Genomic DNA, 576,716 nt, shown 5'->3' on the forward strand with positions numbered 1-576,716 from the left:
GCCCGCTGCATTGGGAGCATGGAGTCTTAACCACTGAACCACCAGGGAAGTCCCACTAATGTAGTTTTAGTGCTTTAGTGGAAGAGCTGGTTAGCCAATGAATAACAAAATGCCCTACAACACGTTTATAGATCCATCCTGCTGCATTTATATGGACTGTATGAATTACAATACATAGAACAATATGTGTTAGAGAACACATGGGTTTAGCACTTCAGAGTTAAAGGCATCAACAGATATTGTAACAGAGGCAGTATAGCATAGCGGTCAAGAATACAGCTTCTGGAATCAGGCTGCTTAGCTTCTGAAGGTCAGAACATGCCACCCCAAAACATGCCACTTGGCATAAGGATTATTTTGAGCTGAAGGCAACTGAGATTCAGGAAGAGTTCCCTGTCCTCCCTTATCTGGCTAAAAGCAGGGCATAAATTTCCCTTTGTGAAGATGTTGCCCACATACCAGAAAAGAAGAGCAACTCCTATCACCGGAGAGAGGAAGTTGATACCAAGACATGTTTGCATAAGCAGACCTTACTAAAAATAACCCTTATTTTCCATTAGTTCTCCCATATATTTTCTAGTCCCCTTGATTTATCGTCCCTCAAAGCCAAAACCCCCTTTCCTTTATTAAAATAATATATTAGCCCCTGAGTCTAACTACTTCTTTGAACTTTGCTTCTTTATTGTGAACTCACGTGCATGTAAATATTATTGAAATTGCCTTTTCTCTTGTTAATCTGTCTTTTGTTAGTTTAATTCACAGGCCCCTAGTACATGAACATAAGAGGGTAGAGGAAAAGTTTTTCCTCCCAACACTTCAAATCTTAGTTCTACAACTCCCTATCTATGTGACCTTGGACTCATTTTCCTTTTTTAATTCTCTCTGTGCCTCATTTTCTTCATCTAAATAGTTAATAATAGTACTATCATAGGGTTGTAAAGCTCAGATGAGTTAATGCTTTTAAGCCCTAAGATCAGAGTCTCGTACTTAATAGTTACTTGGCAGATATTAACTGTTATTTTATGTGTTCTTTACAAGGTATTATTACAGCAATTTTACAATTATGAAAGTTGAAGTTTGGAGAGTTTAAATTACTTGTCCCAGGTCAGATGAAAAATAGAGGAAACTCAAGGCCAGCTCTTCTGACTCCAGATTTCATACTCTCTAGTTTTTAAGTATTTATTTAACATTATAGCATTGTCTATAACTTGATTCTTGCCAAGAGAATTTGGGACAAAGATTTAATATTGACTGACCAGAGGACTCTAGAAATATAAGAAAAAATGAAAAGATATAAAACAGCAGAGAGAACTCACTTCAAAAACAGCTATTGATACCAAATAGGAGAAGCTTTAAACAACAATAAGTAAATGATATGGAAGGATGACTACCGGTATGAAACTGAATTAGGTAAGTGAGATTACAACAAAAATAAAAAATCAGGTATGCTTTTGCCAAATCTGCTACGAATGAGGGTAATACAAAGAGCAGACAAGAGGGGAAGCGCCATTTCATGGTTACTGCTCCCCAGGCATCATTCACGTCACTCGGAGACTGTGCAGAGACTATTACCATGTTATTGTGAAGATACAGCCTGCTTAGGTCAATACAACAGATTTCAGCAGGGATGAAATTGAATATGTAACCCAATTAGTACTATTGGTCATATGGAAACAAAAAATTGTAAACCCCATATTCTTTCATTCAGATGTGGCAAGAGATTGTAACTGAAGCCAGAAACAGGTCCTAGTTGGCAGTTTAATTTTTTTTTTTTTTTTTGGCTGTGTTGGGTCTTCATTTCTGTGCGAGGGCTTTCTCTAGTTGCGGCGAGCGGGGGCCACTCTTCATTGCGGTGCGTGGGCCTCTCACTATCGTGGCCTCTCTTGTTGCGGAGCACAGGCTCCAGACGCGCAGGCTCAGTAGTTGTGGCTCACGGGCCCAGTTGCTCCGCGGCATGTGGGATCTTCCCAGCCCAGGGCTCGAACCCGTGTCCTCTGCATTAGCAGGCAGACTCTCAACCACTGCGCCACCAGGGAAGCCCCCTAATTTTTTTTTAATTAAAAGTGTGGGAGCAGCTGATAACAGCTGCTGTTAGTCTCTTTATAGACAAGAAAAGTTACCAGATATTTACAAACCTGTTCCCATAAAGCTTAAGTTAAATCTATATTTATTCGGAATCTTGTTATCTTAACATTGTTTTCTAAATTTCTTGTTAAGAGTGATGAAGGACTTTCATATAAATTAAGAGGTTAATTTTAGTAGGTCTAAGGGATATTCGCTTGTAATTTAGAATCTAAATATTTGTTATATGAAACCTGTCTTGTTAGAATTTTCGATGGAGAAAACTATTCTCCTCAAGTTTATAACTATGATTGGAGCAGGGTTTGATTTTTACCTACCACATTTGTGATAATTTACTAAGTCCTCACTAACCTATCTCTTGTTTAACTAAAGGTCTGGGTAAACTCTCTTAGGTTTAGGAACAAAGCTAAAGAATCTACTACGTGTAAAATTCTGTGGTTCTTTTCTTTAGAAATAAAAAATAAAGGGCCTCTAATTGTGTAAAAATCTTGACATGTGCATCAGTGGCTGTTCAGAGATGACTTGGGAGTCTCCGCCAAAACACAAAATGCCTATGTTTGGGTACTGAAATCAACCACCCAAAAAAGGGAGGAGCCAAACTTTGATCAGTGGAGTAGGGTTGATTGTGAGCTAGTTACAAGCCAATAGGGCGATGAGGCTCTGCTAGAAAACCCAGTGCAGCCTCCAGCTGGCTCACTCAACGAGCAGAGACAGATGAAGGAGATAATGACTGGCTCTACTTTTCATCACAGCTGAATCGTAAGTTAAGCCCCAAGAACCCTAGTTTGAGAGGAGCCGGGAGAGTCAGAGTGTGGCCGTCAGTGGCAGCCATGGGCGTATAGAGCCGGGATCGCCCCTCAAGAGGAACTTGCCCTTCAGCAGCAGGGAATGTAGGTAACTGGGGGCGTCCAGCTGCATCACCTTTAGGCTCTGCTTAGCTTTCGGATGAAGCCACACTGTGCTCAGGCAGCCCCCCGCCGCCCACGCCTGGGCTCTGAGGGAGTTACAAAGGCCTGGCCATTTCTGCCCAGTGCAGGACTCCTCTCCTGGGTGGTCGTGGAGCTCCTAGCTGGGTTGAGCAAGACTCTGAGGGCTGCAGCACAGTCCTGGCTCTCTCCGCCCAATCCCGCGTCCTTCCTCCCCTCCTTCCCCAGGTGTCAGATTAGCTTCAAGCTCTGAAGGCTTTCCCTGCCTAATCTCATTCCTGCCCCTTTATCTCCTACAGGGTTTCCTCCCACCCCATCCCCTAAGAAATTGCTTGCACTCCTAACTCCATCTCAGCTTCTGCTTCCTGAAAAAGCCAAAATGAAGGACTAGATCCATAGTTCTTAATACTGTATCCCCCTAATCACTCTATCAAAGAACTAGGTTACAGCAGGGCAGAAACTGAAATTCTATTTCTTTCCAAGAAGGATGTTTAAATGTTGGCGGCCTCCTTTTTACACTTTGATAGTTGATATAAAAACCCTGGGTCTCACCCTACTGCCTTTGTGTACCAGCAATGGGGTGTACATCTCTGGCAAGGGTCCCAATGTGATCTCTTCAGATACTTTGTAGCTTTAAAGTTCTTTGGTTCTGGGGATCATTGAGCATTGTCACATAAAAGTGGGAGCCGATTTCTTCTGGGTTGCTCTAACAAGCAGAAATAAAAGTAGTTATGGGGAGGAGGATTTCACTCCACATAGAAAAGAAGCTTTTAACAGCCAGAGGAGTCCAAAATGGAAGGGATTGCCCCTAGAAGTTGTAGGTTCCTGTATTAGTTTGCTTGGCTCAAACAACAGAATTTTTTTTTTTTTTCTATTTTCTTTCTTTTTCTTCATTTTCTATATTTAATGTTTTTCTTTCAATTTTTATTTTATTAGAGTATAGTTGATTTACAATGTTGTGTTAGTTTCAGGTGTACAGCAAAGTGATTCAGTTATACATATACAATACATATATCTATTCTTTTTCAAATTCTTTTCCCACTTCAGTTATTACAGAATATTGAGGAGAGTTCCCTGTGTTATATAAATAGTAGGTCCTTGTTGGTTATCTATTTTATACGTAGTAGTGTGTATATCTTAACCCCAAACTCCTAATTTATCCCTCCTCACCCCTCTTTTCCCTTTGGAAACCATAAATTTGTTTTCAAAGTCTGTGAGTCTGTTTCTGTTTTGTAAATAAGTTCATTTGTATCATTTTTTTAGATTCCACATATAAGTGATGTCATATGATATTTGTCCTTGTCAGACTTACTTCACTTAGTATAATAATCCCTAGGTCCATCCATTTTGCTGCAAATGACATTATTTCATTCTTTTTTTATGGCCAAGTAATATTCCATTGTATATATGTACCACATCTTCTTTATCCATTCATCTGTCGATGGACATTTACATTGCTTCCATGTATTGGCTATAGTAAATAGTGCTGCAGTGAACATTGGGGTGCATGTATCTTTTCGAATTATGGTCAAACAACAGAAATTTATCTTTTCACAGTTCTGTAAGCTAGAAGTTCAAGATCAAAGTGCCAGTAGGTTTGGTCTATCCTGAAGCCTCTCTCCTTGGCTTGCAGATGGCCACCTTCTCGCTGTGTCCTCACATGGTCTTTCCTCTGTTGCCTGTGCATGTCTGTGTCCAAATTTCTTCTTCTTATAAAGATACCAGTCATGTCATATCAGATTAGAGTCCACCCATCCTAAGGACCTCATTTTAACTTAATTACCCCTTTAAAGATCTTATTTCCAAGTACAGTTACATTCTGAGGTACCAGGGGTGAGGGCTTCAACGTATAAATTTGCAGGGGGACACAGTTTAGCCCATTACAGCTGCCTCAGTGGGAATCACCAATCAGAGTCCTAGTGTCACCGTCAGAAAGTTGCAGGCTGGCTTCCTCCTTGAGTGTGTCCCAGCATGCAGGAGGTGCCACTAGCCCTCCAGGTATGGGGCCCGATTTTTTTTTTATATAATTTTAATTTGTCCTTTTTAAAATTAATTAATTTATTTATTTATTTATTTATGGCTGTGTTGGGTCTTCGTTTCTGTGCGAGGGCTTCCTCTAGTTGCGGCAAGAGGGGGCCACTCTTCACGGCGGTGCGCGGGCCTCTCACTATCGCGGCCTCTCTTGTTGCGGAGCACAGGCTCCAGACGCGCAGGCTCAGTAGTTGTGGCTCACGGGCCTAGTTGCTCCACGGCATGTGGGATCTTCCCAGACCAGGGCTCGAACCCGTGTCCCCTGCATTGGCAGGCAGATTCTCAACCACTGCGCCACCAGGGAAGCCCATGGGGCCCGATTTTGATTAACATGCACATCTTACACGGGGTTTCCCCTGGAAACAGGCCCTCAGACAAGGATTCGAGTGCAAGTTGTTTATTGGAGGTGGTTCCAGGAAACATGGGTCAGGCAAGGAGTATGAAAATGAGGCGGGAAAGAGAAGGAAGCCAATAAAGGGTGATTTTTTTTAAACAAATTATCACCATAGGCAACCGGGACCCATGTCTGCTGGGGCTGCTATAGATGCACCTCGGTTATCCCACCCAGGGCGGGAGAGAGCTGGAGCCTTGAGCACTGGCTCCACCCCTGAGGGCTGCTTCCTCGACCATGCACCCGCTGGCCCTTCCACCCTGCCCCGTGCAGGCAGAGCAAGTTGCCCAAGCCAGAAAGAGCCATTCAATAAAGAACTGCAGGTGCTGACAATTGGAAGTCAGGCCAGCATTCTCAAACATGGTTCCAGCCAAGGAGATATGGGTGTGGTACTGACCCTTCTCCCACAGGGTAAAATTGATTTTAGCCACAACCGAAGTGATTTATAGCAGACAGAATGTGCAGTAGAGCAGATCACCATTTGGTCTAGAATGGACATTACCTGTCAGGTGTAAGAGGTGAGAAGGAGAGCCCACAGCATAAAAAGATCATTTGTTTCTTGGAACACGCAAGATCTTTCCTTCATGAGTGTGAAGGCGAGTTCTGTCAAGGCTGTTCTACTCAAACTATCCTATTAAAAATCCATTACTGTATAAAAGAGCAGTCAAGTAAATAGTGAAATCACGGGGAGTGTCACCTAACCCCTTAAAGTCGGTGGCGAAAAATGGTGGTGTTCAAAAGTGTACTTTCATGTTAAATAGAATGATGTAGAACTGTATTCTTTGCTTTTTAAATTTTTTTTAAATAATTTTTTAATAGATTTATTTAGTTTTGTCTGTGTTGGGTCTCCATTGCTGCTCGCAGGCTTTCTCTAGTTGTGGTGAGCAGGGGCTATTCTTCGTTGCGGTGCGCGGGCTTCTCATTGCGGTGGCTTCTCTTGTTGTGAAGCATGGGCTCTATGCGTGCGGACTTCAGTAGTTTTGGCACGCGGGCTCAGTAGTTGTGGCGCACAGGCTTAGTTGCTCCGCGGCATGTGGGATCCTCCCGGACCAGGGCTCAAACCCGTGTCCCCTGCATTGGCAGGCGGATGCTTAACCACTGCGCCACCAGGGAAGCCCCAGAACTGTGTTCTTGATATATGATGTACTGTCCAGTGCAAAAGAGAAAGCGAGGTGCATAACAATGGCAATAGCATAGTATCATGTGTGAAGAAAGTGTATATCTATGGTCACGTTTATTTATACATGGGTTATCTCTAGAAAGATCCCAAGTCATTGGCAGCAGTGGTTGGGGAGGTGTGCTGAATTGAATTGGGGCTCACTCCATCTCCATCCCACCCACATTTTAACGAGCTGTCCTGAATGGTAGAGGTTGGAAAGGCAGATGCTACATTCCCAGGCTCCTTTGCAACTAGGATTCTGAAAGTATAGTGCCCGTGGTTGGATATGCTCATACATGATCTGGGAAACAGAAGTGAGGCACAGGGCATCTCCCTGCTCCTGTTTTCAGCAGGGAAGCAAGGTCATGCGATGTGACCTGCTGAATCCACGTTCCAGCGTCAGGGCCTTTTTATGGATGCTGAGAGGCAGCTGTGCTGATGGTGGCCACAGTGGACTCTGGGTCACGGCCATGCTGGCTGCTCTGAACTTCGTAGCTCCAGGGTAGTCCTTTGTCCCTCTTCCAGCCTTCCTGGTGATTTCATAAGCACTGAATTCCTTATATTAAGTCCCTTTCTGTTTGAAGTACCTGCAATGAACCCTCATTCATGCATCTTTGGAACTGGGTGAAAATGAAATAAGAGGAAAACTTTTTTTTCACTTCATACTTTTTTTTTTCTTTTTTTAAACACAAATCCATTCTTTGACTTTTTTTTTAAAATTATTTATTTATTTATTATTTATGGCTGTGTTGGGTCTTCGTTTCTGTCCGAGGGCTTTCTCTAGTTGCGGCAAGCGGGGGCCACTCTTCATGGCGGTAAGCAGGCCTCTCACTATCGCGGTCTCTCTTGTTGCGGAGCACAGGCTCCAGACGCGCAGGCTCAGTAGTTGTGGCTCACGGGCCTAGTTGCTCCGCGGCATGTGGGATCTTCCCAGACCAGGGCTCGAACCCGTGTCCCCTGCATTGGCACGCAGATTCTCAACCACTGCGCCGCCAGGGAAGCCCCCATACTTTTTTTTTAATAAACAAATATTTATTGTGGTAAAATATACGTAACAAAATTTACCATTTTAACCATTTTTCAGTGCACAGTTCAGTGGCATTAAGTATATTCACATTGTTGTGAAACCTTTATCACCACCCATCTCCAGAGCTTTTTTCACCTTTCCAAACTGAAACTCCCTGCACATTAAACACTAACTCCCCATTCCTTCCTCCCCCAGCCCCTGGCAACCACCATTCTTTCTGTCTCTATGAATTTGACTACTCTAGGTACTTCAGATGAGTAGAATCATGCAGTCTTTTTGTGTCTGACTTATTAGCCTAATGTCCTCAAGGTTCATCCATGTTGTAGCATGTGTCAGAATGTCCTTCCTTTTTAAGGCTGAAAATATTCCATTGTATGTCTATATCAAATTTTATTTATCCATTTATCCATCAGTGAATACTTGGGTTGCTTCCACATTTTGGCTGTTGTGAATAATGCTGCCATGAACATGGGTGTATAAGTTCAAGACCCTGCTTTCAGTTCTTTGGATATGTCCTCAGAAGTGGAATTGCTGGATTATATGGTAATTCTATGTTCAACTTTTTAGGAACCGCCATACTGTTTTTCATCACTCCCTACCTTTTTGAACTGTCTGAATTACTGCATGTAAACCCTATTTTTAAAGTCTATTAAAAGTTATTAAGCATACTTAAACACAAAAAAGAAAAGAACATCTAAAGAGAAGACAAATAAAACAGCATAAGTTTTCTTCTGTGATGTGTCCTAGAGGTGCGTGTGGTCTAAGATTGGGGAGGTACGTGGTGAGTACCTCTTCCCCAGACATCAAGACCCTTCTCTCTTAGTCGCTCTATTGCTGCTCTCTCCCATCTGTGACGTATTGTAATTATCGCTGCTTTTGTGCCCACCATTGAAGTATCCAGTATGGGTATCTGCACCTCTCTCCCCTTCTTTTCTCTAAACTTTTCTTTGATCTTTTCTTCTCAGAATTCTGATTCCTTCCCCTCCCCCAACAGTTTTCATCTTTTTGCAAAAGGGCTGCCCTTTTACATTTATAATTGGTCAATCAGAGAAGTCCTTTGCTCTCCTGGGATAAACTGATCAGTTACTGTCTACCAGGGAAAGTCCTGGGTCTTCAGCATTTCAGGGTTGTGTTTGTTTACTGTCCTGTTGGTGTTGTCTGCAATCACCCAGGATGAATTCAGAAGAGTCAAATATAACCAACTATATATCTATATCTTTATCTATGGTATTGCTTTATGTGATACAGCTCTAAAGACTTGACTTCATGTAAGTGTATTGGATCCCAAATAAATATGAATCCATTGAGATCATGGTGGTGGACCATGATACAAGATGAAAAGGAATTTCAAGCTACAAAATATCTACTCTGGAGGATAGTAACAATCTAATCAGGAGACATCTGCTCTGAGTCTCACCATAATGTGAATGGAGTTGCCCTCAAAAATATCCACTGCTCTTTGCTCTAACTCTGTGCTTCCCAAGCAGCCTCCTTGTTACTCATCTGGCTTCCCAAGAACCATGATGCCTGGGAATGAGAACCCAAGCTGGATGACTATGCCTTCCCAGAGGCACGAGCAAAGCCATTTAAATAAGTCTATGTATCATCAGAAATTAGTGAATTGACATTCTGGTTTATATATTATTACTCTCTTCTGAATTTGGTTAGCACATGACAACATTGTGCTTTAAAATATATAAGACAGGGCTTCCCTGGTGGCGCAGTGGTTGAGAATCCGCCTGCCAATGCAGGGGACACGGGTTCGAGCCCTGGTCCGGGAAGATCCCACATGCCACGGAACAACTAAGCCTGTGCGCCACAGCTACTGAGCCTGAGCTCTAGAGCCCGCGAGCCACAACTACTGAGCCCGCGTGCTGCAACTACTGAAGCCCGCACACCTAGAGCCCGCGCTCTGCAACAAGAGAAGCCACTGCAATGAGAAGCCCGCGCACCACAACGAAGAGTAGCCCCCCGATTGCCACAACTAGAGAAAGCCCACGTGCAGCAACGAAGACCCAACACAGCCAAAAATAAAATAAAATAATAAATAAATTAAAAAATATATATATATATATATAAGACAGAGTATCATATTTGAGATTCTGGATTCTGATAAATTACTGACATGCTATGCAATGTACAGTCAGTTTCCTCCTGGTGACGGCTCCCTGTCTCTCCCTGAGCTTATTTCAAAACACAGCAATTATGTCCCCTTGTCTCTCCTTTAGAAACATTTCGATGTTGTCTCACAAAAGGACTGTTCCTGTAAATTACATAAAAATGGGTTGGAAAACAGTCACTTGGGACGGTCTTTCATCCTTCAGTATTGTAACATGACATCATGTGTCCCTGTCCAACCTTTACAAGAAATTACTTCTTCTCTAAAAATACAGGCAGTTGATAATCATTGGATTGCATTTCTCTTTCTTCTTTCTAGTATATAAAGCTGTCACTTGCCAGGATACATTCTAAAAGGCAAAACAAAAGGAAAAATTCGCACGGTGGTAATTAAGTTATCCACTCTGAATGCCATTAAGTTTTTTGAAAGGACAGCTGTCCACCATGAAGTTATTATGTTTCATGGGCAGAACTGAAGCAGTGGCAGTGTCCAGCTGGGTTATGACTTGTGCAAACCTACAAGCCAAATAGTATGTTCATTTAGGTAACATAATACTTATCAAGCTCATCGTACTAAAAGTAGTATTAAGCATCTGTGGCATCTTCCAAATTTCTAATATTTTTCCTTTATGGGGGAAGTTTACTCTTTCATTATTTTGCATTTCAAAATCATTAGATTTTATATCACATCTAGAGGATGAAACTGATGTGTTCATTCAAAGTAAAGGAAATACCGACTTGCTTCCCTGCCCTCTACTTACTTATATATACCAGGCTGAAGAGAAAATGATTCTAATATGAATATTTTCTAACTTCTTCCCCAAACACCAAATGTCTAAAAAAGGTCCCCGAATTCCTGACTAACCTACTTACATTTTCATTTAAATTGGGTAAATAAGCCCAGATTATAGAAATAGGTAGTAATGAACATTTGAATTTTATTAAAACTGTTAAAAAATGAAAATGTTATTGAAGAAAGCTAGTTTCAATGTATCACCATAATCTAATTATTTTGAAAGAGGGAATCTGACCCAGAGGTATAGTTAAACCATTAAAAAGTGCTTCATATCCCTTGTTAATTGAAAATGAAAGAGATTTTTTTCTGTGCCTCACTTCAGGGAAAATTGTGCAGAGTTATTTGTATGGAGGGAAAAGCAGCAAAGTAGTGCCAAGCTTGGTCTCTCTGGGTCGTGTCGCTGCCTGTTATCCACGGTCATTTTTAGGTTCTCCAGAGAGAAATACAGTTGACCCTTGAACAACACAGGTTTGAACTGCACAGGTCCACTTATGCATGGATTTTTTCAATAGTAAGTACTTTAGTGCTACAGGATCCGCGATTAGTTGAATAGTGCCCCCAACCCCCAAGTTGTTCAGGGGTCAGGTGTGATTAACAAGCTGAAGTATTTTCAGTGAGGAGGTAATTCCTCCAAGCTTCTGGAATATTCTGGAGAGTCCAAGAGTTTTTTGTTGTTGTTTGTTTTTAATATATTTGTTTATTTATTTACTTATTTATTTTTGGCTGCTTTGGGTCTTCACTGCTGCACACAGGCTTTCTCTAGTCCTGGTGAGCAGGGGCTACTCTTCGTTGCGGTGCGCAGACTTCTCATTGCGGTGGCTTCTCTTGTTGTGGAGCACGGGCTCTAGGCGTGCGGGCTTCAGTAGTTGTGGCTCGCAGGCTCAGTAGTTGTGGCACACAGGCTTAGTTGCTCCACGGCATGTGGGATCTTCCCGGACCAGGGCTTGAACCCATGTCCCCTGCATTGGCAGGCGTATTCTTACCCACTGCACCAACAGGAAAGTCCCCCAAGAGTTCTTGATTAGAATCTGGCCTTCAGATGTTTATGAAGGAATGTTTGTCAAGGTAGGCGGGTAGAACGTTTAACTTGGCACTTTGTTAGCCTGGCTTTGACTCTGGTGGACTTAGTCCTATGGACTGTGGGCCTCCCTTTACAGTCTGGCCCTGCACCCCACAATCATTAAGGGCTGGTTTATGCCACAGGCATCAGCATCGGTGAGTGCTGGAGCTAGGATTTGTCCCCAAGTCTTTCTCACCCCTAAGGCCACCTTCTTTCTGCACCATTTCTCTTCTAAAATACAGTCCACACTCTATTAGTTTCCTAGGGCTGCCATAGCAAAGTACCACTAACCAGGTGGCTTAAAACAACAGAAGAAGATTCCCTCACAGTTCTGGAGGCCAGAAGTCCGAAGTGGGCTCCTTCTGGAGGTTCTAAGGGAGACTTCGTTCCAGGGTTCTCCGCTGGCTTCTGGTGGTTTACTGGCAATCTTTGGTGTTCCTTGTCTTGCAGATACATCACCCCAACCTCCGCCTGTGTGTGTGTCTATATTAGTCTGCTTGAATAGAATAAAAAAATACCACAGAGTGGGTGGCTTAACCAACAGAAGTTTATTTCTCACAGTTCTGGAGGCTAGAAGTCCCAGATCTAGGTGCCATCAAGGTTGGTTTCTTCTGAGGGCTCTCTTGCTGACTTACAGGTGGCCACCTTCTTGCTATGTCCTCACGTGGCCTTTTCTCTGTATGCACCTGGAGAGAAAGGGAGCTCTCTGGTGTCTCTTTCTCCCCTTTTAAGGACACCAGCCCTATTGGATTAGGGCCCCACCCTTATGACCTCATTTAACCTTATTACCTCCTAAAAGGCCCTATCTCCAAAAGCAATTACTTTGGGGGTTAGGACTTCAACATATGAATTTGTGGGGGACACAGTTCAGTCCATAACAATTTTATGCCCCTCTCCTCTTCTTATAAGGACACCAGTCACATTAAGTTAGGACCTCATCTTAATTTAATGGCATCTGTAAGACGCTATTTCCAAAGGAGGTCATTCACAGGTACCTGGAGTTAGAACTTTAACACAGCTTTTCAGGGAGACACAATCCAACCCAACCAATTTTATCAAGAGTTAATGTGTGGGTGGGATAGGGAGGGTGGGAGGGAGACGCAAGAGGGAGGAGATATGGGGATATATGTATATGTATAGCTGATTCACTTTGTTATAAAGCAGAAACTAACACACCATTGTAAAGCAGTTATACTCCAATAAAGATGTTTAAAAAAAAAAGAGTTAATATGTATTGAATGGCTCAGTCATCTTTTTTACCATCATTGTGTGCATTGTGTACCTCATGTAAGTGGAATCATACAGTATTTGTCCTTTTGTGGCTGGCTTCTTCACTGAGCATGTCTTCAAGGTTCATCCATGTTGTAGCCTGTGACAGAATGGCCTTCCTTTTCAAGGTTGATTCATACTCCATTGTATGTGTATGTCACATTTTGTTCATCCATTTATCTGTCAATGGACACTTGGGTTGCTTCCACCTGTCGGCTATTGTGAATAATGCTGTTATGAACATGGGTGTGTGCACATTATTTTAAATCAGTTTATTCCATAATTACCAATAACCTCAGCTACAGTTATTTAATTATTTGCCTAGCTCGGGCCTATACAACCAGGAACTAGAAGGGAATGTCTAAACCCCAGGGCATGCCCATCTGATAGCTGGGGCGTCTGAAATCTGGCCCCTGTGTACAATAAATATTTTGTCGAACAAATAGGGCTTAAAAAGGGACTACTTCATACCCTAAGGAGATGTTTTTAGGCTCAAATGAGATAATGCACTTTGAAAATGGTAAAGGTCGATATAAAAATATAGATGTTGCTATTATTTACTGGTGTGGCTTTTTCTGGCCCTTATTTCCTTCAGTTCATCCGCTTCCACTGTCCCTACCTACTTTAGGGAAGGGACTAACACGCCTGGAGTCCACAGCTGCTTTCTTTATCTCTCGGATTTTGTTCATTTTGGTGTTTTGTGTCTCTTTGGTTTCTTGCCTACTTTCCACATACTTCTCCCTTTGGCACTAATTCCTCATGGGATCAGCCAGTCCCAATGGGCCACATAGGATTTCTGCAGTTTTCCCACGGCCAGGCTCAGGGCTCCTGCCCTGTTCTCCCTAGTAACTGGGCTTCCCCAAGAAGTTGAAGACACAGGAAGCCTGTCTCCCAGGAGGAGGTGGGGGAGGCATGGCTGTCTATGAATTATTAATGTATTCCACTTACCGCAAGGTTTCAGGACTAACTAATTATCCCTTTAATAAGGGTCTGCTCATTTTTCTGCAGCAGCCTTGGGGATGGTTTCTTAAGGTCTCTGAGTCGCTGGGTTTTGGTGGCAGCGTCAGTGCTTTCCCTGCTGGAGTCAGTCTCCCCTTCCTCTATTGTCTGGGGAGGGGGGCGGTGGAGCTGAGTGTGTCTGCTCCCCAGCTAATGAGAGGATGCTAATGAATTACTTCAGGGGAGTTTTATCAGCTGCGTTACCAGGTGATAGAAGAATTAACAAAGAACATTCACCATTGTCTCATCATTCCTGATTATTAGATGTCGGAATAAACGAGCAAACTCATCAAATACTCTCCTGCCCCTTCCTCAAGAAGGGACAGCGTCTAATGATGATTATGCCACTTTCCTGCTCAGATTCATCCCAGCTCTGATCGTTCATTGCTTTGCTAAGTAACCTCTCCCGCATCCCGAAAGAGCCTGAAGCAGCCAAAGCCTTGACATTCATTTTTCAATTCTCTGAAGTCACTTAGAACAAAAACCTATATTGATTCAAATCACACCAACCTTTAAAAGCAATTAAATGTATACATTTCATGAAGCGGAATCAGTCCACACAGAAATGTCATCTGGTTCTTAAATATTTAATATTTTTCTCTCTGGCCCTTAAAAACATCCCCTGTTTTCATCATGGCACTTGAAAATAGATACTGTTTTCCCTGGGTATTATAACAGCGTTTTTACTATCAACCTGCCTTGAAATGAGGTCGGCATTTATATTTTAGGGGTTGGTTTTTTTTCTTTCTTGTATTCCTCATGCTTTTCGCCTACTTAGTCTTTGTCGGTTCTCTCTCCTTTAGCCTAGTGCAGGGCTTGTACTGAATTATTGTCACTGAAACCACACCTCTGAGTCCTCTGGCTTCTTCTGCAGGCCCCAAAGTCTGCTGCCCCCTTATTTTAGAATAACAAGGAGAAAAACATTTGTTTTGGATCAAGAGAAAAGGTGATTAATTTTTTTCCTGAGTAAAGGACTAAATCTTGGAAGGCTGTTAATTTTTAAGAGCAACCAAGATTTTTTAAAACGAAAAAATTGCAAAAGTTCTTACTTAGATATGCTTTTGGACATTTCTTTGTTGTGCTAAGAAAAAAAAAAAAAGCCCCCAAATGCAATAAAAACACATAAAAGCACAGAATAGGCAGAGTATAATCGTTTCAAGTAGCTAGTTTCTAGCCTTTAAATTAAAAAGAAAAAAATGAACTTCCAAATCCTTTTTGAGACTAATTTTATTTTAGAAGCAGCATTCATTGCTTTAATAAAAACATGCATGAGTTTAACACGTTCCATATTCTAATTTAAGAAGCATTCATGGGAAATGCTAAAATATTCTACTCTGTTTGAAGTGGGAGTAGAGGCTGAAAAAAAAATAGAGATACTTTGAAAAAATAGTTTTGCTTCTAATTTTATAGTTCTCAGGGGTTTTTTTGTTTTTTTTTTTTTAACTTTGGGTTTATTTATTTATTTATTTATTTATTTATTTATGGCTGTGTTGGGTCTTCATTTCTGTGCGAGGGCTTTCTCTAGTTGTGGCAAGTGGGGGCCACTCTTCATCGCGGTGCGCGGGCCTCTCACTGTCGCAGCCTCTCGTTGCGGAGCACAGGCTCCAGACGCGCAGGCTCAGTAATTGTGGCTCACGGGCCTAGTAGCTCTGCTGCATGTGGGATCCTCCCAGACCAGGGCTCGAGCCCGTGTCCCCTGCATTGGCAGGCAGATTCTCAACCACTGCGCCACCAGGGAAGCCCTAGTTCTCAGTTTTAATTTGTCTTTCTTTCAGATTCTCTAAACTATCGGCAATATTCATGGTTTTGGTGCTAATAAGTCCCCAGAATCCACTAATTTTAACATCCTGGGAATACTATTTCATGACTCACCAGTAATTACATCTTTGCTCGGAATGAGTGTCATTGCCATACTACATTCTAAAATTCCCATACATTTTATCAGTAAAATGACATTTTTATGAAGCAAACAAGAGATGAATCTTAGTTACAGCAAAGGGTATCGCAATTTTTTAAAAAGGAGGTAAGGTGAAATCCCAGGACCTTTAGACTAATATGTTTGGCAACAATTTCTCACAAACATTTAAAAAATAACATGGTGATTACTGGAAGCCCTGGGTCAACTAAGTATAAGTCATAGTAAATCCATCCCATTTTTTTTTTCTTTGAAGTTGACCCTAGGTTGATAGAGTCAGGTGATGCTATAGTCCAGTGTTCTTAATTTTCCGAGGCAATTAACATCAGCTTGTATGTTATAGATGGATAAATATGGAGATTTTAGAGAAGTTGAAATAAGTTGACCCTACACCTAGATTATATAATGGCAGTGCATTAACTTAGGGGGTCTCTAGGGGAATGTCACAAGTTGTGACCCCTGACTCCTCCTGGTGATGTAATGTGAGATGACCGTGAACATGGATGTGCAGGAGACATTCAGCAACTCTGCAGATGACACAAAGATGGGAGGGATGCGTACCATGAGAGAAGACAAGCCAAGAGTTCCCAATGACGGTGACAGCTTGGACCACTGGGCCAAAGCTGATGGGAAGAAATTTAATGAAGATAAATGTAAACTGTTTTTTCTTTCTTCCTTAATTTTTTTTTGAATTTTATTTTATTTGTTATTTTATACAGCAGGTTCTTATTAGTTATCCATTTTATCCATATTAGTGTATTCATGTCAATCCCAATCTCCCAATTCATCCCACCACCACCACCCCCGCCGCTTTCCCCACTTGGTGTCCATATGTTTGTTCTCTACATTTGTGTCTCTACTTCTGCCCTGCAAACCAGTTCATCTGTACCATTTTTCTAGGTTCCACATATACGCGTTAATATACGATATTTGTTTTTCTCTTTCGAACTTACTTCACTCTGTAGACAGTCTCTGGATCCGTCCACGTCTCTACAAATGACCCAATTTTGTTCCTTTTTATGGCTGAGTAATATTCCATTGTATATATGTACCACATCTTCTTTATCCATTCATCTGTTGATGGGCATTTAGGTTGCTTCCATGACCTGGCTATTGTAAATAGTGCTGCAATGAACACTGGGGGTGCATGTGTCTTTTTGAATTATGGTTTTCTCTGGGTATATGCCAAGTAGTGGGATTGCTGGGTCATATGGTAATTCTATTTTTAGTTTTTTAAGGAATCTCCATACTGTTCTCCACAGTGGCTGTATCAATTGACATTCCCACCAACAGTGCAAGAGGGCTCCCTTTGCTCCACACCCTCTCCAGAATTTGTTGTTTGTAGATTTTCTGATGATGCCCATTCTAACCGGTGTGAGGTGATACCTCGTTGTAGTTTTGATTTGCACTTCTCTAATAATTAGTGATGTTGAGCAGCTTTTCGTGTGCTTCTTGACCATCTGTATGTCTTCTTTGGAGAAATGTCTATTTAGGTCTTCTGCCCATTTTTGGATTGGGTTGCTTGTTTTTTTAATATTGAGCTGCATGAGCTGTTTGCATAGTTTGGAGATTAATCCTTTGTCCATTGATTTGTTTGCAAATATTTTCTTCCATTCTGAGGGTTGTCTTTCATCTTGTTTGTAGTTTCCTTTGCTGTGAAAAACTTTTAAGTTTCATTAGGTCCCATATGTTTATTTTTGTTTTTATTTCCATTACTCTAGGAGGTGGATCAAAAAAGATCTTGCTGTGATTTATGTCAAAGAGTGTTCCTCCTATGTTTTCCTCTAAGAGTTTTATAGTGTCCACTCTTACATTAAGGTTTCTAATCCATTTTGAGTTTATTTTCGTGTATGGTGTTAAGGAGTGTTCTAATTTCATTCTTTTACATGTAGCTGTCCAGTTCTCCCAGCACCACTTATTGAAGAGACTGTCTTTTCTCCATTGGATATCCTTGCCTCCTTTGTCATAGATTAGTTGACCATAGATGCGTGGGTTTATCTCTGGGCTTTCTATCCTGTTCCACTGATCTATATTTCTGTTTTGTGCCAGTACCATATTGTCTTGATTACTGTAGCTTTGTAGTATAGTCTGAAGTCTGGGAGCCTGATTCCTCCAGCTCCGTTTTTTTCCCTCAAGACTGCTTTTGCTATTCGGGGTCTTTTGTGTCTCCATACAAATTTTAAGATTTTTTGTTCTAGTTCTGTAAAACATGCCATTGGTAATTTGATAGGGATTGCATTGACTCTGTAGATTGCTTTGGGTAGTATAGTCATTTTCACAATATTGATTCCCCAGTCCAAGAACATGGTATATCTCTGCATCTGTTTGTGTCATCTTTGATTTCTTTCATCAGTGTGTTATAGTTTTCTGAGTACAGGTCTTTTACCTCCTTAGGTAAGTTTATTCCTAGGTATTTTATTCTTTTTGTTGCAATGGTGAATGGGATTGTTTCCTTAATTTCTCTTTCTGATCTTTCATTGATAGTGTCTAGGAATGCAAGAGATTTCTGTGCATTAATTTTGTATCCTGCAACTTTACCAAATTCATTGATTAGCTCTAGTAGTTTTCTGGCGGCATCTTTAGGATTCTCTATGTATAGTATCATGTCATCTGCAAACAGTGACAGCTGTACTTCTTCTTTTCCAATTTGTATTCCTGTTATTTCTTTTTCTTCTCTGATTGCCATAGCTAGGACTTCCAAAACTATGTTGAATAATAGCGGTGAGAGTGGACATCCTTGTCTTGATCCTGATTTAGAGGAAATGCTTTCAGTTTTTCACCATGGAGAATGATGTTTGCTGTGGATTTGTCGTATATGGCCTTTATTATGTTGAGGTAAGTTCCCTCTATGCCCACTTTCTGGAGAGTTTTTGTCATAAATGGGTGTTGAATTTTGTCAGAAGCTTTTTCTGCATCTATTGAGATGATCATATGGTTTTTTTTCTTCAGTTTGTTAATATGGTGTATCACACTGATTGATTTGTGTGTATTGAAGAATCCTTGCATTCCTGGGATAAATCCTACTTGCTCATGGTGTATGATCCTTTTAATGTGTTGTTGGATTCTGTCTGCTAGTATTTTGTTGAGGATTTTTGCATCTATATTCATCAGTGATATTGGTCTGTAATTTTCTTTTTTTGTAGTATCTTTGTCTGGTTTTGGTATCAGGGTGATGGTGGCCTTGTAGAATGAGTTTGGGAGTGTTCCTTCCTCTGCAATTTTTTGGAAGAGTGTGAGAAGGATGGGTGTTAGCTCTTCTCTAAATGTTTGATAGAATTCACCTGTGAAGCCATCGGGTCCTGGACTTCTGTTTGTTGGAAGATTTTTAATCACAGTTTCAATTTCAGTGCTTGTGATTGGTCTGTTCATATTTTCTATTTCTTGCTGGTTCAGTCTTGGAAGGTTATACCTTTCTAAGAATTTGTCCATTTCTTCCAGGTTGTCCATTTGATTGGCATAGAGTTGCTTGTAGTAGTCTCTTAGGATGCTTTGTATTTCTGCGGTGTCTGTTGTAACGTCTTCTTTTTCATTTCTAATTTTATTGATTTGAGTCCTCTCCCTCTTTTTCTTGATGAGTCTGGCTAATGGTTTATCAATTTTGTTTATCTTCTCAAACAACCAGCTTTTAGTTTTATTGATTTTTGCTATTGTTTTCTTTGTTTCTATTTCATTTATTTCTTTTTTGTTTGTTTGTTTTTGTTTTGTTTTTTAATTTATTATTTATTTATTATTTATTTTTGGCTGTGTTGGGTCTTCATTTCTGTGCGAGGGCCTTCTCTAGTTGTGGCAAGCAGGGGCCACTCTTCATGGCGGTGCGCGGGCCTCTCACTGTCGCGGCCTCTCCAGTTGCGGAGCACAGGCTCCAGACGCGCAGGCTCAGTAGTTGTGGCTCACGGGCCTAGTTGCTCCGCGGCATGTGGGCTCTTCCCAGACCAGGGCTCGAACCCGTGTCCCCTGCATTCACAGGCAGATTCTCAACCACTGTGCCACCAGGGAAGCCCTATTTCATTTATTTCTGCTCTGATCTTTATGATTTCTTTCCTTCTACTAACTTTGGGTTTTGTTTGTTCTTCTTTCTCTAGTTCTTTTAGGTGTAAGGTTAGATTGTTTATTTGAGATGCTTGTTGTTTCTTGAGGTAGGCTTGTATTGCTATAAAGTTCTCTCTTAGAACTGCTTTTAGTGCATCCCATAGGTTTTGGATCATCGTGTTTTCGTTGTAATTTGTCTCTAGGTATTTTTTGTTTTCCTCTTTGATTTCTTCAGTGATCTCTTGGTTATTTAATAACGTATTGTTTAGCTTCCATGTGTTTGTGTTTTTTATGGTTTTTTTTCCCTGTAATTGATTTCTAATCTCATAGCATTGTGGTCAGAAAAGATGCTTGATATGATTTCAGTTTTCTTAAATTTACTGAGGGTTGATTTGTGACCCAAGATGTGATGAATCCTGGAGAATGTTCCATGTACACTTGAGAAGAAAGTGTAATCTGCTGTTTTTGGATGGAATGTCCTATAAATATCAATTAAATCTATCTGGTCTATTGTGTCATTTAAAGCTGTATTTCCTTATTAATTTTCTGTTCGGATGATCTGTCCATTGGTGTAAGTGAGGTGTTAAAGTCCCCCAGTATTATTGTGTTACTGTCAATTTCCTCTTTTAGAGCTGTTAGCAGTTGCCTTATGTATTGAAGTGCTCCTATGTTGGGTGCATATATATTTATAATTGTTATATCTTCTTGTTGGATTGATCCCTTGATCATTATGTAGTGTCCTTCCTTGTGTCTTGTAACATTCTTTATTTTAAAGTCTATTTTATCTGATATGAGTGTTGCTACTCCAGCTTTCTTTTGATTTCCATTTGCATGGAATATCTTTTTCCATCCCCTCACTTTCTGTCTGTATGTGTCCCTAGGTCTGAAGTGGGTCTTTTGTAGACAGCATATTTATTGGTCTTGTTTTTGTATCCATTCAGTGAGCCTGTGTCTTTTGGTTGGAGCATTTAATCCATTCACGTTTAAGGTAATTATCGATATGTATGTTCCTATTACCATTTTCTTAATTGTTTTGGGTTTGTTTTTATAGGTCCTTTTCTTCTCTTGTTTTTCCCACTTAGAGAAGTTCCTTTAGCATTTGTTGTAGAGCTGGTTTGGTGGTGCTGAATTCTCTTAGCTTTTGCCTGTCTGTAAAGGTTTTGATTTCTCCATCAAATCTGAATGAGATCCTTGCCAGATAGAGTAATCTTGGTTGTAGGTTCTTCCCTTTCATCACTTTAAATATGTCATGCCACTCCCTTCTGGCTTGTAGAGTTTCTGCTGAGAAATCAGCTGTTAACCTTATGGGAGTTCCCTTGTATGTTATTTGTCGTTTTTCCCTTGCTGCTTTCAATAATTTTTCTTTGTCTTTAATTTTTGCCAGTTTGATTACTATGTGTCTCAGCGTGTTTCTCCTTTGGTTTATCCTGTATGGGACTCTCTGTGCTTCCTGGACTTGGGTGGCTATTTCCTTTCCCATGTTAGGGAAGTTTTCGACTATAATCTCTTCCAATATTTTCTCGGGTCCTTTCTCTCTTCTCCTTCTGGGACCCCTATAATTTGATTGTTGTTGCGTTCAATGTTGTCCCTGAGGTCTCTTAGGCTGTCTTCATTTCTTTTCATTCTTTTTTCTTTATTCTGTTCCATGGCAGTGAATTCCACCATTCTGTCTTCCAGGTCACTTATCCGTTCTTCTGCCTCAGTTATTCTGCCATTGATTCCTTCTAGTGTATTTTTCATTTCAGTTATTGCATTGTTCATCTCTGTTTGTTCTTTAATTCTAGGTCTTTGTTAAACATTTCTTGCATCTTCTCGATCTTTGCCTCCATTCTTTTTCTGAGGTCCTGGATCATCTTCACTGTCATTATTCTGAATTCTTTTTCTGGAAGGTTGCCTATCTCCACTTCATTTAGTTGTTTTTCTGGGGTTTTATCTTGTTCTTTCATCTGGTACATGGCCCTGTGCCTTTTCATCTTGTCTGTCTTTCTGTGAATGTGGTTTTTGTGCTACAGGCTGCAGGATTGTAGTTCAAATGTAAACTGTTTTAAAATGTACCCAAGATTTGTTTTAATTAGGTAAGACATGCAGACGTGGGAATGACTGTTATGAAGGCAGAAATTTTTATTATATTTGAAGTCCCCTAGAGACAGGAGGCATGCCACACCAGGCCATGCAGGGCCATGCTGGGAAGCACCAGGGTCTATCAGGAGGCAGAGGGTTGAGGGGAAAAATGTGGACGAGAGCCTTTATTGTGGTTTCCTTGGGAAAGGCAAGGCAAGGAAGGGTGAGCTGGTTTAGGAATGGGTAGTTTAAATAATTCCAGTGGGCTCTGGGGTATAGGAGCCATCCCTACACATCCGGTACCTGGCCCTGGGGTGATTAAGGCAGGGGAATAGTGGCCTGCAGTGTGAGAGCCCAGTAGAGGAGGTGGTTGGTGGATTGGTTGGTTTGCATTTGAAAGGTGTGCTTGCAGGAGAGTGTAGTATCTCCAGGAATTGGCTGGCCCTGGGAGGGGCTGTCCCTCCAGGGTTCACAAGGCCTCAAGTTGTCAAAGCATCAGATACAGAAACTAGAAAATGTGGTTATTATGTAAGTACAATGCATAAATCTCTTGCTGAAGAAAGCCTAGGAAGATCAGGTTTAATAATTCATGTAAACAAATCTAGGTTTGGCTTTGTTTTGTTTTGTTTGATGATGGGTTAATGAATCAGTAGTGTGATACTTTGCTCTCCATGTAACAACTTGTCATCACTTCGGTCCAGGCTCAAAAGTCACCTCCTCAGGGAGGTCCTCCCTGACTACCCTGTCCAATACTGCTCCCCATTCGCAGTCACTCCCTATGACATTAGAATGTTTTGTCCTCCTAGCACTTATTATCTGAAATGACCTGAGATACTTACCTGTGTGCTTGTTTAACGTCTGTCTCCGCTGTTAGAATGTAAGCTCTTGTTCACCTCTGTGTCTCTAGTATCTAGAACAGCCACTGGCACATAGTAGGTGCACAGAAAAATTTGCTGAGTGAACAAATGCAGAGCTAAAAAAACCCCAACTGCATTTTTTAAAAAATAAATTTATTTATTTATTTATTTACTTATTTATTTATGGCTGCATTGGATCTTCATTGCTGCGCGTGTGGGCTTTCTCTAGTTGTGGTGAGCAGGGGCTACTCTTTGAAGCGGTGCACCAGCTTCTCACTGTGGTGGCTTCTCTTGTTGCGGAGCACGGGTTCTAGGCACGCGGGCTTCAGTAGGTGTGACATGCAGGCCCAGTAGTTGTGGCTCGTGAGCTCTAGAGCACAGGCTCAGTAGTTGTGGCACACGGGCTTAGTTGCTCCGAGGCATATGGGATCTTCCCAGACCAGGGCTCGAACCCATGTCCCCTGCATTGGCAGGCGGAATCTTAGCCACTGCACCACCAGGGAAGTCCCCAACTGCATCTTTAATTGAATTAATAGGCATCTAGTAGTTGATCTCAGAAAATAATAGTTCTTCTGATTTTGTTAATAACACAGGGTACATTATGTCAGATTTTGAATGCCGCATATTTTAAGAAAACTACTGACAAACTAGAGAGACCAGAGCATTGAGAAGTGCACCCAGGGCAGTCTAAATGTCATCTCATCTGGAATTAGGGGGGAGAAGGGGCATTTGATTAGCAGCCACTATGTACCAAGAACTGTGTTAAGTTGTGAAGGGACAAACTTCTAGTTGCCACACTTGGGTCACGTGCCCTGAATTAACCTGGCTGGGGTTGAGATGTAAGTGTGCATGTAAGGGGAAAGCCCTGCTCTTCCATGTGGGGCTGGGGTTCAGCTCAAACCGAGGTTGTTCTCTGGGAGGGTATAGCCTGCAGCAGAAGCCAGATGGGGACGGGCAACCTCAGGTGTAATGTGGAGCGCGTGGGTCCCTGACTCTCTCAACCCTAGTCATCTAAAGAAGACCTCGGTCAAAGGAACTCATGGGCTTAGCCCACGACCAGCCTGACTTCACTTAGTTGTACCACAGTCCACTTACGGCCTGCTGGGCACACATGGAGATCAGCCCCTCTGGCTTGCTTGCTCTGGCTGCTGGCCTCGTCTGCGATGGTTAGTTTCATGAGTCAACTTGACGTGCTATCCAGCTATTCAACTAGCCACTGACCTAGGCGTTGCTGTGAAAGCATTTTGTAGATGTGTTAAGATCTATAATCAGCTGATCTGAAGTGAAGGAGATCACCCCCCAGCCCACTATAACCTGGGGGCGGGGGCCTCGTCCCATCAGTTGAAGGCCTTACAATCAAATTCAAGATTTCCGTGAGGAAGAAGAAATTCCACCTCCAGACTGCAGCATCAGCTCCAACTGGAGAATTTCTAGCCTGCTGGCCTGTCTTCCAAATCCCAGACTTGTCAGCCCCACAATCACAAGAGCCAATGACTTGAAATGAATCTCTTTATACACACACACATACACACACACACACACGCACACACACGCCCAACTGGTTTCGTTTCTCTGCAGAACCCTGGCTGATATGCTGCCCCTGACTTTTAAGGGTCAGATGCTCCAATGTGTTCCTTTTTCTGGCCCCGTGCCTTAGAAAAAGTTTTCCTTTCTGTTCTGATTAGATTCTACACATCAATGGAAGGTCTTGACTCAGTGGCCGCTTCCTGGGCCGGGCTGTGCCCAGGGAAGCATGACACTGGCATTGACATTCTCCGGGGTCTCTGTCATCCCTAATGTTTCTATGACCCCTGGATGTGGAATAAAGGAGGACCCTGGCATCCCCCATCCTCCACTTCCATCCTCGCCTTCCCACGCTCTGAACTCCTTCCCCCTGCCTACAAGGCCCTTATGCAGAGAAGAGTCAGCACTGCCGGCCTGACCGCTGCCCTGAGACAGGCCCGAGCTTGCAAGGTCAGCCCTCGGCTGGCACCTGGGAACTTGGATTTCGGCAGAGTTCCCACCGTGAACTGGTATGAGTGGCTCACTGCCCCTAAACTGTTGGCGCAAACAGTATGGTTTATGCTGAACGCCTGCTTTCCCACTGGGAGTCTGGGATGTGGGTACCTGCCAGGCAGAGGGTACCATGGGGCTTGTCCTCCCCGCACTGAGTCTATAGTGAGTTTCCTTAGTGGACAAGAGTTCACACTCATTGTCACAACACGTAGCTAGGGGAGATCAGCCTGTCCCATGTGGCTCCGCCGGGAGAGGACTCTGAAAGCTGCACCTGCTTTCCCAGACTTCACCCCACGCACCTTTTGTCTCTCCTGATCTTGCTATAAATCCTTTTGCTGTAATAAATCACAGCCATGAGTGTGAGTATCTGCCGAGCCTATGTGTCCTCCTGTGAATCACTGAACCTGGGGGTGGCCTTGGGGACCCCTGGCGCAACCCTACGTCATCTGGTCCAGGCACCGTTCTGACCTCATCACCTGTCACCCTGCCCCCACTGCTGTCTCCAAACTCACCAACACACGCTGTACCCTCTTTCTGGAGCACCCTCCCCCCCGCCCGTCCTTTTTCCTCACCTCCTTCAAGGCTCCGCCCCAATATCACCCATCAGGAAAGCAATCCTTGACCACCCAATGTAAAACTGCACCTGTCCCATCATTCTCTGTCCCCTCATCCTGCTTTATTGTTCTTGTTAACACTTACCACCTGATATGTTTATATTTATTAGTTTCCTGACTTGCTGTCCATCCCCAGCTGCCCACACCGGAGTGAAACCTCCATAAAGCAGTGATTTTTCATTTCGTTTCTGATTTGAGCGAACCACCCCAAAGGATGCTTGGGTGAAATGACAAGATGTCTGGGATTTGCTTTAAAGGCTTTTAAAGGCTTTTAAGCTCACCTGATAAATTGTCTAATGCAAAATGGGTGTCTGAGTTTCTGTTATTATATGGTAAAGACAGGTTATCATGTGATAACTGCTATAGGTAATTTACTTAGATGTATTTTCTAAATTTACCATGAAAAATTCAAAAGAAATAGTTGTAGAATAAATTCCCATAAAACAAAACCTAGATTAAGTTATCATCAAGTTTTGTCATAGTGGCTACCTGCTTTTCCCCTTTACTGTAATATTTTAAAGCACATTTCAGATTTCATGTCATTTTCTTCCTACATACTTTATAATGTATCTCTAAAAATTATGGACATTTTCTTATATAACCACAAGGCCGTTTATCACACCTAGCAAAATTAACAGTAATTCTTGGAATCATAATACTCAGACCATAATAAAAATTCGCTGGTTGTCTCAAAATGTTTTACTACATTTGCCTTGCTGGATTCAGAATCTAAACAAATTCCACACATGTTCTTTTGTTCTGTCCCTTAAGTCTTTTTTAATCTAAAACAGTCCCCCTTTATTTCTTTTTCATGCCATTTGTTGCATAATATTTTTTTTAAACTAAAATGTTTATTTCAGGAACACAAATTAGAACAAATGGGGGAACAAAAATGAAATTTGCATGTGCAGTGGAAATAGGATCTGGTTGAAAACACTTAGAAACCTGGAATTAGTAAGGATCTCGCTGGTTTCTTGTTGTAGAGCTTGCTGTGTGGGACCTTGATTGAATTACAGTCTGCTTTCTGCTTTTCTAAAGATAGTAATGATTTTAATTTATGTACTTTGTCAGGTGCTGGTGGTGGGTTCTGTCTCTGGAACATTTAGTTTAGTGCCTGGTACATAGGATGCTCTCTGTAAACAGCTGAAAAATCAGTTTCATCAACAGATATTCTAAAATAATACATCAGTGTTTCCTCTTAACATTGAATGTGATTGTCAGAATTAAATCATGAAAAGAGAAGGTGTTTCTAGTCTCAGGTTGGCTGGGTTTGGTTGTGGGCCTCTCAGGCAAGTCGATAATCTCTCCAGGTCTTCAGTTTCCTCATCTATAACCTTTTATAAAAGTAAACTTTAAAGTCTAACTATCTTCGATATGAATTTTTTCATGAAAATCATTTTTGTATAATATGGTTTGGGAAGTGCTACCTTTAGCTATCAGGTGCAGAACAGGCATGTAAACCGGGTACAAGCAGATAGTAATTGGGTCAGAAATCTGCATTTTGTTAGTTGCATCACTTCCACATTCATTCCCTCTCTACCCCTTTGGCATTTAGCAAAAAATTTTTAAAGCTGCAGTGTGTCTCTAAAGTGAAAAGAGGAAACAATAGCAGGGGTTGGACCATGCCTAGTGTGTTAATTAGAACTCTCTTGACAATAAGTAAACAAATTAGTTCTGACCAGCTCATGTAACAATGGACTTTCTTACTGGGGTACCACTAGGAATGAAAGGACAGGATATAGCCGGGTCTTAGAGATGGAACCAGGGCTTGGCAGGCAGTAGAGAATCCAAAAACTCTTTCTGTTTTGGGTTGAATTGTGTCCCCTGAAAAAGACATATTGAAGTCCTAACCCCTGGTACCTGTGAAGGTGACCTTCTTTGGAAATAGGGTCTTTCCAGATGTCATCAACTTAAGGTGAGGTTGTACCAGAATAGGGTGGGCCCTAATCTAATATGACTGGTGTCCTCATCAGAAGAGGAGAAGAGACAGACAGACACAGAGCGAAGAACGCCATGAAAAGATGGAGGTGGCGATTGGAGTGATACGAGTCAAGGGACACCAAGAATTGCCAGCAAACATCAGGAGCAAAGAGAAAGACATGGAACCGATCCTCCCTAGAGCTTTCAGAGGGAGCATGGCTCTGCCAACACCTTGACTTTGAGCTTCTAGCCTCCAGAACTGTGACAGAACAAATATCCATTGTTTTAAGCTGTCCCAGTCTAAGACGCTGAGCTATGGCAGCCTCGAGAAACCAATACACATTTCTCTCTCTTGCCTCTGCCCCCTCTGAATATCTGTGTCTCTCTTTTTTCACACTGCAACCTAAATGTGTCTGTTTCCCGGTTCATATGGTAGAAAACAGTTGTCAACAACAATTTCCAAGTTTATGTGATACAGCAATAGAGATACAGACAGAGGCTAAATAGTTTTTCTTTGTCCCTGTTCCACATTCTCAGGGAAGGGACTCATGGGCCATCTTGGATTGGGTGGCCATCTCCGGCCCCATCAAGTGCTGCGTGGGTGTGTGTTTAGGATTACATCTATGCAGCAGGTGGGACTGATGGTAAAATCATCTAACAGATGTCCACTGCACGGGTCCAATGGAGGAGGGGTGAGGAGTTACATGCCCTACGGCGGCCCTAGGGACCAGAGCAAAACTGGTTACAGTCAGTGAAATGAGGAAATTCCAAGGGAAAGGGAAAGTTAGGGAGACAGAGATGACTGACTAGGTCAACCGCCACTTCCTAGCACTTCCCTTGGATGTTTGGGTTTTGTCTTTCCTGTATTTTTAAAGAAGGATGTTTCATTTACATAAGTGCTTTAGTTGTATGATTCTATTTATCCCTCCCAAAAGCCATATGAAGAAGCAACTTTCATCTCCACAAATGCAGAAACAAGGGCTATGAAAAATGAAGTTAGGTGTCCAAGTTTACATTGCCAGTAGGTAACAGAGCCAAGATAGCACATAAATATAAGAGAAATTCTGGCTAGTGATGGGAAAGTTGGACAGCATAAATTCTAAGGTCTACTGAAACTAGAACTTCTAAGAATGTTGATTCATAGCAATAGTAACAAGCCTTTCATGTAACATTTTTTTATAAATACCTTGAAGTACTTCTCATATATTCCCATTTTATTTTATATGTTATTCTAAGATTTTTTGATATAATATAAAAAATATTTTTAAAAAGACAAAATAATATTCATGTTCTGATCTGCTCTTCTAGAACTACTGGTTTTCATGGATGTGTGTTTCTTTCAAATACTTCTATTCTTCCTTTTATTTATCAAAAGTTCAAATTGCAGTATATCAGAGAGTACCTATCTTAGAGAGTCCCCAAATTTTACCATGTCTATCTCTGTACAGAGTTTTTTTCCCCCTTTCTTCCAGTAAGGATTATTAGGTTGAAGTCAGATTCCGGGTTTTGTTTTATTTTGTTTTTCTACCACTTACTCTGTAATTTGCATTTTGTTCGCCTGTCATTCTCCTTGACTGTTTTGTGTGCCCTACGTGTAGTATTCAGCACACAGCAGAGTCTCCGTTTCCTGGGCCCCTATTCTATGTTTCAGTGCCTTGATCCCTCTGTGCTCTGCACACTGGGCCCCAACTATTCTGCTTTGGAAAAGAAAATCATTTGAGGTACATAAAGGACAATGGTTATTGTCTTTCTTTACCAACAAAGAGGTGATGAGATCGAGGGGGCAAGAAACGTGCCCAAAACACTTCTAAAACTCCCCCTTCCCCACCCTATCTCAAGGGTCCTTGTGGCTAGACTAGTGCTTCTACACTGACTTTGCCTTATCACCTTGCGTGGCTCTCCCTTGCAGAGGCAGAGACATGAAAACAATGACAACCACAGAAGTCCTGCGGCGGGGTTTTACTTCTGTGGCATTAAGGAAAGGCCAGGAGGTGACACCTGCAGATCATACCCTCTTCTGATACTTGTCAAGCTATCTCAGCCCCCTGGGTGCCCCCTGATCTTTGAACGCTATGCTCAAGAACTTACAAGCCAAGTCAGAGGTCATCCAATTAGAGTGTGACCCTGTAGTGTCCCCAGAAGACAGGGTCTCTTCACTAGGCAAAGGACACTGAGGGGTCTGAGATGCCTCAGTCTCAGTCATGGATGAGGTGGGAAGTTATATGAACACAAAGACTAAAGGAAAACTCATAGACTTCTTGAAACAGTGTTAAGGGCTGGGTTGTGTCCCCCTAAAATTCGTATGTTGAAGTTCTAAACCCAGCATCTCAGAATGCAACTGTATTTGGAGACAGAGGTTTTAAAGAGGTGATTAAGTTAAAATGAAGTCATTAGGATGGGCCCTGATCAAATAACACTGGTATCCTTCTAAGAAGAGATCTGAACACAGACACACACCAAGGGAAGATGATGTGAAGAACAGGGAGAAAATGGCCATCTGCAAGCCAAGGAAAGAGGTCTCAGAAGAAACCAACCCTGCCGGCGCCGTGAGTCTGAGGACTTCTAGCCTCCAGAACAGTGAGAAACTTTCTGTTGCTCAAGACATGCAGTCTGTGGTGCTTTGTTATAGCAGCCCCAGGAAACCAGGACACAAAGGTTACCCTCATATTTGAGGACACTTAAGTTAGAATCAAATCAGAAACAAATAAACAGTGCAATATGGGGTTTACAAAAGTGACTGTCACAATATTCTTTCTGTATGGCAAAGATACTACCGACCGTAGAAGATTTAGTAGCATGACAGTTAGCGAGACCCACTCCCTGTTTTCCTGACCTCTAGCCATGGGAGCCCTGAGTCTTAGTCCTTGGATGTCTAACTTTACTCACCCTCTTGGTGACCTTATCTGTTCTTTGGCTTTAAGTGTGATCTAGATGCTTTTAACTTACATCTGAGTCTGCTCAGGCTGCCATAACAAAGTAACATAGACTGGGGGCTTAAACAATAGAAATTTATTTTCTCACTCTTCTGGAAACTGGAAGTCCAAGACCAAAGTGCCGCCCATTCAGTTCCTGCTCAGAGCTCTCTTCCTGGCTTATAGATGGCCACCTTCTTGCTGTGTCCTCACATGGCCTTTCCTTCCTGCCTGTGCATGGAGAGAAGGAGATCAGTCACTCTCATTTTCTCTCTCTCTCTCTCTCTTCTCCTCCTCCTCCTCCTTCTTCTTCTCCCTCTTCTCCTTCTTTATCTTCTGGCACTAATCCCATCATGGGGGCCCCACCCCCATGACATAATGTACCTCTAATCACCTCCCAAAGGCCCCATGTCCAAATACCATAACATTGGATTGGGGATTGGGGTTTCAAAATATGAGTCTTGGACAAACATTTAGCCCATAAGAACTTCTAATTTTTTTAAATTAATTAATTTATTTTTGGCTGCATTGGGTCTTTGTTGCTGCACGGTGAGCGGGGGCTACTCTTCATTGCGGTGTGTAGGCTTCTCATTGCAGCGGCTTCTCTTGTTGCAGAACATGGGCTCTAGGCACGTGGGCTCAGTAATTGTGGCTTGCGGGCTCCAGAGCGCAGGTTCAGTAGTTGTGGTGCATGGGCTTAGTAGCTCCGTGGCATGTGGGATCTTCCCAGACCAGGGCTCGAACCCGTGTCCCCTGCATTGACAGGCGGATTCTTAACCACTGTACCACCAGGGAAGTCCACAACTTCTAAATTTTTAACTCTTGTCTGGGCCTCTCCCCTGAGACTCTCTGTCCAGCTGCCTCCTGACATCTCCTCTTGGATACTGAATGGACAACATAAACTCGGCATGCTCAACACTGAACAGATCTGTCCCCCAAACCTGCTCCTTCCCCCAGTCATCTCCAACTCAATAAATGGCAGCTCCATTCTTCCAGCTGCCAGAAACCTGGAGTCATCCTTGACCCCTCCTTGTCCCCCTCACACGCCACTTCTGGTCTGTCAGTGGCTCGTCTTGGCTCCGCCTTCACAAGATGTCCAGACTCTGACCATTTCCCATCACCTCCATCATTACCCGTTGGGCCACACCACCCATCATCACTCACCTGGACACCTGCTTTCACCCCTGTTGTCAACTCAGGACACAATAATCAGAGAGATCATGTACAAGTCTGATGGTGTACCTCCTCTACTTAAAATTCCCCAATTGCTTCCCACCTCACTCTGAGTGAAAGCCAAGTTTGCATCATTCTCTCTTGTTCTGCTTCCTTCACCTGTGTCTCCAACTCCTGTGAGTCCAGCCGTGTTCCCTCTGCCCCAGACATGCTAGCCTCTTGCTCTTCTGCAGACACACCAGGCACTTTCAGTGGCTCCTCTCTCTGCCTAGACTGCTTCCCCCCAACCCCCAAATCCATATGGATACATCTTGTGTTTCACATAAATGGATATTTCTTGTTTTTCTCCTTCACTCTCTTCTGGTCTTTTCTGGAATTGCCCCTTCTCATAGGCCTTCCCGACCACCCTTATGCAAAATCTCAGCCTCCAAACACACTCACTTCCTACTCTCTGTATTATTGTTAATTCTCCGAGGATTTTTTTTATCATTTCAGATTTTGCTTATATATTATGTGTATTCTGCCTTCCCCAACACTGGAATATAAGCTCCTTGAGGTAAAGAATTTTTGTCTGTACTATTCTCTATTCCCAGTGCTTGAAACAATACCTGGCACATAGTAGTTGCTCAATAAATATCCCACAATTGACTGAGTCATATTTTTCTGTCTCTAGCCCTCCTCTGGAGGGAAAGCTGAGGAGATGATGGGTGTGGTAGGCACAGTAATGGCCCCACAATGATGTCCACGTCCTCATCTCTAGAACCTGTGATTATGCTATATGGCGTGGTTAAAGGGACTTTGCAGATGTGATTAATTTAAGGGTCTTGCAATGGGGAGATTATCCTGGATTGTCCAGCTGGGCCCAGTGTAATCACAAGTGTCCTTGTAAGAGGAAGGCAGGAAAGTCAGAGTGAGAGGAGGAGATGTGTTGGGGGAAGCGGAGGTAAGAAGGATGCTGGGCCATGCTCCAAGGGATGCAGGCATCCTCCAGAGGCTGAAAAAGCAGGAAACGATTCTCCTCTAGAGCCTTCAGAGGAGGGCAGCCTTGCTGACAACTTTTTTTTCAGCCTTATTGAGGTATAATTGACAAATAAAAATTGTATGTATTTAGGGTGTACAACGTGATGATTCAGTATACGTATACATTTTGAAATGATTACCACAATTAACACACCCATCACCTCACATAGTTACTTTGTGTATGTGTGTGTGTGTGATAAGCACACAAGATCTACTCTCTTAGCAAATTTCAAGCATACAAGCCAGTATTATTAACTACAGTCACCATGCTGTACATTAGATCACCAGAACTTATTCATCTTATAACTGAAAGTCTGTACCCTTTGACTAACATCTCACCCCCACAGCCCCTGGCAACCACCATTCTACTTTCTGCTTCTATGAGTTTGACTTTTTTAGATCCTACATATAAGTGAGATCATGTTTTTCTGTGTCTGGCCTATTTCACTTATAATGTTGTCAAAAATGGCAGAATTGGGCTTCCCTGGTGGCGCAGTGGTTGAGAATCTGCCTGCTAATGCAGGGGACACGGGTTCGAGCCCTGGTCTGGGAAGATCCCACATGCCACGGAGTGGCTGGGCCCGTGAGCCACAACTACTGAGCCTGCGCGTCTGGAGCCTGTGCCCCGCAACGGGAGGGGCCGCGATAGTGAAAGGCCCGGGCACCGCGATGAAGAGCGGTCCCCGCACCGCGATGAAGAGTGGCCCCCGCTTGCCGCAACTGGAGAAAGCCCTCGCACGAACCGAAGACCCAACACAGCCAAAAATAAATAAATAAATAAAGTAGCTATAGAACGCAGCTTTCTTTAAAAAAAAAAAAAAAAAAAAAAAAAATGGCAGAATTTCCTTCTTTATTAAAGCTGAATGTTATTTGTGTGTGTGTGTGTGTGTGTGTGTGTGTGTGTGTGTGTATTTCACATTTTCATTATTACTTCATCCCTTGACAGACACTTAGGTTATTTCCATATTTGGTCATTATGAGTAATGTTGCAGCAAACATGGGGTTTCTCTTCAAGATACTGATTTCATTTCCTTCCGATAAATACCAGAAGTGGAATTTCTGGATCATATGGTAGTTCTATTTTTAATTTCTTGAGGAACCTCCATACTGTTTTCCATAGTGGCTGTACCAATTTATATTCCCACCAACAGTGTACAAGGGTTTCTTTTCTCCACATCCACACTAACACTTGTTAACTCTTGTCTTTTTGAGAATAGCTAACAGGTGTGAAATATCTCATTGTGGCTTTGTTTTGGCATTTTCCTGATGATTAGTGTTGTTGAGCATCTTTCATACACCTGTTGACCATTAGTATATCTTCTTTGGAAAAATGTCTATTCAGGCCTTTTGCCCATTTTTAATCAGTTATTTGTTTTTTGTTTGTTTTTTGTTATTGAGTTATATGAATTCCTATGTATTTTGAATATTAACCCCTTATCAAATACATGGTTTGCAAATATATTCTCCCATTCTGTATGCTGCCTTTTCACTTTGTTGATTGTTTCTTTTGCTGTGCAGAAGACTTGTAGTTTGATGTAGTCTGATTATTAATTTTTGCTTTTGTTGCCATATACAAAAGAATTGTTGCCAAGACTGATGTCAAGGACATTTTCCTCTGTATCTTCTTTTAGGAGTTTTATGGTTTCAGGCATTACATTTAAGTCTTTAATTCATTTCAAGTTAATTTTTGTGAGTGGTGTAAGATCAGGGTCCAATTTCATTCTTTTGATGTGGTTATCAGTTTCCCCAGCATCATTTGTTGAAGAGACTATCCTTTCCCCATTGAGTATTCTTGGCTCTGTTGTCAAAGATCAGTTGACTTTATATGCGTGGGTTTATTTCTGGGCACTCAATTCTGTTCCATTGGTCTATGTGTCTGTTTTTATGCCAGTACCATACTGTTTTGATTACGATAGTTTAGTAGTATAGTTTGAAATAAGTGTAATGCCTCCAGCTTTGACTTTAGGACTTCAACCTCCAGAGCTGTAAGATAACAAACTGTGTTGTTTTAAGCTAGTAGGTTTACACTGATTTGTTGTGGCAGCAACAGCAGGAAACTAATAAAATAGCTAATAAAATAAAAGCTTTCTCTTCATCCAAGCCCTCGTCAGCTGGTGGACACTCTCCTCACTGTCCAGACATCACCTCACCTGCCTTATCTGAAGGGGATTCACTGGATTCTGAGGAAAGTTTAAGTCCCTTTTTGTTCTAAAGTTCAAACAGTTGATCCAAAACTATACTGTGGATTGGGATTTAGACAGGGACATGCAGGTGGAATTGGGCACCGGGCATCTGGTCTGGCTACCTCCATCCTATGAGAGGCTGGGGCTCCCTGTCCAGGCTGCCTGGCATGTGGTCCCACATGTATGTCCCCTGCACCTCCTCTTGAAACACTTTTGTTTCCTAAAACTTCCCCTTTTTCTCATTTCCTTCAGCCCTCTCCTTTGAGCCGCTCCTTCTCTCATACACCTGCCTCTCTACCCAGGTCCTGCCAACGTTCTCAATGAAAACAGTGAAATTCCAGGCCCCCTTAAGTCTTCCTCATGTCCTACATATTTTGAAGTCTCAGAAGACGTTAATCAATAGCTTTTACCTTTGGCCCAATTACAAAGACCACAAAGTTGAAGAAGTGGGTTTGGGTCTAGTATCTTTTGGCCCTCCCAGTCAGAGGGAAAGGTGGGATTGCTCCTGAGGATGGGGGGTGGTTGGGGAAGAAGCTGGGAAATGGAGGTACTTCTATGCCAGGCTTTACCTAGTTTCTCCTAGTCATCTAAAACCAACCCCCCTTCCCCCTGCAGGATCATTTTCCTCACAGACTCTCCTCTCCTCCCCTCCATCTGGTCCACTAGAATAATACACATTCTTTGTATTAACATAACTTTGATTCCAGTTTTGCTGTAAATACTCTGGCTTTATTTTGCTATGAAAGCATCTGTCTCTCCTCCCTCCAACATACTCTCCTGGGTTACATTGTAGAGCTTTGTGGGTTGATTGATAATAAATTGTGTTATTCCCAAATCAACCTTTTGTAATTCATTGTGGTTTAGGACAATACAGAACACTCAGTTTACCCATAATGAAAATGCTATAAGATTGAATTCACACAAAATGACCAAACTAAGTAACCAGATGAACTCTTATCATTCTAAGGTCCATCAATCAATGTAGCTTGGACCCAATTTTCCCAGGGTTTAGGTAAAAGAAAAGGCAAATAATAAAAGGATTTTAATTGTATCTCATAATAGCTCCCCCCCGCCAAAATCTCATTCAAGGTAGGTTATCTTTCAGTCTTAGAACAGATGGCTCTAAGGACAAACTTTACCTGAATATACCATCAAATGCAGTTAGGAGGCAATTAAAAAAAACATTAAGTAGGAAATAACTATTGTTTTGTATTAAAAATACCTGAAAAGCTCCACTGACACAGAAAAGAGGGTTGTCCTTAAACTCAAACATTCTCAGAGACACTTGACAACAAGGTTTGAGATCCTACAAGGTGTAATTAATTCTACAAATATTTGAGTAGAGGATTGAAGAGAGTAGTTTTGGAGTACACCCTGCTTTTCCACTACCCACCAAGCCTGCTACCTGTTTCCTACCCCTTTTGTTACCGAATGCAAATTTGTGTGCCCAACACACAGTGAGGGCAAACAAACCGAAATGTTGGAGTTTGGAGCAGAGAAAGGTTTATTGCAGGGCCATGCAAGGTGGGTGGCTTGTGCCCAGAAATCCCCAAACTCTCTGAAGGGTTTTAGCAAAGCATTTTTAAAGGCAAGGTGAGGGAAGGGCATGGTTAGTTGTTGCAAACTTCTTGGTGTCAGAATCCTTTGTTCTCACAGCTGTCCATGTAGGTCAGGTCACAATGTTCCTGTAAACCTACAACAAAAGAAATGTTATTCACTGTTCTGCAACTTTTCATCTCTGTATGAATGGAAAAGTATTATACTCTTAAAGATCAGAGCCTTGAGAATAGGCTATCCTGTATATTTCAGGCTATAGGCAACATTCTTTTACAAAAGTGCAGAGCCAGCATGACTAAGCACAGACAACAAGGCACAAGGGTTAAAGGAAAAGAAACAGATCTAATATGGAGTCAGATTTTTTTCTTCCCTGTTACACTTTGGGTCCTAGCTTAGTGTACCTTCTTCTGGAAGGCTTCTTATGCCCTGTCTATCTGGGTGGACTTACCTGCAGGTCCCAAGTCCCACCTTCACGGCATTTACCTTGCAATATCGTGCTTATTGCCAGCTAGTGCATCTCCCTGCCTGTCATGTATCCTGTCACAGGATGTACTCTCAGGTATTTGAGGAATATATAAATGGATGATGGAAATTTTTTGGAGATATTCAGATTTTCAAAAGCTGAAACTCCAAAGAGAGGTAGTGCTTCCAAAGGAAACAAGAGAAGGGATTTCCTCCAAGCTAAGAAGGAAAAGTGGTCTGTGGTCCTGCAGGCAGCAGGGACCCCACCTCACCTGTGGTTCCCAGCTTTGCCACCACTGCCCCTGCCCTAAGCAGCACATGGAAATAACAGAGCAGCTGCATTGACCCCATATGCAGCCCAGGACAGTGATGTGGTCCCCAGAGGGTCTCCTAACACCTGGATGCTATCTGAGCTGCTGGGATTCTACATTCCTGCAAGAAGTGCAGGGGAGGGGGTGAGGTAAACCCCCCATGACTGGGGTTGAGTTTCTTCGTGCCTGGTGGGATGAAGTTCGGAATAGAAATTGATTTAACTATTTTTTGCCTGAATTTGGAAACAAATAAAGAGTTGTTTCCACTATGGGGAAAAAAAATCTGTTAATCCACTATGGAAAAGAAAAATCAAAGTCAGAAGTTAATTACAGTGTGAATCTGTTTTGATGAGTAATTTCTGAGAACTGAAGAAAAATTTAGGAGTAATCAGCATCACATTACGTTAAGATGGTCAATGAAATAATTTTGAGGTGATAGGTAATGGAAAGTTGTTTAGATGGCTAGATCATAAACAATGGAATGGGAGAATTATTGAGAACATGGAAGTACTTTCCTTGAGAAAGATTGATAGCCTTTGTCTAGCAAGGAGCCTGGGGGGTTGACTAGATGCCATTAGAAAGTCCTTATTAGGTCTTTTAATTTATACCAAAAGAAACCAAACTAAATAAGAGAATAGACACACATAAAGTTCTCAAGTCAGAAAAGGCCTGGGGGAAATAGTAAAGTGTAAATCAGAAACTTTGTACTTTTAAGTTGTGGGGAAAATGGTAAAAGTGTAAAAGTTGCATATATAGAAGCATCATTTTGAATTTTGGATAATTAACTCAGTTTGAAGTAGCTTAATGCAAGGAAAATGTTAAAGTATGAAATGGTAGTTTAACTATGGCTAATGATGGTACAATTGCACATTGATACCATAAAAAAGAACAATGTAGGAATATTGGTATAAAAACTTCTATGACTATAATGGGATTTTGAGCTGTACATCCTAATTCCTCTGTTCTCTCATCTTATATCCATTGGCTATGCTTTGCATATGGGAGACATTCAATTAATATTATAGGAATGAATGGAATACTGTGGATAATGATGCCTCGGGCGTGTAAACAGTATGAGTCCCTTTTGTCAAGGTGGAGGACATCCACTTCTCTGTCCATCTGTCTACCCACCTCCTCGTTCCTCCCAGAACTGCTAACTTATTGGATGGTGTGGACGGAGGTGAAACCATACGCGGTGAGGAGATCTTATCTTTCTTTTTTGCCACTGCTCAGCCACAAAGGCTCTGACTGAACAACAACAGGAGAGGAACTACGAGAGGACCTTAAACATAGGGAAAGACATCCAAGTTCAAAGTAAGAAGAAAGATGAGCAAACCAAAGTATACTGAGTTACCATTTTTTAACCTATCAGATTGGCAAAAAACTTAGAAGTGTGACCATTCACTCTGGTGAGGCAGTGGGGGAAGCGAGATCTCTCATACGTTGCTGATCTAAGCATCAATTTCAATAACCCTACGGAGGGCAATTTCACAATGTTCATCAAAATTAAAAAGGCACAACCTATTGTCCCAGCAATTTTGCTCCTAGGAATTTCTCCTGTGGTTATATTCATGTGTGTGCAAAATGGCACAGACAGGGTTACTCACGGGAGCATTGGTATTCATGGTAACAGATAGGAAACAATTTAAATGCCCATCGATAAGTGATTTTTCAAATAAATTTTGGTGCACCCATGTAATGGAATACCATGCAGGCATTATAAAGCTGTTTAAGTACTGATATGAAATTATTTCTAAGATTTTCCCAGAAAAAAAAATAGCATAAAATTCTACCTTTTCTGTTTAAAAAAAAAAAAAGGAAATAAAAACATATACTGTGTCTGCAAAAATAAACTCAAAATGGATTCGAGACCTAAATGTAAGACTGGACACTATAAAACTCTTAGAGGAAAACATAGGAAGAACACTCTTTGACATAAATCACAGCAAGATCTTTTTTGATCCACCTCCTAGAGTAGTGGAAATAAAAACAAAAATAAACAAATGGGACCTAATGAAACTTCAAAGCTTTTGCACAGCAAAGGAAACCATAAACAAGACGAAAATACAACCCTCAGAATGGGAGAGAATATTTGCAAACGAATCAATGGACAAAGGATTAATCTCCAAAATATATAATCAGCTCATGCAGCTCAATATTAAAGAAACAAACAACCCAATCCAAAAATGGGCAGAGGACCTAAATAGACATTTCTCCAAAGAAGACATACAGATGGCCAAGAAGCACATGAAAAGATGCTCAACATCACTAATTATTAGAGAAATGCAAATCAAAACTACAATGAGGTATCACCCCACACCAGTTAGAATGGGCATCATCAGAAAATCTACAAATAACAAATGCTGGAGAGGGTGTGGAGAAAAGGGAACCCTCTTGCACTGTTGGTGGGAATGTAAATTGATACAGCCACTATGGAGAACAATATGGAGGTTCCTTAAAAAGCTAAAAATAGAATTACCATATGACCCAGCAATCCCACTACTGGGCATATACCCAGAGAAAACTGTAATTCAAAAAGACACATGCACCCGAATGTTCATTGCAGCACTATTTACAATAGCCAGGTCATGGAAGCAACCTAAATGCCCATCGACAGACGAATGGGTAAAGAAGATGTGGTACATATATACAATGGAATATTACTCAGCCATAAAAAGGAACGAAATTTGAGTCATTTGTTGAGACGTGGATGGATCTAGAGTCTGTCATACAGAGTGAAGTAAGTCAGAAAGAGAAAAACAAATATCGTATATTAACGCATGTATGTGGAACCTAGAAAAATGGTACAGATGAACCAGTTTGCAGGGCAGAAGTTGAGACACAGATGTAGAGAACAAACGTATGGACACCAAGGGGAAAACCGCGGTGGGGTGGGGATGGTGGTGTGCTGAATTGGGTGATTGGGATTGACATGTATACACTGATGTGTATAAAATTGATGACTGATTAAAAAACAAACAAACAAACAAACAAAAAACATATACTGTGTCTGGATTGACTTGAGCTCCCTAGTAAGATAAAGAAGAAACCATTAGTAGTGGTGACCTCTTTGGGGGTGTGAGGGGGGATGAGAATTGAGCCACAGGGGGACAGGATAGGAGGAAAGCTTTTCATGAAATACTTTTTAATAGAGTTGGATTTGAAATCATGTTGTGTATTCTCTTTTTGAAAAATTAAAAGAGGATGATGAAGTCATGCTCTGCCATGTTGTTCTCTCTAACACACACTCACTCTTGCTGGGGGTTCTTGTGTCTTGGGACCATTTAGAGAAGGGTGAGATCCCACTATTTGGATTTAGGTTCTGATCCAATCCGGCTCTTCCAGAGCTCGGGATATTGTCCTAGGTCAGTGGTTCTCAGCCTGGCTATACGCTAGAATCTCCTGGGGGGGCTTCTAAAAAATCCTGATGCCCAGATTGCACCCCAGACATCAGGATCTCAGCGAAGGGGAGGAGGCGCCAGGCACTAGTGTTTTTTAAAAGCCCCCCAGGTGATTCCAATATGCACCCAAGTTTGAGAACCTGTGGCCTCAATATATAAATATATAATAACTTCCTCGTTTTACACGCACTCATTTCCCATGTTCCTTTCCCTCTGGGACGTCACAGGGACCAAGGTGACCAGCAGGGAGTGTACAAGCATATCTAACGCCCTTGCCTAAGACATTCGTAACTAAGAATTGTTAAACAAACAAACGAAAACCCATCTGCTAGAATCTGAGTCCTTCAGTTAGAATCAGCTTGACAAATGAAAGATCAATACCAGGTTCATATGTTTCATGAATTTAGGTATTCATTATTAAGAAATTTGTATTAAAATACACATTTAGAACATATGATAAGGATGTTTCTGCTTTATCTAGAGTGAGAGATCTGAAAAAAAAGATGAGATAAAATCTGTGGCATGAATGATTAGTGATTCCAAATGAGTCAAATTCAAATTAATAAAGACTTTATATTCATCACTACAAAAAAAAAATCTGTAGTTGAAGGGAGACTGATTGTGATAATAGGGCTAATCCTAACAATTTTTTCCAGTATTTTTTAATAACAGCTTTATTGAGTTATAATTCACATACCATACAATTCACTCATTTAAAGTGTACAATTCAGTGGCTTTTAATATATTCACCAAGTTTCACAGTCAACTCCACAATTTTAAGTTTTATTACCCTAAAAAGAAATCCCACACCCATGAACAATCATCCCCCATTTCCCTCCAATCCCCACAGCCCAAGGCTACCTCTACTTTCTGTCTCTATATAATTGTTTCCTCTGGACCTTTCATATAAATGGAATCGTATAATATTTAGTCTTTTGCGACTGGCTTCTTTCATTTAGCATAATGTTTTGAAGGTGCATCCATGTTGTAGCCTGTATCGGTATTTCATTTCTTTTTATTGTTAAATAATACTGTGCATACTGACCACATTTTGTTTATCCAGTCATCATCTGATGAACATTCGGGCTGTTTCCACTTTTTGGCCATCATGAATAATGCTCATGTGAACATTTGTGTACAAGTTTTTGTGTGGACATATGTTTTCATTTCTTTTGGCATATACCTAGGAGTGGAATTCATCATTTTATTATAAAAATTTCAAACATACGACAAGGTTGAAAGAATTTTATAGTGAACATGCTTCCCACCACCAAATTTCTACTATTAAGATTTTATTCTCCTTCATCAGATATCTGTCCTTCTATCTAACCCTCCAGCCATTCATCAATCAGCCTTATTTTTTAAAATTTATTTTACTGAAGTATATTTGGTTTAGTGTTGTGTTAATTTCTGCTGTACAGCAAAGTCATTCAGTTATACGTATATATGTACATATATACTTTTTATATTCTTTTCCATTATGGTTTATTACAGGATATTGAATATAGTTCCCTGTGCTATACAGTGGGACCTTATTGTTTATCCATTCTATATATAATAGTTTGCATCTGCTAATCCCAAACTCCTAATCCATCCCTCCCCTACTCCCCCTCCCCCTTGGCAACCACAAGTCTGTTCCCTATGTCTGTGAGTCTGTTTCTGTTTTATACATAAGTTCATTTGTGTCATATTTTAGATTCCACATATAAGTGATATCACGTGGTATTTGTCTTTCTCTTTCTGACTTACTTCACTTAGTATGATGATCTCTAGGTCCATCCATGTTGCTGCAAATGGCATTATTTCATTCTTTTTATGGCTGAGTAGTATTCCATTATATATATGTACCACATCTTCTTTATCCATTCCTCTGTTTATGGACATTTAGGTTGTTTCCGTGTCTTGGCTATTGTGAATAGTGCTGCTATGGACATAGAGGTGCATGTATCTTTTTGAATTATACTTTTGTCTGGATATATGCCCAGGAGTGGGATTGCAGAATCATATGGCAACTCTATTTTTAGTTTTTTGAGAACCTCCATACTGTTCTCCATAGTGGCGCCACCAATTTACATTCCCACCAACAATGTAGTAGGGTTCCCTTTTCTCCACACCCTCTCCCGCATTTGTTATTTGTACATTTTTTAATGATGGCCATTCTGACCCACATGAGGTGGGACCTCATTGTAGTTTTGATTTGTATTTCTCTAATAAGTAGTGATGTTGAGCATATTTTCATGTGCCTGTTGGCCATCTGTATGTCTTCTTTGGAGAAATATCTATTTAGGTCTTCTGCCCATTTTTAATTGATGTTATTTTTAAATGTATTTCAAGGTAAATGACATCAGCACTTTTCCCCTAAATACCTCAGCGTGTATATCATTAACTAGAGTTCAATATTTGTTTTGTTTCATTTCTTTTCAGATAATGTTTACATATGATGAAATGCACAAATCTGAAGTGTATATTCCCTAAGTTTTGACAAACTCATCTGTCTGACCCAAACCTCTATCGAGGTACATTCCCATAACTCCAGAAAATTCTCTTATGTACCCTTCCAGTCCTCACCCTCTGCATTTCAAAGACAACCTCCATTCTGAGTTGTTCTCCATGTATTTGGTTTTGTTGTAAAACTTCATACAAATAGAAAAGTACAATATGTACTTTTTTGTGTGTAAAGTTCCTTTCACTCAGCAAAATGTTTTTGAGATTCATCCGTGTTTTGCATTTATCAGAAGTCCATTTCTTTTTCTTGTTGAGTTGTAAGTCCATTGTGTATGATTATACCACTGCTTACTTTTTCACTCTCCTGTTGATGGGCGTCTGTTTGTCTCTCGACCCCGTTTTTTTAGTTTTATGAATAAAGCTGCTATGACCATTTTCGTACAATTCTTTTTGCGCACATAGGTTTTTGTTTTTCTTGGGTAAATACATAGGAGTGGAATTTCTCAGTCTCACAGTGAGTATACCACTGATAATACACAAATCTACTCTAATTTTAAGCATTTCTAGGAAAGGAAAATCCTCTCTCTCTCTCTCTGTCTCCTTTTGGTGTTGCGAAACTTCTAACTGTAAGAAAATTAACTTCAGATTACTGTCATTTAGGTCCATTTTTCTTGGTTACTCCTCATTCAGACATAAAACAGAAATATTTAGAGATGCTCTGTGACAAGGCATTGCACATTTATTTACGTTATGTTTGAATGTATGATAGGGATTTTAATTTGTTAAAGGATAGAAATTATTTCATAAATGATATGCCTTTATTTCCTCCTTTTCACTAGTAGTCTCAATCTGTAGGAAAAGGATAAAAAGGAATAATTCAATCAAGTACCAGTTTCTTGCTATGTTTGTTCATCTTCAACCCCTTAACTGATGAGCTAAAGAACAGGGCTCTTCTTGCTCGGAAAAGCACCATTCCACTGCTTAGGGAAAAGGTGTGGCTTTAGATTGAATTCACTTTCTTTTCAAGAATTAGGAGTTGCATTTAAGCAGGCTTGATCCCATGCAGGAGGATAAAGAAGCTGCTAACGTCCAGTTTATCAAAAAGATTTTCCCCCCAGAGGTGGTGGTAATTTGGGAGTTGAGAGAACTCATTGCCTTTAGCTTAGATACATTGAGGGAAGTAAAGCTGGGAGATGCAGGCGTCCTTGTGACCAGCTGTCCCTCATCCCATCCAGGTAGGAGCAACTAGGTGATTCCTTTAAAAATTTATCTTTTGATGATCCTTCAGTGTGCATTAGGCTTATGGATTTTAGCAGCAATTGTTGGGGCGGAGTGTGGGGTGGGGAAGAACATTTTTCTTTATTTTTGCCTTAAAATGTGTGGAGGTCCAATTTAAAGAAGGGGGTAATTATGCAAGTACATATGGAATTCCTACTGCCTATTTCTAAGCATGAGAGTGATTTTGTATGGGCTATCGCACATACCTACAGCCCGAAGAGATTTGCTATCTTGACCATGGACACACACACACACACACACACACACACACACACACACACACACACACATTTTCCTGCTCATTCCTACTTCAACTCTCAGTGCATTTCTGAACGATGAAAAATGCTTCACGTAACCATCAACAATGATATACCTTCCCCTTAGGTATCATTTCCTTCTCTGAAAATCAAAAGGTGAGAACACAGGCCAGATTCAAAATGATTCCAATCCATGACCTTCCTCTGGTTTCCTCCTAAATGTCTCCTTTTGAAAGTGAAGTGGAAAAAATATCACCAAAAGTCCTTACTTTTTATCTATTCTATTTTCTATCCTAAAAGAAGTACGTGTTTAATACTTTTCTCCAGCTGTCTTAGATTTATGAATGTAGAGGCAAAACACAGCATAACCACTCAGAGCATCGCCTCTGGAGTCTGCCTGCCTGAGTTTGAATCACCTTCTCTGCCATTTACTAGCTATGTGAACTTGGCTAAGTTACTTAGCCTCAGCTGTAAGATGGACATAATAATATACTTCCTACTTCACAGGGTTGATGTGTCAGTTACATGAGTTAACATTCACTAAGTTCTAACAGCTATATGTTTTAGCTATTATTATTACTGTACATAGAAAAGAAGAAACTTTAGAAGGAGTTATAGTTGAGGGTTAAAATTTCAAAGCAATTCTAATCAAAGTGCAGTATGATTATTTTTAGAACTTGACAAAATGATGCTAAAGTTCATCTGGAAAAACAAATACTAAGGCTAGCCAGGAAAACTTTGAAATTATAGAACATAAGTTCTATCAGAGGGTAAAATATATTATGAACATTTTGTTACTGGGACAAGAATAGGCAGATCAGTGGAAAAGAATATGGACTCTACTATATGACAAAATCGGCATTTCAAACAAGTGTAGAAGAGATGGATTATTTAAATGGTGTCTGTTTAGCCACTTGGAAAAAAGAAAAGTTGGATCTGTGTCTCATTTCTTATGCCCAAATAAATACTGTATACATTGATTTTATAATATAAAAATAAAACTGTTAAAGTGTGAAAATATAGTGATTTTTAAAAAGCCTTGAGTGGGGAAAACTTTTCAAGCATGATGCAGAAATGTGAAAACAGAAAAGCAAACAGATAAATCTGACAGTACAAAAGTTAAGAACCTCTTGTTGCAAAAAAAGCACCATAAACAAAGTCAAAACAGAAAAAATATTCACTATATGATAGCAAAGGGCTAATTTCCTTAACTATCAATATAAAGATATTAAGAATCAACAAAAAAGACAAACTCCCCAAGGGCAAAATGAGCAAAGGATATAAAAATTGATGGATAAAGAAACATCAATGGATAATTTTAAAGTAAGTTTCCATTTTACCTATAAAACTGACAAATTTTAAAAGTTTGCCAATACCCAGTGTGGGCTTAAAGTGTAAGTAGGACTTCCCTGGTGGCGCAGTGATTAAGAATCCGCCTGCCAGTGCAGGGGACATGGGTTCGAGCCCTGGTCCGGGAAGATCCCTCATGCCACGGAGCTACTAAGCCTGTGCGGCACAACTACTGAGCCTGTGCTCTAGAGCCCGTGAGCCACAACTACTGAGCCCGCAAGCCACAACTACTGAACCTACATGCCACAACTACTGAAGCCTGCACGCCTAGAGCCTGCGCTCTGCAACAATGAGAAGCCCGCGCACTGCAACAAAGAGTAGCCCCCCCTCGCCGCAACTTGAGAAAGCCCGCGCACAGCAACGAAGACCCAACGCAGCCCAAATAAATAAATAAATAAATAAATAAATTTAAAAACAAAAGTGTAAGAAGTAAGCGTTCTCAAGCACAGTTGATTAGTGGGTATCCTGGTTATCTATTGCTTCATAGAAAGCCATGCAAACTTTAACAGCATAAAATAATTTTATCATGGATTTTGAGGATCAGGAATTTGGAAAGGGCACAACAGAGATGGCTCTTCTTTGCTTCATGGTGTCCTTAGCTGGTAGGACCGAAAAGGCAGGGTGTGGCCAGCATGGCTGAGGAACGGGATAGGGCTAGAGAACCCTCTCCAAAACACTTCTTTACTCACTCCCTGGTTCCTGGTCTGAGATGGTGAGGGATCTGGGACCGGCAGCTGGAGAACCACCATGCGGCCTCTTGCTTACAGTGGTCCTCATGTAACGGACAGCTCATAGTCTCATGTCCAGAGATCAGCACTGCCCCCAACAGAGAGACTTCTCCGACCCAGAAACGTGTTGGTGGTGGTGGTGTGTTTGGGGGGAGGGGGTGGTAACTGTGGAATAAGAAGTTTCATTTCACTGTGACACGTCATCACTTGAGTATAAAAGATTTACACACATGCCCTTGTTTAAGCTTAGAAAGTTTCTGAAAGTCTAAAAACTGATGGGAAAATGATTTCTGAGAAGTGAAATTGCAGATGTGGGGAAGGGTTCCTTATGTGCTTTATGCTTTACTTAATACCCTTCTATACTGTTTAATTATTTCTTAATTTATCATGTACACACATTTATTGTAATAAAAAATAGCTAAAATCAATAAAAGGAAAAGTTAAGAACAGGACAACTACTTAATTCAGGAAGATTTCTAAGTAACCTGATGGCATGGGTTATAAAGGGGACCTAGGTAATTATACATTTTTATAATCAGAAATTTGAAAACGAGGCATAAATGACACAAAATGACAAGGAAACACCTCAGTTTTTCAGGGGTTGATTTTCTAGATGGCAGATTTTCCAGGCCAGGTAGCCCTGGCTTTTTAGGTAAAGGAATTTAAAAAGTACTTTCAATGAGATTAAGTACAAAACCCAGAATGTTTGTTTGTGAGAGCTGGAAGGAACTGAGGGAATTGGCTCTCCCAGCGGGAGCCCCCAAACCTGCCCTCGTCTTTCTTTTCCTTCTTCCCCACTGGCTACTACCCTCTGCCTGTAAAGCCTCAGACTGCGTCCTTTAAAAGTCACCTTCCCTCAAAATCAAAAAAAACAACCAGCATCAGATGTTATGTATTCAATATTATGATCATACACATGCTAAGAGTGAAACGACACAAACTTTATTCCAGACATGGAAAGAAGATGATGAAAAAAAAAAAAAAGAAGATGAAATAAACACTGTAGCATGTGGAAAATGTCTTCCAAAGAGAGTGACTGGGTAAATGTCACTTTTCTAATTTTTTGTGATTTCTACAAGTTTTTCGGTTTTAGCTGTAAGGTATGGCTTGCTACTGGGTGAAGTGCCCGGACTAGCAAAAAAAAAAAAAAAAAAAAAACAGCACTGGAGGGCTTGTTAGAAATATCGTGCCTCAAGCTTACTAAACCAGATCTGCATTTACCAGAATCCCAGGTCTGCCACAGACCTGGCCATGCACCGGAATCACCTCCAGAACTTTAACAATACCGATGCCTGGGTTCCCACCCCAGAAATCCTGATATATTTGGCTGGGGTGAAGCCTGGGCGTTGAGGGTTGTTTTCAAGTCTGAGGTGATTCTGTGATCCTGAGACCCAGTACTCTAATTTGGTGGTTCTCAAAGTGTGGGCCCAGAGCCCCCTGGGAACCTGTTACAAAGGCACATTCTCAAGCCCACTCCAGACGCCCTTTCCTGGAGTTTCTGATTCAGCAGGTCTTTGAATCAGCTCGCCAGGCAATTCTGATGCCCACTGAGGTGGGAGAACCCGATAAGGTAGGTCTGGGGAGGGGCCCAAGAATTTATATTTCTTAAAGTTTCCGGGTGCTGCTACCGCTACAGGTCCGAGAAGCACACTCAGAGAATCACGGAAACCTCTGATCTATGGTTTGTCCAGAGCCACGCCTCCAGCCCACTATTGCTTCTCTTCGATGACAAACTTCCCATCTGCTGTTCTTTTCAGGTTTGAGGCCCAGATGACCCTTTTTACTTCCACCTTCTCCAAATATACAGGCGTTACAAAAAAAAAAAAATACAGTTCACCACCTCAAACTCAAAATATGTCTCTTTGCTCCAGAAACTACTCACACTAGCTACGCACGGGTGCCCCCGTCCTTCTCAGGCACCGTGTTCTCGTGTGGACCCACTGTCCCACAGGGGCCCCTGTCCTGCTCCTGAGTTCAGTCGTGGCCTCTCCCAAGAAACCTGCCTCCAGGCTGGAGGTCGAAAACTTCTCTAAGGCGCGAAACGACCAGGGTTCTGGGGTCAGCGGCCGTCAGGGGCGGGTGCCCACTAGCCTCGGCATCTAGCAGAGGGTCGCTTTCGTTTCTCACCTTCTGCCGCGCGTCCTTTTCCCTCCACGTGCAGCGGGCCCATCCACAGCGAGGAGGAGAAAGGGCAAGGGCAGGGGCTGAGGAAAGGGCGATGGAGGTGGTAAAGCGGCAGCTCCCAGCTGGAGGGGGGGGGGGACAGGGACTTTCCCCCCTTAGGTGCCTGCCTGCTGGGTCCTGAATCTTGCTCCCTCCTCCAAAGAGTTCCGGGAGCTCTGAACAGGAATCTGCAAACCTGCTAACCTATTTCACTCCTTTCCCCCGCGGGGCACTGCTCCTGTCCTCGGAGGGGGCGAGTAGGGGTGGGGATTGTCGGGGGATTCGCGGGGGGTGGAGGCCGCGGGGCCGCGGCAGGGGGGGGGGAGGGGAGGTGACAACTGCCCCTCCGGGATTAAGTCCCTCGTAGCCCAGGGTGGTGCCGGAAGCCCGCTCCTGTGGCGCCGGGGAAGGGGTGGTGCTCGCTGGTCCCTGCGAAGCGCCGCTGTCCGCGCGACAACGTAAAGTCCTAGGTGGGCACCCGGGCGGGGCTCCCCCTTGCACAACCTCAACAGCGACCTGCAGAGTCCGCGCCACCGATCCTCCTCCAGCTGCTCCTGGAGTTGCCCGTGCGCCCGTCTCCCGCTGCCTTAGCTCGCTTTCAACCACAGAGGCTGGACTGGCGCGTCCCTGGTGGCGTAGCGCACTCCGCGGAGCTTCCTGCGCTCGGCCCCGCGGCGCCGAGCGGAGAGACCGGCTCCGGCCGTAGGACCAAGTAAGGCGCGGGTCGGAGGTGGGCTCCCCGGCCTGGGAGGGGCGCTCGGGCGGGCGGCCCCTCGGCGCACCTGCCCCCGGGGCGGGGCGGAGCGGGGCGGGGCGCGCCGGCGCGCAGGTCGCGGGCGCGGACGCTGGAGGGGGCTGTGGCTCTCCCGCTGTCCTCGCGGCTCGGGCTGCGCGGCGCCCGGGCTCCCCCCCGCTGAGGGGCTGGCCCAGGCCCGGGGAGGGGCTCGCCTTCCTTCACTTCCCGCTCGCCGGTCTGGAGGCGGCGGGGCCGGCGCGGGCGCAGGGCTGCGGGCGCTCGGCTGGCGCGCGGGGCGGGGACGCGGCCGCCGCCCGCTTTGCGCCGCTCCTCCCCGCGCGAGTGGCGCTCGGCCCGGCGTCGAGGCGGCCATGGCGACCCTGAGCCCGCTCCCCACCCACCCCTCCTGCTCCGCCCTCCCCTCCTCCCCGCGCCACCTTTGATGGCTCGGACCTCGGCCGGCCACCGCCAGCCCCGCTCGCGCGTCCGCGCCGCCGCCGCCGCCCCCGCCGCCCGCGGGTATTAATAGCCGAGCGTCCGCGCCGCACGCGCAGCCGGAGCCGCCGCGCCCTCGGCCGCCGGGAACTCGGAGCTGCGGAGCCCGGAGGCCGGGAGTGGGAGCCGGAGCCGCCTGCGCCGTGGAGGTAGGAGGCGCGCGGCGAACAATGATCCCGGCGGACTGGCGGCAACTTGTGCGAATCGGGCGCCCGGAGCCGACCGACCGGGGCGCGGGTGGAGGTAGCTGCGTAGCCCACGGGTCCTGACCGGAGGAGGGGGCGGCGGGTGGGACCGGGCTTCCCCTACTGAGGCGGGAGAGTCGCTCTCCGGGCCGGGGGCAGCCTGGCAACAATAGCCGGAGCTCGGGGGCCTCCGGGCTCCGCGCCGCCCCTTGCACCCTCCTCTCACCTCCGGGGACTCGGGCTGCGGGCTCCGCGCGCGTCCCCCCTCGTCTCCCCCGCCCCGCGGCGCCCTTCCCCCTCTTCCTCCCATCCCACCCGGCGCGCTGACAGCGCCGGACGCGGCTTCCGGACCTCCGGCTGCAATCTCGGCCCCTGAGACCGACCGCGGGCCGGGGAGGTGGCCGTTGGCGCGGGTGCCACCGCGCTGCCGGGTGCCCTCCGCTCGCCCACCCCGGTGCGAGGACCCCGGTGGGTGACAAAGAGGAACACGCCCTCTGCCTAAGTTAGATTTTGTCCCTCTTTGCCGCCAACCTTTATGAAGAGCAAAGTTTTTTTTTTCTTTCTTTTTTTTTTTAAGCAAAGGACAGAGATTTTTGTGGTGAGCATTTCCAAACAACAACTTCTGATTGTGGTTTTACGATTTAAGTTGCGGAAACTTTAGCTGTGTGATCCTGCTAGACCTTTGAGAGTGTGTGCGTATGTGTGTGTGTGTGTGTGTGTGTGTGTGCGCGTGTGTGTGTGTTTTGTTTGAGGGGAAAAAAATGAGTTCCCCGTAATCAGTCTAGATGTCGTTTATGGCAGTTGGAGCCCAGCTGGAGTCTGTGCAGGATCCCCCAGAAACGAGGGAGGTGAGGCGCACAAAGAAACGGGGACCCTGGTATCAGATCAGCCCCTTGAGATGTGGAGAGATTGCCTTTCATCTGGAACAGTTTAGCCGGCTCAGCCTGTCTCTGATTCTTCTGGAGTACCATGGTGGCCTCTGGCTGTTTCATTTTATTATTGTTGTTGATGTCTTTCTTGTTAGTTTCCCAGGTTTGACTTGCTCAGCCCCGCCCTCCCCTGTTTCACGGTTCCCCCTTAGCCATGGCTTTTGGGGACCCCCATCTCCCCCACCCAGCAGGCAGGGTCTTCAGCAGAGCCAAACCCCAGCCTAGCAGTGGGTTAGGTTCACTGTGCTTTGCATGTGGTGACTTGGCCAAGCCCATTCCAGAACATCTTCCAGCATTGTCTTGCTTTTCTTATTCAGTCTAAACAGGACAGAAAGGAGGAAGAAAGGCCTTTTTGGTCCTGAGAGCTTTGGGACATTTGCCTTAAAAATTGTCCTCATTGTTGCCATCAAGCAGGCCCTTCTGAAGTCTCCTACCTTTGGCTGTCTTCCCACATTCCACAGCCTTCTGGCCGGGGGTTTACCTTCAGCCTTTCCGGGGGGTTGGTCTTCTGGGTTTGACACTTCCTGATGATGGGTTCAGCATCCACATGGCTCACTTTATATTCCTGCAGCATCGTTCTGCAGCAAGGCACCAATATTGGAGTTACTCCAAGCACAATGGAACGTTTGTGTTCTTAGAATGTCTGGCTGATAGAGCTGCTTCTGGGTAAAACGAAGAGACAGACACATTATTGGCCAGTGGCTGGCTTACTGGGCGAGGTGTTGGTGGAAATAGTGAGTTGCTAGCCCAGTGCTTCCCAGAATCTCTTCTTTCTTTTATGTGGACGAGAAACTTGAAATACTTGGTGATTATGTAGCTGTGCTCCACAGGGCCACAGATTCGGTAGCATGCCCCCTGTGAGTTGGGGTGTGGTTTTTCATTTAAGGTGTTCTTCCCCTGTGGGAATCCTGAAGGTAGGTTTATAATGTCCTTTTTCACATAGTTAGTCTTTTTCTGGAATTTTATACAGGGATTGAATTCCTTAGGTCTTAATAGAATACTAATGGTACTCTGCGGGCCAAATTTACCAAAAGGAGGTTTAAAAATCTGTCCTAGATAATTTTCTTCTGGTATGTTGCAGTTATGCCATAATTATCTTAAGACCATGAGGAACCTGGGTGAATATTTTTGTTTTGCTTTTTATTTAAGAAACTGTCCAAGGAAATGGTTTTAAGAAGATAAGAATTGAATATAGTATTGAAAGGGTTAGTTTTTTTTAAAAAAAAGTGGAATTCATCCTCTAATATTCATTGAGCTCTAATATTCATAGAAGAGTTTAATTCATTTGGAAAATGATATATATTTATAAGGAGGGTGCCCGTGATAGACATCAGAAAAGAAAACCTTTTTCCATCCTTGAGGAGGTTAGAGAATGCTGAAGAAGAGACAGGAGCCCGATTTTTGCATACTGAACACTTTAGGAAAGACCGCATTATGGCTTTCGCAGAGGATGAGGAAAGTTGTATGGATTTGTAGGTACTTGGCTAGTGCTTTGACAGCAAAGGCTTTCGTAAGTGGCCTTGCTTATTTCAGAGACCTGCCTAGTGAAATGCACTTTCCCGTTGAATTGAAGATGCTACAGACAAGAGAAGGGCTCTTATAATCCCCAAATACAGTCACTCAAGTCCTTTCTACTTTGGGTGCACAGGTATTCCAAGTGTTGCTTACCATTGCCTGGGAGGGAAGAGGGTGGGCTTTTAAAGGTTCCTGGGGCTGCACCTCTCATATTATTTGGTACTTTTGATTGAAAGGAGGGCTCTCCAAGCCTGACTATTGAATGGGAAGCGGTGGATCAACTTTTTAAAAAAATTTTTCCTTGGTTTTTAATGGTTAGAGTTTCTGCTGTGGCCTCACTTCATCATAGGCCCCTCACCCTCTGCTTCCGCCAGGTTACTGCCTTAAGCACTTCCACATGTCTGGGAAGAGCAGAGCCCAACGGTTTCCATTCAAAATTACTTGAAATACTGATTTCACCAGTCCTTTTATGCCAAATGCTGCCTTTGTTTTTAATCAAGGAGCCCCCAGAAACTGTTTATTTTAAAGTGGAGAAACTGGCTTTTTATAGGCTGCCCTCCTCCTGGTTTAAGTCAGTTAAAAATGTTTTGCCAAGTGGATACTTTGAGCAGAAGTGGACACTTGGTACACATGAAATGTGGGTGCTCTAGGCCTTTGACACTTGTGAAACAAACCAGGGACCGTCAGGTACAATGTGCCTCACCATGGTCAGCGCTGCCTATGAACTCAGGCAGTTTTCTTATTCAACGTGGGATGGAAATCAGACGGCAAGATGGGCAATTTAATATGGGAATTCATCATTTACACTGAATTAATGTCATGTGTAAAATGGTCATATTTGTGCATACATTTTCAAACAAAAGGGCCTCAGGCCAAACTGGATTACCTTTAACTCTCTATTATGTAATATTCCTCACCAAAGAATAACTCCACTTTGTGTGTAGACTCTGGCCTTTTCATAAAGGTATCTTAGAAGACTTATAAATCCAGTATTATATGACTTTCATTTTTTGTTCTCATCGTATTAATTCAGGATCTAGTATAGTGCCTGGCACATAGCAAACCCTTTCTAAATACTTGTTGAGTGAATAAGTAAACCTAATTTTCATGTCCTTTCAAGTTATTCTTTAAGGTTTTTAAGGGAAATTTGATATTAGCCCTGACAAGTTGTTGTTCTGGGAATTTGAAAATGTGGTATTTGATTTCATTTCTGTTTTGTTCTAATTTAACAATTTAAACTAACCTTTAAAGTTGGGTATTGTAAAAAATATACGGGCTCATTTAAAAAAAAATCAGACAATAAAAGCATGAAGAAGTAAGTAAAACCTACCTGAAAAAATTAGCTTCTGGGATAACTTTCCCTTTCCTTCTTAGAGGTATATTTTTTAGAAGTTCCATTAGTGAGCATCTCTTGGGGGTAACCTCAGTTTTTGTGTGCCTTTAAATTTGTTCCGGGATGATAAACTACCTGGGCGCGCAATTCTGGATTGTTGATCCTGTATTAATCAACTCTCTTTTGGTTCCATTGTTGTTGTCGCAGTGTCCACTGTTGGGCTGTTATTTGTAAATAATCTGTCTTTTCTCTCTGGCTGCCTTTAAGATCCTTTGGAGTGCTGCAGTTTCAGTACGTCTAGATGTAATTTCTCCTTTACTTTTATTCCCCTCTCTCCTCCCCCATCTGCTTCTTTTCCCTCCTCCCTCCCCCTTCCTCCATCATCTTATCAGTGTGTTCCTTTCTGTTGCCCTGTAGTATTTCGGTGTCTGGATGTGCTACAGTTTGTTGATCTGGTCACCCTTGGCCACTCTGGCTGTTTCCAGTTTGGGCTGTTATGAATAAGGCTGCTATGAACATTTGTGAACAAGTCTTTGTGCGGAGATCTGTTTTCCTTTTTATTGCTCGGTCTTATGATAAGTGTATGTTTATAAGAAACTGCCATCTGTTTTTCCAAAGTGTTTGTACCATTTTACATTCTCGCCAGTGATATATGAGTGTTCCACCTACTGTAATCCTCATGAACACTTGAAATTATCCATCTTTTTCATTGTAGCCATTCTGGTAGATGTGTAGTGGTATCACCTTGTGGTTTAATTTTATATTTCCCTGAAAGGGAAATGATAAGTTTTCCTGTGCTTTTTGGCCATTTGTCTATCTTCCTTTGTGCTGTGTCCATTAACACTTTGTTCTTTTTCATTGATATTTGTCTGATTGTTTTATATAGCTTTAGAGTATAATTGACATACAATAAACTGCGTATACTTAATGTCATCTTATTTTACAATTATAGGAGTTCGATGTATATTCTATATACAAGTTCATTGTTAGATCTATGTATTAATATTTTTACCAGGCTATTTTTTTAATCTTTTCCTCTCTTAGTGGTATCTTTTGAAGAGCAAAAGTTATTAGGGAAACATTGTACATGGTCTACTTATTGAACTTATTAAAGGTCAGGGAATTTTTTCAGCTTTGGAAAAATAACACATTTTTGTGTGTAAGACATAGACTAATATTGCTTTGTTCAAGAGGTCAGTCTCCATTTACTTCATGGGGATGGAGCAGTTCTATTCTTTTCTAACTAAAACTGAGTTGAAAAGACATGAAAATGAAAAAACAAAAAAACAAACCCTGCTTATTTTGAAAATCTGGGGAAACGAGGTGTTTAAGGTTATGATCAAATAAATTTCTGAAATTCAAAATTGAATTGTTTGTTCTTTTAGCACACAGAAAGATTGTGGAAAATAAATATTTTTGAAATCAATACAAAAAATGGAGCCCTGGGTAAAAGCAAGATGTAACATTCTAAAAAGAGGTTGGAATGGCATACGTAGGTGCTTGTAAAAGGAGTTTAGTGTCTCTATTTTGGCATGAATTATATAGTGTTATTTATGTACTCTCCTCATTTTCTGAACCAGATAACAAGCATTGTTGTCAGGTCAGAAAGTACGTTTTCCTGATTTTTGTTTCTCCTGCCCATAGAAGGTAAATAAATATTGCTTGACTTGAATTAAAATTTTTGTAATGACTGAAACAGAAACAGACTCAAAGAAATAGAGAACAGACTTCTGGTTGCCAAGGAGGAGGAGGGTGGGGAAAGGATGGATTGGGAGTTTGAGGAGGTGATTAGCAGATGCAAACTATTTTATATTGTACAGATAAACAACAAGGTCCTACTGTAGCGCACAGGGAGCTATATTCAATATCCCGTGATAATCCACAATGGAAAAGAAAAATAAATAAATAACTAAAATTTAAAAATTTGTATAATGAAAACCCCATGACATTTTAGAATACGGAAGTTAGAGATTGGGATCAAAGGTGACAAGAGTTGGGAGTATAGGTGTTAAAATGTGATGTTGGGCAAGTTATTGGTGCTCTTTTCCTAAAACATCAAGGAAACTTCCAAGAGTGCATTTATCTTCCAGTGATAGAATCTTTGACTGATAGCAGTGAAAGTCATCAAACAATTAGTTGCCTCAAGTAATAATAAGAAGGAAGGGGCTCCCGGTTCAATGCCTCAGCTCACAGAATCACCCGGGACCCAGGTTCTTTCTGTCCTTCCACCCTGCCATCCCGGCTTGTTGCTTTTTGTACTCTGGCTTGCTGCCTAGTGGTTAATTAGACTGCTGCAGCCTGATTGGCTGTTATGGCGAAGGGCTGCTGCAGCTCCACGCTTTTTACTCTTACACATTTGGTGTCGTCGGGCCAATAATGGCGCAGCCTTCTTCACGCTCCTTTTGTCCTTAAGCAAAGTGCTTCTCAGAAGCCTCCAACATTTGTTGGTCTTTGAAGAAGGATCTGGGGAATATTTCTGCGCTCTGAAAGAGAGACCCAAGGGCTGGACCGAATGTGATGCCTGGAACCACAGCAGCCAAAACTGTGACTAGCCTTGGGATGAAGGCGAGAGGATGATGGGCTGAAAGATGGAAGCAGAGTTCTTGTGGGCCTCACTTAGTCACTGACCTTCCTGCACCTGGAGCTTACTACACTAAATAATAGCTAATTTTGTATACCAAATAACGCAGACCTGGACTTAGTGTAATAGACAATAAGTTTCCCCACCCCACTTTCTAATTCTGTTATTGCCATCCAAAGCATCTTGACTGATACATTAATTGGAAGACTTTATCTTTCTTTTTAAAAAAATTTTGTCTTTTTTTGTTTTTTGTTTTTTCAGTTAAGTATAGTTGACTTACAATGTTAGTTTCAGGCGTACAACATAGTGATTTGATATTTTTATAGATTATGCCCCATACAAAGGTTATTTCAGTATTAATGACTGTATTCCCAGTGCTATACATTACATCCCTGGGACTTACTTATTATATAACAGGTCATTTGTACCTCTTAATCCCCTTCGCCCATTTTGCCCATCGCCCCACCCTCCTCCCCTTTGGCAGCCACTAGTTTGCTCTCTGTATCTGTGAATCTGTTTCTGTTTTGTTACATTTATTCATTTGTTTTTTAGATTCCACATATAAGTGAAAATACAGTATTTATCTTTCTCTGTCTGACCTATTTCACTTAGCATAATCCCCTCCAGGTCCATCCATGTTGTCACAAATGGCAAGATTTCATTCTTTTTTATGGCTGAGTAATATCCCATTGTGTATATATACTACGTTTTCTTTATATATTCATCTGTCAGTGGACATTTAGGTTGTTTCCATGTCTTGGCTATTGTGAATAATGCTGCAGTGAACATAGGGGTGTGTGTATCTTTTTGAATTAGTGTTTTCGTTTTCTTTAAATACTCAGGAGTAGAAATGCTGGATTGTATGATAGTTCTAGTTTTAATTTTTTTGAGGAGCTTCCATGCTGTTTTCCATAGTGTCTGCACCAATTTACGTTCCCATCAACAGTGCTGGAGGGTTCCTTTTCTCCACATCCTCACCAGCGCTTGTTATTTCTTGTCTTTTTGATGATAGCCGTTCTGACAGGTTGGAAGATTTGATCTTTCATCTGCCATTTAACATTATGTATGAGAAAAAGAGTTTATTACTGTTAATTATATGGAAAGTGGCTTAGTGATCACGTCAAGTCACTGTGAGAGATGAACTATTTTTAAGGACTTTACGTATTTGATAATGTGTGCAAATCTTGTCACTAAGTCTGCATGATTTTCACCTTTTCCTCTTAAGATGGCCTTGCAGGACATCTGCTTAGCATTGACCATTTGGGGTTTGGATAACAAGACATACTTGATGGGAATATTTCGTTTCTTTAAGAAAAAAGTGATGGCAGTGCCTACCATTTCTGTCAACCTAGAATCGCATTTATCTGCATGTTTAATATTGCTTAGGAGATTTGTGAGGCCATTATTTATTTATTTTTGGCTGCGTTGGGTCTTTGTTGCTGCGCGCGGGCTTTCTCTAGTTGCAGCGAGCGGGGGCTACTCTTCGTTGTGGTGCGCGGGCTTCTTATTGTGTTGGCTTCTCTTGTTGTGGAGCATGGGCTCTAGGTGCGTGGGCTTCAGTAGTTGTGGCGCACAGGCTTAGTTGCTCCGCGGCATGTGGGATCTTCCCAGACCAGGGCTTGAACCTGTGTCCCCTGCATTGGCAAGTGGATTCTTAACCACTGCACCACCAGCGAAGTCCCTGTGAGGCCATTATTAATCAGAGATTCATATCTTCCTTTATAATCTTGCCGGATCTTTTGGTTGTCTGGCATGAAATCTTCCTGAGGACCAATGTTATTAGTAGAGTGAACTGCTTGGAAATGTCAGGCTTTGGGTAAACTAAAGATTTACCACGTTGAAAAATTAGACACAGATATTTGTGAGCCTGTAAAGAAAAGTTGAATGATTTTATAATAACCGTAATCCAAGCAAATGAATTGAACGGAAAATATCCTGGTGAACAACTTGCAGAATATAGAGCCACAATATTCCTATCTATTTTTATTTAATTGCTATGACTTTAAAAAAGAAATCTGGTCCTTCCCCCACCCCTTACTATCAAGATGGTCAACTGACCAGGGTAACTTGCATATTCGCTGCTGTTTTATTTTTACTTCACTTTATGTAAGGACTTATCAATTCAACAGATATTTATTGAACAGCTGTGTTGAATTACTAGTTACCATTGGTGCCACAGAAACAGGGTGCAGTTCCCTGCTCTCAGAGTGTAGCATCCAGACCGGATTGGAGAATTATCTAGATAATTACAATATAAGGTGGTATATGACCAGAGCTTTGCAAAACGTACTGTAATCGTGGAAGCGTTCAGGATAGTAAGACATTGGATTCTGGTTGGAAGTTGCATTTAAGTTGAGCTTTCAATAAAGAAGTGTGTTTTGTTTGTTAGCTTGTTTATTTTAGTGTTCCCTTTGTAGTCTGTTTATTGTAACAGGATTAGAAAAGTATTCACTTATAAAACAGAAAGTAAAAATCCCTTGCAATCCTGCTGGTCAAAATTTATGAAGATTAAGATTTGATTTATTTCAATTTGACTTTTGGCATATTCGATATATTCCCAGTATGTTTCTCTATACATACAAACATACATTTTTTAAAAATCGGGAGAATGATGCATGTATAATTAGAAGTCACTTTCCCCCCATAACATTGTCTGAGTGTTTTCCATACTGAGTTTTCTTTGAAATGAAAATGTTCAATGGCTATATAATATCCCCCTGTATAGTTCTACATAATGAACCTAACGTTGCCCTTTATCGGTGATTTCTTCTGCTTGCAGTATTTGGCTGCAGTGACAATCTGTACATAAATCTATGGAAAAGAGGGTCTCTTGTTGCAAGGGACAGACACCCACCTTGAGTCATAGGAAGCAGAATAGGGGAATTTCGTAGCTCTCAATTCCAACCCCAGAAAGGGCAGAGGTGGGTCATCTCAGGAAGGGAGACCTGGGTCCAAAGACTCCAGCCACCTGTGGGGTTGCCCTCACAATGCCCTGCTTTTTCGCTAGGGATTGGCTTCATTTTCCTGGTTCTCTCCACGGGCACTTCGGGACAGTTTGCTGGTGATGGTGGCGCTGTCCTGCATGTTGCAAGAAGGATGGCATCCATGGCCCCGCCTGGAAAGTCAAGTGGTCCTTCAGTCATGCTGGCAATTAGTCACAGCGTCACGCATGTTCCATTCCCCGGGATAAAGCATTCATGCCGCTCCTGCTGTGATCGAGAATCACCTAGTTGGAGTTTGAACCCCCATCTCCACCCCTCCGGGGAAGGACTCCTGTTTAGCCCAGATGAAGGGCCCCTCTTATGATGGGTGTGTGTGTGGGGGGTGTACAAGGATGGGGTGAGGGTGGGGAACAGCAGCCTTTATGGGTAGGATTGACAGGCAAAAATAAGGGGAAAAAACCTCCTGGGAGAGGGATCAAAAGGGAAGGAGGGGCAGAGATAGGAGGGAAAGGCCTCGGTCCACCACCATCCAGGGCTGTGCTGAAGCTCGCGGGTCCCCATCACGTAAAGGTTGATGTCTGAGCCCCGAGAGCAGCAGTTCTAACCTAATGTTCCCTTGTGAGGGGCGTCATAGTGATTTGTCCCTGAGTAGACATTATCCCCAAACAACCTTCCTCTCGCTTGTACTCAAGACACACCTTCCGGAATGGGAGGAAAGGGGTAGAAATCGATCAAGCCTACTCGGTGTGAGTTTATAGCAAAACTGTTCCCTGCAGAAGCCCACCAGGTAGGCTGGGATGGGAGGTGTGCCTGTGTGTTACTTTCTCCTTACTTGCGACGACTCTTTACGTGCCCCCTTTCTCTGTTGTTGGTCAGAAGCACTTAGTGAGCAAAGGTGTTAGTTCATGGCAGCCCTAATCAGTCCCCAGCAAACAGGGCTGTTTCAGGGCAACCATACGTTGAGAGGGAAGATACCCATTTGTGACACAGCCAAGCCATGCCCATTTTTCAAATTCCCAGTCAAAGCAATGTCTGTGTCTCAGTTCCGTTGGCTCACCTTTTGAGATTATCCACAGAAGCGTTGGGGAAGCTGACTCATGCATAACTGGTTTTATCCATAGAGTATCTCACATCATTAGTTATTTACTCCCCAATGTATGAATTTTGCCTTTTCCCCCAGAGTTAGTTTCTGGAGGTCAGGGGCCATGTCTCAAACTTCTATTGTATCTTCTAGGTACTTAGAAAAGAGCCTTTCTTTGATGGATTAATGAAAATCTTATCATAGGATCTTAGGCAGCTAGAAAATCACAACTCATGAGATTCTCAATAACTCTTCACAGGCTAGAAAGAATAAAACTGATCTATCTCACTTTTAACAAAGATCTGTCAAGCACCTTTTATCCGGAGGGCACTATTCTTGAGATTCACATCAGTCAACAAAACAGGCCGAAAAATCCTCGTCTTCAAAGGGACCATATATTTTTCGGGGTCCAAATTGAGACATTTTTGACCCTGAAAGGTGCTAACTCCATGGGCTGCCAGAACAAGAGGCGTCTAAGTGGGTGGTCACCCTCGTGCTCAGAGAGTGGCCCAAAGTGGGGGGCTGATTTTTCCCAGAGACCGTCAGACTGCCTTTGGGACAGTCTGGGGACAGATACAGTTAATCTCCTGTGACTTCAGGGATGAGCCCCAACATTTACTCACCTGGCACATGTTTATTGAGGACCTGTGAGGTTGTATCAATGTTCTCCTAAAAGATTGCTTGCTCCCAGGCAAGACTGTTCATAGGGACATGCAAGTGGGAGATTTGTCCTCAGCTGTCGAGGAAAATAATGAATGGAATTATTTGAGAGACGGTGGACTCCTGAGATACACATCACAGATTCCAAGTAACTTGCTTGCAGAAGTCCTTTTTTTTTTTTTTTTAAATTATTAACACCTTTAATTATTATTTATTTATTTATTTGGCTGTGTTGGGTCTTTGTTTCTGTGCGAGGGCTTCCTCTAGCTGTGGCAAGCGGGGGCCACTCTTCATTGCGGTGCGCGGGCCTCTCACTATCGTGGCCTCTCTTGTTGCGGAGCACAGGCTCCAGACGCGCAGGCTCAGTAGTTGTGGCTCACGGGCCTAGTTGCTCCGCGGCACGTGGGATCTTCCCAGACCAGGGCTTGAACCCGTGTCCCCTGCATTAGCAGGCAGATTCTCAACCACTGCGCCACCAGGGAAGCCCTAGAAGTCCTTTTGATCAGCGTTTTTCTTTTTTTAGATTTGGAAATCTACAGGGCTCTAGGCCCTGAAGGTGATTTAACGGATATATTTCTTTTTAAGAGAAAAAGGAATTGAAGATGTTTTGGAAGGAAAGCATATATGCATTAATAATAATAAAAAAAAGGATGTACAGTAAAAGTGACTCTTTCCCCCTGTGTATTATTCTGTGAGTTTTACCACGTGTACTGATTTGTATGACCAACACCACAATCAAGATATGGAACATTTTCAGCAGCTTAAAAAATTCCCGTATGTTGTTCCTTTGTGTCACCCTCCTCTGTCCCCTGCCCCAACCCCTGTTAACCACTGATCTTTGCTCTGTCACTATTTGTTCTTTTCCAGAATGTCTTATAAGTGGAATCACAGAGTATGTAACCTTTTGAGACTGGCTTCTTTCACTCACACAAATGTTTCTGAGATTCTTCTAAGTTGCTGTGACCATCATTCTTTCCCTTCTGTTGCTGAGTTGTATTCCATTGTGTGATGTACCACAGTTTGTGTGGCCATTCAGTTGTTGAAGGACATTGGGGTTGTTTCCAGTTTGGGGCAGTTGTGAATAGAATGGCTATAAACGTACAGCTGCTAGAAACTGTCCCGTGCAGGTTTTGATGTGGGCGTGATTTCTCAGGGGCAGATATCCAGAAGTGGGGTCTTCACCAGCACTTGTTGTTATCAACACTTTTTATTGTAGCCATTTTAATAGGTGTGTAGTGCTGTGCCAGCAATGCTGTTTATTTATTTATTTATTTTAAAATATGCTAAGAAAATACCTGTACAAGGGGCTTATCCAAAGATAGGACTAAATCGTTTCCTGGACTACCTAGCAGAGGCTTAATGAACTCTGTTAGCTGCCCGTTTTTTGAAGGGGTAGATCAAAAAGAGCAATTGTGTGTGTAAAGTCTGTAACAATGCCAGCAAGAAATAGATGTAAATAACATGTCCTGTAGATACTTATCTCAGGGACCTGATGGGGTGTATAGGTTTTATGTCACTAAGTATCTTGTTAATTCTCTATATGAATATACAGTGAAAATGATTAAGAGATAAAATTACAGAAGCAGCTGAAAGGCAGTATAGACATGGAGGAAAGAACACAGGCTTCGGGGCATGTATTAGTTGTCTATTGCTGTGTGACAAATTCCTCCCAAATTGAGTGACTTATGTCAATGGTAGATATTGTCTTTCACAGCTTCTCTGGGACGGGACTCTGGGAGTGGCTTAGAAAGGCACCTCTGGCTTGGATATTTGTAGTAAAGATGTCAGCTGGGGTGGTAGGATCTGTTTCCAAGGAAGCCCATAGGCTCCTCGGGCAGGCTGCTTGAGTGTCCTCACAGCATGGCGGCTAGATTCTCCCAGAGTGAGTAATTTATGAGGAGACCAAGATAGACACTGCCATGACCTAGGCTGTGAAGTCCTACTTCGTCACTTCCAGATTCTGGGTCACACAGGCCAGTCATGATTCAGTGGGAGGTGACTCCCCAAAAGTGTGGATGCCAGGTGGCAAGGACCACTGGGAGCCATCTTGGACGCTGCCTGCCACGGGACGTGAGGGACCTGTGTTCAAATCCCCGCCGGCCACTCAAAAGCTGTGTGGTCTAGAGCAAGTCATGTCATTTCTGAGTCCTACTTTCCTCTCATTTTAAAAATGGAGGTCATAATACCTACTGAATAATAATTATTGAGATACAGTCATGGATTCTAAATAAATTGCTTGTCAGTGGCTTGATGGTCAGCATTTGTTAAGATTTGGAATTTTGGGGATTTGGGATTTCTTTTGGGAATTGAAGATAATATCTAAAAAGGGATTGTCTGGCAGTTTATAAAAGGCTCGTGACATGGCAGGTGTTATTTGTATTATTAAACCATGAAGCTTTGAATCTTAACTGTGCAGAACCTGTCAACAAAGATAAACACATTAAGTAATGACATTCTTTTTAGCAAAGGTATTGGTCACAGCTCCATTCACTTTTAGATTCTATGTATTTTTTTCTATATATTTTTCTATATATGTGTATTTTTTCTTCCTTTCTTGAAAGGGAAATTATTGTGAATTAGCAAAGACCAAATTCCTCATCTAACCTGCTTCTCAAGTCTTTATTTTTAATAATACCCCTCAAATAAGAAATATGTTATTTGTGGTCTACTGTATCGTGCTAGAGGAACTCAGAGAGACATTATGGATGAGTTTGGAGATGTCTGGAGAGCAGGTAAGAAGCATCAGCTCACTGCATCCTCTTTATAGAGTGTTTAGAAAATGCTTACTTGTAAAAGTAATTTTAAAATACATAAAGCAGCTCCATTTGACTTTACCGGAACAGTCCAGAAAGCATTCCTTTTTGAAGTGATTGTGATGTGGGATAATGTAACTCTGCCTGTTTTGCTGTAACTGAGAAGAAGCATGGCTGAAGGAAATCAGGCGTCTTGGCCCCATTTTCTTTCCCCGCCTCCTCTATTTCACTCCTCCCCCTGACCTGCCGCTACCCTACCCCCTATGTGCCGTTCCTTATTTATTTATTTATTTATTTATTTTTGTCTGCGTTGGGTCTTCGTTGCTGTGCACAGGCTTTCTCTAGTTGTGGCGAGCAGGGGCTACTCTTCCCTGCGGTGCTTCTCATTGTGGCGGCTTCTCTTGTTGCGGGGCACGGGCTCTAGGCGCGCAGACTTCAGTAGTTGTGGCTCGTGGGCTCAGTAGTTGTGGCTCATGGGCTCTAGAGCACAGGCTCAGTAGTTGTGGCGCACGGGCTTAGTTGCTCCACGGCTCTTCTGGACCAGGGCTCGATCCCTTGTCCCCTGCATTGGCAGGTGGATTCTTAACCGCTGCGCCACCAGGGAAGTCCCTGTGCCATTCTTAATACAAACCACAGGAGCCCTCGTCCCTGACATCCTCCCATGTGTACACCTGCCGCTTCCTCTGCTTGGTATGCGAGAGCTTTCCACCCAGTCCCTGCCCACCCCCTTCCAGAAGCTTTTCCGAAGGCTAAGATCTACCCTGAGGGGTGCTAACGTCGACGCTCTGTGTTTATACCTGTGTTTTTTCTCTTCCCCACTCCTTTTATTTATTGAGCACCAACTTTTATTGAGCATTTCTAAGTCCCAGGCTGAATTCTAAGGCTTTATGTGTGCAAAGTCATTTGATCATCCCAACCATCCTAATTTTTAGTCCACATTTTATATAAGAGGAAACTGTGGCACAAAGAGGTTAAATGACTTGCTGAAGGTCACATAGTTTATAATTGGAGAAAAGCTTTGGAAGTCTTTTCCCGTTTATTGAGAGCAACTTCTACTGAAGTATTTTACACCCTCCACTTTCCTAGTGCCTGGTAAAGTGCCCAGAACATAGTAGCTACCCAGTAAATATTTGCTGAAGCTTAAACTCTCTTAAGAGGCAAACTTTGTCTCAAATAATTTCTCTCCATTTCTTTGTAAAATGTAGTCACCCTTGACCTTCTACAGGATGGTGAGGTTCTAAGGTTCTGAGCTTACTTCCAATGTTCTTCATTCACCCTCTTTTTTCTGGGGGTAACTTACCTCTTTTGGGATTATACTCTTAGTTTGTTACTTAAGAGATGACCACATATGTTTAAAAGTCTGTATAAGATGCATGTGTTTATATGCATTCAGAAAAGGGTGTTTTACGTGTGGTGTTCTTTGGATAGGAATAACGTGAGTGGTTTTTATTTTTTCCTTTGAACTTTTCTGTGTTTTGTAAATTTCCTATAATGAATTTTTATTGTTTTTATGATTAGCCAGCCATGTTATTTAACATGAGAAAAGTAAACTGTTTCTCAGAGGTGGAAGAAAAGAAAAACCTGTTCAGATTTTTTCCTGCAAATTAAGCCAAGCCTTGGCCCCATTTTCTTTCCCCGCCTCCTCTATTTCACTCCTCCCCCGACCTGCCGCTACCCCACCCCATATGTGCCGTTCCTTTATTTATTTATTTATTTATTTATTTATTTTTGTCTGCGTTGGGTCTTCGTTACTATGTAAACAGTCATCTAAGACATACTTGGGCATTGCAGATCTTTCCCTGCTGTGTTATTGAAACCACCTACCTGAAGATCACTTTCTTCTTCCTAGTGTTTCCAAGGCACCTAACAGTAATATAGATGCTCATGACACTTGGGTGAGAGATGGTGGTCTAGGGGAGATGGTTATCAAAAGGTATTTTTAAATTTCTGGGTTGGAAGTTCAAGGTTGCCTGGGGTCTGTGGTTCAGATCAGTGGAATGCTTTTGTTTTGGAGGTAGAATAATTCATAAACATGAACTCAGACTCTAGGTAGCGTTTGAGAATAGTAATTCTATTCAGTTCCCAGAGTTGGCGTTATCAGGTCCAAAGTTGGTGGTAAGGCTCAAGGCCTGTGGCAGGGGAACAGTGGCTTCTCCCAGACTGCAAGGTAAATTAGCAAGGACTGCAGGGGATAAGAAACTGTCCTGGTGGTTTGATTCCTTTTATTTAAAAAAAAAAATGGCTGTGCTTTGCTGTAGGAAGACGAATCTGAGAAATGCAGAAGTTGTTTGCTTGCCATGCCATGATGTTTGGGTACCACTTGCCTGTTTATCCTGAGGCTAACCAAGGTGGGCATCGTCCTAGTTCTTCATTCCCACTTGCTCTCGTCCCCTGGCATAATTCAGTGCTAGGAATGGCCCTCAGTTCTACCAGCTGAAGACACAGTAAGAAAAGTCTGTCTTCAGGGTGACGGTAGGGAAAACCCAATATCCTGTCAAAACTCATCCCCTGAAAACTGCTTGAAAGTCTCCTGAATGGGCTAGAAGGACAAACAGCACATAGGAATCATGTCCGGCTTCTCCTTGGAATCAGGATTCTGGCCGCCAGTTTTGTAGCAGGTACTATGCTAGACAGTGTGCTTGTACTTTGCACGTATGTTTATTTGGTCATTTACTCAATGAGGAAGGTATTATCTCCATTTTACAGAAGAGGAAGCTGAGACTCAGATTATTGGGTAGCGTGCCCACGGTCACACAGCTAATCAGTGAACTCAGGCTTTCCTCAAATCCATGCTCTTCTTTGTGGCTCGGTTAGGGACCTTCTCCCAGCACAGCTGTACCCAAGCACGCCAGACTAGGGCGGCGTGAGCTGGATCCTGCAAGTTCAGGATCAGACCCTGCCTTTATTTAAAAGTGTGTTATTTTGTTCATTGTGAACTTTAAAAAATTACTTTTGATTTTCAAAAAATTCGTTAAAAAAGATTTTCTTAGTAACTGTGTGTTTTGGCACCCCCTTAAATTTTGCATCCAAGGCCAGGGCCTCACTTACCTCACACAGGCCCCAGGCAGCAAGCAGTTCTGGAGACAGAATGCAGACAGTCTGATGAGCCCACAGAGGAGTTCATCTTCCCTTGCGGCACTGTGATACTATTTTATTTTCCCTTTCAAGGCATTTTAGTCACCAGTCTCAAAGACCAGTCTTGGCCCCAACTTTGCAGACGCTCTTCTGTCTCTGCTGGACACAGTGGCTGGTACCAAAGGTCACTTACAGAAGCTCAGCTTTGAGAAACGGAAGCCCAGGCCTGATGAAAGCCTGTTAGGTTCGCGGAGGCTGGTGTTCTGTCGCTTGGTGCTGATGTTTGGGGAGCTGGCGCGGGAAGGAGATCTGTTTTCAGATTGAAGCTACATAATAAAGGAGCTGTGCCATGAGGCTTTCCCCAGCGCCGATGCCAGCCTGGCAGGTGGATGCCGTAGCCCTGATGGCAGGGCCTGTGCGGTTCAGGGCCGTGAGCGGGCCAGCCCGATGCAGGGGGACGGCTGCCTGCCTCTCCCTGCGTAGCTTGCAGAATGGCTCAGGTGGCCTAAATAGATCACAAGCCTGGCCTAATGTATTTCACATGCAATCGGCTGTGTTTCATGGAGTCTTTTTTTTTTCCTCTTAATAAAACATTTAAAAATAACCTTGTTCCTTGTGTGTGTGTGCGCGTGTCTTTTTTTAATTGCAAAAATAACAGGATCATGGTAGAAACTTCGAAAAGTGAAGAAAAGTAGTCTGGCAACGCACAACATATACACGCCCTCACGCACAGATTGTTCTCTTCTTCATATTGACCTTACATAGTTTTCTTTCCTTTCTTTAATTAAAAAAAACCCAACAACTTATTTTTTAGAGCAGTTTTAGGTCCACAGCAAAATGGAGTGGAAAGCACAGAGTTCCCGTATACCTGCTGGTCAGCCCTCCCCACTTCCCCCATTACCAGCATCCGGCATTTTTCCTTAACTTTTAGATTTTTTTTTCCTATGTTTAATGTTTTTCAACTTTATAATACATTGTACATATGTTTTGTGAATTTCTCCCCCCTAATGTTGCTTCAGTAGTCCTTAAATTAACGTGATTAAGGGCAAAGTTCTCATGAGGTCACTTCCTGTTGACCTTTCCTCAAAGGAATGCAGCTGAGCTCACAGTGGAGGGGGTGGGGGGGACCCAGTTGACCTGCCCTTTGAATATGTATCATGTGGAGATTTCCCAGAATGTCCTTAGAAGGATGTAGGGGCGATGAAGACTCACTGCTCCTGCCTCTCTTATCGCTGGATTTTTTTTTCCTCATGGCATTTGTGGGAAGGGGTTTGGGATCTACTTTCTGTTAGAAGTGTGTAGCCTTCCTCATGAGTTAGGAAATAGAACCGTAGCAGGAGTGTTTCCAGAACAGTCTTGACTGTTAAAGGAGACACCTAACTCTGAGGGATGCTTCTGGCAGTGAACGCTACTGTGCGGCTTGCCTGCCTGCCAGCTTGGGGGTCGCAAAGTGGTGCAGGGTTTCCAGGGGAGGGGGTGGGTGAGAACTGGGAACACGGCTGCCTTCTTAGCGGTGTGTGCCGGAAAAAAAAAAGCACCTTTCCCTTGTGTACCTGTAGACGCTGGTTTATTTTGTTCACTTCTCTGCAACTACTGCCTAGCACAGGCTGTGGCCATCGTCAGGGGCCATTAAATCTTTGTTGAATGAAGGAAAATGAGACCCCCTTTGGGGCCTTCTTGGTAAAATGAGCTGAACCTCTCAAACCTGAGCCGACCTTCTCACCAAGCTGTTTGGCCCCCATGGTCTGTAAAAGCCTTGCATTGATAGTCACACATTGATGGCAAATCTAAGTTTATTCATCACCCTGCCCTCCAACACTGTCTGCTTTCGAGAACCTGTCCTTTAGCTTCTGGACTTGATTTCAGGCTCTCTCAGGCACAGGCCTGATTAGCCTCTTGAGAAGTTAGAGATTCTTAATGTTCTGTGAATGGCTGAGATGCCTTGCAAATCAGGAGCTTGACAACAAATGCCCATTTAGAGGAAAAAAGAACTTGTTTGGGGGCCATGGTACCCTACATTAGTGGCCTATAAATTAAACCTAGCATGGGCTTTTTTAATACTTCTGATTACCCCCCTTTAGCTGAATTCTGAGTAAACTACTGGATGGCTAGAGTCTATGAGTAATGCCGTTAGTACCAACTCCAGTAGATAGTCTTACTTTTAGTGAGCAATACTTATACCTAATCATATTTAAGAATTTGCGGGAGAGGAGGGAAAGAAAGGATGAGGAAACTGGCATATGGGTATTTTGCCTCTATTAATATTTGTTGATTGGCTGGCTACCTTGGCCAATTTCTTTTTTGTAAATAAGTTCATTTATGTCCTTTTTTTGAGGAGTGTCATTTGTCCTAACCATACAGAGGTTGGTTGAATATCTGGACTCTGTTTACCAGACACCCACTGGACAGCATTACTGGGACTCTTGTTTTTGTGGAAAAGGACATTTTAATTTGAGGCTGAAAGAGCCAGAACGTCTGGGTTGCTCTTGGTGGGTTTATGCTGAAGTTTCTTGATTTTTCCTAACTGAATCTCTTGACTCTTTTGATTTGTGTCTGATTACACAACAGAGTGACACAACTGTGTCACCTTTTATATGCACTTTTACCCACTGCTGTGAGTCCAGTGGAGGTGTCATTCATCTTTAGAGAGCTTAGGTTTTTGTTTAATATGAAACAAGCTCATATTCTTAATTGTTTTAAGAATTACAGAGCATCCTTCATTGCTGTTGTTTTAACTTCCTCCTCTGTCATCTACTGTGCATTTTTGTATGAAAGGAAAGTCTCTTTGTCTTTCTGAAATAGAGCCAGTCTGGCAGGCCAAGAGGTTCAGCACTTAGAATTGTCCAAAGTGAATGATAGGATTCTTCCTTGAATCCTATCATTCATCCTCAAAATACTATGAAGTTTAGTTTGAGTTAAAAGTCTTCGTTTTGAATTTGAAAAAGAATAGATGTATGTATGTGTATAACTGAATCACTTTACATCTGAAGCTAACACAACATTGTAAATTAACTATATTTAATTTTAATAAAAGATGGTTAAAAAAACAGACTCCAAAAAAGAAGAATATAGTTGATTTACAATGTTGTGTTAGTTTCAGGTGTACAGCAAAGTGATTCAGATATATACATAGGTGTACTTTTTCAGATTCTTTTCCATTACAGGTTATCACAAGACATTGAATATAGTTCCCTGTGCTATACAGTAGGTTGTTGTTGGTTATCTATCTTATATACATTAGTGTGTATATGCTAATCCCAAACTCCTAATTTACTCCCTTCTCCCTCAACACTATCCCCTCTGTTAACCATAAGTTTGTTTTCTACGTCCGTAAGTCTATTTCTTTTTTGTAAATAAGTTCATTTATATCATTTTTTAAAGATTCCACGTATAAGCAGTACCATATATTTGTCTTTCTCTGTCTGACTTACTTCACTTAGTATGATGATCTCTAGGTCCAACCATGTTGCTGCAAATGGTATTATTTCATTCTTTTTTATGGCTGAGCAATATTCCATTGTATATATGTACCACATCTTCTTTATCCATTCATCTGTTGATGGACACTTAGGTGCTTCCATGTCTTGGCTATTGTGAATAGTGCTGCTGTGAACATTGGGGCGCATGTTTGAGTCTATTTTTGAACTAGTTATTTGCCTTTTTAAAAATTAAAAATTGTTCTGTAATTTGGCATATTATGCAGATATTAAAGGAAATGAAACATTCTTTGGGAAGCAGTATCAGTGCTTTAAGACAAATTGTAACACTTGCAGTGGGTATTGTGAGCGTGCCGATCTGCACGTGGACCAAGAGGCGTTGGTTTTCAACCCCACTAATTCAGGGTTCACGGCAGCTTGAACTCTGTCAGACTGAAGTTTGTTTTAACACAATGCTGTGGGAACAAGGTTTGTTTAGCAAATTGTGAAAGTTACATGGGGAACATTTACTCTCTTTAAGAGAAGAGACTTTTCCAACACTTTGGAAAGAATCATTCATGATTCTTGCCCGTTAAACAAACCCGGTAGGACCTTTATATGATAGCCTTACATCATTTAAAGAAAACATATCATTCCAGAAATATTTTATGCATAGACATTTAACACAAATGGTAGCATGTACTAGATATTATATTATATCTTGTTCACTTAAGACACCCTGAAGGTTATTCTATATTAGTATATACTGATCTGCCTCATTCTTTTATTGGCATGTAACGTTCCATTTTATGGGGATACCTTTAATTACCTGTAAAGTTGTCTCTGTTGATAGACATTTAGGTTGTTTCAAAAATTTTGCTGTTATAAACAATGCTGCAGCGAAGATCCTTGAAGTCTCTATGTGAGTATATCTGAAATATAAATTCTAGAAGTGGGGTCTGTAGTCAAAGGGTATATTTGTTTTTAAGATAGATAGATACTGCCATATTGCCTCTCAAGAGTTTGTTCTGTTGGTGGGAATGTAAATTGATACAGCCACTATGGAGAACAGTATGGAGGTTCCTTAAAAAACTAAAAATAGAACTACCATACAACCCAGCAATCCCACTACTGGGCATATACCCTGAGAAAACCATAATTCAAAAAGAGTCATGTACCACAGTGTTCATTGCAGCTCTATTTACAATAGCCAGGACATGGAAGCAACCTAAGTGTCCATCATCAGATGAATGGATAAAGAAGATGTGGCACGTATATACAATGGAATATTACTCAGCCATAAAAAGAAACGAAATGGAGGTATTTGTAGTGAGGTGGATGGAGTTAGAGTCTGTCATACAGAGTGAAGTAAGTCAGAAAGAGAAAAACAAATACAGTATGCTAACACATATATATGGAATCTAAGGAAAAAAAAAAAAGGTCATGAAGAACCTAGTGGCAAGACGGGAATAAAGACACAGACCTACTAGAGAATGGACTTGAGGATATGGGGAGGGGGAGGGGTAAGATGTGACAGGGTGAGAGAGTGGCAGGGACATATACACTACCAAATGTAAAATAGATAGCTAGTGGGAAGCAGCCGCATAGCACAGGGAGATCAGCTCGGTGCTTTGTGACCACCTAGAGGGGTGGGATAGGGAGGGTGGGAGGGAGGGAGATGCAAGATGGAAGAGATATGGGAACATATGTATATGTATAACTGATTCAGTTTGTTATAAAGCAGAAACTAACACACCATTGTAAAGCAATTACACTCCAATAAAGATGTTTAAAAAAAAAAAAGAAACCCTCAGGATTAAAGCAGTTTAAAATTTGAAAAAAAAAAAAAAGTTTGTTCATTTGTTCTGCTAACACGTATATCGTGCTTACTTTGGGCTAAGAACTGTTTCAAGTGCTTTACGGATATTAACTTGTTTAATCCTCAGAGTAACTCTTGAAAGTACTATGGTTATCACATCTTTACAGATGAGGAAGCTGAGGTCATAGAGATGGTGTAACCTGGCCAAGGGCCACATCCAGTAAGTGGTGAGCTAGGATTTGAACCCAGCAGTCTGGATCCAGAGGCCCCTCTTGATCAATCACTGTGTTTAACTGCCTGTTCCAGAGAGGAACCACAGTCACGTCCAGTGTTTTCACTTTTCCTAATCTGATCAGTGAGATGTCAGGTTTTCTTAATCGTCATTTGCGTTTTTCTTACTGCTGGTTGAGTTTGGACACATTTTCAGATGTTGAGGAGCCATTTGAATTTTTGTTTTGGTATCTATCCACCACCTGTTCCTGTCCTTTGTCCATTTTTCTATTATTGACTTGAAAATATTTTTCTTATTGATATGTAGGAGTTCCTTTGCCCATGGAGAAGATTAGCCCTGTGTCAAATGTGTTTTAAATGCTTTGTCTTACTTTGTACTTTGCTTTTTGGCTCTGTACTTTGTCACTCTTTGCCTTTATGGCGTCTGGGGTCTATAGGTCATGTTTAGAGAGAGCTTCTGCTGTCTGAGAGCATTTTTAAAAATCTCATAATTTCTTCTAGAACTTTATGGTTTATTTTTAAAAAATTTATGTCGGTTCAAATAATAATATGAGAGCCAACTTTTTTTCTAATAATATTTAGTGGTAATGAAGTGTAGCTATACAAGAATAAAAAACAATCTCCCAGTAAATTAGTATTTGGCTCATGCTGTTGTAGCAGGCTCTGCTGACTCTTGTGGCTTAGTCATGTTGTTAGCCATGTGACTCATGTTTATAGCATGGCTATTTCCCCTTTTTGCCCAATATTCCCTCCCCTGGAGTTAATAATTATCTAGCTTTCCCTCCACTTCATTTTCCATATACTTACCTAATTCGCTCCAAAATTCTCACCTCTTGTCTAAATCCCTTTCAGTATATTCAAATTCATCAGATGCTTGGATATTCCCTGCTTTATCCCCAGTCCTCAAGGGGATTTGTCTGGAGGTCTGAGCTACTCCAGTCTGGCCTGGGTTTCTCTCTGGTCCACTCAGCATCCTGCCATCTCTGCCACGGTGACCCTGCGTGTCCCCTTTGCCTCTGTTACCTGGTGTAGGATCTCTGAACTAGTCAGCATCAGGGATCTCTCTGATGTTACCCTAGGAATACCCCCTGGCTTCTCTTCCTGAAATCTGTTTTCTGGAGCCTCTGCCTTCCATTTCCACATTTTCTCCCTCATTTTGGTGGAGCCCCTCGCTCAGTGTCTGGGGAGAACTTGTAGGCTGGGTGGAAGATCTGGAAACAGAATGATGGGTTGAAAGGCCGTTTAGAAAGTAGTTAAAATTTGCAGGTCACTGTGGACAGTGACCGAGCTCTCTGGACCCGTGTGTCACCCGTGTTTCTCCTTCCTTCTTGCTCGCAGCGTGGCTACGGTACAGTGCTTGGTGACTCATGCGTCGGTGTGCCTGTTCTTTTCACTGTGTGGAGTGTTCATCGCTGAGCCACATACTGTCCTATGATTGTTTCCTTCAAAAACTTTGTTTTCTCTGGAGATAATTCATTTCTTAAAAATTTGCTTGATTTGCTGAATACCCATTGCTAATTTCTTCCAAATAACTTCAACAGACCTGCCAATTTTCTTTCAACTAATTTTTTGACCGAACTTTATTTCATTTATTTATGTTTTGAAAGATTTTTTTTTTTTAATGTGGACCATTTTTTTAAAGTCTTTATTGAATTTGTTACAACATTGCTTCTGTTTTGTGTTTTGGTTTGTTGGCCGCAAGGCATGTGGGATCTTAGCTTCGCGACCAGGGATCGAACCCGCACCCCCTGCATTGGAAGGCAAAGTCCTAACCCTCTGGACCACCAGGGAAGTCCCCTTACCAAACTTTAAAACACATCATGTAGCCATTCAGTTCCCCCATCTTTTTCCCCTGGTGTACACCGTCTGTAGCCCCCACCCTCCAGCTCCTGTGCGAACGAGTTGTACACAAGGCCTAGCACACAGCCGTTGTTCAGGGGCTTTCCTTCACTGCTCTTCTTTCTTGGACCCACTCTTTTCTGGATTCCACATCCTCTAATTTCATGATTTACCCCATTGTTTTGATAGAACACATACTCCAGTAGCTTTCTCAGAAAGGTGCAAGGGAGCTAAATTTCTTTTGATTCTTTACAAGTAAAAATGTTTTTAACGTATGCTTATCTTTGCTTGATAATTTTACTACATGTGGAATTAAAATTTGAAAATATTATCCTTGACATTTTAAAGACATTGCTCCATCGTCTGCTAGCCTCCTTTGTGATTTATTTTTTCTTTATCTCTCTGAAACATTTTAGAATCTTCACTTAACTGCTCATATTTTGAAGTTTCACAGTTTTTGGCATATATCTCAGTGGGTCCTATTGCAATTATTTATGCTGGGAATTTGTTTTTCTTTTTAGTCTGGAGACCCTTGTCTATCAGTCTGGGACATTTATTTCATTTTATTTTATTTTTTGGCCGTGCTGCATGGCATGTGGGATCTTAGATCCCCATCCAGGGGTCTGGACTGCCAGAGAAGTCCCAATCTGGGACATTTCTTGAATTAAAAATTTTTTCTTTTAATTCTCTCTTTCTGTAATTCCTGTTATTTGAGGATTAGGCCTTCTTGAAGATTCCCTATGTATTTTTTAAAATTTCTATGTATTTATTTTTTTACTCTACTCTCTATAAAATTTCATCAAATTAACAAGAAATTCAGTTATCTATGTGGTTAATTTCCAAGAGCTGTTGGCCTTTTTTCATAGCATCTCTCCCCTTACTTTAAGACGTGATATTCTTTCTGGGGATATTAATTATAGGTTTAAAAAGATTTTTCCTCTACTCCCTGTAATGTCTGCATATTTTCAACAAGGCTTTTTCCCTTCTCTGTGTTTTGGTCCTGACCTTCATTTCGTAGGCTTTCCTTACATGTTTGCTCACCCGCAGCTGCCACTAAGAGCAAGTATTAAGAGGAAGGTACAAAAAAAATCAGATCTGAATCTCTGTGCATATGGACAGGCTTGTTGACTGTTGATGTTTCTTTAAAGTGATGAAGCAGCAACTGGTCCTCTCGTCAGAGGAAACCCTCAAATGTTAGTATGAATGTTCATTCAGATTCTCCAGAGAAAAATCCCGCTAGCCTTGCCTGTGATAAGCCTGGGATAAGCTCTGAGAATTCTGGAAGCAGGATAGAGGAAGGGGAATATGGGTCCCATGGGGTAGTCAGTAGACTTTCCCATAATACCTACCATCTCTTGCTGGGTTTTCAGCCCTGAATCACATCACTTTCTTATGCCTGCTGTCATTTCTGATCTCCTTTGTTCAATTTGTTTGGATAATAACCCTCTTAATTGGCGCTTGGGGCAGATAGGAGAAGGGGACTTGGGGCCCCAAGGTCCATCCTCTTTGTATCGAACCTGCACCCTCTCTTCCACCCTGCCTCTCACCCTTCCCTTTAGCGGGAGCCTCCCAGGGACTCAGAGTGGGGAAGAACAGGTCTATTGGTTGGAACCTTTCTGAGCATCGCTTAGGATCTGAATCACCAGTTATGTCTCTGCCTTCCATCCTCCGAGTGTCAGTTGAATGTTTTGTCTGCTCTTGTCTCTGCTGTTGTATTTCTTTGTCCGTTTAAAAAGATACATTTACTGTTCTTTTGGTAGGGTTTTGGTGGGAGAGGTGATGCCGGCATGTAGTTTATCTGCCATGTTCAACTCAAAGTTTAGTTTTTTTCGTCAAGGTGCAATATAAGATGATAAAAAAATTTCCTATAGGAGCAGTAATATGTGAGACCTAAATTGTTCAAAAAATTGCAAATTTTTCATTTTCTTAGGGTGCAGATTCAGCCTGATATTTACGGATCAGTCTAAGAGAATTTCTTTTTTCTTTTTTTAAAAAATAAATTTATTTTATTTATTTATTCTTGGCTGCATTGGGTCTTCGTTGCTGCCCGCAGGCTTTCTCTAGTTGCGGCGAGCTGGGGCTACTCTTCGTTGCGGAGCGCGGGCTTCTCATTGCTGTGGCTTCTCTGGTTGCGGAGCACGGGCTCTAGGCGCACGGGCTTCAGTAGTTGCGGCTCACGGGCTCTAGAGCGCAGGCTCAGTAGTTGTGGCGCACGGGCTTAGTTGCTCCGCGGCATGTGGGATCTTCCCGGACCAGCACTCGAACCCGTGTCCCCTGCGTTGGCAGGCGGATTCTTAACCACTGCGCCACCAGGGAAGCCCTAAGAGAATTTCTGTGATTTGTTAGAAGCTAGGTTTGCTGTTCAAACATACATGTGCCCCTGTATGTACCGGCATACCCTTTCCCATTTTTCTATCTCATTTTTCTCACTATCACACAGAAACTCAAATAAGTCTGTGTGAGAGGTTTTTTGGTTTGTTCGTTTGTCTAAATCTCTTGACTACAGATGTTTTCACTCTCCCGGTGGGTGTTTGCCAGCCTCACATCAGGTTAGCAGTTCTGTCCTGGATGAAGGAGAGAGTTGTCACTGATGACAGCTCCCAGACATGCAAGAGTATGAGAATCCTAGTTCTGATTAGCCAGGAATGGGACATTTCTGAGTTGGAATCTAGCTACTGATTTAATTTTGGCCGCCGAGGGAGTTCTTGGTGGCCCCGGGGAGGAAGTGATGGGAAGGAGGGAGAAACTGGCAGAATAAACACAGCTCTGAAAATAGGGTGTCATGGGGGTGGGCATGGGGGATGGGACTGGTCTCAGGCTTGTTTGCCGGTGCCACTGAGCAGTTATGTGACCCCCTCGGAATTTCCCCATGACCTCACCTCCCCAGGGGGGAGCAGGCAAAAGAACCAGAATCACAGGACTGCCTCTAGCAAAGCGCCCTTAACTACTCACCCAGCTCCTTAGAGTTCAGTGTAAAGGAACAGAGAAAAATTACCTGTGAGCCCGGCACCTGCGCACTTCCTAAGTTCTTTTTTTAGACCTTGGGCAAGTGTGATCGTTCCCATGTTTATCTTTTTGGACGTGGAAAAGCTGGAGAGAGGAGGAAGTGAGCTCATAACCAGTTTTTGGACAGTGCTGATTTGTGCATTTCTTTGTACAGTATTTTGCCAGGCCTTTGACATTCGCTTAAAGCAAAAAAATTCTTTCTCTTTGAACATCTGTGCAAAATCAGATTAGGGTGGAGGGTTTAGAGCCCAGTGAGAGTATGGGGTAATTTAGCGCATTTCTGAAAGCTGGGGTGAGAGACAGCAGACCCTGTCTATTGTGTCGCATTGGCAAAAACCCAATAGCAAAGGCAGGCCGACAAATTGTTCCAAGAAGATGCATTCAGAGTGCTGCATAATCCCATTCTGAAAAATGTGCAGTAGATAAGTGGGGAAATACGCATTCTGGTTGCTTCATAAATAAAAGTAGTTAAGGATGGCTGTCATGCTCAGGGTTTTAGCTGGGGGGGCGTTGGGTACACACATCAAAAGAAAGCAAACCCAGTTCACTCAATTGGTTTGGCTTACAGCCCCTTTCAAATTCAGCATCATTTCATTACATTTTAGTCTTCCGCGTAGCTGTAAGCCAGGAAATCTCCTGCTTAATTAGGTCATTTGTTCCTGAGAGTTCTGTCCTTGCAAATCAGGAGAGGAATTTTTATGGGCAGTTGGCATAAATAAAAAGTCAATGGCAAATTGTTCCAGGGCTCGCCTTACATTTCAGGTGGTACTTAGGCAAATTCCTGAGAAGGAATTTTGCATATTTTAGGATATCTATCAACCTGGGTGAAATTTCCTCAGGTTTTGATTTTCATTTACTCTAGGATTTTGCCTCTCAACCTGGAGTCTTTGGACCCCTAAGGGGTTTGCAACCCTGGATGGAATGCAGGCCTGTGAGCTATTTTCAGGATTTCAGCAAGCCTGGAACCAGAATCCCACAGTCATGGGGGCTGGGATTGGGGTGCAGGGGTGGCCAACCACAGTGAGTCTCTGCGTATTAAGGAAAGCATCCAGGTGCTGTTCGGCTTGGCCAGATCTTTCTCACCTGGGTGTGATCAGAAGACTCCACTGACCATTCATTACATGTGCCTTTAGTGAATGAAAAAGAAGTAGAGTTAGTTGTTGTTTAGCTGCATCCTGGCAGATCTGCTTTTTTGACCAAGGAATTGGGGTGTGATGTGGTGGGAGACTCGTGAAAGGGACCCCCCCTCATCTACAGAGAATAATGGGTCTGTGACCCCAGTCCCTACGCTGCTCTGGTCACTCTCCCATTTGCTCTGACAAAGATGGCGCCAACCCTACTTGCAGTTACTGATCCGGAAGCCAGGGATCCGCCACAGCCATGAACTTGGAGTGTGGTGATGGGAAGGGCTCAACCTCAACCACCTGTGGATGCGTGCACTCCCCTGGAGACCTGGCTATCTTCTTTCCAACTCCAGGATGTTTATATCACATATTGAAAATACATAGAGTAGAGATGGGAAGAAAATTGACCAAAATGTTATCAACTTTTGCTTACCAGCAGTACACTGGTCAACCAAAGTACCAAATTTATCAGTGCTTTGCAGTGATTGCCTTTCTGCAGTAATTTTGCAGATTATCAATAATGAGACTTACTCCGTTGAAGTGGGATGAATATACATTTTTAAATATATGTATTTGTATATATAAATATATATATATATATTTTAGTGTTTATCTGGAATGTTCTCAAAGGTTGATGACATGAAGCACCTGAGAAAGTTCGAGGTATGTAGCTGAGTCTAGCACACATGAATGAATTCTAAAACGCACATGAAGCGTTGTGATAGGAACTCTAGTGAGAGTTGCAAGGAAAACACTGGAGTAGCAGCTTAGAATTTCGTATTTCTTTTATGCAGATTCCAAATGTTTTTGGAAGGCTTGAAAGTGAATAAAATAACCCTTTGACAGAACTGACAGAAACTGAGGGATGTGGGGAGGGCTAGTGAGTCATTGTGCAGAAGCATTGTGTTGTTAACTTTGGCAAAGACAATTCTCAGAGAAAGCGCTGCAAAATGACCCACTTTTATGGCACACTTGAACTCTGTCTTGTCTCCTGTGCAATTGCCATTTTCCCTCCTTGAATAATAATAACCAACACTTTCAGAGTGGGGGCTATATGTCAGGCTTGCTTCTAAGCACATTACAGTGTTAATTTGTTTTCCCAAAACAGTATTGAGGAGTAGATACTATGACATATGAGGGAAAGGAGGCACAGAGAGGTCAAGCAACATGCCCAGAGTCACACAGCTGGTAATTGGTTGAGCCATGATTTGAATCCCGGGTGGCTACTGGTCTGTGTCCTCAGCCACTACCCTACCTCTGACTGGAACCTTGGCCAGTGGAGATGGGTGGGTGTGGTTCAAGGTTAAAGTCAGGTTGAGGGTGTTCCTGAAGATCTCTCTGGAGCAGGTGTTTGAGTAGCAGACGGCTGGGCAGCTTGATGTGATTAATTTTTGCTAATCAACCAGTCTTTACTGAGGGACCTGTTCTGTGGGCCATTTGAAAACTGGAAGTGTGAGACATGGTTTCCTCAAGGAATTCACAGCCAAAGTTAAGATACGAGATACCTTCCTATGAAAATCTGCGTAATACACCACAGAGTTCCTCATAAAGGACTCAGTGTAGGCACGTTTATGTTTGTCTTGGGAATGGAATAAGCTGCCTTCTAAGTGAGAGATGGACATCTACCCAGATTAGGCAGATTCTTCACGTGGCTTCTCCTCCTAGTTTGTAAACAGACTCAGTTCCTTACCATTTTAAAAAACAAAGGTGAACTGCAGAGTTTCTTTCCCAAACCTTACTCTGTGTTGACCGGTTCCTCACTCTCAGATGAATTTCTGGAAAGAATCTTCTTCATTTGCGTTTCTTTGTTTTTTAAAATAAATTTATTTTATTTATTTATTTTTGGCTGCATTGGGTCTTTGTTGCTGCTCGAGGGCTTTCTCTAGTTGCGGCGAGCGGGGGCTGCTTTTCATTATGGTGCGCAGGCTTCTCATTGCTGTGGCTTCTCTTGTCGCGGAGCACGGGCTCTAGGCACACGGGCTCAGTAGTTGTGGCTCGCGGGCTCTAGAGTGCAGGCTCAGTAGTTGTGGCACACGGGCTTAGTTACTCTGCGGCATGTGGGATCTTCCCAGACCAGGGCTTGAACCCGTGTCCCCTGCATTGGCAGGCGGATTCTTAACCACTGCACCACCAGGGAAGCCCTTAGTATTCCTTTGTAATGTGCATTTTAATGTCTGCATAGTGATCATGTGTGTAGTTCTACTATGATTTATTGTACCAATCCTCTGTTGTTAGACATTGTGTTGCTAATTTTTGATAGTAGAAATAATCCTCCATTTTTTAGTGGGTTTTTTTTTTTTGGCCATGCTGTGTGGCATGTGGGATCTTAATTCCCTGACCAGGGATAGAACCCGTGGCCCCCGCAGTGGAAGCACGGAGTCTTAACCACTGGACCGCCAGGGAAGCCCCTAGTGTTTTTATTTATATACTTTTTTCTTTCCTTGTGATTGTTTTCTTATGCTAGGTTCCTGAAAATAGAATCACTGTGTTAAAATACATAAGCATTTTAAAGACTCTTGAATACATCTTTGTATTCAAAAATGTATCTTTGCTTTCTGAAAGGGTTGTGTTAGTTCCCACAACTGCAGACCTAAATGAGTATATCCATTTCATTGTAGATGAAACTTCTCCCTGCTGCTATAGGCACAGACATGCCTACTGAATGAAAAAGTTGGAGTCAACCAAATTAACTCCAGGAAGTCTGTCAGCCCACCTGCTGTGAAGCCTGAGGACCTAAGGTCACATTCAGGCTGGGTGATCTTGAGCAGATTACTTAACTACTCTGGGTTTCAGTTTTATCACCTGTGAAACAGATAATAGGAACAATAAGAAATGAATAGACTTAAATTTAGATTTTTGCCCAGCTGTCAGGAATGGAGAAGATCAAAACCGATAAACTGAATGTTTTAGGTAGTAATGATAAGATTTTCTTTGCTGTTAAAAAGTAACTTGTTGTGGGGGGGGGGAGTTATACATTCTTATTATAAAAAAAAGTCAAACAATACAAAAAAGTACAAAGAAATAGAAAAAAAAAACACCTGTTTCACTATTTAGAAATAACATTTTTGACATTTTGTGAATTCCATCTAGAAGTGTCACAGGCAAAATTAGAAGAATGGATGGAATCTTACACATGTTGTTTTACATAAAGGTATAAAGTAAAATTGACTTTAATTAAAACAAAGAAAAAGAAATTTCAGCAAGACTGAGAGAGTTGCTGACTTCCTCACCAAGAAAGAGAGAGATTAGAGGTATCTTTAAGAAACTAAATTTATAAGAAAAGATGATTAAAAAAAATGTTGAGATTAGAACAATTTCTTATAAACTACCTGTTGCAAGGGGAGACATATTGACTCCTTCTTTGAAAGGTAAAATATTAGCACTGACCTTATGCTACCTCTCCTCTGCCTAGTTCCAAATTTTTATCAGTTATGAATTTTACAATGGACAGGATTCTAACATTTGTATTGTGCCCTACCATCACAATTTCCATAGCTCTTTTACTTAGTTCCCACTTTGGATGGATTCAGTACTTATCACCAGTCTTTTAACCGTAGTTTTGCCATTCCTGAGGTTTTTAAAAAATTTTGTAAATCGTTCTAGCTTGACTGCATTTCATCGTCAAATTGAAGTCCTCAAGGGTACTCTGTTCCCTGAATTCTTAATTGCTTCAGAATGGCTGATTCTTGCCTTAATATGTGAAAGACAGTTGGGCTGAGTATCAAGTTCTTGGGTCACACTTTCTTGACCTTGGAATTTCAGATATTGCTGTCCACTTTTTTTTAGCATTGGATATTTGTGGAGCAGAAAGCTGAGGCCAGGTTAATGTTTTTCTCTCTTACACACGACTGGCTCTTTCCATCGGACATGCGCATCGGGTTCTTTCATTCTTTTTGGAGTTAAAGTTTTACCTGCCTCTCTGAGCACTGGTTGTTTCATGTCACTTTTCCTGGGACTTCCTGTACCATAATATCTGTAGTGTCAAGTCTATCTTTATATCAGAAAGTTTTCCATTATTAGATCTTTTACTAGTTTGCACATATTTCAGATAGTCTTCACTTTTCAAGAACTGTAGTTGTTAGGTTCTGTATCCTTTGTCTTCCAAATCTAGCATCTTGTTCTTGTAATCGTTTATGTATCTTTGTTTCTTTCTATTCAGTTTTGAGTGATTTCTTTAAGTTTGCTTCCTGTGTGTCTTTGTGTTTTCAGCTGCTTACTCTCTGTTTAATTGTTGCAGTTACATGGCTTTCATTCTATTATTTTTTTTTAAAAAACTCCACTTCTTCAGCTCTATCAGTACATTTAAAATCTCTTAGAGTAATGATAACCAATTCTTACCTAGTCTCTGAGCCTCTTTTTTTAGAGAGACAATTTTATCTTGAGTATTTTGGAAACAATGGAGAACTATTTTTTCTGAACACTTAGTCTGTTCCCTTTGTTGAATTTCACGGCCAGCTTTATGGGCACATGATCTGTACATTCACATAGGGCCCTGCACTTAGATTAACACTTTGCTATCACTGTCTTGAAATTCTTAATAATTTCTGAACAAGGGGCCCTGAATTTTCGTAATATAGCCACTTCTGGTAATTATTTTTACGATGCATATTATTATATGTCTTTTGCCTGTGTTCCTACAACGTGATTACTCGTATTTGAATGAGGCTGAGCTATTCCCTGAAAGAACTGATGTGTGGGAGATGTTGAGGGTCGGAAGGGCGGGGTAGGGAGTACGGTGAAACATCAACTCACGTTCATTTCATCCACTGTCCTTTTACCGATTCTGTTATTTCTTATACCTTGAGAATAATCTTCCTTCAGTTTTAAAAGTATTTTAATGTGTCATTTTAAAGTTTCAGGCTATAACTAGCATATGGGAGATTATTTGATAAATGGAAAGTTGTTCACACTATATTTGTAAATGTATTTAAAAGCAATTTATAAAACAGGATGTGTGGTGTGATCCTTTTTTCGCTTTTAAAAAAAGTATGGACTGTGCGTTAAAAAATATTTGAAGGAACAAATACCAAAATGTTATTTCCCAGATTTGTCAAGTCCATTCTGCTCTTACCTGTGATGCCTGTGGGTAGGAAGGCTCTGGGTCCTTCCGAGTATCTCAGTAATAATAAGATCTAAGAATTTGTGAGAAACTTATCTTTCTAAAAGGTTGTTTCAGTTATTGAACCTACTGTGCTTTTGTGGATTGAAGCAAAATTCATTTTATGTTTTTGGCTAATAATTGATGATCTTTCAGCTTATGACTAATTTTTAAGGTACGTAATTTTATTGATGAGGTGCTTTGAATAGGGAAGAACCATTTAATGATCTGCTCTCTTGAAAAGTAAAAACAAGAACACCGCTCTGGTTCGGAGCGTTCACTGATTTCTGTGGTGTAAATATCCCCGCCATGGCCTATTTCAGGCTCCCAGTGAGACGTGATTGAACACAGAATTAGAAAGGGCTGTGCAGTGGTAGGGGTGTTCTGTAAAATTTCATTGTTCTGATACCATAGGCAAAATTAACCTGAAGAGCATAGATCCTAGTAAAAATCTAGGAAAATAATTAGGAAGTTGAGTGGAAAATATTTTAATCTGGGCAGTTGGATGGATACCATACGGAGCCGGAGATTATATTGCAAAAGCCATTTGGCTGTTGAAATAATCTAGTGGAGAGGTCTGATGGAGAAATGGAAAGTTAGTTCTCTTATTCCCATTTTCCTCTTGCTGATATAATTTCCATGACCAGAGTTTTGTTCAGTTTTTGTCCATCATTTTTTTACCTTTATTTAAATCCTGTTATTAAGTATGACATATAATACATATGTTGAATATTCTTTAGGGAGTTTATCAAATCATTAAGACAATTAGTTGTGACTTGAGAAAAATAAAATAAAAAACCTGAGGGGGGAAAAGTGTTCAAATGTGGTCTTCTGAACTGTGAGAGCACATATTCTCCAAGCTCTAAAGTTGCTTCCAGTGTGTGCAGTGTGTGTTCTAGTGAACTTGGGTTGGCAGTATTACCAGCTTGAACACGGCTGTTGGTCATCCTTCATTGTGTGTGGACTCTTCTGGTGAGGCTGACCGGTATTTCACATTTTGGCAGGACCCATGAGGGCAGGGACTCTATTTCGTTCCTGAACGTCTAGAACAGTTTCTGTAAGAAAGAAGCCCCCCAAAATAACTGCTGAATGAATGAAGTTTCAAGATACAAAGGTGAGGGTAAGATATCTGAAGGGTTTATAGTAATACTGTAGTACCTTCACAATTTCCCAAACTGCCCAAGTTTACTTGAGGGCCTGACGCAGCCCTGACTGTGGTCATGAGGGCAGTGGAGGCTGAGCTGGCCACAGTTAATGCCCTTTGAAGGGCCCCCCCTTCCTAGAGATGAGTCCCTGAGTAGCCCTCCTTCAGAACCGTTTGTGATGTCAGACAGGAGTGCTTGTCTTGGCTATCAAGATACATCAGGTGGGCCCGGACTAATTCTTTAATTGACATCGACCTCACGTGTGGTGGAGAAAAGCCTCGGCCTCTTGCAACAGGGCGTTTCCAAGTTTGGAACTCTAGGTTGGCTGCAAACTGATACGGCCCATGGAGCTTTGCCAACACTGTGGGTATCAGACTTCCATCGGCGTCCCAGCATCCCTGTCTGCGGGGTGGTAGAGAGAGCACTTCCTCTTCTACCTGTCGTGTGATGCAGGACCACTTCCCACTGTGTTCCCCAGGAGGGAGCAGGACTGGGTAGCCTGATGGGTGCTGGCTGACGGAAATGTCCTCATTAACTGGGAATAAGATTTAGGTGACAGGATGATCAGGTGCATGAACTCACGCCCTCTGAAGGTGTTTAAGTAGATTGGGCAGCCGAAGCAGGCTTCATAAGGCTGTGATGGTCAAAAATGAGTACTTTTTTTGTAATCATGAAATAGTACCAGAAAAGCATTTACATTATAGTCAAGACCTTTAATTTTTAATACATTCTTAAGTCATTGTTCAGTGTCTGCCTAGAATATCATGGGTTGCTTTAGACCAGGTTCACAGCGGACGCCCGTTCATTTTTTGGGGGCACACTTTGGTCATTGTCACAGGTAGACAGTAACTGCTTTTGATTACGTGAGAATAATGAAAGATTCTGTTAAGAAATCTGGTATTATAATGAGCAGTATAGACAAGGATTTGAATTAATGATACATTAGTTAGCCAGATTATGTAAATCATAGGAATAGAAATTCCCTAACTAACCCAATGTATGTTAAAAGTAAATACATATTCAATGGAGAGAATATTTACTTATTGCCCCGCATAGTGCAAAGACATCTCAAGTTGGGCATCTCAAGTTTGTAACTTAAAAACTAGTTAAGGGGCTTCCCTGGTGGTGCAGTGGTTAAGAATCCGCCTGCCAACGCAGGGGACACGGGTTCGAGCCCTGGCCCGGGAAGATCCCACATGCCGCGGAGCAACTAAGCCCGTGCGCCACAACTACTGAGCCTGTGCTCTAGAGCCTGTGCGCCACAACTACTGAGTTCACGTGCTACAACTACTGAAGCCCATGCTCCGCAACAAAAGAAGCCACTGCAGTGAGAAGCCCGCGCACCGCAACGAAGAGTAGCCCCCGCTCGCCGCAACTAGAGAAAAGCCTGCGCGCAGCAACGAAGACCCAATGCAGCCAAAAATAAATAAATAAAAATAAATAAATTTAAGAACTAGTTAAGGCCTAATGTAATAAGTATATTTTGAATTTTTATATTCAGCTTCTTCAGAAAAGATTTCAAATGTACCTAGTGTATTATCACAGTTTCAGGAACAACAGCTGAGGTTTGTGATTCCCGTTAACAGAAACCTTCTGGGTGATTCTTGTTGAAAAGCTTAATTATTTTTTTCTTTATCATTTAAGTTCTCCATCTTCGTATTATACAATAGTTTCTTTACTAGAATGTCTTTATTTAGTGACCGAGATATGCTGTCTTCTGTCTCTCTTTTGCCTGTTGCCACTGTGTCACTCCCTTCTGCCCCTGTCCGTTTGGTTTTCTCGACCCTGTCTATAATAGCCTTTTTTAGCTTTTCTCTTTTTGAGCTGAGCTACTGAGGAATTGTTGCCTAGCAATGCCTAGGTGTCTGCAGTGGTCGTGGGATTAAAGCAATCTCCAGTCCTTTGTTATTTTCTTTTAAAAATATTTTACAGTGGTCTCCTTTCTTCAAGGATATTTTGCATTGATACATGAATAATTACTGTGCAAAACTTTTTTTTTTTTTCCAAAATGACTTTCCTTTTTTTTTTTTTTTTTAATGGTTTCATGAGCAGTGATGGGGGGCCTCTGTGTTTTGTTTTTGTTTTTTAAATTTATTTATTTTTATTTATTTATGGCTATGTTGGGTCTTCGTTTCTGTTCGAGGGCTTTCTCTAGTTGCGGCAAGCGGGGGCCACTCTTCATCGCAGTGCGCGGGCCTCTCACTGTCGCGGCCTCTCTTGTTGCGGAGCACGGGCTTCAGACGCGCAGGCTCAGTAGTTGTGGCTCACGGGCCTAGTTGCTCAGCGGCATGTGGGATCTTCCCAGACCAGGGCTCGAACCCGTGTGCTCTGCATTGGCAGGCAGATTCTCAACCACTGCGCCACCAGGGAAGCCCCTGTGCAAAACTTTTAAAACAGATCCTGTTCCTCTGTTGTACCTCTATATCATCTTGATAAATGGTAACACTGAAAAATTTCCTTTCTTTTAGGCTATTGTTTCTAGAGATACTTTAATTATAAATCAATGTTTGAAGAAGATCCTACCTCAAAGTTTCTAACTCTATGTTTTGTACCTTTTTCTCTCTCCCAACCTTATTAGAAGCAAAATCAAGGTTGACTGATAGGTAATCTGTAGAGATCATTTCCTTCAAGCCAGATAATTGATAAATAACAATAGTCATATGACATTTCAAGTAAATCTATAAACCGTAGTATCTTAGTCAGCTCAGGCTGCCATAACAACAGACCACAGACTGGATGACATAAAAAGTAGAAATGTATTTCTCACAGTTCTGGAAGCTGAGAAGTCCAAGTTCAAGGTGCTGGCTAATTTGATTCCTGGTAAGTGCCGTCCTCCTGGCTTGCAGCCACCTTCTCACTGTGTCCTTACATGGTCTTCCTTGGTAGGTGTGCATGGGGAGGGGAGATCTCTTCTTCTTCTTCTTATAAGGCCACCAATCCTATTGGATTAGGACCCCGCCTTTATGGCTTCATTCAACTTTAATTACCTCCTAAAAGCCATATATCCAAATATAGTTACACTGGGGGTTAGGGCTTCAGCATATGAATTTTGGGGAGACACAATTCAGTACATAGCATATGGTTTCTTTTCTATTTTTTTTTTTTAAACTAACTGTTACATAGGTATCTTTGACTCCAGAATACCAATTACAAATGCTCTAAATGTGCAAACACTGGCCTCCTACCACTTCCCCTAGACCGGCTCCTGTCTCTGTCACCCATCAGTGCCCCAACCCTCCCTAAGAGTGGACACATGACACAACCAACATGGCCAGGACATTTACATCTGCCACCATGCGCCACTGGAGGCATTATGGGAACCCCAGTCCTGCCCCAGCTGTCATGGTTCCCTCTGACGCTGCTGCCCTGCTGGGCTCCCCACAATGTCCCAGTTCTTCCTGCGTCCAAGGACGGGTTCTGCTCCGACCTGCAGAACCCTGACCCCACTGACCCCTGGGAATCTGCCAGTGTCCTCAACATCTAAGACAGCTCTCGGCTGTTCCCCCTATGACTCTACCCCTAGTGGAGCCATCTCAGGGGTCTCTGAAACAGGTGAAATGAGCAGTGGCCTTGGGCTACCGGACAGACTTTTCAATAGAAATGAAACTATAAATTGTAGTTAGATCTTGTCCATACTGTTGGTGAACTTCGTTGCGGTGAAATGGGCTTTCCAGGGCTGTTTTGAGAACCTTTCCACCGTGTAACAGTGGAAGATACTTTTTGGGTTCCAGATATTCATCAGTATGGGAGTAAATATTTGGAATATAACCTGTTCATAATATCTGGACTACCAAGATGAGTTTCATCCCAGTTATGAAGGCATTGTAGAATACTCTTCAACTTTATTTTGTTTTTAATATTTCTTTTTTCCCCATCCTACAATATAGCAATAAAACCAACTTACCAGTTAAAGGAGAAAAATGACCACAATCCTGAAACCTCAACGAGTCAGATTCTTTGCATCTGACACCCAGACCCTGTCTATGGCATCCATAATCACTGTGCAGAAGTAATGTTGCCTTCTTTAACATTATAACAAGTTGATTTTTCTTTGTTGCACAGTTTTCATGTTTATAATTTTTGATTGTACACTATTCCATGCAGCAAATGTACCATAGTTTGGTTAACCATTCTTTGGGTATTTTGAGTTGACATTTATGTAAACAAGGCTACAAAGAACACCTTTGTACTTGTAGCCTCTTCATTCCTTGGGATGATTTCCCAAAGATAAATTCCCATAAATGTCAAATTATAGGGACTCTGTAGGACTTACGGTATTGATGCATATTGGTTTCTAGAAGTGTCATAGCACAGTTCCAGAAACACCAGCAGTGTAACTTTTGAGTTTTACTTGTTAGTCTACTTTCAAAAAAAAATCTCCCCCAAATTTTTCTTTTGCCGTTTTAAGAAAAAACATTGTTTATAGGCAGATGTTTTAAACTGACAAGAAAAGTGAGGCAGCCAGAGAGAGGATTTTGCCCCTGTAAGTAATAAAAAAGGACCCCGTCCCTCCGTGGATTGTCAGTGGGTATTTTAATCAAGCAAAGTAGATTTTATGAGATGTGTGTGTTTCTCCAGGCCCTTGGCTAAGCAACAAGTTGTATGTAGATGAATGGATCCACCGATCAATCAGTAAGATCAACTGGGGCTCAGCAGTCCTTCCCAGTAAGATGCCACACTGCTAACCCTGATCTTCTGATAATTAACGGTGGTCGAGCCACCAGAAAACCAGGCTCTTCTTATATTTGTCCATTTCCCTTCATAGAATCTGTGGGCTCTAGTAGAAGCAGTCGGCTGACATCTTTTTTCAGAGCAATCTGGCAGAGTGGTGGTATCATACACTACAAAGAGATGTAATGTGGGGCGTTTAGTACGTTCTTATTAAATTTCCTCCTGGCATTTCTCTTTGTTAGTGCTTTGTCATCCATAAATACGATTTGCATGCCATTAAAACCTTCACTGAAGCAATTAATAAAGGATAGCTGGTAAGTTACAAGGGTGGGGCCTTTTTCTGGGACTCAGTGCCTAGGGAGATGTTCTTTAATTATTTCAGAACTTTCTGGGCATAATGTTCAGTAGCAACTGAACATAAGTATAACTTTTTTCTGTCACCCACGTCTTAATCCCATTTATTGCACAATCACGTCATAAACGTTTTTTTGAAATGCCTAGCCAAAATCCAGCTATATTACAGCTCTAACAATTTCTTGATCTCCCAGAGTATAAATCTGTCAAAGACAGAAAGGAGGTGACTGTGGCCTGATTTGTTCTTAATGAAGCCATTTAAGCTTCTAGTGATCATTGCTTCCTTTTCCAATTCCTCTCAATTTATAACGATCCATTTTGACAATTATCCTTAGCAGTGCATTTCAAATTCTGGAACTACATAAAATGAATATGTCCTTTGCTTTCACTGCCTGCTTATTTTCTAGATGAATTTTCTGTTGCTTTGCCATGCTCTATAAATATTCTGCATGGATTTTTGTATTGAAGAAAAATCTATATATTCATTTAAAGAAAATTGTCCTAGCTACCATATTGGTCCCTTCTAAACACTAACACGGGTTCTCTCTCCATTTACCTATGTCTTTTTTAAACTGCTAATTCACTGCAATTGATTATCAGCATTGATCAAGATAACTATTAATCACAGTTTAAAACTTTAATAGAAGTGAAATAGTTAATGTGGAATGGTAATAATTTTTTTATGAATGGTCATAATAAATACAGAACTATAAGGGCTTTCAACTTTGAAACTGTTCTTTTTTGTAAAGCACAGTCAGTGTGCTGCTATCCGGGGCACATGGAAATAAATCCCTGCTGATGAGCAGAATAGAGCTGTACACAGTTGCCCTTTGTACGATGCCCACTCAGAGGCAGCTTGATTACACATGAAATGCGTGATAAACATAACATCTATGGCCTTCCCTGTGATTTATTCAGGCAAAGCAGAAATGGGCTTTGGAAGCTGAGAATGTCCCAGAGTCCAGGGTTTGAGAGGAGGGATCATGTGCTCTCTTCTCCTTATTGAAATGCACCGACGCTAAGTTTTAAATGTCTGAATTCCAGATATGGGGCCATTGGAATGATATATATATTTAGGCTCACGTTACTGTTTCAAAATAGTGACGACTTGCAGACATTAAGTCAGTGTTAGATTCCTTAGCACATGGAGCTTACATTTATGGTTTCTTTTTACCCAACCATAGGGTCCAGCGTCCATGAGCCTCTGCAAATGGGCAGCCGTGCGTCCCTTGACTTGACCCAGGTTTCACCTCCCCCTGAAGGCCCAGCTCTCTCACCTGGTAATGACTGGGGGCCTTTCTAGAACTGTTACCTGCTCTGGAGGATATGACTGGGCAGCTCCTCTGGGTATTCCTCACAGGCACACGTGTCTGCCTTTCCCTGTTGGCCACGAAAGGTTCCCTGCCATTTGTCCTTGAGAGAGCCTGACTCTCCTTTCGGCTTCACATGGGGATCCATTTCACGTTGGCTTTTGGACCTTCTCAAAAGAAGAAAAATAAAAATTATTTCTTATCTCACCTCCCCCCCGCCCCCGAATCTGTTTTGGTATATCTACTACCAGTTGCTATTCAGTGCTTATATAAGTTTAAGAGTATTAATAAAAATAAAGTTTCAATTTTCAAATGCCTTTTTTGATATCTAGTAGTTGCTATGAGTGATACTATTATTTCCGATTATAATGAATTATAATGAATTAAGTGGCTAGTTTTTCATGGGTTATTCCATCTTAGAATTCCCATTTTAAGTACTACTTATTTATAGTAGCTATCCTTTTTTGTGTCTTTCGTTACTTAGACAGGATTTTATTATGAATTTTTGAGTGCAACTTTCTTTTAAAATGTTTTGCTTGGGCTCAAGTAAAATGAGTTTGGGAGTATAACATTTTTTTAAAAGAAAAGATTGTTTATCTGTTGAAAGTTTTGAAAAATTTCCCAGGCTTATTTATTTATGTAGATCTGGGGGAGAGGAAAATTCCATGATTATTTTCTGATTTCTCCTTTTTTTTGGTCTCTTCATGTTTTCTGTAACAGATGATATACTTTATTGTTGTTTAATTTTTACTTCTTCTTTGTTTGCTTTTGTAGTCTCTCATCAGCTTCAAAATTCTTTAAAGACTGTTCATTCTTCTTGCTTATATTGGTGTAGAGAATAGTCCATTTTCCTTTCAGTGGGACTTTGGTAGAACATCGTTTACTTATATTTTTAATGTTAAAAATATTCTTTGTAACTTAAAATTATTTTTCTTTCATTCATTGTCTTTCCATAAAACAGTATTTGAGCTTGCAAATAATTGGTTGAATTTTGCTTTGTTCTCAAGAATTTTATGCTTTATGATCTGAGAATGGATACCATATACATAGAACTTCTGTTATAGGTGGATTTTTTGTGTTCCAGCAAAATCGTTTTTATTTGAAAAACTGGAGTATAATATTTTTAAAAAGTATTTTTTTATTTGCCATTTCTTGCTGTCCAGATATTGTTACTTCTGTCCTTATTTATTGTACTGGGTAGGCTTATATTTCTTTAATTATTGGCTTGTTCGAGTGAGTTATAGAACGTTGATGCCTTCTAGATTTTGGCTGCTACCTAAGTGAGCGTCAGGCACCCCATTTGGGAAACAGAGCTGGTGGCCCCTACTTTTAGGCTATGAGGTGGATGAGGGAGAGCCCAGAAGTGAGGGGTCGGACCGGGGCCTGGCATTCAGCCAGGAGCTCGCTTGACCTCTTGTTTCCCCTTCTCAGTTCTCCAGCTTTTCACAGCTTCTCCCCATAAAACTTGCTTCTGCAGGTACCTGCCCCGTGTAGTAGTGAGTCGTGTAGAATTGTGAGTAGTAAGCAAAGTAATGCAAATAAGTACTTAATGAATGGCATGTGTTATTGGGTGAAAGTGCTTTGTGAGAAGATGAAACAATTTGAATGGAAACTTATGTTTCTCAGCAGTTAACAGAAATAGTGGTAGTGCTGTGCTTTAATGTCTCATTTCACAAAGCGACTTGTCCTTTGAGCCGGAGAGTGATCTGGAGCTCATTCCTCAGCCCCACTTCCCTGTCACTGTGTCCCTTTCGTGGCACGTGGATCAAGTCTGGTTTTGTATCTGTTTCTGTTAAGCAGTGTGTTCCATGGGAACGGAAGGTTTGCCTTGGGAGAGGAAGCGTAATCTTAATTTCCCTTTGGGCTTTCTTTGACTTTGCCCAGGAGCATCTGCTGTGTGGATCTCGGTTATGCTCGGCAGTTTTCACTTTTAAGGGTGGTGCCTTTGCCTGCCCTTTCCAAGTTTCTTTAGTTCTGAGAACTTAATTAATTCACGGGTGTTCCATAAATGCTCTAATCCATTGCATGAATAGACGCTTGGAAAAATTCTTGCTCATAGAAGTGAGAAATTATTTAAGACAGTTAAAAAATGCATAATTTAGAACCATAAAAAGAGAGTACACCATGGGAAAACTGGGCAGCTACATGTAAAAGAATGAAATTAGAACATTTTCTCACACTGTACAAAAGTAGACTCAAAGGATTAAGGACCTAAATGTAAGACTGGAAACCATAAAACTCCTAGAAGAGAACATAGGCAGAGCGCTCTTTGACACAAGTCATAACAATATGTTTTGGATCTGTCTCTAAGGCAAAAGAAACAAAAGCAAAAACAAACAAATAGGACCTAATTAACTTAAAAGCTTTTGCATAGCAAAGAAAACCATTGACAAAATGAAAAGACAACCTACTAAATGGGAGAAAATATTTGCAAATGACATGACTGATAAGGGGTTAATATTCCAAACATACAAACAGCTCATACAATTTAATATCAAAAAACCCAAACTACCCTGTTAAAAAATGGGCAGAAGACCTGAATAGAAATTTTTCCAAGGAAGACATACAGATGACCAACTGGCACATGATACAGAAGACATACAGATGACCAACTGGCACATGATACAGAAGACATACAGATGACCAACTGGCACATCAAATATCATTAATTAGAGAAATGCAAATCAAAACCACAAGGAGATATCACCCCACACCTGTCAGAATGGCTGTCATTAAGAAGACCACAAATAACAAATGTTGATGAGGCTGAGGCTAAAAGGGAACCCTCATACACTGTTGGTGGGAACGTAAATTGGTGTAGCCACTGTGGAAAATAGTATGGAAGTTCCTCAAAAAACTAAAAATGGAACTACCATATGACCCAGCAATTCCGCTCCTGAGTACATATTCAAAGAAAATGAGAACACTAATTGAGAAAGATACATGCACTCCAATGTTCATAGCAGCATTACTTATAATAACCAAGATATGGAAGCAACCTAAGTGCCCATCAACAGATGAATGGATAAAGAAGATATATATATATATATATGCGCGTGCACACACGCACACACACACACACAATGGCATACTATTCAGCCATAAAAAAGAATGAAAATTTGCCATTTGAAACAACATAGATGGTCCTGGAGGATATGATGCTTAGTGAAATAAGTCAGAGAAAGACAAATACTGTATGTTATCACTTATATGTGGAATCTAAAATATACAACAAACTGCTGATTATAACAAAACAGAAAAAGACTCACTGATATAGAGGACAAACTAGTGGTTACCAGTGGGGAGAAGGAAGAGGGGAGGGGCAAGATGGGGTATGGTATTATGAGGTACAAACTACTATGCATAAAATAAATAAGGTAGGGCTTCCCTGGTGGCGCAGTGGTTGAGAATCTGCCTGCCAATGCAGGGGACACGGGTTCGAGCCCTGGTCTGGGAAGATCCCACATGCCACGGAGCAGCTGGGCCCGTGAGCCACAACTACTGAGCCTGCGCGTCTGGAGCCTGTGCTCCGCAACAAGAGAGGCCACGATAGTGAGAGGCCCGCGCACCGCAATGAAGAGTGGCCCCCGCTTGCCGCAACTAGAGAAAGCCCTCGCACAGAAACGAAGACCCAACACAGCCAAAAATAAATAAATAAATAAATTAATTAATTAAAAAAAAATTAGGATTAGAACCTGATGGACAATCTGATGGATGGTGTCTAAGTCTTTTCCTTCCAGCAGCCCATGGCAAAATGTGCTATTCATCATCATTAATTTTATTAATGGACAACATTGCTTAATTAAATACCTTATTTTTTAACCAGGCTGACATTTTAATTCTTTTTTCACAAGGGGTTTCACTCTTTTATTATGTTCTTTTTTTTTCCTTGACATTTCATTATTTTAATTAATAATTAATTCTAGGGGAAGTGTTCCAGAAGGCGATACCCTTTATACCTCTGTTGTATTTTATTGTATCCTTTGGCCTGTAATAATATTGCCTAGTGTATTTCTCGAATAATATTCAAACGGTGAGAGAATTTCACAGTCTATTCTTTAATGGTTTAATAGAAATTGCTTTCCTTTTCCCACCCTGAAGGGAAGCCTTGTCATTTATGATTCATTGGTTTTGGGAAGCTTTAGGAAATGCTTTTTTTTTCTAAACGTTGTATGAAATAATATCGTTACTCACTCCAGAATAGATGTCAGTAGAATGTTACACAGGATGTAGGACACATTTCAATGTTGCCATTTATTTTTAAAAATATTTATTTATTTATTTGGCCACGTTGGGTCTCAGTTGCGGGGCGCGGGCTCAGTTGTTGCGGCGCTCGGGCTCTAGAGCGCACGGGCTTAGTTGCCCCACGGCATGTGGCATCTTCGTTCCCGAACCAGGGATTGAACCCGGGACCTTGGCAGTGAAAGCGCCGAGTCCTAACCACTGGACCACCAGGGAATTCCCTGCCAAATTTTTTTTTTTTTTAAACTTTGTTCTCATAGAATTTTTTTTAAAAAATTAATTTATTTATTTTTGGCTGTGTTGGGTCTTCGTTTCTGTGCGAGGGCTTTCTCTAGTTGCGGCAAGCGGGGGCTACTCCTCATCGCGGTGCGCGGGCCTCTCACTGTCGCGGCCTCTCCCGTTGCGGAGCACAGGCTCCAGACGCGCAGGCTCAGTAGTTGTGGCTCACGGGCTCAGTTGCTCCGCGGCATGTGGGATCTTCCCAGACCAGGGCTTGAACCCGTGTCCCCCGCACTGGCAGGCAGACTCTCAACCACTGCGCCACCAGGGAAGCCCCCAGATTTTTTCTTAAAGCTGCATCATTTCATCTTGTCTTAAAAACCACAGTGGCTCATCCTGGTCCATCAGATGCCCCTCCTATGGTTTGGCCACTGAAACCTGCATCTCACCCACCTTTCTCCTTTTCACTCTTTTCTCACCTCTGTTGGTCTGTATCCATCATGTGCACAGCTCCTGGCACTGAGTGGACGCTTCCTTACCGAATGCAGAGGGAACTCCAGCAAGCATGTGTATATTCTCCATACGTTTCCTTTCCATCTGCCCTCAGGGCTACTTAAAACCGTTAGCCTTTTCCCAAGGACCAGACGACTTCCTCGGCATTCTCTGTAGCTTTTAAAATTCACATACTACCTATTGTCAGAAATAAACACGTTGCCTTCAACAGTGATCACTGAGTACCTGCTCTCTACTGCTGGAGAGATGATACGTCCCATGAAGACGAACCGTATGGTGCCATGTTCCTGCTTTGTGTGCCACGTGGTGCTAAGTGTAGTAGCTGAATTATAACAGGTCCTGAAAAATGCTTGTGAATGGCGATGATCCCAATTACTGTGACATTTCAATGGCAGTATACTTTAAACAGTCTGTTATTTTCAAGGATGTTGAGTAAGCAGATCCAGTAATAGACTGCACCCTCCTTATGGGTGAGGCAGGGGTTAGGGGTTTGGAAAGGCTGACCAGTGTCAATTGGTGACAAAGAGAGAGGACTTTTCCTTCGTGAGTGGATGAGTGTTGTGTGTTAAGTAGAGCGAGCTTGACCACAGCCTAAGAAATGCAGCCTCTGGTTCCACTGCAGCGCTGTTGTTATGTGGGAACCGAGAGACGCTGCCAGCTGGTTTCTTATTTTCCAGAAGACCACCTTTCCCCTTCCATTTTATTTACCCAGGCCTTTTAATTAGAGGAAAGAATGGAGGGGGAGTTACAATTTAATTTTGTACTCAGAATCACCGAGAAATGGACATGATGAAAATGTGAATCATTGGAGATTTTTTTTTCTGGTCTCCTGTCTTTTTATTTCTATTGGAGTAAAAGAGTCTTCTCTTCCCAATACCTTTCACTCCTGACTCCATCCTACATGTTTTTGTCCTTTCCTATTTCATGGAGGAAGTAGGTCCTACCAAATCAGCGAAAAGGCAAACAAAAGCGTTTGTCTTAAGTCGTTTTTAGAACAAGGTTGGAATACAAATGAAAATGTCATGGGAAAAGGAATGCCACTTTTTCTTGCCAAGAGCTATTGAAAGAATCAGTCTGGTGCGTGTGTGAAACGTGGTTTTTTTCTCGGTGAAGGTATCGAGTAAGTGCTTGATTTGTGTCAGGTGGATTTACTTACCTCAGCTGATCCTCATGGGGACCCTTGGGACGTTAAGTGGCAGCGGTCTCGGGCTGGAGCTTGAGCTAGGAGCTCCTGGGAGACTTGTTAAAACCCAGGTGCGGGCCCACCCTCCCTGTGCCTTTCCGATTCTGCGGGCCTGCGCGGAGGCGGAGAATTTGCATTTCTAATGAGCTCCCAGGTGGTACTGATGAGGCTGGTTTGCAGCCATATTTTAAGAAGCCTTGCAGGCGGTGGTCAGCTTTCTCTGCGTCTTCTGGGAGAATGAGTCTGTAGTGGAGACGTGACTGCCTGAAGTTCTCATAGCCCCCGAGTCGGGCGGGCCGTCGCACTATGACAGGAGGAACGTGTCATGCTCCCAGGTAATGCAGCCAGGCCCCCCCCCCTGCCCCTCTGGACTTGGAATTGAGTTCACAGTGCAGGAAAAGAGGAGAAAGGCCTGGAAAGCAAGTGGAATATAAGCCCAATACGAGCAAAATGCCAGGGAGAAGAAAGTAAGGCTTCCCTCCCCCCACTCCCAAAGAGTAGATCAGGGAAGGCTTTCTAGAGTCGGTGACATTAGAGCCGGTAAAGAGGAATATTTTATTTTAGGAGGAAGAAGCAACAGCAGCAGCCATAACACTAGGAAAATGCAGCCACGCTGAACAGTTTGTTTCCAGGGAGAGAAATCGGGGCAGGTCATTGAAATGCCCGGCTGGGAGTTTTCACGTTTATGTTGTTATTGATTAGACTCAGGTTTTTGAGTAGAAAAGGGGTGTGGTTAAAACTAGACTTTGGAAATAACTTCTGCGACGTGAGAGACTTGCTCTTCTGCTCTGAGTTTTCCTTGAGGTACTTCGCAGAGATCTGTTAGGGGGGATTTAAGGATAGCCTAGTTAATTTTTTTCCCACTAGGCTTGGAGAGGAAAGACAGTGAAGAAATATTCTTTATCAGGTTTCCACAGTTCAGTTCTCTTTTCCGTGGCGGGTGAAATGGGGCACCCAGCTTCCCAAGAGTTGATAGCCTGGTCCCCCTTCTCCCAAATGATCCAGCAGGCCTGACAATCCCTCGCCTGTTTGAAGTGTCTGGTTGATGGAAAACAGCTGATCTGCAGTCGCTACTTCGGCTCACAGACTTGTTTGAAAGAAGTAAATCTATCCGCCCAGATAGCTGTTTTTGAACTTTCTCAAAACCCCTTATCTAAGTCCTTGTGAAAGGCCAGCCGCGGCCGCCTGTGTCCTGGAGCAGCTGCTGGGCCGCGCGCCTTTCTGGGGCGTCTCCCCCTCCCCGGCCTGTGGCTCCCCGGGGACAGGAGCACAGGTGGCTTTGTCACCTGGCAGCTAAGCTGGAGTGAACAGGCCCTGGTGGGGGAGGGGGAGTGGGTTACATATGCTTTGCCCTTTGCCCTCCTGGGAGTCTCACGTGGTCGATCATTGTCCCCGCCCGCCCCCCCACCCCAAACTGGCAAACGCCAGCCCCTCCACCGTCAGCGTGAGGCCCTGGGCGCTCCGGCGGCTCTAGGACCCAGCCCTGTAGCTTCCTACAGATCTACCTCTTGGGCTGCCGCTTCTGTAAATTATTCACTTCCTATGAATTTTTCTTAACCTAGAATTTTTCGGTGGCTAACATTTAAAACTGGAAGGAAGACCTCCTGCCAACCTTCGCTCATCAGCCTGTTTTGAATGATAATTGTCACCCTTGTTTACTGTGATTTCATCTTCGTGGATTTCAGGCTTTAAAGGGGACCGGGGTGGACAGCAGGAATCTGTCCTTTTAGAAAATGAAAATTTTAAAATTGTCTTAATTTTTTTCCGAATGGTACAGAATTTTAAAGGTCCCCAAAAGTGTGCGGTGACAAGCACATCTCAGAGCCTTCTCACTCCTGTCTGTAACCGTATCTCAGTGGAGCCAGCTCTCGTCCCTCTGCCCTTCCAAGAATATTCACGTGTGTGTCCACTTACATATCACATATTTAAGGTATAATTTACATATCATACCTCTGGCCTGTTTTCGGTTCAAAGGATTTTAGTAAATTTACAGACTTGTGTGACCGTCACCACAGTCTAGTTTTGGAACGTTTCCATCACCTCCAAAAAGATCTCTTATCCCTCAGGCCCTTTGCTGTCAGTCCCAGCTGCTACGCCGACCCAAAGCAACAACTTTCTGTCTCTCTAGATTTGCCTTGTCTGGATATTTTCATATAAGTAGGATCATATGCCATAGAGTCCTTTGCATCTGGCTTCTTTCACTTAGCAGAATGTTTTGGGGGCTCATCCACATTGTAACGTGTATCTGCATTTCATTTCCTTTGAATGATGAATGATAATAGTCCCTTGTATGGATATACCACATTTTGTTTATCCATTCACTGGGTGATGAACATTCGGATTATTTCCACTTGTTGACTATTTTTAGCTCTAAACATCTCCATACGCACAGTCTTTGTGAAGACATACATTCTCATCTGTCTTGGGGAGATACCTAGGAGTGTAATAGCTCAGTCACCAGGGGACCCCAATTGCTGGGTTGTATGTGAAACGTATGATTAAATTTTAAGAAACTTCCCCCAAATTATCCAAAGTCTGCACCTTTTTGTACTCCCACCAGCCATCAGCAGTGTATGAGAAATTCCATTTTTTTCCCATTCTCGATAACTCTTGTTACTGCCCATTATAGTGGGTGTGGAATATTATCTCATTGTGGATGTAATTTGCATTTCCTAGTGAGGGACAGTGGTGAACATTTTTTCATGTGCTTATTAACCACTTGTATATCTCTGGAGATGTAAATTCTCATTTTATTATCAGTTTTAAAACATATGGTAACAGTTAACTTAAGGCCTCTCACCATCTCAACTCCTTCCCCTGCCAATTTTTAAATTATTTCTACAGTGTCAGGAATTATAATATTCTGCAGCTATTGCAGTGATTTTAGCCTTCCTCTTACAGTATAAATGGATTTAAAGTTTACCAATAATTGTTTTTCCTTGTTTCACCACTTTGCCTCTTGTTTTGATGTTTATCCTTTAGTAGCTGCTCCCAGAAGGGCTTGAGTTCTTGACTATTTTATATGTTTCAATGAAAATTCAGCTAGATTCCATGTTCTGATTCATCTTTTATTTCTTGGAGGATAGTTTGGTCGGTTAAACATTGAATGTGTGTTATCGAATGCAAGTTTGTGTGCCCAGCGCACAGTAAGGCCAAATAAACTGAAACGTCGGAGTTTGTAGCAGAGAAAGGTTTATTGCAGGGCCGAGCAAGGAGAATGGGTGGCTCACGCCCCCAAACCCCCAAACTTCCCGAAGGGTTTCAGCAAAGCATTTTTAAAGGCCAGATGAGGGAGGTGGGTAGCAGGGTTATGTGATCATCTTGTGCACAATTCTCTGATTGGTTAATGGTGAGGTAACAGGTTGATTAACTTTAATCAATCCTTAGGCACCAGTAGGTCTGGGGGCCACTCACCAAGTAGTTAATTCCTTCCATTTGTTGGTGGTTTTCAGCAACTGAAAAACTCAGCAAAGATGCATGAGATACTATTATCTGGGTACTTCACAGAAGAGCTACAGCAGAGGATATGGGGGAGTGGTCTGTCCCAGGCAGGCCCCATAGGGTCCTGCTCGGTTACAAATGTTGCTGTGGAGTCTGAACTTTTGTCCCCTCATTTTTTTTTTTTTTTTGAACTATTTGCCTAGATGCCCAAATAATTCCTTCTTAATTTTTGAAGATGAGTGATGATAACACAGGAAACTTCCACGTGTTCATCATTTTAGTTATTTCTGGCATATGATATGTTCATTTATTATGGAGAATCTTTTATTTCTGAAATGTCTTCCTGAATTATACCTTAAAATTTTTTTCTTGTTCCATTGAGGTTTTTTTTGTTTTGTTTTGTTTAGGGACATCTATTATGGGTGTGTTGGATTTCTTTTCTTTGTTTTCCATATTTATCATTTTTCTGTTCTAAATCTTTTGCTTGCTTTTCTCCATCTTTCCCCTCCAGACTCTCATATTTTCACCAGTGTGTATTTCCTTTTAGCTACTTCCATTTGGTGATTGTTAAAGCAGCCCAGACGGACTAAGACAAAGTACCATAAACAGGAAAACAACAAATTTGTTTCTCACAGTGCTGGAGGCTGGAGAATCCAAGATCAAGCAAGGGCCAGTGGATTCGGTGTCTAGACCCACTTCCTGGTTCATAGATGGCAGTCTTGTGTGTTACTTTTCCTCACATGGTGGAAGGGACAAGAGAGTTATCTGGATGGTTTTCATGAGGACACTAATCCCATTCAGGAGGGCTCCACCCTCACCATCCAGTCACCTCCTGAAGGCCCTGCCTCCAAATTACTATCACATTGGGGATTAAGTTTCAGTGTGTGAATTTGGGGGTGACACAAACATTCATTTCTATAGTAGTGACTTTTTTTTCGGCTGTGCCACATGACATGTGGGATCTTAGTTCCCCAACCAGAGATTGAACCCGTGCCCCCTGCAGTGGAAGTGTGGAGTCTTAACCACTGGACCTCCAGGGAAGTCCCAGTAGTGACGTTTTTATTCATTCTTTTTTTTTCACCCTGAGGTCTGCCCTCATGCTTTATTTCCTTCTCATGCTTCCCTGAATTCTTGTAAATCCTCTTCTGTTTTTGTAGATAGAATCAGTTATTTCTTTGTTTTGTTAATTTATGACAGTGTGTTTGGGCAAAATTTTCATCAGTTGCATATAGCATTGCTTCGGTGGGTGTTTTTCATCTGTCATTCATTTTCATTTTCCTCTTTTTGCAGCATCTTTGTAAAGGTCCTTTTTTGTTATTAGATGAATTCTTTACGAACTAGCTACTTACAGGAGCTTCACGTGACCAGGAGACAGGGCCATGTCCCATGCCAGTGGGGATTCTTGTGACCTGAGTTTGGGGGTGTGTGTGTGTGTGTGTGTGTGTAATCCTTTCAACCCTTATTTTTCTCTAGCTTGCTGAGCCTGGTTGTGTTCCTAGTGGGGTCTCTCTTTTTCACCTTGCCTTGGCAACAGACTGCTTCCTACTAATATGGCTTAGCTGTGCGGTTTCTCATTCAGTTCGACCTTTCCTGCTTCCTGAAATCTCCCACCACACTGCGTCCAGGGAAGCTCTTAGTGCTACCTGCGTGTCTGTTGCCCTTCTTCTCAGAAAGTTATTGCTGGATATCCTACTTATTTGGGGAGCATGGCTCTGGCAAGCATGGGCTCTCCAAGAATTTTCCTTCTCTGTCTGACCTTCACTGCAGTTTGGCAACTCTTTCTCACGTTTCGTGGTTCAAAGCTACAGATGTCTTCCAGGCTCCTCTGGGATGGAGTCAGCATTTTTGTGTGTGTTTTCCTTATTGCTTTTGGGTGAATTCCAAGAGGAAGTCTTTAAGCCAAGAGACTATAACAAGACAATTCTAGTTTTTTATCTTTTCTTTGCCAGTTAAATTTTTTACTGCTTTTTTGTTTTAGTCATTATTTCCTTTTTAACTAACTTTTCAAATAGATCTAAAGAAGAAAGTAGTTTCACAAACAGCTCTTTACTTTTAGGTCTGGAATGATCACGTTAGTAATAACGTGCTACAAGGAAAGAAATATTAATCTTTTTTACCTTGACTCTTTCTTAAGGAATTCAGAAGTTGGAGGAAGTTATGGAGGTAAAGTTGGAATAGAGCATGGATTGCTATTTATAAACAGGAGGCTTTTAGGTTTGTTAGATATGTGATGTAGAAGGCTGTGTTTTATTACTGGATTCACCAATTTTGCTATCCAGCATAGATTATGGTTACCCATTCATGACTTGACTGCATTCCTCAGATATTCCCTTGACATTCTTAGGCTGCTCTGCTCAAAACTCTTGGCTGGATTTATGTTTGAGTTAAACAGCACTTTCCATGAACAGTAACAATCTGCCTGCAAGTGTAAAAACAAAAAGTGTGACATGCTTTGTTGAAATGTTAATATCCAGAAGTAGAAAAAATATAGGCATGAGATCATTTGAAGACTAAAAAGAGATAAAGGAAGTTAAGGTACCAAATAATCTATTAATCACTAGCTCAATTTAATTTTTAAATGCCAAGCTGTTAAAAATCACAATATTCTTCTGGGGATCTTGGGCCAGAGTGGAGAGAAAGGGTTCCATTTAGAGGATGAGAGCCTCGCTCTTTGCTTAGGTGGGACAAAGAGAAAATGTGTTTAGAGCACCTTTGAGGTGGCGTGACATGAGAGAATAAACCCTGTCCTCCCTGCTGTCGGCTCCCGGGGTGGGCATCAGAGCCACAGCCGGACCTACCCCTCTCAGCTCAGAGCAAGAAGAGGCCAAGTGGTCAGGCCCAGCATCAGTGATTGAGGAACAGGGCCTGTCCATTCTGATGGAGTGCAGGGAACAGAAGGGGGGGTTGGAGGCGAGCAGTGGAGGATGCTTCCAGAGGCAGGGAGGGATCAACACCAAAGTAGGAATGAGTGCAAAGAGGAGGCTGGCAATGGGGAAGGCAAACTGGACTGATGTCAAAGCTTTCTTTGGCACTTGTGTTTATTTTTAACCATGAGACTATGAATAGAAAACATATAGGGGAATAATTCTGCCTGGTTTGTGAAGATTATTTTAAACACAATGATGCCATAGTTAATTAGATCTATACCAGCCACATTTGATTCATTGAACAGATGTAGGTGATCTGTTTTTCACTTTGGTGTAAAGCATTGTAGATGAGCAAAGTCTAGTTGTGTCTTAAGACCAAGAGATGATGAAGCAAAAGATAATCACGTAATCGAACAGATTGGAATTAGGTTCTTAAAAAAAAAAAAAAAACTTGTTTGGGGGAGAAATCAGAAAGGTGCTTGTACAGCAGACCTGTGAAATCATAGATGGACATTCAAGAAAGAAGGAGTAGTTCTCAAAAGGCTGGTCCTTAACTAGCATGGTGACACAGAAGTCCAATCTCAAAGGATTGCATAGGAACGAATAATAATCTCTTACAGGCTTTGGTGGAAAGTTGGTGGGGAAAGTGAGTGTGGGAGAAATAAGTAGGAAATGGTGTTTCCTGGGTGGTGGTCAGGCCCTCTCCCTTTTCAGTCAGGGGGTGTGTCTTTTTAGGCCAGGGTGGTTTGAGTCAGTGACCCATCTTATTGAGGTAACTCCATGGTTTCTGCTCTGCTGACCTCAGGGCCAGCCCTCTGTGTCACAGGGACAGTGTTCGAGGTTTCACTGAGAGGAAGGGGAGGTTCCCATATGGAATCTGGTGGGAAACTTCTGGGAAGGAACCTGACTGACCCTTCAGGAGAAGGAAGAGCCTTGGTCAAGAAGAACCTACAAAACGAGGCTCACAAACTGGGTGTTTTTTCCAGAAGAAAAGAGCTGAAGGGTGACTCGTAAGATGCAACCCTGAGGTCTATACTTCGCACCACAGGTGACCCTTGCGTGCCCCTTCTGTGACCTTCTTTGTCACTGAGCCAAAGGGTCATTCTTTCTCTGCCTCTTCTCCATCGGCCCTTGTGTGAATTTACTGCCATAACAAAGTCCCACAGGCTGGGTGTCTTAACAGAGATTTATTTTCTCAACAGAGATTTATTTTCTCACAGTTCTGGAGGCCGGAAGTTTAGATCAAGGTGTTGGCAGGGTTGGTCTTTCCTGAGGCCTCTCTCCTCGGCTTGCAGATGGCCACCGTCTCCCCGTGTCCTCACATGGCCTTTCCTCTGTGCATCCCTGGTGTCTGTGTGTTCAAATTTCCTCCTCTTATGAGGACACCAGTCAGATTGGATTAGGGCCCATCTTAATCACTGTTTTAAATCGGTCACCTCTTTTAAGACCCTATCTCCAAATGCTGTCACATTCTGAGTTACATGGGGTTAGTGCTCCAAGGTAAGAATTCTGGGGGACACGATTCAGTCCATAACAAGCCCCATGGCTGGGCATGTTTGTTCTTTTTGCTTTTTCATTGCCATGTTCTCCCCCCACCCCTTTCACATTCCCTCTCGCCCTGGCTTTCACTTCTACAGCGAGATGGACTCTGAACCCAAAGCCCAAATCCAGCTCCACCTCCGCCACAGCCTGCTGGATATCCTTTTATAACCTTCAACATGTCCCCAGTCAGACACACACCTTCCCCTCCCACTTCTTCCCTTCTGCCCTGATTTAAAACTTTCTGGTCACTGTTGTACTTTAATCTCCTTCTTCTCAGTAGCTAACCGTTTACAACACTGGGTTAATTTTTCCATAAAAGTGGGTTTTATAGCATTATCTTTTTATTTACATCGCCGCTGTTCAGGCTATCCCCTCGAGCTCAAATTGCTGCCTTAGCTTTGTAACTGGACTCCCGCAGCCCCTGCCAGCCCGTCTCTTTTTCCAGCGCATTAGTATATATCATCTTCACATTCATTTTTCTCAAGTTCTACTTTTGTTGTGTCATTATTCTTATTCACTGAGTCCCTACAGGGTGAAGACCGTATTTCTTAGCTAGGCATTTGATGTCCTTTGTGGTCTGATGCCAACCTAGTTTCCAAATGCATCTTTAACTCTGCAGCATTGATTCTCACTTGTCTTCCTAAATGCCACCTGATTTCTGTCCCATAGCTTTCTTGATGCTGTTCTACTTCCCTGGAATTCCTTCTCCTTGTGTGTTCCTGTCTCCTTCCAAGCATTACCCAACATTTGAGACTCAGTTGAGTTCAGTTCCTACCTTCTGCATGATGGAGGAGACAACTTTGTCAATACTGTAATATGTAGAATGGTTTCCTGGGAAAGGGGGAACAGTTGGGGGAGGGTGGCAGGAAAGAAATTAATTAGGAGGAAAAGAAGAAATCGAGAGAAAAGACCCTACCTAACGTCACCTGGGTTTGTGTGAGTGTGTGTTTCGTTTCCTCAACCAGATTATAAACTTGGGGAACTACAAGATACGTTTTATCTATTTATCTTGATAATGCCTACATTACTTGGTATGTTCCTGGGTCCATAAAAGGTAACTGATAGATGCTAATGATAATGGATTAGGCACTGCTCATTTTCTTCCCAGCAGACCAGAAGTGTGTGAAAAGTGGTGCCTAGCTCATTGTAGACCCTGAATAATAATATGCAGAACACAACTGAATCTCTCATATTAAGAGCTGACTGTAAAACTAGAAAAGGCTAAACTATGTAAAAATATGCAGAAGGATAAAATATGCACAAATATTTGCATGCCTTGAGTGGCTAAAGGTGACGCTGTGTGTGAATGAGCTGAAAGCTCATCAGCTCGTGTGATTCCTGCACGGGGGGTGGGAGCTGGCCCTCTTGTGCTTCGGGGACGTGGCCACAGTGACAGACAGAAGGTGACAAATGTTACTGAGGGGGTTTTGGTGATGAGTCGCCTGATGTATTTTCCTTCTCTCTGCTTCCTGCAGGTATCATATAATCTGCTCTCATCATGGGAGAAATAGAGCAGAGGCCAACTCCAGGATCGAGACTGGGGGCCCCGGAGAATTCGGGGATCAGTACCTTGGAACATGGACAGAAGCCTCCCCCCACGCCTTCAGGAAAACTCATGTCCGTCAGAATCCAGATGCTGGATGACACCCAGGAGGCCTTTGAAGTTCCGGTAAGTTGGGGGCAGCCTTCGGCACGGGGGAGGCTCATGTCGTTCCTGTGTTTCGGTGACGCGAGCTGGCAGGTCTGTGTGTTCAGCAGCTCCCTGCCCACCCTCGCCATGCTCCTCTGGCGCGTTCTGGTTCCCAGCTCTCAGTTTTTGGATTTACGCGTGGACCGCGTCCAGTGATATCAGTGGGTGTGTCATTTGAATTTTACTCTGATTTTCCATGTTCAGATAGATATCTGTGTGTATATGCCTACGTATGTATTACTTATATATTTGAATTGGCGGGAACTGTGATCTGCGTCTCAGTCTGATTTGCTTATTACAAGCCGTTCCTCTCAACGCCGATGCATGTGTGTGAGCGCCCCGTTTCTCTAGGTTACTGGCAAGAAAGTTCCGAGAAAACCAACAAAGACCTGAATGGGTGTTCTGACATCAGAAGTTGCCGAGCATGTTTGTGGGTGGGGAGTCGGGGTGCAGAAGAACCCTGATCCCAGCCCCCAGTGTGGCAGCCCTAGAACTGAAGAGACCCCATCCCAGGGGCGGACCAGAGGGGTGTCCAGGAGCCGGGCAGAGAAGAAGGACCGGCAGCCGTGGCCTTACCCCTCAGCTAGGGCTGCATACCCCCACGGTTCTGGTGTGTCCCTCAGAGCCCCTTCCCCATGTCCCCTTGCCCTCCCTCATCCTTCTCCCCAAGCTCCTCCTGAAATCCGACTGCTGCTAGCGGCTCGGGAACCACCACCAGTTAGTTATGCGCAGATGGAGAATTTGTTCCTGTGGCAGGGAGAGTCCAGACGTGCGTGTCCACCTCTGTAGAACTCTGACTGCACTCGCCGCAAGAATTAATTAGCATCCAGAGAATTCACAGCACACTCTGGCTGTTTTCCGTGTTCTCCCTTGGGTACTAAGCCCACATCTCACATGGCTTGTGTGTGGGGGGGAAGGAAATAACTCTTGCATTCCAAACAGCCAAACTGTAAGCAGACTTTGGGAACGTAACCTGTTTTTAAAGTGGAGATGGTCCATCTATTATTCCCGATGGCTAGAGCAACTGAAATTTAACAGTCGGCATTCATGTCTGCAGCTCATCATTTCATGGTTTATGTAATATGATTCACTAAGTCATATTCATTTCAAAGACTGTTGTTCAGAGGGTGTGAATTACCATTAAGTGTCTCAGGGAAGATAAACCTCAGAAAAGCTATGTTTAAACCTGCCAATTTATTGCACGTTGCCAACAACCTTTGTATCTTTCTAATTTACTTGTTGTGGAATTCCTGTCTCTTCAAGGACTTGAACTTCTTCATATTCTGAGGCACAAAGCCGTTGCTAATCTGCTGAAATTGTAAAAATAGATTGAGGGGCACACCTGCCAGCCTGGTAGAGTCAGGCCTTCTGTAACATGTCCCAGCCTCCTCTCCTCCCCCCGCCCTCCGCCGCACCCCACATCCCTCCCGCACCCCGCCTCCTTTCTCTTCATTGCCAGACTGGTTTGGTGAGGTATTTCATTTCAGTGTTTCCTCTTTGGTACTGCTAAGGACTTCTGAGCCCAAGTCTGTAGCAACGCATTCTTTTAAATGGTGTTCCCGTATGTGGTTTGGACCGAGGGCCAGCAAATGCTGCTGTTGTGTGCACGAGCTATAGGAAGCATTGTACTGTATTCACTTGCAGTTCTTGTTTCCCTGAATCAAAGGATGTCAAAACTCTGGTCCTAGCTACTATTTAGCTAGGAACTATTATAGGAACTCCCTGCCTAAGAAATAGGAATAGAAGTGTGTTTGCATCTTTAAAAAATGATTTTACTTGATAATTTCTGTTGTCTGTGCTTTGCATTTGTAACTCCTCTGCCTGGAAGGTTTCTCATACCACCCCCTTCCCGCATAAACTCCTGTGCATCCTTAGAGGTCCTATCTGTTTTACCCAGATGCCAACTTCTTTTTTTTTTTTTTTAATTAATTTATTTTATTTATTTTTGGCTGTGTTGGGTCTTTGTTGCTGTGCGCGGGCTTTCTCAAGTTGCGGCGAGCAGAGGCTACTCTTTGTTGCGGTGCACAGGCTTCTCATTGCGGTGGCTTCTCTTGTTGCGGAGCACAGGCTCTAGGCACACGGGCTTCAGTCGTTGTGGCTCGAGGGCTCAGTTGTTGTGGCGCATGGGCTTAGTTGCTCCACGGCATGTGGGATCTTCCCGGACCAGGGCTCGAACCCGTGTGCCCTGCATTGGCAGGTGGATTCTTAACCACTGCGCCACCAGGGAAGCCCCGCCCAGATGCCAACTTCTTGAGGCAGTGGCTGGGAGTGTTTTCTTCCCCCATTTCAGACCTCTTTGCTCATACATCTGTCAGGGTGGAGCTGGACCACTGAGATTCAAATCCCAGCTTCATCTACTGTGACGCATTAATCACCTTGGGCAAGGTACTTAATCTCTCTGTATCTCGGTTTTCTCCTCTGTAAAATGAGGCTAATCATAAACCCTACCTCATTTTATGAGAATAAAAGAGTTGATACAAATAAAGGAACAACTCTTGGCACATACTAAGAGCTTGGACCATAATATGATTAGTGTTACCAATGGGCATTTGCCACTTCACTGCTGGCTTCTCGGGGCTGGGACCTTGCCTTACTGTCTCATCCCCAGCACCTTGCACAGTGCCTGGCATGTAGTAGGTGCTCATTAAGTGTTTGCTGACTGAATATTAGGAGTACACTGAATCTTACAAGTAGAATTAATGCCATTGTTAGTTTTTCACATGCCTCATCCATTCATGTTTAATTTTTATTTTTGGAGTTGAGTCAAAATGTTCCTTCTCAACCCATGGGCAACAGATGTTTTCCATAACTGCCTGTAGAAAGGCAGCAATCAGCATTTTTATTGACTAAGCTGATTCTAAATTGCTACCTTGTGGTCTTTAAGAATAGAATCAGCCAGGTCTCTGCACAGCTGGGAAGCATCAGGCTGGCTGTGGTGACTCGGCCGCTGTGCTTGGGATTGGAGCGGAGGGACGCAGGATCACAAGAGACCCAGCTCCCCATAAGTGCTTTAAACCTTGCTCCAAAACTTTCTGCTGGGAATTCATCAAGGCCACGTGTCTGAGGCTGGAAGTGTCCCCTTAGCCCACACGTGCTCCCTCCTCAGATTGGGCACCCCACAAGGATGAATTCTCCTCGCTAATTCACATTCATCACACACATGAGCAGGCACTTGGCCAGAAGTCGTTACAGTTTCCCTCGGGGGACATTCTTCCATGAACCACAGCTTTCCTTGGGGGGTTGAGTTTCCTGGGCCTTTCCTAAGACTTTTGTTTTAGAGGATGGATGAAGGCAAAGTCATCATTTAAAAATGCATGTTCCCTAAACACTTCCTGGCACAGATAACCACACCAGTGTTCATCATTTCTTATAGCCTTGAATGAAGTCTTATTAAAGAGTTTAATCCTTTGAAAAGCATGAGCAGTGAGCATCAGACTTTTCTACGCCATGGCTAGTTCTACCGCCGCCACCTTTGCTCTTGAACTTGGACGGTCTTTTTAGGTATTTCCTCTACAGAGTTGAAAGTTCAAAAGTAATATTTATAGTAAATTCTTACGGGGCGTTTTATCATCTTTATGTGGAAAAGGCTGTGCAGATAAGCCCCAACCTGTGGTTTGTGATTTATGCAGCTTTCCCTTCCAACCAGAGATTATGAATCGAGGTGACTTGTGTGGGTCTGAAAGGGTTAAATGACTCCCTCCGCTCCCACCCCCGCCAGGACCATCCCCCTTGAAGGTTCCTGAGAAGGTCTGATGTGTCCTGTCCTCACGACCCCGCTGGTAAACAAATGCTGTTCCTACTGACGTTTGTGGGGTGAAGCAGATGGCGTCTTCCCCAAGTGTTTATTCAGTTTATGTGTTTTCATTAAGCAAGGCCGCTCTAGCAAGAGTGGAGAAGAGCAGAGGAAATAAAACGGAGCCGTGTTTTGCTGCTTTTGAGCAGCCCTGGTGAAAACGCTTGGGAGAGACGCTCACAGGTGATGCGGAGACGCCTGGCCTTTGTTGCGGAGTGGGCGTGGCCTGGTGCAGGTGCGGAGTGGGCGTGGCCTGGTGCAGGTGCGGAGCGCTCCGTGTCGGCCACAGCCCTCCCGGGGAGTAATCGTCGTGCCCTGTGTTTGTGTCTTGTCGTTGCTTTACTCAGAAGCCTTTACAGCTCCCAGCTGCCTGAGGATCAAGTGTGGATTTCTTAGTCTGGGGAGGCTGGGAGAGAGCTCGGGCCTTCCTGGAGGGCCCGCTGCAGCTGTCTGAGCTGCTCCAGCTACTTCGCTGTTAACTCCCCACTGCTGTCCCCGGTTGGTTCATCCTGTGCGTTAGCATCTCGGGCCAGAAAATTCTCTTAAGCTCTTTACATGCTTATTTTTGGCCTCCCACAGGTAGAATGGGACCTCTGTGGAGGCACGGCCTCTTTTGTTCTTGCTTATCATCAGATTGTGCACCTCAGCAGTGCCTGGACCCAGCCGATGCCATAACCTGTGACCGACTGCCCACACCTCTGTTCAATCATTTGCCTCTCGCAAGTGACGAAAGGTGGCTGGCGCTGTCATCTCTGTAAGATGAGGGAACCCTTGGGGAGTGCTTCGAGTCCCTTCATCACATTTGCACAGGGTTGGGATAGGACTGGGATTCGAACCCGGCCCTCAGGACCCCAACGTTGTCTGCCTTCCCCGACCCCGAGCTGCCGCTTCTTATAAGATCCGTGGGCTTCCGCTGTCTTGCCCTATTGGATCTTTTCAAACTTGCCTCCAAGGCTCCCAGACAGAAGGCACCACAGCCTCATCTCGGGGCTGCTCTGGTTCTTTTTCCGTTTGTAAACACCAGCCAACATCCACTAACAAATTTGTCAAGATCACCTCAGGGTCCAAGCCTCCCCGTGGCTCTTGCTGGGGGCCATCTCTCTCTTCTTGTAGTACGTGTTATGCTGTACCTCTAATTAGACTTTGAGTCACAGGCTCCAGTCTTGCTTCTCTCCCTAATTAGTTCCCTTATAACCCTGCTGTGACTTGGTTTCCTTATTAGCAAAATGAGGTGTTTGGTCCAGATGATACTACAGGCCTTTTTTTCTCCCTTTCTTTTTTTGGAAGTCAGCACCTTGCGTTGACATCTTTGTTGATGAATTACCTTTTCATGACTGTATTTGTTAATTCCCCAGGCAGATGGTAGACTCTTTCAGAAAAGGGATTTTTCATCTTAAAAAAAACACAAAATTCTAAAAGCCTCCTCAGATAGTAGTTACTGTGTAACTAGTAAGTGCTCAAACCAATGTGGTCAGGGTGAATAAGCAAGCAGTATACAATATGTTGCTTGTGGAGCATCGGGAAATGTTAGGATTTTGTGTGTGTGTGTGTGTGTGTGTGTGTGTGTTGGTGGGAGGTGGGGTAACTTACATAAATCTCACTAAACTAAATTGGGCCAAACTTTATGCCACTTGAAAATTGTAGGTAGAAGATGGAAAGAAATCAGATATTTTCTAGACAACACATTATTAGCAGGAAGCAAACAAGTTTGTTGAAAACAAACATCTAAAATTTTTAAGAAAAATAATTAGGTTGCATGTCATAATAAAAGACTGCAAAGGGTTTTTTTTTTTTAGGGAGGGCAAAACTGCCTATGTTATCTCAGACCTAATTAGGAGTCTCACACGGTCAGCCCATAAATGATTAAACATTTATTTCATTTTCTTACATTTTGAAATGGAGCAGTCGTTTAATTTCTTTAATTTTCACTGAAGCCTGGGCTTGACGTCAGTCGAGGGCTTGTTCCTCCAAGTGCTTTGTGGTTCTGCAAAAGGTCGTAAATGGTTAGAGAATTTGAAAACTGTCTTCATAGGCTTGCGCTCAGAAAAATGGACGTAGCAGAAGTTTGTCTTTTTAAAAAGCTCTGTGTGTCCTTTTGGGGACCCCCCAGTTTACATCGGGAAAAGCTGAGGCTGATGGTTTGGAGCTGGCCTTGTGTCACTCAGAGCCACTGTGTCTATAGAAAAGCATGGTCCTTTTCTCTGTCTTATTTTGAATGATTTTGTTTCCCTTTTTAATTTCTATTTCAGCCATCTTAGAGACGATGCCTTTTTGGATAAGCCACTAAATGTCTTTTTTTTTTTTTTCTCCCCGAAGAGGTGGAATGTACGTTTAACCAAGATCCTGGGGGAAAATATATCTTCCTTTTTAATACGTGCTCTGCTTCTCAATTCCCCTGGAATCGCAAGTCCCTGGCAGTGGGGTTATTCCTTGCAGTTGATTGGATTATATGATCTTAGAAGGCAGGTGTGTGTTCAGGGGTCCTTTATTTTTTTCTTTTGCATAAAGTGCACGTAAGAGGTGATGGTGGTGATACCGAGACCTAAATAAAATTTAATTGACCGTTTAAACCAGAAGGGAGATGTGTGTGCCCAGAGCTCCATTAACTGCCCCTTAAGCAGCTGCAGTTTTGAACCAGAATGAGGGGAAGGAATTTCGCAAGTTCACTCAGCTTTTTAAAAATGAGTCCATATTTCTTTTCCCTTATCAGTGTTGCTTTTGGCTCCTATTATTAGCAGAGTTTCTGAAAGAGTATTTATGTCCACTCCGCTTTGCATGGTCCTTTATGTGTTTTATTTAACTTGAATGATAAATGGTCCGTCTGGGTCTGGTCTCATGATGTTAAATTTAAGGGCTATTTTAATAGATAAAAAAATTTTTTTTTCATAATTCATTTCAGTGGAATACTGTTAGCCTTCCTTTCTAGTTCCTTAGAAGCAAAGAGTAGAACTTAAATGTTGGCCCGAAATGTTTGTGTGCCCCTTTCAACTTCACTGCGGACCCTTGATCAAAGTCATTTCTGAGGCTCTGACGTGATGGCAGGAATTCTGTAACAGCTGTTTGCTATTTTCTCCCTGAAAAGTCTCAGCAGAAACTAATAAATAAAAGGAATAAACTGTAATTGAGAATGTCTGTATCAGACATTAAAGTGGGCCAGTATTCTGGGGAAACGTAGCGAGTTTGAGAGGCTGCTTTTTTTTCCTCCCCTCTTTTAAGTGGAGATAATAAATTGTCTGAATTATAAAAACAGAGTGGTTAAAGGGGAAAGTCCAGGACCGTGCATCCGGGCTTCAAGGCTTACTAGCTGGGTGGCTCTGGGTGAGAAGATAACCACCCTCAACCCATGTCCTTGTCTCCGAATCCAGGGAACACGTACTTCATGGGGCTGAGGTGTGAAGCTCACGTGAAATACCTTCTGAGAAAACACCTGGCAGAGTCCTGGATGCAGATTAGTTTCTCCTTAAAAGCTAGTCTTTTTTTCTTCCTTTCACACTAAGCTTTACTCTCCTTGTTCATTAGCAGAATTGAGACTGTGCTTGCATTGTAGAGCTCTTGGGTAGGTGAAATGGAAAAGAAGCTTATGAAAACACTTTAAAATTAAAAACTAGCATACTTGTCAAGTGGACTAATTCCCTTTCTTTTTACCCCCCCCCCCCCCCCCCCCCCCCGCTTTCTATATAGTCTCGCGTGAGTCTTTCCTGAAATAGAGACGAGGATCCCAGGTGGCTTTCGAAAGTCTGTAAGAAGGAAGTGCCACCTGGACAGGTGTGATGCAGTCTCAGCTTCTCACAAGCACAGTTACTCCCTTTTTCCGACGTATCTGTAGCTTCTCGGAGCTTCAGTTCCCTTAGCTTTCACATCGAGGGGTGTTCGTGTAGCTTAAACATTTTATGTGCGTGTCAGCTTCGCTGAGTTCTTGATCTCCTTCATTTACTTAGTCCAAAGCCTTTCAGTTTTCCTAGAGTCAGGATTTTCTTAGGTTCTCCTCTCCTCTCATCCCTCTGGCACAGGTTGGCTGTAGGATTTCAAGGTGGTGGACGGAGGGTTTCAGGACCCTCTAGGATGGGTCTTCTTCTCTGCTGGCTCCTTTGAAGGAAGCATTTAGCTGGCTAGATACCCCTGTGCTTGAATGTGAATGTGAAACATATTAACATACAAATCAGACTGATGTTTAAACTATCTGCTATTTTATTTTTTATGATTCACTTATTTGCTGTCTTTCATCAATTCGAACATTGGAGTTGGACATCATAGCTTTAACTCCTAAGAAAGATATTGGAATGATTTAATCAGTTTGGGATCTGTAGAGAAAATGATCGTGTGAAAGCAATTCTAAAAGTCATACTTGATAACTGTGAGCAAGAGCCTTATAGGTTTCTCCTTCCTCATTTATATAAACAGGAAGCTAGACTTGATACCCACAATAGAATTCCAGAGCACTGGTGTTATTTTATGGAATGTGATCTTGGAAACACGATATGAGTCCCACGAATATTTATGGACACGCACGGCAAGGTGTTGCTGATAAGAAAATGAACAAAAATAATGGCTACCCTTTAAAAAAAAAAAAAACCCTTGCTGTGTGCCAGACTTTGTGCTACATCTGTACTTACGTTCTTTCATTTATGGCTGATCAGTGAATCTATGAGGTAGGCATGAGTGACCCCAGTGAGGCGTAGAGGGCAGAAAGGGCTTGATCTAGGTCGTAGAGCCAGGGTCCCGGCCCAGCCCCTCTCTATACTTTAGCCCCGCTCTCCCCATGCCATTAGATGGGCTTCAGGGCCTTAGGGAGCCCAGAGAGAGTCCAACCTACCACATCAAGCGTGCTGGTCCGTGAGACAGATGCCAGTGATAGATACTCTTTAAGTGGGTAGGATGGGTTAAGAGGGCTGAGCCTGCAGGAGGAAAGCCCAGTGACACACGGTGGTGACTGATAAGGGCCCCAGATGGAATGCTGGGGAGCTGACAGACACAGGAGAAGTGAAGGAGGTAGAATTGGTAGGACTTGCAGCGTGTGGGAGGGGAGCACCTGAAGAGTGGGGCGCACGGACAGTCCTTACGTTTACACCGTGGCTTACGTTACGTGGCCTTACGTTTACACCTGGGTGGATCCGTGCTGCCACGGAGGACTAGGACATCGACTGGCCTTTCTGTGACAACTGTTGTACCGGAAATGATGCCTGCCTTTAGTTGACGTGAAGGGCTCGTTGCTAATTTGCTGGTGAGAGGCACTGCCTCATTTATAATCACAGAGAAGAATCTGTGACTCTATAAATGAACCTCTGAGATTCACAGTGATTATGTAGATTGTACAAACTGGAAGTATCAAATGGTGGTTGATTGCTTGCTTTCCATTTATATTAGGAAAATTATATTTACTCTGCATTTCAATTTCCTTGTCATCCAGAAGCAACTCTGTTCAACTTGCCACACGTAAGTGAAGGCCGGGCTGGGAAAGCATTGACACCCAGTGCCTTCAAACGATGTTCAAAATCCTTAGAAAGGAATGGGGGTGTTACCTGTCCTTTAATTTTGATGCCATTTACTGATGAGGCAAACTATCAAGTGCGTTTGGCTGTCATGTCATCTTCCATGGTCATTTGTCAGAATGTGTTTCCGCAAACAGAACTCAAACGCTCAATTACCTTTGATCTAGATATAAGGCTGAGTGTCTAAAGCATTGAAAAGCAAGACCCAAGAGCACTTGTTGAGTTATTAGGGTGTCAAGACAGTGCCTTTTTCACGGTTACAATCTGTGTTAGTTTCTTAGGGCCGCCGTGACGCGGTACCACAAACTGGGCAGGCTCAACGACAGAAATCCATTCTCTCTCAGTTCTGAAGGCCAGAAGTCCAAGATCAAGGTGTTGGCAGGATTGGATCCTTCTGAGGGAGGATCTGTTCCATGGCACTCTCCTAGCTTCTGGGGATTTGCTGGCAGTCTCTGGGGTGCCTTGCATCTCTGCATCCATCTTTACGTGGCCTTTTCCCTATCTGGGTGTCTGTCTCCAAATTTACCCTTTTTATTGGGTTGGCCAAAAAGTTCGTTCGGGTTTTTTCCCTGAGATGTTATGGAAAAAGCTGAACGAAATCTTTGGCCAACCCAGTGTGAGGAGAGCGGCCATACAGGATTAGGGCCCACCCTACTGACCTCATTTAAACTTGATGACCTCTGTAAAGATCCTATTTCCAAATAAGGTCACGTTCTGAAGTACAGGGGTTTAGCACTTCAGCCTGTGAGTTTGAGGGGGCCCCAGTTCAGCTCATAGCAAAAGCTTATTTAAACAGTGGGGAAACGAAGGGGAAAGATCATCGGTATTACCCTGAGCCTCGAGATGGCTTTCGCTTAACAAACGCCTTTTAAAAATAAAACACTGCAGTCTTTGTTCTCCTGAACATTTTGTAGAAAGATTTCCTTCTTGGTAGATTTTTTACAAACACAGTTAAAGCTCATTGTATGTAAGGCTGTCTGATGTGTAACTCGAAATATTCCTCAGTTCCTGATTCCAAGTACGTATCCCTGAACGAGGAACAGCAGAAACAGGAAATAAAAGGCATGCGTGACTGATCTTCCTAGGCTCCGGGGGACACTTGACTGGGATAGATGTCCAGTAATAAATACTTGGTAACATTTTTATGGAGGTCCATGCCCCCGTGTTGGTGCTGTTTTTTCAGGGTTGGCGTTGAGTTGGTTTTCTGAATCCTAGCTGAGCTGCCTCTCCATCGTGTCCCCTCCCATCACATCTGCCCTTCAACCTCGTAGGGCCCTCCCCTCCCTCGACCCTCTTCTCCCAGGGCACCCAGATTCTCCCTTGCTTTGCTGTGATTCTGGCGGCGGCTGCCGTTCCTTTCTCCTCTGCTGCTACACAAGGCAGTTAAGAGTGATTGGAGTATAATTGCTCTACAATGGTGTGTTAGTTTCTGCTTTATAACAAAGTGAGTCAGTTATACATATACATATGTTCCCATATCTCTTCCCTCTTGCATCTCCCTCCCTCCCACCCTCCCTATCCCACCCCTCTAGGTGGTCACAAAGCACAGAGCTGATCTCCCTGTGCTATGTGGTTGCTTCCCACTAGCTATCTATTTTACATTTGGTAGTGTGTATATGTCTATGCCACTCTCTCACCCTGTCACATCTTACCCCTCCCCCTACCCATATCCTCAAGTCCATTCTCTAGTAGGTCTGTGTCTTTATTCCCGTCTTGTAAAGCAATTATACTCCAATAAAGATGTTTAAAAAAAAAAGTGAGAGAGTGGCATGGACATATATACACTACCAAATGTAAAACAGATAGCTAGTGGGAAGCAGCCGCAAAGCACAGGGAGATCAACTCGGTGTTTTGTGACCACCTAGAGGGGTGGGATAGGGAGGGTGGGAAGGAGGGAGATGCAAGAGGGAAGAGATATGGGGATATATGTATATGTATAACTGATTCACTTTGTTATACAGCAGAAACTAACACACCATTGTAAAGCAGTTATACTCCAATAAAGATGTTTAAAAAAAAAAAAGTGATTGGAAAAAAATGTATCACAACAGCGGTTATTGCCACTGTAAATTTACAAACTCAGGTCTTCCCTTGTCCTCGGAGCACCCCGGTTACCGTGCCAGAGTGCCCCCCTGCTTTCCTGGCTCCCACGGTGGCTGTCATAGACCTTCCCAGTCCCTTCCAGTCGGCTCTCTCGTTCCTGTGGCTACACAAGCTTAGTCTAAAGGGGCAAGAAGAGGGACTGGGTCTCAAGCGGGTCATGCTGTGGCCACGCAGGAGGGCCCGGCCAGCGGCAGTGGCAGCGATGGCCGTTGCCAGGGCCAGAGTAGGGCCAGGAGGGAACCCGAGGAGGGGTGGGTGGTGAGCCGCCCAGCTGTCTTCCTGACCACCCGTGCCCTGTCGGCGTCGCCTGTCCCTGAACCAGAGGCCCCCAAGTGAGGAGCCCAAGGTGAGCAGTCTGTAGAGACCGGCCAGTGGGGCCGTGAGAGAAGGGCCAGGACACCCCCTCTCTTGAGAGATGCCCAAGACTTACACCTCACAGAGAAAGTCACGGCCACCAGGCATGGGCTCCCAGGTTCCTGTCTCCTAAAACTTAGGCTCGTCTCTCTTCCCCTGCCTTCGCTTCCATCCTGGCAGCCTCGCCTCTGACCCGCCAACCTTCATTCCATCTCGCGCAGGACACTGCTTCCCATGGCAGGCGCCAACAAAAATGCCTTTTATTCACATATAAGTCCTGTGCTTCATGGGCATGTTTTTATTTAATTTATAGACAATTTAACACTAGAAACCAGATGATTTAAAAAAAAAAAAAAAAAGGGCAGGGTGGGGCAGTAGTTATAGCGTGCGCTGAATCTGGGAGATGAAACAAAACTTAGATATTGCTGTTGGCCCTCTATCGTGCCTTTGCCCGATTTAGATATTTCTGTAAGTACCAAGATGACATATTTTATTAGAGCTGTTAACTGGAATGTCTGGTTTCGTAATAAGCACCAAGGAGTTCTCCTTCCCTTTGTTAACTGGGTCTCAGGTGTGTTGAGCAGCTCACCTGTCCGGGTAGGTTTCATGCGGGTGGTCAGAGGTCCTGTTTGCGGACCACGTGGTGAGGTGCCTGGACTCGCCCTGCTCAGGGCTCTCCTGCTTTAAGCTCTCACCCATTATTCACAGCACAGAGGAAGACCTTCATTCCAAGCAAACTCTTGGTGTTGGCTACCTGTGAACTTTCCGAATCCCTAATGACAAAGTTAACCTGTCTTTCCCCCCGCCCCTTCCTCTCCTCTCCTCTCCTCTCCTCTCCTCTCCTCTCCTCCCCTCTCCTCCCCTCCCCTCCCCTCCCCTCCCCTCCCCTCCCCTCCCCTCCCCTCCCCAAGGGCACTTTCTCTAAGATGGGCTTCCTCTTTTAGTGCCCACAGCTGCCTTCTCTTTTGAAGCTCCTGAAAGGTACATGGCAGCTTTAGCAAATAAAGTTTTAATTTTCTCTAGAAAACTGGTTCAGCAGAACCCAAGCCACTGCCAGCAGCCCATAGGCACCCTGCCAACCCGGGGCTGTTTAGAGAGAGATTTATGTGGGTACAAGTCGCAATGCTTAGTTTCCAAACTTATTTTTGCCCTCTGTTTGGCTCCAAAAATGCTTGACCAAGGGGCCTGGAGAGTTGGTTTTGTTTTTGGTCATTGTTTCATGGTACACAAAGTACTAGATGAAAGTAAGTTCTTTTTCTCTGTGCCCTGTACCCATGTGAACCCTGGAGCTGATCAGTGATGTTTCAGAGTCCTACTGGCAACACTTTGTGCAGTGGCATTGAAGCGATGCTTTAGGGGTCCATTTTCCTAGGCTACTCCATCACTCAGCAATGCAATTTGACATTTGGTGAAATATAATGTATCAGTTTGCAAGGGCTGCTGTAACATAGTACCAGGGAGGGGGCAGCTTAAACAACAGAAATTGATTGGCTCACAGTTCTGGAGGCTGGAAGTCTGAGATTAAGGTGTGGGCAGGGTTGGTTCCTTCTGAGGCTGTGAGGGAGAATCTTTTCCATGCCTCCCTGCTAGCTTCTGGTGGGTTGCTGGCCATCTTTGGTGTGCTTTGGCTTGTAGACATATCTCTACCAATCTGTGCCTTCATCTTCACCTGGCTGTCTCCTTCTGTGTGTTTGCCCTAGTTTCTCCCTTTTATAAGGCCACAGTCATACTGGTTTAGGGCCCACCCTAATGACCCCATCGTAACTCGATCAGTTGCGAAGACCCATCTTCCAAATAAGGTCACTGGCTACCGGGTGGGTGGGTGGAGTGGTTAGGACTCCAACATACGAACTTTGGGGAGATACAGTTCAGCCTGTACATATAGCAGTTTTCATTGTCTGGCTTCTTTATGAAACATCATTTGAGAAATGGTTGGGCCATTTGCTGCTGTGACTTCTAGATGTGCAACTTGCATACCCAGTTTTCTGCTCTGGTTCCTTTGGGTCGCAGTGTAGAATGGGGCATTTCCCTAATAGGTGGAGGAGAACTTTATCACATAAAACTCCCTTAAAAAAAAAAAAACAAAAACCTCCCTTAAATCACATGTATGCCTGATTAAAATGGGAACTGTAGTCTGGGCAGTCATATTAGATGGGAAATCTTGGCTGTTTCAATCAAGCGAACTGTAGGAGTGGGTTGGTTTGGAGTAATTTTCCTTCCTTCTCCAGCATTTTTTTGTGAATCAGCAACGGGAGAGTGCTGACTTGAAAGTCACTGTGTAGTATCTCCCAACATCACTCACTCTGATTTTGGCAAATAGCCATTCTTTTGATGTATTGGTCTAGGTTGAAAAAATAAGCCTTCACTGCTCTCCCAGCATCCTCTGTCTTGCAGCAGTTATGCCAGAGAGCATTACTAATCATTAGAGAAACGCAAATCAAAACCACCATGAGATATTACCTCACACCCATTAGTATGATTGCTATAAACACACACACACACACACACACACACACACACAGAGAATACAACAACTATTCAGGATGCTGGGAAATTGAAACCCTTGTGCCTTGTTGGTGGGAATGTAAAATGGCAGCCACTATGGAAAAGATTACGGCGGTTCCTCAAAAAATGAAACGTTAGAATTACCATGTGATCCAGCAATTCCACTTCTGAGTATATACCCCAAATAAATGAGAGCGGGATCTTGAAGAGATGTTTGTACACCTGTCTTTAAACAGTGTTATTCACAATAGCCAGGAGGTGGAAGCAACCCAAATGTGCGTTGATGGGTGAATGGATAATATATGGTATATACATACTATGGAATATTATTCAGTCTGAAAAGGGAGGAAATCCTGTCAAATGCTACAGTATAGATGAGCATTATGTTAAGTGAAATAAGCCAGTCACAAAAAAGACAAATACTGTATGAATCTACTTACGTGAGGTACCAAGAGTAATCAAATTCATAGAGACAGAAAGTAGAATGGTGATTGCCAAGGGCTGGGGAGAAGGGTGGAAATGGAGAGTTGTTGTTTAATGGCAATATAGTTTTAGTTTTGCAAGACGAAAAATTTCTGGAGACCTATGTGAGTATACTTAACACTACTGAACACTTAAAAATGGGTAAGAAAGAAAATTTTATGTGGGTTTTTTTTAACCATATATTTTTTTAATTGGAAACTAGTTAAAATAACCACAATTGATTTTAACCTTTGAGAAAACTAGTCTAGACCTTCATTTCCATGTACTGTGCTTCAGTTGAATTCCGACAGTGTATCAGGCAGGTGTCAGGGGGTAGGGAAGTAGATTCATCTGTGGCTAAAAAGACTTGGAGGAAGGAAAAAACTCATTTCAATAAACTAAAATGCTAGCTTACAAGTATTGTGACCTCGTTTCTGTGATGACTGATGAAGACACTTTGAACCATCTGTGGTAACATTTGTTTCACTAGCATTCACAGCATCGTTTGGTGTTGGTGTTTATCTTCTGTTTGTATATCATTAGTTATCATTTTATGGCTCATGCCTGCCAGAGAGATGGTAAATTCCTTTAAAGCTGGGGCGGGGTTCTTTGTGATCTCCACAGCAGCTAGTGAGTTTCCTGCACATATGAGGGGTAAACAGTTAATAGACCTTTTCTGTTCATTGACCCACTTGTGGTACCTTCAGCAAATCCCTGTATCCTAAGGGTCAGTTCACCTCCCATTGCATGATTTGCTGGGTCTTAGGCTAACGAATGATAGAGAACACTTTGCAAAGACAAAATTTCAGAATGATACTCAAGTTACCAAAGGTGTTAATGCATCCTTTATTTTCTAGCTCTTTCTATGTGAGTTGACCAGTTGAATAATAAGATTCTCATAACCTCAGAAACTGAATCTTTTAATATTGCACACAAAACATATATTCAAGGCAGCAAGCCAAGTAGTATCTTCTTGCTGCACTTGGCACGCAGATCTGCAATTATACTGTTTTTGAGTAACGGATGACATTCTAAGCATAGAGCTGCCAAGACATACCATTTGGACCTTGTTCTAATTAATTCCCTGCAAATGATAAATTTTCTATTCTTTGCCCTTCTGCCCACATTTTCTCCTCCTTTGTGAAGCTTCATCTGAAAGTGAAGATGAAACAAGTCATAGCGGTGTTTATTCTGCTTGTGTTGCAGCGTTTAGAAATTTGTAGTCGGGAAATTGATACAAGAAGTTTTAAATTTTTGTCCCCAAAGTAGAGCATTTGGGTAAATTTTCCTGTCATGAAATCCTTTCTACTTATATTTTATTCACAGCTTGAGGCCTCTGAATGACCACGTGAAATACCGTTAACTGACGCGGCAGCAACAGGGCATGTAGCATAATCTCAGAAGTGTTTTTCTTTGAGGGTGAGCTCACAGCACAGCATGTGATAGAAGGGGGGTGCTGGCAACAGTGTGGAAAGCCCTGGGACTTGAAGTATCTCACCTGGGTTACTCGGCCTCATTTATCTCTACTGTATTGCCCATTTTAGGTTAGAGAAGTGGAAAAAGAAAAAGTAGATTGAATATATTGTTTTAGTATATGAGTGTTTTAAGGAATTACTCAGAAAGCATTATTTAAAAGCCAGGTTGTAATGGTCTAGTGACATTTCCTAGCAGGTTGTGTGATGGTTACTGGTCATGCCCAAGAGCATGAGTATGGGTTCTTTGTGACCTCCACAGGGTCATGAGATCAGTGAGTCATTGCCTTTTACGTGCCTTAGAGAACTGGGTAACCGCCCCCCCACCCCCGGCTCCCCCAAAAAAGAGATTTGGGCATCATTGAGAAAATTGTCATTATCCATGAAGCTGTCATAATAGCTTATTTTAATAATTGCTTGTTAACATGATGACTTTGAACATTAGAGGTTTGGGCATCTTTGAACAGATTAAGGGATTTAGTGAAAACCAGAGAAACAATTTGATCTTTAAAAGAAATTAACCCTCAAACCCTTTAAGTTCCTTAATACTTAGCCCTAAAGCAATCTGTGCACATTGTAGAAAATTGAGAAGATGCATGAAAACTTAAAAAAAAAAAATCATCCAACCTTGGGTATTCCCTGGCGGTCCAGTGGTTAGGACGCAGCACTTTCACTGCCATGGCCCTGGGTTCAATCCCTGGTCGGGGAACTAAGATCCTGCAAGCTGCATGGTGCAGCCAAAAAAAAAAATCATCCAACCAGACAACAATGTTAATATTCTATGGTATTTCCATACAGTTGTTCTATATATTTTCTCAATTAAAAGTCTTTGGGTTGTAAGCAACAGAATGATAGATTCTGGCTAATGTGAGTCAAGCAGGGGGCTTATTGAAAGGTCACTGGGGCAGCTCCCCATGGCCAGAGAGCAGGGACGTGAATTCTTGTGAGCCAGACCACCGCCCCATTTGTCTTTTAGAATATCTTTTTATAAAACCAGGACATATTGTACATGTTGGATGTACCTCATTCTGTCTGCCTTGGGAAACATAGTGTTACTGATGGATGGAGGGATTCTCAAACAGGAGAAGTCTAAGGGCATAGGAGACGCACGCAGAGAAATTACCTCTAGCTTGTCAGCAGCCATGGGATTAACAGGTAAGGGTTTAGCAGTTCACTGTGATGAGCTCGGGGAGCAAGGCCAGCCCCCAGCACTTCCTGGGCCAAGCTGACACTTGGCCAGAAGACTTCAGATCTGGGCCAGGGAGGGATAGAAAGATGACAGCAGAAAAAGAAAACCCTGGACAAGCTCATTGGCAGTGAGGGGAGGAGAACAGAAGCACTAAAGCAGTTTACAGGGTAACACATATGTTTCCCCATTTAGGTACTATTTTGTAACCCATTTCTATTGCAGGCTTAAGCTTCATAATGGGACTAGAGTATTTTTCTTTTTCTTGTAAGGAATAGAATTTGCCCTTTCACTCACTTTTTTGCTTAACTAATGACCCCACGAATCTTTAGGGCCCTATTATCATTCCTTCACGTAGTCTTGCTTTCCCATTTAAGTCTTTGTTGCAAACCACAGTTTGGTGTGCAGTAACTTCAGATTTTATTTACTGTTATTTGGAGAACTGCTAGGGTTTGTAGGGAAAAAAGAAGTTTATCAGAAATAGTTTTCAAATGTCCATGCTGTGAGGGTAGATTTCATAAATTGGCCTAATTAACTAATGTGCCTAATTAATAAGGCATGTAAAGATCATATCCTTAAAATTACATTTCTACTGAGAATGCAGTGCTTTGAAACTTTATATTTAGAGCGGAGTTTTTGATAGTATTGTCTGATTTTCTCAGGAAATGTTCATAATAGTTTCCCCATCTACAGAAGATCAAGTGAGGACCCCATGAAGGCCTTCCATGGTGTGTATTGTCATTTAGGAACTCAGATATTCAAGGGTCCCTGTCTGCAGGTGTGCATGACCTCCTAGGCCCAATGCCTGCAGGTTTTGTGGTTCTAAGTGAGCAGTGTTGCCTTGGGTTTAACTCTCTGGCCCGATGGTTAGGCTTTTCTTGCATGGTATAGAGGGTTGAGGGCATTGGTAAAGCATCCCATTCAGCCCATCTTACATTTCTGTTAGTACAGAGTTCTTTGTTGAAATAAAGGAGTGGTTTAGCTTTAAGAGGGGGCAGTGTTCATAAATAACGTCTTCTTCCTCTCCTGAGTTCTGAAGCAACTGAGAAAGAGGCATGCTACCCACCACTGATCACAGCAGCAGCCTGATGCTGATAGACGCCAGACTTAGGTGCTGGCCACCTGTTAACTGTGTCCTGAATTGGACAGACTCACCACCCAATCACTGGCACACAGACCGGGGAACCGCAGGCTCCCAGGGCGAGCACCGCCCAGAGCGCGTGCAGAACTGACCAAAGACGGGAAAGGGTTGAGCCAAGAAGGCCCATCTCCTGCCCCCAAGTTCACCCATCTGATAGGTAAAAATCCCCCCACCCCGACCCCCAGGAAGGAGCGAGTAGGGGGTTGGGGGGAGAGGCCAGCTAAAGTCTCTGCTTAGGGGGAACCATGGTAAGGAAGTTGTGTTTACGTGTTATCACAAGTACTGCGGGAAGACTATATATGTGAAGAAGTTTGACTTCTTAGGAGGAAACTGAAAAGCTCTGGGACCCACCCACTACTCAATTCCATTAGGAAGTTGTGAATTCCTAAGGAATGTTTTCAGAGTTTCTTTTCAAACTTCAAAAATTGTGGTCGGGGAATGACATGGGATTCTAATCGTTTGTTACTATTAACTCATTTGGTATCTTCTGCCAGTGCTCAAACCTCAGATGTTACTACGATTTTCCTCTCAAAGTGCCCTGCTTATCTCAGGAGGGTTCTGTCAATTCCGAAGGACTCTTCTCTTATATTCCCTTTTCGAGTCAGAAATTGCAAAGTTGGAAGAGAGTTATCCCACATCTTCACCTGGTGTGCGTAAATATGTCTACATGCAACTGTGTGAGGCTTTCTTCCCCACTGAGGGAAAAGTTGACGTTTGCAACCCAGTTGTTAATTGACTAAGCTCATCTGTTAAAAAAGCACCAGGCCCAGTTTATAGCCAGTGTTCAAAGGACAGATACTTTCTATATTATTAAAAATATAATATATGATATTACAATATGATATAATGCAAAACCTAACATAGATAATATGGGAAAGTATAGTAAGAAAAGTATCCATTTTACTAATGAATACAGGAACAATTATAAATAAAATAAAATTTATTTTAATTTAATGAATAAATTAAAGTCAGGTAGGGTATTTTTTAAAACGTCAGCCCAACTAAGGTTTATTCCATGAATGCAAGGATGGTTCAACATTAGGGAGTCTTTAAAAATAATAAATAAAGAAAAAATACCCTCAGGTTTTAAAATGTCTCTAGTTGTTTGGAGCCATGATTTTTAATATCTGATTAAAATAGGAGTAGATAGAAATTACATAAATATGATGAAGAATGATTATCAAAATCCAGCAACATTCAATTAAATGATAAAATAGTATAGCTATTCCCATTAAAATACGTGATTGCCCTCTCTTACCACTATTATTTAATAATATTTTAAAGGTGTTAACTTATACAGTGAGAAGTTGAAAAGATTGGGCAAAAAGGTGAAATTATTTGTTGTTTTCAGAGATTATCATCGTATACTTGAAAACCCAAGATAATCCTTTAAGTACTTTTGAAATCAAGTAGATTTGGATGACTTAAATATAGAAACCAATAGCTTTTTTTCCATCCTTTGAATAACAACTTAGAGATGGGAAAAAGTTCAAAGTGGTAAGAGTAAAAAAATACTCAAATAAGTTTAAGTAGGAGGGAACATGCCTGATAGGAAGAAAAATGTAAAACTTTACAGAAGGACTTAAAACAAGATCAAAATAGTGAAAGAACAGGCCATACTCCTGGATGGGAAGATGGCATCATGAAATGCTGGTCCCCTCTGAAGCCATTTACACCTGTTAGACCCTTTCAGTCAGAGCACTGCTGCTCTTTGGGGAATGGGAAAGCAGGCAAAATGATTTTAAGTTCACGTGGGAGAAGAAATGTTTAAGAATCATAAGATATTTTCGAAATATGTAAAATGGGCCTTGCTGTTTCAGTTGTTAGAATTTTGGAGCCACTATAATTAAAACAGCAGCTACTGGCACAGAAATAGAATCAAGAGCCTGAGTACATCTGGGAAATTATATATCATAAACGTGCATTTAAATTGGTGGGAGAAGAATGGTTTATTTATTAATAAATGGTGCTGGTTGACTTAGCTATTCATTTGGAAGAAAAAATTAATTTTTTCATCTGATACTGGATACAAGGAAATCTTTGAGATGGATTAAACGTCTAGCTCTAAACATAAAAATAAACAAGACGTTAGGAAAACATTTGGTAAACTATTTATGTAGCTTTTGGGTTATACAGGAAACTCTGAGACCATAAGGAAAAAGATGAGTAATATATACCTAGTCATTCACTTATTCCACTTGCTTTTCCTGCTGAAGATATACCAGCTTCAACCTAGTTTGACTGTCCACACACCCCAGGGTGATTTTCAGCTAGGACACATTGATATGGCCTAATCAATGTAAATATAAATTTTTCATAAACTCTGCTTTTGATGTCAGTAAAACAATTCACTGAGGATACTGTAGATGCTTGGGAAAATTGAAGTTGGTATATTAGTCCTGTAATTACTGAAACTTCATTAATAACTGTGAAATTGCAGCCTAACCTTGGAGCCAATCAAGTAGATGGTGGATTTTTGACTTAAGAACTAATGTTTTTGTCTTCCCACCTCCTCACAGGTATCCTGGGTACCTCGCTGCATTTCCTGTCCTTCCTGGTACGGTAGACCAGAGCTTTTTGTAGTCAGAGCATCCTCTGCCTCTGGTGACCTTAATTTACACAATAGACTGAACAGTTTCCTAGGATGGTCTTTGTCCAGCCTGATTTTAAATTCCGTCTCTTCTTGCAACCTACTTTGCCAATGTTCTGCATCAACAATCTAGTTCCAGACGGTGGTTCTGATGAAAGGAAAGAGGGAGAATTCGTATCTGTCCATTTATTTGCACTAAAACGTCTTATTGGATATTTACAGTGGTGCTGCTTTATGGAGAGCTTATTCCGAGGGTGGGGATGGGTGGGTAAAGATAGAGGAGGGGGAGGGGCTGGAGTAGGCTGAACAGAGGAATGTGTCTGGTAATATTCATTTACCCCCAGTAATTCTCGGAATCGTGAAAACACTCTTAGAAAAGTATGCATGTATGTACACATATACACACACACATTCATTTTGTGCCATATTTGAAAATGTAAGCCCTAATCACTTGGCACCGTTCCTTAAAACCAACGAGCAGTTGTATTTTCAGTTCCCCGGATTCTGTGTAGACGTCTCAAGGAATGTTACTTCAGGGAGGGATGGGGAAGGAAGGAGCATGCGGAACACGTACTTCTTGGTTTGAGAGAGAGACACACGAGGGACTCTCAATGTGGTTTTAATATCTCTGGTTTCCAGTGTTCTCAAAGGCGTTGGCTCATTTCTACATAGGAGGAACACGTCACCTCCGTGTTGGTCTCTGTAACAGAGCTCAGGGGCCCCACTTTAGGGCGCAGGCCCCCGGTGCCCCCGACCCCGTCTGCCGTTCCCTCCCTCCCCCATTCCTTTCAGGGTAGCGCTGCTCCCTGTCTGACATCTCCGAAGCAGCATCCCCCTGCAGAGGCCAAAGGACCACGAAAAGTCCCTGCCGTGGCCCCTGACTTCGGTTACTCGGAGATGTTTCTTTACTTAGCTTTTGCCCCGTAAGTCGTGTTTGGCAGGGTGTCCCCAGTTCTCACTCCACCTCGTCACTGACACTCTTCTTTCTGTGAGCTGAGCGTATTTGCTGTCAGCTACCTGAGAAATGAATTTTCTTCAAGTTAGTTATTTTTCTTTTACCTTTCTTCCCCCGCCGCTTTTCTGGGGTTTGGGCTCTTTTTCTTTCTTTCTTTCTTTCTTTCTTTTTTTTTTTTAAATATTTAGTTATTTATTTGGTTGCACCGGGTCTTCGTTGCGGGAGACGGGCTCCTTAGTTGTGGTTCGCCAGCTCCTTCGTTGCAGCACGTGGGCTCCTTAGCTGCGGCGGGCAGGCTCCTTAGTTGTGACATGCAAACTCTCAGTTGCGGCACGCATGTGGGATCTAGTTCCCTGACCAGGGATTGAACCCAGGCCCCCTGCATTGGGAGCGCAGAGTCTTATCCACGGTGCCACCAGGGAAGTCCCTCCTTTTCTATTTTTAACAAAGGAAGTCATTGGAAGAGAAGGCCATCTTCACAGAAGACGCAGCCTACTCATTTATTTTCCTCACCTTCCTTACTGCAATCCCAACCCCCCAGGTCCAAGGGTGAGACCCCACCCTCCCAGGACCAAGGCTGAGATCCCCCAGGTCCAAGGGTGAGACCCAGGGTGCAGAGTGATGGCACACAACGTATTTCAAGGCACAGACTGAGGAGAGCGGGGGCTGCGGTTACCACGTCTTGAAGGCATCGTGTCCAGTTTGTCTGTGTTTCTGGATGATGATGGAGACGGGCCCGCTGCCGGGGGAGGCTGTGGCATCTCTTTGCCTCCCGAGCTTCTGGGGTAGCCGGCACCCCTCTGTGTGGGGTGGAGGAGGAACCCTGTTGGGCAAAGTCAGGGCGTGGAATTGGTAACAGCCTGAGCCCAGCTCTTCTGTAGCTAGCACTGGGCGGGTACAGGAAAGGTTAAGCCTGGGGTCTGAAGGGTTTTTCTGGCCACTCAGTAGTTAAGCTCTTTGGCCTTTAAGAACACCCCAGTGTGGTAAATAATAAGAATGTAGAGGTCCTGCCCTCTGTGTAGAAATGGGGGTGCTGCAGGGGGACGGCAGATACCTCGGGACTCAGAGTCCCACTGAACCTGACTTTCTCCCACCTCTGAGGGGAGTGGCTGGGTTGGGACTCTCATGATTGATTCTGTATGCTCTTTCCTCTTCTCCTCTGTCCTCCCTCAGGTCCTTTGCACTTGGGGACAGAAGCACTCAGGCCGGCCGGTCTGAGGACTGCCGGTGGTGGTGTCTCCACCTGTGGATGAGGGCCGTCCTGCTCCGGACCCAGTTCCGCTGGCGGCTCTCGGGGCTCTGACCAGCTCTTCGGGTTCCCCTGTTCTCTTTGTCTGGAGGGCTCTGCTTTCTGGCCAGATGAGCAAGGCAGCGCCAAAGAGTATTTTAAAGTTGTATCTAGTATCGTTAGTAGTTTTCAGCGGTAGGGTTTGTTCAGGGTGGCTGGTCTGAAGTACGCTGGGAAGTGAAATGCATCATTTCTTTGGAATAACTTGGAGCAGCAGCAACAAGGCAACCACAGGAAGTTGTTCTCGGAAGTGAACTATGGCACTGTTTGCACGTGTTTTATCCTCACAGGTGTGGATATTAGCTGTTGGAACTTCAGAGAAGGAAGTATTCTTTTTTCTGATGTACCTAAATACCTGTTTCTTAACGGCATTAGAATTTATTTTCCCATAGCTTCCACATTTGGCTTTGGAGAGCTTAAAATTTTTCTGTCAAAATGGTGCTTCAAGCTGCCGTTTGCAGTGATCTCTCACAGCTTGGGTTTTCCACTCACACGATCACAGAGGCTGACAAGTCCCAAGATGTGCAGGGTAAGTTTAGCTAGCTGGAAACCCAGGAGAGGTGATGGTGTAGCCCCAGCCTGAGGGCCGGCAGGCTTGATACCCAGGAGGAGCTGACATTTCCATTTGAGGCTGACGTCAGGACGAACGCCGTCGTCCCCATCCGAAGGCATTCAGGCATGGGGAGTTTCCTCTTTGGGGGGAGGCAGCCTTTTTGTCCTGTTGAGGCCCTCAACTGATTGGGCGAGGCCCACCCACGTTAGGGTGGGCAAACCTGCTTTACTCAGCCTACCATTTATTTATTTATTTATTTATTTCATGTACAATATTTTATTTCTTCTTTAAGGTAAGGTATGCCCATGAAATTTTATAACATGCAAAATAGGCATTGTAAACTATTACAAATTAATATGAGTGAAAGCCGAGGCAGAGTAGAAAGTTGAGCAACAGACCAAGGAATAGATAAAAATTTAGGACTTAAAAGTGTCATATCAAATTAGTGGGAAAGGATATTTTGTTCAATAAATGATAGTAGGGCACCAGCTACACATTTATGAAAAACTAGATTGTTTTGCATCTCATATTATACCCCAAGATAGTTTCTAGATCAGTATTTCTAAACATTGTTTTTATTAACACCTGTAAAGAGTCTTTATAGTTATATATGTTTTTCCTAATTCACTCTTCCTCCCTGAAAATTTAATGACACAGATATAGTCTATTTATGTACTGTAGCCCTTTGGAGAATATGAATGATTTTAATACCTAACATTTTCTGTCCTTTTCCCCTCAACAAACAATTTTGCCCCTTTGGGGGTGGTATCAGCCTACCATTTAAATGTTAATCTTATTTTAAAACATCCTCACAGGCACATCTAGAATAATGTGTTACCAAATATCTGGGCGCTCCATTGCCCAGAAAGTTGACACATAAAATTAACCATCACATTGTCCAAGTCCAAACAACCCCTCTGTTCTTTCCGCTATAATGTGCCACTTTTTTTCAAAACAGCCTGGCTTTCGATCTCCTGGACAGTTGAACTACATACAAAAAATATAGGGCTTCCCTGGTGGTGCAGTGGTTGAGAATCCGCCTGCCAATGCAGGGGACACGGGTTCGAGCCCTGGTCTGGGAAGATCCCACATGCCGCGGAGCAACTGGGCCTGTGAGCCACAACTACTGAGCCTGCGCGTCTGGAGCCTGTGCTCCACAACAAGAGAGGCCACGATAGTGAGAGGCCCGCGCACCGCGATGAAGAGTGGCCCCCGCTTGCCGCAACTAGAGAAAGCCCTCGCACAGAAATGAAGACCCAACACCGCCATAAATATATAAATAAATAAATAAATTTAAAAAAAATATAGAGCGTCTAAGGCAGTGGTACTCAAACTTTGGTCCATGCGCCGACAGCACCTGGGTCACCGGGAGCTGGTTAGAAAGAAATACAGATTCGTGGGCTCCATTCCAGACCCATAGAATCAGAATCCATGTAGGTGGGGCCCGGAAATCTCTTTTCAGAAGTTCTCCAGGAGGTGTTTCTGCGGGCTCTACTTTGGGAAACTCTGAGGCAAGGAACATATTTTGCGTTTTCATAAAAAATATGTATATATATATACAAATTTAAAATTAGCAACCGTTATCTTTACTGAAAAGTTTTGTAATCTATTATTACTCAAAGCATTTTTAAAGGCATGGGGGGAGTACTGATACTCACACAATGGACAGTTTTCTCCTACAATAAAAACTCATTAATTTGGGTTTCACTGATTTGCAAATTTTAATTCTGACAAGGCATCCACTAATGTTTATGTTTGGATTGTGTAGTAGAAAGATTTGCTAAATGCTAAGCAAATTAACTGAGTAAATGACGTTGCTTTGAAAATAATGGCCTAAGCAATAAAAAGTAGATTTTTGGTCAGTGCCTCTATTTATCAGAGTTTTGTCGTTAGATCTATTGGATATAGTTAGAAATGGTAAAAGCACATGTACTATTGTCCTTTGATAAATTGAGTCATTCCTATTCTTGAATTTTCACCCAGTGGCTGATTCTTCTAATTCTGCCTTTCCCCTCAGAGAACAATGCAAGTATGCTTAAGTGTCACATCTACAAAGACAGGCCAGAGTATGTTTAAAATCAAATGTTTAACTCCTTCTTCCTTGTTTTGGGATCTATAGATGGAAAAGAGGCTGCTCAACTTACAAATTGGTAGAACAGGTACTATGAGATAGATTCATTATTAGCATTCTGACTTTTTCCTATCTGTACCAATTTGCTGATTTAAAAAAAAAAAAACCACTTGCTGAAATCTGAAATATTTTTAAGTGCTCGAAGAACAAACATAGCACTTCAGTGTCATGGAATACTACTCTAAACATCTAGAAAAAAATCTTCACATTTAATTAATAATGCTTTGCCTAGTGAAACCTGAAGAAGTGAAATTGTATTAGTTATTACTGGAATAATGTGAAAAATTTCAGAGTATTTTTTTGCATAAAGTTAAACCTGAAATACGTTGCTTTTAAGTTAGAAGTGTTGACAGGGAACGAAGAAAGAAATGAGTATAGACAATTAGCCAAAGATGTAGCTCAAGGATTTTGTAGTATGTCTTTGAAAGTATATCTATAACAAAACAGCCTCATTTGGAGACGGGAAATTGGGAAGTTCCACTAAGCCCATCTGTCCTTATCTGACCAAAATGCTCTGAAACATTTCCACCTTCTCTACTTTCCTTTAATATTTTTTAAAAAACATTGGATTTATAATAATGCCTTTCCTAAGCCAAGGATTAGTAACATCTTTCAACTCTAATGATATCAAACAAAAGAAGTTGTATTATTTTATTGAGAGGATAAGTAAACACACATAACTATCAGTAGATTTCTTCCCCCTCCCGTCATTGAGTAATAAAAAAAATAGATCATACATTTTTGGGTCTGTCATAACTTTGATGGCAATAACATTGCTCTCGGTAGATTTTTGTCTTGGTTTCAGAGTGGGAGGGGGGAGATGGGTTTGGGGGCTGGTATTTAGGGAGAAGTTATGTTTATTTGTCCTGGTCCTGGAATGAGCCACTGTACATAAATATAAAAAACTTTCTTGTTGATACTAATTGATCGGTTTCTGACCTGATCATTGATTTCCTTGTGACCTTAGTATTTTATAATAGCGATCATACAATTCTGAATACAGTCTAATCATACTGGATAGTTCTGAGGCAATGTTATGAAGCACGTGCTGAGTACATTGGTTTACAGAAACCCCCTAAATGAACTTATCACTATTGTGTATGTTTTTAGTAATTGGGTTTGTTTGTTTGTTTTTAATGGTTGGGCTCTGTGGAACCATGTCTGTTTCTGGTCTCTGAGTCTGCTGGCACCTTGATCTTGGACTTCTCAGTGTCCAGAACAGTGAGAAATCTCTGTTGTCTGGGTTGAAGCCACCCAGTCTATCGTATTTTGTTATGGCAGCCTGAGCGGACTAATACAATACGTGAACAGAATCATACTTTTAAAATTAGCTTACTGCCTAATAACAACAACAACAACAGTAATAGCGGTGCACATTTACAGAGCCAGGTACTGTCCTGATCTCTCAGGGAGGTACCATTATTATTCCCATTTTACAGACATAAAGGCTCTGGTACCCACAGGTTAAGTAACTTGCTCAAGACCACACAGCTGGCAGTGGATGGAATCATTTAGCTCGGGTCCCTAACGGTGGTCTTCACCTGTGGGCTCGCTCAGCCCTATAGCGTAGCTGTTCAGGACTTCACACCCCCCCGTGTCGGCATCAATTCAATGAAGACTTTCCTGTGCAGAGGCCCCTCAAGCCACATTCATAGGCATAAACCTCACTGCACTACCCAGCCTGTCGGCCCTGTGGAGTCCAGTGTAATATTCTAATAGAAATGAACAGTCCTAAAACAGCCACCAGTGATTTGAGAGGCACTATCTGAGGAGAAATTCTGCTAAAGTAATTTGTATGTAACTTTTTAAAAAATTAATTAATTATTTTTATTTTTGGCTGCCTTGGGTCTTTGTTGCTGCACGCGGGCTTTCTCTAGTTGCGGCGAGCGTGGGCTACTCTTCGTTGCGGTGCGCGGGCTTCTCACTGTGGTGGCTTCTCGTTGCGGAGCACAGGCTCTAGGCATGCAGGCTTCAGTAGTTGTGGCACGTGGGCTCAGTAGTTGTGGCTCGCGGGCTCTAGAGCGCAGGCTCAGTAGTTCTGGTGCATGGGCTTAGTTGCTCCGTGGCATGTGGGATCTTCCTGGACCAGGGCTCGAACCCGTGTCCCCTGCATTGGCAGGTGGATTCTTAACCACTGCGCCACCAGGGAAGCCCTGTATGTAACCTTTTGATTATGCCTGATATTTCTAATATAAAGGGACTCCGGGGAATGTAGTAAAGGGAGCTAAACCAGTGCTGGAGAGAGAGGGGAGGCTCCTCTCTCCGTAGCCTGTGGATGTTGGACCTGTGCCCGCAGTAGGAAGACAGAACACAGACGGCAGCTTTGAACCAGGTGGGGTGTTTTTCCAGCCCTCCCCTCCCCACTTTAAAAAATAATTTAGAGATTTTCCAATGGTGGCCAAAAAGCCCCACATCATATGGAATTTACCATCATAACCGTTTTTCAATGTAGAGGTCAGTAGTGTTAAGTATATTCCTGTTGTTGTGTAGCCAAGTTCCAGAACTTTTTCATCTTGCAAGCTGAAAATGAGCAGTAACCCCCATTCCCTCTCCCTCAAGTCCCTGCCAACCATCAAGGCCCAGTTCTTTAAACTGCTTTTTTTACTGTAATTCACAAAGCGTACAATTCACTCATTTATGCACCACAATCAATTTCTGAATATTTTCATCACCTCCAAAAGGATTCTCACACCTGTTAGCAGTCCCTCTTCCCCCCGAGACCCTGACAACCACTAACCCACTTTCTGTCTCTCTAGATTTGCCTATTCTGGTACGATTCATATAAATGGAATCATGTGGTATGTGGCCTTTCATGACTGGCTTCACAAAAGCCTTAACAAAAAAAATCATTAACTCATTGTGTAACTGAAGAAAGAAAAGTTGGCTTAACCATAACTCTCAATCCGATGGCATTTTTTTCCTTCAAAAAAATCTTAATTTGTAGCCAGGAACAACAGACTTTGCTAGGATGTCAAGATCTCCATCTAAGTGTCACTTGCCTGAAGACTTATGAAAAAGAAATAGGCTTCCAAACAGATTTAATTAAAACCATACACAGTCATAAATCTAGTCACATTGTACCTGGTCCAAGACTTACTAAACTGGAACAGAAAATACATAAACGTTGCCAACATCTCCTCCACGCATTCTAAAATAATACTTGGATTTGCAGAGCAGGTAACAGAGAGAGCATGCTTTGCCTTTGTTATTTTCGGGGGAAAACCCACTTCCTGTCTGGGAAAGACGGATTGGACCTTCCCTCTTCATCCTCATAGAGAATTGTACCTCCTTATGGATTAGTATATTCTCAGACTGTTTCAGCGTATTTCTGAAGCCTTTCTGCAGCTATGGGAAAATAATTAACACGAGAATTCAGTACACTAGCACACTTCAGCTATTTACCATGTATCAAGAAGGGACCCCAAAGGGAATACATACCTGTTTCTTGCACATGTCTCTTCTTCAGCTCCCTGCTCTGGGCAGGCCCTGGCTGTGTTTCTCTCTTCTCTACATCATAAAAACCAGAGCCCTGGGTGCCCCAGGTGTAGCAAAGGCCGTCTGGGCAAGAGTTGCTGTTGCCCCGTTTATTGTTTGTGATCCATGATCTCGGGATCCAAGTTTCTTCACTTTGTTGCAGCAGTGCATTGACAAAGGTGTTGTTTCTCTTTTATCCAGCAGTTTTTAGTTATTTGAGATGATTTCTGAACCGTGGAAGCGTTTTAGGTGTTTTAGGGAGAGGCAACGTCGTCAGAGCTAAAGGGCTGGGCCTCCAGCGAGGAGGGGGCTGAGGTCAGGGTCATTAGGCAGAGCTGTTTGGGAATCCTTGCAGAGTCCATGCTGGGGAGGAGGAGCCGTGGAACTGGGGACAGAGGATGTGGCCTGCGACTGGGGGGCCTGGGGGTGCAGGGGAGGACGCTCGGGTACGGCCTTGGATTAGGGGATCTGGGTGATGCGGGGGAGAGAAGGACGCTCGGGCTTCTGTCTGGGCCGCTGGGCGGTTGATGGTGTAGATCGTCCTGTCTGGGGGGTAGGGGGGTGACGGAGGAGGAGAGCAAGGTCGTTTTGAGTTAAGGTGAAATGTCACGAGGGAAGGAGGGCAGCGGACTCTGCAGCTCCAAGCCCGACACTGCCTCCCGAGTCCCGGGCATGTGGCAGGGGTGCTGGTCTGTGCTGGGCCCCAGCTTCTCCAGGAAGAGAGTGAGCAAGGCCGTTCCTGCCTCCTAGGAGGACGGAAGGAGGGTGAGCCCCAGAGTCGCTGTGGACGGGGCTCCTTCTCAGGGAGCAGGAGACTCTTCCCCCTCAGACAGAGATGGTGAAGTGACAGGGAGACGCTGGGAGGGAGGAAGTCAGCCAAGGCGGGGAGGGGAGCAGGAGGGAGGCCTGAGCGGGGTGGAGGCCTGGACCATCTCTCCATCCTGGGGTGGGCCGGCCATTGGCTCAGGGCTCCGAGGCACTTGGGCCATCCTGGTGCCTTCTGAGCGTGAGTTTAATAACGGGGCAGGTGCATGTTTTGTGGGGCCTTCCTTTAAAAAATGAGCACAAAATTATGGATAAAAACTTAGGGCTGAGGCTTTGGGAGGGTCAGCGAGTGACCACCAGAAGCTCAAGCTGCTTCCTTGTGAATCTGGCTCCCGGCCGTCACCTGGGTGGTGTTCTGAGCAGAGCAGGAGAAAACGGGGGTACATTTAGTCTGCCGAAGCGTGAACGTGTTACCTTTCAGCTATTGTGAGAGAAGAAGGAAGATGCAGGGAATTTCTGGGGCGAACAAGAAAAGCAGATTGATGCGTTCTTGGTATTTGGATGACTGACAGGTGAACAAAATTATAAGTGATGGCACTGAATCTTTTGTTAGTGGATTCTCTGAGTCTTTGGTGGAAAATGAAAACATTCGAGCTGAGGTGAAAAGGAGAAGAGGTCATTTGATAGGAAGGATTGGGGTGGGGTGGGGATTGGAGTGGTGGTCACATGGAGGTGAGCTGTGGTCACGAGGCTCTCGTGTGAGGTGATCTTATCTCACTAGAATGATCATTTTAATTACTGAAATACAGAATCACCCTCCTGACAGATATTCCCCCAGAGAGTGAGAGTTGCTTTTGTAAAGCTTTCCAGTCCGTACCTCGTTGTTCAGAGTGAAGATTTTCGGATGGGAAGGGTAGGGCAGAACGAAAAGAATTTGGTATAATTGGGAAACTCAGTGTTCCTTTAAGTCAGGCATTGAGTTTTCTCCTTTGACTTATCGTGAGTTACAGGATATAAATCTCACATCCTAGATACCAAGGCAGGACTCTAGAAGATAGATCAGTAGAAAGAAATGGGAAGACAAGATCCCTGCCCCAGTGAAGACTCTAATCCAACACACACCCACACGCCACAGTTGAAAAGTTGGAGTGTAAAAATGTGGACAAATATAAATGACTAGAGAATGGTATAAGCTAAATTCATGAGTGCTGACGGAATGCAGAATCTGGTGATGTGAAGAGTTGAGGATTAGGGTGGGTTTCTGTTACAGATAAGCCCGAAGTGAAGTTTTAAGAAAGGCTGTAGACAAGTGGGCAAAGTTCCTGGGCTCTCAGCGTGAGTGCTGGCAGGAAGGAGCCCGGCGTGCTTCCAGGGAGAGGCGTACCGTGTGCAGGAGGGGGCCGGAAGGACCCTTTGGAGATTGCCTAGCAAGGAAGTGTTGAGCAGTTGCGATGGATGAGGCCCTTACACACCAGCTTGTTGTGTTGGACGGACTTGACAGACTGCACGTAAACGGGAGGGAACCCGGGGGGCGGGGAGCGGGGAGGTGGTGTATTCCATACAGCTGGATGGAAGATGCAAGCCTCTGTTCTGCTCTTTGCCATACAGTTTGTTTAGTTTCCTGTTGTAGGTGAGAGATGTAGCAACGTCCTGCATTGACAGGCTCTGTTTAAAGTCATTTTGTGTTACAGCATGACCTGTTTTTTGCCTGGACCACCCTGAAAGTTCTGTTTCAGATCTGTTCAAGAAACATATTTCTTTAATACATAAATATTTCCAGTGTTCTCTCCTCCCCCAAGGCAACAGAGAAAACTAGTGTCGACTACCTGTACTGAAACTGGTTTTCCAGATGTTTTGGTCTGGAATAGTACTAAACATTGGCTAGCTGAATAGGAAACTTAATTCAGAGGGGGGTCGCTTTTCATGTTAAAGAGGGCTTTTAAAAATCTGGATTTCTCTTAGTGAACATAATTTCAGTGTGTATGTGTGTATATAATACTATATATAATATATATACACACACAAAAATAGATGTTGCTTCAATTTAAGGTCAATACCTACAGCATAATTAATCTCAAACTGTTCAGTTTTATTGACAAAGTAGACTATTTCTACTCAGATAGTGGAAACAAACACCTAGGGAAATACGTATGTGCCTATGTAATAGTATTTCCTTTGTTTCTTTCAAAGATGGAAGGATATTGAAAAGCACGGTGACAAAAAACACTATGCAAGAATATTTCGTAATGCATGAAAGCTTGTAAAAGGCTAATTTTATCTTTAATCGTATAAATATATTTTAGAAGAGATTCAGATTTTAATATTTGTATGTTGTCTATGAATTTCATTAAGAAGTCAGGGCTTCCCTGGTAGCGCAGTGGTTGAGAATCTGCCTGCCAGTGCAGGGGACACGGGTTCGAGCCCTGGTCTGGGAAGATTCCCACATGCCGCAGAGCAACTAAGCCCGTGCGCCACAACTACTGAGCCTGTGCTCTAGAGCCTGTGAACCACAACTACTGAGCCCATGTGCTGCAGCTACTAAGGCCCGCACGCCTGGAGCCCATGCTCCGCAACAAGAGAAGCCACTGCAGTGAGAAGCCCGCGCACTGCAATGAAGAGTAGCCCCCGCTCGCCGCAACTAGAGAAAGCCTGCGTGCAGCAACGAGGACCCAACGCAGCCAAAAATAAATTAATTAATTAATTAAAAAAAAAAGAAGTCAGAGCTTCTATATCTGTCTTTAAAGTGGATTTTCTGTGGGAAGAATTTAGGTTTTAGACCATTAGCTCTGAGAAAGTGAAATAGAAACCTTTACTGCTCAGTTTTTGTGTTTTTTTTACAAATAAGCATGTATATGCATGCGTGGTGAGGTAGTGTTCTTTTTTTTTATAAATTTATTTATTTTTATTTATTTTTGCTGTGTTGGGTCTTCGTTTCTGTGCGAGGGCTCCCCCTGATTGCGGCGAGCGGGGGCCACTCTTCATCGCGGTGCGCGGGCCTCTCACTATCGCGGCCTCTCTTGTTGCGGAGCACAGGCTCCAGACGCGCAGGCTCAGCAATTGTGGCTCACGGGCCCAGTTGCTCCGCGGCATGTGGGATCCTCCCAGACCAGGGCTCGAACCCGTGTCCCCTGCGTTAGCAGGCAGATTCTCAACCACTGCGCCACCAGGGAAGCCCTACTGCTCAGTTTTGACTTTTATGTTTTTGTCCCAAGCCTCCTGTTTTTTCCTCCAATGGGGAAAAAACACTCATTATTTTTACAGGTAAAGATTTTCCTGTTTTCATGAGGAACTGTGATGGTTCTCTCTGGACTTGTAGATAGTGAGCAGTAGTTTTCAGTGATGTTTAGTGCGATATTATAAAATCAAATGCGTGATAAGGTGTGTCAACTCCAAAAAAATTAATATTGATATATGTTAATTCCCAGTCTAGGATTTGAGTTTAGGCTTTGAAATGTTGATATGTTATTGGTTTTTAGTATTTTCTTTGACCACTTCAAATAAATGAGGACTCAGTGCATTATGGAATGTGTTTAATGCTCAATCCATTATTCAGTTCTGTACAATGAAAAGTCAGTCACAAAGAGATACGTTTGTTGTTACTGTGTTCCATTAAGGAAGATGAATCTGTGTAACTTGCATTGCCCTTTTAGGTAATTATTTCCCTTTTTTTTTTTTTTCTAGCTTGATAAAGGATCTCACTGTTAATCACCAGTTACTATCTTTGTAACAAAAACTGGACCTAAAATTGACTTCACTGTTGGCTTTTTTGAGAGGAGTAAAAATTACATTTTTACCCCCCAGCCCTTGCACACACATGTTGTATTTCAGTGTAATTTTAAACAGATTCTTTAAAGTGTATGAGACTTATAGTCTTATTATTAAATAATTATAAAAGAAGTAAGTTTTCCCCCTCCAGCACCTTATTTCCAGAATCTTTTTTTTTTTTTTTTTAAATCAACAGTCTCCTGCAAAGAATATCAATGATCAGATTCCTTTAGGGCAATTTGAACTTGATTAAAATTTCAGAGGCCTTTTATTAATTAACTATATTCACATAACTTACTAGAGAATTTTGTATGCTTTTAAAGTGGAATAGAATTGGGTACAGAATTTATGATGGAAATACAGTAACCCCACATTTCCAGCTGATTGTGTGTTGTCAGGTTAGTTTTTCCCGGCAGATGTTCTTTCAAGAGAACTAGTAGCATGTGTTCTCCTTACAGGGGTGCTGTGCTCTTTCTTCCCATCCCCCCTCCAAGTGCTCGATCCACTTGGGTTGTTTTGTGGTTCTTAGGCGCCCAGGCACTGAACCACCACCATTCGCACGTCATTCATTGCAAAATTTGCAGAGGGCTGCCTTCTCACTCATCTGAACGAAAGGCTCTATTTCTTGCTTAAATTGGGCTTGAAGTAGGAACTTAGGGGGAGCAATCACTGCGTTGAGTTAGGACTCAAAGTCCTCTTTCATTATTTCATTGGAAGAAAATGATTGGCCAAGGCTGGAGTTACATTAAAATGTGATATGAACACATTTGAGTACCCAATAAAAGTTACCTTTCTGCCGGGCAGGTGTAGATGGAGATGTGCTCTCAGGTAGTAAAGCCCCCTTACAGTGGGGCCAGCCCACTCACAGCTAGGCGCCGGGGGAGGGGGCAGGGGCTGGGCGCTCTCTCCCGGATTTGGATTCTGTCAAATGGAAGGGAGGAGGCCCTTCCGCTGTGGGTTGTTTGATTCCAGGGAAACAGTCGCTTCTCTTCCAGCCATAAATTAGACCAAAGAGAGGAATTTCGTTTATTGCTGGTGCTGAAGTTAAAAACTATCTCCCTTTCCCAAGTGGTCCCTTAATTAGATTCGTTAGTTTTAAAATGTTAGTTGGAATTGCTGCTTTCAATTCCTGAAAGGTTTTAAATGTAAAAGGACCACGTCATTTACCATGTTACTGTGTTCTGAGAAATCTACCGTGATTTTTGCCTAAGATTTTTTTGAAATTTAAATAATGGATTATTCATTGTAAAGCCTTTTAGAAAGACTCATAAAACCAAATACCTACTTTAATTCATGTCTACCTTATCAGTTTCTTGATAAGCGTTTTGTTGGATGTTTATATGAGGACAGTTAATTTTGATGAGAGGACAAATTTTCAGCTCCTGGGTTTAATTTAATGTTTCCTATGAGAGTCATAGCACCTAAATAATAGGAAGAGACGGTTTAATTGAAACAGATGAGAAACATGTTTAATAGATGTTTTCTACTTGTATAAACTCAAAGCTTTATTTTTAAAAGCCCCCTCCAGTTTCCTTCCTGGAGTAAAATAAATGATTAAGCCTGAACTAGTTGGAATAGCAGATGTTTATTTCATTATTAATACTTGCGCAATCATTTGGGGTTGATAGGAACAGTTCTTTAAAAGAAAAAACTTATCTGGTAATTACAGAGGTAGTGTATGTGATTACCTGGCAGTAACAATTTCAAATAACACAGAACATACAGAGATCTGTCCCATTCCTCTTCTGACTTTTGAAATGAATTCTTAATTGTCATGGATAGATCAGAAGAATAAGCTTGGTCTTCTCATTGTTATAACTTTTTTTTTTTTTAAACATCTTTATTGGAGTATAATTGCTTTACAATGGTGTGTTAGTTTCTGCTTTATAGCAAAGTGAATCAGTTATACATATACATATATCCCCATATCTCCTCCCTCTTGCGTCTCCCTGCCTCCCACCCTCCCTATCCCACCCCTCTAGGTGGTCACAAAACACCGAGCTGATCTCCCTGTGCTATGCGGTTACTTCCCACTAGCTATCTATTTTACATTTGGTAGTACATTCTCGTAACTTTAAAAAAATGAGATTCTTTAGTTTTTGTCCAGGAAAGGCAACTAACTTTTGTTGTTGTTAAGTAATTCTCAAAAGTAAGGTGTGTGTGTGTTTACATACTCTATTCCCTCCCTCCCTCCCTCTCCTTCCCTGGGGATAATTTCAAAAGCTCAAAGTCCCTTAGTCTCAGATACAGAAACAATGCTCCAAGTGGGGCATTTAGAAAAGTTTAATTTTAACCAGGTACTTGAACTGCAAACAGCCAGAATGACATCACTTAAGAATCCAGCACTTTAGTGAATAGAGGCTTTGTCAGTGCTTTCTAGACCAGAGCACTGAAATGGAATATTAATTGTTAATTAGGTTAAAGAATCCAGCTGTTCATGGAACCTGTGAGTCCTGCCTGGGCACTTTCTGCCTAGAGCTCAGAGCCAGGGCTCCTGTGTCCTGCACACCTGCCTTCTCGAGTGACAGCCTTTCCTTTGCACACCCGAGGCAGTAGGCATGCCGTCTGCTCCCCGTGTCAGTGGTGTGCAACCTTCCACACACCTGGCTGACGTGGTCGGCCCCACTTTGGTTCCCACGTGATTTATTTAACTGCTCTTTAAGGAAGTTACATGGCCAGGCTCGGTCACTAACATGGACACCCTAATTCTGGGTGTGATTGGCACGGGCTGTCCCTACCCACCACCCCGCGGTGTGGCGCATCCTGGCAGAACGGGTGGCCATACGAGATGCCAGGAGCGGCTTGAACCAACGTAGAGTGACAGCAGGAAAAGGAAGAGAGAAGCTCAGGGTTCTGTTGGAATCAAAAGCAGCAGAAAAACCTTCCCTAAGGTAGAGCAAAGGTCAGATTGGCATGGGCTGTCATTACCCGCCACCCTCACACCCAACTTGACAAAGGATTAAAGGTAGCTACCCAGAGAGTAGATAATGTAAATTGGGAGTAGGTTTAAAAAAAAAAATCAGAGCAAAGGGAGACCAAGGCAAGAGGTAAAGTGGATCCAAGAAGGAGGCCTGTTCACAGAATGAAGACCACCAAGTCCTAAAGGTGAGGCATGAACTTTCCAGCAGTTGTTGTTGTGACGTGCTGTGTCCACTGGGCACTTGATCCGCAGATTGTATGATAAGAACGAACCAATTCTCAGAAGACACATGAATTTTGATACTAGGACCAAAGACGAAGCTCCCCAAGGGTCCTTATGAAGGCAGCATCATGTAGTATAATAACCAGCATCCTTAACATCTTCAGTATCACAGAGGCAGGTCCCTTGGAGTAATTTCTCCAAATAGGCCAAGGGTCACACCCAACCCAATAAACAGGCGTCTATAGTGGTGGGAAGTGTGCCGGTTACACCTCTGTCTAACATCTAGCTTGGGTGAAGTGTAGATTGTATTGTATCTAGAAGGGTAACAAACCAGTGCCGTCTGGAACATTCTGTGAGTTCTGAGCTCTTTGCACTGCGTTTGAGTGCAGTGAGGCTCAGTAGTGGACCTGAGGAGGACAGGACGGCGAGGTGGTGAGGAGGCACCTGAGGAGCAGGCAGTGTCTCCCTCGGGGTGCACGGCTCACTGAAGGTAATATTTTATTAGGGCCATAGAAGCAATAGGCTGCCCTTCTATAGGGTGGAATAGTGTTAGGAAAAGAAACGTCTGGTATATTTTTGAATCGTCACAAATATTTCAGAATCATTCTGGATGTTAACATGTTAAAATTGTACGTGCTTGTTGCACTGAAGTCAGTCCTCGTTATACGCAGATTCCAGTGTTGTGAATTCTCTCACTCCTCAAGTTCATCTCTAACCCCCGTATCACTGCTTGTGGTGCTTTCCAGGTCGTTCATGGGCACGCACAGAGCAGGGAAGGATTTGAGTTGCCAGCTGAGTTTGAATAAGGCAACACTCTGCCTTCTTGTTTCAACTCTCACCATAAACGGGGGTCTGTTGAGTGCCACGTTTTTTCACATTTCTGTGCTTTCTGTCGGCCATTTTGTCGTTTAAAATGGCCCCCAGGTGAAGATCACGTTCTTGTTCCTAGGTACAAGTAGGTGTGGTGTCCTATGGAGAAAAATGCATGTGTTGGGGAAGCTTCATTCAGGCGTGGGTTATAGTGCTCTTAGCCACGAGTTTAATATTAATGAATCAACAGTGTATATTAAATATGGTGTCTTTAAAAAGAAAACATAAAGTTATGCATTGATCAGTTGGTAAAAAATGTTGTGACCAGAGGCTTGTAGGAACCTAACCCTGTATTTTCTGTAGGAGCAATGGTTCAGTGTTCCCTAGTTCAGCAGTAACTTTATAGGACATAAATACAGCAAAGAATGAGAATCAGCTGTGTTTCAATTAAATGAACACCCAAGTTAAGTGATAACTGCTTTTTGTGTCACAGCTTTCAAATACTAATAATCAGACACATAGGAATTTCCAAGGCTTTTATGAATATGGGCACAAATCAGGTGATGCTTTGACTGAACAATTTTACTGTTACAACTTCACCTTCGGAAATATGCAAGCGTAACATTTCCTTGTTAATGTATTAGGGACTCTGTGAGAAATTGACATTTTTTTTTTTTTGAATTTTGTTTTATTTTTTTATACAGCAGGTTCTTATTAGTTATTTATTTTATACATATTAGTGTATACATGTCAATCCCAATCTCCCAGTTCAGCCCACCACTACCCCTGCCACTTTCCCTCCTTGGTGTCCATACGTTTTTTCGCTACGTCTGTGGAAATTGACATTTTTGATGGTGTGGTATTTCTTTTACCTGATGTGGTAAGAACGTAAACATTTGCAATACAAGACCCTTTTGACAAGGGTCATTCTTTGACCCCTTTATTTAGGGAAGAGGACTTCTGTGTTTTTGCTCAAGGAATACGGCGTTAAAAAGAACTTGGGGTCTAGTCAGTCTTTTTCTTATGGTGAGAGTGGTATTTTAATAGAAGAAATCTTGTGTTTCCTCCCATGTTCTCCACCCAAGTTATGGTCCTTTGATGAGACCTAAATTGTTTGACTGTTGAAATGATTGATGCCACACAGGGCTGCATCTCAGGGATGCATGAAGGCATGAAGATAACCAGATGAATGTCTACAAGAGAAAGATCACAGGAGCCCTGTGTTTATGCCTTTCTTTGACCATTAGAGAAGGAAGAGACCAGAGAAACCCTGGAGCCAGGACCATTTCTTAGTGATGGTTTCCAGTGGTGGTGTTTAAAAAATGAAATTCCAGTGGGAAATGAACACTCTGGTTACCCACCTCTGTCCTTTCAGTGATATAACGTGATGTTCGACAGCTCCTGCCCAGATCTCTTTTGGAAATCTTCAAAATTAAGGGTTTATAGGCTGTGTTGACCTTATTGAAAACCTAATTTTTGATGATTATAAGTTTTCAAGCCCTTGAGCCTCAGATATGGCCGTGCACTTGATAAAAGAGAGAAGAGTTTGTGTTTTGTGCATATTAAATAATATATTACTTGAAATTTATTTATGAGATTTACCAATGGTTTCCAAACATGGGGGCTGTCCATTGACTTAATGGAAAAACTTTGGCACTTTGGGGGGAAAAAACAAAAAATGAGATTAAACCAAAATCAGAACTCAGTTTGTCACTCTTCAAAATGTCATCTCAAGTCACATCAAAGCTATTACGCTAAAATCTGACCCTATATATGTTTTGGATGCTTTAGATTCTAAAGAAATGTTCTGTAATGCCAATTTTGGGGGTTTGTACATGATTTGCTTTTTTTTCTTATGTAATCTGTTAAAAACTTTAAATTGTGAAACGTGGCATATTTCCAAATGAGGCTATAAAATGCGTACGTATAGCTTAAAGAATAATAACCTGAAAATCCAAGTTAAAAATACAGCCCTCCCAGTACGGCCCCTCCCCCACTGCTTCACCCTCCCTCCCCGCAGAAGTAATCTCAGCCTGAATTTCATGATAATCATTCCTTCTCTTTATGGTTTGGCACACATGTGTGTAATTCTAAACAACAGCATGTTTGATTTCTAAATTACTTGTTCAACGTCTGTCTTCCCACTTAACTCTTGAGAAGAGGAATTGTGTGGATTCTGGTCTTTGATCTGTTCCTAGCCTCAAGCGTGGCCCTTAGCACATAGCAGGGACTTAATAGGTGTTTATGGATTAAATGAATGAATAAAGATGTTTATTCTTGTAAAAATAGCAGTTTCTGATTTCTGACTAAGATGCATAAATGTGCGTTTGAATAACCATAAAAGAAAGGTAGGTAATATCGAAAGTTATTATTGGAATATGAATTTACATGGGTGGCAGTCAGAACTGGAAGGCTGGTCCCATGTGCCCATTTACAAGCTAGAAAAGTGAGGCTCAAACAGATGAGTGCTTCACTCAAGGTCATTTAGCTAATGGTGGCCACAGTGGGACTAGAATTTGCATCTCCTCCTCCTGGTCCAGGATTCTGTCAGCTGGGCCATGGGGCACTCTTACAGTGGTTTTGTTCAAGAGAGGGATGGCTTTCTTCAACTTAACAGGAAGTCCTCCTTGGGGAGGGAGGTGGACAAACAACTACAGAAATCCCTCAAATTCACACGTTAGCATTATTAATGTAATAAGATTCCTGATCAACTAAGCAAACAGACTAGATTGGGATGGTCATATAGTTAATTGTATATGTATTTTAATAATGTTAATAGTCTGTACAGTAGAAAAATGGGAAAGTTAAGAGTGACTTTATTGTCAGATGAATTTTTCAGAATACTTGCTGGAACATAATTTTGGTCTGTCCAAAGTTCTTGATTATTCAGTGTGAGAATGCCAAGGCTAAAAGAAAATCAGTGCATGCGGTATCATGTGGTAACTTCAGATGTCAGATGTGGCCCTTATCCAGTTAACATCCGGACGGTGTTTAGTAGACTCAGTATAAGGTTCGTGACCTGAGTTTTTGTTTATTTTCGAAAAGATAGCATTTGCCAAGAGTAGGGTCTGGGTTTTGGTATTTGGAGACTCTCCGATCCACCCTCCATCACTGCAACCCTCAGGCACGCACACCTTATACACGCATGGTGATGATATTGTCACGTTACTTTGACATGAACCCAAAGACAAGCCATTGGTGCCCAGCAAATGGGCAAGAGAGCTGTGATGGCAGACAGGCCGGCCGGACTCCTTGGGTACCACAGAATGCTCAGTACTTCTGTGTTCACAGGCTACTTTAGAATGTGCCCTCCAAAAATACCAGCCACCTCTGTACTTTGTACTTTCAACACTCTGAAGACTTTTAACTTTCATACCAGCCCACTTAGTTGCCTATGCCTTCTAAGGGTCTGAAATTGTGTGTAAGGAAGTGTCCAGTACTGGTCTTTAGGAAAGGTTATCTATTAAGCCCACTCTTACATTCAAGTCCATGACTCCGTGAACCCTGGTGATAGTTTATACTTCAGAGGAAACTCTAACTGCCTCAGAGTCTTGGTATTATTTTTAGAACCCTTCCAAATAGTTTGACACCAACATTTTCCAACTTGATTTTGGCAAGCGTGGACCCCTGAGATTTTAAAGTAGCTTTTATCAAAATAAAACCAGCTACTTGGTTATGAGTAGGTAGAATTCCAAAGGTTGGCAGTGACGCTGCAAGTGTGGAGTGTGATGAATTAAGAGCTGTATGTTGATTTAGGCTGCGACAAAAGCAATTTGTTCTGCAAAGCAAGTTTGTTCCGCAAAGAAATGTGTGACGTTTCTAAGCTTTGAAAAGGGTGCTTAGGGAGATGAAGATAATTTGAAGCATTAAGGAATGTTGTTCAGTGTTTATTGGCAGTGGCCCTCCGTTGAGCCTTTCAGCCTCCATGACCGGATGATTATGGTGGTGACGATGAGGATGGTGATGGGGATGATGAGAGCATCGGGAGGTTCTGTTGATTGAGCGTGTCTGCAGGGGACTTTTGGGATGCTGTCTCAGGAAACTACCATAGCAACCCTCTTGAGTTGCATATTGCCATCTGATTTATCGATGAATAAACTGAGATTCGTATCAAAGATATTGACATTAGCCAAAAACTGAATTCAAATCCTGCCTCCTCCACTTTTTAACTGTGACCTGGGTTTTGCCATTTGTAAAATGAGGGTAATAGTCCCCATCTTAAAGGATGGTTGTGAGGATTAAATGAGATAATGTGTGTTGTGATGACATGGGGCTTTCCAAGGGCTCCGTCTGTGTAGCCCGCTGCTGGCGCCGCTGTCTCTGCCCGAGGTCACTTGCCTGGGAAATGTTGGGCTCAGTTTCAAACCCAGGTGTGCGTTGCATGTACCCTTTTCATGGTCCTGCGTCGGTTTACAGCCAGTTTTCCAGTAAACTGGGCCATGTGGTCAGTTTTAGGTTTGCTGTAATAAACAAAGGCAGAATTCCTTTGTTCGAGGTCAGAATTCATCGTCGTGCGTGTGAGAGCATAAGTGCACACTTAGAATTTGGAACAAATTGATCCGCAGTTTTGTCTCATTCTTCACAACACAAAATGGGGCGTATCAGGTGGTTATGAACATCTTTGAAAATAGCACTGTGTACTTTTTGTCCAAGTGATCATTGCATTAGGGGGACCCCTGAGTTTCCGGGCAAAGGGATGATATGAGCGGGCGTCCCTGAAAAGCACTGTGTTCTCCCTGTCCCCAAACAGCCATCGCGTAGTGACATTGCTAATACGTGCCATTATTGGTGTTGTGTCATCTGAGCATTTTGGGTTTGAAGTGAGTGTGCGAACCTTAGCTCCACCCTTAATAACTGTGTGATTCTGAACAAATGTCTTTACTTTGGGGAGTCTCAGTTACATCAGCTGTAAAATGTGGATGAGAATAATATCTATTTTTGAGTTAACAGTGGTGCCTGCAAAGGGACTAGGGGGGGCACGTGTGAAATGAGGAGACAATTCTGGGCACCTAGTAGGTGCTCAATAAAAAGGAGGTGTTCTGTCTCGGTGCTTGAACTTGAAGCTATTGTCAGAATTTTGTCTGTTGTATTTGTCTTAAACCTATTAGTGAGCCATGTGTTCTTCTGCCTGAGTTGCTCTAAATGCAGAATGAGATTTAAGCCAAATAAGCCAAATGCGTAACAGTTTAGCTCTGGTCAGCTGTTTATACATTCAGATCCAGCCTCAGCATAAATAGCCTTACCATGAATTCACAAGAAATTGCTGAGTGTTCAGGATCTTAAGCTCACTGCTGGGATTAATTTTTTTTGTTTTTCCAACAGACAGTCTAGAGAATATCCATGATGCTGTAAATGAAAACATATGTGAGGGTAACTGATGGCAATGGGGAAATGGGAAAAGTAACCACCGGATTTTCAGGAACCACTTCATGGAGAAGAGCTGCTGGCCCGACCACAACTGGGGCAAAGAAAAAGATACATTTAGTACAAAGCTCCTTTTATGGCATTCTCTTTTTCAAAAAGATTGTTTTGCATTGAAAAGCAGAGGAAGACATCTTTATCTCTAGAAGAAATATTTTGAAACAATGAATTTCCAAAACCAGAGGGTTTAGCTTCATTTGAGTGTGTAAGAGGAAGCAGGCATGGGGAGTCCCTTTTCCCACCTCCCTTGGCCACCCCAAGTAAGCTTAATTAATGGACAGGACATAAGAGCAAAATGAGAAAATATTGTTGGTTTTGCAGGTTTCTTATAAATGGAAAAGTGGTTGCTGTGTAATCATAAAGTCCATTTGCTGATACCTTAAAATACGAAACAGTGCTCTTTTTAATTGCATTACTTTCATGGGTTGGTTTTGAAAAATATTGGTAATGAGAGTAAGATGGAAATGTGTATTTTGTTTATTGCTCCTTTTACAGTTCTACATAGCGAATTTCTTTCAGAGTTCGTAAAGGGTGATATCATATCTTCAACTTAATTAAAAAAAAAAGTCCCCTTCGAAAAACCTGATTCCTAGCTCATGACTATTCATGATCTTTGTAGATTTCATAAACCGCGTGTCAGGCAGAGACCGTGGGGGAAAGGTCTCCTGTTATAACTGCGGGGAAAGGGTGTGGAGTGGGAACATTTAGTGGGAACCGTAGGTTTGATGATGTTTGAGCATCATCTGGCCTCCGTCTCACCACCCCCCAAATCCAGAACCATCTATTTGAATATTAGAAGCATCACCAAAACTTAAAGCAACAACCCGTTTGGAGGGCACTTTGGCAGCAGGTCAACAATCTTAAAAATGCGCCTAGCTTTGCTCTACAGATGCTAGGAAGTGATCTTACAGAGTTAGTAGAAGGAAATAGTCCAGCAAAAGATTTTTGTGAAAGGGATGTTAATAATAAAGTACAACTTTATGTCCACTTCAGTGATTTTTTATTTGTACACAGAATTCTACATAACTATTGAAATGTTGATAAGGATTTTTATTGCCAATAAAATCAATACCTATATTACGCTGTATTTTAAGTAATGAATCAGAATTTGAAATCTGAGGGAGGGTTTTTTTTGGTATTATGTTATTCATTCTGAATTTGTGAAACTAAGGGAGCTCTGGGACATGTATGCGTGGTAGAGACAGAAGGGAGAAGGGTGTTTGCCAGGGACTGGGGGTGGGGATGGGGAGTCGTGGCTTAATGGATGCACAGGTGCAGTTTTGCAGGATGAGAAAAGTTCTGGAGCTGGATGGGGATGGCGGTTGCACAGCAGTGAGGATGCACTTGATATGCCCCTGAGCTGTCCACAGAAAAGTGGTGAATTTTATGTAATTGTACCGCAATTCTTAAAAAAGGAAATGAAATAATAAAAAGAATGATGAATAATAATTTTTTAAACGTATGTGTGGGCATAACTCACCAGTGGAAAGTTCAGCTTTCGGAAGGAAACTTTAGGTTTCGATTATAAACATTTTAGCGTGCATCTCTCAGAAGATCACGTTTTTTCCCAACCTCATTAGTATGCCATTACCATACCTAAAATACTTAACAAAAAATTCCTGAACACCACTGAATGCAAAGTGAAAACTTTTTGATTAAAAAAAAATACAATATTTTTTTAGTCTTATATTCCTCAAGCTTTTTCAGAGATGGAATCATCTGTGTGTTTAGAGAACCACTGGCCTTGGCAATGTCAGTGTTCTGGAAGCTTTTGGACATGGTAGGATTGTATGGAGGGGGAGGGAGAGAGTAATAGGATTTTCTTATCTTTCTTGCTGACCCTGGCTAATCATGTCAAAATAAAAATACACATTTTTTTTGGTCCTCTTCTGTTTTCCATCACCTTCTCATCCTCTACTGCCATTTTCCTGCTCTTTGTATATCTGTTCAAATCCCCCTTTAAGAAGAAAAGCCATAATTGATGTGTGGCTACACTGAAGGTATCCAAGCTAGAACTTTTGACCTATCAGATACTGAGCTTTTACTCATTACTGACCTAATGAACAGGACCTGATAAGAGCGGGTTGTGAAGCCCTCCCAGTCTCACTACGCTTTTTCCTTTAAAAACTCTTAATCATAGTTGGAGTTTATACAGTCACTAACCAGAATGGTTTCGTGTCAGGACGCATCGGTATACCTTGAAGATGCGGTAGACCACGTGAGCATCCTGCTTACTTATTTGTCACCTTCAACAGGTATCGTTTAATTTGAGAAGGTCAAGTTTCCAAGAGTACAGGTTAAAGTGAAAAACCTAAATAGTTGCAAAGATGGTAAGAAAGGAAGAAAACCAAAGGCCATCACCAGCTGTCTACTGGGTCTCTCTCATTCTCTGCCAGGGACGTAGTCTCTTGCCCTCATGCAGAAGCGGCAAATTCTAGATCAAGCAACCAAGGAATGCTGCCATCGGGTAGGATTCTTCACATGTATTTGTGATTTCATTTATTAACTAACTAAAGAATTTAAGATGTTCTTGATTTCTGGTTTTCTTTCTTTTTAATCAGCAGGAAGCATTTACTGGTCTGTAACAAGTCTCAGAAATGTATTTGGGGGGCTAACGTGCAGCCCATCTTCCTGCCCACCTGCCCCCCCCCCCCAGTTTTGGGCCTCCCCCAGACTCAGCACGAGGGACCAGAGGTTTGTACCCCCAAGGTTGCCAGCCACTGACCGCTCAGACCACCCTCTTCACCTCGTTTCACAGTGTTTGATTATAAAAATGGCAGCGTTACATTAAAAAAATTAATATTCCAGACAGGTTTCTTGAAAACTTGACCTTTTGCACACTTTATAAAGAGAAGAAAAGAGAAGGGAGAGTTCCTGGTATAAGTGAGATGGAGCTTGGCTTAAGCATCAGACCAAAGATGATGATTGGATGGAGGGGAGGTTGCCTGGGGAATGTTCCAGGGGCCATAGGAATGGGAAATTTAAAAACACCTGGAAAGAGTGTCTGTGTACGCGCATGTGTGTGTACATGTGTGTCTCTGTGTATATGCGTGTGTATGTATGTGTGTTGAGAAGAGCTGTGTGTCCTCCAACCAGTTACCTCTGAGCCTCAGTTCTTCTCATAAAACAAGGGCATTGGAATCACTGATCCTTCAAGGTTCTTTCCTGCTTTTAACCCTTTGGGTTCTGGACCATATTAGATGTATAAACTCCTGCATCTGTTAGACAGCCCATTTCAGGGACAATTCTAGAATAACCACTCCTTACATTAAATGCAATTAAAAAAACATTAATCAAGCTTCATAATACTTTTTTTTTTTTTTTTTTTTACTTCACTATTCACTTATATTCTGAGCACCTTATTGCCTGCTTCAGGGAGGGGACATTTCTTTTTTTTTTATAAATTTATTTATTTATTTTTGGGTGTGTTGGGTCTTCGTTTCTGTGTGAGGGCTTTCTCTAGTTGTGGCGAGCGGGGGCCACTCTTCATCGCGGTGCGCGGGCCTCTCACTATCGCGGCCTCTCTTGTTGCGGAGCACAAGCTCCAGACGCACAGGCTCAGTAATTGTGGCTCACGGGCCCAGTTGCTCCGCGGCATGTGGGATCTTCCCAGACCAGGGCTCGAACCCGTGTCCCCTGCATTGGCAGGCAGATTCTCAACCACTGCGCCACCAGGGAAGCCCGGACATTTCTTACTTTTAATAAAAGTATGGGTCTCTTCTGCCCCCAAAAGAATTTTTGTGCGCCTGATGTTAGCCGGTTGAATAAATTACAGGGCTTCTTTCCTTATTCCTTTTCTTATTTATGACTTCGGATACTAACTAGTTGCCACCAGTGGTTCAGGACACAATGGGGAAAGGCAAAATATATTCTTCTTTTGTGTGTTATTTACTCATCACTCATCTGTCTAAAATATGTAAAACTTGTCTTATATTTCAGGATGCTCTTCATCATGTTAGAATTCCCTAATCATGTGTTAGAACTTGTCTTACATTTCAAGACGCTCTTAACCATGTGTTGCCTATTGATTGGTGAAACATTGCATCATTTAAAATGTTTCTTTGCTCTTTTTCATCTGTTCCATTTAAAAATAATAATACAGGGTTCAACCAGCTTTGCCACCTTCCTCCATGTTGAGTTCAGCCATTGCAAATATTCCCTGCTTCCCACATGAACTATGCAAACATCTGAAAGAGCAAGGTTATGGTACCCAGAGGTCTGGAACCCAACCCAGCTCAACTCTGGGCCAGAGAAAGCAAAACATGAGAGTTAACCTCAAGCTCGCCCACAGTGCTTGTTTTATTAAAACTGCCTGATTCCCTCCCTCTCCACCTGCCTTTTAGGCCCTTGTTCTTGGAATCCCTGACGCTTTAGCTAGAACTGCTTTTCCACGTTTTCCCGAGGCAATGAGTTCTAACACGAAAACTATATTCTGGCTTTAATCATCTTGTTCTGCCAAAAAGCTGACCAGTGTTTGAAATTTGCTTCTCATCTGCTACTTGCCAGGTTTACCAGCCTGAGAGCAACGTTAAACGGGGCCGCAGACAGTATGCAGAGGCTGGGTGTGATCCCAGAGCCCCGTGGCTGTGGCCGGAGAGAGTCAAGGCCGCGGTGTGAATCAGTTCAACAGAGGCAGGAGGAGAGACTTAACATTTAACTCCTGTGCTGTTGGAGGCCTTTATAAGGATGTCTTAGACTCAGGGATACACAGGTGTGGCGAGGCAGAGTGGGATTCTGAGATCCCTACCAGTATGGTGGGAAGTCAGTGTTGCTGGAGTGTGGGTGGTCTCATGCCTTTTTATTTTTTTAAATTATTTTTAAATTTTTATTTATTTATTTTTTAAAATATACATTTTATTTATTTATTTTTGGCTGCGTTGGGTCTTCGTTGCTGTGTGCGGGCTTTCTCCAGTTGCGGCGAGCGGGGGCTACTCTTCGTTGTGGTGTGTGGGCTTCTCATGGCGGTGGCTTCTCTTGTTGCAGAGCACGGGCTCTAGGCGCGTGGGCTTCAGTAGTTGTGGCACGTGAGCTTAGTAGTTGTGGCTCACGGGCTCTAGAGCACAGGCTCAGTAGTTGTGGCGCACGGGCTTAGATGCTCCGTGGCATGTGGGATCTTCCTGGACCAGGGCTCGAACCTGTGTCTCCTGCATTGGTAGGCGGATTCTTAACCACTGCGCCACCAGGGAAGACCCAGTCTCATGCCTTTTTAAAAAAATTTATTTTATTGAAGTGTAGTTGATTTACAATGTTGTGTTAATCTCTGCTGTACACAGCAAAGTGACTCAGTTATACGTACATGTACATTCTTTTTCATATTCTTTTCCCTTCTGGTTTATCACAGGATATTGAACATAGTTCCCTGTGCTCTTCAGTAGGACCTTGTTTATCCATCCTCTATATAATAGCTCGCATCTGCTGATCCCAAACTCCCGCTCCACCCCTCCCCTCATACCTTAGTTTTGCAGGTGAGGCCTGAGGCGGAGGGAGAGGGGGTACTTTGCTCAGGTCCCAGGGGAGCACTGGGGATTTGTTGAGAACTGGCTCATACTTGCGGTGGTGGGTGAGGAGGGCGGAATGCCTGCCTTCCAGAAAGAAATCCTGGGGTCCTTCTGCCTTTCCCTCCCGCTTGTGTGTAACCTTTTGTTCCATACCCTCATCATCACCTCTGCTCTGCTTTGACCAGACTGCATTCCTCCTCATAGATTTAAATCAGCTCCCATAAATCTCTGTGACTTTGTGTTTTTTTTGTTTGTTTTTGTTTTTTTTTGCCACGGAGCTTTGCTTTTGGCTTTGAACAGAATGGGGATGGGTGGAAAAATCGTGTGTGGGAAGGAGTTTATGGTGTTGTAGGAAGAGCATTTATTGATGTTTGGAAAAATATCAGTTTGTGATAGAGATGCTGTCTTTCTGATACATGACATGCTTGTGTAGGAGTGGGGGGGGAAGGTAGAAAAGGAAGCAACACATGGTTTGCATTTCTCTGTGTGGATGATTCCTTGAACAGCCCTCCTTGTGCTAATTTTGCTTCCTCTAGGTCGATAACACGTTATTCTTATTTGCCAACGGTTCCTCTTCCTCCAGCCTCCAAATGTGTCATGCACAACACACTTGGCTTATTTTAGCGACACTTAAGCAGCTGGATGGCAGCTTATAAATATGATTTGCCTCCGGGTTGGGTTAGGCAATCAAGTGTTTTTCCACTTAAGATCATGGAAAGCTGAGTTCATTGAAGAGATGAGCAAAGCTCGCCAGTTAAAATCGAAATGAAAAGATTTCTACTCAATACCCTGTAATGACCTATATGGGAAAAGAATTTAAAAAAGAGTGGATATGTGTATATGTATAACTGATCCACTTTGCTGTGCAGCAGAAACTAACACAACATTGTGAATCAACTGTACTCCAATAAAAAATTTTTAAAAAATAAAATAAAACAAAAAGAGAGAAATGAAAGGATTGAATTATAGTTTTCATGGAAACTGGTCATTCCAGGCGTATGTTCGAGGAATTCGTGCATTTTGTATTCAGGTAAACTGGTTGCATTACTAGCATTGAGTTAGTGTGTTAAAATGGCATTAGTTGCATATGAATTTTAGTTGAAAAGTTTTTCAAGAAGTAAAATTGGAACAATGATAGAGGATAATGAATAGTCAATACTCTGTCATGTCCAAGGTTAATTTACCAAATCATTCGATTGCTGTTCATTAGCGTGTAGAGGTATTGGGTGTTTTCTGGAGAACCCAAGTATTACCGTGGTGTAGTATAAACATTGATAGATTTAGAAACATTCGTAATGAGAGACGTTCACCAAGTCTTCTTACCAAGTGTCTCAGCCACTTTTACTGTTACTTTCCTAGTTGTAGTTCATCTTAAACATTATTTTTATTTAGAATGTTTATATCCCAAGAGAATCTCTGGCCATCTCCCAAGAAGACAAATAACAAGGATAGTTATTACTGAATTGGTTTTCCAGAGAAAAATCGGAAACGACTTAAACATCCATTAATAGGCTAGATAAATAGAAGATGGTATATTTAAACCAATACTATGCCAGCCAGACTTAAGGGAGTAAGCCGCACTTACAGAAAGAAATCAACATAGATTGATTGCAAGAACATATTGTTGAGTGGCACAAGGGTATGGTTTAATTTATTTTAAAAAATCGTATATAGCAACAGTTCCCTACATTTCTATAGATGGGGATGTGAATGTATGTGTGTGTAAAATAGATCGGAAAGGTACATAAAATACGGGATAGTGATCGATTCCTCAGATAGGAAGAAGATGGAATGGGAATAATTTTATCCATAGTGGTTTTTTCCTATTATTTATAAAAAAGACCTGAAACAAATGTGACGAAATTTTATTTGTCATTTCTGGGCGGTTGGATATATACTCTTTTATCATTATTTTCACTTGACCCTATTTTAAGAACTGTTCCCCCCGAATAAAAAAATCTACACCCGTTATTCAGAAGTCATAAACTACTGAACAATATAAAGAAGGAAATAAAGATCTCTCGTGATCTCATATAAAAATACATAACTTTAATACATATTTCTTTGGCGAGTGCTCCTTGAAGGAATTTCTTCTAAGGAATAGCTTAGTCTGTGTGCAGAAATCTAGCCTCATAGATGCCTAATAGTGTGATTAAATCATGGCATGGCTATAAAGCATTACGTGATATTTATCATCTTAGAATTGATCTCATGTGTGATTATGAATCTGAACCTTTTATACTGTGCTATTCTTCTGTTGGTTTTCCTTTTCCCATTTCTTTTCAGGTTTTTCCCCCAACTTATTATTCGTTATTCCTACACGCTTTGGAAATACAGTGACTTTTGTTATAAGCATTACTGCATCCTTGATTCTAACTTTTGAGTTAGACACTGATTCACCAGTGACCTTGGGGAAATCACCTCCCCTTTGTCCTTCCATAAGTCACCATTCATGGAGCTGGTCCTGGATGGGAGGATCCACAGAGCCTGAAGAGCCTTTGGTCTGCCGGCCTCTGTCCTCGTTTTCCTAATCTCCGAAATGAAACTAATAATTCCTGCCTGGTGTCCTGCAGGCAGTTTAGGGAGCACTTGGGGAAATGCCCTAGGCACCTACACACCTGGCAAAAGGCAGCTTCCATCTTTCTCTCCTGTTTTCCCCTCCAGTGAAAAAGGTCCATCTCTGCTTCCCTAGATACCTTACCTGGTGCGCTAGGCCGGGGCCTTTCTTTCATGCTCTCCCCTACTTCCCTAGCCCCATCTTGAAAACTATTCCCCTTCTAAACCTTGCTCACACATTATCTCATTTGGGGAGTCTGTGCCACCGCTGTGTCTAAGATGTGCTTTGTTCTTGAACCTTATAAACAGTATTGTTACTGCTCACTTTCATAGCATCACACCGGCCAGACCTGAGTGCGTTAAAGGCAAGATGCTGGTCTTAGTTAATGTTATAACCCTACTAGGTGCCAGACGGGGGCCCTGGCACATACCAGGTGCTCAGAAAGTGTGGAAATGAACTGACTTCAAGGCACTTTGAAAAGCATACAGTGCTAAGCATGTGAAAGGTGGTATCACTGACTGTATCTGAATGTGGGCGTGTCCAGGTGTTACGCTGGACAACAGAACGTGATCTTTTTGTGTTAGCAGTGCTGGTCACAGCATGGTGCACATGCACACACACACATGCCTCCTAGTGAATTTATGTAAGTCTAGTGAATTCACATGCAGCTGTTTAGGTGCATAAAGAGGTGATTTCAACTGTGCTTCTCTGGGCTACACCCAGCTCTTAGTGCTGCATTCCAAAGGTGTTTATTTCAACCTTATTTTCAACAACACGTGAGTACTGGACTTCTGTTCGGCTCGAGGTTCTGGGTCCTGTGGGGCTTGGGGGGCAGCTCCGAGCTCACAGTCTGATGGCAGAGGCAGATGTAAACGTTAGCTCCGTGTGAAAAGCCGAACCTCAGACGGTAGCTGTGCCGGGTTGGTTTTCTCTGTGGCGTGTTGTAAAGTTCTCTGCCCTGCCAGAATCATCCCTTGATCCCCAGGAGTAATGTTGATCATTCTATGTGACAGGAGAAAATAAGCTAAAAACTGCCAAATGACTTTTAAGTGCTCTTTTCCTCCCCCCCCCGCCCCCACCCCCCATGTGACTGACTAATGAGAGCAAAATTGGTGTCAAGGGGGCATGGAATTAATAGATGCCATTTGCACCAACCCATTCCTTTATTGATAAGGAAAGCGAGACCTAATGAAGATAAGTAAGCAGAGGGTTGGTGTTGCATCTAAAAGGGTTTTCCAGCTCACTTTAGCAATGATTGTCACATTAATGGACCCCTTTTCTGTTGAATCTGAAACTGGAGGGAACGGGGCAGGGCACAACCTTTAAAAGAATGGCATAGCCATAGGACATGACAAAAACTGGTTAGAACCAAGTAGGTCCAACATGGCGGAATATTCGACTTCCAGTAACCTTGAGCCTCATTATACGCTCATTGTAATACATTAGCTGCTAAATGACACACCCCACCAGCACCCTGACAGTTCTGAGGCTAACCATAAAAGGCCAAAAAGTGGGCGGTGGCCCAATTCCTGGAACTCTCCACCCCTTCCCTGAAATAATTGGAATAATCCTCCCACTCATTAGCCTGTGAAATTACCCAGCCCATAAAAACTAACCACGCCATATTTCGGGTCTCTCTCGCCTTCTGAGATGGGCCACACTCTGTCTGTGGAGTGTGTGTTTCTCTCTAAATAAATCCACTTCTTACCTATCACTTTGTCTCCCACTGAATTCTTTCTGCGATGAGACATCAAGAACCTCAGATTCACTGGGAAGAAATCCATCTGAAAGGCAGCAAGACAGAGGGGGAAGCATTAATTTTGGTGTCAAAGATTTGGGCCCAGATCCCGTTCAGCCAGTGCTGGCTGTGTGGTCCTGAGCAGGTTTGCTGTCTGGGCTTCATTGTCCTTCTCTGTACAATGGGATTAACAACAGCAACTTTGTCCTTTGAAGGAAATAAGGTACAAGAGGCACCAGGGCCCAGAGCACTGCCCTCCACACCAAATTAAAACATCAGCCCTTTTTAATGTAGTTTGAACGTTAACACAGAGCAGTGTGCCCGTTCACTTGCCTGGAGGAGAAGCCAGAGCCTGGGTGAGTCACTCGTTGGAACCACCACGTTTGGAAAGTTTTCTGAAGTCACAGATTTCAAACTAGTTCGTAAAATGTCCAGTTATTACATGTAGATCAAAGAGTGAAGGCGATTCCAAGATACTCTTTAACTGTTAATAAAACCCATCATTGAAAACTAGAAAATGTTGGAGGAGAGGCACAGGGAAAGGGGTTATATATATATATATATATTTTTTTTTTTACCATGGCGTTCCATGGTTTTCCCCCCTGATGTGGGGGGAAAACCATGTGTTAATTTGATATTAACAGGGAGATATTAACAGGGGGATATTAATTCCCCCCTGTGTTAATTTGATATTAACAAATTAATATCATAGTCAGAAAAAAACATCTCTGCATAAACAGCGAGTTTTAGCCACAGGCTCATTTCCAAACAAGGGCCACTGTGTTTTTTAAAGAATGCCTCACACTCCGACCTAATGCTTTGGTTTCCTGGCATCGCGAGGCAGACTGAGTCGTCCTTGGGGCTTGGCTTCAGCGTCACAGACGCTGCTTTGAGACAACTTGGCCTTCCTGCCTCCATCTGGCTATTGGTGTGGACGTGGGAAGTGTGGGCTTTGTAAATACAGATCGTTTTCCCCTTGGTGATGACGTAAATGCTTTCCAAGCCTGGCCACCGTGCCCCAGGCTTTTAGCTCAGACCTGTATCGGCTTTGCTCCAAGTCCTCTGTTGGGCCGGCCCCTTCCCATGCTGGGATGCTTGTCGAGCATCATAAAGGGCCTTGCGGATGGCTCCTGGGGGTGGGGCTGGGGAGCCTTACTCAAATCCGGTTTTTTCGCTGTGGGAAAGGATTCCAGTTCATTAGGCTCACACAGGCTGAAGGGATGTGCCTCTCTGTTCACAAGCCCTCAGGCAAGGTCAACAGAGCTATGACAGGAATCCAAGCAATGTCTGTGCCCTCACAACAGAGGACTTCGGGACTCTGGTTCACTCACTGCGGCCTGTGATGGGAGCCGGTATCTAGTGATTGCTGACTGCTGTTTTCTTGTCCCTTCTGGTTAACCTGCTGGACACCTCACATCCCATTTCAAAATGAAATGGAGAAGCGAGATTACAGAAGGGTTTGTAGATTACAAACCTACAGCTCATAGGCAGATCCCACCCACCAGCTAGGAACGGTTCTGATTTTTTTTAACTTAAAAAAATTTAAATTGCAAAATATACATACCGTAAAATCAATCATGTTAACTATGTTTAAGTGCAACGTTCAGTCGTGTTGAGTATATTTGCATTGTTGGGCAGCCAATCTCCAGAACCTTTTCATCTCGCGAAACTGCATCTCTGTGCCCATTTGCATTTTTAAGTGGCTGAGAAGTAAAGAGGAGTATTTCATGGCATGTGAAAATGACATGAAATTCACACTTCAGTGTCCATATTGAAAGTTCTCTGGGAACACAGCCCCGCCCATTAATTTACACCTTGTCTGTGGTGGCTTTCCTGCTGCAGCAGCAAGTTCCGCGCTTGTGATGAGACCACGTGGGCGGGAAACCCTAAAATATGTACTGTCTGGCCCTTTACTGAAAAAGTTTGCCTCCCTCAAAGCAAGTCTAGTTGACTACAGGTTCTGCTTTTCCCTCCCTACAACTGATTTAAGGTGCCCTGTATATAGCATTATTGTACATCTGCAGAGTTGAATAAATGTTGCTGATTTATTGGCTTTATGTTTTAGTATTAATGCTATGGTAAAACGCACTGCCGTGACCCTTTGATAATCTTGTCACCCCCTTATTTTGAATCAGCCACCCTCATAGAAATGAATCTTCTTCACTTGGCAACTCTAATGATGACCTTTGCAGGCGAATATAATGAGCTTCCTTTTTACTCTTTCTCACTTTAATTATCCTTGAAACGGGATGTAGGTAGTTACATGGGTTAACACAAATGTAAACAATAAAATCCTAATAGATTCTTTTAGCGGAAGAGGAAAATGAGCTTGAATTTGAAAGCCCTCTGCAGTCATTAAATTCAAACATAAGGATGGGCACCCCCAAAGATGATTCCAGTTACGTAAGTTTCTTAAGCCAGTACACTCTGACCTTCACAGAAGCCCTCTAAAGTAGACGGAGCAGAGGTCCGTCTCTACTTCTGGCAAGGGAGGTTCCGAAGAGATTTGGCAGGCTCTGAAATGTGGAAGAATCAGGACTGGGACTCAGGTCAAGAGCCAAAGGCTCAGAGACAGGCATTCCCCCCAGACAGAACTCCACTTTCATAAAGCTAAGATGAACATGGACTTGGGTGTCTCACTCCTGAATCGCCGAGGATCCCTCTCTCCTTCCCTAGAGACTCTGTTGCCGTTGTCTGGTTGTGGACCATGCACACACCTCTCGGTTGTCACAGTTACTCAGGTTACTCTCTTCTTTCTCCCTCTTACCCGTTTTTCTCCTGTTTCCAACTTCTGTGTAACTGAAACAGATCATCCCAATTCTGTCTGTCCTTGGGCTTGGAGGTGGAGGTTGATTTAAGCCCTTCTGAAGCTTAGAAAATTCCATGGTCACTTTGGGGCATTTGCATCTCTTTCCATCTCATCAGGCTTACCAACTTCCTCTTGCCAGAGACCCTGTTAGTTCCTATAAATCGCTAAAACTATTTGTATGAACACCTAGGAAATCCAAGTACATTTTTTTTATTGTAAGAATTTAAAACATACAGAAAAGTAAATACTTACATGCCCGTTCCTTGTATTCAGTAATTAATAGTTGCCATATTTGTTTCATTCACCCACCCATCCATCCATCCAACCAACCAACCTATTTATCTGTTTATCTGTTGAACCTCGTAAATGATGGATAGCAGGATCTCTCACTCTTATTTTTTTAGATAAAGTTTTAATAGAAGCCTGTAACATACGTACAAAAAAAACTACACAAATGACAAGCAACCAGCTTGGTGAGTTTTCACAAAGCTTTCGCTCTTAAATACCTACAGTACGTCTCCAAATATTAAGGGATGTTCTTGTAACCACACCACCGTGAAACCCAATTTTAATGTTCAATTCTTGGGACAGTGAGATGATCAGATCAGGAGCCTTGTCCTCCTCATGGGCCAACCTGTTACTTAACTTTCCAGTGACTGCTTGATGCTTCGTCTTGTTGCTGTTTAAGGGAGGGGTGGGGGAAGGGAAAATTGAGTTAAAAAATTTTTTTCCCCTTAGGTTGATACCTGGATCATATTGCTTGAGTGAGTGGGGATGTTGATAAAGAATCTGGTTTCGGGTAAGAATAAAAGTAAATTAATATTTATTTAAGACTTGCCACGGATCCAGCTATACTGCTTCTAATCAAAAGGCTTTGAGAAACAGGTAATTTTATAGACGGGGAAATACATAGTCCTTATTGCCAGGTAAACCTAGGTTATTTTTCAATGGCACATTTCACATTTGACCACCAGGGAAACATGTAATAAGCCATAATAACCCTTTCCCACTTGATCAGGGTCCATCACCAGACTCTATGGAGATTGAGTTGTTGATGTATCTTCAACAACATGTAACTGGTAAATCTGACAAAATGTGTATTGTGCTCATTTTTCAAGAACTCTCGTAGGCCGCCCTAAATTCTCTGTGTAGGCAACACTAGGTTGCACATCTGGTTTTCAATATGTATGTAAATGGGCTTTGCTGTGTCTTGGTTTTTAAACTCTTCATGAATTATAATGCCTCAGTATATTTTTCTTGGAATCATCCACTTCGTTAAATGGTCACCATACTGACTGCACTCCCCTCCTAGATGTTGGCGGTATGTGGGATCTCTAGAGTTCCTTTGTGTTTACAGCTGTGTACATGTGAAACTGATGAGTTCACAGAATACCAGCTTCATGATGGCCTAAGAAAACCTCCTGGGGAATGATGAGGGGTTGTGAATATTGTCATGATCTGTATCAGTTATATAGCCCACGTATGAATATTGTCATGGTCTAGATCAGGTATATAGCCAACTTTCTTATTTGATGAGAATGGTTTTCTTGGTCTGAGAATTGGGACAACTCAAAAACTGAAACTGAATGTGTTTTTTAGTCTTTCTTTATTTCTTCTTTCTTTATTTTTTTAATTAGGGGGCCATTCATTCGAGGCAGTATATGGAGGTAGTGTGGTGATCTGCAGAAAGCAGTGGCCTGAGATCAGAAGGCCAGTCCATGTATGAATCTAGAAGCTACTCTCTTTATGAGTAATCACGGGCCATAATTTCCTCACAGTTTCACAAAGTAAGAAAAGACAGGTCAAAGTTGTTCAAGCTCTTTTCATGAGTATTATTATAAAGTTTGCTGGTGTCACCGTGATTTCCCAAATTAGGGTGCCAGAAAGTTGAAAATGGCCTACTTAAAATTACTCAAGAAGATGGAGGAACTGTTTCTTTCATTCATAGATATTTGAGAGTCTGCTGTGGTTTAGACACTGTGCTATTTGCTGGGGAAGCAGCACTCAACAAAAGAGACCTGGGATCTACCCCCGTGAAACCTAGAGTTTGGAAGAAATCAGACATTCTACAAACAGTTACACAGGTGACTACAGTTTTTCAAGTACAGGTGACAGCAGTGAAGGAACCATTTGGTGTCATTTGCTAAATGCTCCACTTAACAGTTTGCCGAGTCAGCCTTGTCAGCCTGAGACGAGCTAATCCCGTGGACACATCTTACATCGATCGATGAGTGCCTCCCTTACGCTAAGGAATATAAATGGTTTTTAAAGCACCCCAGAGTAGCCCTCTGTGCACTTGAGAAAAAGCCCAACGGTCATTACGGAGAATGACTTTAATTAAAAGATAAGAGGAAATTTTAACTTGGGGATCAACTCATGACATGCATGCTCTTCATTTTTTCCCCTTAATTCCATTCTTGACCGTCCTTTGTGTTTGGAAGCTTAAGTGGTCCTTATATTTAAGTCTTCAGGGGCCTGATATTAAAGGTGCAAATATGTGATAAGGACTCTAATGAATAGGCTGCAGTTTTGCCAAGTGTATAACCATTGGTAGTGGCTGCTTGGAGTGTCTTATCCAGAAGGGTTTGGAGTTGGAGTTGGAGTTGGAGTTCGGGATCAAAGGCGCTGTGCTAGATCAGTGATGTCTGCTGCTGAGATGGCCCAAGGCCATGATAAGAGCTCTAATCAGCTCACGTTTCAGAGATAATTAGTGAGGATTATAAGGACCGGGCTGAAGAGCCATGGGGGCAGAAAGAAGACACTGCCTGGACAAAGAGAGGGCATCAGACACAAATATTTTCAATTTTGTGTAGAGCTAGGAAGGCCCAGGCCACACTGGAGCTATGCAAGGACCGGGGGCCTAGTCTAATTTTTTGGCCCACAATAGTGTCTGACCCAGTAGGCATTCAATAAGTATTTGTCAATTAATGTTGAATAAAACTGTAAAGTTTGTTGCTTACATAGCTCCTGTGAGGTAGCGAATGCTGTTTTGTGTGTAGGGAAATTGAAATTCAGAAACCACACTGGCTAAACTTCGTGAAGGCTGTTTCTGACCTCCAGGAAGGAGCCCAAGGTCAAACAGAGGGACCAACAGAACAGGGATTTGAACGGAGGTTTATCTCCTGACATAGACCATCTTCTCTGTACCACAGAAGGACAGGCAAGAATGATGTGGGCTCGTGACAGATTTTAGCCACTTATAATCAGTCTCTCTGCTTGAAAAGTGACAAAGCCTGTGCAAAAGCATAAAAAAAATAGAGTTTGCGAGGCGTGCCTTTTAACCTCAGTTGCTTCCAAGGAGGCGTGGACCCAAGGACGTTTCCGTTCCGTGTGAACATTAGTTTCCACTAATGTACGTGCGTTTGCTTCTGTGTCTGGGATTCTTCTTTCTCATCACACTTTCTCTTTATTCAGATGTCATCCCTAATAGGTGTAGTCATTTTATCAGTGTGATCTCTATAGGGAAGAATTTTAAAGATTTGAAAAATGATAAATGAGGACACAAGGTATCCCCAAGATATTCGGGCAAATTCTTTGGCGCTTTCTGGGGGGCACACAGACACACTCGGCTTAGAAAACACATGCTGACCGGTCAGGTTTCTCTTTGAAATGCAGAGCTTCACAGACTCCTAACTGACCTCAGGTTTCCCTTTCCCTAAGCAGGAGGAGAGACAGAGGGAGGAAAAGGATGGTTTCTTTTCTTTTTTCTTTTTCTTTTTTTTTTTTTGATTCCTTATGTTTTAAATTTTGGGGGGCAGTGATTGTTTATTAATTCATCACTTCTAGGGAAGGAGCTTGTCTCAAAAGTTTTGCTTAAAAGACTCTATTAGCATAGAAATAGTCTTTAAAAAATTCTTTTCTCCTCCTCCTCCCACCCACCCATCCTTACTTTATAAGATCAGAGGAACCCTGGATGGTCTCATTGAGAGGATTCAGTCTAAACATCAAACACTTGAAAAAGGTTATTACTCATCACCTCCCTTGCTGGTCTCGACCATTCAGAATCTTACAGGTCAGAAGAAAGGTACCAGTATCATTCAGATAAGTGAAAACCTTCTTTAAAATAGTAGGGTTTAGGAATTCCCTGGCGGTTCAGTGGTTAGGGCTCTGTGCTTTATCACTGCCGAGGGCTCGGGTTCAATCCCTGGTCAGGGAACTAAGATCCTGCAAGCTGTGTGACAGCGGCCAAAAAAAAAAAAAAAAGAAGAAAGAAAAAGGAAAATTAGGGTTTTATTTGCACATCAGGTAACTTTAGTATTCCGATTAATTCATTCCTCTTACAAGATTTTTAATTTAGGTCAGATAGTAGATACTTGGCCATAAAGCGATTTGTTAGTTCTCAAGTAATATGATTTCATGGAAAAGTAAACTTTAACCACATCAAACTATCTTCATCTTGCTAACCTTGAGTGAGTCAGTGAATGAGCTCACGATACACGCTGCGTTCATCTGGCACGTATCTTTCCAAAGGAACACTATGGCTGTACAAGGTCGTGTGGTTCTGTATTAAGTGCACGCCTTAACCTAGTCTCTAATGTCAACAGTTTTATAAACAACACTAATTAGTGGATTCAGGTTCTTGTCATACAGAAGTAGACTAAGGGCTTCTCTGGTAGCACAGTGGTTAAGAGAATCCGCCTGCCAGTGCAGGGGACACGGGTTCGAGCCCTGGTCTGGGAAGATCCCACATGGCGCGGAGCAACTAAGCCCGTGCGCCACAACTACTGAGCCTGTGCTCTAGAGCCCACGAGCCACAACTGTTGAGCCCGCGCGCCTAGAGCCCGTGCTTGGCAACAAGAGAGGCCACCGCAATGAGAAGCCCGCGCGCCGCAACTAGAGAAAGCCCGCGTGCAGCAACGAAGACCCAACACAGCCAAAAATAAATAAATAAAATAAATAAATTTATTTTTAAAAAAAAGACTAAACACACTCCACTATTTTAAAAATATTTTTATTAAAAAAAATTTGTTTTTTTAAATTTTTGGGTGCTCCATGCGACTTGCAGGATCTTAGTTCCCCAACCAGGGATTGAACCCAGGTCCCGACAGTGAGCGTGCCGAGTCCTAACCACTGGACCACCAGGGAATTCCCACGCTCCACTGTTTATGCACAAAATAAATGATTTTGCTTCCACAGAAAATGGGCGTGTGAGTATTTTTAGAGAGAGAAATGAGACAGCAACAGCCGTGAGCTGACTGTCCCTGAGGTGGGGTGATAATTTGGTATATGTTTTAAAATACTCTGTAATCAAAAAAATTTAATAGATTTAGCTATGTTTCCCTGACGGCAAAAATCTGACAGGTTTCTAGGGAGGAAAATGCTTGCCTGAGCAGAGTAATTCGTAACATTTTTAGGTTTTGAAAGGAAATTGCCTCCCCTCCCTTTCCTTTTTTGTATCTGAAACTGAGCTGAACTATGGTGACAGTTAATATAAAATGTCCCACTTTGCCGGCGAGTGGTTGGCAATGGTGGCTGGTCAGTTTCAAGCCTGAGACGAGGAGAAAGCCTCAGCCTGACAAATGGCAGATGTCTAACCTCCTGGTCGCTTTCTGGGCAGGAGGCGGTGTGATTTGTGCAGCGTTCAGCTGAGAAACATAAAACACTCTTTCATGCGTGGGTCTCTCAGTGCATCGTAGAGGTGTTTTCATTGAGAAGCTGCAGAGGTTCCGATCTGCACGTTAAACTAACAAAGAGGTAAAGGGCCAGGGCGGGCGTAAACGTCAGGAGTCCTCAGCGATGCTGGCGGTCACTTCTTCCTTTCTCTGAGTCCTGCAGGCCAATGGAGTCCATGTTCTTTGACGTTGGCTGCTCTGGGTAACAGTCTGAGAGGCTCACGATGGCGGTCCGGCCAGCCTGATGGCCCCGTGCCTGTCACCAGTGTTGTTAAACGTTACTGGAGGCTAGAGCGCTGTGTTCAGCCCTCCCTCTATTACTGTGGTTGATGGAATGGGGACCCAAATGCCAAGGACGGGATCGGTTTCTAGATTATTGAGTTTTTCAGAGTCTCTGAAAAAGACTTCTAGAGGAGCATCAGAGCCCGCTGATTTTTGCCTGGGGTGTCCAAGATGTGTAACCAGCGTTGTAGAACAGGAATTCCCATTTCATAGAGCTGTTGATTCACACGTGACAGCGTAAGTGTGGCAGAGGGAACGGCAGAATATGAGATGATACGTTGTATATATACAACATCTGCAAAAGCTGTATGAGGATGTTAACGCCAGTAAACAAAATCGAAGACCTGAACAGATTCCTAAGTCCAGGTGTCCCCTGATTTCTGAAGGGTCGTGTTAGGCCACTTCACTTTTACCAGAGACCTACATTAGAACCTCTTTTCGCTAATCAAGAGATCAAAACTCGAACCGAAATGTGGGATACTCTTCACTTTATGATATTTCCATTTATGAAAGGTTTCCTAGGAACACTCTCTTTTGGGATAGTGGGGGAACTTCCTGTAATGTAGTTGCGTTCGCGTAAAGGAAATAGGGGCAACTTTTTTTTTCTTGTTTAAAACTGTCTTTCATGTTAGGTTGTTTTTGCAGTTGGTGTTTTTTTTTTTGTTTTGTTTACAAAAGAACTAAAATAAGTTGGCTTTCTGGTATTCAGAAAGTTCCAAAGATGGAATTTTCCGATGCAACGGTTTAAATAGTGGTTAGGTTCCATGATGTCATTGAAGAGGATTTAGGGTCTCCCCGTGTCTTTCCCGAGACCTGAAAGACACCTCCCAAACCCCGTGCAGGAGGAGGGGTGCCCCGCTGCTGCTCTACCACACCCCCCCGGGGTATATTTCCAGCAAGGCAGGCACGGCCGGGAGTGAGAGGAGGATTGGAAGAGAGGGGAGATTCCAGTAGCTGTTCACGTGTAGGATTCTTTGCTAGTCTGTCCTTAATTTTAAGATGTTCTATCATTTTTTTTTTTTTTTTTTTAATTTATTTATTTATTTATTTTTGGCTGTGTTGGGTCTTCGTTTCTGTGCGAGGGCTTTCTCTAGTTGCGGCGAGCGGGGGCCACTCTTCATCGCGGTGCGCGGGCCTCTCACTATCGCGGCCTCTCTTGTTGCGGAGCACAGGCTCCAGACGCGCGGGCTCAGTAATTGTGGCTCACGGGCCCAGTTGCTCCGCGGCATGTGGGATCTTCCCAGACCAGGGCTCGAACCCGTGTCCCCTGCATTGGCAGGCAGACTCTCAACCACTGTGCCACCAGGGAAGCCTGTCATTTTGTTTTGATGGCAAAACCTGATGGATATAAAAGCCTCAACATCGTAAATACTACTTTTGTTGTTGTTGTTCAAAGTGATTTGTGAAATCAAATCAGGATACGGTCCCAGACCATATCTGGGCTCTTGGATTTCCTTTAGAAAGTAATTTACTCATCTTGCATAAAAAGATTATCCATAACCACATAAATTGCTTCCATTTGTTCAACAAGCAGTTTTTGAGTGCTGATTACAGCCCATGTTCTGTGAGGGGGTGGGAGGTGGTGGTACTACGGAGTTGCGTGAAGGTTTGTCTTGAGCACCTCCCGGCTGCAGCCTTGGGGATAGATTCCTGTACTGGTGGCAAGACTTCAGCCGGATTCAGTGCAGTGAATCTGATTTCCTTGGGCTTATTTTGGGCACAAGGCTGCTGTTTCAATTTTCCAAGCAACGAGGCGTTTGGTTCACCCAGTGCAGGGGTTCTCCATCTTGTCTGCTTCTTAGAATCCCCTAGGAATCTTGTAACACACACATATGCACCGGAAATTCATTTGGTCGGGAGGGTGCCTGGGCAGTAGAATTTTTAAAGAGCCTCCTAGGTGATTCTGATGTGTAGCCAGGGTTAAAATCCAGTGACTTGGTCTATAATTGGATGTTGTTTTAAATTGAGCTTAAGGAAAATATTGTGACTTTTAAGAAGGGCTGTGTTTTCTCCCACGGGTCCATAATGAGGCTTTAATGTGAGACGAAGGGAAAGCTTTGTCTAATCCATATCGTCATTTCCAACTCTGTCTACATGTTGGCAGCTCCTCAGGGGCTCTTAAAAAATACGAGGGCATGCTGCCACCTCCCACCCGCAGCCCACTGTGATGGGCACGGCCTGGCACTGTGTGTGTGTGTGTGTGTGTGCGTGTGTGTGTGTGTGTCTCCCCAGATGACCTGTGTGCAGACAGCTTGAGATCCAGTGCGCTTTATTCCAATCCCATCCCCACCCTCACAGTATAGCTATTTGAATATTAAGAGCACATATTTATTGACATAACTACTACTATCTGTCAATAAACCTATGTTAAAAACCCACAGGACTTGTTAGATCTAACAATTCCTAAATGTACTTTCAGCAAGTCCTCAATTCTGGTTTTAAACCCTTTGGTTTTATGGACCGTATCATGAATTTGAAAACATGAACTGTGAACATTTTGGAAGGCTTTTTGACACCCACCACGACCCGGGCTGCCATGTTGCTCTTATTTTAATGTTATTTATCCACATTGGCGGCATGATAAATGAATAGTAAGTTTAGATCCGCACAATGGAAAAAATGCTAGCAAACGGTGCCACCGTTTGAAATTTATTGCTTCAGTTAAGGTTCTTTGAATATTTTATATCTTCAGGAGAATGTCAAAGCGGTGTTTATTTTTTGTTTTCCACATGGATTCCCTTCACTGAGGACATTGAGATAATCCGGGATGGTGAAGTGGAATTTCTATCTTTTTATTAATAAAATTCAATGTGTCCATCGCTCGCACATGCTGCTCAAAACAAATGCCACACAGTGTGAATTTTATAGCACTGCTGATGGGAGGAAGGAAGTGTCCTGTGTCTGTGTCACTTTGGGAAACCACTTAACATGTGACTTTTAATAAAGTATAATGGAAAAGAATAAGAAAAAAGAATATAGGTGTATACTATATATGTATAACCGAGTCACTTTGCTGTCCGCCTGAAAGTCACACAACATTGTAAATCAACTACATTATTTTTTTAAAAAATGGCTCTTGAGACTGGGGAGCTGGATTTCTCTTTTTATTTCATTCTGATTAATTTACGTTTGCTGTAGCCGCGCGTGGCCGGTGGCTTCCGAGTGGGCAGACAGAGCCGGTTTTGAGGCTTGTTCCGCACAGCTCGGGAAGGGATGTGTCTGAGCTGGGGGCAGGGACAGCTGTCCCGTGATGGAGGCCGTCCTTCCCGTGGATGGTACGGCTCCTGCCACCCCCGCTTTGGCACTGTCGCTCGTCGAGGCTTGGGTAAGGATGAGTGATCTCTAGAAAGCACGCAGGCTGGCGGGGGATGGCCCGTGGGGTTGAGACAGAGGCCACGGGGGAGGATTTGTGACCTTGCCCTGCCTCGGGTCTCACCCCACCCACATCCTCAGAGGGCCCGTTCTGATGCCCTTAGTGCCTTTCTTGGGGGTTCTCAACCTCTCCCTTTGCCCTGGCTCCTTCCCTGGAGGACGTAACCATTGTCACATCAGTGTCCCCATCCCCTGACTCTCTGCCCCTTTGATGCCCCTTCTTCCCTCAGCATCTTGCCTCCCCTTCCTCCCCACCCCATCCGCACTTCCGTCACCGCTGTCCTAAGGAAACGAGCTCCTTCACGTGCCTCAGGGGCTTTCGGGATCCCGTCTCTCTCCAGCCTCACCTCCACCCCCCACCCCAGCCCCAGAATCACCACAGTGAAAACTTAAACTCTTTTGGGGCCCGCCAGCTCCCAGCCTTGGCGTGTACACAGCCTGAACCCAGCTCGGCCACGGTTCATCCCGGCTCACTCCTTCTTGTGTTGGCTGAGATGCCCCTTCCTGCAGGAAGCCCTCCTGACCCATCCAGGTACCCGTCCTGGGTGCCCCCAGTCGCTGGTACTCCTGTCTCTTTCTGGGTTGCATCCCCAAGCTGGGCGGCGCCTGGCGGGACACTGAGCCACATCCTGGCCTGTGACCGTGTTTGGTGAATGAGTGACATGAACAAGTTAATCATTCCATCCAGCCCTGAGGTGGGTTCTGTGCCCCTGTCTTTAAATCCTCAGTCTGATAAGTTAATGATTTTTTTTACAGAAAATTGGACTGCCTGGACTTTAGTTACTGATTGCTCAATTTCATTGACTTGGTTCATATTTTTCTTTTTACAAAAACACATTATTCTTATTCAGGGCACTATTCACCCACTCACTTAGGGCCCGTCGTACAGTATTCATATACTATAGGTGGCTGGATTCCCACTAAAAAAAGTAAAAATACAGATAGGCTTGGCTTTGTTATGAGTGACTTTTTAAAGGACTTCATGTAATACTGTTTAAAAAATTTTTGGATAATTATTATAAACAATAAAAGCAGAAACGAGAACATTTACAGTGATGGGTAACAGGTGGTAAAAAACAAATCATTTGTTTTAGAAAGAGTTTTCAGAGGAGTGACTTCTTATTGGCCTCAGTCTGTTCCCCACCATCCCCTCGCATCAGGTGAGTGCACGCTCTGCCCTCTGGCTTGCATTTCCTTGCTGCCCTACATTCAGGTGTAGTCCGCATTCACTCCGTGTTCCCACCTGCCCACAAAACCAGCCCGAGGAAGTCACTGAAAGCAGATCACCAACGTGCATTAAGCACTCGCTAATTTTAACGGGAAAAAGTTAAATAGCGCCAACTGCAAACAGAAAATTTGCTCCCTGGTCACCATTAAAGATAAGGCCTTGGCATTTGAAAATTTATGGCAGAGGCATTCCTGAGCTGTTAATGAACTGTGCAGCTCTCTGATTATTACAAGAATTAGCTGTAAATCTAACTCTGGCTAATAGTAAATTAACCAGTTCGTTTTATGTTAATTGGAATTTGGACTTTAGGTGTTTGGAGGCCGCGCTTCTGGCCTCCTCAGCTTCTTTTAGCACAAGTAAAATTCTGATGGGAACAGGGGTGGGAGGAGGGGGCAGGCGAACCTCTGAATGCTTCACTGGGCAGAAATCCTCCACCCCGCAGTCCTGTACTTTACTCTTTAGTTCCCCATTCGAAACGTGATTAACTCAGTTAACCTGCAGAGGCTTAGTTATTGTTCCTCCTACAGACAAAACTGGAAGCTTATAAATCAGGAGATTGGGCAGAGAATAGATAGCTGATGCTCTGACTTTGAAGAAGTAAACAGTAACTCAAAAACAGGCACAGATTTTTAGAATACTACAATCAGAATAGTAGTAATAATGATAATAATAACGAATGTTCAATAAAAAGTTTAAAATTCAATTCTTTAAGAGCTCAAAGAATTATAAACATATTTGGAAATGACTTCTATCAAAGAGGATTAAAAGCGATTTGACCTTAAAAGGGAAGTTCCGGAAAATTCTCTCCTGTTGAATGCTTTATTTTTTGACATTGCTGTAAATACGAGATGTCATTGTACTGTCTCTCTTAGAAGATGCATTTTACTAAAATTATGTTAAGTATGCACATGTTATTATGCATTTCTCTGTATAATGAAGGACTTTCTGTGCACCTGAGAGAATTCGTCTTCCTATGCTTTAAAAAGGATCATTTTTCTTGATGAAACAGGATAACTCTACGTAAATGCCGTAATCTGTGTATGTGCTTTGGTGAATGAAAATGGCTTTCCTGTAATTTGACTTAGTTTGAAATTTTCATAAGGAAAGTGAGGACGTCTTTATTCATTCCAAGGAGAAAACCAAAGGGAACTTTGATGGGAAGCTATTTGTGCAACATGAATGTCGAGAAAGGCTAAAATTACTTGGGGTTTTGACCTATCCTCAAGCTCCTCAGAACGTAGAATGCAGCAAGCATTCCTTTTGGAAAATGTTAACGCAGGGTGATTAAGACCTTGGTATGTCCTCTAAATGCCTAAGGAACCAACAGTGTTGACTGAGGTGTTGGTGTAATCACCCAGAAGACCTTGTAGAAAGGCAAGAAAATGTAGAAGTGGCCACAAAACTGGACAGAATCCAGGTCATGTGTCGTGACAGTGGCCAAGCCTGAGGTTTGTTATGGGATTCTAAAACATTGTTTTGGTTTTTTATCTTAATTTTTTTTTTTTTTTGGATAACAAACCTGATTTTATCAGCCAATTCAGTATAATTTTTCTAGATATTCGCTCCTACTTTGGAGAAATAAAACTAAGGATTTGTGCTTTTACATAATTGATACACCTTTAACTGAAAATTTCCTCCATGTGGTTAGTCTGTGTATCTCTGAAGATGAAGACTAATTAATTAGCTTGTTCATAAAACACACTGCCCCAAATATGGGTTTTTGCTGACTGTACCTAAGGATTTACACCTTCCTTAATAAAATCCTAAAATTTTCAAGATTAGAATTTCGTGTTTGGATGGGCCACTGACAAAGAAGTTAGGTTGTGTCTGCGAAGGCTAGCTACACTGTCCAAGATGGCAGCTGTATATGGCTTTTTACATTGAATTATAATTTAAATGTTAAGTCCTGATCCATGCCAGTCATGTTGCAGGTTCTCAGTTGTCGCATATGGCTAGTGGCTACCGTACTGGACAGCGCAGATTTATGTAGAACATTCCCATTGTTGCAGAGAGCGCTGTTGGTCAGCACTTGGGTACCCGTTGTCACCACCTCCCCTCTGTGTATAAATGTCTTTAAAAGTCAGAGATGATGCATACACCATAGTTTTCCCTACCTGTGCGCTGCCCTGGCTCTGCTATCACCTCCCAGTAGAACCTAGGCAATGAAACATTTCATAAGAAATGTGCATACGTAGGAAATGAGCTAGAAATTGATCTCCTCGAACTAGGTGGCTAAGTTGGCTTCAGCAGACACAAGGGTACTTGGAAAAATGGTAATAACTCTTTACAATCTCAGTAATTGGTTGAGTGGATTGCCCTTGTTGTTCTCCTGATTATACTAGGGATTTCTAGACTTTCCAGAATTATGAATCCCAGTTATTACCCAGATCGCTGACTCCTTTCTTCCTCACTGTCTTTTTTTCTGGTTATATTTGCAAGTGAAGCTTGGTCCCATAATGAATTGAGAAGGTTAATTTTTAATATTCCGAGGCTCTTCGTGTGCCTCAGGGTGATTTGTGCATGAGATTAAAACCAGGCACAGGAACTGCTTTTTCATCACCAACTCTTGGCTATCGACTCTCCTCCAGCTAAAGCACACATCTTGCTAATGCTCAGAATACTCATTCCCTATCGGATAGATGGGGAAAACTTTACTCCTGTAACAGAAATGAGTTCCCCTGGACCTGAAAGCCACATGGGATCTGTCTGACATGGTCTGAGTCGCGATCTGATTGCAGAACAAAACATTTTGAAAGGCACCTCCATGATGCTACTTTCCAAAATGTGCCAATATTATTATTGTAGTATCCAAAGAGTAGCGCTCATGTTCTCATGGACATTATTCCATTCAAGAGTAGGCAGTCCAGTTTGGTAACAGTGTACATTTCCCCTTATCAGACTTAACCAAGCTGTTTTAATTTTGAAGGGGAAAAAAAAGGTACACATTTAAAAATTTTTTTCTAAATTTGTTCTATTGTGAGATTTTCCCTCCACCAGCTTGGAGACGATCTCACTTGCAAGGAGTTAACAAGATTGGAAGAAAACTGATGAATGTAAATTTTCTGGTCATGAATCTCAGCTGCATTTCCTTTTTCTCCTGGATCAGCTATTCATTTATTTCATTCAGAATTTTCTGAGTGTTTTCTCTTCTCAAATAGGCTCTGGGAAGATGCATGGCTGCTTGGTGATGTCACTGGCAGTCTGAGAGAGCCAGGTGCGTGCCAGACATTAAGACATGCTCATTATCTTTCCTATGATCTGCCCCCTTGTTCTCGCAGAAACTCAAAACCTCACTGGATCCTGGTTGTAGTGAAAAGAGTCATCATCGTCCTCTTTACATCTGACATTGGGGTAATTTTGTTATGCATATTTGTTCTCAATTGCTTTTTAACCCAATAGCCAGCATTCAAACCGCAGTCTTCCTTGCGGACATAATCTAGTTGATGCTTCGGCTATTGGCAGCCTTCAAAGTTGAAAATGAGATGCTTATAGCAAATAGCTCAGTGAGATCGGTCGTCGCTTTCCCAAGATGGTTTGTGGTAATAATAGTGAACTCGATGGGAGCCGTTGTTTGGCACAGAAAGCATCCCAGTGTTCTCAACATCTAGACTGAAGCCTCTCTCCCGTCTACTGTGTCCTCACTGGTGGCCTCCTGGCCCTTCACTGGCCGCCTGTATTGACTTCAGGCCACATCTCCCTCTGTATGTAAGCAGACCCGAGTCTGACTTGGTCGCTCCCCTTGGCTGCTCCTTAGGTACCAGATACTCCCAGCTCAGTGTGTCTGAGACGAAATATACTCTCCCTTCCTTGTCCCTAATACTTTGTTCTTGAATCTTTTAAAATCACTGGCCCTTACACCCAGCCTCACCGACCAAACCAAGAGACATCTTTGAATTTTCCCACGACCAGGCTTAGAGCAGCCCTGTGACTGGCTGGTCTTTCTTCCTCCCTTTAAATATCCCCCTTTCAACCCACCCTGCCCCAAGACCACTCATTGATTGATTGATTGATCCATTCAGTGGATCAATCCACTGCCCCAAGACCACTCATTGATTGATTGATTGATTGATCCATTCAATGTCTACCCAACACCTGCTCAGTCTCAGGCACTTTCTTAGAAAATAGAACACGTGGGTGAACAAAACAGGCTCAGTCTCTGCCCTCAGGGAGCTTAAGGTTTACGGGGAGGACAGATGTTCCACTAGCGTGCAGCCCGGTCAAGGAGGGTGAGAATGTCACGGCTGCGTTCATGCATATCTGGGCGTGTCATTCTTCAGTGGTGTTTCTTCATCTCTGGGATAAAACCCAAACTCCTTAGCCTGTGCACAAGGCCCTTCATGAACCTACTGGGATTGGCTGATACGTGTACAGATCCCCCCAGCTCACTGCGCTTCTTGGGGTTCATGTCTGTGCTTCTTTGGCATGTCTTAGCCCCTGGTTTCTTGAGCAAAAGAAAGCACTGTTAACTTCTTGTGAGCCTTTCCTGATTTCTTATGTATTTCTCCTTTGTGCTCCCATAGCCTCCCTGTACCCCCTCATTGATCATTTCACCTGCAGAATTTTTTATTTTCTCCTCCAGTAGATTCTGAGACCCTTGAGGGTGGAAATGATGTCTTCTATCATTTTATCCTTAGAATCTAACATGACATCTGGCATATAACAGGTGCTTGATAAGTCTAACGGGAAGAGCTGCCTACCAATGGAATCATTGTCCTGATGGGGTCAGTAACACCTGGTTTCCACAAGTGTTCGGGCAGACATGTAAACCCCTTTCAGAGATTTGACGACTGAGATTTCTGTATTCAGTGGGCTGTTAGCCTACCTGCCATTTAAATTCTCCGATTCTGAGTTGTTTTCCATTGCATAATTATTTTTACCAAGCTCCCAAATGTCTTAACTGGGACCATCATACGTTAAGAATTCTATTTCTGGGTATTGTAGGAATTGCTGTCTTAGTGCTTTTCTCTGTGTATGAGCCATTTGACTCAGTGGGATGACTCATTAATGTTTGTGATCCTGTGTACTCAAATATTCAGGATCAGCTGTCAGCTACCACTGGAATTGATCCCACGGACCATAAGAATGTACTTTTATGCCGTAATTGTCCTATGCCAAGAATCAAGAGAGCACGATGCATCCAGTGGCAGATGGGAACCACATGCTTGGCCTAATATATGCACATGTGGGCAAGTAAATCCAATCGTGTCTTTCTTTCTCCAAAGAAAGAATTAACTTTAATGTTACTTTGGCTAATGCAGAATATTGAAATTAAATTAAGCACAACATAGGAAATTCTAAGAGGTTTTCCTCTCAGAAAATAGAAAGCAATTTCATTCCTACCGAGTGCAAATCCGGCTACATGTATGGTTCTAAGGTCATATATTAGTACTTAGCTCCAGTAATACCAGAGTGTGATGCTGAAAAAAATACAGCTGTTCCCAATAATAGATGACAGGCATTTATTTGAACTATCCTCATGCAGTAAACAATCTGTAAAATGTTGGGTTAACTATTAATTTTCAGTTAGTCAGCACCTATCCCATCCAGTGACATTCTTCAAGCTTTTATTGAGCTTTTATTAGGTGTAGGTCTTCTGCGAAGCACCTAGGTCAACAGTGAATGGGACAGAAAACCCCTGCTCTCGAGGAGATCACCGTCCAGATAAAGAGATGCTATGCTCTGAGTACAGTGATTTCTGTGTGGCTGTTGGCCTGACCTGTGCTGTATGCTTTCTCTTCTGCAAAACTCTAGAGGAGGACCCGCTGTCCTGGAGGTAAAGTCGTTTAGATTAATCCGGAGGGGATAAGCAGGTGCTCTCACTGAGGGCCTGGCATCTGGGACTGTCAGCATCTATTACTGAAGGGACCCGATGAGACGGAATTAAAATTAGCCCGAGCAGAAAGAGCGTGGGGACCATCAATGAGATGCGGACTGCTGTCCTGAAAATAAATGGGGGAAAACGGCGCTACGTGGTCAAGTTTCTCAAAAAACTGAAAGCAGCCGTGTCTCCCATGACACCTCACTTGCCTTAGAGTCCACTCAGCCTAAGGCTTCTTGGGGACAGGTTACCCGTGGTTGGCCCCCAGCTCTGGACTGGGATGTTCATTGCTCAGACATTCATTTGAGGCCCCTGCCATGTTCCTGGCCCTGGGTGTGGACAGGTGACCCCAAAGGACAAGTCCACTATCTTCCTGGGGTTTGCAGCCTTCTGGGGGGGGGGAATAGCGTTGCGAGCAGGCCTAGAGGAGTACACAGCCCCTTGCTTGTGACAGAGAAGAAGGGAATTCAGTGCGTGTTGAATAGGCTTCCTGGCACAAAGGTGTTTGACACACACATGCATGTTCACTTTCATGCCTTACTACTTACGACCCTTTGATGTAGACATGCGTAGTGGATCTATCCCTTTTTTAAGAGGAGAGGACAATCCAGGACCCCCAGACCTTACGTTTAGGGGATTCCATCATTGTACACAGATGGGGGGTGGGCGGTGAAGCCAGAGTCCCACCTCTTGCCAGAGCAGCCGGGTGGGCAGTTGCCCCCTCCCCTCTGAGAACTCAAGGGAGAGTCTCAGAGAAAGAACTAGTTGAGGATTTAGTGAACCTAAATTGGAGTCCAGGTCTAGAACCATATTGTTTTAAATTCATTCGCTTTGTATAAATAAAATAGTGATTTTATGACCAGTAACTTATTTGAGTCATCCTCCTGATGTGTGCTATTGTCACGTGAATCTCCTTTTGAGAGAACTCTGCTTTGTGAAGGTGAAAGCAAAATATTCAAAGAGAAAAGTCACAGATATTTATTGCGCACCTACTGTGTGCTAGGTAGGGCCCGGGGAAATAGTGGTGACCCAAGCAGACAACACCCCTGTCCCCATGGAACCTATATTCCAATAGAGAAAGAACCAAATATTGGGTTGGCCAAAAGGTTCGTTTGGTTTTAGGTAAAATAAGACATTTTTCATTTTCACCAAGAACTTTATTGAACAACGTATTCATTAACCGAACAAACTTCTTAGCCAACCCAATACATCATGTGCCAGTGGTACTAAGCGCTAAGAAGAAAAACAAAGCAAGGGAGAAAAGAGAGAGTTTGTGGTAGAATGCGTATGCATGTATATGTGTCCATATTTTATTTAGAATTTGTCAGGGAAGCCCCTCAGATGAAGTGACATTTAGCAGAGACGCATGGGAATTGAGAGAACAAGTCCTACATTTAGGGGGTGAAAGTCATTTCAGAGAGACAGAAGAGGATGTGCAAAGGTCCCGCGGCAGGAACGTGTTCACTGCATTTGAGGAACAGCAAGACAACAACAGCAGCTGGAATACAACGAGCAGGGGATGGAATGGCAGGGAGTGAGATGCCCAGAAAAATAACAGGGGGTCTGGCCAGCCAGGATAAGGAGTACAGATTTTATTCTGAGTCACGCAATCTGGCCTGACCTTGTACAGGGCCCACACCAGCTGCTGAGTTGAGCAGACAGCAGTGGCTGGATGCGGAGGCCAATTAGAGAGCGGCTGGGGTCACCCGGGAGGCACCCGTGGTGGTGGTTAGCGGTTGGGTCCTGGGTGTATTTCGAAGGTAGAGCTGGTGGGGTTTGCCGAGGAATTGGATGTTAGGTGTGAGAAAAAGGAGTTGAGGTTGACTTCTCGGGTTTAGCCTGAGCAGTTGGCAAAACGGAGTCACCAGTTTTGAAAAGAGGCAGACCAAGGAGTGAGCACGTGAAGGACATTGGTCCCGGAATCTTACCCATTTTCTTTGCCTGATACAAGAGTAACTTCATTTGAAAAGATGTACATCTCTGAAAGTATAGGTAAGTCTTATCATTGCCTAATTTTGGAGATTATTTGGGCCTGTGAGGTTGGTCTTAGCATCCCATCCCCGGCAGGGGTCTCTGAGCCTGTACCACGTGTTGAGTTCAGCACAGCGTGTATGGGTGGATTCCAGGCTTGCACGGTAACTCTCACGGTGGGCAAGTTTCTGCCGGTGGACACTTTTCACACCAGCCCACGTGTTTCTCACGCTCAGCAAGATTCTGTACCCCGATACGGAGTGTAATTCCCTTGGACCTCCCACCTGCCAGGTTACCCCTCCTCCCAGCTGGCTCCTCCCCACGCCACCCTCGATATCAAGGTGAGTCCCTTTTATCCACCACTTGATTTCTCCCACTTGTCGGTGGAGGGGGTGACTGGGCACTGCTTCTAGGTCGCAACTCTTTGGTGCTCAGTGACCCTGCCACCTCTCCCTTGGTCATTCCGGGCACAGTCTGTGCAAACGCTCCAAGTGGACACAGTTTGGCTCAGTTATTCGGTGGCATTTTCTCTGAGAGTGATCGCCTTTGCAAGCGTCGAGACAGAGCCCTGCTTGAGGAGAGCTGTGGAGAGAACAATAGCTCCTTATGTTCTTTAGTTTGCTCTCCAGAGAGGTTCTTGTAAACGCGGGTGGGTGGACACTGAAAAGGCTTTTCCAAGAGTGGGAAGCAAAATGCAATCCTCCTCCCCTGCTGGGCCTTTTCTGTTGACATTTCCTGCTCCTGAACGAAGTGCGGTGTGTGCCTGGAGCGTGTGCTTGCGGGAGCGTCCTCAGGCCCCTGGCGTATCCCGCACACTGCGGATCATTTAAAAAGTGCCCCATTTAAAAAGTGCCCGTGTATCACCCAGGTGGGGGAAGGAAGCATCCCTGAATTCAACATAGAGCATCAATATTTTTAACTAGATGCCTCAAGTTTGAATTGGCTCCTGTTTTTCCATTAAACTGACTTTTAGCATTTTCTTAAATTAGAGAAGTGGAGCCTCTAAGTGATAGAAGATGCGAGTCAGTACTTGGTAGGAGAGCCATGGGGGAAAATGAATTTGCCAAAACATGTTGCTAAATAAAGGAATAACAAATGTGTCTCACAGTCTGGAAGCACACCATCCAGTCCAGAAGCCACTAACCACGCGTGACTGCTTCAATTTAAATGAAATCTGATTAAAGATACAGTCGCACTGGCCATCTTCAAGGGCCCAGTAGCCGTTTGTGGCTCGTGGCTACTGTACCAGCTCAGATATGGACCGTCTTCCTCATTGGAGAACATTGTATTGGACAGTGCTGGTTTACAATGTAAAATAAGGACCATCTGCAATAAACTGTCATACATTTTACTCGTTGCCTGAATCCACCCGAGGCCTGAGGGTGTAGGAAGGTGTTGAGAGCCGTGAAGAAAATCTCCACTCTTGTAAAATGGTGTGATCTTGGTGTTGGTGCAAGTGCTTGGTGAGGACTCCTTTTTTTTTTTTTTTTTTTTAACATCTTTATTGGAGTATAATTGCTTTACAATGGTGTGTTAGTTTCTGCTTTATAACAAAGTGAATCAGCTATACATATACATATATCCCCATATCTCCTCCCTCTTGCATCTCCCTCCCACCCTCCCTATCCCACCCCTCTAGGTGGTCACACAGCACCGAGCTGATCTCCCTGTGCTATGCGGCTGCTTCCCACTAGCTATCTGTTTTACATTTGGTAGTGTATATATGTCAGTGCCACTCTCTCACTTCGTCCCAGCTTACCCTTCCCCCTCCCCGTGTCCTCAAGTCCATTCTCTACGTCTGCATCTTTATTCCTGTCCTGCCCCTAGGTTCTTCATAACCTTTTTTTTTTTTTTTTTAAGATGCCATATATACGTATTAGCATACTGTATTTGTTTTTCTCCTTCTGGCTTACTTCACTCTGTATGACAGACTCTGGGTCCATCCACCTCACTACAAATAACTCAATTTCGTTTCTTTTTATGGCTGAGTAATATTCCATTGTATATATGTGCCACATCTTCTTTATCCATTCATCTGTTGATGGACACTTAGGTTGCTTCCATGTCCCGACTATTGTAAATAGAGCTGCAGTGAACATTGTGGTACATGTCTCTTTTTGAATTATGGTTTTCTCAGGGTATATGCCCAGTAGTGGGATTGCTGGGTCGTATGGTAGTTCTATTTTTCGTTTTTTAAGGAACCTCCATACTGTTCTCCATAGTGGCTGTATCCATTTACATTCCCACCAATAGTGCAAGAGGGTTCCCTTTTCTCCAAATTCTCCAGCATTTGTTGTTTGTTGATTTTCTGATGATGCCCATTCTGACTGGTGTGAGGTGATACCTCATTGTAGTTTTGATTTGCATTTCTCTAATGGTTAGTGATGTTGAGCATCCTTTCATGTGTTTGTTGGCCATCTGTATATCTTCTTTGGAGAAATGTCTGTTTAGGTCTTCTGCCCATTTTTGGATTGAGGTGTTTGTTTTTTTTCATATTGAGCTGCATGAGCTGCTTGTAAATTTTGGAGATCAATCCCTTGTCATTTGCTTCATTTGCAAATATTTTCTCCCATTCTGAAGAACTCATTTTCTCGTCCTTCGGTTTGGACCTCTGTCTTGCTGGTAACCCTGGTTGAGAACAGTGACAAGTTACCTATGTAGGTCCCGTGCTCAATCTTTTGCATGACACTTCAATAGAAATATAACCTGTTTTCGTAAGAAAGCAATGGAATAGTTTAAATCTGTGGGGTCATAGGATGTAGGAAGGAAAGTAGAAGCAGAGGTGAAGAGAATCTTTAAAATTCCACGTGTATCGTGTTATCTGACTCTTGATAAAAGCTAACCAGACGGAGAGATCTTTTCTTAACTGGGTTGTGGGTTACTGACATATTATTGCCCTATTTATCGGTGATGTTTAAATAGAATGAGTTGTTTTCTTTCCTAGTGTGAAGAGCAGGCGAAGAGTGGTTATTGTGCTTTGGCTGAGGCCAGGCCTGCTGGATAAATATTGACTAAGCTGCCTGGGCCTGTGAGAGCAGGACCAGGTTGGGGGTGCCGGAGAGCGGGGAGCATTCCCTTCATAGCAGAGCTGCCTCAGGCCTCTGCTGCCCGATGCCTCCAGAGCCTGGAGGGCATACTCCAGAGGAGGTGACTCCAGGCCACCCGACAGAGGGTACAGTGATTTCCAAGTCGGGACCATTAAGGAAGTGGGACCCTTCCCTGCGGTACCCAGTTCCATGCCTCAGGTGACGCCAGCGCCCCGGGAGGACTTCCAGGTGTGATGCCGCCCACCCACAGAGAGGTCTGGAAGCACCTCCAAGTGACACAAGGAAACAGTCAGTACAACGTGAAATGCAGTCAGTGTAAGTAGCTGAAATGTCTCCGTTCACAGCTTGTCAAGCATGTGTGTTGAAGGAGGCCGGGGGATTTGTGATGCCAAACAGTGCCAGGAGGAGCCTGGAGGAGGGCAGAGCAAGGGCTGATCAGGGTAGCTTGAGAAGGTTCTCTGTCTGGCCAGAGGGAGGACTGGCCTCCTGCTGGCCACATGGCAGAGGGGCCGTAGGGCATAGATTCGCTAAGACGGCCACTTTGTTACCCAGATCTTTTTGCTGGTGATCACTAGTGAGTCAGCAAATCTTTTGATCATGGCTGGGTTTCCAGATGTCTTTTGGACTATGAGATAAATGTGATGATCCCTCAAGATACGCTGGTCTTGTTGGCCTTTATTCTTTCCAAAGTAAGTATATTTATACACGGAGAAATCCATCTTGCGAAACTTCTGTAGGCTCGAGCCATTTCCCCCAGATTTGATCAGTCTCAACACGCTGATCATTTTTCTTTTCTGAAAGGACAGAGTAAGCACGTACGTTCACCTGCATCATTTTGGCTCCAGGGTTGCTTTGCTTAACTCTCATCTGACCCTTGGCCTCTTCCTCAATGAGAGCTGTGGGAGTACAGCTCTGTAACACTCACATTATGCTTGTCATGAGCACCAGGAAAGCAACACACTTCAAAAGCAACGAACTCAAAGAAGGCAAATTATTGGATGGCTTGAAAGAGTCAACCATCACTTATCATGCATTCAACAAATACAGATAAATATTAGAATACTTTTAAAGGGCTTTTTAAAAATTTTTTTATTTATTTATTTTTGGCTGCATTGGGTCTTCGTTGCTGTGCGCGGGCTTTCTCTAGTTGCGGTGAGCGGGGGCTACTTTTCTTCGCGGTGCGTGGGCTTCTCACCGCGGTGGCTTCTCTTGTTGTGGAGCACGGGCTCTAGGGGCGCCGGCTTCAGTAGTTGTGGCTCACGGGCTCAGTAGTTGTGGCTCGCGGGCTGTAGAGCGCAGGCTCAGTAGCTGTGGCGCACGGGCTTAGTTGCTCCGCGCCATGTGGGATCTTCCCGGACTGGGGCTTGAACCCGTGTCCCCTGCATTGGCAGGCGGATTCTTAACCACTGCCACCAGGGAAGGCCCTATAATACTTTTATAAACTTTATTTGTATGATGCCATGCAGTTGTGTTGTTCTAGATGTTATATTAATTAAAAAAAAAAAAAGCTTTTAAGATAAAGGCAGTACCCTCACCACTTACTTATGTGTGTGAGTCAGAGAAGGTCCTAATGAAATAGGTACAAACCCCGCCCTTGGCTTGAAGGTGAATCCCTGGAATTACTTTGGGAGAGAGTGTGCTCAAAGGTTAGTACCAAAGGCTGTTTTGAGATTGAGGGTTTTTTTCCTTGTTTCTTCTTCCTCTTTAGGCAGGAGTGAAAAGCATTTCATTCTTCCCCCAATTTTATATCCACCGTGTTTTTTGCAAGTCCTCTTCTCCTTATCTAAAAGGCTGTCTTGTTAGTTTAAATGAATGGAATCAATGTCTTGGGTCCTCGCCTGATATAAATTGGTAGGTATTCTTTTGAAGTGGCCCTAGTGAGTGGTTCTTTTCAAAAGTGGTATTAAATCATACATAGGGCAGGGATCATAAATTGATTTTGATTCCATTGCCAAGTCCAGCTGATTCACGGTGGCTGCCGGAGCAGCGTGGTGAAAGAGAGTGGGCAGCTCCGTGAGTGGTGGCTTGTTGGACGCGGGAAGGATGAAGGGGCAGTAGACGTGACCCAGGTTTGCCGGCCTTGCTACCTGGGGAGGAGCAGCCATTTAGATTTGTGGAGGTTTGTGGGGTTACTACCTCTGTTTCACCTGGTCTGCTTATAAACGCCAGATTTGTCCAAAGATGACCTTTGAAAGCACTGAGGCTCTTCAGATAAACCTCACCTCCCAGCTCACCCTCTCTGCCCCCATATCATGCTGGCTGGTGAATCAGTTCATGAAGCCTATTTGACTTGTTGATCTTGTTCAGCAGGGCATCGTGGTCTTAAAGACTGATGCAGGGAATAAAGAGACTTTCAGAATTGTTTTTTTACCCAGTCCACACACATGATCCGGAAACAAAGGTCAGTTGGGATTTGTTAACAGCCGCGTTAATTAGGACATTATGCATATCAAATAACAAATGCTAAAATGCTGTATGCTGTAATGAAGATTGGGGTATGGGTGTATGTGTTGTTCTAGGAGCCTTTTCTCCCCACCGTTTAAAAAAAAATTTTTTTTGCATTCTTAAAATTTATATACAGATTTATAGGGAAATCATTGCTGCATTCAAAGGCCAAGAAAGAGCCCTGAGCGTGGACGACCTTAGGCGGCGGCTTAACCTCTATCGCAGGGCTTGTGTACACCAACTGCACGGTAGACTTGCCTGGGGTGCTTTTTAAAAAGAATACTGATGCCCAGGTCCCACACGGGGCTAACTGAGTCAAAGTCTTTGGGGTTGGGACCCGAGCATCAGTACACTTAAAAAAGCTCCCCACGGGGGCTTAATACACATCTTGCTTTGAGAACAGCTGCTCTAGCAGATCTGGGTCTTTTGCCTCCATATCTTCAAAACCCCTATTATCACCTGCAGGGCAGACCCTCCTTGATTTGGCCCATCTACTTCTCCAGCCTCCTCCCCCATCACTGCCTTGGATCCGCAGGCTCCAGGCACACCTGGCACAGACCCGTTCTCGCCTCGCTCCCTTTGTATTCACACGGTTCTTTTTGCCTTGACTGCTGTTTCCCCAATCTCCTCCCGTTCCAGCTCTCTGCACAAAATTGCTTTCCCCCTAAGAATCAGATTTAGCTCTCCTTCCCATGCGAAAACCCCCCTCCCTCCCCAAGACAGACTTGGCACTCTTGTCCTACGTTTCCGTGGCTATTGGAAGACAGGGACCACCACCCCCCACACCCACTTCGTGTGTGTCCTCCACACCCAGCACAGTCTGTGTTCAGAAAGCATTTGCTAATGGATGTGTGGATTGGCGATGATATCTGCCTTTCCTTCTGAGGTCCGAGCCATGCTAACGCGCTTGTGAACTGTAAAGCATTTTACACACATAAAGTGGTTTCTGGTTATTATTGGTTTTGGTCTTTAAATGACAGCAAACGGACATTCATTTGCCACCGATCTGTAGACTCTACTCTTCCAGTCAGGATGCGGGAAGTTGTGCTTTATTCGTTGTTTAGAGTAGAGTCCCTGGCCCTGCAGGTAGATGCGGCAGGAGGGGCAGGATGTGGGGTGCCCCTACTCGCGGTCCCTGCAAAGTGCAGCTCAGCTCACCAGTCGGAGCCAATTAGATGTGTTTGCCTCAGGCAGCATCTCTGTGATTCCCAAACCCAGTCCAAATAACCGAGCCACCCGTGAACTTTATTATGTGGACTTTCGTCTCTCAGAGCCATCTGTGAGCGTCGTCCTGTGAAGCAATTATGTTGCAGGTGTGCAATAGAAATGAAGTAACGGCTTAATTATTTGGTGAAGCAGCAGGCGTTTGGGACCGGAGACTGACTGCACTAGCTTCCCAGGGTTTTTTCTTCATGCTATCTTGTTCTTTGGAATTTTAACACAACCTAGAGAGAGAATTATTCGGACTACAGCCAGCTGTCTGTACAATAATCTTAAGAAGTCAGCTTGTTCCATATTTAAATCCTAAGACAGTCTGCACGGTTCTCTTTTATTACTGCCGTGGGGGAGGGGCTACGGGCGGGGATGTGTTTATGAATTGCCAGAAATGTAAGCAAAATCTGGGTATGTGTTTATGTTTGGGGGAAGGAGGCCGCTTCTTCATCAGATTTTCAAAGGGGTCCTGTGGAGCCCCCAACCCCACGCCTCCAAAAGAAATGAGAGGATCAAATGTTGATTTATGTTTCTTTGAAGTCATCCGTTGTGTCTGAGCGTTAAAGGTGGATCTTGAATGAGTTCCTTGTCTTTTTCTACGACATAGAAGTAGATCTCTGTCAGAAGCCTGTTGCTTTCTCAGTTATCCATTCTCCTGTTGTCTTGTTTGCCGTCGTCCTGTGCATTTAGCATTTCTGACGAGTAAAGACAAAGAGGTGGAAAATGAAATATGAACCTCCTTAGCAGGATGTTAGGAAAAAGGGTGACCCACGATGTCCTTGTAAGGCCACGTGGAACTGTGATGGGAAGGGCTCCCAGCCCCAGAGCTGTGTTGCACGGTGGCCCCAGGTGTACCCCACCTTTTTGAGCACCCATCATATACCAGGCACTTTGTATTTACTTTAACTTCTGGCGCTCAAATCAGCATTTTGAAGGAGGCTTGGTTATCCGCATCTTATCAAAGAAAAGTGAAGCAACTGTGGCTCATGTTTAAACATCCTGCACCATGGCGACAGTTGCCATCATGCATTAAGGGGACTGCACTGGGGTGGTCCCATACCTGCACAGAGATAATATAAATATTTGTCAAATTTAACTGACTGACCTAGAAAACACAGTTCCAGAGCAGTAGATATAACCTCTCATCGACCTGCACTTTGTGTTTCTTTTTGTACCAGAGCTGGTATGAAAGATTTGGTTAGGGTGCGACCATCAGCTTCATTCTTTTTGGTTTACCTATGGTTTTTAATTATTTTGAGTTGGTTCTGCCAGCTGTTCCCAGGAATACAGCAAATGCCTCGTTTTGTTTTTATCTGTGTGTTTATGCTGTTGACCTTTCATTCGGAATCTTTTCTTCATCAGACATTTATTAATTCTCTGGTTATGTGTCTCAATAAGAACTTTCAGACGTTGTGCTTGGTGAGACCACCACGTTGTAGGTGGGTTGGGTTGCCACATGCGGAGGCGTCCTGCTGAGATGCCATCTGGCTGGAGGGATGGGATGGGCAGACGGGGCTTCCGCTGGGGGTGCGGTGAGTAGGCCCAGGCATGACCCCACAATTCACAGCTTCAGAAAGCACCGATTCTATTTTGGTTGTTTGTTTGTTTGTTTAAATTAATTGATTTTAATTCTGAGTAAGAAAGGAATACCTGTTCCCGACTTTTTAAAAAAAAAATTGAACCCAAAGAAAGTAAAAAGAAGGAAAAGAAATTCTACTATGCATAGTTGACCATTATTATAAAAGCTTGGTGTCCATTTTTCACTGCATAGGACATCCTGTTAATATTGACCTTTGCTAAAAGCAGCCTCTTCTCTTCACACCGTCTCTGCCATGCATTGAGAATGAAACTGTTACCAGCCAAAAGACCTAAAAGCATGCTCTGACCAGCTCCATTCGGAAGCTGGATCCCAGCAGGTGAAGTGGATGAAGATATAAGGGCTACCTGTGGAAGGCAGGATTTTGACATTATGTGCTCACATGAATTCTCTCCTTGCAGGTTCTGCAGAAACTTCAGGAGCCTAGAGGGTTGTGTGTAGAGTTATGCCCCTGAGGGGACAGCATAATTGCTACAGAAGGAAAGATGTTAATAAAGATATGGTCCTGCCCAAAAGAATTACATTAAAGTCTTAACGCCAGTAATCGACTTGGAAACCGGAATTCACAAATTATAAGAACTCTACACAGAAGTTCCTTGCTCCCTCCATCCCTCCCTCCCTTCCTTGTTTTCTGTGAGCAGCCTTAGCAAGAAATGTAATTCTTTAATCATTCTACTTGAGAGTTTAAGGAAAACAAATAGTAACAAAAAGTTGTTTGGTGGAGCAGTGTGGCTGTAAAATGTGACCACATGTACCAAAAAATGTGTGCCGATATCATTGCTACTTTAATAACCAGTGCATTTGATTCTGGCTCTTTATTATTTTTAAATAGTTCTTTGTCTATATGTCTTTGCTGGTTTTCTGCTTCCCAGATTATCGGCTGCTGCAGGTATATAACGCTAATCAGTTGGGACTAAAATGCTACAGGAGTACTGAAAATTCCCTCTTTTCTTCTGAGCTCACCTTTGAATAGGGTCTAATGTTTCCCCCAAATAATCTTTTAAGAGCGTATTGATAAAACTCCCTCTAGGTCCCCAGAGTATGGCAAGAACCCCACCAAATTCAGATTTTGCCCACACCCATGCCCTGAGGGCACTGTGTCTAGGTTAAGATATTTATTTAGGCAAAGAGGAAACAGGTCTTAGATTAGCAGGTGCTGGTGCAAGGGGAGGGCAGTCCGTGCTGCCATACTGGTTCGGTGATGTCATCAGGCTTTCCTGTAAGTCACTTGGCAATCGCGGGGAACGTATTCTTAGGGTTCTGGGCCACCGTGGCATGTGTGGGCCCTGTGGCTCTCCAGATTTGGTAGTAATTAGCCAAACCACATCATTATATTATTATTATTATTATTATTATTTTGGCCTCGCCTCATGGCTTTCAGGATCTTAGTTCCCCGACCAGGGATCGAACCCGTGCCCTTCGCAGTGAAAGAGTGGAGTCCAAACCACTGGACTGCCTGGGAATTCCCTGTCTTATTTTTAACGGTCTGTTCTTTGAATGGCAGTGAAGGGAGATGGGCAGATGCTTGGGGTCCCTTTTGTTAGAGCATCCAGGATGTGTGTGCATTAAATCTTTTTTGAGTGGGTTGAAATTTTATACTACATAAAAGTAATTTTTTTAAACATATACAAAATGGATTCTATAAATGTTCCCTGTTTTTGTGTTCTGACAGTGGCCTCTTTTGCCTGTTGGCCTCGTCAGATCTGCCATCTCAGCAGCTGGGGAAGCCACTCCCCCCCCCTCCCCCTGCCCCCCGCCTTGTCCCCGTGTGGCCAACTCTCTTTGTTCCCTCTGTACTTTTTCTTTTTTTAAATAAAGAGGACAGAGCAGCGTTGTTAATACTGTTCTGTTTACCAAACAGTGGTTTTGAATATGTATGATGCTCTTAATATTCAGTCATTTCTTTGAGAAAAAGACTTCTCCTAAAGTGGTGGCCTGCCCAGGTACCCTGGCCTCTGGTTTCTGTGCTGCCGCTAAGTAGGGGCTCAGCCACCTTAACTCCGTAACTCAGACTCCATCAGCTCCTCCTAAACGGTAGGGCCTTGGCTTTGGTGATCTCCAGGGTCTCTCCAACCCTGAAACCGATGATTCTGTGGTTGGTCTTAGACCAGTGGTCCTCGACTGGGGGCCATTTGGTAACGTCTGAAGACTGTTTTGGTTGTCTTCTAAGGGCATCTAGTGGGTACAGGCCAGGGGTGCTGCCAATCATCCTACCGTACGCAGGACAGCCCCCCCGCAACAAAGAATTATCTACCTAAGACGTCATTCGTGCCAAGACTGGAAAATCCCCACGTGGAGGAAGCCGGGGAGGTGCAGCGGTCTGGCTCCTACCTTCTCAGTGCCTTTCTTCTCTCCTTTGGGCTTGCAGAGTTTCTCTGGTTTGCGTGCCACTTTCCCCGTTCAGTTCCCATCTGCAAGTTCTCCAGGTGACGCGACGGAGGAGCTTGCTTCTGGGATAAGCCTGATGGGCCCAATTCAGGGAGACAGAGCTTCTATTGTATGTGGCTGCTGGCGAGTGTGAGAAACCCACAGTCACCACGGACACGGAGGTGTCAGTTTTCTAAGCCACGTTACAAATACGTGGTTCGTTTTCTTCTCTCATTTAGAGTTTTCCTGGCAGTAACTTCGAAACGTTTTCCTGGCAGTAACTTCGAAACTTGGCGTTTGTTTACTTTTCCGTATTTCCAGTACATTCCTGGGACTTGGACTGTTCAAAGCTTAGCGTTTTCAAGACTATAGTGTATCATTTAATCTTCCTAGGGGCTAATGCCTGAAGAAGAGGCATTTCAACAAAATCAATTAACGTGACTGTAGAAACCTTTTGGCAGGCTTTTTTTTTTTTTGGTGTGGGTGGAGAACAAGCCGAGAAATGGTGGTGCATTGAAAACACACGGAGGAATACTTAACCCGCTTAAGGACCAAATGTTTTTATTGTTTCTTTAGTAAAGCACACATGCACTCAGTGGCATATGGCTCAGGCCTCTTTAAAAAGCAGAAACTGAAAACTGCCTCTGAGCAAAAGCCAGGGCCAGGGCGGGGAGGTTGCCCAGAGCAACCTAGTTAATTAGGGTGACCAGATTTCACAAACAAAACAGATCAGCCTGGCTATAGCCACGAACATTCACAGACAAATGTTCTTTTCCCTAAGGAAGCCAGATTCCTTTTAAGGAAAACGTATTGGAGACACACCTCAATATTGACCCCATATGAGAAGCAGGGAACCAAAAGGAACTTTCCATGCTTTGGGTTCAGCTGCCACATTTTTTTCTGGCACAAGAGCAGGGGCCGGCCAGTTAGCTATGACTCTGCTCTTTGATGGAAAGCCATAATCACGCCTCCAGAAAAACAGGGCGAGTGCAGTTAAAGAAATTCATTCATGCCACTTCTGTAGACTCCTGTGAGTACCAAGTGCCAGTCGATGCTTGTTATTCTGTCTATAGCCAGGAATTAACTTGTATCTCACAGTCAACCCTCCACTTCCTAGTTGCTGCATTTGCGATCCCCACTCCCGCCACCTTTTTTTTAAACCACTGCAGCCATGAATCGCCAAAGACGGTCACTTTCTCTTTCCCGGAGCCACTTCTCCCCGACCACGGGCAGATCTAGTTTGCCAAACCTTATCCTTGAGGGGCATGGTGAGGCAAGCACCATCTTCTCCCCCGTTTTCCAGATAGATAGAGAACAGATAAGGTGAAGAGTAAGGAAGAACTTCTGCTAGATCTCCGTAGGACGAAAATCTACCAGTTGGTTCTCAGTAACGGGATAACATCTCTCCTCTCTCCCCTCCTCTTTGTAGAATGAGGGAGCCTTGTAGCCAGGTTGATATTGGCCAGGGGTGGAGGCAGATGGGGTCTGATCTGCAGCTGGGGTTGCTTTGAAATCGAGGGTGATGGAGAGTTAGGCAAGTGATAAGCCCACCTGAGTAAATGAGAGAAGAGGTGTCCGGCCCTGGTGTGGGGAGCTCCTGGGACGAGAACTAGCTGGGGTGCCTGTGTGGTATCTGCTCCAAGTCTGGAGGTGACCAGTTGGCCTGATGGAGTTTTCAGTTTCCCTTGGACTTGCTGTCTGGGTAGCAGGCTCTTGACTGTAAAGGGAATCTCAATAAAATGTACTTTGATGGGGCATTTGCAGCACGTGTGAACGTCAGAAAAGCATTATGCTATGTGAAGGAAGCCAGGTCCAAATGACTACGTGTTGAAGTGAGTTTATATATGTACCACATCTTCTTTATCCATTCATCTGGATAAACATGATGGACATTTAGGTTGCTTCCATGTCTTGGCTGTTGTCAGTAGTGCTGCAAGGAACATTGGCATGCATATCTTTTCGAATTATAGTTTTGTCTGGATATATGCCCAGGAGTGGGATTGCAGGATCATATGGTAGCTCTATTTTTTGTTTTTTGGGGAACCTCCATACTGTTCTCCATAGTGGCTGCACCAATTTACATCCCCACCAACAGTGTAGGAGGCTTCCCTTTTCTCCACACCCTCTCCGGCATTTGTTATTCGTGGTGGTTAAACGTTATAGAATGTAGATTATACTTCAGCGAAACTGTTCGATTTTTACTTCGATTGGATTTTGTTTGGGGGCTGGTGGGAGAAGCTGAGTACCAACCAAAAGATTTCTATGGAATGGGCTTGGTACCCATTACATTAGTTCCGATTTGGGGAAACGTGTACAAATGATGCTGTTACAGTTGGAACTTTTAAGCAAAGTCCTAATCTGAACTTGCCCCCCCTCAATTTTAGTAAGCAGACCTTGTATAATCCTCATTTCATCTTCTGAAATGCTGAATATAAAAGAACTCATAGTTTATACGTACAGGACAGACTCAACTAATTTGGATATTTGAATTTAGTCCAAATAAGTAACAGCTATATATATAGAAGGAGTGAAGTGTTATAGATTCTCAGCCTTGGGAAGAACTTTAAAGGTTAAGAGCTAGAGGACAGACATGGTGAAAAATAGCAGACGATTAAGAAATCCAAAGACTCTGGAGTATATTTGACTAGCAGGTTGAAAGACCTCAGAGTTCATGTGTGCCCCTTCAATTAGAAAGTTCCATTCCATCAGAGTTCACTCATTATTTGGCCATAGTGGTGGTCTGAATTTAATTGCAAGTCACCTTTTCCTTTGGTGTTTAGAAACTTCTATACCTAATGCTACTCCCATGTTTATTTTGGGAGGCGCTGTGATTATTAGCAAGGCTGCTGAGAGTCAATTCAGGTCTGGTGAAAACAAATGCAGGCTCTGCTTCCCCTACCTGCACTGGTGGCTTTGTCTCCGTTTGCAGCTAGTGGGGCCCGAGCCCCTTTCTGGAAGCTTCTCTTACTCTGCTGGACTTGACTGTGGTGGAGGCCAACAACATTACAGGTAGTGGGAGACGACTTTCTCACTGCTTCATTGAAGGCTTATGTTTTTACCCATATTCACCAGGAGTTGTTTTTTTTTTCTTTTTTTTTTAACTATGATTTTTATCTAAGGGCCAGGTGGGCAAAATAATTATCTTCAAATGAGTGTAGATTATAAAAGGCTTTTAAAGTGACTTACATGACTTGGTTCATCCATTCATTCAGTCAGTCAACAAACGTATTTTGCTGGGTGATGGGGTCCAGAAAGATGACTGAGTTCCTGCCTTGAGAGAGCTCCAGGCTGGTGGGGAGGAGGGCTGCAGGGTGGTAGAGGGTCGGAGCCCAGAGACATAGAAACAAGGGAGCGGCCGTGTGTGATGGTTTTCGGACAGGTGATGTGTAGACTTCTTCCAGGCTGGCAGGTGCCATGATTTTACTGGTAGCCCCTTCGCAAACTCAACGGATGACCCAAGAAATGGGTTGTGACACTGATGCTTATCTCACAAGTGGGAAGGCCTGCATTTACCTCTGTGTTCACACCTCCCCCCTGCCCCTTTTCTAAGTACTAAAAAGTCATGACCTCAGCAGGCCTGGCCATAAATTCATGTATTCACAGGTCAGTGTATTTACTTCTCAGTCATCCAGTTGGAACATAGCATTCATATCTTTCAACTGAAATTTCCAAAATAAAAGACCGCCTACCACAAAGAAATGTACTCTGCTTTTCCCTCAGCTCCTTTAAGCCTTGCCTCTCTGGCCGGCCTATATTTATGTTGAGTAGTGAACTCTATAGCATGACCATGATATTTTTTTGTAAGAGAGAGAAGTCAAAGTTTGCTGTTCTTTGTAAAGAAAAGAAGGTAGGTGCTCAGTAAGAATTTATTAATCTGTCTTTTTTTCCCTAGGAAAAACCTTTCTTCATCCACTAATGTTGTGGATCATTTGTATTGATTGGGGGGGATTTAATCCTAGTACTGGCCACCATGTGGGTACTTGTCACATGCCAGGCTGAGTGCCGGTTGCTTTAAACATGTAAACGAGCCCCCTGTATCCTTCCCCAGAGTCTATATGGAAGTAGGTGTATCCTCATATCACAGAGGAGGAAACGTGGGCTTCGATGGGTTAAGTAACTTGGCCAAAGTCACAAGCTAGTAGCAGAGCCAGAATTTAAAATTACAGTTGCCCTATGACCTCTGAAACTTTGCATCAAGACATTAAAAACCCTATCACTGTTTGTTATAAATGTATAGGGAAATGGAGAAAACAGTAAAACTCATATGTATTTAGTACGCCGTAATTTAAAACATTAGAAACATCGAGAATTTTAAAACGTATCAAGAGTAGTTTGAACAGTGCTTGCCTCCTCCTTGCCCTGTAGTTTAGGACACGACACCAAGTGAGCGTCTTTGCTCTGCCTTGGTCCGTTGTCATATTCCTTTCTTAATGTTGGCATCAGCTTCCAACATTTCGTTTTATCCTTTGTGCTTTCAGTGTCATACCTCTGAGAATTTCTTTCATGTGAAGCTTTTCTCCAGTCTCACTTCCTAGGGCATCTTCACCCTTTTCATCACAGCACCTTCCTGAGTTATGCCCAGAAATTCACCTTCACTGGGTTTCTCTGGCAGCATCATTAGGGTCTTCTTACATGGCAGCAGCGTCAACGTTCTTGTGGTCCAGCTATTGCCTTAACGTCATGTATGTTCCCTTAACATTTTGTTTTATTTTTCCTTCTTTGCTGCACTTTCCTCTCTGTTTGTCAGCCCCCTCTTCAGTGATCCATTTTTTGTGAAATGTTATGTGGATTTATCACTGGGAGAGGAGGACCTCACCCAGGCACAGGCTTTGCTGTCTGTGGGCACTGAGTGGGCGTGACCCATCGCCTAGAAACCGAAAGAGGTGATGTGATTGGTCATTGATCAAAACGTGCATCTGTTCTTGACGGGGTGATTTGTGGACGGAATGGCTAGCGCCCAGGCTGTACTTGACGCCGTTATTCACAGTTAAATACACCGTGATGACTGACTGACATTCGAATCATGTTATCGGGAGCCTGGTGATGTTTCACTGGACTGTGTACTAGCATGCAAAGCTAATATTCTCAAAAATGTGGGGAGAGGGGAAATTGCCTGACCACCTCTTCTTCTCTTACTTAGAAGAAGGGGGGAGGGGTAGCAGGTTCTCAGCTTCCACCGTATCCCTGTGCGGGATGCTCACGTGTTCCGTTTTATCGGAAAGAAAAATGAGGCCGAGAGGTTAGTCACTTGCTTGAATACAATTACAAAGTGGAAGACTTAATTCAAACCCAGATCTTTCTAGTTCCAAAACCCATCCACGCTCTTTACACTAGACCACTCTTTGGGAAAGAAACCAAATGCAGTGATGGGAAAAAGAGGGAAGCCAACATTTTCACTAAATAGTGGGCTTGGGCTATGTCCTTCCAAGCTGCCACACCTGTTCCTGATGGCCCCTCAACCCTTTAAAACTGTCCCTGTGTTACAGAGGAATAAACAGTGTACAACTCAGGGAAGTCTTGAGACTAACCTAGTCACACAGCTGGTTAATCACGAAGAGTTAAACGTCACAAAAGAGTCACAGAGTCCGGTCATCCCTCATACGACCAACATGCCGTTTCATTGGGTTTATTCTACAGTTTAATTCTTCATTTATGAACTGGGGTTCAACAGATTAGAAAGCTGGAAAAAGCCAAGGTTTAGGGTTTTACATGTAAACATTGATTTTTTTTTTTTTTCATCCAAAGGCAGTTTGAGCTGATATGAAATTGTTGATTTTTGCCTTAGGCTGGGAATTTTACAAAACTTATTAGAAATTGAATTTGAACACCACACACATAACAGATCATGTTATGGATGGAATTTGTAGAACTAATTCTAATGAAAGGAAGTGTCCTTTCCCACTGAGACCCGTCCCTTGCCCCGGGTCTGTCGGTGTCTCCCTGGACCTCTGACTTCTACTCCATCTCATGGAATCTCTCCTCTATCCCTGGTGTCCGGCAGTGTGGACGTGCCTGAGGCTCTGTCCTGACTCCTCTTCCCTCGCCCACAGGCCTCACGTCGAGAGATCCCACACCAGACACACAACAAGACGACGTCATTTTCTTCGCACCCACTTTCCTTCAAGGTCACGTGAAGTCACAGGTCCTAGTGTTCCTCCTGCTAAATAAACATTTCTCACATCTGGGTCCTCTCCTTGATCTGGTGCTGGTGCTCTGTTTAGTTCTTTACAGCCGCCAACTGGAAGTGATGAGGCCTGACTGTTTCCCTTATGTGTTTTGTCTTTTCCCCTCTGCTGTTACCATTCCCTCTGCCAGGGCTTCTAAATCCCCAAACTTGATAATGCTCTGCTCTTGCAAAACACCCCTCAGTGAGTTTTCATTGCTCACAGGTCCAAGGTCCAGTTACTTAGCAGGGCATCCAAGATCCTTTATAAGTGGGATACTAGTCTAACTTCCTGCCCCCTTCTTGCATCCTCCCTGTTGTCTGGGGGGAAGATTCTGCAAGTTCATGCTTCTCAGCCTTTGCGTGCTCTTCCCCTTGCCTTGGGCCGGCCTCCCTCCACTCCCTGGGACAGACTCCAAGGTTTCCTGGGCTCTGAGACCCACAGAATTCATCACAGCCTCCCCCCGCTGTGGGGCCATAGCACAGACATCCCTTGAGTGTCGCATGTAACACATTTTGCTTTGTTGACGTGGCTTTTCCCAGAGGATCGTGTACAGACCTTGGGAGCAGTAACTCATATCTACATCTGTCACATGGCGGGTGTGGGGTAAATATTTCTTCAGTGAGTAGGTTCCAAGACCACTGCTCTTCTGGTGCTCACTGGGGCACCTTAGTCCTAGAGCGCCAGGTTATGAAGACGGCCTTTGTTGGTCCAGCAGCTGAGAACTATGACTTGGAGAGATGGACAGATCTGGTGCCCTGTGAGATGGTGCACTGGGTACATTGGGAAGGAAAGGTGGTGGGTAAAGATAGAAGACAGGGGAATTCCCTGGTGGTCCAGCGGTTAGGATTCCGTGCCTTTAGTGCCGAGGATGCGGGTTCAAGCCCTCGTCGGGGAACTAAGATTCTGCAAGCTACACGGCAACCACACATTGCCAGGGAGCTCCAGAAGTGTGGCCCATCCAAATTGAGACGGGCTCTAAGTGTGAAAATACACACTGGTTTGGAAGACTTAGTAAAAAAAAAAAAAAAAAAAGTAAAATAACTCAGTTTCAAAGTATTGATTGTAAGTTAAAATAATATTTTGGATATATTGGATTACATAAACTATATTAAGATTAATTTCATCAATTTTTTTGACTTTAAAAAAATTGCTACTAGAAAAATTAAATTTTTTTATTATATGTTAAAATAATATTTTGGATATATTGGATTACATAAACTATATTAAGATTAATTTCATCAATTTTTTTTAATTTAAAAAAATATTGCTACTAGAAAAATTTAAATTTCATCTGTGACTCACACTCTGTTTCTCTTGGACTCCTGGGCTGGAGAGAAGCTATAGGAAGTGAAAGGGACAGGAACAAGATGAGAGCCCAAGAGCAAATGGTTAAAAACGAATCAGAGGTGGAAAGAAAGGAGAGGGGCTGCCATATTGGGCACAACAAGGAACAGCGGACACTGCGAAAAGTGCAAAGGAAGACACAAAACACAGTCCAGGCGCTGATGGTGGGATAAGTGATGGGGAACACAGCCCGTGCAGGCAACCCCTTACCTGAAACAGGGAGACTTAGGTTCAGACAATAGGTGAAAACTTGCATTGTTTCCCCCTTGATATGAAATCATCCCTGTTGACTGCAGCATAATTAGAGAAGGAAGCAAGCAAAAAGGACAAAACACATTCACCACCCATAATTCTAGTCTTCAGAAATAGTTCCCTTAAACCTTGGTCTTTTACTGTCTTCCAGACCTTTCTGTGTTTGTGTGCCTTTAGGTATGGTTTTTATGCAAATGGAACCATTCTTTGGATAACACTCTTCATAATCTGCTTTTTTGTCTCCTTTAGTAGATCGAATATTTTCCCACAGTAGCCTTAACTTTAAGACCATTATTGCTGAGCACAGAAGATAGAGCGAATGCCATTTCCACAGTGCAGTACTCATAGCACCCCCTTCCCGGGTGTCCTCTGTTGGGGCGACAGCAGCTTTGAGTGACCTAGACCTGGGTCTGTAGACTCCTGAGAGGCAGGTCGCCTCTGTGCCTCTCTGGAATCGCCCAGTTAGTGGCATTTCCTAAATTCCACTGCGTAAACCCTTCTTCCTTCAAAGCATCATAGCTGTAGCTCAGAGTAAATCTGAATATCAGTGATTCAGGATGAAACAAGCACTGTCGTCATTACATGCAGCCGTCCTCATGTCTAGGTGCAGCTGCCTTAAAGCGGCCCAGAGCACATCATGTCGAGGAATCTGAAGCTAAAACAAATTTTTAAAATTTCTATTCTTAATGGAATTTTAAAGTTACAAATGCATAGATTCTATATCATGGAGGTTATAACCCGACATTTGCAGGTGGTGGGGTGGATTTCAGCTACAAGTGGGAAAACTTTGTAGATTTGGGGCGATGGGAAGAAATGTTGCCTGCAAGGGCTCTGTGTGGACCAGCGGCTCACCTGGTGATGGCGAAGAGGGTCGTCATGTAGATTTGTTTTAAACAGTAACTTTATCTCCCAAGAAATAGGGTATTTAAAAAAAATTTTAATTGAAGTATAGTTGATTTACAGTGTTGCGTTAGTTTCTGGTGTATGCAAAGTGATTCAGTTATGCATATACATATATAGTATCTTTTAAGTACACTGGAATTGCTTGTTGAGATTTTGTTTTAAATTTTGCATTTGAGAAGAATCTTAGTTTAGCCTCCTTCCTGCTCACCCCTTTTGCAAAGGAGTCAGAGGCGTCCCTGGGGACCGGGGTCAGCCCATGCCTCTTCCCAGTTACCGGGGAAGGAGAGGTGAAAGGGTGAGGACCTGCATCCCCAGAGATTGTCAGGGTTCTGGGAATGGGAAGAGGGTTCCATTTGGAGGGCCCTGGAAGGAAGGGGAGGTAGTTAGGATCTGGTGATAATAATCAGTGACAGTTGTAGTGAAAGCAGAAACAATACCGCTCACCAATCAGCAACGGCAACGACACCGGATGTTGAGCTTCCGCTGTGGGCCTGGTACACCTGTTACATGTGAGAGAGTCACCTTTCAACAAACCTGCAAAGGGAATTTGTATGATCCTCATTTAACAGACAAGGAAACTGGAGCCCAGAAAGATTAATGCCATATCAAGGACATGGCCGAGGAGCCAGCTGAGTGGGATTTTATCCCAGGTTTTCTCACTTGGAAAGGAATGTTATTGGCAAAGTGCCAGCAGATCTGAAGCCCGCCCCCCCCCACTCAAACCCCCGTTTGCTTTTTGAATTTTGGCCTTTAAAATGTTTAGCGTGTTTTAGTTCCATGACAAGCTCTCTTAACCTTTTTCTGTCAGCTGAGAGCAAGGAAAATTGACAGATGGCAAATCAGGTGTGTGTGTGTGTGTGTGTGTGTGTGTGTGTGTGTGTGTGCACGTACTGGTAAAGTGGTAGCTTTTAAAATGAAATTCTGGTGTTTTGGTAGGTGACCCTTTTCTACTTTAAAAATCTTCTCTTTCTAAGAGAAATTTTATATGTAGCTCTCAACTCCGAGAGAGAACTTGTACTTTAAAAACTAAACTTTGATGAGCAGGACTGGCCTTCTGTAATGATAGGTTTGCCTTGCTTGCAAATTTAGGTCTTTTTTAAGATGGTCTTTGCTAAATTGCCAAGGTTCTTGTTGGCTCTCCAAATTATAAAGATTAGAGATGGAGAAAAGATAGATTTCTTGCAGCATTTTAGTTCTAATTTTGATGATGTGTGAAGATATTTTGGAATGCTTTTTTTTCACTCAAAAAGAGGTTCACATAACTCAGTGGAATAATTCAGTTACTCCCAGCTGTAGCAGGGTTGGGATTTTGTTTGTATGTTCGTTTTGTTTTGTTTTTTGTAGGAGGATTTGGAGGATGGGGATGTTATTTATAAGAAGAAAATTTAGAAAAAGAAACAAGCATCTCTTGCGTAAGAGCAAGAGTAAATGTTGACACAGAACAGAGCTGATTGCTGCTCTTGGGTTACTCTAGGGTCTGACCAGCACTGGGGCTCTTTCTACCTTCTCTCTCAGCCAATGTCACCAGCTTACTTGATATATTTACACTGTTGTTACTGACTTTATCTCAGGCATAATTTGGATAAATAGGTCAGAAAGAGGAATGGGCAGAATTTCTCATGGGCTGTTCAGGAAGGGTGATTGAACTGTGCCCCCCCCCCCCCACCACCACCAGAAAGCATGTCCTAACCCCTGGTACCTGTGAATGTGACCCTGTTTGGGAAAAGGGTCTTTGCAGATGTAATTAAGATGAGAGCTCAGATGAGGTCACACTGGAGTAGGATGGGTCCTTGATCCAGTATGACTGGTGTCCTTATGAGAAGAGAAGAGACACACGAGGGAAAGCCCAGTAAAGACAGAAGCAGAGATCGGAGTGATGTGTCTACAAGCCAAGGAATGCCAGGGATTGCCAAGCTGCACCAGAAGCCAGGAAGAGAAGCCTGGACCAGATTCTCCCCAGAGCCTTCTGTCGGAACCAGCTCTGCTCACACCTGAATTTCAGACTCCTGGCCTCCTGAATTGTGAGAGAATAAGCTTGTTGTTTTAAGCCACCCAGCTTCTGGTCCTTTGTCACAACAGCCCCAGGAAACTAATACACGAACTTCCCACATCAGGCTGCTGCGGGCACTTATTTATACCTAACACCCCTCACACCCCCAGTTGAAAGATTTTCACTTTGTCATACTAACCCTGCAGCATGAATCTAGTGTTGCTCTGGTGACAAAGGGGAAAGTGGCTTTCAGAAGAGAAAATGTAGAAGAAGTAGCCTAGTATAGCATCGGGAACAGGTAAAAGACAAAGAACCAATCAGCCTCCCTCTTATGGCCGCTGATACTAGCCCGTCTCCTCCTGCTACCAGAGGTCCTATGCCTTTTCACTTTTAGAAAAGGATGGACTTCAGGAAAAACTACCTTGAAAGTCATCAGGATCTAAACAAAGACTGGACTTGGGACTGGAGGGTCACATGCTGGTGACGCTTCCTCCTCTTTGCCCTGAGATTCCCCCCCACCCCAGGTACCAGCCTCCCCAAACTACGGTGTCCGCGTGTGTGGTGGACCAGTCTGGATCCCCCGCCCCCGTGGGGTGAGAAGGCTGTGTGCGTGTGGAGCTGGGAGAGGCGAGTACACGTGGGGTTGAACCCAACTCATGCCCTCCGTGTGCGATGTGGAAGCAGCTGTGAAACTCACATTTTCTTTGTTAACAAAGTAGAAGGAGCGAACACTTTCCCAAGAGCCTGCTATACACCTGAGACTCTGCTGGGCACCAAAATGTACTACTTTATTTAATCTTTCAAAACATTTCCAAAAAAAATAAAAATAAAAACACTTCAGAGCAAGTGATTTATCGCAGTGCTTCCGATGTGACCTAATAATAATTAAAATTTCCCCCCAATAATTCCTACCTCTTGGGGGTAGTATTAGGATAGACAAGGTAAGGTATATAAGGTACAAGGTAAGGTATATAAGACCTCATTGATACTGTGGGTTTGGTTGCAGACCACTGTAATAAAGCAAATATCGCAATAAAGCAAGTCACATGACTGGTTTCCCAGTGCATGTAAAAGTTGTATTTACACTATACTGTAGTCTGTTGAGTGTGCAATAGCATCATGTCTAAAAAAAACAATATAATTTTAAAAGACTTTATTGCTAAAAAATGCTAACCATCATCTGAGCCTTCAGCAAGTTTTAATCATTTTGCTGGTGGAGGGTTTGAAATATTTCGAGAGTTACCAGAATGTGACACAGAGACATGAAGTGAGCACATGTTGTTGGAAGATGGTGTCGATAGGCTTGCTCAACGCAGAGTTGCCACAGATGTTCAATTGGTAAAAAAAAACCTCAGTATCTGCAAAGCACAATAAGGAGAAATGGAATGAAACGAGGTCTGCCCACACCTGGTGCAATTTGCATCATTCAGTAGGCGCTCAGTAAATGTTAGTTTTCTTTTCTTCACATCAATCAATCAAAGAATCAAATAAGAGAAGGTAAGGGACAGGGCTGTCTAAATGGTATTTATTATTTTCTTCAGAGTACTATTGTTAATTTTACAGTTTCGAGACAGCTCAGAAAAGAGGGAAAAAAAGTCTGTGGTGGAATCCTATGTCATTTGACGTGGCAGCAGTAAGGAAATCCAAATAGAGGGTGGTGTTTCCTGGGGCCACCCGGCCACTTCTGGGGAAGGAGGTTGGTCAGATTAGGGAAGAGAGCGCAGCAGACCATCCTCACGTGCTGTGTTGATGTGTTGCTGAGAGAAAACTTTTTGTTTTCCTGGGGACTCAGATTGGAGGCAGCAGATGGTTCACAGATTTGGAGCCAGGAGTCTGGAAGAGGGCCAGGGCGACATGGGGGAGAGGGGCCTGGGGCAGAGCAGCAGATGGGCAAAAGGGAGCGGAGGGCCGCTTGGGCTCTGCCACACGCCTCTTTGGGCCTTTTCACATGGTTGCACGATAACAGTTGATCGCAAATTAAGGCTGAAATGTTTTAAGCAAAGATGTTCTATTAATACCGCTGGTACAGGGTCAAGTGCTTGTCTGATTTAAGTCCGTGAATTTCACAACTCATGTTACTTACCTGTGCCCGTTGGTTCCCCACTCCAAAGGGAGTTTCAGGGCATAAATGTGAGAATACGCAGCCTTATCTAAAAGAACCTGTGCTTTAGAAGAATCAGGCTGTGTTTGGGAGACCAAGATGAACACAGGCAGTGGTGCAAGTCAGTGACACACGTCCGCGCCCTTGTCCTCCCTTCCCCTCATGATGTTACCGGGAAGCAAAGATGTAAAGTTTGTTCTTAATGTCTGAGTCACTGCCATTAGGAGAATTCACTGATGGTTTTCTGAGCTCCAGTTCAGCGGATGAGCAGTCAGGGAGTAAGAAATGTCGAGCCGATCTTGGTTTCAAGTCTGAGTCCTAATTATTATCCTCAAAATAGCCCTTAGAGCTTTGTTTTTTCAGCGCCTAATTATCATTAATAATCTTAGATAGTTTCAGATATCTAGCAAATTCAGGCCTATCCCGCCTACAGATAGCACAGCCAACCCTTTCCAACTGTAAAAATAAATGCAGTTTTATGAAATGGGTGTGGGGAGCGCGGGGGGGCCTGTGAGGGGAGACGGTTTTGGGTGGATGTTACAGCTCTGCCAGCCGTGATTGGATTCCTGTCTGTGTCAGTGTTTGGCGGGGGTCTGTTCTCTCATTCAGGATTTATGTCAGTCCCTGTCTGAGGGATGTGCTCGGTTGCCTGCACAGTTGCGTGAATAGGAAACGTTCCCATTGGGTGGATGAATTTTGGAAAGGTGAACTCTACAGGCAGAGACAGTGGCCCTTCGTCACCTGCTTGGGGGCACATGTCCCTCCAGTTAAGCAGCTCAGCGCCTTCCTGCAGACTTGACTCTGCTCCGGGACCACGGCAAGAGCATCAGTATCTTATCTGCTGCATCCTGGTGGTCCTGCACCTAGGATTGTGCTGTGCCCTGGGGCGAGCTTGGTATTCCTGTGTCCGGGGACCACCCCTAGACCTTTTTAGTTCGGTCTAGTTTGTATGAGGTTTCCTTCCTGTCCTTTGGATCCCCTCTCAGCAGAGAACACTGCTGGGTAGGTGCTTTCATCATCCCCAAGTTCACAGATGAGGAAACGAAGGCACGGAGAGGTTGAAGAGCTTTCCCGAGGTCACACAGCGCGCACCTGGCGGACCCTGCGCTCTAACAGCCATGACAGACGCTCCTCCCCCTCCAGGCTCCTGGTGTTGTACCCCGTCTCCACTCAGGGCCCGGAGCGCCCTCCTCCACACGTGAGACCATCACCCCCGAGGGTGCTGCAGGCCCCGAGCAGCCCCACGTTTGCACAGTCACGTTCCTCTCATTTGGGGGCTTCCCAAGCCAGATGCACCTCGCCCTTCTTCTTTTCCCACTAGAGCACCTTTGAGTGGCAGTTGGCTTCGTTGCCAAGGCCATCTGTTAACAGAGCTAAAATTCCATTCATAACAAGCTGATTCCAAGGGACCACATTTCAAGCATGTTTATAATTTAACCCAATGATTATATTACTGGGAAATTTGGGTGAAGTGGGTCTTGTCCCCTAAAGTGGCATTTGGGTGGCCACTGATGTGATGTAGGGAGAGATCAGGTAAGACCTGACGTTTGAGTGTGTGTGGTTAGCGGGGTCGTTGTGAAGAGTCAGCTCCTGCTCGGAGGCAACCAGTGGGAAGCCAACAGATGTGTTCTTTCCATCCTGCTTTTGTTACCTGTTCTTGGTAGATCGGTAAACCTGGGAAGGAAAACCTCTAAGGCCGATTCTAAACATGCCCCCACCGTTAACAGTTTTTGCCTCAGACACTCTGAGGGTAAGTGTAGGGCTTCCCCTCGATTCGCAGCTGTACCAGGTGCAGGAAGCTTCTGTCTACTGCCGGTTCCCACTCCCTTGTCCTGACATCACCTCGGAAAGATGGCTGCTTATTCTGACCAAAGCGAAGCATAAAGGAAATCTTCTAGAGGGTGAGAGAGGTTGACACGTGAAACGCCACCTTGAACGGTCTGTACTCTTGCTTAGAACTGGAGGCATCCACTCCATAAACGTACCATTTGGAAACGGAAATTTTGCTCTTGAGACACAATTTCCCTGCCTTAAATTCTAACGCCCCTTTCGGCTATAAAGGTGGTTGTTTCGTTTCTATTCACCTGATTTCCAAAGATGGTTAAGATGGAATTGGAGTTGTCCATGGATCCCCTCTATCTTTGGGGATAAGTGGCTTTCTTGATCAGTTCCAGCTGCCATTACAAAATACCACAAACTAGGTGGCTTAAACCACGGAAATGTGTCTTCTCACTGTTCTGGAGGTTGGGAGGTCCAAGATCAAGGTGCTGGCTGATTCGGTTCCGGATGAGATCTCTCCTCCTGGCTTGTAGAGGGCCACCTTCTCCCCGACGTCACCTGGTGGGGGGCGGTGTTGGGGGAGAGAGCGAGAGCTCTCTGGTGGCTCCTCTTATAAGGACACTAATCCTCTTAGATCAGGGCTCCGCCATTCTGACCTCACTGAACCTTAATTATTTCCTTACCCCAAACTCAGCCACATGGGGGTTTAGGGCTTCAACATGTAGAAATTTTGAAGGGACACACAATTCTGTCTGTCATCTCATATAATCATGGAGAAGATGAGACACAGGGCAAGAAACCAGGAGGTAGCCAGACCACCCCGTGTTTCCCCAGCATCTGCCAGTTGAAGGTGGCTCTTGCTTTCCTGGGCTTCTTGCCACCTTCCCTGACTGGTCTTGCGTTCTCCCGGGTGGTGAGGTGAGCTGGGGAGACCTGCACTGGTACCTGGGCCACTGCCGCTGCCCCACTAAACAGCCCACCTTTTCTTCCATTTCCTTTGCCCTCTGCCCTGTTCCCCTAGAGTTCCCTGCCCTGCTTCCAGGTCCAGGCAGTGGGTGATGGGGTTGCCGTTGCTTGTCTGTGCATCCTGTGGCTTTTGCATATGGAAAGAGTGTGTGTGTGTGTGTGTGTGTGTGTGTGTGTGTGTGTGAAATTCATACATCTGTGTAATACATAGAATACGTAGGTCTTCAGATGTACATATATTACACCCTGTGGAGTTTAGTTTTTAAACAATTAGTAAATACTAGGAAGAGAAGAATACAATCCATGATGGAAAATCAAGAAAAGGTTTAGAGTCCTCACTTATTTCTCTACTTTATATGTACATTTATATATAAACACACAGTGGAGCGTGTTTAAAAAAATTTACAACTCAAGTATAGCTTGATAAGATCAAATTAGTTTTAGTTCTCAAACAGCTTGTTACAATCCACTATTCTAGATTATTTTTATTATTTATTTATTTATTTATTTTTACATCTTTATTGGAGTGTAATTGCTTTACAATGGTGTGTTAGTTTCTGCTTTATAACAAAGTGAATCAGCTATATGTATACATATATCCCCATATCTCCTCCCTCTTGCGTCTCCCTCCCACCCTCCCTATCCCACCCCTCTAGGTGGTTACAAAGCACCGAGCTGATCTCCCTGTGCTATGCGACTGCTTTAGAATATTTTTAAAATTTCAGCTTTATTGCGGTATAATTGACATATAAAATTATACGATTTTAAAAGTGTACATTGTGGTGATTTGATACAGGTATATATGAAAGGATTCTCCCCATCTAGTTAATTAACACATCCGTTGTCTCACATTTATCTTTGTGTGTGGGTGAGAACATTTAAGGTCTACTCTCTCAGCAAATTTGAATTTTATACAATACAGTGTTACCTATAGTCACCATGTTACCTGTTAGATCCTCAGATCTTAACTCATAACCGGAAGTTTATACCCTTTTACCAACTTCTCCCTATTTTACCCATCCCCCTGCACTTGGCAACCGCCATTCCACTCTCTGTTTCTATGAGTTTGACTTTTTTTTTTTAAGATTACATATATAAGTGATACCACACAGTATTTGTCTTTCTCTGCCTGGCTTATTTCACTTAGCATAATATTCTAGAATATTTTTAATATAAATACAAGTCTCGTCTTTATTTTTTGAAATCTGGACACTTGTATTCACTGAAAAAGACATTCTTTTCTTGAAATCAGTTGGAAAGAAATTAAAGGTGTTTTTCAGAATTACTTAGGACACCTGAGGCTATAATCAAAAGAAGACTTAAGTAGAAAATGGAAATTGATTCTCAGGCTACAAGGGCATCTCAGACACCAGGTTGGGAATGCAGTTAAAGACTGTGATGTTATCCAAACTTGGTCTGGGTGTCAGACACACTCTCTCTTTCCCTCATGGGCCTGCCTTCTTCCTTCTATCTGCAGACCTGCATTCCCAGCTTCCCCAGGCCTCGTGGAAGGTGGAAGATGCCCATCCTGGGATGTGAGCCCAGAATCACAGCCCCGGCCCTAGGAGAGATGCAAGGTCATTTTCTCAGCTGCCTTTCCCAATTCCTGAAAAGGCGCTCTGATTGGCCCAGGTGTGCTCAGGACTCTGTCTCCCCACCCCCACTTCTATCCCCCGCCCTCCAAACAGTCTGGATGTGCACCTCTTGCTGCCTGATTTCTGTTTGTCTGATAATAGTTTTGCCCAACTTGCTGGTTACATGTACCCATCCTAAGCCTCGTGAGGCTGAATATTTTGGATCATCTTTAGAAGATTAGAATGAAAGGCAAGGGAGAACAGAGATTCACTTCTCTTATCCCGACAGCTGATGGCACAGTGCCTAATGGGATACTCAGGTGGGTTCTTAAGTCAGCTAACAATGAGCAGATTCAGCTTGCTCTCTCAGTGTCCATGGGATACCTTAGACTGTTAGATAAACCTCAGGATTTGTTGGAATTTGAATTGTAAATGAAACTGTCTTAAAGCAGACATTTAGTCGGAACTTCTCCAACAATGACCTTTGAAAAACTGTGGGCCTTGTTCTCCGTCCCCTTTTTTCTTTTCTTTTTCTTTCTTTTTTTTTGCAAATTCATAACATTAATTTTCTTTTTCTTTTTTTGTATTCCATATATTTTATTCATTGTTCTAAATGCATTATTATATTTAATTCTTGAAAGCCAAGAAGGTAGGCTGGTCAATATTTTATACTTTTGCCTAGCACAGTTCAATATATATACGTATTTTTATTTTACTGTAGTTGATTTACAATATTGTGTTAGTTTCAGGTGTACAGCTTCAGATTCTTTTTCATTGTAGGTTATTATGAGATACTGAATATAGTTCCCTGTGCTGTACAGTAAATCCTTGTTTATTTTATATATAGTGATGTGTATCCATTAATCTTATACTCCTAATTTATCCCTCCCCCTTCCCTTTCCCCTTTAGTAACCATAAATTTGTTCTATGTCTGTGAGTGTTTGTTTTGTAAATAAGTTGATTTGTATTATTTTTTAGATTCCACATATAAGTGATATCATATAAAATTTGTCTTTCTCTGTCTGACTTACTTCACTTAGTATGATAAATCTAGGTCCATCCATGTTGCTGCAAATGGCAGTATTTTATTCTTTTTTATGGCTGAGTAATATTCCATCACCACATCTTCTTTATCCATTCCTCTGTCGGTGGACATTTAGGTTGCTTCCATGTCTTGGCTGTTGTAAATAGTGCTGCTGTGAACATTGGGGTGCATGTATCTTTTTGAATTAGAGTTTTCGTCTTTTCCAGTTATATACCCAGGAGTGGGACTGCTGGATCATATGGTAATTCTATTTTTAGTTTTTTAAGGAACCTCCAGACTGTTTTCCATAGTGGCTACCTGCACCAATTTGCATTCTTACCAACAGTGTAGGAGGGTTCCCTTTTCTCCTCACCCTCTCCAGCATTTATTATTTGTAGACTTTTTAATGATGGCCGTTCTGACCAGTGTGAGGTGGCACCTCATCGTAGTTTTGATTCACATTTCTCTAATTACTAGAAATTTCATTTCTAGTAGTTAGCGATGTAGGGGCATCTTTTCATGCCCCTGTTGGCCATTTTCATGTCTTCTTAGGAGAAATGTCTATTTAGGTCTTCTGCCCATTTTTTTGATTGGGTTGTTTGGTTTTTTTTGATATTGCATTGTATGAACTGGCTGTATATTTTGGAAGTTAAGCCATCGTCAGTCACATTGTTTGCAAATATTTTCTCCCAGTCTGTAGGTTGTCTTTTCGTTTTGTCTATGGTTTCCTTTGCTATGCAAAATCTTATAAGTTTGACTAGGTCCCATTTGTTTATTTTTGCTTTTATTTCTTCTGCCTTGGGAGACTGCTCTAAGAAGGTATTGCTACAATTTATGTCCGATTATGTTTTGCCTGTGTTCTCTTCTAGGAGTTTTATGGTGTCATGTCTTATATTTAAGTCTTTAAGCCATTTTGAGTTAATTTTTGTGTAGGGTATGAGGAAGTGTTCTAACTTCATCGATTTACATCTGGCTGTTCAGCTTTCCCAGCACCATTTGCTGAAGAAACTGTCTTTTCTCCTTTTTATATTCTTGGCTCCTTCGTCGAAGATTAATTGACTGTATGTATGTGGGTTTGTTTCTGGGCTCTCTATTCTGTGCCATTGATCCATATGTCTGTTTTTATGCCAGTATCACAGTGTTTTGATTACTGTAGCTTTGTAGTATTGGCCAAAGTCTGGGAGGGCTATGCCTCCAGGTTTGTTCTTTTTTTTTAATTGATTTATTTATTATTTATTTTTGGCTGCATTGGGTCTTTGTTGCTGCGCGCAGCTTTCTCTAGTTGTGGTGAGCGGGGGCTACTCTTCGTTGCGGTGCGCAGCTTCTCATTGCGGTGGCTTCTCTTGTTGTGGAGCACGGGCTCTAGGCACGTGGGTTTCGGTAGTTGTGGCTCACGGGCTCTAGAGCGTAGGCTCAGTAGTTGTGGTGCGCAGGCTTAATTGCTCCACGGCATGTGGGATCTTCCCGGCCCAGGGCTTGAACCCGTGTCCGCTGCATTGGCAGGCGGATTCTTAACCACTGCACCACCAGGGAAGCCCTCCAGGTTTGTTCTTTTTCCTCAGAATTATGTTGGCAATTGTAGGTTTCAGTTTGTTGTAGTAGCCATCTTGCACAAGAGGCAGCCAAGAGAAAACACACACATGCACACACACTCACACATACACATCATCCATACCACACACATTGATGTCAGCAACACACAGAACTGCATTACAGAAATGGGTGTATTTATCTCATTTGTAATCATCTGTGGTGAAAGAAAGCATTTGTTGCTTATAATCAATAAGATGATCAGTATGTGAACACCTTTGAGGGGTTTGATTTTTGGGTTAGGGGTTGGGAGCAATTGACATACACATGTTTCATAAAAGGTTTTAGATTTGTTCTTGCAGTTTTCATTAGTAAGTTTAAGCAGGTGTGCCCAAGTAGTGGAATCAGATTTTATTTTAAATGTGGTTCACATCGTCTCTATCACGAGAAATTATTGATTCATAATGAGCTTTTAAGTTTTTTTTCTTGCTGTGTTTCTTGCTGGGTTTGAACATGTGGTTATTTAAGATAGTCTTTTTTCCCATTTGAGACTTCCATTATTGTATCAGTAATAAATGTATTGAATTTATGCCTGTGAAATATTTTCTAGCCTCTTTCTAACACATGAAAATATTACATACTTGTTTTGATCTACATGTCTATCTATTCTTTCTGGTTTGTTCCGTTTTAAAGGAAAATTCTTGAAGGCCATCTTTGAAGGTTTCTCTAATTGGCACTTTTTTTTTTGGCATTTCTCTGGTTATTTTTAGTTTTAAAGGAGACTAGAAAAATAGATCTTCAAATAAAAATTTTCTAGTTTATTTTGCTGCTGTGTAGATAACAAAAAATTTAGATTCTTACTATTTGTAGTTAACTTTATTCAGTCTTTAGAGGGAATTAAAAAATGTCTCCTTTTCTAGAATAATTCAGAGAATATTTGTAAAACCTCATAATTTTGTCTCCCTGTTGAGTGTCAACAGTGTGGTTTGTTTGGTTTTTTTTAGCCTTTAAGGATGTTAACTTCAGAGCGATTAAATACTTAAGAACCAGAATAGAATTTAGTCATCTTTGTATTTATAACTAATATACATTCTGAGATGCATCACAGCTGAACTATGTCTAAAGAATTGCATATCATGGACTTCCCTGGCGGTCCAGTAGTTAAGACTCCGCCCTTCCAGTGGAGGGGGCACAGGTTCTATCCGTGGTCAGGGAACTAAGATCCCACATGCCTCACAGTGCAGACAATTAAAAAAAAAAAAAAGAATTGCACATAAGTCAGAGTTGTGTCACTTGATTAATATGTTCAATGTACTAGGAAAATTTTCTCTTGAGGTCTGTGACTTAAGGGTTAAAGTAATCCTTTATTTCATCTATAAATTTGAATTTTGGTATAGTCTTGGTTTCTAAGGTGCTTTCTCAGTTCCAGTGGCTCTTAGTTTTCTTTGTGTTCCAGTTTGTGGCTTGGAAAGAATAAAAGCTCAAGTTGCTTTCAGACTTTATTGCCCAGTCTTTCATGAAGGAAATCCCATTTTCATGAGGAAATCTTGCTACATCTAATCCAGCCTATGTATTTTGGCAGTAGAGACAAGGAAAGCACAGTGCTTACTGCTCCTTATGTAAGATTTATTTTGTAGTGGGCAACCTGGGCATTCAGAGTTTTCACATTTAATTTACAACTGTCTGCAGATTGTAACCAAGCTGAACTTCATGATTCACTTGTGGAGTCTGAATAGCTTGATGGAATAATGATTTGACATTTTCTGGAAAGAGTCTGTTTTTTGATATGTTGCCTTTACAGACCTCTTTTTCTAATGTCTACAAAAGAAAATAGATTGTTTACTACCATCAGAAAAAATATGGAGCCCTCACTGGTCTATTTTTTTTTTTTTGGTCTATTTTTTTGTGGTCAAAACGTGTTGAGCAAACCTTGTATGTGTTTTGAGCATCTTCCACAGCCTATACCTTCACAACCATTCTTTTCCCAAACTCCTTTCCTTTTTCCCCTTTGGGCCAGTAAGACCCCTGGAAGCATCAGGTCCTGATGGGCCAGACCGCCTTCCAGGGCTCGTCAGGGTCTGTGCTTCTGCCTTTCACCAGTGAAGACTTTTCCACCTATTGGCCTCTGGAACTCTTGACTGCCTTCCTACCGATCATGGAGGGCATCGTGGGGTTCTTTTTGTTGAGACATTAACAAGGTAATTGAAATTTCTTAGCCGAACTGGATAGAGAAAGTGAAGTGTAGGTGCTGTTAAAGCAATTCGAGACACTTTGCTGTGAACCATTCATTGGGAACTAATGAAGGTTTCCCAGCTTGATCGGCAAATAACTTGGAAGGAACATGTGTGAAAATAAAAAGAAGAAGAAGAATTGCTGGCTACCAAGTGGCAGTTATTATTACGGAATAATAAACGGCACTATCTTGAAACCTCATTATGTTATGGGGCTCCCTTTGGTGTGTTATGGCACTTAGGCCAATCCTGTATGTTTCCTATTTCTATGCTCTAGACATTCTTGAAGCACATGGTTTTTACTATTTTTTCATGCCAAGGAACATGTACTTCAATAGAAGGTCAGCACTGGGGAGTGGTCCTTCCATCCTTTTATCCACGTTTCAGAACTCGTCTTACCAGGAAATCGAGTTTGCATAACACGGCAGAGGGTGAACAGGTCCTCCCCTGGCTGGTGCTCATTCTTCCCTGGCCTGGAAGGGATATTGGAAGAAACCCACCAAGGCAACAGGGAGGATCTACATACAGGACAGAATCAGCGTTCTTGTGGCTATCCAGACGATATCCCTTGAGCAGGCGGTATGTGGGGCTAGTGTAGCAGATCGCTGTTCTAAACTATTGCAAGTTAATATTGCAGAAACCTGACTGGAGGAGTAAGAATCCAGGACTTAGATGTTTGTCAAATTTTAGGAGCATAGAGTTAGGTCAGTCATAAAAATAAATGAACTCTATCAAGTTAAAACAGTAACTTTTAGGGACTTCCCTGGCGGTCCAGTGGTTAAGACTTTGCCTTCCAACACAGGGATGGGGTGCGGGTTCGATCCCCGGTCAGGGAGCTAAGATCCCACATGCCTTGCGGCCAAAAAACCAAAACATAAAACAGAAGCAATATTGTAACAAATTCAATAAAGACTTTAAAAAGAAGGTCCACATCCAAAAAAAAAAGAAAGAATCTTTAAAAAAAGACCAAACAGTAAGTTTTACAAACATTATTATAGTATAAAACTCATACAGAAGCATGCCCAGATCACCAGGTGAACAACTCAGGTGTCCTTCACCCAGATCAAGTAATAGAAGATGTTCAACCCCCCCAAAGTCTCTCTTGGTCATTGCTTCCCCCCCAGGATAGCTGCTATCCTGATTTTTAACACTGTAGATTAGTATGGCAAATGGATTCATGATCCATGGAATCAACTACAGTCATCCCTTGTTATCCTCAGGGGATTGGTTTCAGGATTTCCCCCCCCCCCCACCAGATAACCAAAATCCACAGATGGTCAAGTTCCTTATACAAAGTGGTGGAATACAGTCAGCTCTCCGTACCCGCGGTTAGTTGAATGTGCAGAAACCCATGGATATGGAGGCCCAACGGCGTGTGTTCTTTTGTGTGAATTCTTTCATCGGACATTGTGTGTGAGAGATTCATCCATGGTGTTACTGCAGGCGCAGCGTATGCATTCTCATTGCTGGAATGAGCACCACTATTTATTTATTCTTTCTCCTGATGATGGATTGTTTCTGACTCGGGGCTGTTAATAATGTCTTTTGCTGAATACATAAATATATATATATACTGACTTCCCTCTCATTTTATGAAATTGCTGGGTCTCTGCATACATTCAGCTTAGAAACTGCCCAGCAGTTTTCCAGAGGAGTGGTACTCGCTTCCTTTCCCAGGAGTTCTGGCTGCCCCTCGTCTTCACCAACATTTAGTATTGTCTGTCTTTCTCCTAATATACTTTCAAAAATGTTTTTAATTGTGGTAAAATACGTGTAACCTAAAACTTAGCACCTTAACCCTTTTGAAGTTCACTGTTAAGTACATTCATGTTGTTGTGCAGCCAATCCCTAGAACTTTTTCGTCCCACAAAACTGCAATACATTTGTGAGCACCCAAGGGACTTGACTTGAGGAGTTCATCATACTAGAAACTCAGTGACTTCTTTGGGTTGGTGACTAAAATGACCGTGATTAATCACAGTACTTTTTTTCTTTCAGCTGGGAAATGTCGAAGGGATTTATTCTCTCCATAAACGCAATTCATTTGATAGTCTCCTTTCTTTTCCCTCGGGGCCAAAATTGGATCCAGTTTATGGGAAATCCCAAATTGTAGGCCTCCCCCTCCTTCACTCCTTTCAGTACTAATCCTACTAATCTTTAGATTTTTTTCAGTTGTCTTTTTAATATCATGTGTTTCCAGTTCTGTCCCTTCTTAAACAGACTTAACTAACCATTTGTGGAACTTTTTTCACCCCCTCCCAAAAGTGGCAGACTTCAAGTTTCCTTTAAATTGTAACGATAACATGGTTTTATTTAGTTGGGGAGGGGGTGGTGTGTGGAAGAGAGTGTGGAAAGATCTTGAGTTCTGGATGCTGGGGGAAGAATTGGCACAGTGGTGGACCTGGACAGACATCCTCTACCAGCTGCAGTAGGAAACCAGCTGTCTTCTACAAGATAAATATTTATTTGAGATACAGATTGCCAGTTCATCTGTAAATTTTGTTGTGCAAATCATTTGTGGGCACGTACACGCACACCCACACGTGCGTGCAGGTTACCGTTAATTAATAGATCTGTTTCATTCCTTCTGAGTTGCTTGCACCATATTGTGTCAAGTGATTTTCTATTTCCCCACTGGATCCCAGTGTGTCTTTGTATCTGGTGGTACCTGAGCTTCTCTAGATACAGAATATCCTGCCTCGTATTATATAACTGTAACCTTTCTTTAAAAAAGAAAAAAAAAAGCTAACCATGGGCCCACCCAGGAGTAAGAAAAGAATTAGAAGGCAAGAGGGAGAACTACTACTATCTGGGATTTGGGGAGAAGAAAGCACCACGAGGCAGGAAGAGCAACCTTCTTCCTGAAGCTGGCATCTTCTCTCCCATCCCATTTATAGTTAGACCCTGTTGGAGGTGGCAGCTCATTGCTTTCCAAGACAAACTGTTATGCAGTTGAATACTTTCATTTTAGGATATTCATTCTCCCTAAGCTAAAAATCTCCTTTCCTGTAAGTTTTTACTTTCCCTTTCCCTTAGTCTTGGAGCCCCAGCGTGTCCTGTTTCTCTGGCTGGAGCGACAGCCTGGCTCTCCATTATCAGCCACAGGGTTGGCTGCTCTAGAGTTTGGAGTCAGCTGCGTCCACAGTATTTGTTGTTGGAACGGTCCCGGGTTTGCCGTTCTTAGGAAGCGGAGAACTTGGTGTTGTAAATTTTGCTAACGTTAAATTTTCTTTTCTGGCTCCTGTTTCTGCTACCTGCTAAATCTCCGTGTCCCGTACCTCCCTTCCTGAATCCTTCCGTACCTCAGAGGTCACCTCTCTGCAGAAAGACAAGAGCAGATGTATGCTTCATGGATGGTCATACTCCCAATGATATGGGTACAGTTCTCCTCCCACTATTCTTCTTTCAGATGTAAAATTTGTTTTGATATAGTGCCCAGAGGTCTTAGTTTGGTCTGCTGTAACAGATACAATAGACTGGGTGGCTTATAAACACTAGGAATTTATGCCTCACGGTTCTGGAGGCTGGGAAGTCCAAGATCAAGGTGCTGGCAGATTTGGTGTCTGGTGAGAACCCAGCCTTGGTTTCTAGATGGCTGTCTTCTCCCTGTGTCCTCACACAGAGGAAGGGACAAGAGAACTCTTGGGGATCTCGCTTAAAAGGGCACTAATCCCATTCATGAGGGCTCCACCTCCTAGTACCATCACACTGGGGATTAGGTTTCAACATGTGAACTTTGGGAGGACACATACATTCAGTCTTTTGCACCAGGGGGGCTGAGTTTATGCACCTGTTGTTGCAGTAAGAGAAATTATTTCTTTCCTGTATTTCAACAGCCATCTTCCCATGAATACTGAAACAGTACTTCTAGAAATACATATTTAATTTTTTAAACAATATCATTAGATCCGTCTTTACACTCAGCTTATTATTGATTTGATTAATAAAACCATTGACCTTTGTTCCTTGTTCTCTCTCTTATGTAGTGTTCTTGGTATTTGGGTAACCATACGATGTTCCTAAAAATGAAAGCTTCTGCTTGCCTCATTGGCTTGCTGACTAAATTCAGGTTAGGCTGGTCATTTTTGGAGTAAACAGTCTCTTTAGCACTCTGCCAGCTTCTTCATTCGTGAACTGTTGCAGACTTCTGAGTGGAGAGTTACAAGCTGAGATCCAGGGGAAAATGCTAGGCCTACCTATCTTGCTAATGCATCTTGTACCTGTGAAGGCAAAATCAGGTTCCCTAATTCAAAATTACACGTGGGTCAAAAGTCATTGATAAATCAGAGAGGTACCCTCTTGAACACACACTCAGAAGATCTTTCAAGAGCATTTATCTTACTATTTATAGCGTTTCCAGTTTGGTCTTGCTAGAGCTGTCCTACAGAAAGAATTTGTAGCTGGGGAGTTGCTACAGCACAGCATGTTGTTTAGAGTTAATGTCTTTATGTGTTCAAAAAAAAAAAAAAAAAAGAAAGAAAGAAAAAACTGGAACCACCAAGTCTGAAAGCTGCACTTTGTTCCCAATACCCTGAAACAGCCACCGGGCATTTCAGCAGAGAAAACAAAGCTTGTTTTATCGCTGCTCTTCATAGGTTCGCCTGACAGGCTTGGAGGCACATTGAGCTGAAACGGAGCTATTAATGATATAATAAATGCTTTTGAAATTTTTCCATCGGGCAATCCATCAATAGATTTGACTGTTTTGAAAAAATGAATGAAAATCAAACATAAAGGCGCACATGGCTCACCCTACTTGGTAATGAATAAACAGATGCCAAAGAACATTCAAGTGCATGTGTGTTGCCTGCCTGTAGTGTGTTATTTATGCTTTATACTTTTGTTCCATGCAATTAATTAAACCAGGCTGGCCTATAGTGTACTTAAAGAAAGAAAGATTTGTTTTCACAGGCTCAGACTTGGAGATTTAGTCTTCCTTGCTTTCTTTTCTGTTTTCAAATTGTGGTTAAAAACACATAACATTTCCCACCTTACCCATTTTTAAGTGTACACTTTGGTAGTATTAAGTATATTCCCATGCTTGTAAAACACCTCTCCAGAACTTTTTCCATCTGCACGTCTGAAGCTCTACCCCCTTTCCCCCTGATAACCACCATTCTACTTTCTATGAATTTGTTCCCTGCTTTCTTTTCCAAATATATTCATTTCTGAGTCTTCTCTCCCGCTTAGGTGTAATTTGGGCTAATCATGCCTTTAAGGAGGAGAGACCAATCCGTAATTTTCACAGAGGTTTCGTAAAATAGAGTGCCAGCATATACCCGTGAGTATATGGGCCTCTAATTAGCATTTATTTTGGCATCACTGTTTAAAATTTGTTAAAGTCATCTTGCATGATGAACTAAGAAATTAGGCGGTGAAAGGCCAATCCAAGCTTTAAAAACTAGACCTTTCTCCGGCCTCTCTCCACCAGAATTGAATCTTAAGTACCCAATTTCTAGGCAAACTTGTGAACTCTATTTCTTATCAGGGTGTATTTAATTTTCAACAGGTGACAGACTCTCTCAAAAACATGCTTATTGCCCTCTGGTATTTTAGTTTAATTTGGCTTTAGCACTGATGTAATTGTTTGTAAATTGGGACAGAATGCATTTAACAAGTTCACACCATTGACAGAATGCTGTCACCCCGAATAACCCAAAATTGAGGGGAGCACACTGAGTTTTCAGTTGCGTGCATCCCTTGCTGTTTCTCACCACTGCAGGTGAATGTTTCGAATGCTATTGAACCACAGAGGACTGTTTTTAAAGATAGTTCTTATTGCTTGCTTTTGTTTTTTCAGAAACATCTGTATGTTTCAAACATGGCTTTTCTCTCAGTGGTGATATTGGGAGACCGTAGGCTGCCCACGTTACTGAATTAGAATTGGGCAGGATTTTGTATAAAATACATGATCTATACCTGTGCTTTTTATTATATACCTTACATTTATTTGCCTTTTATTTTCCCACCACTCACTCTGAACAGCGGTGATGGTACAGAAAATTGAAGTATCACTAAAATACTGATTGCTGGGATGTTCTACCTTTTTAAAAAATTTTTTTTTAAAACTTTTTATTTTATATTGGGATATAGCTGATTAACAATGTTGTGATAGTTTCAGGTGCACAGCAAAGTGACTCAGCCATACATATACATGTATCCATTCTCCCCCAAACTCCCCTCCCATTCAGGCTGCCACATAATATTGAGCAGAGTTCCCTGTGCTATACAGTAGGTCCTTGTTGATTATCCATCTTAAATATAGCAGAGTGTACATGTCAATCCCAAACTCCCTAACTATCCCTTCCCCACCCGCCTCCCCGTAACCATAAGTTCGTTCTCTAAGTCTATGAGTCTGTTTCTGTTTTGCACATGAGTTCATTTGTATCATTTCTTTTTAAATTCCACATATAAGGGATATCATACAATTTCTCTTTCTCGGTCTGACTGACTTCATTCAGTATGACCATCTCTGGGTCCATCCATGTTGCTGCAAATGGCATTATTTCATTCTTTTTAATGGCTGAGTAATATTCCATTGTATATATGTACCACATCTTCTTTATCCATTCCTCTCTCAATGGACACTTAGGTTGCTTCCCTGTCTTGGCTGTTGTGAAGAGTGCTGCAGTGAACATTGGGGTGCATGTATCCTTTCGGACCATGTTTTTCTCCATATATATACGCCCAGGAGTTAGCACATCCTGTTGTTAACTCATACCAGCTCTCAGGTTTTGGCTCAGTGCAAGCCCCCTGTGACAAAACCTTGTTTAAAAGTAGAATATCCCGGGCTTCCCTGGTGGTGCAGTGGTTGAGAATCTGCCTGCCAATGCAGGGGACACAGGTTCGAGCCCTGGTCCGGGAAGATCCCACATGCCGCGGAGCGACTAGGCCCGTGAGCCACAACCACTGAGCCTGCGCGTCTGGAGCCTGTGCTCCGCAACAAGAGAGGCCGCGATAGTGAGAGGCCCGCGCACCGCGATGAAGAGTGGCCCCCGCTTGCCACAATTATCACAGGGGGCTTGCACTGAGCCAAAGCCTGAGAGCTGGTATGAGTTAACAACAGAATGCGCTAAATCCGAGGCATCTTTCTCTTTACCAAATTTTGAAATAATCACACACAAGAGCAAACTAGTGAACCAGTTCAAAAGAAAACTGAAATTCCAGACACTCCAGAAGCACTGCATCAGGAATGGTCAGCACATTGGTGTAGTCTCTGAACAGCACTAAAAAGAACACAAACCCTCCTTTCCTTTCACATATATAGTCTATTCATAAAAGCCATCTGAAGGATAAGGCAGAGAGGCCCCATGGCCAATTACTGTTTGTGATGTGACGGTTTCACTGTGCAGTACAGACTTCCCGTAGGTGTTTCTGTCTCTGGGTGACTGTTACATGACTTGATTTGTTGCACATCGTGCCCAGTTTCACATATGTTTCCTGATCAATAGAATGTCGCCTTTCATTTTCTCATTTTCCTTTTAACATTTCCCCTAAGGTTGGCCTTTCATGAGTGGCTTCCATGTATGGCTTTTGGAAGATGTCAACTCTTTGGGCAACAATTTCTTGAAATAAAAGTATATTCTCAAATTGGCATAAGAATCTAGACCCCAGTTTAGAGTTGTTTTTGTTAAGGACTGTGCTATTATAGTCTCTTCGTGAGAATTGTGGTTTTTAAAATGGTTTCATTCATTCATCCATCCGTTCAGCAAATCTTTACAAGCACCCTCTGTGTATCATGCTGTTCTAGTGAACAAAACAGACAAAGATTCATATTCTGGCAGAGCGTGCATTCTACCAGAGAGAGACTACCATGTATGAGGAACATTACGGGGAATTCCCTGGCGGTCCAGTGGTTAGGGCTCCACGCTTCCACTGCAGGGGGCATGGGTTCGATCCTTGGTCGGGGAACTAAGATCCCGCGTGCCGCGGCATGGCCAAAAAGAAAAAAAAAAAAGAAAGAAACATTATGAAGAGATGCACTGTTTTGGGTGCTAGAGAATGATAACTGAAAGGGAAAAATGAAAGAAATAGACCAGAATAAGAGGATGGAGGTGTGGGGATAAATTGTAGTTTTAAGTAGGGTGCTTAGGATCAGCCCCATTGAGAAGCTGACATTTGTGCAAAGACTCCAAAGAGGTGAGGGAATCATCAGCGAGGATTTCTGGGGAGAGAGCCTTCCAGGCAGAGGGAGCGGTCAGTGCAAAGGCCCTGAGGCTGGTGTGTACCTGATACACTGAGAATGGCTGGATCACAGTGAGCAAGGGGCGGGGCGGGGGAAGCAGTTGGATATGACATCAGACGTGGGTGACAGGGTGACATGGTGATGCGGGGTGGAGCAGGTCCCCTGGGACCTTGTTTTCCATTGTAAGAACTCTGGCTTTTGCTCTGAGTTTTGAGCAGAGCAGTGACAACATCTAATTTAGTAGATGAACTGTTTCTGATAGAACTGACTTGAGAAGCTATTTGGGAATTATTTATGTAATAAGTCAGATGGTAATCATAAGTGACAGAAGTCAAAAGCAGCGGAGAAATACAAGGGAACTGTCCTGAAAAAAAGTGTCAACAAGGTATTCAAACTGGTGAATTCGAGAAGAATGCCATAAAAGAGTAAGCAGCATGGTTTCCAAGTTCTCATGTGCCACGAATGTGTGTGAGGTGTGTGTGGATCAGAATTGTTTCAGGGGCGCGGGTTCCTTTTCCAAACTCTTCATGCTTCTGAGACTCTCTAGGGATGCATGGGGTTAGAGGAGATGGAGGATTTGACGTCTCCAGGGGAACCTGATCTTCAGAGTCCCCTTGGAATCATTGCTCTACTGCAATTAGTTCCTTAATTAAATCCTGGCTGGTGGTCAGCGTTCCTTTCTATTGAGTTTATAAGAACTTAAAGAATCTGTATGTAAACCGTGCAGAACGATCTTGTATGTCAGTGCTGTGGTTTATTAACACTCAAGGCGCTTGTTGTCTGATACTTAAAAATGCATTTTATTCAGGCTTTTCATTCCTTCTAACAGACGGGTCGTATTTGGGGATGTGCTGTCTGTACTTTTGTTGTATACTTATTTGTAAGTTTCTTTTGCCGAATTCTAGGGTCTATGTGCTTGTATTTCGTCTTATTCTAGCGACTTGCTGGCAGGAAAGGACTGTTATCAACAGTGAACACATCCAGTTTTTTATCGCTTTTTAGTGCTTTCCTAGTTTGTACATCATACAGTCTGTTTCCCACCCCCCTTTCTCTAATATCAATGGATATTGATTCCCCAGTCCCTCATCAGAAGATACCAGAATATAAGGACAAATATAAATTTTATTTCATAGTGGTTAAAGTGTAGTGAGGCTTAAAAATGCTTAAGAGGGAGTTTGCGTAGCTACCAAAAGTTGGAAATAACTTGGAAAAAGTTTCCGCTAAAATTGAAGCATAATGGTTGACTAAGATTTCTTGAGTCTCTGCTAAATGCGTGCCCTGGTGCTTGGCACTTGGTGTGTATTTCCCTCATTTGCTTCTCCCAGCCCGCTCAGTAGGGGATATCACTGTTCCATTGCTCAGAAGAGAAAATCAATGCCCAGCCTGGGCAACAGAGCCTGGCATGGAAGTTATAACCTGAGGACACTAGAACCCGTGTCTTCCCACTGTGCTGCTCTCAAATGTAATCTTGCACGTTTTTATACATATAGTAAGTAATGGTTTCGTCCACTGGAAATGCCTCAAATGTTAGGTTCGCCTCTATCTTTATGATGAAAATACCCTGTATGGTACTTGACTTTTTCTTACCCCTCACCCCTAAATTTACCAGCTCCTTCCAGACTGTCAGTATTTGGGAATATTTTTTCCTTTTTTTTTTTTTTTTATTGTGGTAAAACACACCTAAAATAAAGGTGTAAAATTTACCATCTTTAGCATTTTTAAGCATACGGTTCAGTGGCAATAAATACATCCACACTGTTGTGCGTCCATCACCACCATCCAGCTCCAGGCCTCTCTTCATTTTCCCAAATTGAGCTCTGTCCCCACCCGACTCCCTGCCCCTGGGAGCCACCGTTCTACCTTCTGTCTCTTTTAGATATGCATCTTGTATTTTTGTTCTGTACTTACTTGTTTTTTTCCCCCCAAGTCTGGAGCTTCTGGGCTTCCATTCATCTGAGCTTTCCAGTTTTTCAAAGGAAGAGAAGTCCTAACTCTGCCTAAAACTCTGACCTCCTTGCAAATACATGAACGTCTATTTATGGGCTGGAGCCCACCCCACCCCCTATCCCTTCCACAGTGAACAGTCTCTCGAACCTGAGAAGTGCATGAAAAAGATGGAAAAATAATAGTATTTGTTTGGGAAGTTTTCTGGGGACTCCAGAGCCGAGGAGTCTTAAAGGATCTGACAAGCTATGTTTTCACCCTTTGATTTACATATTTTTAATTTAAAAGCCTTCTGCATAAGAAATAATTTTAAAATCCCTTTTCAGGATGGGGAAAATGTGCTCATTCTCCCTACTAATTGAAAAATGTTAAAAAATGTTTTCTGTTGAAAGCGTCTGTAAACATGTAAAATGATTTTTCTTTCACTTAATGTTCTTGGAGGTTCTCCAAGAGCCTTGGAGATTGGTTCTGAGGAAGGTCGTGTTTCAGAGACATGACCGAAGAGCTCGTGTGCACGTGAAGAAGGATGAGAACCGGGAACTACGGGTGTCGCTGGGTTTTACAAAGGCTTCACCTTTCTGTTCAAATGTTAAGCTAAATTCAACCAAATATCTGCTTTTCTTCTTCCTTTGGGATAATAATTTTGGAGGGCAAGGTATGATATTAGGTGTATTTTCAGAAAGTTCAGGCTCAGGGGCCTGAATGCACTTTTGAGATTTAATTAGACCACAGAGTCCAGAGAAAAAAGTGCCAAAGTAAATAGACATGAGAAAGAGGCAAACATGTTTCTGTTGCTGGAAAGGGTGCTATGCTTCCCTTGAGCCGTCAGAATCTAGTTTATACTTGCCTTATTCAGTATCTGCGGGCTGCTTTATTCCCTGTCTAATGGATATTTAAAGGAACAAAGTGTCAAGCAAGATTTTTTAATTTCAGTAAATCTTGGGCTTTTTTTTTTTTTTTTATCTACTTCTAAAAGTGATCAAAAGCCAATGAATTGCTCAAGGTCAAGAGTAGACAAACCCTGCACTATGAATAGCCAAATTCTCTATAAACATTTTTCTTTTTTTGTTCACATATTACAGGTTTGCAGGAAATCAGTAGAAATCTTCTACCACGTCTGCACATGCACGCGCACACACACACACACACACACACACACACACACACACACACACACACACACAAACACAAAGTCTTGGAATGAAGGAAGATGGGCAGTTCTGTACTAATGACACTGTGGTTCTAATGTAACTAAATTACAGCAAAGGAGCTGAAAGGATCCATTCTCTCTGCGGCCCGGAGTCGGGACTCTGAAATCCAATCTGAAGTGTGTTTAATGAGTGTTCTGAATGCTGGGGCTCAGTGTGGAGGGAACAAGGAGCACAGTATGTCCCCCACCCCAGACACCGTGGCCACCCTTGGAGCCGCAGCGCTGAGGAAGAAATGCTGCGTTTGTGCACCCAGTAGGTGGGCAGGCCTCAACATTTAGCTACTTTCCCCCAGAATGAAAGACTTGTCCCGGCTCCCCAGACTTTGGTTTTATAATTGTAGTTCCTGTTCTTGCTCTACTTGGCATCTCACAGCAACGGTGATCACAGTGTTTGCAGCCAAGGCTGCTACTGGGTCCACTGTTGGGCTTTGAGTCATTTTCCTCCGCCCCCTCCGCCCCCTCCGCCCCCTCCTCCCCCTCCCTCCTCCCCCTCCCTCCTCCCCCTCCTCCCCTTCCTCCCCCTCCTCCCCCTCCTCCCCTTCCTCCCCCTCCTCCCCTTCCTCCCCCTCCTCCCCCCCACCCCCTCCTCCCCCTCCTCCCCCTCGTCCTCCTCCTCCTCCTCGTCGTCGTCGTCATCATCATCATCATCATCATCATCATCATCATCATCATCACTAATACCCAGTAGAGTTCGCTGAGTTCTGGGTACCATCCTTAGGCTTGCTGTATACTGAGTTGTTTAATCTTCACTACACCCTATGAGGTGTTTCAGTCCTGCTCCCATTCTACAGAAGTGGAAGCTGAGGCCCAAAGAGTAACTCATCCCAGGTCACACTGCCATGGAGTGGAGATGGGGAATTTACAAGAAGACAGATGCCTCCAGAGTTTGTGTTCTTAATAATTATATTATACTGCCTCTCTAAGAACCCCAGGGGCTGGAGACACAGCTTGAGAAACATCTCCCACATTTCCGCTGTTCCATTTCTTGGTTTACTAAGGAGTCCTGCCTTTGCAGCAGGTCACGACTGGTTTATGTGACACTCACCCTGGCCTGCAGGGGCTGTGCCATACTACGGTCACACCTACCACATATATCAGACTGTATGTCCTACCGACCAGCTTTGGTGCCCCAAGTTACAGCAGTTGCAAATGTCAGCCTCTTCCCTTGGTTTTACCAGCAAGTTTTCTCCAGGACAGTTTGTGCATCATCAGAATTAGGGGTGGAAGTCTTGAAGGAGGTAAGAGGGAAAATAGACTCTGAGGCTCACGGTTAGGAGTAGATTCTCTGAAGCTGAGTTTGAATCCCAGCTCCACAGCGAGTGTCACCTTGGCGCCAACTCTGTGTCCTCTGGCCTGGAGTGTCCCCGGGGTGCAGCTTAGGTGCATTGTGGGCGTGCAGATGTACCGGTCCCTCCGCCCCCAGGGCAGCTGCATCTTAGACATTATTATTGATGTCCCATAACGGGATTTGGTTGGGACTCTGTACTGGCTTCCAGTGTGCTGTCTGAAAGTCCTGAGCCATTCTGATTCAATAGCCTTTGCTTTTCTCTCTCATAACTTTTAGAATCTTCTTTTTTTTCCTTGGGTTCCCAAACTTCCCAATAATTTGCATTGAAATGGATTGCGCTCATTCCATGAGATACTCTCTGGCCCTTTTTCTATCTTGAAAGTCACTCCTCAGTTCTGGAAATCTCCTTATATTATGCTTGCATAATTCCCCTTCCCCTTGGGTCTCTCTGTGTAGGGGTCACATGATTCAGATGCTGAGCCTTTCTAAATGTCTCGTGTCCTCCCCTCCCCGCTGCCACCCCTTGGTCGCCTGGTGTAGGTTCTAGGAGAGTTTTCCACTGTATCTTTAAACTCTCCCAGTGACATCTTAATTTCTGCCGTGCTATTTTTCATTTCGAAGAGCTCTTTCTTGTTAACCAAATAATCCTTTTTATAACCTCCTGGGGTTATGTTAGTTATAAACTCTGAGCTATATGAGGATACAAATTACAATGTTTTTAAAAGTGTTTTACTCTACCCTGCCTTATCGGAAGTGCTTGGCGTCTCCCGTTCCTGACCTTTTGGGTAGTTCTATGGAATTTGGCTGCTTCCTTATTGCTGCCTCTCTTCTCCTCTGTAATTAGACTGCAGTTTTCTCCTCTGTCATCTTCTAGAATTTGGGGGAAGTCTCTTACCCGCTGTGTCTTCTCTCGTTTTCTCAGTTTCCTATGAATTTATTCCTTTTTTCATTCTTGTACTGTTTCTTTTAAGCAGGGTTTCTGGGTGCCGTGGAGATGAGCTGCGTGTATTCAGTCTGCCATCTTTAGCCACAAGTGTCACCTTCTTAATCATTTATATTAAGCCCAGTCTGGCAGTGGCCTTGTGCTAAAATTTCTAAGAAGAAAATGTATTTATGGACAGATCGGTGAGTTCCTATGAGATTTCTCCAATTGTATTCTTGGATCTCTGCTTCACTGGCAGCTCCTGACTACATGCTGAGGGGTCAGGAAGGGGGAACTCTGGACGGAGAGCTGGTTGGTGGGAGCGTGCGTGAGCTGGGTGACTTCCCAGCCTGGACCCTGCGCCTCGCCCATCAGTGGTGGAAGGGTCCAAAAGAGACTTAGAGTGTAGAAAGAACTTCGACTGTGGAATAACTGCTCACATCTAGAGCAGCAACAGTAAAAAGAGGAACAACTTTTAACAATAAGCAGGAAAAGTCAATTATCTCCTATCATGAGTCTACTACTTGCTGAGTTTATTTGATTTTTCCAGTTAGAGAAATTTCCAAGGCCAGAATGTTTATGTTATCCCCGATCCACTTACCACGTTATTATTTCATTGTAATCTCTTCGTTCGAAAGGAACAGAGCAGGATGTGATGGTGTCGTCTCTGCCCCCATGTGGCTGAGAGGTGGGTCACAGCACTGCGGAAGGTGGCTGTATGAGTTTGCTAGGGCTGCTGTAACAAAGCACCACAAACTGGTGGCTTGAAACATCAGAAATTTATTCTCTCACAGTGCCGGAGGCTAGAAGTTCAAAGTCAAGGTACCAGCAGGGCCATGCTCCCTCCGAGACCCTGGGTGAAACCCTTCCTTGCCTCTTCCAGCTGCTGGTGGGGACCATCCATCCTTGGCATTCCTTGGCTCACAGCCACGTCACTTGTCTCTGCCTCTGTCATCACATGGCCTTCTCCCTGTGTGTCTCTGTCTTCACACCATCTTATAAGGACACCACTCCTGTTGGGTTAGTGCCCACCCTAATGACCTTATCTTCACTTGATCACATCTGCAAAGACCCTGTTTCCAAATAAGATCACATTCACAGGGACCAGGAATTAGGACTTCATATCTTTTTGAGACACAATTCAGCCCATAACAGTGGGTTTGGTATTTTTTGCAACGGTTGCGTCTCAAGCTGGAAGTTATCCCGAGATGGAGATTGCAGCCAGAGACCGCCAAGTGCGCTGGCCCTGCCTGGTGGGGGTCCACGTATCAACACGACTGGCACCTGGCTCTCAAAGCAGAGTCTTTGCAGCATCCACTGGGAGCTTGTTAGAAATGCAGATTCTTGGGCCTCACCCCAGCCCTCCCGAATCAGCACCTGCAGCTTATCAAGGTCTGCAGGTGATCGGTGGGCACACAAATCGGAGAAGCACTGCTCCGAATCACCTCCAGCAGAATTCTAGGGCAGAACAAGCATACCTGGCTATGGACTCTGCCCTTGGGGACATGGTCACACACACACAGATGTGGTAGCCAGACTTTCCATCCCATGACGTTGCAGAGACATGCCTTTGGGGTTGGGAAATGGGACATCCTCCTCAATGTCAGCCCATTCCCCTGCCCTTAATTTTATAAACTAACATTTCCCCATCACAGTAGAAGCAACAGTATAGAGAACTTGTGTTACGTGCTAGGGTCTTTGCTAAATACTTTGCGGTCAGAGTTTTATTTAATCCTCACAGTGATCCTAAGGGGTCGACAGTATCTCCAGTCCTTTCATGGCTCCACCTCCTATAGACTGAATTGTGTCCCCACTCCCCCAAATTTCTATGTTGACACCCCGACTCCCAGTGTGGCTGTATTTGGAATAAAGAAGTAAGTAAGGTCAAATGAGGTCATAAGGGTGTAGCCCTGATCCGATAGGATTAGTGTCCTTATAAGAAAAGACACTAGAGTGTGTGTGTGCGCGCTCCCCCCACCCCTCTCTCTCTCTCTCTCTCTGACATAGCACTTACCATACCTTCTAATTTAGCTGCTTTATTCTCTAACCTCCGACTCAGCGAGAGATACTTGTTGTATTGATTTCCATTCCCTTAGCCCCTAGCACAGTGCCTGCATGTGGCTACTCACTTGACAAATGTACCCCAGGCTCCATAAGCCATCATGGTTGTTAATACTTCTACCCACCTGGTCAAAAACCGCCAAAGGGCCAGGAGGAAATCTGCCATGTTAACGACACCCGTGGTGAGGATTAGTGGGTTATGGAAATTTGAACAATATTCTAATAGGTATTAATGGTAGGAAAAAGGGGCTGAGGCCTTTGAGAGAAAGCCATTCCCTTCTGCTGGAGAAGAGCATGCCCTGGTTGTCTTGGTTACCTTAATCCCAAAGGAGAGAAAAACAAAATACTTCCAGAAACAGCTCTCTTGAAACCTCAGCAGATGCATATTTTGTAAAGTTGGTCAAATGTGATCTTTATCGATTTCTGTCTATGAGATTATTTCAGCAAGACAGATTTTAGCTTGTATCACGTAGGGTGACTCCTTTGTTCAGACCCTTTGAGGAGGTGGGGAGAGGGTGTAGAAGACACCCCCAACCCAGAAAGAATTGTCTTTATTCTTCTAGAGGAAAAAGAAAATACTTCCTCATAAAACTTGATGTCATAGAAATAACCTGAAGGCAGAGGCATATTTTAAAGGCACAATAAACCAAAGGGACTTTGATTCACAGTTTTTAATAGCTTGAAGCTCTGTGTGAATGTTCATACTATTTATTATTCAGTACTTAGTTGCCAGACACTCCCCAAGAATGTAAACCTCCTCCTAAAATTTAATTTTATAGGATTCCATGAAAAGCCTATTCAAAATGGAGAAAGCAGTGGGGACGCACAATGAGCAATCAGCCATCTTATTTGTGCACTAGATTAAACTTCAGATGCCTCTTGGAGCATAATTTAAAGTAGCCAGTAAGAAAAAAGTGATAAAAATTTGCTTATGTGGTTTCACTAATAACCGGTTTGTTCTCCAAAATATGACATATAATTACTATTTGGTTTCTTTTCTGTAAGGAGTACACTTCTGGACTATTTTAATCAAGACTGGCCATGTGTGGGGTCAGCCAGACTTAGTTTCTTAGAGGGTGTAGGAGTCTCAGAGATCTGCCCCCTCAGCCCCAGTACAAACACTTGGGGACAATTTGAAAAACATTCATCATGAGGTCCCTTTCATGTTAAACCATTTCTAACAGATACAGGTTTTCAGATGAAGCCTAAGTGATTTGATTTTCCTTCCTCATGTATGATAATTTGTGCAGCCATAAATATGTGTGTGTGTGTGTGTGTGTGTGTGTGTGTGTGTGTGTATCTTAAAGTAAGTTACGCTTTGAGAAAGTACGTTTACAGATGAATTTTCCTGAGCGTCTCCTCTTTGTGTTCTGCCTGCCTAGTCTACGGTGTTGCCACCTTTCCCCACATCCAGACTTTACTGACTCATTTATAGGTTTGTTTTAGCAACAGAGGGCTGGTGGATTTGTAGCTGTTGAGCCCCATCATCTGTCTCATGCAAAGCCTGCCCCGGGTGCATAATTTGTGGTTACTTCCAACGATGTTCATATCATGCCTTTTTTTTTCGCCAGACATGTAAAAGAACCTTTTGTGCTGAGAAATATTAACAGCCTTTAGCGCACACCCGGATATTCACTCATTCTCCCCATGTGATACGGCTCTTCACAGCCGCTCAACTTGAGCTGGGTCCTACCCCTCAGTGTTTCTCGAAGATCTAATGTAAAGGAAGTGGATTCTTGATTTTCTTGTTCTTAAAAATAGTTTAAACGGATGCTATTGTGAATAACCCTCTTCAGTCATTTGTATGTAGATGTGAACACCATCCTCAGTTACTTTTTTTTTTTGGTCTTTTTATCTGCATTTTTAAATTTTGGTAAAATGAACACAACAAAAGATTTACCATTTTAGCCATTTTTAAGTGTACAATTCAGTGGTATTAAGTACATTCACAGGGTTGTGCAACCATTGCCACCATCCATTTTACATTCTGTGGTGTGATTTTTGAGCAGAATTACTTTTAATGTGAAGTTCAGAAAATTCATTGGCGGCAAGTGTAAAGAAACGAGGCTGTAGCCTGAGTGAATCCACTGTTGGAAAGAAAGAGGGGATAATTTTTCTTAAAGAATGTGGATAAAACTCTTCCTGCTTCCCTTCTCTGAGATGCTTTCTCTGAAGCAGAATTCAGCCCTGGGTGCATTGATTAAACCCAGACATTTCTACACCAACCCCTAAAAGAAAGGGAAACAGTGTCCCTGAACTTTGGTATCGTGAAGTCTGTCTAGGAACATCTTAGGCCATAGCTGCCTGGTGTACATTGGGAAGTTAATGCCGTGTCCATTTACCCGTGAAATTGTCATCTAGTGACTGCATTTCAACCCTTATAAATACTTTCTAGTAATTCTACATGCTGGCTTTCCTTATACCCCTGAAGATAGCCAATGTTCACAGGACAATTCATATAATGCATTAAAGACATCTATTTTACAGATGAATTTTAGGAACTATATAATATTGTTCAAACTCTAAATTAACTTCTCCCTATGTAAAAATTTGGGTCCCATTGAAAAGTCATTTTTGCATCAAAGATTTGTACAAAATAATAAATTTTAAGGAAAATTTTAAGACTTGGGACCAGGCTTATATATTAACTAGATTCCAAGCATCTATTTCCAGCCTCTTATTATTACCAAGATATGCTCAGTATGATCACAAAAATCTCTGCTGACTCAGTAAAGGACCTGATTCAGAGGGTAGCTCTACCTCTCCTCGGGTGCTCCATGAAGTGCTTAGTCGAACGTCGTTCCATAAAGGCGTCCATTGTATGTTGGTGTTTTACTTGTTTAGACTTCCAGCGTTGAATTGTAAAGTCTCATTTCCCAGACTCTGTAAATCTAGATGAAGTTATCAAATTCACTTAGTTCCAGGAATTCTCTGGGAGACGTGAGTGCTTGCCAGCTGGTCAGATAAATTGGTGGTTCAGTTTGTAACAAATAGGAAATGTCAAGAATGGTGAGAAAGAAGAATGGTGAAACTGGAACGTGGTCTTCTCTTAAAAAGATCTTATGATACAGGAATTCTTCCACAGCTTCTTAGCACCTGGCCCATTTCTATCATGTTCTTACTAGCTAGCCTCTGCAGATTTTACTGGCCAGAGAAGAGGACCTCGAGCAAGTAGCCATGCCTAAGTTATTCATGCAGCTCTATGGAGGCAGGTGTGAGGAATTGAACTCAAGACCCCCGTGAGCCCGGCTGGTGAATTCCCAAGTGCTCTCAGCATGACCGAGGGTGCGTTGCTTTGACAAAGAAGTGGGAAATAAGATCGGTGACCAGTAATCCATTCAGCTGTCAACACTGGATAAACGTAGGGGTGTGTGTGCTGGGGTAGCGGGGGGGATACGTTTGACAGACAAGGACGGGGTTGACACACCATTACACGTTAGTCCTGCCATCAGGGCGAGTGAAACGACTCTCCTGGTGACCCTTGGACCAGGCGTTCAAAGTCTGGAGCCTGGTGAGTTTGGGATTATCCATGGAGACTACTGCATGCCCGTAGATAACTGTGAATATCTTCTGGATTTCAACCATGAGGAATATGGGAGCATAAAGTGGTGTCTGTTTTAAAAAAAAAAAAAAAAAAAAAAAAAAGAAAGGTGCTTTATCGCTGGACACGGAAGCATCTTTGCTGGCTCCTCAGGTCACGCTGTCGGGTGGCCTAATGAATGTGCCCATCATTGTACTTGTCAGGCTCTGACTGCTACTGCCAGTTAGTCTCCTGGGTTACTAATTGGCTCCTAAATTGCTCTGCTCTTAGCAGAGGGGAAGTGAAAGTATAAAACCGGCAACTGGAGACAACACTGCCTTGAAACATTTTTCTCGCAGCGTTTGATCTGTGTGGTGAAATCGGATCCATTTTGCAAGTGGGTCGTTAGGAACCTACCGGACAGTGAAGAGAAACCAAGGCATATGATTCTAAGCTCTTTAGGGTAGAAAGGGAAGATGATATATATGAACCCACTTTCTACCCTAAAGAGCTTAGAATCATATTCTCTTCACTGTCTGGTAGATTCCTAACGACCCACTTGCAAAATGGATCCGATTTCACCACACAGATCAAACGCTGCAACAAAAATGTTTCAAGGCAGTGTTGTCTCCAGTTGCTGGTTTTATAGATTCAGGGTATAGAAAATACGTGTTATAGTATTGATTTCAGCAGACATTGAGGGAGTGCCAGGGGCTGTGCTAGCCAATAGGAACAGAAAGGTGAACAGGTAGCCCAGAGTTTCACTGGGGAGACAGACTCGTAGATGTTTAACTACAGAGAATACAGTGGAATGAGTAATTGTATTCATTTGTTCATTCATTCATTTCAACAAGACTGGTTGGCATTTAGGCATCGTGGGTAAGGCGATTAATAACCTATGGCCTAAAATAAATAAATAAATAACCTATGGCCTTTACCCTCAGTTCCTGTGAAGTCTAGATGAGAGTCTATGCAAAGTCTAGAGAAGAAAGCCGTACATTCTGCCACATTTGCGGGGGGGTGGGGGGCAAGAGGAACAGGGACAGGCTTTCAACTGCCACAAAAAGGACATGGGATCATGAGTTGAAAAGTTACAAAAATGCACACAAATATTTATAGCAGCTTTATTCACAATTGCCCAAACTTGGGCAACCGAGATGTCCTTCAACAAGTGAATGGATAAACAGACTGTGGTCCATCCACACAGTGGCATATTATTCATCAATAAAAAGAATAGAGGAAACTTAAATGCATACTGCCAAGTGAAATAAGCCAATCTGAAAAGGCTACATACTATACGATTCCAACTGTATGACATTCTAGAAGAGGCAAAACTAGAGAGACAGTAAAAAGATGAGTGGTTGCCAGGAGTTTGGGGGGTGGTGAGGGTGGAAGAAGAGAGCACAGGGGATGTTCAGGCTGGTGAAACTCTCCTGCGTGATCCTTTTATGGGGGCTCTATGATAGTATGCATTTGTTGAAATCCGTAGAACGATACAGCACAAAGAGTGAATCCCAGTGTAAACTATGGACTTTGGGTGGTGATAACGAATCAGTATTGGCTCGACAATTGTAACAAATGTACCATACTAATCCAAGATGTTAGTAAGTGGGGCACTGGGTGTGGTGGGGAGAGGTGCGTGAGAACTCTCCCCACGTACTTCCTGCTCAATTTTCTGTAAACCGAAAACTGCTCTAAAAAAATAAAGTCTGTTATTTTTGTAATTTATTAAGTATTTACAGTGGTGTGTTAATTTCTGCTGTACGGCAAAGAGATTCAGTTGCACATATATATATACATTCTTTTTCATATTCTCTTCCGCTATGATTTATCACAGGGTATTGAATATGGTTCCCTGTGTGATGCGGTAGGACCTTGTTTATCCATTCTATATATGAGTCTGCATCTGCTAATCCCAAACTCCCAATCCATCCCTCCTCCCCCGCCTCCCCCCCTCCCCCCGGCAACCACAGGTTTGCTCTCTATGTCTGTGAGTCTGTTTCACAGATAAGTTCATTTGTCTCATATTTTAGATTCCACGTATAAGTGATATCATATGGTATTTGCCTGTTTTTTTTTTTAATTATTTATTTATTTATTTATTTATTTTTGGCTGTGTTGGGTCTTCGTCTCTGTGCGAGGGCTTTCTCCAGTTGTGGCGAGTGGGGGCCACTCTTCATCGCGGTGCGCGGGCCTCTCACTGTCGCGGCCTCTTTTGGTGCGGAGCACAGGCTCCAGAGCGCAGGCTCAGTAGTTGTGGCTCACGGGCCCAGTTGCTCCGCGGCATGTGGGATCTTCCCAGACCAGGGCTCGAACCCGTGTCCCCTGCATCGGCAGGCAGATTCTCAACCACTGCGCCACCAGGGAAGCCCCTTGCCTGTTATTTTTAAGGGGGGTAGTGCCTGGCATTGTGGTAGGGAGGAGATGGCAGAGATCAGCACGTGAGTGTGAGGGCAGCACGAGAAGGGAATCGGTGGTGGGCACGGGGCTGGGGACCAGGGTGTAGCGGCGGTGCCTGGTGGCGAGCTGGTACAGACTCGGGCATGGAGAGGCTTCCTGTAGTGGGAGCTGCGGTTTGCGTCCGTCGCTGCCTGTCTCAGGGCGTAACTCCCGCTGTTTCTGTTCCCAGCAAAGAGCCCCCGGGAGAGCGCTGCTGGATGCGGTGTGCAGCCGCCTCAACCTCGTGGAAGGAGACTATTTTGGCCTCGAGTTTCCCGACCACAAGAAGATCACGGTAGGTGATGTCCATTGGGATGTTGCTGTTTCACCGTCTGTTCGACTTGGGGGAGGGAAGTAATGGGGACCTTCCTTGGCCATACGGAAGTGTACAACAGAAGAGGTACCCAGAAAGCCCTTGATAGTCTGTTTTTGAAAGTAACGTGTGCATATGATTAGCAAGTTCAAAGAGAATACCCAGTGCAGGCTGTCCCGCCTCACCATCTCCCTCCACCTCTCCCTCTAAGAACCACCATCACCAGTGTCTTGTGTATCCTTCTGATAAGAGTCTGTGTATATGTGAACACAAACGCGTAATTTTTTTTTTATACTGGGGTGTAGTTGATTAACAATGTTGTGTTTAGTTGCATTTATTTTATTTTTATTTTTAAATTTTATATTAGGGTATAGTTAACAATGTTGTGTTTCAACAAACACATATTTTTGAAATATGATAATGTGAGGAAACAATACACAATGCCCTATACTCCACCCACACACCGTTCATATATCTTGGACATCTTTCCTCTTAAGCACATAGAATCCACTTTCTTCCTTTTCACAGTTTCATGCTGTTCTGCTGAATGGATGTGCCATAACTTACAACCTTGGCTGTAAAGGGTGGGATACTTAGGTTGTACTGAATCATTTGCTTTTACAAATGATGCTCCAGTGAACATACTAATGCGTTCATGTTTGCATTCGTGGTCAAGGGTTTCTCTCAGTAGTTCAGATCCAAAGGCACGGAAGTTGCATCATCCGTGGGTTTGAGCATCTTAAAGTTTGCTAAATATGTCATGTTGTTCTTTAAAAAGGTTTCACTGATTTGAACCCCAAATTTAGAACATAGAGTACTGTTCTTTTTTCTCTTTTGGCCGATGGCACTTTCTTAAGGCTGTATCCTAGTCTACCTCTGATGAGATACCCTGTTAGGGTGTAAGTTCATGGACTGCATTTCTATTCCGTGCACACTGAGTGCCTGGAACTTCTGCTGGCCCCTGCACTGGGGATCCAACAGGAGTGAGATGGAGAGAATGTATAATCCAGGTGGGGCATCAGCCTAAGTCAGTGGCCAGTTCAGGACATGTGGCAGGTGGTCCACTGGAGCCCGGGGGCATTGGGCAGTGGGAGCAACAAACAACATTTGTGTTCAGGAAATCCTTCACAGATAACTGCGAAACAGCGTCCTATGAGGCCAGTAGGAGCTGCCCTGATAGAATGTTCCAGGGAGAGGGGGCACCAGACGCCCAAAGACCAGACAGCAAGTGGGCTATTCAGAAACCTGCAGATAAGGCTGAAGTTTAGAGCTGAGGGAGCAGGGCTCCGCTGAGGGAGGTGAGAGAGAGCACAGGAGCCAGGTCTATCTGGAAGGGCTTTCTGCCCCATTGCCAGCTAGTAGAAACAGAAGATGAACCACTCACTTAATTTCAAGTTTTCTAGCAGTTATGTTCAAAAAGTTTTTAAAAAGTGAAATTAATAGCCTGTTTAATTTGATTTAACACATCTAAAATCATTATCATTTCAACATGTAATCAGTCTCAAAACCTACGAATAACAGATTTTACACTTCTTTTCCTGCTAAGTCTTTGAATCTGATATGTATGTGACACTCACAGCCAGACCAGCTGTATTTCAAGTGCTCGGTGGTCGCGTGTAGCTAGCGGCCCTTATATGGGACAGCACAGTTCTGTACCGAGCTAATGTGTTTAGGAAGCTGGTAATGCGTTTTAAAGGGAGCGTGGGGGGATTCCCTGGCGGCCCAGTGGTTAGGACATGGGCTTTCACTGCCGTGGACCCAGGTTCAATCCCTGGTTGGGGAGCTCAGCTCCCACAAGCCGCGTGCAAGACACGGCCAAAAATAAATAAGTAAATAATAAAATGAATAGAAATAAAGGGAGTGTGATACGGTCTGATTTATGGCTTAGAAAGACAACTGTAGCCAGATGGGAGTCGGACAAGAGTCAGGGGAGCTGTTCGGGGTTCATGGTATCAGGCTGGAGATGGTGCTGGCCGGGGCTGATGCAGAGTCTGGGCATGGCTGGCGGGAACTGGTCCTGCACCTAAAGACATGCACAAACTGTGTTTTCTAGACATACGTCTAACCTCTAAGCGCTCTTTGCCGGTTTCTAGTGCTTACGTTGACTCGGAGCTGCCCTGACTCCCGGCCCTCCTTCTGGTGTGGTGAACGACCACAGACGGGCCACGTGTAATTCCACATTCATTTATGCATCTAACAATTATTTTGTGCCAGTGCTGTGTCGTGCATCACACTTCATACCGCAGAAGACACCTGATATGAAGGGACAGTTACTGTTTCCAGTCATTAGAGGAGCCTGCTTAGGAAGGTTGACAAGGAAACAAATAATTATCATACAGTGTAGCAAGTTCAGTGGAACATTGTTTCATAAACTTGTTTTATGTTAAAATAATGATTCTCAAGACACTTGAAGATTCGTTCTCTCATTATTTCTAGCAACTCTGCCTGCATAACTCAGGGTCCCAACGGCTTTCCTGACTCCAGTCTTGTCCGGTTCCAATCCTGCTGGAGTTTCTTTTCTCAACTGTAAATTAGCAGCGGTGAGGGTACCAAGACTGAGAATTGTTCCGTATCTGGGTCAACCAATTAGCTAATGGCAGAGCTAGGATTCTAACCACCTTCTTCTGACCTCAAGTTCAGTGCCTTTTGTGTTGACCTTGGGTGCTTCTCTTTTGCTAGGGTTTACAGACCTGTTAATCTTTCAGGGTACCTCCAGGGCTGACTTGTTTCAAGTTTTATCAGGCTTGACTTTTGTGATTTCACCGTTTCCTTATCATATTGTTTAGGAATGTGTTCAACTGCAAAATTCCCTAAACCCATTAATGATGACTGAAAAACAGATATTGTTACAAATAAAGGCCACTACCTGAGTGCTTACCATGCACCAGGCTGCTGTAGTTCCTGTGGACACAACAGCAAACATGGCCCATATTCTAAAGCAGGGATCAGCAAACTTTTGTCAAGGGCCAGATAGTGAATACTAGAATAGGCTTTTCATGCCAGAGAGTCTCTACTCCAGCTATTCAGTTCTACCCTGGCAGTGTAAATGAATCGGCATGGATTTGTTCCAGTAAAACTTTATTTATAAAATAGGAAGCTGTAGTTTGCCAACGAGTGCTCTAGGAAGTAATAGCTCTGTGCAAGGCATCCTAATAGGTTTATGTACACTATTTCGTTTATTCTGGTTCATTTATTCTAGCCCATTATACCTCCTTTTTCTGATAAGGAAGCTCAGGCTTAAAGAGTAAGTCATTTTCAACAAGGCACACAGCTGAGCAGTGATAGATCCAGGATTCAAGTTCAGATCTTTCTAAATGCTCTCAGTCACTGTTCCGCTCTGACCGTGTCTCTATATTTTGCTCTATGTCAATTTCAAATTGCAACCTGAAAGCTAATTTCATATAATTTTAAAAATAGGTTGTTTTAACAAAATTGATCTGTGGTATTAGATGGGGTGGTGCAAATGGGTACAAGGAGGGCTTCTGGAGTCCTGGCCATGTTCTTTTTCTTGATCTCAGTGCTTGTTCTATGGGTGCAATCAGTTTGTAAAAATTCAGTGAGCCATACCCTTGTAACATGTACACTTGTAACGTGTACACACACACACACACACACACACACACACCTTCAATAAAAGTTTACCCCCAAAATGCAGTGAAATAAAAGCACACGGGAACAGAAATAATGACCAAAAAGCACCCAGAGGCTGGCTGATGGAATCTGTTTTGGAAGAGCCAAGGTCGAGTCTTGATGGGGTGAACTGAGGGAGAGCCACTCACGTGTGAGACTAGTAAACACTAGCTGCATTTCACCTCTGCTCTCAGATTAACTTGCTTGAAGATTTAAGGTTTACATCCTAGGGTTTTTTGTCTCCTTCCCAGATTCTGTCAGTGCTGACTTCCTCGCTGGGTGTTGTATCATAGTGGTGGGCCAGCCCCCAAACCCCTGCTTTGCCTCTTAGCAGCGGGGTGACTGGGGCAGGTTGCTGGCGTTCCAGTGCCTCACTTTGCCTGAAGGTAAAATGGGGACGATAGTGCCCATCTCGTGGGGTTTTTGAAACGATCAAACACGGTATCTGTCAGCATGTAGCCCGGGGTCTGGGAACTATGTATGTAGTGTTCAGAAAGTATTAGTTATGGAAACTATCATCATCATTTTCATCATTACAGTTTTTTGTGGTCAAAAACAGATAACATGAAATTGATCATCTTAACCATTTTCAAGTAAGTCTACAGTAGTACAGTGGTGTTAACTATATTCATTGTTGCGCAGTAGGTCTCTAGAACATTTTCATCATGTAAAACTGAAACTCCATACCCATTAAACCACAGCTCCCTTTCCTCCTCCCCAGCCCCTGGTAACTACCATTCTACTTTCTGTTTCTATGAGTTCAACCACATTGGATACCTCGTGTAAGTGGCACCATGCATTATTTGTTGTTTTGGGTCTGGCTTATTTCACTTAGTGTAATGTCCTCAAGGTCCATCCATGTTGGAGCATGTGTCAGAATGTCCTTTTTTTTTTTTTTTTCCTTTTAATATTTATTTATTTATTTTTGGCTGCATTGGCTCTTTGTTGCCATGCTCCGGCTTTCTCTAGTTGTGGCGATCGGGGGCTACTGTTCGTTGTGGTGTGCGGACTTCTCATTGTGGTGGCTTCTCTTGTTGTGGAGCACAGGCTCTAGGTGTGAGGGCTTCAGTAGTTGTGGCTCGCGTGCTCTAGAGCACAGGCTCAGTAGTTGTGGCGCATGGGCTTAGTTGCTCCGTGGCATGTCGGATCTTCCAGGACCAGGGCTCGAACCCGTGTCCCCTGCATTGGCAGGCAGATTCTTAACCACTGCGCCACCAGGGAAGTCCAAGAATGTCCTTTCTTTTTAAGGCTGAATAATACTGCATTGTGTGGGTAGACCACATTTTGCTTACCCACTCATCTGTTGATGGACATTTAGGCTGCTTCCCCCTTGCTTGTTGTGAATAATGCTGCAGTGAACATGGACGTGTTGTCGTTATTATTTTTAATACTACTGTTGTGATCATTACCTCTGCCAGGCTTCTTTTGGGAGGCTGCTCACATATCTGACAAACCAGCAGGAAGCATGGTTGCTCTCAAAATGCCCAGACATGGGCTGTCACAACTGGTTTTGCCCATTTATCTCTACGTAATACACGGGAAGCTAGTTGTTCCCCCAAGGTCCCCGGCATGCAAGGTTGTGGACCTTTATCCCTGGGTGGTAAGTTCAGGCAACTCGCACTGCAGCTCAGCCTTTCACCCCTTTCTCATCACTTCTATCACGTAAATAGCCCATGTCAGAGCGTTCTTCATAGTAAAGGTTTGAAAAAGCTTAAGGGGAGAATGAGTGCTTTCCCTGGTCTAAGATGTGTTTCTCAAGATTGGAAATAAACTAGTGATAATTAGTAAGTAATCAATTGTGCTCTACCCTCAATTAGACTTGCCCCATGGCTTGTCAATTAATAGAGTTGATGGCTGTGTTTACATGCAAGTCGGGCCCGTGTTGTCCTTGAGTCTAGGCAGCTGCCCCGTGGGATTGCCCCACAGAAGCAGACAAGTCTTTTAATCGGCTTTTTTTTTTTTTTTTCCCCATTGATTTGCCTTCCCATGGCAGAGACGCTGTTATTGATCTTAGGAATCAAGACCCTTTACTTAACATGCCAGCTAATGGGTACCTAGAGTCTGAAGGCTGGTAAAAGGCCGGAGAGATGCTGGGTTGCCATTGAGGTGGGTGCAGAGAGCGCATTGTTCTTGGGCTTCTAGTGTGTTCCCTGGACTCTGCTATAAACTTCGCTTCACGTCATTCATTCTCCACATCAGGGGTTGGCAGAAAGAGCCACAGTAAACACGTTAGGCTTTGCAACCCATACGGTCTCTGTTGCAGCTGCCCAGCTCTGCCACTTCAGTGCAAGGCAGACATAGATAATGTAAATGAACGCTTGTGGTTGGGTTCCAGTAAAACTGTAGTTACGGGCATGGACATTTGAATTTCGTAGAGTTTTCACACGTCATGAAATATATGGCTACTGTTGAGTTTTTTTTTTTCCCCAACCGCTTAAAATCCCATCTTTGCTCTTTGCGCTGCAGCAAAACAGGTCGTAGGCTGGATTTGGCCCGTAGGCCTTTGTTTACCGTCTCTGCTTTATAACATTTCTCCGAGGTAGGTACTTTATCATCCGTGTTTTACAGTGAGCAAATTCAGTGTGAACTGCATAACCAGGGTTATGACCACGAGTCACACACAGGCCCGTCTCAGGCGATGCAAGTTCTCTCTGCTTCACCCGGCTGCCTTTCCTCACATCTCCCCATCTCAAAGAGCTGCAGACACCTGGCCAGCAGAGATGGGTGTATATGTAAGATTTATCTCGTGGGCCTATTGGGGAGAGTGGGAACAGCTCTGTGTTATGGCCTGTAAATCTCTGTTTAAACATTTGCTTTGTCATTTAGCAACTGGGTAGATTCTGAACTTCTTCGATTTTGTACTTTATCTGAAAAAATTGGGATTAATAAATGACTGTTTTACAAGGTTATTATGAGGATTAATTCAGATACTTTACAGAGTTGAGCCCAGCAGGCTTCCCGGCATAGCAGTCAGTCAGCCATCTGCTGTATTTTATTCTTGCATTCTGGCTCCGAAACCAGTGAGGCCGGCCCGCCAATATTTCATGAAAGCTACAATGCTCAGTGATCTGATAAACAACTCCGGTTTTGTATAAATAAATATTGGTAAAGGGACTTCTCTGGTGGCGCAGTGGTTAAGAATCCGCCTGTCAACGCAGGGGACACGGGTTCGAGCCGTGGTCCGGGAAGATCCCACATGCCGCAGAGCAACTAAGCCCGTGAGCCACAACTACTGAGCCTGCACTCTAGAGCCCGTGCTCTGCAACAAGAGAAGCGGCGGTAATGAGAAGCGTACACGCAGCAACGAAGAGTAGGCCCCGCTCGCAGCAACTAGAGAAAGCTCACGTGCAGCAACGAAGACCCAATGCAGACAAAAATAAATAAATAATTAAATAAATTAAAAAAAAATACTGGTAAAGCTCAGGAAGAAAACTGACATCTTTTCATTCATTTTATAATCTTCTTTACGCCAGGAAAAAAGTTTTACCCTTGGCAGGTGTCTTAGCTTAGGCTGCCATAACAAAATACCATAGAGTAGGTGGCTTGAACAACAGATGTTTCATTTCTTTCAGTATCAGAGTCCAAGATCAGGGTATCAGCATGATCAGATTCTGGTGAGGATTCTTTTTCTGGCTTGTAGACGGCCACCTTCTCACTGTGTCTCAAAGAGCAGAGAGAGAGAGAGAGAGATTTCTTTCTCTTCTCATAAGGCTGCAGTCCTGTTAGATCAGGGCCCCACCCATATGATGTCATTAAGCCTTAATTACCTTCTAAAGACCCTGTCTCTAGATACAGTCACATTGGGGGTCAAGGCTTCAACACAGGAATTTGAGGGACACAACTCAGTCCATAGCAGCATGCATGTTCTCTAGGGGCCTTGAGGTCATAGAACCTACACCTACCTGGGATGACAGACATCACTAACTGGTGGTTTCCCAGCCCCTCTGGGGTCAGACAGGCCTCCTTCATCTGTGCTTAGTTGCAGGCTTCTGACTTTGCTTCCTCCTGGGGGCCTATGGACATCTGAGACCAGGAGGGCCTCTTTGTGGAACGTGCCAGGTGTGAAGGGTGAAGAGCACTGCAGACCCAAGGACAGGGGACAGTTCGGGAAGCCAGCAGAGGTGGGGGGGTGGAGTATCCCGGTCACCGGTCACCACACAGAGCAGCCCCGTGGTTCGGCCTGACAGTGGCCGCGGTGACAGGGCAGGTCGCAGGGAGTCAGGGGAAAGGCAGCTTGCTGGAAAATTACAGCTATGGGTAATATTCTATTTCTTAAGCTGGAAGGAAGCTATATGGGGTTTCGTGTGTTGTCAGTTTGTTTTTTAATTAAATAGACTTTGGTTCTTAGAGCAGCTTTAGGTTTACAGAAAAAATGAGCAGAAAGTAAAGAGAGAAAGGAGGTCCCCTATGCTGTCTCCCCAGGCACAGTGCCCCTGTTACTGACGTCATACATTACTGTGATGCTGTGTTACAATCGACGAGCTAGTATTAATACATTATTATTACAGTTCCAAGTTCAAATTAGGGTTCCTTCTTTGTGTTGTACATTCTGTTAAGTGTTGACAAATGTATAATGACATGTATCCACCATTACAATACCATCAAGAATAGTTTCACTGCCCTAAAGATCCGCACTACACCTCTCTCCCCTCTGAGCCCCTGAGAACCACTGATTTTTTTCCTTCAGCATTTTCTTATTTTCTGTGTTCTTGACGCTTCAGCATTTGAGGCCTTGTTGACTGAGGAGAGACTGCCCTTCCCAGGACTAGCCAGTTCTTAGACACAGCAAATGGTTCCCCTGCCAGCATACCTCCCATATGGAAATGAACCAATCCAGAGCCCATACTCTGAACCACCCCTTCTGTCTCGCTCTTACACTGCAGGAGACAAAACTCCTCTGCCTTAATCATCCCAGGGCCAGTATCAGACACCTAGAGACGGCCCTACACCCCAGAGCCCACTAAGATGTCAAGCTAGCCAGTCCTAAGCTGCTTACCCTGACTTACCTTGTCTTTTCCCATGGAAACCACAGTAAAGCCTCCTGCCCTCCTGCTTTGTCCTCACCCTTTCTGCCTCCTGGTGGACCCTGGTGCTTCCCCGCATGGCCCTGCATGGTGTGGCATGCCCCCTCCTCCTGGGAACCATACGTAACAAACCATCTTTTCAATGGTTGTAACAAACCATCTTTTCAATGGCAGCTGTCTCCTAACCTGTTGGCTCCATTGTATGTGACTAATGAAGGTTACATCTTAAAACAATTTGGTTTAAAAAATACCTGGAGGGACTTCCCTGGTGGCACAGTGGTTGAGAATCCGCCTGCCAATGCAGGGGACACGGGTTCGAGCCCTGGTCTGGGAAGATCCCACATGCCGCGGAGCGACTGGGCCCATGAGCCACAACTACTGAGCCTGCGCGTCTGGAGCCTGTGCTCCGCAACAAGAGAGGCCGTGATAGTGAGAGGCCCGCGCACCGCGATGAAGAGCGGCCCCCGCTTGCCGCAACTAGAGAAAGCCCTCGCACAGAAACGAAGACCCAACATAGCCATAAATAAATAAATAAATAAATTAAAAAAAAAAAAAAACCTCTAAATAGGTTTCTAAAATGGATAGTCTTGAGAAGGTAGAAGTGGAATCATAGTTTTTGGATCTTCCCAAACCCAAGACCCACATAAAAACAGCTACTTAACAACATCAAAAACCCATGGACAACATTTATGGTAAAACCAGGTGTCAGAGTGTAAGCCCTAGATCCCAAAGTACAAGCAGCCGGAGATAAAACATCAGCCAGACACAAGGTCTGCGTGCTACCAGAGTCTGTACAGGAGGAATCAGAGGGAAGCAGCAGGGCGTCTGATAGAATGAAGAAGAGAACACCCAAAGAGCCACTAGAAATCCCAGGGGGACAGTTTGAGAAGAACAGTGGAAGCTGAGAGGCCTGATGGTGCTGGAACAGTCCAGCTCCAGTGAGCAGTAACTGACCTTCCGGGACAGGCCACCACTTAGGAGAAACTGTGGAGAATGGGACTGAAATTGAGCCAGGTAAGGACAATAGAGAGGAATAATAGAGAAGGGGAGGGAAACAGAGGCAGGAAATCTCGGAAAGCAAGCCACCATGTTTTTTAACACTGCCCAAAATTAATAGAAGAGGAAGCTCTGGGAAGGTAGGAAAGCTGCCATGAACCATACTTTCTTCTCAGAAGGTTAGGAAACAGTTTTCACATAAAAATGAGTAACAGAAAGGTATCACAGTCATGATATTAAAAAACAAATAACGGAAAACAAAAAACTTAAGTGTGTTCCTCCCAACATACCATGTATGGCCTTGCCGAAGGGACCAGTTGGATCCAGCTGCCAAATTGTACTCAGTAAGGAGGATAGAAGAACATGTTGAATGGCACCATGAGTGTGCAGTCTGCAAAATCCAGACTCAGAAATTATTCAGATAAACTATAAGGGAAAGAGAGGGATGGAGGAAGAAACTATAGGTGAAAAAAGATACTTGAAGGACATAACATTTTTGAAAATAAGGAAGACTAAAAGATGCACCACTTTGTGAAATAAAACATCAAGAAATGTACATGGTTACTGTAAAAATCTAGGTAGTGGTTACTGTTGGAGGGGGCTGGTTTTAGGATAAGATGGCTGACAGAGTTCTGTTTCTTGACTTGGTTAATGGATACAAGGGTGTTTGCCATTTAATAATTCACTAAGCTGTACGTTTGTTTTCAGTAGTTTTAAGCATCTGTGTGTTCTTTTAAATTAGACAATTTTAGAAGGGAGAAAAAAAGAAAATTAAAACAGAAGGAGCAAACTATAGATTGAAGGGGGGAAAATCCAATTAAGTCACCAGAATACCCACGTGAAATCCTTTGAACTGAATTTTTCAAAGCTAATGCAAATTAAACAAATGATTTTAAATTAGTTAAAACCGAGTAGTTGATGTGTTACAAGTACCATGCCTGAGGTCTATTGCTGAGCCCTTAAAAAATAAAGGTTCCCAAAGGTTAAAATTTCCCTGGAGGCAAAGGCCCCCTGAAGCCCCAGGCATTGCATTATAATATTAAGTTCTAGTTTTATTCCAAAACTTTCCTTTGCATACATCTGGGATATCAGATACTGCCTAATGAATTTAATGCACTAATGCATAAAGATGGCCCTCTTTATACATTTCATTTCATACTTTGGTTTACAGATCTATCTTTAATTCCTTTTTATTTAGAGCTTTCCTTGTAAATGAATAAAAACATACCCTCAATTTTTCAGTTCAAATTTTATTCATGCATTCTTTCAGCAGTCAATTTTTTGTTGTTGTTTTGTTTTTGTTTTTTTAACGGGGGGTGGGGGTGGGGGTGTAGGGGATGAGGCTAGATTAAGAGAGACTTAATGGACATAATCAGATATGAAGCATGGTCCTGGATCGGAGGTTAGTTTTGACAGATCACAGTAAGGACATTCTTTATTCACATGAAGGAATTTGAATAGAGTGTGATTATTTGGTGAGAAGAAAAGTTTACAAAATAGGAAGATAGAAATCATTGACTAAAAAGCAAAAAGTAGGTTATAAACAATATGATCTCATTTGGGTTTTTTAAAAGTGTATGTATGTTTATATCCATGCACATCGCTCTTCAAAAAAAAATGTGGAAGGGACATACATGAAGGCAGTGGGTCTTAAAGCACACTCCCCAGGTCAGCAAACAGCATCAGTGTCACCTGAGCAGTGCAGATTCTCAGGTCCTCACCCAGATAAGGAAGTCCGGGAGCAGAGCCCCACCATAGTATATGTTTTAACAAGCTCTTAGGGTGAATGTGATACAAGCTCAATTCTGAGAACAACTTCATTAAAGTGTTAACCGTGGTCTCTTGGTGGTGGACAATTTTTAAAATTTTGCTTATGTGAATTTTCTAATTTTCTAGCTTGCATATAGATGAATTCTATGCCGATAGATTATTTTTAGATTAAGAGGTTTTTAGTAGCATCCCACAAATTTTAGTTTATTGTGTTTTCACTTTCATTTCAGTTTAAAATACTTTCTAATTTCCCCTTGGTTTCTCCTTTGACTCATGTGTTATTTAGAAGTATGTTATTTTGTTTCCAAATATGAGGATTTTCCACAGTTCTTTCTGTTACTGAGTTTTAATTTAATTCTGTGGTTGCTGGAGAATATAGTTTGTATGACATGAGGACTTTTAAATAATTTACTGATATCTCTTTAAGGGCCCAGAATATGGTTTATTTTGGTATGTGTTTCATGTGTACTTGAAAAGAATGCTCATCCTGTGGGTGGGACGGAGCATTCCACCTATGGCAGTTAGATCATGTTGGTTGATAGTGCTGTGCAAATCATCTGTATCCTTAGTGAATTTCTGTCTATATGTTCTGTTAGTTATTGAGTGAGAGGTATTAAAATCTCCAACCATAATTGTGGACTTGTCTGTTTCTCCTTGCAGTTTGATCAGTTTTTGCTTCATGTACTTTGAAGTTCTGTTATTAAGTATATAAATACTTCAGATTTTTATATCCTCTTAATTAATTGACTCCTTTGTCATAAGAAATTATGAAAATAGGGAAGACTAAACACGGGTGTATAAAGCGTATTTGTGAAATAAATACACGTGATATTCTTCTGATGTCTACTTTGATACTAATTTAACTATTTCAGTTTTTTTAAAAATTATTAATGTTAGCATGATATGCCTTTTTCCATCCCTTCCCTTTTAACCAATTTATGTCTTTATATTTGCAGTCTGATTCTTATAGTCAGCATAGAGTTGGGTCTTGCCTTTTTATCAAATCTGACAATCCTTTTTAATTGGGAATGTTTAGATCATTTACATTTAATATCATTATTGATATCATTAAAACTGGTCATCTTACTACTATATAAAAAATAGATAACTAATAAGAACCTACTGTATAGCACAGGGAACTCTAGTCAATACTCTGTAATGACCTATATGGGAAAATAATCTAAAAAAAGAGTGTATATATGTATATGTATTACCGATTCACTTTGCTGTACAGCAGAAACTAACACAACATTGTTAATCAACTATACTCCAATAAAAATTGATTTAAAAATTAAAAAGTAAAATAAAAAATCTTTTTATAGGAAAACAAACAAAAAAGTTAAATTGGTCATCTTGCTATTTGTTTTCTATTTGTCTTATCCGTCTTTGTTCCTTTTTCCTGTCTGCCTTTTGATTAATTGAATATTTTGATGATTTCATGTTACTTTCCTTGTTGGTTTATTAGCTATAGCTCTTTGATTTGTAACTTGAGTGGTTGCTTTGGGGTTTATAATGTCCATCTTCAACTTATCACAGCCTGCCTTCAAGTGATATTATTCCTCTTCACATATAGTATAAAGCCTTACTTCCATTTTCCACTTTTTGACCTTTTTGCTATTGTTGTTATTGTTTTTTTTAAACATAAGTTATGAACCCCACATTACATTGTTGTTATTTTTGTTTGCCAGTTATCTTTTTTTAATTGAAATACATTTGATTACCAGTCAGTTATCTTCTACAGAGATTTAAATAATATAAAATTCTTAAAACATATATTAACCATACAGTTGCCATTTTGGTGTTCTTCATTCCTTTGTGTAGACACAGATTTCCATCTGATATCACTTTCTTCCTGCTCAGAGAGGCCTTCCTTTAACATAGCTTATTATGTGGCTCTGCTGGTGATGAATTCTCTGAGCTTTCGTGTTTGGATATGTTTTTATTTTGCCTTCCTTTTTGAAAGATGTTTTTTGCCTGGTGTAAAATTCTAAGATGTTTTGAGTATGTTAAAAATCTTGCACCATTGCATTCTCACATTGTTTCTGGCAAGAAATCTACTGTCATCTTTATCTTTGTTACTTTATATATAACGTCTCTTTTTGCTCTGGCTGAGTTTTAAGATTTTTTTCTATATCACTGTTTTTGATAATTTGATTGTGATGTGCTTCCATGCAGTTTTCTTCATGTTTCTTATGCTTGGAGTTTGCTGAGATTCTTGCATCTGTGGGTTTATAGTTTTTGTTAAATTTTGAAAAATTACAGCCATTATTTCTTCTAATATTTTTCCATTTCTTTCCCCCTCCCCTGCCACCTCCTCTCCTTCAGGACTCCAATTACATGCATATTAGACTGCCTAAAGTTACTCTATAGTTCTCTAATGCTCTGTTAATTTTTTGGTGATTTTTCTTTCTGTGTTTGATTTTGGATGGTTTCTATTGCTAGTTCTTCAAGTTCAGTAGTATTTCTTCTGCAGTGTTTCATTTGCTGTTAATCTCATCCAGTGTGTGTGTGTGTGTGTGTGTGTGTGTGTGTGTGTGTGCCTGTGTATGTTTGTATCACACTCTGTAGTTTTCATCTCCAGAAATTTAGTTTGGGTCTCCTTAAAATCTTCCATATCTCAACCTTTTGAACATAGAGAATACAGTTATAATAACTGTCTTCATATTTTTTTTTTTTTTTACTAATTCTAACATCTGTGTCGATTCTAGGTCCCATTTGATTGGTTTTTTCTGGGGGGGGGTTTCTTGTTTTGTTTTGGTTTGGGGTTTTTTTGGTCTAATTATGGGTCATATTTTCCTGCTTTGTATGCCTGGTGATTTTTTTTTTTTTAATTGGATGTCAGATATTGTGAATTTTACCTTGTTGAGTGCTGGGTAGTTTTGTATTTCTGTAAATGTTATTGAGTTTGGGGGGGGGGATGCATGTAAGTTATTTGGAAACAATTTAGTCCTTTCAGATCTGGCTTTTAAGACTTGTTAGGTAGGACTGGTGTAGTGTGCAGTCTGGGGTGAATTATTCCCTACTCCTAAGGGATGACCCTTCAGTACTCTACCCAGTGCCCATGAGTCATGAGGTCTTCCCATCTGGCTGGTGAGAATAGGTAGTATTCCTGGCCCTGTGTGAGCACCAGGCCTGTAACCTCTAATCCTTCTGTGTTTTTTTTGTTCGTTTTTTAATTTTTTGCCCCACCTTGGCTACTTTACTCACAAGCACACGTTGATCAGTACTCTGTTGCCTACTCAAGGGTAACCCTCTGTACTCTCCTAAATGCTTTCTACTTTCCTGTGAACTCTCTCTACCTTGATCCCCTGCACTCTCAGCCCCATCTCTTCAACTCATGGATTTTGCCAGGTTCTGCCTATGTTCTTTCTCTCTGCACCATAGCGTGAAAAGTTGCTCAAGGCAGAGGCTGGTGTAGTCATAGAGGTCATGATTTTAGTTTCCTGTCTCTCAGGGATCACTGTTTCTCATTGGTGTCCCAGATCTTCAGATCTGTCATGTTTCTTTCTTTCCTTTTCTTTTCTTTGTTTCTTTCTTCCTTTCTTCCTTCTTTTGTTGTTTCATGTAGGAAGATAGATCTAGTCCCTGTTACTCTACTTTGACCAGAACCAGAAATCTCTAAAAATTAATAGGTTTTTAAAAAGAAAGCCACACTTAACATATCTTATAAATATACCATATGTAAAATTAATAAAATAATTAAGATCAATATGAAAAATTACATTCAAACAAACTATTACAAACAAAAATTCAAAGTAAAGTCATTTCTTGTAGGAGCCAGCCTGCAGAAAAATTCGTTTGTTGCAATGAGTTCTAGACACTGGATAATTTTTTGTATCATATTTTACCTGGTTCCTATATATATCTTATAGTTGATGATGAAATAGTTCTGCTGTGTGCAGTTTTGACTTCTAAATAAGAAGAAGAAAGATGAACTTTTGTTGAGTCTTTTTAGAGGAACAGCATATTATGTTGCAGAAAAAGCACAGGTGTGGAGTCAGATGGACTTGAAGTGGAATCCCAGCCGTTTGACCTTGGGCAACTTAAATAAGCTCTCTGAGCTTGGCTTCCTTCGTGTGTAAAACAACCACATTGTTGTGAATATTAAATGAGAGTGTATAAAGCAGCTATCCAATGCCTGGCACACAGTAGGTGCTCAGGAAATTGACTCTTGCTGTCCCCCTGCCTGATGTCATGTAAGTGACTCTCTTTCAATAAGACCCTTTCCAAAATACCTCAGATATTTTAGTTGCCTACAAAATCCAACTGAAATGTCACTCACCAAATAATAGGGGGAAAAGATGTTTAGGAAAAGAACATAAAGGCTTCGGGGACAGCGATTCATCTTTCTTTGCCTTTGATGCCTAGGCATTAAAGCCTTTCTTCTCTAAGAGTATTTCAGTGCAGGAAACACACTCCAAAAGGGGAAAGTAACATTTAACAGGGTATCAAAGGAAAATAGAGAGGCTGACTGAAATGTAGGCAAGCAGGGCAAGATGGGGCTGAAAAGCTGTGTTGAAACTAAATTGTGGAAGATAGGTGTTATGAGCTGAATTGTGTCCCCCGAAAATGTGTATGTTGAAGCTGTGACGCCCAGCACCTCAGAATGTGACGGTCCTTGAAGACAGGGCCTTGAGAGAGGTGATTAAGTTAAAATGGGGCTGTGGGAGTGGGCCCTAGTCTAGTCTGAACAGTATCATTTTAAGAAGAGGAAACTGGGAGATACCCAGGGGACATGACAGCCTGTGTGCACAGAGGGGAGACCTTGTGAGGACACAGCCAGAAGGCGGTCGTCTGCAAGTCAGTGAGAGAGGCCTCAGGAGAAACCAAACCTGGGATACCTTCAGCCTCCAGAACTGGGAGGAAATCGATTTCTGTTGTTTAAGCCGTCCAGTCTGTGGTACTTTGTTATGACAGCTTGAGCAAACTCTTACTTACAGGCCTTCAAATCCCAGCAGGGGAAGTTCCTTGATTCCGTGAGTCCTCCTGACTAGGTATGGCATTTCTAGAAGCCCATTCGTTTTAACCAAATCCCTCTACAGTCAGGTAATGTGGATCTGTAGCTGTGCTCTGGAGACCAGCAGCATGATTTTAGTGAGAACAGGGATGTGTGGCTTGGTTGAAGGAGTTGCGGAGGTGAGGTTAGAGATGGATGATTACAGTTGTGACCCTCCAGAGATCCGTTGGCAGGAAAAGAAAGTTTATGGTGCTTTTGTTGCCTTTTTAATTCATCTGGAACTTGTTTCTGTTCTGCTTAGGTTGAATGAAGAAGTGATTTGTGTAGGATGACCTAGACAAACTTCAGTACTTCAGTCGAGCAGCAACCCTATTTTTCTTCCTGCTCCCTCCAGCTCATGCTTTTATAGTGGTTTAAGTCCTTAGCGTGCAAGGCCTTTTCTCTCAGCTCTGCAAACGTCAACTGGTAGATGGAGAGGGTCTTGTGGGCCCCGCTTTCTCACCCAGGCCAGTTTAGCTGTGACGTTAACCGATGCCTTGGAGCGTTACTGCCATAGAACTCTACTAGACAGGCTAATTCAGGCCAGTGTGATGTTCCCAGGCCTTCATGGTTTAAAACCACATGCTCGGTTGGCTCAAATTGGTGCTTGTATTTGATGAATTCCACAGAAATGCCAAAAACAGAAGAGAGATGTTTTAAAACAATTCATAAAATTGGCAGCTACGTTGCCAGAGCATATCTGTTTGGTCCTGAGTGGTTTGCAGAAGTTTAGGCAGACTCTGTGGCAGAATTGGCAATGGTGAAAGACCTCAGAGGTGGTTCCCCTGAGGCAGGCTTGGAGGCCGACAGAGCACAGGCTGGCAGGTTCACGAGTGGCGGCTCAGCAGCTACAGGAAATCCCTCTAGAGTTCTTCAGTTAATTCTCTCACACGCAAACACAACTGTGTCAGACCTTCTCCACTCGCCCACATCCTCCAACCCTCAGGGTTTACAGGGGTAAACAGATGGCGTCAAAGAGGAACTTTCTTATCTTCCCGACGCAGAAGTGTAAACTGACGTACATCTACCATTATTAGCCTTTCTGCTCCCTCCGTGCCACCACTGGAAAAGCTCTTCTTTCTATCTCCAGTGCCCTACGTTTTAGAGCTATCTTTCCACACCATCCCAGGTGTCTTAGGATATTGGTCATCCCTTCTTGCTCATACTCTCAACCCCTCTCTCCGCCTATTTTTTTTTTTTTTTTTTTTTTTTTTTGGCCACAGCACGTGGCATGCGGGATCCTAGTTCCCTGACCAGGGATTGAACCCCTGCTCCCTGCAGTGGAAGTACAAATTCTTAACCACTGGACCGCCAGGGAAGTCCCAGCCCCTCCCCTTTTTAAGCACCCCCAGGTCCTTCCTGTGGAAGACAAGCAAATAAGCAGTACCTTTATTGAATTCTTCCCCCTCCTCCACACCCCCATTCTCTGGTCTCTTCCTTCACAGCCAAGCTTCTTGGAAAAGCTGTTCACCCTTCCTGTCTCCTCACCGTCCACCGGACTTTCAGGCCCCTGTCCAAGTCCACTGACCAGCAGATACTCTAGCTCTCATCTTGTCTGATCTTTCAACAGCTCTTGATGTTCTTCCTTCTGGAAACACTGTCTTCCCGTGGCTACCGTGACATGACTCTCTCCTTATGTTCCTTCTGTCCTTGCCTGCTCCCGTCGGCCATCCTAAGGTAGACGCGTCATCAGTGCTGATGCATTTCATCCTCTGGGCTCCACGAGGCCGTCTTGTCCTCATGGCGTCACAGTGCTGGCAGCCTCTAACTGTGAGATCTCCCGCCCAGGCTTCTCTGAGCTTTGGATGAGTGTGTCCCACCGTTTTCATACTGTTTCTTCCTCATGAAATCCAAGGGCACCTCCTAAGGTGGAAGTTTCTAGAACCCCTCCGTCCTGGCCCTCTTCCAGCGCTCCCCGTCTCTGAATGGCAGCAGCATCTGTCCAGACGCCTGCGGCAGAAACCTCAGCGCCATTCTGGTTATCGTCTGCTTCTCGGCCGCCACATCTAGCCCATCGGTGAATCCCGCTGGATTTTACCTGTTACATTTTTATTTTCTTTCTTTCTTTCTTTCTTTTTTTTAATTTATTTATTTAATTTATTTATTTTTGGCTGCGTTTGGTCTTCGTTGTTGCATGCGGGCTCTCTCTAGTTGTGTCAAGCGGGGGCTACTCTTCTTTGCGGTGCACGGGCTTCTCACTACAGTGGCTTCTCTTGTTGCAGAGCACAGGCTCTAGGCGCGCGGGCTCTAGAGCACAGGCTCAGTAGTTGTGGCACACGGGCTTAGTTGCTCCACGGCATGTGGGATCTTCCCGGACCAGGGCTCGAACCCGTGTCCCCTGCATTGGCAGGCGGATTCTTAACCACTGTGCCACCAGGGAAGGCCATGTTACATTTTTCTTGATTCCACCTAATTTTCCCCAACTCTGCTTCTGCCCTCCTGGTCCAAAACACTATCCTCTTTTGCCTGGACGACTGCAGCAGATAACCTGCGTCTATTCTGACCCCCTCTTTCTGTTCTCACACTGCCAGAGTAATCTTTTCAAAGTGCAAATCTGATCGTATCAGCCCCATATTTAAAATTCTTCCCAGTGTTCTCAGGATAACGATGAAGTGTCTTAACGTGGCCTCTGTAGGGTCTGGCCCCTTCCTGACCCACCAACCTTGTTCTGCTGTCATGTTGGTCTCCCCTAATGTTAAGTCACCTGGACAGGTGTTTTTACTGCATGTCTTCATAGCTTCTTCTCACCTCTCTTCAGATTTCAGCACAATGTCACCTTCAGGGAAGGTTTCCTCCTGCCTCTACCCCACCTGTAACTGGGTCAGACCTCTCTATCCTTACACTCAGAGTCCTCTGGGACTCCCCCTTGTTTCCTTTGTCTCAGGTACTTCTTTACTTTTCTTGGGAAGGTTTTGTTTCCTGTCTTTCTCACTAGACCATATGCTCCATGAAGCAGGCACCATGACTGGTCTCCCATCATTGTATTCCCAGAAGCCAGCAGAGCGACACAGTGATGTGTTGTTGAATGAATAAATGGGTTTGAAGAACAGGGTTTGAGTCCCAGCCCTGGGCAGCTATGGTCTAAATCCCACTTTTCTCATCTGTCAAATGGAGGTATTTTTGCCATCTTTTAGGATTCTTGGGAGAAAAATAATTCATCTCACAAACGACGATTGTTGTTTTGAATGATTATTCTCTATTATTTTAAGGTTGAGTCTTATGAATGTGACAGTGGAGATGATCCTAAGTCAACTAATGCCTTTATTGTTTTTCTCATATAACAGAGTGGTAGGGGACGGGGAATATAGAAATGAGGATTTCATTAGAAAGTCATATTTATTTGAAAAGGTGGTGGGGAAGATTCACCTGAATAAATAGACCCTTAAATTTTTTTACTTTTACTTTTTTCATTATGAGAATTCTGAGTGATCATTGAAGGTAATTTGGATGATATAGAAATCACCCATCTTCCCACCTCCCAGACATTTTCCCACACTCTCAAATAATTCATCAGAAGTCAAGTTACGGGATGAAAGAGTATGTATATGAATACTTTTTAGGCTTTAGATAATTATTCCCTAATTGGTCTCCAGAAACGTTGTGCCAATTCATACACCCACCAGTAGAGTAGGGCAGTGTCCATTTCCTGGCACCCTTGCCAACTCTGGGTTTATAAAATACAGACACGCACTGCATACAGGCGTTATCTAGATGCGTATTTAATGGGGGGCAATGGTATTTGATTAAGTTTGCATTTGTAGAGCAAATTACTCCTGAACTTGGACATTCTCTTGTTAGCCACTGGCATTTTTTCTTCACCAATTACCTGTTATTCTTTGCATAATTTTCTTTAGGAGTGTTTCTCTTTTTCATATTTCCTTATAAAACCCTCTTTACATTAAGCCCATTAACTTTTTAAAAATCATATATGCAGATATGAGCTTCAGTAGGACCCTTTCACATGATCACAAGTTCAAGGGTTAACTTATACTTTATTAATGACAACTGGTTTCTCTCTTTTTTTAAAATCTTGCCGCTTGAATTGCACGCTAAGGAGAATGTGTGTGAAAAGAGTCTGGACTTTGAAGTTGGACAAACCTGATTTCAGTCCTAGCTCTGCCACATTCTAGCTGAGGGCCTGGGACAAATTAGTGAGCCTCTGCAAGTCTCAGATTTCTCTCCTGAGTAACAGGAATCCTCTGGCCTTGCTTTGAGAGGTAAATAGCTTATGGATGGTGCCTTGTGCAGAAGTGTGTTCTATAAATATTCACTCCCTTTCCGTACCCCTCAAAGATGTGCCGTTCTGTACGTACATCTATATACATGTGTTTTGTTTGACTAAGGAGCACGCGTATTTTACTCCATTTATAGCCAGATGTGCAATCAGGCGTTAATATTTACTGAATAGTTAACTGTGATCAAAGTACCAGTGAGAATAGAAAAATTCTTAGTGAACCGTGCACTATTTGCATCTAGGAGAGATTTTTAATTTTCAGCCTCAGGGATAATATTAGCAAGTTCGGATCCGTTCTATAAACATGGGAGACAATGTAAGTTATGGCATTCTGGAGGGAAAAAAAAAGGCACAGACCGCTTCAAATCCTCAAAAATATTTTGATTTTAAACAGCTCCTAGTGGAGTCTCAAAATACTCGCACTCTCTCATTGAGAATTGATGTCTCAGTCTGTTCTCTTTTCCTTTGTAGGTGTGGCTGGATCTCTTAAAACCTATTGTCAAGCAGATTAGAAGTAAGTATACCCCCCCCCCCACCTGTTTAACAGTGATGTCAAATATAAACCAAAAGTCTTCCTTGTCTAAGCGTCGTCTGCCCTGTGGTGTCAAGCACTGGGGCCACACTTTCTTTTTTTACCCTGTGATTGCATTTCAGCATCTACTAATCCACGTACTATTAAATGTATCTTCTGCAATTTTAATATATAACAATTTGGTAATCAAAACTTGGAAAACAGATGTCATTTTAATTAACGACTAAAGCAGGTTCTTAAGGCCCAGAGCAGTTGAGCTTGTCTGGTCTGTTCTCATGTTTCTTACTGTCACTTTTGAAGGGGGCAGGTGAAACCATTTATTCATGAAATTGCTATTAGGTTTTCTGTGCTGCCTTTTCAAAGCCTGTGAGATCAGAATGCAAGTGGTGTTTGGAAAAATAAGGTGCCCAAAAGTGTGTGAGTGTGTGTGTGTGTGTGTGTGTGTGTGTGTGTGTGTGTGTGATTGGCAAGCAGGACAGAAGGGAGTCTGCCTTGCATTTAGACCATGTTGTCGAAGGAAAGATTAAGGAGGGTCTAGGAGAGAAGTAAGGAAAGGGAACACTTGCTTTTTCCCTCCCTTCTCATTGTGCATCAGCACCAGACCATCCTCCCCTCTCTCCGCTGTGAGGTCAAGTTCAGAGACAAGCTCTCTTCTCCAGTTCATCCCAAATTGTCCCTCACTGCAGCCAGAGACCAGGCAAGAGACTGAGGATGGTAACAAAACTGCATTCCTTTAGTTGAACGTGAATCACACAGTACCTCTTGGGGTCGGTTTTATGTCTGATTAAGAAACCCCACCAGTGCAGTGGTTAAGAATCTGCCTGCCAATGCAAGGGACACGGGTTCGAGTCCTGGTCCGGGAAGATCCCACATGCGGCGGAGCAGCTATGCCCGTGCGCCACAACTACTGAGCCTGCACTCTAGAGCCCGCGAGCCACAACTACTGAGCCTGAGTGCCACAACTACTGAAGCCCGCGCGACTAGAGCCCATGCCCCGCAACACGAGAAGCCACCGCAATGAGAAACCCACGCACCACCAGGAAGACCCAACACAGCCAAAAATAAATAAACAAACTAAATTTATTAAAAAAAAAGAAACCCCACCAGGCTACTTACAGCAATTTATGTGGCTGTAATAAACAGGCACACTGTGTTGAGTGGCCCTTATGCAATTGAAATTGATATTGATCTTCTATCATTTAAATTAAGCAATCGTTAATGCAGAAAACGAAAGAGCCGTTGTTCAGCGTTTATTGGGTGGCTGGCCTAGGACTAAGTGTGGAGGACACATTGCTGTGAGAAGCCCCCAGGCCTGAAGGCTGGAGGAAGCACGGCATCTAAAATGATGACATTTGTTCCCGCAGTAACCCGCAATGGGAACTGCTGATGGTGGAAAAGTGTCAGACCCAGGACAGCGGCTGTGGTTTGGTTTAGCACCCGAGCAGAGGCTCTCCTTTTCATCTCTGTGGGCTATGACTCACCCCGTGTGACAAAGCTGTCATTTTGCATTTAGTGCTAGCATCTTCCTAGCTTCGGGTTTTCTAAGGATCCAAGTAGCCTCATTTAATTCCCCATCTGTGAAAATTGCTGGGAAGAATGAGCTAGACCTTCCCAACTTCCCCATTTTGTTCTTGCTATTTTGTGATCCAGAGTTGACACACGAGGATTTCTGTTAATTTTTAGAATGGTTAGCGGAAAGAAGCCCGGCTTCTCTTGGTTTCAGTATTCCTGTGCCTTGTTTTTTTTCCTCCTAATTTTGTACGTATTGCCAGCATCTTCATCTTATAGATACATCGTTTGGGGTTTTTTCCCCTAAATTTGAGTGTGTTATAAAAATTAAAGTACATCGGTCTTTTGTGACGGTGAAAGGTAGAGCAAAAAAGACATTTTTTACTTTTATACAACTGCTGTTAAAGTTTGGATTTCATCATAATACCTTGTATTTCATAGAACATAAACTTTTGCTGTTATTCCAAATGGCAGAACCTGTAGGATTGCTTTTGTATTGTGGCTTATACAGCAAAATAAACTCTGACTCAGGTTACAAATTATTATTTTATAATCTATTTGATGTTCTGTTTGAATTCTGGAAAGTTACCTGTCTCATTCCCAGTCTTACCCTGCCCACCCCCTCCCAGATCTGCTTCCTAATTTTGTTGGAACTTATCGATAAGATGTTGTATGAGACACTTAGTAAAGGCTTTGACTGACTGTGATGAACACAGTAGCCGCTGTACCTTGGAGAGAGTTAGAAATAATAAATTACGTAACTGATTTACTTTTTCGTTATCTCTTCCTTAAGCTGTCTAAAGCCTATATTTGGACTAAAGCAGACAGATAAATTTTTGAAGACAAATGCCTGCTTTTAAAATCTGGGTACAATTTACGTCTCCAGGGGAAAAGTTTGATGCCTCAATGTAATACGCCTGTCACGGTATTTTTAAAAACCGGGTATCTGGATTTCCCTGGGGGTCCAGTAGTTGAGACTCCGTGCTTCCAACGCAGTGGGCGTGGGTTCCATCCCTGGTCGGGGAACTAAGATCCTACATGTCATGCGGTGTGGCCAAAAAATATAATTTAAAAAAACCCAAACAGGTATCTGTCTCCCCACAATATGAAAATGCGAATTAGTAACCAAGTTAACCAGCTATTAAGTGACTTGGATGTTGGCAGAAGTGCTCTGGGCAGCTCGGAATAAGACTTATTATTTGGTGTCTAATATACCCTCTTACATCTTTTCCTTTAATGGCATTTGAAAGACAAATCAATAAATGCTTTACTGCTTTTTCCCCCCTTTCTAGGGCCAAAGCATGTCGTTGTTAAGTTTGTGGTGAAATTCTTTCCACCTGACCACACACAACTCCAAGAAGAACTCACAAGGTTAGTGGTTTGGAAACTGGGTATTTATTGCTGTGGGTGCTGAGGAGAAGAGAGAATGAATGTTCTAAGTCAACTGATGAAACATTTTCACAATGTTTCCTTGACCAGCATCTGCTCTGTGCTTGACAGTTTAACCTTCCTCCCTCCCAGTTGTGTTTACAAACATGGGAAGAAAGAAAGTACCACAGTTTCCCTGAAAGCTGGTTTCTCGAAGGCTGTACTATGAAGTATCTGGACTTATAATCTGTTACCGTCGTATTTCCCCCTCTTACACCTGTCACATCACAAGACAGTTTTGGGAAATGAATCTCTTCTGTGAAACCAAGGTGTGAACTCCGTTTCTCTCTGTTGCTGCAGTGGGTGAATCAACATGAACTGTACGGCGGTTTCTTTGAAAGTGTGGCCGAGTGGGAGGAGTGTGGCCAAGCCCTGCCCCTGGTAGCTGTGTGACCAGCCGGTTACTAAACGCCCCTGCGCCTCTGTTAATTCCCGTGTCAACGCGACTGCAGTGCTTGTTTGGCCAGCGTTGTTTTGAGGATAAGCATAGAGTGGCCGGAACCCAGTAGGGCTGCTATGAGTGACAACCCCCATCATCCTCATCTTCATCCCTGCTACTCCCCAGTTTATAATTTCCAGCAAGACACGTGGTAGTCTAAAAGAGAGCAGAGCCTGGTGGGAACATGCGAAGATAAAACGCCTCCCTTTCAAGACTACACTACACTAGTGTGACCAGCCAGATTCTTGCCGCACGTGCCTTACAAGCTTTAACTGTTCAAGATGAGGGCTGTCACATCTTTCTTGTCCCTCTGGGTTGAGAGCACAGTATTTTGGGTGGTTGAGTTTGTTAAATGGTTCATCGTTTATCAAAGAGATGAAAACATTCAGTCAACAGTATTGACGGAGTGTACATGGTGTGCAAGCCTTGTTCCAGGGACGGGGCGCATACTGGTGAAAAGACCGGCCTGACTTTCACGGGAACAGACACAATGATTAAATAAACAAGAAAAATATCAGATAATGGTAAGAGCCTTTAGGTAATGGAAGTAGACGATATGATAGAAGGTGACTGGTGATGACTTTACAGTGCCTGGTCTGGGATGCTTGGGCTGGGAAAGTGACAAGGATCTGTCAGTCATTTTCAGAGGAAGAGCTTTCCAGGTAGAAGGAACGGTTAGGCAATGCCCAAGGCAGCATCAAGCTCCAGGCGTTCAGATACCTAAAAGAGCGCTCGCATGGCAGGAACATTGAGGGCGAAGTGCATCGAGGTGGGGCAGAGGCCCGATAATACGTCGTGTTGAGAGACTGGTTGCCGTACATACCGAGGGGAGGATGGCAGGAGGAGATGGCAGTCACCCAGGCCAAGATGATGGCGGCCACGGAGGTGGTAGGAGTGGAAACGGAGAAAACACATGCGTTTGGAGCACGTGCTGGAGGTGGGGCTGATTTGAATTTGTGACGGGTTGTGGGTGGAGGCTGAGGGAAGGAGAAGGGATGCTGAAGATTTTGACTTAAGCCGCAACCAGATGGATGGGTGATAACTAGAATGGGAAGGGGTGGAGGGAAGTAGAGGACTGGGGAGGGTGGAGAGTCAAGAGTTCGGTTCTGCCAGGTCACGTTTGAGGTCCCTGCTGGACATCCCGGGGCTGGCGTCAGGAGGGGCACCAGGTACACGAATGTGCGATTCCAGAAAGGGAGGAAGGCGAAGGCTCTTCCCATGGCTTCGCGTGTTCTGAATGAGTCACCGGTGATAGTTTACCTCCGCTTTCACCCCTAAAATGAATGAAGCAGCTAAGTGGCCAGGAACTGCAGAGGCCGTCAGCCTTCTAGGAACCACATGCCTCGGCCAGGGCGCTTCCCGTGGAGAAGGGGCAGCTGGGGCTGCCACCCGAGTTCCAGGATGCCGACACCTGTAGCATCTTCATGCGGTGTCCTTACTGGGGCTACTGTGTCTCAGCTTCTGGGGCTGGTTTTCCTGTTGTTGGAACGTATGTTGCTCGAAGCTCAGAATATTGACATGAATCTGAAGGCCAGTCCAGCTGTTGGTCAGTAGCGTGCCTTTTCCTCCCACATTTCACTGGGCCTTCATCCTGCTTAGGAAGTTGGCGGCATAAATTACCACTGCCCCCCAACCCCAGTCCTTTCTCCCCATTCTACTTTGCGATGAGTTTTGCACCTTTGCAGTTTTTGTGAATCATCATCTCTAGGGATTTGTGATTTTTCTACCATTCTGGTCCTTGTTATAAAATTCCAGACAACTTGTGACCATCAAGCCGTGTGTGTGTGCCTGGTATTTTGCCAGCTGTTCTGACCGATCTGATAAATTCCTCAAGTGACACAAGCTCAGCTGGACGTAGCAGGTTTGGGGGTTTGTTGTCGCTGTTTTCTGGCTCCCAGTGTTAACTGACATTTTAGAAATCTTTTCCGAGGAGAGAATTCCTTTGGCTCTGGGGTGATAAAATTGATGGGAAGTTTAGAAGCTCCCCGTTGCTTTCCGCTTTGTCACAGGGTATGTCGGGAAGGCGACTTCCCAGATCCAAAGTGTTGTTCTCCCACACTCTCAAAGTCCTATTCAAGCGGAAATTTAAGGGTGGGACCATTGAGGTGCCAGGCAGTTTTCTATGGCAGATGGTGAGGGAGGGAGGGTTTGGGAGAAGCCCTGTATGGGCACTACTTCATGGGCGAGGGAGGTGCAGACAAGAGGGAGACAGACAGAAACGGGCCCGCAGTTCAGCAGACTTCAAGTGACTCGAGCTGCAGCTGATTCTTCGGGCCTCCAGGAATAGCTTTCGGCTTCCCATTTATATAGATCGAAGATTAAATTGCACTTTGCTGTTAAACAAGAAGCTGAATTCCTTTCTATTTATTGAGCTACACTCTCACTGGAGCTCTCGTCCTACTGACACCAGGGCTCAGGCATCTAGAAGGAGAAAAGTACTGACTCTGAGGTGCAAGTTTAAAACCGCTTGGGGGAGGGGTCTTTGGAAAAGAAGTTAGCAGGCTTTCTTCTGGCAGAGCTCAGAATCACTTGGCTGTGCTGGTGAGGTCAGACGTATTCCACTGCTCTCTGAACATGTCATCTGACGTGGGATCCAGTTTCTACTTGGCTGTGTTCTTAAAGGTGCAGGGGACTTATCAGAATTTGCTGCTCTTCAGGGCCTGCCGCAGTGTTGTCCTTTGTCTGGCAGAGACATCGTACTGTACACCGAATAAGGCAAGAAAGATTAAGAGCTCCCGGATGAAATAAATTGAAACAGGCATGTTTAAAACGTGGCATGAAGATGGGTGTGATTTCCTCCCCTGTGGTCCCTGGAAGTGACATGACAGCCCTCTGATCGGCCCTGCCGCTGTCATCGCCTCCCTCCTCACATCCATCCTTCCGCCAAGGAGAGCTGATTCCGTTTTGAGCCCTTCATGTGAATTTGACTGGAGCTGCTTCAGTTTAGAATGCAAAAGGTGCTGCGGAATTTCTAAAGTTAGCCCTGCAGCCAGCGTGCGGGACTTACAGCTGTCTTTACGAGAAGATGAGACGGTACCCAGGAAGGTCTTTCTCAGATTACAAGGGCCTTAGCACAAGTCAGCGTAATCAGGGAGTGACAGATTCCTCCTGCAGTTGGCAACGGGGCACTCGTCCTCTGTCTAAATAGGTGAGCTCTCGGAACCCAGCACCGTCTCGCCACCCACAGGAGACCCTCCCCAGAGGCCCCGAAGCCTGTCGGACCCTGACCCTGAGTCTGTCGCTGGACACAGCATCCTGTGTTTGAACTGGTAGCTGTTACCATATTCGGAACATCATGCTTTTACAACATACATTCTTCCTACTTAGGTAAAAATTAACCACACATAAGAATTAAAGCCTGTCGTTCTAAGTGTTGGCTTCAAGAAACAATAACCAATGCCTAATCCAGAGAGATGGTTTGTACCACATCTTCCCATATAAATCTATGTGCTGATGTTGTGATTACTTTATATGCTCTGCCATTCTCTACTTTGACTTTCCAGGGAGAGAGACAGAGACAGAGAGAGATAAAAGAAAGTGAATGAATGAATGAATAAACATTACATTGCGGGGGGGGGGGGTTGGATAAAGGCCAACTGTTGTCAACTAGTGGATCTGTGGGTGTTGTTTTGTTTTGGTTTTTTTCTGGTTACAGAATGCCTCCGTAGTTCTTTAGTTCTTAATCATGGAATTTCCTAAACGACTTAAAGGGGATTCATTTTTCTTTTATTTAAAGAAAAAAAAATTGCTAACATATACAGAATGTTTTCATTCTGGTCACTATGCTTTCCATGTATTATCTCATTTAATTCTTAAGGCCACCTCTGTGGTTAGTCGTGTTAAAAGCCCTTTTTTTTTAAAAATTAAAAAGAACCCTTTGTTATTACAAAAGTAGTCAACGTACAGTGTAGAAAATTAGAATATACAGGTAAACAAGACTAAGAAGATAAAACTACTGTGTTCTTGCTGCCCAGAGCTGAGCGTTGTTAACACATCAGTGAGAGAGCCTTTCTGATTTTTTCTGTGCATATACATGTACTGTTCATCTCATCTGATACCCTGGCCGTACTCAAATGTCCCCCTTTGTTCCCCAGATGTCATTTATATCTGCTCATCTAACGTGAAATTCACTGTAGGACCACGTTGCATCTGGTTGTTATGCCCTTTGGACCTCTTAATCTAGCAGAGTCCCTCTTTTTTTTTCTTCGTGATACCATCTTGTTGAAGAAACTGAACTGGTCATACTATAAAATAGCCTACCTGCTAAATTTGTCTGGTTGCTTCCTGTTTAGCTTATTCCTCTATCTTCTGTATTTCCTGCAAACTAGACCTTAGTTCTAAAGGATACAAGTTAAACATTCTTGGCTAGAATCCCATCCTAAGTGATGTTGTGTGTTTCCTGTTTCATTAGTGATGCTGAGATTGATCACTGAGTTAAGGGTGGTGACATTCTGACCTTTCCATTGTGAAGGAAAGTCATATGACTTTGTATGCAAATGTCCAAACTCCTAAGTGGTTTTTATACCGATTAACAATCCTTGCCAAGTCAATAATTTCTTTAGAGGGGTAGGATGAGGGTTTTATAATTATGTTATTTTTTGCTGTGTTATTTGTCAGTGTTCTTCTGTAAAGTAGAACTTTGCCTCATCTACTTAGATTGTCTGTATATCCTGAAATACCCTTCCTACTGGAGAGGCAGATTACATGCCCAAGTTTTTGCCTTGGGTTACCAGTTTCTAAAAAAGAATTTCTTGAATAGACTCCTCAAATGGTGATACATTCTATTTTTTCTGCTTTCTATTTTTATGACTATTATAATGGACTCATAAAGTTTTATTAGTTCCATGTGTTTCAATTCACTTTAATCATTCTTTTTTGCTACTCAAGTTGTCACAACTTTGGCCAGTGGACGCCCCTTCAGGGTTTTTTTTCCCCCCCTTTTAATATAACCCATTTATATTTGCAAGCTGCCTTGCTCTCTGGCATAACTAGATCTTCCAGGCTTGCTTTGTACCTTCCTCTGCCCCATACCTGGAACCTACCATTTCTGCAAGGTCCTACCTCTGTATCCTTCTCTGTATTGGGTAATTGTGTGAGAGCCAGAATCTGGTTGCTAAGGGTTGCTGCCGAAGTGACGCTCCTTCTAGACAGTGGGCAAAACTAGCAAATATCTTTCTAAAAATCTATGCGTTCATATTGATATTGTCAAATCGATTTTAACATCGCCCTGTTTTTACTTAATTTCTTTGATTTATACTTTTTTTTCTTCCACCAAAAATGTTACTTGCTTTATTCTACTTCATAAAGAAAAGAATTTTTAAATAACTTAAATTGATTTTTAAAGATCTGGCAACTGAGGCTTATGGAAGAAGCTGAGTGACTTATTACACCACAAAAAAAGACACTCTTGTGTTTCCAATTCCATTGGCAAGGCTTTTCCTAACCATGATAGCCTACTGTTATTGTCTGAGCCATAAAGCCATTTTTTTTAGTATATTTGACTAATCTGTGAAAAAATTTTAAATGTGTGCTCTACCCTGCAAAAATAGATAGGGTGGTAAGTTATAGTCTTAATTACTTATGGCTGTATCTCTCCATATAAGATGAAATGCATTACTCATTGTGTGGACAGATTGCAGCATATGTCTCCGGGTGCTTTTAGGGAGGTATGAATATTTACATTGCAGCCAGTAGCACCAGGAATTCATCCCTCCTGTACAGACTTTTTTGTTCTTCGGTTTATATACCTTTCTTTAGGTCCTCACTGTGTGGGCAAGTTGCCAGTGAGCAAAGTGAGCCTGACTTTGTTGCCAAACCTCCCCACCCTCTTTGCTCGACACCCATCTCTGTATATGACGCCCATCTCTCTTTGTATTCGCAGGTACCTATTTGCTCTGCAGGTGAAGCAGGACCTGGCTCAAGGCAGGCTGACGTGTAGTGACACCAGCGCTGCCCTCTTGATCTCACACATTGTGCAATGTAAGTTCTGTTGGTTTCCTTCAGAAAGCATGTGGGAAATAACACAGTGATCTGCTTGGTGGGGAGAAAAATGACATCCACTGAAAGCAATAATGTCTTTGTCTTACATTGCTATTAGCATGAAACCCAAGGGGTGGAAAACAGTACTCCTAACTTCGTTTATATATACTCCCCCACCAAACGCTGACCCAGGAATTCTGTGGTCTGGTGCTTGTCTACTCTTTCTAAGGACTACGCATTTGTTGAAAACTCAGTTGCCTCAAAGGAGAAGCTTGGATACACGGGTGGCAAAGTAGACTAAACTTGTTCTGTCCTGTTCTTAGATTTAATATTCATCATTGAATATGGCACATTAGCCTTCAGACATAAAACTGTCAAAGATTTCCCTTCCTGTATTCTGTTCGAGAGTTCAGTAAACCAAGACACATGAAGCTGGACGGAACCCAAGTGATGCTTGAAGCTAGATATTTTACCTTTCTTCCTCTAGACAAAGGATAAGTTAGAGTGTGCTCATTCTAAGGCTTCCTGACTACTCACCTGGGCATTTTTTTTGTCTTGGTCAAGGCAGAAGTTACTTGAAATGGAATATACACATTATGTTTCAGGAAGGAAATTATGTATATAGACCAAGGTCAACATATAAAAGCACTAGTATAAAATAATTGTGCTAGCATATCATTCTAAAATTTCCATTGTATACATAGTAGTCCCATATAATCAGCCCCATCCTGTCCATATAACTGCCCAGTTAACGAGCTTTCCACAGGTTTGTAGAAAGGGTCACTCCCAGCAGTCAACAAATTGCCTTAGTCCGAAATGATGAGGTGTTTCTAGAGACCATGCTTATCTTATTTTTTGTGCGTGGCCATTGTTGACTATCTGCCAGACTTAGTAGATAGGTGTTTTCTTATTAATTTGAAATGATGTGAGAAAGAAAAGACAGACCGAAAAAAAAAAGTAGATAAACTTTTTAAACTTTACTATGTTCCAGCTCTGTGTATATTATCTCATTTAATTCTTATAACAACCTTGTGGGCTCAGTACCATTATCCCCGTTTTAAAATGAGGAAGCTTTGGCACAGAAAGTTACATAATATTTTTGCCTTTCCCGTGTTTGGTCTTCTCTCTTCTTACAGTGACAGTGGACAGAGGAGGGCTTTGAATCAGGCAGACATCGTTTCTGTTAGTTGATTGTTCACCCTGGCAGGTTACTAAGCCCCCAGCCTCTCTTTCCTTTCGAACAGGGGGATAATAGAATCTGTTTCATAACAGATGAAAGTGAAATGATAGCATCAGTAATTCAGCATATGTTAGGTGTTCAATATACCCTCCTTTCTTTATCCTCACTCACCTAGGGCCCTCCCTTTCCAAACAATGGGAAATTTTGACATAAAGCTTCCTTACTGGAATAGCAACTTCAGCAAAGGTCTCTGACCCTGGGCCTTTGGTGACAGAAGAGAAATTTAGTCAACTATTCTTGATGCCATTTAGTCTTGTAGCCCCTTCCTCCTAAGGCCCTTCCTTTTTAAAGGAAGAGTGAATCTTCCTTTTTAAAGAAGGAGTGAATCTTGCTTGCACACATGGAAAGTAGAGGGTCACGGGAATCCAGAAAACCATGTGCTTGGTCTGATGGACCCCTCACCCCCAGACACCAACAAGGGGCTCAAAATCCCCTGAGAATCTTGAGTTCTCCAAAGGAAATGAAATAGGTGGGTTCAGAAGTATTTCTGCTATTTCTATACTCTGTGATACGCAGTTGCGTGACACACTGTTTCTATAATCTTACACTTACAAAGCCCCATTTCTGTATTTTTTAAGCATCCTGTACATTCTGTCATGGAAGGAGAAATTTCACAGAGTCCTCTGTGAATAGTGTGTTCATTTAAATTATTGGTAGTTATTGACGTCATCAGTAAGGTAGGAGGGGTCAGCTCATCTCCCTTCTGCAGAAGCGATATTACTGCTGATGGAAAATTCTCTCTAGTGAGCTACATTTTCATCTCCTCTGTGTCTATACACGCAATCTGATTTTTAAAAAAGTTTTCCTCCCTTTCATTTGAATTCATGGAGGCATCTTTCACATAGTCCGTATTGTTTTCATTGGTTCCTCTGTTACTGGCCTTAGGTACCCCCTGTATATATTTCAGACTTCTAATACTCTCTAGTTGATTATGAATAGACCAAGTGGGACAAGCTGATGAAGAGAAGAATCAAACACTATTTGGGCCTGATGTAACAGAGGAGGCATGGCGGGGCTAGATTTCTGCACGTTGTGTGTGCGTCCACTCTGAGGATTGTACCTGGCAGAACAGGATTCGGGGGTGGTGGCGGTCTTATTTTTTTGCCGAGAGTAGACTGCTAAGGAATTTAGTATATACATCAGCTAATATGACACCTTTAATTAAAAAATAGTCATATCTTGCACACTTACAGTTCTCAGACTCTCCAGACATAAGGAGGTGCCTATTTCCATGTTTCCAAGAAGAGAGCATGTGGGAGAAAGTGGATTTCACAGTCGTGTTGCCCTTGCGTTTTAGGAGTTGAAAAGCAAGTGACTCCAAGGAAAAGACAGTTTAGGCGTATTGACCCTGAAAAACTGGAATTCTTAGCTCGTTTATATTGAATTATGGAAAAGGCTCTGTTATAAAATCCATAGATGTTAAGAAACCCAAACTTAAAACTCGTAAGAAATTTAGGACTTAGGTGAGCCCCCTCTCCCTCCCGCCGTACGCAGTCCGTCTTCGTTATGTGCAGATTTCATGTTTGCACATTCACCTGCTCTCTAAAATGTATTTGTAAGCCCGGAATCAGCCCTGTGGGTGCTTACACGGTCACTCGCAGACGTGCGCAAGAGGGTCAAAACTTTGAGTCGCCCCTCCCTCACCCCCCCAGTGGAGGCCGGAGGAGGTGGCGCCCTGCCTTCAGGTTTCAGCTCTCACACTGGAAACCAGTGTCCTTTTTGTGATCTCTCTGGAGCCACGCTGTTTGCATTTCTGTGCTTTTTGTTGATTTCCCTGTTTTAAATGGCCCCCAAGCATCGTTGCTGAAGTGCTGTGTAGTGTTCCTAAGTGCAGGAAGGTTTCCATGCGCCTCACAGAGAAAGTAAACACGGGTGTAGATAAGCTTCGTTCAGACGTGCGTTACATACAGTGCTGCTGGCCGTGGGTCCCGTGTTAACGAATCAACAAGGTACATAAAGTAGGAAGTCTTTCAACAGAAACACAGAAAACAAGGTTAGTTGGTTAAAATGTTTCAAGAGTCTCGCAGGAACCTAACCCTGTATTTCCCCTGGGAATGATGGTTTAGTCTTCACTAATTCGACGTGCGTGGGGACTTGATGCAAGAGCACTACCGTGAATAATGAGATGAACTGTGCTTTCTTTTTTTTTTTTTTTTTAATTAATTAATTAATTAATTTATTTATGGCTGTGTTGGGTCTTCGTTTCTGTGCTAGGGCTTTCTCTAGTTGCGGCGAGCGGGGGCCACTCTTCATCGCGGTGCGCGGGCCTCTCACTATCGCGGCCTCTCTTGTTGCGGAGCACAGGCTCCAGACGCGCAGGCTCAGCAGTTGTGGCGCACGGGCCTAGTTGCTCCGCGGCATGTGGGATCTTCCCAGACCAGGGCTCGAACCCGTGTCCCCTGCATTGGCAGGCGGATTCTCAACCACTGCGCCACCAGGGAAGCCCAACTGTGCTTTCTTAAGGCCGGATAGGAGGAAGTGCAGAAAAGACAGTGTCACCATCGCCATGGCAAACCAATGAGGATGGCAGTATGGCCACTTCTGCACAGTTTCCTGTGATGGAGGGTGGCAGCTTTACTTAGGGAAGGTGAAATTTGTTCACAAAGTGCAACTAGGAAATAATGTTATTGATTTGCCATGGCAGCGAGAAGCTAGTGGGTGACTGATTCTTCCAGTGGCCCCAGCTGGTGCCAAGCAAATATTCTCAGGGGCTGTGATTTATAGCAACATATAGGCCACATCCTGCATGATTACTGGGGTGCATTGCCCAAAGTGTGACAAGCTGCTTCACATGACAAAGTGAAAATTAGGCTTCATGGCAACGGTTTACTTACTTTTATTGTAAACAGTTGGACTCTGGTCATTTTATTAAGCTTGTTACACAGACTGTATGATAAAGGCATGCCGTTCCATCTGTATTAAATTGCTGTAAACTGAGCTGGAGCTAGTGTTAAGGTACAATTATTAATTTAAAGCTCTGTCCTTTAGTTTTCCAGATTAGAGCAATTTGGGGACTTGAGAAAATTATGCATCCCCTTGTAGACTAAAAATTTGTAAGAATTTGCAATCTGGTCTGTCATTTCTGACAACACAACTACACAAAATTTAAGACACTTGAATTTATGTTTACCAAATTAAATTATGTACCTTTACCCCTAGTTATAATCGTCTTTTCTCTACATGATAAAGCATTTGGGATTTGCACTAATAATTGCTATACGTGTGCCTCCAAAGTTAATTTTGTCAAGCCCTGAAACTCTGGGGCTTATTTAGAAGTCAGAAGGTCTTAATCCACATATCTAGAATGTACTGCCTGAAGTAGAAGTGAACCCCTAGTTGGGTGGGGAGGAAAGAAACAAACCAGGAACATGGATGGCTAAAGATGGATGATTCTGAAGTTTTCTTTCCAACTGGTAGAGATGAGAAAAAGCGGAAACTGTCATCTTACGTTGGCACGGTTGTTAAATATGCCCTCACAGCCACAGCTTCTCACATCTAGCCCTTAGGATACCTACCAGCTGGGATTGCCTTGTGTTGTCTGCTAGTTTTTCCGGCTTGGTAGTTGGGGAACAGTCCACTGGGAGTATAACAAATTGTGAAGTATTAATCGTATGTGGCTGGTTTTTCTTTCTCTCTTTCTTTGTAGCTGAGATTGGGGATTTTGATGAAGCATCGGACAGAGAGCATTTAGCGAAAAATAAGTACATACCTCAGCAAGATGCATTAGAAGACAAAATTGTGGAATTCCACCATAACCACATGTAAGTCTCCTTTGTTGCTTCCTACTTGCTTTGAGCTCCTTCTCTCTGTCCTTCGACATACGTGGACACACACACACCCCGTGACTTACTGGGAAGAAATATACAAAGGGTGAAGGAGGAGAGCACAGAGGCTCAGTGAGTGTTGTTACTTATCCTGGACTGTTGGTAACACAGGTTACCCACTCAAGACCAGACCTCTGGGCTCCTTGCTTGCTTTCCTGTGAGACCAGAGTAACACTGGAATTTAGGACACCCCATGCTTTGGAGTAAAAGGAAGAGTATAAGACCAAGTACCAGGAAATCAGGAAGGGGACATGATAACTAGGGACAGTATAAGAATATTGTGAAAATGGAGAACCTTTGTGCCACGTCCATTTTGGTTTTCTGTTTTGATCAGTATTTTCAAAGCATTCTCTGTGCCTTTTGTTTTTGTTGTTGTATTTCAAGGAAGGCACTTGAGTCTCGGTGATAGTTGCCTTGACAGAGTGTTGAACTTTGCAAGTTTAGGGCTATTGTAAGTGACTAGAAACTTGTTTCAACATGATCGTGGTTTGCTTTTATATGACCTTAAAGGAAACTCTCTGAGATTCCAAAAAACTGGCCGAGTTTGAGATAGACTTTAGGGGTTTTGTGTTACACAAGCAATAGAGCTTTTGTTCCAGTTGCTCAGCTTCGGGTTATAATGAATGGGAGGCTGGGTGTCATCCGATCGGGTAGCCCCATTGTTGGTGATGAAATGCCTTTTTATTTCCCAAGAGAAGATGCTTAATCTTGAATTCATAGACACGGAGAATTCAGATCTCCTGGCCTTTCTCTTGAATTTTTGTTTTGTCAGTGGACAAACACCAGCAGAATCGGATTTCCAGCTCCTGGAGATCGCCCGCAGGCTGGAGATGTACGGCATCCGATTGCACCCAGCTAAGGACCGGGAAGGCACTAAGATCAACCTGGCTGTGGCCAACACGGGGATTCTAGTGTTTCAGGTAAGAGCGTTTGGAACCAGCTCAGTTCCCTTGGTGTTGCAGAGATAAGAGTTGGCCCTTCAACTCTGATTCCATGTTGGGTGGTCCAGGCTAAGACCTCTGATAGTTATTTTTAGGTGAACAGGGAAAAACAAACCTCATCTCAGGGTTTTCCGTTTCTGTCCAGACCCTCAAACTTGCAGATTTGATTTCCTTTGCCTCGCTCTGGTTGGGGAATCCATGACTGCAGATTTGTTTGCATTTATTGACTTTGCAGGATCATAGAAATCCCTATCTCTCTGTTGACCTAACTTTGAACATAGTATAATGGAATCAAGATTCAGATCCCCAATATAAACACCTTTTTCACACTTGCCCATGATATTCATCTGATTTTTTTTAACCTAATTTGGGTTCTTTTTTTTTTTTTTTTTTTTTTTTTTTTTTTTATATATACCTGATTTGGGTATTTGGGTAATTTACCTAAGTTAGCTTGTTTGTGGTTTCACATTTACCTAACTTAGAAGATATAGCAGTTTTATAAATTCACAGAAGCTATGTCCATGTCCTGCTGTAATCTTGCAGCTACACACATACTGCCCTTGGACCCTCACCTGTGTTTCACATAAGGACATAGCACTCTGCACTCTGAAATGTGTGCACCCTTGATCACACTGCTGCTGTACTGCTATTGATTAATGCATCTCTTTTTCTTGACAATTTCATTGAAGTATTATTGACATGCAATTAAATGCACACATGTAAAGCATGCTGTTCTTAAATATGTATAAGTTCTTAAATATGTGTATCCTGTGAAACCATCAGTGAAATCAAGACAGTAAACATATTCATCACCCCAAAGGTTCCTCAAGACTCTTTTCTTTTTTCTTTTTTTATACTGAAGTCGTTGGTTCACAATATTATATTAGTTCCAGGTACATGACATAGTGATTGAATAGTTCATAGGTTATACTCCATTTAAAGTTGTTATAAAATATTGTCTAGTAATAAACTATAATGGAAAATAATTTTTAAAGGACTATAGATGTTTACATATATATATATAAATACATATAACAGAATCATTTTGCTGTACACCTGAAACTTACCCAGTATTGTAAATCAACTATACTTCAATTTAAAAAAAAGAAAATGATTCCTAATTAAAAAAAAAAAAAATATATATATATATATATATATATATATATATATATATATATTGCCTAGATTCCCTGTGCTGTACAATATATCCCTCAAGGCTTTCTCTTTTAAACAAAAGTGGATAATCTGTGCTTTGGTTGCTTTGGTTTCAAAGGGCTATGAAGAAAGCATCTGCTTTTCTCATGAAGTAGGGTCAGATTTCACCCAGTTTTGAAGGTGTAAATACGTGCATGACCTAAAACTCTTTTTTTGAGCTTTGCCAGATTGGGTTACATTTCCCCCTTCGTATTTTACCAAAGTAACCCCAGTGATTCTTTGCTCCTGTATCAGATGTTTATGAGGGACACTAATTACCAAAGGTTCGTGTCCCAAGAGAAGTTGAAGTTGGGTTTCCTGTGGGACACGAGGAGGTGACGTTTTGTGCGCAGCGTGGTATTTGAGGAGGTGACTGCTCCTGATACTCAGTGACCTGCAGAAATAAGCTAGGCGTCCCTGATGAGAAAAACAGCAGTGAAACAATGTGGTTGTCGGTCCTCCCATTCCGCCTCAGAGTTAAAACCCTTAAACATTTCTAAAGATCATAGTCGGGGGAAGAAGTGCCTCACAGTTGCATTAATTTGCTTGGATTGTGTTCAAGACACTTGAAATGTTGAGAATTGCTCTGTAATGCCATCATATACAAGGACTGTATCTTGGAATGAATCTTCTTGCCTGTGCCTAATTGCTTCATTCTGACCAATTTAAACAAGTGGTTCTGGTGTTCAAATGGGCTCGAGGAATTCTAATTTCAGTTGAGAGGACGGGACAGATAGGAGCTGGTATCTGGCGACTCTCCACTGCGTCTCCCCCAGTCCCACCTGGCGATCAAAGATGAGGATGTGTGCGTCCCTCCCGGAGACTGTTCTCTGGCCTCAGAGACACACGGAGGGTGGGGTCTCCCCTCCCCGGCCCTGCTTGTGCTGTTGGAAGCAGAGCAGTGTGGACAGAGCGGGTGATCGCTAAGCGCTGTGTTGCTTCTGTGGCTATAACAACAGCTGCTGGTTAAGGCACATGCCCGGGAATCTCATTCTGCTGCAGTAACCATGTGATTTCGGACAAATTAAAATCTAGCCATGCTGCAGTTTCCACAGGTGTAGAATGAAGATAATAAATCCAGCTCCCTGGGTTTCGTGTAAGGCTTCACAAGATAAGGGCTGTAAAGGACTTGGGACAGTGCCTGGCCCTCGGCCTGTGATGGTCGCCAATAATTGTGGTGGTTGTCATGGTATTTATTTTTATTAATCTTTCTCTGTATCAGCCCCTTGGCCAGCCTCTTCTCTCCCTGGAGGCAGACTTAATTTGAAGGCCAGATCATATAATTGGTGAGAAACAATGATCCAGGAAGGGAATGGGGATCATCCCACAGTCGCAGAGCCCGGGAATTCTCCAGCAAGAGGCATTCTTAGGGGCGGTAGAACGGCAGCCCTCCTTTCAGCTCCCCGTGAGCAGAGCGGACCAGCTCCCGTGTTGCTTGTCATTCGTTTCCCGGCTCACGGGCCGATACCTTTCTTCTCAGGGTTTTACGAAGATCAATGCCTTCAACTGGGCAAAGGTGCGGAAGCTGAGCTTCAAGAGGAAGCGCTTTCTCATCAAGCTCCGCCCAGATGTGAACGTAAGTGCCTCTCGGGAAAGAGGGGGAGACCAATGAGCCGCCTCGGGGTGGGGCGGGTCCCGCCAGGGCGCAGGCGGAACCCATGGCCGGCAGCTCTCCAGGTGTCTGCCAGTCTGTACGGTGTATCCAGATGCTCGGTCCCTCCACAGCTGTCATCAGCAGTAGACAGAGGACACAGATGTGTGCCCAGGGAGGGGTCACTTCCCTGTGCACCTACGGGCCGCCCCCTCCTGTGCAGTCGCCGTGTCTCCAGCCTCGGCCACCTGGACACCCCGTTCAGCATTCTGCCGTGCTCCGGGTCTGTCTCTCCCCACCCAGGGGCGGTCCTGCTGTTGTCCCCAACCCCTGACAGCGCACTCTCACGAGCTGACCCGGCCCCTCCCCTAACACACTTCCCGAAGACCCTCCCTCTAAAGATGTCGCTCACGTGGTGCCGGGTCAGAGAAGAAAGAAAGCATTTTCTCCATCCACCATAAATAGGGATGGATGGGTGACAGAGTGCTGATGTCCCCAACCAGAACTGGAGTGCTTTTTCCCATGGGGGAAAAGAAAGATTATAAATGGCAGTCTAGGTGTATAGTAATTTGGTTACATTATGGATGAAATAGGTTTTTATGGCCTGATTTGGGAAGCAGGCACCCACTGGAAGTCGTTTTCTATGAGAAGACGTGTTTTGAGTCCAGAAGACTGTGTACTGCAGCACGACTTGTCTGTAAGTTGAGACTGCACTACCGAGAACTGTGAGATTCTCCCAAAACGGCTGGACCCGCGGAGAATGTTAAGGGCTGTGTTAACATGGTCACTTAAATTGAGAGTATTCAGTCTGGGAGTAGAAAATTACCATATCCCCTTTCCCAAATCAAAGGACATGAATTTTTCAGCCTTGAGTGATAGATACTTCAGTGCTCCAGAAAAAATGTTCATTTCCTGTATGGTCCCTGGGGCCACCTGGAGGCTGGAGCCATATGCTTTTTGCTAGAGAAAAGGCTTAAGCACAGTATTCAAAGTTGGCACGAACCATGGGGGAGAAAACAGAAAGAAGAAATGTGTTTCAGTTATTTTAAGGAGGCAGAAAAGACATTTCAGTACTTGGATATTTTTTAAAGAAGGAAATGTAAGCCAAGTAAACAGAATTTGTTTATGATTTCTGTCAAAGGAAATGTTATCACTTCTGCTGAGTATCCCCATTTTCTGTTTGTTCCTCTAAGGAATTAAGTGGGGAAGCAAATGGCTGAACGATGATGACTGTATTTCGTCATGAGGAACAAATGTATTTTACTAAATATGTGGATTTATGGTCATGCTACATAATAAAATACACAATTGAAATTTTATTGGACAGATTTGTTTTCTGCCCCCTTTCCCATATTTTAACTGAATGTCTATGGGTAATGGAAGAAACCAAAGTGTTATTTTCTCTTTCTAGAGCTCATACCAGGATACCTTGGAATTCCTAATGGCCAGTCGGGATTTTTGCAAATCCTTCTGGAAAATCTGTGTTGAACATCATGCCTTTTTTAGACTTTTTGAAGAGCCCAAACCAAAGCCAAAGCCTGTTCTCTTTAGCCGAGGGTCATCGTTTCGGTTCAGGTAAGGATTCTGCTTCACATCTCTCCGTTTGCCACGTGGTCCTTTTCCCCAAAACTTTCCTCGGGAAGGTTGGCTTCCAGGAGCTTTGGCTGATGGCATGTTTGCTGGGTCATCACAGAAGGCTCCTGGCAGCCCCTTGCTGTGTTCGGTTTGAACGTTAGGGAGCCACAAGGCAGTCTCCCCAGCCACAGACGACTCCTAGTGGAACTCTTCTAATTCAGAAAGGATTTCCTTTCTCTGTAGAAGCAAAAGCACCTTGTTAACACTTGCTGTAGCTTCACCGAATGCCATGTAGACCTGCCCATCACTGGTTCAATTTCTCACTCATTCTTTCAACCAGTCTTTGAGTGTCTACTGCATGTCAGATTCTGCTCTAGGTGTTGGGGGTATACAGTGAACAGAACTATCCCTGCCTTCGTGAAGTATACAGGCTCTTGGGATGGTTGCTTAATAATCAAACACAGGATTGTTAAGTTGTTGAGTTCACTGAACTTTTTCTGTCGTGTATAAGGGAAATATCAAGAGACAGAATGGACGCAAAAGCGCAGTTTCTCTTGGGACTGCTTTCATCCCGGGCTAGCCGAGAGAACTCCCGCGTCTCCCAGCTGTGGGAAGAGGGAGGCAAGGATGGTGGAGGGCTGTGCAGAGTGTGAAATGAGAACGCCTTGCTGTCTTCTCCGCCCCCTCTCGTGGTCTTCATTTTAGTGGCCGGACTCAGAAGCAGGTTCTCGACTATGTTAAAGAAGGAGGACATAAGAAGGTGCAGTTTGAAAGGTAAGAGAAACGTCAGTGCCACTTGCGATTTGAGAGGAGTCGTTCTCTGTGGCTAAGCATCGCTCCCCCCAGGCCCCGTGAGCTAGAGAATTGCTTCCGCCCAGTCAGTCTCGGCCGGTTCAGTGTTAGGAACAGCTGAGGCCCGGGGGACACTTAACTCCAGGGTGAGAGGAAGCCAGCAGAGGGCAGGGATGCAAGAGGAACAGGAGCTGACAGAGGGCGTAAAGCGCTGTAAAAACCTACTCACCGGTGAGTCCTTAAATATTTGGAGATTTGAATTGGAAATATTTCTATAAACTTTTTTTTTTTAATTGGAAAAATTGCAAACCCTTTCCTTTAGTTTTTTTTTTTAATTAATTTTTATTGGAGTGTAGTTGATTTACAATGTTGTGTTAGTTTTAGGTGTACAGCAAAGTGAATCAGTTATGCATATATCCACTCTTTTTTAGATTCTATTCCCATATAGGTCATTGGAGAGTTCTATAAACTTTTTAATTGAGTTACGTTTGATTGAAGAGAAACAGGATTTATTTTTGTTGTTAGCAAATGCTGATAGAGCTCTTATTGTATGCCAGGCACTGTTCCAAGCCCTTTAGACATAGGAAGGAACTCATGGAGTCGTCATACCTGCTCTGTGAGGTCCGTGCTATTTTATTTCCTTTTTAAAGATGGAGACGTGGCAGCTCAAAGATGCTGAGTAACTCGCCCAGGTCTCAGAGCTGGTAAGTGGGCCCTGGTCATCCAACTCCAGAGCTCACTGCCCTTCATCACTGCTCTGCCCAGAGGGACTAAAAGAAAAGGGTAAAGGGGGGAAGGGATGGTGCACCAATGACTGTTTAGTTGCAAGTGTTTGTTTTAATGGTTTTCTTTTTTCAGTTTAACACATTTAAAAATTAACAATAAAGCACAGAGAATACAGCAAACACCCATGTTCCTAGTACTTAGAATTAACTAGTAACGTTTTAACATTGGTTTCTGGGATTTTATTTCTTCTTCTCTTATTTGCAGCTATTGTGGTTACAGATGTAGTGAAAACCCCCTTTAACCAACAGCCTTCATTATTTCCCTCCTTCCCTCCCCAGAGGCAACAACTACCTAATTCATGTTACTTCTATTAGAAATATTCATGCACCCAAAAAGAATAGGCAGAATTGCTCTGGGGGTGTCCTTTTTCATTTATGTAATCAGTATTACATTGTATATAATCATGCGTCTTGCTTTTTAAACCTACCCTGATTTTGAGATCTATCTTAAGCATTTTATGGTATTGTGAAAGTATTGCCTTTTAGGTATCTGATTCCCTGTTGATAAACATTCAGGTTGTTTGGTGTTTTGTTTTGCTTTTGCTGAAACAAGTGTGCTGCCTTGACCATCCTTGTATATTTCTCCTGATGGAGATCTGGGGTCATTTTTCCCTCCCTGTATATAGAAATGTAGTGTTCAGAAGGTTATTTGTATGCTTATCTAGATGTAGCAAACCCCATCATTTTCTCGGGCGATCCACGATTAATCTTTTGAGGATTGTGTAAGAAGTGGTCTGCCTCTCTCTGACTCAGAATGTGGGTGCTCCAGAGCCTTGGTGTGTTAATTTGGAGTATTTTAAAGAAAAGCTGGATGGACATTGGAATTTAATCTCTATATTTATGCAGTTTCATGTGTTTGAGTACCTGAAAAGTTTCTCATGCTTGTCCCCTGGGAAGTTGGGGACCGACACACTAAGGGAAGGAAAAGATTAAAGGGAAGGTGTTGGTGGCATAAAAAACCAGTTTCTTCTACTGTGGAGTCTATAAATTCATCCCTGGGGCAGGGCCTTTTCTCTGAACTGAGCGCTGTGAAGGAGTAGCTCATTAGCGGCAGAGGCCTCTGCTATAGAACTGATCTAGAAGATCATTACCCAAAGCACGCAAATTGATTTCATGTTGCTAGGCCAGGGCTTGCAGTTCAGAGCGTACTCGGGCCCAGCCCACTTCTCCCTCCCAGTGACATTTCCCGTAACTAGAGAGTGAGCGTTCGGTGGCGGCACTCCCAAGCAGCTGGACCCCTGCAGTGGGAGCTGGGAGCGCTGAGAACTTTTTCAAGGCTGAAGCAACCCCGGATCCTACACGTGATACAGAAAGGGTGACTGGGTCTGTCTCCAGGGAGCATTTATCCAAACTACTTTGGGTGCCTTCACTACTGAGGGAATGCCTAATGCCGTTATTTTTCATGTAAAACCAATAAAAAAAAAAACCAATTCTCCTAACTTTAGTTCTCTTGTGTGATTTCTCCCAGGAAACACAGCAAGATTCATTCCATCGGAAGCCTTGCTACGCAGCCTACAGAGCCGAACTCAGAAGTGCCAAAACAAGTCAGTGATGGTGATAGTCGCTATTGTAGCTCTGTTTTCCGCCAAACGTCCTCTGCTGAGGACTGGGTTTCCTAGTCTGCTTTGGTGTTCTTCATCCTTCCACTTCGGGGTGTTTTCTAGAGGAGAGGCTAGCCGTGTGCCCTGGCTCTGACCAGACACCAGCTCTGTGCTTCTCGCCCTGGCCTGTATCCTTGCCCCTTCTCCCTCCCATGCCCTCGCCCCGGGGAAGTTTGCTCTATTGGCCTGAACTCAGCTTAGGGCTGGAACCATCCAGAGCCAGAGTTGAGCCCACCCTCCAGCTAAACGGCTGCGCTCGCTCGTGTGAAGAGATCGGGACCTAGCTCGCGGGTGACAGGTGTAGCTCCCCTTCGCTGCCAAGGTCAGAACCTTGCACTGGCGCAGGACCGGACGGTGCGTTCCCAGGGCTCATGTTACAGAGCAGCGACCACGGTTGGCAACAAGACACATCATCACTCTTGCTCTGAGGGTGGCCAGAGCTCGTTTTCCCTGGAGTTGGTCTCTGGGTGAGCTTTCAGGGTTTTCTCTACAAGAGAATAAGAACTTTGTTGAGAAAGAACACGAAGGCAGTTTCACCGTGTGAATCCAGAGAGTCTGTAAGCTGCCCATCCTGCCCTTAGGCATCGAAACAAAGACGTGTTTGTCATTTGTCTGAAATCCGTGTCAACTTGCCTGTGGAGGTCCACGAAGCCTCTCCTCCTCCCCCTGCCCCCACCCCCTCAGGAAGTCGGTCCCCTGTGGGCCGGAAGGACCGTCTTGTTCCATAGAAACTTTGGACGCCCGCGAGGAGGCTGCCGGTCCTGGAAAGCAGAGGCACTGCCTCACCTGTGCTGCCAGGGACCCTGTACTGTCGGCTTCCACACCCTGAAAGAACGTTCTGGATCCTGACCAGACAGCCTCGGGAATGCCCGATTCCTGACGGGGTGCTTTGTTCTAAGACCGGGGAGGGCAGACTTTCTTTGGCAATCCTCGGCCACTCGATGCGTCAGGAGATGCCATTAAGTGGGACTCCACGTCTCCGTCTCTTTCAGCTGTGGCGTAACCTCTCCTTTTTCTCTTCATCTCCCTCCCCCTTTTCTTGCACACCCCCCGCCCCACCCAGGCTCAGCAGAGTGCCAGCCTTACCTTTGGAGAAGGTGCTGCATCCCCGGGCGGCCAGAGCTGCCAGCCGGGAAGGGACCCGACCGCTTCGGCCGAGGAGCGCGGGCCACAGCGCAACCCCACTCCGCAGAGGAGCCCGGCGGGGAGCACGAAGGCAGACGGGGCCGGCAGGGCGGAGACGGAGGAAGAGGAGGAGGTCGTTACGGACAGGACCCAGCAGAGTAGACCTCGGCCCCCGCAGCCAAGCACAGGTCCAGCATCCAGGGCTGCCCAAGGCAGCAGTGCTTCCATTCCTTTCATTGACTGCAGTGATGTAGACAGTGAATACGACCTCCTCAGGGAACACGCGTCCCGGTCCCAAACAAATGACAACTATGAGGGTGATTTGACCAGTGGTGTTTATCTGCTGTCCAGGGATGAGAGGCAAATAGAGGCTAGGCGCAGGGCTTCCCCTCACTCTGTGAAGTCCTCCCGGCCTCCTTCCAAAGAATTCCGTGACGATGATTCAGCAGACATCACCTTTGACATGAGTGGGAGCCCCAGACTCCCAAGGCATAGCTCTCTGATAGACGAGATGTTCAGGGCCTCAGGCAGTCACAGTGCCCTGGCCACCCCCTTGTCTCCCAGCAGCAGAAGTTCAAGTCCAAGTATGAGTTGGGACAGGACCGGGTCTCAAGGCTATGTTTCCGAAAACGCACATGACTATAGAGAGAGAAGTGTGGGAGGAGATCCTCTCCCAAGCCAGGGTCCTCGTTATGAAAACGGATCCCCCATCTTACAAAGGCCACACTTAAGGAATCTGAGATATAATAAGTCAGAGACAGATCCACTCATTCTTAGCCAGGTAGCATCAACCCCGACGGCAATGGATAGGCTTGATGGCCACGGAAAGGGAGGCCTGGCCGGCCCAGCCGCTTCGGAAGGTAGAACGCTGGCTAATGGTACACGTCTCGTGGGTCCAACCTCAAGGACCCCCATGGCGCAGTCAGCGTGTGCCACTAGCAAGGCAGCCCAGCTGGCACCCCTGCAAATGACCGAGGGCTCCACCAGCAGTGGGACTGAATCCAGCGATTCAGACTCTGAACTGGTCAGCCCTCTGAGCCAGCCCCTCGTGTTTGGTAATCCAGCTGTGCTGAGTTCCCCCTCCGGGGTGAGGAGAAAGAAGTCCTTGGGTGGCCTGCCTTTGAGTGAGGAGGGAGAGGAGTATGAGTGAGGAGACCAGAGGGCAGGTCTTCAAGGGTTGGAAACCTGGAGTCGTGCGTCCAGGATTTCCCTGGAGATGACCTGTCCTAGTGACTTGTTAATTTTTAATCGACCTTTGTTAGAGGAAGTTTTGGGGCAGGCACATGTTTGGGTAGGGCATGCCTGACTTCTCAGATCTTTCAGAAGGACAGAATTTCACACACCATGACAAGTTACCAAGAGCTTGTTTCTCTTTCTGGCTGAAGGCTAGGAAGAAATCCTTTATTATGAATCTGATCATGTGTATAGTGTGTTGTATTTACGTGGAAATTTTCTGTGTATCTTCAGTTGTGTACACAGATCACCATCCCATCTGGTCGATTTTTGGGACGAAAGTATCACTGAGATCCCAGGAAAGGTGTGGGTTTTACTTTGAACCCCTTCTTTAAAAGGAGGGCTGCTTTGCTGTGCCTCATAAAGTGAGGAATTGACAAAATTCAAGGCCAAATGTAAGTTGGTTGCTAGTTGAAGTGTTGTTGAAATCTTCGTTACTAATAAGACTAGTGAATATTTTAATTGGAAGCATTCGGGATTATTTCTTCTTTGCAGCCTTCCTGTGAAATGATATAAATCTTCATGAACTGTAATCGAGATGAGATTGCTGGTTTGGTTTGGGTTTGCTTTCATGGGTCAAACGTTAGTTATGGTTGAAGAAGGTGTTGAAGAACTCTGGCCGTCAGAGCCTCTTGGTGAAACACAGAGATGCTGCTGAGAGACGCTGCAGGGAAAAGTGAGACCTCGCAGGGTAGGTACTGGTGGCACCAGGAGGTTAGCAAGCTCAATGCCTGCCTTTGAATAGTGCACAGCACCGAGAAGCCCTGTTTCCCAGTCTCGTTGCCCTTGGTGGATTTTTACGCACATTCTTAATATTCACACGCTCAGGAACAGTGACTTCTGGCTGCTTCTCTGTGCAGGAAAAAAGAAAGTAGAAGTAGTGAGAGGTTTGGTTTCTTTTTAAATCTTAACCATCTACACCAGTGCCTTTCACCCAGCGTTTCTGCATTTCAGATGGAAAAGCCTGGTTTGAACTTGCATTGCTTCTCAGCCTTACTGCACTTTGGAATCACCTGGGACATTTAAAAAATTGGTATTGCCTGAGCCCTGACCCTAGAAATTTGGATCAAATTGGTCTGGAGTGCCCCCTTGGGGTCCCCAGATGGCTCTGCTAGGCTGCCAGGGTCATTTCTCAGCCAGACACTATTGCCTTCTAGAACCTAGTGGAATGTGATGGAAGTGTCAGCTGAAATGTTGGCTTGCTTGCCAAATAAGAAAAGCGTCACCATTGAAATGCTTTTCTTCATGCCTGCTCTTTGGTACTTTTTAGTCTTTGGTACTTTTTTTTAAAAAAGATAAATTGTAGAATAAAAATTTTAGATCCTAAGTAACTACAAAATTATTGAAAAGAGTTGTAATGATGATCCAGCCCTAACGTGCCGCCATGCGAGTGGCCTTACTAAAACTCATCGTGTGGCTTTGTCATGGGGAAGAGCTAATAAGCAAGTTTAGGAAACTGAGTAGAATTTGGCCACAGTGTTGAATAAGCAGAAATATTGACAGACCCTGTGGTTCACGCGTGACTCTCTGTCCGCCTGAATGTTGAGAAGTTGATTTTAAAGATTCTGAAAACTTAATCCATTTTTACACACACTTTTGCTTTATCTTCCTAATCATTTGATTCAGTGCATGATTGATGAATCAAGTTGATTATTGGATAGCTTGAAAGATGTTCACTGAAGTAGTCTGTTCATCTTTTGCTTTATTTAGATTTACATGTTCAACAGAGTCACAGAATTTTGAAGCCAGAAGGGACCTTGGAGGTCACCTAGGTTAAACCTTTATTTACGGATGAGAAACCTTGTTCTGACGAAGGGAAGAGACTTCCCATAGTCCTACAGCCGTTGCATGGCAAATCTAAAACCAGAACCTTGGTCTCTGGACTTCCGTGTTTTACTCTATGTGACAGCTTGATGCACTAGGACCTTTTGGATTCAGTATTTTATATTTTGAGACTCTTGTATGGATTAATAATTAAAATCATATGGAGACCAGGAATCATGTAGACTTAGGTTATTACAGTCCATATTAGGTAGGAAGAACTACTGCTTTTTATATTGTGGGGTTTTTGCAGTTATAACCCATTTTTGCATATTCTGTTTTGAGCTTAGAAAAAGATGTCAATTTGCTATATAAAAAAGTAGTCAAACGTGAGTTAAGCAGAGTCACATGTGGAATCTGTGGTTTATTTGTGAAGGTGGTGTGTTCAAATGAGTCTTCTTTTTACCTCTAATCCTACAGCAGTCTGATCATGAAATATGAATGAGCAAAAGGTATTAACTTAGCTGGCTTAGAATGTGAATCATCAGATGTAAACCCCCAAAGCAAAACGTATTCCAGTAATTATTTTGTTTTGCTTTTTCCCCGAAGAGATGATTTTTTTATCCAAAGTGTTTCAAAAGCAACTCATCAACGGTGGTGTACCCAGTTCTATATTGACGAGATTTTCCACTTTTAGGGTCACTGGTAGAGTTTTTCTCCGGTTTGGTTTTGTACCAGCCAAGCAACTCAGTTTCTGCTTCTCAGTCAGTCTTTGTGAGAGTGGCAATTTTGGTGTGATTAACGGTGCTTAAAAGAAACTGGGTGGGGGGGGGGGAAGGTGTGTAGTTTTTTCAAAAGCCACTTATTCTGAAGTGCTGGGAGTTTTCACTCATTGCCTCTGGGAGAGCTTTCCCTGCACTAGTAAAGAGAGCTGCTGGGTGAGTGAACCTAAGCATTCTTTGAGTCTGATGGTAGAGCCAGTTCACTGAGGTGAGGAGGTCAGAGAAACGCCAGCAGGCTGCGTGCCAACCCCAGCGCCCCGCACCTTCCGTGCCTTCTGCCTGCTGTGAGACGCTGGTCCCCGGGTCCTTCCCTGGCCTCTGGAATCTCACTGTGTGGTATAAGAAGGGCAGGCACATCCCTGAAGTTGAACAAAGTGCAGGAAGATCAGAGATGGGGTTGGGTGTGACCAATAGGCAGCAGAGATTAGAGACCTGTGAATTCTTTCAGACTTCCAAAGGGTTTCGCAGGACCCGTCAGAGCCAGTTTTTCTAAGGCAACAGCTAGTGTAGGGGTCGCCTGCATCAATAAGGAAGCCAAGTCTTCAGATCGCGGCCGCTCCTGTGCAATGATATCTTAAAGCCTTGGGTGGAAGACAAACCAAATATAGAAACAGAAATCTTCAAGCCACTCAGGGCTACTCCGGGGCCTCCGCGCATGAATATCTTTTGTTAGATAGTATTTCAAAACATGTAAATTATAGATCCTTTTGTGACTGATTTTTGTTGCTGCTTGTTCGGGCAGCATAAAAATGCAAGAAATCCTCATAAAGAACTGCATTTAATGAGTTCCAGAACTTACAGTGGATTGCCCCAGCTCCTTGACCAGTCATCTGTATGCCATGATGCCATTTTATTAGACAGGCATTTAGTTAAAGGAAGTCTGTGAGCCAGATTCTTCTCCACATATGTGATTCGTATTTGGAAATTTCTCACAGATTTATCTCACCAAATGGTGCTGCTGTGGCCTGCACTTAAAAATGTGAATAATTTCCATTTGATGCTCCAGAACTTCTTTGAAGATTCAAACCAAGTAATGCTTTAAATACACACACACACACACACACACACACACACACACACACACACACGGCCTGCAAAACCAAAATACAGCATGAGCCTCTTGAAATTTCCACCAAGTATACAAAATCCAGCCTGCCCGCAGTTGAATCAGAAACCCCACGTGCATCTTCGCTCTGGAATCAGTTTGATTGTGTTGGCAAGCAGTTCCTAAAAGAAGAAACAATTAAAATATTAAGCTGCCATTTTAAATTTTGTTAAAACTGTTGTGAATGTGTATCACCTCCCTTTTTCATAGCTTTAACCAGCGTTCATATGGTTTTAATCAACTTTTTCCACTTAAAATGCTATTCCCTGTTTCAACACAGTATGGGTTTGGTGCAATTGAAGTCATCAGTGAGTGATTGGGCTACAGGTAGGCCCAGCCTTAAATTAAGAAACTTGGGGTCCCCTTCATTATTAGGTTTATTCTGAGTTTATTTGCTTCTGTCTCGATCACTCTTCTTTGCCTAGGCCCTCATTTTCATTAACCAGAATTTAAAGCTGTCCGAGCTGCATGCCCAAGAAAGGTTCTTTTTTTCTGGATCTTCTCCTTTGTAGTCTATAAACATTCCTCCTCTGATGAGCTTAATTACTCTAAGGCTGGCCTTCCTCTAGTTTCATGGGGATGAGTCTACAGTTGACTCTTGGGACAACACGGGTATAAATGGCGCAGGTCCGCTTATGCTCAGATTTTTTTCAGTAGTAAATACCACAGTACCACACGATCCAAGGTTGGTGGAATCCGCAGATGCGAAAGTGTAGATACATACAGAGGGCCGACTATAAGTTATACGTGGATTTTCCACTGCTCGGAGGGTCTGCACCCCTGACCCCCGCGTTGTCCAAGGGTCAACTCTATTGCTGCCGATATTACAAAGCAAACTGCAGAAGAGTCTTTCAATGCAATCTTTGCAATAGAGAAAGTTTCTTTGAACCCGAAAGAGGTGAACATTTCAAAATAACCTGTTGCTGGCAGCTCTCTGAGTTTACACTCAGCCATGTTAGCCAAGTTCATAAGAACATACGGAAGGAAAGGTACTAGCGGATGAACTTCTGCAAGAAGGAAGTGATGAAAGAACTTGAGTCTGGCGACATTTAAAGAATTTACTGGCGCTGCTTTTTCCTCGTTAGTCTAATTCCATCTGTTTCTGTTTAGTTGAATGAAACGTAATACAGGGAAATGGGGTCTCTACACTGTGCGTACCTCTAACACCAGTTGCTAGTTGTTGAAATGAAGCCATGACGTTTAGATCAAAATAAGCATGCCACTTAATGTAGCAGCTCTCTTTTTATTAAAAAAATAATAATGATGAAAAGCAAAAAATACCCATGATGGCTTGGCCTAGCGTTGTAGGCATCAAAGGTCAAAAGTGGCCTGGTTGCCACCTGTTTGGATACCTACTTGGAAAAGAGCTGTTTATTGTTTCCTGGGTAACCTAGGGATTTTTAAGTATTTCCTCTATAAACAGAAGTTGCAAATGCTGATTTGTGTGTCAGATACATATTTGGGAGGAGGTGAGTAGAGTCTTGTTGTGAAAAACAGGTCTTGCTTCATAAAATTCAGAACACATCACTCAAGGAAACAGATGAAACTTCCAGCATGGGGGATTTTTTTTTTTCCCCCCCAGTCAAAGCTGTTAAACACCCTGGTGGAAGCTAAGATAGAATTAGTAAATCTCCTTTTTTTAAAGCTTTAAAAATTGAAGAGACTCTGATTTGTTCAGGATCGTTTCAGTGTGGATGGACTGAATGATGCCCACATCACAGCTTAGCCTTGGAAGCAGCCTTCGGCAATCTCCTTGGCCTCTGGTGTTCGGTTATAACTTCTGGTGGAAGGCAGCTCCTTGGCGTCTTCGTGTGGGTTCTAGATCAGGGTGCTCTGATATGTCTTAGGGTGGTTTGGTATTTGAAAGTAGGGAGGATTGAAAATCAACTGTTGACAGGGTATCTGGTCTAAGTTTGTAGTTGAGAGCTGGTGTGAAAGGTTAGCTTCAAGGCAGGTGCTGTTAATGCAGCCATGGAAATGGTACTGAGAATTACGTGAGCTTGCTGCTAGGGGTCAGGTGCAAGAACTTCAGAATATTGAAGAATAGAAGTTAGAAATCACTGCAAAATGCAACATACACCAAGAGTACTAAGGCGGGAGCAGGGACCAGTGTGTGTGTGTGTGTGTGTGTGTGTGTGTGTGTGTGTGTGTGGGTGTGTGTATAACAAAGCATCGGACAGTAATTAACTGTACTTTTGAGTAAGAGGTAGAGGTGTTAGTGGTACCGGGAGTTTGGAGGCAGTCCTTCTGCTTTATTATAAATTGGGGTTGTTAACTGACTCTCAAATAGGAAACAGTAGAAGGGTCATTTTGGAGCCTCTGATGGGCCTGTCAGTCTTCACAGGTGACCTTTCTGGCTCATGAAACTGGGCCAACAATTGCTTTTTCCTGGGCCTTGCAGTTCCTTTGTAAGAAGGAAAGCATTTGTCACTCTGCCCGCAGTGATTTATAGAAAGACCAAAGATAGACTTTCCTTAGTCAAGAACACACACCCGCTGCTCTCTACACACGCACCTGAATGGCCAGTGGATTCAGTCCCTCACCCTCACCTCCTTTCTGCCTGGAAGGTTGCTGTGAAAACCTAACTAACCCAATCTCACAAGCTTGGCCTATGTTATTAATCCAGTTCCCTTCTGTTCTCTCTGTGTGTACATTTAATATTTTATTAAAAATTTCTAATACGCTGAATTAGTTTTAAAATAGACAAGGCTGGGGACTTCATTCTCATTTTTGTCATTTGTTGAATAAATTTGAGAAAACATTTTTCTGTTGTGCCGTGGTATGCACTCTGTGGTCAGCATGTACCTATCTAAGAGAAGACTTTTTTTCCCCCAGCGTTCTGTCTTTTATCCTCAAAGCATGGTGTACCTCCTGTTCCCTGCATTGTTGGAGCACTGTCTGATGTCTTTTTTTTTTTTTTTTTTTAACATGACTGAATACCAGTTTGTACTTGGAACACCTGTTTCTTCTAGAATACAGTGATCCTGCTCACTAAACAGCAAGCTTTATCACGGAGGCATCCTGAGCGGTCATGCTCGGTGGTACCGTTATTTCACTAAAGGTGGGGAAATAGAAGATGAACGGAAGACCTCACTTTTCTGATGCTATCTTCTCCAAGCCCGCACTTTGTGCCGTGTGGAGGTGGGGATGGTCCTTGGAAGGGAGCAGGATCTCTGTAGGGCGGGGCAGGGCTCGTGGAAACAGAGAGCATCTGTGGCAGGAGCTTACGTGGGCGGATCTCAGACAGCTAACCAGAGGGCTGGCTTCCTATTTTGAATGGTGACATCTATTCCAATGGGGATAGCAAACTTTACGTAGCGTATAAGAGAATTTAGCCGTGTGTGTGTGTTTTGTTGGGGAGTGGGGATAGATAGAAATGTAGAGAAGACGCCTCTAGCTCAGCCCAAGTGGCTGCTCATGGCCAGCGAGCTGTCTGTAGTTTGCTGTCTACCCAGAATGTAGGCTCTCACAGATACTGTCTGGTTCTGCCTTCTCTCCACGGCTGGGAGCGCAGTATTTCACGGAAGCGTGGATGTATTCCACCGGGAAGGTGGCTGGTTTCTCCAGTAACAACGAGCTTGGTGATTCTTCAAGCATGGAAGGCCAAACTCACGTAACGGTGTATGCATGGGATTAATAGCTCTTGTTAATCTCAACTGAAGAGGCTTTTACTTGTCCTAACAGGTATCTTGCTGTAAAAACTGTCAATTGTAACTGTTCTTTCCGACTGATGGCTGAAGCTTTGTCCTGAGTACAAGATGGTGTTTTTCATTGGTACGAAGCACCACGTCCCCCAGCCCAGACACTGCCAACACCACCACCGTGTTCAGACAAAGGAGAATTCTCCTTTATCTTTTCCCCATAAACGAGAACAAGCTAGTGCATTCGCTATCATTTTCCCATTAGCAGCATTTCTCTTTCTTTTTCTGCAAGTTGCATTCCTGTTGCTTTTCTGAATTGCTTGATGATGAACAGTAACGTTGATGTTTAGCTGCTTGTAAAACTTTTCTTCAAGGAACTTGTTCTAAGAAGCACGTACATTACGCACAACAACCTAAATTATCAAGAAGAAGGCCACCCTGCTGTGATTGGTAATCCTATAACCTGGTTTTTCTTGTGGAATCTTGTAACTTCAATGAAACATTGTCAGCCCTTTTTTTTTTTTTCCCTCTCTTTTTTTTTTCTCACATATTCCATTGGGGTGGGACCCCGCTTAGTTATCAGACTAGAGTGAATCCTGCCTGGTCTGGAGACTTCTCATGAATCAATACAGTATTGACCTTTTTTTTTTTTTGGTAACTGGCTTTCAAATGCAGACCATCTCCAGAGAGAGTTTGTCTTCTCTTTTAGAGGGAGATTGTGGATTTAAAAAGAGCCTTTTTAAAAATAAATGCAAACCTGCCTCTGTAATGTATTTCCTACATGTGCCTTTGAAGCATATTCTGGGTACATAGAGTTATAATCTCCTATATTTTAGAAGCAAATGGCAGGAGACAAATCACAATAGATGACTGGCATCTAGATGTTTGCCAAATACAGAACTTTGGGAGAATATTGAGGAAATCCTCATAGATACTTTTTAAATAATTGTACTTTTTATAATTTTGAAAAGAAGACTTGAGAAAGCCATCAACAGTCTCATTTTCATCTGTATTCTCATTCTCAGATATTTTAATACTTACCAAATCTATGGATTACTATTTTTAAAGTTGTCAGGTTTTCTGGTTCCCTCCTTAACAGGAAAAATAACACTTATCTAATTAAAAATGAGGATTCCCAATTTATTGACTAGTTTAAAACACAGGACAGGTACAACTAAGTATTCGAAATGCCATTTTTATTACTGGAAAAACAGATTAGAAAGTTCTCTTTCCCCAGGCTTGTGTGAGTTTGTTCTTAAGCCTTTTTAGTATAGTCAGAGGAAGTAAATGGTCACTAGGCGGCTTGTACCCAGTCCCAAGAGCGGAAGGCAGGCGTGAGTTTGGCTTCTTGATCATAAACCATGTTCCTGCTGTTTATGTGCCTCTGGTGGAGGGCTGGTCAAGAGATGCTCCAGTCTGGGTGATGCTGCAAATCCACCTTCCCTTGTGCAGCCAGAGAGAAGAATTATGAATGTATATTACATTAAAAAGAGCAGCTAAACCAGTTTCTGGGCTGGGTGATAAATTGAAATCCATACATATTGCAGTGCTAATTTGAAGTTCCATAATTGTTGGTGCCATGAGAGTGTGTACATTTAAAAGGATTTTTTTTTAAAGCAGTTAACCAGAAATGCCCCCCCTCAAGAGTAGCATTAGTGAAGGCATGTTTAATCCTTGGGAGTGACATAAACTCAGCCCTCTTGATACAGATTAAGGGTAGGGACGGGGACATGGAGATCTGGGGTGGGGGGGGGGGAGGGAGGAGTGTCATGAAATTATTTGGTAGAGGTGAGGGACTTGAAAGTTATTAACCAGAAATATAACTGAATGCCTAAAAACCTGCAGGGCAATTTCTAAAAATAGGAAAAAATTCTTTTAAGAATCAAAAGCTTCCAGACTTTTAGGGCGGTAACTGATCTTTTTCTAATCTCTTCAGACTTTTTTCCACCTATTGCCTTAATATCCAGGTGGTTTCTTAGAAGATTCTGCCCGCCCCCCAAATTATTTACCTAGAGCCCCTTGCTGAAAGAAATTCCTTTGTGTCAATTTGTCATAGAGGAGGAAAATGATAAAAATTCCCAGGCATTAATAAGTTCATGGAGTAGCCGTGAGCACCAGTCACCATTTCTTCTCATTGACCAGGGCTGTGCCTTCAAGGCAGGTGACAGACTGTGTGATGGGAACAAGCTTTATAAGGCTGCAGAAACCCGGCGGAGTCATTTTATGTAACATCATGTTTGTTTGCTTTTTTTGTAAAATGGATGACTTCAGTGAAAATTGGTTACATGTAGCTCTAGTAACTGTGACCTTAGACATTGACCTTTCAGACACAACTCTTCACACTTGACCGGGGGCAGGCCCTGCGTGGACACCAGTTTGTACAGACCCTTGTCACACACTGGCTGCAAGTCGAAAGAGAATTTTAATTACCAAGCTGCCAAATTCTACTAATTACTCTCGTCAGCATATTCCATTGATTGTTGAATGGTAAATGAGCTACCTGTTTTTGTTTGGAATATGTCATCTATGAATTTTCAAAGCCTTGAGGAGTTTCTCTTGCAAGAGGAGGAAGGAGGCTATTTTCCATGGATGTGGCTCAGATTGGTAAATGGAACCTCAGAGTTTGGGACCTTTCCCTTGCTTAGCATTGCTGATAGATTTCTAGAACAGACTGCTTGGTCTTTATTGATTTATTGGTCTTACTGTTTAAATACACTCATCGCCGTGGCCTTCTTGGGCCCCGTTAGTAGACACAAAGCCCGTTGAAGTAGCCTCTCAGGAAATGGAAATGGGCTACCCTAACTTGGTCATCCTCCAAGGTTGTGTATTGCACGTGTAATAACTTCAGTGTCACACACACCTTTAGGCCACGTAAGTGAGAACGTAGCTGAACCCAGAACTGTCCCGGACTCTAAGTAGGAACATGGTTGTCATCAGGTTCACTCTCGGTGTCCCGCTTTCTGAATCCTGTCTCCAGTGTGCTCCAGTGGGGTGTCTTCTAGATTGCTATCTTCTTTGCAATGTTTCCTGCCTTCTTTGCAGGGTGGCACCTCTCCCGGAGCCCTGGTCTGTTAGCTCACCCTTCTGGCCCACTAGGTCTACCAAACTGAAGTGTCCCCGGGGAAATTCACTAGGGCAACTATCGACCTTTGGAGGGGGGACATGGTTGTACTCGAGTGTGTTTACCCTTATTTTCTCCCTCACCATGTGGCAGTTGGTTTTTTATCTGCTGCTGGATGCCGTCCAGGGACTAATGGGTACTGTTTCCCCGCCTGCACGCCTCCTTCAAGCTAGCCTTCTAACTGCTTTTCGTTCTTGGCTCCAACTCTTTCAATGAGGAGGCGAACGCTTTTTCTGTTCCATGTCACTGCAGATTCAAGGCCCAGCATGTTCTCACTTACACTGTCTCACCTGGTCTCATGCATAGTGTGAGAGCTGAAGGTAAGCCCCCATGCTTTGCCAGATGATGGTGGACAAATAAAAGGTGACCCTCCAATAGCAACTCACAAATGCATGAAATGTTTTGATCTCCAGACAGACTGCCAGAATTTCTCTTCTCTAATTCCTCTTTGTAGCGATAACATTTTTCTTTTTGTGATTCTTTTTTTTTTTTTAAAAGAGAGTAGTGTAGTACCTTGAATCAATTGCAGTTGTGATTGTTGTCACTATTTCTATTTGACAAGTTCCAATTCTCTCGAAATGATTGTATTCGGTTGTGCACTAGTGTCAATAAAATTGACATTTGTGAAGCAATTTCTGGCCTTTTTCTCCGGGTTTTACTGGGTCTGGTGGTGTGTGGGGTGATTGCGTCTTTGTCTCACATCAGGACTTTGTTTTAACGATGTCTATGAAAATGCAAGGAATTTAAATGGAGGGATTATTTTTTAATGCGAACTTCTGGAATCTGACTTTACCTGACATTTTCTAATCTTGTTCTTCAGGGATGATTGTACTGACCAACAGTCAGTGGGCAGGATGTCTGCTTTCCGTTGCTTTTGTGGGCGTGGTGGCTTTTCACCCGTGTGTAGGTGACACAGCTAGCTGGTCAACCTGGGACCGGGTGGGGGCTGGTTGGCGGCTTCTGCAGGGTTCATTCGTACTGGGATCAAGTTCATCACCCAACTCCATCAGCTTCATTCGAGGCTGAGCTGTCTTGTAATTTCCGAGTGAATATGAATGAATCCAGAGAGAAAGGATAGAGGTCCAGAAAATGGGGGGATTCCTGGAAAACCACACTTCCCCTTTCCTATCGAGATCCTTGATACTGTGCTGAGTAGCCATGAGCATGAACCTGCATATTGGAAAATGGAGAAAGCGTTTATGTCGTCTTTCCCTATGATGGTAACTGACAGGACTGCAGGCTACTGGAACTTTGTTTACCCTAATCCTAGTTTTTGCACATCTGCTTTAGAATTATAAAACTGTTAGGCAAAACACTTAGTTTAGAAGTAGCTTTTGAAACATCTCATTTTATTAATAGTTTCAAAAGGTTGAGGTATCGGTATTGGCAAAATTCTGTTGGCACAGAGTTTCATGTGCACATATCTCATTTGGCTGACTCGGGTAATTATACATTTTCCTGTTATTTACTGTGGTATCCTTCTCAGAGGAATGATTAATTACCTATCATTTTTTGACTCATAAAGGGGAATTGGGATAATGTAATGACCTCCAGCTTTGCATTTTTAAATGATCACCTTTGCTGTAATTGTGATACTAGTGTTTCTGTCCCAAACAGTGAGAGAGACATGGAGTGACATCACCAGGTATAACAAGCTCGCTTCTGTTCTTTGTAGAATGGGGAGGTGGCTGCTTTCCCTTTCTCTAGCTGTGGCCCATTGTTCCAAGATGTAGTCTGTCCTGGGTGTCCCAAGTCTTTTAGTCTTCTATTAGAATAGCTCTATTTTCTAGTCGCTTCCCACGTCTCCTTGTGATATAGACACTGTCTTTCTCGAGTAATTCTTAGAAGCTAAGGCAGTAGTTAGGGGGTGAAGATTCTATTTGCAGATACACGATGCTTTTAAACTATTGTAATTATGCTCCAAGCAGAGTTCTCCACCTTATCATTAATGACATAACTGTGTTCCACTGAATAGTATCTTTAGGATTAAGGCAGCTGCAACTTAGGGAAAAAAACTAGAAACTCACGAAGGGCATTGTAAGTGTGCCATACGGTAGTCAAGCTTCTAAAGGTTTGATTAGGTGAAAACTGTAAGTGGACACCAGGTCCCAGAAGGAATTACTTTTTTTTTTTCTTTTCTTTAATACTTCTCATCCCCAAACAGGCTCCCTGACTGGCAGCCCTCACCTTTCAGAGCTGTCCATCAACTCGCAGGGCGGAGCCACCAACACCATCCTGTCGCCCAACCTGAGCCCCGACGCCAAGCAGGCCTCCCCCTTGGTCAGCCCGCTGCTGAATGACCAGGTGGGCCCTCGGACTGATGACGAGGACGACGGCCGGAGAAAGGTGTGGGGACGGCAGGCGCTCGCCTGTTGATCTTTTTTTTTAATTTCCAGTAATACACATAACATAAAATCTACCATGTGAACCATTCTTAAGCACACCGTTTAGTGACGTTAAGTGCGTTCACAGTGTTGTGTAACCATCCTCACTGTTTCCAGAACTCGGTCATCCTTCCGAACAAACTCCATGCACGTTGAGTGCTATCTCCCCACGCCCGGCCTCTGGCAACCACCGTTCTGCTTTCTGTCTCTATGAACTGACTACTCCAGGCATTAACCTCATATAAGTGGGATCATACAGTGTCTGTCGCTGTGTAATTGGTTTATGTCCTTCAGCATAATTGTCCTCAAGGCTTATCCATGTTGGTAGCACATGGCAGAATTTCCTTCCTTTTTTAGGTTGACTAGCACTCCATTGTATGGGGATACCACATTTTGTGTATTCATCCATCCGTTGATGGATGGCTGGGTTGTTTCCTCCTTTTGGCTATTTTGTCTTAATGTGCTGGGAACGTGGGTGTACAAGTATCTGTTCTCATCTCTGCTTCGTGTGTATCCCCAGAGGTGGAATCGGTTGGACTCTTGTGGGAGGAAGCAAGATGGTTAACAACAAGGGATTTCCTTTTAATTGTTGGTTAAAGAGAAGCAAAACCAATGGCAGACCTGCTCTAGGGCGGTGCTGCCTGCCCACCTAACCAGTGGACTTTAGCTGCTGTAACCCTCGTCCCTTTGGATCAGCGCCCTTCGTGTTCCCATGAACAACGTCACTTCCATTTCCTAAAAATCAATACCACCAGCCCACGATGCCCAGGACAAAGGCTGCTGTGCTTTCTGTTTGGTTCATTTCCTTGAAGCCTGCACCTCTCTATTATCCTAATTAATTAGATTTTCAGGTGCCCAGTATTGAATGAATAGTCCTCAGTGGCAGCTAACACACTCATCCGAGGCCTTTCACTGCGGGTGGTATTTACACGGAAGGAAACATTCCTAGACAGTTTTCTCATCATAGAAACCCATTTTCTATCCTAGTTCCTCTCACACCAAAAAAGGAGAATAGATAAGAGTTTATTTAGCCTTGATACCAGTCAACCAAAGATCGTAAGTTAGCAATGTATCACTTTAGTTAGGACTTTCTTATAATCAGGACATGCTTAGAGAGTTTAGGCTCAAATTATTATGTCTTCTTTCTTTTAATGGATTTTGCAGAGATTCCCAACTGACAAAGCGTACTTCATCGCTAAGGAAGTCTCCACCACTGAGAGAACGTACCTGAAGGATCTTGAAGTCATCACTTCGGTATGTGTAGCGTTTCCCCTAAAGCCTTAGATTACATAATTTATCTTGACTGATGCTCAGCTTTAGGAGACAAGCTGGATCTAATTAAATGTTGGGTTCTCTGACTCCAATTAAAAGAATTTTGGTTCTGGGTTGTAGAAATTAGGCAGTAATAGTATGTTTAATTTGGAATATGCTCTAAAAAGCTTTTTTAACTGTGATTTTTAAGTGCAAAGGAAGGAAGTTTCTAAAGTGGAGAAATTTAAAATTAAACGTTTTACTGTCTGCCTGCACCGATGTAGAACATTTCATGTTTTGCCCTTTGTTTTTGCTCGAGGGAGACCTCAGAGGCGAATTAGAAGCCTTGTTTTATCTTTGCCAATAAATTGAGCCATGTCGGCAAAATCTGCCCAAAAGACTGCCTTTTATTAATCAGTCCTGTTCAGTCCTGGAAACAAATTCAAAGCATGGCAGATGACTTTATGATCCTGGATTCTGGGAAGGAACCTAGCCCACTGGAGGTCAGTTGGAATCGTTGGGTTTCTGTGCCTCTAGGGCAGCCGTGGTGACCTGGGCAGGTGCTCAGCAATCATTGTGGGACCCACCTGGACTTCAGGTCAGCGAGATGAGTAATGTGTGTGAAGGCAGAGGCTTCACCTCTCTGGTTCAGCCATCTTCCTGCTCCGCATTTCAACGAAGGAGCAGAGATGGCAGTCTCTCAAGGACTAAACCAGAGGGCGTGAAGTGGTGTAACTCAGCGATGACCCAGTGAGCTGGCCATAATGGAAGTTTTGATTTCAGTATCTGCCCACTTCAGAGATTTGTCCCGACTTCCACAGTCAATTGGTAACAAACTGCAGGAAGCGGTTAACGAAGAGATGGGTACTTCTTACCCCATCTAATGAAAGGAGGGAAAGCAGTAAAGCTTGAAAGCCCTTGATGCTCTTGAAATGCTACAGACGCGGCAGGAAAGCCCTTTAGCCTCCACGCGTGGTGGGCTGCAGCGTTACCTCTGAAGAGTTGCAGACCTTCATCCTTCACCTTAACGCCTCTAAGTGTGTCCTCTTTTTATTCCCAGTGGTTTCAGAGCACAGTAAGCAAAGAGGACTCCATGCCCGAAACCTTGAAAAGTCTCATTTTCCCGAATTTTGAACCTTTGCACAAATTTCATACAAATTTTCTCAAGGAAATTGAGCAACGACTCGCCCTGTGGTGAGTACAATCCCGTGTGACAGTTCTATCTCCCACCACCAACCCTCTCTTTCTGTTTCTCATGTGATTTTTATGTTGTTCCTTATAAGCAGTACACATGAGCAAAGATAAAGCGAGAAGCTGGCTTCAGACAAGCCAAGCTTACAGTGATCTCCTAGTAAATCTACACGTGTTAGATCTCATCCTGGATTTTTTTTCCTTTGGCTTACGGTTCTTCAAAATGCATGTTTTCTGAAGATAATTAAATGAATACCACTAAATAGAGTAATTTCTTCTGGAAGGATGATGAGGGTTATAAAGGGTAGAGGCAAAAGAGGGACTTGTAGGGGTGTTGGTAACATTTTACTGGTGCTTGCTTTATAGTCATTTAAGTATTATACGTCTCATGTAGCTTTCAGTATTATATTTCACGGTGTTTATAAAGAAAAATAAGAGCCCTGTACACCACACACACACACACACACACACACATACACTTTTACCTTGAATCCCACTGCTAGTAATTTATCTTAAGGATACATTCTAATATGTGAAATGACAAATGGCAAAGATAGCCATGGAAGAATTAAAAGATTGGAACTGACGTAAGTATCCAGGAAGAGCAGGCTGGCTAAAAATAATGTTAAGTCTGTTTATTAAATACCATATAAAAGATTAATATATGAGTGCAAAAATTCAGGAAAAATTGTCTATACTATAGAATGCAAAGTCTGATGTACCCTTGGCCTAAAGTGGAATCTTTTGTAGAAAATTCTTTTTCTAAAAATTATTTATTTATTTATTTGGTTGCGCCGGGCCTTAGTTGTGGCTTGAGGGCTCCTTAGTTGCGGCACGTGGGCTTCTTAGTTGCGGCTCCAGGGCTCCTTAGTTGCGGCTCCAGGGCTCCTTAGTCGCGGCTCGCCAGCTCCTTAGTTGGCAGCAGGCGGGCTCCTTAGTTGCAGCAGGTGGGCTCCTTAGTTGTGGCATGCGAACTCTTAGTTGTGGCACTAAGAGTGTGGGATCTAGTTCCCTGACCAGGGATTGAATCCAGGTCCCCTGCATTGGGAGCACGGAGTCTCATCCACTGCGCCACCAGGGAAGTCCCCTATAGAAAATTCTTACGGGTTTTTTTTTTTTAAAGACATGTGTAGACACATGAGGAGTTGTCTATCTACTAAACACGCATTTGAAAAATGCCAGGAGATGATAGCAGACATTTTCTACTATGTTTCGGATGGAAATGGAACCCACTGTATACTGTATCCATCCTCACTACAGGTGAGAGTTTGGTTCAAAGTGGTCTCGGGGGTGTTTAGTGACCATTAAGGCCTGCAGGATCCCTGGATGAGGTGGTCCTGCCCCTGGTGATTCCAAGCATGAGATTCAGGCACCAGTTAACAGGTTCGCAGAGCTGCTCCCTGTGTTGTGAAGCAGATGTGCTCAGACGTCTGACTGTATGTTTTTTATACCTGGAGATAATTCAAGTGCAGCTCTCTTTGCTGTGATAGAAGGAAGTAGGAGACTTCACTCAGATGCCCCAGGGAGGAGAGCACAGCCAGGATTGAGAAAGAACAGGTACAAAAGCAGCTTCACTGAAGATGGGGAAAGACTGAAAATGCCAGTTTAGAGTCTTACTCTATTTTGGTGCTGTGAATGCAAGAGAAAAACCACTTTTTGAAATTAAAAAAAATATTCTACAAAATCTAACTTTACCTTCCCAAAATTTACTGGAGGCCTTTCGATTGTGTTCTGCCATATCGTCTCCTCATTCATACAAAGTTGAATGATGCTTTCATAATGGAGTCAAAGACCTTCCAGCTCTGGAGAAACCAACGAACAGTTCATTTTCTAGCCAGTGAGATGTGTATTAATATAGTCTTTCTATAGGCTCAGAGCATCTTGAGATGGTATCACTAGAGCAGTTTTGGTCCACATGGCAGTTGATTTAAATAAGATTGGGGAGGGCTTCCCGGGTGGCGTAGTGGTTAAGAATCCGCCTGCCAATGCAGGGGACACGGGTTCGAGCCCTGGTCCGGGAAGACCCCACACGCCGCGGAGCAGCTAAACCCGTGCGCCACAACTACTGAGCCTGCGCTCTAAGACCCATGTGCCACAACTGCTGAGCCCACGTGCCACAGCTGCTGAAGCCCGCACGCCTAGAGCCTGTGCTCCGCAACAAGAGAAGCCACTGCAGTGAGAAGCCCGTGCACCGCATCGAAGAGTAGCCCCCACTCGCCGCAACTAGAGAAAGCCCGCACGCAGCAGTGAAGACCCAGTGCAGCCAAAAATAAATAAATAAATAAATTTTTAAAAATAAAATAAATAAGACTGGGGCAGTCACACACAGGAGATGTCCTCCGCCGGCAGCACCCTGGCAGCCCAGCATGGGGGCTTGCGCTAGCTGCTGCTGTCACTGGCAGAACAGCCGTTTCCTTGGTTCTTGTCCTCTCCAGGGAAAGAATTCAGACGAGAGACATAGAGCAGTTTTAAGTAACAAGAGTTTTGTTAAACAAAGCAAAAGTGTGCTCCTCAGAAAGGACAAGAGCCGGCTGTCTGGAAACCAGAAGCAGTCCCACAAGGGGGGTAGGGTTGGGTTTTTTAGAGTCGTGGTCCCTCCCTGTGTCCTGTGTCATTTGACTGACAAGTTGATTGACAGCTTTAGGTTATATTACTTCTTCCTTAGTGCGCAGGTGCTTACCCATAAGCACCCAAGTGAAACACGGGGGGTGGGGAGGAACAAAAACTGCAATGCTAATTTATTATAATTACAGCATAACGAACCCCACCCTGTCACTCTGAGTCACCTTTTGGGTCTTGGTGTGCCTGCACCAACCTGTTCTGGCAGTTTTATCTTGCTTGGTCCTGATAAGGCTGGAAACTTAGCGGTGGTCCTTGACCACAAGAGGGAGGACCTCTGGGCATGTTCTGATCACCAGTGTCCAGATGGGGGAGGGAAAGATGATCCCCATCCAGGACAGGGCAGGGACCTGCTCGTGTCTGACTAACTACCTACCACTGCCACCAGAGAACTTTGGAGAGCTGTATGAAACATTTCATTCTAGGAATGACGCCATGCTCCTGGACTTATCTCTGACCATAAATCTTTAGCCCTTATCTGTGAAAGAATATCCAGTTGCTTAAAAAGCACTTGCTGTCATTTATTTCCCATAGAATTTTCAGTAGAGTGTCATTCAGAGATCTACAATTTTATTCATGTTTTCCATGAAGATACCAGAAGCATGTTAAAGACTCAAAGCTAAGGAGAGAGCAGATAGTCAATATGCAGCTCAATTGACTTGACCTTCAATAGCCTTACAACAGTGGACGCACACCAAACTGATGACGTTTATTGGGAGTCATTGTAAAAGCCTGCCATTAAGTTCAGCTAATCAGTTCCTCAAGGGCATGATGAGGAAGACCTGCCTCGGCAGGGATTCAAGGCAAAAGGTTGAGTGTGATGAGTTTAGTGTGAGCCAATAGAATAACACAGAGAGAGATCAACATCTGTTGTATCTGTAGCTCTCAACATTGGCTGCTCATTAAAATCACCTAGAACCTTTAGAAAAAAAAAATCTTGATAACCAGGCAGAGCCCCAGACGGTTGTATCAGAATCTCGGAGAGGTAGGCCCTAAGCATCAGTAGTTCCTAAAGCTTCCCAGGTGATTATTCCAGCGTGCAGCCAAGGTCAAGAACGCATGCAGCCAAGGTCAAGAACCTCTTCCATAGACTCTGCCTCATTCGAAGGAGACCAGAGCATGGGAAAGGATTGCCCCTTGAAACTCGAAGGCTCTGAGCTCCGTCAGAATACCGTACCCAATTCTGAGTTTCACGTTTGAAATGGGATAATAGTAGAATGCATTTCATTTTAAAAAAATTGTTGGAAGTATGGGCATTTGGCCTAAAAGGGAGAAGATTTTGGAAAACAGGATGGCCCTTTTCAGGCTGGTGGTATGAAAGAGGGCGTTGGCGTCATCTTAATTGTACCAGAGGACAAAATTTAAACAAAGGAGTGAACTTCCAAAGAGGCGCCTTGTGTCCGAGTATAGAAAAAGCTTTCCTCACAGTAAGTGCAGCTTGGCGATGAGAGGCTACCCTACGAGGTAATGAGCTCCTCTACCTCGGGGTTTCTTGAGCTGAGGTTGCCCATTTCCAGAAGGTACTTATCTATTGGGCGAAACCCCAAACCTGGCAGGGCATCAGGGTCACCTGGGGTTGATGGGCCAGGGAAGTTTTGAAAAAATACAGACTGCCAGGCCCCACCTGGTCCTCCTTAATTAGAACGTTGGGGTCAGACCCAGAAATTTACATTTTAAATTGCTTCTTGAGATGACCGTGACGAATGACTTTTCTGAAACAACTGATGTAGACTGCCTGTGACAAACCGAAGATTCTCTGATTCCTTGGTTTGCATTTGGCTTATAACTCTTGTTTCTTCTATAAGCAATGACTGAATGAGTGAATGAATGAGTGCATGGGTGAGCCGGGTGGGTGGGTGGGGGAGTGAGCTGCTGAGTGTCAGGCTTCGCCCGCTGGGGACTTGCATTCTCAGAGGAGGGGGCAGGCTCGGGGGGGCAAGGAAGGCCAGGCCCTCTCGTGGATGAGTGGGCCATGTCCAGTGTGGGCAGAGGGCGTCACTGGCCAGTTCTGTCTTGGAGGACACGTGGGCCATTAATCCCCACACAGGAGAGGCAACCCATGAGCAAATATGTTCAATGAGAAGAATGGATCACATGGAGTTTATTAAGAAAGGAGTTTGCTCTGGGTTATTGACAGACTCGTGTGTGTGTGTGTGTGTGTGTGTGTGTGTGTGTTTATTGATACTCTGAGATGGGAGACATGGCTTGGCTCACGTGGCGTGGGATGGCTGTGCCTGCGTCCTCCATCACGCCACCTGAGGTCCACATCCAGCTGTCCGTGGCCTTGCACGGCCTCGTTTCCTCACCTGTAAGGTGTGGGGTGTGGTCTGCACTTCACAGGGCCATCACACCAACTAAATGGGACAGTGTCTGTAAAGGGCTTGGTGTCCTGTCCCACACAGAAAAAGGTGGGGAAGACGGACCATTTTTTTTTTTTAATATTTTTTTATCCATTTAAAAAAAATTTTTAATACTTATTCATTCATTCATTTTGGCTGCGCCAGATCTTAGTTGCAGCATGCAGACTCTTAGTTGCGGTGTGCAGCACCTAGTTCCCCGAACAGGGATCGAACCTGGGCCCCCTGCATTGGGAGCGTGGAGTCTTACCCACTGGACCACCAGAGAAGTCCCCAGACCATTTTTTAATGTAAACTTCTATAAATCAAAATCTTAGATTTAGAGAAAAGTTGCCATGAGAATAGAATTTCTGCACACTGCCCTACACTCCTGCTGACGTCAACTTCTTATATCACTGGGCACGTTCGTCAAAACTAAGAAACCAGTGTTGGTTCTATTAAAAAGCAAAATTTGAGTGAGTAAATTTTAAAGGTCTGATTGGCTTTATTAGATGATTCATTAATGGGCAGCATTCCATCTAGCTAGTAGAGAGGAGCTCCAAGGAGCTCCAGGAAGGGAACGGTCTTTAAAGACAAAACAAGGAATAAACAAAAAACATTATTTCGGACGTAGGTAACCTACCTGGGGGACAGAAGGGGTCTGTGTGACAGGTGACCTCATCTTCATTTGGGGATTGAGAGGGCCCACGTGACAGATGACCTCATTGGTGCTGACCGGAAAATTCCTGGCTGACTGGCTAGGATTACCTTCCTGGGGGAGGTTGTAACTGCAGTTAGGTTAGGTATTAGGTCTTGGTTTTAGCCCAAGTAACTCCACTTTGGATCTGTCCTTTCTCTTTTAACACTACATTATTATCCACTAAACTCCAGACTTTTTTCAGTAATAATATTTTTAATTATTGTTAATAGAAAGAAGTCTAAAGTTTACAGTGCACCTCAAGGTCCCCTAGATTTGGGGCGTAAATATCACAGCCACCATGCCTTTCTTTGCAGGCCTAAGTTAGGTTGTCAAATACTTCCATCAGCAGTGGGGAAAAATTACCAGGAAGTTTTCCCAAATGATTAGACTGGACCCCGGCTGAGTAAACACACCTGCCCCTGTCCAAATGGTGCGTTCTCCTAAGTCAACACACCTGAGAAGAGGCTGGACCGTTTTCATTCTGGCCCAAGCCCAAGTTGCCCTGTGTCTTCAAAAACAAGGAAACAGAACAGGTTCGGTGACTTCTGAAAACATGCAGGATGCTTTTCCTTTTGAAAGCAAGACGTTTTACTCAGCTGTTCAAATGCATTCAGAGAAAGCCACTAAAGATCTTTGGTCTTTGGGTAGGAGCCCCAGATTCCAGCCCCAGATTCCAGTCATTCCATGACTGACAGGCGCTGAGGACAAACTGGCCAAGTCAGTCCCCAGAGATGGTTGCAGACCTGCCCTGGAACAGTGCGTCTTGGTGGGTTCTGCTGGGGACGGAACTCGGCTGAAGGCTGGCAGGGAGCTGGGACCCGAGGAGGGACGTGCAAGGAGGCACTCGGCGTTGGCTGTGGGCACACAGCTTCGAAGAGGGATCAGCTGGGGTTTTTTTTTAGAAGAACCTTGAGGTAGCGTCGTCGCTTGGTAGGAGAGCAGAAGTTCAGCCAAGAGGGCTGGAAAGACCCCATGTGGAAATTCACCAAGTCTCAGGGCTCGTGGAACAAAGGAGAAGCGAAGGGGAGGTCCCTGGAGCTTTGAGCCTGGCTAACTGGGAGGATGGTCGTGAAATTAAGAGCAACATTGAAGAAGAAAGGGAAAAAGCAAGTAAAGTGGAGGGAAGAGGAGCTTGCTTTGGGGCACATCAATTTCGAGGGGTCAATAATGAAGCCATACAGGCAGTTGGAAACGTCAGTCTCCGACTTGGGAAAGAAATCAGAGGCAGTGGTGTAGATGTGGAAATTATCCACAAGAAGAATCAAATCTTTAAGGAAGAGAATGTTGAGACAAAAGAGAGCCAGGGACAGAATCTTGTTGAATACACTTTGGGGAGCAACTTTCTATAATCATGGCTTATGGCAGAGCAAGAGCCAGCAAAGGAAGCTGGAGAAGCCACCAGAGATTTGAAAAAAGAATAAGAGGGCGGGGGTGGAGGGTGCCAGAGGGGAACGTGGTTTGGAGAGTGATGCCCGGGGGACAGAGATGGTTTGAGGTTCCCCAGGGTGCAGGTGCAGCCTCAGGATGCTGGGGGCTTCTGTGGGGAGGAGAGACAGGACGGTGTCCATGAGGGATCGGGTGTCCATCCAGGGCAGAAAGGAGGCTCCTCTTCCAGGGCTGTGGCAATCTTGCAGGCTATGATGAGGAGTGTTTCCCTGGTGGAGTGGTTCTGTCTCACTGTGGCTGAGCTTGAAGTGGAGTGGAAATGACTGAATGGGTGAGAAGACCGTTTGTATCCGCCCCCAAAAGTGGAACATCTTTACAGAAAGAAGCACCAGTGAACCATCATAGAACAAAAGTGAATAGAATATTTTTCTTATCATCCTACCTGCTCTGGGTATCACTGAGAGAAAAGCGTAGGGATTCCTCAAAAAAGTAAATACAGAATCACCATATGATCCAGGAGTTCCACTCTTAGGTATGTACTCAAAAGATTTGAAAGAAAGGACTCAAAACAGATAACTTGTACATCCGTGTTCATAACAGCATTATTCACAATAGCCAAAAGGTAGAAACAACCTAATGGCCATTGACACGTGAGTGCATAAACCCAATGTGGTCAATCTATGCAATGGAATATTATTCAGCCTTTAGAAGGAAGGACAGTCTGACACCTGCTACAACGTGGATGAACCTTAAAGGCGTTATACTAAGTGAAGTAAAAGCCAGGACAAATACTATATGATTCCAATTCTATGAGGCACCTGGAGTAGTCAATTCGTGGAGATGGAAAAGGGAATGGTGGCTGCCAGGGGCTGGGTAGAGGGGAATGGGGGGTTAGTGTTCAGGGGATATGGAATCTCAGTTTGGAAAGATGAAGAAGTTCTAGAGAAGCCCGGTGCTGGTGGTTACACAGCAATGTGACTGTACTTGATGCCACTGAGCTGTACACCTAAAAAATAGTTTCGAAGGGAAATGCTAGGTTTTATATATATATATAGCCACAACTTTTTTAAAATAGAAAAAAGAAAGTCACAGGGAATCCAGTGCAGGATAAGACCAGAGGCTTCAAAACAGTGCCTTGCACCCGAGGGCCACCACGCCTGTGGGTTCTCTGTGGGCACTGCCAAGTGCTTCCCTGAATTAACTTACTGGCACCTCACGGAGGGTGGCAGGTGCGTCTGCTGATTGAGTTGCCTCCATTCGGACCCAGTCAGCCTTCGCAGCCAGGCCTTGATGGGTTAAATTGAACATAAGACCTCAGTTTAAAGCTAAAGTGGTACCTAAGCTGAGAGCTCAGCTCTTGTCATCTTGCTGATTCAGAACGCTGTTGAGGGCGGGCGGGGCTTACCTGTCCAGGTGCCTTTCCATCTGAAGGCGGTCCTCACCGTGCCAAGTCTCGCTTCTCGGCATCTTCTTCATTCTTGGAGGCTCTTTTCATCTCCCGTTATTGTTTCCCTTCGTGGCCCTACAGCTCTGTGAGGTCCGTGGGCTTTATTTTAAACAGGTAGGGAAGTAAAAACAGGCTCTTTTACCTTTCTTAAGTGACCCTGTGAGGGGTGCGGTGAGCGATCATCCCAGCTGGTCAGATGCTGTGCTTTTATCCTGAGGTGCAGACCTTTGATGTTAATTAACACACTGTCTTCTCTGACCTGTGTTTGAACTTGGGATCATTATGGGAAATGTAGAAAGCAGCCCTGTGACTGGACAACCTGTTGTCATGAGCTTGTACGCCTGAGGGTCCTGTAAGCAGGGTGGGCAGAGACCCTGTTCTTTTTGCCAGCCCCTGGGGGCCGCAGTGGCCACCACTCCCAAAGGCAGCAGCTGGCTCACCCTTCAGTCAGAGCAGTTTCTCACGGCATCCTCTCTCAAGAGGACAGCATCCTGTTGTGGTTGAGGCAGCAGCACATGCCTGTGCCACACGCGTGCACACGCCTCCCCCCGCTTTCAACCCGGAGAAACACACGTGCACACGCCCCCCCCCCTTCCCTCCCTTCAACCCGGAGAGTCTGCCCCCCACGCTTCATCTCTGGATCACCGAGGATGGACCGGACCCTGGCCACCATACTTTTGAGAGGTCGCCAGTGGCTGACGGTTCCTGCCACACCGTGCAGCTCGGGCTGGCTTTGCCCCTGCAGGTAGTTTATGTGAAATGAACGCTTTGGTTCCCCCCAAAGTTGATGTCTATGGACCGTTTCCCACATCCACATAAGGAAAGGCTCTGATTTCTATGTTATTTTGTTGTTGCCCAAGATCAAAATATTTGTCAAGGTTGACTGCGGAGAACCCCTGTAATTATTTCACGGAGTAATCATTCCCGCCCCACACACTTTCTTCATGGCTGGATAATTCTTACGGGCGGCGGGTTCTTGTCTTAACCATGGTGCGTTCACTGCCGGCAATGACAACTCTACTCTTTTAGAGTAAAATCAGCTGCGGTGCCTTGTCTCTTGGAACGTCCTTGTCTGATGTTGAATCCCACTGCCTCGCAGGCTTGATGTGCTCCCAGCGTTCCAGCCGTCATGAGTCTTGTCATGAGCAGGAAGTTAGGGTGACGACCCCTCATGTCAGGAATCCTGAGTCACTCTTGAATCCAGCAAAGTCGATTAACCGCATTGATTTTTCCACCTGTGAAATTGACTTAGCCCGGTTCAGAAGCCGTGATTCCTCCCTCCCTCCTTCCCCACTAACCTCCGTCTCTCCTCCTCTGACTTCCCGACACAGTTACTGGTCGCCCGCCCCTCACGGTTCACCTGGAAGCTCAGCTCCTGACGCGCACGTCTTAGCATCTGCCGGGACGGTCGTTTCCTCGGGGGAGGGGGGGAGCTATTCCTGTGTCACTTAGACGAGGGTGGAACTCCAGGTGATATTTGCCTGTCTGAACGAATGTATGACTTCTCGTTGGTAGACTGCAACACAACGCTTGCTAAGGCTCATTTTTTGTTGTGGTTTTAAATCCTTTTATGCCTCATCTTCCACACAGATTCTGAGACAGTTCACAAATGGAAAACAATGTAAGACAAGGATAAACGAGGACATCTAAAGCTGCACTGTCCCATGCGGTAGCCACTAGCCACTTGGAGCGGTTTGTTTAAAATAATTTAAATTAAAAATTCAGTTTCTCAGTAACACGAGCCACATTTCAAGGGCTGTTAGTCCCATGCGGCTAGTGGCTACGTATTGGACAGCAGACATAAAAGACATTTCCATCATCATAGAAAGTATTTTTTCACAGCATTGGGAGGTACAAACTATTGGGTGTAAGATAGGCTACAGGGATGTATTGTATAACACGGGGAATATAGCCAAATATTTTGTAATAACTGTAAATGGAGTGTAAGCTTTAAAAATTGTATTTAAAAAAAAAAAGAATGAATAGTAGTCATTACACCAAACACAGGGGCCACCACACAATAGTTGCTCAAAATACTCACAAATCAAATTCATGAAAATGTCTTGGTTTCCTCTGGGGTAAATCTTGAAGATTATTAAATTTGTCTGTTGTTATGTTTCAAAGACTCAAAGCAGAAGGAGGCCTGGCAGATGAGGATGGATGTAGTGCTTTTACACTTAGAAAACCAGTATTCACAATGCAATGTTTGTGGCATTAATATTAATAATAAACTTCCATTAGTGAGCACTTATTACGTGCAAACTCTTCAGGTACCTTATATCATTGCCAAGTTGGCATTATTAGTCAAAATAAAATGACCACTCTGCTTTTCCCACGTGATCTTCAAAATCAGGGGTTGGCAAACTGCAGCCCGTGGCCAGATCTGCTCTGCCCCCTGTGTGTGTTAATAAAGTTTTATTTAGAACACAGCTGTGCCCGTCCTTTTCCCTATTGTCTGCGGCTGCTTTGGTGCTCCATCAGCAGAGTTGAGTAGTTGGGACAGAGCTCGGATGGCCTGCAAAGCCTACAATACTTATTATCTGGCTCTTTACAGAAAAAGCTTGCCGATCCTTGGTGAAAAAGAATTTCCCCGGGTGTAGGTGTTGATTTTCCCATTTTATGATTGGGAAAATGAGGCTCAGAGAGGTCAAACTCCTTGCTCATGACCACACAGCTCTTAAGTGACAGAGGCATGACTTGGACTTAGGTCTGAGCTGATCCGTAGTTGGTGTCTTTGAAGCTGTGTTGTCGAAGCACAGGGTTCTAAACACCTGGAAGGGGGCTGGGACAGCATCTGCCACGACTCCTCGTTCTTCAGAGGAGAGCATGAGAGCACGGCTTGCCCTTGGCCACACGGCAGAAGCCGGCAGAGCCCCATCCAGCACCCTGGTCTCCAGAATTGCGTCCTTCCGTCCCGCTCTGGCTCCGGGAGATCAGCGCTGCTGGCCCTTCTGCCCCGAGCGCTCTCCCGTGGTGTTTGTCCTCCTCTCGGAAGTGGCAGGAAGCTCATGGCATCTGGCCAACGCTCGCCCTATGGTGACTTTGTCTGCAGAAGTATCGCCTTTGGGTCTAGAGTCTGAGAAGATGGATTTGAATTTTTTCTAATCTAAGAGTTTTTATGGCGAGATGGTCACTTTTCGTTTGTTCAGCAAATATTTACTGTGCCCTTACTGTGTATTAGGCACCGTTCTCAGTGTTCAGTGAACCAAACAGGCCACAGTTCCCGCGCTTTGAGAGCTTGTGTTCCAGTTACATCTCTCCCTGTGCCCTGCACCGAGGAGGCAGCCAGAAGCAGCCTGAAAAGACTTGGAAGCAGAGCTCGGGCAGAGCTCCAGAGCTCCTGTTCTGTTTTCTACTCATGCCAAGAGACCATTGGGCATCTGACCCTTTTCCAGAACAGAAACCAACAGTATTCTAGAGGCGTTAAAAAAAAAAAAAAAAAAAAAAGGACCATAGATATGTATACGGTAAAACACCTTGCGCGTCTACAGTATCTTTTAAAGCATTTTCCCTTAAATTGTCTCCTTTGACAATCCAAACAGTCTGGTGGGCCTATCCCCATCTTTATGCCTATGGAAAATAAGGCTCTGAAAGGGAAGTGCCTTGCCAGAAGTTGTTCAGTGTAAAGCTAGGGAGGACCACACCCCACTTATTTTTTTTAGTAGATTTATTTATTTTATAATTTGTTTTTATTTTTTGGCTGCATTGGGTCTTCGTTGCTGTGCGCAGGCTTTCTCTAGTTGTGGCGAGCGGGGGCTACTCTTCGTTGCGGTGTGCGGGCTTCTCATTGCAGTGGCTTCTCTTGTTGCAGAGCACGGGCTCTAGGCACGCAGGATTCAGTAGTTGTGGCATATGGGCTTCAGTAGTTGTGGCTCGCGGGCTGTAGAGCGCAGGCTCAGCAGTTGTGGCACACGGGCTGAGTTGCTCTGCGGCGTGTGGGATCTTCCCGGGCCAGGGCTCGAACCCGTGTCCCCGGCACTGGCAGGCGGATTCTTTTTTTTTTTTTTTTGATTTATTTATTTATTTTTGGCTGTGTTGGGTCTTCGTTTCTGTGCGAGGGCTTTCTCTAGTTGCGGCAAGCGGGGGCCACTCTTCATCGCGGTGCGCGGGCCTCTCACTATCGCGGCCTCTCTTGTTGTGGAGCACAGGCTCCAGACGCGCAGGCTCAGTAGTTGTGGCTCACAGGCCTAGTTGCTCCGTGGCATGTGGGATCTTCCCAGACCAGGGCTCGAACCCGTGTCCCCTGCATTGGCAGGCAGATTCTCAACCACTGCGCCACCAGGGAAGCCCCACACCCCACTTCTAACTTTCCTTGGAGCCCATGAACCAGGAGGCAGAAGCAGTAGCTATTAGCTTATTCTCTGGTTCTGTCTAGAGCAGTGCTCTCCAGTGGAACTGTGGTGATGGAGATACTCTGTGTCCGCATTGTTCAATGCAACAGCCATTAGCCACATGCGGCTCTTGAGCCCTTGAAATACAGCTAGTGTGGCTGAGGAAATGAAATTTTAAATTTTATTTTAAGTAAAGTTAAAATTTAAATAACCATACGTGGATACTGTATTGGACAGCACAGTTTTGGAGACGTAAAAGGGAGGAACTCTGAGTGGAAGACAGACAGTGGACACAGTCTGCCTTTCCCATTAGGACCGAATGCCCCACCATCCACTTTCTTAGAAATCAGAGTCATTGATTTAAAACGCAAGACTCAAGGGCGGTTCTCTGACCCCTCTTCTCCCTGCTTCAGGCAGATCAGGGCTACTTCCCTTGCGTAAAAGCTTTTGTTTGAAGATTTTCATTGGTTTTAAAAAGAAAACTGTGCAAAAAGGGTTTTAAATCATTACTCTCCAAATAAAGAAACTCACTGGAGACAAGGCAGCGTGATCTACTTGGAAAACAGCTTAGAAAAAATACACAGTGGAAGGAAGTTAGAACAAGATATGGGTCATGGGCGTACCTTGGGGGGGGGAACGTGTGTACACTTACTTTTTTTTATAGAAATTTATTTAAAATTAAAAATTTCATCTTTGTTTCAAAGGCAAGAAAGACACTGTGATCTTCCCACTATATTCTGCCCCGACCCAGCTTCCCACTGTCTACCTAGGGTTCCAGGGACAGTGGTGGTTGGTGATTGTGTCCTTTTAACACATGAGTAAAATTGCCTGTTCTCAGGCATATGCGGGAGATGTTTTTCTTGGATTATCTGCTGTATTCCCGACTGTATAGCCCACTGTGCTTTAAGAGCAAGCTACTTTTTTTTTAGGAAAACAGAAATGATTTTTCCAATTGCCTGAATCGCAGGTGGGTTTCTGCTGGGAAACACTTGAGAGACAGCACTCGGCAGGCCGCTTATGAGTTTGAAACGGCCTTTCTGTCCTGCTGCGTTTTAATACGTGGCCGTTAACAGTACTGAACCCAGGTCTCATCTGGGTGCCACCAAGCCTGCCTATGAGTGGGCTGTAACTTCTGTGCCTCTTATTAAACAGGACCTGGTGTTAAACCTCAGAAGAAGAAAAGCCATAGCTTTAAGCCACCCAGTAGTGTAACTGAAGGCGGAGAGCTTGAGGCTGCCGTGTCCCCCCTGCACTGAAGGACAGACGGGATGGATCCCTTACCTGTCACTGCCGGAGGGAAACCGTGTCCCCGGCCCAGTGGGGACACCTCTTGCACAAATGCCTTCCCCACGAGTGGGGATGTGAATTAATGTTCAAATTAATGGGAGTTTCCTCTCCAGGGATTTCGAAGGATATTGAAATTCATCAAAGAATATTGAAATCCACAACTATTAATTACATGCAGTTAATATATATATAATATATTTATAATATTTATATATATATACATACACACATATAAAAATCTATTACTTTGGCTAATTTGTTTGCTTTTTGAACCCAGCCACCACCCCTACCCTACATGTTAATGGAAAATTTGTCTTTGCTCATTTGCTCATTTACATATTACTCTTATTCTTTTATTTACACAGATACACAAGCACACACAATTACAGCCTCTTTTTTTTTCTCCCATTAAGAATCATAGGAACCACAAGGAACAGTAAGAATTAGGGCATGGTGTTTGTTTTGCAAACGAGGCCTAAAAATTCACAAAGTTAAATCTGTTTTCCTGGGGTCTGAGAGCACCCCGACAGACACAGAGCCGGGTTGAAAAAGTCAGCCTTCCAGCTCCAAGCTGCCTGGTTTGCTTTTATGTTTTAATCTGATAAGACGGTTCTTTGTTCTGAGGGGGAGGGCAGGGCCAGACTTTGGTCTGCCTGTTGCTGAGCTGCTGACCAGCTCACGTAGTGGTCAATGAAATTTTTACAGAGGGTTGGGAAGACTCAGATTCCGTGTGAGTGTGTGTGTGTGTGTGTGTGTGTGTGTGTATGTATGTATGTGTGTATGTGTGTATGTGTTCAACCTTGTGCTGAGATAACGTGTAGTTGCTCCCGGGAGCACATGAATCATGGTGCCCAGGTCAGAATTTAGCATCTGGAAGGCTTCTTGGTACATGGGTTTCCAAAGCGAAATTGTCAAAAGAATTTTCAGCTGCGTTGCCGCGCGGTAATTACCCAGACAACAAATATGTGGCCCCATCTTCCAAACAAGGACTCTTTTCTTGTGAGGTTAACATCCAGAGGCTGTTCCGGAAGAGTTATAATTACTTTTTTATGTTCTCCATAGTAAAGTGACCTTTATTTTTTTTTTTTGGATGCGCCGCACGGCATGTGGGATCTTAATTCCACAACCAGGGATCGAATCTGCGCCCCCTGCCTTGGAAGTGCGGAGTCCTAACCACTGGGCCGCCGGGGAGTCCCTAAAGTGACCTTTTAGCTCTTTACAGTAAAGCCAGTGCTTTGGACTTGTGGATTTGCTGGCATTAACATGTAGAGGAAGTGTAAAACACGACGGTAATTCTCTACAGGGCAGCAAGAGCATCAGGTCTCGTCCCCTCTCCAGTGGGCTGATTCCATGTTCTGGAACCAAGCGGGGCTGGCACTTGCCGTGTGCTGCAATGGGGAGGGGACAGGAAGGGGACCGAGCTGCCTCTGCTGGTTGCGTGAACTTCCCAGGCCCCAGCCTGTTGTCACCACGTGGCCTAGAGCCGCCCCCCCTCGGTGGATCGACGTCAGGGTGTTCCCTGCGCACAGGGGACCAGGGATACTATCCCAGAGAAGTTTCTAAAATGAAAGTAAAGACGCTGAAGACTTAGGGAAACAGATAAGGTTCTGCTGGCCAGCCGATGCAGGAAGGAAGGTCTCCTTGCGTCTGGGGTTTTAACATCAGTACGTGTTGTTTTAATAAATAGTTGGCGAAGAAGAAAGGAAGTGAAGTCAATAAAGTTTGGCTTCCATCACCGCTCCCCGCCCCTCCTCCCAGTCGGCTTTGCTGCTTCTCATTTCCCTTGGGTCGGGGTGCTCTCCGTGAGAGGGAAGGGATTGTTCAGTGCTAATGGGAGCTGAGACCCCCTGTTTCTCCCCTTGCTCTCACCCCCAATCCAGAGCGTTCTCGCTAAAACATTTAAATTCTGTCCTGTGGATTAACTGAAGACCTTTCTCACGTGCGTTGTCAAATGGCACGTCCGTTTGGAAGTTTTGGGGTCAGTGATTTAAGTTCCAAGATAATAGCTACAGACCTGGAAATCAAGTTTACATTGTGTCTTCCCTCCTTTTCCTGAAATCAGGTCGTCCTGGCTTAGTAGTGAGGTCCTCCTCTGTTATTCAGATGTGGCAGGGAGGGAAGGAGAACTTTCCACCTCCTAAGGGAGCTTCCTGTGATGTTGAAGGTGCGGGGGTGGGGGGGGGGGCTCTGAACAGCAGGAACGCCCCCGCTTCGGGCGGGAGCTCCTTTCTGCCCCAGGTGTGTAAGGAGAAGAGCAACCAGTAGATTCCCAGCCGCACCCAGACACACGCAGGATCCCCAGGATGGCCAAACGATAAACATCTCCATCGTGACTCGATTAATAGCCACGTGCCAGAAATCCAGAGATGCCACAGCCCTGTAGCTGACGGGGTGGGATAATACTTGTTCGCGAGCTGAGGGCTGAGGGCTGTCTCGGAGGGAAGGCTGGTCTCTGTCAGACGCCTGAGCGTTCTCCGCTGAGCCCATTTTGGGGGAGAGTTCTCCTCTGAGCCCATTTTGGGGGAGAGACCCGATGGCTGGGGATCAGGGAGGCGGACGAGTGTGGACAACCGAAGCTCCTAGCTTGAGGCTGAGGCAGGCAGCCACTTCATTAAGGAAGGAAGTGGAGGCAAAGGTTGGGTCTTGGCAGCAATTAACTCTGTGCAGAATCCTTTGAGTTTTGAGGTGCCTGTGGGTCACTCATGCAGCGCCCTCTCGAAGGTATGAAATAATTACACAGGTTATCGAGGCATAGATTTGGCATCGTGAATTGAAACCATGGGGAATAGAAGGGCTTGCTTAGGGAGAAGTAGAAAGCGAAGAGAGAAGGTAACCGGGGCTGGATTCCCGACACAGAGACCTCTTAGGAGTGGCCTGAAGAGCAGAGCTTGGCAAAGAGGACTGAAGATCTGACCAAGGTAGAAAGCAGGGGGCTAGAGAGAGAGGCTTCCAGAAGCCAGAGAGCAGAGTGCCAGGACTTTGGGCCCAGCTACGCAAGAGAGAGTGACCAGGAGCAGGAGTGACAATACGTGCTTCGGTGGATTCGGTTAACGGTAATCTTGCACGGAACCAGTTCAGGGAGTGGTGAGGAGAGAACCCATATTTTAATTAGAGGAGAAGTGAATAGTAATTAAAGCCATCAGCCAACTTGTTTGTTTTGGCAGCTAAGAGGAAGCAGAAGGATTGAGGGATTCTGCATTGCGGTGGAAGAGGATGGAATAGGTCAAGAAAGCCAGCCCTAGGGGAGCCGTAGAAGACCCTGGCAGGGGCTGGGAGCATCATGGGTACCCTTGCTCCTTTTATTTTATTATTGTTTTTTAAAATTTATTTATTTGTTTATTTGTTTATTTATTTATGGCCGCATTGGGTCTTCGTTGCTGCACGCAGGCTTTCTGTAAGTTGCAGCGAGCAGGGGCTACTCTTCGTTGCCGTGAGCGGGCTTCTCATTGCCGTGGCTTCTCTTGTTGCGGAGCACGGGCTCTAGGCACACGGGCTTCAGTAGTTATGGCACGTGGGCTCAATAGTTGTGGCTCATGGGCTCTAGAGCGCAGGCTCAGTAGCTGTGGCGCATGGGCTTAGTTGCTCCGTGGCATGTGGGATCTTCCCGGACCAGGGCTCGAACCCGTGTCCCCTGCATTGGCAGGTGGATTCTTAACCACTGCGCCACCAGGGAAGTCTGCTCCTTTTATTTTAGAGAAACTTTAATTCCCTAATGGGTCTGGGGGCCCGTCTCCCCTGTGATGTAATTCACAGTGTATGCTCAGTTAGAACCAGTGGAATATATGGTGTTGTCACTGCCTGGTTGGGGTGGAGCTGGGGGCTAGGGGAGGAGCCAGCCGCCCTGTTTCTGTCGGCCCTGACTATTCTACCCCCTGGGCTACTTCATAAAGTGCCTTCCTCCGTGCCTTCCTCTCCCCATCCTGAAATCCTTGCTGCATCAGAGGTTGAGCTGGCAGTTATGGAAAGCTCCAGATGCCGAGAGGGGGTCACTCCTCCCGGTGCTGGAGGCGTAGGGCGGTGGCATCTCTGGGTGTAAATCATCACCCTCCGTACTCGGGCTGCAGGTGTTTTATTCCGCTCTGAGTACCTTTCACTTCTGTGCCCAGATTTTTACCTTTTTTCATGTCTGATTCTTCCTTTTCCTTTAAGTTGGCTTCTGGCTATCCTGAACAGTTGGTTTGAAGATATTAGCTAGGTTTGTTGTTGAAAATCATGTTTTAATTTTCTCTGGGAAATTCAGCGGGTAAACTGGCAGATGTGCACGGGTATTGTGGTTAGAGGTTGTATAGGTCGGGCTCCTGGGCTCAGGTACAAGCTCCCGCCTCATGACCACTGACATTAGGCACGTTGCTTCATTTCTTTGTGCCTCAGTATTTAGCTGTTTAATGGGGGTGATGGGGGTACCTGGTCACAGTGCCGCCACAAGGATTCAGTGATGTAATGCACTCAGTACTGTAACCAGTACTCAGTAATCACCAGCTACCATTATTATTATTATTTTTCTCACTGCCGTTCAAGCCCCTGGATTATCAACATCAGATACAGCCTGGAGCCAAAGAGATATAAATATATACCCAAATGCTCTGTTAAAAGTGCCCACATCCACATACCCTGAGAAAACCATAATTCAAAAAGAGTCATGTACCACAGTGTTCATTGCAGCACTATTTACGATAGCCAGGACATGGAAGCAACCTAAATGTCCATCGACAGATGAATGGATAAAGAAGATGTGGCACATATATACAACGGAATATTACTCTTCCATAAAAAGGAACGAAATTGAGTTATTTGTAGTGAGATGGATGGACCTCGAGTCTGTCATACAGAGTGAAGTAAGTCAGAAAGAGAAAAACAAATAACGTATCCTGACGCACATTTTTGGAATCTAAAAAAACGGTACTGATGAACCTAGTGGCAGGGCAGGAATAAAGACGCAGACGTAGAGAACGGACTCGAGGACACAAGGGGGTGAAGGGGAAGCTGGGATGAAGTGAGAGAATAGCATTGACATATGTACACTACCAAATGTAAAATAGATAGCTAGTGGGAAGCAGCCGCATAGCACAGGGAGATGAGCTCGGTGCTTTGTGACCACCTGGAGGGGTGGGATAGGGAGGGTGGGAAGGAGGCTCAAGAGGGAGGCGTTATGGGGATACATGTATACATATGGCTGATTCACCTTGTTGTACAGTAACAAATAGAAACTAACACAACACTGTAAGGCAATTATACTCCAGTAAAGATATATTAAAAAAAAAAAAGTGCCCACATCTTTGTCATCTACCACCCAGGATATCTAGGGGACCCCTGACCTGTCTCTGAACCTGGGACTCCCATCTTGCGCTCTTCTGGGTCATTCTCCCCATACCTGCCTCTGTGCATGGGTCTCCTGCACTTCCTCAATTATATTTTTCTCTTCTCAAGGGCTTTTCACACAGCCCTTTGTCTGTTTCAGACTAAGGGCTCTTGGGAGCCGAAACCTTGATTTTGAGGCTAAGTCTTGCTTCTTACAAGTGTCTGTTAGTCCCAATCTGTAAGAAAGAATCAGTTTCATGAGCTTGTTGCTGCAAGTCATCTCCACGCTATTCTAATGCTGAGAAAATCACCCAAGTGGGGATGGGAAAAGGAATGTAAAATGAGACCAAATTAAAATGAACAGAAAATGGCTCTTCCCTATCTCTTTCAAAGCACAGGTGGAATTCTTTGTCTGCAGAATGACTGGGGTAATTTCAAAGTCTCCTTCTGGCACTGACATTCTGTGACACACGGAGAAGGGAGAGGTACAAATAGGTGATTGGAAAGGAAGACGTAAATGTTGATATTTTGTCATCTGGGGCTGGCGCACTTTCCGGTCATGTTTTCACTGCTAACACTTTGGTTTCCAACGCTTTGCTCGCAGGGAAGGCCGCTCGAATGCTCACATCAGAGGAGATTACCAAAGAATTGGAGATGTGATGCTGAAGAACATTCAGGGCATGAAGGTGAGCTGCTCGGGGATTTGGGAGAGGGAGCTCCTCAGGGAAAAGGATGCTGAGGCTGCCGGAGGCCTTGTTTGTGATCCTTGCCCGTGAACACGTGGCCTGATTCGAGTCTGCATGTAGCACAGCCCCGGGGGAAACTCTTCCGTCTCCTCTAGATATTTTTATTTGGAAGCATAAAGGAAGATCCGGTCACTTTGGGGGAAGCACTTTCAGTTCTTTTCCTCTTCCAGAGCTCTGTGTTGTAACCAAAACACCAGGTATTTTCTGGGACTAAGTCATTCGAAACTTGTTTTAAAAAATTATGTAGACAAAACATTTGGTTGACTGAGCGTTTCACTTTTAGTCAGTTGTTTTGGCCTCTTGTGGGTGTGACAAAAATATTGGATTCGGAGCTGTGTAGGAATTCCAGTCAATTCTGTGACTTTCAGTTGGTTTATAAGGTGAATATATTTTTAGCCATCCAGCAATATCTACGATGATCCAAAAGAGTGAAAGTCTCCCCAGAGAAGTCAGTACATAGTGCACCAGTATTCTGCCTCGTGTTTGAAATCTGTCCCACCTCTTACATCTGAAATTTTCATTTTTGCCTTTTCATTTTAATCCATTAATCATTCCTTTAATATGGAATGTTTTATTTCACATAATCTATCTTTTGAATACAAATACATCTAATATTTGCATTTTAAAGCAATCTTTCTATATCTCAACCACCCACAGAGCCTCCCTAAGGACCTTAACTAATAACTGAGAGCAAGCGTGTAACCCCCAAAGAGGGCGGGTTGCTTGTACTGGCACATGCAGGCCACCCAGCCACCCGTCTGTGTGTCCACCCACGGGCCGTGCATACTAGCTGAGCACCTACAACGTCTAAGGCACTCACAGAATAAAAGTTACTGTTGAGGTTGTTCGGTGTTCGATTTGTTCCCCTTAGAATCATGTATCTCCTGAGATAGGACAGTGGAGGCGGAGGGACGGGGCAAGGGGATGCAGAAAAGATAGGATCTGAAACTACTCAAGGGATCTCCTGTTGCTCTTAACAAGTTCAAGCTATTATTTAACAGACCTTGAGCCTATTGCTTGCTTTTTCCTGGTGTTCAAAAAAGCAACACTCCCTGCTTTGGGCTGTATCAGAGAGAGGCCACGGAAGCCAGCAGGACTGCAGAATCCTATACAAAAAAAAAAGCGAAGAGTCATCGAAGGTGTTCCATGACGATAGTATTTTTAATGCCCTAAGTAAGGTGGATATACAAAACTCAGATGGGATAGTAACAGACATCTTTTCACTTTCTGTAGTGTTTTTGATTATTTTATTTTTTACAGCAATTTTAGGTTTACAGAAAAATTGAGCAGAAAACTCACACGGAGGTTCCATATTCTCGCCTTGCCTCACACACACACACACACACACACACACACACACACACACACACACACACTCTCCCTCCATCTCTCTCTCTCTCTCTCTCTCTCTCTCTCTCTCTCTCTCTCTCTCTCTCTCTCTCTCTCTCTCTCTCTCTCTCTCCCTCTCTCCCTCTCCGTCCCCTAGTATTAACATCTTGCCCTGGTGTGGGGTATTTGTTACAGCCAATGAGCCAGTATTGATATATTATTATTAACTAAATCTGCAGTTTACATTAGGGTTCACTCTTTGTGTCTTACGTTCCATGGGTTTCGCCAAGGGCATGACGTCACTCACCCACCGTGACAGCATCACACAGGATAGTTTCACTGCCCTAAACACCCTCTGTGCTCCACCCGTTCATCCCTCCCCTCCCCCAACCCCTGCAAACCACTCATCTTTTACTGTCTCCATAGTCTTTTCCACAGTGTTATGTAGTCGAACTCACCCAGTGTAGCCTTTTCAGACTGGCTTTTCTCACTTGATAAAAATAGCCTTTTTTCTCTCTTCTATAACACGTTTCTGTTACTGTTGGACTTCCTAATTTTCCTCATAGGAAGCCTCTCTCCCCATGTTCTGCACTTTTTTTCTTGGCCCAGTTTGGTTTTTACCTTTTCTCACGGTGCTCCCTTCCTTCTACCTGCCTGGGATGGGGGCTCCCATCTGAGGCTTGGGCTCCTCCATGGACCTCGGGACAGTGGCAGAGACCTGCCAGCTCGGTCCCCGCCCCCTTGGGACAGCCCCAGAGTTCTCCTGTTTACCAGATCCACTCGTGTCCCTCTGGCGGAAGGGTGCCCTACGGTAGACATGCATCCTCCTCTCTGGTCACCTAGCACCTAAGACCTCCTAAAAATAGACCTGATTTCCGCTCAGAGCAATTCTTTCCCCCTCAGTCTAGTGAGTTGGCATTTTTGCATTTAGTTGGCTCACCCTCGGCTGTGCTGGCGTTTTAATTATTGTGCCGATGCCACCAGCATTTATAGCATGGAACTCTGTGCAGGCAGAATAAAAATAGATGGAGAGGCTCAGAGAGCCTCTGGCAGCCTTCTGGAGAAATTGGGTTGTTTTTTTATTGTGGTTGTTATCGTCGGTTTTAAAGAATTTTTATAAAGTGTGGAGGGGAATGGCAGAAGGTTCTGGAGATGTAGAAGCCCAGGTTGGCACGTTTGTCCAAAATGCTTCGGGCGAGCTCCAACTTGCAGTGTCTTTCCCGCTCATCCCCCCAGCCGTGCGTTTAACTGCACGTGTTCAGGGGCTCAGCACGGATGCTGACGTCACCCTGCAGCTGTCCCCAGACCCTCCGCACGGGGCCGAGGGAGCCGGCCCGGGGCTCCGATCCCTGCCTGAAAGTCAGAGGCTATCCAGATGGTGATCTCTAGCCCGGGCTGTGAACTTTCAGCTGGAAACATCTGCCCAGATGCCCAAAGGCATTTCACAATCCACGCAGGCAAAGGAGGCCCTCACCTTTTACCTGGACCCTTCCCCTGCCGGTCAGTCTGTGACCTTCCCTCCCGGGCCCTGTCTTCCTGAGCCTCTACCGCCTGCCCCCTTTCCTCCTTCGACTCCTCCCGCTTCCCTCCCTCCGCCTCTCAGTTCTCTCTTTCCCAGCTGACTCACCGGCTGCCTCTCGTCCACCCGTCCTCCCCAACCGCCATTTATATCCTAGACCGACTGGGCTCCAAACCCGCCTGGTCTCTCTGTGGTTTAGAGAATACAGGCCAAGCTCTAAACCTGACCGAGGAAGCCTTCCCTGGATGACCTTTCACCTTCCACCTCCCGTCCGTCACATTCTGCTCTGTGCTCCAGTGCCCTTGAATCCACCTCTCCAGGCACCCAGGGCCCTGCAGGGCCCCTTTCTGAGCGGGGTGCACGCATTGGTTCGTTTGCTCATTAATGCATGCAGGCAGCAGACGTCTATGGAGCACGTATGGTGTGTATCGGGCCCCAAGGATGTAGTGACAGGACAGACGCGCTCTCTCAAATAAGGGACTGCACGTGTGAAAACACTGCATAGAGCTACACGCACGCACACCCATGCCACATACATGTGCACATGCACACACACACACAAGTGAGGGCATGTGTAACTGGCAGAATCCAAATAAACTCTGGATTGTCCCAGTGTCATCGTCCTGGTGGGGATATTGTGCTGTAGTTAGGCAAGATGTGAGCGTTAGGGGAAGCCAGCTGGAGGGTACATACGACCCCCCTGTACTTGTCTTTGCAACTTCCTATGAATCTATATATATTTTTTTTAAATCACAAAATAAAGTCAGCAGGGAGACCACGTGATAGAGGCTAAGATGGACAATAATTCCAGGAGGAAAGAGGAGTCGCGAACTCGGCCTGGAGAGCAGGGAAGGCCCCGGAGCTGACCCTGAAGGACAGGGTGGGGCTGCGGGGGGGTCTTAGGAGCAGAGCGCCCTGTGCCGAGGTTCTGGGTGCCAGGGCCCAGCGCAGTCAAGGGCAGGTTGTTCAGTGGGTGTCCAGGGTGAGTAGCAAGAGGCCACGATGGAGAGGCAGAAGGGGTTACATGCTAAGGGCCCCATGTGCCCTAACGACGACTCTGGAGTTTGTCCTGAGAGGGTGGACCTTCTTGTCGCATTCCAAGCAAGAGACCATGTGCCCGTTTGCATTGGTGTAAGTTCCTTTTGGTGGCACTCGAAAGTCAGGTGTCAGGAGTAGAGACAGAGACCCCTATAGAGACACCATTGCAGTGGCCAAAACAAGGGCAGTGAAGACCATGGGGTGAAGCCAGGAACAGGCTTGCTGTTTTTAGGAGGTAGAATTGGCGGGACTTGGTGAAGGATTCAAAAAATGAGGGGATCTGGAATCTTACCCAGGTTTTCTGTCCTGAGTAGGCGGTTGGTGGCGGCACCCATCCTGGGGTTAGAGGATCACGGGGCAGCCTCAGTTGCAGCAGGGGGTATTGGGATGGTGTCTGGACTCACTGTGTTTCCCGCTCTTTGCGGAGCGTGGAAGTGGAGGTGCCAGGATGGGGAATCCAGATGTGGGAGTTAGCAGCACACGGAGAGTGAGCCCACCTCTGGGAAATACTGATGGGGTGAGACGTGAGGACGACAGCTGCATGAGGAGTTAATTCCTCCTGAATGCTCTATCAAACTTCTTGCCCCGCGTCTGTCTCCACCGCCACCTGTTCAAGGAAAGCGATATTCGACAGCACTTGTTAAAGACGGTAGAGCAGACTTTATTCAGGACCGTTGCCGTAGGTATGGGGACACTGCAGTGGGATTTCACAGTGGGAGAGAGGGATTGGGCTCAGCTCCAAGTGCACCGGGGGCAAGTGGGGATCTACAGCCAAGGAGCAGGGCGGGGCTCAGAGGATGGAAAATTTCTGTGACGAAACATCACCGTCATGAGGGGGGACTCTGGCTGAACCGACTTAACAGGATTCTTTGCCGAAGACCAGTGGGGTGCGCAGACATCACCTGGGGACGGCGGGGGATGCAGACCCCAATGTCAAGGGTGACCAGGTATCCAGGGCGGAGGGTCCTGGCTGAAATGACTTAGCAGGGTTCTCCCTAAAACGGAATTGTACCAGGAAGGGCACAGACTGGCCTGGGAGAAGCTTCAGGAGCCTGACAAAAGTTTGCTCCAGCAAAGGGTCTCGGTCAGACCCCAGTAGAGAAGGACTGAGTCTCATTCCCCTCCGCTCCCCAGAATCCAGCAGCGCAGGATATGCTCAATTATTACGTGAGCAAATGGGGGGAGTTAAACAGAAATACGTAGTTTTAACTATATGCCGTTTATTCAGTGGCCCTGGCCTATTTGTCGTTTTTTGATGCTTAGGAGAAAATCCCCAGCCCCCTGAAGGAGCTCCCATTCTTTTATTTCCCCTCAGTTTTGCCAGTCTTGTTTTGAAAGGACATGTATACCTCTAATGTTATATATACATCTCAAATATTTTATAATCCCTGTGTATTTTGAACTGTGCAATGCTTTAATAGAGCTTTTTATTCCATCCTGAGAAGTTAAATAGTGAAATATTAAAAACATGAAATTAGATAAATGGAATGAAGTAATGAAAGCGAAGGTGATCTCTTCTGAGTGTCAAAATGGGTGGACCACGTGGCTGAGCAGGACCGCCCCTCTTCTCTCCCCGCCTCCATCTCCCCTCCCCCTCCCCCTCCCCCTTCTGTCTCCCCGCCTCCCTGCCCCACCCGCTCCCGTGTCTCGCCCGCCAGCAACTGGCGGCGCATCTGTGGAAGCACAGCGAGGCTCTGGAGGCGCTGGAGACCGGCATCCGGGGCTCCCGGCGGCTGGAGAGCTTGTGCCGAGACTTCGAGCTGCAGAAGGTGTGCTACCTGTCGCTCAACACCTTCCTCCTGCGCCCGCTGCACCGGCTCATGCACTACAAGCAGGTCCTAGAGCGGCTGTGCAAGCACCACCCGCCCAGCCACGCCGACTTCAGGGACTGCCGAGGTGAGAGCTTGGGGGGCGGGGTGTCTCGGGGATACTGTGTCCCAAGAGGGGCAGATGCGCTTTTTAGGACCTGGTCAAATATTTTCTGTCCCCTTTTGGTCTTTCACGTAAAGAAGGCGGTAATGATCACCATGGCTTCTCTTTTCCCTCCCCTCTTGCATGCATTTTCTCCTTCCATCCTTCCTGGTTTAGTGCAAAGAACCCTGGAGAAGCTCCACTTAGAGTCAGCCCCTTACAGGAAGCTTTCCTCTACCTCCATGGTGGAAACTCATATCACCTCCCCTTGGATGGGCCACAGAAAACAGCTGGTAATAAATACTATTCCTCATTGCTGCGGGGCGTTTGTAAGCATTTCACCTGTGTTAACTCTCAATCTTCACGAGAAGCCTATGAGACAGTGGTGAGCTCATTTTACATATGGGGGCTGCTGAGACCAGAGAAGTTAAGGAACCTGCCCAGAGTCACACAGCTGGAAAGTAAAGGACATGTAGCCTAAGCCCAGAACCCATGTTCTTGACCATCCTACCCCCCCTACTGGCTCATGATGATATTACTCACTGTCCCTCGCTCAGCACCTGGGCCAGGTACTCTGCCAGGTATCTTTCTTACGCTAACACCTTTAATCCTTTAACAACCCCATGAGAGAACTATTGTTATCCCATTTTAGAGGTAAGAATACTGAGGCTCAGAGGGGGTAAAGGACTTGTGAGTGTCACTCAGATGGCAAAAGAGCAGAGCTGCCATTCCAGACCATGCTTTTCCCACTGGGCCACGCGTCGTCTTTTTGAACCTGCGTCCTCTGCCTCGCGTTGTATGTGGTCTGTTACTGTCCGCGCTCCCGGGCTTGGACTTGCAGCGCCTGGGGGCCAGGCCCTGAGGCCTGTTGCTGGGTCCCCTGCACTCTGCAGCCAGTGCATGCGCAGAATGCACCCTCCGCGGGTGGCTCTTGACAGACAACATGAATTCGCACACCCGTTAGTATGTCAAGACCAGTGTCTCTTGCCTAAAGTATTATAAACTTAATCTTAGCTTTTAGAAAGACAACCAAAGAAAAGATTTGTCAGAGTAATTAGACATTGGCAATTCACGGAAGGGCAACAGAACTGGCTCAAGGCGCGGTTTTGGCTTGCTTTACGTGGCCGTCTTTGAAACAGACCATGCTGCCCCCTGCCTTGTGCCTTAGTATATTCTGTTCCCTCTGCTGGGACTCCTCGCCTCCACCTCCTGGTCCTTTCCCTGGCACAGTCCTCTTTTAAGGCTTAATCTGTGCCTCACCCTCAAGGCTGGGTGGCCCTCCTCCCCCCCATCTGCCTTGTCCTGCCGTATTGGCAGTCCCGGTTGGCTGTGTCTGGATGAGATGACCTAGGGCCCTTCCCAGCTCCCAGGACTCAGACCTGCGTCGATCTCTTACCCCGGAGAGTGAGGGCGAGGGAGAGGGACGTCTCTAGTTTTGCACGTGCTATTCTCAGGCCAGCTTGCCTAGTTTTGCATTTTACTATTTTGCTAAACAGTCTCCACTGAGAAAAGTCTATACTTCACAGTGAAATGGCAAAAATGTCTGTTCCCTAGCTGAAAACGTAAGGCGGCATCATTGTGGAAAGACGGGGCAAATCAAGGAATATCTGAACATAGATTTCCTGAACGTGAGGGATGCAGAGAGCCAAGAGCTGTTCTAGAATGCTTGCCCCAGGAGCACCTAGAGCCAGGCTGCCATCCTTTTTCCTCTTAGAGCTTCTGCACGCCCACCGCACTAAACATTCAGTGCCCAGGAATTGTTTGTTGTACTAAATCGGCTGGTCATGTCTAAAGACAGAGCAAGCTCTGGGTTTGTCACTATGGCTGAGACAAGAAGCATTCTGTGATAAGAAGCCAGGAAGCATTTCGTTTGCATCCCCAGGGAGACAGCAAAAAAAAAAAAAAAAAAGGAATGCTTCCTGCCACAGTTGAGGTGCTGGGGGGAGGGGGGAGGCGGTGTTTACTGTCCTGAAGATCGAAGTTCAGTGGACAAATGTTTCTTGCTTTCCCTTGACAAACAGACAAAAATGATCAGCTACTATGGATGTGCCTGCCACCCAAACCCGTGCTAACAGGACACCAGCTCCTTTTCCATACTGGATGCCTGTCAGTATAGGGGAGATGTGCCCACGTTGGAAAATTTAGTTTGCAGCTGTTCTTTACAACCATTTTATAAACTCTATAAATGTCTGCAGAAGGAAGAACCGGGGTGTGGTGGAATGTTTGTTACCCAAAAGTGTTGCACTACCAGTTAGACCCTTTGCCAGAAAGATCCCTCCTTTGCCCTGGATTTTTCTATGGCTTTTCTGTGCTCCCTCTGCTCTGTTCTTTCCAGGTAACAGGGAAGGGAGGGAAATCTCTGCCCCTGGGACAGAATTCCCTTGCTGCTGCCCCTTTATGCCAACAAGTAATTCTAACTGAAGGACAGCTGTACACCACCAAGCTCTGAAGGGGGCATTGATATTTTCAAGATGGGTTTGGGGAAACTAAAGCAAAACCAACCAACACATAAAGTAAATCACTCAATTTTTATTATTGAGAATTCGCAGTGTTTTCCCTAGAAGGATGGCTTCGTTATAGTTCAGCTACAGGAGGATATTACCCTGGAGAACTGATCTTAAAAATATTGGGGAAAAAAATGACCCACATCTGCCATTAATGCTGCAGCTCTTGTGTCCGTTTCCTTCCTTAGCTGCTTTGGCAGAGATCACAGAAATGGTGGCCCAGCTTCACGGTACAATGATCAAGATGGAGAATTTCCAGAAGCTGCATGAACTCAAGAAAGATTTGATTGGCGTTGACAATCTTGTGATTCCAGGAAGGGTAAGCAGCTGTGCTCTCTGTATGCTTTGGAGGTAAAGCCAGAAAGACAACATTTAAATGACTTACATTTGAACCTTTTGAATATGGACACTCCCAAGTTAAAATATCCTCCTTCTGAAGTGGCTTCCTTCCCCCCTGGGAGACAACTGGGAAAATGCCTTGAACATTACGGTGTCAATTCAAAAATTTTGTGTTAGAAGGAGATAAATCAGTCAATCCTTCCACCTCATATGCTGCTTTTTCTCCTTACTGGTTGATCCACTTATTTACTTTTTCCCCACCATATTCTGAGCAGATTTGAGATTCCTTATTTTATTTTTTTAAATTTAGGTAAATAAAAATGGAAGATAAAGAAAAAAATTTTTTTAAGGATTGGGTAAAATGGCAATAGAAAGCAGAGGAAAAGCTAGTGCATGAAAGCAGGCAATAAATTCCCATGTAAGAAAAGTATTTTTTTAAAGATGCAATTTACAGGGCCTTCCCTGGTGGTCCAGGGGTTAAGACTGTGCTTCCACTGCAGGGGGCACAGGTTCGATCCCTGGTTGGGGCACTAAGATCCCACATGCCATGTGGTGTGGCCCAAAAAAAAAAAAAAAAAAAAAAAAAAAGATGCAATTTGCATAATGTAATTTTAATTTTGATTAAAATAACATTTTAGCCAGAACATGATTCTGGGAGAGATGCAAATTCACTCACACTATTAACCTTTACTTCCCCATGTGCATGACATGTAGGTCATTCACAATAAAATAGGGCCTCGCTATCCAAACACACTCTCTCCAGGCCAGTGGGCATTTAAAAAATACAGGGTAGCCTGCCTTTTTCCAATTCTCTTCCTAGGAAGCAGTCATTGACCAGGAATTAAAAATACTAGTCAGTTGCTGTGCCTCGTCAAATCTCTCTGTGGGAATTTTTTCCACTAGTCCCCTATCTTGACCTCATCCAGGTTCAGAAGGGAATTTTAGCCTCTTTGATCTGCCTTAATCTTCAGACAAGTATCCCGTGTGTCAGGGGCTTCTAGTTTTATCGGACAGGTAACCTCCCTGGAAACTATAAATCTGTGTAACTCAGAAAAGATAAGGGAACATCCCTCATCTTTTGGGTATTTGGGTCTTTCTGTTGGGAATCCTAATTACAAAGCTGACCAGAATACCAGCTATAAAATGTAGTCAGAAGAGTTATGTGGTAAATGCTGGGTGGAAATTAAAGCTGGGATTTACTTCAGCTCTGCTGGTGAGAAAATTCTGCCGGGACTCAGTACACGACAATCACGTTTACCCATCCATGCAGAAGCCTTTAAGGCCTTGTGGAATTAATTTTCTCTTAACTTTGGATGTTATAAAATATTTAGTGTATCATGCTACATGGCAAACAGAGCATTTGTAAGGAACTTATTTTGAGGAATAGTTTCCACGGTGCTATGAAAAGAGCAGTGGATTGGAGTAGGCGGCCCGGGTTCAATTTCTGGCTCCACCAGAATTGGGATGGCTCACTTACTGGAATGTTCCCTCCCTTCTGTAACATGGGGATCATACCTTCTCCGTCGTAGGTGATACGGATCAAATGAGATTTAATGTGCAAAACTAACACAATAAATACGAATTATCTTCCTCTTCCCCCACCTACACTTATTTGAAGAGACTAAGTTTATGCTTATTATAATGTCATTGAGTACACAGCACAGCATTGTAGAAGGCACCAGAAGCTTTTCATCAGATCAGATACGGGCTCTCTCATCCACCAACTGACCAGGTGATCTGGGCAAGTTCCTTACTCATTTTGCTCCTCAGTTTCCTTATCTGAAAAATGGGGATGAATTTACAGGCTCACATAAGCAGCTAATATAAGCACCCAGCACATGTCAGGCTCACACCACGTGCTAAATAAAAGAAGGTCATCATTATTGATGAAGCTGAAGTCAGAATTTGGGTGCTGGTTACACGCTGCAGACCCACCTTATCTGCATATTCTTATGTTCATCTGCCTGCTTCACGGCCACTCACTGTTTCAAAGTCAACCCTCACTGAAATGGGAAGGAGGGATCTAAGACCCTCAGAGGGGCGAGTTCTAAGACGGGCTGTTCCCCACATGGAGGCTAATTGATTATCTTTCTTTTTTTTTTTTAAGTCTTTATTGAATTTGTTACAATATTACTTCTGTTTTATGTTTTTGGTTTTTTTGGCCATGAGGCATGCGGGATCTTAGCTCCCCGACCAGGGATCGAACCCACGCCCCCTGCCTTGGAAGGAAAAGTGTTAACCACTGGACCGCCAAGGAAGTACCCTGGTTTTTTGTTTTTTGTTTTTTGTTTTTTTTTTAATTTTAAATTATCGAATAACCTGATGAGTGGAAAGAAGGCTCTGACAGATTTATCTACCGGTGGAATTTGAAAAATTGAGATGTAAACGTGAGCGGCTAACATGCGAGCTCCCTGCGGTCTAATTCCTCACCCAGCTTTCGGGCGTAATCCTGCTGCCCTCCCGCTAGGGTCAGGCCGAGATGAGGTCACGTCCTGGAAGGCAGGAGGCAAAAGGCCCCAGCACGCTCTGGCCTGAGCCAGGCCCCCATGGTGTGTTTTCTGTCCCTGAGAGTTCTTCCAGGAGGATAGTGGAGGTTCATTTGGATAAAACTCAGAGGCCTGGATATTGTGAATTTCATTCCAGTTGGAAGCAGCTTGAGCTTAAGGATATTAGGAGCCTTTTTTCTCCTATTTCATGGTTTTTTAAAAAAATTAAAAAACCATTCTGGGCAGGAGGCATTTTCCATCTCCAGCCCTGAGACAGTGATCTGAGCCCATAGCCCTTCTGCAGAAGCTCCATCTTCCCCTTCCCACATCCCTCAGATTCGTTAAGAAAACGCACATATAACAACGTCAGACACGCGAGCCGGGAACAGGAGTGACGGCACAGTAGGGTCGCCACTCCTCGTTCTCTGATCCCCTTCAGTGATGAAAGCAGTCCCCAAACACCGTTTATCTTCATACGGTACCGTTGCTGTCTGATAGCATCCATCCCCTGGACCAGCAAGTATTTGTTATGTGTCACTTTGTTGATTTCCAAAATGTGTCAGTTAAATCGCCAGCAGATGTAGTCTTTGATTGACATTTCATAAAGGACCAAAGCAAGAGTCAGGCTGTGCAGAGTCTATAGAATGCAAATGAACTGGTTGAGTCCCTGTTCTTGGCTCGTTAGCTACTGAGGTCACAGGAAAACTAGGTAACAAACAGCCCCAATACTTAGTGACTGAAGACAACCTTTTAGTATATGTCACGGTTTTGTGAGTTGGGAATGGGGCAGGACTCAGCCAGGTGATTCTTCTTTCTTTAGGGCATTGACAGAGGTCCCAGGTGGGCTGACCTGGAGGGGCCAAGGCTTACACTTGGCAGACGGCTGGAGGCAGGGCTTAGCTGGGACCGTGCACCTGAGAGCCCACGAGGGGCCTCCCCAGCGTGGGTTCAGGGTGGTCTCACTGCTTATGTGCAGTTTAGGGTTCCCAGAGCAAGTGTTCCCAGGCACAAAGCAGAGGCTACGTGTAGTTTTATGACCTGGTCTCAGAGGTCACACAGCATCACTTCCATACTCTATTTGTCAAATTGGTCACCAGTCTACGCACATCCAAGGGAAGGGGGGACAGAGACCAGCCTCTGTGGGAAAAATGTCAAAGAACTTGCAGCTGTGTTTTAAAAGCAGCTCTGTGGAAACATAGTTTGGCGGTTCCTTAATAAGTTAACCATAGAATTTCCTCATGACCCAGCAATTCCACTCCTGGCTCTATACCCAGAAGAATTGAAAATAGGTGCTCAAACAAAAAGTTGAACATGCATGTGTAGAGCAGCACTGTTCAGAGTAGCCAGAAGGGGAAACAACTCAAATACCCATCAACAGCCTAAGTGGGTAAACAAAGTGTGCCCTATCCATGCAGTGGAATATTCAGCCACAGAGAGGAACGAATTTCTGACACTTGCCACAGCATGGATGAACCTTGAAAACATTATGCTAAGTGAAATAGGCCAGACACAAAAAGCTACAATATTACATGTTTGACTTATATGAAATAGGCAAATCCATAGAGACAGAAAACAGATTGGCGGTTGCCAAGTGCTAGGGGAGGCGGAAACGGCGAGTGAGAAATGGGGGCTGACTGCTTAATGGTGATGAGGTTTCCTTTTGGGTGATGGAAAGTTCTGGACCTAGATGGTAGTGATGAATGCACTAAAGGTCATGCAGGGTAAGTTTTATGTGTATTTTACCACAGTTTTTTAAATGATAGTTTTGTGGAGGGTTTCTGAAGCGCCCCTGAATGGTCTGTGCCCTCAGAAGTTTATAGTCGGGAGGGAGAGTTCCTTTCTGGCTCTTTCATCCTAGAACACAGTTACTAGTTTTTGAGAACCAGATTTTAAGTCGTGGAGAAGATTCCTCTATTCACAGTTCTCTCCTATGGCGTATCTGTCTTCCTGGTCCCCGGCTGCCACTTTGTATCCATCCAGGGGCCTTGTCCCCTCCTCACAGCCAGAAGCCCTGAGGGCCTGGGGGTTAAGTGTAGAGTTATAGGTCCCGGTGTGAACCAGCCCACCGCACAGGCCACTGGACCTCCGACCGCTAGCTTCTTCTCTGGTAGTGGAGCCAAAGCTAGCCCCTGCCTTGCAGGTTGCTCAGAAGGAGAGGAGCTTAGAGGCGGCACAGCACGGCATTCAGTAAATAGCAGCTATGACGGATACGATTTTTAGCGTGAAAGGGACCACGATGGGCGGAAGCATCTCACATCGCGTTGAGTCTGCGCTGACGCGGCGTCGCAGGCTCCCAGCCAGCTCGCGGGTGTGTTTTCTCTGCAGGAATTCATCCGCCTGGGCAGCCTCAGCAAGCTCTCCGGGAAGGGGCTCCAGCAGCGCATGTTCTTCCTGGTAAGTGGTGAGAGCTGTTTGTGCAAGGTGATCGGTGACTTGTGAGCCCTTGGAAGCAGCAAGGGTCACGGCGCCGGGCCTCGGCCACCCCAGAGGGGATGCCTGGGAGGCAGGAGGGGCAGCCAGAGCTGCTCGGACCGGAGTTGTTGAGATCCGCGAATTGTCTCGTCGGATTCTGAAAACGTGGTTTCTGTACGTGTCGGTTTCAAACGGAGCCCGTTCATCTCAGCCGCGCTTGTCCTTGTTGTTCTAGTTCAACGACGTCTTGCTGTACACGAGCAGGGGGCTGACGGCCTCGAATCAGTTTAAAGTTCACGGGCAGCTCCCGCTCTACGGCATGACCGTGAGTATGCGCCGTGGGTACGGGATGGGGACCTCTGCCTCTGGGCTGCCTGCGGGGTGCAGGAGCCAGTGACGGGGGGAGGGGCTTGACAAGGAAGTGAGAGCATCACAGGCGCTGTGAAAAACCTGGGCCTTGTTAGGGCTCCCCTAGGGGGGCCCCGGGACCTCACTCCCTGTCCTGCACCTGGGATGCACGGCTATGTTCCTTCCGGAATCAAGTGCAGAGGCAAGCTGCCGTGCCTACGTGGTGTGAGCTTGCCTTTCGCTGCCCGGTGCCTGGCCCCGGGGCCCTGAGAGGCCATCCTTACCGTCCACGTGGAGTGAAGACCAGGAAGCAGCCTTTCTCCCGAGATGTCCAGTGGACCGGGTGTCCATATTCTGTGATCCTTGGTGGGCAGAGGCAGACAGGGCGCCAGTGTGCCCCAGTGTGGCTTATTCCCACACTCTCCTCAGTGGTCGGGTAGAAGGAGGTTTATGGCTCTGACGAAAAAATATAATGCATTTTGACCTTGCTTTCACCCTCCCGATGGGGACTTTTTTGGACTTGGTCCGCCGAGCTGTAGTCAGTTTGGTGAACGTTTGAAAATGCGCTGAGTATCCCACCCGCTGCTCGGCGGTAACTTATGAACACTCGCCCCACAGATGGAGGAAAGTGAGGACGAGTGGGGCGTGCCCCACTGCCTCACCCTGCGGGGCCAGCGCCAGTCCATCGTCGTGGCCGCCAGGTAACGCGGGAAGCCTGACCTTCGACCTCGGTACCCCTTCTCCCCACTGTGGCCTGGAAATACCTGACGTCCGTCTCTCCTCCTTCAGTTCTCGGTCCGAGATGGAAAAGTGGGTGGAGGACATACAGATGGCCATTGACTTGGCCGAGAAAAGCAGCGGCCCCGCCCCCGAGTTCCTGGCCAGCAGCCCTCCTGACAGCAGTAAGCGTGGCACTGAAAATTGCCTTACCGAGGCGCCCCATATCCACAGTCTGCGTTTGTGTTTTAAGCTAAAAATCAAGGAACTTACTTTTTATAAAAGTTAAAAAAACAAAGCCCCTTAAAAGAGAATGGGCGAGCGGAGAAATCGCATCTTTTCTGGGCCAGCACTGCCGCTTGTCAGCCTCTGGGGGGCGAGGGGCGGGGAGAAGACTGTTGGGGGCTCCCTGGCGGAGGGACTGGGGAGACGCCCCTGGCCAAGCCCTCGCTGCCAGTGTGACTTCCTGCTCGGTGGGTGCCCGGGACCCCCAGCCTTCCCGTCCCATTCGGCCCCTGGGAGGGGGCGGGACAGGGGCCCTCCTGGCGAGCAGAGAGGAAAGCGCCGCCTCTTGCTGCCCCCGCAGAGTCCCCGGAGGAGGCGGCGGGCGACCAGGAGTCGGAGGACGACCTCAGCGCCTCGCGCACCTCGTTGGAGCGCCAGGCCCCGCACCGCGGCAACACCATGGTGCACGTGTGCTGGCACCGCAACACCAGCGTCTCCATGGTGGACTTCAGCGTGGCCGTGGAGGTAGGGCCGGCGGCGGGTGGGGGGAGCGGGGGGTCCGGCCACGGGCGCCGGCCTTCTGAGCATGCGCGCTCCGTGGGCCGGCAGGTGCACCGGCTTTGGCGTCTGTCCGTTCGCCGGCCGCCTGTGCAGTGATGGTTTTCTTTTGTTCACTGGACCGTGCCCTCTCCTCTCGCGGAGTTAGCCACAGGGCGGGGGCTGTGCATGCCTTTATTAGTGTGTCCGCGCCGAGAGGTCCGGATGGGCCGCCCAGGCGCCGTTCTTGCTGCGCCCTGGAGCAGCCCCCGGAATCGGGTGCGGGGAGGCGGTATGGTCGGAAGGCTGGTGCCAGCCAGGGCCACAGCAGGTAGGTGCAGTTCATGGAAGAACCTGCGAGAAGCCGGCTCTCGAGCGTCCCGAAGAGCTGGCTTTGGGGATGGGGGCTCTCCCCGTATTGCGACCGTGAACCTTCCAGAACTCTCCAGACCTCATTCTCTAGGCGTTCTCCAGTCCAGGTCCGTAATCCCCAACCTTTCAGAAAATGCGAAGCCCAGAAAGCTCTAAAACCGCGAAGTCCTCTTCATACCCCATTGACGGCAGAACCTGACCTGAGCGGTCAGGAGGCTGTTTATCGGTTTTGTGAGCGCGTCCTGTTTTACTACATAATCGCTGTGTTTGGTTCTGGGCTACAGCCCGAGACCCCGCTGCCTGGGGTGCCATAGAGGACAGGCACTGGATTCTCTTTCTAAAATCTGACAGATGCTGAATTCCTGAGTATAAGTGTGCCTGGCCCCAAAATGTCACATAGGAGATTGTGAGCCAAGAACAGCGGTGTGTTTGCTTTCTGAACCAACAGTGTGTTGGTTCAGATGAGCCAAACATTGCTTGATGGATAGTCCATAGGGGTTTCCTGAGATTGTTTTCTGGAACTGACCTTCCCAGTTGCACGGAACTGCGTTTGGTGCGTTTCCCTGCCACAGCTAATGTTCTAAGACCCGTGCTTCCTTGTCAAACCATCCTCACCCGCAGGGGGCTGTGTCCCAGCGGCGCGGAGCTCCCCGACTGGGCCTGGCCTTCCCCTCCTGCATCCGCCCCACAGGGGGTGGGGCTCTTTCTTCCCGAGGGGCTCACTGCACTCATCAACCTCCCTCCCATCACATTTCCACTGCATCTGTTGGCAAAGCTTGCCAACCGGAGATTTCTTCCAGGGAACGGGGATCTTTCCAGCAAGGAGGGAGCAGTGACCATCTGGAGGCAAAAAATACCTGATCCCATCTATTCTAGTCCAGTGAGGCCAGGGGAAGGGCGCGGCCGTGCGGGAGAAATCCTCTTTGCTTCGCTTTATACTCACCTTTGCGATGGGTAGTCAGGGCTGTGGAGGTGTGGGAAGTTGGTAGGCATGAACCTTCCTCCTTAATCCTGGAGGCATGCAGGCCATTCAAGAATGCGGCCCAGACACAGCTCGAGCCCTGCTTTTCAGGGTGACAGCCTGCACTGGTGCCGTGTGTGTGTGTGTGGCAGAGCCAGGTCAGCACACTGCAGCCTCAGACCAAATCCTGCCCGCCCCCTGCTTGGTTACAGCCCGTCAACAAAGAATAGGGTTTTCCATTTTTGAGTGGTCACTACAACTATCTTTGGTTTTGCCCCTTGGCCCAAAAAGCCTAAAACAGTACTTGGCCCTTTGAGGAAAGGTTTGCTGAACGCTGAAGCCCATGGGAGCGAGCCCTGAGCCGCTGTGGTTTTAAGGTGGCAGTGATGCAGCTTGGATGCTCGTGGAACTGGCGCGTCTGTCGCTCTGTAAATGTCCCTTCCTTGCCCGATCCCCCTTCCCCACGGCGTGTGGCTTCAGTCCGGTGTTGGTGGTGGGCTCCTGTGGGTGCCACATGCCCCTGGATGACCGGAGTTGGGGGAAGGGGCACGGGGGAGTGGCTCCTTCCTTCTTGACGTGCTTTCTCACCGTCCCCGGCGCCAGATTCTCTCTCTTCTAGGGCTCGTGCAGGTAGGAGTGAGTGAGGGGGATGTTTGGGGGCAGCGTGAAACTGAGCTGGCCTCCGCAGAGAGTCTGGGGGCACCGTCAACGTCGGGGTGCTGACGCTGGGACGGCCAGTGTGAAGGCTTGTGTAGGCCGGAGGGCCAGCGGGGGGGTTCAGAGGTGAAACGATCAAAGTTGTGTTGTAAGACTGGAGTTGGGAGGCGGGGGGGGTTCAGGGGTGAAACGATCAAAGTTGTGTTGTAAGACTGGAGTTGGGAGGCGGTGGAGACTCAGGGGAGAAGAGGGTGTCAGCCGTCTGAACACAGGGGAGGACCAGGAGGACGGGGGGAACTGCAGCGAGAGGGAGAACTAGGGGTGGGACCCTCACTTCCTGTGGCTGCCGAAACACATCAGAAACCGCTTAACAACAGACATGTGTCCTCTCCCAGTGCTGGAGGCCGGAAGTCCACGCTCACGGTGTCAGCAGGCTTGGCTCCTTCTGGAGGCCCTGGTGCAGCTCTCCCCCGGCTTCTGGGGGTTGCCAGCCACCCCCGGTGTCCTCTTGGCTTGTGGACACATCACTCCAGTCTCCGCCTCTGTCTCACTCGGGGGTCTCCCTGTGTATCTGTTAAAAAGTCCTCTTCCTATGAGGACACCGGGCATTGGGGTTAGGACCCACCGTACTCCAGTAGGACCTTATCTTAACTTGACTGTATCTGCAACGACCCTATTTCTAAATACGCTCATCATCTTCACAGGTACTGGGACTTTGGGCATGAATATCTTCTGGGGGGACACGAATCAATCCACAACAGGGACGGAGCAGTTGGGAGCCAGGAAGAGGGAAGAGCAAAGAGGCGCCGTCCTCCAGTCTGGGAAAGGCAAGGAATGGGCATCAGCCGGTGCCAGATTGCGAATGTGGACCTCTCCCGTAAAGGCAGCACACGGAGACTGGTCCGGGTTGGAGACAGACCCAAAGGTCATTTGCGGAGACAACAGGCTCAGGCTCTTGAGAGCAGCTCAGAGGCCATGTGACCCGAGTAGGAGACTTGAAGTGTGTATGGGAGTGAAGCCAAGGGAGCGAGAGTTTCGGTGGGGTTGGCAACTTCGGAGGGCACTGGGGCAAGGAGGGACCAGTGGATACAATTACTAAGAAGCGTCTAATCTGTTAAGATGGCAAAGCTAGAAGGACCTACTCAGAACGTATACCCTGGCATGTTCCAGGGGGATTCAAGGCAGAAGTTGAGTGTTCTCATGAACCTGCCTTGGAGGAAAAACACTGGCCTGGAACCTGGTTCATCCATGAAGTGTGTAAACCACACTGTGGGTTGGACTGGCTTTTGTTCCAAAGGTAACTGCATCTAAGAGAAAGGGTTTTTTGGGGCTCTGGCTGGAGGAGTTTACTTGATTCAGTATAAAAATAAGAAGTATAAGGAAAAGGAAATGTGCTACTCTCCTTCCTCCAGAGCGAGACTTGCATGCAATCATGTGTGCTATTGCACAAGCATCAAATCCCCACTCTGGTTGCCACCATCACCTGCTGGAACCCACAGCTCCCCTTTTCTTGTGCCTTTTGCCAGTGGGCAAGTGGCAGCCAGGAGGAGTGATGGCACACTGTCTGCGGGGGCCACAGGGACACCTCTGCTTCCTGTGTGCTCTCGGCCTGACACGCCGTCTCCCCCATCAGACTGCAAGCGACTCGCAGCCAGAGAAATGTAAACTCTTCTCAGAGGGGCCTTACTTAAGAATGCCGTTGGATTAAATACAGGTTACTGGAAAAGCCCCAAAGGGAGGGACTGAAGTAGACGCAGGTGTGTGTATATGTATATTTTATTGTGGTGCGTTTGCCCGTTTCACCCTTTGGAAGGGGACGATTTAGTGGCAGTGATTACATTCACCATCCCTCTCTCCGTCGAGGCTTCCTGGGGATGAGCTGCCGTCTTGTCGGGGACAGGGATGAGGCTTCTTAGGGTCCCCTGAGAGGCGACACAGGGCCTTTGGAGAGAAGGCGGGGACGCACAGGCTCTGCTCCCGGCGTTCCCCCGCGGCTGCCTGCGAGCTCGGGGTGATGCACTGTGCCGGCAGCTCCCGCGGGCCTCAGGAGACCACGGGGCGCCGGAGCTACACCAGGACGGACGCCCGGAATGCCTGTTCCACCAGTGCAGGATGGGGCCTGGAGGCTCCGCGCTGAAGTCCGGCGTTGCAGCCAGGGCCACCAGGGGGCGGTCAGGAGCTGCTGGCTGGCGCCGGGCTCCTGACGGCTTAGAGTTGAGGGGGATGGATCCTTTCCCACGGATGCCAGCACGAGCACCACCCCCCTGGGCAGATCTGTCTCACCATCCTGGAGGTCACAGGGCCAGCAATCAAGGTGGCAGGAGGGCCCAGCTCCCTCTAAACCTGTGTGGGAGGAGGCTGCCTTGCCCCTCCCGGCGTCTGTGGGTTGCTGACCAGCCTTGGTGTTCTTCGGCTCGTAGACGCATCGCTCGAGCCTGCCTGTTGCCACAGGCGCTGCCCTGTGTCTGTCTCCTTTTTAGAAGGATGTCAGCCGTAGTGGATACAGGCCTATACTCCAGGACCATCTCCTCCTTAATTCTACATCCGATGACCCTATTTCCAAATAAGGTCACATTCTGAGGTACTGGCAGGTGGGGGGGGGGGCAGTTAGGATTTCAGGATACATTTGGGGGACAGAATTCAGCCCGTACCAGGTGACAGGAAAATTAAACCAGGCTCACACAGTCCCCCTCCCAGAGCGAAAGGCCGTTTTCTTAAGTCCCCCCCAGGAAGCCTGCTCCCCAGAAGCACGGCCCTGCCGGTGGGCCCCACTGGACGTGACACTGAGTTATCCTTTCCACCGGACCAGGGGTGCCCCAACCCGGGCCCCTTACGGGCTGACTTGTCTTGCAGAATCAGCTGTCTGGGAACCTGCTGAGGAAATTCAAAAACAGCAATGGATGGCAGAAGCTGTGGGTAGTCTTCACAAACTTCTGCCTGTTCTTCTACAAGTCGCACCAGGTATGTGTCCAGGGTGGTGGCTGGGGAAGAGCCTGAAGGACCCTCCCTCCTCGGGGAGCAGGCAGCTTTCCTCTGGAAGGATGAACAACTTGACCCCCGAGCCGCCCAGGTGTCGGAGGGGGGGGCCCACAGCAGGCTGGGCAAGGCCACGGCCATCAGAGACCCCGCAGCTCCAAGCGAAGGCTGACATTATCCACGTGCCCAAGGGCCGCGCGTCTGCTGGTTGGATGCGGGGGAGGGGGGCGCGGGTGATGTCACCGGTGGCCGACACGACGCACCCGGGCCCGGACCTCAGCCCAGACCAGCTGCTGCGGGCAGGTGCCACACGTGTGGCTGCTCCCACCTTCTGTGCCCCCTTCCAGGACAGTCACCCCCTCGCCAGCCTGCCTCTGCTTGGGTACTCGCTCACCATTCCCTCGGAGTCCGAGGACATCCACAAGGACTACGTGTTCAAGCTGCATTTCAAGTCCCACGTGTACTACTTCAGGGCTGAAAGTGAATACACGTTTGAAAGGTAAAAGTCCCCCTACACGGGGCACCCGCAGAGAAAGGACACTCTCTTCTTCTGAGCAGGAGGCTTTCTCCCAAGTGAGCAAGTGCATAAGGCCTCCTAGCAGCAGCTACTTGCTGCCTGGGCATTGACTCCCTTCCAGAATGGGCTTCTTGTTCTCACCCTGCTACTTGCTTAAAATGAAAGCGCTTCATACGATCTGGGCTCTGTCTGCCCAATGCAAGTACACGTCTGTTTTCGCAGGAGCAAGTGGAACCGTGACTTTCCCTGGGACACATCAGCCCTTAACCTGTACGCTAGTTCACACCACGCGGGGTACACTTTTCCGTCTCTAACTTGTGTTTTTCCAGTCGATGGGTACAGTAGTTGCTTCGTCCCGTGGCCAACAGGCTAAGTAACCTTCAAGTCAAAACACCACGAAAGGAAGGAAAAAAAAAGTCCTAGTGCCTCTTAGGGTTCGTTACCTTACCAGTGAGACCGGCCCCGTGGTGTAGAGACCCAGGGCAGTGGTCGTCCTCTAGCCAAGAAATGAAGAAGGAGCCAGCCTCTCCCTGTGGCCACATTCAAGTACAAATCCTGGGCCTTGCATCCTGGGGCAGGCTCTGAAAGCAGTGTCACTGCTGAACCACCACCTGGGCGAGGGGGGCAGGGGTGGTCCTTGGGCAACGGACCAGACAGGGCAGCTGCTGCCGCCACCCCCCTGAGGGAGAAACTTTTCTCCTGAGAACCCACAAGGGTTTCTGATCAATGGGCCGGTCCCCCGTGCACAAACTCACGTAAAGTTAGTTCACGGGAAACAGCACCGTGGTTTAAGACCAGGGTCTCGAAGCCGCCGTGACGCCCACGCCAGAGCAGCGGGGCCCTAAGCTACACTGGTTGAAAAGGGAGCCCAGGGTGTAGCGCTCCTCAGATTTGATCCTGGACTGGAAAACTGAGATGCCATCACTGCTGTGGCAGGGAGCACGTAGCCTTGCAGTGTGAGGTCCTGAGATTAGGGATTTCTAAAGCCCTCTAAGCCCTACAAAGGCGGGAAGCTGGGCCGCCCCAGGTCTCCTCCACCTGGCAGTACTGACGTGGTAGACCAGATGACGCTTTGTTGTTGCGGGTGGGGGACGCTCAGCAGCAGCCCGGGCCCCTCTGCCCACTGGTTCTAGACCACAAGCAGCCCCGCGTCTAGGATGGGCCACACCCCACTGTCCTGAGAAAGGCTGGGAGTGTGCGCTGCCTCGGGCACGTCTGCAGAATGCGCGTGCCCCGCTCAGTGCTTCTCAAAGTGGTCCTCAGGAGTACCTGGAGGAGGCCTTAACCCCGCTTTCATTTACCTGGAAGCTAGGAGTTCACGTGAGATCTCTTCTGCTACAAAAGCAGATTATACACCAGGCAGTTATTAGGTCACGCTGGGGCTTTGTAAGTAACGACCGCCAGGGGTCATGAAGCTGTAACAAACCAAGAAAAGCAGATTTCAGAGACACGGGCTGATAAAAAGTGGCCCCTGACGGTTATTTCACTTTCTTGTCTTAGATGGATGGAGGTGATCCGAAGTGCCACCAGCTCGGCCTCCCGTGCCCACGTTCTGAGTCACAAAGAATCTCACGTGTATTGATGGCAGGACGGGGACACATGTGTTGATTGTTTCAGCAGTGGCGACTTTCCCGGAAGACATTTTCTTTCTTCTGTATTAATGAAGCCTAGTAAAATTAACACCTGTCTGTCTGGAAAACAAAATACATGGTTTCACAGCGACTCTCATCTGTCTCCACAGAACCATTTTAAACCTTGTCTTTGCAGCTGTTAATTTCTCATCGGGACGGGACCGCACCCCTGCCTTCAACGCGGGTGGCGTCTCGGCCGTCATGCCCTCGGTGGGCTGTCTTCAGCTTGTGCCAGTATTAAAACATTGTCACGGATAGAGTGCCGAATGACATTTTTTCCCTCCGCAACTGCACCTTAAAGTCAGTACAAACACATCCATGCAACCAAAAGACAGGGCAAGGGCTCTTTTTTTTAAAAAGATGATGATCGATAAACTTTTATGATTTTGATTTCTAGGCTGCTGCATTTTACAAAATGGATTTTCCATTGTTTGTTTGTTTGCGATACACTTGGCAGTCTTAAGCAAATGAGATCATTTTCAGATTTTTTTTTTCTCACTCTTTCTACTTTTATAATGATAGAAAATTAGTAGGATTTACTTTTTTGATAAACGAGCAGTTTGCAGCATCCTGTGTTCCACTGGGGGCTGCCGGCTCCAGTGAAACGCTGGTTCCCAGACCTATTTCTTGGCACAAGTTGACCAAATTGTTTAAGCGATGACTATTTACAAAGTGTAGCAGGTTTTTTTCTGTTAAGAGAAGCGGAAATCCAGTGCGCTCTCTGGACTGTCGGTGTACTGAGTGGCGTATCCGATGGGAGGGTAGTAAGCTGTGGTGTTTTGCTGTATGTTTCACAAGCATGAGAACCTGTATGTCAGTGACCAGGGCCATTTGTGCTGTGTTACGTTGTGGAGCGTGTCTGAGCTTCCCGTGGAGGCAGGAGCTCTGAGTCACAGTGTGTCGTCCCCTGGCTCCCATGATCAGACCTGTATCCTACTGCAACTGTGGTTTGGAACTGCACACTCAATAGTGGTATATATATGGTGCCTGTCTTCACAAACCATTCTTTTCTCCTTTTTATACTCACCCCCCACCCCGCCAACCTCCCCCCACCAGCCTGGGGTATGGACATATGACATTGCACATCCTTGATAGTCGGACAACACAGGGAACAGGGTTCCAGTAACTGCTGGGGCCCACAAGTCAAAATCCGTTTGCCTATTCTCCATGGGGCTCGGGTGGCTGCTTGCTCTTCCCTTAGTATTGTTAAGTCCTTTTCTGATGCCGCCCCCAGAGGGGGCGACCCATCCACCACGGTTCCCTTCCAGTGCCCCACACCACAGCTGGGGGCCCTCACCTAAGAACACCCAGGACCACCCCGACTGGGGGGGCTGTGACCGGCGTACGTGGAAACACAAATGGACGATGAGTAGCTCGAGATGTGTGTGAATCATTTGCCTTACAGTCTGTACAGACGGTTTTAAGTACTAACAAAAGGGAATAAAAATACCTCATGCCACAATCCAGCATCCTGAAGTTTTAAGGCAAAACAACCAACCTTGTCTCTTGTCTTTAATTGAATCTCAGGCAGGTGGGTCGGGGAGTCGGCTGGTCACTGTGGGGTGGGGTGAATGAGCTGTTGAGTCTGTTCTCTTAAGACAAACAACGTATTTTGATACGTATGTGATACTTTTCTCTGCTTCTTCCAACCTGGGACCGGGAAAGCAGAACATTTCCAGGAGACTGACGGTCAGAGGCTCTAGAAGACAAGGGGTGAGGGCAAGGTGGGCAGGGAGGGGACTGGGAAGCCTTTGACCCCAGTCCCTGGGCCGCTGAGATGGCGGAATCATGAGCTTCTCCCTCCAAAAGTCACACCTGTCGCTCACCTCTACAAGGCTTGGAGACAAGGTGGTCTCCTAAGTCAGTCTTCTGCTCCCAGCTATGATTCACACCTGTGTCCCCCTGTGACTTCAAAGAAAACCTAAGTGCAAATCATGTAGGCAATTCAGACCACTCCCAAGCTGCCGGAAACATGGAGTTTCAGAGACACCCGCTATCTCAGTCCTTTCTGGCTGCTGTAACAAACATACCATCAACTGGGTGGCTTATAAACAAATATCTTTCTTACAGTTTGGAGGCTGGAAGTCCAAGATCAAGGTCCCGGCAGATTCAGTATCTGGTGAGGGCCCACTTCCTGGCTCACAGATGGCCATCTTCTGTGTCCTCACGTGGTGGAAGGGGTGAGGGATCGCTGTGGAGTCAGGGCACTAATCCCAGTCCTGAGGGCTCCACCCTCATGACCTAATCATCCCCAAAGGCTCCCACCTCCTAATGCCACCACACTGGGGCTCAGGATCTCAACATGTAAATTCAGAGGTGCGGGGGACACAAACGTTGTCTACTCCCCCTCTACACACAGGACACAATTACAAAAAGAATTATTTCTGTGAACTTTATTGACCCTTGCATGATACAGACCCTGCGCTTAAGAACACACCTTGCAGCGCTCCTCAGTTATTGCCATATTTTATAGCAGAAATACACAAGCCACGTTTAAGGAAGAAAATATAAAAATGCTCATAAACCTATGTTTTGCCAAAAGAAAGGTACAAAATGCTGCATTCAAACTAAACGCTTCAAAAGACCACTTGGAGAACAAAACCATCAGATCGGGAAGGTGTGTGGCCCTTGGTTACAGCGAGACAATCACACGACTGAGACAGTGCCGAGGCCCCCCCAGACCACATGGGTGCAGCCAGTGCAGAAAAGACCACATCAAAGAGGTGTCGACAACCAGCCAGACACAGCCCCCAACCTCCAAGAGGCCGTCTGTGCTTCTGGGTGAAGCCACCCAGCCATCAGCAGTGTGGGCAGAGAAGCCGCTAACTGCTGGGGTTCAGCGTCCAGAGGCTTCCGAGGGGCAGTCAATCTACCTTGAGTGCTGAGCTCATGGGTCTGGCTAAACACCACCAGCGGTTTATAGGCCCGAGGCAGGTCCTGTTGTAGCTCTGGTACCTGGTCTGTCTTTTAATAAAGGACTTGAAGTGGACAAACGCTAGCCTCAACCAGATGCCCTTAAAAATGTGTCAGCTGATTTTTCTTTGTCTACAGAAAGTAACAAACCAGGAGAGATTGTAGGGGGAGGTGACCCACTTTCAAAAGCCTGTCAAAGCACATCTTCCCCGAGAAGCTTCATCAACAGAAGACGTTTCCAATAAACTCAATAGAGTAATTTGCCGCTTTGCCTGGGGGACGGCGCTGTGCTGTTACCGTCCAGTGACTGCAGGGTAGCTACTAACCGTTCACAGCACCTCACTCAGCTGGGATCCCGTCTGCCAATCAGTGTAACCATCACTCACATCTGACATGGCGGTCAGTCAGCGTCAAGTCTTGAAACCACTGTCCATTTGCAAATCTGAAGAACTCTACATCAGAAAGCTGCTGTCTACTCTGGCGCTTTCAAGATCAGACAAGCAGCACGCCTCGGGGAACACTGCTCCATTTCTTCGATTCTTTCTCCAGCAGTGGACAAAACTGATCTTTGGTTCATGCCTCACACAGGGAAACAAACAGCTCCGTCATACAGAATGCTCTCCGAAACACAAAATGAAATATTCTCAATTTTTGTTGTTCAAGTTAACAAACTTGCACAATAGCAATTTGGTTCTATCTCCCCTAACCAAAATATATCCCTTATAGAAATTAATCCAAATCTACCTTTAATTAAAAAATCACGACAATTTTAAGAGTTTAAAAACTAGCTCCATTCCATTAACAAACCAAAACAATAACCACCCCTCAGACGTCTCTAGCTCAGGCCTCTGTCCTCTCCCTGTAACATCCAGGCCACCGGGCCAGCAGATAACTGACCTTCCGTCCTCAAGTTTACCCAGTAACTTCCCTGCTTCCAAAAGCCTTTGTATTCCACCTCAAGAACTGCTACTCCAACAAGAGATGACGACGATTCGTATCAACAAATAAAAATGTCACACGTACTCAAATCAGTCAAGAATGGCTGCAAGAACTATTTCCCACCCCAGAGACCCAGAGGTTATTAACCCCCTTGGTAAGCAAGACGCTGCCACAAGCCAAGAAAAATACAGACACCTGGCTGACAAACTGCCGGACACCAGCTCCTTTAAGAAAACCAACAACCTTCCCTCCAGGTCCCTGGGAAGACAGCAGTTTTACAGATCAGCAATATTCACCCATATCTTCTCAGGACCATTTTTTAAAGTTGCATAGGGAGCTGACCTGGACATTCCACAGCTTGAATGTGGGCACTTCTTCCTGGAGCCTCATACATACACACATACATACACACACACACACACACACACACACACACACATGGCAGGTGCACTGCCCTCTCAAGAGTCACGTTCCAAGGAGAGTATGCAAAATCTGTGTTATAAAATTTATTTGTGTAAGCATTCAGACATGTTTAGGTGGGAAAAATGATACGCAGATTTCACCACAAGGTGCAACAGAAAACCCTACTGGAAGGACGGTACAGCTGGCGCAGGACTGGCAGGGCACGAATGACAGTGAGACGAGAACACTTCATCGGGGAGAAATTTAAAATAATAATTTAAAGCTTCATGAGGCAAGGTATGTTCCAATTTAAAACACTAAGAAATAGTACCATCGATGAAAAAGGAAATCAACTTCTAAGTGTACCAAAAGGGTTGTAGGGCAAACAAGAGGAAAATTTGCATTTGTTGAGGTACAAATATAGGAGTGTTCCATAAGAGGGGCGTTAATTATTATTAATGGCAAACCCTGCAAATACAAAGTAAAACCCAAATCACTGGTCACATAATTCAAAATTTACATGTAATAAAGGCAAGGCAATAGACTCAAGTTACGGCCTGTCAAATATTTACCCCACTGACAGTATCTACAGAAGCACTTGGCCAGTGTGTACACAGTGATCGCTATGCACGCCAAAAGGGTTTCCTTAAAAATGACACTATATACAAATCTGTACACTGATCCACCAGAGCGATTCTCCGTCTCCCAGGGAGGGGGAGTTATCAACGTAAAGCAGGATACCTGAGGTTTCATTTCTTCAGTCACCTTATCATAATCCCAAATATACATTTCAGGGTTTATTTTTGTTTCTAAAGACACTTTCCTTGATATGTGCACTATGGTTAGAATTAAAAACAAGAATAATAAAATAAAATAAAATACTCGCTCACAGGAGCTGACCCTCCCCACCCCATCTGGAGACTTCATCAGGCCCTGGACAGGCGACCTCGCTGTGGGGGGTGGGGATGGCCCCCCGCGATGGTGCACCTCTTCAGCGAAGTCAGCAAAGGCTCTCGTTGACTTTTAAAAAGGAGGAGGATGAAGAAGAAAAAAAGGAAAAAAACAAAACCCAAATGCCAAAGGAATTTCAGTGGGATGAAGTTCCTCCACCACTTAGAGAGTATCTAGGAAAAAACGAAAAGAGAAATAGAAGTAAATCAATGTCATTTCTCTAAATTAAAAACAAATTAATTTGCAAAACTTCAAGCAATAATCAAAATCCTAGTTTTTATAGACAATCCCAAGTTACAACAAATTAAGTGGCTCAAGTATCAATGGGCTAATTATTCCATAAAGAATTCATAAAAATTAAGAAAATCATGATTCCAACACTAAAAACTTTTCACAGATAAACAAAAAGTGAGAATATGTTCAGTCTCCCAGGAGAGAAAAAAAGACACGAATAGAGCAGTAAATGATACACCTTCACTTATAATCATTTTTTTAAAACTGAAAAATCGATAATACCCAATGACACAGTAAGATCCCAAGGATGCACATGCATGCCAATTTGAGTATCAGTGCAATAAACCCTTTCTGGCCACACAAATACTGGTGCTTGTTCAAGTAATCCACTTCCTAGAATTGTCTGTTAAATTTTTTGTGATTACAATAATTAGGAAACAATTCTGATGTCCAACAGTAGAGAAATGGTTAAGTAAATTAAGCAAGCTGAATGAACTAAAAGAGATTAAAAATCATAATAATATTTAAGCAATATGAAAAATTCCACACAGGTTAAGAAGTTAAGAAGTCTACACAGAATTATACATGTCTGGTTTTACACAATTTATTCTACATGAACACCCAAGAATATCTAAAAACTTGGGTAAGTTCATGACTCGTATACAACAATGGAAGGCAACGCACTCAAAACGATGATGGTGGGATGGGCACTTTCTCCCGTTTCCAGTAATTCTGCAGCACTGTCTCACTTTGGAACACCAAAAAGGGGGACGGGTGCCCTTCGTGGCCAAGATTCCCTCAGCAGCCTCAAAACCGGGGTGGTCACCCAGCCACAGGAGACGGCTGAGGACGAGTTTAATGGGACTCGTAGCCAACATTCCAAATTAGAGCTCCTCTTTTAAGGCATTTAAAACACATGGCACTTGCCCAGGGAATGAATGATTAGGAAAGCACGCTTTAGCCACGGATACTGAGACTCACTTTTCGAGAGATGTAAATGCCCAAGTCATGGGAGGAGTTGATGCCACACAAAAGAATCCACACATTAACTCAAACTAAGATAAACAAAAGCCTTTGAAAATGCTTTGGACAAAAGCTGGTCCTCGTCGTTTCTGAGGCGACCCGCTGGAGTGATGCATTCAGGAGCAAAACGGGTCCGAGGTGTCAGCAATGGCCACTGTGCTTTGGTGGCCTCTGGATAGGGGACACACGAGAAGAGCTCGGACAGCCCAGAAAGGACAAGGCAGGGAGCTCCTGGAGCAGGGTCACCTGATGGCTGAGGAGAGAGAGTCCCACGTCACGAAGGACAGAAGGACAAGAGAGAACTAGGGAGAATGGGAAGTAAAATGTTAACCGTAATGCAGACGGCAGGCAGTTACAACTGTGTTACGTACGGTCACACTCGCCACAGTGGCTCCCAGCACCGACTTCACAGTGAGATGTGCCGTTTAAGTGTGAAACACACGCTGACTGCAAAGACTCAGCCCTACAACGAAGGTGAAAGACCTTTACATCGAAATAAGATTTTGGATGCAGTGGGTTAAGAAATGACGCTATTAAAACCAACTTCACCCAAAAAGCATACTGGAGTCCTTCAACTGCCTCAAAATTGAAGGCAGCCAAGTCAACAGTCTATTCTCCAGCCTAAACATGAGAGGTTAGAAAGTTGGGATGTTTTCATGAGGGAGCCTGTGTTCTGCAGAACAAACCTGAGGGTTTCTCTGATGTCCCACTTGAGAGGGACACTTCACAGGACAGCGGGGAGCCCCTTCACCACCACTTCTAAGGGGCAAAAGTGACCCTACTCGCCCCAAACTTCTCCATGCGCCGTCCAGCCGACATCTCAGAAAAGATCTGAGACGCTCCTAATTCCCATCAAGGACCAGCCGTCCTTTAGAAAAAGCTCGCTTCCTGGACAACACACCTGGAAGGTGAATTTCAAAGCACTGATCTGCCTGGCGTTTCGGGGAGAGATAAAGGTTTGGGGTGTGCAGGAGAGATCGGGTCACAGAGCTGCTGGACGGTTCACCTCCGCCCTCTCCGACACCCCCAGTGACTGCACGTCTGTGACCTCTTCTACAGGGAAGCTCCCCAAACAAGCTTGAGGGACCGGGCAGGGGGACAGATTGGCAGCCCCGCTTCCTATTCACCCTGGAGCCGGTGCCACCGGGGCCGCTGGCGGGGACAGGGCGCCCCCCGCAGGCTGCCGCGGGCAGAGCTCCCTGCCACCACGACAAGGCTTCCGGGGCTGAGGGGGAGCCGAGAACCAGCACAGCCCTCACAAGGACCGCATCTGTGTCCGCTGTCACGGAACTCACCGAGCCCCCATCTCTGGTGTTTCTGGACACCTGGCTTAATTAAAGCATAAAACCAAACGGAGGGCTTCCCTGGTGGTGCAGTGGTTGAGAATCCGCCTGCCAATGCAGGGGATACGGGTTCGATCCCTGGTCTGGGAGGATCCCACATGCCGCGGAGCAACTGGGCCCGTGCGCCACAACTACCGAGCCCACGTGCCACAACTACTGAAGCCCACGTTCCTAGAGCCGGTGCTCCGCGACAAGAGAAGCCATTGCAATGAGAAGCCCGCGCACCACAATGAAGAGTAGCCCCCGCTCGCCGCAACTAGAGAAAGCCCACGCAGCAACGAAGACCCAACGCAGCCAAAAATAAATAAATAAAATAAATCAATTTATTAAAAACAAAACAAACAAAAAAAAAAAAACCCAAACGGAGAGTCCGGGCTCGGGACTGCACTCCTCTGGCTGGTCCCGAGGCAGCACCGGGGGAGCAGACCGGCACCCTGAAGTCATCCCGTGCTTATGCAGCAAGAGCCACCACCACAAAGTTCTGTGGTCCCTCCCAGTAGTGTCCAGGTTCACCTGGTTCATTCACACCGATTTCTCTAACTCAGGAGAACAGCCTTCTCTCCCTCGATTCTGCTTCAAGCCCCCGGCCTGGAAGGCACCAGGCACGGGCGGCACTCACCTCTGCAGCCGCTGCACGAGCTGGGCCACCATGGTGTCCGAGATGCCGGGGCAGGCCTCCTCCGCCAGGTAGATGGCCCCGCGCAGCTCCTCGATGGACCCCAGGTTGCCTCCACACGCCTGGCTCTTCTCCTTCAACTGAAATCACCAAAGCGAGGGACGGCGTGACTCACCCGAGCACGGGAAGCCACGGGCGTCTGTTTAAGGAGAGACACGACCCGACTGCCCCGGCCCCAGGGTCAGCTCGGATCCCTCCCCTTCTGGAGGCTAAGAGCACCGGGCACAGGCCGGGCCTGAGCCCCACCGCAGTCTCTACCCTTCCCCGGGAAGGAAACACACCGGCTTCTAGGCGCCTTTTCAGAATGTGATCGTGGCATCTGCTCCCTCTGCTTTCTTTTTCCATTTCAACCCTCACCCTCCACCAGCAAGGCCACGCCACGCCCACTTGGCTGTGGTGTGCGCCCCGAAGCTGCGGTGCGGGCCACACACGCAGAGCTCCCGCGGTCACCGGGCTGGCGCTGAGGCCTCCGGACACACCGCCTTTGTGGGCGGGGTGCTGCCGCAACACTGCATGTCACGTAAACAGGCAACAGCCCTAAATCCTGGGAGGCTGGTGTCCTCTCGGCACCTCTGCGCCCACGGGAAACCACGCCGGTGTCTGCAGGCACCACCCACAGCTTAAAGTCAACTCCCGTCTTTCCGGGGCGCGCCAGCAGGAGGGGGAGCTGCTCGGCGCGCGACCCAGAGCCTCCAGCAGCTTCTCAGGCTGCTGGGACCACACGCCGCCACCCCGGCGTCAGGCTCACTCTCCGCCCGTGGCTTCTCCCCTCCCAGCTACAGGGACAGACAGAGGGACAGGACGGGCCTGGCGCTGAGGCCGGAGTGTCTGTGCCTGTTCCACGGGGTCAGCGACTGCAACAGTCAGCCTGGAGGCGGCGCTTCTGTCCAGCTGGGACCCCTGGCCCCTTAACGACTAAACACAACCGGACTTACAAGCCCCGAGTGGGCAGCCCGCAGCCTGCCCCCCGACCTCCCTCCACTGCCCCCCGACCTCCCTCCACTGCCCCCTGCCGCTGCTGCCCGCGGCTGCCGGACGCGCCCCGTCACCACCACTTGAGGGAGCCCCTGGCCCATACTGAGGGCCCCCCGGGAACGTCCTCATTCGTAACGTGGGGAGACGCTCCGTAAGTAGCGAGTTTGCGGAGTATTATGCAAATAATGCACATCGGACACTCTGAACGTGAGGTTACCAAACATTAATAACAAAAACATACAGGAAAAGATGCCTGTGAGGTCACCTTTAGGGCAGCTGAACAAAATCAAAACATTAGTACATTTAGGATTAGTTCATTAATTCTGGATAATGCCTTCAGAATAGTTTTTTTTCATGTGCCCAATAAGAAACAGACAGCTTCAGACAAATGAGAAAGAAAATCTATGCCCTTTTCCCCAGTTGCCCAACTATCCTAGTAAAATGCAGTGAGGGTCGCGGGAAAGCAGGAGAGTATCTGGAAAACCTGACGGGCCAATTGCCCAAAGAACCTAACAAAGAGCAAACAGGGTCCAACAGGCATCCCAGGCGAAGGCCGCAGGCAGAAAGCGACACAGAGGGGCCTCCGCCTGCCCTGTTGCTGTTCACTTTTCCCCCTGAACCCAGAGCGCTCAGTGGTTTCAACCTGTCCCTTGGGCACACTCGTGAGACAGGTCTGGGTCGGGGAAGGCCTGGGAGGACTGAGGCCAGCCAAGAGCACCGCCAAGGGGGAGGCACCGTGCAACTGGGGCTCAGGCCAAGCGGAGGCCAGGCATGCGCCCATGGGTGGCACTTCCTTCCCACCCTGGGCCACCCACCTCAAGTCCAAGGATCCCCTGCTACAGCCTCCCTGGAGAGCTCTGGATCACCACCCAAACAGAAGGTACTAGGTGACTCACTCTGAATTACCTTAAAGGCAGCCAGCCTGAGCCAGGAAGGGGCACAAGAAAGTGACAGGAAGGGGTTATTTCCAACTTATCCTCCAATCAGCTACTAACCAGATGAGCAATGTTCACCCTCATAAAACCCACTCTTGAAACACCTCCAAATGTTGTACGTATACACATACCTACAGGGGGCAGGGTCCCCTGAAAGGGCACAGGGAGGGGCACTTGTTTGCAGTGGCCGCTCACCAGCAATCAGGGGCCCGCCCTGCTGGGTGAGGGCCACTACTCTGGGGGCTCCACAGGAAACACGAGGACCCCAGGGAATCTGATGTCTCCTTAAAGTAAAAATCTGCTTTTCACACTGCCATACATAAGTCTGTCGAGGCAAAGATGTTAGGCTGCACCCAACTAGATTTTGTAGAAAGCAGCACAACTGAAGTTAAAAATTGCCCCAGTAACGTACAGACTGGGGCTGGGTTGCTGGCATCCCACGTGTACACTCCCGGCAGCGACACACCGACAGTTCCCAGGAGGGGCTGGACGGAAGACGGCCCCCGGGAAAGCAGGAGGCGTTCCTGGAAGGCTGGGGCCCATCCATCCCAGCTGGCCTCCCAGAGCCAGCCAGTCTAACCCCCCGAATTCCACAGGCAACCCTGCCACAGATGGGGCAACTGTTCCCCCTTCTTCCCCTCGCACCTCCCCAAAAGTCAACTGGGCATCTTACCTCTGCAAACAGCGGAGAAATAATTGTAGATAAACACTGAGAGAAAGGCCTCTTTGGGATGTCTTTCATCTTGGGGCGGGGGGGAAGAGTAATAAGAAATATTTAATACTCACATTTGCAATAATTCAGTGAACTTCAGATACATGTCTGCTGTAGCATCTGCATAGGACTGTCCTACTGTGTTTTCCCTGGACTACGGAGGACTACAGATACCACGCCCGGGGGAGAGGCACCAGAGCGCCAGGAAGCGGCGCCCTGCGTGGACACAGGTGATGCTGAATTGCACCGCTGAGCCACGGGTGGAGAGGACCTGACTGACGAAGGCCTGGAAATGGCATGCACATCAGAGCTGGCTGTTGGAAGTGGCTGTCCTATGACAGTGCTGCCTTTTGTTTCTCCTGCAGCCTCTATCTGAACACATAATGACCCCTATCTGCTTCTCAAAGCAGGATTTGTAGGGTCACCAGGGGACAGCCACTGGTCTGCACTTGCTGAAGAGAAACTACACCACCACTGTGCTTCAAAACGATCCTAAAACTACAGCTTTTCATTAACTTAAACGGGCACAAAACCAATTCATCAAAATTAAGTACCTAGGTACCAAAAGCAATGTATTTATTTTTAAGATTCCTTAAACAAAACTCAATCCCAAAATTACGGTACCTTGATGAGTAACGCCAATACGCGACACAGGCCTAGTCTCATCAAGAGAGCTGGAAAGTCGTTTCAAACACTAAACCCACCTCCCCACTCCCCCGCTATGTGGAAGTGTCAGGAAATGCTGATCTGGCGGCAGGGCTAGAGAGAGCAGCAATCAGCACCGCGGAGCGGACCAGAGTCCAGACTCGCGGGCCGGCCTCGCTGGGGAGTCGGACAGAACATCGCCTCCTGATCTGTCAATAACCTGACAGCAAAATTCCACAACAGGCTGCGCTGAGGGGCCACAAAGACCACGAAAAGAGCACGCTTCACACACAAAAGTGACTCAAAAATGCTGCTGACTGATGCCAAGTGTTAGTCACTGTGCACGAGCAAACGTACCTTATTTCTTTCTAAATCCGACGGCTGAAGAGCTCCATTCTCAAGACTCTTTGGATCTTTCTCCCGGATCGTGAAGATCCAGTCCCCTGAGTCGCTGCCTCCGGATGCTTGGCCATCTGTGTCCGTTTCCCTTAACACAGAAATGCAGGTGACCCCGTGAGTGAGTGCCAGCTCCGCGGGGAGGCTGCGTGGGGAGACCTCCCCCCCCCCCATGCTCCATGCCTGCCTCCGGTCCTGTCCACTCCCCTCCAGGCCCTCCTGGGCTGCAGAAGCCGAGCCTGCCTCCAACCTCACAAAGAGAGACCCCGTCGGCACGCGGTTCCCATAGAGCTGCCGCACCCACACCGTCTCTCCTGCGTCTCTTCTCCTGGAGAACCATCTCCACCGGCTCCGTCCCACCACACCTGAACCTGCAGTCCTTCTGCTAGCTCAGCGCCACTCCCCGCCCTCAGCCCCAGGGCTTGCAGGCGTCACCTACACTTCCACCTCCATCTCTTACCTCCCACTCACTCCAAAATCTACCCCGTCCCTGCAACTGCTATGGCCAAGGCCCCCTGTCCCCTGCCCGCCTCTGGACAAGGACCCACTGTTCCGTCCTCATCATCCTGCCTGCAGGCTCAGCAGCAAATGCCCCCACTGACCACCCTCCTCCAGAGGCCCTGGACTCCTGGGGCCACACCGCGCCCAGATCTCCTGCGACCCGGCTTGTCCGCAGGTTCTTCCTTCACGCTGGTGTCTCCCAGCATTTGGTCCTCGGCCTCTGGCCCTTCTCCGCAGGTATGTTCTCAGGGCTCCAGTGATTGTTCACGGAGTGGTGGCTCTAAACCCATATTGTCTGCCTAGATATCCCGCCTCAGCACCAAATCTCAATGCTGCTCTAAACTGGACACATCCTCCTGGACGTCTGAACGTGTTCCGCATCAAACCCAGCTTCCTGTGCCCTGGCCTCCCCAGACCAGCCTCTTCTCCACTGCTGTCTTCTCAGTGGACCCGCGACACTGCTGAAACCGGACCGTCCCCACCTGCGGTACCCAGACCCACGGTAAACGTCTGGACTCTCCCTGCCCGTCTCTTCATCCCCATGCCCACCAGCCTCATGGTTCAACGTCAAGACCTCAGCGACGCCCTAGTCTGTGGTTCTCACCCCTGACTCTGCAATGGAATCACGTGGGAACCTTGAAAAATATTCTGGGTCTCATCCCACTGGCCTGGCACGTGGACCTGGGCCGTGGGTCAGCCTGAACTTCTGGCCAAGGTGTGAAGGGGCACAGGCAAGGAGCCGACCTGCAACACCTCCATTCCTGACCCTCCCCTCACGGCTTCCCTCCTCCTTCACGCCAGAGCAGTCGGTCCAACTCTCCCCACCTCTACGTACCCAAATGGCTCCCAGACCTAATTCATCTCTTTAGCTGATGGATTTCCTAGATGCGTAACGTGACACCAGTTTATAGTAACTTCCTGGCACAGAGCTTTTACAACGCCAGGCATATACCAGAACACAACACAGAATCACTAATACCCTCATTTATATCTTTCTAGAAATATGTTTAAAGCCATTTCACCTGATCAGTAGCATTTTAAAAGCAGGAGGTATAATGAAGGAAGAAGAAACCAGGTCCAGTTCTTTACGCACAGCTCTGTCAGATTTTACTCAGAGAAACTCCACTGGCAATGAAAAGAGACTCAAAGACTCCCAAATATAGTCCCATACTAACACAAGAAGCACCATCAGCCTGGATTTTTTTTAAAAAAAAAGAAAAGAAAAAAGAAAACCAAAACCCACCCCAACCAAGAGATGAGAATGAACAGGCCCACGTCAAGTATGGCATGGGGCTCAGACACGGCCTGGGACTGGGGACATGCCCCCCGGGTGTGGACTCGGGCCGAGTGGACTTACGTGTCCGAGTCTTCGGAGCTGGAGTCTTCGTGGCTCTGTTCGGCCTTCCACCTCTTGTACCTGTCGATGAGCTCCGTCAAGTAGGATGTTTTCTTTGCATTGCGGATTATGAACTTGTGCTTCAGTAGCTCCTTAGCGGTGGGTCTCTGGAAGACAAACCACCCAACAAACCAAAGAGAAAAAGCATGAGGTCAAGTTCCCTACATTCTACTTGACTCTACCCCAAAGGACAGACTTCTGCCTCAAAACGTCCAGCAACCAAGCTAATACACAAAGACAGAGTCCTACACGTCAAAGTTTTTTCCTTTAAGACTGAGTCAAAGAATGTCATTTGGCTCCTGTGGGTGGGATCCCGTTCACAGTGTGGACAAGGCATCTAGTATCTAACGGGCCCCTTAACATTCTGGAGGTAACCATCCGATGAAAGCAGGAACCCTCTCCCCAGAAAAATGCATTTACAAAGAAAATGTTGCAGAGAATTTCATAGATAATCATTCAATCATCATTGCTAATGCTGGCAGGAGAGAAAACATGTTCTGTATCACCTTGTTAACTTTCCATCTTACTGCTTGGCTCCACCCCCCAAAACAATAAGATAAATGTTCATTTAAATCCAACTGGAAGAAAGCCAGGAGATACCCGTTCCTTGGACGCTGAAAGGGTACCCACGTCCTCTTAGTCATCAGCCTTCCCAATTCAGAAATGCTGGTTTCCCAGGTCTGCCTTTTTCCTTGTGATCGGGGTGAGGACTTCATCCAGGCTCTGGGCTCAGCATGGCCAGTGAACTCGGCCTCTCGCTTTGCCCTTGAGAGCGGCAAACCCAACTATGGGGAGTACGCCTCCCACGAAAATCGTGCAGCCCAAATAGGAGCAGACAGCAGGAGCACACAAATCACGCGAGTCAGATCGTGTCCCCACTTGCTCCGAATTACTAAAGCTTCCTAAACAAGAGCCAGGCATGCTTCTCAAACTCAAGCCTGTGAAAACCTGGCTCACTTCAGGCATTTCTCAGTCCCTGTCCACGTGAGCGTCTCTTCCAAGCATCTCATCCTCTCCTCCGTGCGTCTGGGCTGGAGGTCGGGGTGGAGACGTGTGCACTGGGCCAGCAAGCCGACACCACAAACCCGTGTGTAATGGGAAGATGTGCAGGCACGTGGGTGTGCCTTCTTGGGGCTCAGAACAAACTCCTGATAACAACGTTCCGAGCCCCACGGACACGAAGAACAGCGGCCCGCCCGGCACCCAGGGAGTGGTGTACTCTGCATCCCCTAGAGGTTCTTAGAAAACGTTGCATTCCTCATTGAATTCCATTACCAAAACCGGTATCATATCAGAAAACCACGGCTAACCACATATTTTTAGATAAGGGTTCGTAAGAAGGGGGGGGCGGGGGGGGGGGGTGGTGGTGGTTGGTTCAGAAGTTTCAGCCTGACCTGCGGCAAACTCTGCTGGAAAACTCAGAAGCAAAACAAGGACGTGTGGTGTTCCACGCAACCCCAGAATATGCAGACAACTTTCAAAAAAACGTCCTAATTCAGAGAGAAAACTAGGCTCAAGCCATGCTGTCATCACTGCCACGTGGCTCTCCCAGAGTCAACTCAACAGCAAAGACGGGAAGAGGGAAGAGGGGAAAGCAAGGTGGGGGTACATTTCTATCTCGGTCCTCTCTTCCTTCCTGACACATGCCCAGAAGAAACTGAAAACATTTACTTTAAATACCTATTTAGCCACTGTTTTTCAGGCCAGACTTTGCGGTTACTTAAAACGGCTAAATAGCCTGACCCTCCACTATAAGTATTAAAAATGTATGATTCCGCTTATAATATTAAGGAGAACAGTCTTCAGGCTCAATGAGGTATGAGATACTAGAAAATCTGAAAGAGAATAAGTAGATTTTTCATCCTTGAAAGATAAAATAACAATAAAAAACAAATTTGCAATTCGAAGAAATTAATCATACCCATTTAGAAAAAGAAAAATAAATGAAATCACGAAGACAGCGGATAATAGTGATTAAAGAAATGCCAGTAAGATGTATCCGGACCCATCAGGCCCCAGAGGAGGAGATGCCCATTCTGATCTCAAAATACTCACAAAGCTCGGCTCCTTGTTCAAACAGGCCTCCACAAACTCCTTGAGGGGTTTGCTGTAGTTTCCTTCCAGCGTCGGGGGGTTGTTCTTTGGAATGAGGAACAAAACCTTCATGGGGTGCAGCTCGGAGTGCGGAGGCTCCCCTTTGGCAAGCTCGATCGCCGTTATGCCCAGGGACCAGACGTCCGCCTGCAACAGCAAAGCATTCACAGAGACGTACTTCTTAGGAAAACAATCTCAACGTGCGTCTAAGGTTTTGAAAAAGATACTCATTCTTGACTCAAAATAAGAAAAGATAAGCCTTGGGTATAACTTCAAAATAGGCAACACACAGGAGAAAAGTTAACACACAAAACATCTTCTGCCTCGACATGGAAGACGGCTCTTGACGATTTCTCCTCTTCCCTTTGCTGCTGGAGGTGGGAGGCATTCCACGTTCATTTAAGTCCCTGAGTCAAGGGGACGGGGAACCCAGGGTGAGCGGGGAGGGCGTGTCCGGGGACCAAAGCGTGTTTGCGAACAACCCCGTCCAGTGACACGCAGAAGCCAGCACAGCCCTGCGGCGAGAGCAGGCAGCCTGGCCTCGGACGTGGTTCAGCGCCAGCTCTCCAGCCGGTCCTGCGACCCGAGACAGAACACCTAACCTGTGGAGCCCAGCTCCCTCCTCTGTAAACTGGGACAAACACTAGGGTGGTTGTGCAAGACGCTTCACGTGGCACCCAGGACTTAGAGAAGATGCCCACACATCCACAGACACAGAAGTAAGAGAATATCAACCTGAGGCATCCCCACATGCCCGTCACAGGGTTTAATAGTCAACAATCCACCACACAGGCTATGTTTTATCACCATTATAGCGTAAAGTAAATCACAGGTGTCATGACATTTTTCCCCGAGTACTTCAGTTTGCCAACGTAGGCGCTTTTAGCAACACCTAAAATTAACAATAATTACCCAATATCATGTACTAATTAAACTTTCTCAACTGTTCAAAACAAGTCTTCTCATGGTTCGTCCATCTGAATCAGGATCCAAGCAAGGCCCGTATGTTGCTCTGACTGTTCAGTCAGCTGAGGCTCTTCTAATCTAGAACCGTCCACTCCCAGTCTCCCCAGTGCCCCTGACCTAAGGGAGAAAGAGGCCCCAAATCCTAGATTCCTCTGGGTCCTTCCTGCTGCCGTGCATGTGTTCTTCCAGTTCCTCACTTCCGGTTGAGCGACAGGTCAGCTACATCTAGAGCCTTGGTCATGTTCACTGTCGGCAAGAATCAGGCGCCGAGTGGGGCAGCCGCTGTTCAGCTGCCCAACCCTTCCTGCCCGGCCCAGGCTGTGGCCACACCTGCTCAGTGCAGAGATGAATGGGTTCCCTGACCATGTGCTGGGAATGAGAAGCGCTCTGGTTGGCAGGCTTTCTCACAAGCCGAAACCAAGCCACAGCAAAGAAGACAGAAGCTGAAAATGAAGCGGGAACCCCACAGGCAGGCAAAGAACGGGGCGAGGGGCACAGCCTCCTGCACTCGGCCTACACGACCTCCCTGCTCCTGTCACAGCACCGCAGACCCATCCTAATTCCAGGCAATTACGTCAGAACCTAACACATCCCTCACGCCCACTCCACGGCAGGGAAACGGACAGGCTGGAACACTGAGCAGGTCACCACAGGACCCAGACGTTCCCAACCTCTAACAACCCAGAGAGGACTCACCTGCCACGTTCCCACAATCCTAGGACGTACGAGAAGTCCTAGCAACAATCTCCCCTGGGCAGCGGTGGGTGGGACGACGCCCACCACACCTCCTACTTCCTTCTGTTCCAGTGAAGGTGGGAATAACAGACAGCAAGGCCTGTTGTAAACTCTTTGCACTCAATTTGTACGAAAGGGATGAATCTGGAAGATCCAGTATCGGGAGTAATGTTCCTACCTTCCTTTCCTCTGCTTTATTTTACATGTGTACTACTTTAAAAGTCAGCAGAAGTGTGATGTGTTCCAGGGTCCGACCCCCAGGAGGAGGAAGGTGGGTGCGGTGAGCATCTGTAACCGTGGCGGCCGCAGGAGGACAGGAGAAAGGGCACAGGTACAAGGAGAAAGGGCGAGTTGCAAGAACAGAGGCAAAAATGACGAGTACCCGACTCCTATACGGTAGCGGTTCCTTTCTCAAGTCTGTGCAACTCCACAGCTGCCTGCCTCTCTTGGATTTCATTCAACTGCTATTGTTTGCAAAGCCTGCCACTCGACAACAATCTGGCTTATGGCCATGTAGACAGAGATGATCCCTGATGGATGCACCTCCAGACCCCCCAGCATCCCGTCATCACTTAAACACGCTCTGTTTCTGGAAAGCCCAGCCGATGATGGTGTCTGTTAGCAGCCTGGCACGGGAAATGAGCCCGTGCTCATTTCCTTCAGAGACCCGAGGGCCTGCTATCAGGCTCCGGGCCGGACAACTGACAGGCAGCAAGAATTCAAGGACCTGCACCTTGCTTCCTATCTGACACTACAAACCACCTGAAGTCGACTGATGTAAGAGCCTTCCCAGCCCCGCCCATAACACGCCTCCAAGGTCTTCAGAGAAGAGGCACAGGCACTGCTCTCACCTTCCTCCCCTGGGAGGGTCACCCGTAGAGCCACATCAAGACAAAACGTGTGTCACTCCCCCCGGCGGCCAGGCCAGGAGCCCGAGCCTTGGCCCGGCCCGGCCCGCCCCTTGAACTTCTCTTTGGATCCTCCTAAATCAACCAGGTGCCAGGTGCGCCGCTCTTGACCTCTCGGTGCCCTGGGTCCCCTTCCTGACCCCTGGCTTAGTGCAGAGCTGTCGTCCTCTGTCCCTGGGACTTCTGTGGGGGGCTCCCGAGAGGTCTTCCTGCCCGCAGGCTCCCTCTGCAGACGTCTAACATCCTGCTGCCGAATTTGGAAACCTTGACTGGCACTTGAATAAATGGCAAGCGATTCGGCATTATGTAGCAAAAACCATAAAAATATCCACCCTTGTTAAAACCAATTAATTCCACTTCTAGGAATCTACCCTAAATAAATTTTATATTTAGAAAATGGTAAAGGCTGCCCAAAATACTCAATAGCGGCATTACTTATGCTAAACCTTAGAAGAATGATTACGTTGCTATAGCACATTAACTTACTGAAGTGTCAAGTACTCAACAACGATGTTGATAGACAAACTCAATTGTACTTATGATTCTCTATCACTGTATCTACGAAATATGGCATCAGATTTAGAACATGTGTCTGGATTTTAAAATAAAAGTTACGTGGGGAAGGGCAGTCATTTCCCAAAGCAATTAAAATTGAGGTGTAGGAAGAGAACTGTTTTACCACCATGTGGGAAAGATAGGAAATTTAGCTATTAAGAGAAAACAAACAGTGATTTTCAATAATGAGCCTAAGTCCAAAGTTATAAAGGCAGGTGCTTTGAACTGCAGATATTTCTTTGTGAACAGATTTTTTTTTCTCCGTATGTGGTTAGTTCTGGATAGAATTCCCCTAAAAGTGACAACACAGAATTATCTGCTACTGATGAGCAACAGGGGTGAGGGGATGCGAGTGGGGTGCTACCAGTATACAACAACTCTCCAAATCCTTGCAGTAATACCAAGTTAAGTAAAAGTAAGCTGGCTACATCTCTGCAGACAAAATACAATTTAAGTGGCATAAATAATTTATGTATACCAAATATTGTATAAAGAACCACAAGAGGGGGACTTCCCTGGCGGTCCAGTGGTTAAGAATCTGCGCTTCCACTGCAGGGAGGAGCATGGGTTCAATCCCTGGTCGGGGAACTAAGACCCTGCATGCTGCCCAGTGCGGCCAAAACAAAACAAAGAAAAGAACCACAAGAGGAAGAGGGAAAAAACCATGGAGAACCCCAAGTAACAGTTGTAACTAGTCAAAAACATAGCTCATGGATTTACTAGAAACTATTTGCTTAATTAGATGCAATATTTAGGAACACATTAGTAAGTGGCATCTAGAGGTATAAGACTGTTGATGAGCAACTCGATAGCAATACACGGCCCAACCATCACTTCATGCTAGGATAAAACCTGTCATGAGTCCCCAAGCTGGATGCTTTTCCCACTCACATCCTTCCCCCACCTCCAGGGCGCACTAGCCAGGAGGTGGGTAATTCCTGGTCCTGAAGACGGACCAGGGGAGTCCCATGGGCTGGCATCGGGAAAGGAGGGCCAGTCACGTGCCAGTGGACAGGCTAGCCTTTCTGATTCCAACTGACGGCCAATCCCACTGTGTTTCCACTCATCTTTTTTTTTTTTTCCATCAACACATCACTGTTTCCATCTTTCACCACGGTTAGACTGCAAACAGTTATTTCAGACGTGACTGGACACCAAAATAACTTAGCTTGTGCTTGGGTACTAGGCCTACAGATGCTTTTCTTTTCATCTCATTTTTTCCGGTACTTTCCCAGATTAAAGACTATGTGCTGCTTTTGAGACCAAAAAAAAGGAAAGTCATTTACAGGAGAATACTGACACCGGCCCCTCAGCCTCTACGGGAGTCGTTTAGTTAATAGGAAGTCTACCACGTTCTTCTCCTCAACCTACAATTCCAGCGCAAACGGCTCTCCTCTCCCGCAGCGGGCTTGGTCTGAGCGTCCTTCCCTCGTCTCGGAAGGGCTGAAAGGCCTGCGTCTGTGAAGCCCTCCCCAGATCACTCCGACCTCCTCTCGGCACCGCTGCACCCCGTTCACCGTCAGAGCGCCCGACACGCGGTGCCGCGCTCACTCACTGAAGACGTAAATCTTCAGCACAGCGCTGGGCTCAGCTACGGCAAAGACAGAAGGGATGAGTACAGAGAAGGGGACAAGGTCCTCACCCAAGTCTCCAATCCATCCACTAACACACCAGCCTAATATCCTTACAAAGGAAGGGGAAAAAGATGGAGGTTCTTCGCCGAAGACCCCGGCTCCATCGATGACCCCACAGGCTTCCCGGGGGCAGAGCAGAGCTCTCCCCTGTGGCCCCATCTCCACAGTCTGGGGACTCCTTACACTAAGCCACCCCAAGTCACCTTAAAAATAATATGCCTCTTAAGGCACACGGGCCAACACGACTTAGACATGCTGTGCTCAGACCAAGAGCTGAGGTGGCATCATCAGCCCAGGCAAATGACAAGAGGCCAAATGTACTGGTTCCAGAGGTGACTGTGCCAAGCAGGGCTCTAGACGTATACACGAGACTTAAGGCCAACACCCCCTTCAGCTCAGGGACATGAGGATGCTGGTGAGGCAGGTACGGTCCATCCTCACCCCAACCCCACCTGCCTTTGAGAATCAGCATGTGTGCCCCAACGTGAAACTGTCGCGAGCACCCTGCTTCCCCAGGGACCCCGGGGCTGCCAGCTCTTGACCTGTCATGCAGAGACTAGTGGGGAAACTGGCTAGACATACATGCCAGGACAGAAGGGGGCACTGGAAAGAAGCCGAGTGTGTGCATCAGGAGAGCAGAGGTGCCCCTCAAAGAGCGTAACCGCCCTGCCACACGAGCCTCAGACAGGGGCAGTCACTGGAAACTGCTCCAGACAAGAGCTGCCAGCCCAGGGGCACATCCCCCCACCCTCAGGCCCCGGCCTCTGGCAGCCTTTCCTGACAAACCTCAGGACTCGGGCCCTGAACCTTATCTGCACTTCCCACACCTCCTGTGTCAACAAACCTGGGAAGAGAATTTCACAAACATCTTCACTATGAGTTCCAGCTAAGAGCTGTTGGGTCTGATCCAAGCAAACGAAAGAACTGGCTTTTGCCATAAGCCAGAGTAAAAGGTAAGGTAGGTAAGGGTTTGCAAGAAATGTGACATGCTTTCTTAAGCTCCCCAGCCAAGCGTGCATTCCCTGTAAGTTTGCGACAGTGTCTTTTAATCTGTCTAAAAAAAACACCGCAGCATCTACTGATCACACAAGAGCATTTTGATCTCGACAGCTCCAGGAAAAAGGTGACAAAGCTTCACGATGCCATGGGATCTGTACAGTGCAGAGGCCGCCTTCAGCAAACACCCAGAGAAGCCCTGCCCAGGAAGAAAGGCGGGGAAGGAAGGTCTCAGGCAGCCCGGACAATTCTTGAAGAAGTGTGAGGTGAGCAGTGATGAGTAACACTGAAAAGGTAAGATCTGAATCCTGAGTCACAGGGGCCATGGTTGACCAGCTAACTGACCAGAAAGGGAAAGAAGAGAAGAATCAGTGGGGTGTAATCAGATGAGTTAAGAAACTTGGATTCTAGCCCCAGCCTTGCCAAAATCTAGACCTGAGAACTTTGATAAATGGACCTCAGCTTAAAATAAAGAGAATGAACTGCACACGTAAGTTCCTGTTGAGCCTTAAAACGATACGACCTCAGGAAAAGGGACAACAGCAAAAGCTGCTGCTGAGATCAGAAGTAGCTATGGAGGTAAACCCATCCCAGGGGCAAGGCAGACACACCAGAAACTAGACAGCTCTGCTATCTTGAGGGTTGAAAACCGAATCGTCACTTATTGGCCATTGGCTACCAAGGCCACGAGGACGCCTAGGGGAGTCACGGCCACCATTACAACTCGACAGTGAGAGGGCCAGGTCCGCCTCTGCCGCGATGGACACGCACCCCGGCAACTTCAGCACCAACGCAACAGCTCCCCACGCCGAGCTTGGGTCCCCAGGAAAAGCTACCCTACGCTCCGTGTGCTATGCTTCACAAGGTGGGGATCTGCCAGGTATTGAGAAGATTCCACTTAAAGAGAAGAAATGGTGTTTGGCATGTCAGTGTATCTGAGTTAAATATTTGATTGCCTAGAAATACCGGTTTAGAGAAGCCTGTTCTCTGTGGCCCACGTGGAGATCTCACCGCATTCAGGTCACCGAGACAGAGTCGGTGTGGGATGTGAGAGTGAAATGAGGTCTAGGAGGCGGGGGTCCTGGGCTTTTTGAGTCTATATTAAACAGTTTTAGAAAGTTGAAGGGCAACAGGGAAGAAAGAAGACAGGAAAAGCTGGGAGAGTGCAGCATATGACAGGTGAAAGAGGTTGGAAAAGGGAATCACGATTTTGCCTCAAGTTGGTAAGGAGCCGCTGAGGACGACGATCCCAGCTGGGGGGGATTCTAAACGCGAGGACGGGAGGCTGTGCGGCCGCCCGGAGAGCACTCTTCTGCCCAGGTGCGGGCCTTCCAGTTCGGCGGACTCTCCGTTCCTCCCGTGGGACCCTTTCTGCCCTTGCCCCTTAAATAGTGTTCAGAGTTCTGCCCAAGGCCCTCTGCCCTCCCCCACTTCTCAGGCTCCTCTGACCAGCCAGCCAAGGCACCGCCCCTCACCTTTGAGTCGTAGGCCGACTGCTTGATGACTTCAGGCGCCATCCAGAAAGGGGTGCCCACGAAGGTGTTTCTCTTTATCTGGGTGTCTGTCAGCTGGCCCGCCACTCCAAAATCCGCCAGCTTCACCTCTCCATGTTCAGAGAGCAGGACGTTGGCAGCTGTAAAAGAGAACCAAAGACGTCTCCTGCCGTCATCTGCTGGAGAGTTCCGCCCGCTACCATTTGGGAACAGGCACACGCGTGCCCCAGCACCATCAGGCGCTCAACAAGAACAGGGAGCAGGGCTGTGCTTCCGCTGAGACCCCCCCATGGCCCCCCCCACCTACCCAGGCATGTCGAAGGCACTCTCCGCATACCCACAGGACAACTTCCCTTGAGAAGAGAAGCACAGTTAAAACTCTACAACTAACACTCCTCCTTCCTCGCCTTGGGTATTTCAGAGGAATATAAACAAGATGTTTTCTCACCTTTAATATCTCTATGAATTTTCTTCTCCGAATGCAAATAATCAAGTCCTTTCAGTATTTCTCTTAATATAGTAGCAATCTGGGTTTCATCTAAAGGGCCAGGTTCTAACTAACAAGAAAAAAAATGATTAAAGTTACTTAAATGATTAGATGAAAAAGTGTGAGATGATAGAACAATGTTAAATGGACGAGAATAATCAAACCTGAAATCTTCTTCACTCCAAAACAGAATTAAAACCTAATTAAAAGGCCCTTTTAAAAACCCCACAAAGAACCGGAGAAAATGACTTTGCTGAATGAAGCAAAGCTGGCTTAAGAATCAAAGTCGGGCCAATGAGAAAGGCCGTGGTCAGCCTGCCGTGCCTGCCGGCTGAGCTGGGAGGGATGTCAGTCCAGAAAGCAAGAGCCCAGCACCTCGCAGTGCTGGCCAGGGAGGGGACAGAGGAGCCTGGCTCTGTCCTAACGTAGGTAACGGTTATCAAAACACAAGCAAGTCAAAAAGAGAAGGCCTGGGAGCTGACTGCTTGCTGCGGCTACCCTTGCACCAGAATTTTTTAAATCTGAATTTTAAAACTTGGGGGAAGAGAGCGGAAAAGAGCTCAATCCCTCATGATTGAATTTTTTTATGTGATATGATATATATACACACGTATGTTATGTAATAGAAACATTAGTTAGTATATTACCCCAAATGACATAATAATTGCCTGAGAATAAATTTTTCAAGGAAACTCGAAGGAATTGACACTGACTCCTCACTGTTGTTAATTATACAAAGATGTAAGGCAGACAAGTCAGGTACACACATCCCCATTAAAGGAAAGAAACTCAGACAAGTTCTAGAGCTCAGTTCAAACTGGACAGTAAGCCTACCATCACTTGTACAGCAGAGAATTCAACCACAACCAATCGCATAACTACCTCAGCAAAACCACCTAACACTCCACCCAGAGGACAAACAGTGGAGGCGTCAGAGAAAGGGGCAGGATTCTGACAATGTAATTTTTCATCTGAATGATGATGTTCGGTATTACGTTTTCAGACTTGACAGTGAATTCCACCATAACCCAAATTCACACATGTTAGTCAACAGGACGACACAATTCCATGATGCTCACCGAGTAGGTCTTAAAAAGATAGATTTGCTTTAAACCAAAGGGAATGGAAACCAAGACACGCCTTCTGAGGTAGCGTTCCGACGGACACGTACATTTTCTCGGACAGACAAGTCCTGCTGTCTCAGGGCCTTCAGTGGGATGGTGGTGGTGGAACAGCTGATCATTTCTGGGCCCAGGTCGGGGCACAGAGAGCCCCCTTCTCACTTCATAACAGCGTGATTGCAGCTGCCCCGCTTTCTGGTCCATCCAGCGAGCTGGTCACAGGCCCAACCTGATCCATGAAAATCCGCGAAGCCCGGGAGGAAGGGGGTGGTTCTCGAAGTCGGGGCCACCTCTCTGGGACTCTGGCCCGTCTGGCAGCGGGGCCCCCATGCTCAAGCCACTTTCTCACACTCAGAACCCGGGTGGAAGGGAGGCTCCTTGCTTTTCGTTTCACAGTGTGCTACAGACGCAGAGAAGTCACACTGACAGGTAACCAGCCCCCCAGGAAGTCCTCCAAGTCCTAATTAGGATCCCGCCCACGACTGCCGCAGACCAGGGCGGCCCACTGCGCTCTCTGTTCCGCGGAACCTAATTCCTCCCCAAGTTGTCTGACCCAGAGTCTTGTTCGCAAGAAACACATTGAAACAACTGTTCCTAAGCACACAATCTGGAAACCCTGCCTTGTCTGCCTGCTCCACATCTATTTCTGAGTTCATAGATTGGGGGATTTTTAATACTCAAAATGAGGAAAATGCACTTTTCTCATAGCCTGGGGACAAAGAGGAAGGAGGCAGAGATGCTGGCGAATTTGCTCTTATGCCCCGGTACAGACCGCAGAAGGGTAACCCCACCGTTCAAAATGCTCTCCCAGAGCAGGGCTTCCATCTCCTCCTCCAGCAGGTTTTCACCCAGGCAGACAGCCAGGAACGTCTGGCTGGACTTGGGCTTACCCACCTCCGCCCTCCTATGATCAACTGTCTGGAAAGGAACGGCGGAGCAGCCTGGAGTCATCACCAAGGAGAGAGAAGACTGAGGAACACGAACTGACACATCTTCTGCTGGACCATTTAAGAGCCGGCTCTCTGACTGATATATATATATATATAGTTATGCCCTTTTAAATCTGGCCTGAACATCACCCACCAATGATTCATAGGCGGGGGCAGGAAGAGAGAGACTCTATCTACAGGGCAGGGAGATCCTTCAAGGTGTCAGAATTCACTGTAAAGGGTATTCAGTTGTTCCCTAGAGCACAGAGCTCCTCGCTGGCGGGTACTCACATTCTCCACCACTAACATTCCTAAGCAGTCTCTTCATTAAGAGGACTGTGGAATCTTCAAATAATCTCTATAAAAGAAAGACTCAGAGGGAAAAAAAAAAAAATGTAGACTGCTCCTCATCTCTGGGTGACTTCTAATTCCCCCTCCCAAATCTGTTTTCCCCTCTTCCTCTGTAATACACTCTCGGCCTGCGCGTGGCCACCCAACTAGAGACCGTATCTGCCGGCCTCTGCAGCAGCAAATTTGGCCACATGACTGAGTTCTTGCCAAAGGAATACTTGCAGAAGTGCCCCTTCCCGGTCTTGGCTTTGAAACACCGGCAACCAGAGAGGATAAGGACTGAAGCCCATGGGAAGCCACCCACCTCTGCAGGGCCCGGAGACCACTGACCCCACGTGTGGGAGAGAAATTTCCATCTCGTGTGAGACACTGTTTGGAGACCACCACAACAGCAGCTTGGCCTAAACATGAATGAATATGTCATCTCATTTTTTTAAATTCACATGGCATATTCATTTTTAAGTTTGTCAAGCATCTCTGCCTGACTGAGCAACCAATTCATGTAGCCTAGTTCCTTCTTAATTAAGATTCCAAGGTTGCCCCTTAGATTCTCCTATCATACGGACTCATCTTTTAGTCAGTGAAAAATCTTCCAGTCTCAGGCCCTCTGTTGCTAATCCTTATTCCCCTTCTCCCAATTCACCTCATGCTGTTTTATTTTCCTTGTAGCACTTTCCCACATGCGATATAATCAACTGTCCACCTCTACTTGGAAGCTCAATTCCAGAATGAAAAGAAAGCCAAAAAAAAATTAACTATCACACATGCTCACAAGGCAATCCTGGGTGAAGGAAGGTGCCATCTTCCTGCCCAGGCTAAGGTGTTATTAAGACTCAATGCAGGGAATTAAACTAATGTCTCACAGCCTAAGTAAAAAGGCATGATAACTAAAATGTAGAGTGAAAAAAGCCACCCGGTCTATAGTATTTCATTATAGCAGCCCCAGTGCATGAAGAGAAAGGATGAATCTAGAGCGAGGAAAGAGCCGGCGAGATCTTCGTGCTCTGGGAAATAGCAGAGCCCTGCCCTTGAACAAGACACCATCATCTTTCCCTCCACGGGCCTCGTGTACAGGGGCTGCTCCGAAGACATACAAACATATCAGCATTGTGCCTCTTAACAGAGAGACATTAAACAAAGGCAAGGTGGGATTTTTCTAAGAAATACCCCAAATCCATATATTCAGCTACCTGGTAACAAATCTTCATATGCAACAATACTCTGGTTTTTAGAATCTTGTGTAAACATTTAATAGACACTCTCAAAATAATCTTAATAGTCTTCAACATTCAGAAAACTCTTGTATCCCATTATTAAAGTGCATCTTCTTTGAGGACTGGGGTCAGGCCAACAGAAAAGGGATAAGAGATGAAGAAAGATATGACAAAGTCAGAGGGAGGGGAAGGACAGCGCGGGGTCAGGGCTTTGCAGCTGGTTAAAACAAGGTCCAACGTCCAGCTCTATCTGCTAGCTGGCACACCTAACTTCTGAGTATTTCCATTTCCTCGAGTAAAATGAGACGATTTGGGGACATTCAAAAAGGGACGCCTGGTTCTTGTCACCAGAGCCCCTGATGTGGAAGATGAATGGCAGTTTGCTGGGACTCGCACCATATGGGATTTTAGTTAATAAGTGGAGAATTCGACACTTCCTTCCAACTGTAATGTCTAAAATTTCACAGACTTCAAAGCTCCAAAGAAAGTTACCACTAAATAAATTATTGTGGCATTAAGAATGAATAAACTAAAGCATTTAGAGACTAGAATTGCTGTTCTGAAGGACTCAATGTTGGAAAAGAGTCCCCACAAATCATTTTATACATGCCACAAATGAAACTCACTTAAGATAATAGTAAATCTAATTATACAAAATGAGGCAATTTTCTGCATTTCTGTAGTATTTCCCAAAGGAGTAAAAAAAAAAAAAAAAAAAATGAAAAGCTCTTTGTGTCATATGTATAGTTACAGAAAAGAAGCAAAGGAAGTCATAAAATTTATCCAGCTGTTTTGCTGCTTTCTCCATTTTAATATCACTGTTTATACCATATTAAATTTTTTTCCTGAACTTTCCTTTCGACCAATTGCTTTTACGGTTTATAACATTATGTGATTTTTTTAAAAATTGGGTACATAAGCCTTTCAGAGATACATACAGTTCTAGAGGTTTTACCTTCCCCCCAAAATACTAATTGTTACTATTACTGTGAGAAAGTAAACTCCTTTTAATCAAAGGGTATTTCTTTTCTTAGTGAATAAAATCTGTGTAAACTGTAACCACCAAAAAATGCTAGCTTCTTTCAGCTGTGAGACCAGTGAAAACTGCACACCTACCATCCTGACAACTGTCTAGCAAGCAGAACCCACGCTCTAACACTAAAATGATAGATCAGGCCTGTCTTGGAAATCACCACTCACCCAAAAGCCCAGCTTTTACAGGACAGGCAGGGAAAGAGTGCTGATTACGTTGATTTCACCACATAACCACACGGGGATGAAATGTCAGGGGCTAAACAACTGTGTGAGATTTTTCAAAATTTGTTTTGCATATATTGTGTTTCAAGGATGACTTAAGTAATGCTCATGATTTACTGGTTATTTCTGAGCATCTCATCAGAGGCCAACATGTAACCATGTTTTACCACAAGAGGGGAGTTACAGACTGTGACTTTGAGGTCATCCTACACCGGAGCTGCCTCTACCATGTGTGTGGGCTGGACACCTAGGTCCAGGCCAGGTAGGAGACACCGCCACTGGCGGGGGTCCAGCTCCACCACAGACACACTGTGAGCGCAGCAAGGCCTCTCTGCGTGTGCATCCAGGAAACAGAAACACGCGTTCCTGCTTGGCCTGACGGCTGCTCCCATTTGTGATACTGTGCCCGTCTCTTACCTCTGATATCAAATTTTAATTTTAAAAATTCTAGTTCTGATTAATCATAAATGAAAATGTTCCACGCATATTTTAGAAGCGAAGTTACTATCTGAAACATGAAACAATGATGGGGTACCAGCTCCACAAAAGTTAAAACCAGTTTTAGAAAATAAGAAACTGTTCTTAAGTCAGACACAGCAGGCGACATCCTTCATGGCTGCTTGGAATGAATTCACTGGTTTCCCATGAAATAGCAAAACTGTCTTCAAAAGCAGATCTGTACGCAGACGTAAGCTGGGACGAAGTGAGAGAGTGGCGTGGACATATATACACTACCAAATGTAAAACAGATAGCTAGTGGGAAGCAGTCGCATAGCACAGGGAGATCAGCTCGGTGCTCTGTGACCACCTAGAGGGGTGGGATGGGGAGGGTGGGAGGGAGGGAGATGCAAGAGGGAAGAGATATGGGGACATATGTATATGTATAACTGATTCACTTTGTTATAAAGCAGAAACTAACACACCACTGTAAAGCAATTATACTCCAATAAAGATGTTAGAAAAAAAAAAAAGATCTATAATTTACAGTAACGTATCAGAAGCAGAAATCCCTATTATAAGGAATAGTTTGGTCCTTTTTTCATGCAACTTAAAAGGGAAACAGAAATGTAAACAGAATTATCTTTACAAGCAAGACTGACTGAGAAGACCTCGGATGCGTATTAAACGTCCAGCGTGATACTTACCAGGTCCAGCGCGGAGCCTCCACCAAGATATTCCATTATTATCCATAATTTAGTGTCCTACAGAAAAAACAAAAAGACAAATTATTTTTTTTTAAAAAGCAGAAAAGATTATTTTAAATAATCTAAGGGTATTTTGCGCTGTCATTTTGGAACTAGAATATTTTATAAATACACAACAGCGGGAAAAGCGTGTCCGAGTGAGAACTGGGTGGGAAGCCTGCGCTGTGCCGGAGGGGCCCCGCACCAGACCCCCCGGCAGTGCGCTCCACAGCTACTGCACCGGGGCTCCGAGGGGCGCGTCTGTTTTCACACAACCTCAGGGGGCGATCCTCTGGCACAGGAGCGTTTGGGAACCAGTCCCCAAGGCCAGTACCATGCACACCCATCCCGCCCTGAGCGTCAGACAGGAGGCGACCGGAGCACAGCCCTGGGGACGGGCCACCTCCCCGCCGCCTGCAGCTCTGAGATGCGCAGAGGGCAGGTGGCATAGCTGGTGCGGCCTGTCCCCCACTGCCTTGCTCCGGAGCTGGGCGGCCACCCTGAAGGCCACCGTCCTCCCCCTCCGGGATCTCCAGGAGAGCAGAGGGGCCCGAGCCTCGCCCCAGTCCTCCAACCCCCTCACCAGCCTCTGTGTCTTGCGTCTCTTCCATCCGTCTCTCCTGAAGCCCCCCAGCGCCCATGGCTTCCAGGGTTCTTTTCAAACACAAATCCCCAAGTGCTACTCCCTTGAAAGCCAGCCAAGCAAGCAAACACCCACCCAGCCCTCCCGGGGGATGAGGGCACACCGGTGCGGGGTCAGGAGCACAGGGCCTAGGGGTGAGCCAGACCCCGGCTCACAGCCTGCAGACCTGGCGGTTGCTTCCTCTGAAGCCTCTGACTGGGCGCCTGGCCGAGTGAGTGCCCACGCCACAGCAGGCAAGCTTGAAGGCTGGGGGGGCGCGGCGACGTGCCGCGGCCTGCGGCGCCCGGTCCACAGCCTGGGAGCAGGTATGCCAGCATCAGGCTGCCTCCCTGCTAACGCGGCACTCTCCGGTTGCTTTCAAGTGCATCAAAAAGAAGAAGAGCAAACAAAACCCTTCCTAGGCTCTTTGGTACCTTCAGGATGGAGCTGAGCCCGAGCTCTTCAGAGTAAGCAGGGCCCTCGCCAGGCCCCATCCTCGCTGCTCCCTGACTCTAGCGATGCTGAAAGATTTGCTCTTCTGGACTGAGTCGCAGTTTCCTCAATCAGGAAAACCCTCACCGGCTCCCCTCCCCCGCCCCCCACTTTAGCACCTTTGGTCTGATCTTCACTTAGATTTGCTTGTCTGTGTTTCCCACCAACAGCAAGCTAAGCGGCTGGGGGCAGCGCCTGGCACGGTCAAGCCCAGGAAAGGCGGCCTGTGGCACCTGTAGCGGAGGAAGGGCAATAATGCTGACTGCATGTTCACTTCAGGGAGGCACTCATGCCTGCGCTACACTTGTAAGTTTCTTTTACAATTTAAAATAAATCCTGACATTTGGAGCCAAGTCTGTGATATTATAAAGAAACATCCCAAGTTTTACTGTATGTGGAACACCTTCTCAAGTCTTTAAATGCCCTTGACTCCTGATACGATGAAGACAATCCCAGCCTAGACTGGAAAAGGCACGGAAACCTTACCTGCTGTGTTTGGGGTCTACCCGATAGACACAAACATTTACTCACTCAATATTCATCCAGTCCTGGGCACCAGCCTTGAGCAGGATCCAGCACCCCCTGCTTCTGACTTCAAGAGAACTTCCCGGCAGAGAGAGTATTCTCCAGCCCTCCTTTATTTCACAGATACGCCCAATTCTTCCCCACGCCAATACCTCCCGAACACCTGCTCCTCGAAAAGGTCCGTGCTGTTTCCTCTAGACACCCCAAATGCACCTTGTTTGAGAGCGAGAAATCAACTACCGCGGGGAACGGCCGACACCATTTTTGACGGCACAGGAAAAGCTAAATGGTTTTTCTATAAGGAACTTGGGAGTGCACATTTCTACTCTCATTCTCTTTTCTACAGCGCTGTCTGGCCCGGCTCCCATCCCTTTTACTTTGTGGGTGTTGAGGGTGAGTTCCCTACAGCGACATCAGCTCTGGCAGGCAGGTTCCCCCACCCCGCATCTGCATCTGTGGGGAGCTGGGGCAGAGGAACAGGACACCCTGGGAAACAGTCTGTGCTGACTCGGAGGTTCAGAGTCACTTCGCAGCTTCCGGAAGCAGTGAGACAGGTGAACCCGCCTCATCCTCCATTCCAAAGCTCCAGCTCCTCACTACCTAGCAAGGAAGCAAAATAACCCTTTGCACGGCTCTCTCTCCTTTCAGGGAGTCATGACAGGGGACAAAGTGACCTGTTCTCCCGCAACCCTCAGGGGCACTTCAGCAACAGCAGAACACCTGGCAAACCAGGTGCCCCCAGCTGAAAGGCTTTATAAAGTCCGAGCCTTCACTGTATCTTCCTCGAGAGGAAGATGCAGTAAAAAGACCAGCCCCGCTTCTCTGTTCACCCAGCTCGTTCCTGGTACCAGACAGGCCAGGGCCTGAACGCTACCCAACACGAGGTCTGCCAGATTCATGGGGCACTCAGGAAAACAGCACTAGGTCCTTCATTCAGGCCATTGCTTTTTAAATACTTGGCCAGGTCGTAGGACCCAGGTGCTTGTGTCCCCAGTTCCACCAGTTCCACCAGTCTGGGAATGGAAATTGCGTCAAGAAAGGTTCCACTGGTCCCACCTCTCAGCTGAACCTGCCTTCCCACCTCATGGGGTGTGCCGCTCACCTCGGCCGCCGAGCCAGCGAGAGAGCGGGGGAAAGCCCTGGGGACGAGGGGTCAGCGGCCTCACCGGCTCTGTGCTCTCCGCAGCCGGTCCCCTTGGGGAGCCCGTCTCTAAGGCGGAGGCCAGACCTCCAACGACTGGCGAGTCACAGCTCCCAGGAGTGGGCCCCAAGCGAGGGGACAGCAGGACCTGCCGGGTCACAGAGGCGGAACCAGCTGACTTTTAAGATGAACCGAAGGATGAGTTGGCACCGGGGCGGGGGTGGAGGGAGGGAACGAGGCTGGTCAAGTGCGGTCAGCCAGCAGGTAGGGCAGGAGTGAAGCTGCAAGAACCTAACGTGGAGGGCGAGGGGAGGGCCAGAGAATGGTCCATCCCGTAGCCTGTTGATAACACTTCACACTTCCTCCCAAAAGTCACCGGAGGGCACCGGGGCCGGCTCTCGCTCTTACTCAGCCCTTGAGGTGTGCAAGGACGAGGCCAGGAGCAGCGAACAAACGGACAAACGCCGCCTGCGCGGCGGGGAGAGGGGCGGGCTGGGGGCGGGGCAAGGCTGGGGGCGGGGCACAAGCTGGGAGGCGGGGCACAGGCTGGGGGCGGGGCAAGGCGGGGGAAGGCAGCCTCGCTCAAATGGACACGGGCAATGCCCTCCACCGACAGGGAGCCCTGGGGGAGGCGGCAGAGGACAGGCTGACAAAGGTATCCACAGGTCCTTCACGCAGCGAGGGTCACTCTCCTTTCTCTTTAAAACAAAACCATCGCTGGTTTTAAGATAGCTGACAGCTTCTACCAAATTCCAGTACGAATTCCCAACTCTGTGGCTTGGCGGACCAGCCCCTGGCAAGCACGGACCCACCTGCCTCCTCCTCTCACCTCCAGCTTCTCCCTGCGCCCAGCTCCAAGGCCCGCAGGCTTCTGCACGGCTGCTCCCGCTGCCAGGTGGGCCGCCCGCCGGCCTCTGAGGACAGCATTCGGGGTGCCCCTCGCCCTCCTCCATGCCCCAGGCCCAGACTCTGTCCTCACTGTCCCTGCCTCAGGGACGGCAGCCCGGCTCACCCTCCGCCCAAGACTAGCCCCACCAGCAGTGCCCTCCGTTCACCCGCCACCTCCCATTCCCACGGGTGACCCCAGCCCAACCGGTGACCCCACTACCCGCTTCGTCACCTCCCCCAGCACTCTCCTCCTCCACGGCTGCATTCCTCTGGACTCAAGCCTTCTCTTTCTCTAGGCTGACTCTAGAATTCCCCAACTCTAACCCTCAGCTGCCGGTGTCTCTTTCTGACCGAAAGGGAAGGGCACTAAGAACAACCTCTGCCTGCCTCACACGCTGACTGGGACAGAGATGCTGCGGACGTCATGAAAACCAGGGGCAGAGCGAAGGCCGGGTCTCAGGATGAGCGGGGTCCTGCGGTGCAGACAGGACCTGTGCCGCGTCAGCTGGTCCCCGCGCAGCACCTCCCCTCCAGTGCAGGACACTCGTTCAACACAGGCAGAAAAGGCCTCTGAAATCTGCCACCAGTCACCATCCCAAGTAATAATTTCTACCACCCACCCCCAAAGAAGAAACATTCAGAAGGGAGTAAATGGACCAGCTCAGGAAAGATGGGCTCTGAGGGCTGCAGACCAAGCGCTCCCCGCGGCTCCGTCAGGATTTCTCCCCTTCGGCACCGCCGGCACTTGGGGCTGGATAACCTCTGTTGTGGGGCTGCCCTGTGCATCGCAGGGCGCTGAGCAGCGTGCATCCCTGGCCTCCGCCCACTAGAGGCCAGTGGCACATCCCCAGTCCTCGGGGCCAGACACTGCCCGTGGCCTCTGGGGGCCAAAGTCGCCCCCACTGAAAACCACTGAGCTGCACAGTCAACGTCCATAAGCCTGAAGTGCTACTGCACAGAAGTGCTGACCGGTTAATTCTCTCCTCCCCTTGGCAAACTCAGTTGTTACACCCTGCAGCCTCCAGGAGATAGGAGACTATCACTAACTCACTGTGAGACACCTAAGCTTGGAGGGCCTCAGCCAGAAAAAAATGGCAATAATCTGTATTTCTAACCTCACAGTTCACCTGACAAGAAAATGAGATAATGAATGTGAAAGCACTTTGCAAAGCTCGGGGGACTAAACACAGGCAGAGTGCTATTAGCCCCCTCAACAGCGTCACCCGTAAGTGCCTCGAAATAACCTGGTAAAACCGAAAAAGCCCAATTAACAAGACTAAACGGTATTTCTCTGCATGGGAGTTTCTGAGCGGAATAAAATCTTGAACGATGATTCATCCACATTCTACACTAGAATGAAAAAATAATTACTGCCCTACAAGCCTTGAGGCATGAGTGTTAGAGAAGGATGGTCTGGTCAAGGGACACAGGTGACCTGCTCGATCAAGTGACCAAGCACTGTCACGGCCCAGATGCAGAATCACTGCCCTCATAAAACCTTCCAAGTGAATGACGTGTGAGGCACTCTAAGGAAAATAAGTAAGAGTTCTTAAAATAAGAATGATTTTAATCAGAATAATTTCATGTTTAAAAAATGACCCCAGACAATGGAAGTTACGAATGACCTTGTAAGAGAATTTTCTCATAAGGGAAAGAAAACAGTTATTTATTTAATAACTTCAGGATTCACCACTTAAAAGGCACCGAAGTGTGTAAAGCGAGGCGTCTCCCTCTCGCCCCTGGCTCCTGGCTGTCCAGCCTCCGCGCCCACCAGCTTAGCGACGCATCTTCTGTGACTTCACAGAAATATCTCTGCAAATACCTATCAACTCCTTCTCCACTTCTATCCAAATGTAACGCTCTATACACTGTTCTATACCTTGCTTCTCCTTGGAGCATTCTATACTTGTCCATAAAGGAATTCCCTTTTTTTTTTTTTAAGCCGTAACTAACCCACACCCTATTGACAACATCAAGTTGCTCCCATTCTTTTGCTATGGTGAGCCAGGTGTCAATTTCGTGGATGTACCATTTGGGGAGTTGCTGGAGGCTGAGTCAAAGGAACACACTTGAATTTAAATAGATAATGACATTATTCTTCAAAGAGGCTGCCTCCAGCAACGTGTGAGAGCTCATTTCCCTTTTCTTTGCCAACACACCATGTCCCTTGACAGTGTAATCCAACTTTTTTTCAGTCATTCTTAGGAGGTGAATGAATTGTGTCCCCCTCCTAAATTCATATGCTGAAGTCCCGACCCTGAGTACCGCAAAACGGGACTGAATTTGGAGACAGGGTCTTCAAAGAGGTGTAAGTTAAAATGAAGTCATTAGGGTGGTCCCTAATCCAATGTGACTGGTGTCCTCATAAGAAGAGATGAGGACACAGGCACACACAGAGGGACAACCATGTGAAGACACAGGGAGGAGACGGCACCTGCAAGCCAACGAGAGAGGACTCAGAGGAAGCCAGTCCGGCCGACACCCTGACCTCAGACTTCCAGCCTCCAGGTTTGTGAGGGAATAAACTTCTGTTGTTTAAGCCGTGGGGTCTGTGGCACCGTGTTACGGCAGCCTGAGCAAATGACGGTCATCAATCCACTGCCCAGGGGAGGGGGGGGGGCGGGGGGCGTATCTCACAAAGTTTGTCTTTCTCTCATTGTAAGGCTGAACACCCTTACATATTGAAGAGTTGTGTACGTTTTCTTTTTTGTGAGCCCTTATTATCCTTTGTCTGTTTTTCTATTGACCTAATATTAGGGGGAAGTAGCCTCCTGTAACACGAGCCACAAACACAGCATTTTCCTCGTCTGTCTTTTGATTTTGCCTTTGGTAGTTTTTTGCTCGTGGAAATTAATGTACACACACAACACCAACAACAACACCGCTTACAGGCAAGCTTGCCCTGTACTGTCTGGAGGTGGTGGGCTGGCACTCGCCACGTTCACAACCCTCACGGGCGCTTGACAGACATCAGACGACGGAGAGGTTAACTCAAGGTGAATGAGAAAAGGGGTGGATTCTGCACCGTTAACAAAGATTTTTACACCATGAACTCTGAAATGAAGTTAAGCTCTGCTTTTGCCTCTGCACTGTAAGGAAAGGCTCAGCCCAGGAGGTCTTTTACTGAAACAACGGGGAGTCCCAGACTTCCTTAGGAGTGTGGTTTTTAAAGCAAAGGTACCTTTTTGCTAAGGTGCTGTGCAGGAACCCAGACTCTCGAGCCCGGGTTTGGATCCTGCCTCTGACCCGCACCAGCTCTGGGACCCTGAGACCAGGCCTGAAGCCGCGTTCAGTTTCCCATCTGCTCCCGGGACTAAAGAACACCCCACCTCAGGGGCGTGCCTGGCACACAGCAGTGCCCATGAACTTGAGCTATTAATACCACACTAACTTTAGAGTGCCCCCTGTCTGAACCCAGGTCCACTGGGAGGCTTGTGAAACTAGGAGGCAGGAAACTGGTATCGAAGCCCAAACCCCACCTCGTTTTACAGTCAAAGCAACTCCCTGACATTCATGGCACCTTCCAACTACACTCAAGGCACAGAACACGATCCCTGACCTCAAAAATAGCTGATTTAATTGTTCCTCTGTCTCACAGATGCCAGCATTCCTTCAATGATTCGCGCCTACTACACACACAGTGTCACTGGGGGTCTATAAAATGAGTAGGGTCCGGGCTCTTTTCCTAAATAAATCACTTTTCATAAGAGAAAAGTGGGCAAATAACTACCACCAGCCAGCCTGTGGTGGGTACCACAAAGACACAAAATGCTGTGGGTGTTCAGAGGAGAGGCCCGTCTCATCAATTACCTACACAACAGAACTAATGGGGAGAGAAGAAAATGAGAAGATCAATCAGAAAATCAATGGCCAATAGGCACATGAAAAGACGTTTAATGTCGCTAATTATTAGAGAAATGCAAATCAAAACTACAATGAGGTATCACCTCACACCAGTCAGGACGGCCATCATTAAAAAGTCTACAAATAACAAATGCTGGAGAGAATGTGGAGAAAGTGAACCTTCCTGCACTGCTGATGGGAATGTAAATTGGTGCAGCCACTACGGAAAACAGTATGGAGGTTCCTCAAAAGCTAAAAATAGTTTCCATATGATCCAGCAATCCCCCTCCTGGCATATATCCAGACAAAACTGTAATTCGAAAAGATACATGCACCCCTATGTTCACAGCAGCACTATTCACAATAGCCAACAACCTTAATGTCCATCAACAGATGAATGGATAAAGAAGATATGGTACATATGTACAATGGAATACTACTCAGCCATAAAAAAGAAGGAAATAATGCCATTTGCAGCAACATGGATGCAACGAGAGATTATCACACTAAGTGAAATAAGTCAGAAAGAGAAAGACAAATACCATATAATATCACTTACATGTGGAATCCAAAATATGACACAAATGAGCCTATCTATGAAACAGAAACAGACTCACAGACCTAGAGAACAGACTTGTGGTTGCCAAGGGGGAGGGGGCTGGGGTCAGCAGATGTGAGCTTTTCTGTATAGAATGGATAAACAAGGTCCTACTGTACAGCACAGAGAACCGTACTCAATATCCTGGGATAAACCAGAATGGAGAAGAATATATTAAAAAAAGAATGTATATAGGTATAACTGAATCACTTTGCTGTACAGCAATAATGAACAGAACACTGTAAATCAACTACACTTCAATAAAAAAAATAAATTAAAAAAAGAAGAAAACAGAAAATTGAAGCAGGATAAGCATGGGGGGGGACGACGACGGGTGCAGGGGGGGGACGACGACGGGTGCAGGGGGGGACGACGACGGGTGCAGGGGGGGACGACGACGGGCGCGGGGAGGGACAGCCCAGGCTTCCATTCTTTCACGAGGCCCTAAAAGGACAACAGTGGTCCAAGACAAAGTCTTCTAGTGCTGGAAACAAGCATGCAACCAGAGAAAGGCCACTACCTGCAAATATCAACTAAAATGACACTGCGCAATAAAACCTGAAACGGCACAAAGAGAAACAAATCAACTGAAAATTTCTGGATCAAATCCTTAGAAAAAAATCAAAAGCATCACTACGAATTATCCAAAAATACTGGAAACACTACATACACCAAAAGCTATACAATACAACCAAAGATTTATTCGGAGGAAAACACAGTATTACACATTTTCATTACCAAGCCAAAAAAAAAAGGGGGGCGGGGTAGGGAGAAATTTTAAGTGTTCAATATGGAAGTTAGGAAAGAAGGAAAAAAGAAGGAAACCTAGGGAAAACAAATAAAGATACATGCAAAATGGAAAAATATTAGAATGAGAAATCCATTTTATTTTTTAAATAAACTCCAGCTACTATAATCAAGAAAAAAATAGATAACACTAATTTTCAAATATAGCAATAAAAAATTACAGATGGAAACACTTTTAAATGCAAACAGAACAGGTCACAATATTTTATTATAATAAGTTTAAAAATCTACAATGAACTAGATGATTTCTTTGTAATGTATGAATTAAAATTTACTCAAGAAAGAAGAAACGGGTAGGGGAAGAAATGGATCAGTTATGGTCCTCTAAAAATATCTATATAAAGAGGAAGGAAGGAGGGAAGAAAGGATGGGAAGGAGGCAAATGATTTTGCCCTTGAATGTTTTAAAAGAACAGAATATTCTAGGAACACTCCTGAAGCACAGGACTTTTCCTGACATCACAACATAACACCAACACCTGGAAAAGGTTATCATCAGTACAAGAGGAGGAGGAGGGAGGTGCGTTTCTACGTGCCAGGGATGCGGTGCCTCCTGGGACAGAGGGCTGTCATCTAACGAGAGGAGTTTCTAGAGAAGAAGAAAGGTGCTTTTGGAAATGAACATTAGGTGTGAGAGTCTCCGCACATGTGAAACGTTTGCATCGTATTTTCTACCACCACCTGCCCAGCCCCACCAGGCCTCGGGCCTGCCTGTCGGCCAGGTCTGCAGTGCTTTCCAGAGGCCTGAACCCTCCTCTGTGTCCGCTCGCTCCATCGCCATCAGAAACCTGACATGACAGCGAGAACACAGCCAGAGCTGCTGTCCTTCCAGGCCATCTCTCACCGCCCCCACCCCCGACCACCAGTGGCCCAGTCGGCTGGGACCAGGACGCTCGCGGAAGGAGGGGAGAGTGGTGTCCTCCAGGGCCTGGGGAAAGCCACACCCTCCTTCACCACAGGCTCCCTGAGGGGACAGCCCCAGGGCACCTCGGGTCTTCCTCTTGGTCCAGCAGGGGGGGGTCCCAGCCTCATCCCGCAAGAGTGCAACACCGCAGCACCGCATGCTTTACTGAAGACCCTCATAAGGAGTATTTCATTTGATTCTCCCGGTAATCCTGTCCGTTTAGGTAATCAGCTTCTTCCGTAACGTGAATACCTCGTTAGCGCGGGGAGGGGGAGCAGCTGGGGCTCAAATCCAGACTTAATGTTGAGTCAGAAACCTAAACAGCAAGAACTACAGTAACAAACATCACAGACTCTAAGCAATTTCTAAAGGATTCCAGTGAGGAAAACATGTTCTAGGGTAACTGTTCTTAACTGGTTTCCTTTCAGAGAGCAATGAACTCTAATCTTACTGCCTGAAAAAAGACACCGGTTGACAAAAGGTCTGCCTGTGACTTGCGGGATTCACACGCCCTGCTCCCTCATGCCAAGAACAAGAACTTTTGTCCTCACGTCCTGCAACAAACTGGAAAGAGCACTGAGCCGTCCCTAAGACGCTCTTCTCCGGGTTTACGTCACAGGCTTCTCTCTCCTGGAAGAGGCCGCCTCATAACTGTGTGCATGTGTGCGCGTTGAGGTTCAGTAATTAAGCCCCACCCCACCCCCCATGGGCACTGAGGTGCTCCTCTCTTTTGCATCAGCACATATTCGCCACAACACAGCAACAGATCTGTTCATGGGAAGTTTCTGTGCTGAATCCTGGTTAAAAACTAAGACGGATAAAAACATCTGCTTAAACGTAAAGATCCTTACAAGGTAATCAGGGAACTACACTTACAAATGACCTAAATCTGAGGGAGCAGAAAAGAAATAACAGAGAGAAGCATGGAAAGGGTGCCCTGGGAGACAAAAGAGGAGGACTTGACTTTCCCCCCCTTGCTCTGCCCTCATAAAAGAGCAAACACAACAGTCAGTGATCATAAACTGCTACATCAAACAAGTCTGCCATCATCATAAGCTAAAAACGTACTCTTCCTAAAAGCGAAATACTTCTAATAATTACAAGATTATCCTTCTGCCAGGTGAAGATTTTAATGGTTATTACACAGCATTTTTCAGAAATATCCACCACAAAACCATAAAACCAAAAGAAGTGACTATTGAGGGCTCAGTATTAATTCTCTGATACAGACCCAGCCCAAAGAAATCAGACAGGACTAAGTCAGAGGACAAATATGGCTGAAAAAGAAGACTTTATTGTGTTTTGCAAATTTAAGAGGTGCCTTCAGTGTTAAGATAATGTATGGAATTAGTAGATTCACGCAAAACAGATGCTGTACTTCAAATGCACGGGTGGCAAATTCACATTTACACTTTTATCTCCATCCTTCAGGGTATTTACCATACCCTAACGGTAAACAGCTCCCAAAGTAAGGGGCTTCTCCTGCAACATGCCTGTCTGTCCGGTGCCGGACTGCACCGAGGAGACGTCTCTGCTGTCTGAACTCTCGCTTCTCTTCCTTCCAGCCTCCTGGCCACCTCACTCATCTTTATTTTCTGCACAGTTCTACTCCAGAATGAACAGTTAGGTAACAGGCACATGTGCTCAATGTATAGTAAGTTCGTTAACGATGAGCTACTGGACACAGTCAAGCTGCACTCGGATCCGACGTGCAAATCCAGGGCTCCCTCCCTGAGGCAGCCCTGGGGCGCAGACCTGAGGCTGCTGAGAAGATACGGATATGCGTCCCCTGCCCCTACACCCGACCATGACATGAACCACCACCGCCCCCAGCTCCATCTCTGCCTCGGTGAGGCAGACTCCATCACAGCACACAAGCGTCCACACAGCCCCATGCAGACGCCTAGAGAAGAGCCAGCCTAAGTGCTCCGTCTGGCTCCTGGCAGACCGTGGTCGGTCAGTAATGGCCGTGACAACGTGTGGCTCCCAGACAGGGTTCAATACAACGGCCTGGTTCGAGCAGCCCATGTTTCCATTCTGAAGCAGATGTCTCTACTCACCCAAACGCCCGAAAGTCCTGCTGTGCTGCGTGGACCACTGAAAGGGAAGGAGTTCTTTCCCCTCACCGGGAGTCAGTCTTCTCTTTGATTACATACCAAGCACTCCTCATTACATAATCTAAGTAAGATTTGTGATCTCATATATGATACTATTTTTTTTTTTTAGAAATTTACTTAGAAATATAGAAGTTTTAGAAAAGAAAGCATATGGCATAATTAATTGTTTTACCTGAATACATCAGCTGTGTTTAGACACCTCAGACGAAGGTCTGAATAGGCAGAAGATGTATGTTGAGACAAAAAGGACTAGAAATACAATTAATACTTATTTTAAATTATAGGCAACAGCCAGAAGACAGAGTTGAGTTTCTTTTTGGTGAAGTAAAATATTTAGCCTAACTGGAATTTTAATTCATTCAACTTTCTGGATAGAAAAACATAAAACGGAGCTGCCAAAAGTCTTCAGGAACTCCCTTCAATTACACTAGGACAGTGCGTTCAGGGGGAGAGAAAGGAATCCACGGTCCCCGCCCCCCCGAAACGTCTCGACGTTCTCTGTTATCTTTGGTGCTGAGCCGACCTTTTTTTTCCCCATGATGGAAATGAACCGTATTCCCCTGTGATTTCAAAGCAAGATTTACTTGGGGATTAGTTTAGTCCACCCAGAAGTAACTTGTTTTGCTTCTACCCGCGGTCACCCTGGAGTCTGATACAAAGGGCTCCCTGTATCTTTTCTGTTTTTCCCAGAAACGCAAGGACAGATGCTTGCAAGCTAAAAATCACTCTCAGAGAAAACAGATGTTCTTTTCCCTCTCCCAGAAATTGCAGCTGTTCCAGGTCCACGGGGAATGCGGCAGATGACTTCCGAATGGCAACGGAAGCTGGGAGGGTGGCTGTCACAGCGTGGGCACGGGGCTCCCCCCACGTGGCTGAATGACTGCGCAGATCGCTGCGGGGAAACGAGGGCCCCGCTAGCCTGGGGGTGGCAGGCAGCTCACGAGAACCAAAGACACCCTTGTCTCTACACTTGGAATCAATGAGTATTGATGCCCAGGACTACACAAGGCAGCAAAAGTGGAGGGAGACTGTTAAAATCCGAGCCGGAGGCACCAGCATAAAGCTTTTGTTTGTTGCTCAGAGAAAGGCAATCCTCGTGGAAGAAAGCAGCCTGACTGCACCACCCGGGCAGACGGAGGCCGGGGCTCCTGCAGAGGGAAAAGCTGTCCTCGCAGAGCCGCAGGATGCCGGACGGGCTGTCGCTGCCAGTTCTTCGTGCGACCGAAGCCGGTGACTAAACAACTGAGCGCCCATGGACTCTGCGTCCCCGGGACGGGCTCTGCCCCGGGCCAGCACTGGTGCTCCCCTCTGGGTGTGGACCGACAAATCTGGCCGCTCTCCACAAAATAAAAAAACAATCCAGCATCTGGGAAACTGCCGCTCAAAGGAAGTTTTGAAGAGCTGCGCGTCTGATCACGTTTATGAAAACGTGCGTGAATTTCCTCCCTTTTCAGAGACTCTGCCTTCTCATATTCACGTCACTTACGTAGAAGCATAAACCCCAAACCCATTTTCTTTAGACAGTATAGCAAATTAATTGGGGCCGACAAATAGCGAACATAGAAAGCGGCAGCATGGACGCAGGGCAGATATTTGGACGTAACTCTGAAATCAACTGTGTTTAAAAAGAACGAGCCAAAAACCTAAGAAAACCACCCAGCGGAATCACAAACAGACGTTAAAATGGACAAATCGTATCGTCTCCTGGCACACATCCCACTCTCCCCGCCAAGTTTTAATATACTTAGAGTCTTACAACGTGAGGTTGAGCATTTCTAGAAGCAGCAGGTATTTTCCAGATTCCTCTCGACTTGGGAGGCAGGTGGCCCGTTTACCTCAAATGAGGAGTCAAGGTCCCTGAAGACCAGATCAGGAGAAAGAGTCGGAGGCAGAGCTCCCCGACCCGCCAGCCCCTTGGCCTCTGCCCGCACTTCTGCGGCCCCCAACGCCGGGCGAGAGCCGGGGCGGGCCGCTCTGCCCTCGGTCCCCCCGGGAGAAGCCCACAGGGCAGGCCCGGGAAGGCTTCTCCCACAGTAACCTCGGTCCCTCAGTTACACCAGCTGCTTGGGGGAGCGGGCTGTGCAGAGATGGGCCATCACCGGCCCCCGGCAGGGGCCGCCCGCCTGCTGGACGGCGCGCAGGAGCCTCCAGGCCCGAGCTGGCCGACGGGCGGCAGGGGGAGCCCCGTGGCAAGGGGCTCTGTGGGCCCCTCCTGGGCTGCCGCCCAACACCCCCTCGGGGGCAGGAGGGATGGCCCACTCCCAGCCCACCTGCCCCTGCTCTCCTGCCGGCAGGGCCACGGGGGGTGGGGGGGGCGGGCCACGGGAGCGACTGTCCAGGAAGGGGCGGGAAAGGAGGGACGAGAGGCAAAGCATCCCAGAGAGCCGCCGGTGAAGATCGTGCTGGTAACTCTGTCTCCCGATTTTCCGTCTCTCAGAGACCACGGGTGATTTCACCAGGGCCTTCGACATGGTTCCCTCGAAGACAGCGTCAAACAAAGGCCTAACGTTCCTGACGTGTTCACCCCTTTAGAGCCTGAACACATTTCTAAGGCATCTTTGATGCGTGGCCTGCAGGGAGGGGGCCCTGCACCTCGGGAATTTAAATCGGGCTGTTCATAAACACAGTCCGGCCACAGCCCCGAGATCCCCGTTCAGGGGTGGGACGGGGCACTGGCAGGTTTTCAAGCCCCCTGTGTGTTCCTGCTCTAAGTTATTACTGCCTCTGCATTAAATAAGCACCTTCCAATCAATCCCTTCCTAATGGGAACACTTGTGACGCACGCAGACCTGGCTCATGAGAGGGAAGAAGTCCCTGCTCTGCAGGTTGCATGTGAAGTTGCCAGGGGACGTTCTAGGGGGACCGTCCCCGGCAGGCGTTTCTCTAAGTGCATCTGAGGCCTAGGGAGAGCCCAGGCAAGGCACTGAGATTTGGAAGCTCGGGCAGTAGTGAAGACCCTGGACTGGATGAGTGCGCAAAAGACTAGATGAGTGTGCAAAAGGACAAGCAGGAAAAGGAAGCCAAGCACGAACAGTAACCAAGAAAAAGAAAGGCGAATGAGACACTAGAAATTCCCGTCAGAGGAAGGCTGTCTCGTTCCCCAGACCTGAGGGCCCATGGCTGCACTCCACCCCAAGCAACGCGGCTTATTAACCTTCGAGTGTTCGTTAAATGAACAAAAAGTGAACCACACCCCACCTGGGGCAGAGGAAATCTTAGAAACATCTTTAGCAAGCTTTTATGAAAAATCGAGACAAAAAGATTTTAGGGAAATGTGGTATTAATCACCCCACCACCACCAAACCCCCAACAATTTCTGTTAGGATTTTACACCTACCATAGGCTTCAGAGCTTGTGATCTTTGTGTTTCCTATGGAACAAGACATGCACAAATACTTTTACAGCTTATTTTCTCTCAAATCCCACAGTTTCACTCAGAAAACTATCTACTGAAAAATAAAACTGTTTAAAACATTAACATGTTATTTCAGTAATTGCCTTTTGTATCATGCTTCATGGTCCTTTGTCAATTTATCCAATTTTTAAACCACCAACGTTTAAAGGAATGCTTTTCTAAAGACGGCATACTAGCAGGAGACCCACAGAAAGCTGTTACTTGGTGCTAACTTGGCATCTCCGGACTTATGTTCTTAACCACAGTGGATGCCTTCTAAGGCTCACCTTCCCAAGTGCTGACAAGAGAAGCTACTTCCAGAGGGATCCGTCTGGGGATTTTATAGAATTGAAATTTACCATGAGAGAGAGAGACACAGAGAGAAAGAAGGGTCCCACAAAGAAACAGATTTAGGAAATGCCACACATTAAACTTCCCTTCAAGGCTCAAAAGCTCTGAGAATACTGTAACAGAAACCTACTAGACCCAACGTGTCCAAACATCTTATCAGGTAGCACCTACTAACATCTTCAAGAAGGGGGCTCATCCAGAAACACTCCCTTAGCTCGAACCCACCTTCAGAGCCTTCCAGCAGGTAGAGAGCAGCTCTCCAGTCAGTGTGAGACCCTCCCCCATCCACCCCACCCCCGCCAATCCGCGGAGCCCAATGATGTGCCAATTATGTGATAAAAGTGAGATTCAGCCTACAGACAAAGACTGAATAGGCCCGCATACAGTGTGAAGGTTATTGGTGGCAAATTTCATTATTCAGACTCATGAGATCCATGGGATGCTCACATTCTTTGATGACACGTCTAGACTTTTACAGTCACACACCTCAACGTCCTCTAGTGCCCACACCTTTTCTTACCACACACAATGAGTAAAACACGTATATCCATGTCAGACTAGAAAAGATACTTGTCTTTCTAGAAAGAGTCTGGTGACTCAAGTTATTGCTTAAACTTTGAAGTGAGAATACAATGAAAAAAAGAGAGAGAGAAAGGGAAACCACAACAGAGGGCTCCAACAATGCTTATATCACATCATTCACACCTCTTACATGTGGTTTGAAACTCTCGAGTCTCTGATTAACCAAAGTGACAAAACACAGTTCGATTTTCAGGAACCGAAAATTGGGGTTTTCACGTGCACAGCCTCGCAGGAGCCCCCGAGGCGGCCGGCCAGGAGCAGGACCCCAGGGGGAGCTGCACAGAACCTGCACGCGCCCTCCTCCCGCCCCCCGGAGGCCCCTCCTCCTACTCAGCAGCAAGGCGGTGGCGAGGGGGGCACTGGGAACGGCCGAGAGAGGCAGGGAGAGAACTAGGGCAGCAAAGAGGCGAAACCCACCTCCGTCAAACGTTTCCAGTGTAATTTTTCTTTTTTCTTTTTTTTTTTTTTTTTTTTTTTGAGCGGATAACCACACTACCTTTATAACAAACTAGGAGAACTCAGTGCGTGCATACAATTATCTGCTGTGGTCGAATACAGTTCAAACTAAGTTGTTACCTGACCTTGGACAACACTCCTCTCTGGCCCTGCGGTGAGACCAGCACACCGGAGTCACATGTGCTGGCGCCCACCTTGTGTGGCTTTCCCCTCCCCCTCCTTCAGTCGGGCGTCTTTATTACGACAACGCCCTGCTATCTCCCTCCTCCTGGACTGGGGCCCCGGCCACCGGAGCACTTATTCGGGGTGATAACGTCCTCGTTATGCATCTCCTTCCTTCACCAACCCAAGAAGGTCCAGGTGCAGAGCCCACACCTGCATCCCTGGCCCAAGTGAGGCGGCGCAGCAGCAGGCAGGCGTGCGACACGGCAGCGGGGGGACAGCTGACGCGAGGGCCCGGGACCCTAGAGCCTGGGCCTTAGCATCAAGGGAGACGACGACCTTCGGACACAAATGAACAACACAGTCGGAACGTGCTGCTGCAGGGAGAGACAGCGCTCAGAATCCCCAGGACTTTCCGCACACACACAGAACCCCACTAGCGGTTTTTAAAAAGCAAACACCTGTGGGCTTGCCTGTGGGGAAAGACACTTCAAATCCCAAGTCATTAAGGGCTCACACACCTCACTGAATACGTTGGAAACATTTGCCGCTCGGTTTTTTTCAGTATGGCACAAGCGAACACTAGTTAAGTGTGCTCTAGGGGGGGCCAGTCTTAAACCCAACTGCCAAAGATCCCCGTTTACCAAGAGTGCTTTTTACAAACAAGGCAAAGATGGACACAACCCCGCACACTTGTGGTGCACGCAGGAGGGCCAAGAGACCCAATCATCATTTGCTCAAAGAAGACAGCAGAAAGTCAGGCTAAGAACGTGCCACTCCTGTTGACAGCGACTCCGATGGACCAGTTCTAATTTCCCAAATGGAGGCAGAAACTTGATTAAAACCAGAAAAAGTAATATCAAACTTGGTTCGCTACTAAACCGAGACGCGAAGCTAGAATTAAATTCACTTAATAACCTCGAGTTCATCGCCTCCCGCTCTCACATGGAAGCTGGCTTGGGACTGGCTCCCTTTCATTAAAGCTGGTGCCGCTTCGGTCAGATAGCCCACGAAGGAAAGAGCAAGGGATTGCAGATGGCTTAATGCACCTCTTAGGAAGTAAACACAATATGCGGGGCCCGGAAAGTAAAAGAACATGTAAGAACCAGGAGATAATCTTCCCAATACTTTCCACACTAGCCAGAGCGAGCGCAGCTCCTAAGCCTGCCCGGGAGCTTAGCAAGGAGATCCTTACAACACTCGGAAAGATGATCTTAATGCGCTGGAATAAGTTACCTGACCCCCCACCCCAAAAGTTAACAACGAAGATGTTTCCTTTCTTAAAAACGTGCGCAAGTTGTCATAGAGGAATTGTCGGCAGGGAGGCGCCTCCCTGTTCCTCATGACGTGAGTCACCCCCTGCAGTGACTCCCACTGACCAGAGCTCCCAGCAGCCCCTCCACGCGGCCCCTCGTGCTCGAGAACACAGCCCTGCAAAAACCAGGCCCCCGAGACCTCGCAACCCTGCACAGCCAGCAATCCTGCAACGCCCACTGGCTCACTCTGCCCGTCACTGCCGGAAAGGGAGCGGTGAGGTCCATTAGCAAAGCCAGAAACATCACACTCGGGTTAAAACCCATTTCTCTCAGCAGCCATACCTCCCCTTCCAAAGTTTTACATTCAACCAGTATAAGTGAAACTTGACTCCCAGCACCTTTTCCCAGGGAGACAAGTGAAAATTTCTCTTTTCAACCGGAAACCTAAGCTCTTAAAGACAAAAACCGAAACAACAACAAAACTTTGCTAGGAAATACACTAATATTTTCTGCTGCATCTACTCCTTGAAGAGTAAAGCAATACAGCAGGAAGACACAGGCGCTGCCGGCAGCAACCAAGCCGATCCAGGGCTGCGGTCCGTTCCTAGGGAGACGAGGAGTTCTCGTCCGCCGTGCCTTCCCTGGGTCAAGATCTGGAGCAACACCTTCTAGAATCTGAGAGCTTGGCCTCTAATTTGCACACGCTGGCACCAGACTCAGGCGGGGGACCCACCACAGCAGTTGACAGCAGCCGCGTCAACAGTGTCCCCCCAAATCAGGCAAGAAGGGAAACAGACTCTGTGCAAACTTGTCCCCAAAGCAACGGCGGCTCACAGTGACCAGAGTTAAGCCCGACGTGCGGTGAACTACAGACACAGAACCACAAAGGGCCGACGACCACTTCACGAGTTCACGAGCACCACCTCGTGGGAATCCCTGTCCCCCACCGGAGAGAGCTGCCCACAGCTGCCTTGCACTCCACTCATTCCTAAGCCCCGTGGAAACAGGGTCACTTGTTACCTGATGAGGCAGAACCCTAGCCCTGGCTGGAAACAAGAGAGAAGGCCTCGGGGCCTCTGACACAACGTGCACAAGGTGTGGATGGGGGCAGAGCTCGGGCTGACCAGGAGGGCGCACGTCTGCCTGGGCGGCACCGACAGCAGCTTACCTCCGTGGAAGTCTGTCCATGTTGGGGGCATGTGCCCACTGTCCATCGGGCTGCCATCCCTTTGAGGAGAGGGAGACATGGATGGGAACCAAAGGATCTTCTAAAGGCAAGTTCTTACCGCAAGCTGGCCCAAAGGTCCCTGCAATCAAAGAAATCATTGTGGTTTTGCATTTGGCATATTTATGCCCCTTTTCTTCTAGGGACAAGTCTGTCAGCCTCTGAATGGATCTCCGCTTTCAAAACGCAAAGTGTCCAGAAATACACCTCCACCTAGGTAAGGAATACAGGAGATGGGAGAAGGGCAAGGGGTCTTCAAGGCACACCCTGGTGCAGAAAGCAAGCGTAAGAGCATTTCCTTCTCAAAAAAGAGCCAGAAATCAATTGTTACTTTTAAAGAACCAACGTTTTCTACCAAATATTTCAACACGAGCAAACTCCACCTCTTCATACCCGTTTAAAAAATGTGACCGATAATGACTCCAAAATCTACACGGCACTCTACACCAGCCCTAGCTAAAAGCAAGGGAAAAGGCTTCTATATGAACAAAAAAATGTGGGTGATTAGCTTCTATAAGCACTGGTCTACAATCAACCTCGCCATTGCCCTAGCTCCGCTGACTACCATTCATAACGACAGAGAAAATTCATTAGATCGAATTGAAGCACGTAATCAGAAAGTCAATCTCATACTAAGTCAACAAAAGATCATCAAAGTCCAGGAAACTAAGTTAAATACCTAATCCAGTGTAACAAATGCTTGGTCTACTTAACAGGTTACATAAATTGCTTTTAGCAATTCAACCCGCAGTAAGCCAACCACAACCCAACGCCAAAACATCAATACTTCCCAACTAACTGCACAGCTAGCAAAGCTGTCTGTATATATTCTATTGCATATAGTATCACAATTTCCTTCTTTTCAAAAAATTCCTCTTTCCTTCAAAGAAATGCCTGAAGATATTTGATACTTGCCACCGCAGTAATGCTAATAACAGAAATCAGAACACTCTGTTTAGTCACCTGTGCATCAAGCGTACAAAGAAAGGAGGCGTTTCACAGGCGACCACAGAACCATCCTCAGCTGAGGGACGAGGCACGCGGCGCCAACAGGACAGCTACGGGACCACAAAACCAAAGGGGGGTTCTTGGCAGAGACTGGGCGCAAGCAGAGGTGTGGGAGGGACGGGGCCGGCCCGCAGGGCTGGTGGAAGAGCAGCTCTGGCCGCTGAGGCAGCTCCAGGGCCGCGAGGGAAGCCAAGCGCCCGGCACCACCGGGGACTCTGCAGCATCGGCTAGGCTTCTGATCTCCGTCAGAGGGGCCACGGCTCCTGGAACAGATGCAAATTTGTGCCTTCGACACACATGAGCTACAGAGGTGAACGTCAGCTCTGCGTTAGAGATCGAATAAAACAATTTCCACGTGCCAGGCAAGAATTTCTCCCGTTGGACTACCTGGGAAATAAGGTGGCAGTAAATCAAAATTCCACAGTGGGACAGTATGGCCCTTTGAAGACGACACCTTCCAGCCTCAGAACCACGGCAAGCGTGACATGGTGACCCCGGGCCAGGAGCCCGCAGGTCCCCCACCGGGCTAACCTGCTCACACTTCTGGGTGGGCGCTCCACGGCTGCGTGCGAAGGGAACACGGACGCGTGAGCCGATGCCCGATTCCACAGAACGGTGGTGGCGGACGGTGGACGCTGCAACACCGGACACACCAGCCATCGAGGGCAGGACCCGCAGAAGCCTCCCTGTCAGAGGCTATGGCGGCTGAGCCGCTCGGCCACCCCTCTCCCTTCTCTGGCCCCTGGCCCTGTGACTCTGGGAAGCCCGCGCTCCTTCCAGCCCCAGAGGAAAATCCCGCTTGGTGGGAGCCGACGAGGTGGCTTCTCCGTGCCACGGTTTTCTGCTCTAGAGGACAAGAGGTGGGGGCTAGAGGACAAGAGGTGGGGGCCAGGGGCCTCCAATGCCCTTTCCCGCTCTAATAGCCTGGGATTCCAACTTCTCTGTGCACGAGAAGAGTTTCACGAAACGGCAAGCTAAGCTGAATCAGATGGATAAGAACTTAAAAGGTCAAGGTGTCCGATCTCTCTCTTTTGCAGGTAAGGACACAGCTCCGAGAGCAGGTGACCAGCCACACTGCTGGCTTAACTCAGAGTCGAGACCGCATCTTCAGAGGTAGGCAGACCGTCTCCAGATCTCGAACTTGGGGTCAGAATGGCTAGAAAAGTACGGAGAAGCGACGGAAACGGTACAAAGCAAACCATCATCCCCCCCTCCCCACTGCCCCTTTCTAACTAGGCTTCATCTCCAGCTTGTGTATGATTTTTCCCAAAACCAAATCTGCAGCCGTCTCCCCCCAATCCCCAAACTTCTGTTTCCAGTCAAACTGGAGGTACAGTATCCCACCAACCTACCTGGCCCAAAACGCGGAGGGAAGGTACCGAAGTGGAACTTAAAGCCAATATATGAAGAAGATCTAACATTACAGTAAGTTCAGAAACATAAAGAACTGTGTGCTCACCAAGGCTATCCAAGCCACCCAGAGCCCCCCTTCTTCCCACGGCCTCCTGCCACTTATGGTCCTCCTGTTTGTCTCTGACCGACCCCAGCAAAGGCAGAAACAATTCCATGTTGCACACACAGAAACGAGGACCACACAGGGCCTCTCCCAGCTGCCACCTGAGAGACTCTGAGGCATCAACCCACAAGCCGTCCCTTCCTGCCGGTTCCAAAACACAACCATCTCCTCAACTCAACACACAAGCCAGCGCACGGTGTTCTCAGCTGTCACTTTGAGCCGCGTTAAGTCCTCCACCCCAGAACCCAGAGAAAGTTTAGGAGCCGAGATGCAGAACTGCCAGCCCAGAAGTGAGTCAATACTCGATGATCAACTGAACAACCAGCTAAAATGCTGTCTCAGCATCCTTCCTAACCCATGACCAGGAAAGAAGTACTGGGGAGGGAATCGGCGATGGGAACTCTGTCCAAGGCCAGGTCAGGTTCTATTTTCCTGTTCTATCTGTGAGCACCATGCAGAACTCAACAGAACAAAACCGACATGTAACGGAAGGGGACTGGATAGCTCTCAGCTAACAAAGCAACTCTCTGAGCCTCTTGGCAACAGCAACTAGGGAAGACTTTCCCTGCTCTATGAAAGCAATTTTTTTTCTTAGAAATTAGAAAGGGCACACTTTAGATCTGGCTAATTGCCATCTACTTACATCAAGACTGAAAGAGAAAAATCACATAACTATCTTTAAAATTACAGGAAAATGGGCTTCCCTGGTGGCGCAGTGGTTGAGAGTCTGCCTGCCAATGCAGGGGACACGGGTTCGTGCCCTGGTCTGGGAAGATCCCACATGCCGCGGAGCAACTAAGCCTGTGAGCCACAACTACTGAGCCTGCGCGTCTGGAGCCTGTGCTCCGCAACGGAAGAGGCCGGCGCACCACGATGAAGAGTGGCCCCCGCTCGCCGTAACTGGAGAAAGCCCTCGCACAGAAACGAAGACCCAACACAGCCACAAATAAATAAATAAATAAAATTAATAAGAGGATTCCCAGCCATTGGTCACTGGGGATGCTTTAAAAAAAAAAAAAAAAAAAAATTACAGGAAAAAAGTATGTGCTATTGTTTGTTTGTATAAAAACAAGACCAAAAAAGTCTAACCAGGAATAGAAGCAGACTTCCTTAATGGAAAAACAAACAAACAAAAAAGAGGCCACACATCAAAATTCTATAGCAAATACCATACTTATTAAAGGAAAATTTAAGATGCATTTCTTTAAGGTCAAAAACAAGACAGGTGTATCGCTCCCATCACTGCCAGTCAACAGTCTAGAGGTCACGGCCGAAAACATAGGATGCAAGACGGTGATATGAATAGACAGGAGCACAAGAAACCATCATTGTTTGTAGATGTGAACATATGCATAGAAAACTAATGAGTTCAGCAAGACTGCCAGAAACGATGTGGAAAAAAAAAATCATACTCATTCCCTTAAACTAAGCAATAACCAATCCGAAAATATATCTCTCAAAATAGCAACAAAAACTACGTGCCTAGGAACCAGCAAGATCTTCATTTTTAAACTGTATTAAAGCTCACATAAGACAACCTAACCAGAAAACAGGCATTCATAGTCAAGGATGGGATGACTTAAGATGTCAATTCTCCTCAAAAATCAATGCTTAGGGACTTCCCTGGTGGTGCAGTGGTTAAGAATCCGCCTGCCAATGCAGGGGACACGGGTTCGATCCCTGGTCCTGGAAGATCCCACGTGCCGTGGAGCAACTAAGCCCACGTGCCACAACTACTGAGCCTGAGCTCCAGAGCCTGCAAGCCACAACTACTGAGGCCAAGTGCCACAACTACTGAAGCCTATGCGCCTAGAGCCCGTGCTCCGCAACAAGAGAAGCCACCGCAATGAGAAGCCCGCGCACCACAACAAGGAGTAGCCCCCGCTTGCCACAACTAGAGAGAGCCTGCGCACAGCAACGAAGACCCAACACAGCCAAAAATAAATAAATTAAAAAAAAAAAATCTTCCTGGGTTGGGACATACAGTTAAAAAAAAAAAAAATCAATGTTTAAACTTCAGTAAGATTTTAAACAGATAATGTACAAACTCATTCTAAAACATGTGGAAGAACAAAAGTCTTCAAAGACCTCATGTACTTTTTAAAAGCAGCAAAATTTTTTGGATGTATGTGGGCAGAGGTGGAGACGGTTATCACTCCAGATATTACGACTTAAAACAAGGCCAAGGTAATAACAATTCACACACACACAGACCATGAATGATACCGGCCCAGGAAAATAAAACAGAAAATCCAGAAATAGGCCTAGACACATATGAGACTTTGGTATATGATATAACATCATATGCGAGTGGGGAAAATACTACTTTATACAATAGTGTTAGGAAACTTATCCCTACATGGAGAAAAATAAAATCCCTACTTCAAACTGTATACCAGACAGATAAAAGATCTAAATGTAAAAGGCAAAATTATAAAGCCAATAAAAGAAAAAAAATTTAATATATTTTTAACCTTAGGAAACAAGTAGGTTCCTTAAACAGGACCCCAAAAGCAGAAATCAGAAGGTAAAAATTGATGGATTTAACTACATTAATATTAAGGATTTTTTTCAACGAGACACCTTGAAGTTAAAAGAAGTATAACAGAGAAAATACTTGTGGTATCTAAAACTAATACAGAGTAACTTCAATATACTTATCAAACACTAAAACACAGGAAAGCCAATGGAAAATTAAAAAAATAGGAACAAAATTCAACAGAGTAAGAAATCCCAAGGGCTAAGAATACATGAATAGACACTCAAACCTACTATTAATAGAAATGCAAATAAGCATAAGAAAATACTATTTTGCACTTATGGGATTGGGAAAAATTAAAAAGTTGTATATCAATGTCGGCAAGGAAGTAGACAATCGAGGCCCAACATCACTAGCCATGAGGGGAATGCAAACCAAAACCACAATGAGATACCACTTCACACCCCCTAGGGTGGCCATAATCAAAAATGCAATGAGGATGTGGAGGAATTAGAACCCTCACTCACTGCCGGTGGGAATGCAAAATGATGCAGGTGCTTTGGAAAACAGCCTGGCAGTTCCTCAAAAGGTTAAACACAGGGTTATCATGTGACCCAACAATTCCACTCCTAGGCATATACCCAAGAGAAATGAAAACATGTCTACACAAGAACTTGTACACTAATGTTCACGGCAACATTATTCATAATAGCCAAAAAGTGGAACAGCCCAAGTGTTCATCAACTGACGAATGGGTAAATAAAATGTAATATATCCATACAATGGAATATTATTCAGCAATAAAAAGGAATGAAGTACAGACACATGCTACAACGTGGATGAACTTTTTGAAAACATCACGCTAAGTGAAAGGGGCCAGTCACAAAGGCCACATATTGTATGATTCTGTTTACATGACATTCCAGAACAGGCAAACCTATACGGTGACAGAAAGCAGATAAGTGTTTGCCTGGGGCTGGGGAAGCTGGGAGGAAATGGGGAGTGACCAGTAACAGGCACGGGGTTTCCACATCAGATGATGAAGACGTTCTAAAGTTCACTACGATGATGGCTACAACTCCAAGAACAGACTAGAAACCACTCAACAGTGCATTTTAAGTGGATGAATTGAACGGCATGTGAATTATATCTCAATAAAGCTTTTCTTTTTTTAAAAAGGGAGAAAGAAGAACCAGCAAAAAACTCCCACTGCTAGTGTGAGTGTAAGCAGGTGAAGCTATCCTGAACAACATGGTAGGGTAGGGGTGGGAACCGGCATATCTGGGGGCGCCTGCCCCAAGCCCCATCAGTTGTATTAATAAGTGTCCTACTCCAGAGTGCTGCACAAGTAAGTCATACGAAAAGATATTCAAAATCCTAAGTCATTACGGAAAATGCAAATTCAAACCCTAATGGGATACCATTACACACCTGCTAAAATGGCTAACCTCGAAAAACTGACAATACCAAGTGTTGACGGGAATGTAAACTGACACAGACACTGGAGAATTAACCAGCAGTCCTGCGTCTAGGTGTTTACCCTGGGGAAATGAAAACTTACGTTCATACAAAAACTGCACATGAATGTTAATAACAACATTATTCATCACCGCCAAAATACGGAGACAAACCAAGTGCCCTTCAATAGTCAATATAGTATATAATATACAATAGTACTATATATATACACACAATACATATTATATATTGTATATATATACAATAGTATATATAGTAGGTATATATTCCTACAACGATACACCATTTGACAGTAAGAAGGAACAAACATTTGAAACATGCACGGATCCCAAACACGTTATGCTAACTGAAAGAAGCCAGTAACAAAGGGTGTGTGATTCCATTTATATGACATTCTAGAAAAGGTAAAACCACAGGGACAGAAAACAGATCAGTGGTTGCCAGGGATTGACGCTGTGTGGGGAGAGATGGTCAGGAGTTCTTTGAGATGTTGGGATTGTTCTGTATCCTGCGTGTGCTGGTGGTTTTAAGAATCTACATATGCGTTAAAGTGTGTAGAACTGTAAGAATTATACACCCCAGAAAGTTAATTCTACTGTGAGCAAATTTTAAATAATTATGTGGTAGGAAAAAATAAACTCATACATAGTACATAAACAGAGTTTTATCTACTCAAGACATACATATTCAAAGACATATCAAAATGTGTCCTACAAAAGAGAAGGGTGGTAGGGATGAAGGATGAAATAATAAAAAAATAATAAAACTGACCAAAACAGAAGAATCTTACATAGATCGATGATGATGGTGCCACAAACTGAAAAATATGAAAAGACAGCTCAACTCTCCCTTATCTGATGTCCATAAATGGCAAAGGGGAAAAGAAATACAATGAGAAAACGACACTTGACTTAACGGAACAGGCCACTTTATTGGCTGGGCAGTCGGTTCAAAGCCCAGAGGGGCTGTAGGAAGCAGAGCTGTACTTTAGCACCAAGAATAACACAAGAGGCTTAAAACAACAACAAAAAACTGAAGACACACACAGGAAAAAAAAAAAAAAAAAAGCCAGGTATCAACATCTTGCTTGCTTTTTTTTTTTTTTTTTCCCATTAATGCTACTCTAATGACCAAGGCCAAAAATGAAAAACAGATTGTTACTTCTGACCTTGGTCATCCATCAGTTTTCAAGAAAACAATGCCAACTGCTAGCCATAAGGGCCTCCAGGTATACAGCTCCACTCGCAATGTCAAGTAACGTCCTGGGGAATATTGACTCTGTAGTAAGTGCAGTGTTCAGGGAGAATCACACTTCCCGTCAAGACACCCTGCCGTGAGGGAATGTTCCCTCTCACTGCGCTGAACTGCATCCCTAGGAAAGCAGACCGGTGTTGCTTCCTACTGCTTAACTCAAGGGAGCCGAGTTTAGGATGAGCACTAGACAGAAAGCGTCATGGTCAATATCTAGGTGAACAATCCTCACTGGTATGTTCGGAGGATTCCTCACAGCCTTTGTTCTATCTTACAACCGAACAAAGGTACCCCGGAGAAGCACCTTTTGGATCCAACTATCCCCAGAATGCTGCCTGGGGTTTCCTGTGAGCCTGGCACACAAGGCTGCAGAGCTCTGAGCAAAACAAGATCACTGACCAAGTCTGGACACATGCTACTCACAGTGTTCACAAAGCTCACACTTGCTCTGGCCACAAAAATTGCCTGGGCGTAACCAAGGTCTCTGAGACTGTTGTCTTAAATACTCTTTGGGCTATTCCAAGAACCCCCAAGGCCAGCCCTGGGAACATCGTTCCTTCTATATTCTGGGACCAAAGACCACCATCCGTTCCACAGGGCAGCGCTTTCTCAAGCAGCACCGTGAGCGTCTGGGCTGGTGACTCTTTGTCGCAGGGCTGTCCCGTGCACCGCAGGACATGTAGTAGCATCCCTGGTCCCCACCTACTGGGTGCCAGCAGCACCCCAGCCCCGCCCCGTAGTGACAACTGAAAATGTCTCCAGACACGGCCACCTATACCTTCAGTGCAGGAGGGTACACGTGGGGCCGTCAGCAAGGGGCACAGAGAGGTACCGGTACTACGTTTATGTGGCTTGGCCTCAAAGTCACGTGCTCCTGTCACAACCCCAGATCTGCCTTCTCCGTATGGCACAGCCCGCCTTTCTCCTCTGCCCTCTACACTGGGCATCTTGACCCCGGTTCAGTTAAGCTGCAATCACCGTTCCACGTGCACGACACCATTAGTACCTGATTGTCTTCATCTCAAGGAGAATGTGCCAGGCTCTATCTTCGGGAATAGAGAAGAAGTGAATGAGATAGGACCTGTGTGCTTTTGGAAGAAGCCCTGAGGCAAAGGAGAGTCCACACACACCAGGCACATATCTCAACTCAACTGCTTCCCAAGACCAATAACCCATCTATATTCCTCACCGTGTCTAAAACCAGAGGTCAATACAAGAGCAGGATTTGCCATGGGGCGGTCAGGAGGGAGGTGAGTGAAGATAAATTCAGACAATGTGTCCTAACAGATATGTTCATTATCACGTGGCTACACTAGTACTTCTTCTCTGAGCGATAACGAGATCATGAAATTGTATACAGAGATCATGAAATTATAATACAATATGGGCAAGGGAAAGAGTATAGCTTTGTTTGGTTTTTTTTGGATATAAAGCATAAGAGGCTGATTATATTCTATTGCCTAAGCTAGGATGCTTCTGAAAGTAAAGAGTCAGCTATTAATAGTCATGCTGGGGCAAGAAGTGAACACAGGGGGTGGATGGTAACCTCCTGAGGAGCCTCATTCACAAAGACACCAGCCATTTATATAAATATTTTTTCACTTCTTTCCCTAAGCATAAAATGGTTGGGATTTCTGTTTCGTCAGGAACTACTACTTTCCCTTTGGGGAAGGAAGGAAAAGGGGAAAAAAGCAAATCAGAAGTCCAAAGAACATAACTTTAAAAAATTACCCCAAAGTGTGTCTAGTGTATACAGCACACACCGTAGCAGAATCATCTGTGCTTATATACAACACTAAAACACATAAAGGGGGCTTCCCTGGTGGCGCAGTGGTTGAGAATCTGCCTGCCAATTCAGGGGACACGGGTTCGAGCCCTGGTCTGGGAAGATCCCACATGCCGCAGAGAAACTGGGCCCGGGAACCGCAACTACTGAGCCTGCGCATCTGGAGCCTGTGCTCGGCAACAAGAGAGGCCGCGATAGTGAGAGGCCCGTGCACCGCGATGAAGACTGGCCCCCGCTTGCCACAACTAGAGAAAGCCCTCGCACAGAAACGAAGACCCAACACAGCCATAAATAAAAATAAAAAATAAAAAATAAAAAAATAAAACACATAAAGGGACTTTCCTGTATTCGTTTTCTGGTGAATCCAACTGGTAAAACTACCCTAAAAGTTTTTAGGAACTGAAGAAAAACTTACTCTTAAGTCAAGGATCTGAACCCACCATTAGACAACTACTCACTCAATGGACATGTTTCCTTAATAGCGAAACTACAATAAAAATGACTAGGACAAGTAAAGGTTTGATAAACACAGTTTTGTTCTGTTTTGTTTTTTTGCCTTGTACCTGATTTGCTTTGGTGAAACTGGCCTGATGTTTGAGAGTATTAAATAATTTATTATAAAAGAAAATGATAACTCTAACTTTTAGTATGCTAATAATGTTCTTACAACTCATAAATTTTGAGTTATTTGGCAAAATAACTTTTCCCTTAATTTAAAAAAAAATTATTAAATTAGCACTTACTAAAAATCCCCTAACATGCCAGGCACTTTACCTATCTGATCTCAATCTTTATAGTAATCCTGTAAGATAAGTACATTTATCTGCATTTCTTCCTTGAGGAAGTCAGCAGCTTGAGAAACATCCAGACAGTTAAGCAACTGTACTAGGATCCAAAACTAAAATCCTGGCTTATAACTCTAAGTGAATCTCAAAGTAGAGATTCTAAAAGGCAGGCAGTCTCCCCAAGACAAAAAAAAACTTAAGAGCTGTGCTGCTGAATGGACTGGGTAGCTCTTGTGAGTGATGCTTAAGAAGAAATCAGGCTCAGACGCCTCTACGGCACCTCACTGCCCACTGTCACAATCTTATCATGCCTTCACTGCCTAACTTAAAACCAAAAAAGTCTCTCTCTCTCTCCTGCACACCACCCCACCCTCTACGGTTTCATTGTGACCTTGTAGATGGTATTTTTGCGGTAAAAAGCTCCAGTGGTATAATGGTTGGGATACGAAGGCTTCTGGTTAACATTCTAGCTGGTTTAATTTCCCCAAAATTAAACAAACTACAGCAAATGAAGTTCTTCTATGGCATGTGATAATCTTCAAGACCTTTCCGGCCCTCAGATTCATCAATACAAGCGTAAGTTTTCACTGTGGCACTATTCCCCCCTCCTCCCTAAATTGTCGGTGTTGTTTTTGTTTTTACTATTTCGGGAAGAAACATGCTACACAGCAACTCTGTAATTCGATTATAGCTACACAGTCAAAACTCACTCCACTCTCCTGATCTTCAGCAACATTCAGTATATTTAGACCACTTGGCTATTGTTCTCAATTTCTCCTTCTGGAGTACAGGATTGAAGCGAAAACGTAATTATGAGACCTTCGAATGCAAATCCAGCAAAGGAGAAACCAGTTTCTGCTCATTTCCTCTTTACCCAGTCTTGTTGGGTAAAAGTCCCTTAACACAAGGTGAAATCCTGAGGCCCTCTCCCCCATCACCACTTCAAGAACTAAAACGACCAGCTCTGAAAGCTATGGGGAGTTTTAGAAGGGCAGTAAAAACCACACAAAGCACAGTAATTTTCAACTTTGTGTCAAAGACCCATTCATCTTACGCGTCAATTTAATTTGTATCTTACTCGACAGTTTGGACCATACTGATTAAACTTCATAACGCTACCAAGATGATGGGAAAACAGCCTCTGGCTCGTGACTGAGGGTCTTCCTCTGGGCCAAGGCATCTCATGCAACTCTCTCACACCAAGAACGGGCGGAACTACCGGTCTGGATTCTTGTCCTGCTCAACTTACGGTAGTTACTAGTACTGTTTAACAAGAGCAGCCCATATGTTTTCATCAAATTTGACAGAAAGGCTTAAGAAATTAAGGGCAGCTTTTCATGATGGTGATATTATTCCTGGCATTCCTGAGGCCGTTACATTTTCTGAAGGACAATCTGCCTCGTAAAATACATGAAGCACTATAGACAAAATTATCACAGCTCCTCATCCCACCTGAGGACAGTCAGTGGAGAAAGTCGCCCCAGCGGTCACTCCAACTCCCTCGCGCAGAGAAAGTGGCCTTGGGAAGGACCGTCTAGCTCAGCACCAAGCCCGTCTGCTCTGCTGTGCGGCGCACAATTAGACGGCAGTTCCCAGCCCCTCCTGGTTAGGTGCGGCCGCGTGGCCGAGCCTGGCCGGGGGTTGTGAGCAGAAACAAGGGGCCCCGTGTCCTGGCCTGGGTATACGAGGACGCCCCTCAGGGGCCTCCGTTTTCACCCCCATGCTGACTGAAGGCAGCCGAGCACACCCACGTGTGGAGGAAGGAAGGAAGAGCCGCAAGACAGAAGGAACCTAGGTTCCTGAGTAACTGCTTGGAGGAAAACCACCCATGGATCAGGGCTATGAGTGAACAAGAAATAAACTTCTATCATATTGAGCCATTAAAAACCTAGGGTGTTTATTCCAGCAACTGACATTAGGTTAGCTAAATAAATTCACTGGCCAACTACAGAACAAGGTTAGACTGACTTGGAGTTAGCAACTCAGGGAAGACGGGACATACCAGATGGAATCTCTAGATACGTACACTCAAGGTGACACCACGTTTGGCCACAATAAAGCAATCACCTCGCCATGCAGTGAAAAATTCTGCTGAGGAGCCCAGGCTGAAAAAGGCACCTGCGAACCACTGATCCTTAACTTCCCCGGTAGTCAGATATTAGCCGGTATACGTCAGCAAGAATTTGTGAGGACCTTCCACGCTTCCTTTGTCGAAACTACCATAATTCATATTAAAATCCAACGTACCACGCGAAACCTAACTCTGAATTTACTATGCAACTATTCTGACGTCATTTCACAAAGGATAACTGATACAGTAGACAGAGTTCAAGTTGAGTCTCTTCAGCTGTTGAGTATTTCCTCAACAGAAGTTTAACATAAAGAAGACCTCTGCTTTCCCATATGGAAGTCACAGGTGTTCTCCTCTTGGGTCATGAATATGACAAAGCTTACCGTGCTCCCATTTCTGCCTGGTCAAGAGCCAAGCCGGATGCTCCCTGCCACAGTAACACTCATGGCTACCGTGGGCTACCCTCCCTCCTCCCTGCTTCCACCTCAGGGGACACGTCCTCCACTGCAAGGTAATGTCAGAGATAAATGTGAATAAACCCAATCGATTAAGGAAGGAAATTAACACTCCCTAAGTACCCACTACATGCCAGGTACTTTCACATACTCAATTCCATTTAATCTTTGCAACAACGAGGTGTATACCATAATTTTCCATTTTACAAATGAGGAAGTAAAGAAGTTTAAAAAAACTCAAAGTCCACGACAACTGACTCCGAAACTTATTCTTCCCCTTTCAAAGTGCTGCATTTGACCTCTGACATACTGCCATTCTTTAGGCAATGAAAACAACATAGAATTACCACCCAATTTTTATTTCCTTTAAATATTCATTTTAGTGAATCAACAGTTCTCAAATGTTCCATCCTCCCACTTACACCTTATTATTACATTTCCCCAAAATCAAAGCCTGCACCAGCCCTCTGACACCAGAACACGTGGAGGGCTACGACATGGAGAACTGAGAGGATGGACCCAGGGCAGGAGGAGGCCTAGTCTTACATTATCCAGGCGTATTGCTGCCTCCCTTAGGAAAAAGTTCTACCTGTGAAGCTTTTGTTTCCACAAAGAATTGTTTCAGAAATTTTTTCACCAATTCTTAAGATTTCCAAAACCCCATTTGAAAGATACGACATTTCTAAGTGCAGTAAAACAGGCGTATGTCAAGGAACTTGAAACACAAGGGACAATCTTAAACTTTTCTAGCGGTGGAGCACGATGACTGCAGGACTGGGAAACCGTCTTTAATACAATTCTTTCCCACTTGAACAAGTGCGTGAAGGTCGAGGACAATCTGTGGTGTTGTACTATAACTACTACTCTATTTAAGTAATTATTTACTAACCGAGAATTCTCCAAAGTCAAATGTAGATAAACCAGCTCACTAATCAACATTCTCAATTCTCAGCAGTTTAAAAAAAACAAAACAGCACTAAATTAAAACACATTTGATAACTGAAAATATCAAAAGACTAATATTCTTAGGTTGGCCCGAGTTTTTATCACAAACCATGCTAAAATTAGTTGACGAGTAGTTGTCGTTATAATAGCTTAAGAAACGCACTTCTGATGACAAAGTCTCACTCAGAAATACTTCCTTGTTTGAAAGGGATTTTCAACATCAAACCCTTTTTACCAAAAATACATTCTGTCGGTGACATTTAAGATGATAGAACCATCAGAGACAGGTTCTTTTGACTGCAAAGGTCGGAACACTTCTCCTTCCTCTGAAAACCTGCTGTGCTATTTATCGAAGTCCTTCCCGTCCGAGGCTCGAGTCTCAGTCAGGTGCTGCATGATGGAAAATCGCGTCTGCATCTTTAAGCCTTACCTTCAGATAGGATCCATAATATTTGGTTACGTAGGGACTGTCACACTGACTCAGCACTGTGATCTCCTGCTGAATGTCCTCTATCTCATCTTCAGCCTCTTCCAGATCAATGATTTTTATGGCGACCACTTTCTGAGTCCGATTGTCAATGCCCTTGAACACCTCGCCAAAAGAGCCCTTCCCGATTTTCTCCAGTTTGGTAAAAAGCTCTTCTGGATCTGCTTTCAGGTTCTGTAGGAGAGAAGGAAAAGAAGGGAAACTTCAGTAACTCACAGGGCTATGACTGCTTCGTCCTTGTATTGATAACATACATACCATGGTCTTTCAAGGACCGATACGTTTTCCTCACTTAAGGATCAGGCTGTGGTGACCACAGGCCTTCACATTCAGGACACAAAGATTTCTAAATGTCACCTGCGTGTGCACGTTAGACTATGAAACACGGCAAGTGTGCAAACAAAAACAATGACCCAGCTAGATTATAAAAACTGGGGAAGGCTCCAGCTTTTGTATAATTAAAGTAAATAAATACCAGAACACTTAGACATGCGGACTTATTGAAAAAATCACTCTTGCCTAAGCAAAAATTCTACTTTTCTCCCCATGCTCCCCCCTCAATTCTCTTAACTTAGGTAGGTATATACTAAAACATAGGTTAACTAGCATCCTCATATAACAGGGGGGAAAAAAATGTATGCCCTTACTTGTTTCAGAAGAGGCCGTGTCCAACAAATACAGTCTCATGCATCTTCACTTACAGCTACTGCCTTGGCCTAAGGATTTTAACCAGACCCAGGAAACAATAAGGAACCTGTTTTCTTTTGTCAGGTGAACATCATACCCTTGAAAATGGCTTCTAAAAGCTCTTAACCACCAACGTGATTAGCTGAAAAACACACACAGCCTACACTTCCTAGGCTTTAGCTGTAAGGACTCCAACGGCTCCCTGACCAGAGAGAGGTGTGAGCAGCTGAGCTCTCGATGGGCAGCACCTGTCGGCCCCAGGCGGGCGTGAGGGGTGACGCTGACATTTAGCGAGGAGAGATAGGCACGCTGCACATCTCACTACGCGGAGCGGCTCAGCCTGCAGCCCCACGGGGCAACAGAAGGCCCGGGAGCCACCCACCCTACAGACACACCTTCCCTGTGAAATAGCGGGAAGGAGGAGGAGGAGGGTTGAAGGAGGAAGGACACCAGACACAGAAGAGGGACCCACAGAACGTAAGGGGTCACAGACACAGAACTACGGCAATCTGGGCGGCACTGGGTTAACCGAGCCTTGAGGGCGAACCGGGCGCCCCACTAACCTGCCGTCCCAGGTGAACCCGCAGAGTGGCCAGCGGTGCTTCCGGGGAGAACTGACACCCACCAGCCCCCTTCCCACGTGAACAACGGACTCGAGTGACACAGGCGCGAACCGACACCCCAGAGGCCCCGCGTGAGACGGCACAGTGAACAACGTGAAAGCTCATAGGTCTCACCCATAAACGTGAGAAAAGCGAGAAATGGGGTGACCAAGAAAGGAGGACACGAGAGGCCGCGTCCGTTTCCAGCAGCTACAGACTCTCCCGTTCTCATGCCCTTTCCCTTCTGTCCTCCCCTCCAGGGTGAGGAAGGCTGGCCCTCCTTCTCAAGGCCAATCCCAGAAGCTTCAAACACACCCTGCCCTCCCCCAGGACGCGGCTTCATCCCCGACCCCCTTCTCCACGCGCCCCTCCCGCCGGTCTCTGCCCTGGGCAACACGCTGGGGTGTCTCCCATTGAAAACCCACCACCGCCTTGCTGCAGGTCGCCCGCCCCGCTCACTCCTCCCCAACGTCCCCCCCACGTTCCCCACCGTCACAGTCTGGCTCCGGCTCTGGCGTCGGATCCTCCAGGAGGTCGGCCCCCCGTAGCCTGCCAGCCCCTCGGCATCTACGACGCTACTCCCCACTCGTCCTCTTCCGGTCTCCCTGGTTCCAGAAGAGTCTTCAGGCACAGACCCGCCCGGTCTGGCGGCCATCAAGGGCAGCCACCCCGAGGCTTCAGACTTGGCCTCCTGTCTTCCTCTCCTCCTTCTCCCCGGGGTTTGGGACCCTGATCCCCAAACCTGGCTAGTGAAGAATCACCCGGGGCACTTAGAGGTCCCAAAACACTCGCCCGGTCATAAAGGGTGGGGGGGAGGAGAGGGTCGTGTAATCCGTATTTTCAAAAGACCCCCACTGAACAGGCACCTTTGAAAACAAACTTCTAAATTATAGGGTATGTGGTAACTTCCAAACTGCTGGTGCAGTCCTTTTGGGCTTTAACTGCCAGGATCCAGTGCTTGCTGATACCTCCTTGGCCTGGACGCGGCCAGCTCCGCCTGTACGCACCGAACCTGTCATCTCCGCCTCGGAACTGGCCATCCTCCACGCACACAGCCTCCCTCACCACGCTGCACGCCACGCTGAGGGCATTCGGGAACCACATTTTACTCTCCTCTCCACCTGTGTGCCTGGGCACACCACAGACGGTCCCCGGGTGTCCCCTGAGCAGTAAGAAAACCACAGCCTCACACTGACCCAAAGAACATGCTGACTCAGGGAGACAGAGCACCTAGGTGGGGGGAACTGGTTGGAAGGGTAAGGAAGAGGCGGTCAGAGCCACCTGAACTCCCATTAGCAGTGATTCTCAACTCTCAGGCACATCAAAATCACCTGGAGGGCTTATCAGACCCCCCCCCCGCCCCCCCACCCCAGGAGGCCTGCGGCAGTGCATCTGGGGGGAGCCAAGGATCAGCGCCCAGGTGATGCAGGTGCTGCTGCTCTGGGGACCACGCTTTGAGAACCACTGCTTAGCAGACCCCGGGGGGAGAAGCAAGGCAGCCCTGACTAGATAGATGATGTGCCACTGAAATGAGGCTTGTTTTAGGTCAGCTGACCTGACCCCCCTGCACTGACTGCCCCACCCCCACACTGAGAAAAACAGTGGTGTTCCTTTTTGGGAGTTAATTAAAACAAAGCCAACAAGAATGTATCCAAACCCCTACCATGTCAGAGATGAGAGTGTGGGAGATTGTTACAAAAATAATGGCCAATGAATCCCGGCTGAATCCACACCCCTTCAGCACTCCTCCAACAAGAAAGGAATAGTCTTCTGTCCCCATCCCTTGAATGTGGGCTGGTCTTGTCACGTTTTAACCCACAGAAGGTGGTGACTTCTGAGCCGAGGCCTCAAAGGGCTGGGGAGGCTGGGAGTGAGCGTGCGGTGGGAGGTCCGTCGCAGCCACTGGCACGGATCCCCACCGAGGCCCAGGACGTGGTGCACGAGGCCAGCCTAGGTCACCCAGCCTGAACCCCGGCACAGCAGAGCAGCCTCAAGGGAGCGCCCAGCCAAAATCCCTGTCAATCCACAGAATCTGTCTTAAACCATCAAGTTCTGGTTGGTGTGTTTCTGTACCCCAGTAGAGAACTGGTACAAAAATGGATACTAGAAGCAGGGTGCTGCCCCGGCACAGGCCCTGACGGCACAGCCGGACAGCAGGACTGCTGGGACCATTTACTCACTGCCTCTCTCTGCCCCCTCTCTGAACACGATCATCTACCTCAGCTACCTCGTTCCCGTCTCTCCATGGGCTGTGGGGTGTGTCTTCTCAATTCACGGCTCTCTGAATCAACTGAAGCCACCCCCGAGGAGCTGCAATGCGGCAGCCCGTCCACATCCAGCCCTGACCTGGGGCGGGCGGGCGGGCGCAGACTCGGAGGCCACTGCTGTACCCGGAGGGGAGGGCGGGACGAGAGGAGAGGAGCATATCCCACAGCTCCACAGCTCGGAGGGACAGAAATCCTTGGGACCAGAAGGCCAGCCCGGAGATTGTTACGATAATGGCTTAGGCACAAAGTTCTGGGGAGATTTGTCACCCAACAGATAACAGAATTCAACAGAGATCGCCGATCACTGCCAGACAAAAGTGTCCATTCCTGAGGGCAGGGTACAGACAGATGTTCTATACTCGGGAGAGGAGTGTTTCGTTTCAATAAATTGCCCGATTTTCCTTTTGCCGGGTCTAAAACAGCTTAGAAAACAGCTGTTTTCACTATACTGCTTTGACCATCCTCCCCAAAGCCCTTTCCCCCGCATCCACACCTGTGACGTTAGCGCAGTTTTTCTGTCTCGCATCTGCTTTAGTGTGGCATTCCATGCTCTTGGCCACTGTGTTACCAGCTATAAACCGGAATAAAACCCGCCCCTGGCAAGAAGGGCACCATCTGCCAAGATGGTGACGGCAGGCCCTAAGCAAGCAGGGTCCTCGCCCTTTGGCAATTCTTGCATAAGTTCATCACCATGCACTGCAACCCCGTGCGGTGCGGTAAGGAAATCAATGCCAGAGATGACCTAGTCCGCAAAGGAACGTCAAGATTCTGCTGCCAGAATCTGTTCTCCGAGGAAAGAAGATCTCCTTGGTAGGAAAGGTGCCATCCTGCCAACCATCCTGAGAATTCTCTTTTCAGAAAAGTTTAAGCTGAACCAAGCACTGGTCATCATCCAAGATCAGAAAGGCCTGCCGGCCCCTCACCCCACCCATCCATCCCACGTGCCTGAAAGGCAACCGGCTCCCGGGCAGGAATCAGTACGGGCAGGAATCAGTACGCAGAGGCTCAGCTCCTCTGGGCAGGGGAAGGCCAGGACCCTCCCCCACCACTCCCTTCTCCTAGGGCAATGAGCTGGGGGACCAGAAGGGCGGGGCTGGATGCTATCTGCACATCCCACTCCTCCGGTCTGGGACCAGTCGCTAAAGAACATCACTTAGATGCCCAGCGCAACCTTCTCGTTCCCGCGCTGAGCCAGGAGATCACGCTCTAAGGCAGAGGGGGGGCGTGAGTCTCATGAATACGCTCACTAACCTGTGTGACCCCACGCGCTACTCAACATCTAGGTCTGTGTTTCCTCCCCCGAGGGAAGGGCTGGAGAGAGAAAGAAATAACAGCAAGAGAAGCATCTCTCCAGATTAACTGCCGCTAAGAGTGGGGATCTGGCACCCACCAACTGCGGGATGTGTCCCGGGCACTGTCTATAAAGGAAGGCACTCAAATACTGATGTCTCTTCTCTACTCACGTCTCTTCCATATCCCTCAAAACCGTTCCCACCTATGTCAAGAAACAGCCCAACTTCCCACTTGGGGGAGCCTTGAGGTTAAGTGAAAATTTTCAGGAAATGACACGTATGACACTTAGTTTTCCTACTTCTTGTGGCTTTATTTTGTCTTTTTCATCACCCTTTTCATCATGACAACTCCAGGCCATCTGTCTCTTTACACTTTAGTCAGCTAAATTCTGAGCCTTTCTATACACTCACACCTCCTCTTGTTTATTTTTAATTTCAATATTTAGAAAAAACAGGGCATTTGTTACACTTAATCATCCTAAGGTCAGGATCCTTGAAACTGACCAAAATATGGAGAAGATGCATTTCCCTCAGTTCAGGGGGCCCAGGCACAGGTCTGGGCTCTGAAAATGCTCCCAAGCCCCTTCCCCATCAAGCCCAGGAAAGCCTTCACTGGCTCAGGATTGTGGGAAGAGCTGAAGGGCCAAGGGAACGTGCCCAGGGGACCTGGAATCACCAGTTCCACAGACCTTTCTCACTAACTGTGATATGGAAGTTTCGGGGCAACAGGCTAGCCCAAAGCCTGGCATCTCCCAGAAACAGGAAATGAACAGGCATGAGCACAGCAAAAGCAGCTGTCACAGTGCCACGCAGCACAGGGAAGGGGCCCCAAACCTCCAGGATTCCGATTCCTCTGAGAAGCGGAAATCCAAGGGTGTGATGTCTGCTCCCCCAACTCCCCCCCGCCCCCGAGAGATGGTCCAGAGCTACCCAGCTGGAGCTCAGGCTTCTACAGTAATTCAGCCCATTTCATAATCCTTTGAGAGAATTCATTAAAATACTTCCATGATGACTTAAGTATTTTATATTTTTAAACCTGAACAGCTATTACTGTGTTCTTTTTGATCACTTCTGGCAAGGAAAAATGCACCTGGCATCACTAATCGACTTTCAGAGGTCCTCAGCTTCAGACGCACCGCTCGTACAGTTGCACACACGACACCGCTCTGGGCTGAAGCCAAGCTCCAGGAAAAGAAAAAGGAACTGTCTAGGTTTGCCGTGTTCTAATACTTGTGCCGTTATCACATCAGCATCCCCGAAGCAACAGACAAGAGGGCACCGGGGTTCAGCCGGGTCTGGACCAGCTGTGGCCCCTCCCCTCTTCTGAACTTGGCAAGCATCCCCAGCGAAGCACAGAACTCTCCTCCTGAACTCGGAGCTGAACTCGGCCTCAGAGCCCCGCCCTCCCCACCTGCCCGGGCAGCCGCCGGCACACAGGCGGGCGCTATGGGCCGGCAGCTTACCGCAGACTTGTCCTTCCGCATCGGCCCGACTCTCCCACCCAGCCTTTCCCCGTGGTCCCGCCGTTAACAGTGTTACTACTGTCTTCCATTCCCAAAGCTGGAAACGCCTGCACCGCAGTAGCTTTCTTGCCCCTACCTCCCAACTGTCTCTGCACGCGGCCCCCGCCGCCGGCCTGACCCCGCCCCGCCGGCCCTCCCTCACCCACCCGCCGCGGCCACGGCTACGCCTCCAGCTGCCCCGAGCCCAGACGCCCCTGCACACTCTGCGGGCAGAAAGCGGCTTCCTCGAAGCGCGTGGTTTCCGTGCACTGCCTAAAGCAGCCGCGACAACACGCCGTCTCGAGACCGTAAGTCACACACGCTCGCCGCGAAGCTGAACCGCAAAGCCCCTTCCCACCTCCGCTTCCTGCTGCCCACCCCGCTTACCCTCCCGTCACCCAACTTCCTAACACTGTCTCCGAGCACGCAGGGTTACGTACCGTAATGACTCCACGCGCAGAGAATTCTCCAAGCGACAGAATTAGAGGCGTGGAGAACAGACGCGTGGTTGTAGGGCGGGGCTGGGGCGACGAGTGAGGGGCAACACGGGGAGGTTCCGCGTGGCCGCGAACAGCTCTGCGTCCCGACTGCCGTAATTCTACTCGAACTTCTTCTGCCCCAAAGAGGCCACTATTATTCACTGTTACAGGTGAAAAGTTCCCATTTCCTGTTTCATACCCTCTCAACCCTAATGACTCCCTTGAGCAAAGGGAGCAGGGCTCCTCTTTGCCAGAGCGTGATTTTTATGCCACTGGTTGAAACTGTATTAACATTTTACAGATGATTTCCCCCCCCCCCCGAGATTATGATTACCACTTAAGAATGTATCTTACAATCTTGCCAACCTAACCCAGCAAAGAGGCGAGCAGCATGGGTGCCTGCAGTCAACACCCAGGCCCCCTTAAAAAGCAAACACTGTAATCCAAACCGAACACCCAGGGGGCTTCCCTGGTGGCGCAGCGGTTAGGAACCCGCCTGCCAATACAGGGGACATGGGTTCGAGCCCTGGTCCGGAACGAGCCCACATGCCGCGAAGCAACTAAGCCCGTGCGCCACAACTACTGAGCCTGCGCTCTACAGCCCGCGAGCCACAACTACTGAGCCCGCACACCACAACTACTGAAGCCTGCGCGCCTAGAGCCCGTGCTCCGCAACAAGAGAAGCCACCGCAATGAGAAGCCCGTGCACCGCAACGAAGAGAAGCCCCCGCTCACCGCAACTAGAGAAAGCCTGTGCACAGCAACAAAGACCCAACGCAGCCAAAAATAAATATAATTTTTTTTTTAATTTAAAAAAACAAAAACCCAGCCAAAGTTCAGAGCGTTATGTGGAGAAAACAAGGAAAATGCAACCACAGCCTAAACAAATTATGAGACCCAGTGTGCACCAGATGCTCTGCTCTGATTCTGCAGAGTATCATTTGGGGCAGCAGCTATACAAGCCCTGGAGAGAAATGACACTAGAAACCGCCCCCCCCCCAACAATAAGCTACCAAACAGAGAGATTCAATGCTGTCCTTCTGAACACTTAAATTATCTGACAAAAATTTGGGTCTCTAGGCAACCATAAGCACCTGGAGTCCAAACAACACAAGTTCAGATCTCAGTTCTACCAAATTACCAGCGAGTCACTGAACCACCCAGCCTGTTTCCGTACCTGTAAAACGGGGTAACACTACTTACTTCTTAGGATGTTGAAAGGATTAAAATCAGAACATAAAGAAAGCTCCTCGTGTGGTATCTGCTAAACAGTAAGTCATTAGTAAATAAAAACCACTTTTGTTGTTGCAGTTGTTTTTTTGTGTGTGTACTTAATACTGAGCTATTCTTTCTGAAAATACTTGGTCAAGGTTGAATAGAAGCCTCTCATTTGAACTAGAACGAGAAGTAAAACCCAGATCATGGACTCACAAACCAGCACACCCTCCACGGCACTATCTTAAAATCAGCTAAAATAATGAGGCCTTTTCTCCCTCAGGAAGGGAACAAGGAGAATTCTAGGAGGCCTGAGTTAGCATCCTCAGAAAGAGAGAAGGAAACATCTGCAAAACTCCTAAGGTACAGAGGCCACCCGTGGTGCAGGTTAAAGAAACCACTGGCCAGGGAGGCCCAAGGGCCCTGTGGCCTGGGTGGCATTCTAACACAAGGCCCCAAAGAGGGCACTGAGCCACAGGGATGCAATGACCCCCACCCCGCCCAAGTATGAGGCTCTCAGGGCTAAGAAATGATGCTAGGAGCCATAAATAAAAAGAAGATCGCACCTGTGAGAACCTTCCAAGCGTTCTATAAACCTCCCTTTTTAACTTTTCTATAACAGTGACTACTACATCCCTTAAAACAGAGAAGGAAAGAAGGCTCTACTCCATGGGCAGCCTCAGGAGAAGGGACTCAAGCTAGATGAGCACAAGGGATTTTAAATAGAAAAGGAAAAGCAGGCCCAAGCCCAGGGAGAATTACAGCAAAAAAGGCAGGAGGTGAAAAGCACAGGCCTGGGGCACACAGCACACCCCACCAGCTTAGTCAAGAGGACCACATGCTTCCTGTACAGAAACACATACTTTTAGTTTGTGAAAGAGGAATCCTGTTAACTGTTTCTGAGCAGAAACTTGAGCCTAAGAGATCACCTTGCAAAACAACCTGCAGAAGATTTGAATGCACAAGGCAGCTAGCTGCATGCTGACACCCATAAACGAGCTAGATTCGCAAAATCCTGGCCTCCCCCAGGTCACAACTTAGGTGCAGTTGGAAGCCGTGAAACTCTTTGGTCTTGGACATGGCCTGGGTGGAATGAAGCCGTGAGAAAGATGACCGCCATTTCTGAATGCCCTCCTGAAGGAGGTGTCATCTCCACCTTACGGTGGTTATGGGATTTGTCCAAGGACACAGCGTACGTGACAGACCCTGAAATGGAACTCAGGGTCATCTGATTCCAAAGGGTGAGCATGTTGACAACTGCCTCCCAAGTTCTGACAGCAAAACCCAATAGAAAGAGCACAAAATTAAGACACACAACACCTGGGTTTTTCCCCTGCTGTAACGCTTTGCTGCGTGACCTTGAGCAAGGTCTTAACTTCTCAGTAAAACCGAACAAGGATGCCTGAAGTGTTTATCTACCTCACAGGTTTGTCAGAGGATCAAATCAGCCCAAGTAAGAGGGGAAAGCGAGGTGCAATGCAAACCCTTTCCCAGAGCGCAGATGGCGGCTGTGTTACCTTGCAGGGCGTGCGCTGACTCTCAGAAAGCACATCCAAGGCCAAGCGAGGTCACCTTTAAAACAGCACTCGGCTTTGAAGACATTTTTAGAAATCACTAAAACACTGGCCAAAACAGTTACTGAGAACGAACCATGTGTAACACAACGCAACACGGTCCTGACGAGATTAAAAACTACTGTCATTTTAGAGTATGGCTTAACTTTATATTCCTATTTTTTTAATACAAATTATTCTTCCCATAAATATCTTTAAGCTAATTAGACGCAAATAAAATGCCCTGAAAACCTGTCTCATCGGTTTAATCTAACCATTACTTTTCAAGAGGCATTCTGTACTCAAACTAAAATTGGGCAATCTGTCTAATCAAGCCTATTAACCTGTAAAGGGTTTTCTCTCATTCTAACAAGTTTAAAGCTCACTCTTTATCAGGGTCTTGCCCACACCTCCTCCACCTGAAAATCAAGCTGCCCTTTTTATAAAATACATACAGGAATACACATACACAAACACACACACACACACACACACACACACACACACGGCCAATGCAAAGTTTATAAAAAAACAAAGACCCCCAACAAGCCAAATACCCTTTTATGGGGATTTGCCCAGAAATCCTATAACCAGCAATCTCTGCACCGTCTAAAACCCATTCAGCTCCGGAAGCAGCGCACAGAGAAACTTGGGGGCCCCCCGGGCGCCTCCCTGGCCTGCGAAGCCCCTCGCACACTACTGCCATCGGGGATCTGTCAGGGTCACCCGTTAGCGGGCCCCCCAGATGGCCGGTGACCCCCCCAGCAGGCACAGCCGGACGCAAACAGAACGGGGGAACTTGGAGCTCCTCCTCGCTCTGACTTGGTAAGCAGGTCTCGGATCAGGACCTTCTCTCTCACCCCCAGCGCTGCCTCGGGACCCAGGGCTCCCCGAGGGGCAGGAGCCGAGCTGCTACGGGTTCCTCCTCAGTCTGCCCGCACGCCTCAAAGGCACCAAGGACGTGGCAGCGTCTTGACCAGAAGCAAGAAGGAACCACCCGAGGTGTCTGCCGTCTCCTCAGCCTCCCGGGAAGGGAACAAAAGCCACTGGGACGCAGGCGCCCGGGGGGAGAGGCTGCAGCCCCCTGGGGGCCCCGCCGGGCGCAGGGGAGGCCCCAGGGCGGGAGGTCGGCGGTTCCCAGCGGGGCTGCACGCCAGCCAGGACCACCTGTGCCCCAGCCCCACTCTGGACCAGCAAACCCCGAACTCGGGGGATAGGACCCCAGCCCGAGCATTATTTAAGCCCAGCCCTGAAGATTCCAACGTGCGGCCAAGGTTGACAGCAGGGGTCTGGTCTGGGAGGCCACCTGGCGTGTTCACCTGCTTTTCTTCACCTGGGACGATCACATCGGAGCAGGGGGCAGGGTGTCGTCCCCCCCCCCCCCCAAGCTCACATTTCTAGTCTTTTCCTCTCCAACCCCTTCCTCTCCTACCTCCCTGACCAAGGACACCCATTCTCCGCCTCCAGCCCCAAGTGTTTTACATCAACTAGTCAGCTGATTTAAGGTCTCCAAAAGAAAAACCTTTATTTACCAAATAAAGCTCTTTAAATAGCAGATGGCTCCGATTAGCTCAGAATTAACAGATTTTTCCTATCCTCAAACAGTCTTTCAGAAGAAGTCTCATTCCTAGCTAGCTGACCAGAGGTCATTTTTAAGTGTGAGGCCTAAACCCCAGGTTTACACAGAAACAGGCTTTCCTGCGCATCACGCCGAACCTCCTCTCACTGCGGCGGGAGCCCCTCCTGGCCCGTCTCCACATCCATCACGGCCGCTTCTAAGCACCACTTTCAGTCTCTCACCCGCGTGCTCGCAGGCACGTGACAAACACCCCACGATCCGGCTCAGTAAACTCATTTCCCCCATGCTAGACCCCTGTGTTTCAATCCACCTGAATAAATATTCTACAATGCGTGACAAAAACAGAAACCGTTAAATTTATGAATTTATGTCTAGACCTACATACCCAAATAACTAGAAATTCTCCTAAAACTCTTGTCCTTAATATTTAGGGAATCCTAGTAGGAGCATTCTATTCATTTTTATATGGATGTTTAAGGTAGAAACTGCTCTACTTAACAAGAAAACACAATTTTTAGAAAAGCATTAAAAATGAGAAAAAACTGACTGCAACCACCCCGGTGAATCTCTTGTTTCTGGCCTCAGCATCTAATAAACACCCCCGGCCCCCATCTGCTCGTCGCCTTAGGAAACAGGTGTCCGGAGCTCTGTGGGGTCAGAGGTCAGAGAGGAGCCACCCCGGGGACAGCACGTGCTCCGGGTGTGCGAGGTGAGGGTCCAGGCTGGAAGGCCGCCTGGAGAGGCTCTCCGCCCTCACTCGCTCAGGGTCAAGACTGAACAGAAGGCTCTGAGGCTCTGGCTACTATTCCGCCGACCGCCTGCCCAGCACCAGATGCTCCCAGGCCCTGCGCCGGACATTCGGCAGGGTGGCCTCGTTCACACCCACGGGAACGCGAGGCCTGACTGCAGAGCGAGCCGGGGAACCAAGGGGCCCGGGGCTGCAAGTCACCCAGGGTCACAGAGCTCGGGGCAAGCCCAGCACCCTGCAGTCCCCACGCAGGGAACCGTGGCCGCCGCCAGGCTCCCGCAGCGGATGGTGGGTGCACTTCTCTTCAGGGAAAGTCTCCCTGGCTGGAAGATGAAGGCCCGGGGTGCCTTGGAGGTGACGAGCAGGCCCAGATGTCAGGGCAAAGAACAAAATCAGGCTGGTTTCGCTGGGCAAGCACTTGATGAAAACTACACAATGCATTCCAAATAAATTATATATAGCTCATTGAGAAATGAACCCTGGCACCTCCTTTATTAAAACCAAAACGCAAATAACAAGCCAGCCGTGGAAAATATTCCGACCGTACTCTGTGCGAAGACGCACTGACAAAGAGCAGCAGCTCCCGCTTCCAAGAGCCCCTCCAGGCAAAGGCTCGTGCTAAGCCGTTTTCAAACGTACTCCCTTGTGGACCTCACAGCTGGCCCAGGAGAAAGGGACCGCGATCCTCATGACACCGCTGAGAAAGCTGAGGTGCAGAGGGCAGGTCACTTACACAAGGTCCCCCGCGGCCAGCGGCGGGGGGTTAAGCCCCACTCCGCCTGTGCATCGTGGGTCAGCCTCTAAACGGAAAGTGTGTGTAAGCTGCTGGCTTGGCAGGAGGCCTGACAGGAGAGGAACTGAGGTGGCATGGTCTGCCTTGGGTTACAGCACTGGGATGCTACACGCAGCTCGAGGAGGACAATCTGATGCCACCTCCAATTCCCTGCAGGTCAACTCGCCTTCCTGTACGTATTTTATAAAAGCTTGCAGTAACGACAGTGAGTGTCAGGGAACAAATACATTTGGGCATCTGTATATTTCAATCAAGAATCACATTTCCTTTACCAGAAAATCCTTCGGCTTTTAGAGGCATAGGGGAAAATGGCTGGAATAGAAAAGCTAAGGACAAGGGTGATTTGTCACAAACAGGAAGGCAGGCCTCCTGCTGCCCCTTGTGGGGTACGGGGTCCACTCAGCGTCCGTTTACCCCTAGGAGGGGCGGCAAGAGGGCATGAGCTGTGTTCAGCGTTAGCCGGCCCACGTTCCACAGCAGTCCTGTGGCTCCGTGTCCACCAGGGAGACGACCGCACCCAGGCAGCTGTGTGGTGCCGTCCTGGGAGGGCGGGGGCTGGGCGGCCAGACCCCCCCCCCAACCGAAGGCCCAGACAGCACACACCCTGGGCTCTGTGGGCCCAAGAGTCTCCGCTGCACATTCTTCTTCTCTCTCTTCTTTTTTTTTTTTTTTTTAATTTATTTTATTTAATTTATTCTCTTTTTGGCTGCGTTGGGTCTTTGTTGCTGCGCGCGGGCTTTCTCTAGTTGCGGTGAGCAAGGGCTACTCCTTGTTGTGGTGCGCGGGCTTCTCATTGCGATGGCTTATCTTGTCGCGGAGCACAGGCTCTAGGCGCGCGGGCTTCAGTAGTTGTGGCACGCAGGCTCAGTAGTTGTGGCTCGTGGGCTCTAGAGCGCAGGCTCAGTAGTTGTGGCGCACCGGCTTAGTTGCTCCACGGCATGTGGGATCTTCCCAGACCAGGGGGTCGAATCCGTGTCCCCTGCACTGGCAGGCGGATTCTTAACCACTGCGCCACCAGGGAAGCCCTCTCTCTTCTTTAACGACCACTTGAAAACGTAAAAACCCATTCTTAGCTCATAAGCCAACCAAAACAGGCGGCTGTAGCTCGCCCATCCCCACGCTAGACCATCGAGCCGGCCAATACGCAAAACTCTGTCCACCACCGACCACACCAGTAACCCGGATCCCACCGAGGGAACCCAGCGCCGGCACAGGAGCCGCCGAGACTGGCGCCGAAATAACCTGCCTGCCTCGCTCCACGGAACCCAGAACTGCCTCCCCATCCTCCGCCCGCCCCACCCTCCCATTGCCCGAAGGGAGGGGGAGAAAGCAGCGCAGTACCTCCCCTGACAGATGAGAAAGCGGAGGCCTGGCCTGTATGTCATGGGCCCAGGCACACAGAGCCGGAGGCTGGGGCTCAGCTCCGAAGCCCCTGTTCTCTCCATCGCCCGACGCCGAAACCCCCAACTCCCGCTCTCGGAACGCGCCGGCTGTTAAGGATATTTACAGGGAGAGCTGTGACTGCGGTCTCGGGCAGGGCTCCAGCCAGCCCTCCCAGGGACGAAGACTGTCGAGAAGGGTGAAGGATACTGGTCTTCGCGCACGCTCTCACAACAAGGCGCACGCGTCAGGCCGGAGTGACAATCTTCCACCTACGGCGGCCTGACGTCTGGCGCCTGCACCACTGGCCCTGAGCAGTGCCCTGTGCGCACTGGTCTCCCCTCCTGCAAGAAGGAGCCCATTTCCAACAGGCCAGGGCCTGGCACGGAGGGGACCCTCAATGAATGTCAGCTGCCGCCTTAAAGAACAGAGGCAGACAGACCCCCCCCAGATTAAAGAACCCGCTGGGCACTGGCCTCCCCAGCAGGTGGCGCCTGGACAGCACAGCCAGTGGCCTTCCCGCAGGGAGCACTGCCTCTCAGGTAGGAAACATTAGGGGGTGGAGGGGCGACACAAAACTGCCTGGATCTGATTCCCAGATCTGATGAGCGACCCTGGACAAGCTACCTAGTTGCCCTGGACCTCAGTTTCCTCTTCTGTATATGGGGTAAGAAGAGCACCTACGTCAAAGGCTGTGGGAGGGTGAAATGAGTTAATATATGCAAAAGGACTAGGTGCCTATCGGTCCACTCAGTTCAGGGTCCAGCTCAAGTTCACAGTCAGCCGACCCTACCCCTGCACCCAGCCTCCATCCTGGCTTCCGCCACCACAACAGATACTTGCTTTCTGTCACCCCGCATCAATGTCACGAATCCACAGGGAACCAGCAAATTCTCATCACTTACAGAACTTCCGTCCAGAGCATCACAGTGGACTTCAGGTTTTAGCAAAGGGAGAAGTGTTACCACCTGGGCCATCACTCTGCTTTAGGGCCACTGCTAATCCCTTGCTCAGCAGGGGCTTATCTGCACCTTAAATTGACCTTCAGCTCCAGGGGAGAGGTGTCAGCCCATCTTATCTGCCCGGTCTCACCATCTCCCGCCTCTGTGGACCTTTCTTCTCTTCTTCCCAGCGTCTGTCTGTCTGTCTGTCTCGTCTCTCTCTCCCTCACACACACACACACACACACACACGCACACACACATACGCACACACACACTACAGGGACACTCCTTTGCTGGAATCATCGCTCTAGAGTGAGTTTCCCACAGTGGCCCACCTGCCACCTAACCTCCCAGGCTCATTATCTCTTTCCCACACGGCCCCTGGCATCCCTTCTTTCTTGCTTGCTCCTTAATTAGACCCAAACTGAGGTGAAAGAATTTCATTACTGAGAAAACCACAGTAAAGATATCACTTTGTTCTGCCCTCTCAAAATCTGCCAGGATTTCTGGAAGATACCATAAGGAAAACTAAAGGAGGAGACACAGGAGTCCAGGGCTGCGGTTCAGGGGGACAATTGAAAGAAATGGGTTAATAACCAAAACTTACATAGAGAGTTATTCCACCAAAACAAAACAGAGAGGAAAACGGTTTCTATTATCTCAGCCTGCTGCCCACTTTGTACACAATTTTCCATTTCCACCCTGTTCACTCCAGTCGTGTCGCCCTGAAGCACACACCTTTTCCATGGGTGAGTTAAGCTGGCTCTAACACTCAAATGCCTCTGAAAGAGTAAACACTGTATTGCAACCTTTTTGTTATTAGATTGCTTTTCTCCATTTTGCCATATCGATGTAACATATCCATGTTATATAGGAAGCAGCAGTAAAATCTATGAAAACCACAATATGTTGTCCCTTCCTATATTAAATTGCTGGAGGGATGGAAAATGGTGCAGCCACTTCAGAAAGCAGTTTGGCAATTTCTCAAAAAGTTAAGCATAAAACCACCATAGGACCCGGCAATTCTACTCCCAAGAGAACTGAAAACACACGCCACTCAAAGACATACACACAAATGTGTGTAGCAACATTACTCATAACAGCCAAACACACTGGAAACAACCTCAATGTCCATCAGCTGGTGAAAGGACAGAGAAATGTGGTGCATCCTTACAATGGACACTATTCAGCAATAAATGGGCTCGAACTACCAACACGAGCTACGTCATGAACCTGAAGCCAGTGACGAGTGACCACATGCTTTATGACTCCACGGATATGAAAGGCCCAGAAAAGGCAAATCGATGGAGACAAAAAGCATGAGGGACGAAAATGTTCTACACTAATTTATGGAGATGATTTTACCACTCGGTAAAGTTACTAAAAAATCACTGAGTTGTACACCTGGAAGGAGGGCATTTTATGACACGTAAAATATACCACAACAAAGCTGTTTAACAGAAAGACCACACATGGCGTATCTTCGTTCACCGGTCTCCCCAGTGACTGCGGGACGTGTAGGAAAGGCAAAGACGTCACCCGGCTCACCCTACCTCAACACCTTGCGAGTCTCCTGGCACGTGGTGAGTGCTCGGTATCCAGGGAACGAATGACTTTTGGAAAAACAAAGCAAAGTTTCCTCCTCTTCCATAACTTCATGATTTACCAAAGCTTCACGTCCCGTCTGCTCTTCCACCCAATCTAGCGCCCAAGTGGAATGGCCCGTAGAGGCCACTAGCCAACGTGTCCATGAAGCTTCGAGATCAAACGTGACCCCGACACTTCAAGATGGATCCTGACCAACTGTCTGTGAAGTGCAATGTTTGTTCAAAGTTTAAAAACAAAAAGTGTTTTCCTTTTGTCTCCGTAATAGCAAAAGAATAAAAAACCTCTGGGGCTGTGAGTAGAGAAGAGCACAATCTAAATATCAGATTTCAAACAAGTGAGGTTCGGGAAAATTATAATCTAATTTAAAATAAATTCTTAAGTGAAAGATTTGTTATTTCTGACTTAGAAGCAGCCAACTTAATAAGCGTACCAGGGGAATTAAATGCTATGAGCGAAGCTCTGACTCACCTGTGTTCTATACCATTTGTCTGTCTACCGAGTGGCACCCGACAGGAGGGCATTTCAATAGAAATGCAGGATTTTATTTTCTAGTACTAGTACTGTAGTAGTAATGAGTAAGAACGTACTGCCTGCTACATCGCACACTACCTGGAATTCACGTGGCATGTCCCACTTAATCCCAGGTCTCAGCAATACCAGCATCTGCTGTTTAGACCTAGAAACACAACACACTTCCTCGTGTGTGTGGAGTGTCGTAGTTAAGGGTGTAGCCTTTAGAGGAGAACGGGTTCAAAGCCTGGCCCTACCACCTACCTGCTTTATGATCGTGGGCAATAACCTTTGTGCTGTGGTTTCCCAATCTTTGAAGAGAGGGAGGATTACAGGCCATTTACAACTTCTTGTCAACAGCTTGAAGACAAGGCCTTCACAGGACTGTATCATTTTCTGGATGTGGTAACCGGCTCTCGTGAGTTACTCCCTTCCGGCACCACAAGTTACTCCCTTCCACCAGCCCCAGTGCTGACCACTCTGTAAATGGGGACTGAAATAAGCAACCCTTTGGAAGGTGTGCAAACCTAAGTAAATACAGCTGAGTAAGGGCTGTTCCAGCCAAGTCTCTCCTGTCTATTAGATAAAGGGCAAAGAACTGACAAAAACAATGCACTCATCCTTTGCACAGTCAAAAAAAAAAAAAAAAAAAAAGGAAAACCTCTCTACCTGAAGGTTGGTTCCAACTTTCTCCCAGTCCTGCATTTTACTGATGGTAACTAAAACTGAGCCAGCCTTGCAGATTTGGGTTCAGCTCAGCTGGTAACATGGTAATCTCTCACACCCATCTATCACTTCCTACTTCTCAGAAAACCATCATTTAGCTGGCCCCTTAGATCCAGGAAACAATGTACAAGGCAGTCCACTGACTTCACATTAAGAGACAGATGTTAAACGTCACATGCCTTAGATTAATAAATTATCAGGCTTCCTGGCTCCTAATTTCCACCGCACCTCTCTGTATCAAATCCCCCTTTCATGGAGGGGGAAGCAACGCAGACCCCTGGGAAAGTTGGCAAGAGAGTTCACCTTCTAAGTCTTTGTCTTTTACTGTATTTCCCCATCCACGTGTCCAAGCATTAACACTCGCTTTATGGCTGCAACAACTCAGTTGAAGTTGAGACCCCATAATTTCCAAACTCAAAATTGTTAAAATACAGCCTGACAAGAACGGGTTTGTTGTGGAGATAACAGGACAGAGAACAAAATCTGAGACCCTCCAGCCAGAGTGTAGGGGAAAGCCAGCCAACCGAAGCCACCCTGGGCCTGAAAATGCCAACCCGGGGAAAGGAGTGGGAGACGGCCTCGGCACTGCTCTGCAGCAGTGCCGGTGATGCCCGCCTCCAAAGCTTCCCCCTTCACCGAGATCCCTCCGCAGAGGGACCCCACAGAGCTGAGCATCCGCAAAAAGAGAACTAAACACTTGAAGGGCAAATCAGATGAACAATGCAACAAATTCGCTCCCAGGCTGAAGTGTGCCAGCAAGTATGCATATATTTAACTGAAGCTCACACAGCTATTCAAGTGTAGTAGCTCAGCTTTGATTCAGAGGTCAGAGTTTAGAAACCTCAACCCACCAGAAGCATGAAGCAAAAAAAGGCCTCTAAGCACAAAAATAGCTGTCACGAATCCGGAGGCCTGAATTAGCACGCGCTGCTCTTCACACAAGGGGGTCCTTGGCTCTCCCACGGAACAGTCTGGTCCACGATCAACACACTCTCAGAAAGGCCAAGAACCTGGGTTCCTAACCCACAGCAGGCTGGGCAAGTGCGGGTGGGGACCCCAGAAGGGGCTCTGACTGCTGTGGGAGGGGACGTGCAGAGGACGGAGGTCGGCGATCTGAGCAGCAGACCCTGCCCCGCCAGGCGGCACCCCGGGACATCACTGAATCACACTCGACCCAGGACCCCGCCCCTGCTGTGGGGGAAATGCCAGCCAGCCCCCATCGGGCTAAGTCTGGAAATACCGAGCTGGAATAATCAAGATGTGTCCCCAAAAAGGATTTGGTCCAGATGCACAAAGATGCCAGACCCTGCTCCACAGTTTGTCCTTAGAGCTAGCTCCTTTTCAACAGTCCTTCAATTCTCCAAACGGGACCAGGGAGGCAACCTCTGCAGGTCCCTGCCATAAGGAAGCTGTGGCAGGTAGAACCAGGCCAGGTCAGAACAGAACCGGGGGGGGGGGGGGGGGGGGTGGGGGAGCATCAGAGGCCCCATGAGCGCAGGGTTCCTGCTTTCTCAGCCCACCAACGGGAATGACTCATGACTCATGCAACCTCCTGCCAACGGGAAACTGTGATCACCAAACACTGTGGAAGGAAGCTTTAAATAGGCAGGGACTTCCCTGGTGGCGCAGTGGTTAAGAATCCGCCTGCCAATGCAGGGGACACGGGTTCAAGCCCTGGTCCAGGAGGATCCCACATGCCGCAGAGCAACTAAGCCCATGCACCACAACTACTGAGCCCGCGTGCCACAACTACTGAAGCCTGCGCGCCTAGAGCCCGTGTTCCGCAACAAGAGAAGCCACCGCAATGAGGAGGCCACTGCAACTACAGAAAGCCCGCGTGCAGCCAAAAATAAAATTAAAAAAAAAAAAAACAAACTAATAGGCAGAACTTTAAAGGATCTCCATCAAGATGGTTTACCGCGGGACATCTAGTAAGGTCATCCACACAGCTCTCTATCCCAGATGAACCTCCTGTTACACAAACGAAGCTGCATTTTACTCCTGGGTCCTCCTCGGTCCTACACGGAATGAGAACAGCATGCAGCAGACTGGCAAGCGTGGACGTCCTGGCTCCCATTCGAAGGAGTCAGCCCTGTCGAGGGAACCCAGGCTTCAGGATAACTACAAGGACACTTCCAGTAAAAGGCGGCAAACGAAAGGCACATTTACGCTGCTCTCCTGTGATCCACACAAAATGTTAATAAAATGAAAATCAGAAAAAAAGTCCATCTGCAATCAAACTAGTAGATCGCTGAGTCACCCAAAGGAAGAGCGAGCGGGGCAGAGGACGGTGACAGGCAGGGGTGCGGGGCAGAGGACGGTGACAGGCAGGGGTGCGGGGCAGAGGACGGTGACGGGCAGGGGTGCGGGGCAGAGGACGGTGACGGGCAGGGGTGCGGGGCAGAGGACGGTGACGGGCGGGGGTGCGGGGCAGGGGACGGTGACGGGCGGGGGTGCGGGGCAGGGGACGGTGACGGGCGGGGGTGCGGGGCAGGGGACGGTGACGGGCGGGGGTGCGGGGCAGGGGACGGTGACGGGCGGGGGTGCGGGGCAGGGGACGGTGACGGGCGGGGGTGCGGGGCAGGGGACGGTGACGGGCGGGGGTGCGGGGCAGGGGACGGTGACGGGCGGGGGTGCGGGGCAGGGGACGGTGACGGGCGGGGGTGCGGGGCAGGGGACGGTGACGGGCGGGGGTGCGGGGCAGAGGACGGTGACGGGCAGGGGTGCGGGGCAGAGGACGGTGACAGGCAGGGGTGCGGGGTAGAGGCACAGGGGTCCCTGCCCTGGTGCTGGGCAGCCTGCAGGACGGAACTGCCCCTCCAGAGACACCTGCTAAGCCAGAGGACGCCCCACACAGGCACGCAGAGGTGCCTATCAAAGGAAAGGGACAGTGAAAAAATACAATAGGCAAAAGGCAGAAGGAAAATGATATGTCAGAGGAATTTCCAAGGGAGAGGGGACACATTTCAGACAAATATTTTTCTTGACTCAATAAAATTAAAACTGGGACTCTCTATTTTAAAAATCTCAAAAACGGATCAACATGGTTGGAGACAAAGATAATAAAAATCATTACCAAAATAAATATCGCATTAAAAGCAGCAAAAAGCAGACAAGACACTGCTGAAAACAATGACGGAACAAAAAATCATGTAAAAATGGGAACACTAAAAAGATAAACGGGAACACAGAAGATGCCAGATATGGAAGCAAAGACGATTCCATATATACGTATGTATTATACCTAAAAGTGGATATAAGGAAATAGCAAAAAAATCTCACTTCTTCTGGTTTATCCTAAGGAAATAATTAGACGAGTGGAAAGATTCATCCATTCATTGGAGATTACCGTCATTTCTTTTTAAGCTGCAAATTACCTAAGGAGACATCAACTAATTACAGGAATTACCCTGCAGCCACTCAAAATAATGCTGATTTACTGCCATGGAAAAGAATCCCAATGTTTAAGAAAGAAGAGCACATTACAGAGCAGTACCTATAGAATAATTCCATTTTTGTTGTGTTTGTGTGGGGCGGGGGAGGAGAAGCAAGTAATATACATTCACAGAAAAAAACTTTGGAAGGAGGTACACTAAAATATTAACAGTGGTTATCTCTTTTTTTAAACCTGTTTTTCTGCATTGTCCCAATTGTTGAAAATGAGCTTATTTTGCAAATTTACTAAGAAAGGCAGAACTACAGCATTTCCATTTTTAATGAACAGACACACATATATATACTAAAAGATCAAAAAACGCCAGGCCTAGGTTCACAAAGGAGATTTTCAGTTTACAGTCCAGAATTCTTGGATCCAACCATTCTGGCTACAAAAGAGCAGTTATCAAACCTCTCTAATCCATTACCCTAAACCGATCTATTATAATAAAAAAGCTAAAAGCAGCAAATGTCCTTCTATATTAGATTAAACATCCTGAATTATATTATACCAAACACTGTAATTACTGCATTACTTTTAAACAATTCTCTCCATAAGGAGAACCAATAAACAAAAGACTAAAAAAGATAAATCATCTGACAAATCTCAAGAAGACATAATTCCTGCCATATCTGCATTTATTTTTAAACCCATGTGATTTTTTTTTTCTGAAGCTAAACAGGAAACATGAAAGTTTAAAGAAATTGGGAGTTCATGGGAATTTCTCAAGAGGTGGAGATGTAATTCAGCACTCCTCTTAAAAGCTTTGCCATTCTAGGTTTCACTGAAGAAGAATAAGAACAGAAATAAATTACGTTATATGAAGTCGTTCCATTTAAAAGACAGCACATTTAATTACGTGTGCCTTCTCACTTGCAGGCAAAGAACAAGACAAAGATGTGACAAGTCACATGATCATGAAGCCGAGGCTGGGGAGGAAGCAGGGGTCCAGCTGATGAGTCGATTCACCTTCCACAGCAGACCCTGCTTAGGGCCCTCTTAGAGCCTGCGCGTGGCACTGGTCACCGTCTCCCTGAAGACAATGTTCTCCCGTCAGGTGTGTCCCTACCAGTCCAGGCAGATCTCAAGTGGCCAGACGCATAAATGAAAAGACCCCCTCCCTTCACTGCCAAAGACCTTCTTCCTTTCTTTCCACCATGTCACAAAAATCAAGTAGCATTTGAGTAATTCATTTTAGAAGCCTTTTTATTTGGGGTTTTTTTTTTTTAATGATGAAATTATCAGACCTGTCAAAAAGCTTAGGTGATATGGACGCTATATCCATAAGGTGACCAATTCTGCCAAGAATACGGTGCACAGGGGCTTGCTCCCGTTCACCGGCCAATTCAAGCGCTTCTCAGAGGCCTCAGCCATCTCGGGACTGCCCGCTGTCCTTCCACCAGGCCTCCTTCCAACCAACCCGAAGATAAGCAGGCTGGCTGCTCACCTTCCCAACTATCACCCAAAAGGGCCTTCTTATCTCCACTCCTACAAGTGCAGGTGGCAAAACCTCCACCTGGAGAGTTAAGTCCCATTTCTCACTTCAAAAAAAGGCATCGAGAACCAAGCAACAAGCTCAGAAGAGCCAAGAAGATGGATTTTTCTCCACTAAAAATGGACACAGCACATTAACTCTTTGTGTTTGTCACGTGAACCCTCTCAGAGTTATTCAGCCCTTCATCTCTGGGGACCCTCTAACGCCTCAGCGTTCCTTCTTCCCATACCTGTTTTCAGGCACCATTTTTTTACACTAAAAAAATTAAAAAGATGCAGATAAAAAATTTCACCAGGGTGCTGACTGTGAGTTTTCCCAGTATTTGTACCGAGACACCTCTCGTCTGCTGACTCTCGAGAGGGTACGGATGCCGCGAGGGTGGTGCAGGGGAAGGTCAGGAGGTGTCACCTTTAACTGCCAATCACTGTTTTCTCTGCAAGGCCCCCAGTTTTGTTCAGCGATCAACCCAATAACCTTGGCCTTATTACCAACTCTTTCTGACCAACTGAACAAACTGAAAGAAAGCACAACATATACAAGTAGTAACCTTTTCTAGATGTCAGCATCACAGCCTCAATCAGCCATGTGATCAAATACTCCAGTGAATCAACCCCCAGCTGTAGCTCCTATCCGTACTGAACTATCTGCTGCTGAACCCTCAGGGAAGTGATGTCACTTATGGCGTTGGGTCACCAGTCCCTCCCTTCTCCCTTGAGAACTCAACTGAAACCCTAATTCTTGACTCCAGTATGTAAAGCCACTGGAGAACCTGGCATAGTGTGAAGAAAAGAACGTGGCACCTGCAGCCAGATGCACGTGGGTTCAAATCCACCTCCTCCTACTAGCTATTTGTTTCTCTAGGACTTGGTTTACTCATCTGCAAAAGGACAAAAAAAATGCACACATACTATAGTTTTCCTGAGAATAAAATATGAAAATTAACTTTTTAAAACTGGTACATAACAAATGATCCCATGTTCCCATTACAGTCTGATCAGAAGCCTTAGCTGCATTCTTCTTCTGAGTCACAACTGCCAAATTACGTGCAGTAGTAGTTGAAATGCAGACAACTGGCACACGGTAAATTTCAACTAACGGCTGGATATGGATAGATAAATCATGCAAGTGTCAAGGAGTTGACCCATCTCAAGGCTTCATCCTCAAATCACACACCTGACCACATACACACATCACTGCTCTCCCTCATACCACATCTTTCTCTAGGAAAAACGAATGAACCACTTAATCTACTATATGACCTTCAAGGTGCATCCTGACCCAAATCATGACCCCGGGCCAGGACCACAGTGGTCCTGATGCAGAGGCCTCTGCAATCGGGCTGTTGCTAATACAACCTCACTGGTAACTCCATCCTGAGACTATAGATAACACACGCTGCGAAACACAAAGGTCTCAGTGAAAAGAATTTTTTGCACAACCTTCTGAAATACAGTCAGCGAACTGTCAACTAAGCTCCGCAACTTCCTCCATTAGCCTAAGGCCACCCACCTCTTCCCTGCCTGCCTCTGCTCGGTGTGACCTCACAGCAGGTTGTCACATCTTACAACTCTTTCATTTAATGACCTGACTTTTCTACAGGAATCTCACTTACTCATTTAACATAGTCACACATTTATTTACAGTGGCTAGAGCTGTAATGCTGCAGGGTCCCCCATGACAGCCAGATTCCATCTTCCGCAAAGGGGCTTTCATCCTAACTCATGAAACATCACTGTCAGTTGTTACCAACTGAGATGACGCTTCAGAGAAGGTAAAAGCTCGTTTCTTCTGCCTCTTTTGTTTTTTCCCCCTTAAAACAGGAGCAGCCCCCCTCCTATAGTTTTGTCTTCCGAAAAGACAAACCACCAGTAACCATCACCCAAGTCCAACTGTACTTCCTAATACCCTGGCCTCCCATGAAGGTTCACGGCCACAGCCACCCTTTTCCTGGATGAGAGAAGCCCCAGAGCTCTTGACTCAAAGGTAAAATCACTCATTTGCAAGTCGTTTTTGTAAAAACTGTCCTGTTTCGTTCTAGAGGCCCAATTCTAAGTATGCAAAAGAAAACGAAACCATATATACTGTCTACTGTGCTTCAAGTGTATTCAACCCAATTTAAAAAACAAACAAACAAATCTCTCTTCCGAATCAGGAGTGAAAATTAAGCTCAACATTTTCAAAAGAGACATACAGAATACTGTGACCAGCCTGTAAATATCAAGCCTACCCAGATTTCCAATCTCTCCTTATTATCTGTTCCCCAAGCAAATCAGAAAGAAGCTAAGAAGCCACCAAGGCCACTTCAGGGTTGATCTGGATTATCCAATCCATTAAGGAGACACCACCTGATTGAAACCCCCATCATACTTCCTCTTCCTTTTTCAGCACTTTTATCATACTCCAAACAAAAAGCTTTCCCATACTTTCTCTTCCCCATTATCTCAGGAAGGAGGAGGGGAAGGAAAAACCGTAACCTTACTCATGTACACCAGTCACCCCAAACTTCAGCCAATTCTAGGAACAGATCTCTTCTGCCTGGAGTGCCGTTTACCCACTAGAGCCCCTTAAAGAACTGCTCAAATACACACCCACATGCCACCTCCTCCAGGAGGGCTTCCTTTCTTTCACCCACTTTTTCATTAATATCACCCTGTACCACCAGCGCTCGCCGGAGTCTGCCAACGCCAGGCTATAAGCACATTAAGGACAGCAGGCGCAGCTCGCCCCCTTGCCCAGCCCCGAGCATGGTGCATTAAGCACAGCAGACATCCACTAAGTCTCTGTTGGTTGAAGAATGAGCATCATGGCTCATCAGGAGTATTAAAAGCACTTAAGTGCTGGTAGAAATTGGACTGCTTAAATGGTCTTGGTTAGAGGTTAGTGACATTTCTGATGGAACTGCTGTGAAAGGGAAGAAAAAAACATCAAATGGAATTCCCAGCCTTCCCTTCAGTTCTAAATGCAAGACAGTGAACAATCCTTTGCAATTAAGGCAACCACAGACTCCTTGCCTTCAACATTAGTTACCCCTGGGGAATAAAATCATACAGTTCTGCACTGTTTGATTTTTTTTTTTTTTTACCATTAGTTATATATTACTTCTATAATATTTTAAATAAATTAAAATTTGTAACAGCTCAATTTTTAGAAGGAATCTTTACGGGGGGGGGGGGGGGCGGGGGGGCACCATGTGGTATTTTCCCTTCTTAAAATCCCCAACAGCCTCCCACAGGAACTGGCATTATGGCAAGGGACTGAGACCCTGAGGACCAAACCGAGCTCAGGATTGCAGAAGCTAATGAGGAAAAAACGGCACATGTTCACAGAACAATATTTCAGTAGAATCCAAATGACATGCTTTAAAAACACCCTCCTTGATTTTTAGGGCAGTGAAACTATTCTGTATGATACTAGAAGGGTGGACACATGTCCTTACACATTTATGAAAACCCACACAATGCACAACAGCAGTGAACCCTAACGTAAACTATGGACCTTGGGTGATAATGATGTGTCAATGGAGGGTCAGCCCTAATAAAAAATATAATCTGGTGCAGGACACTGATGGGCGGCAGAGAGTACCTGGGAAAATCTCTGCATCTTCCACTCAATTTTTCTGTGACCCTAAACTGCTCTAAAAAATAAAGTCTAGGGCTTCCCTGGTGGCGCAGTGGTTGAGAACCTGCCTGCCAGTGCAGGGTACACGGGTTCGAGCCCTGGTCTGGGAAGATCCCACATGCCGCGGAGCAACTAGGCCCGTGAGCCACAATTACTGAGCCTGCGCATCTGGAGCCTGTGCTCCGCAACAAGAGAGGCCACGACAGTGAGAGGACCGCGCACCGCGATGAAGAGTGGCCCCTGCTTGCCACAACTAGAGAAAGCCCTCGCACAGAAACGAAGACCCAACACAGCCATAAATAAATAAATAAATAAATAAATAAATATTTTTAAATAAATAAATAAAGTCTATTTTTAAAAATGAGTATCCTCATTGTTCCACTTACCCACTCCCCCAAACAGCCCATACCTCCCCAAAACACTCAGTGCCCACTACTCTTTACAGAATTTTTAAATGGGCCATTTCACTTTAATTATTAAAATTACCTCTGGCTAAAACTGTAATAAATCAGGAGTTCTGATTTAACCTGCCAAGTTTTATAAATTGGCATCTCCAGACCCCCAAGTATTCTAAAACATCGTGCCTCTTAAGAGATTAAACTAAACCAACTAGATAGATCAAACTCCAAAATCCCCTTCTCGTTTAAAACTGGCATTTTAGGATGCTTCAACTGTACAAATATTAAAGAAAATTATTTTAATAACATAATCCCCAAACAACCCATCCCCAACACGGCTTTCATTTTTCCTGATTCCTCTCCAGGGTGCACCAGGCCGGTAAGAAGCACCACAGGAACCCTAGCACCACCCATGTGGGGTAAAACGAAAGCCTGCCAGGTTTAGAGTTAACCTAGAGGCTTCTACAGCAATTTTTGCCCATGTAACCAAACACTAAGACGTTTGAACAACATCCTTGTTAAATTCTGCTACCCAGTTGATTCAAAAGTTACTTACTAGGGCTTCCCTGGTGGCGCAGTGGTTGAGAATCTGCCTACCAATGCAGGGAACACAGGTTCGAGCCCTGGTCTGGGAAGATCCCAAATGCCTCGGAGCAGCTGGGCGCGTGAGCCACAACTACTGAGCCTGCGCGTCTGGAGCTTGTGCTCCGCAACGAGAGAGGCCGCGACAGTGAGAGGCCCGCGCACCGCGATGAAGAGTGGCCCCCACTCGCCGCAACTAGAGAAAGCCCTCGCACAGAAACAAAGACCCAACACAGCCAAAAATAAATAATTACTTCAGGCATGACATTCATTAAACTACACACTAAAGAAAGAGCGTCAGGGTCAAAATTAAGTACATACTAGGTATTTGGAACTCTGGCATATGACTTATCTAATAAAACTCCCAGCACCCAAGAAACTACAAGCTGCTCTCGACTTCCGGACAATCAGCTCATGAACTGCTCCCACTGATAACAGACCAGCCACACAGCGCCCCTCCCTGCCCATCCCCCCACCCTGGGGCCAGGGGTGGAAATCACTGACACTGTGACAAAAGAGTTCAGAGTAGAAGGCCCCACAGTGAGGAACAGGTGAAGCGAGGTGCAGCACCCAGGTGCCGGTGAGATCTGGAACTCGGGCTCCTCCCTTTCCAATCACCCTCCCCATAGTGCTCACGCCCATTCTCATATTTCGAACCACCCCCTGATGACCTAATTCGTAAATCACCAGCCTAGCCTGGACTCTTCCCCCAAGCTCCAGACCCAGGCATGTAACCACCTATTCCTTTCCTCCACCTACATTCCAGTCACCTGAACAGAACTCCTTATCTGCGTAGGTTCTTCATCATCTATGCCAATCGGTGGCCCCATGATTCATTCACCCACACACCCAGGCCAGATCCCTAGAGGCCATCTTAGGAATCCTTCCCTCCATCACCCTCACCGCCAAGCCGGCCCATTCTGCCCAGGGCTCCCTCTTGAATCCCATCCAGCCACCAATGCCTCCGTCCAGTCCCACATCAGTGCTCTCCTACCTGAGGGACCAGCCTCTGCCCTCTCCAGTCCAAGTGCCAAACTTTCAAAACAAAATTGGTCTCATTCTGCCACTTTAAACATTCCTGGGAATTTTGCATCACCTAACAGGCCAAAGCCCAAACCACTCAGCATTGTCCTTTATGAGCTGGTCCCCAACTACCTCTTCAACTTCAACTCTCTTGTTCTCTTTTTTCTTTAAAGTCCAGCAAAACTGAATTCCTTGCACTTTTCCAAACACTCTGTGCTATTAAAAAAAAAAAGAAAAAAAAAAAACAACTCTCACGCTTTTGAACATTCTATTGTCTGGATTCCTTCCGCCTTTTTAAATAAAAAAAGAGCTCAGGCATCATTTTCTTTATTGAGGTTCAAACTGCCACCTCTCGATATAATTACTCCTTCCTCTGTGTTTCTTCTGCGCCTTATGCTTCCTTCTACAACTGCATTTATCCCAAGGAAAAGTATGTTTACACACGTGCCTCTGCTCTTAGACTGTAAGCCTCCTGAACACGGGGTTATCATTTATCTTCCTAATCCCAATGCCAGCACAGTGTCCGACACGTGGCAAATCCCTCTGCAGCCGTAAACATCATTCCTGTATCACGCCATCAATTTTTCACTGCCTAATATTCTACCTATTAGATATCTATTTAGATCAACACACATTCTTTCTTCCTCTAAAACTGCTACTTTTATGAACTAGTATAAATGCTTTTCCAACATCTACCTAAAATCAATTTTAAAATGAAGAATAGGAATTTTCATTGAGAACTTCTCAATGAAATGTAGCAAAGAGGGACTCACGCCAGAGCTGCAGTATCAGGAAGGCATTAAAGGATGAAGAACAAAGGTACTGGTGGTAACCGTGAGGCGCAGCACAGTACAAGAGACCGATCTGAACTCAGAAATGTTGCACGGGACCAGTTCTGCACCAAGAAAAGTCAAGTCTTCCTTCTTCTCCAACTCTCTTATACTAACTAGCTTCCTGCCTTCAGAACCAGGAAGTCATAGTTCAGTTAGGCTTTTCTAAGTTAGCCTCAGAACTTAATCACCATTTATAAATTCACTTCTGTAAGAAAATGTGTGGGACTTCTAACCAACACACTTACAAGTGAAATCTGAAATGTACTTGGGAACTGCCCATAGTTTAAACTTTATTTCTGACACGTGAAAAAATTTGCTTCTTTTTGCATCAAACTATAACAGTGGTGATCATGGAAATAGATTACAAATAAAAACATTAATAAATCCCTTATTATTATTTTTTGTTTTATAAAATAAATGGCCACACTGACTACATCACTTCCTAGTATTTCAGCTTAAAATAGCAAAGATCTTTACGAAGTCTGACAACACGTCCTATTTTTTCTTTCATTGCACTTTTATGCAACAAGTTTCCCTTTCCATGATCACTCTTGTAAGAGTTAAATAACTAAAGGCAATCAGTCACACAATAAAGAAAAAATTGCTTTAATTTGAATAAAGAAAAAAAGCAGAACGGTTCTAGAAAAGTTCAGTAATGCTCTACTTTCATACTATTGCCTTGTATTTCTCCTTAAGTTTTTCCATTCATTAAATATATATGGTAGAAGGGCAGCAGCACAGGTCCACGCCCCTAAACCCAAATCCCCAACGTCTCTGAAAACCAAGAGTTTTTCATGACTCCCTCGGAGGGGAGGTCTAAACTGATCTGAATCCACGTGGCAGGAAAACCTGAAGTGATGCGGGGCTATTGGGAGCCCCAGTCCCCGAAGCCAGGCGCCCGTGGTCAACGCTGGCACCACCACCGCCCGCAGACCCTCGCTCACATGTGCGCCTTGGGCGGGAAGAAAACACGTACACGCGGTATGTGTGATTTCAGTGACTACAGCCCCGTCACTCAGAACGCATCCACTATCAAACGGGTAAAAAGCACACCCATCCTCTTGGTGCGGGGAGCCAGAATGTTCATTCACAGCAGTAATTTTAAGTCACCGTATTTGCACCTGTTATTGTCCCGTGAATTTCTACATCTTCTACAACTTTTCATTAAATCAAAGACTAAAAAGAGACATGCAGGATATAAACTATTTTAAAACTGGAATGTTGATCACATATACGAAATATTCATCTGAAGAACACAATCCAGCCAGGCAGGATTCCCACCGTTCCACCTGTTCCATCCACCGCAGAGAGGAGCCCGGAAAGGAGTGGTCCTGTGGTTCTGAATTAATGCTCACATGAACACGTGTGTACACACGCAGAGTCTCTGTGGGCCCCCAGCCACACATAGGGTCCTCTGTTTAGGACACAACTGTTGCAGGGCCAAGGGGCCCAGCATGAATACGTAATACCCCTTGGTGAGTGTCTGGCTTACTGACGTAAGTGAAGCAATCACCTACAAACACTCATGAAATAACCACCACAGTGCTTTCCAATAACACTGTTGTGGGAGGAGGAGGATGGCTAATTTTTCCTTCTCCAAAGGCAAAATGAAAGCAGCAAGGTAATTCTATCTAACCAGCAGAACCAAACAGGAATGTGCTCTGGCTAGAACTCCGTGTCCTAAGGATGGGGCATGCTTTACCTCCAAGAGGTGAGTCAGAAATGCCATTAAAATCATCACAAGGAAATTTTCGTGAAAATGGGGGGTGATATTTACCATCCAATTCTGAGTGGAAAACAACGTACGAAACAACGCCTGGAAAACAGCTCTATTCAAGTAATGGGATTACAGACGCTTGTGCTTTAAAAACAGTTTAGTGGTGGATGGACTGAGGGGTGTTTTTCCATTTCTGCACCCATCTTCAGACCCCCACTTCACATTGTCTTTTACAAGACTATGTGCAGACAACACGGCCAGTCTGGGGAGGGAGCTCCAACCCTGCAGCAGACAAGCACCCGGTAGCCCTCCCTCAAAGGGCCTTCGTGGCACACAGCCCCCGACGGAAACGAGAGGGATCCCCGCTGCTCTGATGCACGAGGACGAATCCCCGCTGCTCTGATGCACGAGGACGAATCCCCGCTGCTCTGATGCACAAGGACGAATCCCCGCTGCTCTGATGCACAAGGACGAATCCCCGCTGCTCTGATGCACAAGGACGAATCGAGAGAGGGATCATTTTTGTGGAGTTTCAAAAATAGCCTTATTTAGTGGCTGTAGCTAACATATTAAGAAATAATCTATGCAACAGGCTAGGTATAAAAACATTGAGAATTTTACCATTTTAAAAAGGCTTAAGGACTTCCCTGGTGGCGCAGTGGTTAAGAATCCGCCTGCCAATGCAGGCGACACGGGTTCGAGCCCTGGTCTAGGAGGATCCCACGTGCCGCGGAGCAACTAAGCCCGTGCGCCACAACTACTGAGCCTGTGCTCTAGAGCCCACGAGCCACAACTACTGAGCCCACGTGCCACAACTACTGAAGCCCGTGCGCCTAGAGCCCGTGCTCCGCAACAAGAGAAGCCACCGCGATGAGAAGCCCGCGCACCGCAAAGAAGAGTAGCCCCCGCTCGCCGCAACTAGAGAAAGCCCGCGAGCAGCAACGAAGACCCAGTGCAGCCAAAGATAAATAAATAAAAATAAATAAATCTAAAAAAAAAAAAAATTGCAACTTTAAAAAAATAAATAAATAAAAATAAATAAATAAATAAAAAGGCTTAAAAGTATTTTACCACCTTCGTAACAATTAATTTTCAGGACCTTGAGGGTTTTGTTCCTTTTGGAAATATAAGAGAAATAAAAAAATAAAAACACATTTTTGATGCACACGCCTATATGAATATTTATTTATTTATTTTGGGAGAAAGGCTGAGAAGGTCTCCTCTCAAGAAGCATTTTGCTTCACATAAGCAGTAATTCATCCAAGAGAAAGAGAATACGTAGATCCCTGGGAAAACTGCTTTTCCATTAAAAGCTACTTTAAACCATGCGATCACTTTCAACTGTGACTGCTTCACGGTATGGGGAAACGGAGTTCCATCCGGCGAGAGCCAGGGCCACAGCTTCGCGCTGCTGGCGGTAACGGCCCCGGGCCCGCTGCGGAGGGTGGCCTGAGACCTCCACCACTGTCAGGTGTACAGATCCCATCACATCCTGCCCGCTGCACAGATAAACACAGGCAGCCTGTGTCACCAGGCCAGGAAACGCAAGCAGTTTCACTTCATGTAAGCACTTCATTTTTTCTTGAAGAAGACAATTGGGAGGAAGGCATTCTGAATGACACAAACAGGGGTTTTTACAAACACTTCAAATTCTTTATTAACAAAGGAAAGAGGAGAGCCCAAACCTCCTAACTACCTTTCCAGACACAGTCCATCCCCTAAGTCTGCCTAATACGCCATTTACCCTTATACTGGAAAAAGCCATACAGCGAACTGCAAAAAAAATCACAACACACTTTAAAAAAAAAAAAAAAAAAAAGTCTCCTACTCCTCCCAAAACCATCCTCAAATAAGCAAGTCCAGTAAGATCAAAGTCTAGCTAATCACAGGACACTCTAATAAAAGATTGCTAATAGAGAAATACGGATATCATTTTTTTGAATTAAAAATCAAATCAACTATTTATACATAAAAGCACAAAATCTCTGACAACTCAAACATTAAAAAGACTATTGGTCCGGAATAGTATTCTCAGTTCAGAGACATATGTACATCTTCAGTTAAGTGCTAAGCAGAACAACTACAAGAAAAGAAAATCGATTTTGCCCCGAGGAGGCCACTCATTTCCTAGCTGTCCCCTCCCTCCACCAGCAGGTATTCCTCACGGGCCTCGCGTCGTGGGGGAGCTGGACGGACTGATGGTGGGGACCTTCCCTGAGGGTCTGCCCGTACAATCCAATTAACAAAAAAAAAGGCAACAGAACACAAATACTGACGGCTCACCAGCGGTTACCGGGCAGAGGACTCTGGGGCAAACCTGCGGGGCGGGCAGGCTCTCCCGCGGGGCGAGGGGGTGGGAACGCAGCGCACAAGGAAGCCGCGTAGGAACACGAGGCCCTGAGTTCTGAGCTGGAGTTTATGTTTGGTCAGGAAGCCACCGAAGGTTTTTAAGCAGGGAGCGACATGATGAAAACAGTTGAGAGATGATCCTGGCAAGGCTGTGGAGGAGCTTCAGGCTCAGGGCTTCTGTTCTGGTTCAGGGTTTTCCAAAAGAACCATGAAGGCTAGTTCTGAGAGATGCATTCCTTAAAAAACAAGGTTCCAAAGTCAAAAAGACATGGAGCACACATCTTCCTCTGCCCCCTAACCGGTGTGCAATACATGCTACCATAGTAAAAATTCTAACAATTCTTTCCATTAAAAAGCCTATTCAATTTTCAAAGTTAGACCTGTGGTTCCGAAGTCAGTCTCTGAAATACACGCCCTAAGTTGCAAGCGCTGACTTTCCATGACTTTGCACTGAGCTGCTCTTCAAATGGGCACCGCTGTACGGTGCTCCCAGGGGGAGCAACAGGGATTTAAGGATTTTTAATTTTGCAGTGCAGCGGTTCTCAGAGTGTGGTCCCTGCGGCAGCCACACACCTGGCAGCTTGTTAGAAATGCAAACTCCACCAAGCCCTCCAGGTGATCGATGAGCATAAACGCTGAAATCTCAAAAGCACTGTTAGATTACAGTGTACTTTTTTCAGTTAATATTTCTGCACAGTTCAAAACAACCTGGGCAACACCTGAGGGGTAACAAACAGAAGTCAAAGGCTGCCATCCCTCCCCAAGGGCAGCATGAGGGCTCAGCAGAGACAACAACGAGAAACAGACCAGGGACCCGTCACCTCCCCCCAACTCCCACAATCCTGAATTCCAGGAAGTCAATTAAGAATAACACTGGGACATGAACAAAGTCTTCTTCAAACGTGAAAAAACAAAATCGTGGAAATAAAAGTGACCAAAATACCATGAGTGACCAGCCCTGAACTGGGCTGGTCTCAGGGAAGCTGGATGCACAATTTGGTCGTGAAGGAAAACAGCAGCCACGTGGGGGGCGGGGGCACTCTGGTGGAGGGAGGAGGAAAACACAAATGCCAGCACCAAAAGTCAGGGAGTCGGGGCTCTGCTCTCAGGGCGGGAGCCTTGGTCGAGTTTCATTAAGCCTCAGTTTTCTCATCTGTAAAACTGGTCTAACAGCCCTTCCCTCAGCAGAGGCCCCGAGGATTAGCCAAGGGCATAAGCTGCTCCTCCCTCCCTCCTTGCACTGGAAGGAGCGCAATAAAATTTAGTTCCCTTCCTACAAGGCTCCCACTAAGGGCATCAACATGGGAGCACCAAAGGACCACTTGCTTTTCCCACTTATCTATTCCAGTAACACAGTGCAGCAGAAGGAAAAAGCCACCCGCCTCCTGGTGGGAACTGCTGAGGAACTGTGCAATTCTTTGTACTTACGTATCTTTTTCTTTTTAAATTACCTCTCAAGAAATGTTTGGTACAATGAATGGGCATCAAACCCGGGAAAGAAATGCTCAAACAAGACCTTTCTACAGCAGGTTCTCAGTTCACCAGGAGTTCAGGTAGCAATTTAACGACTTTGAGACAACCGCACTGAACTTGATTTTAAAGTGATGCTGGGAAACTGTGCGTAAAACAGCTGCTGACCAAAACCAGTCCCCAAGTTCTGGATTACTTTTCATTTCCACTCGTTTACCACTGTACGTTTCTACCTCCAAAGGTGCTCTGTTCTAACCAGGAAGCATACTCTTGGAGCCACGTATCCACTAACGCGAGCATTTGAGGGGCAGCACTGAGCCACGCGCGGGATTCCCGAGTCCAAGGGGCCTCGTCCCCAGACACGTGCAGACTGGGTCCCCCCACGGGCACCTGACCCACCCTGGCGGTGGCGCTGCCAGCTTCCCAGGAAGCCTACACTCAATCCCGGACCAAGGCTGCACCCCAAAAACATCAGTCGACTTAAGCAAATGTTCCTCCAACAAGATACCGTGGGGCGCCCTGAAAACGGTCCTGTGCCCACAGAATCCCGAGACTAGAAAATGAGAGACAGGGAGAAAGAAAGCATTCAAGTCAGGGAGGTGGAGGTCACAGACAGACACACGGAAAAACTAGGGTGTGTGCACACTGCCTTTTTCTTACAGAGAGAAATCAGAAGGCATCACATGATGAAGAGGAAAGCGGCTCAGGAGTCCCTCTCCGCCCCCACGGACCGGTTGGTCCTGACCTTGGAATTCAAATTCTATTCATTCATCTATAAATTGAAGAGAGTGATTTCCAGGTAGAGAGCACGCTGAGCATAAGATCTACTTTGGTCAATCCTGAAACCCCACTGAAATCACAGTATAAAGGGGGTTTTCTTAAAAAAGGCTTTAAACCTCCATGTACCAGGAGGGGAGAGAACACCCGCAGCAAGAAAATTCCAGAAGCTGGAAAGTGGGTGGTGGAAAGAAAGATGGCGAAGACGGCAAATGCTAAGCCCGAGGCAGGGAAAGCAGAGAATCAACTGCACCCACCCTGCCGAATCCCCAGGAGAGCAGTGACTGCGAATCCTGCAGAAGCGGTGGGACGCCCAGACGGGAAACTGCCCCGTGCCTCCCCAGGAAAGCAAACTGAAAGCATATTCTCTGCAAAGGAAAATGGAGGGTTTCAGGAGCGGGAGTGAAACTACACGGGGCACTGTGCCCGCCCTCAGCGCCTTTCCTCATCCAGAGCGAGCCTCAGGCGGGAGTAGGGCCCACGAGGGGACAACCACCAGCCCACCGGGAGCAGCCAGAAGGCTCACGGGAAGGCTTCTGCAGGGAGGCACGATGTATAAAACGCGATACGCAACTGACATCAGCCCTTCCTCGCCTCTCATGCCCGCTAGGAGCACCTACATCACTGGGGTTTTAAAAAAGCCCCAGTCAGGGTTCAGACTTCCAATCAGCCTGTCCCCTACTCTGAAATATGAGTGGACATTCGAGGGTGGCCTCTACCACAAAACATAGAGACCAAAACCAACAGGGGGGCAAAGGGGCCGTGGGGGAAGAGAATCTATTCCGAGGGAAAAAACAACGTAACTACAGTTAACATACTCAGGGAGATGAGAGCAGATATGTCAACTGAAACAAGAAAGCAACAACATTCAGAGAATCAAAAAGAGCCCTCACAATTTAAAAAACGAGAGCAGAAATGAAATACTCTTTGGAAGAGCTGGAAGATAAAGTTGAGACAATCTCCCAGAAAGCCAAGGAAAAAAGACAAAGAGATGGAAAACAGGTTTCAAAGGGTAAGAATACTGGAGGACCAGTCCAGAAGGTCCAGCATCCAAATAATAAAGAGTTTAAGAAAGAGTGAACATAGGAAATGGGAGAGGAAAGGGAATCAAAGAAACAATTCAACAAAAAGACCTGAGTTGTCTGATTAAGGGCCTATGAAGTACCTGCCACAAAAAATAAAAGAAGACCCACATCAAGACACATCATGATGAAACTTCAGATTACAGAGAAAAAATTCAGACCCTATGAAATTCAGGAAAAATGAAACAGCTTGCATGCATAGATTCCGGTATCGGTGTGGCGTTGCATTCCTCAACAGCAACACTGCAAGCTAAAGCACAGTGGAGCTGCTGTCACAATTCTGAAGGAAATAATTTCCACCCCATGACTAAACACCATGCCAAAATATCAATTGAGGGGAAAGGCAAAAATAAGAAACTTGCAGATATCCAAGACCTCAAAAAAACCTATCTCCCATGCACCCTATTCACAGGAAGGCCACTACAAGATAGGCTCCACCAACACAGTCATGGAAACCAAGAAAGATGGCAGGAGACACAGAAAACAAGCCACCCCGAGAGAGCAGCCCAAGGAATCCCGAGGATGAAGGCAAAGAGGACAAGGGATGGCAGAGGGGATGCCAGCGATACAGGTTAGGAGGTTCACAGGAAGCAGTCTCCCTCCAGAGGAGTGAAATGGACAGATAGCCTGTGTGCTTCACCTGACATTCCCAAGAGGAGATTTCAACAACTGGCAGTGGGTTTGGGGGTTGAATAAGTTACAAGTGCTGCTACAGACTAAATGTTTATGCCCCCTCCCCAAAATCATATGGTGAGACCCAACCCTCAATGTGATGGAGGTGATCAGGTCATGAAGGTGGCGCCCTCAGGATTGGGACTGCTGCCCTTATAAGGAGACCCCCCCCCCAGAGCACCCCCTCCCCCTTTGCCCTGTGAGAACACAGCCAGAAGCAGGCCCTCAAAAGACACAAAATCTGCCAGAGCCTTGATCTTGGGCTTCCCAGCCTTCAAAATTGTGAGAAATGTTTGTTGTTTAAGCCACTCAGTCTACAGTATTTTGTCACAGGGGCCCAAACAGACTAAGACAATTACATTTCCCAAAAAAAAAAAAACTTCCAAATAAGATTTGAAAAGTAATCCTGGTTTACTCATGGCTGGCTGGGCTTAGTGTTTCCACAGTCACGTACACACGAATCTAACTGAAGTCACCAACGTAAGTGCACTGGGCACAGGGAGGGGAGGGACAAGGGAGGGAAGGAGGCAAGGACACGAGAACTAAATCCTCATCTTCAGGGTCCAAAGTCTACCGACAACGCCTGAAACTAGGGAAAAAAGAAACAGCGATTTTTAAATGCTCTTTGTGAACAAAGAAGTAACAACAACAACTGCCAGCAAAGAGGATGGAAGGGGCTGCCTTGGGAGGGGGTGAGGGAAGGAAATGGAAGCCAAGGGCAAGGAACTGCTCTCTCCCAACAACCCTTACCACGTGCATAACTTTTCAAATAAAAACTAAACAAAAATTCTAAGTAATTAATATAAGACAAAGGATTTGGACCTACACGGTCCTTTCAAATCTTAGGGCCAGAAAGTCTTTTTAAAAACAGGAAGAGACTTAGTGGGAAGATAAACACGGGCTACGTATTTGGTAAGCATTAATGTAAAACTCGAAAAGTTCCCACAATGTATTCGGATACCAACAGGGCTCCTTCTACTGACCAAGACCCTCCTGAAAATATAATGGAAGGTCTGTAAGTGGACAGTGCCATCCCCAGGGGCGTGCACACCAAGTGCCTTTGTAACCCACAACCGGGATGCTTTATACTTTGTCCCAAGCAAAGGTACATCTCACCTTATTTTCCCTCCTCTAAATCTTGGAAACGAGGGAGCCATTTAGGATTAGGAAACTCGGCATCCACCTCAGGAGCCAGGTGCTGTAACAGCTCTGCTTTTCTCCTTCTCAAAGCACTGAGCACTGAGAGTTTGAAAGGTATTGCACTGCAAAAACAGGAGTTACGGCAGGGAAACGACCAGTCAGTCGGATGACAGTGCTCCACTCTGAGTGGCAACAGAGGGATAACAGAGTCGACTTCTATTTCCTGCGCTCATACCCGCCACGAGATTCCATTAATGATAACAATGCTGAGCCCAAGCACCAAAAAAAGCCACAGCAGGACTGGGTTGGGTGTGGTCCATTTCCTGTAGGTATGGAGTTTCCGAGCAGGCAATTCTGAATCACAGGGAGAAATCACCCGAAAAGAGAGCAGAGCGGCCCAAAGATCCTCAGGCTCCTGGACCCTGGCCTCAGTGTGACTGTAAAATACACTAGGAAGAAGCAACAACTACCGACAGGCTCATTTCTTCAGGAACTCCTCACGCCGCATCTCGTACCAAAGTCCTAGAAAAACTGTTCAACTCAAAAGCTGTGTCAAGTCGCATCAAATAAGTAAACTCTGCTCCACACGCCAGAACAGTGAACTCAAAGATGACCACAAAAATTACAAAAAGGAACAAGCAAGCAACGACCACTTACCCGTTTAACTACCGTCCGCCGGGACACTGTGCTACGTTAGCAGCCTAGAAAAATCTAATCTGACCAAGTTCTACTTGAAGGTCACTGGTTGTATGTGAAATGCTATCAAGAACGTTCCCTGATACGGGATTAGAACCAAAATGCCCTGGACTCCTCCAAGTTGTTTTCTTCTTATAATCTTCTGACAACCCTCCCCCTCCAAAACTGACTTTAAGCAAAACAAATTCTTAACACTGTTAAATTTGGGTGATAGAGAAGAGGGACTATGAAGTCTTGAAATGGGTATTTAAAAAAAAAAAAAACCTTAAATATAGGCTACTAACAACAACAGAATGTGTCTTTATTTTCCTTATAGCATAGAGCATGGGAAAAGGTCAAAAGCAAGGCGCGTGAAGGAGAGTGATAAAGACTATAAAATGTTGGCTAAGAGTTCACATTACAAGGTTTGAGGCAACCTTGCTGAAAGGTCCACCTGCGCTGCGGGCGGACACGAGACCCTCCCACCCTTCAGCCTCCTCCTCTCGCTATCCCGGGGGCCTCTCGCCCAGAGAGCCACCGCCGCCTCCCGAGCCGCAGCCAGCGCTCCCAGCATCCTTCCACCTTGGCCCACCACGTGCGCCGCCCCAGGCGGCGGGGAACGCGGGCCCCCTCCCCAGCTGCCGCCCCTCCAGCTCCAGGGCCCCGGCTGGGCGCCGCGAGTCCGCTCTGCTCTCGCACCCCGCGCCCTGCTCTCTGCGCCCCCCTCCCCCGCTCATCTGAACCTTCTCGGGGAGGGCACCCCAGTCGGCCCTCGCTAGGCCGCTGACCTCCTGAGCACCGACCAGAAGGAGGGTCTCACCTACACCTGCCGCGGCTGCTGCAGAAATGTGCCGCAAGGACGCGGCTCCTCGTCCAGGCCAACGCTGGACCACATTCTACGGGTCAGCCTGGCCCTCGAGGTGCCTTCAGGGCCTCCACCTCACAAATACCCTGAACGTCCACACACGCGGAGGCAAAAAGTACGAGAGCACTTAAGGCAAGATTAAATGCAGCTGTCCTGTTTGTCTTCACTTCCCAGATTTCCAGAGCACACAGGTTTCCCCAGGGTAAGCAAGAGCACTGGAGAAAAGTTCCCAACTCACCCAAACTGGCCATTAAACGTTTCTCTCTCTCCCCACACAGAGGGGCATTTCTCAGCAAAGGTTTCTCCAAGCAGCCAGAGAAACGCAAAGATGATGTTAACAAGTAGAGACTTTGCGTTTTCCAGCTATTCCTGTAAACGGTCTGTACTTTCAAATATGAGAATATCTTACATGTATGACATCCTCAAAACATGCTAAACTAACTCAGGCCCTGTCATACATGTTACATATCAAATTAGTATAATTCAGTCGGCTGTGAAATCAATTTAGTTTTGCAACAGCTCTTTGTTTTTCTTCTTAATAAAATGCATCACACAACAGTACATCACAAGTAGTGAGGATGAGGACTGTCTTCTGAAACCTTTACTTTCAGGTCTTGATGTAAAATATATTTCTTACATGGGTCACGGTCCAGAAAAGGTTTAAAGTGACTGATAAAATTCCGTTATAGAAACTTATAAACCAAAATCTAATTCTTTTTAAATTACAACTTACACAACTAAAAGCTGATGGATGCTGACGCCTCCAGCTGAAGCTGAATTAAATCGAGAGAAGCAACAAACGTTCAGCGAAGGACAGGGGGTAGTTAAATCCACAACTCAACCTAATTTCTTTATGTCTATTCGTAGTTACTACATTCAGTTCATGATTTCTATTTTTTTCCCCCATGCTAATATGAAACTGGGGTGTGGGAGGTTTAAAAAAAAAAAAAAGGAAAGGCCCCTGGCAGCCTTCATGAAAAGGTTATTACAAAGGATCACTCGTAACTCACTCAGATTTACAGTCATCAACCCCTCACCAAGCACCCGGCACAACAGTGTTCAATAACGGTTGCTGATTGAACAAATAAAATACCGTATTTTAATTTCTTCAGCAAACCCAAGTTGGAATGAAATAAGCACTACTGTTTGCTAGAGTAATAATAAAGCAATAATACAGCATGGTGAGCTAGAGAATGGGTCTTGAGGGCAGGAAAGACCTGGTTTCCAATCACAACTTTGCCACATAAGGCACTATCTCACCTTGGTCAGTTCAGTCTCTGCTGGTTTCCACGTCTAGAAAATGGCATACATTACACTTATGCCTCAAGCAGTACCAATAAGAATCAAGAGGCATAAAAATGATTTGCAAGACAATGAAAATGATGTTTTCACTGAAATTATTCTGTCAATTCAGGTTTATTTTTTAAGCATCTTTGCCTAGGCTGCCTGAATTCACTCTGCTGTCTTTCTGAAATTTTTAAGCCAACGCCTTATGAACCCTCATCAGGAGATGAGAGAGGAAAAAAGGGAGGTTATGGGATGTATCAGGACACAGCACAGGAGGGTTAGTACTTCTTTCCTCCTGTTTTAGCCTGGAGAGCAGTCCGAGGCAGGTGTGCCTTTAATTTAATCCTCCACAACAACTCTGAGGAAGGCCTCCCTGGGCTGCAGCAGCTGCCGATTCAAAGTAGGAAATAAATGTGCTGGTTGTTTTTCTTTTGGAGTGGAAGGGAGAGGGAAGGAATGTTCTTCCCCAAATGGCACACTAAAAACAATCATCATACAGTGTGTAGATGCACTTAAATACAGGGATGACTCTGTCAGAAGCCACCTTCATGCCCCTAAAACTGTAACAGCTGAAAATTTGGTTGTTTCAACCCAACAAAAATTTATCAGCCTTTACACTGAGGAAGCACAATAGAAACAGTTCCCTTGTAACACTACCTAGGAAATACATTTGGGAGGCCAAATTATTAAAAGAAATGTACCTTCTTTTCCCAAGATTTAAGAATTCTGGCCCACACTCTTGAAGAAAAAAATTAAAAGGGGAGAACAAAAAAAGTGTTGAGACTAGACACCACCTGGTGACCATCTGATACTGACTCCAGGGCACCAGCCAGCAAGGCTTTAAGTACCTTTTTAAACTGATTCGCTTTCCACAAAAGCTGAATACCTCCATGGTAAGCTCTAAGTGAGGCAAGTGTGCTAGATTACAACCTGATTAACAGCATAAGAGTCTGTCTAAAGAAAGTACACAGCAAACGTATTTTTTAATCATTACAAGAGGCCCTTCTTGCCCTACTGGTCAGAAATAACTTTTTACCCAGTTCACCCTGCCTTCCTGTCTCTAAATTCAAACCAAACCAAACCAAACCAAAGCAGGAATTTTTAGGAAATACCAAGAAACCACATCTGATTTTTACCTAGCGGTCAGCAGAAGCTTAGGTTTTAAATGTGTGTTGAGTTTAACAGCTCTTTACATGAGATTCAAGGACAGTTTTCTTCAAGCACCGTCAAGTTATTAATGTTAACTGTTACAACATTTTTTTTTTAAAGAGGCTAAAATTCTGGTAACTTTGTGTTATTATTTTTCTACATATCAAACCTGAACAATGAAATCGAGTTTTCTTTTTCAGATTTAGACGGAGAGAAAGAGAGAAATGCTCTTATCTTTAAGGAGGGGGGCAGATTCCCGGCTCCTATGGAGTCCAGGTCCGAATACCGCACTTCGCAGCCCTCAAGGGTGAGGGGGGGGTAAAAAAAGAAAATGAGCCCGTAGAAGGCTATAAAATAAATAGTCCACTGGGATACCTGTGTTTGTTTTCTTAAAGCTCCTCTGCTCCCTTGCTCGGCTAGCCTGGGAGAGCCAAACTTTAAAGACATTCCCTAACTCTACCGTCAGATTTTAATGCCAAACATTTTGCCCCCATTTACACGCTTACAAACATTACAAATTAGCCAAGGACGGTGGTTTTATCTTTCAAAGGGCTAAAAACAGTCCCCGATGGCGAAAAACCTTAAAGCATCCCTGTAAATTTGGAATTCAACTTCTCCCCCTTTACCCCACTCCAAAAAACGTCACTGAGAGGCCAAGAGGCCACAAAGTGGCAACGGAGAGGGTTACTGGGAAGGGACTCAGCTGCATCCAATCAAGACTCCAAGCCAAAGCCCTGGGTCCCGGGATCCACACTCGAGTGTACGCTGTGCCATCGATTCCTTCTTCCAGAAGGGCTGAAGGCTCGCACTTTCCCCTCCATATGCACCGGGAGGAAACGCGCGGAACAGACGCGCTGGAAGTGGAGCTGGCGGTGGCACCTTCCTCCACCCCACCCTGCCTCCTCCGCCCTCCAGGCCCGGGACGAGCCGTGGCGCGCCCGAGGCCCTCCCCCGCCCCTAAACTTTACCGCCCCCTCGCCGAGGGGAACCGGGGCCTCCACCGCCCCCCGCCCGCGCCGGGGCCCTGAGAGCGAGTCGGGCCTCCCAGGGCATTTCCCCACATCACTTCTCCCCGGGAATGGGCCGGCGCGGGGCCTGCGGCTCGGGAGGCCCCGGGGGGAGAGGGAAGCGAGGAGGGCGCAGCGGCCGGCAGCCCCACGTCCCACCCACCCCCCCGACCACCGCGACTCCCGGCCGGCGAGGCCCGCCTCCGGGCCGCGGCCCCCAGGCCCCTGCACACACGCAGCCGCGGCCGCCGGGCAGGGCACGCCGGGTGCTGCGAGCACGACGCGGGAGGCCGGCGCGACCCCGGAAGGTGCAGCGGGGGGGGGGGCCGTGTTTACACCGCCAAGTTCCCCGCTTCCGCCCCGGCCCGCGCATCCCTCCCTCCCCTCGGCGGCCCGGTCCCTGCCCACCTGCATGCCGGGCAGGCCCGACTGCACCGGGGAGTGAGCCATGGCGGTCAGGACGGCCACTTCCTGGGACGGGACGGCCGGGCCGCGGCGATCCGCGCGGGCGACGAGGCCCGCGGGCCGCGCGCAGCCCTCGGGCGGCGGGGCCGGCCGGAGCCCAAGGCCACCCCAGCCCCCGCGGGTCCCGGGCCGGGCGGCGGGCTCAGGGGCGAGCGGCGGGCCTCGTCTCCATGCACCGCACTGGGGAGGGGTTGCGAGGAGCGCGGGGTCTCCCCGCGAGCTGCCGCCGCTACCGCTGCTGCTGCTGCTGCTGCTCGGCTAGAACCTGGCGGCCTGGGCCCGAGCGCTGGCCGCCTGGAGCCGGAGTGGACGGGCACAACCGGCCGAGCCCGCGAGCGCTGAGCCCGGAGCGCGCCCCGCCCCGGCCCGGCCCCCGCGCCCGCCCCCGCGGCCCGGCCGGGGACCCCGCCCCGCGCTTCCGGGAGGGGGAGGAGGCTCGCGGCCGCCCGGCGCCCTAGGCCGCAGCCGCCTGCGCTGCCGCCTGCCGGAGCGGGTGGAGGTCCGCGCGTCTCCTGCGGGCTGCACCGCCTCGCAGCCGCCGGGGCGGGGCGGAGCGGAGCGGGGAGGTGGACGCGCGGGCGGGTGCGGGGAGGGGGCCTCAGCTGAGGCGACCCCCGGCGAGTGGAGCGCGGGGACCGGTCCGAGCCGGGGGTGGGCCACGTGCCCATCCCGCCCCCCAAGTACGGGCCGGTGGGGCGCCCAGCGGGTCTGGGCGGTGAGGGCGCGGTGAGTACCAACTCTTACTCTACCGTCTCCCTCCTGCCCTCCACGCCAGCCCACCCCTCTCCGCCTGGCCCCGGGGCAACGGGCTCCAGGCGACCTCCCAGAGGGCAGAGCCTCGGGCAGGGGGACTGCGGGAGGGAGACTGCCCAGCGGAGCCTCAGCCAGTGGCCGGTTCAAAACTACCAGGGCGGAGCTTCTTCGGTGTCTGGGGGAAGTTTCCAGCCAACCCAAGGAGGAAAGCTGTAGGGGAGAGGCCGAGAGCTGTTAACTCCCGGTGCTTTGGCTACTGGAAAACACCCGGCTTGGAACGCTAGGAGCTGTAAACTTAGCTAAAAGTGAGGGGGCTGAACCCCACCATCTCTGGGCTCCGGACCAAGGCGGGGGCGTCCACCCACGAGAAGGGAAAATGGGGGAGGGAGGGGCAAGGAGGAAGGGAAGACAATGGAAGGAAACCGTGTCTAGACTTTCCCCTGGCCCTCTCCCGCTCTTTCGGCTGCCTCCACCTTTTAGCCACTTCTCCTCCAACTGCAGAGGAAAGAAATAAGAAGGAATGAGTCAGTGCTGCCTCCAGAAAGTATTTTATTTACAACGACAAACAGTGGCAGCCACTGAAGTGATCTGCTGCATACCAGGTTGCTAGGACCCTGGCATCTCATTCATGCCCATGAATGCCCTCGTTGCACCACGGCTGGGCGAGGTTGGACATACAAAAATAGAGCCCCTGAGAGTTCACAGACTATTGGAAGAACCTAAAAAGTCCTCCACCAAAGTAAGGAGTGTTTATTCTATGATGTGTCACTATTCAGAGTGCCCTCGTGTGCTCTGGATCAGACAAGGAGCGAGGTGCTAAAACGCAATCCCTGCTTTCCCTTTGGAAATATGCATGTTTTTCTGCGGCATCCTCCAGGATACTTTCAGATACCTTCATGGTTGTCACTGGTGCACTGTCTTCACTGAGTCCTGAAGCCCTGCCACCCCCAAGTACTATGAAGAGAATATGGCAGATACAAAGTTAAAAAAAAAAGCATGAACCCTGATCCTTACGAGCTCACCAGCTTGTGTAAATGTTGTGTACCAAAAAATGGGTACCTAAAGAGATGGACGGCAAAACAGGCAAGAGCATGAATATTAAAAGTTCATCATCTTCAACCCAGGAATTTTACTTACAATAACATACCCTAAGGAAACAACCGAGAAGTGCAGAAGAATGGATATAAAAAGATGTGATGCGGTGATATTTATGGTCATGGGAAAACTGGGAACAGATTAAAAGTCTAACAGAGATTGTTACTTAAATGATAATGTATTCATACAGTCATTTAAAATGATGTACTTCAATATTTAGTAACATGGAAAAATATTTTCATTATATATATTAAGGAAATGCAGGGTACAAAGCAGTATGTATAGTCTGATCTCAAGCTACTTCATATGTATGAAGTTATATTTAAATATATATCACTTACATACATATATATAATTTTATGTGTAAATAAATAAAGAAAAACCTGGAAGTATCTATATATACACCAAGACTTAACAGTGGCTATGTCTGGAATTAAAGATGATCTTTTTAATCAGTAGTCATCCAATAGAGACCATCATGCTAAGAGGTCTCTCCTTAGGGTCAGCCGTCAGGCCAATAACATGGCAGCAAGATGAGGAAGAAACAGGACAAGTGGACAGAAATGTCTGGGCACTGATCTAAGGCAGTATCATAGGAAACTCAAAAGAGCCCTTGGGCCCACTTTGCAGTGGGCTAATTTCCAACGAAGGAGCCACGGGGGGCATTGAACCATAATAATCTGGGCATAAAAAGTATTCAGAATGCCATTTTGTATCCAGAGGCTAGTGAGGCTAAGAACACATAGGTTACAATAAGATGGGATTTATCTGGACACAGTGACTTGCATTCATTAGCTGGTCTGTTTCCCTATACCCTGTTTATCTCCTCACCACAACTAAACTTCATTTCCTCCTTTGACCATATTTATACAATTGAGCAGCATTCTCCTTGAAAGAGAAAAGAGAAACAAAACAGGAGTTACTGGCTCCGCTCAGTCATATGCAGACAGTACCCAGTATGGCCCTGACAGTAGCCCTCTCCCTTTGTTTTAGCAGAGCAGAGATGATTGACAGGGCCTGAGCTAATGATGAGATCCTGCCCAATTGTTCATTACATTCATTCAGATATTAACACATTTCTTGAATGCCAACTTATGTCAGACATCTACTTCAGCGCTGGGCATATAAAAAACTGGGTCCTCACGTGCCTCATCCCACCCTTGGTGACATGGTCTCCCAGAATCCTAATTTCAGAATCTTACAATACCAGTTGATTAAGATTAGAGCCACACTAGCCATAATTTCCACTAAGGAAAGAAGAGGATTATCCTCTCATCCTCTTCCTCTTGTCACTTTCCCTCCACTCTCAATTACAGTTACAACAGATCATACACTACTATAATTTCAGAAGAAGAGATTTTGAGGGTCTCCATAGAGATTATGCATTTCCTGGTCTCCATGGAGATGCTTACTAACCCATGGAATTATTTTCATCCCCGACCCTCTTTGTCTTTTGTGTTGACTTAAAGACACGAATTGGGCAATGCATTGTGCTCTCACATGTATTTGGGACCACAAAGGACGTTTGCATACCCCTCCAAATATAGAACCCTTGTGTTTGACTTCCCCTAAGCCAGCTCATAGTCTCAGCAGAGCTCGAAAAGCTCAGCCGAAAACAAGAATTCAACAATCAGTCCCTTCACTTCTCCTGAGTTGAAAAGATAAACACCCCCAAATGCCACTTTATAAAGAACAGCTAGACAAGTAGCACATTAGCAATTTAAATTTACAGATTAAAGAAAGGGACTTACGTGGTGAACTTTAAAGAGAAATATGAGTAGCTTGGATAAGTACCTAACAGAAGGCTTAACAAATTTCTACACATGTAAGCAGGTGAAGACACAAAAGAGGAAGACAGATAATTAAGACCAGTATAAAGAAGCATGTCTAGTCACAGTTGGATGACGTGACAGCAAGAAAATATATGCTAAAGCCCTAGGAAAAGATCCAGCTACCATTGAAGAATGGTGCAAATGACGTATCATTCTGTGGGTGCGAGGCCCAGAGGGCAAGCCTTCACAGCAATATCACTCTAAATCAATCTGCCTTTGTTTCCTAGGGATGCCATTATGCCATTACAAAGTACTACAGACTAGGTGACTTAAACAACAAAAATTTATTTCCTCACAGTCTTTTGGAAGCTAGAAGTCCAAGATCAAGGTGTCAGCAGGATTGGTTTCTTCTGAGGCCTCTCTACTTGGCTTGTGGCTGGTCATTTTCTCCCTGTGTCCATACATGATCTTCCCTATGTGTCTGTGTATGTCTGTGTGTATATGTCCTGTTCTCCTCTCCTTATAAGAACGCTCATCATATTTGATTAGGGTTCACCCTAATGCCTTCATGTTAATTACCTCTTTAAAGACTCTATCTCCAAATACAGTCACATTCTAAGATACTTCAGATCAAGATTTTAACATATGAATGGGGTCAGGGGACACGATTCAGCCCATAACACACCCTTCTCACTGTAAATGCACTTCTGGTCACCCACTTTAACTAGCTCCTCCAGGCTTAGCTCCATGAACAAGAACTTCCTTTTTCTCCCATGGCCTTTCTACACACTTCACATTTCACATTTCTGCTCAGAAGCATTGCTTCATATTTCCTTGGGCGTAGTCCCTAAACTTTATCCTGCAGAGAAACCAGAGCACTCATCTCCAATCACTGGACAACTGAGAGCAGAGGTAGGTGTTTGCTTGGTAAAATATTTCTAATTAGAAGAAATCATCTGGAATACATGGCAATACCTACCAGAGAAAAAAGTTCAGTATATTTTGCAGGGAGTTCAATAAAAGTAGTAAGCACTCATTTCAGCCGAAAGGTTGTGCTTTAATAAGGTCTGTTTTTCTTTTTAGTTCCTCCTTCACCATGAGTATCACTGCACTTGGAGGTGCAGTTCACCAGGATAGTTGGAGTCTGAGCCCACAGCGGACCAGGGGACTTTCTGTTGTACGTTCCTGGCGTGACAGTTCTAGGGGCTCACAACAGGGAAGCTTAGTCTCTTCAGAAGGACTCACTGGAACAGCCTCACTAGAAAAATTCTCATGTGCAATTTTGCCTGGCAGAGAGCCAGATAACAGAGCTTGTCACCCTCTGAATAGTGGCTGCTTGACCCTGCCAATCAGCTTACAGAGGCTTCCGTATACAAAGACTCATCAAGTGCTGTGTGTGTGTATTTCCCTCTCTCCCAAGGCTGGGTTTGCTTTCAGAGTATTCAGAAAGGGCATAAATGAAATCATCCCCAGAAGGGTGATGTCATTCATCCTACAGTCACGGAACTGCAGCACCAGTTCTTAAAAGCCCTTGGCTCTGTTTTCTGACACAGAAGATAAATTGTAGAAAATGATTTTAATTTTCACTTCAAGCAGATCTAGGGAATTATGTGCTTAAGGAACATTGTATAACCACACAAAGATAAAATGTGCCTATGAGTTGCAGGCATTGGTTGCGGCCTTAGTTCCAAAATGCACAGAACCAAGTATACTTGGAATCCTCATGAAAATACTGGCCTTACACTACCCTGTCATCAAGACTTCACCTGCAAAAAGATAAGCATGTAGTCCCATACCTTGATTTTCCAGCCCAGATTTATTTGCTTTCCTAAGAAGCTATGTTAGTGATACTATTAGTCAGAGATCCTTGAATAACAAGTGACAAAAATCTAGCTCAAACTTCCATAGCAAAAAGGGGAAATTTTAGCTCAGTGACGGAAATCCAAACTTGGCTAAATCAGGCATGGATAAATCCAGGAGGGTGGGTTCAATGATAAAATCAGAACTCTGTCTTTCTATGTCTGTCACTCCTGCTAACCTCTGCATGCCTTCATCCACATGAGTCCTCTCTGTGTGATGACAAGAGTCACTCTATATAGTCTTTGCAACCCCACAGAGAGTGACTTTCTCTTACCCAGTGTCCCTAGGCCACATCTAGTGGAGGAACACAAATTAGTGCATGTGCATTCTTGTGACCAGAGGACAAGGAGACACAGAGTCCAATCCACAAAGCATGCAACATGGAAGGGGCAGTTTCCCAACAGAAAAAAGACTCCTGGCCTGATACATTCCACCCCTTGACTGACCAGCACAAACATGCACGTGCACATATACACACATACATACACTTGTGCACACACACACATACACTTGTGCACACACACACGTATTCTCTTTTTCCATACATATAATTTCTTCTGTACTGCCCCCCAACATGATACAGCCAACCTATGCTTATCCACCCATGTACTTACCTCTTCCCCAAAGCAGGTCAGCCCAAGTACCTTCTAGTTAGCCCATCCATTTCCTAGTCCAGACACTCTGGATAATATGCATTCCTCTTTGTCAAGTCTAGATGTGGCTTTTCACAGCCCAGCTACATCTAAATGTTAAATCTATATCTAAATGTTAAGTTTTAAAAATAGAACTACCGGGCTTCCCTGGTGGCGCAGTGGTTAAGAATCCGCCTGCCAATGCAGGGGACACGGGTTTGTGCCCCGGTCCGGGAAGATCCCACATGCCGCGGAGCGGCTAGGCCCGTGAGCCACAACTACTGAGCCTGCGCGTCTGGAGCCTGTGCTCCGCAACGGGAGAGGCCGCGACAGTGAGAGGCCTGCGCACCACGATGAAGAGTGGCCCCCGCTTGCCGTAACTGGAGAAAGCCCTCGCACAGAAACGAAGACCCAACACAGCCAAAAATAAATAAATTAATTAATTAATTTTAAAAAAATAAAAATAAAAATAATAAAATAAAGGCTCCACCAATGATAAAAAAAAAAAAAAAATAGAACTACCTTATGACCCAGCAATTCCACTTCTGGGTATATATCCAAAAAAAACAAAAACACTCATTTGAAAAGGTACTTGCACCCCAATGTTCATAGCAGCATATTTACAGTAGCCAAGACATAGCAACAACCTACGTGTCCATCAACAGAAGAATGGATAAAGAAGATGTGGTGCGTGTGTATGTATACACACACACACACACACACACACACACACACAATGGAGTACTAGTCAGTCATAAAAAAGAACGAAATTTTATCATTCACAGCAACATGGATGAACTTGGAGGGCATCATGTTCAGTGAAATAAGTCAGCCAGAAAAAGTTAAATACTGTATGATATCACATATGTGGAATCTATAAAATACAAGGAACTAGTGAATATAACATAAAAGAAGCACCCTCACAGATACAGAGAACATACTAGTGGTTACCTTTTCACTCCATTTTCTGGCCTTTTTGTACCAACAGCCTCCTAAGTGTTGGGAGGTGGCATATCAGTTTGGCAGCTTTCCATGCCCGAAGGTACTAGCCTCTGGTCAGTGCCAAGGCACCCAGAGCCCCAGACCAGGGGCCTCTGGTGCAGAGCACCCTCTTCTGTCCAGACCAGTGTGCCATACAAATGCTATGCTTCTCTCTGTAGGTGTGGATTTCATAAATTTTCATCCTCTATGCCTATTGAGTCCAAAGTCTACACATGATCCAGGTCCTAAATCATAAGAGGTAACAACTCAGTCAGATTCAGATCAGAATCCAGGGACAGAGGACAGTTTCAAGGCACGGGTTGGGGGAAACTGTACCCTAAATAAAATGACACTGAGCAGACAAGAGTCCTATGCCCGCTGGAGCGGGGGGATTGGAGGTTTGCTCTGTACAGCCGCTTAATCTAGTAGCAGGGAAATCTCTTACTAAGTTCCGACTCTTCTTACAAAGGTATATGGATCAGTGGTTGGCAGACTTTTCCTGTAAAGGGCCGAATGGTCGATATTGTAGGTTTGTGGACCATACGACCTCGGTCACAGTTACTTAGTTCCACTGTTGTGTCAGCCGAGCAGCACGGATAATATGCATACAACCTAGGGTGATGTGTTCAAGGAAATGTTTACAAATGCAGCTGGCAGGCCAGATTTGTCCCCAGGGCCGTGGTCTGTTGACCCCTGATCTGGATGAGTGACCTCGGTGAGTTGGGTGAGTGGTCAGACCACTGAATGGAGTTCAAGCAGGACAAGTTCAGGGAAGTACAGGAAGAAGGAAAAGGAAACTATAGCCACACCACATGGATAGGTAGAGTTGAGACCAAGGAGCTATCCTGGACTATGTATTTTAAATAAGTCCATAATACTCGATTGTAGTTAAAGATAAAGGCAGGGTCCAAAATACATATATAACTGGTGAGAACACGAGGAGGCCAATTTCCATATGGAGGATTCAGGCCTTCTGGGAACATTACCAATAAACCTTCATAATAGAAAGAGAGTCATAGAGTATCTATGAAGAATCATGAAGTCAGAAGCAAGGTCAGGGTCCAAGTTTAGTTTCTCTCTCTTGTAATCCCAAGAGTGTTCCTGGTATGGGAAAATAGATGAATCATATTATAAATACTAATTTATGTCAGACACAGGTGAGTTTAAAAATTAAAATTCCAACATTTAGAAAGTGCTTAAAAATATAAGGAAACTGGCATTTACACACTGCTGGTGGAAGTGTAAATTGGTTTGATTTTCCTAGAGGGATCTTTAGTAATATAACAAAAACCTTAAAATAGTCATACTTTAAAATTTTTATTTCAAATAAAATAAATATTTTATTTCAAGATATTATAATTGGGGAATAATTACAACTACTTAGGAATGTGTATATGAAGATGAGCATCATATTGCTGTTTATAATAGGGAAAAGATAGAAACAGTTGACATGTCCAATTATAAGTTTGTCTAAAAAATTATGATTTGCTCTTAGAATGGTATAAATTCTATGTAGTGATTTTAAGTTAATGTGTAAATTAATATTGACATGTTTATTAAAGCTATACATGGTTCACATAAGGATAAGTGAGAAAAGTAAGTTATAGGAATGTAGGTGTGACATAATAACATTTTTCATTAGAATATATGTAGAATTCTGCTTCTGGCAATGGCTCACTAGGTTATTTCAGAACAATCTGCCATTAAGAATGACTAGAAAAGCCAGACAAATTAATTACTAGATGAATTAATAAAGAAGAAAAAAATCCCATGTGTTGGAAGTTATCAGAGAACTAGCAAGGCAATTTGTAGAGCCAAGATCCAGAAGAAAGAGAAGCCAAGAGAGGTGAACCTGGCATTTGGAGCTGCTTTTCTTCTTGAGGCAATTGCTAATTTGGAAGAGACAATTTAGTGGCAAAAGAGCAAAACAGAGGTTTGGCACTTTCACAGGGCCGGGCGGGCAAAGTTTAGATTTCAGTGCCCTCTAAGGAAGAGAAATTCTGGCAACAATCCAAACTTTTGATTGGGACCACAAAAGCACTATATCCTAAGAATAAGGGTGAATCAGAAATAGCCTAAATCTCACAAGGATTAAGTCTAGCTTCAAATCAGCTCAATAAATTAGCTTAAGATGATGTTCTGTCCTAGCCTTGCTCTGTGCCAGAAGTAAACATAAATCCTTTCTGAGGTAGATACCATCATTTAGAGTCTCAAACCACCTCTACATTTTTTTCATAAACAATGTAAGGCCCTCAATAAAAAAATTAACCAGGTATAGTGAAATAGAACTTATAGAATATAACTAGGCATACAAGAATGCAAGACTTGACAGAAAACCAAGAGAAGAAATATACAAAAAAATATACTCATAGGAGCTATCTAAGTGATCAGAATGAATATTAAAATAAATATAACTAATATTTTCAAGAAATTAAATGAAAAGATGGAGAATTTTCTAGAAAACTGGAAGCTATAAAAAACAAATCAAGTAAAAATTCTAGAAATAAAAAATATAATTGAAGTTTTAAAAAAATTGGTGGGTTTAAAAACTGATTAGAGGGGACTTCCCTGTTGGCGCAGTAGATAAGACTCCACACTCCCAATACAAGGGGCCCGGGTTCGATCCCTGGTCAGGGAACTAGATCCCACATGCATGCCACAACTAAGGAGCCCACCTGCCACAACTAAGACTCAGCACAACCAAAATAAATAAATAAATAAAATAAATATAAAAGAAACTGATTAGATACAACTCAAGAGAGATTTAATAGAGAAATTTTGCGTGTGTGTGTGTATGTGTATACACTGCAGCTCAAAACATAATATTGAGTAAAAGAAGGCAGATATAAAAGAATACTGTACATACAGAGTACTGGATAGTCCCACTTACATGAAGTTTAAAAACAGACAAAGATAGGGACTTCCCTGGCAGTCCAGTGGTTAAGACTCCATACTTCCAATGCAGGGAGCACAGGTTTGACCCCTGGTCAGGGAACTAAGATCCCACATGCTGCACAACATGGCCAAAAAATTAGAAAAACATAAAAATAAAAAAATAAAAGCAGACAGAAATAATCTACAGTGTCAGACATCCATGGTTAAATTTAGGGAGGGTAAAGGGAATAATGATGAGGTGTGGGAATGAGGGGGGCTATTTTTTGACTGAGTTGTGGTTACACTGGTCTATTGACTGAATTATTCATCAAGCCGTTTATGATTTGTGTACTTCTTTCTGTATATGTTATACATCAGTAAAATATTTACTAATATATGTATATATGCACATGTAAATAAGAAAGGATATTAATAGAGGTTATCTTTGAGCCTTATGGATAATTTTTTTCTTTCTTCTTTTCTTTGTTTTTTCTGCAATGATCCTGGATTCTTTGTGGAAACAGAAATAAAAGAAAGAAAAAGAAAAATAAATACTGACCAGTTTTGGGGGGTTGCTTTTGTTTTTGTTTTTAATTGAGGTATAATTGATGTATAACCAACCAGTTTTATTTATTAAAATTCTTCTGATCCCAAGATAAAAGAAAATGAGATTTAGATTTGCCTTAAGAGTATCCTAGAACTAAAAGTAGTTAAATAGAGAAAATGATGGATTCTTCTCTCCGGGTGGCCTTTCGAAATAGAGTAAGTGTTAAGTGTGGTCTTCCCGAGGGCATGACTGTAGACCAGAACACCTCTTAAGATCCATTTTGCATCTATGATCCTATAGTTTTCCATATAAGGAGGGAGATACATTCAAGGAACTTCTTTTATAGTGAGTTTACTTTCCACATAGTGGGCTGGTGGCTGGGAATAATATATGTAATCACGTCTTCAGGGCCTCACAGTCTATGGAGGTCATATAATTATAGATGAAATGTAATAGAGTAAATGCCATTCACTCCTTCAGTAACAATTGTGAACTGTACATGCATAGGTCAGACTCTGAATAAGAGACTGGGCTATTGCAGTAAACAAAAGGAAATCTATGCTCTCATGGAGTTCACATTCTAGTAAACAAATATATAACACATCAAGTGGTGATAAGTGCAGTGAAGGAAAAACAAAGCAGAGTGAGGATAAGGAATGATGGTGGAGCTCATGGAACAGAGCACCTTATTTTACATAGACTAGATGCGCAAGGAAGGCCTCTATGTTTGAGGACACTTGGACAGACACCTGAATGAAGTGAGGGAGTGAGTGATCCGTGTGGCTTTTGAGCAGTCCCGGAAGAGGGAGTGTGCTTGGACCATGCCTGAAGTCGCAAGGCCAGTGTGGCAGAAGCAGGATGAGTAGGCAAGAGAGAATGTAAGAGATGAAGTAGCTTGGAGCTGGTCCCGTAGGGACTCGTGGTCCATGATGAGGACTTTCGAATTTGTCTGTGAAATGGAGAGTTTGGAACAGAGGCATGATAGGATCTGACTTAAGTTTTAAGTGAGTTTCTCTGGCTTCTGAGTGGAGAATTGATGGTGAAAAGGCAATTGTGGACAAGACCATGAGAAGACTCTTGCTATTCTCTCAGCAGGACGTGATAGTGGTTTGGACCACGAAGGTATTACAAGGAAAAGGGAAAAGGGATATAATTCTGGATATATTTTGAAGGCAAAGACAATAGGATCTGTTAAGGGAACAGACGTGGAGTTCAAAAAAAATAGAGGAGTCAAGAATAACTCCAAGAATTTTGGTCTGAGAAACTGGGAGATTTGAGATGCAACTTTTATTGAAACAGTGGTAGTCTTGAGAAATGCAATTGGGTAAGGGAATGGGTCTCTATGAGCAGAATCAACTCACTGTCCTTTTAATACAAAGGAGGAAGCAACTAAAAAGACTGAGTTAGGCAGGTAACCCTTCAGAATGGATGGGTTTTAATAGTGCCTCTGCAAATTATGCGTACCACAGAGAGTTTGTAACACTAATGATATCAAAAACTACTTGCTATTGATTTTCCTCAAATTTCTCTTTTCTTCATTGTTGCATTTTAATAGGGTCATAATTAATGGTCAAACCATAATATTCACACCTGTAAACCATTTTAACTCAAACATCCTTTACTACTTTCCTTAAGTATCACCCTTTCTGGAAGGTTTTCCCTTGCCTCTTCTGTTAGGGTTATGTATTCCTCCTGTAGACTTTCACAGAACCTCAAGGATCCTTCTATCATATTCCTTACCAAATACACTTTATTATCATCATCTGTTTTTCTGTCAGTTCAAACGGACAGGTCCAATCATGTTTATGCCAGTAGTGGACTCAGGACTTGTAGCTGACTCAGGACTTAGCACTCAATAAAAAATGTGGGAAAGGAAGACAGGCAGGGTGGGAAGGAAAGTGGGAGGGGTCTAGAATGTATTGTCTCTCCATTACCTGGAGATTATTTCATTGCAAAAGGTCCACCTTGCTTTAATTCACTCCTGGTCCTTTGGGGCAGGTGAGATGTGGGTGTATTCTAGAAATGTCCTACTGTGGTTAAGTGGCAAATTATAACAAGATGACTTCTGGAAGCATCTTACCATCTTCCCTTTGTTGCAATTGTATTAAAACTAGAATTAGAGACCAGAGCAGTCCAATAGAACTTTCTCTAATGAGGGAAATGTTCTATATCTGTGCTGCGCAAGAGGGCAGTCACTAGCTGCCTATGGCTATTGATTACTTGAGACATGGCTAGTGTGACTGATGAACTGAATTTTAGATTTTGTTTAATTTAATAAATTTAAATTTAAGTAGCCACATGTGGCTAGTGGCTACCATTTGTATAGAGCAGTTAATATTGCACTTAATACTGGAAGTTGTAGTTTCTAATTATCTCACTTTACAGGTGAAGAAACTCAGCCTTAAAGAAGCTATATTATTTGCCCAACTTCCTAATTTCTTGTACCAAAACGTGTTCCTAGTATTGTCACTAGTCATTCCTAAGGTGACCTTTGTGTTGAAATCTACTTCTTCCGTAGAAACTTTTAATTTTCAGATTAGCAGACCAAACAGCATTCCTTACAGACTAGTAATTAATAAAACACTTCAAAGGAAAAAAAAGACCTTAAGTGCAACTATATTTAGAAAAATGTGATTTTCTCCATAAGGGATCTTAAGAAATTATTATGATTATAATAAATTACATACCGTGACTCATCTGATGATTACTTTTCTCAAGTAGAATCATTTGTTGAAACTCAGAATTAGTTGCACATAACATTACTCCAGTGGTAAACTGAACTCCTGAACAAAGAACCCAACTTCTGAGGCTTTATAATCATCCCTGAATAATAATGAAGTGGGGACACATAACATAAGTGGAAAATGACCAACTATAAAAAAAAACCATACCTACCTCCAAAAGCCCCTCTACATTCTGTACAAATATCTTGGGAACAAAGGGGTTGGAGTTGTATGTGTAGGTGATGGTGGTCGGGCAGGAACCGTGGAGGGTTGGGGTGAGGCGAGGAATTGTCTCTCTTCTCCTGTAATAATAAACACAATTCTTGGGGACCTTACTGTGTCCCAGGCCCCATAGCCTACAGAATGTTCTTTTCAGTAGCTTAAACTAAACTCTATATCTCTTTGGACTTTTCTTGCATATCCACCTGGCAAGTCTCTAGTCCTAGATGAACCAAATGTCCATCTTCTCCCTCTGGCACCTGGGAAGCAGAGCACCCGGTATAAATCTCACTGCGGGGTGGACTGGCTATAGACCTAAGATCACCGGTCTCAGATGGGGCCCTAGCGCTCCCTGTAGACCACCTCTGCGACTCTAGGCGGCCTTTCTTCCCACTTCTGGCCCATCGCTCTTAGCAGATGACCTCCTCGCCTGCTTCACCGAGAACAGATGCCGTCAGATGAGAAATCCCTCAGTATCTCACCTCCGTGTCTACAAACCTATTGACATTGGCCCCAGTCCTCTCTTCCTGTTGCAAGAGGGGACATGCCCTTCCCCACATCTAAGTCTATTTCCTCCAGCCCTCCTCTCTTTTCAGTGACCTTATGCTATTTCTTGTTCTCTATCGATTCTACATCTTCAGTTTCTCTTTGTTCAATATTTCCCATCAGCTTTTAAACACACTCATGTCTCTTGTATTTTAAAAGATACAAAAACAACCTCCCTTCGACCCCACGTGCCCCTCCAGCTACCATGCCAACTGTCTCTCTCCCTCCACAGACAACTTCTTGGAACTGTGTTCTACTTCCTTACCCTATCCTCCCCTCCCAGATCCCCCCAATCTGGCGTCCACCCACGCCACTCAGCAGATCCCTCCAATCTGTGTACATTCCCACTGCTCTGCAGAAGCTTCACTAAATTCACCAATGACCGAGGCAGATGTATCTCATGGGCTATTTGAAGTCCTTCATCTTTTCATTTTAGCACCTGACATTGTTGACTATGTTGCCTTCTTGAAGCCTTCTCTTCTGTTGGCATCTGTATCATATATTCTCTTGGTTTCCTCTTACCTTTTAGGTTTCTCTTTCTTATTCTCCCCAGTGGACTCAATCTATTTCACCAAACCTTTAAATACTGGAAGCTCTTAAGGCTCAGTTCCAGGCCTCCTCATCCCCTTACTCCTCTTTGCTCCCTGGGTCCATTATACCATTTAGTTATCCTGGTGGCTCCCAAATTTATATCTCTGGCCCTCTCTTTTGGGCTCAAGACTTGTAAATCCAACTATTCACCTGTGATTTCCATTTGGATGTTTGCCAAGGTCAAGATCTTCCCCCACAAACTTGCTTCTCCTCCTGCATCCTCAGCACTGACTAATCTGATCACACAAACCCACTCACTCAAAAATCCCTGGCCCTTGCATCTCCTTCTCCTGGTTAATCAGTTGGTCCCATTATCCTATCCTCTACATTGCTTTAAAGTCCATCCATTTCCTCTGTCTTTGCTGTTACTGCCCTACTCTAAACTCTGGCCACTCAAGTGTGGTCCATGACCAAGATCATCCTATTCACCTGGGAGCCTGTCAGAAATGCAGTGTCTCAGGCCCCATCCCAGACCTACTGAATCCAAATTTACATTTAATAAGACCTCACGTGATTTGCATGTATATGAAATTTGAGAAGCACCTTTCTAAACCACTATAATTTCTCCACCCGACCGCTCTGCTTTGACTCTGGTCCCCTCCGACAGATTCTTCACATAGCAAAACAAATCACGTCCCTCATATACTAAAAGCCTTTCAATAGCCTCCCATTTTTCTTAGAATAAAGTGTATTCTGTATAATTTTCCTTGTATATGCTATGGTTTAAGATACTGTTTTCCTTTGTCCAACTTTCATCTTTATTTTATCTCTTTTAAGATAAGAAGTATTTGACAGCCTTATTTTTTTAAAGTACTTTAAATCAAGAAAGGTTTCATTTGATTTTGTCCTTTTTTGTATGAATACTATATTTGCATTGCAAATGGGACTATTTCTCAGTTTATGTAGTTAGTTAATTCATATAATAAATGCATGTAAAAAGCCCTCAAGTATTAAAGAAGTGGTTTTCTTTACAAAATGCCATAAATTATGCTCTGAAAGCTTAAGAGAAACCCTTTTGGATAAAGGATCAAAATCCAAATGTTGTAAGTATGGAAAATAAAATTCTTTCTAGTTTTATTTTTTTATGAGGAAGACTGTATCCTGGACACGATGGCCATTTCTTTGAAAGAACATCATCTGATATACCCAAATATGTTGAAAATAGGTTCAGCACTCTGTTTCAATCCTGTGTCAAATGCCAGTGTGGACAAGTTTTTGTTGTCATAGGTAACCCACATGCCTTTGGAAACAAGCACTACTATCGAGTCTATAAAATTCAATTTTAAAAAATCCCTTTCACTTGTTCAAACATAAAAATGGAGTTTGGGAATAGAAGTATTTCATAAAGCTGTAGAATCCAATCCAAAGTATAAAATGCATTGCAGATTTTCCTCAAAAGCTCTCTATACCTTATCATTTGCAGTCAGATAAGAGATACTGCTGATAAACTTCAAGTTGTCTGGAATGCAGGCTGAAATCACCAGGCGGCCCACCTTTCAGGAAGCAGAGTCCAAGGTACTTCTAGGAAGACTGAAGGGGCTCCCCAGGATGTTTCTGCTTCATTCAAAGCGCTGGATAGCAATCATCGGTGGTGTTACAGGGAGGTACCGTCTTGCCTTGGAGGGCCACAAGCAAAGGCAGGATTTTCTAAAGACAACATCAGAAGGGATGACAGTGGCTTCTGCAAAGTCGGGACCAAAGAACCTGAAACTTGGGGATGGGCTTGAAAGGACAGAACTTAGGGAAGAAGGGGAAAATTAAAAAAAACCCCAAAACAGCAAAGTAAGAGAAGCCAGTTACAGAGGATAACATATTGTATGAGTCCATTTATATGAAACATTTAGAGTAGGCAAGTCCATAGAGACAGAAGATTATTCGTTGCCTAGGGCTGGGAGAGAGGGATAGAGGGATTAGGGGTCGATGGCTAAGCGGTATAGGGTTTCTTTTTGGCTTAATGAAAATTCTAAAATTGGTTGTAATGATAGAATATATGAAAAGATACTGAATTGTACACTTTATTTTCATTTTAAAAATTTTCTTAACATCTTTATTGGAGTATAACTGCTTTACAATGTTGTGTTAGTTTCTGCTTTATAACAATCAGCTATATGTACACATATATCCCCATATCCCCTCCCTCCTGAGCCTCCTTCCCACCCTCCCTATCCCACCCCTCTAGGTGGACACAAAACACCGAGCTGATCTCCCTGTGCTATGCGGCTGCTTCCCACTAGCCATCCATTTTACATTTGGTAGTGTATATATGTCCATGCCACTCTCTCACTTCGTCCCAGCTTCCCCTTCCCCCTCCCCATGTCCTCAAGTCCATTCTCTATATCTGCGTCTTTATTCCTGTCTTGCCCTTATGTTTGTACACTTTAAATGGATGAATTTTATAGTATGTGAGTCATATCTCAACAAAGCTGTTATAAAATAAATTAAAATAAATTCTAAAAAAATATCCCCCCAAAAAAAGATGAGGAAGAAAAAATTTAAGATATTGAGTGGAAGTAATAGGGATGATTATTTCTTATGATGCATATACAGCTATTTCTTGATTTTTTTTCCAAGTTAGCTATCTACCATTGACTTCCTGCTATAAAAGATGAAGATTCCATTTCTTACATACCACCCCTCCATGCACACGTACACTTTTTCCTCCCCGCCCTCCCATTAGAGCTGTACTGTAATTTTTGGTAAGATCAATATTCAGCACTGATGACTCTCAAATTTATATCTCCAACAGAGTTCTTTTTGGAGTCTGGACCATATCCAAGTGCTTACTAAACGTCTATACGTTAATATCTAGTAGGCATCTCAAACTTAATTTGTTCAAAACTGAGCTCTTGATTCCCCTCCAAAACCTGCTCCTCTCATTGCATTTTCCGTCTCAGTAAACGGCAATACCATTTTCCCAGTAGCTCAAGTCAAGAACCCCGGAGGCATCGCTGACTTCACTTTTACTCTCTCATCCCTTATCTGATCTGTCAGCAAACGCCTGTGGCGCTACCTTCAAAATACACCCAGAATCTGACCCCTTCTCACCACTTTCACGGTACACCCATGTCCACCCCCATCCCCACCCAACCCCCCAGATCCAAGACACAAGAGCTCTCCCTTGAATCACTGCAATGGCCTCCCAGTTAGTTTTCCCACTTCTGTCCTTGGTGCCTTGGTCTATTTTCAACAGAGTGTTCCAGTAAAAATAAAGGTCATATCATGCCTCTCCTCGGCTCCAAAGCCTCCAGTGGCTCCCCATTGCACTGCAGGAACGTCAGTGGTGCTAAGATTCCTGGACCAGTAAATCCAACTGGCCCCTGGCTCATCTGTTACCCAAGCACACAAGCCTAACTCCTATTATCTCTGGTTTTCTGGAAAGTCTGCAAGGTTAAACCTCCACTTAAAATATCAACCACAAAATCAACTCAGCCTTTGCCTGTTAAGTTTATAATGATCTCCATAAAGACTTTTTTCACCGTCATAAACAGGAGTCCTTGTCATTGCCCTATGCTTAGGATGAGGACTCTAGACTATTTTTCTACCCAGTCTAAATAGCAAATCCAGCTTTGATTTCCTTAATGCGGAGAAAGGAAAAATACCCGCTCATTTTCCTAAACTATCCTCCATATATACAATCCTCTGGTTCGTTACACAAAACATCTGCTGCCTTTTCAGGGTCCTAACTTGAGGAGCAAACAAGACTTTACAGAAAGAGACGGCGGCACATTTACTGGGGCCACCCTTTGGATACCTTAATACCTGTTTCCTTTTGTTTGCAAATGGCTCTGCCCTTAATTAGCATGAAATTGCTGATCCAGTAATTGTTCTATTAACCCACAGTAACCATCTTAATCTATGAAATGCAAGTATGTTATCTAGGAAGTAGTGTCACCGGAAGGAACTGAGATATAGAATTTCCTTCGTGGGTTACAAAAGCAGCATTGGAAGGATTTATAGAAAAATTGTCATAAGCTAGTTAGGAAGCATGCTTATGAAAATAATCTTTTTTGAACCTATTTTTCTCTGATATACTGGAAGAGGATAGTGGCAAAGGCATTATCTTCTGCTGAGGCTATTAGACCCTCCTCCCTTGCCTTCCAGTGAAGGAGGGTCCGTGGGGGAAACCTGCCTCCCTAGGTCTTTTTTTCCCCCCCCCCCAATAAATTTATTTATTTATTTTTGACTGCGTTGGGTCTTCGTTGCGGTGCACGGGCTTCTCATTGTGGTGCACAGACTTCTCACTGTGGTGGCTTCTCTTGTTGCGGAACATGGTCTCTAGGTGCGCAGGCTCAGTAGTTGTGGTGCATGGGCTTAGTTGCCCTGCAGCATGTAGGATTTTCCTAGACCAGGGCTCGAACCCGTGTCCCCTGTATTGGCAGGCGGATTCTTAACCACTGCACCACCAAGGAAACCCCTCCCTAGGTCTTTTGCTGATTAAACTACTTCTTGGTTCTGGCCCTAATCCCTATGCGTCTTTATTTATTCGTTCAAGTTGGGGGGGAATTCAATCCGCTTTCCTTTCCTCTTCGAGTCTTTTACTAAGTATCTATCTCTTAGAGTTCTTCCAACACTGACTTCAGCCTCCTCCGCTTCCCTTTTCCTTGCTGTCCATCATTCTCTTATTCACAAATATTTGCTGAACACCTACTATGTTTTTATAAGTGTTTACATCAGACTCCATCTCTGCCCTGGTGGAAATCACAAGGGGGAGGAAGGCAGGCAGATAGTAAACAATCAGACAACTTACATATTCACAAGAAGATGTATGATCTTGTACTTTTCAGTATTTCGGAAGTTCAAATACATCTTAGAGGTGATGAGAGAGAGAGAGAAAGAAGGAAGAAGAGGAGGTAGGGGTGGGAAGAAGAGAGAAACTTTCCAGTCGCCAAGTTAGAGAACACTGCAATATAGTCATATTTTAATACTTTTCGTTTTTGCCTCTGCTATTTGCCTGTATGCTTCTAAATAGTGTGCTGAAGCTGCTCTCTTATGCTGTGTTCCTCCCAAGAGCAGAGCCTGGGGCAAGAGCTCGCGTATGAACAGTTTACTTGGGGCCTGATGCCCAGGAGTGGGAGTGAGGGGCTGGGCAGAGCGCGACAGGGCAGGAGGGAGGGCCCTTTCAAGGTGCATTGTGAGTGTCACCACCATGGACCACAGGGGTTCAGTCCTGCTGGGGCCTTCTGAGGACCCATGTAGAACACGCCTCAGAACTGTCTACCCATGGATAGAAGGGGGAACATTTTCCCACCAGCTTCATATTTGCACATGCATGAGGGCCGTGCTGCATGCTGGGGGAGTGTCAGGTGTGCGGTGCAGCTGAGGCGAGCTGCTGTCGTATTACACTGCTCAGAGCAGGTTGCTGAAGCCGTGGTTGGAGAAAGAGGTGGGCTGAGAGGAAAAGGGGACAGAAAAAATGTCCCGTACAACTGCTATTTTTTTCTTTTTTAATTAATTAATTATTTATTCATTTATTTATGGCTGTGTTGGGTCTTCGTTTCTGTGCGAGGGCTTTCTCTAGTTGCGGCGAGCGGGGGCCACTCTTCATCGCGGTGCGCGGGCCTCTCACTGTCGCGGCCTCTCTTGTTGCGGAGCACAGGCTCCAGACGCGCAGGCTCAGTAATTGTGGCTCACGGGCCTAACTGCTCCGCGGCATGTGGGTCTTCCCAGACCAGGGCTCGAACCTGTGTCCCCTGCATTGGCAGGCAGATTCTCAACCACTGCGCCACCAGGGAAGCCCTATTTTTTTCTTTTTTAAATGAGAATGTTCATAGCAGCTTTATTCACAATAGGCAAAAACTGGAAATAACCCAAAAGTCCATCTACAGGAGAATGGATAAACAAAATGTAATATATTTGTCCGATGAAATCCTACTCAGCACCAGAAATAATGGAGTGCTGATATACAACAACATGGGTGACCCAGACATGGCACTAAGCAAAAGAGGTTGAAAACCAAAGAATACGCACTATAAGATTCTTCTTATGAAATTACAGAATAGGCAAAACTAATCTATGGGTGGGGGACCAGAACAGTGACTGTCTCTGGTGGGGTATGGGGATTAACTGCAAAAAAGCATGAAAGAATTTTCCAGAATGATAGAAATGGTCCATATCTTGATAAAGGTATGGATTGCATGGGCTTATGCATTCATCAAAATTCATTAACTTGTACATTTAAGATGTATACATTTCATTCTGTGTACATTTTACCTAAAAAAAAAACAACTATAAAGAAACACTTAGCTAGTAGATTTACCTCTAACAGTGGTACAGGTTAGTAACTCAAATTACCTTCTGTGTACTCAAGTCTTGAGCAAATGAATAGGATATATTTAGGATAATGAGAGTTCTGTTCTCACTGTTGGAAAAGGGGTATTATAAACATGGACAGAGGGGAGATGAGATTGTGGTCTGTGGTTTTGGTTTGGAACTAGATGCATCAATATGATCTCATGGTTTTATATGGATAGAGATAGACCTACATATATATGTACACATACCCAAGTACACACACATACACACACTTCCTAACTCTATCTGCTCAGAGGACCTAGAAGCAATGATGCACCAGGAATAGTGAGCACATATAGAGCCCAGATCTTGGTTTCTAAATACCACTTTCTACTGAAAGGAACCAGGGCTCTTTGGAGAAATGGCTGACTCCAGGGAAAGCACGAAATGACCCCGACACGTCTTCTGCCATCAAATAAGAAAGTGGCTCAAATGCTGATGGGGAGATATCAAAAGAACAGAGGGACCAAGTTGGAGTTCCCAGTGGTTAAATCTGGGGCAATTTGAGCATGAAGATAAATAAGGATTGTGATGGAGGTTAACTGTCACGGAGCCCATGACAAACTAAATTGGAAATGATGCTTCTGAAGTAACAGTAATTAATAAATGAAGCAGGAATGGCAGCAACTGGAGACCATGCCCTGTTCAAGATAGTACTTACTGTTAATGCCCTGATAAATAGCATCCTCTCCCCAAACTGCAGGAATTCCAACTATCCAAGTATGCACAAGTGCTGCCAATTTGCTAAGAGCTTCAAGGCGGCCGGCCAGACTTCTGCCTAGTGCCCCAACTTAGAATCCTGTGTCAATTCTCACCACTTCTAAACCTAGTACCAGTAACTATAGCACACCTAAGTAGCAGGTATAAGTTCACAAACTCAAGGTGTGCAAAAAAAAAAATTCTATTTCTTCATTTTCTTTATATCAAAGTAAATCTTTCAACCCTCTGGCCTGCTAGGCTGGGAGAAAATGACATTTCCATTGTTATGAGGTCTCTCTCTCTTCTCTTCCCCGACCCTCAGCGGAAGGCACAAGTTCTATGTGGTGCGGGGAACAGGCGAGGTCACTCTTCTGGGTTTTTCGTCCTCTTTGTTATCTCCATTTTCTCAACCCACCACAGACTCTTGAAGGCTCTGCTTCCTTGGAGCCGGGAGCCCTATAGTAAGGGACCAGCCTCCCATGGCCCTTCTAAATCTCAGCACTTCCACTGGGGACAGCAGAGAACAAAGCCAAGGACTGGAAGAAATCCCTCCTGCTGCCCTGCCTTTGCCTCAAAGGTGCTCCTCTGCCCACTGGTGTCTGCAAAGGAAGAGAGCATTATTTCTCTAATCACTCTGGTTTTAGGAAGATAAAGGCCTGAAGAAAAAGTGTCTTTTGAGTAATTTCATTTTGGACACAGTAGCCCCCAACTTCCTCTGAGGCACAGTGTTAATGAGGGAGCACAAAAGCCCTGCCCACCTTGGTGGAACAGGGGAGGAGAAACTGTTAGAAGAGATGCCCCAGTAAATTATCCTGTCACATAGATTATGTGTAAGTGACCCTGGGTTGTTTACAAAATTTTAAAACCTATGACTTGTGTATTAGTCACTCACAAGAACCAAGAGAGGACTTGCATTTTTAGATCACTTTAGGTTCGTCGGAGGAACTTTGTGGTCCACTGACCTTTCTTCAGGATCCTGACCTGGTCCAACCTCCCATCCCTGGAGGACGCCCATTACAGCATCGTCACAGGGAAGTTGCCAGACTCTGCTCGACACGTCCGAGCACAGGACGTAGCTGCCTCCCAGGGCAAATCATGCCCTTTCTGATTTAAAGCAACTTCTGCCTCTTTAACTTCTTTTCACTGATCCATGTTTCACCCATTGAAGCTGCCCTGAATTTGTCTAGCTTACTAGCAGTGGTTCCAGGGACATAATTTTAAAGTTTTTGCAGAACTTTGAGGAATAATCTGCTTGGGCCTGGAGTGTTAAACTCGTTTAAAACATCTAGATCTTCTCTTAAGCCTGTGCTCCTCTTTAAGGATTTGAAAATTTTCTCATTAAAAAAAAACAAACTATATTGAAATCAAGTAGTTCTTTTTTCTTTCATTGCTTAACTTTATTCTCTTTATCTAAATAACAGAAGTTCACAGTTTTTAAAAATAAGGAAAAAAGACAGATCAAGAGGAGTAAAATTACCCATAAACTCAACACTCAGATCTCTCTCTTTTTAATGGATACATATAGGCATAATTGTATATTTACCAAGTATCCCACTGGCTGTACTGTTTTGAACTTGCTTTCTTCACTTAGTAATATGTCTTAAAAGGGCCTGTGTTCCCCACGCTAGTCATTTGTCATTATACCCCAGTCTCAAGCTGTGAGTTACCTCTTTGTTATCCTTATTTCAAATATATCTATTTTTTAAAGCTCCTGAATATTTTGTTCTTTGGGTTCCTGTACCATTTTTTTGTTCCATAATTTTCATTGACTTGATTCTGTATACATCCTTCTATATAAACAATATCATAATCTATAAACAGTACCTTATAATCTGTCTCTGTGTGGCACCCATGAACAACCTGACTTTCTTTAGATATCTTCCCATTTCTTCTTCAAAAAAGAACATCACTTGTAATTGCTTGTTCAGAATTTTGCCGCTGTTAAGCCCTCACCCCTCCTAAGCCAACTAAGCTTTTAGAGTCTCTGGCCTTGGAGTCAGATCTATTTCTTCCCTCTGAACATTTCTGACATCTGCCTTCCTAAGATCTAGGGTACGTAGTCGACGGAGCCCAGAGCTGGGGATCCAGCATAAAGTTGGCCAGGTCCATCCTGACATTTTGAGAACTTGTTGCTCTGTCCATCCCTCCTCCTCAACACACATACACACACACGTGCATGTGCGCACACACACACATGCGCACACACACAGGCTAAGACCCTGCACTCAACGGTTGATCTATGGACTATCCTTGGCTCCAGGACCATAGTCAGCGGGACTGGGGTGGAGAATGTCTGGTTCAAACCAAGTCAGTAGCTTCTCTCTCCTGGGCACATGGAACGGGGATACAGGGACTGTCTGTCTCTTCCAGGCGTTTGCATGGGAAGCGGTAGGAGGCACAGCCCGGAGCAGCCACATCTGGCCCACATGGAGGCAGATGACACAGAACTGGTTTTCCAAGAGAGAAGAACAAAGCAGGCACAGAGAAGGAAGTGGAGATACTACAGCAGACATACTTGTTGTCCCTCCCAGATCCCTTTGGGTTCCTTTTACCAGCTGTGTGTGCCCACTGCCAGCCTCTGCAAGCCTTGTCGCTCACGGCCCTCACTGGTGACTTCCAGAGGATCGCCCTTGTGTCCTGGAGCCACCCCACCCATGGGGCTAGAAGCCCCTGGGCGCTTTCTGTTTCCCTCTACGCCTCCCCTCCCTCCACTACAGTCATCAACTGATCAGTGCGCAAGTACGCACGTCCATTTCCATCGCTCGAGGCCTAATTTACACCCCTAAGCCCCCCTTACTAAGTCCCCCCTGGAGCATCTCACTGTTACCCGAATTCCTGGCATTGGGGAAAGCCTGATGCAGAACACATGGGAAACCAGGTAGCCAGAGAAATGGAGAGAGTGACCTTGGGCCTGAGAGATGACTAGTCCTGGTTCAGGTCCCCTGTGAGGCCCGAAGCTCTTCCCCTGTGGGTTCAGTGGTCTGCTCCTGAATCTTCAACTCACTCTCCTGGTGGGTTAGGCTTGAACCAGCCAATTTCTCTGACCTGTTACCCTGAAGACCTGACTCAGGCACCCGGCACGCCCTCCCTGCTGGCGGTCACTGTGCTCCAGAGTTCCCAAGCTTTAACTTTGATCAATTATTTATTTCCATTGGTCAGCATCTGGAGGTGATATTATCAGTAAGACAAGTTTAGAATTCATCAGAGACTCTGCTTTGACTGGAAAGTGGCTTCCAGAATAATTTCTAGACCTTTAAGTCACTCAATCACTGCAATTTTTGGCCATGCTTATGCTTCTATATTTATTTCTAGACCTTTATAGGCTACATATACATTATACTTATTTAGTTATATAAAAGAACTAATATTTAATATACATAAATATTTATTATATATGTGTGCCACTCTTGTCCTAGAGCAAAATTTTTTACTGTAATGAACAGCTTTAAAAATATTATTTTAATGGAAAGGTCATGTCCTTTGCCCTTTTATCCAAAAGTCTATTTATATAAATGCCAAAAAAAAAAGAAAAGAAGCTCATGTTCCTTATTTGGTGGTTGTGTTTCTTCTACTAGAGCCTGCCTCACAAAGATATTTTTGTTGCTGACACAGAGATTTTGTTTTTTGTTTTGCTTTTTAAGGTTCTTTACTAAAAGCCAGGGACTTCTTTGTACATCAGTTATCACGTTTCTCCCAGGCCGTGATGAAAAGGAATATTGCTTAAAAGACTTTTCTGTCAGTAGATTAGGTGTTTCCATTGTGTTGAGAACACATTATACAATAATTGATAAATACAGAAAATCAGGCTTCACATTGTTCCTTAATGAAATAATGAAGTGGACGTAAAAACCTCTATGATTCCTTATGATGCTCAAAATTGAGATATGGGAAGGAAATGTTAGCCCCACATTGACTTGGAGAAACACAGGACTGGACATTAGTTCCCATTCCTCGTTCAATGCTTTGCTTTTTTCCATCATCTTTAAGGCCTTGTTCTTTTCCAATTTCTCCCCACACTGTTCCTTTGTTTTCAGCTGTCTTTTGACGCCCTGATCGTTTTCCACCTTTAAACACAGATGAACAATGCTTAGGGGCTCTAAACATCGCCATCCAGCACCGCCACAGACCCCTGCACTTGATTTGTTGAATGCTGTCCACAAGTCTAGAGGGCCCTTTGCACAGCTCCACACATAGAAAGATTTCAGTAAATGCTGGCTTAGTGGCTGGATCAAAGGAGAGATGGTGTATAGCGATCCCTCAGGAAAGGAAGGACGGACTAGGGTTCCACTCACTTAGTGATCGCACATATTACTTCTTTTTGTTTTTTTCATATTACTTCTTTTGGAGCCCATTTTTAAATCTAAACCTCAGAACCCATGCCTTTCTGGAGGGCCGGGATTGTGTCATAGCCACACTTATAATAAAAGAATAACTGCTAACATTGAATGAGTACTTAATATATGCCAGGCGTTGTTTAATTGCCACAAAACTGAAAGAAGCAGGTAACACTGAATAACCTCATTGATTAGAATTATTAGAATTCATCAGAATTATTTCATTAATTCTAATATATATACTAATGATATATATAACGATACTAATAATATTGATACTACTAATAAATATAAATAAATAAATATAAACTATATATGCTAATATATTATGTATTAAGTATATATGTATATATCTTTTCACTAACATCTCAGAATCCTGATGCATCTTGTAACTGATGGCATTTCACAGTTAGTCCGGACCTGGCAGCAGCAATACGTACTTGTCTTTGCCTGTGTATACACAGACTTGGTCTTTGCAATTAACATTAGTATTTCAACTGAGTTGCGTGCCTTGCTGGGACTACGTGAGCACAGATAAAACATGGGAATAGAGTTGGAAATGTGCTGCTGGAGAAATGATTGCACGCCTACATTTTCTTGCAAAGGCACAACCAAGGGCTTCATGACCCTGAGAAAGGGAGATTCCCCATAGGCAGATGAAGCTGTGTCACCTTTAGCTCCTGAAATGTGCGCAGAAGGACTGCCCATCACATACTGAGCAATGCAGTAGGAAATGTGAAAGCCATGGCAGGCTGGTGTGACCCATTCACACTCTATACAGGACTATTTTTTTAAGGCAACATGCCGAAGTTTCAATGGCAGTGTTTGCCTTTCTTAGAAGTAAACAAATAATGTATGCCTTTAATCAAAGATCTCTGAGATTTGATTACAGCTATTATCTCCCTTTTACAGATATAAAAACTGAGGATTGGGGCTTCCCTGGTGGCGCAGTGGTTGAGAATCTGCCTGCCAATGCAGGGGACACGGGTTCGAGCCCTGGTCTGGGAATATTCCACATGCCGCAGAGCGACTAGGCCCGTGAGCCACAACTACTGAGCCTGCGCGTCTGGAGACTGTGCTCCGCAACAACAGAGGCCGCGATAGTGAGAGGCCCGCGCACCGCGATGAAGAGTGGCCCCCGCTCGCCGCAACTAGAGAAAGCCCTCGCACAGAAACGAAGACCCAACACAGCCAAAAATGAATAAATTAATTAATTAAAAACAAACAAACAAACAAAAACAAAAAAACAAAAAAACTGAAGATTGAAGAAACTGGGTAATGTACCCATTTCCCAGTGCTAGGAAATGATAAAGCCAGGATGCAAACCCCAGTCAGTCCGATCCTAGATCTCATGGTCCTTAATCACAAAACGGCACCACCCCTCACAGCACTTAGCACGGTGCCTGGTAAAATAAATGTTTGTCGGTACAAACCAAACTGTTTAAAGAGGGTTTATTCTTGGTGAGAAAAATAATCAAATATGTAGAGAATGTCTCTAAACATGGAAACATCATCATTCTGGTGGAAGAAAAACTCAGAGCATAGTTGCATCCAAAGCTGTGAGCCCAGGGATAAATGGGGCTCGGCAGAGGATCACGATCTCCACATGGTGTCCCGTCCAGATCACTGAGTGGGGAGCACCAGGGTCATGAGCCATGTGTCATGGGCTGGGGTCCATGGGCGGCAGCATGCTTGTGAACCTCTGGCCTAGGAGTTCGTAGGAGCCGGCCCCCAAGAGGCTAACTTCAACCTATCAACTGAATTATTTCTGATTTTGAAACTTAAAAGTTTTATTTTAACATTAATTTTTTTCTGATTACTAAAGTAACTCATGCCCAGAGAAAGACAAATATCATATGATATCGCATATATGTGGAATATAAAAAAATGGTACAAATGGATCTATTTACAAAACAGAAATAGAGTCACAGATGTAGAAAACAAACTTACAGTTACCAAGGGGGAAAGGGGAAAGGGATAAATTGGGAGATTGGGATTGACATATATACACACTACTTTGTATAAAATAGATAACTAAGGCTTCCCTGGTAGTGCAGTGGTTAAGAATCCGCCTGCCAATGCAGGGGACACGGGTTCAAGCCCTGGTCCGGGAAGATCCCACATGCCGCGGAGCAACTAAGCCTGTGTGCCACAACTACTGAGCCTGAGCTCTAGAGTCCACAAGCCACAACAACTGAGCCCACATGCCACAACTACTGAAGCCTGTGCGCCTAGAGCCCGTGCTCCGCAACAAGAGAAGCCATGACAATGAGACGCCCGCACGCCGCAACTAGAGAAAGCCAGCGCACAGCAACGAAGACCCAACACAGGCAAAAAATAAATAAATAAGTAAATAAATTTATTTTTAAAAAAATAGATAACTAACAAGAACCTACTGTATAGCACAGGGAACTCTACTCAATACTCTGTAATGACCTATATGGGAATAGAATCTAAAAAAGAGTGGATATATGTGTATGTATAACTGATTCACTTTGCTGTATAGCAGAAACTAACACAACATTGTAAATCAACTATACGCCAATAAAAATTAGTTTTAAAAAATGGAGATATTAATTCCTATGTAGAACTGTTGCAAGTATTAAATGAGATCTAATATCTGTAAGAAAAAAAAATAAAGTAACTCATGCCCCCCAAATTAAAAAATTCATAAGAAAATCGTGGCCACTGTGAACACTCTGGTGTACATACGTTTTCAAGTTTTGAATCAAGTGGCTTTGCAATGTTTTCTGTGGACTTAGTATATTTCATAAATACCTTCCCAGACACTAAACATCTAGAATATAGTTTTCCATCATGCAAATATGGTCTTCTTCAAACACTTAAAACCTGTATAAAGTGGAAAAGTCCTTGAGATAAGGTTTACTGTATACAGAGTAAGCCCTAAATAGACAATGAGATTTCCTCAGACAGAATTTAAATGTAGCTGGTTTTTAAAAATGAAATGATGGGAAACTGTTTTCTCAGTGTCCCCTTGAGACTCTCCCTTCCTGGCCCTTCCCAAACTTCCCAAATCAAATGCTTCTTTTTTATATTTAACTATCTGAAATATGATGTATTGGTTTCCTAGGGCTGAGGTAACAAAGTGCCACAAACTGGGTGGCTTCACACCACAGGAGTTTATTCTCTCACAGTCCTGGAGGCTGAAGGTCCAAACTTCAAGGTGTTGGCAGGGCCACGTTCTCTCTGAAGGCTCCAGAGGAGGACCCTTCCTTGCCTCTTCCAGCTTCTGACAGCTGCCAGAAATCCATGGCGACCCTTGCCTTGTAAAGGCATCACTCCAATGCCCGCCTCCATCTTCACATGGCCATCTGCCCTGTGTCCTTCTCCTCCTCCTTTTAAGGTCACCAGTCATGTTGAATTAGGGGCCCACCCTACTTCAGTATGACTTCATCCTATTTTTTTTTTTCTTTTATTATTGTTACTTCTTATTGTGGTTAAAATATACATAACAAAAATTTACCATTTTAACCAGTTTTAAGGGTACAATTAAATAGCATTAAGTACATTTACACTGTTGCACAATCATCTGCATTATCTATTTCCAGAACTATTTCATCATCCCAGACTGAAACTCTGTACCCGTTAAACAATAACTTCCCAGTCTCCCTCCTCTCAACCCGTGGTAACATCTATTCTACTTTCTGTCTCTATGAATTTGTGTGTTTTTGGTTCTTCATATAAGTGGAGCCATATAGTATTTGTCTGGCTTATTTCACTTCGCATAATGTTTTCGAGGTTCATTCATGTTGTAGCATGTATCAGAATCTCATTCCTTTCTAAGATTGTATAATAATCTATTGTACGTACATACCATATTTTGTTCATCCATTCATCTGATGAGAGACATTTGGGTTGTTTCCATCTTTTGGCTATTGTGAATAATGCTGTTAGGAATACTGGTGCTCAAATATCTGTTTGAGTCTCTGCTTTCAATTCTTTTGGGTATATTCCTAGAAGTGAAATTGCTTAATCACACGCTAATTCCACATTTAACTTTGGAGGAACCACCAAACTGTTTTCCACAGTGGCTACACCATTTTACATTCCCACCAGCAATGCACAAGGGCTCCAATTTCTCAACAATTTCATCAACACTTGTTATTTTCCATTTTCTACGTAATAGGATACTCACATCCTAATAGACGTGAGTATGACAAGTATGACCTCATCTTAACTTTACATTTGCACAGATCCTATTTCCCAGTAAGGTCACATTCCAAGATTCCAGGAAAGACATGAATTTGGGGTATGTGCGTACTCTATTCAACCCTGTACATGTGATAAAGAGGATTTCCCATAGGCAGAGTGGGATTAAAGAGTACAATTCCCAGAAATCAAACTTACTAAAGATAGGCTGTGATACATAACTTTGAGTTCGAATGAGGAATGATAGAGGTTAAATGAAGGAAATAAAAACTAATGTTTCTCTCATCTTAGTGGCTGAATTGCTGCCCACTGCAGGAGAAAACAGTGTTAAACTAACTGGACTGATCAATGGATTTTTATTTTGTATGCAATGTATCATGGGTTTAAAATAGTAAATGACAAAACCATTCTGAAAAAAATAATTTAGCAGATGGAAGCCATGAGAAAGGCATTGATAGGCTAATGATCTCTTTTAATCTATAAAGTGTGTTTCTGGACGTGAGGTAACTTTAAACGTATAGCAAGAAGATGCTAATTGCCCCACCAGAGACTTTGTGTACACAACCCCTTCAGTGACACTTGATGGGGGTACAGAACCAGGATGCTGGCTTTAGTGGACCTTGAGAAATTTCACCCCTTGGACATGTGCTCTCACATTTCACCTTGCAGAGATTACAGGTGACTTTGCTTGGATCAACGTCACTGAAGAGAGAGAGAACGCACGTTTGAGATGTTGCACGTAACAAGTGGAAGCATTCCTTATTAGTTCAGGGGGACCATGTGGCCTCTTCTACCTCTTATCCTATCTTTTGTTAACTCCTGGTGGGTAAATTTTTTTTAATACTAAAATAGTTCATCAAAATCCATAAAAAGTGAATACAATTGTCTAGTTCTAAGAGTGGAGAAATATATTCCAGTGGATTAATCAATAATGAGTGAATTAATAGGTGAATAATTAGGTAGTTAATTAGGGGCTGGGATTCTGGGATGACTGGCTGACTTTAGTCACACCCTCAGGCTCAAATCCAGTGCCCTGATCTGACACTGACCAATGGAGATAATCATGACTACTTTCCTAACCCCATACGGCATTTGGAGGAATTAAATGAAGTGACATTCTTGAGGGTTGAACCTCAGGTCCCGCTCGTTCTACATCCACTGCCAGGCGCCAGCCACCTGCTCACAGGCCTCCGATGGGTATTTGCAGGTAGCTCTCCAGCCCAGACTTCTATGCTGAATTCAGACCCTAATCTCCAGCTGCCCACCAACCACCTTCACTTGGCACCTAACCCCCGGCACTCACTGTGTTCAGGACTGAACTCACCATCTTTCCCTATCAACCTTGGCTTCTTTCTCTTTTCCGTCTCAGGGAATAGTAACAACATCCCACCCACATGGCTGTTCCATGGGGAACCTGGGAGGCGCCCTTGCCTCTGCTCTGTTGCCCACCATACACCATCAGACACTCACCAAACTCTTGACCGAGATGCTCTTCTTGACCAAACTCTACCCAGGCTCCTCTGAGCCCTCTTCTTGGCCAGGCCTCAACCTTGGCCCATGAAGACTTGGTCAAACACTAGCATGGTTTCTAACATCTCAAGTTCGTATCCCTGGGATGACCCTAACCCCCCTTCCCCCCTTAAAGTGCCTGCCTGAGAAAACTCAAGGCTGCCCAAAGAAGTGACTGTTCCAGCCAGCGCCTGAAGATAGGGGTCCCTTCTCCCAGGCTCTGTGGGAGGGAAGGAGCCTAACTTAGCAAACCCAGATGGTTTCACGCGGACCCACCCCTTTTCCTGTTTTCTGTAATGTTCCACTTCCCTGACTCTTCTCAAGCCCCTGCCACCCCCACCCCATTCTCCTTTTAAAACACACAGTCACCTCTGCACGGATCAGAATGAAGCCCAGAACTTTCCCCTACCGCCAGTAGTTTCTGAATAAGATCTATTTTCACCACTTTAACTAATGTCCAGCTGTGTTTCTCTTTAACACTTTCTCAGTTCCTCTCAGCATCTCTTAGTTCCATCCATGTTTTGCCATCCCTTCGCTTCAGTTCCGGCCACCATCGCCTCTCCCTGGATTGCTGTGGCAGCCTCCTGGAGACCTCCTGGCCCCCAGCCTTGCCTCATCCAACCCCCTTTCTGCACAGAGCACGTTTGATCAGCGCCCCCTCGAACACCCCTACTCAAAGCCCTCAAAGATGGCTTCCCTCAGGACACCATTCAAACTCTCTGAAATTGGCCACACAGTAAGGTAGCCCACTGACAACGAAATAAGCAAACTCATGGAGTTTAGTTGGGATGCAGAATCCTTTGGGACAGGATATCCTGTCCTTTTCCTTCCTGTCTGTGCGGGGGATTCCGACTTTGCCCCCTGTCCCTTCTTCGAGAAAACAGGCTCGGAGAAATTAAAAGACCAGCCCTAAGTCCCCCAGTCAGCTTAAAGAAGACACAAATCCAAAACTTCTACACCAAAAACAAGTCCTTTTCCTCCACTCTGTTGCACTCACCAGCTCCCCTTTCTAGGATGCACGCTCCGCTTCTTTTGTATACATTTCACCAACTCTACTTCCTTCTGCATTTTTACCTCTTGTGAGCAAGGGAAGTGCTTCTTCTTCTGTTTTCCTGTCACAGCTTTCCCATCCTCTTCTGCCTGTTCTGTATCCAACAGAGTGAATGGATGATTTATCACTGAAAATTTATCTTCTTATTTCAAAATACAATTGTTAACTTATTTTTTCAAACAAGTAATTTACACAAATGGCTTCAAAACGAACCAGACAGTGAGACACAGAGTGAAAATTTTGTTTCTGCTGTTACTCTCCATCTTTCTGTTCCCTCCGCTCTCTTTCCCACCAATAAGCACTTCCAGTATTTTCTTGTTTATTTTTCCAGAGTTTCTCTATGCAGTACAAGTACCAATTTCCATGCTTATATCCCTCACCTTTTATACAGAATGCACACACATGACACGCCATTCTGCACCTTGCTTTTTTCACTTAACAATAATATATATTGGAAATCATCCATTATCAGGGCATAGAAAGTTCCCTCATTCTTTTTTATAACTGCAGAGCAGTTCAATAAATGGATACATTCTATGATTTATTCAGTTTTTCCCCTAGTGATGGAATTTGGCTAGTTTCCATTTTTTGGCTATTATAAAAAATTCTCCAAGGAATAACCTTGAATATGCTGCATTTCACCCAGAATAAACTGTCGAGTCAAAGGAAATATTTGATAGATAGTGTGAAATTTTCTAATGTATGTTACCTCCAGCAATGAATGAGAGTGCCTGGCCAGCAATTTGTGTTGTTGAACTTTGACATTTTTGTCAATCCTATAGATAAAGAGTGGTATATCTCTGTAGTTTTAATATGCATTTTAAAAAAATAAATTTATTTATTTATTCATTTAGTTTTTGGCTGCATTGGGTCTTCATTGCTGCGCGCGGGCTTTCTCTAGTTGCAGCGAGTGAGGGCTTCTCTTTGTTGTGGAAACAAACACAACACGGGCTGCAGTAGTTGTGGCATGTGGGCTCAGTAGTTGTGGCTCGTGGGCTTAGCTGCTCTGCGGCATGTGGGATCTTCCCGGACCAGGGCTTGAACCCGTGTCCCCTGCATTGTCAGGCAGATTCTTAACCACTGCACCACCAGGGAAGTCCGTCTTTTTTTTTTTTTTTTGGGCCATGCCGTGCATCTTGTGGGATCTTAGTTTCCCAAGCAGGGACTGAACCTGGGCACTCAGGAGTGAAAACGCAGAGTCTTAACCACTGGACCACCATACCACACTGTCTTGATTACTGTAACTTTATAGTAAGTTTTAAAAATGAGAGGTATGATTCCTCTGAATTTTTCTTTTTCAAAACCATTTTGACCATTCTCATTCTTTCGCCTCTCCATATGTATTTTAGAATCAGCTTGCCTATATCTAGAAAAAAGTCCTGCTGGGATTTTGATTAGAGTTATGTTAAATCTGTAGGTCAATTTGGGGAGAAATGACATTTTAATTATGTTGAGTCTTCCAGTCTATGAACTCTCCATTAATTTAGATCTCCTTTCATTGCTTTCAGCATTCAAGTTTTGTAGGTTTCTGCATACAGATGCTGTACATATTTTGTAGATTTTTCATTTCATTTTGGGTAAGCTATTGTAAATAGCATGTGTGTGTGTATGCATGTGTATTTTTAAAATTTCAGTACGTGTTTTACTGCTAGTATGTAGAGATGATTGATTTTTATGTTGACCTTTTATTCCACAACCTATTAAACTCACTTATTATATTCAGGAGGCTTTTTTTGTTCCTTGGGATTTTCAATGTAGACAATCACCTCATCTGTGCAGAGAAACTATGTGAATCCCTTCCCAATCTGTGTGCCCTTTCTTTCTACGTTTTGCCTTATTGCACTGGCCAGGGCTTCCAGCGAGATGTTAAATAAGATGCAGAAGCTTTTGTGGGTTTTGTTTGTTTTATTGTCTGAGGCTGCATTTATCAGTCGTCTATGAAATTTGGATTTTGATTAATGATAAAAAGACTTTCCACTGAAAATTATTTTATAACTCTCTTTTTCATGCTTTTTGGAAGAAAGATGCCAGGGCAGCTGTGAGGACTAGATAATACAGAAAAAGAGATTTAAAGAGGCATTTTTGTCTATGTATTTCTTTTCGTGATGTCTGAGAATTGTAATACAAGAACTTGAGTTATTTTGAAATTACTTTTTTACTGATGAGCTCTTATCTTTGATCACACACTACTCTGAGACTGGACCATGTGGGTGAGAGTTCTTTAAGTGTCATATTACCAAGGATATTAAAAGCATCCACACTCAATTTTAACACATGAGTCTGTTTACACTGATGCAAAGTGAGATCAAATTCCAGTGGCCTGATAAATTTAAGTATGATTTCAAGAACGAGCAATAAACGTATGAAAAAGATTCTCATTCTTATTAGACATCGTGAAGGCAAATTAAAGCTCTACTGTGACACTATTATAAACTCAGTGCAATGGCTAAAATGGAAAAAGACAAAAATATATGAGGATTAGTCAGAATATGGAACAATCATAATGCTCATTCATACACTGCTGTTGGAAGTGTAAATTGGTGCAATCACTTTGGAAAATTGGTAATATTTACTAACTGCTGTCGTGCATCTCCCCTGACCCACCAATTATAGCCTTAGGTAGATGTCCAAGATAAATGCACACGTATGTTTGATAAAAGATATGTACAAGAATATTCATAGTAGCACTACTAGCATAGTTCCAAATTGGAAGCTATCCAACTCTCCATCAACAGTAGAAGGAACAAAGAAATTATGGCATATTCACACTGTTGTATACAAAACTATATTCATTGTGAATGAATCAACTTTAACTTCATACAGTAATGGGCTTGAATCTCACAAACTTAATGTCAAGTGAAAGAAGCCAGATCCCAAAGAATACATACTGTGTGAGTCTATTTATATAAAGTTCAAAAATAAGCAAAACTGACTAATGGTGGTAGGAATCTAGATAGTAGATACCCTTGAGGGGGATAAAAAGGGGGTTGAGAGGGCTTCTGGAATTCTGATAATGTTTTGTTTCCTGACATGAGTGCTGTTACATGGTTATGTTCAGTTTGTGAAAATTTACCAATTGTACAGTTATGATCTGTACATGTTCCTGTCTGTATTTACCACAGTTTTTAAAAATTCAGTGTTTTTGTTGAGTGTGGAAGCTAACAGGTGGAGGAGGATACAACTGGCATCAAAATCTAACCACATGATGCATTATTTTTAATGTGCTATTGAATTCTGTTTGCTAATGTTTTATTTAAGAATTTTACACTGTTATGCATAAGTGAAATTGGTCTATAGTTTTCTTTTTTGGTGCCATCTTTATCAAGTAGTAGGATTAATGTAACACTTGTTTCATAAAATGGATTTGGAAGTTTTCCTTCTTTTTCTATGTTCTGGAATATGTTAAGTAGCATCTGATCATTAGAAGGTAGGTAGAAGATAGAACTACCCTATGAAATCTGGACCTGGTATATTTTTGAGGAGAGCTTACTTTCTCTATTTCTTCACTGGTCGTCTGTCAGACAGGTGGTTTTCTTGAAAATTATATACTGGATCACTAACTGTGTTATGCTAGTTACTTAATCACCAGAAGCTTTAGTTTCTCTGTCTGAAAAAAGGGGATAATGTCAGAACCTCCTTCATATGTGAAAAAATCCTGTCTGGTAAATACTAAGTGATTGGTAAATATTAGCAGTAAGCTAGCAAACTTTACACAGAAAAAGTATCTTTCGGAACACAATTGATCTGCCTTGGTATTTGAAGAATCAGTAACTCCTAAATCTACTGCCTTGCTAGTAATATCTTTTCCTTGGATAATAACCAATTATGATACATACTAAAATTTTTGCTTTTTCAATTTTCTTTATAGTTTTCAAAGCAATTTCACATAATCTATATTCATTGCTTTTACATAAGAATGGACAGAAAAGCAGTGATTTATACTTAAGCATTAAATTTTTTTCTGAATATAAAATTCATAGATGCTCATTGAAAAACTTTTAGACAGTTTGGAAAATAATTTTTTTTTAAGTGAAAAAACGTATAATCCTCACACCAAAACCAGGTACTTCCATAATGGTGTTTTTTCCTCCCAAACTTTTTTCCTGTGCATTTAAGACTCAAAGTTGTTGTAAAGCAATTATACTCCAATAAAGATGTTAAAAAAAAATTAAAATTAAAAAATAAGAACTATAATAAAATATTATAGAGAAAAAAAAAAAGATTCAAAGTTGTGGTTCAACTTTGTATGCAATGCTGTATCCTGGTTCTTTTTTTTTTTTTTTTTACATCCCACTTAGACCGAGAGGTTACGCTTTTCTCCACAACTTCTTCAGCACCTATTGTTTGTTGACATTTTTTTTCACACACACACGGTGTATTTTATTTTTACAAGAGATAAATAGACTGACACTAAGCATTGTACATGGATGACCACAACAAAAGCAACAATGATTGCAATTACCAAACCTGAAACACACTCATACTATGTCATAATATTGACATTCAGTCCAGTAATCCTCCACTGTAACAGCTCCTTTACTTTGCAGTGAAAATTGATTTGTATATTCTTTGCCTCTGAGTCTTTGTGGGATTTTTTTTTTAAATTCAGACAGAAAGTCACAAAAATTATACTCATCCTCATCAGTTCACTCAGTCCCATGTAATTAAATTTTTTTTTTCATCTTGATCTTTTGTTAGCACTTTTTTGAGTTCATCAGTTTTTCATTAGAGTTCTGAAAATGCTTATTCATTCAGTTCAGCAGTACAGTCATGTATCCTAGTTCTTAAACTTAATATAATGACAACAACGACTTGTCTTCTCCAGACCAGTCTCAGCACAGTGTTCCATCCCACAAAAAGACGTATATGCTGGGCATGGAGACCCTTTCCTTCTACCCTACAGCCTCCCCAGCAATAATAGGCAGGAGAATCTATTAAGCATTTTATTAAAAGTGGTTAAAAACCTTCAAGAAATGAAATTTTAACAGCTGAAAATATTCCATTCTATCATTTTTAAATCATCCTCAATCATCGGATATTTAGTTTGTTTCCAAATATTTGCCATTATATACAAATAACAAGGCATAGTGGAAAGAAAGAAGCTTTGAGAGAGGCAGATGTGAGTTTGACTTCTGTTCCTGCCACTTACTACCTGCGAGATTTGGGGCAAGGCATTTCTCCTCTCCGGCCTTCAGTTTTCTCCTTTGTAAAATAAACACTACAATACCCATTTCTCTGATGTGTTATGAAGATGAGGGACAATTCCATAGAAAAAGCAGGTAGTGTGGCCAGCAGCCCTCACACATAGCAGGCTCAACAAATAGTAGTTATAAACCAAAGGGTGATAGTATTATGTACAAAAATGTACTATTTCTGTATGCCAGAATTTTTTAAAAATTAATTTATTTTATTTATTTTTGGCTGCGTTGGGTCTTCATTGCTGCGTGCGGGCTTTCTCTAGTTGCGGCGAGCGGGGGCTACTCTTCGTTGCGGCGTGCGGGCTTCTCATTGCGGTGGCTTCTCTTGTTGCAGAGCATGGGCTCTAGGTGCGTGGGCTTCAGTAGTTGCGGCTCGCAGGCTTCAGTAGTTGCAGCTCGCAGGCTCTAGAGCGCAGGCTCAGTAGTTGTGGTGCACGGGCTTAGTTGCTCCGCAGCATGTGGGATCTTCCCGGACCAGGGATCAAACCCTTGTCCCCTGCATTGGCAAGTGGATTCTTAACCACTGCACCACCAGGGAAGCCCCAGAATTTTTGTTTAAAGATAAAATTTCCCAAGTGGGAGATTATTTGTCCAAAGGATAGAATGTTTTGTAGATCCTTAATATATACTTGATAGGTGTTATTACTGACATTTTTCAAATTAAGAAACCAAGGCTCAGAGAAGTTAAGCAATTCAGCTAGGGTTTAGGTGCTCATAAATGGTAGGGGCCAGATTAAACTTGTATTGGGAATTCCCTGGCGGTCCAGTAGTTAAGACTCAGCGCTTTTACTGTCGTGGACCTGGGTTCGATCCCTGGTCAGGGAACTAAGATCCCACAAGCTGAGCAACGTGGCCAAAACAACAACAACAACAAGTTGAATAAAGGACTCTCACAATTCAAAATAAGAAGGCAGGTTAAACTCATATTTTTACGAAACATCACAAACCCAGAACCCTAATCCTTGCAGTGTGGGAAACTAAATCAAGCCCTTTGTGAAAATTGGCTGTACAAGCTTCCTTATAAATACCATGGTTTTGCTCTGACTGGTCCTTCCCCTCGGTAAACTTTTATGGGTATGCAGTAGGGAAGGGGTTGCTGAAAAGTCATCAGCTTCGGTCATGGAATCAGGACACCTGGGATTTCTTCCCAGTCCTGCCATTTACTCTTCATGTTATCTTGGTGGAGTGGTCAACATATTTGGGTCACAGTTAGCTTATCTGTAAAGTGAGCACTCTGGATGACTCCTAAGGTCATTTCTGGTTTAAAGTCCCATCATTAAAGTAGAGTGATTACACAGCTGGGGAATCAAGACTGAAACTGTCTTCCTAGATGCCCTCTACTAAATATCATGCCACAGCTGAAATAACTGTTGCAAATGTATATACATTGGTTTATGTTTTCTTTAAAAATACCTTCGGAGACCAAAAGAACAACTCATGTATGCCTATCCCATAAATGTTCATTAGAAGCTGGTGTTGAGAACTTGAGGGTGGGTCTACTCAAGAGTATAGTGTGTGAGAAAAACATGTCTTTGTATAGTTGAGAACTAGAAGGAAAGTGAAAAATGAAAGCCTCGGACTTGGGGGATGGCCTAAGAGTAGAGTTTTTCTTTTCTTTTCAATTACTCTCAGTGTTGTTCATGCAATGCCGACATCAACAACAAAAATACTACTTCTTAAGATGCTGGTGATGAATTCTGGCTTTAAGAACTTTGCTTGGAGGATTTTTTAAAAAATAAAGTCTTATTCTTTAAAAAAAATAAAAAACTTTCAAGATCCTGTTTAGTTGAGTAAACATAATAGATGTGGGTAGCCTTCGGGGGTGGGGACGGCTCTGAAATTGGCCAGGACGCCAAAAGGGCAGATTTCTGCACTTAGCATATGGAACGATTGGCTGCATAAACAAATTTCTGAGATGTAGAGGCAGCGGACCACCGGAGCCCCCTGCTTCAGGAAGTGCGGCTTTCTCCAGCCCTGGTCTGCCTTCAGTCTTTCTCTCCGCACCCACCTGAAATTAGAGGCAGTGTCAGCTGCTTTCCCTTCCTGGCCTCTTCCCTGAGACTCTGACAGCACAGGGTCGCTCTTACACCTGTGGCTCCCAACCAGGGGGGGTCGGCCCTCACCCCTCACTGCAGGGAATATGCACCAACGTCCGAAGACGCAGACATTGGACAACGTCTGAAGACACTTCTTTCTTTGGTTGTCATAAACGAGGAAGATGTTTGCTACCTAGAGGGCAGAGGCCAGGGATGCTGTTAAACACCCTTGATGCACAAACCAGCCCACCCACCGCGAAGAATGACCCAGCCCCAAATGTCTATGATGCCGAGGTGAGAAGACGTGCTTTAGGGACAAGATAAGTGTAGATAGGGCGGGGGCTTCCGGCCTTGTCCCCTGTGGCAGGCTGTCACTTGCAAAGGGCACAGAAAGTAGGTAAAGGGTCATGGCCAGTCCTGCGGTTCTGCCCTGGTGACTTCATCAGCCCCTGGAGATCTGGTGCCTGGAAGCTTTGCCTGGATAAAGACTGACCTCACCAGTCTGCCTAAGTGGACACAGGAGTTGGCCCTTGCCCCGACATTGTGCCCGAGACATACATTCCTACACGCTCAAGACGCTCAAGACGCCTTCGTGCCAACCGCCCTTTCTGTAAAGCCTGTTTCTCACCGTAGTGAGTTTCCTGCAAAACCAGTTTCTCAAGCCTGGCAGCCAAGCCCTGACATTTCCAAATCTCCTCTTCCTTGATTATGTGAACTCAAAGGCACAAGAGGGCATGGAAGACCCAGGACTAGGTGAAGGGAGAATTGGCCAAGAGGAGAAGCTATCAGAAATGATCAGGGACTTCCCTGGTGGCGCAGTGGTTAAGAATCCGCCTGCCAATGCAGGGGACATGGGTTCGGCCCCTGGTCCGGGAAGATCCCACATGCCACGGAGCAACTAAGCCCGTGTGCCACAGCTACTGAGCCTGTGCTCTAGAGCCCGCGAGCCACAACTACTGAGCCCGCGTGCCACAACTACTGAAGCCCGCGCACCTAGAGCCTGTGCTCCACGACAAGAGAAGCCACCGCAATGAGAAGCCCCCACTTGCCACAACTAGAGAAAGCCACGTGCAGCAACAAAGACCCAATGCAGCCATAAATAAATTTATTTAAAAAAAAAAGAAATGATCATAAAACCACCAAGTTATATGAGGAAGTGCAACTTAAATTGGCACAAGCTCCGCCCAAAGGCTGACGATGAAACAATAGTTCTGGGAGTTTAGTTCAGAGAGTTTGGCTCGAGACACTGAAAAGGGAAAGATGAAGGGAAAGGAACTGGTCAGAGCGCCAAGAATCAGAGGAAAAGGGTTCACGGACAGTATAGAACAGTCTCGATAGCGAAGAACGGAAACTTATTACATGACCGTGGTGTGGTGGAAATATTTCTTACTGCATCTGGCTTCTTTCACTTTAATTTTGTATTCACTGTGCAACTCTGACCTCGACGAGGTTTTCTGAGGTCATGTTTTTCTGTCGACCAGCTAAAATGAAGACTTGCCTGTTTTTATTGTAAATTAATAAGTGAGCATTTTGGTTTTGTTGAGTCCGGCCTGTTCACCCTTGGGTGAGTCTGAATCACCCTTGGGTGAGTCTGAAGGCCTTGGGCGACCTTCATGGTGACAAGATGAGGGGCCATCTTGCTTCCTGGGAAGTCTTTCAGTAACAAGGTATTAAAAATGGTTTTCAGCCCCCGGTTGACAACACTGACAGAGGGAAGACAGACCACACGGCCGCTGAACCACCGGAATATTTGGCTCTCCCTCTGCCATCAGGATCTTGTCCTCCCATCAGTCCGGCTGAGAACATAATCTTACTAATTAACCAAGACAATAAGGGGTAGGGAAAAGGGAGGGACAGAGCCGTGGGACAGATGGATGAGCAAGCAGGTCAGTAGGCATAAAAGGTTTTTACTGCGGTAAACTCAACAGAAAGTCTTGAGAAGAAGTACGGCCAGTGTGGCCAACAGAGCAAGGACCAGGAGGGGCCAGCCAGGCACTGTCTCTTGGGGTCGTGCAGGATGATCCAAGCCCTGGGCACTCGCTCACCCTGGTCCCTTCCCTGGTGGTTTGGAGTCTTCTTCCAGCTGCTCCAGCCACTGGCTTCTGGAATTTCTGCAGTCTTAAATCTCCTCCTCCAGACTCGGTCTTGGCCCAGTGGATTGATTCTGGGTCTGTTTCTCCACCCTGGACCCTCACTTGGATTAATCGCACACAGACCTGCCTGGATAGTTTACACAGATTCAACTGAAAGGTTCCATGAGAGGTAAATGACCGTGCCCCCCTGTGATGGAATGTTGTATTCCTGCACCCTTTATCCGAGATCGGTGCAACCACAGAAAGAGTCTGAGCTGGGTCGCTAGGAAAGTACACCCAGACTGTGACAAGTGAATATCAGGACCCATGGAAGCCCTGTGGAGGCCAAGTTACAGTCGGGAAGCCTTGTGTAGCAACCAGGAAAGGTGCTTGTGGTGAAACACTTCCATGAATAGGTGAAATAGGATAGGAACGTGCACGATGCCACGAGGATACTTCCCAAAGATCGCGCCATCAGAAGTACTCAGGTCTCCAGCCCTACGTCTGCTGAATCAGAACATCTGAGGCTAGAGCTCAGTAGTCTGAATTTTACCCAAGTCGTCCCGGTGGTTCTTACGGACTCTAAAGAGTGAGAACCACGGTGGAAAGAACTCTGTGCTTAGGACACAGCACTGCAGCCAGGAGTTACAGCAGATTTAGTGGGATAATTGATGGATTTTTCTCACCCCACACTTTTTGCTACTGCTACTTTACCTTTACAATGAAAAGTAAACTATTTTACTTTTACTATGAAAAATAAAATAAAAATAAAAACAAACTAAATAAAAAAATTTTAAATATATAAATAAAAAGGAAGAAAGAGGAACTGGATGGAGCCCTAGAGACAGGGACACAGGTAGGCAGCCGCAGAATAGCCCAGGTGAGAGATGACAAAGACAGGGCCGATGCAGTGCAGGTATAGAAGGAGGGGACTTTGAGACCTAGACTTAGAAAACTCGGGTTCAATCTTGTGAAATCTGAATTTAATAATTGCTCATTTTCTACATGCCAGTCACTATTCCTAGGGCTTTCCATATATTATCTCATCCAGTCATCACAGAAACACTTTGAGGTACATACTATTGATATTATCATCCCAACTTTTCAAATGAGGAAAGTGAGAAACAGAGAGGTTAAGTAACCTGCCCAAAGACACTCAGCTAGGAAGTGACAGAGCTGGTAAATAAGTATGAATGCGCTTCATTCATTATTCAGCTCTGTATAATGTCAGGAAGCAGCTTTTTTCTCTTGTTTTCCTTTTCCTTCTTTTTGAAGTGGCCGAGTAATCCCTTTAATTAGAAGGAAACTTTCAGATCCTTCTCCGTGACTTCAAACATTGTCTGTGCCCCCGAAGGGTCACTCTTGCTGAGATCAGCACCACCTGAGACAGACTCTGAACTGGACCCGCTGGGAAAATACCATCCCCACGGTGACAAGTAAGTCTTGTCATGGGGAAGCCTCGCAGAGGCCGGCATCCGCACACCACCTCTGCCATGTGACCTGGAGGTGTTACCTGCGCTTCCCTGAACTGGCTCGTTACTGTTCAGTGTCAGGACACCTGGGCTCAAGTCCCAGCCCTGCCACCTGCCAGCTGTGACATCTCAGGCAACTCACTCACCCACTAGCTTCAGCCCCAGCTGCCGTGCTGGCCCATCACTAGGCTTTGCAAAGCCCTGCAGGTGATTCCAACGTGCCACCAGCACTGAGCACCTTTGGTTTGCCTCTCCAAGCTTTTTGTTGCTTATGTTCCTTAAAATGGGAGCAACAACTCATAACTGAAACTTACTTCTTGAGCATTGATCAGGCATTTTCTCACTGAGCCACCAAAAAAAGCCCATGAATCCAGTACTGTTTATCCCCTAGTTTGTACTTAGTTGGTGGTTAGTGGCAGAGCTGAGACCCCAACCCAAGTGGTCAGACTCCATGCACAGTTCTTTCCACCGCCTGACATCTCTCCACCAGCAAACGGTTTCACACACGGTTTTCCGCAGATCAACCAAGAAACTCCTAGCACAATGCCTGGCACATTAGTCAATAAGTGGAAAAACTGCATAATTAACTTGAGACAGAATTTATTCTAACCTACAACTTTCCAGGTGTCTTGGAATCCACTCCCACCCCAAAGCAAGGCAACATGTTCCTTTTCAGTGATTACTGGATGCATAAAATTCAAAATCAGAGCCCTTACTTACTCCCAGTCCTGGATTTCCGGATCACCTTTGCTCAGCCACGGTCTACACTGGATGGTCCTTTGGGGCCACTACAATGCGGTCTGTTTTCTGGAGTCGAAGACAACAACGGCCTTCCAGCCAGGGTAGCGGGCTCGGAAGGGGTGGTGATACAATGCAGCTCGTGCTGTATCTCCTCCATCTTCGTGAGGATCTTGTTTCAGGAAATCTTTGACTGTTGTCTTTGGGTATCCAGATGACTTACTGATGCCTTCCAGAAATCCCAGGGTTATGGTCAGGTCCTGTCAGCCCAGTGGGCCAGCTGAGGGCTGTGCATTCTCCAGGTGACAGTCTGGATCACAAGGAGGTATAGGAAGGGCCAAGCATTTCAGCAAAGCCTTCCTTAAAATCCGCTTCCCACTTTCGCTATGCCAGGATCACCTGCGGGGCTTGTTAAAGCATCCATTGGTTGGGCCCCAGGCTCCGAGTTTCTGATTAAGTACAGCTGTGCATTTCGTACTAGTTCCCAGATGGCGCTGATGCTGCTGTCCGGGGCCCACACTGGATCAGAGTGACAGCCATCATGACCGCCAGTGTCGTGAGGCGGATTCCTGGAGATTCCTACAATGACTCTGAGGCCGCCGCATGCCTGCTCTGGCCCAGGAACTCCTCCTCTTTGGTCGCACTGAGGCTAGAGGCCCACGGGGAGGTACATGAGGCAGTGATGTTGGGCAGAGCCAGGACCAGGAGTCTAGGAACTCCAGCTTGTTGGATCAGGTGATACCCAGGGCTGAACAGGGATGGTCTGGAGTTAAGGAAGTCTTACACGCCAGTGGTGAAGATCAAAGTCCAGAAGAAACGCAAGGCTCCAACATCAAGAAAGTCTTAAAGATGACAGCAGACCCAGGGGTAGCAAAAGGTGGGGTTGTGACGCTGCTGGGTGGGGATACCACCCTCAGGCCTGATCCTCTGGCAGCAGGACTTGATATGCAGTGGAAAGGGAGGTGTTGGTCTTTGCTCCAACAAGTAAAGCTGAGAATAATAGTCAGAAAACTACGATGCACTCTGCTCCCGACTGGGGCTGAGGCAGAGGGGCTCAGAGTCCCGGGAAACAACCGTGGTAAAGCCACGTGAAAATATCTATCCACGGGATGGATGCATGCTTGTTGCCATGGGAAACCTAAAAGTAATTTTTTGTTTGATGCTCAGTAAGGCAAGAAATTGATCTTGAGAAACCATTTTGGTAGAAAACGTCTGACGTCGATGGCTTTTACACGCTGTAGGCTGTGAGCACTCAGCCTCTCTGGCTGATCTGGCGTTGGCCACTGTCTTGTGTCTGCTGGTTCTGTCCCAGCCCCAGGAGCCTCACCTTCGTTCACTTTGGAATTGCACTGCATTCTGCAATATGATTAAGAGCAAGCAAGATGACAAAGCTGAGGTCAGGAATGGTTAACTGTTTTCCGCGAGAACACAGCAAAGCGCTGGCAGGGCCCTGAGCCTCTCCTAAGCTCCTTCATTCATCATTCAGGCTCTCTTTGACATTTCCAGACCAAATGAGGACACACTGCTTAAAATGAGAAAAGAATATGGCCTAGCCTAGGAGTTATAATTTTTTTATTAAGAAAAAAACTGTACCCTGCCTCATCATAATTAAAAAAAAAAATTCAACTAACCGCTCTTCAGTTGGTAAATTGTTTTATTGGAGCATCTTCATATCATTAGGCCAATGCACGTGCTCCAAAATGCACTGGTATCGAGGTCAGAGGAGGCTCGTTTCCTTTACTGAGCGCCTCTAATGAAAAGAACACCAGCATTGGGGTGCTTAGTGGTCTCTGTTGGTTAGCACGTTTTAGTTTTGTCTTTCACGTGCTTTCTTCTAAATGGAGTTTTAATTCCATTGAACACCGTATTGGCTAAAATAAGGTTCAGTAACAGATAGGAAGTATTAAGATGAGTAAGCACAAAAATGGAACAGGAAGTGAAAAAAATTCCAGTGTGATGACTGACAGTTAAAAATGAGAAAGGCTGAGATGACTCCCAGTGCTGATAATGGCCTTCAATGTAGTAATTATGCCAAAAAGGGCTTTGGAACATAATGGCAGAGACAGGGGAGTGTGATAATGCTCGACATTTCTCCTCTGAGGGATTTTTGAAAGCATTTTTCTGAACGCAAAAAAGGTCCATAAAGTGAAATTCAGTGCATTCACCAGGTTGAGTAGTCACACGGGTGTCATTTTTAACATACTTTTTTTTTGGCTGCATTGGGTCTTCGTTGCTGCGAGCGGGGGCTACTCTTCATTGCGGTGTGTGGGTTTCTCAGTGCAGTGTCTTCTCTTGTTGTGGAGCACGGGCTCTAGGTGCGTGGGCTTCAGAAGTTGTGGCATGCAGGCTCAGTAGTTGCGGCGCACGGGCTTAGTTGCTCCGCGGCATGTGGGATCTTCCTGGACCAGGGCTTGAACCCATGCCCCCTGCACTGGCAGGCAGATGCTTAACTACTGAGCCACCAGGGAAGTCCCATGGGCATCGTTTTGAGAACATTCTCAGACCAAGCGAACATGACTGCTGTCACCATCCAACTGGGACAGCTTTGCATCCATCTTTGGCTACATTCTGATGACAAGATCAAATCTAAACATCCCCCTAACCCAGTGGCATCAGCACACAGATGCTTGTTGGCATTTGCTTTGTTGATTCCTTTCTTTTCATCCCAGTGCCTTAAATCTGTAAGGTCTACAGCATTTCTGTGGACAGTAACAAAACCAAAACCAAACCAACACAAGAACAATACGGGACTTAGCAAGGACATTTAGTGTCCAATCTAGTCTCTGATGGGTACAGACATTTGGGGGCCTGCTCATGGATGTTTCTTTATAACCCCCAGAACATCCCACATGGCTGAATTAACACTCTCAAAAAATACAGGAGAATCAGTTTCCCTGAGGCTTTCGTGTAAAGGATGAAGGCTAGGGACATCTCTGAATATTTTCATGAAAAGCTATGCCACTTCATGAAGGAAGAGCTGGAGAAAGTACATGAAACTCTATTCCACGAGGTCTAATTCACTATGTCTGTTGGGAACCTGACTCATTCTCTGTCTGAAGGCGGAGGTCGGGCTGCCTGTGTTTTGTATCTGGTCGTCGCCATCACCAGCCATCAGGTCACCCCAAGCGGTTGCCAAGCAGTACAGCGCTGCTCGTTCTGTTAGGGTCTGTCATGCATTCTCCTTCCTGCCTGCAGCTGTCCTGCCACGTGCCACAGTGCCCACCTCTCTGCCAGGGCGACTGCTAGTGGGGCTTTTGTTTGCTTTCCAAAGGAGATGGCCCAGAGAGTCACTTCCCGTGACACTCCAAAACGATGCCCACAGACCTGATGGCTTAGTAACCGCAACACCCATGTGGGGAAGGCGCTTCCAGAACACATGAAAACCAGCTCAGACCCCTGTCTGCTCATCTCCGCCCTGGGGAGGGCAGGCTGGGATGCGATGGCAGGACCGTCGGGGAGGACAGTGTGAGGATTCTGGAAGGAAGAGCTTCATGCCCAAGCTGGCAGGTGGCAAGACCTCTTTCATAACCCTCTGCCTGTGGTGACCAGGAATGTTGCTCCCAGTCCTAAAAAGCATCTCTGGCCCCCTGGATGCATCACACAGACTCACCCTGGCAGGAGGAGAGGACACTGACCCATCACTCACTCCACTCACCCCCCACCCAGGAAGGAGCCTTCTCTCTTCCGAGACAGGAGAAGGTGGTCTTACCTTTGTGGAAATAAACAAAGAGCAACCGAATGAGAGAAGCAGAGGCTATTGATTCAGCGCCTGCTGTGGCAGGGAGTCAGCCAGCGTAACTTGTGTTTGGCAGAGACTCAAGGGCAGGCAGGGCAGGGGGAGAGCTTCATAGACGAGAAAAGGGAAGGCTCCACCTGGGCCCTGATTGGAGGCTATTGGCCTGCGGAAGCTGGGGGCAGGCTGACTAGGAGAGGGGCTCCTATGTGATTGGTTGGGGGGCATGTTTGGCTTTCTCTGACTGGCCCCAAGTTGGAAGTGAGATTGAAAATTAGGGAAGCTGGCAGTTATTAAGCAAGTCCCGGCCATTTTTGCCCAATTGCTAGAAGGGTTATTGTTTAGCTTCCTGGACTGGTTACTAGAGATAATGGTCTGACTTCCTACAAGTCTGACTTACATAGCCGGCTGGCTTCCTGGGCTGAACATAAATGTCCTAACAGACCTCTCCCCCATGGTGCCCTCCATTTACATGCCCGGCTCTAAAATAACATTTTTTCTTAATCCATATTTCTTCAGTCCTCATCTTCTCCTTCCAAAGCTCCATCTCCAAGTGTGAGGTCTTGGTGGACATTTGCAAAAAGCAAACAGATTAAGGTGTGAGTGTGCCCGCAGAGCCTTCCCAGGTGATTCTGTGTATCTAAAGAGAAGATGCTGATTAAAGCTAATTCAGCTCCAACTCCTAAGAGTCCTGGGGTGTGACTCAGGGAAAGATTCCTGGCAATAAAGGAGGGGAGTATCTTGGGGCAGGTAATCGTGTCCCGTACAGTGGGAGGGCCTCTTTGATTTCGCTAGTTTGCTGAGTGACAGGACGGCCACAGCCAAGGGCAGGCTGCACAAGGATAAGTGAGCAAGGGATATGGTGCCACCTGGGGTGATGCAATTCATAGGAATCTCACCATCCACCTGGCCTCTCAGGTTGGAGATGGAATCAAAGCACGTGGGCCAACAGCAGCCCTCTCAGGACACTTCCGAAATCCCGTTCCTGTAGATTTAGGCTTAATATTTTGATGCTCACAGAGCATGTTCTGCCCACAATTCAAAGCCCTCAAGTACAAACATCAGCGGCTAAAAATCTGGGAGAGAAGCCACAGAGCGCTGGGCCTGGACCGCCTTCGTCAGGTCAATAAGAGGATTTGTGTCTCTCTGCTTGTCCCTGACATGAAATTCATTCCTGGTGCTGTACAAAGTGTGGGGAATAGAATTAAAAACAAAATCCGCTCCTAACCCTGAAAACCTCTCCACAATGGTAGCAGAGAAAGAAAGCAGGTTTACTATCGATCAAGCATTAAACAAGAATGTGATGAGTATTGCAGGCAACCTGCTAATGAGATTGCAGACAGGAAGCGTCTCACTCTTAGGTGGCTAAGTGGGTACATAGATTACATTTGCGGGTTTCACAGTGCAGAGTCCGGTGACAATTCCGGCCCATCTCCTCCTGGGAAACTGGGAGCCAGGGCCTTATCTTCCCTGATATTACATTGCAAAGGGCCGGCGCCAGGTCCTCGAGGAAATGACCCTGAGTCTTAAGGGCGGCAAGTGGCTTCTCTGGCCATTAAAAAGATTTACATACATTTGAAAGGACAGAGAAAAATTCTGAAAGAAAAGGGAGAGCTTGGGGAAGGCTTTTTCCTCCTCCTTTCAACTGGAGGAATTAAGCCTCTTATTCTTAATTTATATTTGCCCTTACCAAAGCCACAAATGTCAGACAGAGAAAGACAAATACTCTATGCTATCACTTATATATGGAATCTAAAAAATAAAAGAGACGAATGTATACGACAAAACAGAAACAGACACATATAGAGAACAAGCCAGTGGTTACCAGTGGGGGTGAGGTGGGCAAGACCGGCAAGGGGGATTAAGAGACACAAACCAACGTGTGTAAAATAGATCATCCACAAGGATATATTGTACAGCACAGGGACATACAGCCATTATTTCATAATAACTTGAAATGGAGTATAATCTATAAAAATATTGAATCACTTATGTTGTACACCTGACACTAATATAATACAAATCAAATATACCTCGATTTAAAAAACCCCACACCTGGTTCAGGAGTCAGGGACTCCTGGTTTAGAGGGACCAGCCTGGGGAGGAGGGCAGGCAGAAAAACCAGCGGGCGTGGGAGCAGTTTTCCCTTCCGGATGAGCTCCTCTCTCCCGCCCGCCCCCTGCAGCCCAAAGCGAGGGCAGCGGGCTCCACGTTCCCGGCGAAAGAAACCCTCTGGTTAAAGGGGGGATTTATGAGGGCTTCTGTCCCCCTTCCTTCTCCCCAGACAGCCTTTACCCACTCCCCGCCCCCGCCCTCCGCCATTCTCACGTTTTTATCTCCGATCCCGACTCACAAGATAAGGTTTCCATAATGGAAAATGAGAACAAAAAACGAGCGTCAGGTGATGAGTCAGAGCCATTCAACAGCAACTTAAGAAGCCCTACTCTGAAGGCTGCCGCTTGAGCTGCAGCGGGAAGCAAAAGAGAACGGGAGCTGCCAGAACATCACAGGCGTTGCGCGCCCACGTTTTCTTTCCTTCTCTTTGCAACCTACCCGCTCTGGAAATGCGGCCCCGCCTCCCTCCTGCTTCCAGGGCTCTGGTGGAGTGAGCCTCCTGCTTTTCGAAAACTTCCAGGAGCCCAGGAGCCCCCAGTGGGTTTCTAGCAAAGCTACCAGAGGTCGAAACAGATCTCCAGTAAATCATAAGGTCAGACCCTCTGCCTTTAGCTAGGTCATGGCCAGATGTCCTCAGGCAGGTAATTGCTGGTCTTATCTTAAATAAAATGTTGCCATTGCTGCCAGTGACTGGACATCCATTCATTGCTTCACTCATTCATTCCTTCCACAGAAATGAGTTGATGGCCAGCTTTGTGCGGGGCACTGCTCTGATGGTGTGGACACAGGACAGATTCTGCCTGTGCATGTTATGTTCCTACAGAGAGAACAGGTATGTCGAGCTGTGGGGTCAGAGCCATCCATCCCCCAAAGAGGCTTAAGTGAGCCCCCAGCAGTCACCAGGCATGTGGTCTAATCCTGTTGTACCTCACCTTCCTGAAAAAGGTTTGGTAAAGAGACCAGGAAACCTTTCTCGAAAAATACCCAATAGCAGATAAGACTGCAAGGGTGGCTTTTAGCTCTGGCTTTTGGCCAAAATCTGATTCAGCTGTGCAATCAGGCGCACCTTTGGAAGGTCAAAGAGCCAATTTCTTTGTCTTTTCAGGCATCCTGACCTCAGGCACCTAGGTTACCATTAACTCTAATCAGCGCGATGATGCCAGTAATACAAGGAATAAGGTTCACATTTATTGTTATCCCTGAATACTTATTCTCCAATATGAGTAAATATCTGTAACTAAGCAGGACCCCATGGGCCCTTCCTGGGACAGACCCCTCCCCCATATCCCCTGCTTCAGCCCCTCTCTGAAGTACCCAGATAATAATAGTATCTCATACCTATTTTCTGAGTTGTCTTACAGGTGCTAAAACCACCACAAATGGAAGAAGTTAACCACTTGATGACCATGAGCACGTAGCCCCCAGACCTAGGGCTCCTAAGGATTGATAATGTTAACCCCTGTGACTCCGCCCTGTTACCTCACCATCAACCAATCACAGAATAGTGCACAAACTGAAATTCCCCTCCCTCACCTTCCCTTTAAAAAGGCTTCCTTGAAACCCACTGGGGAGTTTGGGTGTTTGAGCATGTGCTGCCCTGGACTCCTTGCTTGGCGCTCTGCAATAAACGCTGCACTTTCCTTCACCGCAACCTGCCGTCAGTAGATCGTTTTTACTGCATGAGGGCAAGCGGATCCAAGTTTGGTTTGGTAACATATCGATGTGTAATAAAGCATCATTCTTAAAGCACAGCCCAGGTCGTAGTTTGCAGGATTGTTTCAGTGAACTTGCATCATTCCCATTGATCAATCTTTAAGTTCAGGCATTAAAGAATAGATAAATCTTTACCTTTGTCCCTTGCCACTGGAGAGGAAGGGAAGCTTAATAACTTGGTGACAACATTATCAGCATCCGCACCTTGCCCTGCAAGGCTAAGCCAAAGAAATCTTGCTCCCCCAACGAGTTCCGCTGAAAGCGAGTGACTAATATCAGAAAAATGTAGTTTCGTGGCCACAAGAGAAATCGTTTCAACACTGAAACGTCAAATTTAAAAATTAACTTCTAAAATTTTTAATATAACATTGTAAGAATAATTAGTTTTTGATGATATTTCAGATTTTTTTTTTTTGTAACCCATGAGTTTAGTCTTTGATATTTGGCTTCAACATCAACCAGGTATTGATTTTAACACTCAGTCACGCCCATTCAGCCAAAATAAACATTCAATGCACCCGTAGTCACTGAGGACACCGTCAAACTGAGTCTGCGCAGTTCTAAATGGCTGGTCCTTGGGGAAGTCGGGGTGGGGCAGGGGGAGGGGTGAGTAAAGGACAAGGAAGGCAAAGGTCAAAGGGTAACCAAAATAGCTGAAGGAGTTGTGACCTCAAGAGCTTGTGACAACGCTGGTCTAGCAGCTCACCCTACACTGACGCCCCTTACGCCTCTGCTTTGAGACCAGTGCCCTGTTTGGTATGAGCATTTTAGCACCTGGACGCTCATTTTGTCCCCACTTCCGCTCTGAGTTCTTTTGTCCGGAGGTCCTCCAGGACCGGGATCTTGCCCTGTCTCCTAAGTCTTGAAGGTCCCCAAAGCCGGCCCTTGAAACCCTGAGCTTGGGGCTGCGCCCCTGCTGCCCGTTGTCAGGTTTTCCGACAAGAATGTCCCCCCACTGCACACCCCTTCCTGGGCTGAGTCCCAACTTTCTAGGATGGGCTGGTTCTGCTCCTGACTTCGCATGAGCTGAAATCCCGTAATGACGGCAGAGCTGCCATATTGTAAAGTATGAAAATGGGGCTTGATCAGAGCTTTAAGACAAAATAAACTGCAATTCAAGAAATCTTTAAAATAAACAGGTAAAGGAAGAAAAACATATCATAGGTACAGGCATTCAAAAAAATAGTTCTTGTACCAAGCCACATAATACCTGGCTTTGAATTTATACCCATTGTATCAGTTATGGGGAGGGAGGACCCCATGAGGACTTGTACCAGATAATTGGGGGAGGGCAAGTGGAAAGCTTACTGCTGCAACACCTTACTTCATCTTGATTATATGGCTAGAATAGTGGCATGAAGGCTCAAAAATTTTTGCCATGTAATTAAATGAATTGGAAATCCTTCTGTCTGTCTTTTCAAAGCAGACTTATTAATATTTGATTAAAACATTTACAATGCTTGTTTTCTTTCTTAAATTTAAACTTTTTATCCTGAAAAAAATCTCAGACATCAGGAAAGTTATAAGAATAGTATAATGAACTCCGTATACCCTTTACCTGAATTCACCAATTTTAGCCATTTTTGCACATTTTCTTTTTTGCTTTCCTGCTCTCTATCCCTCTCCCCACTCCTTCTCTCTTAAGGAGAGAGACATTCTCTTAACTAATTACAGTACAATTAGTCAGTCAGGAGATTTTATAACAATGCCATCCTATTATCTAACCAATTTTCCATTAATATCCTTTATAGAAAATTTTTTTTGATCCAGGATCACACTTTTTTTTTTTTTTTTTTGGTTTTACCGGGTCTTATTTGTGGCTCGCAGGCTCTTTAGTTGTGGCATGCAAACTCTTAGTTGTGGCATACATGTGGGATCTAGTTCCCTGACCAGGGATGGAACCCAGGCCCCCTGCATTGGGAACGCGGAGTCTTAACCACTGCACCACCAGGGAAGCCCCCTCCGTTTTAGCTGTGATTGTTTCCTTGTGATTGCAATCAGCTTTCCTCCCGATTAGAATCCGGTTGTTCATTTTTGGCAGGATTGCCACATTGATGCTATTGGATCCTTCTCAGGGCCTTGTCTCAGGGGCATGTGATGCTGGTTCTTCCCATTATTGGTGGCCCCTCAGTTAAAGAACTGCCCTCCAGCTCCCTCCACTGCAAAGTTCCCTTTTTTTCCTTTGTAAATAATAATTTAATTTTGGGAATATACCATTGTATTAGGGTTCTCCAGAGAAACAAAACCAATAGGATGTGTGTGTGGAGGCAGAATTTCCGCTTCCTCTGGGAGCCCCAGGCTGTCTCTCTACTGGTTGCATGAGGCCTGCCCACGTTGTGGAGGATAATCTGTTTTACTCAGAGACTACAGATTTCAATGTTGACTTAGACTGGTGTTTCACCAAATGTCTGGCACAGCCAAGCTGACACACAGAATTAACCATTACATTCACCAAACCTTCATCTAGTGGTTTTAGCACCATTGATAGTTCTAGCTTTAATCAATCATTATTATGATGGTTCAGAATGGCAATGTTCTAACTCCATCATTCCTTCTATATTTATTGGCCTTTAAAAAATTAGAAAATTGCAAATAAAGCTAAGTTTCCCAGTAGTATGGTATATATACAAGTATTACTTTGATGTGCACAATTCCACATAGTTTTAGGTATTTAAGTATCTTCTTCATTTGGAACTGATTCTGAGTACATTGTGACATATGGAGCCGACTTCATTTTCCCCCAGATAACTACCCTCTTTTCCTAACACCATTTGTTGAAAAGTCCATGTTTTTTTTCCCAGTGATTTGATATGACACCTTTATCAAATTCTAAATTCCCATGTGTTTGGGTCTATTTTGATCTTTATGTCCCATTCTATTTGTTTGTCTTTTCATGACCCATATGCACTGTTTTAATTATAGAGATTGTATAATACAGTTGGGAGACAGTTGTCTTTGGTCTCTTGCATTTTTGCACATCTTTTGAGCTGAAGATGCCTTGGTTCTGGGCTATCTTTCAAGGATATGTGTGTAGCAAACAGCCTTGGAAGATAGAGGCAGTGTCTCCTGGAAGCAAAGGGCAGGCATGGTCCTGCCCGTGATGAAAGATGGGGGCTTCCTTCCTGAACTCATGGTCTCTTCCCCTTAATGCAACCCACCTGGCCCTCTTAATGTCACCTCTGGGAAAGGCTTGGGGAAGCCACACAGGAAAATGTTGATGATGCCGACACTTTGGATTTACTGGGGGATCTCATGTCTTCTACAAGCATCACGCAACTGTGGTGGGGTAGCTTGTTGGCTTGGAAGAAGGGTAAAATCTCCCACTCTTCCCAGTTCTCGACATTATCCTGCAGGGCAGTCCTTTCTCAATGGTCTTCTTGTTTAGAGTTTTCCTGGTATTCTTACATGTTTATCTGTTCATGTCAACTTTAGAATTAGTTAATCTAGTTCCCAAAGTTAATCAATCAAACAAAAACTTGTATTTTTATATGGAATGTTAATTTCACAAAGCCATTTAGGGAGAATCTATGACTTCATTGTTAAGGCTTCTTTTTTCTATTCTCATGATCAATCTTGTAATTCACACCTTATCAATTAATTCTTGAACTACAGCTCTTCTTAAAATCAAATCTTGGATTTTGTCTTACACAAGAGGGGAGAAAACCCCTTCTAAATCGCAGGATGAAAAGCATCGCAGTCAAAACATGGCCTGTGGGGCTTCCCTGGTGGTGCAGTGGTTAAGAATCCGCCTGCCAATGCAGGGGACAGGGGTTTGAGCCCTGGTCCGGGAAGATCCCACATGATGCAGAGCAACTAAGCCCGTGAGCCACAACTACTGAGCCTGTGCTCTAGAGCCCGCGAGCCACAAGTACTGAAGTCTGCGCACCACAACTACGGAAGCCCATGTGCCTAGAGCCCGTGCTCCACAACAAGAGAAGCCACTGCAATGAGAAGCCCGCGCAACGCAACGAAGAGAAGACCCCGCTCGCCGCAACTAGGGAAAGCCCATGCGCAGCAACAAAGACCCAACGCAGTCAAAAATAAATAAATAAATAATAAATAAATAAATAGATAAAATAAAAAAAAACAAACCAAAAAACATGGCCTGTCATTGAACAGGGCTTGGGCCCCATCTGTAAAATGGGTAATAGCAGAGCCCACTCCACAGGGCTGTCGTTGAAAGTAAATGAATTCATGCATGTGGAACAGGCACGGTAAGGGCTCAATAAATGGCAGCAAGTGCTATTATAATTATTTCTTTTTTTGTAACAGTGATCTTTCATCTCATTTGGACAAAAAAATCCCAGCTCTAGCCATTTTAATATGTGCAAATCCGTTGGTGAGGAAGCTCAGGATAACCTTTACAAAATGGAAATGATTTATTGGACACCTCTCCAACATGGCTACGTTAATTTGACTACATTGGTTATGACTGTCTATAAATAAAATCCTCTCCCTCAAATGTATTTTTTCATTGAAAAACATTTTACATGTCTCATGGAGGCCACTACTTCATCATTTTTACAATTTAATGAGAATGAAAGACTTGTGCTTATGCAGAAAGGGATAGTAATGGATGGTTTTGTTCTGTATCAGAACTATTATTCTGAGTCCTCTGCCCTTGGAAATGTTTGGTTCATAGATTAATGTTGAGTTCAGCTGTTGTATAAGATACCTCTGTAAAAACCGGCCATTGAGGCAGTTCAGAACTAAATAGAAAAAAAATTTCATTTGTTTTTCATTTTCTGGAGATGTATAATCCAAATAACTTTATTCTCCCTTAACGACAAATTGATGCAAAATATGACAAACTTAATGCAAAACTTTGTAAAAAGTTCAATTTTGAAATAAAACAAAAACACAAACAAAAAATCCCACAACTGAGAGAGGGCACAGCAGGCTTCAGAGTTTTTAACTGGAATTTAGTTATTTGCTTTATTCCAAGGTATAGTTTTCATTCTCATTATTTCATTTGGCTATTAAAAATCCTAATTTTTATGCCATAATAAAGGGTCTGAGTGACTTCCACGATAATGTGCTAGGCTTTTTTTTTTTTTTAAAGCCTAAATCTGAAATGTGAGGGGAGTCCTGAGTTGTTAGGAACAGGTCCCTGGGCACAGTAACCTTTTGCAGAGGCAGGAACAAAACTGAGGCAAGGCCCGTGTGGGCCATCTGGAGCAGCCAGCTGGGATTTGAGGCGTGGCCTCCCAGCCCCAAACCATGCCCCTTGCCCCAAGACCCATTCCATCTGGGGAACCAAGAAGCTAGTTCACATCAGCTGGTTAGGCATCCAGCCTATTGACAGTTTCTCTCAGAAGGTTCTAGCTAAAACCACATTCCCCAGTTTTTTCCCAGGAATATTTTTCAGGGGCCCCTCCAGGTCCATTCTCTGCCCACCTCCACTCTGCTCTCTGCCCCAGGACGCCGTCTACGTGAACTGCCCACTGGGCTCCCTTGCACGGGCTTCTGGTTGGGTTCAGCCAGTGGGAGGCGGGGGGAGAGGGAGGTCAGGGTATCTCTCCTCCCAGGCTGCCTTGGGTTGGCTGCATCCCTCCTTCAAGGACCATCACCCTCTCCCACGGCTGAGCTGCCTTCTCTGGGTTCCAGTACCTGCTCCCTCCCTTTGCCTCTGTCTCGTACTAGTAAGGTTTTTACCAGATCCAGGGGCTTAATCATCGTGCTGGTCCCACCAGCCTCACCCACAATCTTTCTTACTTATGGTTCCTACAGACTCTTCTCACTTCCTCACTTCGAGGGTGCCATCTGTTTTCTGTTGGGGGCCTGTATGAGTTTCCTAGGGCTGCCATAACAAATTACCACAAACTGGGTGGCTTAAAAGAGCAGAACTTAATTCTCTTACAGTTCTAGAGTCCGGGAGTCCAAAATCAAAGTGCCAGCTGTCAGCAGGGCCATGTTCCCTCCGAAGGCTCTAGGGGAGACTCTGTTCTAGGTATTTCTCCTAGCTTCCGGTGTTGCCAGCAAGCTCTGGCATCCTTGGCTTGTGGCTGCATCACCCCAGTCTCTGCCTTCCTCATGACACCGCACTCTCCCCTCTGTGTCTCTGTAGCTCTTCCTGTAAAGACACTGGTCATATTGGATTAAGGGCCCACCCTACTCTAACTTGTTGACATCTACAAAGACCCTATTTCCAAATAAGGTCACATTCACAGGAAACAGGGGTTAGGGTTTCAACGTATCTTTTTGGGGGGACACAGTTCAGCCCACAACAGGGCCTGACCGATGTAGTGCCCCAAGGGGGCTTTTCTCTCCCTCCAAATTCTCATGCCCCCAAATCTCCTCCACTGGTCCTTCGTCCTCCCCAGCCTTCTTCAAGTTGCTCTCCTACTTGATTTCCCAATCACCTCAAACGATGTCCCCCTGAAAACTCTTCTTTCTTTCCTGGTCCCACTGCCACCACCCTGGTTTTAAGGCATTCACCTCTTTTGCCCTGTCCTGCTCTCCTGACAACCTCCCCGCTGCCCGGACCTGAGATGGCTGTGCACGTGCTCTGCTAACAGTGATGAACGCAGACGTGGGTCGCGTGCTATGCACGTACACCCAGTTGTCAGTTGAAAGTCTCTTCTCTCTCACGTGTGTACTGAAATTGACCATGACTAAGGAAGCACTGCTACCGGCATAGCCCTCTTATAACCACGAGGGGAAAATGAAATGAGAATGATGTGGATGGAGAAAAACTGAAAGAAAATAGAGACTGAAAGAACGGAGTCACTGATGACATCGTAGAGCAGCTGGATCAACCAACCCTGCAGCCTGTCCTATCTTTGGACTTTCAATCACGTAGCCAAACAATGTCCACGTTACCTACATCTGTGTGGCTTGCGGTTTCTGTTACTTGCAGCCAAAGGCAAGTACACCACTAGGGTTTTTCCCTGTTTCTAAGTCTAAGCAAAAAAAAAAATAAAAACAAATCAGAAACCAACTTCCCTGGACGCCAGGTGGCCAGATCAGAATTTGAGGCTGCCTGGTTCTTAATGTCAGGATGTCAGTGGGGATAAATAACTTCTACTCTCCCTGGGTCCTTGGATTTTCAGCCCCACCAAGTCTGTCCTGAGTGGATGCTGCAGATTGGCTTATGGCTTGAAGTCCAACGGAAGGAGAGTGGGAGCGAGCTAACCTCTGCAGGACCCGGCAGACTGCTTTGGGTTTGGGAAGAACAGGTCAGCAAACTAGACCTGGGGAGAAGGTAGCTTTTCCAGGCATCTTGAATAAGTTGTTGGAAAGAGTAGAGGACAGAAAGTCTGTTCAATCAGGAGAAGGCTGCAATTATACACCCGGGTCACGGCGGTGGCGGACTTCTGGATAGAGATGCGGACTGAATAGAAATATTTACACCTACTCCCTCCTTAAACTCACTAAATGACAGTAAGGATAGTGAAATATATTTTTTTAAATGTATCAACTCACAAGAACTGGAGAGAAGAAAACAATATTGACAATTTTGGAAGCTGAAAAGCAGGTAGAAGAGTGGTGAGTGATTTAGCCAATTCAGAGAGCTGGATTCAAAGTTTTATAGTAAGGAAGCTATAAAATAACTCAAACTGCACACACACACATGCACGCACACACACACATGCACACACTCACACCCATCTCAGGAATCAGCAGCATCAGCACCTTAGGAAGCAGGTGTGAAGCTGGGGCAACACGTGGAATCTGATTGTGAGGCTCCCCCATCCCGTTCCTGCACAGCGGGGTCCATGTCCCGCCCCACGACCTCCCTGGTGGTTTAGTCTCTGGAGAGGGTAAAACCAAGCATCAAGGGCTTGGGGACAGCGGGCACACACAGGACGTGAATGAAGTCTTACACACTGAATGCTAAGTTCCTCCTCCCCCTCCACCCCATTCAGAGCTCAGGACAGTCATGCTTTCACCCTCTGGTCTGGATCAGCTAAAAAAAAATCTAAAAATGCCACCTTCTGGGTTTCTGCAATAAAATGGCTTATCCATATTTCCTTAGAGTGAAGACCATGGGTCTGTGCACAGAACTTCCCAGCAGCTTTTCAGACCCCTCCTCTTAAACATGAGCAGACAGCCAAGAATCATAAGACATTTGGGGAAAAACAACATGGAGGGAACAGAGACTAAATAGGGGAAGAATGCTTAAAATACCCACGGGCATAGTCTAAAAGGAGAGAAGACACCGTCATCATGAAATACAAGCTGGATACCATCAAAAATAACAATACAGATAATTAAAAAGACTCTTTGGATTAAAGCTGGTAGGAATTAAGAAAAATAAATTAGGGAATTTGGAAAATAAGTTGAGGATTTCTCAGAAGTAAAACAAAAAGAAAAAATGAAGGAGAGAAAGGATAAGAAAATTAGAGGCTCAAGAAGGAATAACATCTAAATAATAGGAGTTCTAGAAGGGAGCAGGGGAAATGGAGGGGAGAGGATTAAAACAAAATTCATGACAATGGCCCCAAATCCCAGGACATGAGTTTCCAGATAAAAAGGGCCCCCTGAGCAGCCAGCATAATGGATAAAAATGGATCCACACCAACATACTTCACCATGAAATTTCAAATTACTAGAAGCCAAGAGATGATTCTACAAGCTTCTAGGGAGGAAAACGTTTTCATACAAAAGATCAATAACCAGAATGCCTTGGGCTTTTCAATAGCAACATTGAAAGCTCAAAGTCAGTGGAGGGATGCTTTCAAAGTTCCCAAGGAAAATGGCTTCCAGCTGGAATTCTACACCCAGCTAAGTGTCGATCAAATGGGAAAGTAGAATAAAAACGTTTTCAGACATTCAAATATAATGTAGAAAGTCTGAAAGTAGAATAAAAACGTTTTCAGACCCTAGAAAAAATTTACCTCCCATGTTTCATTTCTCAGCAAGCTACTACAGAAAAGTGCCCCACCGGAAAAACAAAAAAAGAAGAAGAGGGCTTCCCTGGTGGCGCAGTGGTTGAGAATCTGCCTGCCAATGCAGGGGACACGGGTTCGAGCCCTGGTCTGGGAAGATCCCACATGCCGCGAAGCAACTGGGCCCGTGAGCCACAACTACTGAGCCTGAGCGTCTGGAGCCTGTGCTCCGCAACAAGAGAGGCTGCGATGGTGAGAGGCCCGCGCACCGTGATGAAGAGTGGCCCCCACTCGCCGCAACTGGAGAAAAGCCCTCGCACAGAAACGAAGACCCAACACAGCCAAAAATAAATAAATAAATAAATAATAAATAAAAAATTTAAAAAAAAAAAGAAGAAAAAAGGAAAGAATCAAGAAAAAAGATGACATGGGATACAGAAGGTGACAGGAGGTGACAAAGCAGAGAGGTGAAGGGGACCCCAAGATACTTTTAAAAGGCTCTTTCTGGCTTCCAGATTGGAGTCCTTCAGAAGGCTCCAGAAGAAACCTCTTTAAGATGATGAAATCAATAGAACATTTAGTGTATTTGATCATATTGAGAGGAGATTTACTAAACCAAGGAAGATTTGGAGGCTGAATTAGTAAAAATATATAGAAGAGTAAGCAAATTTTTAAAAGAGTACGTAACTCCAGGGAAACCAAAGTACAGTATGTGCAGAGAAGGAAAAGCTAATCTTAGTACACTACGTAGCTTATGTGAAAACAGCACTTACATGAGCATAACAATGTGACAGTGACTATTAATCTAACTAGAGTCACTGTAAAGCTGTCCTGGGTGGATGGGGAACACCCTTCCCCCAGTACAGGTGTGCATTTGCAGCTGGTGTGAATGGCAGGGGGGGTGTGAGGAAGAGCTAAATTCTCATTGTCTACAGTAGGAAGTTAGTATGTAAAGTTGAGAACTGAGAAACCAACAAGTAGTTATATAAGCATGCCATTTGGAGATAAACCATCAGAATGTTTGCAACAGTTCAAAGTGGTGCCTCTAAGGAGTGGGAATTGGCCAGGGGAGGGAAAACGGCAGATTGCTATTTCTCAAAACAAGTCTTGTAGAGATCTTTGCCTTTTTAGACTTTGCATGTACTGATTTGATTTTTAAAAGACTAATTAAAAAAATATACTACATTAATACAGGGTATTCAAGATGGATTGGGTTCGGACAATTATTTTGACTCAGGTGGGTGTGGGTAGATTTCATGCAATCAAATCTCTAGTGAGAAGCTTTCCGGGTGCCTTACCTCTACCTTGTTAAAACAAACTTGAGGTAGCAGGTGACCAGCCACTCTGCACACAATCTTGCCAAGCTATTGATTAAGGGAAGCATAATCTGAAAGCTTCACCCCACCACTCATTGGAGAAGAACAAAGGAAGGGTTAGTGCAGTGCTGTTTCCTACCTCTGCTGCCAAAACCACATTGTTTAGGGTCTACCATTCTTTGATTTATTTTTAAATTGCAGTCAGAAATTTCAAAGGCCAGTCAAAAGGCTTCACATGCACTTAATCACGGCTGAATGCCACACCTAACTGATACTTGATTTTTATCCTTCAAGCTGAAGGTGGGAAACGTCAGTTTCAACATCTATGTCTATGGCTTCTTGGCCCCAGGGTGGATTTTGCTGCCCAGTGATTGGAGGAGTGGGGTCAGGAAGGAGGATGGTCCAGAAGAGAGGCTGGCAGGGTTCCGTGGAACTCCTGGAAAGAGTTCCAGCAAATGGAGGCAATGTTCCAAACTGCTGGTAATCTTCTCAGGGCAGAGATGGGGACCCCAGCTCAGGCCAGGAAGGAACCCCATCATACTTAATTTTGCAACAAAATGGGGTCCAAGCAGGGCATTTGTTTGTAATACTCAGAGTTCCTCTGTGTGGAGGCGCTGATACGTCGCAGGCAAGGCACGGAGGCCTTGGCTGGTGCACCTTGCTTGAGAAAATGATCCAAAAATTATACATGCTTTTGCCAGGCGCTCCAGGCACCACTGGGGATGTTCTTAAGAAACTCCCAACACATTTTTTTCTCCAATCAAAGTCAACACATGTTTGCTCAATAAAATGAGAATTCTCATTTCCACAGAGGCCTTCAGCAGGGCACATGCAGATGTGAACAGAACAAGAGAACAAAGGACCCAGAGGAAGGGAGAGGATGTGAGAGGAGTTTTGCTGTTTCCGGAGACGTGACCACCAGCATCTCATTATGCTTGTTCTGAACAACAGCACCGAGGAAATCCAAACCTTGCCTTGGATAGTTTACATCTAAACATACCTGACAAATTTATAGAAACAGAGACATGCCTGTATTTTACCTGTATCATCCTATTTCTTACGCTGGCCATCATAGCTTCTAATGACTCACGATGCTTTAGGAATTTCATTTTCCCCAGGAAAGATTCACTGGTGTTGATGGGAGACAGGGGTTCCAACTTAAAGTTCATAGTTTTAAATAGCTGTGCTCAGTGACCCACGTCATGCTTCCGTGCACTTACTAGATCCAAAGTTGTTCCCGAAAGGCACACATTATCGCTAATCACAGTGTTTGCACCGTGCTTTTACAGTTTCTATTGTGCTCTCACGATATCGAATGCTGTGGCTTCAACCTTGGTTGCTAATAATCCCTGGCGCGTTTAGAAAAAAACGGATGCCCAGGCTTCAACCCCAGAGTTCTGATTCTGGATCTAGGGAGGCCCAGGCGCTGGGATTAGAGCCCCTCAGATGATTCTGAGGAGCAGCCCGCATTGAGAACCACCGTCTGACAGCTTCTCAACACGCATAGGAAAGAACCCAAAGTCTTATCATGGCCCCCAAGGCCCTACACGATCAATCCGGGTCACCTCTCCCTCGCCCCTTGCTCACCACGCTCCAGACACGGGAGCCTCTTTGCTGTTCTTAGACACACGAACCATATTCCCATCTCAGGCATCCGCCCTTGTTAGGACCCCTTCTGGAATGTTCTTCCCCATCTCGCTCCCTTACTCCATGCATGTCTCTGCTCAAATGTCACCTCTTCAGAGAGGCCCTCCTGGGCCACTCCTTCTAAAATACCAGCCTTCACCCCTTACTCTGTTTATTTTTTGTTTCATAGCACTTATCAACACCTGACACTATTATATATTTATTAGTTTACCTGGCCTGTATCAGTGCCTGGAAACCAGGAGAAGCTTAACAAATATTTATTGCACAATTAAATGAGTGGATGAGGATGTGTATTAGATAATGCAAACTCTGGCTTGTAGGAAGTGCTGGATAAATGTGTTTCTTTCCCAAATCACACAAAGCCTGTTGCGTCCACCTGCTGCCTGGTGTCATCCCAGGGAACAGCGACCCCTGCTGGAATTTATACCTGAGTCCCAGATAGAACAGAGTCCACTAATGCCAGTCCCAAGAATGGAACTTCCAGGAAAAAATACGCAGTGTATGATGAGGTCTTCTGATTTGCATTCATGAAAAATTCCGAATAAGGTAATTATGACATTTACAAAAGCCTTTTGTTGGCATGTTGTCGCAAGTTTTCCCAAGGATGTTCTCTTCTGCCATCTTGTGGCCAAACTGGGGAACTTCCAGGGGAGCAGTTTGCGATGCCCTTGCTTAGTCAAAAGGAAAGCTGGAGGCTGGGCTTGCCCAGGGCCATTGGGCAAAACACCTGTGGTCATTTAACCAGGCCCTGGTGCTACCCAGCTTCTCGGGATTCTGTTTTTTAGAAACAGGAAGCAACCGAGGTGACTGCCTCGATTGGTGGTTTCTGCTGGGGAACAGCAGAGAGAAGCAATCGAGGGCCATTCCCTGCCCGAACTTTGTCCTCCCATTCTGACACATCCCTACATAAACTCTTCACAGCTAGACCCTGGCGATCTGGTCTGGGTACTCAATAAACGCTTGCCAACTCCACAAGGGCAGGCTTTATCTATTTTGTACCCCTAGTGTACTAAACTGCATTGAAGGCTTCCCTGGTGGCACAGTGGTTAAGAATCCGCCCGCCAATGCAGGGGACACGGGTTCGAGCCCTGGTCCGGGAAGATCCCACATGCCGTGGAGCAACTAAGCCCGTGTGCCACAACTACTGAGCCTGCGCTCTAGAGCCCGCGAGCCACAACTACTGAGCCCACATGCCACAACTACTGAAGCCCACGTGCCTAGAGCCCATGCTCCACAACAAGAGAAGCCACCACAATGAGAAGCCCGTGCACCGCAACAAAGAGCAGCCCCTGCTCGCCGCAACTAGAGAAAGCCCACGCACAGCAACGAAGACCCAACGCAGCCAAAAATAAAATAAAATAAACTGCATTGAGCACAGAGCAGGTGCTTACTAAATAATTGTTGTTGAAGGAATGAAATAATCATTGTGAGTGTTTATAGAGCACTTACTACTTGCCACGCACTGTAGGAAGCCCAAGCACTGCACATAAATTAAATTAGGTGACCTAAATTAGGCTGACCAACTCATCCCAGTTTGCCCAGGACTGCCCTGGGAACTCCCTCAGTCCCTGACAAACAGGGACGGTTGGACCCTGTATTAGCCAGCTTGGGCTGCCTTAACAAAATGCCACAGACTCGGCAGCTTAAACAACAGGAATTAATTTTCTTACAGTTCTGGAGGCTGGAGGTCCAAGATTAAGATGCTATCAGGGTTGGTTTCTGGTGAGGCCTCTCTTCCTGGCTTGCAGACGGCTGGCTGGGGGTGGTGGGGGGAGGGAAAGAGGGGGCAGCAGTGGGGAGAGGGAGAGAGCTCTCACTTCTTCTAAGGGCTCCCTCCCTCCTGCCTGGGCTGCCTGCTGTAGGGCCTTAATACTTACTGGACACACGTGGGTTGTGACTGTTAGTAGCTGAGTGGGATACATTAAGAATTCTTTGCAGGTTTGTAAGCCAAACCAAGGATCCAAGTAAGACTGATGACTCATTGAAGGTTAGTCTTACCAAGACTGAAATCCGTTGAACAGCATGGGGCAGCTGAGAATGTCACCTCTGCCCAAAGGTACAGTTTCGGGAGGGGCTCTCGGCACCTTGTGCTGGTAATTGCAGAGCTGGGAAGACTTACCCAGCGAGTTCTGTGAGAGACGGCCTGCACCTCCCTCCTCTTCCCTGTGGTGATGGGGGAAGAGACTGCTTTAGGAGCCACGTATGAAACGGAAACTGTTAAGGGAAGCACTTTCTTCATTCAGCACTTAGGGCAGGACTCTCACACAGCAAAAGCTCTTAGGGCCCCTTACTGGCCTCCGGAACCTGCCGCCTTAAGAAGTGCAAGGCTCTCGGGAATTCCCTGGCGGTCCCGTGGTTAGGGCTGTGCGCTCTCACTGCCGAGGGCCAGGGTTCGATTCCTACTCAGGGAACTAAAATCCCACAGGCCACGCAGTGTGGCCAAAAAATATTTTTTAAATTAAAAGAAAAAAAAACAACTGGAAAATATTTTTTTTAAACATCTTTATTGAAGTATAATTGCCTTACAATGGTGTGTTAGCTTCTGCTTTATAACAAAGTGAATCAGTTATACATATACAATATGTTCCCATTTCTCTTCCCTCTTGCATCTCCCTCCCTCCCACCCTCCCCATCCCACCCCTCTAGGTGGTCACAAAGCACCGAGCTGATCTCCCTGTGCTATGCGGCTGCTTCTCACTAGCTATTTATTTTACATTTGGTAGTGTGTATATGTCCCTGCCACTCTCTCACCCTGTCACATCTCACCCCTCCCCCTCCCCATATCCTCAAGTCCATTCTCTAGTAGGTCTGTGTCTTTATTCCCGTCTTGCCACTAGGTTCTTCATGGCCTTTTTTTTTTTTTCCTTAGATTCCGTATATATGTGTTAGCGGACACACCTCGGAGCCCCGGGCGGCCCAGGCTCTCTCCTGTTTATCGCTTTTGATCAGGTGTGAGCTGGAGGCCCCAGACACTCAGGGCTTCTCCAGGAAGCCTGAAAGGCCTCTGACATCACAGGATGGAGGTGAGCGGAAGGGGAACTGCTGGAGGCCTCTGGGAGGAGCGGGGAGTGGGGAGTTAGTGTTTAATGAGGACGAAGTTTCAGTTTTGCACGATGATAAAAGTTCTGGAGCGGGCCGGTGGTGCCGGCTGTACAGCGGAGTGGGTGCTCTTAATGCCTCTGGACTCCGTCGACTTCAAAATGGTTCGCGGTGAACTTTGTCTTGTATGTTTTACCACAGTGAGAAAGGAAACCAAACAGCCTGCCCGCTCTCTGTGGCCCTTGCTGTGACTTGCTGGCCACTCCTCCTCTGTAGCCCACACCTACCCCTGCCTCCCAAGCCGGCTGCCCCTCACGTGAGACCCTGGCCCCCGCGTGGCGAGCTTCAGAGCTGATCACCATGACCTCGGAGGAGCCAACGCCAGGACTCCCACTGGCCATGGGGACGTGCAAAACCCAGATCCATGGGGGAGGGGGTTCCAGTGTTTCCAGAACGTCACAAGGTCTTTACAGGAGGTCCTGGATCCCTCTAAGATGGTAACTGTGTTTAATCTGTTCTGTTTCATCCTTTGAGAGCAGGGTTTACCAGCCTCTCCTCCCTACACATGGCCCCTCTTGCCCATCTAGGCCAGCCCTGGGGTGTCCACCTGGATTTCGGGTGGATCGTGTTTCTCTGAGGCCTCCCAGTGCCCCCTTTGCCCTTGTCCCTGGCACATCGCTCCTGCCATCACATGTCTGCATTTGACTACGTGAAAGAAGACAGTACAGCCTGGTGATTAGGAGAGAGGTACTTCTCCCCGCTCAGACATGCTTGGGTTCACATCCTGGCTTGGCCAACTGTTGGGTATATGGCCGTGGGCAAGTTACTTAAGCTGGTTATTCCTCAGTTTTCTCATCTCTAAAATGGGGGTAATAAGACCTTCTTTAGTATCGTTATAAGGATTAAATTCAGTTAATCCATACTGTCCAGTAACCATTGGCAGTGAGAGGCAGGCTGGTGTAGTGGCTGGTAGCCTGGGCTCTCGAGCCAGACAGTAGATGTGACCTTGGGCAGATTACTTGGTTTCTCTGTGCCTGTTTTCTGCTCTGTGGAATGGGAATAATAACAGGAATCTAAATTAGGGCTGTTGCAAGGACCACATGCTTGTAAACGTGACACAGTAAAGTGCTTCACATGCTGTCTGCCCATATTCAGTGTCCAATAAATGTTAACTACTACTATTTGTCATAAAAAAAATGAAGCTGCAGGACTTCCCTGGTGGCGTGGTGGTTAAGAATCCGCCTGCTAATGCAGGAGCACGGGTTCGAGCCCTGGCCCGGGAAGATCCCACATGCCACGGAGCAACGAAGCCCTTGCACCACAACTACTGAGCCCATGTGCTACAACTACTGAAGCCTGCACATCTAGAGCCCATGCTCTGCAACAAGAGAAGCCACCGCAATGAGAAGCCCGCGCACTGCAACAAAGAGTAGCCCCTGTTCGCCGCAACTAGAGAAAGCCTGCGTGCAGCAATGAAGACCCAACACAGCCAAAAATCAATAAATAAATTTATAAAAAAAAAAATGAAGCTGCAAAAAAAGTCCAGGATGCATGACAAAAATCTATGGCTAAAATGGTCAACAAAAATTAAACTGGAAGGTGCATTTAATAAAGTAACTTTATAAAGCCTAAAATAGACTGCAAAATAAATATGTTAGTACCCTGAAAGAAATAAAGAACATCCACAAAATGAAAAAAAAATTATGGAGACATGTGGAAACAAAACAAGAATAGGCCAATAAGATTCATGTGGACATTATAACCACTGTTCAAAATATTCTCCATCAAAAAGTCTACAAACAATAAATGCTGGAGAGGGTGTGGAGAGAAGGGAACCCTCCTACACTGTTGGTGCAAATGTAAATTGGTGCAGCCACTATGGAGAACAGTATGGAGGTTCCTTAAACAACTAAAAATACAGCTAGCAGGTGGTCCAGCAATCCTACTCTTGCGCATATATCCGGAGAAAACCATAATTCAAAAAGATACGTGCACTCCTATGTTCACTGCAGCACTATTTACAAAAGCCAAGACAAGGAAGCAACCTAAATGCCCGTTGACAGAAGAATGGATAAAGAAGATGGTACAATGGAATATTACTCAGCCATAAAAGAATGAAATAATGCCATGTGCAGCAACATGGATGGACCTGGAGATTATCATACTAAGTGAAGTAAGTCAGACAAAGAAAGACAAATATCATACGATATCCCTTATATGTGGAATCTAAAAAAATGATACAAATGAACTTATTTACAAAACAGAAACAGACTCACAGACATAGAAAACAAACTTATGGTTACCAAAGGGGAAAGGGGAGGAGGGATAAATTAGGTGTTTGGGATTAACATACACACTAATATATATAAAATAGATAATCAACAGGGACTTATTGTACAGCACAGGGAACCCTATTCAGTATTCCATAATAACCTAAATGGGAAAAGAATCTGAAAAAGAATAGATATATGTATATGTATAACTGAATTAATTTGCTGTACACTTGAAACTAACACAATATTGTAAATCACCTATACTCCAACATAAAATAAAAATTAAAAAAACAACAAAACAAAAACCCCACAAAATATTCTGGCTTTTAGGTATAAGCAATGAAATCCTGCTATGTACAACGAAAGCATTTCCATTCCAGATACTCTCCCCAACCCATGTAGGATCATACTTCAACACTCAGCCAATGTTCAAGTCAGTGAATTATTTTGATTAAACACTGATCAGCAACTTAGAGAAAGGTGTAAAGCACAAAAAAATGGGGGCCAAGGAAAAGGCAGAAGACCAGAGGTTGTGGATCTGGCCCCATGTGTCCCCCTCGGCCACTCCTGCCCCATGACACTTGCCATTGTCCAAAGTCTTTTGTCTAGAACCCCCACGGTCGCACCCGTCAGTCTTGATTACATTTGGAAGAAATGGGAAGATTAGAGGGAAGATCACTCTGAAAACTCACCCCTGATGATCAAAGTGCCCCGATGCCCCCCGTCCCCCCTCTTATCCTTTAAAGGCCAATGGAAGTCACATTAACACTGAGTTAATGTTTTCGTCCAACTGCAAAGCATACTCAATGTTAATGTCATAGTCGACTGAGGGGCAGGTCTTCATTCAACATTTGGAAGCCTGGTGTGTGCCAGGTACCCTCAAACAAAGGATTTTAGAGACTTCACATTGTCTCGTGTTCTCTTTGTTTTGTAGGAGAGGAAAATGAGATTTGAAAGGTGAAGAGTTGTCCCATGTTACCCAATGGCTGTAAGAAGTGTTAGGACCAGAATATCTTTTGAGGAGTTAGGATGAGTTCTCTTTGGATTATTGACAAGAGTGGGGTAATGCAGCTGAGAGCTCATCATCGTGACTGTTGTTTTCCTCCATGGAAGGCATACTGTGTAAGTCAGAGGGTAGAAATGACCAGAGAGGCAAAATTCGTAGTCTCTTATAGCTAGTCCTTCACACTAGACCTTGTCAACGAGGCACATTCAAATCACTGCTCAGTGTTCAGTTCTCAGCCTCTTCCATCTCACTCCTCATGGTCCAAGAGATTTAAAATTGTTATTTAACACAAAGAGGCCAACCACCTTCCGGAAATTAAATGGATCACAGGACACATGCAGAGAGCTTCCGGCCCACGGAAAGCTGGATAGTCACAACACACCAAGGGGTGTGTGACAGGAGTGCAGAGGAGAGACAGCCAAACTGTTGCCAGAGCTGCTCCAGGTCTTTGCTCAAAACCTGCCAACCCCTACCTTTGGCAGGAGTGAACATAAATCTTTAAGTTAAAGGGTCCAGAGATAAGAAAGGAAGCTACAAACAAAAAAACCCAGATGGGGACTTCCCTGGTGGCGCAGTGGTTAAGAATCCGCCTGCCAATGCAGGGGACACGGGTTTGAGACCTGGTCCGGGAAGATCCCACATGCTGCAGAGCAGCTAAGCCCGTGCGCCACAACTACTGAGCCTGAGCTCTAGAGCTCGCAAGCCACAACTACTGAGCCGGCGTGCCACAACTCCTGAAGCCCGCACACCTAGAGCCTGTGCTCCGCAACAAGAGAAGCCACCGCAATGAGAAGTCCGCGCACCACAATGAAGACCCAACGCAGCCATAAATAAATTAATTAATTAAAAAAACAAACCCAGATGGAACCAGCTGGGACCAAGATGGTGGCCTGAATCGAATCTGACCTCCAACAGACCCTGAGTCTCATTATACACTGATTTTACTACATTAGCATATTAAATGACACACCTACCAATGGCCATGACCGGACATCAAGGACCAAAAAAGAATAAAAGCGGTGGCACTCCACTCCCTCGGAAAAAGCCCTGCCCCTTCCCCAGTAGACTTATGCATATGCCTCCCCATCATTAGCCTCACTCCTCCCTTTGTCTTTACTCTAAAATTAAATCCCTCTCGCCAGGTGTGTGAGAAGTTGATCTGTGAACTTACCTCCTGTTTCTCCATTCTTTGGCCCATGAATAAAGCTTGTGCTGTGTCCACCTCAGCTTCAGTTTCATTATTTGCCTACTTGAACCCAGCTGGGCTAGGGCTCAAACAGGGACCATGCAACTTAATTTGGTAACGAAACTGGGGAACAGGAAAACCGTTGGAGGAAGTGGCCTGGATCCTGAAGATGAAGAGGATTTTGCCAGGAGGAGTGCGTGGGCGAGGGGTGGGTAGAAAATAAGTGTCTCAAGACCTGATTTTTCTTTTGTCTTTGACTAGAAGTGAGAACCCATTGCATTCCAGGAACTAGAAGAAGTTGGTGGGTCAGAGTGAGCAGAGAGAAAGGTGACGTATCCACAGAAGAAAGAGCCTTCTCAGTTAAGGAATGAGGACTTGATCCAAAGGGCAGAAAAGGTCCTCAGCAAGCTTTGATCATTACATTGGCGTTTCTCACTCTAGACTTTGTCTCTCTGTTTCATTCCGTCTCCACACTGCAATGATGAGCTTGTGCATGAAGCATCTTAGAGATCAAAGCTCCTAACCCAGGAACCAGTTCCCACATTGAGAACTGTGCACACGTCTGTCTAAGAACTGTTGCTCATTTTTACAAGAGTGCCAAAGCAGACTTGTTCTGAGTCTGATACCTGGGAATGGTTATATGATAAATATCTATAGGATGAATTAGGCAGGAAGTGTTTATAATATTTTGGAACCATTTCTATTCAAGTAGAAAAATGCTCACGAGTATTGAGAAAAACACGTTGAGGTGGTACAAAAATACGCACACAGGAAGCTCCTAGTAATAAAAGAGAAGTGTAGCCACAGATAACCCTGAGAAAAGTAGGAAACAAATTTTGATATTTCATGATCCTGGAATTTACTGTACGTGGGCCTTGCTTTGTTCATGCTTTTATCACCTTCTGATGAAATTTTAATGAGCGGGCACAGCTTTTATAATCAGGAAAGGAAATGTTAAGGATTTCTTACTCTGCCCCCAAATACACAGACACTTACTCTTAAGAATGAGAATTTATTTCATACCATTGATACTCCAAAAATCATGACTTGCTTTTACCTGAGTAGTTTTTTGAGTCATACATAATTTAAAAAGAGGTAGGGACTGGAAAAACAAAACTAAAAACAGAAGGTAAAGTTACCAGTTCCTACTAGCCGGTCCTTATTGTGTACCATTCTAAAGCCTAAACACTCACTTTTTGTCTCATTTAACATTGATTCCATAGAGTGTTCGAATGCAAACAATATGGAACTTTGCCACCATTTCAAAAATTTAAGTTAGTCCAAAATAACTTTGTGTGTTAGGAAAGGAGTTAAGTGCAGGGTATGGACTCAGTGTTGTAAAAGTATGTGTATGTGTGTGTGTATGCTTTACATAAGACTTCTCTGAAAAACAAACAAACAAAAGGACTTCTTTTAGAGTGTTAGGGTCATTGCTGGCTGCTTAGAAAACAGCTTTCTTGGTTTGGTTCACAGTTCTGAAGTCTTCCCCATCAGCGGCCATACAACAGAGCGTCCTGCCCCCAGGGGACAGACACCTGGGCACATCCGGGGCCCAATCCGTCCTCCACTTGCTTCTTGATATTCACATCTGTGTCTGTAAGACGGGGTCCAACTTGGGATGTGGGTTACTCTGTTCCAGGTACTTTTTCTTTTCATCCGTATCAAACTGAGCGTCAATCTCTGCTGGATTGACGTACGTATAGAATCGGGCCATGATGGCAAATATTATGCAGACAACCAGAAGCAATGCCGCAAACAGAACATACTCGGCCCACTTTGAAGGAATTGAAGTTGGAGCAAGGAGAAAAACAAAAACAATACAGGTTATGGGAATGTATATATCACGGGTATTTTTTCTTGCGACATCCAGATCGAAGGTGTTGGAAATGCAGTTGTTAGGGGAAACTGGTAGCTACTGCCACAGATACAGAATGGCCAGCTTTTCTTGAATGCCCAATGTAACAGTAACATTCTTCGAACAGCTCTGGAGTGCAGACACCCAGGACTTTAAGAAGATGAGACAAAATTTCTGAAAGACCCAAGTCTTAAGACAAATAGCTGGCCCCTGGAAGGATGGGGACCAAGAGCACACCAGGCAGTACTCTTGAGAGAAAAAGAATGTGCTGAAATGTTCTAAGTTAAGACCCCCATGTTATCTTTTGGCAAAACGTTGAGGTCATGAGCATGCAGGATTAGCACAGGCTCTGATGGGACCTGGTGGGGGGAGCAATGAGTCTGATGGGGTAAAGGGACAGCTAGCTCCCTTATGAGGCAGAGATTCTGAGTGCTGAAGGAGAGCTCCAGAACCAGAAAAGCCCTCATTTTATTTTAAGGGGAAAAATTACAACAACCTTTAGAATGGCTTTAACTTTAGGTATTATGAAACTTTCTGGATAACACGCCTGCTTTGGGGCCATTGAGCTGCATTCACTGAAGCCAGGAAAGATGTCTCCTTTGATAGTAAACCATATGAGGGTGTAGGTATGTTAACCCCATCTGGTTACATCTGGTTATTTTCCAAGTAGAAATAAGAAGAATCAGCACACACTTGGCCATAAGACCTTTTTGTATCTGCCCTATCTGGCTCGTCTGGCAGTGTTATTCAGCCATTGGCCAAGATGACCACGTGTATATACAGACAGCTAGGGAGGGTCGTCGGGACGACGATTAACAGGCAAGAAGACAGAGGTACGCGCGATCTCTGTCTGCATCAGTACCTGTTCACTGAACGGGCCTGCTCCTGCTACAATAAGAACAATGAAGTTGCCAAATGCCACTGTCAACAGCCACCCTGCTTGAAGCACTGACTTCATGTTGGAAGGAGCCTGAGGAAACGAAACAGAGTGAGTCCCAATCTAGACGTCAACCGCAGAGCAGGAGAACACAACTAACTCACTGATTCCCTTAATTAGGCCGTCTACCCCCAAAATGCACATTAAGAGTCAGGCTGGTTTAAGTGTAAAAAGGATTATCACTTGGATAACAAGACATCCCAAATGCTCCTGTGGTATGAACATACAAGAATCCTTTGGTTTTCACTCTCCATATGCTTGCAAAGTTGTCATCCTAATGAAATGGATGAATCTACAGATGAACCAATTCTGCTTCTACAGAAGAATTTTCAAGCAAAGCCATCCCATCCGACCTCTCCTTCCCCCCGAATGGAGGCTGCTCTCTGTGCTGTCATCTTGCTCTTTGGGGAGCTTCCCCGCTATGTCACCAAAACTTCTCTTAGAACTCTTGTCACCTGTGTTATAGTCATCTCCTTAACTAGACTGTGAGGTCATCGCAGGAAGGGATTACCCAGCTCATATTTACAATCTTCACTGCAAAACTTGAAGGTATTAGGCATGCTGGGGTTAGGACGACTGTAACTGTATTTTGATAAAATAGTTCAGAACCTAAACTCTAATGTAGGTATCAGCAAAATGTGCCTCATTAGTCTAATATTCACAAAAGCAATACTATTTTTTAACTTTTAAAAGCTAGGCCTCAATCAGTGTGTTTACTGGGAGCTACAAAGAGACCTCAAGTGAACCTTAAAAATAATGAGGACACAGACCTATGCATGAGCCTGTTATGAACAGGGTTGTTTCAGAACGTGGGATCCACTGACCATCACGACCCTGGTAATGGTCGTTAATATAGGTTTTCCTACTTAGGACCCCAAATCTCTAGCATGTGACTGGGAATTCAGATACCTATATATGGACACTCATGATACTAAATAGTAATATTCTTTTTTTTTTTTTTTTTGGCCATGCCGTGTGGCTTGCAGGATCTTAGTTCCCCGACCAGGGATTGAACCTGTGCTCTCGGCAGTGAAAGCATGGAGTCCTAACCACTGGACCACCAGGGAATTCCCTAAACAGTAATATTCTTATTTAGTAAATAAGACTTGGTAATTTCTAAAACCTTGTTTGGTAGAACCTACCATAATGCTTTCTAGAATTTTCTTTTACACTGCAAATACATGGCTACCCCAGCTTTTAATTAAGTCCCAGCAGCATTTTTTGAAGGCAGTGCTGTAGGAGAGGGGTGTACAAAATGATAGACAAGAAACCTGAGAATATGAGAACTCCAATCCTGTGACGGAGAAAACCACCTCGCCGCAGGTGAGGAGGAAGTACTGGGGGATTTGCAGGGCCATGCTGACTGTGTTCGGGGCAATATCTTCAAATATCCTCAGTGTGGGGCAGCTGTTATCCTAAACCGGTAAGGCAAAAGCAAGAAGAAGAAATGAAAATCGAGACTGCTTCCAGAATAAAAATTGCTCAGACAGGCAAACTGAATTTGGACCTTCAGGGTTACACCATAGGATCTATCCAGAAAGTACACATTTTAAAAGTAAATATGTTAACACTGCATTTTATCCTTGGGATGGGATGGCCTTGGTAGGATTTGAAAATATGTTCACTAGCTTTTTCTTCTTAAATAAGAGAGCAGATTGGAAGTCAGGTTTGTTGAAAACATTGCCAGCTCTCTGAACTAAAAGCTTCCAAGGTCCATGTTAATAGTCTATGAGGACACTGGTCAATGTGAACGTTTAGAGCAAGTCAGTCTGTTTAATTTTATTCTAACGGTGAACTTAAGGCAATGATAAATCACAGAATTAGTAGTGAACTGAATTAATTCTAAATTCGTTTAAAATACAGATCCTAATATCACTCTGTTAAATCATTACTATGTCCTGTTTTCAAGCACTCATATCAATAAACTTTGCGTGGAACTTCTGATTCAGTGCAATGAGTTACTAACCTTCCTTGTGATTAAATAGGTATACGCACTACCAAATTCAAGGTAGGATGTTTTGAACTCATTTTCACAGTGTTGTAAAATTTCTGATGAGTTTATTGTGAAGCTCTTTCTATGAAAAGAAAGATTGATATAAATTAATATTCTTGCTATTGAAAGTTTCACTGTATTATTTAAAGAAAAAGATTTGAAACCCTTGAACTTGGGAGCAAAGTGTCCATTGTAGGTACTTACTTGCCAGAAGAGAAAAAATGATATTCGCTGGCATTGTGACTGGTAACGTTTTCATAAAGTTGCTCATCCACTGTGACATTGAAGCTCTCAGCAAGAGCATTTACAAATCTGAAACAGAAAACCATCTGTCTTGTGAGTGGACTATGGAATGATTTGCTCCAGGTCACAGTATGTGCATCTGAAGTTGGGCTCTGTTCCTTTTTGGAAGGAATTTAAGATGTCTGCAGAAGATTTCTACAGTATAAAGGCAGAAAGTAACTTACTCTAGGTTTGCCTTTGCTAACCTCATGAGAACACACCTAAAAGAATTTATTTCACACAGGTAAATGCCGGGAACTGTTCTAAGTACTCTGTGACTAGGAACTATTTCAGTGGTATTTTGGGATATTAAGTACAGATTGAAATAGCTGCTGATCTCCTCCCCCTCCAGAAGGCAGCCATGTCTTTGTGCTTCTTATTTCAGAAGCTTGACAGCCAAAGTGGTGAAGGACCAAAAGCAGTAGTTGCCGAGTACCTAAAAGACAGCCTCCAACTGGGGCTTCTTTTACAGCGTCAGGGAAGCCCATTTATTTCCTTTACTTTAAAGAGCCGCTTCAGGAGGGAGGGGCTCTAAGGAGTGGGCAGGAAGACGTGGGCCAGCCCAGCAGTCAGAGAGAGCTTTGAGGAATTCCCTTCCGATGGCAGAGACCCGTGTCTGCAGGTCGTGCAGTAACAGAGATCAGCACCCCACGGGAATACGGCTGGGAATGGAACACCCAGGAGGACTGGGTGCTGGGTCCCAAGGTTTCCAGTCTCTGAAGCATTCCCCGTGCCCAAGCTTCAATGGGACCGTTTGAGTTGTTTGCCTCCAAAGGACCATATGGGTGGTGACCGGGTGGACAGATGATTAGAGATCCCTTCCTCAAGCGTTCCAGGCTAGGGAAGACTCTGATACTCTTGTACTGCCCCAGGGAGAAGGGGGCTACTCCAAATAAGACCAGCGGATCTTTCCTACCAGATAGGTGACTGAAGGCATACAGAAGATCATCCAATTCAGAGAACGAGAAGTAATAACAGTATACACCTAAGTACCATAAAGAACCATTTAACTTCCACATCCCTACAATACATGGTGATGGAATAAAGTTTACGTTTTAAGGCAGGACAAGAATATGTAAGCATAACATTCCCTGCCCTGTATTGAGCACTCCCTAATATGCAGTTTGCATCTGCATTATACACTAACTTGACCTCCCCAAAGGTGGGAATGCTGGCTCCACCATAAAGATCGATTTTTTTTCCCTTTCTTCTGACGCCAGCAATGTAACTCCTTGGAAGATAACGTTCTTTCCTAATTCTGTAAGGGGTCGTGGTGACCTGCTGCTTGCTTTGTATGTGCAGACTTGGACTATGTGTTTTTGGTGAACCTTATGTAAAAATGTCACTGTGTCATTTTGATGTACAATCTTTTGTCTCAAAAATGTATATTTTTAAGTACCTTTGTGGTTTTTTTTTTTTTTTTGGCCACGCCAGGCAGCTTGTGGGATCTTAGTTCCCTAACCAGGGATTGAACCCAGGCCCTCGGCAGTGAAAGCGTGCAGTCCTAACCACTGGACCACCAGAGAATTCCCTTGAGGTACCTTTGTATAAATGAAGTACCTTTGACTTCTAACAAGTGGAACAGTCCTCAGAGTTTTTTGAAAGACTGTCTCCTGGGATATAATCTTTTAGATCAGCTCGAATAAAATTCTCTACTTCTCCTTTAGATGGACTATTGATTAATTTTTTTGTCAACAGTGGCCAAGTTTCATCTACTGTGTGGCAATAAATAATATTGGTCAAATTCCAGGGACTGAGAGAACATTTTTATGAATGAAACATTTGACTTGGTGTCATTTAACAGGTGATTAAAATAGAAAACTGAACCTGATGTAGGTCAACAGGACCCTAATACAGTGACTATTGCTCCAAACTGTAAATGCCACTTTTATAAAAGATTAAGATGAACCATTCAAAAGAGAGACAGTGGAAACAGTATGAAATTAGGAAGTAGACCCTTGGGCCTGGGGCCTGGCTTTATATATTATAAGCCAGAAGGCTGAATAAATCCTATCCTAAGGCTTGAGTACTACTGCCCGCCTGAAATATGTCTCAGGGCTAGTACAAGATACCAATAAGAATGGAGATAATCTGAAAAAAAAAAAAAAAGCAACATCACACATCTCAGATGTGTTTTCATATACACACAGAAAATAGGAGAGGATAAACAGCAAACACATTCTGAGTGCTTCGAAAGGCATGGAAAGCGGAGGTTCCAGATCAATTGTGCTCTGAGAGCTCTGATCAGGCAAATCCTAGGGTCCACTAGGCTTCAAGCTGGCTTGACGTGGTAGGAGCACCAGGGTCTAAGCTACAAAGTGATCATGGGAGGAGGGATGGAGAGTGGGAACCAGCTGAGAAAACAACAAGAAGGGACCAGTTCCTTAAAGAATAACGAGGGGACAGAGATATTTGTTCCTCTTCAATAAAAAAATTTTTTTAAAAAAGGCTTTATGAGCTATAGTTCACATACCACAAAATTCACCCCTTTAAAGTGTGCAATTCTGTGATTTCACTACAGCCACATGGTTGTGCAACGATCACAAGAATCCAGTTCTCATCTCTCCAAAAAGAAACTCAATACCCGTGAGTAGTCACTCCCCATGCCCCCTCCCCACAGTCCTTGGCAGCCACGAATCTCCTTTCTGTCTCTGTGGATTTGCCTGCTGTTTCATGTAAATGGAATCATACAGCAGGAGGTCTTTGTGCCTGGCTTCTTTCACTTAGCATAATGTTTTTAAGGTGTATTCATGTGACAGCATACAGCAGTACTCCATCTCTTTTCATGGCTGAATAATATTCCATTGTATGGATAGACCACATTTTGTTTATCAGTTGATGGGCATTTGAGTTGTTTCTACATTTTGTCTATTGTGAATAACGCTGCTATGAACATTCATCTACAAGTTTTCGAGTGGACATATATTTCCATTTCTTGTGGGTGTATACCTAGGTGAAAAATTGCTGAGTCATATGGTAACTCTATGTTTAACATTTTGAGAAACAGTTTTTCAAAGTGGTTGCATCAGTTTACATTTGCACCAGCTGTGTATAAGGATTCCAATTTATCTGCCTCCTCACCAACACTTGTTATTACCTGTTTTTTTTTTTAATTTATTTATTAGAGCCTGGTGAATGTGAAGTGGTATCTTGTTTTTTTTTTTTTTTTTTTTATCTTGTTGTTTTGATTCACATTTCCCTAATGAATAATGATGCTGAGCATCTTTTCATGTACTTTTTGGCCAATAGTATTCTTTTTGGATAAATGTCTATTCAAATACTTTGCCCATTTAAAAAATTGGGTTATCTGTCCCTTTATTATTGAGTAGTAATAATTTTTATATATTTGGAATATGAGTCTCTTATATATGATTTGCAAATATTTTCTCTCATCCTGTGGGTTGTCTTTCACTTTCTTGATGGCATCATTTGTAGCACAAATGTTTTCAAGTTTGATGAAGCCTATTACTATTTTTGTTGTTGTTGTTGTTTGTGCTTTTAGTTTCATATATAAGAAACCACTGCCTAACCCAAGGTCACAAAGATTCACTCCTATTTTTCTTCTAGAAATTGTATTGCTTTAGTTATATTTAGGTCTACGAGCCATCAAGTTAATTTTTACATATGGGATCAGTGAAGGGGGTGTTCATCGTCAGTCTTTTGTATGTGGATTTCCAGTACCATTTGTGGAAAACTCCACAATTTTTAAAATGAAGATATCTTTCTGAATCTACTTATGGCCAATCATGTCCCAGCTACACTCCCTCCTTAAAGCATCTTTTTTCAGTATGGCAGTCGTGAAGACCAGGACCGAAATAAACTGAACTGACAGTAAATCTTAAATTGAGATTTTTAGCAACCAATGAAGCATATAATCACATTATCTACATGAATAATTTCTGTACCACTAGTGAATAAAAATATTTGTAAAATATTGTTTTTTAAAACTTTCTTCATCCTTTTTATATTTCTTTTTTGTATTACTTATGATGAACATATGAATTTGGTACAGTAGTTTATATATATTTATAATTTATAAAGGATACCATATTCATACATTGTGGGTACATGCTCAAAATATTTTTATTGAATGTGATAAGAGGTTTAAAGATCACTGTCCTTGAGAAACTTCCCACATGTGGACAAAGAAACATATGTGAATGTGGACCGTGACATTGTTTGGAAAAGTGAAAGTAACCTAAATTTCCTGTACAGAGGAATGGACAAAAAAATTGTGGTATATCCATGCAATGGAATATTATACAATGGTTTAAGTGAATGGATAAGGGACACATATATGAATATGTCTAAATACTAAAATAATATTTTTAATGTAATATATTTTGTAATATGATTGCAGAATGACATATACACAGGACAATAACATTTTAAGTTTAAAAACATGCCAAAAACTTATTGTTTATAGATACATATATATGTAGCAATATGTAATGTTAAAAAAATTCATGAGAAAGATCAGTATCAAACTCTCAACCAATTTTTGACTGAAGTATTGCCATTGATTTAAAAGACTGTAGTCTATTAAGTCCTGCAGCTTCCTGATACCACAGAATTAAGAGGATTCCATTTTGCTTAAGATTCTATACACTATTCCTTTATTTCATATATTACTCGGAAGTCTGACTTCCTGAAATTTTTGAAGTTGTTCTAATTATCAGTTTGTTTCTGACGCTAGTTTTTCAGAACTTCCCTTTTTTTTAAAATGTGTCTCCTGGGCATTACTGAAAAAATAAATAATAAAACCTTTGATCCATTAAGAATTTGTTGTTGCCAATAAAAAGAAAAAAGTTTCTGGTTTAGCTTTTACCACATGGATGGATTGGTGGAGTTAAGTGTTGGTGACCTCATGTATCCTTCTTCTTTTCTAAGATCTCATCAAAGACAATGAAGGAGGAGAGGGAGAGGGAGAGGAGTGAGGAAGGGGGGAAAGGGGAGGGGAAGGAAGAGGGGGAGGGGAAGGAAGAGGGGGAGGAGAGGAAGAGGAGGAGAAGAACAAGAAGAGGAGAAGAAGAACGAAGCTTTTACAGCACCAGAACAAGAAAGGATACCACAATCTAAATTGTCTGAAGTTTCTAAAGTTAGGAGACATTTTTGACAAAATCAAAGCAATGGATTCTGAGGCACAAAACAATACTCTGAGGCACAAAGGAAATCCCAGAGGTGCTGCCAGCTCAGAATCAAATACAAAGGTCAGGAAAGGGCCAGGTGACCATTATTAGTGTACTTCCTTCCAAGTCTGCTAAGGCAGTTGTGTGTATGTGAGTGTGTGAGGGACAGAACAACAATCCAGAAGACAGAAAAGGTATTAGGGGCTGAATTGTGCTCCCCACTTCCCAATTCGTATGTGGAAGTCCTAACCCCCCAGTATCTTGGAATGGGACTGACTGTATTTGGAGACAAGGTCTTTAAAGAGGTAAAATGAAGTCATTAGGGTGGGCCTTAATCCAAGATGACTGGTGTCCTTATAAGAAGAGATTAAGACACAAGCACACACAGAGAGATGACCATGTGAGGACAAAGGGAGAAGACGGCATCTACAAGCCAAGGAGAGAGACCTCAGAGAAAACCAGCCCTGCCGACACCTTGATCTCAGACGTCCAGCCTCCAGAATGGTGAGGAAGTAATTTTCTTTTTGTTTAAGCCTCCCAGTCTGTGGTACTTTGTTATGGCAGCCCTAGCAAACGAATACAGAAGGGAACAAAGAAAACGAGGGAAGGAACCAAAAATTCAAAGGGCCTAGTGCAGGCAAGATGAATAAAATCACATCCAGACTTAGTTTCACTGCAGAGAAGTGTGAGAACACCAAGGAGAAAGGAGATAACAAAAGCGTGGAGAGAAGAAAATGAAATCAACTACAAAGACTGGCACATGCTTTTTGTTGTTGTTTTTTTTTGTCTGCACAACTAGGTACTAGATGCCAGTAGAAAAAAAAAACCTCCAAGGTTCTGGGAGAAAATAGCATCCAACCTATGATGAAGTGTGCGACTAGAAAAAGGCATTTTCAGACACACAAGGGCTTGCAATTTACCTCACTGCTTCTCTTGACAAGATAACTGAGCATATCCCGCAGCAAAACAAGAAAGGTGTCCCAGAAAGATGACATGAGATCCAAGAAAGAAAGGCAGAAACCTGGGCATACGATGAAAATTCTTTGAGGATAGTGGCATCACAAGATTACAGAGCAAAGGTTCCAGTGAGATCAAAGCGCATGCTGAAGGTTTCCAGAGACATGGATCCCTGGATCGGCTCACCTTGGGGATAAAGGCTTATGCTTTTGTCAATGAGAGGCCAAGTAAGTTACAGGAAAAAACAAAAGCTATGCGAGAAAGCCTTGGTTCAATTAAGGCAATCAAGATGCAGTACCACCGAACAATTCATGGAATGTCAATGAATCTTGACATTCAGAACATTTCCCTTTGAGGATACATTTTCAAGTTTATAAAGTTACATTCTCTTCTCTTTCAGACTGATCACTCTTATTACACTATGACTAATATTTATACAGTCAAATTGTAAATCCTGTGTATTGATCTATTTTTTAGACTCCACCTAGCACATGAAATACACGGAAAAATAAATGTAAGTATTAACAATGTGAAACATGGGCAGTTAAGAGAAATGAAGAGTACATTAATTTCTTTATACCATTAAATTAGTAGATACCGCTGTAATAATATACTTATTTCTCTATTAATGTGTTCTAGTGGTAGCTAGTAAAAGCTAAAATCAGAAATTCAGTTATAGCCACAATGAAATGGGAATTGTGGTAAGGGTTAAGGCAAATAGGAGACCTACTCTCATTTTCCCCCAATTTATTCTTATTAAAAAAGTGTATTTATAGTAAACTGGCTTTTTTGCTATATAGTTCTATGAGTTTTAACACATCTAGATTTATATAAACATCATCACAATCAGGATACAGACCAGTTCCACTGCCCCCAAATCTCCCTCATGCTACCGCGTAGTTAAACCTTTCCTCCACTCCTACCCATGTCAACCACTAATCTGTTCTTCATTCTTAGGGTTTTTTTTTGCCACTTCCAGAATGTCATATAAACTGAATCATATAGTATGTATAACTTTTTGAGATTGGCTTCTTTGATGGCATAATGCACTTGAATTTCTTTTATATCGTTGCATGTATCAATAGTTCATTCCTTTTTTTTCTTGAGTAATATTCCATTGTATGGATGCAATAAAGTCTGATGTCTGTTTATCCATCACCCACTGAAGGATATTTGGGTGACTCCCAATCTTTGGTGATTATAAACAGAGCTTCTATAAACATTTGAGTATAGGTTTTATGTGAGCATAAATTTGCATTTCTCTAGGATAAATATCTAGGAGTGAGATGGCTGGCTCATATGGTAAGTGTATATTGAATTTTATAAGAAATTGCCAAACTGTTTTTCAGAATGGCTGTACCATTTTGCACTTCCATTACCAATGCATGGGAGGTCTAGTTGCTCTGTATCCTCACCAGCACTTGACACTGTCAATTTAAAAAATTATTATAGGGGCTTCCCTGGTGGCGCAGTGGTTGAGAATCTGCCTGCCAATGCAGGGGACACGGGTTCGAGCCCTGGTCTGGGAAGATCCCACATGCCGCGGAGCAACTAGGCCTGTGAGCCACAACTACTGAGCCTGCGCGTCTGGAGCCTGTGCTCCGCAACAAGAGAGGCCGCGACAGTGAGAGGCCCGCACACCGTGATGAAGAGTGGCCCCCGCTCGCCACAACTGGAGAAAGCCCACGCACAGAAACGAAGACCCAACACAGCCAAAAATAAATAAATAAATAAATAAAGTGTAAAATTAAAAAAAGAAAAAAAATTTATTATAGCCATCCAATAGGTGTGTCATGAAAACTCACTGTGCTTTTAATTTATATTTCCTTAATAACCAATGATGTTGAACATTTTTTCATGTGCTTATTTGTGTATCTTCTTTGGTAAAATGTCTGTTAAAATCTTCTGCTCTATTTTTTAACTGGATTATTTTATTATTGAGTTTTGAGAGTACTTTATATATTCTGGGTACAAATTCTTTGTCAGATATGTATGTGATTTGTAAATATTTTCTCCCTGTTTGTAGCTTATCTTTTCATTCTCTTAACAGTGAGATTTATAGAACAGATGTTTTTAGTTTTGTGAAAATTTATTTTTTTTCTTTTATGGATTATGCTTTTGGTGTCATATCTAAGAACTCAAGTCACAAAGATTTTCTGTTTCCCTATAAAAATTTAATAGTTGAACATTTTACATGTAGGTCTGTAATCAATTTTGAGTTAACTTTCCTACATGATGTATAAGATTTTTTATATAATTTTGTATAAAATGTGAAGTTTAGGACAAATTCATTTTTTACATATGAGTGTCCAAATGTTTCAACACCATTTTTGTAAAAGACTATACTTATTAGCCCATTGAATTGTCTTTGTACTTTTGTCAAAAGTCAGTTGACTGTACTTGGGTGGGTCTATTTCTGGACCATTACACTGACCAATTATGCTAAGTGAAATCTGCTAGACAGAGAAAGACAAATACTGTATGGTGTCACTTATATGGGGAACCTAAAAAGAAAAAGTTGAATCCATAGAAACAGAGAATAGAGTGATAGCTGCCAAGGAAGGAGGGAATGGTGAGGGGAGATGTTGGCCAAAGGGTATAAACTTTCAGTTTTAAGATGAATAAGTTCTAAGGATCTAAAGTACAGCATGGTGACTAATTAATACTATATTGTATACTTGAAATTTGCTAAGAGATTGGATCTTAAAATTCTCATAATTTAAAAAGGGTAACTTTGAGGTGATGAATATGTTAATTAACTTGATTGTGATAAATATTTTACAGTGTATACATATATCAAATCATCACGTTGTATACTTTAAGTATATACGATTTTGTCAATTATACCTCAATAAAACTGGAAAAATCATAAACCAAAACACCAATGCTACGATTGAGATAGGAAATGCACTAAACCTATAGATCAATTTGGGGAGGATTGACATCTTTTCTATATTAAGTTCTCTAATCAATGAAACCAACATATCTCTCCATTTATTTAGCTCTTCATTGATTTTTCATCAGCCTTTTGTAGTTTCAGCTCTCAAATCCTGTATATGTCTTATAAGATTTATAATTAGTATTTCATCACTTTTTTTGAGCTATGGTAAAAGGTATAGTTTAAAAATTTCAGTTTCCAATCATTTATTGCTAGTATATAGAAATATGTTTGTTTTGTTGTTGGCCTTGTATCCTGTAACCTTTCTAAACTCACTTATTGATTCTATGGGCTTTTTCTGTAGAGTCCTTGGGACTTGTTTATGCAATCATGCCTTCTGTGAGTTGGGATAGTTTTATTTTTTCCTTTCCAATCTAGATGCTTTTACTTATTTTTCTTGCCTCATGGCACTAGCATCCAGAAGGATTGTGAATAGGAGTGGAGTGGACAATCTAACCTGGTTCCTGATCTTAGGGGGAGAGCATTTAGACTTTTGCCTTTAAGTACAACGTTAGCTTGGATTTTTTTAGATGTACATTTTCCGAGTAAGGAAGTTCCCTTCAGTTCCTAGTTTGCTGAGAGTTGTTAAATGAATGGATGCTGAATTTCATCAAATGTTTTTTGTGCATCAATTGATATGATGATGTGGATTTTCCTCTTCAGTTTATTAAGATGATGGATTTTATTTATGATTTAAAAAACATTGAACCAGCCTTACATTCTTGAGGTAAACCACATACTCTCATTTTATATCCTTGTTATAGTTGAATTTTACTATGGGTATACATTAGTTATGTAAGAAGCTGATATAACTTAAGTTTTAAAGAAATACACATACCTGATTCCATTTTGTCCTTTTTCTGGCTTCTGGTTAAGGCCATCCTTTACCTGAGAAAGAAAACATTTTCAAATCTAACTTATCAGAATAAGTTCAGAAGGAGAGTGATATTGGCATTTATCCTAGGAGCTAAGGGCACCGTGATTACGTTTGCTGGGCTCCACCCTTCAGCCCTGGTTCACCTGAAGTTAAGATGAGCCTCTACAACTTTTCATGCTTGCTTTCTAGTGGTTCCACAGAACACTGCTCTCCAAGAATTTAGGGCAAGCCACTCAACAGTCCCCTAATTAAACACATTACCAAGAAGTCTTAAGTCCGTAACGCAGTTCTGTAGAAGCTCACTTAAACTCACCTTACAGAATACCCACAACCCCTTCATTAGGTCAACTACACCTTCATAGCTTCTTTATATGCTGAATGGAATATCCAGATGCTTATATTTTGTCATGAAATCATTTTTATTCATTTCTATTGCTTTTACCTGATGTATTCACTCTATTTTTTTAGAGACAGCTCTAATTTCCCAATTACTCAGTGCAAATTTTTTAAATGAATGCCATTAAAGATATATTTAAAACTTTATCTCAAAAAGTCTCTGAGAATGCACACAGGTACTCTGTGTGACCTGTGTACACATACACCATACCGTGCCCAGAAGGTCTTTTTAAAGTTTGTAAAATTACTATTAACCCTTCCCATCCGCCAGTCAAACCTTTACTGGAAGTCAAATGACTGTGTCCTTGAAGAAGGAAGAATTGAGGATTATCTAATATAATACTACATGGGGAGGAAAAAAAGTCACACCACTAAAAGGCCGTGTCTCCAACAGCACAGTCAAGAGTCAGCTGCAGGTGTACAGCTACTTACCACTTGGTAATTGTTTGGGGCCCAGACTAGAAGGGTATGGCGATGGCCCTGCTCAAACTTATGAGTTACTAGAGTGACTGGTGATCCAGTAGAAGAAATGTTTATACGTGTCAGATTGTCTGCATTGAAAGTCATAAATTCACTTTTCTATAATGGGGAGAAAGGAATCACAGTTAATACCAGAGCCTTGTTCTGCACTGACACTGTCGTGCATATTATTTCGCATTCCCAGGTCATGTTCATACACATCCAAAAATGCCTCGATGGGGGCTGGCATTGGTTTGTCTCAGCCTCCGCCCTAGCCCACCCCTGTGGACTGTATCCTGAAGTTGTTTAGCATTACCACAAGAATTATGATTTTCATCCAGCATTTTACTTTCATTTTATGAAGATAAGTGCTATGGAAATTATTTCTACCATTGGGCAAAGAACAGCATTGAGGAAAAGCTGGGACTTCCCAAGCATCGGGAGTCAAACGTTCTTTCTTCCTTCACGATTATTAGTTTGGCAAGATCTAAGGGAGTGGTTCTCAATGGCGGCTGACCGGGAATGTGACCAGTCAAATCAAAATTTCTGGAGTTGGGTTGCAGGCGTCAGAATTGTCAAAGCTCTCCAGACTTAAGGTTGAGAAGCTCTAATCGAGACCAATGACCGTCCATCCACAGTAGGGTTTTTCAGTCTCAGCACTGTTGGCATTTGGGGCAGATAATTCTTTGTTGAGGAGGCTGCATGTCAGTGCCTCTGGCTTCTACATAGGAGCCGCCAAGAGCACACTCCCAGCTGTGACCATCAAAAATGTCTCCAGAGATTGCCAAGTGTTCCCTGTGGGGGTTATTTCGATAGCCCCGGTGGAGAACCGTTGACCCAGAATCTTGCTATTTAAAGTGTGGTTCCACGTACCGGCAGCGGCAGTGTCACCCGAGAGCTTGTAAAAATGCAGCATTTCAGACCCACTGGTCACAAATCTGCATTTTAACAAGCTCCCCAGGTGATTCACAGACACAGTAAAGAGCACACTGGTCCAGAGTGAAGCCAAGATGAGATCAGAGATGAAGACATTTCACTTCTGGGCTCATCTTTGGATTTACACAAGAACCAAGAAGATCGGCTTCTCCAAATCCTATTTTGATAACTCAGGTCAGAAGAGGAAAAAGAAAGTTGCATTTCCTTCTACTTACTGGAGACGTCTGGTTAACTGTCACTGTCGTTCCAGGAAAAGATATAGTCATGCTGTCATTTCCTATATTCAATACTTTAATTTGGAATTCATTTCCTTTGGGGAAGACGGGAAGAGTTTTCTGAGCAAAATAAAAGAGAATTGGCAGTGAGGTCCTCAGTGCATACTGAAGATGACCTTAACCGTGGCACTGGAGTCACTCTTCCCCCGGCCGAGGAAGGTGGGCTGGCTGAGGCACACGACGCACCCACCACAAAGCCCAGGAGGCCTCCAATCCTGCACTTCATGGCGCCCATAGAAAGTGATGCTCGGACAGAACATGGAAGCAGTCAGCAAGAGGCTGCTCTCGGTCCTACCTAGCCACCTCCAGGGCAGACCTGGTCAAAGGATGCCAGGTTATGAAGCCTAATACCTGAGGGGTCCGAGTAACCATCGCCTAAATGAAGGTTGATCTTGTTGTAGCACCTGAGGTCTGCTCTCCCTCGTAACTCTAGAAGCTCAGACCTCAGCCCTGGACATGGTGCTCTAAATATCCCCTCACAATGCTTGGGAGCCTCCTGCCTCTCACCCTGCTCAGGGTTTCTGCCCTTTCCTTACAATGCCTTCTCCCAAATCCCAGTGTCACTGAAGTAATCCACGTCTACTTGAGCCCCACAATTCATTTCCCATAAAGCTAGTGATGTCCAAGAGAAAGTGAGCACACCCAAGCTCAAGGCAGCATTACTGACCACAGCCAAGAGGTGGAATGATCCAAATGTCCATCCACAGATAAATGGATAAACAAAATGTGGTATATCCATATGACAGACTATTATTCTGCCTGAAGAAGGAAGGAAATTCCGACATGTGCTACAACCTGGATGAAACTTGGTGACACCGTGCTCAGTGAAATAAGTCAGACACAAAAGGACAAATACTGTATGACTCCCCTTATCTGAGGTACAGAGAGCAGTCAAATTCAACGAGACAAAATGGAATGGTCATGGCCGGGGGTCTGGGGGGACGGGAAATGGGGAGTTGTTGTTTAATGGGTTCAGGGCTTCAGTTTTGCAAGATGAGAAGTGTTCTAGAGATTGAGGTCACAACAGTACGCATGTACCTAGTGCTACCAAACTGTACATGTAGAAATGGTTAAGAGGGCAAATTTTATGTTATACATATTTTACCACACTTAAAAATTTAAAAAGAGAGAGAGAAGGGAAGGAGGGAGGGAGGGAGAGGGACAGAGACAGAAACAGAGAAAGAGACAGAGAAAAAGAGAGACATGGGCGTGGAGGGGTGGGAAAAGGAGGGGAGGGGATGGGGGGAGAGAGAGAGACAGAGAGAATGAGAGAGATTTTACCTCTCATCTTACATACTACATAACACCCTGTGTGGATTAGCTCGGGAACCAACCATCATCAGGAATGTTAGAATACAAAAGGCATCTTCCCATGAACAATTTCCCATCACAATTTACACATTTTTGAAGGACTTTGTGAGTGACGAACCTCTTTTAACCAGATCTCCTAGGAGTTTAAATAGCAAAAGAACAAGTTCCACAAACTTCCCTCCCCTTATAAAAACTGTATTATTGGGCTTCCCTGGTGGCCCAGTGGTTGCGAATCTGCCTGCCAATGCAGGGGACACGGGTTCGAGCCCTGGTCTGGGAAGATCCCACATGCCGCGGAGCAACTAGGCCCGTGAGCCACAACTACTGAGCCTGCGCGTCTAGAGCCTGTGCTCCGCAACAAGAGAGGCCGCGACAGTGAGAGGCCCGCACACCGTGATGAAGAGTGGCCCCCGCTTGCCACAACTAGAGAAAGCCCTCGCACAGAAACGAAGACCCAACACAGCCATAAATAAATAAATAAATAAAAATTTAAAGAGAACATTATATCTTAAAAAAAAAACAAAACACTGTATTATAAATGGAAGCCCCTGTGTAACTGCCATCTAAGTTTTCTCCTAATTGAGTGCACCCTTTCGGCCCTATTCCTGGCTGCGTCCTTTGCAGTGACAAGGACCCACAGGGCACGCTGACTGAAAGGGACTGTTTTGCCCTGCAGCACATCATCCACAGCCCCAGGACTTAGTTTATCAGCAAGTCCCTGTCCTCCCTCATCCTCTCGGTCCTGGAGAAGGCCGCTCCACCAGACCCACCAAGAAAGGCCACTGGAGAATCAGAAAGCAACTCACCTCGATCTCCACCTGCACAATTGCAGCTGCCACAAAAGCCATGGAAGCCAGCAGCATCCCAACTACCATCCTCTTCAAGGAGCTGGCGGGACAAGCAACAGGGTGTCTCTCCGCCAGCCGCAGGGGAGCAAGCTGATGGTAAATCCACAAGGGAAGCACCCCTCTCCCGCCCACCTCCCCCAGACAAAACCAACTCCCCCCCAAAACACGTGGATTCCAAGCGTCTCTCTGTCTCTTATTCATGACCAGGACTAAGGAGGATAAATGTTACAGCTTCTCATTTGCATTTGGACATTTAATTTCTAGAAACTACTTTGGACCACAGTTACTATTTCTATCATCTACACATACGAGGGAGCCTTAATGAGAGGCTTTTTTCAGGGTGCCATTAATAGCACTTTTATTTTAAGGGCAAATTTTCAGAAACGTCGGCACATAGGCATCTGATTCAAAAATATTTCTTTGAACACTCCCTCACATAGGTGGTGTCATGGGAGAGGAGCCACACGTTCTTTCTCCTGAGGCTCTGGGAGCTGAGGGAGCGCAGCCCATCCGCAAAGCCCCGGGACAGATGGAGTCCGAACCCCAACCCGAGGGTCACCTACGTGAAATTGAAGCCGCATTTTGCGATCAGAGGATACACCACGGCGTCCATGATGGGAACCAGGATGACGATCAGGATGGCGTTCACGGTCTGCAGGGGAAGCGGAGAGAAGCTGTTACTGCCTCCGTGGCGGCTCTGAGCTCTGAAAGCCACTTAGATATCTTCTCTTACCTGCATCTGATCCGGCTGAATTTCCATAATTCCCTAAAAAGAGGCGGAAAATCTCATGGATAAGTTCGCACAGAGGATCAGTTGGGGGGTTGGAATGTTATAAGAGGGAAGCAAAAAGGGGGCAAAGGGGCTAAAGCAAAGGAATAGGGACCAGGGGCTGTAAAACAGCTCCAGGTCCCAGACTTACAATTTTCCCACTCATAGTTGTTGCTTGCAGTGTCCACCTGGAGCCCTTAAAAACAAATAAGTTTACTGCGTCATTTGGGAATGTGGGTTTTAAACATTTTATAAGTCAGTGCGGAGCCTTTTCCAAATCAGGAATGAGGTCCAGAATTGCTATGCGGTTTAAAGATGTTTTTCAACAACAGGCTCCTCTCCCAGCTCCATGGTGATTGTAGGTAAGAAGAAACAACTTGCATTTCTGCTGTTCAGCTAACAACATACAGCACTCCAACCACTCACGAAGAGCCTACAGAGTACCACTATGAGATAAGCTCTCCTTCATAAAGACAAAAATGTATTTCTGAGGTTTGCTGGGAAGCTGACATCACCTGCAAGGTGAAAGCATCTTCACACCCTGAGGATATTTTACGTTCACTGGGATCAAAGTTTCAGGAACATTATTACTGTTAAGAGCCTACTGTTATGTTAAAAAAAAAACACAAAAAACAAAAAAACAAGAAGGGAGTATCATTGTCATTAAAGTAAATTTTAAGAAGTAGAATGGTGATATAATGCAAATGTGAAAAAAAAATAAAAAAGAGCCTATTGTTGACAGCCTAGGTTGTCCTAAAATGTAATTCCATCAAGAGAGTGATGGAGGGGCTTCCCTGGTGGCGCAGTGGTTGAGAGAATCTGCCTGCCAATGCAGGGGACACGGGTTCGAGCCCTGGTCTGGGAAGATCCCACATGCCGCGGAGCAACTGGGCCCGTGAGCCACAACTACTGAGCCTGAGCGTCTGGAGCCTCTGCTCCGCAACAAGAGAGGCCGCGATAGTGACAGGCCCGCGCACCGCGATGAAGAGTGGCCCCCGCTCGCCGCAACTGGAGAAAGCCCTCACACAGAAACGAAGACCCAACACAGCCAAAAATAAACATAATAAATAAATAATAAATAAAAATTAAAAAAAGAGAGTGATGGATTTAAACCTGGGCAGCCTAGTTATATTCAACCTATTTTGTAAAAGATGAGGCAGGACTGTACAAGTATATGTTATATATTCCATGGAGAACTGGATATGTGAATTTTTCAACATAATCTATCATCTCTACTAGGAGAACATCATAGAAAGTCAGGAAATATGCTACCGGTTGAGTTCTTAATATAAGCCAGTCACTGATTACTTACTATACATTCTCTCTTTTGATCCTCACAGCCTTGTCCTGGGTTATTACCCTTTCAGAAGGGTTAAAGGATTACACCAAGTCACACAGATGAAAGGTGTTCAGTGCATTTCTAGTGCAAGCCTGATTCTAATAACCAGTCCCCGCCCAACATGCAAAACTTGTTCTTAAGATGTTGGTCTAAATTCCATACTTACAAATAAGGAGATTAATGTCTATACTCAGTTTTTTCCAAGAGATGGTTTACCCTTTTAATAATCCTTCCTGCACAATAAAACCATACATGTGTGTAAATTTCTTCTTAAACCCCAGTTTCTAAAAGAAAGGATAGCTTATTACTTTGGCTACTGAGCATCATGCATTGGGTTTTCTAACCCTATTTAGAAAAATTCCTAGGCACTCATCTTCCAGCTGTGGGAGAAAGAGCAGGGTGACAAGTCAATGATGTGTTCTAGTTCCTGCTCTGATAAGAATGACTTTGGCAGGCATTTCACATTTCTGGATGGTGCTTCTAGCCCAAGAATCCCATTTCAGTGTGGAAGATATCAAGTCCCTCTCAGTCTAAATATTCTGTGGATCCCATAAAAGACAATACAGCTTTTACATGCTGTATCAGGAGAGAAGCTCTGTATCCTCACTTTGACTGGCAGCAGTCCTGGATACTTGTCTTTCCCAAGGCTCATTTACTTGACCCCGCCTACTTTTCTTCATTGTTTTGTCACAGAAATGTGGATAGAACCATCTAGATCATTTAAAAAAAAAAAAGAAAAAAGAAAAGAAAGAAAGAAACCCAAGGTGATCTAACAGTTACCAAATAAATGAAAGATAAAAAAGGAACTGGAAGAGAACATTTTCAGGAGCTAAACACTAAGTAAGTACAGCTTGCTATGCGGTAATGCCCAAAGAATGTTTTGTTAATGAAGATGTACAGAAACACAGTTTCATATTACCTGCTGATCAAACAAGGCCCAGAACATGGGGAGAGGAATATACAGGAACATCACTCTTGTAACCATCTTAATTTGCGAGATCAGCCGCTCCTGCAGTTGGAGTGAGGGCGGGGACAAATCAGACATGACCTGTGCCAGAGCGCTCAGCCGGTGCTATTTTCAGCGTAGACATATTTGCATCTAGAGACAAGCTGGGAGGTGAGTAATTGGTCCAAGAACCCTATCACAGGTTTCTTTAGAAAACCCCAAATTCCTAAGGTGTTGAAAATCAGAGTGAAAACATCTTTAGGAGGTAAATTATTCAAATTTAAATGTAAATTCACTAAATGTAAATCCCACCACCATCACTTAACTCTTCCATATTCAAACTAAAGTTATGTGGTCATAATGACATATGACTAATGGCAGATTATTCCACAGGAACATCTGTGAAGAGGTAATATTGTTTCCAGATAAATTATATCCATTGTTTCTCAAGTTCTTTTCAATATAAATAAGCACTCTCACACAGAGTCTTATCTAAAATGCTAACAAAGTTTATGAAGATACGACTGATAATTCTGTCCATGTAGCCTATTTAATAATACGTGTTACGATCACTGGGGCCACTGTAGCAATAATCATCACTTACGTCGTATTTCTCGGTAGCCCAGTCCAGCCAGTGTTCCCTCTTGGGAAATCTCTTACTCCGATGCCTAATCCTATTTTTGATGGCAAACTGAAGGAAGGAAGAACAATCAAGTTTCAAAACAGAACTGATTCCTTTATCAGTGCAACACATTTCAATGAAACTCCCTTTAATGGAAGACTTACGAGAGAAGCAAAATATAAAATTGTAGACGTTAGTATAATGACGATGCTAAAGGCATAACATGCATTTATTTCAAACCTCTCACTAACTGAGAGCATTTGAGCCGGGATAAACAAAGTCACGCTGTTACTTACTACTTTACTCTCCGGGTTCTCTAGAGAGGAGCGTTCAGTAGAAATACAACACATGACACATTTGCCATTTGAGTTTTCTGGTAGCCATGTTAACAAGTAAAAGGGAAACAGGTGAAATTCATTTTAAATATATTTTATTTAACCCAACAAACCCCAAATATGGTCTTAACATGTACTCAATGTTAAAAAATTAATGAAAAAATTTACATTCTCTTTTCATACCAAGTCTTCAAAATCTAGGGTATACTTCACGCTTACGCCACATTTCAATTTGGATGCTAAATTTTTATCAAAAATGTTTGATGTGTATTTACATTGCCTAAAATTTATGCTTGAAAAACTAGACTTACACACCTAAGTTGCTTCAAACATATTTAAAAGCTGTCCAATAACTGAATTGAGTACTGGTTTTGAAATTTAAGAGAACCCACTACATAGAAATACGTGTATAAGAAATTACATAATTTAAATTAATTTAAGTGAAATCCAATTTAAAATTCTGTTCCCCAGTTGCACTTGCCACATTTCAAATGTTCAATAGCCACACGTGGCTAGTGGCTACCATACTGGATGGTGAAGGCCTATTATAATGTATTACAGTCACACGAAGGAGAGGGACAACTCACTACATAGAAACAGAATTAGAAGAAAATAAAGATTATAGTTGAACATATTTTAAAACATGGTAACACTGATCCAAAAAACATACCTACCTACCACTACCCATTACAAATCAGAGGCTTCCAAGATTCCTTTTTTGTAAGATGCCTTTAGGAAAGCAAAGTGCATTCACAGTGATGTAACAGCAGGAGAAGGCAATGGTGATGCCAGCTGGGGACATGCATATGACTTTGTGACTTAAAAGCAATAACTCAAAGCTACGAGATGACTTAGGATGCTGGGAAATAACAATATCATTCTCATGACTAAATAGCTCGAAGTTGTTCTTTTGGCATTGGGACTAAGTCATCAATTACCTGGGAAGAAAGAACTTAGAGATCACTGGAATTGGATCATTCCTATTAGACTGGAAAAAGCTTTTTGGTGGGAATAGTTCCAATGTTAGAGGAAAGTATAGGAGGAAAAGGGAATAGCAGCGAGGCGGGAGAAATTTTGACTTTGATAAAGCATACATGTATAGTTTAACACAGTAACACCAGGAAAAGGGGAAAGTAAGTGACTAAAGTTATCTTAAGGCTGCCTTTACATCCAAAAGATTATCCACACTTAAAAAAAATAAATGAGTGACACATTACTCCCTGATTATACAATGTAGATATTCCTAAAAAAAAAAAAAAAATGGGTAGCACATTTGAGAATAAAGTTATTTGACTCCATTATTTAAAAATTCCTACACTCAATATTTACTTCCTGCCTTAAAATGTGCCTGTGTGGACACATACCGTGTAGATGCACATGGAAGAAACCATATTCCTCATGTTCCTATTTGGTGAAGTAGTCTTGGAAACAAGACTTCTGATGGCTGCATAGTATGATATAGATGTACTATAAGTTAAACACTGTTCTATTTTCAGCAACTTGCTGGACTTCAATTTTTGTCATAAATTTTTTTCTAAGTATTACACACATTGATAATCTTTTAATGTGAAGCTGTGTTCATTTTTAAAAGTTATTTTCTTGGCCTTAGTTCCTGCAAGTAGGACTACTGACACTTTCCACACTTCAGACTCTGGATATACACTATGAAACCAGACCTCTCCATTTTTGTTTCACTGCTCCCTGACAAACATCAGATGTTGTCTGTCATTCTGAGAGGTAAAGAGTCCCTTTGATTTGTTTTTCTTTCACCACTGATCTTATTTTATAAGTTTGATAGCCATTTCCATCCCTCCCTTTTTGAGTTCTGTTTGTGTCCTTTTCCATTTGGTGAGTTTTATAAGAAACTTCAATTTATCAAAAAAGGAAAGAACACGAACAAAATGTCTAAAGGAAAGTCAAAGATTCATTGAATTTTAATTTAAAGGAGGTAGAAGGCTCTGGGGTAACTAAATGTGATTGAGAGAGAGGAATACTGAAATACTTACCCCAACACAGCTGGCGACTTTAGCCATGACATTACCCTGGGGCTGGACATTCTTGTACATTCCACTGCCAATGACAAATACAACTGGGGAGGGCAAAAGAAGATAAGTCAACAGGGAGTTTGACAGAACTATCTGTGAACTAGAATATGTGTTTTTATTTGAGTTACAACCTTGTTTTGGAAATACCGGGATTACTCATAGAGTGGGTTTACCTCCCTCTCTCCTGGTTTCCAAAGTGCTTTTGATTCTAATAATCACAGCAGCTTCTGAGAAATATTATATTGTGTTCTCATATACGAACATTGAAGCCTAATACTATCTCCTTCCCAGAACTTGGGGCAGCTTGCAGACACTAGGTAGAGCTATTTGAGCACAAGTTCTATCCCTCTTTACAGGGCTAAATGCTTTCACAAAGCAGATTAATGCATTATTCTACAAATACATAGAACACAACTTTAATTTTCTGGCTGCAATAGCAAGAGAAAGTTTCTTCTGTTTTTTAAATCTTCAGACAAAAATAGGAATTAATCTGTTGAAACTTCTAGTTAATCACATATGGCAGAATTTATTCTGTGGTCATGGTACAGAAACAGTTACCATTAATTGCATGTGCAGTTACAGTTTTACAAAAAGTTAAAAGTTCTCTTTCAATGAGGCCATTCTTCCATGGACCTTCTTAGAAAATGCATAATACTGTGAAAATAACTTAGGGGAAAAAAAAGCCTTTCTGCAAGAGACTCTGAAAACCACAATCCCTATGCTGGGATTTCTGATTATCCAATACCACAATTCAGTAATTTTAAAACATCGATGAATTGTTTGACTTCTACTTGTTTTCCTCAATTTAAGAAGGCTTGAAGTTTTGACAAGTGCCAACTCTCAAGCATATCTCCAAGTATGTGCCTGGATTGTAGATGTTCTTTATAGTTAAAGGAAGAGAAGTTTACTTGTATTCTCACCCAATGCTAATTTCCCTCAATCCAGACATGGAATACCCAGTTGAGTATTCCATTTGAGTTTACCTCTTTTTGCCAACCAATATTTTAATCTTTAAGCTTCTGATTAACTAATGAACTTGTTCAAGCATAGCATTGTTGCCGATAGGAACTTCTAGAGATGGTGGTAAGGCATGGGATTTGGCCTCTTCTCAAATTCATTATAAGAAAAAGCATAATCTTTGATGTAAGGATGACTCATAGAGACGAAAAGAGAATTTACCTGATGCCAATTTAACACAGCATCTGGCATAAAACAATAGTTTTTGAAAACCTATCTCTTTACCCAGAATTAGAGGAGAGACGGCATATACGAGCCTTCTAGGGGAGAGTGGCAATATTTAAACAATTACAGAAGAAAATGGATGTTAAAAAGGGGGCGAATCCTGAGCTTTCACCTAAGTGTAAGGATAAAGCTAAATTACTACAACATGAGCAAAAGAGATGAAATAAGGGCATACTCAATACTATTAAAAACTGGTAAAAAAAAAAAATCAGAGAATGTGATAGTGCTGACTGCTACCTCATCTGAGAGGGAGGAGATGCTATGAAGGCTTGAGACAGTTATTGGGTTCTGTTTCCTTCTTTTGCTTCTGTTGTAGATTGAACTGTGTTCTCCCCAAAAGATGTTGAAGTCCCCGTCCCCAGGACCTCAGAATGTTACCTCATTTGGAAATACAATCTTTGCAGATGATCAAATTAAGAAGAAGTCATTAGGGTGGGTCCTACTTCAAAATGACTGGTGTCCTTATCAAAAGGGGAAATTTGGACACAGATGCACGCACAGGAGGAAGGCCATGGACAGAGTGAAGTTATACTGCCACAAGCCAGGGAACTATTAGAGGTAGCAGGGAAGCCTGGAAGAGATTCTTCCCTAGGGCCTTCAGAGGGAGTATGGCCCTGCTGACATATTGATCTTGGACTTCCAGCCTCCAGAACTGTAAGACAATTAATAAATTTCTATTGTTTAAGCTACTCAGTCTGTGATATTTTGTTATGGCAGCCCAAGGAAATGAAGACACCCACCATCTTTTAAACTGGACTATCCCTTATAGAAAACTTCTTCAGACCTCCTAAAAAGCCAATGCCAAGAACTTATGTGCAAATGACTATACACATATATTCCTCCCAGAGGGGAGACAGTCTTGTAGAAACATTTAGAGATGATACATTATGGAAAACTAGATGTTCACTGGAAATATTTAAGGGACAATTGGACCAGGTTGCCATGTCTTCAGGCAAGTTGTAGATGAGCACATGTTGATAAGAACAAAAGCTTTCAGCCATGGGTTCACCTAGTCTAGCAGATTCTATCACCTTCTTCTTAATCTGCCTAAATAGTTTCAAACCTTTAAATGTCCAACTCAATTGATCCCTTTTCCTCTAGACTCTTTTTTGATCCTACTTTCTCTGAAACAATATGCCAACTCTACTTTCTTTGAATTCTCAGAGTATGTTTAACATGGGATGGCAATTCTTTGTATTACTTACTATTACAATTTGTTACATGAACTTTTAAAAACTGGTCACAACAATTAATATGAGGGCCTGACCTGATCATAGGACTGTATTAATTCAACTGATTTCTACTTACTCAGAGATACAGCCATAAGGGCAGCAGGAACCCCAAACGCCAATGGGTAACAAGATTGTTTACTGTGAATTCCACATACTTGAACTGGGGAGAAATGACAAGATTAAAATTCATTATGGCAATGGTAATACTCATCTATTTCCCAGTTTTGTAAATCCCTAACTGGTTCTTACATATTGTTTTCACTTAATGTTCTAGACTTATCCATTTGTCTTACTGATGTCATCATTGCAGTAGACTGATGTCTACTACAAGGCTGAGCAAACGGCTTTGTAGTAGAAAGAGCAGGAGATGGAGGCGGGTTCTAACCTTAGCCACTAAATAGATGTCTGATACCAGCTAAGCCAAAATCAGTGGGAACCCTCATGTTCTGTGGACTTACTTAGCGGGAGAGATGAAAATGACCTAGACACAATAATGTGAAGAAAGTGGGACTCAGAAAGTAAAATCAAAGGGCCCTGGAAAATCAGGATTATATGTCCCTGAATTCATGCCAATTAGAAAACAATTAGATGACCCAGGGTAGGGGTCAATAAACTTTTTTGTGAAGAGCCAGAGAGTAAATCTTTTAGGCTGTGGACCTGTCCTAACTACTCAGCCCTGCCTCTGTAGGTGAAAGCAGCCATAGACAATACACACATGGATGGTCTTGTCCAGATTTCTGGATTTGGCCTGTGGGCCATAGTCTCCTAACTCCTGTCTGAAGATCTATTTTAGCTCTGAAATCCTAGGGTTGGTAGGGAAAAAATTAAGACTCTTGGAAGGGGCAACAGAAATTACTGGAAATCCTTTCAATGGAGTTCTGGAGCCTCCAGGAATCATCTGATCCTAAAGGGGTTTGTCTTTGTTTTTGACCAACTGTTTCACAGTTCTGCAGAGAAAGAAGTTAACTAGGCAGAAAACTATAGTCATGCAAATGTTTCCTGTTCGTTACTGTACAAATGATTCCTATTCACAGCAATGTAAAATAATCCCCCCACCCAGTAAAGAACATAAATCTCTGTTAGTCAAATCCTTATTTGAACTGATTGTAGCAGCTTTCCAGTTCCCTCATTAACTAATAAGTTACATAAAATCTGTCATGCTGATGTTATACCTGTATGAGAGCCATGATTTTCCCTTAAAAACTATCCTATTACACATTTTCTAATTCAAATATGCACAGCACATATTCTAGTAGAACCTGGAGGCAGGGGAGGTTAGGGGGTGAGAAAACATAATATAAGAATAAAAGCTAGTAAATTTTCATACAAAGCAAGTTGGAATGGGGTTTAAGTGTCATCTTCAAAGCGCTACTACAGGCAGAAGTACATAAACTCCATAAATTATCTTCTTTCATGGTTTATTCTGACTCGAGGTGTGGACACCACAGTCCTGTTTTGGTCTAATTTGTCCCCAAATATTCCCTTCCACATGGGAAATTCATAAACCCTCAGTGGAGTGCTGACAAGCACAAAAATATGAGCTGATGATAGATGCTGTCCCATTCTCTTCCTTGGGGGCAGTTCTTTTAGAAATAACTGAGATGATGGGAAAGCAAAGAATAAAACCTTGCCTGCTAAATTCTTCCTGACTCACTGAACATCATTGGGGAGCAAAGCTTGAAGGCAAAAATGTCAACTATGGCCCACCTGGTGTGGTTTCCAAACAGCCTCTCTTGTCTTATATCTTACCATGAGTAAGGACTTTGCATTAACAATAATTTAGAAAAATCGATTGTTATGCTAAGGACGGTTTAAATTTTTCAGGGGTCACGGGGATAAGGGATTCAGATAAGATTAGGAGTTAAATCTTGAAAGAAAAGTAGCTGGCATTCCAGATTTCACTGTATCCTCTAGGATGTATGTGACAGCCGAGGCATCGTGGGAGAATTGAGGGACAGGACAAACCAACAAGGACTCAACCTTTTCACCTGACTTCTCTTCACAATTAAAAAAAGAAAAACCAAGGTCCACTTCAGATATTTTTTACCTCTGAGCATGGGAGTGATGATAGTAGACAGCAAACTTCCAGCATTAATGGCCAAATAAAAGATGGAAAAAAATCTGTTTCTTTGCTTTTCCTGTAATAAAAAAGGATAAGGTAGGATGACTTTGGCTATACAGTAACGGATCAACTGTAGCCGATGATCTGACTTGACTTTGAACTTAGCTTTGGTCAGTGTCTTACTTTCACGTGTACTTGAACAGCCTCCAATGGAGAATACACTTTGACCGTGGAATTTGATTCCTGGGTGTTTATAATCACTTACATGGTTTCTGTGGAGATGCATGCTCTCACCTGACCCTCTTCAAACTGATCTCCACCAAATGCAGACACACAAGGCTTTATCCCTCCGGTACCCAGAGCTATCAGGGCCAGGCCAACCATGGACAGTGCCCTAGGGAAAGAGGTGAGTATTGCTGAAATGTGAGATCCTTAAAAGCATCGGCCTCCCTTTCCCCTAATTTCCCTAAGAGGACCAGGCACACAGAGAAGGGATTCAACCCGTATGAGAAGATAATTCACAGAAATGCAGTCTTGACAGCTGAATGAAACTTGAACTCAAGGGCCTTCAAATTCATACTTTTATCTAATAATTTACCATCTAGAAAATTTAAAGAAATGGCTTGAATACGGAACAAAGATTTATGTATGGAGTTCTTTTGTAGCCTTATGATTTTTAGCAAAAGAATGGGTAAGTGGGGCTTCCCTGGTGGCGCAGTGGTTGAGAATCTGCCTGCCAATGCAGGGGACACGGGTTCGAGCCCTGGTCTGGGAAGATCCCACATGCCGCGGAGCAGCTAAGCCCGTGAGCCACAACTACTGAGCCTGCGTGTCTGGAGCCTGTGCTCCGCAACAAGAGAGGCCGCGATAGTGAGAGGCTCGCGCACCGCTATGAAGAGTGGCCCCCGCTCGCCGCAACTAGAGAAAGCCCTCGCACAGAAACGAAGACCCAACACAGCTAAAAATAATAAATAAATAATAAATAAATAAATTTATTTAAAAAAAAGTGTACACTTTAAAAAAAAAAAGAAAAAGAATGGGTAAGTGAAATTTTAAGCATTGTCTCTGGTACAGTCATAATAGACTAATAATAGTCATTAAAAGACATTAGAAAACATGATTTAATTGCAAAGCAGAATAGCAGGTTATGTAGTAGGATCTTAACTTGTTTACAAAGTACAGAAGACTGAAACAAGTAGAGCAAAATGTTTATTATTATAACTTTTTAGAATAAAAAAGATTATTTATAATAATAAAAGGGATTAAAGAGTATTTTTTAAATTTACTTTTGTGTTTTCCAAGTTATCTGTGTTTTATCTCCTGAACTGAAGAAAGCACTCACAGAATTTACCAACCCTCATTTTGTAGTTTTGTTAGATTTACAATAGGTTACTACAAATTTCAGGTTTTATAAGTGTTTATTCCATATCTTCTTGATTGCCAATATTGTTTTAAAATGCTACAAAAATATTTTATGAAACAGATAAAGTCAAGGAAGATACTGCACAAAGAAAGAATTCTTTAAAAAATCATGCCCATCTTCCTAGATTAACCGGCAGAAGCACCTCTTTCACCTTGCTTGTCTCTTACAACAACTTGTGTTTGGTGGTGTCACTCTGAGCATCTTAAAGGACAACGAAAATGTGGCCAATTGAATATTATATACCATGCACTCCCGTGAGGCTTGTAGGCAGGTTTCAGTACTCACCCCATGAAATAAAATAAGTCACTAAGCTTTCCTGAGTACCTACTGCTTGCCGGGAAGTGTTCTAGGTGCCCTACCTGGGTTAACGCACCGGCAGGTACTATTACAAATGAGGACACCTGGGCACAGAGGTTAAGAAACTTGTTGAAGATCAATAGTAGTAAGAGGCACAGGCAGAACTTGAACCCATACAGTCTGGCTCCAAAGTCCATGTTCTTAATTGATATTGCAGATTAGAAAATTGAGGTGTGGAGGAGATAAGTTGGCCTAGGTCCTACAGCTCCTCTGTGGGACTCAGATCCTGGAAATCTGAGCTGTGGATTATACCCTACTTATACCCACTCCCCTCCACCTACACAGTTCCCTGGGGGCACCACGGGTTCACATCCAGGGACCTAGCCTGGATGGCAATCTGACTGACTAACAAACCAGAAACACAGATACTGCAGATACTAATTTGAATTTCAATAATATTTTCCCAACCCATTAGATGGTTTACTCATAGATCGAGGAATCGAAGCAAAAGAACAGGAAACGAAATAAATCTTTACAACTTGTCTGCTAAGCCAGACTGCCATGAAGGGAAATTCATCTCACAGAGAAGCAGTTGTCAATAGCACTGTTCATCAAGAAAGCAGAACATAGGGCTAGAAAAAATATTTATGAAACTGAATTACTGAAAAATGAGCAGAAATGTGGTACAAGACAGAAAATCAAAGGTACAGAGTCTTGAGGAAACCTGGGGCAATTGAGGATCAAGGTCTGTGGGAGTTAATGTCCCTCTAGGGAAGATCGAGATTAATACAAACATCCTGTGCACTGACCATGCCTCATGGGAGATGCACCCAAGACACCAAGCCTTCAAGTGAGCAATGACTCCAGACAACTGTTAGGATGGTGACATACTGAGGACCCAACTCTGAGTCAGTTAAACACCTTTCTCTGCACTGATGAGGGAGGAAAGGTTTCCTTACACTTATGGTGAAGGTTCAAGGAAAACGATTAAAAATTAGAGCACCAAAGGGGGGAGGGATAAATTAGGAGTTTGGGATCAGCAGATACCAACTACTATACATAAAATAGATAAACAACAAGGTCCTACTGTACAGCACAGAGAACTATATTCAATATCTTGTAATAAACCATAATGGAAAAGAATATGAAAAAGAATATATATATGTATAACTGAGTCACTTTGCTGCACATCAGAAACTAACACATTGTAAATCAACTACACTTCAATAAAAAAAAAATTTTTTTTTAAATTAGAGCACCAAACAAGCAACTAGTGAGAGGATGGGGTAGGGCCGCAGTTAACATCAACTCACACGTGCACAGAAATGTTGTCAGGGATTCCATCGTGGTTGAAGTCCGTGAGGTCATTAATTGAGCTCACAGCGATGACTACTTGTCCAATGGTGTAGACAATGGACAGCGACACAATTGTCCTGTGTAAAAAGAGGTCAAGAGAATCCAAGTTAATTGTACAAAAGCCATACACTTCCTACGCCAGTGCAAAAAGGCCTCTGCTTCCAACTTTCAAAAGCCCAGTCACGATTCTCCTTGTTTCTCAAACTGGGACGATAACCTGATAAACCTTTACAAGGCTGCCTGCTGAAGAATTCGGTCCTCAGCATGTAAGCACTGAGCAAAGTTTTGGCTGCGGGAACCTGGGGAGGCAGAAGATCTGTTCTTTCTTTCAACTATTTGAAAGACTCAGTGTCTATTGTTACCTAACTGCTGAAATGAGGACCTGTATCTTTAAACAGTCAGAGAGATTTATCTTGCACCTGGTAACAATATTTGGGCAGGAGTGGTCCATTGGTTACTTTTGAATTATACTGAGTAATTTTGAGATAGTGAATATTCCTGCCTCTGCCCATGTCATGCATTTGACCTGGAAGAGCCTTTACTTCCTTCTGTGTTAAGTCCAAGGAAATGTCCCAATGACTCACCCCCTGCCCCCGCATCGAGCCCACTCCTGGAGCTCTTCCTGCAGGACTGGTTGAGCACCCTGTGCTTGTGGTCCAGCAGTTTGAGCCTTTCAGCAGCTGCGTTGTTTTGAGGGAGATTTTTTGTTCTCCCAGCCCTTAATTTCTCACGCATCATTAACAACAGATGCTATCCCTACTATTATTTCAAGATGCGACAAAGATGTTATAAGTGTTTAGAGGAGGAAAAAAATATTCCTACCGATGCTACTTGCAATCACCCTGCCGAATGCCAGGCACTGTGCTGAACTCTGGCAATACGAGGATGAGTGGAAACAGGGCCTGGGACTCTCTCCTGAGAGTTTTACATTCCCTGATTCTTCGTTCCCCTAGCCCACCCTCCCAAACCCCAAAGCTTATCATTACTTGTTGGCTTGCTCGTTAACAAGAAAGCTGCTGCGACTCACTTGAACTTCCCCAGCCAGGAGTCGGCAATGAGAGCTCCGAGAACGGGCGTCATGTAGCAAAGAGCCACAAACGTGTGATAGATGGCGGTGCCCACATTGTCGTTCCAGCCGAGGAAACGTTGAAAGTACAGAATCAGGATCGCTTTTTGCCGAGGGTGGTGGAGGAGGAGAGGGCAACAAAGTTAGCAGTGGCTACGGTGACTCAGGCTCTTCACTGACGGGGGGGCGGGGAGAGTGTTGAAGAGTTACCTCTCATTCCATAGTAGGAAAATCTTTCACAGAACTCATTGATCACGATGAAGAAGATGCTCAAGGGATAACCAAAGCAATTCTGGCAAAGAGAAACAGTTTGCGTTTGAAACAAACTCCTTGCTGGTCCATGTTCGCCAACGAGGGCTAACGGCACGGAAAGTAGCGGATGCGTGTTTGGTAACTTATCAGAGGCACTCCAGAGGTGGAATCAAGAATTAAAAAGTTTTAGTGAGGTGGATGGAGTTAGAGTCTGTCATACAGAGTGAAGTAAGTCAGAAAGAGAAAAACAAATACAGTATGCTAACACATATATATGGAATCTAAGGGGAAAAAAAAAAGGTCATGAAGAACCTAGTAGCAAGATGGGAATAAAGACACAGACCTACTAGAGAATGGACTTGAGGATATGGGGAGGGGGAAGGGTAAGCTGTGACAAAGTGAGAGAGTGGCATGGACATATATACACTACCAAACGTAAAATAGATAGCTAGTGGGAAGCAACCGCATAGCACAGGGAGATCAGCTCGGTGCTGTGTGACCACCTAGAGGGGTGGGATAGGGAGGGTGGGAGGGAGGGAGATGCAAGAGGGAAGAGCTATGGGAACATATGTATATGTATAACTGACTCACTTTGTTATAAAGCAGAAACTAACACACCATTGTAAAGCAATTATACGCCAATAAAGATGTTAAAAAAAAGAAAATAAACACAAATAAAATGATAAACACACACACACACACACACACACACACACAAAAAGTTTTATTCCCTTACACTCTACATAGAGACAACAATGAAATGAAGATTTTCTTGTTTTATAGTTTTACTGTTAGTCTGAGAAAAGCTAGACAGGCAGACCTCAGAGATATTGTGGGTTTGGTTCCAGACCATCACAATAAAGCAATAATTGCAATAAAACAAGTCATACAAAGTTTTGGGTTTCCCAGTGCATATGAAAGTTACATTTACACTATACTGTGGTCTGTTAAGTGTGCAATAGCATTATGTCTAAAAAAATAAGGTACATACCTTAATTTAAGAATGCTTTGTTGCTGAAAAATGCTAACCATCATCTGACAACACAGGGTTGCCACAAACCTTCAATCTGTACAGAAACACAGTCTCTGGGAAGCACAATAAAACGAGGTATGCCTGTACACAGCATTTCCTAAAGAGAAGAAATGTCACACAGGAACTCAGGATGGTCCCCTCATTGGTGTGAAATGCATGAGGTGCATTTGTTAAGCGAATAAAGCACAGCTGTGAACATTTACGGGCAAAACAGGTTGTAAAGTTTACATCATGAAGCTACGTGGAGAAGTAGAAAGGATACTCACCTGCTGTACGGACATTCCTGAAAGAAAACAAAATGCCACCGTTAAAGTCGAGTACTTAAAATGCTTTTGGCTGAGTTAAGCTCAGACTCTCCGTGTCGGTCAGGCCGTCGGGTGTGTTGTCCAGACCCTCCGGCCCTGTCCACCATCCCAGTCCCAGGCCTGGGCCGCTTCTCCGAGTCGGGTTGGGCTGGTGACTGCATTTTCTTTCAATCACCTGCTTGGGCAACTCTCGTGTGTGGTCAGGATGGAGAGCCAGAGGCTCAGAGAATCTGCCGAAACCATTTCCTCCTTAAAAGACTTAAAAAGGCTGCGCAACACCCACAGGATAGAATCCAAACTTCACCGTCCCACAAGGTCAGAGGGTTTGGATGGGGGTTAAATAGAAAACGCTTAAGAGTGCCTGCTACACAGTGAGGTCCGACGTCCGTCCTGTTCCCCGGGCCGCCCTTCCTCCCGCCCGGCCCCGGCACACAAGGCTCCTGGGACACGCCACGCGCACCCGCCTAAAGTCCTCAACAAGACAGCGACCGCTTTGCCAGGAAGCCTTCTTTTAACGTGCCCTTCTCGAAGCCGCCTCTGACCTCCCCTCGTTACCAGAGGGCGATAACGAGCAGTTTCTGTGGCCGCCTCTCCTCTGCTGGAAGAACCACGTGGTCTCCATCCCCACGTCCCCAGCGTCTTTGCGTCAGAAAAGTGAATTAGGAGAACAGGAAGAAAATGGGTGAGAATCCAAGTGAGTTGGTACAAACCGGGTGCCCCTGACCGCCTTCTAAATCCTAGCTGTACCCTTCATCCCCTCTGTTGCAGCCCCTGCTTTTCTGTCTCCGCTGAATTTTGGCCGGAGCTGACTTCAGTGTCACCTGCGCTGCTCCCGATACCAACACCTTGGCCCGTATTTATCAGGGTCTGTCACAGGCTGTTCCACGCGCCCACCCCTCTCCTGCCGCTCCTCCTCCAGCCCCACTGACCACAGCTTAGAGTCCCCCGCGGAGTTACGGATCCCACAGCAATGGTTCGCAGACTGGAGGCTGCCTCAGAACCAGCCCCAGGGCTTAGGGGGAGCAGCCTTCTGGCCCCCACGCCCAGAGCTGCGGTCCCTGTAGGCCTGGCGTGGTCCCTCGAGCTTGCTTTTCTAACAAGTTCCAAGGGGATGTCAGTGCTGCTGGCCCAGGGACCACACTCGGAGAATCACACGCAGGCTGCGAGGTCGAGTTGCCTGACCGATCTACGTAAGTAAGTTTTATCCCTGCCCTGTCCCCGAGCACCAGAGAGACCCTCCTGTGCCCTATGTCCCGGGGTCGGAGGCGGGGGGGTGGAGGCAACCAGATACAGAAGCCGACAGCACGCTGGCGTCTCCACCACGGCCCCCAGCGCCAGCTCTTACACCTTCCTCGTTCTGGGCCTTTCCTCTCGGACCTGCCACCTTGTGTTTTCATCATGTGCAAGTCCAGGGCCCCATCCCACAAGAAACAACACTGCAGCTCTGCCTGAGGAACTCCCTTCTGGGCCTGGACCGCGTGGTCCTCCAGGCCCCCCTTCATCCTGTGGGCCGGGGTCTTCCTTCCTGAAGCCGCTCACGCTGGGCTGTGGGTATCCGCACTTCCCCAGCTCAACACGGCCTCAGGCCCCACACCAGTCTCCCACTCTTGCCCACTTAAGAGCAGTGATGCTATTTTAGTCCTTGTCCTAAGGTGGGAAATATTAAAATTCTGGAAGGAGGTTCTTCACCACTAATAGACTGGTTTTCTCCCCAGTTAGACTTCCTTGTGGGAAGGGGCTGCTCTCAGGGGCAACATGTGAAGAATGCGGGCATGGGGTCAGATGGGTAATGGGATCTCAGTCCTGACCCCCCGTGACCCTGGGCAAGCCCACCTCCCCTGTGGACAGCCTGCCTATCAGATGAAGATAACGCCACCCACCTTCTAGGATGGCTGTAAGAGTTCCACGTGGAAAGCCCCAGACCAGGGCTCGATGGGTCCTTCAGTGGGAGATGCTACCACGTCAGAATCCTCAGCCCCTCACACGGTGCTTTCCAGAGTGCAAATTAAATGTTTGTTGAATGAATACGTATTCCAAAGAACCAGCCACATCGGTCATCAAGTACCGTGTTCATATCCTGGCTCTGCCACTTAGCAGTTCCATCTGCCCCGTTAGCCTCCTTCTGTCGGTGAGGCTGACCTGGTGGGTTTTATCAGTGTCCCCATGTCTTCCCAATCCCCATAGAGTTTGGCCAGTGGGGAACCGTGGCAGGAGGTCAGAGGGTCAGGGTGTTCCTCTCCCTGAGGCTTTGCCCAGGCCACCTCAGATGGCTGAACCCTCAAGTGTCAGCCACTGCGCCTCCGAGGTCGGCCCTCTCTCTCTCCACACGACTCTCCTTCCAGGTTTCCACCCCGGTTTTGTACCACTTCCTACAGGTGGTAACAGTAAGGCCGATACGCCGGGTACCTGCACCATCACTTACGGTGCCCTGCCCCCCACCCGTCTAAATGTCTTTCTGTGAATAAACGCCCCTATTTTGAGTATGCCATCGGTTTCCTGGTGGGACCATCGTGGACAAACAAGCCACGTTTCATCACCAGACTCTACATGTTGCCATGTTTCATCACCAGAGTGGGGAGACAGCCACTCTGCTGTGAAATAAAAGGACCTGCCATGAAGGCGCTTTTGCAAAGTTCTACAGGACAAGCCTGTTGTCAGTATTGGAAGCCTGTTTCTTTGCTCCGTCTTCTTGAGGATCTAGCAGGACCATACGACGCTCCGCCTACTTAGACTTCAGATAATTGAGCCTTACCGCTGTCTCCCAAAGACCAGACAAAGCAATGAGTATCGTCCACACAACGGCTCAGGTTGGTTCTTGCAATGGGCCTTCTAGAGAAAAGCAGGAGGAAGGTATGAAAATCCAGACTCAACAGAGACAGCCTGGAGCTTTGCTGCAATCATCTCTTTCACATGTTTCTCAGAATTTTGGTTTGCAGGGAAAGACTTCACCTGGCCAGGGTAGCACCTGTAATTTTTTGGCTAAATATTACTTAGCACCAATTATTTGCTAAATAATAATGGCAAAGGTTTTGTTTAGCTCAAACATGAATAGGGTTACAGCAAAGAGATCTTAAACCTTGTTACAACAACCGTCGCACCCAGAACTACATGATGGAAAATGAAATTCCTGAACTCACTCAAGTGAAAATCTGAGATTTAGTACCCACTCATGGCTCAGGAAGTTTTTTCTTTTCTGAAAGCTGTGTGTTCCAAAGAACCACTTTTATTGCCGTGGGGCAGAGGTTGCTAAGCTCTTCTTTTATTCAGAATTCAGAGCTACTTACTGGATGTAATACTGCAGTCAGCATTTCTTAATACACCCGTGTCCTCTCAGGATTGCTGTCTGAGGAAGCTAAGTGCGGAAGTGGGGGGGTTACGTTGAGCCTTAAGTCTGAACTCAAATGTCAACTGTCACAAGATTCTGTTTACTTTGGTAGAGTTGGGTCTATTGTTGATATCCTGATAGTAAATCTGATCGGAATACTTGAGTGGTCCGACGTTTCTAGCACCCTTCATGGGTCACTTGGTCTTAACTACTGATCAGAGTAAAACAGCTTAGCCAGTCCCGGCATATAGTAACCGTGGAATCAATGCTGGCTGTTACTGTTATTCTAAGCCTAGCAGTGCTTTTGTCGCTCTTTTGGCTAAAGAATTTAGTAAAATAAGTGTACATTATACACCTCTGTGATTACTGACTTGTGAGGACAGCAGGAAAAAACAAGAAAGACACACTATTGCTCCCCACTAGTTGATGGAATCTCTCCATTAAGGTGACTATTTCCTACTATTTAATGAAGCACATTCCATATTTTGAACCATTTAGGGATGGAAATCCTAACTTTAATGTTTTATTACCTACCTAGAAACTGATAACTCCCTCAGCAACATGATGGGCGTAAAGAGTGCTTTTCTAGGATTTAGACTTGGGAAGGGAAGGAAGAGGTGTCTTTGCTGGATCTAACAGAGAAGCTCGCACCTGCATGCAGAGAGAAAAGTATTCCCTATCATCGCCGGGAGGGAAATTGAGGGAAAGATGTAAGTACTGCATGATGTGTTGGGGATGACATTTCTGAAGTCGCATGGTGTGGGTGGCAGAACAGTGGTACCCCAAATATGTCCACGTCCCAATCCCCAGGGCTTGTGGATCTGTTACCCTCCACGGCAAAAGGGACTTTGTAGGTGTGATTCATTCAAAGACCTTGAGATGGGGTGTTTATCCTGGATTATCTGGGTGGCCTCAGCACAATCAAAAGTGTCATTAAGAGAGTCAAAGGAGGAGATATGAAGACAGAAGCAGAAGTTGGGGTGACAGCAATTGCTGGAAGGCCACCAGGAGCCAAGGAATGTGGTGACCTGTAGAAGCTGAAAGGACAAGGAAATGGATTCTGTCCCTTGAGCCTCCAGAAGGAATCAGCCCTGCCAACACCTTGATTTTGCCCCAGTGAAACCCATGTCAGACTTCTGACCTCCAGAGCTTTAAGATAATAATTTTGTGTTGTTTTAAGCCACTAAGTTTGTGGTGATTTGTTACAGCAGCCATGGGAGGCTAATACACATGGGTTTGCCTCAAGCTCTGTAGATGTAGGTTTCATCACTATTGACATAGATGTAAGACTCAAACCTCCTAGCAAGTTTTATTTGTCAGCGACATGTCCTTTTATCATTTGTTTTCCTGAGCTACATTTTCTACCTGAGGGCTTAGGAGTCCATACCAGGCACCTGCCTTTTTGATGGATTTGGCAGAATCTGTACTTGCTCAGCTGCCTTCTGCAGGTTTCTGACTCTTCATTACCCATCTCTAAAGTGGGGATGCTGCCTTACAGGGTGGCTACCGGGAATAAGGGGGTCTGAAAATGGTTTCATAAACCAGGAGTAAAACGAGTTTCCTTGATTATGGCTCTTTTAGGCTGTGCATATGCCTCACAAAGTCGGTCACATGAGACCCCAGGGGACACAATGCTCCTGCTAGAATATACTTAGCCTCACTCTTAGCAGAAGTAGTTTCTGAGTTAAGGTGAGAACTCCTCTCACAATATTACCCCCGCAGTTAGTAGATGGAAGGACATGGGACTTTGGAATCAGCTTGGAGACATTCTTCCCAGCCATGAGGCTCTGGTCAAAACACTCAACCACTGGCCCTCCATTTCTTCATCTAGAAATGCTAACACCTTCTTTGCAGCTTGGCTAATAAGATCGAAGCTACATTAATAAGATGAAGTTTGTTATTTACTGCATCCCATGAAGACATCTGGGTAGTGTGGATGGATGTTTGGAATGGACTGACTTTAAAATAGGGACAAGAATTTGCCATGGGGAGCCCTGGCAGGGGTGAGAGGTGGCCCTTGAAGAAAGAGGCCGTCCCCTCCAGGGTTGCTCTCATTGACCAAAATCAGAAGGTCCTTATGATGTCACCTGGGGAAATTAGGTCATGGGATGAGGAAGTTGTGGACAGAGAAAAGTCAGACTTCCCAAACACAAGCCACAGTGGCAAGCACTGACTTTCAGTCAAGCTGTTTTCAAATCGGCAGCAGTATAGGGCGTGACTCTGTGAGCGGCTGCAGGGGTTAAAGGAACATTCAAAAATTCTCCGGCACAGCGGTTCTCCACATGTGGTCCCTGCACCAGCAGAAGCAGCTCCTGGGAACTCCATGGAAATGCAAACTCTCAGGTCCAGCCCAGACCCATGGAATCAAAACCTCAGAGGGTGGGGCCGGCTGTCTGTGCCGGGGATACAGTTTGGGAGCCACTCGCCGCCCCGCCCCGGAGCAGAGCCAGGGAGCCACACAGGAGGGGCTGGGGCACAGGGAGCGCTAAGCCTTGCTCACGTCTGGGCGATCAGCTCCTGTGATGTGATTCTGGCCTCGGCTCTTCATTCCCTCTTTCTGAGCTCTGCCCTCCATTCACCAGCACAATGGTGACAAACAAGACGCCTTGCCTCACCTTCCCGTCCCCTGCCCACCCCACTGACCTGAGCGTCCCGGGTGGAGGCTCTCAGGACTGCCCTCAAACCTCGCTGGTTCTGCTACCTGCAAGGCCAGGCCTCCCCTGGGGACCTGACTTCTGTCATCCTCCACCCCAGCAGTCCAGCCAGGCCTCCTACTTCTCCCTCCCTCCGGGCTCCTTCATGGCTCCTGGCAGCATTAGGGCAGTTAGCGCCTCCCCCCACACACACACGCCCCCCTCGGTCTCCCCACTCCTCTCTCCCAGCTTAGATCCCTTTAGCCTCTTTACAATCACCCCAGACACAGCCAGCTGTTCTGACTTCTGGAAAGTGTTTCAGAGCCTCACATATCATATGATCCCCCCCACCTTTTCTTCTTTTTTTTTTTTTGAGAAAATAAAGCGTGTGCCATTTCAAAAAGAGCCCAGCAGGACATGCACCAGGCGTAACTGCAGCTGAGCTGAGACTTGGTGGCGGGAGAGGCGGGGGGCCTGGTGTTGCACCCCTGCTTTGATTTTTTTTCCAAAATTGATCAGCTTTGATCAAGAAGTGAAACGGGTTTTCTCTCCTTCAGTGGGCTTTTCCCACAGAAGTCAGGCTAGTTACAGAACAGGCTCTGCGCCTGTCACCCAAGGCCCTAGTTTCCAGAGTGGCTCTTCCTGAGGCTGTTTCTTGCCTGACTTGATGATTTTTTTCCTTCCTGGAATGTCTGGCCACATTTCCCACCTCAGGGTCCCTGCTCCTCCGCATGGCAGTTTTGTGTGCTTTAGAAAATTGTGATCTTTCCGGCAGGATCCTGCCCGGGAGGCAAGGCTTGCGAGTGGAGAGCGGCTTGGTGGCCTGGGCGGTGCCTTCTAGCCCCGGGCCCTCCTGCGGGGCCCCCAGGCAGGGCGCAGCCTGCACATCGATGGGCACTGGCCCTGCCCACCCTTCACGTGTTTTTATAGAAATAGCCTCTTTTCCACAACTACCTCCTTCCCCACTAAGAGAGAATCTATTTTTCCTTTGATACATTGACAAATAGCTATATAAACACAGAACATACTGATGTATGGTTTTCCTAAAGCCATTTAATCAAGCTCCTGGCTGTCCTGCCGGCACTGCTGCTAAAAGCAAATGAGTTATCAGGCCTTTGAGAACTAGGAATTTCAACTAAACCCGAAGAACATGGAGCTGCTTTAGAAATATGGGGAAGGGACTTCCCTGGTGGTGCAGTGGTTGAGAGTCTGCCTGCCAATGCAGGGCACACGGGTTCGAGCCCCGGTCTGGGAAGATCCCACATGCCGCGGGGTAACTGGGCCCGTGAGCCACAACTACTGAGCCTGCGCGTCTGGAGCCTGTGCTCCGCAACAAGAGAGGCCGCGATAGTGAGAGGCCCGCGCACCGCGATGAAGAGTGGCCCCCGCTCGCCGCAACTACAGAAAGCCCTCGCGCACAAACGAAGACCCAACACAGCCAAAAATAAATAAATAAATAAATATTAAAAAAAAAATAAATAAATAAATATGGGGAAGCCAGTGTTAATGGGACAGTGTAGGTTTTATGACGCGACCCTGGCACAAGGCCATGGCAGGGGCTCAGCCTGGGGCGCTGGCGACCTTGTATCCACACAGCCCGAGGCGTGAGCCCAGATGCCGGGGCCTGGGGCTCTCTGTCCAGCCCCAGAGGAGACAGATGTGAGGTGTGAAACCGTCTGGCTGCAGCCTGGCACTGGCTCCTCGGCCACGGGGTCCCTCACCACCATGCTGCCGTCATCGGCCCCTGTTGTTTCGGTGTTGCCCTTTTTGGCTAGTCTTCCCTCGCTGCCTGTGGGTGCAGTGAGCTGCCTCGTGGCATCTTGAGCCGCCCAGCAGCCAGGACTGGTCCTGTGTGTGTCTGACGGCCAGGCCTTCATCTTTCTTGAAACTACCTCCTTCTCTCAGCCAGGGGCCCCCTGGTCAGGGCCGAGGAAGGCAGCCCTGGGTCAGTGCCTTCGTTTCCTGGGGCTGCCACAACATTGTACCATGAACAGAGAGGCTTAAAACGATGGAAATGCAGCGTCTCGCAGTTCTGGAGGCTGGAAGGCTGAGATCAGGTGTGGGCAGAGCTGTTCCTCCTAAGGCTGTGAGGGAGAATCTGTTCGCTGCCTATCGCCCAGCTTCCAGTGGGTTGCTGGCCATCTTTGATGTTCTTTGGCTTGTATTAGCATCACCCGATCTCTGCCTTCATCTTCACTTGGTCTTCTCCCCTTAGGTGCGTCTGGGTCCAAATCTCCCCTCTTACAAGGACACCAGTCACACTGGATTCGGGCCACCTCCTCCAGCATGACCTCATCTGAACTGATTCCATCTGTGATGACCCTATTTCTACATAAAGTCACATTCTCAGGTACCGGGGGTTACGACTTCAGTATATGAATTCGGGGGTGACATAATTAAACCCGTAACAGTCAAGAGCATTTGTAGTACTCGACCTATTGTAGGTTACAGATATCCTCCTACCTTTTAAAAAGGTTTCTACACATGACTGTCTAAAATCACAGGCTTAAGAGGCCCGTAATGACCGCTTCTGATGGTTTTATAAATCACCTACAACTTTTAGCATCTTGTTTCCATAACCACAGATGTGAATCATTGATCGCCATTCCCGTTCTTCTTCAGAAAGAAATCACCTCTAGGGGCCCCAGGACCCAACCCCCTCGGGACATGGTCAGAAGTTGTTTATTCCTCTATTGCAGGGAAAGGGCAGCCAGGCCAGAGGGTGCGACAGAGTTAGTACGTAGTAAGCTGCCACGCAAAACAGAAAGGTCCAGGGACAGGCCTAAGTTCTGCCTCAGGTGTAGGCAGATCAGTTACTCAGGGTTAAGGAAGGCAATCCTTGCTCTCCAGGGATTTCCTGTATCTACACCTGGACATTCTCGTTTTCTAGAAGAACACCCTGTATTCTGAACTTAGAATGAGGCTGACTCTAAATGCTATGACTGCTGAGAGTGAATAAACAAACATATTCTCAGGGTAAAGAAAGACCTTTCCTCAGAGCTGCTCTAAAAGGAAATAGGAGAGAACGTGAGGGGAAGCGGCTCTCAGCCTCCTGGACGTCACCTTCCCACCACGGCAAGTGACACGCTCCAAGCAGGCAAGAGAAACAAGCATATTAGCATCTGCCCTGATAATGTCGTGTGTTTCATAGGAGAAAACAATGCCAAAGGCACACAAGTGTCACTAAATTGAAAAAAAAAAACAACAACTAAAAACCAATCTTCTGGTCTTTGGGAGAGTTTGTTTGGAGGCAATTAAGTTAGAGATCCAAAATTTTAGACCCAAAGTTTTTTTACTCTTAGATGTTAAATCGCCACTAGAAAAACAGCTTTCTGATCACGGTAAGTGTGAAGTTAGGCTGCAAAACTAGGTACAGAATGCAAATTTTTTCCTCCGTTGATATTTAGGTTGTACATGCCTTATTCTTATCCTGAGAATACATGAGAATATCCATAAGAAATTTCTAGAAGCAGGACGCTGGTAAAATATTATGTGTATTTTAAATTCTGTCAGATATTACCTAACAACTCTCCACGGAAGTGTTAGGTGACTTATTTTTTCCAGTCTTATAATTTTAGAATGAACACACACAGAAGAGACAGCTATTAAAAAAAATAAACACTATTCATAGTTAAAGACTGCCTGGAAACTTTATCCACAGATCCGTAACACAGTATCAACAGAGTCTGACCATTATTTTTAGAACTAATTGAGGTAAATTACCCATGTCTATGACATCACTGTGAACATTTCTGATTCACCTACTATTATACATGGGGGGGGGGTGTTTACAGACCAATTCTATTATTAATAGATTGCTGTTCAGAACTGATTAGAGCTATGACTTGAAAGTCCATCTGTCTTGCTGGGGGGAAGACACTAGTTACTAAATGTAGCATCTAAGCTGAGGACGCAGGCCACAATGGAACCATCTTTGCACAGTAAGAATATTTCCTAACTAAAGTTATGGACAAATAACACACATATTTCAGAGAGAATATTTTCTATTACCATGTGTACTGGGTTAAACAGTGTTCTCCCAAAACTACTGTCCTTTCCATAATCCTAGAAGGTGACCTTATCTGGAAATGGGCTTGCTGCAGATGAGAAGAGGGAAGATGAGGTCACCCTGGAGTAGGGTCGGTTCTGAATCCCATATGACCAGTGTCCTGATAAGACGACAGCAATACACAGAGGGAAGATGATGGCCATGTGATGATGAACGCAGAGACTGGAGTGATATGTCCACAAGCCAAGGCATGCTGGCAACACCAGAAGCTAAGAGAAAGGCTTGGGACAGAGTCTCCCCTAGAGCCTTCGGAGAGAGCGTGGCGCTGCTGACACCTGGATTTTGGACTTCCAGCCTCCAGCAATGTGAGAGAATACATTTCTGTGGTTTTAAACAAACTGGTTTGTGATACTTTTGTTATAGCAGCCACAGGGAACGAATACATTATGGGAGCTTCTGTGTTTTGACTAAATAAGAAAAACTTTTGTTCCTCCGAGAACATTTCAGCTGTACCTCCTGATATGTCCTAATAGAGCTTACGATAAAACTCTGCAGATAGCAGAAGTTTTAAATGCTGACTTTGAGAACTCTGAATGGGTCTTCTTATGTGGTATACTTTGTGACTTTTCTGGTCTTATGTCTGATCCTTGAACCAAATTTTCCTGATGGGCACATGTTCAGTTTCACACATTTCTACGTCATACCTAGGGACTCTGACCCCTCTGTGCGATGAGAGGATCCTGGCGGCAGCCGAGTGGGAGGCCCTGGCTGGTTTCCAGTCTTGGAAGGACTAGACCTTCCTCCTTCTTCAGGAGAGTCTGTGGAAGATCCTATCCCTTCCCCTTGGCTGTGGCACCTTCCAGCTGCTGAGATGGTCCTGTAACCCTGTACTGCCTGCTCATGGTAGCTGCACCTGGACCGAATCTGGGTGGCAAGCAGAGGCCTGACAGCCCGTTCACATCGACCCCATGAGTTGACCCCACTGTGCTATTTCCTCAGTGATGTATTTCTGACCTTTGAAACCAGGGGACAAAGTTACAAAACAGCGATTCCCTGGTTCTTCATGTTGCAATCCCGTGGAGTTTATGAGTTCATGGTTCTCATTCATCTCCTGACAATACTGCCCTTATTCTTTCACCATCATCATGGAGGAACATGGAATGTCCTCAGAGTCCCCCCTTGTTTTTATTTCCTTATCAGCTCACCTGGGACACCGACATACTTTCTCTCCTGCCAAGGATGGAATCAGGATGTAATTGTGTCCAAGAGCTGCCACCGCCCAGAGAAGTGGGAAAACAGAGCTGGCTGGTAGTCCCTGCCCCATGGTTCCATTCATCTGGCTCGACCCTGGAGGACAGAGGGCTCCCTGCGAACCAGCCTGGTAGCTCACGATCCCTCAATGGGCCTTGGTCCTTCAGTAACTCAAAGGGCAGCGGGAGGGCTTCCCTGGTGGCGCAGTGGTTGAGAATCCGCCTGCCAATGCAGGGGACACGGGTTCGAGCCCTGGTCTGGGAAGATCCCGCATGCTGCGGAGCAACTGGGCCCGTGAGCCACAACTACTGAGCCTGCGCGTCTGGAGCCTGTGCTCCGCAACAAGAGAGGCCGCGACAGTGAGAGGTCCGCGCACCGCGATGAAGAGTGGTCCCCCCCGCTCGCCACAACTAGAGAAAGTCCTCGCACAGAAACAAAGACCCAACACAGCCAAAAATAAATTAAAAAAAAAAAAAAAAAAAAAAAGGCAGCGGGAAAATTATTAATCAAAATCCAAGTGAACCAAAAACGGAATAATTCCACTCAGGACATTTTGTAGGGGTGTGAAGGACTATGCAAATGTTTACCATTAAGATGGCAAATCCAAGGGCTTCCCTGGTGGCGCAGTCTGCCAATGCAGGGGACACGGGTTCGGGCCCCGGTCTGGGAGGATCCCACACGCTTCGGAGCGGCTTGGCCCGTGAGCCACAATTACTGAGCCTGCGCGTCTGGAGCCTGTGCTCCGCAGTGGGAGGGGCCGCGATGGTGAGAGGCCCGCGCACGGCGATGAAGAGTGGCCCCCGCTCGCCACAACTGGAGAAAGCCCTCGCACAGAAAAGAGGACCCAACACAGCCAAAAATAAATAAATAAATAAATAAACAAAAGCATTAATTTAGGGGGAAAAAAAGTTATTAAAAGATGGCAAATCCTCCAACTTTGATGTGGTAAGCTGCTGCTTCCATAATACTTTGTACTGGTCTCATAATACTTTGCTCACCTCACCTGTAACTCAGCGTGGGAAAATGTTGTTTACGGGCTTGTGCTCCTGCCCCTGAGGATATGAGTCTCCTCAAGGCAGGACAGTTTTATTCCCTTATGTGGTACAACAAACAAACAAGCAAACAAAAACTGCATAAATAGGAGATTCAGGTCAACCCCCTGCCAGCCTTAGCTGGACCACACTGAGTCAAGGCTCCCTTTCCTAAGACTGCCTTTGTGAGCTAATTTTTAAATTCTAGCTACTAATTTGCCCCAAATTTGGTCACGTGGACAAGCCAGGGGCCAGACTACACTAGATCTTCTTGCCATGACCTCATTTTGGGGGGCACAGTAGCAACGTCTGGACATGGGCAAGGGTCGAGAAAAAGAAAGTTGTCACGTAGAGTCACTTAGGGCAGTGGTTCTCGAAGTGTGGTCCTGGGACCGGCAGCAGAGCATCACCTGGGAACTTGCAGATGCAAATCCTTGAGCCCTGCCCTGACCCACCGAAGCAGAGACGCTAGGGCTGCGGCCCAGGCACGTGTTAGAATGAGCCTTTGCTTAAGTGATCCCGACACATGCTAAAGCCTAAAAACCACTGACTTAGAGTAATGTCAGCCTAAAAGGACCCAATGTCAGAAGTTCTCTCTTTTCACTGTACGGGAGGAAGAGGTTCTCCCAAGGTTGGGATGCCCAAGGCTCCCTTTGGTGTGGGGTACCCTCAGCTTCCAGCAGCACACTTACAGCCTACAGCAGGAATGCCAGCCTCCCTGGTCCTTCGGCTCTGTTCACAGTTCTACCCAAGAGCTTCTAGAAAGAGGAGAGAATGTGGAAGGACTTTTAAAGGACCAGGTTTGAGGGACCTTCAAGGCTAGTCCCTCCTTTTATACTCAGGAAACTGACTTGAAAAACTCTTCAGAATTACCTACAAGGCCAGAAGGAAGCTGAGAGCTGGAGGGGAGGAATGTGATAAAGCGTCATCACTAAGTGAATGAACTTCTCAGGTCGGCCTGGAGGCCCTGGCGTGGGGGGCAGGAAAACCGGAAGCCTCTTCCTAGAACCCGAAGCCTCATCAACCTCCATCTTCAGAGTCATATATGTGGCATGCGACAGGGCAGGAGCTATGGTTTTCCAGGACCAAAGTGAGGGAAGGAACTGGTGAGAACAACTTTGGCATATATCTTTGCTAAGCTCTGGGCTAGGGAGTCGGGTGGGGGTAACAGGACGGAGACAGAATTTTCCAAATCTTCCACAAAAGTGTCCCCAGCCCTCCAAAGGTCTCAGAGGCGGCACTCCAGTCACTGAGGTTCGCTGCCCTTCGGAGACCTAACTCCACAAGGCAGGCTGGTCCCTGCCTCCTCTGGTCCCGACTCTGATAATCACACACACCCTTTAAAGCAAAGGTCAGCAGCTATGGCGCGGCACCAAGTCCGGCCCCCTGCCCATTTTTGTATGGCTCGCAAGCTAAAATGGTGTCTACATTTTAAAATAATCAAAAAACGCTTTTAAAGACTATTTTGTGACACCTGCAAAGCATATAAAATTCACACTTCTGTGCCCATTGATAAAGTTTTACTGAAACACAGATTCGCCCATTTGTTTCATATTTCAAATTACAAGGGTGGACTTGAGTCGTTGCCACAGACACTGTGTGGCCCCCGGAGCCAAAAATATCTACTATCTGGCCCTTTTCAAGGCAAACGCTTCTCTAAGAACTTTCCTTGCTTCCTTCCCTCCTGCTGGATTCACCAAGCTTTCCAAGTGTTCCCTGTTCAGTCACGAGGGGATCTGAAACAATCTTGGCATCATCTAAGTCACAGAGATCTGCTCTTAAGAGGGGATGTTACTGCTACTTTTTTAAATTAAAAGACATTTCCTAATTATTTGTTTCATTTACTAACTAGACCCAGATATTGAAAATTTAGGACCTGAGTAAACATAAAACTGGTGTCTGAATGTAAACTTTTTGTTGCTACTCACATGCTATGCCAATCTCAGTTGCAAAACAAACAACCTCCCACCCCAAAACCCTTAAGCACCAATCTGTAAACTAGAAAGTCAGTTCACTGGGGACTATACTTCAAAAGCTAACTTGTGTTCATTCACTGACAATCAGGTTGCCAACAGCTACCCCGATTGGAACTGTGTTAGGAAAAGTTCTAATTCGGCATGGGTACTATTCAGGTATTTGGGATCTGAAAACCAAAATGAATACTTCAGAGCACCTCCCAGAAAAGTTACAGAGAGTGACAAGCCAAGGGTGTTTGAAGCAGGACCCAGAGCTCCAGCCCAGGAGTCGGGCTTCCTGCACAGCTGAGCTCTGATGGGTACCGGCCCCTGACAGCCTGCACGGGAGAGGAGGCTGCAGCATCCTTCTGGAACGAGCATACTTAGCACCGCTAGAAGTCCCAAGGGTGACCCACTCAAAACCGCTACTCCAGGATCACGACTCGGCATGGCACAGTGAGTCTGAGAGCCAGGTGCCCATGCACAGCCGGCACTGAGCTCCTACACAGCTCAGCGCTGCCACTGAGGGTGGTATGGACACTTCTGCCTAACGGCTGAGGGAGTCAAGGGCCACAGAGCTTAGCTCACTGATGCAAGATCACAGAGGGAGCAAGTGGCAGAGCGGGAATACAAGTGCAGGCTGGCCAAAGTCAGACCCGGTCCTCTCAACCACGTGGCCACATTGTGACAGCCTGGACCCATCCATGCACAGGCTTGCGGGGAGAAGAGGGCTGGGCTGATCTCTGGTCTCTTGCAGCTCCGTTCTGCTTCTGCGTTCACTCCAGAGCTGTTTATTCGGAAGCAGGCAGGATTAAGTTGTTTTCTAGATGTTCTGCCGACACTCCTTGCCTATGCAGGACCGGCTACTCTCCTCTATGCCTTCTCTTGAAGCTCGAAGACAGCGGCAGAACGTTAAATAGGGCCCCAACGGGCCAGTCCCAGTTCCCCTTGGACCAGGGCTCCCTCAGCAGCTCTGGGTCACCCGGCCAGCCAGAGGCAAGAGAAGCGCCTGAACAGCCACTGAGCGCCACGCTCCCCGCCTCCTGGACGGAGGCTCTGCTGGCCCTGCCATCACCAGCACGACGCAGTCTAGCTCTCAGCCCACAGGGTGGGAACACAGAGACCGAGGATTCACAGCAGGTAGGCAGGTGATGGTTACTGCGTTCGTTCTTCCAACCTGTGACAGGGCGCCTGGGGCCCTCTGCCTCCGCGCCCGGGGACGGGACGGGGCGTGGAGGCTGCCCGCCCCGCAAACACGCCCAAGCCTGCGAACCCCACCGCCACCCCGGGCTCCGCTGACCCCCGGTCGCTTCCCGCCGCGGCGAGGTGTCCCTGCTGCGCGCTCGCCCTCCCGCGCTGCCAGCGTTGCCGGCTCCGCCAGCCGCCGGCGACCGCGGGGACCGGCGTGGCAGCCCGGCCCCGCCCCGCGGCGACCCCTCCGCAGCGCCCCGACTGCGCAGCCCCTGCGCCGGGCTCCCCGCGACCCCGGCCCCGCGCGCCTACCCATGGTGGCGGCTCCGAGGGCTCCCTGCGACTGGCGAGCGAGGAGTCCAGGACGGAGGACCTGTTTGCTAAGGCGCTGCTTCCTGCGACTTGGTGTGCAGGCCTTGCCCAGCACCTGTGTAGCTGGAGGTGCGCGGGCGGGGCGGCGGGGCTCCACCCTCGGAGGCGGGGGAATAGCAGAGGCAGAGGTCAGAGACCCTGGAGCCCCAGCGGGTGGACACCTGTCCGCGGCCGGCACCTGGACTCCGCTGTTCCGAGCCCCCTGGTCCTCGGGGGCCGGCCAGAGGCGTAGCGCGGGTGACAGGGGGGACCTGGGCCGGGGACGCCCCAGCTTGAGCGCGCATCTGAGCCACGGGAAAGGAGCATGAAACGCAGGGTCCCCGGCCTCAGCTGGATTTGCTGACTCAGTAGGTAGGGGTGGGGGGCGAGAATCTGCGTTTCTAACAAGCGCTAAGGTGAGGCTGACGCTGTTGGTCAGGGGACCGCGCTCTGGAAAGCACTGCCTGGGAAAGCACTACGTCCGCGCAGGGAAGCAAAAGTGGGCGGAAGGCTGCTCAGTTTAATGTGTGCGCGGTGCCCGGACGTGTGTCTTTAGGTGGAGTGTGAGTGTGGAAAGCATTTATGGAGGATTCTGCACTTCCTTTCTTTAAGAATAACAGGGGACTTCCCCAGTGGTTAAGAATCCGCCTGCCAATGCAGGGGACACGGGTTCCATCCCTGGTCCGGGAAGATCCCACATGCCGCGGAGCAACTAAGCCCGTGCGCCACAACTACTGAGCTTGTGCCCTAGAGCCCGGGAGCCACAACTACTGAGCCCGCGAGCCACAACTACTGAAGCCTGTGCCCTAGAGCCCGGGAGCCACAACTACTGAGCCCGCGAGCCACAACTACTGAAGCCTGTGCGCCTAGAGCCCGTGCTCCGCAACAAGAGAAACCACCGCAATGAGAAGCCCGCGCACCGCAACGAAGAGTAGCCCCCGCTCGCTGCAACTAGAGAAAGCCCACGCACTGCAACAGAGACCCAACGCAGCCAAAAATAAATAAATAAATAAAATTGTTTAAAAAAAAAAAAACTAAATCTAAATCTAATAAATACCATTATGCTATTGAAGTTGTAAATGTTGACTGCAGAGCCAGGCAATAGAATCTGATTACATTTTCATGGTACCTTTTCCGATTACATTTACTCCGTGGTTCCAGTGTTTCACTCCTGTGCCAAGCAGAATGTTCCAGATGTCGGTGTCAAATGGATTTCTTTTCTAAGCCCCACCACTGGTTGCATTTGAGGCACGTTTTAGTTTGCTTTACACAACTGTTGTATGGCTTTTCTTCTTCTTTTTCATAATTGCATTTAGCTTTTTTCTTACTGCTAGAATAAGCATACGCTTTCACTTTATTCTGAAGATTATCCAACTCTCTAATCATGCTATTACATGGAAACCACTTTCTTCCAGAGGGTTCACTCGTACATCTGGTTCCCATCAGGGCTGAGTGCCCTGTGGGCTTGGGGCACAATCCTGCTGGGACTACCCTCCAGTGCTCTTCCCGTTAGGATTTCTGCTGTTGGATCCCATGACTCACTGACTTCCTCCCTCCCTCCTTCTCCCCTTCCTTCCCTTCCTTGGAGAACATCATCAGAAAGGGTGCTTGGCAAACAAATTTTCTACGTGCCTGAAAACATCTTCATTTTGCTGTTACACCTGAATGAAATTCTTCATTGGAATTCAATTTCCCTCAGAATTACGAAGACATGGCCTCTTGTCTTCCAGCATCAGTGTAGCTGGAGAGTCTATTTATTTTTTTCACTGTAGGTTTCCTTCTAAGTTTTTCACTCTTCTCATGAGAACGTGTCTAGAGGTGAGTTTATGGGGGTTTTTATACATCTTTATTGAAGTATAATTGCTTTACACTGTTGTGTTAGTTTCTGCTGTATAACAAAGTGAATCACCTATATGTATACACATATCCCCATAACCCCACCTTCTTGCGTCTCCCTCCCACCCTCCCTATCCCACCCCTCTAGGTGGACACAAAGCACCGAGCTGATCTCCCTGTGCTATGCAGCTGCTTCCCACTAGCTATCTATTTTGCATTTGGTAGTGTATAAATGTCAGTGCTACTCTCTCACTTCGTCCCAGCTTCCCCTTCCCCCCAACCCGTGTCAAGTCCATTCTCTACGTCTGCATCTTTATTCCTGTCCTGCCCCTACGTTCTTCAGAACCTTTTTTTTTTTTTTAGATTCCATATATATGTGTTAGCATACGGTATTTGTTTTTCTCTTTCTGACTTACTTCACTCTGTATGACAGACTCTAGGTCCATCCAACTCACTACAAATAACTCAATTTCGTTCCTTTTTATGGCTGGGTAATATTTCATTGTATGTATGTGCCCCATCTTCTTTATCCATTCATCTGTCAATGGACATTTAGGTTGCTTCCATGTCCTGGATATTGTAAATAGAGCTGCAGTGAACATTGTGGTACATGACTCTTTTTGAATTATGGTTTTCTCAGGGTATATGCCCAGTAGTGGGATTGCTGGGTCATATGGTAGTTCTATTTTTAGATTTTTAAGGAACCTCCATACTGTTCTCCATAGTGACTGCATCAATTTACATTCCCACCAACAGTGCAAGAGGTTTCCCTTTTCTCCACACCCTCTCCAGCATTTATTGTTTGTAGATTTTTTGATGATGGCCATTCTGACCGGCGTGAGGTGACATCTCACTGTGGTTTTGATTTGCATTTCTCTAATGATTAATGATGTTGAGCATTCTTTCATGTGTTTGTTGGCAATCTGTATATCTTCTTTGGAGAAATGTCTATTTAGGTCTTCTGCCCATTTTTGGATTGGGTTGTTCTTTTTGATATTGAGCTGCAAGAGCTGCATGTATATTTTGGAGATTAATCCTTTGTCAGTTGCTTTGTTTGCAAATATTTTCTCCCATTCTGAGGGTTGTCTTTTTGTCTTGTTTATGGTTTCCTTTGCTATGCAAAAGCTTTTAAGTTTTATTAGGTCCCATTTGTTTATTTTTGTCTTTATTTCCATTACACTAGGAGGTGGGTCAAGAAGGATCTTGCTGTGATTTATTTCATAGAGTGTTCTGCCTATGTTTTCTTCTATGAGTTTTATAATGTCTGGTCTTACATTTAGATCTTTAATCCATTCTGAGTTTATTTTTGTGTATGGTGTTTGGAAGTGTTCTAATTTCATTCTTTTACATGTAGCTGTCCAGTTTTCCCAGCACCACTTATTGAAGAGGCTGTCTTTTCTCCATTGAATATTCTTGCCTCCTTTATCAAAAATAAAGTGACCATATGTGCATGGGTTTATCTCTGGGCTTTCTATCCTGTTCCATTGATCTATATTTCTGTTTTTGTGCCAGTACCATACTGTCTTGATTACTGTAGCTTTGTAGTATCGTCTGCAGTCAGGGAGCCTGATTCCTCCAGCTCTGTTTTTCTTTCTCAAGATTGCTTTGACTATTCGGGGTCTTTTGTGTTTCCATACAAATTGTGAAATTTTTTGTTCTAGTTCTGTGAAAAATACCATTGGTAATTTGATAGGCATTGCATTGAATCTGTAGATTGCTTTGGGTAGTATAGTCATTTTCAACAATGTTGATTCTTCCAATCCAAAAACATGGTATATCTCTCCATCTGTTTGTATCATCTTTAATTTCTTTTACCAGTGTCTTATAGTTTTCTGCATACAGGTCTTTTGTCTCCTTAGGTAGGTTTATTCCTAGGTATTTTATTCTTTTTGTTGCAATGGTAAATGGGAGTGTTTCCTTAATTTCTCTTTCAGATTTTTCATCATTAGTGTATAGGAATGCAAGGGATTTCTGTGCATTAATTTTGTATCCTGCTACTTTACCAAATTCATTGATTAGCTCTAGTAGTTTTCTGGTAGCCTCTTTAGGATTCTCTATGTATAGTATCATGTCATCTGCAAACAGTGACAGCTGTACTTCTTTTCCGATTTGGATTCCTTTTATTTCTTTGTCTTCTCTGATTGCTGTGGCTAAAACTTCCCAAACTATGTTGAATAATAGTGGTGAGAGTGGGCAACCTTGTCTTGTTCCTGATCTTAGAGGAAATGGTTTCAGTTTTTCACCATTGAGAATGATGTTGGCTGTGGGTTTGTCATATATGGCCTTTATTATGTTGAGGTAAGTTTCCTCTATGCCTACTTTCTGGAGGGTTTTTATCATAAATGGGTGTTGAATTTTGTTGAAAGCTTTTTCTGCATCTATTGAGATGATCATATGGTTTTTCTCCTTCAATTTGTTAATATGGTGTATCACATTGATTGATTTGTGTATATTGAAGAATCCTTGCATTCCTGGGATAAACCCCACTTGATCATGGTGTATGACCCTTTTAATGTGCTGGCAGGTTCTGTTTGCTAGTATTTTGTTGAGGATTTTTGCACCTATGTTCATCAGTGATATTGACCTGTAGTTTTCTTTTTTTGTGACATCTTTGTTTGGTTTTGGTATCAGGGTGATGGTGGCCTCGTAGAATCAGTTTGGGAGTGTTTCTCCCTCTGCTATATTTTGGAAGAGTTTGAGAAGGATAGGTGTTAGCTCTTCTCTAAATGTTTGATAGAATTCACCTGTAAAGCCATCTGGTCCTGGACTTTTGTTTGTTGGAAGATTTTTAATCACAGTTTCAATTTCAGTGCTTGTGATTGGTCTGTTTATATTTTCTATTTCTTTCTGGTTCAGTCTCAGAAGGTTGTGCTTTTCTAAGAATTTGCCCATTTCTTCCAGGTTGTCCATTTTATTGGCATATAGTTGCTTGTAGTAATCTCTCATGATCCTTTGTATTTCTGCAGTGTCAGTTGTTACTTCTCCTTTTTCATTTCTAATTCTGTTGATTTGAGTCTTTTCCCTTTTTTTCTTGATGAGTCTGGCTAATGGTTTATCAATTTTGTTTATCTTCTCAAAGAACAAGCTTTTAGTTTTATTGATCTTTGCTCTCGTTTCCTTCATTTCTTTTTCATTTATTTCTGATCTGATCTTTATGATTTCTTTCCTTCTGCTAACTTTGGGGGTTTTTTTGTTCTTCTTTCTCTAATTGCTTTAGGTGTAAGGTTAGGTTGTTTATTTGAGATGTTTCTTGTTTCTTGAGGTAGGATTGTATTGCTATAAACTTCCCTCTTAGAACTGCTTTTGCTGCATCCCATAGGTTTTGGGTCATCATGTTTTCACTGTCATTTGTTTCTAGGTATTTTTTGATTTCCTCTTTGATTTCTTCATTGATCTCTTGGTTATTTAGTAGTGTATTGTTTAGCCTCCATGTGTTTGATTTTTTAGTTTTTTTTCCTGTAATTGATATCTAGTCTCATAGTGTTGTGGTCGGAAAAGATATTTGATACGATTTCAATTTTCTTAAGTTTAACAGAGCTTGATTTGTGACCCAAGATATGATCTATCCTGGAGAATGTTCCATGAGCACTTGAGAAGAAAGTGTATTGTGTTGTTTTTGGATGGAATGTCCTAAAAATAGCAATTAAGCCCATCTGGTATAATGTGTCATTTAAAGCTTGTGTTTCCTTATTTATTTTCTGTTTGGATGATCTGTCCATCGGTGAAAATGGGGTGCTAAAGTTCCCTACGATTACTGTGTTACTGCCAGTTTCCCCTTTTATGGCTGTTAGCATTTGCCTTATGTATTGAGGTGCTCCTATGTTGGGTGCATAAATATTTACAATTGTTATATCTTCTTGGATTGATCCCTTGATCATTATGTAGTGTCCTTCTTTGCCTCTTGTAATAGTCTTTATTTTAAAGTCTATTTTGTCTGATATAAGAATTACTACTCCAGCTTTCCTTTGATTTCCATTTGCATGGAATATCTTTTTCCATCCCCTCACTTTCAGTCTGTATGTGTCCCTAGGTCTGAAGTGGGTCTCTTGTAGACAGCATATATACGGGTCTTATTTTTGTATCCATTCAGCCAGTCTATGTTTTTTGGTTGGAGCATTTAGTCCATTTACATTTAAGGTAATTATCAATATGTATGTTCCTATTACCATTTTCTTAATTGTTTTGGGTTTCTTATTGTAGGTCTTTTCCTTCTCTTGTGTTTCCTGCCTAGAGAAGTTCCTTTAGCATTTGTTGTAAAGCTGGTTTGGTGGTGGTGAATTCTCTTAGCTTTTGCTTGTCTGTAAAGGTTTTAATTTCTCTGTCGAATCTGAATGAGATCCTTGCTGGGTACAGTAATCTTGGTTGTAGGTTTTTCTCTTTCATCACTTTAAATAGGTCCTGACACTCCCTTCTGGCTTGCTGAAAGATCAGCTGTTAACTTTATGGGGATTCCCTTGTATGTTATTTGTTGCTTTTCCCTTGCTGCTTTTAATATTTTTTCTTTGTATTTAATTTTTGATAGTTTGATTAATATGTGTCTTGGCATATTTCTCCTTGGATTTATCCTGTATGGGATTCTCTGTGCTTCCTGGACTTGACTATTTCCTTTCCCATGTTAGGGAAGTTTTCAACTATAATCTCTTCAATACTTTCTCAGTCCCTTTTTTTTCTTCTCTTCTTCTTCTGGGACCCCTATAATTCAAATGTTGGTGCATTTAATGTTGTTCCAGAGGTCTCTGAGACTGTCCTCAATTCTCTTCATTCTGTTCTGCGGTAGTTATTTCCACTATTTTATCTTCCAGGTCACTTATGCATTCTTCTTCCTCAGTTATTCTACTGATTCCTTCTAGAGAACTTTTGATTTCATTTATTGTGTTGTTCATCATTGTTTGTTTGCTCTTTAGTTCTTCTAGGTCCTTGTTAAACGTTTCTTGTATTTTCTCCATTCTATTTCCAAGATTTTGGATCATCTTTACTATCATTACTCTGAATTCTTTTTCAGGTAGACTGCCTATTACCTCTTCATTTGTTTGGTCTGGTGGGTTTTTACCTTGCTCCTTCATCTGCTGCGTATTTCTCTGTCTTCTCATTTTGCTTAACTTACTGTCTTTGGGGTCTCCTTCTTTGCAGCCTGCAGGTTCGTAGTTCCCATTGTTTTTGGTGTCTGCCCCCAGTGGCTAAGCTTGGTTCAGTGGGTTGTGGAGGCTTCCTGGTGGAGGGGACTGGTGCCTGTATTCTGGTGGATGAGGCCGGATCCTGTCTTTCTGGTGGGCAGGACCACGTTCAGTGGTGTGTTTGGGGGTGTCTGTGAACTTATTATGATTTTAGGCAGCCTCTCTGTTAATGGGTGGGGTTGTGCTCCTGTCTTGCTAGTTGTTTGGCATGGGGTGTCCAGCACTGGAGCTTGCTGGTTGTTGAGTGGAGCTGGGTCTTAGCATTGAGACGGAGATCTCTGGGAGAGCTCTCGCCAATTGATATTATGTGGGGCTGGGAGGTCTCTGGTGGTCCAATGTCCTACACTGAGCTCTCCCACCTCAGAGGCTCAGGCCTGACACCCAGCCAGAGCACCAAGACCCTG

General features: G+C 44.9%; 3 protein-coding genes, 1 long non-coding RNA gene and 1 other non-coding gene across 11 annotated transcripts; 2 read left to right on the forward strand and 3 right to left on the reverse strand.

The window, feature by feature from the left end:
• Positions 1-35,937: 35,937 nt before the first annotated feature.
• Positions 35,938-49,288, reverse strand: LOC132352648 (uncharacterized). Of its 2 annotated transcripts, XR_009498820.1 has the most exons (3): positions 48,475-49,288; positions 46,309-46,512; positions 35,938-36,251 (listed from the first exon to the last, which is right to left on the reverse strand). It is a non-coding gene; the product is annotated as an uncharacterized LOC132352648 (long non-coding RNA). The 2 variants fall into 2 exon arrangements; XR_009498819.1 differs by lacking the exon at positions 35,938-36,251 and having other exon boundaries at positions 46,121-46,512.
• A 239-nt stretch (positions 49,289-49,527) lies between these two features.
• Positions 49,528-340,965, forward strand: FARP1 (FERM, ARH/RhoGEF and pleckstrin domain protein 1). Of its 3 annotated transcripts, none has more exons than XM_059903280.1 (27): positions 49,528-49,890; positions 106,291-106,484; positions 235,078-235,182; positions 256,322-256,364; positions 259,184-259,262; positions 265,640-265,737; positions 270,624-270,738; positions 271,574-271,721; positions 274,417-274,512; positions 275,939-276,102; positions 276,808-276,876; positions 279,148-279,223; positions 280,344-280,593; positions 294,213-294,394; positions 295,597-295,686; positions 296,744-296,877; positions 316,883-316,964; positions 322,569-322,806; positions 325,514-325,644; positions 330,476-330,544; positions 330,798-330,887; positions 331,529-331,611; positions 331,700-331,812; positions 332,214-332,377; positions 337,233-337,340; positions 337,703-337,854; positions 339,373-340,965. In XM_059903280.1, exons 2-27 carry the CDS (start codon positions 106,314-106,316, stop codon positions 339,452-339,454), a joined length of 3,132 nt encoding a protein of 1,043 aa, XP_059759263.1. In that variant the 5' UTR covers positions 49,528-49,890; positions 106,291-106,313; the 3' UTR covers positions 339,455-340,965. The 3 variants fall into 3 exon arrangements, with proteins under 3 accessions (XP_059759263.1, XP_059759264.1, XP_059759265.1); XM_059903281.1 differs by lacking the exon at positions 49,528-49,890 and adding an exon at positions 49,902-49,984; XM_059903282.1 differs by lacking the exon at positions 49,528-49,890 and adding an exon at positions 97,197-97,300.
• Positions 340,966-343,846: 2,881 nt separating this feature from the next.
• STK24 (serine/threonine kinase 24) lies at positions 343,847-447,272 on the reverse strand. 4 transcript variants are annotated; one of them, XM_059902526.1, is made up of 12 exons: positions 446,961-447,272; positions 403,036-403,266; positions 369,430-369,486; positions 363,374-363,482; positions 362,908-363,065; positions 355,600-355,785; positions 353,506-353,651; positions 351,609-351,738; positions 350,568-350,636; positions 347,928-348,064; positions 346,337-346,428; positions 343,847-344,881 (listed from the first exon to the last, which is right to left on the reverse strand). In XM_059902526.1, exons 1-12 carry the CDS (start codon positions 447,000-447,002, stop codon positions 344,871-344,873), a joined length of 1,368 nt encoding a protein of 455 aa, XP_059758509.1. In that variant the 5' UTR covers positions 447,003-447,272; the 3' UTR covers positions 343,847-344,870. The 4 variants fall into 4 exon arrangements, with proteins under 4 accessions (XP_059758509.1, XP_059758508.1, XP_059758507.1 ...); XM_059902525.1 differs by lacking the exon at positions 446,961-447,272 and adding an exon at positions 388,774-388,912 and having other exon boundaries at positions 403,036-403,125; XM_059902523.1 differs by lacking the exon at positions 343,847-344,881 and adding an exon at positions 345,530-346,218 and having other exon boundaries at positions 446,961-447,099.
• Positions 447,273-472,820: 25,548 nt separating this feature from the next.
• Positions 472,821-472,944, forward strand: LOC132352807 (U6atac minor spliceosomal RNA). Its single transcript, XR_009498887.1, has one exon. It is a non-coding gene; the product is annotated as a U6atac minor spliceosomal RNA (small nuclear RNA).
• Positions 472,945-519,301: 46,357 nt separating this feature from the next.
• Positions 519,302-569,342, reverse strand: SLC15A1 (solute carrier family 15 member 1). The gene is made up of 23 exons (XM_059902597.1): positions 569,264-569,342; positions 553,518-553,534; positions 552,177-552,258; positions 551,928-552,069; positions 550,858-550,977; positions 548,119-548,218; positions 547,810-547,900; positions 545,839-545,922; positions 543,250-543,332; positions 540,891-540,977; positions 540,260-540,349; positions 538,153-538,197; positions 537,966-537,998; positions 537,796-537,884; positions 537,191-537,272; positions 535,014-535,133; positions 533,836-533,982; positions 532,969-533,018; positions 523,029-523,136; positions 522,798-522,906; positions 522,103-522,246; positions 520,757-520,864; positions 519,302-519,813 (listed from the first exon to the last, which is right to left on the reverse strand). The coding sequence occupies exons 1-23, from the start codon at positions 569,265-569,267 to the stop codon at positions 519,622-519,624; spliced, it is 2,127 nt and encodes a 708-aa protein (XP_059758580.1). The 5' UTR covers positions 569,268-569,342; the 3' UTR covers positions 519,302-519,621.
• Positions 569,343-576,716: the final 7,374 nt, after the last annotated feature.

This window comes from Balaenoptera ricei, chromosome 18, assembly GCF_028023285.1.
Source record: "Balaenoptera ricei isolate mBalRic1 chromosome 18, mBalRic1.hap2, whole genome shotgun sequence".
NCBI lineage: Eukaryota > Metazoa > Chordata > Mammalia > Artiodactyla > Balaenopteridae > Balaenoptera > Balaenoptera ricei.

Coding starts and splice junctions, on each gene's coding strand:
- SLC15A1 (XM_059902597.1), bottom strand. Junction 543,333..545,838: donor CCTTATGGCTGTATCTCTGA/GTAAGTAGAAAT, acceptor TGCCCTCCCCAG/TTGTATTTGTCATTGGCAGT. Junction 540,978..543,249: donor AAGTCGCCAGCTGTGTTGGG/GTAAGTATTTCA, acceptor TCCTTCCTTCAG/TTTGCCATCAAAAATAGGAT.
- STK24 (XM_059902526.1), bottom strand. CDS start 447,002: ATGGCTCACTCCCCGGTGCAGTCGGGCCTGCCCGGCATGCAG. Junction 403,267..446,960: donor CGGGCCTGCCCGGCATGCAG/GTGGGCAGGGAC, acceptor TCTCTCCTACAG/AACCTGAAAGCAGATCCAGA. Junction 350,637..351,608: donor CGGATTTAGAAAGAAATAAG/GTACGTTTGCTC, acceptor CCCCGCCCCAAG/ATGAAAGACATCCCAAAGAG.
- FARP1 (XM_059903280.1), top strand. CDS start 106,314: ATGGGAGAAATAGAGCAGAGGCCAACTCCAGGATCGAGACTGGGGGCC. Junction 330,888..331,528: donor TCCCGCTCTACGGCATGACC/GTGAGTATGCGC, acceptor CTCGCCCCACAG/ATGGAGGAAAGTGAGGACGA. Junction 337,341..337,702: donor TCTTCTACAAGTCGCACCAG/GTATGTGTCCAG, acceptor GCCCCCTTCCAG/GACAGTCACCCCCTCGCCAG.